Consider the following 516,896-nt stretch of genomic DNA (forward strand, 5'->3'; position numbering starts at 1 on the left):
TGTTGGTGTTTGGAGAGCTAACAGCTTATTTGCTATTATTCAGTAATGAATGCTTCCCTTCAGACCGAAGGTCGAGTACTAATGTATTTGGACAATAGTATTTTTCACTTTCAGGGGAACAGACAGGGAAAACTGTTCCAGTTTGAAATTGGATCAGGATCAAGAGGACACATATTTAAAATGATTTGCAAAAAGTAAACATTATGTGAAAAGGAACTTTTTCACATAGCAAGTAGTTTGGGTCTGCCTAGGAAGTATGTCAGAGGCTGGTTCAATGGAGGCATTTCAGAGGGCATTTGATGATTATTTAAATAGAAATAATGTGCACAGTTATAGGGAAAGGGCAGGAGAATGACACTAGGTCATGGTACACATTTGGAGAGTCAGTGCATATACAGTGGTCTGAATGACTTCTTTCTGCACCTCAATAAATCTGTGTCTCTGTGAGGGAAAGTTGCTGGGGTGATGATTTTTTTCTCTTTGAGTTGTTCACTCTCTATCCTCTCACATTAGAATGCACATTTATCCCCATAACTACAGATAGCCTTCTCCTTCCATCTATCATTACCCCATCCTTCTTCAATCTCCCCGAGTTGGTCAATTGGAGAGAGTTGGTCATTTCATTATCTCACTCTAAATTCTTGCTCTTCTTGCTGATCTCACTCCCATTGAGTCCTCCTCATGCCCAACTCTAGGCTTACACTCACTCTTATTCAGTTCCACTACTTGCTCTTCATCCCTAGTACAGGTACGAAATCTTTTATCTGAAATTCCAAAATCCAAAGAGCTCTGAAATCCGAAATGGTTTTCGTGGAGTGTGGAGTGTCATTTTGGCGTGTGAAAAGGTGACCAAACTCTACACCCACTCGAACCACGTCACTCAGATGTGACCTGGCAGTGTGGCCTAGCACCGACAGGCATCAATTGTGTCTCAGCGTTCATACTATTCACACGTTGTTAGGTAATTTTTTTTATTTCGCTATGAAAATGTCATTTATTCCGAAATCCGAAAAATTCCGAATTCTGAAAAGCAACTGGCCCCGAGGATTTCGGATAAAGGGTTGTGTACCTGTACACCTAATTGCCCCATTGTGTTCCCCACAATAAATATCCAACATATCCTTGTTGGCCTTTCCCCATCACTGTGATTCTCCTCTCTGCATATTAGTTTCCTCCCTCCTTTCCCAGGATTTTTGACAATCACATCCTTGAGGTTCCACATCCACTCCAACCAAACACATCTTTTCTGTCGAACCTCCTTTTCTGTAGATACTTCTTTCCATTTTTGATCCCCTTTGAATCCTGCCGACCTGCACCGGTCAGGTTTGCTGACGTTAGATAGTGTGGCTTCCTTTCTTGACCCTCCTCAATTCTCTCATCTCTCATGGGATGTGTGCACCAGATGCCTGGGCCAGTATTTATTCCCATCCCTGGTTCTCCTCGAGAAGGACACCAAGCAAGACCACATATGACCTGAAACGTTTCGAGAGCTGGTTGACATGGTGAGGCTTCGTTCCTTACACTGCAGATGTTTTGCATAAAGAGACAGCCAGCTTATGGAGCAGGAGAAAGTGAGGACTGCAGATGCTGGAGATCAGAGTCGAAAAGTATAGCGCTGGAAAAGCACAGCTGGTCAGGCAGCATCCAAGAAGCAGGAGAGTTGACATTTTGGGCATAAGTCCTTCATCAGGAATGTGGCGGAAAGAAGGGGGCTGAGAGATAAATAGGATAGGGGTGTGGCTGGGGGCAAGGTAACTGGGAAGGCGATAGGTAGATGCAGGTGGGGGTGATGGTGATAGGTCAGAGTGGAGGGTGCAGCGGATAGGTGGGAAGGAAGATCGACGGGTAGGACAGTTCAAGAGGGCGATGCTGAGTTGGAGGGTTGGATCTGGGTTGAAGTGGTGGGAGCGAAGATGAGGAAACTGGTGAAGTCGATATTGATGATGTGTGGTTGGAGGGTCCCAAGGCGGAAGACGAGGCGTTCATCCTCCAGACATCAGGTGGCTTGGATTTGATGGTGGAGGAGGTCCAGAACTTGCATGTCCTTGGGGGAGTGGGAGGGAGAGTTGAAGTGGTGCAGTCAAGTTGGTCAAGAAGTTTTTACTCGCTGGAGCTTGGAGGAAAATCATTCTCCCGCCAGATAAATGCTTTCTGGATAGAATCGGGTTTGTGCACACTTGTGTTTCCTGTTTTTGGCTGACATGATTGAAGTCGTCAACGTAATTCCAACCAGCTCAGGGGAGTGGGGGCGATGTGGGTTAATGAGTATTCATTACATGCTAATGAAAGCAAAAATGGTTCTCGATCTGCTCAGGAGAGCTGACGCACCAACACAGTGAATACCATCAAGCAAGTGAACCTTTGCCTCCTACCCAATGAAACTCCATTGTTCAGCCACCCTTCACAGAGCTCCAGACAGGCATGGAAGATTCCCCCTTGGTCTAATCATTGCCTCCGCTCTTATTGCAAAGCACTGCTGCGAGTGGGAACTCCCTGGTGAAGGTGTCAGCTTACTTTTGGGCCCATCTATGTTTTCTTTACTGGCAATATCATCTGGAAACACTGTACCAGTCTTCACTTCGACACTGACAATACCTACTCGAACTCACCATCGCCTCTCCTAGCCCTCCACCCTCTCTGGGCCAACATCAAGTTCGAAACGAGCAGAAATTTTCTCGAATAAAACAAAATGAAGATTGAGGCTGTGGTCATCGGCACCCACTACAAACTCTGTTCACTGCTTACTGACTCTGTCCATTTCTTTAGAAACTCCCCAAGGTTAAGCCACTCTGTTTACAAGCTATCTTCATGATTGACCAAGAGATAAGCTTCTGACTATACATCCACACAGACACTCAGACTGACTGTTTCCACCGCTGTAATATTGAATGATTCCGTCCCTGCCTCTGCTTATCTGCTGCTTACACCTTCCTTGTTAACTCTAGACTTGACTGTTCAGGCACACCATTGAAAGGCTTCCGCATCATCCAACCACCATAAACTTAAGGCCGTACAAAAATCTGCAGCCTCTATCCTTACTTGCAACAGGTTCCCAATCATCAATCACTCCTGTACTTGCTAACCTTTATTGGCTACCAGTTATAGAGTCATACAGCATGGAAACAGACTCTTCGGTCCAACTTGTCCACACCAACCAGACATCCCAATCTGACCTAGTCCCATTTGCCAGTATTTGGCCCATATCCCTCTAAACCCTTCCTAGTCATATATGCATCCAGATGCCTTTTAAATGTTGTTATCATATTTTGGTGTCATCTGCAAACTTACTAACCATCCCTCGCATATTCATATCCAAATCCCCTCAAGGTCTCAACCCTCCCTAATTCTGTAACCTCCTGTAGCCTCACAACCCTCTCTATCTCAGCTTCCACCACTTCCTCTGGCAGCTCGTTCCAAACACATACCACCCTCTGTGTGAAAAGGTTACCCCTCAGGTCCTTTTTAAATCTTTCTCCTCTCACCTTAAACCTATGCCCTCCTTTGTTTTGGACTCTCCCACTCTTGAAAAAAGATCTTGGCTATTCGCCCTATCTATGTCACTCGTGAATTTATAACCTCGATAAAGTCATCCCTCAGCCTCCAATACTCCAGGGAAAATAGCCTGAACTTATTCAGCCTCTCCCTATAGCTCAAATCCTCCAGTCCCAGAAACATCCTTGTTAATCTTGTCTATACCCTCTCAAGTTTAACAACATTCCTCCTATAGTAGGTGACCAGAATTGTACACAGTATTCCAAAAGTGTCCTCACCAATGTCCAGTAGAGCTGCAACATGATGTCCCAATTCCTATACTCCATGCATTGATCAATGAAGGCAAGTGGGCCTATTGCCTTCTTCACCACATTGTCTACCTGTGATTCCACTTACAAGGAATTATGCACTTGTACCCCAAGGTCTCTGTGTTAGGCAACACTCCCCAGGGTCCTACTGTGAGTGTACAAGTCCTGCCCTGGTTTGCCACACTAAAAAGCAACAGCTCACATGTACCTAAATTAAATAGCAACTGACACTCCTCGACCTAATGACCTATCTAATCAAGGTGCCCTTGTCCTCTGAGATAATCTTCTTCACTGCCCACTACATCACCAATTTTGGTGTAATCTGAAAACTTACTAACCGTCACTCCCATATTCATATCCAAATCCCCTCATGGTCTCAACCTTCCGTAATTCTGTAATCTCCTATACCCTTACAACCCTCTCTAACTCTTTAACCTCCTGTATTTTTACAACACTCTCTACCTCTGTAACCTACTGTATCCTTACAACCCTCTCGACCTTTGTAACCTCCTGTACCCTTACAACCCTCTCTACCTCTGTAACCTCCTGTACCCTTACAACCCTCTCTAACTCTGGAACCTCCTGTACCCTTACAACCCTCTCTAACTCTGTAACCTCCTGTACCCTTACAACCCTCTCCACCTCTGTAACCTCCTGTACCCTTATAACCCTCTCTATCTCTGTAAACTCCTGTACCCTTACACCCTTCATTATTTCTGTAACCTCCTGTAGCCTTACAACCCTCTCTATCTCCGTAATCTCCTGTACCCTTACAACCCTCTCTATCTCTGTAATCTCCTGTACCCTTACAACCCTCTCCATCTCTGTAACCTCCAGTACCCTTACAACCCTCTCTATCTCTGTAACCTCCAGTACCCTTACAACCCTCTCTACCTCTGTAACCTCCTGTACCCTTACAACCCTCTCCATCTCTGTAACCTCCAGTACCCTTACAACCCTCTCTATCTCCATAACCTCCTGTACCCTTACACCCCTCTCTATCTCTGTAACCTCCTGTAGCCTTACAACCCTCTCTATCTCCGTAATCTCCTGTACCCTTACAACCCTCTCCATCTCTGTAACCTCCAGTACCCTTACAACCCACTCTATCTCTGTAACCTCCTGTACCCTTACAACCCTCTCTAACTCTGTAACCTCCTATACTCTTACAACCCTCTCTATCTCTGTAACCTCCTGTACCCATACAATCCTCTCTATCTCTGTAACATCCTGTACCCTTAGAACCTGCCTACCTCTGTAACCTCCTGAACCCTTACAACCCTCACTACCTCTGTAACCTCCTGTACCCTTACAACCCTCTCTATCTCTGTAACCTCCTGTACCCTTAGAACCCTCTCTATCTCTGTAACATCCTGTACCCTTACAACCCTCACTAACTCTGTAACCTCCTGTACCCTTACAATCCTCTCTATCTCTGTAACATCCTGTACCCTTAGAACTTGCCTATCTCTGTAACCTCCTGTACCCTTACAACCCTCTCTATCTCTGTAACCTCCTGTACCCTTACAATCCTCTCTATCTCTGTAACATCCTGTACCCTTAGAACTTGCCTATCTCTGTAACCTCCTGTACCCTTACACCCCTCTCTATCTCTGTAACCTCCTGTACCCTTACAACCCTCTCTATCTCTGTAACCTCCTGTACCCTTAGAACCCTCTCTATCTCTGTAACATCCTGTACCCTTACAACCCTCTCTAACTCTGTAACCTCCTGTACCCTTACAACCCTCACTACCTCTGTAACCTCCTGTACCCTTACAACCCTCACTACCTCTGTAACCTCCTGTACTCTTACAACCTTCTCTATCTCTGTAACCTCCTGTACCCTTCGAACCCTCTCTAACTCTGTAACATCCTGTACCCTTACAGCCCTCTCTATCTCTGTAACCTGTACCCTTACAACCTTCTCTACCTCTGTATCCTCCTGTACCCTTACAAACCTATCCATCTCTGTAACCTCCTGTACCCTTACAACCCTCTCTACCTCTGTAACCTCCTGTACCCTTACAACCCTCTCTATCTCTGTAACCTCCTGTACCCTTACAACCCTCTCTATCTCTGTAACCTGTACCCTTACAACCTTCTCTACCTCTGTATCCTCCTGTACCCTTACAAACCTATCCATCTCTGTAACCTCCTGTACCCTTACAACCCTCTCTACCTCTGTAACCTCCTGTACCCTTACAACCCTCTCTATCTCTGTAACCTCCTGTACCCTTACAAACCTCTCTACCTCTGTAACCTCCTGTACCCTTACAACCCTCTCTATCTCTGTAACCTCCTGTACCCTTACAACCCTCTCTACATCTGTAACCTCCTGTACCCTTACAACCCTCTCTATCTCTGTAACCTCCTGTACCCTTACAACCCTCTCTATCTCTGTAACCTGTACCCTTACAACCTTCTCTACCTCTGTATCCTCCTGTACCCTTACAAACCTATCCATCTCTGTAACCTCCTGTACCCTTACAACCCTCTCTACCTCTGTAACCTCCTGTACCCTTACAACCCTCTCTATCTCTGTAACCTCCTGTACCCTTACAAACCTCTCTACCTCTGTAACCTCCTGTACCCTTACAACCCTCTCTATCTCTGTAACCTCCTGTACCCTTACAACCCTCTCTACATCTGTAACCTCCTGTACCCTTACAACCCTCTCTATCTCTGTAACCTCCTGTAGCCTTACAACCCTCACTATCTCCGTAATCTCCTGTACCCTTACAACCCTCTCTATCTCTGTAACCTCCTGTACCCTTACAACCCTCTCTATCTCCGTAATCTCCTGTACCCTTACAACCCTCTCTAACTCTGTAACCTCCTATACTCTTACAACCCTCTCTATCTCTGTAACATCCTGTACCCTTACAACCCTCTCTATCTCTGTAACATCCTGTACCCTTAGAACCTGCCTACCTCTGTAACCTCCTGTACCCTTACAACCCTCTCCATCTCTGTAACCTCCTGTAGCCTTAAAACCCTCTCTATCTCTGTAATCTCCTGTACCCTTACAATCCTCTCCATCTCTGTAACCTCCTGTAGCCTTAAAACCCTCTCTATCTCTGTAACCTCCTATACTCTTACAACCCTCTCTATCTCTGTAACATCCTGTACTCTTCCAACCCTCTCTATCTCTGTAACCTCCTATACTCTTACAACCCTCTCTATCTCTGTAACCTCCTGTACCCTTACAACCCTCACTACCTCTGTAACCTCCTGTACCCTTACAATCCTCTCAATCTCTGTGACCTCCTGTACCCTTACAATCCTCTCTATCTCTGTAACCTCCTGTACCCTTACAACCCTCTCTATCTCTGTAACTTCCTGTACCCTTAGAACCCTCTCTAACTCTGTAACATCCTGTACCCTTACAACCCTCTCTATCTCTGTAACCTGTACCCTTACAACCCTCTCTATCTCTGTATCCTCCTGTATTCATACAACCCTCTCTACCTCTGTAGCCTCCTGTACCCTTACAACCCTCTCTAACTCTGTAACCTCCTGTACCCTTACAACCCTCTCTAACTCTGTAACCTCCTGTACCCTTACAACCCTCTCTATCTCTGTAATCTCCTGTACCCTTACAACCCTCTCTACCTCTGTAACCTCCTGTACCCTTACAACCCTCTCTACCTCAGTAACCTCCTGTACCCTTACAACCCTCTCTATCTCTGTAACCTCCTGTACCCTTACAACCCTCTCTATTTCTGTAACCTCCTGTACCCTTACAACCCTCTCTACCTCAGTAACCTCCTGTACCCTTACAATCCTCTGTAACTCTGTAACCTCCTGTACCCTTACAACCCTCTCTATTTCTGTAACCTCCTGTACCCTTACAACCCTCTCTATCTCTGTAACCTCCTGTACCCTTACAACCCTCTCTACCTCAGTAACCTCCTGTACCCTTACAATCCTCTGTAACTCTGTAACCTCCTGTACCCTTACAACCCTCTCTAACTCTGTAACCTCCTGTACCCATACAACCCTCTCTATCTCTGTAACCTCCTGTATCCTTACAACCCTCTCTACCTCTGTAACCTCCTGTACCCTTACAACCCTCTCTATCTCTGTAACCTCCTGTACCCTTACAACCCTCTCTACATCTGTAACCTCCTGTACCCTTACAACCCTCTCTATCTCTGTAACCTCCTGTACCCTTACAACCCTCTCTATCTCTGTAACCTCCTGTACCCTTACAACCCTCTCTATCTCTGTAACCTCCTGTACCCTTACAACCCTCTCTATCTCTGTAACCTCCTGTACCCTTACAACCCTCTCTATCTCTGTAACCTCCTGTACCCTTACACCCTTCTCAATCTCTGTAACCTCCTGTACCCTTACAACCCTCTCTATCTCTGTAACCTCCTGTACCCTTACAACCATCTCTATCTCTGTAATCTCCTGTACCCTTACACCCCTCTCTAACTCTGTAACCTCCTATACTCTTACAACCCTCTCTATCTCTGTAACATCCTGTACCCTTAGAACCTGCCTACCTCTGTAACCTCCTGTACCCTTACAATCCTCTCTACCTCTGTAACCTCCTGTACCCTTACAATCCTCTCTATCTCTGTAACCTCCTGTACCCTTACAACCCTCTCTATCTCTGTAACCTCCTGTACCCTTAGAACCCTCTCTAACTCTGCAACATCCTGTACCCTTGCAACCCTCTCTATCTCTGTAACCTGTACCCTTAAAACCCTCTCTATCTCTGTAAACTCCTGTACTCATACAACCCTCTCTACCTCTGTATCCTCCTGTACCCTTACAACCCTCTCTACCTCTGTAACCTCCTGTACCCTTACAACCCTCTCTACCTCTGTAACCTCCTGTACCCTTACAACCCTCTCTATCTCTGTAACCTCCTGTACCCTTACAACCCTCTCTATCTCTGTAATCTCCTGTCCCCCTACAACCCTCTCTATCTCTGTAACCTCCTGTACCCTTACAACCCTCTCTATCTCTCTACCCTCCTGTACCCTTACAACCCTCTCTATCTCTGTAACCTCCTGTACCCTTACAACCCTCTCTATCTCTCTAACCTCCTGTATCCTTACAACCCTCTCTATCTCTGTAATCTCCTGTCCCCCTACAACCCTCTCTACCTGTGTAACCTCCTGTACCCTTACAACCCTCTCTATCTCTGTAACCTCCTGTACCCTTACAACCCTCTCTATCTCTGTAACATCCTGTACCCTTAGAACCTGCCTACCTCTGTAACCTCCTGTACCCATACAACCCTCACTACCTCTGTAACCTCCTGTACCCTTACAACACTCTCTATCTCTGTAACCTCCTGTAGCCTTAAAACCCTCTCTATCTCTGTAATCTCTAGTACCCTTACAACCCTCTCTATCTCTGTAACCTCCTGTACCCTTACAACCCTCTCTATCTCCGTAACCTCCTGTACCCTTACACCCCTCTCTATCTCTGTAACCTCCTGTACCCTTACAACCCTCTCTATCTCTGTAACCTCCTGTATCCTTACAACCCTCTCTATCTCTGTAATCTCCTGTCCCCCTACAACCCTCTCTACCTGTGTAACCTCCTGTACCCTTACAACCCTCTCTATATCTGTAACTTCCTGTACCCTTACAACCCCCTCTATCTCTGTAACATCCTGTACCCTTAGAACCTGCCTACCTCTGTAACATCCTGTACCCATACAACCCTCACTACCTCTGTAACCTCCTATACCCTTACAACCCTCTCTATCTCTGTAACCTCCTGTACCCTTACAACCCTCTCTATCTCCGTAATCTCCTGTACCCTTACAACCCTCTCTATCTCTCTAACCTCCTGTATCCTTACAACCCTCTCTATCTCTGTAATCTCCTGTCCCCCTACAACCCTCTCTACCTGTGTAACCTCCTGTACCCTTACAACCCTCTCTATCTCTGTAACATCCTGTACCCTTAGAACCTGCCTACCTCTGTAACCTCCTGTACCCATACAACCCTCACTACCTCTGTAACCTCCTGTACCCTTACAACACTCTCTATCTCTGTAACCTCCTGTAGCCTTAAAACCCTCTCTATCTCTGTAATCTCTAGTACCCTTACAACCCTCTCTATCTCTGTAACCTCCTGTACCCTTACAACCCTCTCTAACTCTGTAACATCCTGTACCCTTACACCCCTCTCCATCTCTGTAACCTCCTGTACCCTTACAACCCTCTCTATCTCTGTAACCTCCTGTACCCTTACAACTCTCTCTATCTCTGTAACCTCCTGTACCCTTACAACCCTCTCTATCTCCGTAACCTCCTGTACCCTTACAACCCTCTCTATCTCCGTAACCTCCTGTACCCTTACAACCCTCTCTATCTCCGTAACCTCCTGTACCCTTACACCCCTCTCTATCTCTGTAACCTCCTGTACCCTTACAACCCTCTCTACCTCTGTAACCTCCTGTACCTTACAACCCTCTCTACCTCTGTAACCTCCTGTACCCTTACAACCCTCTCTACCTCTGTAATCTCCTATACCCTTACAACCCTCTCTACCTCTGTAACCTCCTGTACCTTACAACCCGCTGTGATCTCTGTGCTCCTTCAATTCTAGCTTCTTGCATTTTAATCAGGCCTTCACAATTTCATTCCCTTAAATTCTTGTCTAAACCTTCTCCTTTAAGATCCCCTTAAAGGATGGGGAGGTGATAGTCTAGTGATATTATACTAGATCTTTAAACCAGAAACTCAGCTAATATTGTGGGTACCTGGTTTCAAATCCTGCCATGGGAGATGGCAGAAATTAAATTCAACTAAAAATAATCTGGGATTAAGAATCTACTGATGACGATGAAGTCATTGTCGATTGTCAGAAAAACCCATCTGGCTCACTAATGTCCCTCAGGGAAGGAAATCTGCCACCCGCACCTGGTCTGTCCGACAGGTGACTCCAGACCTACAGCAATGTGGTTGACTCTCAACTGTCCTCTGAAATGGCCTATTAAGCCATTCAGTTGTGTCAATCATTACAAAGTCTCAAAAATGATCACTTGGCATTGACCTAGGTACCGGAAAAGACAACAGTAGAAACAGCCCTGTGACCCTGAAAAGTCCTCTTTACTAAAATCTGAGGGTTAGTACCAACATTGGCAGAGCTGTCTCACAGTCTCATCAAGCAACGCCCTGACATAGTCATACTCATGGAATCATACCTGACAGATAATGTCCCAGACACCACCATCACCATCCCTGGATATATCGTAACTGACTGGCAGGACAGACAGAGCAGAGGTGGCAGTACTGTGGTATAGGGTCAGGAGGGAATCCTCAACATTGACTTCACACCCCTATGTGGCTTCAGGTTAAACACGGGCAAAGAAACCTCCTGCTTATAACCACGTACCGTCCTCCCTCAACTGATGAATCAGTACTCCTCCATGTGAAATAACACTTAGAGGAAGCACTGAGGTTGGCAAGGGCACAGAATGTACTCTGGGTGGGGGGGGGGGATTTCTATGTACACCACCAAGAGTGGCTCAGCAATAGTACTACTGATCGAGCTGGTCGGGTCCTAAAGGACATAGCTGCTAGACTGGGTTTGCGGCAGGTGGTGAGGGAACCAACAAGAGGGAAAAACATACTTGACCTCATCCTTGGCTAATCTGCCAGCTGCAGAATCATCTGTCAGTGACAGTATCAGTAAGAGTGACCACCGCATAGTCCTTGTGGAGACAAAGTCCTGCCTTCACATTGAGGAGAACCTCCATCATGTTGTGGCTCTATCACTGTGCTAAATGGGACAGATCTAGCAACTCAAGACTGGGCCTCTATGAGGCGCTGTGGGTCATTGACAGCAGCAGAATCGTACTCCAGCACAATCTGCAACCTCATGGCCTGGCATATCCCCCACTCAACCATTACCATCAAGCCAGGGGATCAACCCTGGTTCAATGGGGCGTGCAGGAGGGCATGCCAGGAGCAGCATCAGGCATACCTAAAAATGAGGTGCCAACCTGGTGAAGCTACCAAACAGGGCTACTTGTGTGCCAAATGGCATAAGAAGCAAGTGATAGACAGAACTAAGCCATCCCACAACCAACGGATCCTGCCACATTCAGTCATGAATGGTGATGGGCTATTAATCAACTCATTTGAGGAGGAGGCTTCACAAATATCCCCATCCTCAATGATGGAGGAGCCTAGCACATCAGTGCAAAAGATAAAACTGAAACTTTCGCAGCAATCTTCAGCCGGAGATGCCAAGTGGATGATCCATCTCGGCCTCCTCCAGTGGTCCCCAGCATCACAGATACCAGTCTTGAGCAAGTTTGATTCACTCCATGTGGTATCAAGAAACAACTAGAGGCACTGGATACTGCAAAGGCAATGGGCCCTAACAACATTCCCGCAATAGTACTGAAGACCTGTGGTCCAGAATTTGTCACTCCCCTAGCCAAGCTGTTCCAATACAGTTACAACAGTAGCATCAACCATCCATGTGGAAAATTGCCCAGGTACGTCCTGTACATAAAAAGGAGGACAAATCCAACCCGGCCAATTACTGTCCCATCAGTCTACTTGCGATCATCAGTAAAGTGATGGAAAGTGTCATCAACAGTGTTAGCAAGCAGCATCTGCTCAGCAATAACGTGCTCAGTGACACCCAGTTTGGGTTCTGCCAGGACCACTCAGGTCCCGATCTCATTATAGCTTTGGTTCAAACATGGACGAAAGAGCTGAATTCCAGAGGTGAAGTGAAAGTGACAGCACTTGACACCAAGGCTGCATATGACCAGGCATGGCATAAAGGAATCCAAATAATACTGGAATCAATGTGAATCAGGAGCCACCTCTCCGGTGGTTGGAGTCATGCCTGACACCCAGGAAGTTGGTCATAGCTGTTGGACGTCAGTCATCTCAGCCCCAGGACATGGAGTCATAGAGTCATAGAGATGTACAGCAAGGAAACAGACCCTTCGGTCCAACCCGTCCATGCCGACCAGATATCCCAACCCAATCTAGTCCCACCTGCCAGCACCCGGCCCATATCCCTCCAAACCCTTCCTATTCATATACCCATCCAAATGCCTCTTAAATGTTGCAATTGTACCAGCCTCCACCACTTCCTCTGGCAGCTCATTCCATACACGTACCACCCTCTGCGTGAAAAGGTTGCCCCTTCGGTCTCTTTTATATCTTTCCCCTCTCACCCTAAACCTATGCCCTCTAGTTCTGGACTCCCCGACCCCAGGGAAAATACTTTGTCTATTTATCCTATCCATGCCCCTCATAATTTTGTAAACCTCTATAAGGTCACCCCTCAGCCTCCGATGCTCCAGGGAAAACAGCCCCAGCCTGATCAGCCTCTCCCTATAGCTCAAATCCTCCAACCCTGGCAACATCCTTGTAAATCTTTTCTGAACCCTTTCAAGTTTCACAACATCTTTCCAATAGGAAGGAGACCAGAACTGCATGCAATATTCCAACAGTGGCCTAACCAATGTCCTGTACAGCCGCAACATGACCTCCCAACTCCTGTACTCAATACTCTGACCAATAAAGGAAAGCATACCAAACGCCTTCTTCATTATCCTATCTACCTGCAACTCCATTTTCAAGGAGCTATGAACCTGCACTCCAAGGTCTCTTTGTTTAGCAATACTCCCTAGGACCTTACCATTAAGTGTATAAGTCCTACTAAGATTTGGTTATTTGACCTCGCATTATCTGAATTAAACTCCATCTGCCGCTTCTCAGCCCATTGGCCCATCTGGTGCAGATCCTGTTGTAATCTGAGGTAACCCTCTTCGCTGTCCACTACACCTCCAATTTTGGTGTCCACTATACCTCCAATTGAAGTACCTCCAATTTTAGGTACTTCTAACTGTACCTCTGCTCGCATCCAAATCATTTATGTAAATGACAAAAAGTAGAGGACCCAGCACCGATCCTTGTGGCACTCCACTGGTCACAGGCCTCCAGTCTGAAAAACAACCCTCCACCACCACCCTCTGTCTTCTACCTTTGAGCCAGTTCTGTATCCAAATGGCTAGTTCTCCCTGTATTCCATGAGATCTAACCTTGCTAATCAGTCTCCCATGGGGAACCTTATCAAACGCTTTACTGAAGTCCATATTGATCACATCTACTGCTCTGCCCTCATCAATCTTCTTCGTTACTTCTTCAAAAAACTCAATCAAGTTTGTGAGACATGATTTCCCACGCACAAAGCCATGTTGACTATCCCTAATCAGTCCTTGCCTTTCCAAATACATGTACATCCTGTCCCTCAGGATTCCCTCCAACAACTTGCCCAGCACTGAGGTCGGGCTCACTGGTCTATAGTCCCCTGGCTTGTCTTTACCATCCTTCTTAAACAGTGGCACCATGTTTGCCAACCTCCAGTCTTCTGGCACCTCACCTGTGACTATCGGTGATACAAATATCTCAGCAAGAGGCCCAACAATCACTTCTCTAGCTTCCCACAGAGTTCTCGGGTACACCTGATCAGGTCCTGGGGATTTATCCACCTTTAACTGTTTCAAGACATCCAGCACTTCCTCCTCTGTAATCTGGACATTTTGCAAGATGTCACCATCTATTTCCCTCCAGTCTATATCTTCCATATCCTTTTCCACAGTAAATACTGATGCAAATTATTAATTTAGTATCTCCTCCACTTTCTGCGACTCCACACAAAGGCCGCCTTGCTGATCTTATAGGGGCCCTATTCTCTCCCTAGTTACCCTTTTGTCCTTAATATATTTGTAAAAACCCTTTGGATTCTCCTTAATTCTATTTGCCAAAGCTATCACATGTCCCCGTTTTGCCCTCCTGATTTCCCTCTTAAGTATACTCCTACTTCCTTTATACTCTTCTAAGGATTCACTCGATCTATCCTGTCTATACCTGACATATGCTTCCTTCTTTTCTTAACCAAACCCTCAATTTCTTCAGTCATCCAGCATTCCCTATACCTACCAGCCTTTCCTTTCACCCTGACAGGAATATACTTTCTCTGGATTCTTGATATCTCATTTCTGAAGGCTTCCCATTTTCCAGCCGACCCTTTACCTGCAAACATCTGCCTCCAATCAGCTTTCGAAAGTTCTTGCCTAATACTGTCAAAATTGGCCTTTCTCCAATTTAGAACTTCAACTTTTAGATCTGGTATATCCTTTTCCATCACTATTTTAAAATGAATAGAATTATGGTTGCTCACCCACTGACATCTCAGTCACCTGCCCTGCCTTATTTCCCAAGAGTAGGTCAAGTTTTGCACCTTCTCTAATAGGTACATCCACATACTGAATCAGAAAATTGTTTTGTACGCACTTAAGAAATTCCTCTCCATCGAAACCTTTAACACTATGGCAGTCCCAGTCTATGTTTGGAAAGTTTAAATCCCCTTCCATAACCACCCTATTATTCTTACAGATAGCTGAGATCTCCTTACAAGTTTGTTTCTCAATTTCCCTCTGACTATTAGGGGGTCTATAATACAATCCCAATAAGGTGATCATCCCTTTCTTATTTCTCAGTTCCACCCAAATAACTTCCGTGGATGTATTTCCGGGAATATCCTCCCTCTGCACAGCTGTAATGCTATCCCTTATCAAAAATGCCACTCTCCCTCCTCTCTTGCCTCCCTTTCTATCCTTCCTGTAGCATTTGTATCCTAAAACATTAAGCTGCCAGTCCTGCCCATCCCTAAGCCATGTTTCTGTAATTGCTATGATATCCCAGTCCCATGTTCCTAACCATGCCCTAAGTTCATCTGCCTTCCCTGTTAGGCCCCTTGCATTGAAATAAATGCAGTTTAATTTATTAGTCCTACCTTGTCCCTGCCTGCCCTGACTGTTTGATTCACTTCTGTTCTCAACTGTACCAGTCTCATTGATCTCTTTCCTCACTATCTCCCTGGGTCCTCCCCCCACCCCCGCACCTTACTAGCTTAAATCCTCCGAAGCAGGTCTAGCAAATTTCCCTGCCAGTATATTAGTCCCTTCTAATTTAGGTGCAATCCGTCCTTCTTGTACAGGTCACCTCTACCCCAAAAGAGATCCCAATGATTCAAAAACGTGAATCCTTCTCCCATACACCAGCTCCTCAGCCATGCATTCATCTGCTCTATCCTCCTATTCCTGTCCTCACTAGCTCGTAGCACCGGGAGTAATCCAGATATTACTACCCTTGAGGACCTCCTTTTTAAATTTCTGCCTAACTCTCTGTAATCTCCCTTCAGAATTTCAACCTTTTCCCTTCCAATGTTGTTGGTTCCAACGTGGACAATGACCTCTTGCTGGCCCCTCTCCCCCGTGAGAACATTCTGCACCCTCTCTGAGACATCCTTGATCCTGGCACCAGGGAAACAACACACCATTCTGCTTTTTCTCTGCTGGCCTCAGAAATGTCTACCTGTATCTCTGACTACAGAATCCCCTAACACAATTGATCTCTTGGAAGCCGACGTATCCCTTGTTGCATTACAGCCAGTCTCAATACCAGAAACTCGGCCGTTCGTACTATGTTCTTCTGAGAATCCATCATTTTCCAAAACGGCATACCTGTTTGAAATGGGTATATCCACAAAAGACTCCTGCCCTAGGTGCCTACCTCTCTTACCCTTCCTGGAGTTAACCCATCTATGTGACTGTATCTGAGACTTTCCCCCCTTTCTATAACTGCCATCCATCACATACTGTTGCCGTTGCAAATTCCTCATCGCTTCTATCTGTCTCTCCAACCGATCCACTCGATTTGATAAGATTTGCATCCAACAGCATTTATGGCAGATATAATCTGCAGTAACCCTTAAACTCTCTTTAAACTCCCACATCTAACAAGAAGTACATATCACTGCAAAGGCCATTTTTGCTCCTTCACAATCTACAGACCCAGAAAATAACACCGTCTTGTTCCTCTACAAAACATTGCACCAGATTAAATTAATAGCTATGGCTTATATTTTAAGTTTAATCAAGAGACTTATCTCCAATCAAGAAAGAACCCACTGTAGTCACTAATACAGCCTTTCTCTTGGACAGACTTAAAACAACAATTAACTTATCTGATTCTGTGTTGTAAACTTCGCCCAAACCGGTTCCTCCAAGATTAGTTGTGAAATTCACTGTTTGTTAAATTTTCCCTGATGCACGCCGATGTCCAGCGACACATGAATTCAAAAACAGCAAAGGCAGTAAATATGCAGGTTTTCTCTCTCTCCTGCACTGTCCTCACCATGTGCTTCCTTTGTCTGCTCTTCTCCCTTTTAAACTGCTGTTGTTTTGACTTTTCTTTTCCAAAGTTCCAAAACAACGCAACAGCATATAAAACAGTAATTGCTGCTCCTGGAATTCGAGGAAATCACCTCCAGCACCTAAAATACCTCAAAAAAAGGAGCAGCTCTTACAGCCAGAAATTTTTCCCATCCTCCATCTTGGATTACCATCTTTGCAGCATAGTGTCCTAGGCCCAAACATCTACAGTAGCTTCAGCAATGACCTTCCTTCCATCATAAGGTCAGAAGTGGGGATGTTTGCTGTTGATTGCACAATGTTCAGCACTATTTGCGACTCCCCAGACACTGAAGCAGTCCATGTTCATATGCAGCAGGATCTCGACAATGTCCGGGCTTGGGCTGACAAATGGCATGTAACCAGCCACACAAATGCCAGGTTGTGACTATCACCAATAAGAGACAATCTAATCATTGCTCCTTGACATATCTACAAGATGCACTGCAGAAATTCACCAAAGATCCTTAGACAGCACCTTCCAAATCCACAACCACTACCATCTAGAAGGACAAAGGCAGCAGATGTATGGGAACCCCACCATTGTCAAGTTCAACTTTAAGCCACTCACCATCCTGATTTGGAAATATATCGCCGTTCAGTCACTGTCACTGGGTCAAAATCCTGGAACTCCCTCCCTGATGGCATTGTGGGTCAACCCACAGCAGATGGACTGCAGTGTTTCAAAAAGACAGCTCACCACCACCTTCTCAAGGGCAACTAGGGAAGGGCAATAAATGCTGGCCCAGCTAGTGACACCCATATCCCACAAATGAATAAAGAAGCTACCTCTTTGGCTAATAAGCCTTTGGTCGAAATATCTTATGACGTGTTCCAGTGTCAACCTTATAATACTTTAAAAGTGCTACATATTGTAAATTGTTATCCTATCCGACTGAAAAGTGCTTAGTTTCCTATGGCTGGATGAGGAAGGGACGATAATAGTTGTTGGAGACTTTTTTGGGCTGCTGGACGTTTTTCATATTGCTAGCTCTCAGTGAAGGAAATACCAGTGCAATCAATTCAAAAACTTCCTGCCAACCAATATGGCAACTCAAAACTTCCATGAGGAAAGCCTGATTGTTTCTTGTGGATGAATTAAACAAGTTTCAAACATGTTTCTTGCTCCCCAGAAGTAAATCATTTGACCTTTGCAATAACCTTAAGTATTTAACTGTACTTTCTAAAGACTTCAGTGAAATAAAATTCTACGGAAACAGGTTACAAAATTAAATTGCTATCAATATGACCTTCAAAGACATTGAAAGACTCTCGATAAAGGTTAAGCTGTAAGAACAGGATGTGTTTTCATCAAGTACAAAAATGAGGAAGCGACATTGAGTCATAATTCATACAGTAACTAACTCTCATTTGGAGCATTTCATGAAATTCTGGACACTTTAGTGACAAGGCCTCAGTGAATGTACAAAGTAGCTTGACCAGAATGATACCAAGGATGAGGGACTGTCGTTGCAGGGAGCGACTGGAGAAGCTAGAATTGTTTGAGGAAAGAACATTAAAGATTTCATGGAAATATTCAAAGTTATGAAGGAGTTTTACAAGAAAATAAAGAAAATTTACTAAAAAGAGGGTATAGATTTAAGTTGACTAGCAGAAGAACAGAAAGGGAAATGACAAGTGATATAAATGCCAGAGGGTAAATATCATTTAAAGAGTTCAGGCAGTCTGAGTTTTATGCCAATTCACACATCAAATTTCCACCAACGCTGATTGTTTTGTTCCCCATATATTAACTTGTTCATAGCCACTAAGACTTCCTGATCAAATGGCTTCTGCTCCTGGGTGGCCTTCATTGTCAGATTTCTGATCTTGTTAAGTTACATCCTCTACCTTGCCTTTTGTGTCATTCTAAACTGTTACTGTTGTATCTTCCACCATCCTAATAATTGGACTCCTTTGTGATCTCTTTCCAAAGACATGTTCACTCACGGATCCACAGTTTGAGCTTAGGCTGTGTTTCCTTGCCTTCCATTTTTGTACTTCGTGCTCCCAAACCATCGGCCTAACTTCTTGCCCCTTCCTTTATATTCAACCAATTGTTACACTTTTCCAGTGGCCCTCTCCACTCAACTTACGATAGTGACATTTCTCCACGGATTCACCCCTTCGGTGAACATTTGACTTCACAACCAATTTTTGGTAGTTTGGGAGCAATAGCCTCATTGTAATCATCTTAACTGACCTCTCCTGATAGAGGAGCAGATTTTGCCATATATCTCACAGTCCACTCACTTACAGGGTTCCTGAGACTCACAGTCAACGCTCAATTACAGGAACTACAGCATGTCCATGTGGTCTGCCTGTAAGTCCATCATAAACAGAACTTGTGGGGAGACTGCAGGTTTCCCAAATAGGAAACATCAAAACTAATTTGATGAGAAGACTAGGACATCCAGGAGCTACTAAATTGCAATCACAAGGGATTCCTGAACTGGGTAAAAACAAGGACTGCAGATTCTGGAAACCAGAGTCTAGATTAGAGTGGTGCTGGAAAAGCACAGCAGGTCAGGCAGCATCCGAGGAGCAGGAAACTCTGAACTGGAACCACTGTCAATACACAATTGAAAGCAGCAGGTCTTCAGATAAATGAAAGTGAAGGTCCAACAAGAAAGAAAATTGCCTGAAGAACAAATATAGGCAGAAAGAATGCAGGGGATCCAGCAAATCACTGATAGCCATAACGTGTGTGGATTCTTTAGAGCAGCAAGCATACAAGGACCTACCCACTGCAAACTATGAACTGACTGCCACTCATCAGAGACACAGACAGTCAGCATTTATTGGAAGGAGCATTTCGAGAATCTCCTCAATCATGATTCAGTTCTTAATTTGACCTCATCCCACAGCGCGTTATCCTTCATCACCTCAGCACAACGTGATCAACTAAACTAACCTGACAGTTTAGAAGTACCAAGGCCCCTAGCGCAGACAAAATCCCTGTCAAAGCACTAAAGTATGGTAGAGAAGTATCCTTGGATCAAACACACAACCCCATCCTCCACATCTATAAGGATGAGAACATGCCAGGAAATCTCCGACATGTTGCAGTCATGACCATCTTTGAGAAAGGAGATAAAACCGATTGTGGTAAGTTTACAGGGGAGTGTCTATGCTGTCTGCCACAGGAGGTGGGGAAGTCGACGTTTCGTGTGTAACCCTTCTTCAGGGCTGGGGGTGGGTGTAGGGGGAGCTTGAGATAAAGGGGGTGGAGAAAGTAGGGTTGTGAAGTGGGGGATAGGTGAAGACAAGTAGAGGGTATGACTTGATTGGTCAATGGGAGGAATTAATCCGGTTGGTGGTTGGGAGGAGTGGAAGGGAGAGGGGAGGGCTGGGAAGTGAGTTGGGGAATGGGAAAGGAGGTTACTTGAAATTGTTGAGTCCTCTGGGCTGTAGGCTGCCCAGGTGGAAGATGATGTGTTGTTCATCGACTTCCTCCACAACTTCCACCCCGCCCTCAAATTCACTTGGTCTATCTCGGACACCTCCCTCCCATTTCTTGACTTCTCCATTTCCATCTCCGGTGACAGTTTCCAGACGGACATTTACTACAAACCCACAGACTCCCATAATTACCTAGAGTGCAAGTATCCTGCAAGAACTCCATCCTGTTCTCCCAATTCCTCCGCCTCCGCTGTAAATGCTCGGACGGGGAGATATTCCACTCATGAGCATCCCAGATGTCCACCTATTTCAAACATGCCTTTCTTCCCTCTGTCATCCAGACAGCCCTCCACCGCACTACCTCCATTCCCCATTCCACTGCTTTAAACCCCCCCCAACGCAATAAAGACAGAGTCCCCCTCCTCCTCACCTACTACCCCACCAGTCTCCACATCCAACGCATCATCCTTAAACACCTCCGTCAACTCCAACCAGACCCCACCACCAAGAACATCTTCCCCTCCCCAGCCCTCTCTTGCCTTCCACAAGCACCGTTCCCTTTGACAATCCTTGGTTTGCGCCACTCTCCCCACCAACCCTCTGACCCCCCAGGTACCTTCCCCTGCAGCTGTAAAAGATGCAAAACTGGCGGGTACATCCCCCCTCTCCCCCCATCCAGGGCTCCAAACAGTTCTTCCAGGTGAGACAGAGGTTCACCTGCCTCTCTTCCAACCGAGGTTACTGCATCAGGTGCTCCTGATGTTGTTTCCTCTACGTCGGGGAGACCCAACATAAACTTAGGGAACGGTTCACTGAGCATCTCAGTCACTGCCCATTTTAATTCTTCCAACCACTCCCTTTCTGACATGACCATCCTTAGTATCCTCCTCCATTGCCACAATAATCCAAACCACAAATTGGAGGAACAACACCTCATCTTCTGCCTGGGCAGGCTACAGTCCAGAGGACTCAACATTGAGTTCTCCAATTTCAAATAACCTCCCTTCCCTTCCCCCAACTCTCTTCCCAGCCCCTCCCCCTCCCTTCCATCCTCCATGTGATCAACTGGATTAATTCCTCCCATTGACCAAACAGGTTGTACCATCTACCTGCCTTCACCTATCCCCACTTCACCATCCTGCCCCAGCCACCCCTTTATCTACAGCTTCCCCTACACCCCCTCCCAGTCCTGAAGAAGGGTTACACCCGAAGTGTTCTCCAACTCCTGATGCTGCCTGGCTTGCTGTGTTCTTCCAGCCTCCTGTCACTCTACTTTGGACTCCAACATCTGCAGTTCTTTGGTCTCTAACAGGAAGGTTCATTAAAGACATCCTCCTCAACCATCTGCTTCCAGTGGCCGAACAGCTGCTACAGGAGTAGAATGCAGTTTCCATCCATTAATAGACATGGTCCTCACAGCCAGACAAATCCAAGGAATATGCAGCAAGCAGCAAGAACCTCTCTTATTGCTGTATGTGACCTCACAAAGGTTTCTGACTCTGTCATCCAGGAGAGACTCTGGAGCACTCTCTTCAAAGTTCCGCAGAAGTTCATCACCATTTCCACCTGCTGCACAATGGCACAAGGCATGATCCTTACTAATAGATCCACCACAGACCCAATACATGTGCAAATTGGGATCCATCATAACACCAGCAGGCTTCCCCATCTGCCTCACGGCAACACTTCACCCCACATTCATCCAACTTCCTGCTGATGTACAGCTTATCCATGAGATGAGTGGGAAACTGTTCAACCTGTGTCACCTCCAGTCCAGAGGCAAGACCACCCCAACTTCTGTCATCAAGCTCTGATATGTAGATGGTGTTTGCCTGTGTGCACACTCTGGACATGAGCTCCAAACTATTTTCATTTCATTCATGGAGGCACATGAAAGAAATGTGCCTTAGATTAATCACTGTAAACATCCAGATAACAAAAGTCTTATCCCAGCTTGTCCCTGCCACTCAACATTGCCCATCGATTATCAAGATCCACAGACAGCCACTGGACAATGTGGATCAACTCCTAGACCTTGAGAGGCTCATTTCAGTGAAGGTAGGTATTGACAATGAAGTTCATCACAAGAACATAAGGACATAAGAAATAGGAGCGGGAATAGGCCATTCGGCCCCTCAAGCCAGCTCTGCCATTCAATAAGGTATTTTTGTGGCCTCAGCTCCACTTACCCGCCTGCCCACCATAATCCTTAATTCCTTTACTGTTCAAAAATCTATCTTTGCCTTAAAAACATTTAACGAGGTAGCCTCAACTGCTTCGCTCCGCAGGGAATTTCACAGATTCACAACATTCTGGGTGAAGAAGTTCCTTCTCAACTCAGTCCGAGACCTGCTCCCCCTTATTTTGAGACTACGCCCCTTGTTCTAGTTTCATCCACCAGTGGAAACAACCTCCCTGCTTCTATCTCATCTATCCCCTTCATCATTTTATATGGTTTGAAAAGATTCCCCCCCCCGCTCACCATTCTTCTATATTCCAGTGAGTATAGTCCCAATGAGTATAATCTTCACCTCAAGTGTGTCGGTGCGGCCTTTAACTGACTGAGGAATAGTGTGATGGATGACAAAGACCTCAAACCCGATACCAAGCTCATGGTCTACAGGGCAGCTCTGTACATATCATAGACTCTGTATAATCGACACTTTAAATCCCTCGAGAAATATCACCAGCAATGCCCCAGTGAAATCCTGCAAGTGCACTGGCAGATTGGTGCTCCAGTATCAATGTCCCCTCTCAGGCCACCATCATCCAGTATTGAGGCACTAGCTGCAGTCAATCAGTTGCATTGTGGGTGGCCACGTCTTGCCCCACCTGACACAAGACTCCCCAAAAACCAACTCTCTACTCTGAGCGCTGTCTCAGCAAGCAGTCACCAGGAGGGCAGAGGAAATGCTTCAAGGACATCCTGTTAAAAAAAGGTGTTATGCCCCACTGACTCGTGAGAATCTCCAGCCTGTGACCACCCAAACTGGAGCAGCAGCACCTGACAATTTCAAGTCTCTCCAACAGGTCCAGACGGAGGCTGAGCTCAAACCACAGAAGAAGCATTCCACCTTCCACCCACTTCTTCCAACACTACATGTCCCACCTGTGACTGTTTAGTCAACTAGGGATTCACAACTCCAAAGTGGAAGAAAGTCATTCTGTATCCTGAGGAACTCCCTAAGAGGAAGGAGACTTAGTAACAATAACTTTGACTAATACCAGTAAAATGGATTAGTAACAATGAATCTATCAAAGGCATCTCAGTTGGTCCAGGAGAACATATACCATGTTGACAGTGCCATATATGCCACAGCCCCCTCCCTTTATTTGTTTACCCATTCTATGTTCCTGAGCTACTTGCTTCAATTATGGGTTCAGTATCATTTGCAAATTTGACCCATTTCCAACAGGTATCTGAGTCCAAGTCATTGATGTAATCGAAAAGCAGACAAGGGAGTCAAAGTGCATTAAGTGTACAGGAAAGGAGAGGTCACAAGCAGATTAGCCACAGCATCTTGTCAATTGGCACAGCAGGTTTGAGAGGCCGAATGGCCTGCTCCTGCTTCTAACTTATAGTAATGTTGAAAATCTAACTTAAAACTAGAAAATGTTTGAAATACTCAGCAGGCCTGGCAGCATCTGTGGACGGAGAAACAGTGTTAATGTTTCAGATTGAGACTTTTCATCAGAGATCATAGTGGGCGGCACGGTGGCCCAGTGGTTAGCACTGCTGCCTCACAGCGCCTGTAGACCCGGGTTCAATTCCCGACTCAGGCGACTGACTGTGTGGAGTTTGCACATTCTCCCCGTGTCTGCATGGGTTTCCTCCGGGTGCTCCGGTTTCCTCCCACAGTCCAAAGATGTGCGGGTTAGGTGAATTGGCCATGCTAAATTGCCCGTAGTGTTAGGTTAAAGGGGTAAAGGTAGGGGTATGGGTGGGTTGCGCTTCGGCGGGTCGGTGTGGACTTGTTGGGCCGAAGGGCCTGTTTCCACACTGTAAGTAATCTAATCTAATCTGTAAGTAATCTAATCTAATCACTGATGTGAATTGGATACTAGACACCGGGCAGAGGAGGAGGAGTGGTATACTCTTACCCTCCTTGCCCATTATCCCTTGACCCACACCCACTGTGTTCTAACCTTTAACTGAAGTTTAAATGTCTGTTCATTAAAAGGCAGAGAAAGAGATGCAAACCAATCTGACAACCCTTCTGACAACGACTTCAAGGTGAAGGAACAAGTTACATTAATAATTGCAAGAGATGTTAACTATTTAATCAAGAACAATTGTCCTGATTGCAATATAATTATAGTAAAGCTGAAATGTGGTGAGGACATTATCAAACCTTGTATAAACCTCTGTATTTACAAAGTCTCTGCACATAGAAACTAGTTTTATCGCTGTATTCTCTTAGATATAAAATATAACATCAAATACAATTATGAAAAGTTTCAGTAGAACACATATTGTAAAGAGAAGGTCACTGAGGCTAAGATGATAAATAATTTCCCCACCTTTTCCTCCACTCAGCTCTGCCTGCCTCTTTGTCGGGTACTTGGAACAGTCAATCTTCCGCAGCTACACCGGCACTATTCGCCATCTTTTCCTCCACTACATCGATTATTGTATTGGCACCACCTCGTGCTGCCACGAGAAGGTTGAACTTTGTAAACACCTTCCACCCCAACCTCAAATTTACCTGGACCATCTCGGACACCTCCCTCCCCTTCCTGGATGATTTCATCTCCATTTCCGGCAACCAACTCAATGCGGACTTCTACTACAAACCCACCGAACCCCACAGCTACCTGGACTGCACCTCCTCCCACCCTGCTTCCTTATTCTCAATTCCTCCACCTCCACCACATCTGCTCCCAAGAGGACCAATTGCACCACAGGACATCCAAGATGGCCTCCTTATTCAAAGACTGCAATTTCCCCTCTCATGTGGTCTACGATGACCTCCAGCACATCTCCTCCACTTCCCACACATCTGCCTTTGAATCCCATACATCCAATCACAACAAAGACAGAACCCCCCCCCCCGCCCCCCACCGATCCTCACCTTCCACCCCAACAACCTCCTCGATGATACATCGCATCATCCTCCGCCATTTCTGCCACCTACAAATAGACTCCACCACCAGGGACATATTTCCCTGCCACCCCCACCTGCGTTCCAGAGAAACCATTCCCTCTGCAACTCATTTGTTAGGTCCACGCCCCCCAACAACCCACCCTCCACTCCCGGCACCTTCCCCTGCCACCGCAAGAAGGGCAAAACCTGCACCCACACCTCCTCCCTTACCTCCGTCCAAGGCCGCAAAGAATCCTTCGACATTCGACAGAGATTTACCTGCACTTCCACACACGTCATCTACTGTATCCAATGCTCCCAATGTGGTCTCCTCTACATCGGGGAGACAGGACGCCAACTTGCAGAATGTTTCAGAGAACATCTCTGGGACACACGCACTAAACAACCCCAGCGCCCCGTGGCCGAACACTCTAACTCCTTCTCCCATTCCACCAAGGACATGCAAGTCCGGGGCCTCCTCCACCGCCAAACCCTAGCCTGATGCCTGGAGGAAGAACGCCTCATCTTCCGCCTTGGGACCCTCCAACCATACGGCATCAATGTGGATTTCACCAGTTTCCTCATTTCCCCTCCCCCCACCTTAACCCAGATGCGAACCTCCAACTCGGCACCACCTTCTTGAACTGTCCTACCTGTCCATCTTCCTTCCCACCTATCTGCTCCACCCTCCACTCCAACCTATCACCTTCACCCCCACCTTCAGTTACCTACCACATTCCCAGCTATCTTCCCCCCAGCACCACCCCCCGCCCATTTACCTCTCAGACCCCTTAGGCCACAAGCCTCATTCCTGATGAAGGGCTTATGCTCAAAACGTCGATTCTTCTGCCCTTCCGATGCTGCCTGACCGGCTGTGCTTTTCCAGCACCACATCTTTTGACTCTGATCTCCAGTATCTGCAGTCCTCACTTTCTCCTAAGATAATAAGTAAGTCAATTTGCTTTGCCTGAAAGCTTTGTATCAATAATTGTAATAGCCTGATCCACAAAATAATTATAGAGAGTATAATAATTTGAAAAATTTCAAAGTATCAATGCAAACAAATATCCCTGTTACTATTTTAGATGGCCTTGAAATGTTTCTCCTTATCCAGATTTAATATTACCTTTTGAAAGGAGAGAAATTGTGATTGATGTCCTGTATTAAAACAGGTATTTATGATTAATGTATTGCATTAAAACCATTGTAGATGATGTATTGGTGTTGCCAAAATCTGTGTTTGATGTGTGATGACAGTGATGATGCTTTACTCATGTCACGTTTTCCTGTGCTTGGTTTGGCGCTATTCCCTTTGCTAGAGTATTGTCACCCAAGTTTGGATCAATACTCTGCTGCAGAGAATCCTGATTTGAAGAAATTTCTGGAATAACTGTTGGAATAGCTTGACTTACGTAGCAACTTCAAGTATCATTTCCCACCTCGCCCTTCCATTAAGTGGATGGCATTCAGGAGGATATTTTTTGAACGGTGGCCTTTTCTGTTCCTGCCAATAGTCTTTCACAGCCGATGTTCATTGGCTCATGATGAGACTTCGGTTCCCATGTGGGTAGGTTTGGATTGGCCAGCATTGTCCCAGCAGCGCCAGGTGGGAGTGTGGCCATTACTGGTACTACAGCCAGTCCCCAAAGTAAAAGAGGTAATGGAGGCGGGACCAAGTCAACTTCGAAGTATTGACAGAGAAGGGGCTGAGGGCGCTAGGTGACCAGCTTTGGGGGTTAAAGGTCAAACCCCATGTTGTGGAGTGTGCCATCAATGGGCATAAGCCATCCCAAAGAGGTCCTTCACACTCTTGTCTGACACCAGCTTGCCCATTGCAGGTAGTGGCAAGGTAGGGATGAAACACTTATGTGACCATCGATGGACCAGAAAAAGGCCTCACTGCCCAAGATGTCTGATGCATCCATTAGCCCCTGTAGAATGGGAGACAGGTCAGGGCAAGCAAGTAGATGGCAGCCAGGCTGCATGCTGCATTTCACAAATACCTCACCAGGGGGCAGTAAAATTCACCCCCATTGAGTCTCTGCTGAAGTATGGTTCCATACCTTGAGGCACCTTTTTTAACAGATCTTCAATCACATACGACTCTTTACAATAACTGACACCCAATTCTAGGGTACAGGCTCAAAGGGCCAAATAGTCTAGTCTTGCACCGACTTTCTATGTTTCTATCATGACTTAATCTCTGCTTCTTTTAGCAGCAGAGATAGCAGGCATGAGTTTACATCATGGATTGCCTCATGTGAACCAACTATAACACACCTTTCATTGTTAGGATGGATTTGTAAAGGGTAGGTCATGTCTGATGTGTCAAATCAAATTTTGTGAAGAGTTGAGCAAAGTAGAGGACAGAGGGAATGCTTATATATGTCGTTTATATGGACTGCATGTTTATAAGGAAGAATAGAAAAGCAGCAAGTTAGTTCAGTTGGGAAGGATTGAGGAACTGTGATATTGTGGGATCTTGGTGTCCCAGTACAAAAATCACAAAACATTACCCTGCAGGTTACAGCTAGTGATCAGCAAAACTAATGGAATGATGTCATTTATTGCAAGGGAAATGGACCATAAAAGTAGTGATGTTTTGCAATCCTTGCATGACATGTTGCTGGGGTTACCAGTTGGTGTTTCAGTTATTTGGTTTTGGGTTCCTTATTTCAGAAAGAATGTGTGAGAGGCAATTCAGAGAAGGTCAGGGTGACACAGTGGCTCAGTGGTTACCTGCAGCCTCACAGCACCAAGGATCCAGGTTCAATTCCAGCCTCAGGTGACTGTCTGTGTGGAGTTTGCACATTCACCCTGTTGCCCTGCATGGGTTTGCTCCGGTTTCCTCCCACAGTCCAAAGATTGGCCATGCTTAATTGCCCATAGTGTTAGGTGTATTATTCAGAGGGAAATGGGTCTGGGTGGGTTACTCTTTGGAGGGTTGGTGTGGACTTGTTGGGCCAAATGGCCTGTTTCCACACTGTTGGGAATCGAATAATAAATCATTCACTGATACCTGGGGTAGGAGTGGAGGCGATTATTTTATATGGGCAGGTTGGGCTTCTTTCCAATAGAGTTTGGAAGAATGAGATTTGATCTTATTGACACATATAAGGAAACTTGACACGGTGGATTTGGAAAGGATGTTTCCTCTTGTGTGAAAAACTATAACTTGGGGGCACAGTTTAAAAGTCAAGGGTCTCCCATTTATTCTTGAGATGAAGAGGATTTCCTTTCTCTTGGAGAGTTGCGAGTTTTTGGAACTCTGTTCTTCAGAAACCAGTGAAAGCAGGGTCACTCAATTGCTCTAAGACCAAGGTAGGTAGATTCTCGACCAAAAGCAGCCAGGAGCCCCCTCCCGCTGCAGGCGCACCCGCCTCAGCCAGTGCACACCTCCAGCCTGCACCAGCGCCCTCTCCCTTCCTCCACTGCTCAAGGTGAGCAGGTTCACTTCACTCTGCCGAGAGAGAGAGTTCAGACAGGTTCCCCAGCTGAGGGACACACACGCACAAAACAAGAAGCCAGGTACCACAGGTAACCACAATGGAGTGTTGACCCTTTATTTCCAAGGGGTTACATTGAATTATGAGGAAGTACTGTCCCTGCCCCTATTATACATCAGCAGAAATCAATTTACTCTGCACAGAAGAAGGTTCAATAAAGGAAACCCTCTGGCCATTGACTCTGGAGAAACATCTCGTGGCATCAGAAAGCACACCGAAAGATGCTGAAAGCAAGTGAGCAAGTAAGCTGTTCTGAGATGGTGACAGTTCACCACACTGTCTGTGAACCAGTCTGCCAAGAAATGCCACAAACTGTTCACCACACATTAACCAAACTGACAAGGGATAGCATTGCATCATAGAATGCTATAGCAATAGGATGAGGCCATTCAGCCCATCATGCTGAGTCCAATGCATTTCATCCTATATATAAATGACTTGGACGTGACTATAGGAGGCATAGTTAATAAGTTTGCAAATGACACCAAAATATGTGGTGTAGTGGACAGTGAAGAAGATTATCTGAAGCACAATGGGACCTCAATCAGATGGGCCATTGGCCAAGGAATGGCAGAGGGAGTTGAATTTAGATAAATGTCAGATATTGCATTTCGGTCAGACAAATAGTATATCTGGATGGGTATATGAATAGGAAGGGTTCAGAGAGATATGGGCAAAATGTTGGGAAATGGGCCGAGGTCAGATTGGGATGTCTGATCAGTATGGTTGCGTTGGACCAAAGGGTCTGTTTCTGTGCTGTATGACTCTATCATATCTTATTCAATTGGATATCAATTATTCCCATTTGCCCTTCTACCTAATCAGACAAACATTTCCACTTAACGATCCAACTTGCTTTAAAATTTCCTACTGAATCAGTTTCCAGCAGGTAGTACTTTTCAAATCCTGATTAGACCAATCTTGCAAGTGCAGAAGCCCAGTATCCTTCTCTTTGAAATGTTGAGGTTGGTGTGTGGTGATGCACACAGGGGTAAATTTAACTCCCCACCACCTTCACCTTAATACCAGACTTGAAAGGTTAATTGTGTTTTTCTCTTTCTCTAGATATGCTGCCAAGCCCGATGAGATTCTCCGGCGCTGTGTGTTTGCAACTGGTTGAGCTTGGTGGTGTGTTTGAGGGGGGGAGGGCAAGAGAAGGGGAGGTGGGGGTTGCTTGCCTTCCCAAACAGAATGAGGGGCTGCTGGGCGCGAAAGTGGTCGGTGAAACGTCCCTGTAAAAGGGTGAGGTGCCTTACTCGGTTCACGGGGGGAGCCCTAGCGGTAGTGCAAGTGGGGTGATGTTCTGGCGAGGGTCAGGAGGATGCTCCCTCCGTTTTGCTGGAGCAGGGGAGGAGCGGGCAAGTGTGTGGGGGGGGGGGGGGGGGGGGTCGATTTGCCCTGGGGTGGGGTGGGGAGAGGGTGCATTTGAAACCAAGGGTCTTCGAGGTCGCGGCTGAATGTGTGCAGCTTTATCTTCTTGCAAATAGTGACAACTGATGTCCCCGGCGTCACAAAGGGACAATGTACCAACCATCAGACACCGCTCAGGGAGGGGGTCCCTGCAGCACAGAGCTCCCCTCGCCCAGGGAGATTTCCAACTCTTTGAGCACATCGAGCCCCATTGTCTCCCAGACTGAGACAGACAGAGGCCACTAGTTTGCCTCCTATCCCTTCCCCCAAGCCACCATTCCCCCCCCCCCCCTCCCAAAACCCCCTTCCCCACTCCCCCACCTCACCCCTAGTGTAGGAATGCAACGCCTACCGCATGGAGCATCAGGGCACACCCACAATCTCATCATTGTCAGTCCCGGTGGGAGAGAGATCGTCCAGCAGCAGCAGCAGCAGCAGCAGCAGCGCCATGCCCAGGACACCTCGCTGTCCCGCCTGCACCAGCAGCATCCGGAGCCGGCAGTCAGGAGCAGCCTTCTGTACCAAGAGCCCAACCAGGCAGCCAGGAGCCCCCTCCCGCTGCAGGCGCACCCGCCTCGGCCAGTGCACGCCTCCACCCTGCACCAGCGCCCTCTCCCTTCCTCCACTGCTCAAGGTGAGCGGGTTCACTTCACTCTGCCACTCTTGGCTGCCTATCTTGCACACGAGAGAACTCCACTTCACAGCCACCCCGTGAGCAGCAGAGGCAATGGCATTGGGAGAGAGTTCAGGCAGGTTCCCCAGCTGAGGGACACACACGCACAAAAAAGAAGCCAGGTACCACAGGTAACCACAATGGAGTGTTGACCCTTTATTTCCAAGGGGCTACATTCAGTTATGAGGAAATGATCTTTCTATTGCACAGAACCCGGTCCTGACCACAGCTGGTACACCCAGTGCCCCCAGTTTAGCCCCAGACTCAGAAGGGACGATTGGCAGGGCTATTAGTGCAGATTCAGCGGAACGATATTGAGGTTTCATTGCTCAGCCACGCTTTCAGGGATGGCTCAGTGGGTGGTGGTCTCGCCCATCAGTCAGGGGCTCGAGGTTCGAAATCCTGGAATTGAACTAAACTCGAGACTGGAGAGTTGGTGGGGCTGCTTCAGCCAAACTGCCATCTGTGCTGTCAGGTAGATGAAAATGGTTCTCTGGCACCGCTCCCGAGCAGAGCTGGGGGAATTTTCCCTAAATCCTGCCAATGTTTATAAACATCGCAAAACAAAGTTAATTTGGTCATTATCACGTTGCTGCTTCTGGGAGTTTGCTGTGTGCTAATTGGCAACCCGGTTCCTGCATTACAACAGTAACTAGACTTACCACGAAGCACTTTTGGGATGTCCATGGGTCATATAAAGGTGCTACCTAAATGTAAACCTTTTAAACGTGACTTGTTCATGAACTTGGAAGTTTGGAGGAACGACTAACCTAATGATTGAGGGATTCAGTCGGAGTGGATACTGAGAAACTATTTCCTCTGTTGAGGGAATGCAGAATAAAGGCATCATTTTATAGAGCTTTGGAAATGAACTCAGGAAGCACTTAGTAAAAGCTGTTGAGGCTAGGAGTCCACAATAAATTTCAAATCAGATTCTTAGATTTGAGGGAGGCCATTCCACCATCACACCCATGCTAGCTTTTGGCAGTCTTGTCCAATTAGCCCCATTGCCCTTAAGTCCCACTCTCTCCAATGGCCTTTTCAATTATTTATTCAACTCCATTTTGAAAATTACTCCTCAGCCTGCATTAAACCCTTCCTCAGCTCTGAATTCACGACACAACAACTATTCTCCATAGTTCTTTCCTTGGTTCTTACACCAATTTTCTTCTATCTGTATCCACTAATTATTGACTGTTCTGCCAATGGGAACAGTTTAATGAACACTACTCACAATCTCTGAACTTCTATGGTGTCCCCCATTAGTGGCTGTGCCTTCACATATTGATGTCCCAAATTATCGCCAACTATTCTTTGCCTCTCGATCACTCTGTCCTTCTTTAAGATAGTCCTTAAAATCTGTGTCTTTGACCAAACACTTTGTTATCTCTCCCAATATGAGGCTTGATGTCTAATGTTGCTTTATAATGCTCTTGTGAAGTGAATTAGGGCATTTTATTATGATAAAGTTTCAATATATATACAAATTGTTTTTTTTTAAATAGGTATTTTTATTGAAAATTTAACATGTTTTTACAAGTTTACAAAAGAAAACTAAAAAAAAGACCCAAGTATAAACATTGGTATACAGTTAAATCTTAAATAAATGATAACCAAAATCTATCAGACAGGAAAACAGAAATACCAAGAGAAAGAAAAAGACAAAACTCAACTAACTACTCATCTAACTTACAACTAACCAGAGCGTATCATTAAAATTCTTACATTATTCAAGAGAAAAAAAAATCCAACGGATAACACATAAATTGAGCAGTGATATACACGCTCGGAATGTGTTAACATCAGATCACAACAAAACCCGTATTTATCCAAAACATCCCGAGCATAGAGCATATAAAATTCACAAAAATAAAAGCTCTTTAGTACATTCAGATCAATATAATTAAAAAAAACTATTTCTAAATAGTTAAAAAAAGTACAAAATGTATTTAAATGGAAATCTTCCCCCTTATTCCCAGGGGGCATCTCTTCCTTTCCAAAAACCCCATCATAACCTCTCCCAACCAGTGCCCCACCCTTGACCCAGGCACCCCACTAGAGGATAAAGAAAATTCGAGTATACTACTGAACTAGAACTAACAGTGAGTACCCTATCCCCCACCCCCACCCCACCCACACCAACACCTGGATATATTTGGTAATGTTAATACCATATATGAACATATATGACTGTAAAATTACAGTCTCAGCAAATAATAATTAAATATACTAATACAAAATAACAGGGGAAAACAACCCCCCTCCCAAGGACAAAGATAAAATAAGATAAGGTAGCCACCCTCCCTCCATCTACATTAACTAGACCCCCCTGGCCTATCTATATATATATATAAAGAAAAGGGGGGGGAAAGAAAATCGCAAAGTAAAGAATGAATAAATAAACCCTTCTTCCCACCCCCCGGAGATAATATTAAACAGTAAGGTAATGAAAGGAAAAAAAAGGGGGCTTAAACCGCGGTGGGGGTAGGGCAAAACAACATCAATTAACTCTTATAATGTGTCTAAGAGAGTCCAGAAGTTCCTTGGCCTTCTCCGGTGATCCGAAGTTAAACACGGACCCTTCATGGCTAAAGCGTAGTATAGCTGGGTAGCGCAAGGAGTATTGCATGTTTAAATCCCTTAAACACTTCATTGCTTCATCAAACGCCTTCCTCTTTATAAGTCATGGCTTGGGGATCTTTCCCAAGATTTCTGGAGGCTTCCAAGAGCATCTGCCTCACCTTATAGCTCTGCAGCTGGAACAGGATTGGGCGGGGGCGCTGGTTCAAGCCGGGCCCGCGTTATGCAACCCGGTAGGCCCTCTCTACCCTTACCTGGCCTGATCCAGCCTCCAGATTCAATAACTGCGGAAGCCACTGTTCAAGGAACCTTGTAAGCTGGTCTTCTTCTTCCCGTTTGGGAAGGCCCAGCAAACAAATATTTTTTCAATGACCTCGATTCTCGAGGTCGTCAATATGATTCTCTAAGGACGAGAGTCCGGACCAGATCCTATGCTGATTCTGCTATGATCTCGGAGGTCGCAGCCTTTAGCTGAGCCCCTCTGACTCGGCGCTCAATTTCTTCGATGTCTCGGCCGTGCTTTTGTAGCGCAGCCGAGAGTGGATTCCATCGACTTCGGGACTCTTCAATGAAAGCATCAATCTTCGCATCGAGTTTGGAGATTATTTCCACAAGGCTCGCCACTGTTGGTAAGTCCCCCGGAGTGGCTGTGGACGCCTCTGCTGCAGCTGGAGAGGGTGGGGGAGGGGCTCCTGCCTGCTGAGAACTGCGGGCTCCTTTCCCCCTTGTCATTTTTACAGGAGACTGAACTGTTTAAATTTAGTACTAAACCACTAATTACATTAAGTAAAAACTATTTTTAATTGATTTGGTGAGTGTGGTGGAGGAGGGTGGCCCACTTTGCCTAGGTCTTGGGAGGAGCACTATAGACTCAGACTTGCTGAGTCGCCGCCATCTTGGATCTCCACAAATTGTTGTTAACCTTCTTTGCTCTGAATAGAACAATTCTGTTTTCTCTTAGTAAACCTAGTCTGCATCTTCTCCAACATCATTCTGCAGTGTGGCTCCTAGAACAGAATACAGTCCTCCAGTTCAGCACCAGCCTGTGACTCGTAGACACATAAGAAACAGGGAGTAGGCCAGTCAGCCCCTTGAGCTTGTTCTGCTACTCAACTTGTTCATTATTCATCTTCGGCCTCAATGACATTACTCAGTGTCTCTTGATATATTTAAATTTAGAAATCTATTAAACTCTGTTGTGAATATACCCAACGACTGAGTTTCCACACCCGTCTGGGTTAGCGTATTCTGTAGATTCAGTGCTCTCTGAGAGAAGAAATACCTCCTCATCCCTGTGCTACATGGTCTACCTTTCATTCTGAGATCATGTATCCTGGTCCAGAATGCAGAGCCTGGGAAATATCCTTCCCGCCTCTCTGCTGTCAAGCCCCGTAAGAATTTTGTATAAGATTATAAGACACAGGAGTAGAAGAAGGTCCTTCCCCCTATCGAGCCTGCTCCACCGTTCAGTGAGACCATGGCTGTTATAACTTGGGAAACTGGTCAAATCCTCAATCTCTTTCAAGCTCAAGGTTGAGTAAGAGGGTAGTAAAAGGCTGGAATTCATATGCTGTTTTAGCATAAGGTTGTGTGTCCATTCACGTTAATTTGCTCACAGTCACCTTCCTATTTCTTGACAATTTACAGGGCCTCTTGTACACCCAATTGACTATTTCTATGATCTCGGACAAATGAGCAGCTTGGATCAGCCGAGTGCTCGAATGGATTTGTCCCGCTATTCAAATCCCGTGCCCTTCACCCTTCAGAATATGACCACACCGATTCCTCAAACATCAGATTTTCATTTTTCTCTTTACGTGCTGCTTCCACCACCTGAGCACAGCATTCGATTCCAGCAGCCTCCTGTAACCGTCTACGAAGGCAATCAGACCTTCTACACCACGCTGCCCATTCAAGTACGGAATGCGGTTTGCAATGCCAGGTCCTCTGCCAGCCAACCCAACCAGCCGCAGACACCCTTGACATCTCAGGGCAGTGCAGGTATGCACTGTCTGTCATTGGAGCAGTTTCAGCAGCACGACTGGAGGCAGAAACAACACTGCCAGCCTCAGGAACTCCAGGTTCTTCAAGGATTCCAACCCGGAGTCACCCACTCGCTCAGCAAGCAGCGGAAGCACCACTTTGTGTCAAGGCAATATGACCCTGATACTGTCCCTGGACCGAAGGCACTTGACTCTGTTGCCGATCTGAATGCTACACCATGCAATGATTGGCAGCTGCAACAGGACAGTAAACCTCACCCTCCTGGGGTTAATGAGGCCCAAAATTCAAACCCAGAAGTCGCGGCAAGCAATGGGAAAGGAGATGGCTTCAGCTCAATTGACCAAAACGAGGAGTGTGAAAAGAAGTTGATGATGCTTACCTTTGATGACGCAGTAATGATGTTTGACTTTGAGCTTTTTGACCACCCACAGTTAAATGGGCAGATCAATGAGCAGGAGCAAACCCCAACTCTTCATCGGCAGGGCAATGGAAGGAATGAGGACAGCCAGAAAACGACAAGAGGGAAAGTCATCAAGGAGACTCTGCCAAAGGAAGGGAAGTCCAGCTCCACTGCATTGACAGATCACTGCGCGGGCATTAAACTGACACTCACCAAGAGGGCACTGTCTGCGGCCCATGTTGAGACTCCCAGTATTCCGTGTAGGTTCGCAAACGATCACTCCTTTTACAACCTGAAGCCCGAACAGGTCAACCTGCAGATGCTTCTGGAACTCGAGGACATTTCGGACGATGAAAGCTGCTGGGAGTCACTGAGTCCCAAAGGTAGAACAGCAGACGGGCACAGCTCTCTCGGTGGAGAAAATCTCCCAAAAAGACAGAGTCTAATCACCAGAAAAAGGAAGCATCAGTTTCTTGACCTTGAATCCTAACATAACCGAAACAAGAGCAGGAACAGGGATTACGGTGACTGCAAGGAGCAACATCCCTTTCAAATTAAAAGGCATGAATTTCAGAGATTGTATATTATGAATACTGAATGTAGTACAATATGTTCTAAACTTTAGTCTTACATGTGTTTAATTCTATTTTAGTTATTTGCCATGTGTTAATTAAGTCAATAGCTCCTCTAATGGATGGAAGACTATTTTACATAGATGGCTAGTACTGACTAACCCTTCGAAAGTTTTGGGGAGAATACCCTCTGCACTAGGGTGCACTAGAATACTCTCCGTAAGAGGGTGCACTAGAATACTCTCTCTACTAGGGTGAACTAGATAACTCTCTGTACTAAGGTGCACTAGAATACTCACTGCTCTAGTCTGCACTAGAATACTCTGTGTAGTCGGGAGCACTAGAATACTCTCTGCACTAAGGTGCACTAGAATATGCTCTGTATGAGGATGCACTTGAATACTTTCTGTACTAGCATGCACTAGACATCTCTCTGTAAAAGGGTACTCCAGAATACTCTCTGTATTAGGGTGCACTAGAATACTCTCTGTACTAGGGTGCTCCAGAATACTGTCTGTACTCGGGTGCACTAGAATACACTCTGTACTAGGGTGCACTAGAATACTCTCTGTACTCGAGTACACTAGAATACACTCAGTATTATGGTGCAGCAGAATACTCTCTGTACTAGGGTGCTCCAGAATACTGTCTGTACTCGGGTGCACTAGAATACACTCTGTGCTAGGGTGCACTAGAATACTCTCTGTACTAGGGTCTGGTAGAATACCATCTGTATGAGGGTGCACTAGAATGCTGTCTGCACAAGGGCACACTAGAACTTACTCTGTAGTAGGGCGCTCTAGAGTATTGTCTGTTCTAGGGTACTTGAGAATACTCTCTGCACAAGGGCGCACTAGAATACTGTCTGTACTAGGGTGCGCTAGAATACTCTCTGTACTAGGGGTGCACCAGAATACTCTCTGTACTAGGGTGCACTAGAATATTCTCTGTACTAGACTGAACTAGATAACTCTCTGTACTAAGGTGCACTAGAACACTCTCTGTACACGGGGGGCATTAGAATACTCTCTGTACTTGGCTGCACTAGACTACACTCAGTATTAGGGTGCACGAGAATATTCTCTGTACTAGGGTGCACTAGAATACTCTCTGCTCTAGGGTGCACTGTAATACTCTGTATCAGCGTGAACCACAATACTCTTTCCACCTGGGAGCATGAGAATACCCTGTCTACCAGGGTGCACTAGAATACTCTCTGTACTCAAGTGCACTCGAATACTTTCTGTACACGGGTGCACTCGAATACTCTCTATACTAGAGGGTATGAGAATAATCTCTGTACTAGAGTGCACCAGAATACTCTCTGTACTAGGGAGCAGTAGAATACTGTCTGTAGAGGGTGTACTGGAATATTCTCTGCACTAGAATACTCTCTGCACAAGGGTGCACTAGAATACTCTCTGCACTAAGGTGCACTAGAATACTCTCTGCACAAGGGTGCACTAGAATACTCTGTGTACTCGGGAGCACTAGAATACTCTCTGCACTAAGGTGCACTAGAATATGCTCTGTATGAGGGTGCACTTGAATACTTTCTGTACTAGCATGCACTAGACATCTCTCTGTACAAGGGTACTCCAGAATACTCTCTGTATTAGGGTGCACTAGAATACTCTCTGTACTACGGTCTGGTAGAATACCATCTGTATGAGGGTGCACTTGAATACTCTCTGCACTAGGGTGCACTCAAATACTCTCTGCTCTAGGGTGCACTAGCATACTCTCTGTACGTGAATGCATTCGAATACTTTCTGTACACGGATGCACTCGAATCCTCTCTATGCTAGAGTGCACTAGAATAATCTCTGTACTGGGGAGCGCCAGAATACTCTCTGTACTAGGGTGTACTAGAATTTCTCTCTGTACTAGGGTGCACTACAATACACGCTATACGAGGAAGCACCAGAATACTCTCTGTACTAGGGTGCACTAGAATGCTCTCTGCTCTAGTCTGCACTAGAATACTCTGTACTCGGGAGCACTAGAATGCTCTCTGTGCTAGCGTGCACTGGAATACTGTCTGCACTAGGGTGCACTAGAATACTCTCTGTATGAGGGTGCACTAGAATACTCTCTGTACTAGCATGCACTAGACATCTCTCTGCTCTAGAGTGCACTAGAATACTCTCTGTACTAGGGTGCACCAGAATACTCTCTGTACGAGGGTGCACTAGAATACTCTATGTACTAGAGTACACTGGAATACCCTCTGCACTAGGGTGCAATACTCTCTGCACGAGGGTGCACTACAATACTCTCTGTACAAGGGTGCAGTAGATACTCTCTGCTCTAATGTGCAATAGAATACTCTGTATTAGGGTGCAGCAGAATACTCTCTCCACCTGGGTGCACTAGAATACATTCTATACCAGGGGGGACTAGAATTCTGTCTGTAATAGGGTGAACTGCAATACCCTCTGCACTAGGGTGCACTACAATACTCTCTGTACTGGAAAGCACCAGTATAATGTCTGTAATAGGGTGCACTAGAATACTGTCTGTTCTAGGATGCACCAGGATACTCTCTGTACACGAGTGCACTCGAATACTTTCTGCACATGGGTGCACTCAAATACTCTCTACACTAGAGTGCACTAGAATACTCTCTGTACTAGGGTGCACCAGAATACTCTCTATACGAGGGTGCACTAGAATACTCTCTGTACTAGGGAGCACTAGAATACTCTCTGCTCTCGTCTGCACTCAAATACTCTGTACTCACGAGCACTAGAATACTCTCTGTACTAACATGCACTGGAATACTCTCTGCACTAGGGTACACTAGAATACTCTTTGTATGAGGGTGCACCAGAATACTCTCTGCACTAGCATGCACTAGACATCTCTCTGCTCCAGGATGCACTAGAATACTCTCTGTACTAGAGTGCACTGGAATACCCTCTGCACTAGGGTGCAATACTCTCTGCACTAGGGTGTGCTAGAATACTCTCTGCATGAGGGCACACTAGACCTTACTCTGTAGTAGGGCGCACAAGAATACTCTCTGTACAATGGTGCACTGCAATACCCTCTGCACAAGGGCACACTACAATACTGTCTGCACTAGGGTGCACTAAAATACTCTCTGTACTAGAATGCACTAGAATATTCTCTGTACTAGGGTGCACTAGAATACTCTCTGTACTAGGGTGTGCTAGAATACTCTCTGTACTAGGGTCTGCTAGAATACTGTCTGTACGAGGGTGCACTAGAATACTCTCTGCACAAGGGTGCACAAAAATACTCTCTGCATGAGGGCACACTAGACCTTATTCTGTAGTAGGGCGCACAAGAATACTCTCTGTACAATGGTGCACTGCAATACCCTCTGCACAAGGGCACACTACAATACTGTCTGCACTAGGGTGCACTAAAATACTCTCTGTACTAGAATGCACTAGAATACTCTCTGTACTAGGGTGTGCTAGAATACTCTCTGTACTAGGGTCTGCTAGAATACTGTCTGTACGAGGGTGCACTAGAATACTCTCTGCACAAGGGTGCACAAAAATACTCTCTGAATGAGGGCGTATTAGAATTTACTCTGTAGTAGGGCGCACTAGAATACTCTCTGTACTAGGGTGCACTAGAATACTCTCTGCACTAGAGTGCGCTAGAATACTGTATGTACTAGAGTGCACTGGAATACTAGGAGAAAGTGAGGACTGCAGATGCTGGAGGTCAGAGCTGAAAAATGTGTTGCTGGAAAAGTGCAGCAGGTCAGGCAGCATCCAAGGAACAGGAGAATCGACGATTCGGGCATAAGCCCTTCTTCAGGAATCCTGTCCTGCATGGAATACTGTCTGCACTAGGGTGCATTGCAAGACTCTCTGCACTGGGGTGCGCGAGAAAACTCTCTGCACTAGGGTGACTAGAATACTGTCTGTACGAGAGCGAATTAGAATACTCTCTGTACTGGGGTGCACCAGAATACTGTCGGTACTAGGGGGCATTAGAATACTCTCTGTACTAGGATGCACTAGAATACTCTCTGTACTAGGGTGCATCAGAATAATCTCTGTATTAGGGTGCCCTAGAATACTCTCTGTCTAGAGTGCAATGGAATACTATCGGTATTAGGGTGCACTAGAATACTCGCAGTACTCAGTTGCACTAGAATACCATCTGTACTAGGGTGCACCAGAATACTGTCTATACTCGGGTGCATTAGAATACTCTCAGTACTCGGGTGCACTAGAATACCGTCTGTACTAGGGGGCACCAAAATACTGTCTATACTCGGGTGCATTAGAATACTCTCAGTACTCGAGTACACTAGAATACTCTCAGTATTAGGGTGCACTAGAATACTCTGTACTAAGGAGAACTAGAACTCTGTACTAGGATGCACGAGAACACTCTCTGTACTAGGGTGCACCAGAATACTCTCAATAATACTCACTATACTAGAGTGCACTGGAATACTTTCTGCACTAGGGTGCACTGAAATACTCTCAATTCTATGGTGTGCTAGAATACTCTCTGTACGATGGTGAACTTGAATACTTTCTGTACTGATGTGCACTAGAACACTCTCTGTACTAGGGTGCGTTAGAATACTCTTTGTACACGGGTGCACTAGAATACTGTCTGCACTAGGGTGCACTAGAATACAGTTTGTATTCAGGTGCACTAGAATACTCTGTACTAAGGAGCACTAGAACTCTGTACTAAGGTGCACGAGAACACTCTCTGTACATGGGTGCACTAGAATACTCTCTATACATGGGTGCACTCAAATACTCTCTGTATTAAGGAGCTCTAGAACACTTTCTGTACTGGAGTGCACTAGAATTCTCTCTCTGTACTAAGGTGCACTAGAATACTTTCTGTACATGGGTGCACTAGAACACTCTCTGTACTAGGGTGCACTAGAACACTCTCTGTACTAGGGTGCATGAGAATATTGTGTACTAAGGTGCACTAGAAAACTCTCAATAATAGGGTGAACTAGAATACTCTCTGCACTAAGGTGCACCAAAATACTGTCCGTACTCGGGTACACTAGAAGACTCTCTGTACCCGGGTGCACCGGAATACTCTCTGTACTAGGGTGCACCAGAATACTCTCTGTACTAGAGTGCACTGGAATACTTTCTGCACTAGGGTGCACTGAAATACTCTGTGCACTAGGGTGTGCTAGAATACTCTGTACGAAGGTGCACTAGAACACTCTGAACTAGGGTGCATTAGAATACTCTCTTGACACGGGTGCACTAGAATACTGTCTGTATAAGGGTGAACTAGAATATTCTCTGCTCTAGGGTGCACGAGCATACTGTCTGCACTAGAGTGCATTAGAATACTCTCTGCACTAGGGTGCACCAGAATAATCTTTGTTCTCGGGTGCACTAGAATACTCTCTGTATTAGGGTGCACTAGAATACTCTCTGTACTAGGGTGCACAAGAATACTCTCTGTACATGTGTGCACTAGAATACTCTCTGTACATGGGTGCACTAGAATACTCTCTGTCCTAAGGAGAATTAGAACACTCTCTGTGCTAGGGTGCACGAGAATACTCTCTGTACATGGCTGCACTAGAATACTCTCTGTACTGAGGAGCACTAGAACACTCTCTGTACATGGGTGCACTAGAATACTCTCTGTACTAGGGTGCACAAGAATACTCTCTGTACATGCGTGCACTAGAATACTCTCTGTACATGGATGCACTAGAATACTCTCTGTACTAAGGAGCACTAGAACACTCTCTGTGCTAGGGTGCACGAGAATACTCTCTATATGGCTGCAACAGAATACTCTCTGTACAAGGGTGCACTAGAATACTCTCTGTACAAGGGTGCACTAGAATACTCTCTGTACTAACGAGCAATAGAACACTCTCTGTGCTAGGGTGCATGAGAATACTCTCTGTACATGGGTGCACTAGAATACTCTCTGTACATGCGTGCACTAGAATACTCTCTGTACATGGGTGCACTAGAACACTCTCTGTACTGAGGAGCACTAGAACACTCTCTGTGCTAGGGTGCACGAGAATACTCTCTCTACATGGCTGCACCAGAATACTCTCTGTACAAGAGTGCACTAGAATACTCTCTGTACTAACGAGCACTAGAACACTCTCTGTACATGGGTGCACGGGAATACTCTCTGTACTAAGGTGCACAAGAATACTCTCTGTACATAGGTGCACTAGAATACTCTCAATAATAGGGTGCACGAGAATACTCTCTATACTCGGGTGCACCAGAATACTCTCTGCACTAGGGTGCACCAGAATAATCTTTGTTCTCGGGTGCACTGTAATACTCTCTGTATTAGGGTGCACGAGAATACTCTCTGTACTAAGGAGCATGAGAATACACTTAAGTATAGGGTACACTAGAATACTCTCTGTACTCGGGTGCACTAGAATACTCTCAGTACGAGGTTGAACTAGAATATTCTCTGTCCTAGGATGCACTCGAATACTCTCTGTACTGGGGTTCACCAGAATACTCTCTGCACTCGGGTGCACTAGAATACTCTCTGTACTCGGGTGCTCTAGAAAACTCTCTGTACTCGGGTGCTCTAGAACACTCTCTGTACTAGGGTGCACTAGAACACTCTCTGTACTATGGTGCATGAGAATATTGTGTACTAAGGTGCACTAGAAAACTCTCAATAATAGGGTGAACTAGAATACTCTCTGCACTAAGGTGCACCAGAATACTGTCCGTACTCGGGTACACTAGAAGACTCTCTGTACCCGGGTGCACCGGAATACTCTCTGTACTAGGATGCACCAGAATACTCTCTGTACTAGAGTGCACTGGAATACTTTCTGCACTAGGGTGCACTGAAATACTCTGTGCACTAGGGTGTGCTAGAATACTCTCAATAATAGGGTGAAGTAGAATACTCTTTGTACTAGGGTGCACTGGAACACTCTCTGTACTAAGGTGCACTAGAATACTCTCTGTACTCGGGTGCACTAGAATACTCTTTGTTCATGGGTGCACCAGAATACTCTCTGTATTATAGTGCACTGGTATACTTTCTGCACTATGGTGCACTGAAATACTCTGTGCACTAGGATGCACTATAATTCTCTCAATAATAGGGTGAACTAGAATACTCTCTGTTCTAGGGTGCACCAGAATAGTCTTTGTACTAGAGTGCACTGGAATACTTTCTGCACTAGGGTGCACTGAAATACTCTGTGCATTAGGGTGTGCTAGAACACTCTGTGTACGAGGGTGAACTTGAATACTCTCTGTACTAAGGTGCACTAGAACACTCTGTACTAGGGTGCATGAGAGTACTCTCTGTATTAGGGTGCACTAGAATACTCTGTACTAACAAGCTCTAGAACACTCTCTGTACATGGGTGCACAAGAATACTCTGTGTACTAAGGTGGACTTGATTTACTCTCTGTTCATGGTTGCACTAGAATACTCTAAATAATAGGGTGAACGAGAATACTCTTTGTACTAGGGTGCACTGGAACACTCTCTGTACTAAGGTGCACTAGAATACTCTCTGTACATGGGTGCACTAGAATACTCTCAATAATAGGGTGAACTAGAATACTCTCTGTACTCGGGTACACCAGAATACTGTCTGTACTCGGGTGCACTAGAATACTCTTTGTTCATGGGTGCACCAGAATACTCTCTGTATTAGAGTGCACTGGTATACTTTCTGCACTAGGGTGCACTGAAATATTCTGTGCACTAGGGTGCACTGGAATTCTCTCAATATTAGGGTGAACTAGAATACTCTCTGTACGAGGGTGCACCAAATACTGTCTGTATTCGGGTGCACTAGAATACTATCTGTTCTAGGGTGCACTAGAATACTCTTTGTACTAGAGTGCACTGGAATACTTTCTGCACCAGGGTGCACTGAAATACTCTGTGCACTAGGGTGTGCTAGAATACTCTCTGTACATTGGTGCACCAGAATACACTCTGTACTAATGAGCACTAGAATACTCTCTGTACATGGGTGCACGAGTATACTCTGTGTACTAAGGTGCACTAGAATACTCTCTGTTCATGGGTTCACTAGAATACTCTCTGTACGAGGGTGAACTAGAATACTCTCTGTCCTAGGGTGCACCAGAATACTGTCTGTACTCAGGTGCACTGGAACACTCTCTGTACTAAGGTGCACTAGAATACTCTCTGTACATGGCTGCCCCAGAATACTCTCAATAATAGGGTGAACTAGCATACTCTCTGCACTATCGTGCACTGGAACATTCTCTGTACTAGGGTGTACCAGAATACTCTCTTTACTCGGGTGCGCTAGAATACTCTCTGTACTCGGGTGCACTAGAATACTCTCTGTACTAGGGTGCACCAGAATACTCTCTGTATTAGAGTGCACTGGAATACTTTCCGCCCTAGAGTGCACTACTATACTCTGTGCACTAGAGTGCACTAGAATACTCTCAATAATAGGGTACACCACAATACTGTCTGTACTCGGGTGCACAAGAACACTCTCTGTACTAGGGTGCACGAGAATACTCTCTGTACTAAAGTTCACTAGAATACTCTCTGTACATGGGTGCACGAGAATACTCTCTGTACAAGGGTGAACTACAATACTCTCTGCACTATCGTGCATTGGAACACTCTCTGTACTAGGGTGCACCAGAATACTCTCTGTACCCGGGTACACCAGAATACTCTCTGTACTCGGGTGCACTAGAATACTCTTTGTTCATGGGTGCACCAGAATACTCTCTGTATTAGAGTGCACTGGTATACTTTCTGCACTAGGGTGCACTGAAATATTCTGCGCACTAGGGTGCACTGGAATTCTCTCAATATTAGGGTGAACTAGAATACTCTCTGTACGAGGGTGCACCAAATACTGTCTGTATTCGGGTGCACTAGAATACTATCTGTTCTAGGGTGCACTAGAATACTCTTTGTACTAGAGTGCACTGGAATACTTTCTGCACCAGGGTGCACTGAAATACTCTGTGCACGAGGGTGTGCTAGAATACTCTCTGTACGAGGGTGAACTTGAATACTCTTTGTACTAAGGTGCACTAGAACACTCTCTGTACTAGCGTGCGTTAAAATACTCTCTGTAAACGGGTGCACTAGAATACTGTCTGTACAAGGGTGAACGAGAATATTCTCTGCTCTATGGGCACTAGCATACTGTCTGCACTAGGGTGCACTATAATACTCTTTGCACTAGGGTGCACCAGAATAATCTTTGTTCCCTGGTGCACTAGAATACTCTCTGCACTCGGGTGCACCAGAATACTCTCTGTAATAGGGTGCACTGGAACACTCTCTGTACTAAGGTGCACTAGAATACTCTCTGTACTAGAGTGCACTAGAATACTCTCAGTAATAGGGTGCACTAGAATACTGTTTGTATTCGGGTGCACTAGAATACTCTCTTTCCCCGGTCCACTGGAATACTCTCTGTACTAAGGAGCATGAGAACACTCTCTGTTCTAGAGTGCATGAGAATACTCTCTGTACATGCATGCACTAGTATACTGTCTGTACATGGGTGCACTAGAATACTCTCTGTACTGAGGAGTACTATAACACCCTCTGTGCTAGAGTGCACTAGAATACTCTCTCTACATGGCTGCATCTGAATACTCTCTGTACTAAGGAGCTCTAGAACACTCGCTGGACATGGGTGCACTAGAATACTCTCAATAATAGGGTGAACTAGAACACTCTCAGTACTAGGGTGCACAAAAATGCTCTCTGTACTAAGGTGCACTAGAATACTCTCTGTACATGGGTGCACTAGAATACACTCTGTACTAATGAGCACTAGAATACTCTCTGTACGTGGGTGCACGAGTATACTCTGTGTACTAAGGTGCATTAGAATACTCTCTGTTCATGGGTTCACTAGAATACTCTCTGTACGAGGGTGAACTAGAATACTCTCTGTCCTAGAGTGCACCAGAATACTGTCTGTACTCGGGTGCACTTGAATACTCTCTGTACTCAGGTGCACTGGAACACTCTCTGTACTAAGGTGCACTAGAATACTCTCTGTACATGGCTGCCCCAGAATACTCTCAATGATAGGGTGAACTAGAATACTCTCTGCACTATCGTGCACTGGAACATTCTCTGTACTAGGGTGTACCAGAATACTCTCTCTACTCGGGTGCGCTAGAATACTCTCTGTACTCGGGTGCACCAGAATTCTCTCTGTATTAGAGTGCACTGGAATACTTTCCGCCCTAGAGTGCACTACTATACTCTGTGCACTAGGGTGCACTAGAATACTCTCAATAATAGGGTGCACCAGAATACTGTCTGTACTCGGGTGCACAAGAACACACTCTGTACTAGGGTGCACGAGAATACTCTCTGTACTAAGGTTCACTAGAATACTCTCTGTACATGGGTGCACGAGAATACTCTCTGTACAAGGGTGAACTAGAATACTCTCTGCACTATCGTGCACTGGAACACTCTCGGTACTAGGGTGCATCAGAATACTTACTGTACTCGGGTGCGCTAGAATACTCTCTAAACTCGGGTGCACTAGAATACTCTCTGTACTAGGGTGCACCAGAATACTCTCTGTATTGGAGTGCACTGGATTACTTTCTGCCGTAGGGTGCACTATTATACTCTGTGCACTAGGGTGCACTAGAATACACTCAATAATAGGGTGTACTAGAATACTCTCTGTACTTGGGTACACCAGAATACTGTCTGTACTCGAGTGCACAAGAACACTCTCTGTACTAGGGTGCACAAGAATAATCTCTGTACTAAGGTTCACGAGAATACTCTCTGTACATGGGTGCACGAGAATACTCTCTGCACTAGGATGCACTAGCATACTGTCTGCACTAGAGTGCACTAGAATACTCTCTGCACTAGGGTGCACAAGAATAATCTTTGTTCTCAGGTGCACTAGAATATGCTCTGTATTAGGGTGCACTAGAATACTCTCTATATTAGAGTGCACTAGAATACTGTCTTGTACTAAGGAGCATGAGAATACACTCTCAGTACTAGGGTGCATGAGAATACACTCTATACATGGGTGCACTAGAATACTCTCTGTACTGAGGAGCACTAGAACACTCTCTGTGCTAGGGTGCACGAGAATACTCTCTCTACATGGCTGTGCCAGAATACTCTCTGTACAAGAGTGCACTAGAATACTCTCTGCACTAAGGCGCACTAAAATACTCTCTGTACATGGGTGCACTAGAATACTGTCTGTACATGGGTGCACTCGAATACTCTCTGTATTAAGGAGCTCTAGAACACTCTCTGTACTAGAGTTCACAAGAACACTGTCTGTACTAGGGTGCATGAGAACGCTCTCTGTAGTAAGGTGCACTAGAATACTCTCTGTACTAACGAGCACGAGAACACTCTCTGTACTAGTGGGCACGAGAATACTCTCTGTACTAGGGTGCACCAGAATGCTCTCTATATTAGAGTGCACTGCAATACTTTCTGCACGAGGGTGCAGTGAAATACTCTGTGCACTAGGGTGCACTAGAATTCTCTCAATAATAGGGTGAACTAGAATACTCTCTGTACTCGGGTGCACTGGAACACTCTCTGTACTAGAGTGCACTAGAATACACTCAATAATAGGGTGCACTAGAATACTCTCTACTAGAGTGCAGCAGAATACTGTCTGTACTCGGGTGCACTAGAATATTCTCTGTACTAAGGAGCATGAGAACACTCTCTGTACGAGGGTGCATGAGAATACTCTGTACATGCGTGCACTAGAATACTGTCTGTACTGAGGAGCACTAGAACACTCTCCGTGCTAGGGTGCACTAGAATACTCTCTCTACATGGCTGCACCTGAATACTCTCTATACATGGGTGCACTAGATTACACTCTGTACTAAGGAGCTCTAGAACACTCTCTGTACGTGGGTGCATTAGAATACACTCTGTACTAAGGAGCTCTAGAACACTCTCTGTACGTGGGTGCATTAGAATACACTCTGTACTAAGGAGCTCTAGAACACTCTCTGTACGTGGGTGCATTAGAATACACTCTGTACTAAGGAGCTCTAGAACACTCTCTGTACGTGGGTGCATTAGAATACACTCTGTACTAAGGAGCTCTAGAACACTCTCTGTACGTGGGTGCATTAGAATACACTCTGTACTAAGGAGCTCTAGAACACTCTCTGTACGTGGGTGCATTAGAATACACTCTGTACTAAGGTGCACTAGAATACTCTCTGTACATGGGTGCACTCGAATACTCTCAATAATAGGGTGAACAAGAATACTCTCTGTACTCGGGTGCACCAGAATACTCTCTGTACTAGGGGTGCACGAGAATACTCTCTGTACTAATGTTCACTAGAATACTCTCTGTACACCGGTGCACTAGAATACTGTCTGTACAAGGATGAACTAGAATACTCTCTGCACTAGGATGCACTAGCATACTGTCTGCACTAGGGTGCACGAGAATACTCTCTGCACTAGAGTGCACCAGAATAATCTTTGTTCTCGGTGCACTTGAATACGCCCTGTATTAGGGTGCACTAGAATACTCTCTTGTACTCAGTAGCATGAGAACCCCCTCCGTGCTAGGGTGCACGAGAATACTCTCTCTACATGGCTGTGCCAGAATATTCTCTGTACTAAGGTGCACGAGAATACTCTCTGTACATGGGTGCACTAGAATACTCTCTGTACATGGGTGCACTCAAATACTCTCTGTATTAAGGAGCTCTAGAACACTTTCTGTACTAGAGTGCACTACAATTCTCTCTCTGTAGTAAGGTGCAAGAGAACACTCTCTGTACTAGGGTGCACTAGAATACTCTCTGTACATGGGTGCACTAGAATACTCTCTGTATTAAGGAGCTCTAGAACACTTTCTGTACTAGAGTGCACTAGAATTCTCTCTCTGTAGTAAGGTGCACTAGAACACTCTCTGTACTAGGGTGCACTAGAATACTCTCTGTACATGGGTGCACTAGAATACTCTCTGTATTAACGAGCACTAGAACACTCTCTGTACTAGGGTGCATGAGAATATTCTGTATACTAAGGTGCACTAGAATACTCTCTATACATGGGTACACTAGAATACTCTCAATAATAGGGTGAACTAGAATACTCTCAGTACTCGGGTGCACCAGAATACTCTCTGTACTCAGGTGCACCAGAATACTCTCTGTACTAGAGTGCACTGGAATACTTTCTGCACTAGGGTGCATGAGAATTCTCTCTGTATTGGGGTGCTCTAGAATACTCCCTACGAGGGTGCACTAGAATACTCTCGGTACTAGCGTGCACTAGAATACATTCTGTATTAGGGTGCACGAGAATTCTGTCTGTGCTAGGGTGCACGAGAATACTCTCTATACTCGGGTACACTATAACAATCTCTGTGCATTGGGGTGTGCTAGAAATCTCTCTGTACGAGGGTGAACTAGAATACTGTCTGCTCTAGGGTGCACTAGCATACTGTCTGTACTAGGGTGCACTAGACAACTCTCTGTATTAGGGTGCACTAGAATACTCTACGTACTAGGGTGCACCAGAATACTCTTTGTACTAGGGGGCATTAGAATACTCTCTATACATGGGTGAATTAGAATACTCTTTAGTCTAGGGTGCACTAGCATACTGTCTGCACGAGGGTGCACTAGAATACTCTCTGCACTAGGGTGCACTGGAATAATCTCTGTACCAAGGAGCTCTAGAACACTCTCTGTACTAGGGTGCATGAGAATACTCTCTGTACTAAGGTGGACTAGAATACTCTCTGTACATGGGTACACTAGAATACTCTCAATAATAGGGTGCACTGGAACACTCTCTGTACATGGGTGCACGAGAATGCTCTCTGTACATGGGTGCACTAGAATACTCTCTGTACATGATGCACTAGAATACTCTCAATAATAGGGTGAACTACAATACTCTCTGTACTAAGGTGCTCTTGAATACTCTCTGTACATGTGTGCACTAGAATACTCTCTGTACACGGGTGCACTAGAATACTCTCTGCTCTAGGGTGCACGAGCATACTGTCGGCACAAGGGTGCACAAGAATACTCTCTGCACTCGGGTGCACCACCACACTCTCTGTGCTAGGGTGCACGAGAATACTCTCTGTACATGGGTGCACTAGAATACTCTCAATAATAGGGTGAACTAGAATACTCTCTGTACTCGGGTGCACCAGAATACTCTCTGTACTAGGGTGCATGAGAATACTCTGTGTACTAAGGTGCACTAGAATACTCTCTGTACATGGGTACACTAGAATACTCTCAATAATAGGGTGAACTAGAATACTCTCTGTACTTGGGTGCACTAGCATACTGTCTGCACTAGGGTGCACAAGAATATTTTCAGCACCAGGGTGCACTGGAATACTTTCTGCACTAGGGTGCACTGAAATACTCTGTGCACTAGGGTGTGCTAGAATACTCTCTGTACGAGGGTGCACTAGAATACTCTCTGTACGAGGGTGCACGAGAACACTCTCTGTACATGGGTGCACTAGAATACTCTCAATAATAGGGTGAACTAGAATACTCTCTGTACTAGGGTGCACCAGAATACTCTCTGTACTCGGGTGCACCAGAATACTCTCTGTACTAGGGTGCACCAGAATACTCTCTGTACTCGGGTGCACCAGAATACTCTCTGTACTAAGGTGCACCAGAATACTCTCTGTGTTAGAGAGCACTGGAATACTTTCTGGACTAGGGTGCACTGAAATACTCTGTGCACTAGTGTGTGCTGGAATACTCTCTGCACGAGGGTGAACTTGAATACTCTCTGTACTAAGTTGCACTAGAACACTCTCTGTACACGGATGCACTAGAATACTGTCTATACAAGGGTGAACTAGAATATTCTCTGTTCTAGGGTGCACTAACATACTGTCAGCACTAGAGTGCACTATAGTACTATCTGCACTAGGGTGCACCAGAATAATCTTTATTCTCGGGTGCACTAGAATACTGTCTGTATTAGGGTGCACTAGAATACTCTCTGTACACGGGTGCACTAGAATACGCTCTATACTAGGGTGCACTGGAACACTCTCTGTACTGGAGTGCATTGGAATACTTTCTGCACTGTGGTGCACCAGAATACTGTCTGTACTAGAGTGCACTGGAATACTTTCTGCACTAGGGTGCACTGAAATACTCTGTGCACTAGGGTGTGCTAGAATACTCTGTACGAAGGTGCACTAGAATACTCTCTGTACGAGGGTGAACTTGAATACTCTCTGTACTAAGGTGCACTAGAATACTCTCAATAATAAGGTGAACTAGAACACTCTCTGTACTAGGGTGCACCAGAATACTGTCTGTACTCGGGTGCACTAGAATACTGTCTGTACAAGGGTGAACTAGAATATTCTCTGCACTAGGAAGCACTAGCATACTCTCTGCACTAGGGTGCTCCAGAATAACCTTTTTTCTCACGTGCACTAGAATACTCACTGTATTAGGGTGCACTAGAATACACACTGTATTAGGGTGCACTAGAATTCTCTCTGTACTAAGGAGCATGAGAACACTCTCTGTACATGGGTGCACTAGAATACTCTCTGTACTAGGGTGCACCAGAATACTCTCTGTACATGGGTGCACTAGAATACTCTCTGTACTAGGGAGCACGAGAATACTCTCTGTTCATGGGTGCACTAGAATACTCGCTGTACGTGGGTGCACTAAAATACTGTCTGTACTAAGGAGCGCTAGAACACTCTCTGTACTAGGGTGCATTAAAATACTCTCTGTACACGGGTGCACTAGAATACTGTCTGTACAAGGGTGAACTAGAATATTCTCTGCTCTAGGGTGCACTAGCATACTGTCAGCACTAGGCTGCACTAGAATACGCTCTGCACTTGGGTGCAGCAGAATAATCTTTGTTCTCGGGTGCACTAGAATACTCTCTGTATTCGGGTGCACTAGAATACTCTCTGTACATGGGTGCACCAGTATACTCTCAATAATAGGGTGAACTAGAACACTCTCTGTACTAGGGTGCACCAGAATACTCTCTATACTAGGGTGCACTGGAATACTCTCTGTACTAAGATGCTCTTGAATACTCTCTGTATGTGGGTGCACTAGTATACTCTCTGTACATGGGTGCACTAGAATACTCTCTGTACATGGGTGCACTAGAATACTCTCAATAATAGTGTGAACTTCAATACTCTCTGTACTAAGGTGCTCTCGAATACTCTCTGTACACGGGTGCACTAGAATATTGTCTGTACACGGCTGCACTAGAATACTCTCTACTCGAGGATGCACAAGCATATTGTCTGCACAAGGGTGCACAAGAACACTCTCTGCACTAAGGAGCACGAGAATACTCTCTGTACATGGGTGCACTAGAATACTCTCTGTACTAAGGAACACTAGAACACTCTCTGTGCTAGGGTGCACAAGAATACTCTCTCTACATGGCTGCACCAGAATACTCTCTGTACATGGGTGCACTAGAATACTCTCTGTACTAAGGAGCTCTAGAACACTCTCTGTACATGGGTGAATGAGAATACACTCTGTACTAAGGTGCACTAGAATACTCTCTGTACATGGGTGCACCAGAATACTCTCAATAATAGGGTGAACTAGAATACTCTCTCTACTAAGATGCTGTCGAATACTCTCTGTACACGGGTGCACTAGAATACTGTCTGTACAAGGGTGAACTCGAACATTCTCTGCACTAGGGTGCACTAGCATACTGTCTGCACTAGGGTGCACCAGAATAATCTTTGTTCTCGCGTGCACAAGAATACTCTCTGTATTAGGGTGCACTAGAATACTCTCTATACATGGGTACACTAGAATACTCTCAATAATAGGGTGAACAAGAATACTCTCTGTACGCGGGTGCACCAGAATACTCTCTGTACTAGAGTGCACCAGAATACTCTCTGTACTAGGGTGCACCAGAATACTCTCTGTACTAGAGTGCACCAGAATACTCTCTGTATTGGGGTGCTCTAGAATACTCCCTACGAGGGTGCACTAGAATACTCTCGGTACTAGCGTGCACTAGAGTACATTCTGTATTAGGGTGCACGAGAATACTCTCTATACCCGGGTACACTTTCACAATCTCTGTGCTAGAATCCTCTCTGTACGAGGGTGAACTAGAATACTGTCTGCTCTAGGGAGCACTAGCATACTGTCTGCACTAGGGTGCACTAGAATAAACTTTGTTCTCGGGTGCACTAGAATACTCTCTGTATTAGGTTGCACTAGAATATTCTCTGTACTAAGGAGTACTAGAACACTCTCTGTACTAGGGTGCACGAGAATACTCTTGTACTAAGGAGCACTAGAACACTCTCTGTACTAGGATGCATGAGAATACTCTCTGTACTAAGGTGGACTCGAATACTCTCTGTACATGGGTGCACTAGAATACTCTCAATAATAGGGTGCACTGGAACACTCTCTGTACTAGGGTCACGAGAATGCTCTCTGTACTAAGGTGCACTAGAATACTCTCTGTACATGGGTGCACTAGAATACTCTCAATAATAGGGTGAACTAGAATACTCTCTGTACATGGGTGCACTAAAATACTCTCTGTACTCGGGTGCACTAGAATACTCTCTGTACCCAGGTGCACTAGAATACTCTCTGTACCAGTGTGCACCAGAACACTCTCTGCACTGGGGTGCACCAGAATACGCTCTGTATTAGAGTGCACTGGAATATTTTTTGCACTAGGGTGCACTGAAATACTCTGTGCACTAGGGTGCTCTAGAACTCTCGCAATAATAGGGTGAACTAGAATACTTTCTGCACTAGGGTGCACCAGAATACTGTCTGTATTCAGGTGCACTAGAATACTCTCTGTACGAGTGCACTGGAATACTCTCTGTACATGGGTGCACTAAAATACTCTCTGTACTCGGATGCACTAGAATACTCTCTGTACCCAGGTGCACTAGAATACTCTCTGTACCAGTGTGCACCAGAACACTCTCTGCACTGGGGTGCACCAGAATACGCTCTGTATTAGAGTGCACTGGAATACTTTTTGCACTAGGGTGCACTGAAATACTCTGTGCACTAGGGTGCTCTAGAACTCTCGCAATAATAGGGTGAACTAGAATACTTTCTGTACTAGAGTGCACTGGAATACTTTCTGCACTAGGGTGCACTGAAATACTCTGTGCACTAGGGTGGGCTAGAATACTCTCTGTACGAGGGTGAACTTGAATACTCTGTGTACTAAGGTGCACTAGAACACTCTCTGTACTAGGGTGCATTAAAATACTCTCTGTACACGGGTGCACTAGAATACTGTCTGTACAAGGGTGAACTAGAATATTCTCTGCTCGAGGGTGCACTAACATACTGTCAGCACTAGAGTGCACTAGAATACTCTCTGCACTAGGGTCCACCAGAATAATCTTTGTTCTCGGGTGCACTAGAATACTCTCTGTACTAGGGTGCACCAGAATACTCTCTGTACATGCGTGCACCAGAATACTCTCTGTACATGGGTGCACTAGAATACTCTCAATAATAGGGTGAACTAGAATACTCTCTGTACTAGGGTGCACCAGAATACTCTCTGTACACGGGTGCACTAGAATACGCACTATACTAGGGTGCACCAGAATACTCTCTGTACACGGGTGCACTAGAATACGCTCTATACTAGGGTGCACTAGAATACTCTCAATAATAGGGTGAACTAGAATACTCTCTGTACTCGGGTACACCAGAATACTCTCTGCACTAGGGTGCACTGGAACCCTCTCTGTACATGGGTGCACTAGAATACACTCAATACTAGGGTGAACTACAATACTCTCTGTACTAAGGTGCTCTCGAATACTCTCTGTACATGGGTGCACTAGAATACTCTCTGTACATGGGTGCACTAGAATATTGTCTGTACAAGGGTGAACTAGAATACTCTCTGCACTAGGATGCACGAGAATACTCTCTGTACATGGGTGCACTTGAATATTCTCTGTACATGGATGATTGAGAATACTCTGTGTACTAAGGTTCACTAGAATACTCTCTGTACATGGGTACACTAGAATACTCTCAATAATAGGGTGAACTAGAATACTCTCTGTACATGGGTGCACTAGAATACACTCTGTACATGGGTGCACTAGAATATTGTCTGTACATGGGTGCACGAGAATACTCTCTCTACATGGGTGATTGAGAATACTCTGTGTACTAAGGTTCACTAGAAAACTCTCTGTACATGGGTACACTAGAATACTCTCAATAATAGGGTGAACTAGAATACACTCTGCTCCAGGGTGCACGAGAATACACTCTGTACATGGGTGCACTAGAATACTCTCAATAATAGGGTGAACTAGAATACTCTCTGCTCCAGGGTGCACTAGCGTACTGTCTGCAGTAGGGTGCACCGGATTAAACTTTGTTCTCGGGTGCACTCGAATTCTCTCAATAATAGGGTGAACGAGAACACTCCCTGTACTAGGGTGCACGAGAATACTCTGTACTAAGGTGCACTAGAATACTCTCTGTACACGGGTACACTAGAATACTCTCTGCACTAGGGTGCACCAGAATAATCTTTGTTCTCGGGTGCACTAGAATACTCTCTGTATTAGGATGCACTAGAATTGTCTCTGTAGTAAGGAGCATGAGAACACTCTCTGTACTAGGGTGCACGAGAATACTCTCTCTACATGGGTGCACTAGTCTACTCTCCGTACTAAGGAGCTCTGGAACACTCTCTGTACATGGGTGCATGAGAATACACTCTGTACTAAGGTGCACAAGAATACTCTCTGTACATGGGTGCATGAGAATACTCTCAATAATAGGCTGAACTAGAATACTCTCTGTACTAGGGTGCACGAGAATACTTCTGTACTCGGGTTCAATAGAATACACTCTGTACTAGAGTGCACCAGAATAGTCTCTGTATTAGAGTGCACTGGAATACTTTCTGCACTAGGGTGCACTAGAATACCCTCAATAACAGGGTGAACTAGAATACTCTCTGTACTCAGGTGCACCAGAATACTGTCTGTACTCGGGTGCACTAGAATACTGTCTGTACTCGGGTGCACTAGAACACTCTCTGTACTAGGGTGCACTAGAATACTCTCTGGACACCGGTGCACTAGAATACTGTCTGTACAAGGATGAACGAGAATACTCTCTGCTCTAGGATGCACTAGCATACTGTCTGCACTAGGGTGCACTAGAATACTCTCTGTACATGGGTGCACGTGAGTACTCTCTGTATTAAGGAGCTCTAGATCACTCTCTGTACTAGGGTGCACGTGAGTACTCTCTGTATTAAGGAGCTCTAGATCACTCTCTGTACTAGGGTGCACTAGAATTCTGTCTGTACTCGGGTGCACTAGAATACTCTCTGTACTAGGGTGCACTGGAATACTCTCTGTACATGGGTGCACTAGAATACTCTCGATAATAGGGTGAACTAGAATACTGTCTGTACTCTTGTCCACTAGAATACTGACTGTACTCGGGTTCAATAGAATACTCTCTGTACTATGGTGCACCAGAATACTCTCAATAACACGGTGAACTAGAATACTGTCTGTACTCAGGTGCACCAGAATACTGTTTGTACTCGGGTGCACTGGAATACTTTCTGCACTAGGGTGCACTGAAATACTCTGTGCACTAGGGTGCACTAGAATACTCTCTGTACATGGGTGCACTAGAATACTCTCAATAATAGGGTGAACTAGAATACTCTCTGTACTAGGGTGCACCAGAATACTCCCTGTACTAGAGTGCACTGGAATACTTTCTGCATTAAGGTGCACTAGAATTCTCTCTGTATTGGGGTGCGCTAGAATACTGTCTGTATTCGGGTGCACTAGAATACACTCTGTACTAGGGTACACTAGAATACATTCTGTACTAGAGTGCACTAGAATTCTGTCTGTACTGGCGTGCACGAAAATACTCTCTGTACTCAGGTACACTGTAACAATCTCTGTGCTAGCGTGCACCAGAATGCTCTCTGTACTAGAGTGCACTGGAATACTTTCTGCACTAGGATGCACTGAAATTCTCTCAATTCTATGGTGTGCAAGAATACTGTCTGTACGAGGGTGAACTAGAATACTCTCTGCTCTAGGCTGCACTAGAATACGCTCCGTACTAGGGTGCACCAGAATACTGTCTGTACTAGGGGGCATTAGAATACACTCTATACTTGGCTGCACTAGAATATTCTCTGCATTCGGGTGCACCAGAATAATCTTTGTTCTCGGGTGCATTAGAATACTCTCTATACATGGGTGTGCTCGAATACTGTCTGTATGAGGGTGAACTAGAATACTCTCTGCTCTAGGGTGCACCAGAATAATCTTTGTTCTCGGGTGCACTAGAATACTCTCTGTATTAGGGTGCACGAGAATACTCTCGGTACGTGGGTGCACTAGAATACACTCTGTACTAAGGTGCACTAGAATACTCTCTGTACATGGGTGAACTAGAATACTCTCAATAATAGGGTGAACTAGAACACTCTCTGTACTAGGGTGCATGAGAATGCTCTCTGTACTAAGGTGCATTGGAATACTGTCAGTACTCGGGTGCACTAGAATACTCTCTGTACTTGGGTGCACTAGAATATCCTCTGTACTCGGGTGCACCAGAATACTCTCTGTATTAGAGTGCACCGGAATACCTTGTGCACTAGGGTGCTCTGAAATACTCAGTGCACTACGGTGCACTAGAATTCTCTCAATAATAGGGTAAACGAGAACACTCCCTGTACTAGGGTGCACGAGAATACTCTGTACTAAGGTGCACTAGAATACTCTCTGTACACGGGTGCACTAGAATAATCTTTGTTCTCGGGTGCACTAGAATACTCTCTGTATTAGGATGCACTAGAATGTTCTCTGTAGTAAGGAGCATGAGAACACTCTCTGTACTAGGGTGCACGAGAATACTCTCAATAATAGGCTGAACTAGAATACTCTCTGTACTAGAGTGCACCAGAATACTCTCTGTATTAGAGTGCACTGGAATACTTTCTGCACTAGGGTGCACTAGAATACTCTCAATAACAGGGTGAACTAGAATACTCTCTGTACTCGGGTGCACTAGAATACTGTCTGTACTCGGGTGTACTAGAACACTCTCTGTACTCGGGTGCACTAGAACACTCTCTGTACTAGGGTGCACTAGAATACTCTCTGGACACCGGTGCACTAGAATACTGTCTGTAATCGGGTGCACTAGAACACTGTCTGCACTAGGGTGAACTATAATACTCTCTGTACTAAGGAGCATGAGAACACTCTCTGTACTAGGGTGCACGAGAATACTCTCTGTACATGGGTGCACTAAAATACTCTCTGTACATGGGTGCACTAGAATACTGTCTGTACATGGGTGCACTTGAGTACTCTCTGTATTAAGGAGCTCTAGAACACTCTCTATACTAGGGTGCACTAGAATTCTGTCTGTACTCGGGTGCACTAGAATACTCTCTGTACTAGGGTGCACAAGAATACTCTCTGTACTCGGGTGCACGAGAATACTCTCGGTACATGGGTGCACTAGAATACTCTCAATACTAGGGTGAACTAGAATACTCTCTGTACTCGGGTGCACCAGAATACTCTCTGTACTCGAGTGCACCAGAATACTCTCTGTACTAGGTTGCACCAGAATATTCTCTGTACTAGAGTGCACTGGAATACTTTCTGCACTAGGGTGCAGTGGAATTCTCTCTGTATTGGGGTGCACTAGAATTCTCTCTATACAAGGGTGCACTGGAATACTCTCTGTACTAGGGTGCACTAGAATACATTCTGGATTAGGGTGCACTAGAATTCTGTCTGTACTAGGGTGCACGAGAATACTCTCTGTTCTCGGGTACACTATAACAGTCTCTGTACTAGGGTGCACTAGAATTCTCTCTGTATTGAGGTGTGCTAGAATACTGTCTCTATGAGGGTGAACTAGAATGCTCTGTGATCTAGGGTGCACTAGCATACTGTCTGCACTAGGGTGCAAGAGAATATTCTCTGTACTAGGGTGCACCAGAATATTCTTTGTTCTCGGGTGCACTAGAATACTCTCTATACATGGGTGTGCTAGTATACTGTCTGTACGAGGGTGAACTAGAATACTCCCTGCACTAGGGTGCACGAGAATAATCTTTGTTCTCAGGTGCACTAGAACACTCTCTGTACTCGGGTGCACCAGAATACTCTCTGTATTAGAGTGCACTGAAATACTTTCTGCACTAGGGTGTACTGAAATACTCTGTGCTCTAGGGCGCACTAGAATTCTCCCAATAATAGGGTGAACTAGAATACTCTCTGTACTAGGGTGCACCAGAATACTCTCTGTACTAGGGTGCACTCGAATACTCTCTGTCCTCGTGTGCACTGGAATACTTTCTGCACTAGGGTGCACTGAAATACTCTGTGTACTCGGGTGTGCTAGAATACTCTCTGTACGAGGGTGAACTTGAATACTCTCTGTACTCGAGTACACTGGAATACTGTCTGCACTAGGGTGCACTGAAATACTCAGTGCACTAGGGTGCACTAGAATTCTCTCAATAATAGCGTGAACTAGAATACTCTCTGTACGAGGGTGCACCAGAATACTGTCTGTACTAGGGTGAACTAGAATATTCTCAGCTCTAGGGTGCACTAGCATACTGTCTGCACTAGAGTGCACTAGAGTACTCTCTGCACTAGGGTGCACCAGAATAATCTTTGTTCTCGGGTGCACTAGAATACTCTCTGTATTAGGGTGCACTAGAATACTGTCTGTACTAAGGAGCATGAGAACACTCTCTGTACTAGGGTGCACGAGAATACTCTTGGTATGTGGGTGCACTAGAACACTCTCTGTACTAAGGAACACTAGAACACTCTGTGCTAGGGTGCACGAGAATACTCTCTCTACATGGCTGCACGAGAATACTCTCTGTACATTGGTGCACGAGAATACTGTCTGTACTAAGGAGCTCTAGAACACTCTCTGTACTAGTGTGCATGAGAATGGTCTCTGTACTAAGGTGCACTAGAATACTGTCTGTACATGGGTGCACCAGAATACTCTCAATAATAGGGTGAACTAGAATACTCTCTGTACTCGGGTGCACCAGAATACTCTCTGTACTAGAGTGCACTGGAATACTTTCTGTACTAGGGTGCAGTGGAATTCTCTCTGTATTGGGGTAGGCTAGAATTCTTTCTGTACGAGGGTGCACTGGAATACTCTCTGTACTAGGGTGCACCAGAATAATCTTTGTTCTCGGGTGCACTAGAATACTCTCAATAATAGCGTGCACCCTAATCCAGAATACATTCTGGATTAGGGTGCACTAGAATTCTGTCTGTACTAGGGTGCACGAGAATACTGTCTGTTCTCGGGTACACTATGACAATCTCTGAACTACGGTGCACTAGAATTCTCTCTGTATTGTGGTGCACTAGAATACTCTTTGCGTGAGTGTGAACTAGAATACTCTCTGCACTAGGGTGCACTAGCATACTGTCTGCACTAGGGTGCACTAGAATACTCTCTGTTCTAGGGTGCACCAGAATACTCTCTGTATTAGGGTGCACTAGAATTCTGTCTGTACTAGAGTGCACGAGAATACTCTCTGTACTCGGGTGCACTAGAATACTCTCTGTACTCGGGTATACTAGAATACTCTCTGTACTAGGGTGCACCAGAATACTTTCTGTACTAGGGTGCACCAGAATACTCTCTGTACTAGAGTGCACTGGAGTACTCTCTGTCCTAGGGTGCAGTGGAATTCTCTCTGTATTGGGGTGCGCTAGAATACTCTCTGTACTAAGGTGCACTAGAATACATTCTGTATTAGGGTGCACTAGAATTCTGTCTGTACTAGGGTGCACGAGAATACTCTCTGTACTCGGGTACACTATAACAATCTCTGTACTAGGGTGCACTAGAATTCTCTCTGAATTGGGGTGTGCTAGAATACTGTCTGTACGAGGGTGAACTAGAATACTCTCTGCTCTAGGGGGCACTAGCATACAGTGTGCACTAGGGTGCACTAGAATACTCTCTGCACGAGTGTGCACGAGAATAATCTTTGTTCTCAGGTGCACTAGAATACTCTCTGTACTAAGGAGCACTAGAACACTCTGTACTAAGGTGCACGAAAATACTCTGTACATGGGTGAACTAGAATACTCTCTGTACTAAGGAGCATGAGAACACTCTCTGTACTAGGGTGCACTAAAATGCTCTCTGTACATGGGTGCACTAAAATGCTCTCTGTACATGGGTGCACTAGAATACTGTCTGTACATGGGTGCACTTGAGTACTCTCTGTATTAAGGAGCTCTAGAACACTCTCTATACTAGGGTGCACTAGAATTCTTTCTGTACTCGGGTGCACTAGAATACTCTCTGTACTAGGGTGCACAAGAATACTCTCTGTACTCGGGTGCACGGGAATACTCTCTGTACTCGGGTGCACCAGAATACTCTCTGTACTAGAGTGCACCAGAATACTCTCTGTACTAGGTTGCACCAGAATATTCTCTGTACTAGAGTGCACTGGAATACTTTCTGCACTAGGGTGCAGTGGAATTCTCTCTGTATTGGGGTGCACTAGAATTCTCTCTGTACAAGGGTGTACTAGAATACTCTCTGTACTCGGGTGCACCAGAATACTCTCTGTACTAGAGTGCACCAGAATACTCTCTGTACTAGGTTGCACCAGAATATTCTCTGTACTAGAGTGCACTGGAATACTTTCTGCACTAGGGTGCAGTGGAATTCTCTCTGTATTGGGGTGCACTAGAATTCTCTCTGTACAAGGGTGTACTAGAATACTCTCTGTACTAGGGTGCACCAGAATACTCTCTGTACTCGGGTGCACCAGAATACTCTCTGTACTAGAGTGCACCAGAATACTCTCTGTACTAGGTTGCACCAGAATATTCTGTGTACTAGAGTGCACTGGAATACTCTCTGTCCTAGGGTGCAGTGGAATTCTCTCTGTATTCGGGTGCACTAGAATTCTCTCTGTACTAAGGTGCACTAGAATACATTCTGTATTAGGGTGCACTAGAATTCTGTCTGTACCATGGTGCACGAGAATACTCTCTGTACTCGGGTACACTATAACAATCTCTGTACTAGGGTGCACTAGAATTCTCTCTGTATTGGGGTGTGCTAGAATACTGTCTGTACGAGGGTGAACTAGAATACTCTCTGCTCTAGGGGGCACTAGCATACTGTGTGGACTAGGGTGCACTAGAATACTCTCTGCACGAGGGTGCACGAGAATAATCTTTGTTCTCAGGTGCACTAGAACACTCTCTGTACTAAGGAGCACTAGAACACTCTGTACTAAGGTGCACGAGAATACTCTGTACATGGGTGAACTAGAATACTCTCTGTACTAAGGAGCATGAGAACACTCTCTGTACTAGGGTGCACTAAAATGCTCTCTGTACATGGGTGCACTAAAATACTCTCTGTACATGGGTGCACTTGAGTACTCTCTGTATTAAGGAGCTCTAGAACACTCTCTGTACTAGGGTGCACTAGAATTCTGTCTGTACTCGGGTGCACTAGAATACTCTCTGTACTAGGGTGCACAAGAATACTCTCTGTACTCGGGTGCACGAGAATACTCTCTGTACTCGGGTGCACCAGAATACTCTCTGTACTAGAGTACACCAGAATACTCTCTGTACTAGGGTGCACCAGAATATTCTCTGTACTAGAGTGCACTGGAATACTTTCTGCACTAGGGTGCAGTGGAATTCTCTCTGTATTGGGGTGCGCTAGAATACTCTCTGTACTAAGGTGCACTAGAATACATTCTGTATTAGGGTGCACTAGAATTCTGTCTGTACTAGGGTGCACGAGAATACTCTCTGTACTCGGGTACACTACAACAATCTCTGTACTAGGGTGCACTAGAATTCTCTCTGAATTGGGGTGTGCTAGAATACTGTCTGTATGAGGGTGAACTAGAATACTCTCTGCTCTAGGGGGTACTAGCATACAGTGTGCACTAGGGTGCACTAGAATACTCTCTGCATGAGGGTGCACGAGAATAATCTTTGTTCTCAGGTGCACTAGAACACTCTCTGTACTAAGGAGCACTAGAACACTCTGTACTAAGGTGCACGCATATTCCTTTGTACATGGGTGAACTAGAATACTCTCTGTACTAAGGAGCATGAGAACACTCTCTGTACTAGGGTGCACGAGAATACTCTCTGTACATGGGTGCACTAAAATGCTCTCTGTACATGGGTGCACTAGAATACTGTCTGTACATGGGTGCACTTGAGTACTCTCTGTATTAAGGAGCATGAGAACACTCTCTATACTAGGGTGCACTAGAATTCTGTCTGTACACGGGTGCACTAGAATACTCTCTGTACTAGGGTGCACAAGAATACTCTCTGTACTCGGGTGCACGAGAATACTCTCTGTACTCGGATGCACCAGAATACTCTCTGTACTAGGGTGCACCAGAATATTCTCTGTACTAGAGTGCACTGGAATACACTCTGTACTAGGGTGCAGTGGAATTCTCTCTGTATTGGGGTGCACTAGAATTCTCTCTGTAAGGGGTGCACTGGAATACTCTCTGTACTAAGGTGCACTAGAATACATTCTGTATTAGGGTGCACTAGAATTCTGTCTGTACCATGGTGCACGAGAATACTCTCTGTACTCGGGTACACTATAACAATCTCTGTACTAGGGTGCACTAGAATTCTCTCTGTATTGGGGTGTGCTAGAATACTGTCTGTACGAGGGTGAACTAGAATACTCTCTGCTCTAGGGGGCACTGGCATACAGTGTGCACTAGGGTGCACTAGAATACTCTCTGCACGAGGGTGCACGAGAATAATCTTTGTTCTCAGGTGCACTAGAACACTCTCTGTACTAAGGAGCACTAGAACACTCTGTACTAAGGTGCACGAAAATACTCTGTACATGGGTGAACTAGAATACTCTCTGTACTAAGGAGCATGAGAACACTCTCTGTACTAGGGTGCACTAAAACGCTCTCTGTACATGGGTGCACTAAAATACTCTCTGTACATGGGTGCACTTGAGTACTCTCTGTACTAAGGAGCTCTAGAACACTCTCTATACTAGGGTGCACTAGAATTCTGTCTGTACTCGGGTGCACAAGAATACTCTCTGTACTCGGGTGCACGAGCATACTCTCTGTACTAGGGTGCACAAGAATACTCTCTGTACTCGGGTGCACGAGAATACTCTCTGTACTAGAGTGCACCAGAATACTCTCTGTACTAGGGTGCACAAGAATACTCTCTGTACTCGGGTGCACGAGAATACTCTCTGTACTCGGGTGCACCAGAATACTCTCTGTACTAGAGTGCACTAGAATACTCTCTGTACTAGGGTGCACCAGAATATTCTCTGTACTAGAGTGCACTGGAATACTTTCTGCACTAGGGTGCAGTGGAATTCTCTCAGTATTGGGGTGCACTAGAATTCTCTCTGTACAAGGGTGCACTGGAATACTCTCTGTACCAGGGTGCACTAGAATACATTCTGGATTAGGGTGCACTAGAATTCTGTCTGTACTAGGGTGCACGAGAATACTCTCTGTTCTCGGGTACACTATAACAATCTCTGTACTAGTGTGCACTAGAATTCTCTCTGTATTGAGGTGTGCTAGAATACTGTCTCCATGAGGGTGAACTAGAATGCTCTGTGATCTAGGGTGCACTAGCATACTGTCTGCACTAGGGTGCACGAGAATATTCTCTGTACTAGGGTGCACCAGAATATTCTTTGTTCTCGAGTGCACTAGAATACTCTCTATACATGGGTGTGCTAGTATACTGTCTGTACGAGGGTGAACTAGAATACTCTCTGCACTAGGGTGCACGAGAATAATCTTTGTTCTCAGGTGCACTAGAACACTCTCCGTACTCAGGAGCACTAGAACACTCTCTGTACTAGGGTGCACGAGAATACTCTCTGTACTAGGGTTCACCAGAATACTGTCTGTACTAGGGTGCACTAGAGTACTCTCTGTACTCGGGTGCACCAGAATACTCTCTGTATTAGAGTGCACTGAAATACTTTCTGCATTAGGGTATACTGAAATACTCTGTGCTCTAGGGCGCACTAGAATTCTCCCAATAATAGGGTGAACTAGAATACTCTCTGTACTCGGGTGCACCAGAATACTGTCTGTACTAGGGTGCACTGAAATACTCTGTGTACTCGGGTGTGCTAGAATACTCTCTGTACGAGGGTGAACTTGAATACTCTCTGTACTCGAGTACACTGGAATACTTTCTGCACTAGGGTGCACTGAAATACTCAATGCACTAGGGTGTACTAGAATACTCTCTGTACGAGGGTGAACTTGAATACTCTCTGTACTCGAGTACACTGGAATACTTTCTGCACTAGGGTGCACTGAAATACTCAATGCACTAGGGTGCACTAAAATTCTCTCAATAATAGCGTGAACAAGAATACTCTCTGTACGAGGGTGCACCAGAATACTGTCTGTACAAGGGTGAACTAGAATATTCTCAGCTCTAGGGTGCACTAGCATACTGTCTGCACTAGACTGCACTGGAATACTCTCTGCACTAGGGTGCACCAGAATAATCTTTGTTCTCGGGTGCACTAGAATACTCTCTGTATTAGGGTGCACTAGAATACTGTCTGTACTAAGGAGCATGAGAACACTCTCTGTACTAGGGTGCACGAGAATACTCTTGGTACGTGGGTGCACTAGAATACTCTCTGTGCATGGATGCACTAGAATACTCTCTGTACTAAGGAACACTAGAACACTCTGTGCTAGGGTGCACGAGAATACTCTCTCTACATGGCTGCACGAGAATACTCTCTGTACATGAGTGCACTAGAATACTGTCTGTACTAAGGAGCTCTAGAACATTCTCTGTACTAGTGTGCATGAGAATGGTCTCTGTACTAAGGTGCACTAGAATACTGTCTGTACATGGGTGCACTAGAATACTCTCAATAATAGGGTGAACTAGAATACTCTCTGTACGAAGGTGCTCTTGAATACTCTCTACACGGGTGCACTAGAATACTCTCTGTACTAGGGTGCACTAGAATACTCTCAATAATAGGGTGAACTAGAACACTCTCTGTACTAGAGTGCATAAGAATGGTCTCTGTACTAAGGTGCACTTGTATACTGTCTGTACATGGGTGCACTAGAATACTCTCAATAATACGGTGAACAAGAATACTCTCTGTACTAAGGTGCTCTCGAATACTCTCTGTACATCGGTGAACTAGAATACTCTCTGTACATGGGTGCACTAGAATACTCTCTGTACTAGAGTGCACTGGAACACTCTGTGTACTGAGGTGCACTAGAATACTCTCTGTACATGTGTGCACTAGAATACTCCCAATAATAGGGTGAACTAGAATACTCACTGTACTAGGGTACACGAGAATACTCTCTGTACTCGGGTACACTATAACAATCTCTATACTCGGGTGCACTAGAGTTCTCTCTGCACTAGGGTGCACCAGAATACTGTCTGTACTCGGGTGCACTAGAATACTCTCTGTGCATGGGTGCATCAGAATACTCTCTGTACTAGGGTGCACTGGAACACTCTGTGTACTAAGGTGCACTAGAATACTCTCTGGACATGGGTGCACTAGAATACTCTCAATAATAGGGTGAACTAGAATACTCACTGTACTAGGGTACACGAGAATACTCTCTGTACTCGGGTACACTATAACAATCTCTATACTCGGGTGCACTAGAATTGTCTCTGTACATGGGTTTGCTAGAATACTGTCTCTACGAGGGTGAACTAGAATACTCTCTGCACGAGAGTGCACTAGAATAATCTTTGTTCACGGGTGCACTAGAACACTCTCTGTACTAAGGAGCACTAGAACACTCTCTGTACTAGGGTTCACCAGAATACTCTCTGTACTCGGGTGCACTAGAATACTCTCTGTATTAGGGTGCACTAGAATACTGTCTGTACTAAGGAGCATGAGAACACTCTCTGTACTGGGGTGCACGAGAATACTCTCTGTACATGGGGGAACTAGAATACACTCTGTACTCGGGTTCACCAGAATACTGTCTATACTAGGGAGCACCAGAATACTCTCTGCACTAGAGTGCACTGGAATACTTTCTGTACTAGGGTGCACAAGAATACTCTCTGTACATGGGTGCACTAGAAAACTCTCTGCACTAGTGTGCAAGAGAATACTCTCTGTACTAAGGTGCACTAGAATACTCTCTGTATTAGGGTGCACTGGAATACTCTCTGTACTAACGAGTGCACCAGAATACTCTCTGTACTTGGGTGCACTACAATACTCTCTGTACTAAGGTGCACGAGAATACTCTCTGTATTTGGGAGCACCAGAATACTCTCTGCACTAGGGTGCACCAGAATACTGTCTGTACTAGGGTGCACTGAAATACTCTGTGCACTAGGGTGCACTAGAATTCTATCTGTATTAGGGTGCTTTAGAATACTCTCTGTACAAGAATGCGCTAGAATACTCTCTGTACTAGAGTGCACTGAAATACTTTCTGCACTAGGGTGCACTGAAATACTCTGTGCAGTGGGTGCACTAGAATTCTCTCTGTATTAGGGTGTGCTAGAATACTCTTTGTACAAGAGTGCACTAGAATACTCTCTGTATTAGGATGCACCAGAATACTCTCTCCACCTGGGTGCACTAGAATACATTCTGTACCAGGGTGCACTAGAATTCTGTCTGTACTAGGGTCAACTGCAATATTCTCTGCACTACGGTGCAGTAGAATACTCTCTGTACGAGGGTGCACGAGAATACTCTCTGTACTCGGGTAAACTATAACACTCTCTGTACTAGGGAGCACCAGAATACTCTCTATACTAGGGTGCACTGGAGTACTTTCTGCACTAGGGTGCACAAGAATACTCTCTGTATAAGGGTGCGCTAGAATTCTGTCTGTACTAGGGTGAACTGCAATACTCTCTGTATTAGGGTGCACGAGAATACTCTCTGTACTCGCGTACACTATAACACACTCTGTACCAGGGTGCACGAGAATACTCTCTGTACTCGGGTACACTATAACACTCTCTACACTCGGGTGCACCAGAATACTCTCTATACTAGGGTGCACCAGAATACTCTCTGTACTAGTGTGCACTGGAATACTTTCTGCACTCGGTTACACTATAACACTCTCTGTAATCGGGTGCACCAGAATACTCTCTGTACTAGGGTGCACTACAATACTCTCTATACTCAGATGAGCTGGAATATTTTCTGTACTTGGGTGCACTAGAATACTCTCAATTTTATGGTGCACTGGAATACTCTCTGTATTAGGGAAACCAGAATACTCTCTCCACCTGGGTGCACTAGAATACATTCTGTACTAGGGTGCACTAGAATACTGTCTGCACTGGGGAGCACTAGAATACTCTCTGTACCAGGGTGCACTAGAATACTCTCTCCTCTAGAGTGCACTAGAATACTCTCTGTACCAGGGTGCACTAGAATATTCTCTGTACTCGGGTGCACTAGAATACTCTCTGTACTGGGATGCACTAGAATACTCTCTGCATTAGGGTGCGCTAGAATACTCTCTGTCCTAGAATGCACTAGTATACTGTCTGCACTAGGGTGTGCTAGAATACTCTCTGTACTAGAGTGCACCAGAATACTCTATCCACCTGGGTACAATAGAATACATTCTGTACTAGGGTGCGCTGACCTACTGTCTGTACTAGTGCGCACTGCAATACTCTCTGCACTAGGGTGCACGAGAACACTCGCAGTACTAGGGAGCGTGAGAATACTCTCCGTACTAGGGTGCACTGGAATTCTCTCTGCACTAGGGTGCACTAGAATACTCTCTGCTCTAGGGTACACTAGAATACTCTCTGTACTAGAATATCCTCTGCACTAGGGTTCACTAGAATACTCTCTGTCCTCGGCTGCACTGGTATACTCTCTGCACTAGGGTGCACTAGAATACTCTCTGCTCTAGGGTACACTAGAATACTCTCTGTACTAGAATATCCTCTGCACTAGGGTGCTGTAGAATACTCTCTGTACTAGGATGCACTAGAATACTCTCTGCACTAGGGTGCGGTAGAATACTCTCTGTACTAGGATGCACTAGAATACTCTCTGCACTAGGGTGCGGTAGAATACTCTCTGTACTAGGATGCACTAGTATACTGTCTGCACTAGGGTGCGCTAGAATATTCTCTGTACTAGAGTGCACCAGAATACTCTAGCCACCTGGGTACAATAGAATACATTCTGTACTAGGGTGCGCTGGACTACTGTCTGTACTAGTGCACACGAGAATACTCGCGGTACTAGGGAGCGTGAGAATACTCTCTGCACTAGGGTGCACTAGAATACTCTCTGTACTAGAGTGCACTAGAATACTCTCTGTACCTGGCTGCACTGGTATACTCTCTGCACTAGGGTGCGCTAGAATACTCTCTGTACCTGGCTGCATTGGTATACTCTCTGCTCTAGGGTGCACTAGAATACTCTCTGCACTAGGGTGCGCTAGAATACTCTCTGTTCTAAGGTGCACAAGAATTCTTTCTGCACGAGTGTGCACTGAGTACTCTCTGTACTAGGCTGCACGAGATTACTCCCTGTACAGGGTAGTACACAGTGTAATACACAGGGTATTACACAGGGTAATACACAGGGGTAGTACACAGGGTAGTACACAGGGTAGTACATAGGGTAATACACAGGGTAATACACAGGGTAGTACATAGGGTAATACACAGGGTAATACACAGGGATAGTACACAGGGTAGTACACAGGGTAGTACATAGGGTAATACACAGGGTAATACACAGGGTAGTACATAGGGTAATACACAGGGTAATACACAGGGTAGTACACGGGATAATACACAGGGGTAGTACACAGGGTAGTACATAGGTTAATACACAGGGTAATACACAGGGGTAGTACACAGAGTAATACACAGGGTAGTACACAGGGTAGTACATAGGCTAATACACTGGGGTAGTACACAGGGTAATACACAGGGTGGTACATAGGGTAATACACAGGGTAGTACATAGGGTAGCACATAGGGTAATACACAGGGGTAATACACAGGGTAGTACACAGGGTAATACACAGGTAAGTACACAGGGTAATACACAGGGTAGGACACAGTAGTACACAGGATAATACACAGGGGTAGTACACAGGGTAGTACACAGTGGTAGTACACAGGGTAATACACAGGGTAGTACACAGGGGTAGTACACAGGGGTAGTACACAGGGTAATACACAGGGTAGTACACAGGGGTAGTACACAGAGGTAGTACACAGGGTAATACACAGGGTAATACACAGGGTAGTAGACAAGGTAATACACATGGGTAATACACAGGGTAGTACACGGTAGTACACAGGGTAATACACGGGGTAGTAGACAAGGTAATACACATGGGTAATACACAGGGTAGTACACGGTAGTACACAGGGTAATACACGGGGTAGTACACAGGGTAGTTCACAGGGGTTGTACACAGGGTAATACACAGGGGTAATACACAGGGGTAATACACAGGGTAGTACACAGGGTAGTACACAGGGTAATACACAGGGGTAGTACACAGGGTAGTACACAGGGTAATACACAGGGGTAATACACAGGGTAGTACACAGGATAATATACAGGGGTAATACACAGGGGTAATACACAGGGGTAGTACACAGGATAATACACAAGGTAATACACAGGGTAGTATATAGGATAGTACACAGGGTAATACACAGGATAATACACAGGGTAGTACACAGGGGTAGTACACAGGGTAGTACACAGGATAATACACAAGGTAATACACAGGGTAGTATATAGGATAGTACACAGGGTAATACACAGGATAATACACAGGGTAGTACACAGGGGTAGTACACAGGGATAATACACAGGGGCAGTTAAATACATTGGGGAAATGCATTGACTAGATTGTATATTACACAAGGAAGCTGTCATGCCTGGAAATCCATTCCTCAGAACAGCTGTCCTCATACACAGGGGGGAGCTCCATGAACTGGCAAGGATGTTGTTCAAAAGAACTTTGGCATGCATTATTTCAATCCCTACTGCTTCCCTTGTGTATTGAACATTGTCACAATGTTTTTAAACGCCCAGCCGAACCTGGGACCGTGACTTCCATCTCCCCCAGAAGAGTACACCTCTGGCAATGTAGCACAGTCTCTGGGCAGCATTGAAAGCTCAATAGTCCAGGAGCTGAAATCAGATTCATACATCGCACTGCACTGCCCCCCAACCCCACACACAAACCTTCTCACTCAGAATGCTACCAAACTAATGCACAGATTCACACATCTCTCCTTCTGTAATAGACAGCTTAGCCTGGGAGCTTCAGAATGGCTCAATGCATTATGAGGTGGTTAAATTTCTGCCATGGGCTATAATTCCATGGAAGCTACCTTTGGGAGGAGCAGAGCCCAGCTTGTTGGAACTACTCTGTACAACCCTCACCACAGCCCATTTGCCCGAGGGTGGGAGCTGGGCATCACCTCATTTGCAGCATTCCTTCTGCATTGTCCGTTGCAATGTCCTGACAATCATACTTTGATTACAAAGTGACCCATAGGAGTTGACGCTGATCATCAGCCACAGGAAAGGGTGGGAAGGGATTGAGTGGGCATGTGGCTCTGAAAGTCTTTTGTGTGGAGGCTCCAGGAGCCTGGTTTCACAAGGTGGAGAAAGTGAGGACTGCAGATGCTGGAGATCAGAGTGGAGAGTGTGGTCCCGGAAAAGCACAGCAGGTCAGGCAGCATCCGAGGAGCGGGAGAGTCGATGTTTCGGGCAAGAGCCCTTCAAGGTGTCTGATCACTCTCCTGTCCTGTGGACAAAGGCTTTTTTTTGCAGTTTAAGCTTAACCCAGATCAGACCCGAGGTTTTTAACATCGCTAGACAACAAGGGGACATAAAGATTCTTTACACTTGACATTACTATTGTATACACGATGGAAAAGGCACGAGTGCATTAACCTCATATCTGGCTGCCATTATAATATGCCCACACTTCTTTTTACATGGAATTCTGGGATATAGTGAGGGAAGCCTTAAGCACCGAGCCAGAATGAGGGTAGAAAGCACAGAGTCAGCTCCTACTGGACAAGAAATGGTGAATGGAAGGGAAGAGGGCAGCAGATTGATACCGATGGTCAACAAAATACCTTTTGGGTTGTAATTGGCTGGAAAAGAGCAGCGCCAATGTGATATAGAGCATCAGTTCTGGTTAGCCATCTTCCCAGAGGTTACATCACATAATCTCCAGCCCCTAGCCACCCCCAGTGGTCACCTCAGCTATTGGTGACTGCACCGTTGCATTTTCCTTGGTAAGTGAATAGACACTTGATTTCCCAGTTGGACAATCAAACATCCTCCACGTCCAATGACTTACTTTTGCTCAAAAGCGTATTATTTTTAACAATACAATGTTTTAATATTAATACTACCATGTCCGTTTTTCCATTGTCCGTTGCAATGCCCTCTCAATTATCTTTCAATTCCAGGGCTATCTGGAAGTGTTGGCAATGGTAACAGGAACAGGGAGGGAAGGATTGTCGGGCTGAAGTGAGGGTGCTTCTCTGATGTGGGACGGTTGGAGGGGGTGATGGTAAGATGCGTCTGAGGGGGTATGAGATTTACCTACAAATAGCGGGTTAATTGTTGAGGCAAACGTGCCTGGTGGTTTGTTGAAAACTGAAATGTCACCACCTTTTCTATTTACTTTGAGATTGCAAACCAATTACCCGTGAAGGACAGGAGCACTTTTTGAACTTTGCCAGAGCATCATATTTTAATTAATGTGGAAACCTGATGGGAGAAAATGCCTCAGGATTCCCGAAAATGCACAGACAGTGTTGAGAGCGCGAAGGAGCATGTACAATTCTTAACTTGCTCCCTATTCTTGACCAAAAAAAAGCGCATGATTGAGAAGAAAACAGTTCAAAATCACTTGTTTGTTGTTATATTTCTTTGAAGAAAATACTATCCTTGCGACCAGTTGAAGAGCTGCTGAAGGGAATCAATTTGAAGAGCCATTGGAATGCGGTGGGAGGATGAACATAGTTATGGCACATGTCCCTCACGTGGAATTGGAACGAGCTCTTGTAGAAGGCCAGCACAGACGTAAGCTGAAAAATGTGTTGCTGGAAAAGCGCAGCAGGTCAGGCAGCATCAAAGGAGCAGGAGAATCGACGTTTCAGGCATAAGCCCTTCTTCAGGGCATAAGCCCTTGGATCCTGCCTGACCTGCTGCGCTTTTCCAGCAACACATTTTTTAGCTCTGATCTCCAGCATCTGCAGTCCTCACTTTCTCCCAGCACAGACGTAAGAGGGCCAAATGGCCTCTGTCTAAACTGTAGCAATTCTGCGATTCTACGTTTTTATAGGCCATAGTTGGAATGAAGATGTTTTAAAATATGCAGATAAATAACTTGTTTTGAAATGCTAACTGGAATGGTTATCTGTAAGTTTGTGCAAATGTCCCTTCTGCTTTAGATGAAAGAAATTTATTGTCTGCATTTATTGTAAATTGCAGCGTACCAGAAAATAAAGTTTCAAAGTTCATACTTCTGGAGTGATCCAGATGAGGAAACGTGTGTGCTTTATGTCAGTAGTTTTTTAAATTTTAACCAACAGATTATCACAGGTAGTGTGCACTATGGGCTGAACACTTCACCTTCTAGGTGAAGCATAGGTAAACCTCCAGGCTGATCTTTGCAAAATGTTCAATGCAATCTCTGCTTTTCACTTATATCTCTTTGATCTAAACCTGTTTTAAGTGGAAACTGCGTTAGCTCTTTTAAAACTATTGCATTTGCCGCTTGGCCAATGTGTGCTGCTTAATTGTAAAGCCCTTCTGTTGCAGCCCCCTTCAGTTCTTCTGGAAAATGAAAGGCAGACTTACATTTTTACAGACTCTTTCGCTTCTGTGCTGGTTAATACAAATGAATGTCCTTTTGTGACATGCAGTCCCACAAAATGATTTGCATGTAAGAGCCATGAAGTTAATGTCAACATATTTTAGTACACTGGAGCAAGTGTTGCTTGATGTCTAAATCAGTCAATCAATGCTCAAAGGCTAGAGAGAAATAGTTGCATGGCAGGCTTTAATGGAGGCAGGATGCTGTTCACCAGCTCTGACAGTCTGTTTCAGCAGTACGTTTTCTGCTGTGTAGTGAACATAGTATCAATGGGTCAGGATCTCCCTAATCTCTAGTCCCTGCATAGCACGTCTCCATATACTGTCTCTGTTATACAGAATCATAAAACACAGAAGGAGACTAATGGGCCAGTTGCACCCATGATAGCACTTTGAAAGGGCTATCAAAATACCCCACTACCTTTTCCCGTACTGTTTACACCCAGCTCTGCCCAACCTCCTCTCTCTCACCCCTTCCTGGACACGCCATGCCCTCATGCCCCTCACCCATGCTTTCACATATTCCCCAACTCCACATCTACCTCTCCTTTGGATTTTCTTCCATCTCTCTCTCTCTCTCTCTCCAATCCCCTCACCTCTCCCATGTCTCCTGTCTACATTCTCTCCCACTGACTTCCCTCTCCTTCTCAAAGAGTTTAGAATCAGAGCATAGAATCTCACAGTGTGGAAGCAGGGCATTCGCCCATCGAGTTCATACTGACCCTCCGAAGAGCATCCTACCCAGACCCAGACCCAGACCCTTACCCTGTCTCTGTGACCCTGTATTTCCCATGGCTAATTGACCCAGCCTGCACATCCCTGTCCTCTATGCACAATTTAGCATGGCCAATCCATCTAATTCTAGGAAATGTCAATGGAGGAGTGAGAAGTAGGGAAGGCAGAGGGGTTCACAGAGGAAACTTCAGAGCTTAGGGAGCTCAAACTAAAGCCATGGCCTTATCTCTGTGGCTCCTGCAAATGTAATGTTTTTAAGTATTTGATCCCCATTTGGCATTATCATTAAGTGTGCTTCTGCCAGTTTTGGGGACATTTATTCAAGACCTCTAATGCATTAACATTGTGATGCAACTACAATAATGGAAAACCTCCAAATTAGTCTTTCTCCATGGGATGTAATGTCATACAGTGGGTACAGCGCTGTTTATTCCGGTAGGTAAAATTGTGAAAGGTGTTCCTGATTCAAATATATTTTGAGTGGAGTCCATATATCCTCCTCCACCCATGACCAAACATAAAAATTTCCTTTGGATAACAGAAGCAGTGGTAATGTCACTGGACAGCAATCAAAGACCCTGGCCTCATGATCAGGGATATCGTTTTGAACCCCACTTTAGCAGGAGGTGAAATTTGTTTTTAGCAAAGAAAACCTCTGGGAAGGAAAAGTCACCCTAACAGCAGTCATGTAACCATTGTTGATTATTCTCTCATTCCAGCTGGGGCCATGTTGTATAAAAGGAGCCATGAATGAAACCATTGGGAGACAATACAAGTTCTGCCTTCATCCACATCACATAGGTCATTGCATTTTGCCTTGTTCCATGTATTGCCCATTGTTTGAGTGGGACATGAAAAAGAATTGTGCGGCCATCATCTGACAATAAAGACACCATGATGGAATAGACACTTACCTGTTTCGACAGATCACTTTGTTACCTGAACAAAAATGACATCGATGAATTTTGTGGATTCCCCCCGAAGATTCCACCCCAGCAGTTGTAGCCCGTCCTGAAGGTAGCATTCTGTTTGGGTACGACAAAGGATTTCACCAAAGTGTAAGAGAGTGAATCAGCTTGAAGAAAATCTATCCTCCCATCCCAAATGGTTTTGTGCTTCTCCCTTTTATCTCATTCCCTTCGTCACTTGTTTTTTTTATTCATTCACAAGGGCATCACTTCCTAGGTCAGCACTTATTGCCCTGCTCAAATTGCTCAGAGGGTAGTTAAGAGTCAACCAGCTTACTGTGGGTTTGGAGTCACATGTAGGCTATGCCAGGCAAGACCGGCAGTTTCCCTCCCTAAAGGACATTCGCGAACAGGATGAGTTTTTCCCGAAAATTGACCAATGGTCATCATTAGACTCTTAATCCCAGAAGTTTACTAAATTCAAATGTGACCATCTGCCAAGGTAGGAATCAAACCTGGGTCTCCAGAACATTCCCTGGATCTCTGGAATAAAAGCCCAATAATAATGCTACTCAGCCATCCCCTCCCCACATGCTGTTTGCATTGCACCATTATGCCCCTCACTCTTCTCCGGTCCCTCCACCCTACACTTTGTTCTGCTATAGCGCCCATTTCATGTACACAAATTCGCTGTAGCGTGATTGATGAATTGGGGACACATTCTAAAGTGCAAGCTTTTAAAATGTGTGGTGGCTGTAACGTGATTACAGTGCCAACACTCTAAATACTGTATCCAAAGCACGATGTTTCTGTAACACAGGTTTACACATGTTATAGAAGAACTATCTGTATCGCAAGTCGCTTGTAAATTTCCTGCTGCTCCCACTCCCTTGCTCTGGTTTTGTTAAGAAGCTGTTCATGTCCTAACATCTAGTGGCTCAGGCGATGGGTGACCCACCTGAAAAGCTAACACTGTTTCCTTCTCTACACCGATGCTGTCTGACCTGCTGAGTATTCTCATGTTATATTCCAAGATGGAATAGGCTGCATTTCAAACATGGGGTGAAAACTATATACCTAGATCGAGGGGTTTGGGAGCACAATGGGGATTAATAGTTGTTAACATTCAAGGGTCTACAGATTGTGATCATTCAGTAAATTTGACACCATGACTGCCTTAAGGTAAAAATTAAATGTGTGACTGTGTCTGACACCTTTTTCCTTTAAATGACCAAAAGGTGACACCAAATATCTAACATTTCAACCAGGCTAAAGAAAAAATGAATAAAAACTCACAGTATAACATGAGCTCACAGAATCCCAACAGCGGAGAAGCAGGGCATTCTGCCCACTGACCCTCTGAACATCCTACCCAGACCCACCCCATCGATGTAACCCAGCATTTTCCATGGATAACCCACCTAGCCTACACATCCCTGGACACTTCAGCGTGGCCTACCCACCCAAGCAGCACATCTTTGACCTGTGAGAGAAAACCCACACAGACACAGGGAGAAGGTGCAAAATCCCCAATCACCAGAGGCTAGAATCCAACCCATGGCCCTAGTGCTGAGAGGCAGCAGTACTAACCACTGAGCCACCATAATCAGCGGCTAAATTGAAATAAATAATGATAAGTTGCTGAATGAAATTGCATTTATTCAATTAGATTTTTAAAAAACTTTTATTTCCCAAGTGTTTAATAAGTTGATTCTAGTGGGAATGCTTGTCCTTAGAGCAGCATAAATTATGGGGCGATTTAAACGCACAGAATTCGGAAAGGTTTTGATATACTAAATGGGTACTGCCACTTTTCAGGTAGCCATAGGACAGAGACCTCAGTTAATTGGCAAAACAATTCAGGAGGGAGATGAGGAATGTTTATTTTATTATACATTGAGTTGTCACGCTCTGCAGTGTGCTGCCAGTAAGGGCAGTAAGAAACAGTCTCAATAATAGGGCATTTGGATAAATATTTAAAAGGAAACCAGTGCAGGGCTATAGGGTCAAAGCAGGGTGAGAAGGATTATTCAGACAGTAGTACATACCCAAGGCCATCTCTCCATGTTGTGTGATTTAACATGTATCGGATGTTCAGAAACTTTTTCCCCGGGTACAACAGAGTGTTACAAGGGGACATAAATTTAAGGTGAAGGGTGGAAGGTATAGGGGAGATGTCAGCGGTGGGTTCTTTACCCAGAGAGTGGTGGGGGCATGGAATGCGCTGCCCGTGGGAGTGGTAGAGTCGGAATCATTGGCGACCTTTAAGCGGCATTTGGATAGGTACATGGATGGGTACTTAATCTAGGTTAGAAGTTCGGCACAACATCGTGGGCCGAAGGGCCTGTTCTGTGCTGTATTGTTCTATGTTCTATGTTCTATAGGAAATAGGAGGAGGAGGCCATTCAGCCCCTCTGGCCTGCTCAACTATTCAACAAGATCATGGCCACTAATGTCCTTTGATGTCTTGAATATTTAAAAAAATCTATTGACCTCTGTCACAAATACACTCAGTGACTGCTTCTAACCCTCTGAGGTAGGGGAATTCCAAAGGGTTCACCAGTCTGTGACTGAACGGCTTCTTCCTGTCTCAGTACGAAATAGCCTTCCACTTACGCTGAGACTGTGTTCGCTACCTATAGGTTGCCCTCACATCAGAGGAAACCTCCTTGCAACCATCTGTGGAGTCCATCCTGGAAGGATTTCAGATGTTCCAATTCAACCTCCTTCCACTCTGCTAAATGCTGGCAAAAAGCAGGACCCTCGCCTTCAGACTCTGATGTAAATCACAGAACCCGTCCCTCCAGGGTGGGAGCAGGCCATTTGGCCCGTGGAGTCCACCTGACCCACTGAACAGCAGCCCACTCATACCCTTACCCCACATTTCCCATGGCTAACCCACCTAGCCTACACACTACACCATGGCCAATTCACCCAACCTGCACATCATTTGGACTGTGAGAGGAAACCAGAGGAAACCCATGCAGAAGGTGCAACCTCACACAGTCACCCAAGGGTGGGATTGAAGTCAGGTGAAGCAGCAGTGATAGCCATGGTGTCGCCCTCGCTTCACAGGAGGAGCCTGGCATCCTGGGAAATCAGTCTGTTGAACATTTCTGTCTACCCTTGGCACAATGCTGTTCTGGGTACCTCCCACCAGAAGGGGGCAGTACTGTGATGTGTACAAAAATCAACAGAAATCCATCAAACTTGCCCCACACTCACTGCAGCAAAATTATGGATAAACATTTCATCCCCTCCACCATGTTAATCTCCTGAACACAGCAAGATGATGGGTGACAATTAAGAAAATTATCTTTCACAACTACCATGGCCGTTATCTCAACCTTTCAGCCCTTGACATCAATTTGCTGCAACCAGTTTTTAGCACCCAAGCCATCACCAGCTTCTAGTGCCCAATTGCTGCCCACATGGACCTGGCTTGCTATATGTTAGCACCTGTAACCTACCTCACAGAGACTCAGTTGTTATGGAGTCACTTTGATTGATTGATTGATTGTCACATGTACCCAAGTGCGGTGAAAAGCTTTGTTGACAAGCAGTGCAGCCAGATCAAAGTAAGCAAGGATGTACAGATCAAAACGACTTAGACAGAGGCATACAGGTTACATTGATGAATGGACTCGCTAGCCTCAATAAGCAGTCTAATAATGGCAGGGAAGAAGCTGTTTCTGAACCAGCTGGTGCACGTGTTAGGGCGCCTGTATCCTCTGCCCGACGGAAGAGGTTGTAGGAGCGTGTTACCGGGGTGCGATGGGTCTTTGATGATGTTGGCAGCCTTTCCACAGCAGTGAGCCGTGTAAATGGAGTCCATGGGTGGGAGGTTGGCTCCATGATGGTCTGGGCTCTGCACACCACCTTCTACAGTTTCTTACTATCCCAGGCCGAGCAGTTGCTATACCAGGCCATAATGCATCTAGACAGTATGGTTTCAATGGTGAATCTGTAGGAGTTGGGGAGGGTCCTTCAGAAGGACCTAAGGAAGCCACCTCAGGAAGAAGAGGCATTGTTGTGTCTTCTTGACTCACTTGCTAATAAATGTCCTTATAGCTAAGACACTAACATGATGCCTCAGACTTACTTGTATTCTGGATTCCATCCTTACTGACACAATTAAACGTACACGTAGCTGACTGCCTAATGAACTAACTGATGTAGAGACAGCAAGATCTTACATCTATGTCATCTACTTGCCTTAAAGAGACTTTGGGGTCTGTGCAATAATGCAACACTGATCCTTGTGAGGGTGCGGAGAAGATTTTACCAAAGTGGTGACACAGGAGAGATTCTAGAGATGACATTAAGATTGGAGCAGTTGCAGTGGTTTTCCTTGGGGAAAGAATATTGAAGGGAGTTTTTGCTCAAAACAAAACAATCTTTATTGTACATAAAATTAAACAATATGGGTACTATGAACTTATGCAGTTCCAAACCAAATTATATATAATTCAGTTTAATTCCCATTTTCACAAGACACAAATTACATTACAGAGTTTCAGCAAGTTCTCCCAAACAGCATTGAGTTAATGGCAGGTGTTCTGTTGGAGTGATGTTGCTGATGCCAAAGGGACTGCACAGCTTTTCTCGGAATTGTGCCACAGAATCTTTTCATTCCACTGCAGATGGCAAACAGGAACTTGGTTTAATGTCTCAACTGAAAAACCACACCGCCACCAGCGCTGCACTCCATTGGTACGGCTGCAGTATCGAATTAGCCTGGTTGCATGCCCAATTCTTGGGGAATAGGGAATTGAAGCCAGGGTGCAGATGGGAGAGTGCTGCCAACTGAGTTATGCACATCACAGAGGACCCTAACTTGCATATTTACAAAGCGACATGATTTGAGGCAGATCAACTTTGGGCTATCATAATGACGTGACTTGGTCTGGCTGTCAGAAGCCAATGAAATCAGCCATGATACACGTGAGGTTTTGTTCAATCATTCAATCAAGGTAAATAATTACTTATTGTTTACTTTGTCATATAAAAGGACTTCTATTCGTTCACAAATGTGGGGATTCATAGCAGGCACAGCATGTGTTGTTGAATTGCACTCAAAGACGTTGGTAAGCTCAAATGCTGCAGTCCACAGATGGTCAATACACCTACACTGTGCTGTTAGGAGGGAAGGTCCTAAATTATTCACCCTTTCTAAAACTTGGGAGTGCACAATTTGCCGAAATAAAACTTATCAAAAGAGGAAAAAAAAGGCTGCTTACAAAAGTCATCATTTCATTAAAGCAATAGAATCATTGCATCAAGCTGATTTTGAATGTATTCAGCATTTCTCTCTTAGAAGACAAAAAATTAATGAACTGCTTAATTTCATATGAACTATGGCCAGGAGGTGACCAGTGTGTTGACTTCAAAGAGATACCATGGTTCTGTGAGAAACAGAACGGTTGAATGCTGGTGGACTCAGTTGGCAGACAGCACTTATGGGACATGCCCACACACCAGGAACAATGTTTCTACCAGACTATCAGGTACTCTAAGGAAGCCGCACTTTAATTTTTTTAATTTTAAAAAAAAAAGGCACGTTAGTCACACTTCCTCTTTGCTCGACTTCTTGCCCTGCGTAGACAGAACGAGCAGCACTTGTACACCAACCAGAAGAACAAAAACACCAAAGCAGCCAGAGTCCCAAATACATCCAGGCAATGGTACTGGATCCAGCTGAAGCCGTGAGCAGCAGTTCGTAAATGTTCAGCTCCTCTGTGCCTCATCACAAACTCCACCCAATAGGCAGAGATCTCCACCGGCTGCATCAGGCGATCCCTGTATAGGGTAGACATCTTGGTGATGACTTCCTTGTATCTGAAAGACAAAAGGTCATGGTATTACTAAAGGCGGGGGGCGGCGGGGAATGCAGTGTAATGGTATATCACTAGGCTAGAAACCTTGCTGTTACGGTTTCAGATCCCACCATTCAGATTTAATTCATTTTCTTTTAAATTGCAAGTGAAGCGCTCTAAAAAAGGTAATTGGTTTACAGAACAATTATCACAATCTCATTAAATGTCTTTTATTGCAAGGGAAACCGGCGTCCTTACCTGATCTGGCCTCCAAGTGACTCCAGGCCCTCAGCAATGTGACTGGCTCTTAACTGTCCTCTGAAGAGGTCTACCAGCCACTCAGTTTGCAGGCAATGAGCTGACAAGTGCCAGTGAAGCCCATCTCTGAAGAAGGGCTTATACCCGAAATGTCGATTCTCCTGTTCCTTGGATGCTGCCTGACCTGCTGCGCTTTTCCAGCAACACATTTCAAGCCCATCTCTCATGGCAAGATGATTGCTGGGAATACTCAACAGTGGGGAACTTCGACAGACATGGAATTAATGAGCAGGAAGTACGTCCAACAGGACTCTGATGGTTCAGAGGGACTCCTAAAGGATCCCTTCATTGAGCCCGACAGGCCACAAATTGACCCTCATGTATCTTACCCTTTTCATGGTATGGGGGCAGCTGATCCCTTCTAAACCCACCCACCCCGGCAGTGGGTGCTGAGCCACCTTGAGGCCTGTATTGATCATTATCTTGCAGCATCTGTCTCCCACCCAGAGATTAGAGACATGGGGAACACGAGGTGGAGTAAGTGATGCATGCTTTGTTCAAATTATGTTGGCTCTCCTGCCCAATTGTTTGCTAACCTCAATCTGATACACATGGGGCATAAGCCCAGCTTGGAGTAATGTTTCAGAGAGAAAGCGTAAATCTATGGTGAACAATTAGCATAAGCAACAATGAATTTCCAAATGAACGATAAAATTTGAATGCAATGTGGAACAGACCTTTTCCTTTCTCTGCTTTTAACTTTTAACCTGCCCTGTCCCCTTAAAACTTGAAAAATACAAAACCTTGGAAAATTGCAAAAATTTCCTAGTCAAGCAGTTCAGAGATGTTATTACACACTCCTGGAGCGAGTGGGATTGGAACCCAGCCCTCCTGACTCAGAGGGAGGGAATCTACCACTGCACCACGGGACTCTCAAATGTTTCATCTCGACCAAAGGGGTGTGAATTTCACTTACCTGGTGTCATTGATGACCGTGTTCAAGGCTTCGATTAGATCCTGAGAGCTGAGACCTTTCAGACTCAGGAGTACACCAACTCCACGATGCTTCATATGTTCTGCATTTTCTATCTGGTCCGCGAACAATGGCAATAATACCATTGGAACAGCACTGCAGAGAGCCTCATAGACTCCATGTGACCCTCCGTGGGTCAGAAATGCCCGCGTTTTGGGATGTGCTTGTCCATAGAATAAAAGGGAAAAAAACGCATCAATTCAGTAACACATGACAAGAATCCATCAGGGAGCATTTGTACGAAGATAGGCTCCCTTCTACGACGAAGGCCACCTTCGTGCATCCACAGCATTTTTATCAAATTCGATCGGCTGAGCGGGTTCAGCTGGCTGCCAGGGGTTATTATATTCAGTTTTGGTGAGTCTGCTCCCCTCCCGCATGCGCCGAATTAAGAAAGGGACCAAAGGCAATGCTCATCCTCACCGCACACGGGATCAGGAGAACTCAAACCGTCTGGTCACCAGGCTTCATATATGCTCCAGGCAAAAGTGAGGGCTGCATATGCTGGAGATCAGAGTCGAGAGCGTGGTGCTGGAAAAGCACAGCAGGTCAGGCAGCATCCGAGGAACAGGAGAGTCGACGTTTCAGGCAAAAGCCCTTAATCAGGAATGAGGCTGTGGGGCGGGGAGGTTGTTAGATAAATGGGAGGGGGTGGGGAGGAAGATAGCTGAAAGTGCGATAGGAGGAGGGGGTAAAGGTGATAGGTCGGAGGGGAGTTTGGAGCGTCTAGGTGGTAAGGAAGATGGACAGGTGGGACAGGTCATGAGGGCGGTGCTGAGCTGGAAGGTTGGAACTGGGATAAGGTGGGGGGAGGGGAAATGAGGAAACTGGTGAAATCCACATAGATGCCCTGGGGTTGGAAGGCCCTGAGGTGGAAGATGAGGTATTCTTCCTCCAGGCGTTGGGTGGTGAGGGAGTGGTGATGGAGGAGGCCCAGGACCTGCATGTCCTTGGTGGAGTGAGAAGGGGAGTTGAAGTGTTTGGCCATAGGATGGTGGGGTTGGTTAGTGTGGGTGTATGCTCCAGCCGCCCTCTTGTGCAGAGTGCCAACAAAGCTTGCCATAATTGGCAGGATGGCATCGTCAGTGCACCATCTGGACAGCAGGGGACTGCCGTAAAAGGTGTTCGGACTGGAGGGTGCAGCAAGGGAGAGCAGGATTCCACCTCTGGTCTCCCATTGTGTCTAGCCCGCATGTCACCCTGATAGGGGGGTGCTATGAGATGTCTGCTGATAATTCATAGAATATGTTGCAAAAAACAAGAACAATGCTGCGGGGGTGGGGGCGTGGTAAGCCATTCTGTGCTGCTCCTCCTCCACCACCACCAGACGGTGGTCACACAAGACCATAAAACTTAGGAGCAGCAATCAGGCCACTCAGCCCATCAAATCTGCTCCACCATTCAATCATGGCTGATAAGTTTCTCGACCCCATTCTCCCACTTTCTCCCTGTAACCTTTGATACTCAAAAACCTATCTATCTCAGTGTTAAATTCACTCAATGGCCTGCCATCCACAGCCCTCTGTTGCAGTGAATTCGTAGATTCACCACTCTCTGGCTGAAGAGCTTTCTCCTTATCTTCGTTCCAAAAAATCTTCCCTTTACTCAGTCTGTGCCCTCGGGTCCTAGTCTCTCCTACCAGTGGAAACAACTTCCCAATATCTACTCTGTTCAGGCCATTCAGCATTTTGTATGTTTCAATTCGATCCCTCCTCATCCTTCTAAACTCCATCGAGTATAGACCCAAAGTCCTCAAACCTTCCTCATAGGTTAAGCTTTTCATTCCTGGGACCATTCTCGTGAACCTCCTCTGAACACAGTCCAGGGCCAGTACATTCTTCCTGAGATATGGGGCCCAAAACAGCACACAATACTCCAATGTGGTCTGACCAGAGCCTTATAAAGCCTCAGAAGTACATCCCTGTTTTGATATTCCTCTCAAAATAAATGCCATCATTGCAACTGCCTTCCTAATGACTGCCTCAACCTGTAAGTTTACCTGTAGAGAATCCTGGACTAGAACTCCCAAGTCTCTTTGCATTTCAGACTTCTGAATTTCCTCCCCATTTAGAAAATAGTCCAGGCCTCTATGCTTCCTCCCAGAGTACATGACCTCACACTTTCCCACATTGTAATCCATCTGCCACTTCTTTGCCCACTCTCCTCCCCAGTCTAAATTCTTCTGCAGCCTCCCGCTACCTGTCCTTGTATCATCTGCAAATTTCCCAGCATGCCCTCAGTTTCTTCATTTAGATCGTTAACGTATAAAGTGAAATGTTGGGGTCCCAACACGGAGTCTTGCGAAACGCCACTTGTCATCGGCTGCCATCCTGAGAAGGACCCTTCTATCCCCACTCTCTGCTTCCTGCCAGACAGCCAATCCTCTATCCATGCTAGTACCTTGCCTCTAACACCATGGGCCCTTATCGCACTCAGCAGCCTCCTGTGTGGCATCTTGTCAAAGGCCTTCTTGAAGTCCAGGTAAATAACATCCATTGGCTCTCCTTGGTCTCACCTGCTTGTTACTTCCTCAAAGAATTCTAACGGATTTGTCAGACAAGACCTCCCCTTGATGAAACCATGTTGATTTTGCCCTATTTTACCATACACTTCCAAGTATTCAGAAATCCTTCACATTGGACTCCAGGATCTTATCCATGACTGAGGTTAGGCTAATCGGTCTGTAATTTTCCCTGTTTTGCCTTACTCCCTTTTTAAACAGGCTGTCATGTTAGCGAATTTCCAGTTCCCTGGGACCCTCCCTGATTCTAGAGATTCCTGAAAGACCTCCAAAATCGCCTCTACAGTCTCTTCAGCTATCTCCCTCAGAACTCTGGGTGTAGTCCATCTGGTCCAGGTGATCTATCCACCTTCAGGCCATTCAGTTTTTCTGGCACCTTCTCCTTGGCGATGGCCACCATACTCAGCTCTGCCCCCTCACTCTCTTGAACTTTTGGGATATTACTCGTGTCTTCCACCGTGAAGACTGATGCGAAGTCATTATTCAGTTCCTCAGCCATTTCCTTGCTTCCCACTACTATCTCTCCAGTGTCATCTTCCAGAAGCCCAATGTCCACTTTTGCCCTTTATACATCTGAGGAAACTCTTACTGTCTTCCTTTGTATTACTGGCTAGCTTACCCTCATATTTAATCTTCTCCCTCCTTATTTCTTTCCTCGTTGCCCTTTGTAAGCTTTGTAAGCTTCCCAATCCTCTGGTTTCCCACTGCCCTCCACCACATTATCTGCTTTCTCTTTTCCTTTTATGTTATCCCTGATTTCCCTAATCAGCCCAGTTGCCTCATCCTCCCTGTACCATGTTGCCTTTTCCTCGTGATGAATCTCTGCTGTGTCTCCTGAATTACTCCCAGAAACTCCTGCCTTTGCTGTTCCACTGTCTTTCCTGCTCAGCTCCTCTCCCCAGTCTATTCTACCCAGCTCCTCCCTCATGCCTCTGTGGTTGCCTTCATTCAGCTATAATAGATTAGATTAGAATAGATTACTTACAGTGTGGAAACAGGCCCTTCGGCCCAAAAGGTCCACACCGACCCTCCGAAGAGCAACCCACCCAGACCTATTTCCCTCTGACTAATGCACCCGTCACTACGGGCAATTTAGCATGGCCAATTCATCTAACGTGCACATCTCTGGACTGTCGGAGGAAACCCACGCATACACGGGGAGAATGTGCAAACTCCACACATACAGTTGCCCGAGGCGGGAATTGAGCTCAGGTCCCTGGCGCTGTGAGGCAGCAGTGCTAACCACTGAGCCACTGTGCAGCCCCTAATACCGTTACCTCTGATTCTATCTTCTCCCTCTCAAATTGCAGGGTAAATTCAATCATATTATAATCACTGCCACCTAAGGGTTCCTTCACCTTAAGCTCCCTTATCAAGTCTGTCTCATTGTACAACACTAAACCCAGTATGGCCTGTTCCCTAGTGGGCTCTACCACAAGCTGCTCCAAAAAGCCATTGCATAGACATTTCACAAATTCCTTTCCTCACAATCCACTACCGACCTGATTTTCCCAGTCCCTCTACATATTGAAGGCCCCCATGATCACTGTAACTTTGCCTTTCCTACACATCTTTTCTATTTTGCACCCCTGCTCCTGATTACTGTGTGGAGCCCTGTACATAACTCCAACCATGGTTCGTTTACCTTTGCGGTCCCTCAATTCTACCCACAAAGATTCTACATCATCTGACCCTATTTAGTTTCTTACTATTGATTTAATTTCATTTCTTACTAATAAGGCAACCCCATTCCCTCGGCCCACCTGCCTATATTTTCGTTAGGATGTATATCCTTGAATATTCAGCTCCCAATCCTGAACCCCTTGCAGCCATGTCTCCGTGATACCCACCGTGTCATACCTGCCAAGTTCAATCTGCTCCACTAGCTCAGTTACCTTATTCTGGATTCTGTCTGCATTCAGAGATAACACCTTCAGTTCTATATTGACCATCCCTCTTCTCATTGTCATTCGTTTATCTAGTGAGCTTGAAATTTGATTATTAACCCTTTCCAAACACACTGTTCTATTTGTGGAGACTTTAGTAACCTTTCCTGAGTTCTCCTTTATTTTGAATTCTTTCATATGTTCCCATGCAGTTGAATCCGCCCCTGCAGATGTTAACCTCCTGCTTTGTTTCCCACTGGGAAATGTTTTACCCTTCCCTTCCCCCTACTTTTGAGTTTAAAGTCCTGTTGACTGCCCTATTTACCCTTTTCGCTAGAGCACTGGCCCCAGCTCAGTTCAGGTGGAGACCGTCCGAGCGGTACAGATCCCTCCTGTTCCATGAAAAAGAACCCCTCTTGCCCACACCAGTCTTTTAGCCACGTGTTTACTTCCCTTATTCTCATGTCCCTGTGCCAATGTGCATGTGGCTTGGGCAGTAATCCGGTGATTATAACCCTTGGGGACCTGTTCTTTCATTTCATTCCTAGTTCCTGCTAATCCCTGAACAGCTCCTCTATCCTAGCCTTGCCTATGTTTGTCCCAACATGGACCACAACAACTGGATCCTCCTCCTTCCTCTTCAATACCCTCTCAAGCCGGTCAGAGGTGCCCCTCACCCTGGCACCGGGTGGGCAACATACCAAGCGGGACTCTCTATCCTGCTTACAAAGGATACCATCTATTCCCCTAAATATAGAATCCCCTACACCTACCACCTGCCTGTTCTTGAACAGCCTCCTGTATCAAGGTGCCGTGGTCACTGGCTCCTTCTCCCCACAGCCCTGTTCCTCATCCACACAGGGAGCAAGTACCTCATACCCGTTGGACAAGTTCAAGAGCTGAGACTCCTCTGTTCCTGAATACAGGAGCCCTCTCCCTGCCTCACTTACAGTGACACCCTGTTGTCCCTGGTCACTGACCAAATCTGTAGTACTTAATCTACCAGGTGGACCTGCCTAGAGGAAGAGGTCATGGCTGTTATTGTAGCGAGCCCAACTATAGGAGGGGCACGCTGCCAATAGCCTCCGATAGATTGATGCAGTGTTTAAAGAGGAAGATGGGTGCAAAAAAAAGGTGCAGAAATAAACATTTTGCAGCCCCTTCTGGCTCACAAACTCTTCCCTTGCACCTTTGAGATGTATCAAACCCAATGCCTGAATATAGAGAATACATCAGCCAGCTGTCAAACCAGTGACTGGCACTTGGACAGTGTATATAGAGAGTACCTGAAGAAATGGGAAGTGTTGCGGAGCACTGGAAAGGATCTTCAACTCTTCATAGAATCCCTACAGTGAGAGTAGAGGCCATTCGGCCTACCAAGTCCGCACTAATGCTCTGGAGAGCATCCCATCCAGACCCACCCCTATCTTATCCACCATCACCAATCCACCTAACCAACGCATCTTGCACTGTGGGAAACTAGAGGATACTCATGCAGACATGGGGAGAATGTGCAAACACCACACAGACAGTCACCCAAGGCTGGAATTGAACCCGGGTCCCTGGTGCTGTGAGGCAGCAGTGCTCACCACTGAGCCAGTTGCTCAGAGTTCCAGACCCCATCTAGCACTTGACGACTGTGTAATGTGGCCAATCAGGTTGTAATCAGATCTGCTCACACGTTGATCATGGATGGCGGGTGGTAAGAATGCGAGTGTCCCCTGTGAATGGCAGTGAAATGTGTCGTAGCTGCCAGCTGCCTTTGTAGGCACAGCCACATCCTTACACTCTGCAACCAATGTCCTCCTCACTGCAGGAGAATCATAAACCTGGTGGTGGGGTTGATGGACAAAAACAAACTGGCCGACCGATGGGAAAAAGGGCAGGGATGTGCAGAGGGCTGGCACTGATAGGGATGGACCAAACGACCTCCGTCTGGGCTGTAACTATGGCCATTCTAGGAGCCAGCGTGGGAATGGTAGCAGCATCTAGAGAATGCCTCTCTCCCTTCCCCAGCCCTCCCTCCCTCCCTCCACCAGTAAAATAAAATGCACTTTAGAACCACAAAGGTTGGAAATCACTGACAATCCTTCCCCCATCTAAACTTTTCTGTGTTGGTTCCACCACCGAAATAGAGTCATAGAGATGTACAGCATGGAAACTGACCCTTCGGTCCAACCCGTCCATGCCGACCAGGTATCCCAACCCAATCTAATCCCACCTGCCAGCACCCAGCCCATATCCCTCAAACCCTTCCTATTCATATACCCAGGAGAAAGTGAGGACTGCAGATGCTGGAGATCAGAGCTGAAAAATGTGTTGCTGGAAAAGCACAGCAGGTCAGGCAGCATCCAAGGAGCAGGAGAATCGACGTTTCGGGCATAAGCCCTGCTCCTTGGATGCTGCCTGACCTGCTGCGCTTTTCCAGCAACACATTTTTCAGCTATTCATATACCCATCCAAATGCCTCTTAAATGTTGCAATTGTACCAGCCTCCATCACATCCTCTGGCAGCTCATTCCATACACGTACCACCCTCTGCGTGAAAAAGTTGCCCCTTAGGCCTCTTTTATATCTTTCCCCTCTCACCCTAAACCTATGCCCTCTAGTTCAGGACTGCCCCACTCCATGAAATTCATCCACAAAACACGCACAGGCCTTACCAATGAAGACAAAACAAGGCCCTTCTCTGGTTTAACATCACTGCTGCTGCATAGCTCAGTTTGTCATCACTAGCTACACCTACAGATATGTGTTTTTGACTGTGAAGTGAACTGGGCTTCCTGATTCCTACCTGAGCGAGAACGTCACCAACAGGAGAGTTATGCCTCACATACTAGTCACTCACTTACCCAGCAGATCATTCTGTGGCAGCCACTTCACCAGTTTAGTATTTGATCCCAGTGTCGAAGGAGTTTCCCCAGCGTGCCTCCACAGAACCTATCAGAAGACAGGCAACATTCCAGGGATGAGTTCTGATCCACTATGGGTGGAATATTCAGGTAATTAGGTTCAGAGTGTAGCATGCTTGCCTTTAAAGACAGAAGATTCTAGGTTCAGATAAAGTTTACTTTGTTTTTATTTCAGATTTCCAGGGTCCAAAGTGCAGAAGGAACTCAAACTGGTCTGGCAGCATCTGTTCCGAATAAAGGAGTCAAACTGTGCTGAAAAATGTTCCCTCTCTCCAGAGACGGCCAGGTCAGACCAGCAGAGTTTCTCAAGCACTTTTTCCTTGATCCTCAGATCAAGTGCTACTCCATGAGTTGAGCAATGAACAAAAGAAAACCAAAGCTGAAACTTGAGGCAAGCAGATGGAGTGGGTGCTACACTGTTGGAGGCATTGTTTCTCAAGCAGTACAGTCATAGAGACGTACAACATGGAAACAGAGCCTTTGGTCAAACTTGTCCATGCCGACCAGATATCCTAACCTAATCTGGTCCCATTTGCCAACACTAGGCCCATATCCATCCAATCCTTCCTACTCATATACCCACCCAGACGCCTTTTAAAGTGGTGTACTGGCCTCCACCACTTCCTCTGGCAGCTCATTCCATACACATACCACCGTCTGCATGAAAGAGTTGCCCCTTAGGTCCATTTAATATCTTTTCCCTCTCACCCTAAATCTATGCCCTCTAGTTCTGGACTCCCCCACCCCAGGGAAAAGACCTTGCCTATTTATCCTATCCATGCCCCTCATGATTTTATACACCTCTATAAGGTCACCCCTCAGCCTCTGATGCTCCACGGAAAACAACCCTAGCCTATTCAACCTCTCCCTATTACTCAAATCCTCCAACTCTGGCAACATCCTTGTAAATCTTTTCTGAACTTTTTCACGTTTCACAACATCTCTCTGATAGGAAGGAGACCAGAACTGCACACAATGTTCCAAAAGTGGCCTAACCAATCTCCTGTTCAGCCATAATATCCTAACACCTAGACTCAATGCTCTGACCAATAAAGGAAAGCATACTAAATGCCTTCTTCACTATCCTATCTACCTGGGACTCCACTTTCAAAGAACTATAAACCTGCACTCCAAGGTCTCTTTGTTCAGCACATCCTAGGACCTTGCTATTAACCATATAAGTCCCTGCTCTGATTTGCCTTCCCAAAATGCAGCACCTCACATTTATCTAAATCAAACTCCAACTGTCACTCCTCAGCCCATTGGCCCATCTGATCAAGATCCCATTGTGCTGAGGTAACCTTCTTCGCTGTCCACTACACCTCCAATTTTGGTGTCATCTGCAAATTTATTGACTATACCTCCTATGTTCATATCCAAATAATTTATATAAATCATGAAAAGTAGTGGACCCAGCACAGATCCTTGGGACACTCCACTGGTCACAGGCCTCCGGTCTGAAGAACAACCCTCCACCACCACCCTCTGTCTTCTACCTTTGAGCCAGTTCTGTATCCAAATGGCTAGTTCGCCCTGTATTCCATGAGATCTAACCTTGCAGACTAGTCTCCCTTGAGGAACTTTGTCGAATGCCTCACTGATGTCCACATAGATCACATCTACCGCTACTTGAAGCCCAAGGCCTACCCAGTTTGGTGTGAAAGATCCCAAGGCACTTCTTCAAAGACCAGCATGGGAGTTATGCCCAGGGTCCTGGCTATTACTTATCCCTCAATCAATATCACAAACAAATAGATTAGATGGCCATTACCACTTTGCTATTTGTCAGAGCTGGCTGCATCCAGCATATATGCTTCCTTCAATTTTAGCAGAGGCCCCATGCCTGAAGTATTTTGTGGGCTGTAAAATTCTTTGAGGTGCCTCATGTTAGATAAATGCAAGTCTCTCTTTTTAAGTCAGATTGTTTGTGGGTTCAAGTCCCATCTCAGACACTGGAGCGTATGATCTTGACGGGAGAGGGAGGGGCCTGTGTGCCTGCGTGCATTACATTCCACCTTGCAAAACAGATGCAGAATTGAGCAGACCGCGGGGTGGGGACAGATCAAGGGAAAGGAGCTCAAAGTCAAACCTGGGTGTGCACACTGAGCTGACTGCAAATCCGATCGATGTTGTATCGCTGAGGTTGGGGTACCACAGTGCACAAGACCATGGACGAGAGGGAAAAGCCTAAAGCACTTTAGGACACACACAATAGTCTTCAACTAAACTTGCAAGGCAGCAGCAAACAGTGAGGCTTTGATAAAAGCTCGACACAGTCAAAGAGGGAGATGATAGATGACTAGACTTATTGGATTGTTTCTTTGAACAGCCACCTTGACACGGTGGGGTGAATGGTTTGGATTGGTCCACTGTTCCACGGCCTCTCCTCTTGGGATTTGTTTTCTCTCCCAAGTTCTGCGATTTCTTTCAGATCTCTCCCAAAAACCTGAGATATGGAACCCAAATTGGACCACAAGGATTGGGGCTAGTCATATACAAAATAGCACAAGTTGGATTTTAATGTGTGAAGACACTGGCTGGGCACTAAGCAGGAGTAAACTGTAATTAGCAGCATTACTGTGCTACTAAAGGTCTCCAGGCATAGCGGTGTCAACATCTCGACTTGACCCAGAAGTTCCGGGTTTGCGTCCTATTCCAGGAATCAATGACCAAGGAGGGCGCGGTCATAACATCGCCAAACATTTACCAATTTGCAAATCCTCAGAACCAATGCCAATGACGGGTAGTAGGAGTGGGGAAGATTGTTGGTGAAGGAAAGGAATTGAGTTGGAGTAATCTAACACGGCACATTGCCACAGCTATTGACCTGTTGGCAGAATGATTGGATGAGATGAACGCTAACATTCGGCTAGATTCCCATTCTGGCTTGGGTAAACTTGGCACCTGCCTTTTTTCTTTCTCAAGAATTTAAAAAAAAAAACACATTCACAGGATGAGGGCATCACTGTCTGTTACCCATCCCTAATTGCCCAGAGTCAACTATATTGCTGTGGGTCTGGAGTCACACGTAGTCCAGACTAGGTAAGGATGGCAGTTTCCTTCCCTAAAGGACATTAGTGAACCCGATGGACATTCATGATCATCAGTAGGCTCTTGATTCTAGATATATTTGTTGAACTCAAATTCCACCATCTGTCACAGCACAGGTCAAACCCAGGTCCCTAGAACATTGCCTGGGTCTCTGCATTAACAGATCCAGCAATAATACCACTCGGCTATTGACTCCCCTTCTTTCCTTTCACACGGAGGTCATAGCTGTGTGTTAGACCTGCCTATGGGCCTGAGAACTCACGAGGCTGAAGGAGAACCTGTTGTGAAGAGTTCATCTTTGCCTCTATCTGGAAATCACCTTCTGAGGAATTTGACTCAAAGCTGCAGCAATCTGATTGGCTGTTCTGACTGGCATGTCCGCCATCATTGATCCCAGGGAGAAGATCACAGCTCCATGTTCTCCAGAACTGTTCATAAACTCTTCTAAATCCTGCAGAGAAATACAAAAAGGAGACACAGTCACGCTGAATAAGCTTTTGATTTGATTGAGCGGTGCTTGAATCTTGCTGAGACAGTGTGTGTTCACTGTTACTGGAGCTTTTCCTGTTGTACTCAGCAGGACAAACTCAAGAAGGCTAAATTTCAAACAAACAATCACAACTATTTATTTTACATGAGGAGAGGGCGCCGTATGGTCAGTTTGCCAACCAACCACAGCTTTGACGACAGTCTGTTGTCAGCTTTATTTAAAAAATAGCAGGGTCTGAAACATCAGCACCATGACAATTAGGCCGGCTGCATTAATTATTGATCGTTGATTCAGGGTGATATCAAAGTGGCTAGTCTTGAAACCATGATTTATAGGATTGGTTACTGACATTAGCCGTGACATGAATCTACAACATGACACAGAAGTTACACCTGAAAATAGTTACATTGCTGCAATTATCAGCAGCTGCACAATTTTCCTGCCAATCTCGTGGACATAATCTGGAACATAAAAATGGATGTAACTTAGGCTGGGACTTGTTTCCCTGTAGTATTGGCAGAGGGGGGACCTTATAGAGGTTTACAAAATCATGAGGGGCTTGGATAGGGTAAATAGACAAGGTCTTTTCCCTGAGGTGAGGGAGTCCAGAACTAGAGGGCATAGGTTTAGGATGAGAGGAGAAAGATATAAAAGAGACCCAAGAGACAACTTTTTCCACGCAGAGGATGGTGTGTGTATGGAATGAGCTGCCAGAGGAAGTGGTGGAGGCTGGTACAATTGCAACATTTAAAAGACATCTGGATGGGTATATGAATAGGAAGGGTTTGGAGGGATATGGGCCAAGTGCTGGCAGGTGGGACTAGTTCAGTTTAGCAACTTGGTCAGCATGGACAAGTTGGGCCAAAGGGCCTGTCGCTATGCTGTATGAATTGGTGACTCTATGGACGATTCTTTTCATTGGAGTGGGATCGGGGTTCCTTTGCTTTCGAGTTGTTGATCTCTGGAGAAACTGGTTGACCAGCCAAAAAGCAAAAGTTCAGGATGACAGAGACTCCCACTGAGTCTTCAAACCTGATGACTGCACATACGACAAGATTGTTAGAATGGTGTTAGAATTCTAAAAAAATAGGCATTATGAAAGAAAATTTCGCAGCATTTCCTGTGAAGGCTTTTGATTGTTTATTACAATATTTGCAGAAAGAAATAAAAAACTAAGGACTATTTACACAGGACCTGAAGAACCAGGGATTCAGCTAAAGGATGGTGGAAGCAGACTCAATCAATGTCAAACCTCAGTTTAGTGAGTTTGCAAATTTGTCGTCAATTCCTCTCAAAAATAGATCTTTCATCTAGTATAAATCATCTTTTAATGACAAGCTTAGTGATTCCACTCACTCACCTTCTGAGGAATTGGCCACAGTGGATTCAATAATAATGTTCAAAAGGGGGCTGGATAAGTACTGGAGGGGGCAGATTTTTCAGGTTATGGAGAAAATAGCACAAATCAGCAGGGCTTACACAATCAATGGTAGGCGCTGGGTAATACTGTAGAACAGAGGGACCTAAGGTTTCAGGAATAACTCTTTGAAGTTTGCTTCACATATAGACAGGGTGATTAAAAAGACGTTTGACATACTTGCCTTCATTGCTCAGTATTTTGAGTACAGGAGTTGGGATGTCATGTTGATGTTGAACAGGACATTGGTGAGGCCCTTCTGGAATACTGTGTCCAATTCAGGTCACCCAGTTATAGGAAGGGTATTATTAAGCTGAAGAGGGTTCAGAAGAGATTTACCAGGATGTTGCCGGGTATGGAATGTGTTCTAAAGAAAGGCTAGGACTTTTACACTGGAGCGTAGGAGGGCAAGAGGTGACCTGATAGAAGTTTATACACTAAGGGATGTAGATAGGGTTAATGGTAGTTGCCTTTTCCCTAGGATGGGGGATTTCAAGACGAGAGACACATTTTTAAGGTGAGAGGTGAGAAATTTAAAAAAGACGGGAAGAACAATTGTTTATTATACACAGAAGGTGGTTTGCATGTGGAATGAATTTCCAAAGGAAGTGGTGGATGTGAGTACAATTGGTGTTTCAAAGACATTTGGATAAGTACATGAATAGGAAAAGTTTGGACGGATGTGGGCCAGGAGCAGGCAGGTGGGACTAGTTTAGTTTGGGATTATGTTCGACATGGACTAGTTGGACCGAAGGGTCTGTTTCCGTGCTGTATGACTCTGACTGTGTTTTAAGCTTGATACCATCCAGTACAAAGCAGCCCATCTGTTAGGCACCGCCATATTTGCTCCTGCCAACACCAATACTCAGTAGTTGCAGTATGTCCCATCTGTAAGATGCACGGTAGCGATTAACCAAGACTCCCTCCAAATCACCTACCAAACCCGTGGACACTACCCTCCTCTCTGACCTATCACCTTTACCCCCACCTCCATCCACCGGTTTGCACTCTCAGCTACCTTCCCCCCAGCCCTACACCCCTCCCGTTTATCTCTCCACCCGAGGCTCCCAGCCTCATTCCTGATGAAGGAACATCGATCTTCCTGCTCCTCGGATGCTGCCTGATCTGCTGTGCTTTTCCAGAACAACTCTAAATTTGATTACCACTAGGAAGGGCAAGTGAAGCAGTGACAGGTATAACACCACCTTCAATGTCCCCCTCCAAACAACACACATCCTGACCTGGACCTGGGTAAAATTGCTGGATCTAACTTGGAGCAGCTCAGGAAGATTAATCATCAATACTTTATCTAGAGTGAATCAAGAATTGGGCAATAAATCCTGGCTTGGTCGGTGTCCATACAATAACCCAATAACCCCAGCGACTCCCCATCAACTTTTGTTTAACAAAAGCTGAACTAATACTGGTTAAACATTAAAACACAACCCAATGTACAGAGGCCTGAACAAAGTACCACTGAGCAGTGAAATCGGAAATATACCAAGGCAGTGGAGATCCTTTGGTAATGTTTTAGGTGGAAAGAATAACTAAAGCACAATAAGTAGTGAATCAAGGCACTGTAAAACACACAAACTCCCCCCCAAAAAAAACATTAAAATAACATCGACACATTAAATATGACCATCTTCACTGACCTTCACTACCTCTTCCTGTAAATGTTTTCCCTCACCCACAGTGTTATAGAGTCATACAGCACAGAAACAGACCCTTTTGGTCCAACTTGTCCACGCCAACCATATATCCTAAAATAATCCAGTCCCATTTGCCAGCATTTGGCCCCTATCCCTCTAAATCCTTCTTATTCATGTGCCCATCCTGATGCCTTTTAAGTGCTGTAATTTTACCCACTTCCTCTGGCAGCTCATTCACACACGCACTACACTCGGTGTGAAAAATTTCCCCCTTCCCCACCCCTTTTAAATCTTTCGCCTCTCACCTTAAGACTGTGCCGTCTATTAATGAGTTAAATAAGTTTTCATGGCAAGCTAACATTTTCATAGCTGCCATTGCTGACACAAGATTCCAGATTTCTTTAATTCGTTCAATTTTAAATTCACCTGCTGCCAGAATAAAACCCTTATCTTCAGATCATGAGTTCAATTGCATAACCACAGTGCTCTTTAATTACTGCAAAAGGCACCTTGTGGTCAGCTACAGGGGGTATACCAAGTCAGTTGCAGATCTGTAAGCCTTTGCTTAGCATGGCATACACTGCAATGGGTAAATTAATTGAATAATGGTATTGTGCCAAGTCGGTTTTTCTGAATTGCCCTTACCTGTGGTAAAGGTTTCTCCTCATTCACATCAGTGGTGCCCCTCACCCACGCCAATGGTGCCCTTACCTGTGGTAAAGGTTTCTCCTCATTCACATCAGTGGTGCCCCTCACCCACGCCAATGGTGCCCTTACCTGTGGTAAAGGTTTTCTCTCCTTGCAGTTGATGCCACCCACTAGCACCATATTTGGCATCAGGGGCTTCGGGTACTCAAGGATGAAGTCATAACGCATTAGCCAGATGGAGGCGTTACTCAGCAGTTGGACCAGGGTCACGTCCCTCTGCAGGAACCTCTGGGCAAGCTCTTCGAAAGGGGCGTAGATGAACCAGCACAGCAGCGACTCGGCGAAATTGGCCAGCACGTTTTTAGTCCTTTGGAGGAAGGTCATTTGGTCGGTGTTCCCGGTGAAAATTCTCGGCACGTAGGAGAGTGGCCTGGGGCACTGCGTGGCCGAGTTGTCCAAACCGCAGGGGAGTCCTCGCAGCAGGTTGACCGAGGGCAGGGACAGATACTCCGCAATGATGGCGCCACACGGGCTGAAAGGGTCAGTCAGCAAAGCATCGAAAGACTCTCTGGCCAGCTCCTCCAGGAGCCTGGTGCTAGATAGGAGATCCTCACAGATACGAAGGAAGAACTGCCTGATTCTGTGCACGTGTTGCAGGGTTTGGCTCAGCTTTTGGTAAAATGTCCCATCATAAAACGCCATCTGTATGAGGCTGTCATACAATTCGTCCACCTCAGCTTTGCTGTAGAAAGTGGGATGGGTCAGGGTGGTGTAGTGAAGTGATGTCTTGATCAATAAGCTGTGTTCAGGTTTCACCACAACTATCTGGTGTCCTCGGCTGTGGAGCTCCTCCACTATGACTTGCAAACTCAGCCAGTGGCTCCCATCGACAGGAATAACCAGCAGCTTGCCACTGTCAGCTGGGCCCCACAGACACTGCAAACAAATCAGGAGACACACCAGCTGAGAGGTGACAGCCATCCTGCTCAGAGCCTCCTGGGAACCACCTCGTAGAATTCAGCGACAGCCTCAAGTTCTGGCCTCTGGTATTTAAGCACCGTTCTAGAGAAAATTCCGTAAAACTCAATCATTTACAGATTTTGTAATCAACGGACGTTTAATGTTTAACACAACAGATGCAACTGCTGAGCCCATCTCACATTATCTCAGTTAATGGGTTTCTTAACCCTTAGCCCCTGGGTGGACTTGTTAGTTCAGTTACAAAGAGCTCGGATCACAGATTGAGTACCTCACGGGCCAGACTCAAGAATGAAAGAGGCAGACAGAGACTGTTGTTATCCTGTCAGGAATGCCAACATCCTATGAGAAAGTAAGTGAGTACTCTCTATATCTGTTCTATATAAACATTTTAATAACTTTAAGAACCTGGCTAGGTCAGCCTTCAGTGACCAGTACTGCTCGCAGTACACAAAGTTAAAAATCACACAACACCAGGTTATAGTCCAATGGGTTTATTTGGAAGCACTAGCTTTCTGAATGCTGCTCCTTCATCAGGTAGCTGTGGGATTTTTAAACTTTGTCCACCCCAGTCCAACACTGACTCCTCCATATCACAGTACACAAGCCTGGTCTAATCAAGGTTCAGGACAGGTTGAGTACAACTTACCCACTTTTCACCTCTATCCCCTTAGTGCATGGCTGGCTCTCACTTTGTTCGGGGTGGCACTGTGGCTGAGTGGTTAGCACTGCTGCCTCACAGCACCAGGGGCCTGGGTTCGATGCCACCCTTGGGCGATCCTCTGTTAGGAGTTGGCACATTCTCCCCATGTCTGCAATGGGTTTCCTCCGGGTGCTCCAGTTTCCTTCCACAGTCCAAAGATGTGCAGATTAGGTGGACTGGCCATGCTGAATTGCCCACAGTGTGCAGGCTAGGTAGATTAGCCATGGGGATTGCAGGATTGCAGGGATGGGGTTGGCTCAGGGTAGAATCCTCTTCGAAGGGACAGTGTATACTCAATAGGCCGAATGGCCTGCGTCCACACGGTAGAGATTCTAAATGACCTTGCCACCTCTGATGAAGCATCTCCCGATGGATGTACTTGTACTCAGCGATCTCTTTGTTCATCTCACCCCCCCCCCCCACCACTCCACCGAGAGTTGTACAATCTCCCTATTTTTCCTCCCAAAATGTCCTCACATATATCACTGTTGAACTAACTTTGCCAATTACGTGACCATTCTGTGGTCCTTTAGTAGTTTGTTCCAGTCCTCCCCATGCCTACCTTTCCAGATTGTGACATCCACAAATTCAGAAGCTGTATTGTTGATTCAAAAGTGTAATCATGGGCGTAAATAGTCACATTTAGGTCACAACTCAGCTGTGATTTGACTGAACTCTAGAACAGGCTCGAGGGGCTGAATGGCCTGATCCTATGTCCCATTTCACAGACGGAATAAAGTGGCAAACAGAACATGGTGCTTTGAGAAAGAGCAATTGAGGACATCACTAATCACTTCATAACTGACGCAGTACTTTGCAAGTGATTAGATTAGATTCCCCCTACAGTGTGGAAACAGGCCCTTCAGCTCAAGTCCACACCGACCCTCCAAAGAGTAACCCACGCAGACTCATTTCCTCATATTTACCCCTGACTAATGCATCTAACAGTATGGGCAACCTGCATATCTTTCAATTGTGGGAGGAAACCCACACAGACACAGGGAGGAGAATGTGCAAAGTCCACACAGACAGTTGCCTGAGGCGGGAATTGAACCCAGGTCCCTGGCACTGCGAGGCAGCAGTGCTAAACACTGAGCCACCGTGCTGCCTCAAGTGTCATCCTGATTACACCTTAGCAATTTTTAACTTGAGATTTATTGCCAGGGTACAGTAGTATAGCTGAAAATGTGTTGCCAGAAAAGTGCAGCAGGTCAGGCAGCATCCAAGGAACAGGAGAATCGACGTTTCGGGCATAAGCCCTTCTTCAGGAATGAGGAAAGTGTGTCCAGCAGGCTAAGATAAAAGGTAGGGAGGAGGGACTTGGGTGAGGGGCATTGGAAATGCGATAGGTGGAGGGAGGTCAAGGTGAGGGTGATAGGCCGGAGTGGGGTGGGGGCGGAGAGGTCAGGAAGAAGATTGCAGGTTAGGAAGGCGGTGCTGAGTTCGAGGGATTTGACTGAGACAAGGTGGGGGGAGGGGAAATGAGGAAACTGGAGAAATCTGAGTTCATCCCTTGTGGTTGGAGGGTTCCCAGGCAGAAGATGAGGCGCTCTTCCTCCAACCGTCGTGTTGCCATGGTCTGGTGATGGAGGAGTCCAAGGACCTGCATGTCCTTGGTGGAGTGGGAGGGGGAGTTAAAGTGTTGGGCTACGGGGTGGTTGGGTTGGTTGGTCCGGGTGTCCCAGAGGTGTTCTCTGAAACGTTCCGCAAGTAGGCGGCCTGTCTCCCCAATATAGAGGAGGCCACATCGGGTGCAGCGGATGCAATAGATGATGTGTGTGGAGGTGCAGGTGAATTTGTGGCGGATATGGAAGTATCCCTTGGGGCCTTGGAGGGAAGTAAGGGGGGAGGTGTGAGCGCAAGTTTTGCATTTCTTGCGGTTGCAGGGGAAGGTGCCGGGAGTGGAGGTTGGGTTGGTGGGGGGTGTGGACCTGACGAGGGAGTCACGGAGGGAGTGGTCTTTTCGGAACGCTGATAGGGGAGGATAGGGAAATATATCCCTGGTGGTGGGGTCCGTTTGGTGGTGGCGGAAATGACGGCGGATGATACGTTGTACATGGAGGTTGGTGGGGTGGTAGGTGAGGACCAGTGGGATTCTGTCCTGGTGGCGATTGGAGGGGCGGGGCACAAGGGCGGAGGAGCGGGAAGTGGAAGAGATGCGGTGGAGGGCATCGTCGACTACGCCTGGCGGGAAATTGCGGTCCTTGAAGAAGGACCGTACAACCCAGATGGCCTCCTTCTTCAAGGACCACAAAGGGTCTGTTTTCATGTTGTGCATCTCTATGACTCAATGACCAGCTTATAATTTTACAGATCTTCCTTACTTAGTAATTCATTCGGGTTGAAGAGAGGCAGATGGAGTTTAATTTAAATAAATGTAAGGTTTTACATTTTGGTCAGGAAAATCAGGGCAGGACTTACAAAGTTGATGGTAACGCCCTGGGGAGTGAGGTTGAACAAAGAGACCTTGGAGTGCAGGTGCATAGCTCCTCGAAAGTGGAGTCACAGGTCAACAGGGTAGTGAATGTAGCATTTGGTATACTTTCCTTTATTGGTCAGAACGTTTAGTACAGGAGTCGGGAGGTCATATTGCAAGATGTTGGTTAGGCCTCTTTTAGAATAGTGCATATAATTCTGGTCTCCCTCCTGTAGGAAGGATGTTGTGAAACTTGAGACGGTGCAGAAAAGATTGACAAGGATATTGCCAGGGTTGGAGGATTTGAGCTACAGGGAGAGGCTGAACAGGCTGGGGCTGTTTTCCCTGGAGCAGTGGAGGTTGAGGGGTGACCTTATAGAGGTTTACAAAATTATGAGGGGTATGGATAGGGTAAATAGACAAAGTCTTTTCCCCGGGGTGGGGGAGTACCAGAACTAGAGGATATAGGTCTAAGGTGAGAGAGGAAAGATTTAAAAGAGACCTAAGGGGCAACTTTTTATTTTTTACGCAGAGGGTGGTACGTGTATGGAATGAGCTGCCAGAGGAAATGGTGGAGGTTGGTACAATTACAACATTTAAAAGGCACTTGGATGGGTATATGAATAGGAAGGGTTTAGAGGGATATAGGCCAAATGCTGACAAATGGGACTGGGTCAGAGTGAAAAGTCTGATCAGAGTGGACGAGTTGGACTGAAGGGTTTGTTTCTGTGTTGTGTGAATCTTTGACTCTCTGAGTTAATTGAAAATCAAATTTAAACAGAGGCAAAATTTGAACCTTTACCCTGGACTACCAGAGCAATGAAATGATTGCTCCATCACCATGTCCCAAGACTGGCCCAGTAATTCAGTGGGGCTAGACAAATAATCTGGAGTCGAGTTGTGTCTGTCAAGTTGTTAATTCTGTTGCTCTCTTGTTGTTCCTGTTTCTATTCTGGGCGATAAGTAAATTGAAATTAAACAATTGGGGGATTTTAAATCACAGAGGATGTCTTGCATGGCTATGTTTTACTTTAAGGCGAAAGTAGGGACTGCACATGCTGGAGATCAGAGTCCAGAGTGTGATGCTGGAAAAGCACAGCAGGTCAGGCTGCACCTGAGGGACAGGAGAATCAATGCTTCAGGCAAAAGCTCTTCATCAGGAATAGGGTCTTACTTTAACCCTATTAGGACTAGATTTTGTTTTTAACCCGTGTTCTGTTCTTTACTGACTAAGATGATCAATAAAAGTTTCAATGTGAATTCCTATCATGTTGGTTCCTACAAACTCTCTCTCTCACACACACACACATTCCAGAATTTGCTGCAAAAAGCTTTATTCCTCTTGTCTATAACTGTTTCAGGAGCAAGACCTATTTTGATTCACAGAGAGTTGGATGGATGTTATCAATGAAAAGTTCTGTACACAGGGAGAAACAGTTCACTCTACAGAAAACAACAATGATTGCAGATGCTGGAAACCAGATTCTTTCCCGATGAAGGGCTTTTGCAGGAAACGTCGATTTTCCTGCTCCTCGGATGCTGCCTGAACTGCTGTGCTTTTCCAGCACCACTAATCCAGAAAACAACAGGAACCAGGTGAATGGGAAAGAAGCAATGACGACCCGAGGGGAGCCGGTTTCACACAGGGGTTGGACTGGATTTGGAATGCATCCCCCCCCCTGAGAATGGGTTGGAGACATAGTCAAGCGCAGATTTCAAAACTTTACTACGTAGTTATCTGAAGACAGCGGCATTTGCAGGGGCTGGCTGAACTGCTCTAACAAACTACCAACTACCAATGGGCTGAATGGTCTCGTTCTGTGTGCTGTGACCATTCTTTCGTTCTCGCTCTACGGGACAAAGTGTCTTATCTCCGAGATGTCGAGTTCCCTGTAATGGGAAAACTTGATCCAAAGTGATTTTTGCACATCACTGGGGGCGGCCCTGTCATCAGATTTGACTGCAGCTTTCCGGAGCAATTCAGCGAAATACTTGAAAACACGCTTTTGGATTCCAGGCGAAAAGGATTTTTAAAAATGCAGACCTGGTTTCAAGCTGGTGTTGCTCAGAGAGAAAGCCCTTTTTGCGTGCTCGCTGGATATATTGTAAGACCAAAAAGGGAAAATGACTGAGCTGTCAGTTCAAACTAAGTTTTTTTTTGGTAAAAGTCGACCACAAGATAAAATTACTGCCAAAGTGACAGCGATGCATTTTATAAAACATCCCAAGAGTGCAAGGAGTAGTTGGCATCGAGCCATGATGGAAATTTTGGTCTAAATCTTCCAATCTGTGTTGGAAAGTCACCCACTTACCTCCCTCCGGTTTCTTGAGCTAGTCCTTCAGGGGGAAAATCCTCCAGGTCTCTCTCAACCCAGGAGCTCGGAGAGAAAGTGGACAGAACTATTTGTGAAGCCACACCCCGCCCCCTTTTGCAGTCCCGGGCCCTTGTTGTATTCCACCAAGTGTTTACGTGGTCCAAAGCGGCGGAAGTGGGGAGGAGGGCGAAATAAGTAGAGGGGAGAGAGAAGCGACAGGCTTCAGCTCCTCCCGCAGTTTTCTGGGGAGAGAGAGAGAGAGAAACAGAGGAGAGCGAGTGAGAGAAAGCATCTCCGCCCAAAAATCGAGCGACAATGGCAGCCGGGCTTCCCAGGTGTATACAGTCCCCAGAGATGTACAGCACCCAAACAGACCCTTCAACCCGTCCATGCCGACCAGATATCCCAACCCAATCTAGTCCCACCTGCCAGCACCCGGCCCGTATCCCTCCAAACCCTTCCTATTCATATACCCATCCAGATGCCTCTTAAATGTTGCAATTGTACCAGCCTCCACCACATCCTCTGGCAGCTCATTCCATACACGTACCACCCTCTGTGTGAAAAAGTTGCCCCATAGGTCTCTTTTATATCTTTCCCCTCCCACCCTCAACCTATGCCCTCTAGTTCTGGACTCCCTGACCCCAGGGAAAAGACTTTCTCTGTTTATTCTATCCATGCTCCTCATGATAAGGTCGCCCCTCAGCCTTTGGTGCTCCAGGGAAAACAGCCCCAGCCTGTTCAGCCTCTCCCTACAGCTCAAATCCTCCAACCCTGGCATCATCTTTGTAAATCTTTTCTGAACTCTTCCAAGTTTCACAGCATCCTTCCGATAGGAAGGAGACCAGAATTGCACGCAATGTTCCAACAGTGGCCTAACCATTGTCCTGTACAGCCGCAACATGACCTCCCAACTCCTGTACTCAGTACTCTGACTGATAAAGGAAAGCATACCAAACACCTTCTTCACTATCCTATCTACCTGCGACTCCACTTTCAAGGAGCTATGAACCTGCACTCCAAGGTCTCTTTGTTCACATTAAGTGTATAAGTCCTGCTAAGGTTTGGTTTCCCAAAATGCAGCCCCTCACATTTATCTAAATTAAACTCAATCTGCCACTTCTCAGCCCATTGGCCCATCTGGTCAAGACCCTGTTGTAATCTGTGGTAACCTTCTTCGCTGTCCACTACACCTCCAATTTTGGTGTCATCTGCAAACTTCCTAACTATACCTCACCAAGGTATCACCAAGGAAACCCAGCGTTTGCATGCAGAGGATATGCCTGGTATCAAGGCAGAAGCAGATGAATTCAATGCATGCTACTATCACATTGTCATAGCTGGTTTCACAGGATTCTCCATTTGAGAGCGGAACTTTTAACTTGAACTATTTCTTCCAGAAGAATATCCTATGGCAGCTCCAAAAGTTCATTTTATGCCAAAATATATCACCCAAATGTAGACAAGCTGGGCGGAATCTGTTTAGATATTCTGAAAGGATAAGTGGTCAGCTTTGCAGATTCGTGGTGTGCTGCTATCAATCCAGGCATTGTGAAGTGCTCCAAATCCAGATGATCCGTTAGCAAATGATGTGGCTGAACAGTGGAAGAGCTCAATGGAGCCCAAGCCATTGAAACAGGACATGAACTAGGCCATGTGCCAGTGGGAACAGCAATTCCAGATCAAGTTGAATGCACATCACAGCCCTTGTTCTGCCAAGATCTCTCTCCTTGCATTCAAAGAACAGTCTTAGAAAACTGCTGAATAAACACAGACAAATAAAATTCTTGGTGTTCAAATGCATGTTAGAGACTTATTTGTCATGTTCAGATTCACCCTTAAAACATGAGCAAAGTCTTTGCTTTTCTATTTCCCCCCCTCCTACCGCAACCCAGTTAATTTGAAAGCATCGATGCACCTCTGCTTCATTTACAATGACTGGTGTTTTTTCCTTAGCGCTGTGGTTGAAAATCTGCTTACTTAGCTGCCCTCTCGTAAGTTTTTTTTTTAACCTTCCTGGGTTTTGCTTTTTGTGATGCTAAAAGCAATTTTGAAAGCAGCTATCTTGTACACAGTAGACCATGCCCTTCGCCAAGAGTAGTAACCTTTTTTTCTTTTTAGGTGCACTAGATTAAGCTGCTTAGCTGGTTGTTAGTTAGTCCAGTCAGTGAAGGAAGAGGAAAAAAAAGCAATGCATCAATATTGTGCTCTCAAATGTAGATCCTGAGAAAGCTTGTTACTTTGTATGGCTTGTCTGGGGGTTGGAGGGGAGCAGAGTGGGGAAGAAAGATTTCTGTAAAACTTTGTTTTTGTAAACTTTTTTGTTCCATTTGAAATAAACGGCCCAAAGCACTTTAAAAACGACAATAGAGTCATTCAGACGGAAACACACCCTTCGGACCAACTCATCTGTGCTGACCAGACGTCCCAAGAGGTTTATAAAATCATGACGGGCATGGATAGGGTGAGTAGTCAGCGTCTTTTTTCTGAGGGTGGGGAAGTCCTGAACAAGAGGGTGTGGGTTTAAGGTGAGAGTGGGAAGATTTAAAGGGAACCTGAGGGCTAACCTTTTCACACGGAGGCTGGTGTGTGTGTGGAATGAGCTGCCCAGTGGAAGTGGTGGAGGTTAGTACAATTGCAGCATTTAAAAGGCATCTGGATGGGTATGTGAATAGGAAGGGTTTGCAGGGATACGGGCCAAATGCTGGCGCATGAGTCTAGGTAACAGAGAAGCTAAGTGTGTAAGGTCAGTGCCTGAGGAGGTGGGGTGGCAGGTAGTTGAGGGGCAAACTCATAGAAAGATGAAAGCACCAGGAGAGTGGGGTAGGGTAGAGCAGGTGGGTGGTTGAAGGGAATGTACTACAAGAGCAGGTCAGAGGCTGGGAATACTCCGGCGAGTAACTCACCTCCTTACTCCCCAGAGCCTGTCCACCACCTCCAAGGCACAAGTCAGGAGTGTGATGGAATACCTGCATGCAAAAATACGCAAGCAACTTGACACCATCCAGGACAAAGCAGCCCGCTTGTTGGCACCGCATTCACAAACATCCACTCCCTCCACCACCAACATTCAGTAGCAGTAGCGTGTGCTATCCTTTTAGGATACACTAAAGAAATTCGCCAAATATTCTCAGATATCCCCTTCAAAACCCATAACGATTCCTATCCAGAAGAGCCAGGGCAGTAGATACATGGGAACACCACCAGCTGCAAGTTCCCCTCCAAACCACTCACCATCCTGACTTGGAAATATACCGCCGTTCCATTACATCACTGGGTCAAAATCCTGAAAGCCCCCTCGAACGGCACTGTGGATCTACCCACTGCATATGGACTTCTACGGTTCAAGAAAGCAGCTCACCATCTCAAGGGCAACTAGGGAGGAGCAGTAAACGCTGGGCCAACCAGCAACACCCTCATCTCCTGAATGAAGTTACAAAAAGCTAGATCCAAGAAGCAGTTTATATGCAACATTTTAAAGGCGACAGCATTGGAAAATTGGAGATATCAAGGGAGAAAACTCCAAAATTTAGACCGTAGAAAGCTGAAGCTATAGTAACAATTGGTGGGGGGGAGGGGTAAATAAAATTCCAAGAGGGCAGAGATTTCAGAGTTAATGAGCTGGAGGAAGTTAGATGGAGATAAGGAAAGGCAAGGTCACTTGGATTTGAAAACTAGGTCAAGAATTTTAAAATCAGTGCACCATCAGAACGAGAAGCAGTGTAGGTCAACAAGCTCAGACTCATTGTCAGCAGGATTTTGAGCCAACCTAAGTTCCTTTCACTCCTGCAAAGAGTGCCCGGACATTTTATAAAATGTATCTCTGATTTTGGTTTGAGATGTTTACAAAACCTAACTTTATGTCAGTACTTGCTCAGTCATTTTTCCTTCCTGGTCTGACAGTACGTTCAGCCCGCGTGCAATGACGGCCCGTCTCTTAGCAACGCCAGCTTAAAACTAGATCTGGATTCTTAAAAATCCTTCTCAGCTGGAATCCAACAGTATGTTTCAACATTGCATTTAATTGTTACTGTTAGTCTGAAGTCACGTCTGCACGTTGGCTAGGTGCAGGTGAAGAGGAGACTTTGGGAGTTGAGGGGGAGATTAGTTTGTGGGTGTCAGGGAAAACACCTGATTCTGTGAGAACTACTCATTTAGAAGATAGCACATCATGCTTATGGATGAAGGCTTCATTTCAACGTGATTCAACATCCCGAGTCAGCAACCTTGCTCATTAGTGTTGGAATGACTGAGTGGTTATAACATAGTTTGAGACCGTTCAGCCCATTGCATACATGTCAGAGACAAAAACAATCTGCAGATGCTGGAATCCAAAGTAGACAGGCAGGAGGCTGGGCGAACACAGCAAGCCAGGCAGCATCAGGAGGTGGAGAGGTCAACGTGTTGGGTGTCACCCTTCTTCAGGACTGGGTGTGGGTGCGGGGGGGAGCTGCAGATAAAAGGGGTGGGGGCAAGGGTGGTGAGGTGGGGATAGGTGAAGACATCTGTAACAGTAATTCTGCTTGTCTCATCTCCCCCCTTTCACCAGCCACTCTGCAAATTGGATTCTCTTCAGATAGATTCACAGAGCTGTACAGCACAGAAAGAGACCCTTTGGTCCAACTTGTCCATGTCGACCAGATATCCTAGTCTAATTTAGTCCCATTTGCCAGCACTTGGCCCATATCCTTTAAAACATGGCGACACATCAGGGAGGGGGAGAGTTACCTGGATGCTGTGTTTCAGCAGACAGTCACACCCCTTAGACTAACTAACTCGAATTCAGTCAGTGGTCAGGGACAGGAGGGTGTAGCTGTGAATGAGGCAGGTAAAGGGATCCAGGAGGTAGAATTAAAGGAGCCTCAGCCCCTGTCCTTGTCCAACAGGTTCAAGAGTTTTGCTCCCTCTGTGGACAGGAATGGGGACTGCAGGGAGGATGTGCTGACTGACCGCAGCATCGTGGTGCAGGGAGCCCTTCAAGTTGGGGGGAGAGAAGAGAAATGTTGTTGTAATTGGGATTAGTAGCGTTAGAGGCAATGACACTGCTCTCTGTGACCAGGATCGAGAGTCCCGAAGGGTGTGTTACCTGCCTGGTGCTCGGGTTCAGGATATCTCATCTGGGCCTCAGAGGAATTTGGAGTAGGAGGGTAAAGATGCAGTGGTCATGGTACACATAGGTACCAACAACATGGGTAAAACTAGGGCAGAGGTTCTGCTAAGGGACTGTGAACAGAGAGGAGCCAAATTAAAAATCAGAACCCAAATTAAAAATCAGAACCCAAAAGGGAATAATCTCTGAATTACTACCTGAGCCACGAGCTAATTGGAACAGGATCAATAAGATTAAGCAGGTAATTACGAGGCTTAAGGATTGGTGTGGGAGAAATTCATGGTTTGAATTCATGGGACATTGGCACTAGAAGTGGGTACAAAGGGACCTGTTCCGATGGGACGGTCTTCATCTGAACCACACTGGGACCAGAGTCCTCATGGTAGACAGGGCTTTAAACTAAATAGGAGCAGGGAGGGTTCAGTTATAGGGGATATCAGAAAACCGAATTAAAGGAGGAGGTAAGGGTGCAGAACTCAGGAGTGGTTAATAAAATCTCCAGCACAAACACAAATAGGACAGATTGTGTGGAAAGGGTTAGCAATCAAACTTCAAGCACACTGAACAAACGAATGACAATGAGAAGAGGGATGGTTAATGCAGGACTGAAGTTGTTATCTCTGAATGCACACAGTATAAGGAATAAGGTAACTGAGCTAGTGGAGCAGATTGAACTTGGCAGGTATGACATGGTGGGCATCACGGAGACATGGCTGCAAGGGGATCAGGATTGGGAGCTGAATATTCAAGGATATACATCCTATCGAAAATATAGGCAGGTGGGCCGAGGGAATGGGGTTGCCTTATTAGTAAGAAATGAAATTAAATCAATAGTAAGAAACTAAATAGGGTCAGATGATGTAGAATCTTTGTGGGTAGAATTGAGGGACCGCAAACGTGAAAAAAATCATAGTTGGAGTTATGTACAGGCCTCCACACAGTAATCGGGAGGATGAGTGCAAGATACACCAGGAGATAAAAAAGATGTGTAGGAAAGGCAAAGTTACAGTGATCATAGGGGATTTCAATATGCAGATGGACTGAGAAAATCAGGTCGGTAGTGGATTGTGAGGAAAAGAATTTGTGAAATGTCTATGCAATGACTTTTTGGAGCAGCTTGTGGTGGAACCCACTAGGGAACAAGCCATACTGGGTTTAGTGTTGTACAATGAGACAGACTTGATAAGGGAGTGTAAGGTGAAGGAACCGTTAGGAGGCAGTGATTATAATGTGATTGAATTTACTCTGCAATTTGTGAGGGAGAAGATAGAATCAGAGGTAACGGTGTTACAGCTGAATAAAGGTAATCACAGAGGCATGAGGGAGGAGCTGGGTATAATAGACTGGGAGAGGAGCTGAGCAAGAAGGACCGTGGAACAGCAATGGCAGGAGTTTCTGGGAGTAATTCAGGAGACACAGCAGAGATGCATCCCAAGGAAAAAGCAGCATGATACAGGGAAGATGAGGCAACTATGGCTGACTGGAGAAGTCAAGGATAGAATAAAAGGAAAAAAGAAAGCATATAATGTGGTGAAGGGGAGTGGGAAACCAGAGGATTGGGAAGCTTACAAAGACTAACAGAGGGCAACAAGGAAAGAAATAAGGAGGGAGAAGATTAAATATGAGGGTAAGCTAGCCAGTAATATAAAGGAAGATTGTAAGAGTTTCTTTAGGTATATAAAGGACAAAAGAGAGACAAAGGTGGACATTGGGCCATTGGAAAATAACGCTGGAGAGATAGTGTTGGGTAACAAGGAAATGGCTGAGGAACTGAATAATTACTTTGTATCAGTCTTCACAGAAGACACAAGTAATATCCCAAAAATTCAAGAGAGTGAGGGGGCAGAGCTGAGTATGGTGGCCATCGCCAAGGAGAAGGTGCCAGAAAAACTGAATGGCCTGAAGGTGGATGAATCTCCTGGAGCAGATGGATGATACCTCAGAGTTCTAAGGGAGATAGCTGAAGAGATAGTGGGGGCAGCAGTAATCTTTCAGGAAGGGGCCCAGAGCACTGGAAAATCACTGACATGACACCCATGTTTAAAAAAGGGGGCAAGGCAAAAGATGGAAAATGACAGACTGATTAGCCTAACCTCAGTCATGGGTAAGATTTTGAGTCCATTGTGAAAGGTGGGATTTCTGAATACTCGGAAGTGTATGGTAAAATATTCAGCATGGTTTCATTAAGGGGAGGTCATGCCTGACAAATCGGCTAGAATTCTTTGAGGAAGTAACAAGCAGGTTAGATCAAGGAGAGCCAATGGTTGGTATCCATCTGGACTTCAAGAAGGCCTTTGATAAGATTCCGCAGAGGAGGCTACTGAGTAAGATAAGGGCCCATGGTGTCAGAGGCAAGGTGCTAGCATGGATAGAGGATTGGCTGTCCGGCAGGAAGCAGAGGGTGGGGATAGAAGGGTCCTTCTCAGGATGGCAGTCGGTGACAAGTGGAGTTCCACAAGGCTCAGTGTTGAGACCGCAACATTTCACTTTATACATTAATGACCTAGATGAAGGAACTGAGGGCATTCTGGCTAAGTTTGCAGATGATACAAAGGCAGGTAAAGGGACAGGTAGCATTGAGGAGGCAGGAAGGCTACAGAAGGATTTGGACGGTTTAAGAGAATGGGCAAAGAGCTGACAGATGGAGTACAGTGTGGGAAAGTGTGAGGTCATGCACTTTGGGAGGAAACATAGAGGCATGGACTACTTTCCAAATGGGGAGAAAATTCTGAAGTCTGAAGTGCAAGGAGACTTGGGAGTTCTAGTCCAGGATTCTCTCGAGGTAAAATTACAGGTTGAGTCAGTCGTTAGGAAGGCAATTGCAATGATGGCATTTATTGTGAGAGGACGTGAATAAAAAGCAAGGATGTACTTCTGAGGCTTTATAAGGCTCTGGTCAGACCACATTTGGAATATTGTGCACAGTTTTGGGCCCCATATTTCAGGAAGGATGTACTGGCCCTGGACCGTGTTCAGAGGAGGGTCACTAGAATGATCCCAGGAATGGAAAGCTTAACATATGAGGAAGGTTTGAGGACTCTGGGTCTATACTCAATGGAGTTTAGAAGGAGGAGAGGGGATCTAATTGAAACATACAGAATGCCCTGGACAGAGAGGATGTTGGGAAGGTGTTTCCATTGGTAGGAGAGACTAGGACCCGAGGGTACAGCCTTAGAGTAAAGGGGGGACTTTTTGGAATGGAGATAAGGAGAAACCTCTTCAGCCAGAGAATGGTGAATCTATGGAATTCACTGCCACAGCAGGCTGTGGAGGCCAGGTCATTGAGTATATTTAAGACTGAGATAGATAGGATCTTGAGTATCATGGGGATCAAGGGTTATGGGGTGAAAGCGGGAGAATGAGGTTGAGAAACGTATCAGCCATGATTGAATGGCGGGGCAGACACAATGGGCTGAATGGCCTAATTTCTGCCCTTGGGTCTTGTGGTCTTTTAAACCCTTCCTGTTCATCTGTTCAAACCGAGCTAACTACCCAATTCCCTTTTCCAACCTGCACTTGAATATGTCTGTACCCCATTCTCAGGGGGGATGCATTCCAAATCCAGTCCAACCGCTGCGTGAAACCGTCTCCCCTCGGGTCGTCTTTGTCATTCACCTTGAGTCAGTTTCAGCTGGTTCTTGCCCTTTCCTCCAGAGCAAACCGTTCCCCCCTCATGCATACAGAACCGTTCGATGTTAAGGTCCATCTGTGTTTCCAAATAGACTCTGCTTTCAAATCGAGTGTTGACAAGGGGTGTGTGTGTATGTGTGCAAGTTCATTCTCTAAACTCTCCTGAAAACTGCAAGAACCAACTGAAATGTACTTTGAACCTTTCCTGATCATCGAAACAGATAAGGGGACAGAACCCTTGGGGTTAAAAACAAAATCCTCTCATAACAGAGTCAAAGGTTAAACATAGCCATGTGTTGGCAGAAAGTGCTCCGGGATTTAAAGTCCCCAGTTCATTTCGTTCCAATGTTCCTGTTGCAAAGGGAACAGAACAAAAACAGGAATCATAAACAAAACTGACTGTGGAAACAAGACAATATAGATAGGAGGGACCATATGTCAGCAGAGGAACATCATCAAAAGTCATGAACTGGAGATGCCAGTGTTGGACTGGGGTGGACAAAGTTAAAAATCACACACACCAGGTTAGAGGCCAACAGGTTTATTTGGAAGCACTAGCTTTCGGAGCGCTGTTCCTTCAACAGGTGGTTGTGTCAGACTGTAATTCCTGAAGATGACGGGGAAGAGGGGGATGGTTTGCGTTGGGGGGAGGGAGTCAGGAATGGGAGGTGGGGTGGAGGGTCAGGGTGAGGGTTAAGTCGAGGGCTCGGAGTGAGAACAGGGGCGAGAGGACTCAGGAGTGAGAATTGGGAGAGAGAGGAGCGGGGGGGGTGAGAGGAGGAGTGGGGGAGAGTTGCGGGGGTGAGAGGTGGTGTGGGGGAGTGGTAGGGAAAGGGGTGAGGGGAGGGGTGGGGCAGATGAGAGGAAGGGTGAGGAGGATGAGGGGAAGGGTGAGGGGGATGAGGGGAAGGGTGAAGGGATGAGGGGAAGGGTGAAGGGATGAGGGGAAGAGTGAGGGGGATTATGGGTGGGGTGTGAGAGGAAGGGTGGGCTGGTGAGCGTGGGGGAAGGGTTGAGAGGAAGGGTGGGCATTGTTTGGAGCTGAGAGTGTGGGGGGGAGAGAGAGGGTTGTGTTGGGGGGGAGAGCGGAGAGTGTAGGGGAGGGAGAGGAGAGTATGAGGAAAGAGGAGAGTGTGGGAGGGGGAGAGAGGAGAGTGTGGGGGGGAGAGAGGGGAGTGTGGGGGTGAGAGAGGTGAGTGTGGGGAAAGAGGAGAGTGTGGAGGAAAGAGGAGAGTGTGGGAGGGGGAGAGAGGAGAGTGTGGGGGGGGGAGAGAGGGGAGTGTGGGGGGGAGAAAGGGGAGTGTGGGGAAAGAGAGTGTGGAGGAAAGAGGAGAGTTTGGGAGGGGGAGAGAGGTGAGTGTGGGGGGGAGAGAGAGGAGAGTGTAGGGGAGAGAGAAAAAGAGGAGAGTGTGGGGGTGAGAGGAGAGTGTGGGGGTGAGAGAGGAAAGTGTGGGGGGAGAGAGAGGAGAGTGTGGGGGAGAGGGAGAGGAGGGTGTCGGGGAGACGAGTGTGTGAGGGGGAGAGAGGAGACTGTGGGTGGGAGAGAGAGGAGACTGTGGGGGGAGAGAGGAGAGTGTGGGGGGGAGAGAGAGGAAAGTGTGGGGGGAGAGAGAGAGGAGAGTGTGGGGAGAGAGAGGAGAGTGTGGGGGGGAGAGAGAGGAAAGTGTGGGGGGGGAGAGAGGGGAGTGTGGGGGGGAGAAAGGGGAGTGTGGGGGTGAGAGAGGTGAGTGTGGGGAAAGAGGAGAGTGTGGAGGAAAGAGAGTGTGGGAGGGGGAGAGAGGAGAGTGTGGGGGGGGGGAAGAGGGGAGTGTGGGGGTGAGAGAGGTGAGTGTGGGGAAAGAGGAGAGTGTGGAGGAAAGAGGAGAGTGTGGGAGGGGGAGAGAGGAGAGTGTGGGGGGGGAGAGAGGGGAGTGTGGGGGGGAGAAAGGGGAGTGTGGGGAAAGAGAGTGTGGAGGAAAGAGGAGAGTTTGGGAGGGGGAGAGAGGTGAGTGTGGGGGGGAGAGAGAGGAGAGTGTAGGGGAGAGAGAAAAAGAGGAGAGTGTGGGGGTGAGAGGAGAGTGTGGGGGTGAGAGAGGAAAGTGTGGGGGGAGAGAGAGGAAAGTGTGGGGGGAGAGAGAGGAGAGTGTGGGGAGAGAGAGGAGAGTGTGGGGGGGAGAGAGAGGAAAGTGTGGGGGGGGAGAGAGGGGAGTGTGGGGGGGAGAAAGGGGAGTGTGGGGGTGAGAGAGGTGAGTGTGGGGAAAGAGGAGAGTGTGGAGGAAAGAGAGTGTGGGAGGGGGAGAGAGGAGAGTGTGGGGGGGAGAGAGGGGAGTGTGGGGGTGAGAGGTGAGTGTGGGGAAAGAGGAGAGTGTGGAGGAAAGAGAGTGTGGGAGGGGGAGAGAGGAGAGTGTGGGGGGGGGGAAGAGGGGAGTGTGGGGGTGAGAGAGGTGAGTGTGGGGAAAGAGGAGAGTGTGGAGGAAAGAGGAGAGTGTGGGAGGGGGAGAGAGGAGAGTGTGGGGGGGGAGAGAGGGGTGTGTGGGGGGGAGAAAGGGGAGTGTGGGGAAAGAGGAGAGTGTGGAGGAAAGAGGAGAGTTTGGGAGGGGGAGAGAGGAGAGTGTGGGGGGGGAGAGAGGGGTGTGTGGGGGGGAGAAAGGGGAGTGTGGGGGTGAGAGAGGTGAGTGTGGGGAAAGAGGAGAGTGTGGAGGAAAGAGAGTGTGGGAGGGGGAGAGAGGAGAGTGTGGGGGGGAGAGAGGGGAGTGTGGGGGTGAGAGGTGAGTGTGGGGAAAGAGGAGAGTGTGGAGGAAAGAGAGTGTGGGAGGGGGAGAGAGGAGAGTGTGGGGGGGGGAAGAGGGGAGTGTGGGGGTGAGAGAGGTGAGTGTGGGGAAAGAGGAGAGTGTGGAGGAAAGAGGAGAGTGTGGGAGGGGGAGAGAGGAGAGTGTGGGGGGGGAGAGAGGGGTGTGTGGGGGGGAGAAAGGGGAGTGTGGGGAAAGAGGAGAGTGTGGAGGAAAGAGGAGAGTTTGGGAGGGGGAGAGAGGAGAGTGTGGGGGGGGAGAGAGGGGTGTGTGGGGGGGAGAAAGGGGAGTGTGAGGGTGAGAGAGGTGAGTGTGGGGAAAGAGGAGAGTGTGGAGGAAAGAGGAGAGTGTGGGAGGGGGAGAGAGGAGAGTGTGGGGGGGGAGAGAGGGGAGTGTGTGGGAAAGAGGAGAGTTTGGGAGGGGGAGAGAGGAGAGTGTGGGGGGGGAGAGAGGTGAGTGTGGGGGGGAGAGAGGGGAGTGTTGGGGGGAGAGAGAGGAGAGTGTAGGGGAGAGAGAAAAAGAGGAGAGTGTGGGGGTGAGAGAGGAGAGTATGGGGGTGAGAGAGGAGAGTGTGGGGGGAGAGAGAGAAGAGTGTGGGGGAGAGGGAGAGGAGGGTGTCGGGAAGACGAGTGTGTGAGGGGGAGAGAGGAGACTGTGGGTGGGAGAGAGAGGAGAGTGTGGGGGGAGAGAGGAGAGTGTGGGGGGGAGAGAGAGGAAAGTGTGGGGGGAGAGAGAGGAGAGTGTGGGGAGAGAGAGGAGAGTGTGGGGGGAGAGAAAGGAGATTGTTGGGAGGAGAGAGAGGAGAGTGTGGGGGGATGGAGACAGTGTGGGGGAGGGAGAGGAGAGTGTGGGGGGGAGAGAGAGCTGAGTGTGGGGGAGAGGGAGGGGAGTGTTGGGGAGAGAGGAGAGTGTAGGGGAGAGAGAGAAAGGAGAGTGTGGGGAAATAGGAGAGTGTGGGGGTGAGAGAGGAGACTGTGGGTGGGAGAGAGAAGCGAGTGTGGGGCGGGAGAGAGGGGAGTGTTGGGGTGGAGAGAGGAGAGTGTAGGGGAGAGAGAGGAGAGTGTGGGGGAGAGGGAGAGGAGGGTGTGGGGGGGAGAGGAGATTGGGTGGGAGAGAGAGGAAAGTGTGGGAGGAGAGAGAGGAGAGTGTGGGGAAGAGAGAGAGGGGAGTGTGGGGGTGAGAGAGAAGTGAGTGTGGGGCGGTAGAGTGGGGAGTGTTGGGGTGAGAGAGGAGAGTGGGGGGGATAGGGAGAGGAGGGTGTGGGGGGAGAGGGAGAGGAGGGTGTGGGGGAGAGAGTGAGGAGAGTGTGGGGGGAGGGAGACAGTGTGGGGGAGGGAGAGGAGAGTGTGGGGCGGAGAGAGAGGTGAGTGTGGGGGGGAGAGAGGGAGGAGAGTGTGGGGGGGAAGAGAGAGGAAAGTGTGGGGGGAGAGAGAGGAGAGTGTGGGGGAGAGGGAGAGGAGGATGTGGAGGGAGAGAGGAGTGTGTGGGGGCGAGAGAGGAGACTGTGGATGGGAGAGAGAATGTGGGGGGGAGAGAGAAGTGAGTGTGGGGCGGGAGAGAGGGGAGTGTTGGGTGGAGAGAGGAGAGGAGAGTGTAGGAGAAAGAGTGAGGAGAGTGTGGGGGGAGGGAGACAGTGTGGGGGAGGGAGAGGAGAGTGTGGGGGGGAGAGAGAGGTGAGTGTGGGGGGGAGAGAGGGGAGTGTTGGGGGGAGAGAGGAGAGTGTAGGGGAGAGAGAGAGAGGAGAGTTTGGGGAAAGAGGAGAGTGTGGGGGTGAGAGAGGGGAGTGTTGGGTGGGGAGAGGAGAGTGTAGGGGAGAGAGAGGAGAGTGTGGGGGGAGAGAGAGAGGAGAGTGTGGGGGGAGAGAGAGAGGAGGGTGTCGGGGGAGAGACGAGTAAGTGAGGGGGAGAGAGGAGACTGTGGGTGGGAGAGAGAGGAGAGTGTGGGGGGGAGAGAGGAGAGTGTGGTGGGGAGAGAGAGGAAAGTGTGGGGGGAGAGAGAGTAGAGTGTGGGGGAGAGAGAGGAGAGCGTGTGGGCGGAGAGAGGAGAGTGTGGGGGGGAGAGAGAGGAGAGTGTGGGGGAGAGTGAGCGGGGAGTGAAGGGGAGAGAGGAGTGTGTCGGGGGGAGAGATAGGATAGTTTGGGTTGGTGAGAGTAGAGAATGTGGGGGCGGCTGGAGTAGAGTGTGATGGAAAGAGAGGAGTGTGTGGGGCGAGAGAGAGGAGAGTGTGTGGGGTAGAGAGAGGAGAGTGTGTGTGGGGAGAGAGGAGAGTGTGTGTGGGGAGCGAGGAGAGTGTGGGGGGAGAGAGGGGACAGTGTGTGGGGGAGAGAGAGGAGAGTGTGAAGGAGGAGGAGAGAGGAGAGTGTTGGGGGGGAGAGAGGAGAGTGTGGGGGTGGGAGAGAGGAGAGTATGCGGGAAGAGAGGGGAGAGTGTGAAGGAGGAGAGAGAGGAGAGTGTTGGGGGGAGAGAGGAGAGTGTGGGGGTGTGAGAGAGGACAGTGTGTGGGGGAGAGAGATGAGAGTGTGGGGGGGGGGCGAGAGAGGAGAGTATAGGGGGGAGAGAGAGGAGAGTATAGGGGGAGAGAGAGGAGAGTGTGGGGGGGAGAGAGAGGAGTGTGTGGGGGGGGAGAGGAGAGTATGGGGGGGAGAGAGAGGAGAGTGTGGGGGGGGTGAGGGGACAGTGTGTGGGGGAGAGAGGAGAGTATTGGGGGGGGAGAGAGAGGAGAGTGTGTGTGGGGAGAGAGGAGAGTGTGTGTGGGGAGCGAGGAGAGTGTGGGGGGAGAGAGGGGACAGTGTGTGGGGGAGAGAGAGGAGAGTGTGAAGGAGGAGGAGAGAGGAGAGTGTTGGGGGGGAGAGAGGAGAGTGTGGGGGTGGGAGAGAGGAGAGTATGCGGGAAGAGAGGGGAGAGTGTGAAGGAGGAGAGAGAGGAGAGTGTTGGGGGGAGAGAGGAGAGTGTGGGGGTGTGAGAGAGGACAGTGTGTGGGGGAGAGAGATGAGAGTGTGGGGGGGGGCGAGAGAGGAGAGTATAGGGGGGAGAGAGAGGAGAGTATAGGGGGGAGAGAGAGGAGAGTGTGGGGGGGAGAGAGAGGAGTGTGTGGGGGGGGAGAGGAGAGTATGGGGGGGGAGAGAGAGGAGAGTGTGGGGGGGGTGAGGGGACAGTGTGTGGGAGAGAGAGGAGAGTATTGGGGGGGGAGAGAGAGGAGAGTGTGGGGGTGAGAGAGGAGAGTGGGGGCGAGAGAGAGTGTGGGGGGAGAGAGAGGAGAGTTGGGGGGAGAAAGAGGAGAGTGTGGAGGGAGAAAGAGGAGAGTGTGGGGGGAAGATAGAGGAGAGTGTGGTGGGGGAGAGAGGAGAGTGTGGGGAGAGGTGAGTGTGGGGGAGAGAGAAGAGTGTGTGTGGGGGGGAGAGAGGAGAGTGTGGGGGGATAGAAAGGAGAGTGTGGGGGATAGAGAGGAGTGGGGGGGGAGAGGAGAGTGTGTGGGGGAGAGTTAAGGGGGAGAGAGAGGGGAGTGTTGGGGGAGGGGAGAGGAGAGTGTGGGTGTGGGAGGAGAGTGTGGGGGGGAGAGCGCGGGGAGTGAAGGGGGAGAGAGGAGTGTGTCGGGGGGAGAGAGAGGAGAGTGTGGGTTGGTGAGAGTGGAGAATGTGGGGGCGGCGGGAGTGGAGTGTGATGGAAAGAGAGGAGAGTGTGGGGCGAGAGAGAGGAGAGTGTGGGGGGGAGAGAGGAGAGTGTGTGTGGGGAGAGAGGAGAGTGTGGGGGGAAGAGAGGAGAGTGTGTGTGGGGAGAGAGGAGAGTGTAGGGGGAGAGAGAGGAGAGTGTGGGGGTGGGAGAGAGAGGAGAGTGTGAAGGGGGAGAGAGAGGAGAGTGTGGGGGGCAGAGAGGAGAGTGTGGTGGGGAGAGAGAGGAGAGTGTGGGGGCGGTGAGGAGAGTGTGGGGGGAGAGTGAGGAGAGTGTTGGGGGGTGAGAGGAGAGTGTGGGGGGGGGAGAGAGGAGAGTGTGGGGGTGAGAGAGGAGAGTGTGTGGGGGGGTGAGAGGAGAGTGTGGGGGTGAGAGAGGAGAGTGTGGTGGGAAGAGAGAGGAGAGTGTGGGGGGGGTGAGGAGAGTGTGGGGGGGAGAGAGGAGAGTGTTGGGGGGGTGAGAGGAGAGTGTGGGGGGGGAGAGAGGAGAGTGTGGGGGTGAGAGAGGAGAGTGTGGTGGGGAGAGAGAGGAGAGTGTGGGGGGGGAGAGAGGAGAGTGTTGGGGGGGGTGAGAGGAGAGTGTGTGGGGGGAGAGAGGAGAGTGTGGGGGTGAGAGGAGAGTGTGTGGGGGGGGTGAGAGGAGAGTGTGGGGGGGAGAGAGGAGAGTGTGGGGGGGTGAGAGGAGAGTGTGGGGGGGAGAGAGGAGAGTGTGGGGGGGTGAGAGGAGAGTGTGGGGGGAGAGAGGAAAGTGTGGGGGGGTGAGAGGAGAGTGTGGGGGGGAGAGAGGAGAGTGTGGGGGGAGAGAGGAGAGTGTGGGGGGAGAGAGGAGAGTGTGGGGTGTGAGAGGTGAGTGTGTGGGGGGATGAGAGGAGAGTGTGGGGGGGAGAGGGGAGAGTGTGGGGGGGAGAGAGGAGAGTGTGGGGTGGAGAGAGGAGAGTGTGGGGGGGGAGAGTGTGGGGGGGAGAGAGGAGAGTGTGGGGGGAGAGAGGAGAGTGTGGGGGGGGAGAGAGGAGTGTGTGGGGTGGAGAGAGGAGTGTGTGGGGTGGAGAGAGGAGAGTGTGGGGGGCAGAGAGGAGAGTGTGGGGGGGAGAGGAGAGTGTGGGGGGGAGAGGAGAGGAGAGTGTAGGGGGGAGAGGAGAGTGTGGGGTGGAGAGGGGAGAGTGTGGGGGGAGAGAGGATAGTGTGGGGTGTGAGAGGTGAGTGTGTGGGGGGGGAGAGAGGATAGTGTTGGGGGGGAGAGAGGAGAGTGTGGGGGAGGAGAGGAGAGTGTGGGGTGGAGAGAGAGGGGAGAGTGTGGGGGATGGAACAGAGGGTGTGTGGGGCGGGGAAGAGTGAGAGAGAGAAAGTGGAGAGTGTGATGGTTGGTATGAAGAATGATTGTGGAAGTTGCTGGGTAACATTGCCTTCTCTAAGTGTAGCACAAATGAGGTTCCTCGATCCCGCTTACTTGGAGATCTCTGTTACGTTCACTTACAGCTCACATTACATTTCAGTATAAATGGAGTCTCCTGACCCAGGCTGTGCCAACAATGCAGACAGCCTGGCCATCTGACATCATCTGGGTATTAGCTCATTTGCATGTTAGTCTTTTAAAGGGACACCACACAAAATGTGACAACACAACATGTCGAGAGCTTTACGCGTTAATAGCACTGCTTGTGCTGGTCCCCTAGCTGCTGAAATATTTCATGCCTTGAGCTGCATTGCCAAAGCGGATCTATTGGCAATCTATTCCATGCAGTCCATTTAATGGTAGTTGGTTGCATCACTGAGTTCCATCAAACCAGGGGCACATACTTCAGAGTTTGGTCTGGTAGGACCTTTGCTTTAGGCAATGTGTCAGTCTTGGTTTTCAAATATACATTTGTCAGTTTTCATGTGGAAAAGCCTCTGGTTTGTTACATTCACCACGTGGAAAATCTGTTCCTTCTCCAGATCTGTTGTGTTGTGCAATTGCTTACGTTAACGGAGGTCTTTGGCAAGAGGATTGATGAGGGCAGAGCAGTAGATGTTATCTACATGGATTTCGCTAAGGCGTTCGACAAGGTTCCCCATGGGAGACTGGTTAGCAAGGTTAGATCTCATGGAATACAGGGAGAACTAGCCATTTGGATACAGAACTGGCTCAAAGGTAGAAGACAGAGGGTGGTGGTGGAGGGTTGTTTTTCAGACTGGAGGCCTGTGACCAGTGGAGTGCCACAAGGATCGGTGCTGGGTCCACAACCTTTCATCATTTATATAAATGATTTGGATGCGAGCATAAGAGGTATAGTTAGTAAGTTTGCACATGACACCAAAATTGGAGGTGCAGTGGACAGCAAAGAGGGTTACCTCAGATTACAACAGGATCTTGATCATATGGCCGATGCGCTGAGAAGTTGCAGATTGAGTTTAATTTAGATAAATGCTGCATTTTGGGAAAGACAATCTTAGCAGGACTTATACACTTAATGATATGGCCCTAGGATAGTGAAGAAGATGTTTGGTATGCTTTCCTTTATTGGTGAGAATATTGAGTACAGGAGTTGGGAGGTCATGTTGCAACTGTACAGGACATTGGTTAGGCCACTGTTGGAATATTGCGTGCAATTCTGGTCTCCTTCCTATCGGAAAGATGTTGTTAAACTTGAAAGGGTTCAGAAAAGATTTACTAGGATGTTGCCAGGGTTGGAGGATTTGAGCTATAGGGAGAGGCTGAACAGGCTGGGGCTGTTTTCCCTGGAGCGTCGGAGGCTGAGGGGTGACCTTATAGAGGTTTATAAAATTATGAGGAGCATGGATAGGATAAATAGACAAGGTCTTTTCCCTGGGGCAGGGGAGTCCAGAATTAGAGGGCATAGGTTTAAAAGAGACCTATGGGGCAACTTTTTTTTTACAGTGTGTGTATGGAATGAGCTGCCAGAGGATGTGGTGGAGGCTGGTACAATTGCAACATTTAAGAGGCTTTTGGATGGGTATATGAATAGGAAGGGTTTGGAGGGATATGGGCCGGGTGCTGGCAGGTGGGACTAGATTGGGTTGGGATAGCTGGTCGGCATGGACGGGTTGGACCGAAGGGTCTGTTTCCGTGCTGTACATCTCTATGACTCTATGTTCCTTGTTGCTGTGACTAAATGCACGTGACATTTGGCTGTTTGTTTGCTGAGCCTCCGGCTGCATCTTTGGAGCCAGATTTCAAGACGAGACGTGCCCAGAGTCCTCTCGCACTGTACAGCTTACATAACAGAGCAGCTCCATGTTGGGTGGGACAGAATTCACTTGCCATGCAGCCTGCTTTTCTGTCCCAGGCTACAAATACTGTTTGCTGTGTGTAAAGCTCGCAGCTACAGTTACAATGGCGCCATATTTTCTCTCATGTACCAGTCGTGAATCCCCCAAGCAGTGGTCTGGGATTGTCTTGATACAATCACCAACTCCACTGCAGCCATTCAGCCTCAGATAAATCTCGCTCATTGCCTTGTTATTAGCATTTACCGACCATTTGATCTATTGATTCCAGTGATTTTTCTCGATTCTAACTGAAGAACACTAAAGTTGACTCCTCAAACGGCTGGGTAAAACCAATGACTGCAGATGCTGGAAACCAGATTCTGGATCAGTGGTGCTGGAAGAGCACAGCAGTTCAGGCAGCATCCGAGGAGCAGTTAAATCGACGTTTCGGGCAAAAGCCCTTCATCAGGAGATCTCCTAACACTTCCCGCATCTTTGCAGGATTTGCCCTGCCTTCTTCAAATTACATTGATTCTGTGCCACCCCTTGGTTACCAACGGTTACCAGTGTCTTCGTAGCTTGTTCAACCAGTCACACAACTGTTCGGTCTAGGAAGCACAGCAGCACCCTTTTTTTTGTTAAAAACAATTATTAAATTCAGCTCATAGATCCACAAGACTATAAGGCCAGAAGATGGAGAAGCGGATGTAGGCCATTCAGCCCGTCAAGTCTGCTCTGCTCCCCCCATAAGCCTCAACCCCCTTATTGATCAAAAATCTGTCCATTTCAGCCTTGAATATAATTAATGCCGCAGTCGTAACAGCCATCTGCGGTAAAGAATTCCTCAGATTCCCTATTCTCTGGGAGAAAATAGTCCTTCTCACCTCCTCAGTCTTAAATGAATCAGCCCTTATCCTGAGATTATGCGGTGCGGTCCAAGACTCTCATAGGGTGAAACAACCTCTCTGTGTATAACCTACCAATTCCCCTCTATGTTTCAATATGGCCCCCCTCTCATTCTCCTAAAACCCCAATGAGGACAGGCCCAACCTGCTGTTCCAGGTTATGGCATGGACAAGTGGTAACGGTCCATCCACGTTTCTTTTGTTTCTGTGCCTCATGTTTATCTTTGTGCACCCCTTCTGGGGTTTCAGTACTGCATGCATGTTCTTCTCTAAGTGTTGGCTCGAAACTAGGGCTTGTTCAGTTAATTCTGCACTGACTCCAAATGCACCCTGCTTATTCCTTCATTGTTAAAGTTTATATGTGCTTTTTCTTTGTCTGGCACAGGGCTGAATCCAGGCAAGCGCTCCAATTTGAAACAGACCTTCGAGGGGACAGGTTCAAATCAGACCTGAAACTTTATTGCTGGAACAGCACAGCAGGTCAGGCAGCATCCAGGGAACAGGAGATTCGACGTTTCGGGCACAGGCCCTTCTTCAGGAATGTGCCCGAAACGTCGAATCTCCTGTTCCCTGGATGCTGCCTGACCTGCTGCGCTGTTCCAGCAATAAAGTTTCAACTTTGATCTCCAGGATCTGCAGAACTCACTTTCTCCTCAAATCAGACCTGGCCAACTTGGAGTTACTCAGTTTGTGAAGTTATCTTTATTTTCTTTTATGTTCTGTACTGAGCAAACATCTAGACTGATGTACTTTGTGAGCTTGGTTTCTGAGATGGTCAGGCTAGTTTCTTCCTTATCCTTAAAATTCCAGCTGCATACCATGTAGTAAAATTCTGCTGCTTTCAAAATATAACAAAAACTGAGGTCCATGCACTCTCTGTTGGGTTTATTAAGAGCTAATATAATACAGTAAACCTTTTATTAACCAGCAGCAATGGGACCAGGGGTGTAGCAATTGAGCAAATATTAAAGAGGTCTACACACTAAGTCATAGAAACATAATGCAGGGGTATACACATGTACACTGCTATATTTCATTTACAACATGACTCATCTTAAATAATAATGCAACTTTGCCCTAAATAAAACGTACCAGCAGAGAGACGTCTCACTCGCACCCTCAACTGACTGCTCAGATATCTCAGTGATTACAGTATGTGAGGAGAAATTGACTTCAAATGCATGCTGCCATTTGATTGGACAAATTAGAGAAAGTGGGGGATGCGGGTACAGTCGGAACGTTTAAAAGATGTTTGGGAAAGCACATGAACAGGAAAGGTTTGGAGGGATATGAGCCAGGAGCAGGCAGGTGGGACTAGATTAGTTTGGGAACCTGATGGACGTGGACAGAAGTCATACAGTACGGAAACAGACCCTTCGGCCCAACCAGTCCATGCTGAACATAATCCCAAACTAAACTAGTCCCACCTGCCTGCTCCTGGCTCATATCACTCCAAACCTTTCCTGTTCATGTACTTATCCAAATGTCTTTTAAACATTGTAATTGTACCCACACTGAGTGGTCTGTTTGAATATTTACATTGAGGTAAATAAATTTAAACCATAATAATTGGACAGAATAATACAGTAAACTTCAGAGTATTTGAGGTACAAGATAACATTTTTGCTGTTTTATCAGGATGTCAGTTCATAAGGTGCTGGTTAAACAAAGTCTATATATTATTATATATATAATGTAGAGTGTAACCTCCAGACACAGTCTATGCCAGAGCAGAGAACCTGTGTGCTGTGGTCACAGAACCACCTCTGAGTACTGTGCTCATTCCCCTGTGATCTCTTAAAGAGACATTACTCTTAATGTGATAACACTGCAGGGAGAACGGAGATTGTGGGTGTGGGGATGGGTGGTTAGGATTGTGTACGTCTGGAGGAGTGAAGAGATTTTGAAGGCATTTAAAGAGAATGGGAGGATACTGACATCCTCTTAGTGATGAGTAGACAGTGGAGCTTTTCAGTGCGTCTCAGTGATGGCAATGCAGGCCTCAATCTATAGCGGGGAGCAGACTACCACCAAAATAGATCATGGATCATTTGTGAGCATTGTCGTTAAATTATTCACATCCACTCTTTTCATCTGAAACTGTACTTTCTTCATCAAACCTCTAAAGGTCTATTACAGTACTGTTGAAATGTGGCATGTCCGTGGGCACGGCTTTTGTCTCTCCCACTCCCCCCTCTCCGTCCTCCAGGAGTGTTTGCAGAGGTGGTGCATGTTAAAAGGGTTGTATTGCTTCACACCCAGCCCCTCAGCTGTCCCAGAGTACACTGGAGCCAACAGCTTGCCATCCATATTCAAATGAATAACTAACAGTCAACTGATTTCATGAACAAGTGTATTGTGCTGAAGAAGAAGCCACCACATCCCATTACAGCTGGTTTGAGCAGGTAGGCAGAAGTCAGCAGCCTATTGTTTTCCAAAGCTTTTGAAAGGATTGGGCATACAAGGTGAATGCCTTTTACACATCTGTGACAATCTCCCCTCAAAGATAATATCTATCTCTCTTTTGTTCCTTCTCTCTCTCTTTCTCTCTCTCTACATTGATGATAGAGATGAAGGTATTGAAAGTAACATTAGCAAATTTGCTGATGACACAAAGCTGAAATGTGAGGAGGATGTTAGGAGAATACAGGGCGACCTGGACAGGCTAGGTGTGTGGACGGATGCATGGCAGATGCAGTTCAATGTGGATAAATGTATGGTTATCCACTTTGGTGGCAAGAACAGGAAAGCAGATTACTACCTAAAATGGAGTCAAGTTAGGTCAAGGGGCAGTACAACGAGATCTAGGTGTTCTAGGTGTACACCAGTCAATGCAGGTACAGCAGGTAGTGAAGAAGGCTAATAGCATGCTGGCCTTCATAACAAGAGGGATTGAGTATAGAAGCAAAGAGGTCCTTCTGCAGCTGTACAGAGCCCTGGTGAGACTGCACCTGGAATATTGTGTGCAGTTTTGGTCTCTAAATTTGAGGAAAGACATTCTGGCTATTGAGGGAGTGCAGTGTAGGTTCACGAGGTCAATTCCCAGAATTGCGGAACTATCTTACGTTGAAAGATTGGAGCGACTGGGCTTGTATACGCTTGAGTTCAGAAGGCTGAGAGGGGATCTGATTGAGATGTAGAAGATTATTAAAGGATTGGACTCTCTGGAGGGAGGAAGCATGTTTCTGCTGATGGGTGAGTCCCGAACCAGAGGACACAATTTAAAAATAAGGGGTAGGCCACTTAGACCAGAGTTGAGGAGAAACTTGTTCACCCAGAGAGTGGTGGATGTATGGAATGCTCTGCCCCAGAAGGCTGTGGAGGCCAAGTCTCTGGATACTTTCAAGAAAGAGTTGGATAGAGCTCTTAAGGATAGTGGAATCAAGGGTTATGGGGATATGGCAGGAACAGGATACTGATGGAGGATGATCAGCTATGATCATAATGAATGGTGGTGCTGGCTCGAAGGGCAGAATGGCCTACTCCTGCACCTATTGTCTATTGTCTATTGTCTCTCTCACACACACTGTCTCTCCAAAACCCATTTCCCAAACCCCCTCACCCAGCTCTCGAACCTGGCCAAATCCTCCCCAGCTAATACCACACCCCACCATCCCAACCTACCTCACTCTGGGGGATCCACTGGCTTCGATAGGATCCAGCCTCTCCTTTTCCTGCAGGGTTCCGAGGACCCCACGTGCTGACCACTTTCTGATGGACTTGTTCTTCTTGGCAAATTTCTCCATGAAACACAGATGGTACAGAATGGTCCAACTACATGGAGCGTTCCCTGGCATCAAGGCCAGTCCCATCCTTTGCAACACCGGGGACGGGTAGAGGTTCAGTACGTTGTGACATTTGGTGTTTGCATACCCACGGTCTACGCACAGCTTGATGCAGCCACACGAAGGTGGCCATCAGGATGAGGGTGGCGTTGGGGTAAAGGATCGCTCAGCCCAGTTCTCAAAGAACCCGGCCTTGCTTTTGCATCAATTTACCTCGGCACCTGAAGTCAGTTTGAACCATTCACTGATGCTCATGAATCTGCACACTGATGCAGAACACTGTGACATCATCCCTGTCCAGGGAAGCATTGACCTGCAGGATTCCACTGCCTGGAATAGTCAGCCCTCTATCAGGCAGGCTCACAGCCTTCCTGATAGACTCAACTAAAGGCTCTATACAGCACACAAACAAGGCAGGCAAGAATGGGCAACCCTGCCAAACCTCTGGATCTGATTGGGAAGCTTTCCAATTCCCACCCATCAACTGAGACTTCCCTAACAATGTTGGTGTAGAGCAATCCAATCCAATTGCAGATTCCCCCCCCGAAGCCCAGTTTTAAGAGTATGTCCCAAAAGCAAGAGTGCGATATCCTGTCAGAGAACGTCTCCTAGTCCAGGCTGATGAGGCAGGCTTCTACCCTTCCTGTCCTGCACACAGGTGATCACATTCCTGAGGAGAGTGAGAATCTCAGAGATTGTCCTGCCCAGTACAGCACAGAATTGGTCAGAGTGAATGACTGATCCCAGAGCAGACCTTCCCTAGCTGGCAATGGCTTTAGACACGATTTTGTAATCTGTGTTCAGCAGTGAGATTGGTCACCAATTTCTCCCTTTCCTCCCATAATGAGGGTGATGATGCCTTTCCTCATGTATTCACAAATGGTACCTGCCAGAAGCATACTGACATACACCTCCAGCAGGTCCTGGCCAATCAACTCCCACAGAGCAGAATACAACTCAACCGGGAGGCCATTGCTTCTGGGAGTTTTATTCTTTTCAAAGGACCCGAGGGCTTTGGTCAGCTCATCCAGAGATAGCGGCTGGCCCAGCCTATTCCTCATGTTGTTGTCTAAGACCTCCGTGATAGAGGACAGGAACGACTGGGAGGCTGCATTGTTGATTGGCTTCAAGTCATTGAAGGATTTGTTGATCCTCAGGATGTCAGACTGAGATGACATTACGGAGCCATCTTCTTCCTTCAGGCTGCTGAGCACGGAGCTCTCCTTGTGCACCTCTGGAAGAAGAAACGTGAGCACGTCTCGTCCTGCTCCACAGTGCGAACCCACGACTGGGAGATTATCGTGGAGGCCTCTGAGGTGAACAGCGAGACTCACTGGCCCTTCACCTCCTGGAGATCCTCTTTGACATCGACCGCCATCATCTCCAGCAGGCATAGGGTCTGCATGCCTTTCTGAAGTTTAGACCATTTTCCCTGACACTCTCTCTCTCACCTTCTGAACAGCTTTGAGGATAAAGAACCTCTTGATGGTTCCCTTGACCATTTCCCACCAGTCTCAAAGAGGGGCTACATGGTTATCTGACCTGTGTAATCCTTTTTAAGGTCCTCAGTGTTGTCTGGGGTCAACAGTCTCATGTTCAGCTTCCACGTTCCCTTGCCAGCCTGCTGGTCATCCTGTAGGTGACAAGTGGCCAGCAGGAGGCAGCGGTCAGATAAGAACACTGGCTTGACATTAGTGGATCTGACCAAGAATGCTCGGGACACAAGCAAGAAATCTCTCCTTGAGCGAATAGATCCATCTGGCTGTGACCATGTGCGGCTTGGTGACTCTTAACCGTTTCCATCAAAAATCTGGACATGGCCTCTGATTTGCTGTCAGCCCCTCTGGCTTGTCCAGCCACATTGATGATGCAGTTCAAGTTTCCAGCCAAAATGGCCGAACTGGACATTGCCAGCAATAGTGGGAGCTGCTAAAGGACAGCCAGTCGCCCACTCTTTACCACTGGGACATCCACATTCATTAGTCTCAGGGATTCGTTTCTGTACATAACGTCTCCTCCGAGGAGGTGCCCACCCATCACCTCCATTACATCAGAGATGGTGAAGTTGCCTCCTACGCAAAATACTCAGGCCAGAGGAATGGCAATCGTTGCACCATAACCAAATTGAAGGCCTCTGGGCTCACTAGGTCAACCATTTCCTGTAGCTGCTGAGATGGGCGATCTTACACTCATGCAGAAAACAAGAGGTCTGTTTTGATATTAGCCAGTTAGACTGAAATGGAAACACTTTGTGTAGTGGATTTAACATTGCACACGTTAATGCTGGCAATTTTAAAACCCATTTTGAGAGATGATCTCAGTGCAAAAGGGACCCGATTTTGCATCTCCTTGAGAGAGGCAGCGCCTCCACTAGAGCAGCTCTCCCCCAGTACTGCACTTCAGTGTCTGCCTCGAGGCTAGGACAGGTACAGAAACCCAACTGACTCTCACGGAGAGCTCTAAGTGCTGCCATTTTAAAACAGTTAGCACCAAAAGGGAAGCAGAGCTCAGGATCGTTTACTATCGGCTTAGAGTAACTTGATGCACCCTGCACTTTACCAAACTTCAATTCCAAGCAACCAAATAACTCAGCACTTGCATCATAAAACTGGATCATTTATACCTATGAGGCATTTGAGGTTTACTCTGGCTATTTGTCACGCAAGGGATTATTTGTTTAATGCAGGACTTTGATAATCTTTGTGCAAGATAATTTTACAGGAGTGTCGGTATTACTTCCTCAGTCATGGAGACGACACAACTGTGTTTTGACAACAGCTCGCACGCAATGTGAAGACAGGTTAAGTTTATGAGCAACTGCCAAGTGTAGATGTGAAAAGAGATCGGCTTTCCCTACTGTGTGAAATGTTCCCATTGAATGTTACAACAGTTTGTGTCGATAGGCATCTTACTCACTACAGGCCTTGACAAACATCCAGTTGTTACCAGGGGAGCCCATGCAACAGAGTTAGAATGAAGGCAGAATGAGGAATGGATTGAGACCTGCTCAATTGGGAATGTCTTAGTAAGTTTTTTCACATCTTACTAAGGAGCTCCAATCTTGGTTGAACACAAATTAGATTAGATTACATTACATTACATTACAGTGTGGAAACAGGCCCTTCGGCCCAACAAGTCCACACCGACCCGCCGAAGCGAAACCCACCCATACCCCTACATTTACCCCTTACCTAACACTACGGGCAATTTAGCATGGCCAATTCACCTGACCCTGCACATCTTTTGGACTGTGGGAGGAAACCGGAGCACCCAGAGGAAACCCACGCAGACACGGGGAGAACGTGCAAACTCCACACAGTCAGTCGCCTGAGGCGGGAATTGAACCCGGGTCTCAGGCGCTGTGAGGCAGCAGTGCTAACCACTGTGCCACCGTGCCGCCCACTATCAAAGTTTTGACATTTCAATCGTCCTTTAGTAAGTTTAAAGAAAATTGCAAATTTCCATGAGCATTCTGCAAGAATAAATCCCTGCTGACAACAAACTTGAATGGTCTCACTCTAATTTTAAGATTGTCTTTCTCTCTCTCTCTCTCTCTCTCTCACTCTCTCTTTCTCTAAAGATTTCTTTTCATGGATTGTGGGCATCACGGACTAGGCCAGTAACTATTGCCCGTCGCCTGGAGGAGGTGGTAGAAAGCTGCCTCTTGAACCTGCTGCAGTCCTTGAAGTGTGCTAACATACACAGTGCTGTTAGGAAAGGAATGCTCAGGTTGTGACCCAGTGACAGTGAAGCAAGTGCAATATATTTCCAGGTCAGGACAGTTAGGTGGCTTGGATGGAGACTTGCAAATGGTGGAACAAAAACAGAAGTTGCTGGAAAATCTCAGCAGGTCGGGCTGTGTCTGTGAAGAAAAGTCAAAGTGAATATTTCGGGTCCGGTGACCCTTCCTCAGAACAGGAAGTCCAGAAACTTCCGTTTTTGTTCTTGATTTTACAGCATTCGCAGTTCTTTTGGGTTTTTTTATTGCACTTGCTGCACCTGTCCTGTAGGGCTCACCAGCCAGCTCAGTGGTTAGCACTGCTGCCTCACAGCACCAGGGTCCCAGGTTCGATTCCAGGTTCAGGCGACTATCTGTGTGGAGTTTGCACATTCTCCTCGTGTCTGCGTAAGTTTCCTCCGGGTGCTCCGGTTTCCTCCCACAGTCCAAAGATGTGCAGGTCAGGTGAATTGGCCATGCTAAATTGTCCATAATGTTACATGCATTAGTCAGAGAGAAATGGGTCGGGGTGGGTTACCCTTTGGAGGGTCGGTGTGGACTGGTTGGGCTGAAGGGCCTGTTTCCACATTGTAGGAATCTAATTTAATCAGGGAGAAAGTGAGGACTGCAGATGCTGGAGATCAGAGCCGAAAATGTGTTGCTGGAAAAGCGCAGCATCCAAGGAGCAGGAGAATCGATGTTTCGGGCATGAGCCCTTCTTCAGGAATCTAATTTAATCAGTCTGGAAGCTGTGTTAAGGTGAATGAGTCACTGTAGTGAGTGGCTTGAGTGTACCTTATTGTTATTGTGGGTCAGCAGTGAAGAGTGTCAATGTTGAAGATGTTAGATGTGGTGCCAATCAAGTGGGCTGCTTTGACCCTGATGGTGTCAAGCTTCCTGACTGTTGTTGCAGCTGGACCCATCCAGGCAAGTGGGGAGTACTCCATCACACTCCTGACTTGTGCCTCGTAGGTGGTGGACAGGCTTTGGGGAGTCAGGGGGTGAGTTACTTGCTGCAGGATTCCCAGCCTCTGAACTGCTCTTGTAGCCACAGTATTTATATTGGAGAGTCCTGATCAGGATGTGGTCAATGGTAACCTCCAGGATGTTGATTGTGAGGGACTCAGTGATGGTAATATCACTGAATATCAAGGGGTGGTGGTTAGTTTCTCTTTCACTAAAGACAATCACTGCCTGGCATTTGTGTGGCATCAATGTAACTAGCCACTTATCAGTCCAAGCTTGAATGTTGTCCAGGTCTTTTTGCATGGCACTGAACATTTTGCAATCATCAGCAAACACCCCTGTTTTGACATTAAGGTGGAGAGGGGGTCATTGATGAAGCAATTGATGATGGTTGGGCCTAGGACTCTACCCCAAGGTGGCATAGTGATACTGTTCCTACCTCAGAGATAGTAGGCCTGGATGGGAGTTCCACCTGCTCCAGAGGTGTGTAATATTGTCTCTCAACAGATTGATTACAAAAGTATCTAGCCTAAGGAACTTATGCACCGATGTCCTGAGGCTGAGACAAGTGGCATCCAGTAACTACAAACATCTTCTTTTGTACTGGGCGTGATTCAAACAGTGGAGACTTTACCCTGCGTCTTATTGACTTTAGCTTTATTAATACAGATCCTTAATACAGCCTTGGTGTCAAGGGCAGTCACTCTCACCTCCCCTCTGGAATTCAGCTGTTTTGTCCATGTTTGCACCCGAGTAATGAGGTCAGGAGCTGAGTGGCCTTGGTGGAACCCAAGCTGGCCATCACTGTGCAGGTTATTACTGAGGAAGGGCTGCCTCGAGAACACAGTTGAGGACACCTTTCACTGTTTTGCCGATGATTGAGAGTGAGTTGACAGGATTATATTTGGCTGTGGTCGATTTGTTTTGCTTTTCTCGGAACGTTCCTGGGCAATTTTCCACATTGCCGAATGTGTTGCAACTGTACTGGGACAGGTTAGTTAGTTCTGGAGCACAGGTCTTCAGTATGACTGCCAGAACGTTGTCAGAGCCCAACAGCCTTTGTGCAGTGTCGAGTGCCTTCGGTCTTTCCTTGATATCACGTGGAGTGAATTGAATTGGTTGAAGACTAGCGTCTGAGGAGGGTGAGACGGAGGCAGAGATGGATCATCCACTCAGCACTTCTGGCTGAAGATTGTTGCGAATGCTTTAGGCCTTTGCCATGAACCCCAGCATCAGTGTGTCGTCAGACTGATCCATGAACTAGAAGCTTGGATGTAACTCCCATCTTGATATTGAAACTTTCAACTTAAAAGAAAGATCGGCAGCGTGGCTCTCGGCTTTAAACAAGATAATCGTTAGTTTATTACACAACTATTGCCGGAAATCAATTTAGTTAAATGTGATAAAGTGGTTAGCTACAATACAAATACGAAGATAATTTCTTTTTTCATTCACAGGATGACGGTATCACCAGCTGGGCCAGCATTTATTGCCCAGAGGGCAGTTAAACCACATTGCTGTGGGTCTGGAGTCACCTATTGTCCAGAGCAGGTAAGGATGGCAGCTTCCTTCCCTAAAGGACATTAGCAAACCAGATGGGTTTTTCCAGACAATTGATAACAGATTCATGGTCATCATCAGACTTTTAATTCAGATTTCCTTTTCTCAATTGAATTCAACTTCTGCCAGGGCAGGACTTGAACCCAGATCCCCAGAACATTACCTGGGTCTCTGGATTAATAATCCAGTGATAATACCACTAGGCCGTCACATCCCAGTTAAGGATAGAGGGATTGTGTTCAAATAACGATCGAAATCAGTGAGTGGCAAAAACTGCCTCTTTATTCAGCCACTGCAGTATCACAAGTTCAATGGAATTCTGAAATACAGTTCAGATAATATGAATATATATATATATTTTAAAATTCCATCACATATATATATGTTGTTGTGGTTCTGTTCGCCGAGCTGGGAATTTGTGTTGCAGACGTTTCGTTCCCTGTCTAGGTGACATCCTCTGTGCTTGGGAGCCTCCTGTGAAGCGCTTCTGTGATCTTTCCTCAGGCATTTGTAGTGGTTTGAATCTGCCTCTTCCAGTTGTCAGTTCCAGCTGTCTGCTGCAGTGGCCGGTACATTGGGTCCAGGTCGATTGAATCTGTGGATGAGTGCCATGCCTCTAGGAATTCCCTGGCTGTTCTCTGTTTGGCTTGTCCTATAATAGTAGTGTTGTCCCAGTCGAACTCATGTTGCTTGTCACCTGAGTGTGTGGCTACTAAGGATAGCTGATCGTGTCGTTTCGTGGCTAGTTGGTGTTCATGGATGCGGATCGTTAGCTGTCTTCCTGTTTGTCCTATGTAGTGTTTTGTGCAGTCCTTGCATGGGATTTTGTACACTACATTGGTTTTGCTCATGCTGGGTATCGGGTCCTTCGTCTTGGTGAGTTGTTGTCTGAGTGTGACTGTTGGTTTGTGTGCTGTTATGAGATCTAGTGGTCACAGTAGTCTGGCTGTCAGTTCAGAAATGTTTTTGATGTATGGTAGTGTGGCTGGTCCACCAATCAGGAATGGACCCGGACCATAGAACAGGCCGTCACCATAGGACAGAACAGGACCACACACCGCAAAAAAACGGCACTAAAAGAAAAAATGGCCAAACTAACACACAACAGAGAGGACACCACAACACACACCTGGGTTAGAAACCTCTCCCACAGACAGCTCACAGACACGGAAAGAACAATATTGGCCAAGGGACTCAACTACAACCACAGGGTCGCCAAGACAGCAGACTTCCTAGCAGCACTAGAATGCACACTCAGGAACAATGGACTGACAGAAGAGACACAACAAACAGTGAGACAAAGTATCGTACCCCTGAAAACAAGGAAAAGACAAACACATAACCTCAACACCAAGGAGAGGGAAGCACTAAAATCACTAAGAAACGATAAGAACATAATCATACTACCAGCAGACAAAGGCAGAATGACGGTCATCCTGGACAAAGCAGAGTACATCCAAAAAGCACAACAACTACTTGCAGATACCAACATCTACCAAAAGAGGGAGTTTGACCCCACCCCACAGCTCACCAATAGGATAAACAACACACTGAGGAACCTACAAAAAAACGGACAGATAACCAGGTTTGACCTACAAAGAATGAAACCTGAAAGCAACAACACCCCCAGATTCTATGGACTACCTAAAGTGCACAAACCAGACATCCCACTCAGACCCATCGTATCGCTACCAGGGACACCATCACACAAATTGGCTAAAGAACTACAACAGAAACTGAAACACCTGATCAGCGGATCCAGAAACACTATACAGTCAACACAGGAATTCCTGGACATCATCAGAAATATACACATAGACAAGGAAGAAACCATGGTCTCATTCGATGTAACGGCACTGTTCACCTCTATCGACAAAACCCTAGCCAGAGAAACAATAGCCAACCTGCTGGACATACAGAACAGACAACAAGACGGGGAACCTATCAACAAACACTGCATACTCAAACTACCAGACCTGTGCCTCACAACACACTTCACATTCAACAACCAAATATATGAATAAATCAACGGCACACCCATGGGCTCACCCATCTCTGGACTCATAGCAGAAGCGGTAATGCAAAGATTAGAACAAACAGTCTTACCGCAAATTCAAACCAAACTCTGGGTCAGATATGTTGACGACACCTTTGTAATCATTAAAATCACAGAAATAGAGAAAACACACCGGATCATCAACTCCACACTCACAGGAATCCGATTCATTAGAGAGGAAGAAAAGGACAACCAACTCCCATTCCTAGACGTGATGGTACAGAGAACACCAAACGGAGAATTCACCACAAGGGTATACAGGAAAGCCACACACACAAGTTCTAAACTATGAAAGCAACCACCCCAACACACACAAAAGAAGTTGCATCAAGACACTATTCAAAAGGGCCACAACCCACTGCAGCACACCAGAACTGCAAAAAGAGGAAGAACACCTATACAATGTATTTGCCAAAAATGGATACCCGCACAATTTCATCAACAGATGCCTAAGGGAAAGACAACGGAACGAGGACATGCCGCAACCCAAAGGACTAGCCACACTGCCATACATCAAGAGCATTTCCGAACTGACAGCCAGACTACTGCGACCACTAGGACTCATAACAGCACACAAACCAACAGCCACTCTCAGACAACAACTCAACAGGACGAAGGACCCAATACCCAGCATGAGCAAAACCAATGTAGTGTACAAAATCCCATGCAAGGACTGCACAAAACACTACATAGGACAAACAGGAAGACAGCTAACGATCCACATCCATGAACACCAACTAGCCACGAAACAACAGACCAGCTATCCTTAGTAGCCACACACTCAGATGACAAGCAACATGAGTTCGACTGGGACAACACTACTATTATAGGACAAGCCAAACAGAGAACAGCCAGGGAATTCCCAGAGGCATGGCACTCATCCACAGATTCAATCAATAAGCACATCGACCTGGACCCAATATACCGACCACTGCAGCGGACAGCTGGAACTGACAACCGGAGGAAACATCACAGAAGCGCTTCACAGGAGGCTCCCAAGCACTGAGGATGTCACCAAGACAGGGGACGAAACGTCTGCAACACAAATTCCCAGCTCGGCGAACAGAACCACAACAACGAGCACCCGAGCTACAAATCTTCTCCCAAACTTTGAATACATATATGTTAAAATTTCATCACATTGTTTTATCCTTAGTACACAAAGGTTTCAGACAGGAGATGGGTTAAACATCTGTTAAATGTTGGCTGTTATTTCTGATGGGATTAAAAGTGTCTGTCCAGTCTGCTTGCATTATTAAGAGGCGTTAGACCTTTTGTCTATCAAGTTAGTAAATGTTAGTAAAAGAACTAGGTCTATATACCCTAAATAATAGAAATTATATCTGCACTTAATAAAAGATTAAAGGATATTAAACTGTTTACTGCAGCTGGGTTGTGAGATTTGTTTTGATTTGCCTGTGTGAGTTTCATTCATTCGTGCAGTTTCAGATAAGTGCTGTTTTGACAATTAGTTACTTAAAGGAATAGCAGCCCAGTTAAAAGTTGCATACTAATTGGGATGATTTGCAGGTACCAGTGTTGGACTGGGGTCGACAAATTTAAAAATCACACAATACCAGGTTATACTGCAACAGGTTTATTTGACAGCACTAGCTTTCAGAGCGCTGCTCCTTCATCAGGTGGTTGTGGAGGTTAAGATCATGCCACAGAATGTATAGCCAAAGGAGTCCAGTGTCAAACTGTTCTGTAATCTATTCAGGTCCGAGAGATGGTTGGTAAGGGCTGATTAATATTATAATATTTTGAGGAGACTTGGTGGGAATGGTATTGTTTATGATATTGACAGCTATTCAGAGGTAGCTTTTAATGTAGAAATAGGCCCGCTGAGGGGTTAAGACAAATGAGTTGAATGGAATATTTTAATTTTAGTCTATGTTATAACAGGAAAATGCTCTACAAAATGTGGTTTTATGAATGAATGAAACTGTGTTATCGTAGCGCCAGGGACCCGGATTCAATTCCTGCCCAGGTGCTCCAGTTTCCTCCCACAATCCAAAGGTGTGCAGGTCAGGTGAATTGGCCATGGTAAATTGCCCATAGGGGTAAATATGTGGTAGGGGAATGGGTCTGGATGGGTCACTCTTTGGAGGGGCAGTGTGGACTTGTTGGGCCGAAGGGCCTGTTTCCATACTGGAGGGAATCTAATCTAAGCAAAGGGTTAGTAAAGGGTTATGAATGAATGAATGAATGAACGGGAACCCAGTATTGATGTATATAATGAACTGGTGAGTGAGTTAGTAAAGATTCCAATAATACATTATCTCCACAGGATAAAGGTTCCACATGTGAAAATGTAAATGAAATCAGCCTCTAATATTGCCTGCAGGTTTGAAGGTTTGCTTTCTGAAGTGAAGGACTCAGAGGTCTATACCATATCCATGCTGCCCAGTTTATACAATTTATCCAGTCCCATTTGGTCCATATATCTAATCCCATTCAATATATGTAATATATTCCATTTGGTCCAAATTTCTAATCACTAAATCTATCCCATTCATGTACCTGTCTAAATGTTTCTTGATTCGGAGATGCCTGTGTTGGACTGGGGTGTACAAAGTTAAAAATCACACAACACCAGGTTATAGTCAAACAGGTTTAATTGGAAGCACACTAGCTTTCGGAGCGACGCTCCTTCATCAGGTGATTGTGGAGGGCTCGATCGTAACACAGAATTTATAGCAAAAATTTGCAGTGTGATGTAACTGAAATTATACATTGAAAAATTGATTGTCTGTTAAGCCTTTCATCTGTTAGAATACAGTGATAGTTTCACTTCTTTCATGTGTAAATCACAAAACCCTTTTTTTTTAAAGTTGCATTTTCGGGTTAACTGTTAACCCGAGAATGCAACTTTTAAAAAAAAGGATTTTGTGATTTACACATGAAAGATGTGAAACTATCACTGTATTCTAACAGATGAAAGGCTTAACAGACAATCAATTCTTCAATGTATAATTTCAGTTACATCACACTGCAAATTTTTGCTATAAATTCTGTGTTACGATCGAGCCCTCCACAATCACCTGATGAAGGAGCGTCGCTCCGAAAGCTAGTGTGCTTCCAATTAAACCTGTTGGACTATAACCTGGTGTTGTGTGATTTTTAACTAAATGTTTCTTAAATGACAAAATTGTACTTGCTTCCATCAATACCAGCAGCCTGTTCCAGACACTATACATAGTGTGTCACAGAAATCACACACAGTATGGTCACTGTGTCCTTCCCTCTTATTCTGTACACCCAATCCTGCGAAGCACCTAATCAATGATAGACATTCCTATGGACAGCCTCAGGTTCCCATGATCTCATGGTGTTTAACAGACATTGTAATTTCCAGGTCTTGGCATCTTTTTATGCATCCTTTTAATTCACATTCCAAAGTTACTGGTTATCCTCCTTCTGGTCAGTCCCAGGCTTGCTTATTTCAGAGGACTGCTTGAATTCTGTCTTTCATTATGTAGTCCATGCGCTATCTCTAGCAAATGCAGTTATTTCTCTTCTGTTTTCCACAGTCCCAATTTCTGTAAAAAATACAAAAGGCAGTTGCTATAAGATTTATAATATTTATTTCTGTTATAAAGTGTAAAGTTATAGAGCTATTTCTACTGTTATCACTTTGTAACTAATAATTTGCAAGCAATCTATTTTTGTTTGGGGCATACCAGGCATTTTTTTTTATAGATAAGGAGAGCATTTCCTGAGACTAATTAACTTTCACATTTAGATTTAACTGTTTTTCCCCTAATGTTTCTGTTAAACTTTGGTTATACGTGTATCTATACTTATGTTGAAATCTATCTCTATGATTATCCGAAGAATCTTTAACTAGAACCTATTTCCTAATATTGTGGATAACTTCAAAGAAACAACCAATAACTACAAAATAACTTTAGCTGCTGTTTTCATAGCTGCTTAGTGAGTTCGGCTGGCTGTTTTAGGGAATGAGATTTTAATCCTTTGTTCTAACTGGTGCTGTTCACTTCGCAGGACAACATCCTTTCCTTAATGAGGCTGGAGTCAATGACCTGCCTATCCTTAGGCATCCTTTTATGAAACTGACTCGGATGGTTGCTTGTAGGGCCCCTTGTTCACCTTGGAGTAGCCCTGTTCAAAGGTACTATCATGTTCCACTCAAATGCTGGGAGCAGGCTGTATAATTCTGCTGCTCTCTTGTCAGCTATTTTGTGTCTTAATGGTGTAGTAGGCTGTTTTATTCTGTTTAACCCTTGTTGGCCATTTTGTGTCTTTCAAACATGGGCCGCCCTTACCATTCCTATATGCTAACATTGATCTTACATAATGCACTCTCTGTGAGACATAATCTGTATGCCTCTCAGTTTTTTTTTCACCCTATGATCTGTATGTCCTTGCTTACACATGACGATAAATCACATCAAATCAAATCAAATCTTGGCTCTGCCTAATTGGATGAAACACTTAGTTTAAGGCCCCTGGAAGCTCCCATTTCATGGCAGGCAGGCGATAGGGGGCAAAATTGCATCCTGGAGTCAAGCCCAGTTCCCTCATTGCCAGGATGAGGAGGTCATCCCAATGAGAAAAGATTAGATTAGATTAGATTCCCTACCGTGTGGAAACAGGCCCTTCAGCCCAACCAGTCCACACCGACCCTCCGAAGAGTAACCCACCCAGACCCATTTTCCTCTGGCTAATGGTTTTGGAAAAGAAATCAGAAATTGCTGGAGAAAGTCAGCAGGTCTGGCAGGCATCAGTGGAGACAAAAAAACTGTTTTCCAGCGAGCCTTCATCAAAACATATGCCCACACAATGTTCCTGCCTCATACTGAGGAATCATCATTCCATAGAATCCCTACAGTGCAGAAGTCGTTCATTAGCCCACACCAACCCAAACCCAGCCCACCCCTGTATCCCCCAACGGTTGACCTACCTGTCCTGCACACTACAGGAAATTTAGCACAGGGCAATCTGCCTAACCTACACATCTTTGGACTATGGGAGGGAGAAAGTGTAAACTGCCCATTGACAGACACCTGAGGCTGGAATTGAACCCAGGTCCCTGGCACTGAGAGGCAGCGGTGCTAACCACAGTGCTACCCTTTCATGCTATTATGTTCTGATTCTTTCTGTTGACAACGTCCCAAAATTTCCCTTTTAGCTGGGATTAATTTCTGTTCTAACACTTATATTTCACAATCCACGTTGGAGTGTTTAATCAAACTAAAACCATGGGTCTTTGCAACTGTGGATTAGATATTACAGTCATTTGCTAAGCATTAACACAGTGTTTGAGATTTAATGGTGGGTTTCTGGGTGAGGTTCAAGCCAAAGACTCTGTTTATTTTTTCAGAAAGGCAACATGTGATTCCTTAACGAAACCTTTCCTCCATCCCTCACTCAGTCCATTTTCCACAGAATCAGCCGTTTCTGTACTCAGCAAAGTCAGCAAATGCCTCAAGCTGGACACCAGTTAGAAAGGGAACCGTAAGTATCTGGTGTTGACCTTTGTGACTGTTTCTGGCCAGGCGTCTTGTCGCCAGCTCAGGAACGGGCGATTCAGCCTGACTGATCAATGTCAGCGTTTGTGTCCCGCACAGTCCTTCTCTGCTCGCTCTTCGCCTTAACATATCCCGTTGCACTCTCCCTCAGGTTTCCTCGTCTCTGCTGATAATTAAACAGGAAGATTTTCCATCCCATCTGCCTATTTCCACCAGTTAAATGGATAGGGTGAATAGCCAAAGTTGTGGGTGATGGTGGGGAGTCCAAAACTAGAGGGCAGAGGTTTAAGATGAGAGGGGAAAGGTTGAAAAAGGAGCTGAAGGGTAACTTTTTCACACAGAGGGCGGTGCATGTATGGAATGCCAGAGGAAGTGATGGAGGCTGGTACAATTCCAACATTTAAAAGGCATCTGGATAGGTACATGAATAGGAAGGGTTCAGAGAGATGTGGGCCAAATACAAGCAAATGGAACTCGCTGAGTTTAGGAAATCTGGTCAGCGTGGACGAGTTGGGCTGAAAGGTCTCTTTTCATGCTGTATGACTCTGACTCTTAAAAATCAGTGCCATTTATAGTTGGTCCTTGCTTTAATATGCTGCACAACCAAAGTGACAAATCACTGACTCTGTGCACACAGCCAGCTTAGGTACAGAAAATACCATTCAGCTTATGACAACCAGTGGGACAGAAGGGAATGGCCTTGCCTTCCTTGCCTTTGGCTGGTTAAATACAACCACAAGGAACATGTTACAGAAAGCTGATGGCACACAGCTATGTGAATAACACCACAACGAACAAAAGGGGCAGTCACTAAAGCGTTAAATTTTCTGTCAGCCAGCCAACTATGTTAGTGTTGGTGCCATGAGGTTAAGATTTAGGGTGTGGGTGAACAAGTAATAGATATTGATTGATTTGTTCTCTTTATGTGTGCTTACAAGGGCTCCAAGAACTATTGTGTTGCAGTGGGAGTGTCCCTAACTCTGGGCCAGGAGGCTTGTGTTCAAATCCGAACTGGTACCGAGGTGTGTACTAACTTGTTGGAGCAGGTTGATTGGAATTTCTACACCGGGGCCTGGCTCACTCCTGCTGGGTGCAGTGGTTAACACACTGGCTTTCACACAATGACACGGAGATACTAAGCTTTAAAGGGGACAGGTTGCTTTCTGACAGGCTTCCCGATGACTTTCCCCTTTCAAGGGGCAGTTAACCCAAATCCGAAGTTGACTGGTTCAATTTAAGTGTAATTTTGCATCAGAATATTCAGTGACTTTGCACAGCTGTTTCGGCTTCATCCCTTTTGACCTTCTCCTTATCCACCATCTGGGTAGGCTGTGGCTGGAAACCTGGAAAATGGAGGGGGGGGTGGGGCAAGTCCTGCAAGTCAGAGGACTTTCCCATGTCCAGATTGGCTGCCTGCGCCATAGAAACATAGACAACAGGAGCAGGAGTAGGCCATTCAGCCCTTTGAGTCTGAACTGTCATTCAGTATGATCATGGCTGATGATCCAACTGTTCCTACCTTCGCCACCTACCCTTTATTCCTTTTTCGCCGTAAGAACTATATCTAATTTATTTATGATTTCCATTCAATGTTTCGGTCTCAATCACTTTATGTGGCAGAGAATTCCACAAACTCGCCACTCTCTGGGTGAAGGCATTTCTCCTCATCACAACCCTAAATGGCCTACCCAGTATCCTTTGACACAGCACTGCACAGGAGCATCCGAAGCACTGAAGATGTCACCAAGACAGGGAATGAAAATCAGGCAGCTCAGCGAACAAACCTGCAACTACGGCAACTGTTAGCCTGGGCTCTGGTATCCCCAATCTTCTGGAACATCCTTCCTACACTTACCCTCTTTAGTCCGAGTCCAAATTTATAGGTTTCTACAAGATGTCCAATGAATATGGTCTGAACCAATTCAGTGTCTTTACATATTTCAGTCCTGCCATCCCAGGAATTGGTCTGGGCACTCTCCTTGAGGGAGCTAATCAATGAAGCTAAGTACCAGGGAAAAAACCATTATCGTACGCAAAAAAATCAACTCCCTTTCCCTCTCAGCAGCATCCTGCTGGGTTCCTCCAGCACATTCTGGTTTTATTGTGGCTGATTGCGGTCCCAGTCAAGTCTGGTTTAGAGGGCACATTGGCATTTTCTGCGGGGTAAAGACTGAGAGCTCAATGGTGAATAGCACCCCACCCTCCCTGCATCTTCCCCCCTGACCCCCTAACACTGCAACAGGTGAAGGGAGGGGTTTGGGGGGGCATGGGGGGTGAATATGGACTATCACAGCTAAAGGTGCAGGGAAGGTCAGCCTCCACAAGACTTTGTTATGGTTTGTCCCAAATAAATTCAACATAAATGCCTATCCCTATTGACAGCTCCACTCCCTATTGTCTTGGTGATACCCATCTCTCCCAGGGGGGCCGCCTGACTTGCTGGCTCCTTAGCTTTCATGTCCACACTGATCCTCTGCAGAGCATCCCATCCTGTCCCACCCCATGGCCAATCCACCTAACCTGTACATCTTTGGACTGTGGAAAACTCGAGGAAATCCAAGCAGACATGGGGAGAATGTGCAGACTCCAGACAGACAGTAACCCGAGGTTGGAATCGAACCTGCGTCCCGGGCGCTGTGAGGCAGCAGTGCTAACCACTCAGTCACCTGTGGTGCCAATCAAGTGGGTTGCTTTGTCCTAGATGGTGTCAAGCTTCATGAGTGTTGTTGGAGCTGCATCTATCCAGGCAAGGGGGGAGTATTCCATCACACTCCTGACTTGTGCCTTGTAGATGGTGGATATGCTTTGGGAATTCAGGAGATGAGTTACTCACTGCAGTATTCCGAGCCTCTGACCTGCTCTTGCAGCCACTGTGTTTATGTGGCGAGTCCAATTGAGTTTCTGGTCAATGGTAAGTTGTCAGCGGGGGTTTCAGAAGACATAATTAAATGTCATGGAGGGATGGTTAGATTCTGTCTTATTGGAGATGGTAATTGCCTGGCACATACACACACTGTTCACATGAGAAGCATCTGAGTAATGTTGTCACTGAACCACAGGACATTTTTGAGGACACTTTGTTTTCAAACTTAAAGGAGGGGTTAAAAAAAGGAAAGAAAGACTTGCATTTCTATAGCACCCTTCACAACCTCCGGGCTTTGCAAAACATTCATCATCCAACGGTGTACTTTTGAATTGTGATCACTGTTGTTATGAGGAACAGATTAATTGAGAGGAAGGAATTCCTTAGAAAATTGATGTTATTGCCAACAAAGGTGGTGTGTCATTCACAAGGGGCCAGAATAGGATGGCTGTAAAGAAATTAAAGGGAGAATTTATTGAGACAAGCATGAAGAGGAGGCATCAAGGATAAACTTCTGTCCATAAAAATGACCCCAAGCCGTCTGTTCCCCGGCCAACATCTGTGTCTCAGGCCCTGCTGCAGTGCTCCAGCGAGGCTCAGTGTTCCGCCTGGGGACCCTGCAGCCTTCTGCACTCAATACTGGGTTCAATAATTTTAGGGCCTGAACACCATCCTGTATGTCCTTTACCCACACGCCCCAGGCCCTGCCATGGCATGGACTGCTTTCAGCACAGCCAAACCATTATCACCTAATCATAGTCCCCGTTAGCAGCTTTTCTTCCTCCCTGGCCTACCGTTATCCACCCCTTTGTCTGCCAAACTGTCCGTCGTTCTCTCCCCCGGGCGCTGTCTCCACCTCACTCTTTTTCACCCCACCCTGTCTTCAGCATATAAACCACCTTTACTTAGCCACCATCAGTTCTGATGAAGAGTCACTGGACTGTTTTCTCTCCATGGACCAGCTGAGTTTCTCCAGTGTTTAGATTAGATTACTTCGGCCCAGCAAATCCACACCGACCCTCCAAAGAGCAACCCACCCAAACCTATTCCCCTACATTTACCCCTTCATCTAACATTAAGGGCAATTTAGCATGGCTACTTCACCTGACCTGCACATTTTTGGACTGTGGGAGGAAACCGGAGCAAACCCACGCAGACACAGGGAGAATGCGCAAACTCCACACAGAGGCGGGAATTCAACCCAGGTCTCTGGCGCTGTGAGGCAGCAGTGCTAACCACTGTGCCACCGTGCCGCCCAAATTCTCTGCTTTCATTTCAGATCTTCAGCTTCTGCAGTTCTCCGCTTGTGCGTTACGTTGCTTACTTGGCTCCCCGATAGTCCTGCTGCACTCCCTACTCCACCCCATGTGTTTAAACTCCACCCCATTCCTAATCCCGGTGAGGGGACAAATTCCAGACCGTGGCTTTTATTGCTCATCTGGCTAGGAATTCAACCTCAGCCTCAGGTTTTTGCACATGCTCAGTCATCGAGTCCTGTACAAACATTGGCTTACTGTGCGTATTGGTCAATCAGTAAAGATATTGCTAGCTCCTGTGTGACTAGCTTAGAGGAGAAACAAAAGAAATCTGGACAGAACCCAATCCTTATGAAAGTCAAACTTACCAAGAATTTGAGAATGAGAATGTGCTGAACCTGCTAGTTCTCGGAGAAAGATTGGTTAAACTAACTGGAATTAAAACCTCGTGTTTCAATTAAGGCACTTAAACATTCTCTGCACGGATACAGAGTTCACCAATTTTAGTACCTCCTCATTCTGTGCAGGTATTTGGTTATATGCTTGTTGTCTTTTGGAAGGAATCTATTTGTCAATCTGCCATTCCCTCCTCCTCAAGACACACTCCTTGTTTCTTTTTGTCTAGTACCAACCCCTTTTGCATTTTGCCACCAACTCTCTTGTTGTTTAATCTCTCTCCTCTGACCCAGCAATCACAAACGTTTTTGCTGCGTTGTGTGTTTCTCCCCACTCTAATCTCTCATTCAGAACCTATTACATTTTTAACTTTTCTCCCTTCTGAGTAAAAGGTCATTGACCTGAAGCTTTGATTGCTGCTCTCCCCACACGTGCCGCCTGGTGGGTTGACCGTTTTTGGCTACTCATGTTGAAACTAAAAGAAAAGGTTCTTACTTATTAGGCCTGGGCTATGGGGGTTACAATTTTCAGGCCCTGCCAATGTCAGGAACGTTGATGACTGTAGTTCAACGATTTCCAGACCTTGCCTGTCAGCTTCAGGTCTGGGAAAAGCTGCCCAAAGCCATGAGGCCTTCAGGTTGCTGATGACCTGGGAGCATACTTCCTATCGTGGCAACGGGCTGCTCAGAGACAGACGCTCCCCTGCCCACCTGTAGTGGGGGTCTAGCCACAGGGCCTCAAGTGTCCTACAGCGATGACTGTCATTACTTCAGAGGTCTCTCGTTGGCTACAAACATGGATGTGCAAAGCTCTATACAAATGCATGCCTCCTTTTATCCCCTGGTTTTGCAGAGACCGCTGTGGTGGCTGGACTGGTTTTATTTCTCGGTGTGCAGTTTTAGCGAGAGGCTGAGAGTGTGCCTTCTGTAATGATGTGCCCTCTATTACTTACTTGGAGAGGATGATGTCATAGAGTCATAGAGATGTACAGCACGGAAACAGACCCTTCGGTCCAACCCGTCCATGCTGACCAGATATCCTAACCCAATCTAGTCCCACCTGCCAGCACCCAGCCCATATCCTTCCATATCCTATTCATACACCCATCCAAATGTCTCTTAAATGTTGCAATTGTACCAGCCCCCACCACATCCTCTGGCAGCTCATTCTATACACGTACCACCCTCTGTGTGAAAACGTTGCCCCTTAGGTCTCTTTTACATCTTGACCCTCTCACCCTAAACCTACGCCCTCTCGTTCTGGACTCCCCCACCTCAGTTTAGGACCTGGAAACATTAGCAACTCCAGACGTGTAAATGTTGCCTTGCAGTATCTAAATCGTGATGCAAGCCCACAATTCCAGTCAAGTGTTGTGTAAAGTTGAATGAATATTAATAGTCATAAAAATGGTTTAATCAGTTACTCAACAAAAAAAATGTTTTTAATTAATCCCCGTCACATTTAAGTTCAAATTGAAACCATGAAAGTCATTTGCAGGTCATTCAAATCCCGACATACCTGTCTGGCACAAAGAGCAAAGAATCAGAGTGCACAGAATACAAGTGATACACATTATCCTCTCTCCCTGCTAACGTACATGCACTGGGAAGCACAGGCAGAGGTTTGTTTTACTTGGATAATTTCACCCCTTCACCAGTTTGCAGAGACACTTCCAGGAATTGTTAGCGAGCACTCTAATCTGGTTTCCTCTTCCTCCGACTGCGTGTTCCACAGAAACATCTCCTGCAGCAGTACCAGCAACACTTAGCCAGCATCTGCACAGAGAGCAGCACAGTGACTAGGAGCACAACGATCACGTCCAGGCTGTGATACTGGATCCAGTTCAGCTCGTGAGCTGCAGGACGTAAATGCCCCGCCCCTTTGTGCCGCATCACAAATTCCACCCAATGGACAGAGAGGTCTAAAGGATGCAAGCTGCGGTCCTTGTGCAGTGAAGACAATGTCATCATGGCTTCCCTGTATCTAAGGCAGGAAAAGAAAGACAAGATTAATTGGAACTGGGCAGGAACACGGTGAGAAAGTGATGAGTGAGCTCCAGGTCGAGGAATAACGAAGGCAAAGTGAAAATTGCAACCAATTGTCCTTCTGAACTTGGTCAAGCTGAAAGGATCTTTCTCGTCATGGGGATTTCTGGAAAGCACAGTTCCTGCAGAGCGGGGGTCACTTGTTTCAGATGAGGATGAGGAAGACTTCCTTCAGAATTCTCTACTCCAGAGCACTCTGGAGGCTGGGTTTGCAGAACATTTTACCAGATGCTGCAAAGCTTTAGTTCCCCTTTTCAATGGAAGAATCAGGACCCAGATACCATGCAACTGCAGAATCCAGCAGAAGTTCATTACAGCTAGTTATTACGTAGCAACATTACATTCACAGGCATACAAGTGCCATGGCTAACATTAAGCTATTATATTGGTCAGTTATAACGCAGATTCGGCTCATTTGGTGGTCAAGAAAGATCTGACTACACTCATCCTGTTTTCCAGCTTTTCACTCATAGCCCTGGAGATAATGAGAGCGTGGTGCTGGAAAAGCACAGCAGGTCAGGTAGCATCCGAGAAGCAGGAAAATCCTACTCCTCGGATACTGCATGACTGGCTGTGCTTTTCCAGCACCACACTCTTCACTCTAATCTCCAGCATCTGGAGTCCTTACTTTCACCCTGGAGATAATGGCAACACATGTGAATATGTAAATTCTGTCTTTGAGTATTGGAATTGGGAAGTCATGTTTAGGTTCTAGAGGACATTGATGATACCTCTTTGGAAATATTGTGACCAGTTCTGGTCGCCCTGTTATAGGATGGATATTATTCAGCTGGAGAGGGTTCAGAAAAGATTTACCAGGATGTTGCTGGGTGTGGAAGGTTTGAGTTAGAAAGAAAGGCTGCTCAGGCTGGGACATTTTTCACTGGAGCATAGGAGGTTGAGTAGCGACCTGATTAAAAATATTTAAAATAATGAGGGTTAGAGATAGGGTTAATGATAGTTGTCTTTTCCCGAGGGTGGGGGAACTAGAGGGCACGCTTTTAAGGTGAGAAGAGAGAGATTTAAAAAAGACATGACAGGCAAATTCTTTTACACAGAGGGTGGCCCGTGTGTGGAATGAACTTCCAGAGGAAGTGTGGATGTGGGTACAATTACAATATTTAAAAGATATTTGGATAAGTACAGGGAAAGGGAAGGTTTGGAGGGATATGGGTCAGGAGCAGGCAGGTGGGATGAGATTAGTTTGGGATTATGGTCAGCGTGGACTGGTTGGGCCAAAGGGTCTGTTCCCGTGCTTAGGACTCTATAAGCATTTCTAAGTTAAACACTCTCTCATCCAGTTCCAGACTCCCACCATCCTTTGGGTGAAAACATCTCTCTTCGCTGCCTGCCTTGTACCTGAAATCTGTGCCCCTGATTATTGACCCCTCTTCTAATAGAAAAAGATCCTTCCTATGCATGCCCCTCATAATCTTACACTCTTCCATCAGGCCCCCTCTCAACCTTCACTGCTAAAAGGAAAACAAACCCAGCCTCTCCAATACTTTCTCAAAGCTCAGACCTTCCAGTCTAGATTGCATCCTGGTAAAACTCCTCTGCACCCTCTCTAGGTCATTCACATCCTTCCTATAATGTGGTGACCAGACTATACATAATAGTCCAGTGGCATAATGGTATTATTGCTAGACTATTAATCCAGGGACTCAGCTAGTGGTTTGGGGATCTGGGTTCAAATCCTGCCACCGCAGTTGGTGGAATTTGAATTCAATAATAATCTGGAAGTAAGAATCTACCGATGACCATGAAACCATTGTCGATTGTCAGAAAAACCCATCTGGTTTGCTAATGTCCTTACCTGGTCTGGTTGACATGGAGTCATGGAGATGTACAGCATGGAAACAGACCCTTCAGTCCAACTTGTCCATGTCGACCAGATATCCCAACCCAATCTAGTCCCACTTGCCAGCAACAGGCCCATTTCCACCAAACCCTTCCTATTCATATACCCATCCAGATGCCTGTTAAATGTTGTAATTGTACCAGCCTCCACCACATCCTCTGGCAGTATATTCCATACACGTACTGTGGTTGACTCTCAACTGCCCTCTGAAGTGGCCTAGCAAGCCACTCAGTTCAAAGGCAACTAAATGCCAGCCAGCAATGCCCACGTGCCATGGTTGAATTAAGAAAAAGTGCCACTCTTTTGGATGAGATGTTAAGCCAAGTCCCTATCTGCCTCTTCAGGGATTCTGGCGTCTAGGGCGTTATTTCATCCTCAAACAGCATCATGTTAAAAAACAGAGGAACCTGTTATTATCACATTGCTGTTCATGGGATCTTGCTGTGCGTACATTGGCTGCTGTGCTTCAGATGTGACGGGGGAGCTTCATAAATACATCATCAACTGTAAAGTGACCTGGGATAATTCGAGGTCAGAATTGGCCCTGTCTATATGTTCACTGTTCACCCAATGCTGGATTGGCAGAAATTTCCTCCATAAATATGGAGAAGATCAAAGCCATTGTCTTTGCCCCCTATCACAGCTTTGAACTCTACTCCAAGGCCCACCTTGTAAACTGCCTGAAGCTGAACCAGACTGATAGCAATCTTGGTATTACATTTGTTCTCAGGATTAGCTTTGATCACTTACCTTTGCTAAGGTGACTAAGATCACCAAGACCACTGTTATGAAGATGTGGGTGCACTGTACCTTTAAGAGAGTTAAACACAACAGAACTACCTGACAGCGCCAAGTGTTCTCAATAAGATACAGCGTAACACTTGGTCAAAAGCTAAATTAACTGGCTGCCTGGAAACGACAAAACAGATTCGAATTAGGCCAGTCAGTTTAAATTGTACCCCGATAAATACCAAACTCCAATCCAGCTTGAATTTAATCTTAAAAGCCAATGACACAATCTGATGCTTTTTTTGGGGGGGGGGGATATCAGAAAAGGGAAAATTGAACAATTGAGAGGAGAGCTGCCAAGACAACAACATCTGCATACTGCCCAGAGAATAGCTCTCTTAAAAGGTACCTTTATTGATCAGTAATCTGTGATGTAGTATCCCCAAGGAGAAGGAAAGAAGACTGAAATACAGAGAAAATGAAAGTTGCCTGGTTTTGAGATAAGACGTTTTGTTTTTTTGTAAGTCTTAACCATGGGCGGGGAGTGGTTTATAGGACTAGTATTAGAGTCATAGAGATGTAAAGCATGGAAACAGACCCTTCGGTCCAACCTGTTCATGCCGACCAGATATCCCAACCCAATCTAGTCCCACCTGCGAGCACCCGGCCCATATCTCTCCAAACCCTTCCTATTCATATACCCATCCAAATGCCTCTTAAATGTTGCAATTGTACCAACCTCCACCACTTCCTCTGGCAGCTCATTCCATACCCGTAGCACTCTCTGTGTGAAAAAGTTGCCCCATAGGTCTCTTTTATATCTTTCCCCTCTCACCCTAAGCCTATGCCCTCTAGTTCTGGACTCCCCGACCCCAGGGAAAAGACTTTGCCTATTTACCTTATCCATACCCCTCATAATTTTGTAAACCTCTCTAACGTCACCCCTCAGCCTCCGACGCTCCAGGGAAAACAGCCCCAGCCTTTTCAGCCTCTCCCTATAGCTCAAATCTTCCAACCCTGGCAACATCCTTGTAAATCTTTTCTGAACCCTTTCAAGTTTCACAACATCTTTCTGATAGGAAGGAGACCAGAATTGCACGCAATATTCCAACAATAACAGAAAACATACCAAATGCCTTCTTCACTATCCTATCTACCTGTGACTCCACGATCAAGGAGCTATGAACCTGCACTCCAAGGTCTCTTTGTTCAGCAACACTCCCTAGGACCTTATCATTAAATGTATAAATCCTGCTAAGATTTGGTTTCCCAAAATGCAGCCCCTTGCACTTATCTGAATTAAACTCCATCTGCCACTTCTCAGCCCACTGGCCCATCTGGTCAAGATCCAGTTGTAATCTGAGGTAACTCTCTTTGCTGTCCACTACACCTCCAATTTTGGTGTCATCTGCAAACTTACTAACCGTACCTCTTATGCTCACATCCAAATCATTTACGTTGAGGGGAAAGTAAAAGGTAGGTGAGAGGAAGCAATTGTAAATAGATTATGATTTGGAGATGCCGGTGTTGGACTGGGGTGTACAAAGTTAAAAATCACACAACACCAGGTTATAGTCCAACAGGTTTAATTGGAAGCACACTAGCTTTCGGAGCGACGCTCCTTCATCAGGTGATCGTGAGCGTCGCTCCGAAAGCTAGTGTGCTTCCAATTAAACCTGTTGGACTATAACCTGGTGTTGTGTAAATAGATTAGATTAGATTACTTACAGTGCGGAAACAGGCCCTTCGGCCCAACAAGTCCACACCGACCCGCCGAAGCGCAACCCACCCAGACCCATTCCCCTACGTTTACCCCTTCACCTAACACTACGGACAATTTAGCATGGCCAATTCCCCTAACCTGCACATTTTTGGATTGTGGGAGGAAACTGGAGCACCCGGAGGAAACCCACGCAGACACGGGGAGAATGTGCAAAGTCCACTCATACAGTTGCCTGAGGCGGGAATTGAACTCAGGTCTCTGGCGCTATGAGGCAGCAGTGCTAACCACTGTTCCACCGTGCTGCCCACGGTTAGTTAATTATCCTCTGTTATACTTTAAGAAATAAAGTTGTTACTTTTTACTTTAAATAGTTCTTGGCCTCTCAAACTTTCACAGATTGCTGGATGGAATAAATCTTTTCTGTATTGCTGATTTACATTAAGCAAGAGAGTTTAACATAACATAATACCACCTACCTCCTCCCCTAATGTCACTGCCTTCAGTCATGCCACATTTCACTGCTCGTTGAAGCCTTCCTGCATGTGTTGGTTAACTCTAGCCTTGCTAGGCATCCCACTCAGCAACATGAACTCAGCTACAACTCCTGCTCCCCGCAGTCTAACAGACAGCAAGTGCCACTCCCCAGTCACCCCTCCCCCCACCCCTCCATGCTCACTAACTGACATTAACTCCCAGTCGAACAGCATCTTGAAACTTCTCAACCTGGTTTTCAAATCCCTCCCTGGCCTTCACCCCCTCTCTGTCTCACTAATCTCCACATCCCTCTAATAGTCTTGTGCGGCCCTGATGTCCACTGCTCTGCCAGTGTCTTTGCAGCTGCCTATGCCTTCAACTCTGAAATTCTCATGCTACCCCTCTCGCCTCGGCTGCCAGTGTTAGCTCACATCTTCCGATATCACGTTGCGTGGTTCAACTGACGCGTATGCACTGAGACTCCTGTGAGGCATTGTGCAAAGTTGTACTAAGTTAAAGAATCTATGTAAACACAAGTTGTTGATATTGGGGGTCAGTTTTAAGGTAAGAAATGGCGTAATTAATTTTACTGACCTGGTATCGTTGATGACCATGTTTAACGCGTTGACTAGATCATCGGAGCTCATTTGTTCTATGTCTAGCTCAATCCCAGCACCACGGTTGACCATTTGAACGACATTATATCCTTGATCCCCAAATAATGGTAACATGACAGACGGCACACCACTGCAGATAGCCTCATAGAGCCCATTCATTCCTCCATGTGTGAGGAAGGCTCGTGCTTTTGGGTGTCCTGGTGCACAGAAGAGGGAGACAGAAATTTAACACTTGCTCAATTGTTTTTTCAATAATTCAATCAAAACGTCTTTGGGCCAACTGGTGGCCAGTGAAAACCATGAGGCCATTTGACCAGCACTTTCTCAATTTAGGAAATCAGACAGAGTGTCTAAAACCAGGCAGCTCATTGGCTCATCTTCCCCAGTCAGCTGCCTGGTGTATTGAAGGGAAATGGTGAACGGCTTGACCCAGTTAGAACTGGATGACTGTCAGTCGTTGTAAAGGAAACACAAGTCGGACACAAACAAGCCCAGAGAGTGCTGGAGAAACTCAATAGATATGGCCGCTTTTGTGCAGAGAGAAACAGCCTACATCCCAGCACTTACTCGACTGAGATCGAGTCTGACTGCAAAGTGAGATACTCTAGGCTAACATCCTAAATCCAAAGGTTGTGGGTTGGATCCCAATCTCGAGAGTTGAGCACAAAATCCTCACTGGGGAGCACCATCTTTCAGATGAGATACTAAACAAAAGCTCTCTCAGGTAAGCACCTGTGTGGGAGATCCCAAAAGCACCAGTTCTGAAAAGCAAGCAAGTTCTGCTCACCATTTAACCCTCAATCGACATCACCGAACAATAAATTGCTGTTTCACTGATTAGTTATAACTAGGAAACTGTACAAAGGATAGAGACCAGAATGTAACTCAGCATGTGACCAGCAGACCACACCACTGCTTGTGGGATCTTGCTGTGCACACATTAGTTACCACATTTCCTACAATGACAATTACAACAGGCGTGGTTAAACACTTTGGCATGTCTTGAGGCTGTTGGTATCATTGGCAAGCTCCAATACCAGCCCACATGTCTCCATATCTAACTCATTGTACATGAAAGGAAAACAAGAGAAACCCCAGCACCAATTCTTGTAACAGTCCAAGACTCAATTAACCATTTGGTAAAATATTAATTTAACCAAGCTTGCTCTGATTCAAGCTGATATTGCGGTTATATACCCGGACTGAAATCTGGCTTGATAGGCCATATTTTGTTTTTTTTTAATTTAACAATGTGTTTCAGTGAATGACCACTGACACACAATACTGCAGATTTGGTTTTAACAAAAAAACGTTCATTACAAAAAAGATGATTAAAAAAGCCCAAACTATTCTCACATAACTGGAAAGATTTTAAAACCCACAATAAAATCCAATCCCGTCCATCCCAACACCATCACTTTACAGTACTCAAAACATCAGAGAGGATTCCTTTCTCTGTTGCATCTATAGGTTTGATTTAACTGTTGCATTCAATTCCTGGTCTTGAGAGTTTGTTAGCCTTTCCCTTTATTCGTCACACAACTGAGCTTAGGCTTTCTCAGCTTCAAATAATCCATTTAGAGTTCCAACCAAACACTTCTGGTCTGGAATTTCCAAACTGAAATCCTTGCACTGAGGTAACCTGTTCCTAACAGTTCTGAATGAACTCCTTTCTCCAAGAGAAATTGTTCTCACATCTAAGTTGAACCAAGACTTCTATGAACTGAAAAAACCTTCCAAACTGTGGACTCTTCCCTAAGTGAAAGAGAATCAATTTCTGATACTTCTAAACTGAAAGCAAGCTAATGCCAATCAATGGTGAACTCTGTCCGATGCAAAACTCTCACTGCAAACAAATTCCTATTATCACTCGTACTGGTTTAAGAAATAGGTTTCAGCAAAACTAAACTATTACACTACATGATATTAAAATGATATAAAATTCCATGATATAAAATTACAAGTCACAGATCTTACATCATGTTGGTTAAGCCCAGGTAATAATCTTACCCAACAGATCATTCTGTGGAAGCCACTCTAGTAATTTTGTATTTGGTGCCAGTGTTTCAGGAGGATCTCCAGTGTATCTCCACAGGACCTTTTAGAAAGGAGACAACAAGGCTGGGTTATCAGGAAGGACAAAAAAGGTGAGATCATAAAAGAAAAAAAAGAGTGTGATTTGGGAAGGGAATAAGTGCCATGGAATCACAATGGCACTGATTAAACCATGGGGTCAGAGTTGGTGGGGGGGGGAACGAGGATGAATCCAGTCAGTCTCACTCTGCCATTCTATTATCGTAGCCCTGCAAGTCTATCTCCTTCATGAACTCATCTGATTTTCTCTTGAAATCATCAATTTTTTTTTCTATCACTGAGTTATCATTTAGTAAAGTCTGGCAGGGATGTCTCAGGCCAAACGTAACTATCAGGAGTGGGTGATAGTTGTATATTAATGAAGGAATAATTGGGAGAGGTGGGTCATTTGTGAGGTGTGAACTGGAATTAGATCTCTCACTAGAAATGGTAATAACAGCACTCTGCCAAACAATGTTTAATCCTCTGGTCTTTAGCAACACTGAGACTTCAAGTCCTTGATTAAATCTTTCATGAACATCAAAGGAGAGCAAGCACGGTTCTCTTGCCTCTCCACCGCTTCTCCTGCCTCTCTACATAATTGACATCTCTGGTCACTGTAACTTGATCTTCCCCATTTCCTCCAAATCCTTAAAAATGTGTGGTGTGCAGAATTGGACACAATATTCAAAGCTGAGGCCTAACCTGCGATGGATAAAGTTTTAACATAATCTCTTTGCTTTTGTACTTCATGCCTTGGATTTTAGTGCACAGGAGATTTACTAGGATGGCCTGAAGGATGAAAGATGTTATGTACGAGGTTAGCTTATAGATGCGCCTTGGAACAAAGGAGACTGAGGGGAGATTTGACAAAGGTCAACTTGACAATAACGGTTTGAAATAAGGTAGACCAAGTAGGTGAACAGACAAAGTCAAAGGCTGACAGATATAAACTGATGCTGGAAATGTGTTGCTGGAAAAGCGCAGCAGGTCAGGCAGCATCCAGGGAACAGGAGAATCGACGTTTCGGGCATAAGCCCTTCTTCAGGAACCTTCTTCAGGGCTTATGCCCGAAACGTCGATTCTCCTGTTCCCTGGATGCTGCCTGACCTGCTACGCTTTTCCAGCAACACATTTCCAGCTCTGATCTCCAGCATCTGCAGACCTCACTTTCTCCTCAAAGATATAAACTGATGGCCAAAGGACACAAAGGAGGGGGGAAGCAAGCATTTGTTTTTGCAGCAAATGGTAATGACTTGGACGTGGACTGACAAGGGTGGTGGAAACAGAGCAAATAATTTCCCTGGATCATTTAAAGTTGATTTATAATTTGACTTGAATACATTTTCATTATCCATTACAAATCAATTTTTAAATAAGCATACAGACCGGCTCAAAGGGGCTCTCTCGTGGTAGTGTCTTTACCTCTGAGGTGGGAGACCTGTGTTCAAGTCCTACCTGCTTCAGAGGTGTTGCCCTAACATCTCTGAATGGGTTGATTCGAAAATATCTCCAAACAGCTTCAATGTTTCCACTCACTCACCTTCTGAGGAATTTAGCCCCAGACATCAGCACATTCAATAATAAGTTTAAAAAGGGAATTGGAAAAGTACTGCAAAATCTTTTTTTTATATATATTAACCGGCACCTTTGGGACCAGGTATTTGTCGGTTGATCAATATTCCGGTCAATCAAGAGGTCCCTCACACATTAAGTAATAGAAATGTAATGCAAGGGGTATACACATCACTGGTATACTTTACTTACAGCATAATGCGTTGAAATAATAGTGCAACTTTATCTTAAATAAAACTTACCAACTCATGCGCACGGTCAAGTGATAACTCGGACATTGCAGAGATTGTGATAATAGAGTGAACTTTCAGTATTTGAGATCTATATTGTGCTGCTTTATTGAGTGTGTCAGTTTTTTTAATATAAAATAAGGTGCCAGTTAAAACCAAGTTTGTTGTACAGGGAGGGAGGCATTTGCAGGTTATGGTGAAGACAGCACTCCAACAACACTCAGGAAGCTTGACCCCAGTCAGGACAAATAAATCTGTTTGGTTGGAACCATATCTACCACCTTCAGAATTCTCTGCCCATGCACAGTGGCAGTAGTATGTGAACCATCTACAAGACGCACTGCAGCAATTTACCAAGCCTCTTTAGACCACGCCTTCCAAACCCGTGACCTTGACCGCTGTGAACGACAAGGCAGCAGGTGCGTTGGGAACATGAACAGCAAGTTCCCCTTCCACCACCCCGACTTGAAACTATCCCCCGTTGGCCTTTCACTGTCACTGGGTCAAAAGCCCGGACCTCACTTTCCTGCGACAGTGTGCAAGTTCCCTGTACCATGTGTACTGGCAGCTCCCACCAACCACTGGGAATGGGTTATCGGGGCTGGCCTTGCCAGCAACTCTCACCTGCCATGAAAGAACAAAGAACAGCCGAGCTGGAGCAGGTACAGATGTCACGAACCATATGCTCTGCTCCTAGGGTGCATCTTTTGATGAAGTGGCAACATTTGCGGGTTTCGAAGTTGCTGTCGAGAGAGCTGCAGTGAGTCACTGTGGTGTACCTCTAGCCCCCATGTGTGGTTGCCACGATACCCTGGTGGTGGAGGGACTGACATTGCAGGCAAAACATGTTGGGTTGAACTCAGTTTTCTCCAACATGCCACTGGATGCTTTAACTCTGCCTGTGCAGATTTCAATGTAACCTGCCACATCAAATACCAGGTCTGTGATAGTGTGGCACTCCTTCAGAACTGCACTGGCTGTGTTAGCTACGAGTCTTGAAGCCCTCAGCTTTAGTCTGAGCGCTGGCTGGGATCTCACAAGCCAGGCCAGTCAAGCTGCAGCTGATCATGTTTTCTTGAAAGGATCTTTGTCCTTCTGTAGGAATGACGTTTTCAAAATGGGCATACTTCAGAATTCCCACGCACTCACCTTCTGAGGAATTCGGCCCAACGCGGCTGCAATCCGATTTGCAATCTCACGGGGCACTTCTGACACCATTGACCCGAAGGAGAAGATCACGATCCCATGGTCTCCAGAACTGTTCACAAACTCTTCAAACTCCTGTCACATAACAAGCGGGGTTTTACTTCAAGACGATGGTTAATAGAAATGCTTTCCTTTTACCTAAACAACATACAAAACGTTAGACTAGTTGCTAACTTTGTGTCTGTTCCTCAGTGGTACCCCTCCCCTACCTCACCCCAACCGAGTGTAACAGACTAACACGTTCCAAGGTCCAGGACTATGTGCTGAGGGATGTGCTGAAGATTGGAGCATATACTGCCAAGGTGAAGTGGGGAAAGACCACCATCTGGGGTCTTTCTGTTGAAGGACAGTGGGGGTCCATTCAGTTATCCAACCCTCCCAAGGCCTCAGCTAAATCCCTACAGATTAATTGCAGGTATGGAGAAACTGACCCCTAATATTTGCTTTCTTCTCTCTAAGTAAAGACTGAAAAAAATCGGAATTTGTAAACTGTGTGTACGTAATGATTTCCTTTTATGAATAAAGTCTACGTTTGCAATTTAAAAAAATGTTTCCTCTCACCCACAGTGTTGTCCCTCCCTGTGGTAAACATTGCCCCTCACCCACGCCAATGGTGCCCTTACCTGTGGTAAAGGTTTCTCCTCATTCACATCAGTGATGCCCCTCACCCACACCAATGGTGCCCTTAATTGTGGTAAAGGTTTCTCCTCATTCATCAGTGGTGCCCCTCACCCACGCCAATGGTGTCATTACCTGTGGTAAAGGTTTCCTCTCCTTGCAGTTGATGCCACCCACTAGCACCATGTTTGGCATCAGGGGTCTCGGGGATTCAAACGTGAAGTCGTAACGCATCAGCCAGATGGAGGCGTTACTCAGGAGTTGGACCAGGGTCACGTCCCTCTGCAGGAACCTCTGGGCCAGCTCTTCGAAAGGGGAGTAGATGAACCAGCACAGCAGGGGGTCCATTAAACCGACCAGCACGTTCTTAGTCCTTTGGAGGAAGGTCATTCGGTCAGTGTTCCCGGTGAAAATTCTCGGCACGTAGGAGAGCGGCCTGGGGCACTGCGTGGCTGAACTGTCCAAACCGCAGGGGAGTCCTCGCAGTAGATTGATCGTGGGCAGGGACAGATACTCCGCAATGATGGTGCCACATGGTATAAAGGGGTCAGTCAGCAAAGCATCAAATTTCCTCTCCACTAACTCCTGCATCAGTTCCTTGTTGTACAGCAGGCTCTCACAGGTCTTCATGAACAACTGGCGAAGACGACTCGTCTTTTCAAAACCAGTGTGGATTCTTTCGATGAAAGACATGTTGGGAAAGACATCAGGCTTGAGGCTATACAATTCATCCTTGCTGTAGGGCACTGGGAATACCCTGGTTGTGTAGTGAGGTGATGGGCCCATTTTCAAATTGATCTCGGGGATCACGACCACCACATTGTGGCCCCTTCTCCCGAGTTCATCCATCAGGGTTTTCAGGTTTAGCCAGTGACTCCCATCCACGGGCACCACCAGGAGCGCTCCACCTTCAGTCAGTCTCCACATGCATGTGGATAGAAACAGCAGGGGTCCCAGCACACACAAGCTGCCAGAGGTTAAAGCCATTTCACAACTTGTAAACGTCTTTCTCCCGCCAGCTCAGGGCTTACTGTAGCATGTTTTGGCTCAACCTATACTCACTGCCAAATGAATCAAAGTACACAGGAACTGTTCCTATCTCTGAGCTGTTTAATCAGGTTTTAACTATTTGCACACCATCGAATTTCCAGGTGTCACATTTCAAAAACCAAAGATGCTCACAAAGGATTCCGAATGCCTTTTTAAAAATAAAAAACCTCAGTTATTTTATACCAGGTGTAAAATGGATTGCAAGATAAGGAGTTAAAGCCACACAGGGTTCGATTCCTTCTGAAGGGCTAATGACTAATGAGGGTTTTCCCTGACTAGCCCTGATTAAATTCAAAGCGAACCTGTCAATGTTTAACAGGGTTGAGAAATATCAGGCACCAAGTGGGAACGCCCTCCAGTAGCTTGTACAACCTGCGACAGGTTTGGCCGCACATTTAAAAGAAAATTATCAAAACATGGAGCCCAACTGGGAGACGTCCCCACAGCTTCAGAAATTGCATCACGTCCGTCATTGTTCTGCATTCAGTCTCATAGCCAGCTCCACACAACCACTGCACTACTCCCACTACTGCACAACTCACTCAAAACAAACTTGACAAAGCAATTACACACCAGCAGCCAACAGAACAGGAACAGATGTCTCGCTGTGAGGTTTTTTTTATTTTTAAATAAAATGACTTTGATTCACATGAAGTGTCGACCTGAAGAGGTTGTGGATTAAACTTTTGACCAAAGACTTTTTTTTCTGTAACTGGTGGAGTAGTCCGCCATCTGCTGTTGAGTGTGGCCTCATAAAATACTCAGAATTGAACTGGCTCTGTTCCACATTGTCCAGAGAAGAGCAGCTGGGTTTTCCCCAAGGCTTCGGTATTCTAAAATCACAGGTTTGTGGGAAAGTGTGTACACTGTGTGTGTGTAAATACACTGAGTGTGTCTATACACCGTGTGTCTGTTTGTGTATACACATTGCATGTGTGTCCTTGTGTATACACTGAGTAATATGCTCTAATTCAAGACTCAATTATCTATCATAACTCCTGCTTTCAGTCCTAAAATCAATTATTTTTAATCCAACTGGATAGTGATCCTCCTATTTTATGAGCCTTATTTTTGTTAATCAACCTTAAATATGATAAATGGTCAAACACTTTCTTAAGATCAATACAGTAAGCATCTACAGCATTGCCTCCATCTCTACGTGTTAAATAATCAAAGTATTCAATTAGAATTAGTTTGCCCATAACAAATTCATGCAGGCTCTCGTTCAAATATAAATCTTTTCAAGACCCAATGAATTTTTTTCCCTGATTATGAATTCCAAAACCTTACTTACAACTAATTCAAAGCATGCAGTTCTATAACTTACTCTGAAAATCTTCTTTCAGTTACTGAAATAAGTGGCCTTGTTCTGATTTAGGCACAGAACGGTTTTCAATTTAGTGGATATCAACTGGCATTTGGACCCACTAACTTTTTAGTCCACATAATCTCTTGAGTAACGCTACAATTTTCCATTGAATTTCTATTTTTGTCCATTGCAGAAAAATTGCAAAGTAATTGTTATACACATAGTCAAATTTCATCCTGCCTCAGAAATCAAAGGAAAAATTGAAGACCCGACAATGATTAATTTTCATCAATTGTGTACCCTATTTAATATGAACCTTACAGGAAGTAAAAATTAACAAATGCAGTTCTGTCTGGGCTGTCAGCTTGTATGAATGTTGGTGATCATTAAATTACTCCTGAACATTCTTTGTTGTGGATGACTCTCCTGGGAAACGCTAAACTATAACTGTCCTCCATTTTACCACCATTCACTGTTAGCAACTAACCAGAGTCCCCACCATGAACAGGCTGCTTCGCAATTATTTCCTGCGCTCTGACATCCGACCAACAGGATCTGACATTCAACACACAACTGGAAATTATTTTTGTGAACTTTAGTCTTTAATAATTGGAAACATTTTCTCAGCCAACGAGGCCTCCTGAAAACTTTGGCACCAACATGAGTTGGAGGTTGTGACAGTCAATTGGTCCTTTCAATGAGGTGTAAATACTGACCATTGGATTGCAGTTCATTTAACAAAGTGAAATATTAGACTCAAAATCTTAGCTCTTCAAGGGAGTAAAGATAATGTTGGGACAGCACAATGGGGCAGAACATTTGCTGTCTTTTCCCATAATAGTTCACTGTAATAGCGGGTTTTGAGAAGATTTGTAGCTCAGGTTGAGGTTTTGGATGTAGGTTTGCTCGCTGAGCTGAAAGGTTCATTTCCAGACTAGGTAACATCTTCAGTGGACCTCAGTGTGTTGGTGGGTTTGTGGGCTACCATGATGCCAAGGGGTCTGAGTAGTTCACTTTAATTTTGGTGGGAATCCTGAAATATGAAGCAAATTTTGGACTGATCTATTAAAGCTCTGGAAAGATCGAAAAATCAGCAGCATTCCAAGATTAATAAATTAAGATGGCGCTGACACTAGGTGACTCCTTGCCAGCTCCCTAAAGCAGGATCTAACTCTAACATTTCTTATAACTGTACTACACTTCTAAACTGAAATTCTAAGTTGGTCTTGTTAATATTGGTCTTGCCTAGTGCATGCCTGTGTGGAGGAAACTGTACGCCGCTATCCAAGTTTTTGTATGTTCTTATTCACTACGATCTGTATGTCCTTATTCACTACGATCTGCCTGTACCACTCACAACAAAGCCTTTCACTGTGCTTAGGTACATATGACAATAAATCAAATAAAGTCAGCCATCATTCACAGGAACACACTTGGGAATCTAAGACTGAGGATGGGAAACATTTCTGGCTGTAACAGGCTGCTTCTTTTTTGAGCTATTTTAGGTGCTGGAGGTGATTTCCTCAAATTCCAGGCGCAGTAATTACTGTTTTATATGCTGGTGCATTGTTTTGGAACTTTGGGAAAAAAAAGTCAAAACAACAGCAGTTTTAAAAGGGAGAGAAACAGACAAAGGAAACACGTGGTGAGGTCAGTGCAGGGGAGAGAGAGGGGGAGAGAAACCCACATTGCTAACTGACAGAGCAGTGAACCTGCACAGTTACTGCCTTTGCTGTGTGAATTCATGTATCACTGGACATCGGAGTGTGTCTGGGAAAATTAACAAACAGTGAAATTCACAACTGATCTTGGAGGAAGCTGTTTGGGAGAGGGCACAGCACAGAAACAGAAGGAAGGGAAATGGATGAGATTCTGAAGGGAGAACATAAAGAGTTAGGCAGGAATTTAAAAAGGACGTTCTCGAGGGTAGTAATATCTGGATTACTCCTGGTGCTGTGAGCTAGTGAGGGTAGGAATAGGGGGAGAGAGCAGATGAATGCATGGCTGAGGAGCTGGTGTATGGGAGAAAGATTCACATTTTTGGATCATTGGTATCTCTTCTGGGGTAGAAATGACCAAGAAGGATGGATTGTACCTGAATTGGAAGTGGACTAATATACTGGCAGGGAAATTTGCTAGAGCTGCTCAGAAGGTTTTAAACTAGTAAGGTGGGGGTGGGACCCAGGGAGATAGTGAGGAAAGATTTCAATCTGAGGCTGGTACAGTTGGGAAAAGGAGTGAGTCAAACAGTCAGGGCAGGCAGGGACAAAAGAGGACTGATAAATTAAACTGCATTTATTTCAATGCAAGGGGCCTAACAGGGAAGGCAGATGAACTAGGGCATGGTTAGGAACATGGGACTGGGATATCATAGCAATTACAGAAACGTGGCTCAGGGATGGGCAAGACTGGCAGCTTAATGTTCCAGGATACAAATGCTACAGATAGAAAGGGAGTCAAGAGAGGAGGGGAGTAGAGTTTTAGATAATGGATAGCATTACAGCTGTGCTGAGGTAGGATATTCCCAGAAATATATCCAGGGAAGTTATTTGGATGGAACTGAGAAATAAGAAAGGGATGATCACCTTATTGGGATTGTATTATAGACCCTCTAATAGTTTAAGGGAAATTGAGAAACAAATTTGTAAGGAGATCTCAGTCTTCTGTGAGATGAATAGGGTGGTTATGGTAGGGGATTTTAATTTTCCAAACACAGACTGGGACTGCCATAGTGTTAAGGGTTTAGATAGAAAGGAATTTGTTAAGTGTGTACAAGACAATTTTCTGATTCAATATGTGGATGTACCTACTAGAGAAGGTGCAAAACTTGACCTACTCTTGGGAAATAAGGCAGGGCAGGTGACTGAGGTGTCAGTGGGGGAGCACTTTGGGGCCAGCGATCATAATTCTATTCATTTTAAAATAGTGATGGAAAAGGATAGACCAGATCTAACAGTTGAAGTTCTAAATCGGAGGAAGACTAATTTTGACGGTATTAGGCAAGAACTTTCAAAAGCTGATTGTGCGCAGATGTTCGCACAAAGAGATACCTTCAGAAATTAGAAAACGAGAGTCCAGAGAGAGTATATTCCTGTTAGGGTGAAAAGAAAGGCTGATAGGTGTAGGGAATGCTGGATGACTAAAGAAATTGAGGGTTTGGTCAAGAAAAAGAAGGAAGTATAAGTCAAGTATTGACAAAATAGATCAAATGAATCCCTGGAAGAGTATAAAGGCAGTAGGAGTATACTTAAGAGGGAAATCAGGAGGGCAAAAAGAGGACATGAGATAGCTTTGGCAAACAGAATTAAGGAGAATCCAAAGGGTTTTTACAAATACATTAAGGACAAAAGGGTAACTAGGGAGAGAATAGGGCCCCTCAAAGATTAGCAAGGTGGCCTTTGTGTGGAGCCGCAGAAGATGGGGCAGATACTTAACGAGTATTTTGCATCAGTATTTACTGTGGAAAAGGATATGGAAGATATAGATTGTAGGGAAATAGATGGTGACATCTTGAAAAATGTCCTTATTACAGAGGAGAAAGTGTTGGATGTCTTGAAACACAAAAGTGGATAAATCCCCAGGATCTGATCAGGTGTACCCAAGAACTCTTGGGAAGCTAGAGAAGTGATTGCTGGGCCCCCTGCTGAGATATTTGTATCATCGATAGTCACAGGTGAGGTGGCAGAAAACTGGAGGTTGAGTATTTTGCATCAGCATTTACTGTGGAAAAGGATATGGAAGATATAGACTGTAGGGAAATAGATGGTGACATCTTCAAAATGTCCAGATTACAGAGGAGCAAGTGCTGGATGTCTTGAAGTGGTTAAAGGTGGATAAATCCCCAGGCCCTGATCAGGTGTACCCTAGAACTCTGTAGGAAGTTAGAGAAGTGATTGTTGGGCCTCTTGCTGAGATATTTGTATCATCGATAGTCACAGGTGAGGTGCCAGAAGACTGGAGGTTGGCTAACGTGGTGCCACTGTTTAAGAAGGGTGGTAAAGACAAGCCAGGGAACTGTAGACCGGTGAGCCTGACCTCGGTGGTGGGCAAGTTGTTGGAGGGAATCCTGAGTGACAGGATGGACATGTATTTGGAAAGGCAAGGACTGATTAGGGATAGTCAACATGGCTTTGTGCGTGGGAAATCATGTCTCACAAACTTGATTGAGATTTATGATGAAGTCACGAAGAGGATTGATGAGGGCAGAGCGATGGACGTGATCTATATGGACTTCAGTAAGATGTTCGACAAGTTCCCCATGGGAGACTAGTTAGCAAGGAATACAGGGAGAACTAGCCATTTGGATACAGAACTGGCTTGAAGATAGAAGACAGAGGGAGGTGGTGGAGGGTTGTTTTTCAGACTGGAGGCCTGTGACCAGTGGAGTGCCACAAGGAGCGGTGCTGGGTCCACAACCTTTCATCATTTATATAAATGATTTGGATGTGAACATAGGAGGTATAGTTAGGAAGTTTGCAGATGACACCAAAATTGGAGGTGTAGTGGACAGTGAAGAAGATTACTCAGATTATAACAGGATCTGGACCAGATGGGCCAATGGGCTGAGAAGTGGCAGATGGAGTTTAATTCAGATAAATGTGAGGTGCTGCATTTTGGGGAAGCAAATCTTAGCAGGACTTATACACTTAATGGTAAGGTCCTAAGGAGTGTTGCTGAACAAAGAGACCTTGGAGTGCAGGTTCATAGCTCCTTGAAAGTGGAGTCGCAGGTAGATAGGATAGTAAAGAAGGTGTTTGGTATGCTTTCCTTTATTGGTCAGAGTATTGAGTACAGGAGTTGGGAGGTCATGTTGCAGCTGTACAGGACATTGGTTCAGCCATTTTTTGAATATTGCGTGCAATTCTGGTCTCCTTCCTATCAGAAAGTTGTTGTGAAACATGGAAGGGTTCAGAAAAGATTTACAAGGATGTTGCCAGGGTTGAAGGATCTGAGCTACAGGGGGAGGCTGAACAGGCTGGGACTATTTTCCCTGGAGCGTCGGAGGCTGAGGGGTGACCTTATAGAGGTTTACAAAATTATGAGGAGCATGGAAAGGATAAATAGACAAAGTCTTTTCCCTGGGGTTGGGGAGTCCAGAACTAGAGGGCATAGGTTTAGGGTGAGAGGGGGAAGATATAAAAGGGACCTAAGGGGCAACCTTTCATGCAGAGGGTGGTACGTGTATGGAATGAGCTGCCAGAGGAAGTGGTGGAGACTGGTACAATTGCAAACTTAAAAGGCATCTGGATGGGTATATAAATAGGAAGAGTTTGGAGGGATATGGGCCGGGTGCTGGTGGTGGGACTAGATTGGGTTCGGATATCTGATTGGCATGGATAGGTTGGACCGAAGGGTCTGTTTCCATGCTGTACATCTCTATGACTTAAGAATTTGGAGTAATCTTCATATATGGATCAAAGGTGACCTGTGACAGTATTGGAGAAGCGATTATTGAATGTCATCTTGTTTATTTAATTGGATATTTAACAAACTCTTGACAATCCAGTCACACAGACAGCCTGGTCTCAATATTCTTTTAGTTGATCAGTTCAGTAGATTAAATGTCTCCTTCATACAGAATGACAGTCTGAATTGAATTGAATGTATTGTCACATGTACAGAGACACAGCGAAAAGCTTTGTCTCGCGAGCAATACCAGCAGATCACCGAGATAAGTAGCATAGATCATAAATAATAGGTAAACAGCGACAAAAACAAAAACATGGGTACAGGCAAATGGTAAGAGTTTGAGTCCATTCAGTATTCTAACAACACTAGGGTAGAAACTGTTACGAAACCGGCTGGTGCATGTGTTCAGGCTTCTGTACGTACACACACACACACACACACACACAGACACACACACACACACACAGACAGTCTGCTGCCTCTCCCAGTGATTACAACAACGATGTTGTAGAAAAACACTGCCGGGGTGGGACTGATCTTTGAAAATGATGGCAGCCTCTCCTTGACAGCGTGCCTGGTCGATGGATTCTATAGATGGGAGGTTGGCCTGACTACCAGGACTGCATGTATCCACTTAGTCATGGAGCTATATTGCACCAAAACAGACCCTTCAATTTAACTCGTCCATGCCGACCAGATATCCCAACCCAATCTAGTCCCACCTGCCAGCACTTGACCCATATCTCTCCAAACCCTTCCTATTCATATACCCATCCAGATGCCTTTTAAATGTTGCAATTGTACCAGCTTCCACCACTTCCTCTGGCAGTTCATTCCATACATGCACCACCGTCTGCGTGATAAAGTTGGCCCCTGGGTCCCCTTTAAATCTTTCCCCTCTCACCCTAAACCTGTGCCCTCTAGTTCTGGACTCCCCTTCCTTGGGGAAAAGACCTTGACTATTTAACCTATCCATGCTCCTCATGATTTTATAAACTTGTACATGTGGGACATAAAAACGCAGAAAGAGAGAGAGAGTGTGAGTGTGTGTTTGTGTGTGTGTGTGTGTGTATACGTATGCACGAGCGTAGGTCACACTTTAATACTTGTAGCTCTATAGCACACACAAATGAAGCAATGTTCAGAACACACACACAGTCTGCTGTCTCTCCCAGAGATTACAACAATCTTATGAGCATTTTTAGTCAACCACATCAGTCTGATCACATTTCTGACAGCAACTATCCTCAAATCAAATTGCTTGCATTTTCAGAAAAGATAATTTGACAAAGTATGAACATTTCATCACATGGTAAATGGAAGGGCATGTTTCTGAAATAAACAAACTAACAGCAGTTTGAATTGCTTTCCATCCTTGCTCTGAATTAAAAAACCCAGTTAAGGCACATTGTCCTTTTACAAAAAAAGCCGTCAAAATGCATTGTCCTGCTTTGACCCTACCTTCCCGAACAGCTGTCTGATACTGATTTCTGCTACTGGGCAAAGTCCTCTCGCTTGCTCCCCAAGTGGCTGCAAAACAGCTAGGTTTGTCAAGGGTTTATATAAAACGTGATCAGAGGCAGAGAACTTGGAAACAGGGTGGTTACAACATGCAATTTAAGTCTCAATGGAATGTCTATAAACCTCACTGGTCACCTCATCAACTCAGGGACCAGAGGGTTAATTAGATTCCCTTTACTACCTTTATGATAACAAGAAGACAGGCATAAATCTACTAGGTATATCGAACAGGTTTGCAGGAAATGACTCAGACAGTCATAGAGTCAGAGACAGCACAGAAAAAGACCCTTCAGTCCAACTTGTCTATGCTGACCAGATATCCTAAATTAATCTAGTCCCATTTGCCAGCACTTGGCCCATAGCCCTCTATTCATATATCCATCCAGGTGCCTTTTAATTTGACCAGCCTCCACCACTTCCTCTGGCAGCTCATTCCACACACGCACCACCCTCTGCATGAAAAGTTGCCCCTTGTCCCTTTTAAATCTTTTCCCTCTCACCCTAAACTTATGAACTCTGGTTTTGGACTCCCCTGTCTTGGGAAAGTATCCTTGGCTACCCCATCCATGCCCCTCATGATTTTGTAAACGTCTATAAGATCACCCCTTAGCTCCAATGCACCAGGAAAATAGCCCCCATTCAACAATAAAAAATTATACTTACATAGCACCAGCTACATCCCATTGGCTTCACAGGATGGAGATCAGACAACATTTGAGCCATAAGAGGAGAAGGTAAAGCAAACCAGGATTTGTAAGGAGCATCTCAAAATTAGTTTACAAGGAGGATCTTAAAAAACAAAAGTGCAGGGAGGGAATTCCAGACTTAGGGAATCTGAATCTCTGGACACATGGCCGCTAATGATAGAATGAAGGAATTAGAAGAGGGTGTGCAAGAGGCCAGCATTTGAGGAGAGTAGAAGTCTGAGGAATGTAGAGCTCATGAAAGAGATTGAGATCAGGAGGTGGTTTTGGAGAGTTAAGGCCATGGAAGGATTTGAAAATTAGAATGAGAATTTTAAAATCAACAACTTTCTTGATTGGGGTCATTTCAGTTATTCATACACATTGCAATAGCTTCAGTTTACACTCCAGGTGTGGGCCCTATTTTTCTAAACCTGTCCATCTCATTTATTTTGCTCAAAAGCTGCATCGGTAAAACTATGCAGAGGGCTCGTCAGTCTGAGATAGTATTGGGACATAGACAGACTTCACACCTATTGTCAGAAAAGCTGAGCTATCTTGAGAATCATGATGTGGAGGTGCCGGTGTTGGACTGGGGTGTACAAAGTTAAAAATCACACAACCCCAGGTTATAGTCCAACCGGTTTAATTGGAAGCACTAGCTTTCGGAGCGCCGCTCCTTCATCAGGTGGTTATGGAGTACTGTATACGATCTTATACTGATGAAGGAGCAGCGCTCTGAAAGCTAGTGCTTCCAAATAAACCTGTTGGACTATAACCTGGTGTTGTGTGATTTTTATCTTGAGAACGTAATTTAAAAGTAGCTCTGGGATTTATAGATCAAAGAACAGAAACCAGCATATCCCAGTATAAAAAGTGAAAGTTTTAATCTAAGGTTGTTTCCTGTATCACATCTTCATGACACTGGACTCCTTTGGCTATAAATTCTGTGAGCATGATCTTAACCTCCACAACCACCTGATGAAGGAGCAGCGCTCCGATAGCTAGTGCTTCCAAATAATGTTGTGTGATTTTTAACTTTGTCCACCCCAGTTCCTCCAAATCACGAATCTCATTCTTGAAAGTGGAGTCACAGGTGGATAGGATAGTGAACAAGGTGTTTGGTATGCTTTCCTTTATTGATTAGAGTATTGAGTACAGGAGTTGGGAGGTCATGTTGCAACTGTACAGGACATTGGTTAGGCCACTGTTGGAATATTGCATGCAATTTTGGTCTCCCTCCCATTGGAAGCATGTTGTGAAACTTGACAGGATTCAGAAAAGATTTACAGGGATGATGCCAGGGTTGGAGCTGAGGGAGAGACTGAATAGACTGGAGCTGTTTTCCATGAAGGATTGGAGGCTAAGGGGTGACCTCATAGAGGTCTGCATGAGAGGTCAAAGAGAAAGAGGTTGCATTCGTATTGCCCCCTTTAAAATCTCCCAAAGAGTCTCGCCACCGATGAAATAATTTTGAAGGCGAATTACTTGTAGTTGAGGAAAGTCAGCAGTTAATTTACAGGCAGCCGGATCTGACAGTAAGAAGCTGGAAAAGCTGAGTTTGCTCTCCTTGAAGAAAATGAGATTGATTGGGGGTTTAGAGTCACTGCTTCCATGACTTGGAGCCGCAGGAACCGAGGCTGATGTTTCTAGTGCCATGCTGTCAGGGTGCCCAGTTTATAAATGTTCAACTAAATCCCTGTCTGCTGTTTCAGGAGGAGGAGTAAAGTCTCATGGCACTACTCCAAAGAAGCCAGCAGGGGAATGTTTCATGGTGCACTGGTCAATATTCATTTCTCAACAAGCATCACAAACAGATTATTTCGCTATTATGACTTTACTGCTCATAGGCAGTTGATGTACAATAATTGGCTGCCACTTTTCCGACACTACATCCATGACTGTGTTTCAGATTTGGCTAAACAGCTCTAACACTGTGCTGAGTCATGGAATGTGCTTTAGAGATTCATTACTTGCTAAACTGTTACAGACAAGATGGAGAGACAAATTTAATTATTTTATTCTTCTCTGTTTGTGTTCATAAAGAGATGTATTTTATAATTTAATTTCTTTTGCACAGGCTGCAAGATACTTTCCCCAAAACCCTCTGTTTGTGAAACTGAACATAAAAAATAATGGCCTACACAAACATCGAAAACAGAAGTACGGTTTATTCAAACTGTGAGGAATATCTGGTGCAAACATCTACACACACCAGGAAGACAGAGAAAAAACACAAAAGAAAAAGCTACAATTACAAATAATTTAATAGTCAGTGATATTGGTGTTAATTCACATGATTTGTGTGTGTGACCAGAGTGCATGGTCAGAAATGGTCCTTATTCGATGGAGCTCAAATTCAAGGAGCTGCAGTTGGTTGAACTTGCAGAATCCCTCGTAAAGATGATGAAGGTGTTGCAAGAAGGTATTGGTGAGTAGGCCTGGCCTACTTATTCAGCAAATGTAAGATTTGTTCCAGAATCCAGGTTTTGAAGAGGTGAAGGCTAGAAACAGGTTTTTATACCTGGATTCTGGCTGTTCAGTTATCAGGATCAGTAAGCTTTGCACAATCAGGAAGGAGAGATCACATCCAGAACGAGACATAGCTCAAGTGAGTACAGTATATAGTTCAGGGAATTTGGAGGCAGCCTAGGAATTTAGTGCAGAAGGGAAGAGGTGCTTTTTTTAAAAAATTGGCTCATAGTTCCTTAGGTTTTTTAAAAAAATAGGATAAGTTGAAGGCCATGATCAAAGGCTCATCAGAAAAGAGTGACATCATGGGAAGTGGATTGTTTGATGATAGTCAAATTAGTAGTAATCTATTGGGGATCACTTTCAGATTGAAAGTAAATAGGGGAATTATTTACAGTCTACAAATTAAAAAACCAGAACAGAATTTTTAAAAATCAAATTGATAACTATGTAATTAAAATAGAGTTGCTGGGTCAGGCAATGAGCTGTAACTACATGATGTGGGAGCTGGTGGTCCACATAGTGGCTCATAGTGTATCAAGTGTTGGTTAGTTGAGGGACTCCAGCTCAGACACTATGACACATCAGGGACGGGGAAGAGTTACCTGGATGCGGTGTTTCAGGAGGCAGTTCCAACCCTTGGATTGAATTTGGTCAGTGGTCGGGGGACAGGAAGGAGTGCCTGTAAGTGAGGCAGATAGAGGGATACAGGAGGTAGTGTTAAAAGGAGCCTCTGCACTTGAGCCTGTCTAAAAACTTTGCAATGCTTGCTCTCTGTAGGAACGTATCCCCTGTGGTGCGCTGTTGTGGGCGTCACAGAGATGTGGCAAGGAGACCAGGGTTGGCAACTGTATAGCCAAGGATACACGTCCTATTGAAAGGACAGGCAGAGGGGTGGCATTATCCCATTAGTAAGAAATTAAATTAAATCGATAGCAGGAAATGATGTTGAGTCAAAGTGCAGAAACTGAGTGGCTAAAGTTAGGACACTTTAGAGGAGTAAAAGCTCTGATGAGATTATGTTCAGGCCTCCTAGCAGTAGTCAGGACATATAAAAGGCATGTCAGAAAGGCACTAGTACAATAAACATGGGGCTCTTCAATATGCAGGTGGACTGGGAAAATGAGGTTGATGGCAGATATCAAGAAAAGGAATGGGTGATTAGTCTGCGAGATAGTTTTTATTTTGAGCAGCTTGTGGAAGAGGTTACTAGGAACAGGCAATTATATATTTAGCGATGTGTAACGGGGCGGAGATGATCAAAGCACTGAAGGTGAAGGAATCCCTAGGGGATAGCAACTATAATATGATAGAATTCTCCCTGCGGTTTGAGGGGGAGAATTTAGAATCTGATGTAATGATATTCCAACTGAGTCAAGGTAAAGATATGAGAGAGGAGCTGGCTAGTGTTGATTGGAAGGGGAGCCTAGTTAAAAAGGATGGCAAAGCAGCAATGGCAGGAGTTTCTGAGGATAATTTAGGAGGCACAGCAGAAATTCACCCTGAGCAAGAGGAAACGTACTAAGGGGAGGATCAGGCAACAATGGCTGACAAGGGAAGTCAGGGATAGCACAAAAGTGAAAGAAAAAGCCAAACAATGTGGTGAAGATTAGTGGGAAGCCTTTAAAAACCAGCAGAGGATGACTAAAAAAACAACAAAAGGGGAGATGATGAAATATGAGAGTAAGCTAGCTGATAATATAAAAGAAGATTGCAAGAGATTCTGTAGATATCTAAAAGCGAAGAGGGGGGCAAAGATGGACATTGGACCACTGGAAAATTAAGCTGGAGAAGTAGTGATGGGGAACAAAGAAACTGAATAGATACTTTACATCAGTTTTCACAGGGGAAGACACCAGCAGCATACCAGAACTTCAAGAGAGTCAGGGGGCCGAGGTGAGTCTAGTGGCCACCACTACAGAGGTGGTGCTGTGGAAGTTGAAAGGTCTGAAGGTGAATAAATCACCCGGACCAGATAGACTACACCCCAGAGTCCTGAAGGAGATAGCTGAGGAGATTGTAGAGATATTGGCAGTGATGTTTCAGGAATCACTGGAGGCAGGAAGGGTCTCTCAGGACTGGAAAATGGGTAATGTAACACCCCTGTTTGAGAAGGGAGGGAGACAGAAGACAGGAAACCATATGTTAATGAAAGATTTTCAGATCCCTTATTAAAAGGATGAGATTGTGTAATACTTGGAAGTGTATTGTAAAATATGGAGAGATCAGCATGGCTTCATCCAAGGTTGGTCATGCCTGACAAATCTGTTAGCATTCTTAGAGGAGGTGACAAGCAAGTTAGACAGAGGAGAACCAGTGGTCATGATCGATTTGGATTTCTAGAAGGCCTTTGGCAAGGTGCTGCATAGGAGGCTGCTAAATAAGAGCCTATAAGGCAAGATACTGGCATGGATAGAAGATTGGCTGACTGGCAGAAGGCAGGGAGCAGGGATAAAGGGGTATTTCTCAGGCTGGCAGCTAGTGAGTTGTGGAATTCTGCAGGGGCCTGTGTTCGGACCACAACTAATCACATTATCGAAACATAACTAGATTACGACGCCATGACTGCACTTTTAGTCAAAACATGGCTCATTTGTATTGAACTGTATTAAGCTATTATCACCACTTCACATATACCAGGTTTCAATTGCTCTCCTTTGGCTGAGGAGACATCTTGCCTACTTGTCCTTTTGTATGTGTGGACTGCAAGGTTTGCAGAGTGCAAGTGTATAACAGTTCAGTATTTCTGAGTTCTACTAATTATTATTAGAGATTTATAGAGATAACAGTAAAAATAACACTATTTTAGAGTCATAGTGTCATACAGATGTACAGCATGGAAACAGACCCTTCAGTCCAACTCAAACGTGCTGACCAGATATCCTAACCTAATTTAATCTAGTCCCATTTGCCAGCATTTGGCCCATATCCCTCTAAACGCTTCCTATTCATATACCCATCCAGATGCCATTTAAATGCTGCAATTATGCCAGTCTCCACCACTTCCTCTGGCAGCTCATTCCATATAGGCACCACACTGAATGAAAAGGTTGCCCCTGAGGTCCCTTTTATATCTTTCCCCTCTCATCCTAAACCTATGCCCTCTAGTTCTGGACTCCCCCACCCCAGGGGAAAAAACCTTGTCTATTTACCCTACTCAAGCCCCTCATGATTTTATAAATCTCTATAAGGTCACCCCTCAGCCTCCGACGCTCCAGGGAAAACAGCCCCAGCCTGTTCAGCCTCCCCCGATAACTCAAATCCTCCAACTCTGGCAACATCCTTGTAAATCTTTTCTGAACCCTTCCATGTTTCACAACAACTTTCCGATAGGAAGAAGACCAGAACTGCACGCAATACTCCAACAGCCTAACCAATGTCCCGTACAGCTGCAACATGACCTCCCAACTCCTGTACTCAATACTCTGACCAATAAAGGAAAGCATACCAAACGCCTTCTTCACTATCTTATCTACCTGCGACTCCACTTTCAAGGAGCTATGAACCTGCATTCCAAGGTCTCTGTTCAGCAACACTCCCTAGGACCTTACCATTAAGTGTATAAGTCCTGCTAAGCTTTGCTTTCCCAAAGTGCATTTATCTCGCATTTATTTAAATTAAACTCCATCTGTCACTTCTCAGCCCATTGGCCCAATCTGATCAAGATCCTGTTGTAATCAGAGGTGACCTTCTTCACTGTCCACTACACCTCCAATTTTGGTGTCATCTGCAAACTTACTAACTATACCTCCTATGTTCACATCCAAATCATTTATATAAATGACGAAAGGTTGTGGACCCAGCACCGATCCTTCTGGCACTCCACTGGTCACAGGCCTCCAGTCTGAAAAACAACCCTCCACCACCACCCTCTGTCTTATACCTTCAAGCCAGTTCTGTATCCAAATGGCTAGCTCTCCCTGTTTTCCTTGCTAACTAGTCTCCCATGGGGAACTTGTCGAACATCTTACTGAAGTGCATATAGATCACGTCCATCGCTCTGCCCTCATCCTCTTCGTGACTTCGTCATAAATCTCAATCAAGTTCGAGAGACATGATTTCCCACGCACAAAGCCATGTTGACTATCCCTAATCAGTCCATACCTTTCCAAATCAGATTCCTTCCAACAATTGCCCACCACCGACATCAGGCTCTCTGGTTTAAAGCTCTCCGATTTTTCCTAAACACCTCTGCTCTCACTCTCAATAAATCTGTATTTTCAGATTACAGATTGAGAGATTATAAACAGGTTATGAGGTTGGGTTCTGAACAAAATTTGTATTTATCATCTTAGTCCTGTTTTAGTTCAAGAACAATTTTATGCTACTTTTACCAGGGTGGTAGGTTATAATTATGGTCAACCCTTTGGAGAAAGAATGATTAGAAAATAAAGAATGTGTGTTGCAATGAAGTTGTTAAGTTGGCAGATCTCTGCTTGTACAACGTAATTTGTGGCTTGCTATGTACTGCTTCTGTAATGTGCAGGATCAGACACTTGATCGTAAAGACTTAAACGTGAAGTTGTGGAAAAGATGGGCCTGGATTTGGAAGGTGGAAACAAGTGCAAAGATTGAGGAGAGAGGAGAGATTGGATGTGAAACAGTCACACAGAGGGGTCAAATGTGGCTCTTTTTGAGGAGAACTTGAAAAATAGGAGAATTGAGGATAGCACCTTTCGGTAATTAAATTGTGAATATGTTGGTAAGGATAATAAATAGGAGCTGGAGGGGTCAAGGAGAAGCTGAGCTTGGGGAGGGGATATAAGAGAGAAACCCGAGGAAGATGAGAGATCAGGGCTTAGCTAAGTGAGGGAAACAGCAAAGACCAAGGCAACTGAAAAGGCCATCTCAATCTTAGTGACAAAGAATTCGATGAGTTCCTCAAACACTGCGAGGGCAGTGGAGATATCAGGAAGCAATGGTATGTATTGGAGAAATGGAAACGAGGATTACCTTTGCTTCCTAGAACATTCCATGAACATTGAACAATTTAGACAACCTGAGAGCAGGATCCGAAAATGCCTGATGTGATCCACATAGACCTGACAGTGAACGGGTAAACTAATTGTTGACCAGAAATGTTCATGTCCATGTTCAGTAGGAGATGGCCAGAGCGAGGCAATAATGGCTTTAGTAAACATGAAGTCACGGAAAATGGAAGGAAGACAATTGTGCCATTTGGGGGGGCATCTGGATGGTGTATGGGTGGGAGGAGGTTTGGAGGGGTGTGAGCAAGTGCTGGCAGATGGGACTAGATTAATTTGGATATTTAGTTGGCATGGACAAGTTGGACCGAAGGGTCTGTCTCTGGGCTATACATCTCTATGACCCAAGAAATATTGCAGAAAATGGAGGCTTGGCAAAAAAACAGACAATTAGGAATTTGAAATAGGCTCTCTGTAATCAAGGAGACAGGAAGTGGGAGGAATGTGCTCGGGGAGGGCCAAAGCTAAATGATCAGAGATTGCCATACAATTGCAGTCGAAAACAGGAGCAGAAGGCCTTTCAGCCCTTCAAACCTACTCTACCATTCGTCTGATCAGAGCTGATCATCCAACTCAATAGCTTGATCCTGTCCCTCCACCATATCCTTTGATACCTTTAGCCCCAAGGACTACATTCAACTGCTTGAAATTATGTCAACAGACCATGTAAAATGTAAAGATCGAGAGTAGGATTCCACTGAATTTAGAGAAGAGGAGAGGGGTTGGGAGGAGAGAGGAAGGGAAGGGGAGAGTGGAGGAGAGAGAAAGAGATTGCCCAGATACAAGTTACAACCTAAAAGAGCCGACTTAATAAAACCTTCATGCTGCTGTGTGGCTGCACTGCTCAAAAGAAACACTGGACAGGTACGTCAGGATGGGGGGGTTAGCTGGACGGGTACGTCAGGATGGGGGGGGTTAGCTGGACAGGTACGTCAGGATGGGGGGGGTTAGCTGGACAGGTACGTCAGGATGGGGGGGTTAGCTGGACGGGTACGTCAGGATGGGGGGGGTTAGCTGGACAGGTACATTATGATGGGGGGGCTAGCTGGACAGGTACGTCATGATGGGGGGGCTAGCTGGACAGGTACGTCAGGATGAGGGGGGGGTTAGCTGGACAGGTACGTCAGGATTGGGGGGCTAGCTGGACAGGTACGTTATGATGGGGGGGCGAGCTGGACAGGTACGTTATGATGGGGGGGCTAGCTGGACAGGTACGTCATGATGGGGGGGGCTAGCTGGACAGGTACGTCATGATGGGGGGGCTAGCTGGACAGGTACATCAGGATGAGGGGGTGAGCTGGACAGGTAAGTCTGGATGGGGGGGTTAGCTGACAGGTACGTCAGGATTGGGGGGGTTATCTGGACAGATACGTAAGGATGGGGGGGTTAGCTGGACAGGGACGTCAGGATGGGGAGGATTAGCTGGACAGGTAAGTCAGGATGGGGGGGGGTTAGCTGGACAGGTACGTCAGGATTGGGGGGGGTTATCTGGACAGGTACGTCAGGATTGGGGGGGTTAGCTGGACAGGTACGTCAGGATGGGGAGGGCTAGCTGGACAGGTACGTCATGATGGCGGGGGCTAGCTGGACAGGTACGTCAGGATGGGGGGGGCTAGCTGGACAGGTACGTCAGGATGGGGGGGGTGAGCTGGACAGGTACGTCAGGATGGGGGGCTAGCTGGACAGGTACGTCAGGATGGGGGGGGTTAGCTGGAAAGGTACGTCAGGATGGGCGGGGATTAGCTGGACAGGTATGTCAGGATGGGGGGGATTAGCTGGAGAGGTATTTCAGGATGGGGGGGCTTAGCTGGACAGGTACATCAGGATGTGGGCGGGGCTAGCTGGACATGTACGTCAGGATGAGGGGTGGTTAGCTGGACAGGTACGTCAGGATTGGGGGGGTTAGCTGGACAGGTACGTCAGGATTGGGGGGGCTAGCTGGACAGTACGTCAGGATGGGGGGGGGGGTTAGCTGGTCAGGTACGTCAGGATGGGGGGGGTTAGCTAGACATATGTCAGGATTTGCGGGGGGGTTAGTTGGACAGGTACGTCAGGATGGGGAGGGTTAGCTGGACAGGTACATCAGGATTGGGGGGGCTAGCTGGACAGGTACGTCTGGATGGGGGGGGCTAGTTGGACAGGTACGTCAGGATGGGGGGGGGGGTTAGCTGGACAGGTACGCCAGGATGAGGGGGGTTAGCTGGACAGGTAGGCCAGGATGAGGGGGGGTTTAGCTGGACAGGTACATCAGGATGGGGGGGGTTAGCTGGACAGGTACATCAGGATTGGGGGGGATGTTAGCTGGACAGGTACGTTAGGATGGGGGGTTAGCTGGACAGGTACGTCAGGATGGGAGGTTAGCTGGACAGGTACGTCAGGATGGGGGGGGGTTTAGATGGAAAGGTACGTCAGTGTGGGGGGAGTTAGCTGGACAGGTACGTCAGTGTGGGGGGGGGTTTAGCTGGACAGGTACGTCAGGATCGGGGGCGTTAGCTGGACAGGTACATCTGGAAAGGGGGGTTAGCTGTACAGGTACGTCAGGTTGGGGGGGTTAGCTGGACAGGTACGTCAGGATGGGGGGGGATTAGCTGGACAGGTACGTCAGGATGGGGGGGATTAGCTGGAGAGGTATTTCAGGATGGGGGGGCTTAGCTGGACAGGTACATCAGGATGTGGGCGGGGCTAGCTGGACAGGTACGTCAGGATGGGGGGGATTCGCTGGAGAGGTACATCAGAATGGGGGGGGTTAGCTGGACATGTACGTCAGGATGAGGGGGGGTTAGCTGGACAGGTACATCAGGATGGGGGGGTAGCTGGACAGGTACGTCAGGATGGGAGGTGGTTAGCTGGACAGGTACGTCAGGATTGGGGGGGGGTTATCTGGACAGGTACGTCAGGATTGGGGGGGTTAGCTGGACAGGTACGTCAGGATGGGGGGGGGGCTAGCTGGACAAGTACGTCATGATGGCGGGGGCTAGCTGGACAGTACGTCAGGATGGGGGGGGTGAGCTGGACAGGTACGTCTGGATGGGGGGGGTTAGCTGGACAGGTACGTCAGGATTGGGGGGCTAGCTGAACAGGTACGTCAGGATGGGGGGGGTTAGCTGGACAGGTACGTCAGGATGGGGGGGGCTAGCTGGACAGTACGTCAGGATGGGGGGGTGAGCTGGACAGGTACGTCTGGATGGGGGGGTTAGCTGGACAGGTACGTCAGGATTGGGGGGCTAGCTGAACAGGTACGTCAGGATGGGGGGGGGTTAGCTGGACAGGTACGTCAGGATGGGGGGGGGGGTTAGCTGGACAGGTACATCAGGATTGGGGGGGGTTAGCTGGACAGGTACGTCAGGATGGGGGGGATTCGCTGGAGAGGTACATCAGAATGGGGGGGGTTAGCTGGACATGTACGTCAGGATGAGGGGGGGTTAGCTGGACAGGTACATCAGGATGGGGGGGGTTAGCTGGACATGTACGTCAGGATGAGGGGGGGTTCGCTGGACAGGTACATCAGGATGGGGGGGATTCGCTGGAGAGGTACATCAGAATGGGGGGGGTTAGCTGGACATGTACGTCAGGATGAGGGGGGGTTAGCTGGACAGGTACATCAGGATGGGGGGGGTAGCTGGACAGGTACGTCAGGATGGGGGGTGGTTAGCTGGACAGGTACGTCAGGATGGGGGGGGGGCTAGCTGGACAGGTACGTCATGATGGCGGGGGCTAGCTGGACAGTACGTCAGGATGGGGGGGGGTGAGCTGGACAGGTACGTCTGGATGGGGGGGTTAGCTGGACAGGTACGTCAGGATTGGGGGGCTAGCTGGACAGGTACGTCAGGATGGGGGGGGTTAGCTGGACAGGTACGTCAGGATAAGGGGTGGTTAACTGGACAGGTACGTCAGGATGAGGGGGGGGTTAGCTGGACAGGTACGTCAGGAATACGGGGGTTAGCTGGACAGGTACGTCAGGAATACGGGAGTTAGCTGGACAGGTACGTCAAGATGTGGGGTGGTTAGCTGGACAGGTAGGTCAGGAATACAGGGGTTAGCTGGACAGGTACATCAGGATGTGGGGTGGTTAGCTAGACAGGTACGTCAGGAATACAGGGGTTAGCTGGACAGGTACGTCAGGAGTACAGAGGTTAGCTGGACAGGTACATCAGGATGGGGGGGGGTTAGCTGGACAGATAAGTCAGCATGTGGGGGGGGTTAGCTGGACAGGTATGTCAGGATACGGGGGTTAGCTGGACAGGTACGTCAGGATGGGGGGGGGGGGGGAATGGGGGGGGTTAGCCGGACAGGTACATCAGGATGGGGCGGGTTAGCTGGACAGGTACATCAGAATACAGGGGGGCATTAGCTGGACAGGTACGTCAGGATACGGGGTTTAGCTGGACAGGTACGTCAGGATGTGGGGGTGAGCTGGACATGTACGTCAGGATGGGGGGGGGGGGGGTGAGCTGGACATGTATGTCAGGATTGGGCGGGTTAGCTGGACAGGTACGTCAGGATGGGGGGGGGGCGGTTATCTGGACAGGTACGTCAGGATGGGGGGGGGGGCGGTTATCTGGACAGGAACGTCAGGATCCGGGTTTAGCTGGACAGGTACGTCAGGAAGGGTGGGGGGCTTAGCTGGACAGGTACGTCTGGATGGGTGGGGGGATTAGCTGACAGGTACATCAGGATGGGGTTGGTTAGCTGGACAGGTACGTCAGGATGGGGGGGGGGGGTTAGCTAGCTGGACTGGTACATCAGGATCCGGGGATTAGCTGGACAGGTACGTTAGGATGTGGGCGGGGTTAGCTGGACAGGTACGTCAGGATGGAGTGGGGTTAGCTGGACAGGCACGTCAGGATAGAGGGGGTTAGCTGGACGGGTACGTCAGGATGTGGGGGGGGGGTTAGCTGGACGGGTACGTCAGGATGGGAGGGGGTTAGCTGGACGGGTACGTCAGGATGGGAGGGGGTTAGCTGGACAGGTACGTCAGGATGGGGGGGTTAGCTGGACAGGTACGTCAGAATGTGGGGGTTAGCTGGACAGGTACGTCAGAATACGGGGGTGGGGATTAGCTGGACAGGTACGTCAGGATACGGTGGTTAGCTAGACATGTACGTCAGGATGAGGGGGGGGTTAGCTGGACAGGTACGTCAGGATGGGGGGGGTTAGCTGGACAGGTACGTCTGGATGGGGGGGTTAGCTGGACAGGTACGTCTGGATGGGGGGGGTTAGCTGGACAGGTACGTCTGGATGGGGGGGGTTAGCTGGACAGGTACGTCTGGATGGGGGAATTAGCTGGACAGGTACGTCTGGATAGGGGGGGTTAGCTGGACAGGTACGCCAGGATGGGGGGGGTTAGCTGGACACGTACGTCTGGATGGGGGGGTTAGCTGGACAGGTACGTCTGGATGGGGGGGGTTAGCTGGACAGGTACGTCTGGATGGGGGGGTTAGCTGGACAGGTACGTCTGGATGGGGGGGCTAGCTGGACAGGTACGTCTGGATGGGGGGGGCTAGCTGGACAGGTACGTCTGGATGGGGGGGTGAGCTGGACAGGTACGTCCTGATGGGGGGGGGGGTTAGGTGGACAGGGACGTCAGGATTTGGGGGCTAGTTGGACAGGTACGTCAGGATGGGGGGGGTTAGCAGGACAGGTAGTCTGGATTGGGGGGGGTTAGCTGGACAGTTACGTCAGGATGGGGGGGGTTAGCTGGACAGGTACGTCTGGATGGGGGAATTAGCTGGACAGGTACGTCTGGATGGGGGGGGGCTAGTGGACAGGTAGTCTGGATTGGGGGGGGTTAGCTGGACAGTTACGTCAGGATGGGGGGGTTAGCTGGACAGGTACGTCTGGATGGGGGAATTAGCTGGACAGGTACGTCTGGATGGGGGGGGGGTTAGCTGGACAGGTACGCCAGGATGAGGGGGGGGTTAGCTGGACAGGTAGGCCAGGATGAGGGGGGGGGTTAGCTGGACAGGTACGTCAGGATAGGGGGGTTAGCTGGACAGGTACGTCATGATGGGGGGTTTAGCTGGACAGGTACGTCAGTGTGGGGGGAGTTAGCTGGACAGGTACGTCAGTGTGGGGGGGGTTTAGCTGGACAGGTACGTCAGGATGGGGGGAGGATTAGCTGGAGAGGTATTTCAGGATGGGGGGGCTTCGCTGGACAGGTACATCAGGATATGGGCGGAGCTACTGGACAGGTACGTCAGGATGGGGGGGATTCGCTGGAGAGGTACATCAGAATGGGGGGGGTTAGCTGGACATGTACGTCAGGATGAGGGGGGGTTAGCTGGACAGGTACGTCAGGATAGAGGGGGTTAGCTGGACGGGTACGTCAGGATGGGGGGGGAGTGGGGTTAGCTGGACGTACGTCAGGATGGGAGGGGGTTAGCTGGACAGGTACGTCAGGATGGGGGGGTTAGCTGGACAGGTACGTCAGAATACGGGGGTGGGGATTAGCTGGACAGGTACGTCAGGATACGGTGGTTAGCTAGACAGGTACGTCAGGATGAGGGGGGTTAGCTGGACAGGTACGTCAGAATACGGGGGTTAGCTGGACAGGTACGTCAAGATGTGGGGGGGTTAGCTGGACAGGTACGTCAGGAATACAGGGGTTAGCTGGACAGGTACGTCAGGATGGGGGGGGTTAGCTGGACAGGTACGTCAGGAATACAGGGGTCAGCTGGACAGGTACGTCAGGATGGGGGGGTGGGGGGAGGGTTAGCTAGCTGGACAGGTACATCAGGATCCGGGGATTAGCTGGACAGGTACGTTAGGATATGGGCGGGGTTAGCTGGACAGGTACGTCAGGATGGAGTGGGGTTAGCTGGACAGGCACGTCAGGATAGAGGGGGTTAGCTGGACGGGTACGTCAGGATGGTGGGAGGGGGGGGGTTAGCTGGACAGGAACGCCAGGAAGGGTGGGGGGGGTGAGATGGACAGGTACGTCTGGCTGGGTGGGGGGATTAGCTGGACAGGTACGTCTGGATGGGGTTGGTTAGCTGGACAGGTACGTCAGGATGAGGGGGGGAGGGTTAGCTAGCTGGACAGGAACATCAGGATCCGGGGATTAGCTGGACAGGTACGTTAGGATGTGGGCGGGGTTAGCTGGACAGGTACGTCAGGATGGAGTGGGGTTAGCTGGACAGGCACGTCAGGATAGAGGGGGTTAGCTGGACGGGTACGTCAGGATGGGGGGGGGGGGGTTATCTGGACGGGTACGTCAGGATGGGGGGGGGGGGTTAGCTGGACGGGTACGTCAGGATGGGAGGGGGTTAGCTGGACAGGTACATCAGGATGGGGGGGTTAGCTGGACAGGTACGTCAGAATACCGGGGGGGATTAGCTGGACAGGTACGTCAGAATAAGGGGGGGGGGGATTAGCTGGACAGGTACGTCAGGATAGGGGGCGCGGTGAGCTGGACATGTACGTCAGGATGGGGGGGGGGGGGGGGGGTGGGGTAGCTAGCTGGACAGGTACATCAGGATCCGGGGATTAGCTGGACAGGTACGTTAGGATATGGGCAGGGTTAGCTGGACAGGTACGTCAGGATGGAGTGGGGCTAGCTGGACAGGCACGTCAGGATAGAGGGGGTTAGCTGGACAGGTACTTCAGGATGGGGGCGGGTTTAGCTGGGCAGGTACGTCAGGATTGGGGGGGGGCGGTTATCTGGACAGGAACGTCAGTATATGGGGGTTAGCTGGACAGGTTCGTCAGGATGGGGTGGTCGCTTAGCTGGACAGGTACGTCAGGAAGGGTGGGGGGGGGGTTAGCTGGACAGGTACGTCAGGATGGGGTTGGTTAGCTGGACAGTTACGTCAGGATGGACGGTGGGGGGAGGGTTAGCTAGCTGGACAGGTACATCAGGATCCGGGGATTAGCTGGACAGGTACGTTAGGATATGGGCAGGGTTAGCTGGACAGGTACGTCAGGATGGAGTGGGGCTAGCTGGACAGGCACGTCAGGATAGAGGGGGTTAGCTGGACAGGTACGTCAGGATGGGGGTGGGTTTAGCTGGGCAGGTACGTCAGGATTGGGGGGTAGCTGGACAGGTACGTCAGGATGGTGGGGGGGGGTTAGCTGGACAGGTACGTCAGAATGTGGGGGGGGTTAGCTGGACAGGTACGTCAGAATACAGGGGGGATTAGCTGGACAGGTACGTCAGGATACGGGGGTTAGCTGGACAGGTACGTCAGGATGTGGGGGGGGGGGGGGGAAACGGTTAGCCGGACAGGTACGTCAGGATGGGTGGGGGGGTTAGCTGGACAGGTACATCAGGATCCGGGGATTAGCTGGACAGGAGCGTTAGGATGTGGGCGGGGTTAGCTGGACAGGTACGTCAGAATGGAGTGGGGTTAGCTGGACAGTCACGTCAGGATAGAGGGGGTTAGCTGGACGGGTACGTCAGGATGGGGGGGGGTTAGCTGGACAGGTATGTCAGAATGTGGGGGGGTTAGCTGGACAGGTACGTCAGAATACGGGGGTGGGGATTAGCTGGACAGGTACGTCAGGATACGGTGGTTAGCTAGACAGGTACGTCAGGATGAGGGAAGGTTAGCTGGACAGGTACGTCAGGATGGGGAGGTTAGCTGGACAGGTACGTCAGAATACTGGGGTTAGCTGGACAGGTACGTCAAGATGTGGGGGGGTTAGCTGGACAGGTACGTCAGGATGGGGGGGGTTAGCTGGACAGGTACGTCAAGATGGGGGGGTTAGCTGGACAGGTACGTCAAGATGTGGGGGGGTTAGCTGGACAGGTACGTCAAGATGTGGGGGGGTTAGCTGGACAGGTACGTCAAGATGTGGGGGGGTTAGCTGGACAGGTACGTCAAGATGTGGGGGGGTTAGCTGGACAGGTACGTCAGGAATACAGGGGTTAGCTGGACAGGTACGTCAGGAGTACAGGGGTTAGCTGGACAGGTACATCACGATGGGGGGGTGGGGGGAGGGTTAGCTAGCTGGACAGGTACATCAGGATCCGGGGATTAGCTGGACAGGTACGTTAGGATATGGGCGGGGTTAGCTGGACAAGTACGTCAGGATGGAGTGGGGTTAGCTGGACAGGCACGTCAGGATAGAGGGGGTTAGCTGGACGGGTACGTCAGGATGGGGGCGGGGTTAGCTAGCTGGACAGGTACATCAGGATCCGGGGATTAGCTGGACAGGTACGTTAGGATGTGGGCGGGGTTAGCTGGACAAGTACGTCAGGATGGAGTGGGGTTAGCTGGACAGGCACGTCAGGATAGAGGGGGTTAGCTGGACGGGTATGTCAGGATGGGGGGGGTTTAGCTGGACAGGTACGTCAGAATGTGGGGGGGGTTAGCTGGACAGGTACGTCAGAATACAGGGGGGGATTAGCTGGACAGGTACGTCAGGATACGGGGGTTAGCTGGACAGGTACGTCATGATGGGGTGGGGTTAGCTGGACAGGTACATCAGGATGTCGGGGGGGGGGGGGTTAGCTGGACGGGTACGTCAGGATGGTGGGGGAGGTTAGCTGGACAGGTACGTCAGGATGGGGGGGGGGGGTTAGCTGGACAGGTACGTCAGGATGGGGGGGGGGGTTAGCTGGACAGGTACGTCAGGAATGGGGGAGCGTTAGCTGGACAGGTACGTCTGGATACGGGGGGGGGGGGGGGGGTTTGCTGGACAGGTACATCAGGAAACGGGGGTGGGGTGGGGGGTTAGCTGGACAGGTACATCAGGATACGGGGGGTAGGGGTTTAGCTGGACAGGTACATCTGTATACTGGGGGGAGGGGGGGGGGTTAGCTGGACAGGTACATCAGGATATAGGGGTTAGCTGGGAAAATGAATTAAGAGCAGATAAACCAGAATCTAAATGTACACAGAACAGGTTCGAGGCGGGTGAATGATTGTCCCCATTATCAATTCCTCAAACTGGTCAAAATTTGATATTGCACAACTCGAGAGCATTCATCCTCAGAGAATAATGTCTAATGTAAGATAACTAAGCCAGACAAATATAACTTGAAAAAGGCATAAAAATGAACCATATTAAGGTCTAAGCAACAGGCTGTAGTCAGTGAAAATGTGTAAATTACTACAAATCTGCTCCAAATGCAACAATTCAGGGCTGCAAGAGAATTATTCTGTTCTCTATACAAGAACACATACTAATCATCCATCTTCAAATTAATACTGGTATGAATGGCCACCATCCAAGAAAGCAGCTACTGCTGTGACCCTGACTGTGTATCCTGCAGTATATTTTAATGCTAGCCAGCTCCTTTAGTGTGCACCGGACTTCTCACTTGATTAAGAAATTAGATTCATTGGAAATTTTATGCCTTACTTCATTATTGAAGACGAACTTCAAAGGCAACATTCTAAAAAAGTTCCACGTTCAAAATGTTATTTTAATCTGCTGCTATATAACTGGAAGCAGTCCCCTCTTGGATCTGTAGTCATGGTGAAGTCAGACTGACAGCATTGTTAAATTCTAATTGAAAAGCAGAATACTACAAATGTTGAAGATCTGAAATAAAAACAAGAAATACTGGGAGCTCTCAACAGGTGATGCTGCATCCACATAGGGAGAGAAACAGAGTTAATGGCTCATTTTCCTCAGAACCCCCTGGGAAAAGTTAGAGTTTTAATAGGTTTTGAGCAAAGGCTAAATGAAAGACAAGGACAAACGGGAAACCCATGATAGGGTGGAATTCAGCAAAGGAGGAAAAACAAGCAAGTTTGTCCTCCAGAAGCAAAGGGAACAGTGACTGAGCAAGAACAGAAACAAAGATGCAATGATATGTCTGTAGCTACGCTGAAAGAAAAAAAAGCAAATAAAGTAAAATTGACCAGTGATTATAGCTGAAATAGTCAAACTCAACATTGAATTCAGAAGACTGGAGAATACGAAGTCAAAAGATCAAGTGTTATTCCTCCTCTAACCAAATAAAAAAGGTCCTGAGCGCTGATTTGGTAAGGTTAGTAGTTTTTCATTTTCAATAGTCTCTTTGGGAATTCAGAACAGTGGGAATTGATGTTAGGGCAGTTGCATGCTCCTCCTGCAGAATGTGGAAGGTAAGAGTCACCACTAATGTCCCCGCTGACTTCATCTGCAGGAAGTGCAACTAACTCCAGACCCTCAGAAACCGTGTTAGGGAATTGGAGCTGGAACTGGATGAACTTCGGATCATTTGGGAGGGGGTAATTGAGAGGAGTTACAGGGAGGTAGTTCACACCTCAGGTACAGGAAAAAAGGTGGGTTACAGTCATGGGATGAAAAGGGAACGAGCAGGCAGTACAGGGATCCCCTCTGGCTGTTCCCCTCAATAACAAATATACTGTTTTGGATACTGTTGGGGTGGTTGGTGGGGTGGAGATGACTTACCAGGGATAAGTCATGAGCTACAGGTCTCTGGCACAGAGTCTGTTCCTGTTGCTCAGAAGGGAAGGGGAGAGAGAGGAGAAAAGCACAAGTCATTGGGGACTCCATAGTTAGGGGGACAGATAGGAGATTCCATAGGAACGCGAGACACTCCCGGTTGGTGTGTTGCCTCCCAGGTGCCAGAGTTAGTGATGTCTCAGATCGTGTTTTCGGGATCCTTAAGTGGGAGGTGGAGCAGCCCCAAGTCGTGGTCCACATAGGCACCAACGACATTGGTAGGAAGAGAGATGGAGATGTAAGGCAGAAATTCAGGGGGCTAGGGTGGAAGCTTAGAACTAGAACAAACAGTTATCATCTCTGGTTTGTTACCTGTGCCACGTGCAAGTGAGGTGAATAACAGGGGAGAGAGAACAGTTGAACACATGGCTACAGGGATGGTGCAGGAGGGTGGGACTCATAACTGGATAATTGGGGCACATTCTGGGGTAGGTTGGACCTCGACAAAAGGATGGTCTACACCTGAACGAGAGGGGTACCAATATCCTGGGGGGGGGGGGGGGAAAGATATTTGCTAATAAGAGTTTAAATGAATTCAGCAGGGGGATAAGAACCTGAATTGTAGATCCAGTGTACAGGAAGTTGAGAGTAGTGAGGTCACGAAGAAGGTTTCAAGATCACAGAAGTGTATTGGCAGGCAGGAAACTGGTTTGAAGTGTGTCTACTTCAATGCCAGGAGCATCCAGAATAAAGTGGGTGAACTTGTAGCATGAGTTGGTTTCTGGGACTTTGATGTTGTGGCCATTTTGGAGACATGGATAGAGCAGGGACAGGAATGGTTGTTGCAGGTTCTGGGGTTTAGGTGTTTCAGTAAGATAAGGGAAGGTGGTATAAGAGGGGGAGGTGTGGCATTGTTAGTCAAGGACAGTATTACGGTGGCAGAAAGGACATTGAGGACTCGTCTACTGAGGTAGCCGGGCTGAGGTTAGAAACAGGAAAGGGAAGGTCACCCTGTTGGGAATTTTTTTTATAGGCCTCTGAAAAGTTCCAGAGATGTAGAGGAAAGGATAGCAAAGATAATTCTGGATCGGAGTGAAAGTAAAAGGTAGTTGTTTTGGGGGACTTGAACTTTCCAAATGGTTGACTGGAAATGCTATAGTTTGAGTACTTTAGATGGGTCAGTTTTTGTCCAATGTGTGCAGGAGGGTTTTCTGACAGTATATAGATAGGCTAATATGAAGCGAGACCACATTGGCTTTGGCACTGGGTAATGAACCTGGCCAGGTATTAAATTTGGAGGTAGGTGAGCACTTTGGCGATAGTGACCACAATTCAGTTATGTTTACTTTAGCAATGCAAAGGGATAGGTATACACAGTAGGACAACAGCTATAGCTGGGGGAAAGGCAATTATGAGGCTATAACACAAGATTCAGGATGCATAGGATGGCGAAGGAAACTGCAGGGAATGGGCACAATTGAAATGTCTAGCGTGTTCAAGTAACAGCTACTGCGTGTTCTTGATAAGTATGTACCTGTCAGGCAGGGAGGAAGTGGTCAAGCGAGGGAACTGTAGTTTACTAAAAGGTTGAATCTCTTGTCAAGAGGAAGATTGAGACTTGTGTAAAGATGAAGCATGGATGCTTGAGAGTTACACGCTAGCCAGGAAGGACCTAAAGACAGGGCTAATAAGTGCCAGGAGGGGACATGAGCAGTTTTGTCAGTTAGGATCAAGGAAGACCCTAAAGCTTTTTATAGGTACGTCCAGAATAAAACAATGGCTAGAGTAAGATTTGGGCCAGTCCAGGACAGTTGTAGGAATTTGTGCATGGTGTCCAAAGAGATAGGAGAGGCGCTAAATGAATACTTTTCATCAGTATTCACACAGGAAAAAGACAATATTGTTGAGGAGAATACTCAGGTGCAGGCTATTGGACTAGACGAGATTGAGGTTCTCAAGGAGGAGGTGTTAGCAATTTTGCAAAGTGTGAAAATAGGTAAGTCTCCTGGGACAGATGGGATTTATGATAGGATCCTCTGGGAAGCTAGGGAAGAGATTACAGAGCCTTTGGCTTTGATCTTTATGTCATCATTGTCCACAGGAATTGTGCCAGAAGATTGGAGGATAGCAAATGTTGGCCCCTTGTTCAAGAAGGGGAAAAGAGACAACCCTGATAATTATAGACCAGTGAGCCTTACTTCGATTGTGGGCAAAGTGTTGGAAAGGATTATAAGAGATAGGATTTATTATCATCTAGAAAGGAATAATTTGATAACTGATAGTCAACATCATTTTGTCAAGGGTAGGTAGTGCCCCACAAACCTTACTGAGTTCTTTGAGAAGGTGACCAAAGTGACCTTGAGAAGGTGGTTGAGGGTAAAGCAGTTGATGTGGCGTATATGGATTTCAGTAAAGCATTTGATAATGATCCCCATGGTAAGCTATTGCAGAAAATACGGAGGCATGGGATTGAGGGTGATTTAGCAGTTTGGATCAGAAATTGGCTAGCTGTAAGATGATAGAGAGGTGGTGATTGATGGAAAATGTTCATCCTGGAATTCAGTTACTAGTGGTGTACCATAAGGATCTGTTTTAGGGCCACTGCTGTTTGTCATTTCTATAAATGACCTGGATGAGTACGTAGAAGGATGGGTTAATAAATTTGCAGATGATACTAAAGTTGGTAGAGTTGTGGATAGTGTGAAAGATTGTTGCAGGTTGCAGAAGGACATAGATAAGCTTCAGAGCTGGGCTGAGAGGTGGCAAATGGAGTTTAATGCAGAAAAGTGAGGGGCAATTCACTTTGGAAGGAGCAACAGGAATGCAGAGTACTGGGCTAATGTTAAGATTCTTGGTAGTGTGAATGAGCAGAGAGATCTCGGTGTCCATGTGCATAGATCCTTGAAAGTTGCCAGTCAGGTTGATAAGGTTGTTAAGGCGGCATATGATGTGTTAGGTTTTATTGGTAGAGGGATTCAGTTTTGGTGCCATGAGATCATGTTGCAGCTGTACAAAACTCTAATGCAGCCTCACATGGAATGTTACATACAGTTCTGGTTGCTGCATTATAGAAAGGATGTGAAAGCATTGGAAAGTGTGCAGAGAAGATTTACCAGGATGTTGCCTGGTATGGAGGGAAGCTCTTATGAGAAAAGGTTGAGGGACTTTAGGCTGTTTTCATTAGAGAGAAGGTTAAGAGGTGACTTAATAGACATACAAGATGATCAGAGGATTAGATAGGGTGGACAATGAGAGTCTTTTTCCTCAGATGGTGATAGCTAGCACGAAGGGACATAGCTTTAAATCGATTGGCGATAGATATAGGACAGACGTCAGAAGTAGGTTCTTTACTCAGAGTAGTAAGGGCATGGAACGTACAGCCTACAACAGTACTAGACTCACCAATTTTAAGGGCATTGAAATGGTCAGTGGATAAACATATGGATGAAAATGGAATAGTGTAGGTTAGATGGGCTTCAGATTGGTTCCACAGGTCTGTGCAACATCGAGGGCCAAAGGGCGTGTACTGCGCTGTAATGTCTTATGTACTCAAGCATTAATTGAGGCTCAGTGGAACAGTGCAACAGGGCAGTATGGAATATTGGTATGAGAACAAGGAAACAATTAAAATGGCAGGGTCCCCCCTCCCATCATGATTCGCAATAAAATAAAGCACTTTACAACACTTGTCTGCATTAGTGTTCATTTGCTACATGACATAAGCCTGACTTTACAAGCCTATTTACACCCTCAAAATCAGTAACCTCCTCGCAATTCACAATATTTGAATTGTTTTGTGCTATTTGAAAATTTTGAAATTGTGTCCTGCATTCACAAATTGGGACCTGATCAGGGGAAGGTAGGGAAATGATTGCTCAGCCTCTTGCTGAGATATTTGTATTAGTGATAGCTATGAGTGAGGGGCCATAAGTGTGGAGGTTGGCTAACGTAGTGCCATTACTTAAGTAAGGAAGAGCTAGAACTACAGACCGGTGAGCCTGACATTGATGGTGAGTAAGTTGTTGAAGATGATTCTGAGGGACAGGATTTACTTGTATTTGGAAAGGCAAGGACTGATAAGGGATAGTCAATATGGCTTTGTGCGTGGGAAGTCATGTCTCACTAACTTGACAGAGATTTTTTGAAGAGATGACAAAGAAGATTAATGAAAGCAGAATAGTGGACATTGTCTACATGGACTTCAGCAAGGTTTTCAACAAGGTTACATGGATAGACTGGTTAGCAAGGTTAGATTACATGGAATACAGGGATAACTCAATAGGATACAAAATTGGCTTAAGGTAGGAGACAGGCAGTGGTGGTGGAGGGTTGCTTTTCAGGCTGGATGCCTGTGACCAGTGTTGTGCTATAAAGATCATTGCTGGGTCCACTGCTTTTCGTCATTTATATGAATGATTTGGATGCGAACATAAGAGGTATGGTTAGTAAGTTTGTAGATGACACCAAAATTGGAGGTGCAGTGGACAACGAAGGTTACTTCAGGGTACAATGACCAGATGGGCTGAGGAGTGGCAGATGGAGTTTAATTTAGATAAATGTGAGGTGCTGCATTTTGGTAAGGCAAATCAGGGCAGGACTTATTCACTTCATAGTAGGCCCTTGGGGAGTGCTGCTGAACAAAGAGACCTTCGAATGCAAGTTCATAGTTCCTTGAAAGTGGAGTCGCACGTAGCTAGGATAATGAAGGTGGCGTTTGGTATGCTTTCCTTTATTGGTCAGAGTATTGAGTATCTGGGTTGGGAGGTCATGTTGCAACTGTACAAGACATTGGTTAGGCCATGTTCAGAATACTGCATTCAATCCTGGTCTCCCTGCTATAGGAAAGATGTTGTGAAATTTGAAAGGATTTAGAAAAGATTTGCAACAATGTTGCCAGAATTGGAGAGTTTGAGCTACAGGAAGAGTCTGAATTGGATTGGGGTTGTTTTCCCTGGAGTGACAGAGGCTGCAGGGCGACTTTATAGACATGTATAAGATCATGAGGGGCATTGATAGGGTGAATAACCAACATCTTTCCCCAAGTGTAGGGGAGTCCAAAACTAGGGGCATAGAGGAAATGAGGGCGAGAGGGGAAAGATTTCAAAGGGAGCTAAGGAGCATCTTTTTCACGCAGAGGGTGGTGCGTGTATGGAATGAGCTGCCAGAGGAAGTGGTGGAGACTGGTACAATTACAACATTTAAAAGACATCTGAATGGTTACATACATAAGAGGAGTTTTGAGGGATACGGGCCAAATGCTGGCAAATGGGACTAGATTAATTTAGGATATCTGGTTGGCTGAGTTGGACTGACACATCTGTTTCCTTGTAGTATATCTCTATGACTCTCAGTCATTTATATACAAGAAAAGCAATGTTTATGTAGCAAGCGTTGGGGAACCCCACTATATATCATCTTTCAGAACCAACGTCTACCATTCACCAGTACTTAATCTCTGATCTTTCAGCAAATTTCATAATCACGCCATTACTTATTCCACAGGCTTACAATTCACTGGCAAGCCTATTGTATGGCACTTTTAATCAAACCCTATTTGGAACTGCATGTGCAACCCAACAATTCCATTACCCTCATTACTGTCTGTTATGCAAGGACTTCAGATATGGAGTCTTGAGGATTATTTGGTTACTTTTGCTGGAACTAAATGTGATATAGGAGAGAGATACCGGTACCAACTGCATTGAAAAGTAAGTGCCTGGAAAATCGGTTTTGGATTGGTTAAAGTACGATTTATCAGAGACTTAAAGATCAAATGGAACATTGACTTCTAGAAAGGTTGTAAGCAGACTAGATGCTTGTCACTTCCTTCTGACTTGGTAAAGAAATAACACTCAAAGATTCTGCAAAATTAAAGAAAACTACTTATTCAAGTGAGAACCCACATCCAACTGACCAGTTACAAAATTAAGGATCACCACAGGAATATAATCACCAAAATCTAAAAAAAAAATTGAGAAAAGTCACGTAATTTCATTCCTTTTTGCCTGGACCCAACACATTGTGCGCCTTTTTTGGCTTTATTTTCCACACTCAGTATTGCAAAGAGAACTGCTGATCTCATCTAAATACAGAAAATACTGGAGCAACTCAGCAGATCTAGCAGCTTCTGTGGAGAGAAAAATAAAGAGTTGAAGCTTTGAGTCCAAAATGACTCTGCTTTGGAACTGAAAGGCGCTGGAAAATTGTGCTTTTATGCTGTTGACAGAGGGGGAGGTGGAGTGAGTGGTGTAGATGTAGAGGGTTGTCAGAGTAAAAGACAAGAGGGAGTGATCATGGTGGGGGGCCCAAAAGAATGGAATGCAGCAAGTTCAGAGGGACACAGGTTAGAGTGGATGATGGGAGCAGAGAAATTAAGGAGGTCGGTGTCACGTCGCCAGTTCTCAATGAAGAGATCAAGGGTAGACAGGACACCAAAGGGAGAGATCCAGGTGGAAGTGCAGTATGGGAAATGAAAAAAAAAGGGTTTGTGGAAGGTGGGGGTCAGGTGGAAGAGAAAAAGGGGAGATGGAGTAAAAGAGAACGAGTGAAAGAAGAGAAAATGAATGAAAAAAAAAGAGAATTCCTGCCCAAAGAGATGGACAAGGAGGCACAGGTGACATCATCACATTGTGCCAAAGTTTCATTGAGGTGGGGACATAAAGGACTACAGTGAAGTCCTTTGCTGACTACAAATTGTTCACCAGTCGAGGGGGGATGGTCAGGGTCGTGAATGCATGGCAAAAAGAGGGATGGAATTAGAATGAGGGAAGAATCCATAGGGGTGGTGATACTGGAGAATTTTTGGAGCTTGTGCTGCTAAACAACTGAAAGGAACAGGCAAGTTTCTTGTTACAGTATCAAATGAGACAAAGAATGAAATGGAACTTGGGACCAGGATAGCTTTGAAACAGCATGAGATGAGAGGCATCAAATGAGACAAAGAATGAAATGGAACTTGGGACCAGGATAGCTTTGAAACAGCATGAGATGAGAGGCAGGCTAAATGCACATATGGTGACACTGAATGGATCTCAGAATGTGGTTGGAGTAGCTGTCTGAGGAGCATTGTATTACTCAGAAAGATCAGTAATCTTGCGTGGATTTGAAACATGAAGGGGATAAACCAACTGAGCACTAAAGCTGTAGGAGATTGTGCAGTGTATTTGGGATGTTTTTCTAGTGCAATGTGTTGAGGAGCCAACCAGGGAAATGTATTTCAGATCTAGTATTAATTAATGAGAAAGGCGAATGTCCAATATCTTTGTAAAAGAACCTTAAAGAATGAATGACCACAACATAGTAGAATTTCACATTAGATTTGAAAGTGAGGCAGTTTAATGTAGTAATGGTGTTAAAAGTTTGAACAAGGGTAATTGTGAAGGTATGAGGTACTAATTTGGTCCAGGGGATTTGAAAATACATTAAAAAGCCATGACTATACATTAAGGAACTATTGCACAACTTATAGTAACCATACATTCCCTCAAGGTACAAAAGCTGAACGAGGGCCAGTCAACTATGCTGATCAAAGGAAGAAAATTCAGGTTTGTAGAAGACTAGAAGAAAAGGCCTATAAAGTTACCAGAAATGGCAGTAATTTTGAGGATTTTGTGAATGTTTGCAGGTGAGGAGGACCAACAATTTGACGATGAAAGGGAGAACAGAATGAATGTGCAATCTAGGGGAAAAAAGACTGTAAAAGTATAGGTTTATAAAAAGAGAAAAGTTGGCTAAAACAAATATGGGTCCATTACAGGCAGAGTCAGAAGAGTTTATACTGGGGAAGAGAGAAATAGCTGTGAAGTTAACATTTTGTGTCTGTTTTCGCTAAGGTCTGAGAGGAGGAGAAATGTTTTTACTTAGAGAGCTATGAACTTTTAGAATTCTCTACCACAGACAGCTGTGGATGCTTAATCTTTGCTTATGATAGATTTCGGATTACCAGTGGCGAACAGGGTTATGTGGATAGAGTGGCTAAAATGTATTAAGTGTTCAACCATGTTCATATTGGATGGCAGGGCAGGTTCAACAGGCTGAACGACCAACTTCTGTTACTATGTTCCGTTAGTTGGAATCAGTGCAGGGTAAGGTGGAGACAGTCACTGAGCAAGAAATGTGGCTGTGACAGCGAGTTTTGCTTAATCCTTCATCAAACACAAGATAGGTCTTCTCTGGGCATTTCCCCTCTGCAGCTTCCTAAATTCGAGCCACCACAATCCTGCACTGCCCACTCCTACAAACAGGAGTGCCTTGGCAGATCCATTGCTTGAATCTGCTCTGCCACCAATGAACTTATTTCCTTGCATCTTGATTACATGTTCTTCCCCCCATTGTTCAGTTTCTTCCCAATTTGAGCTGTTTTTGAAGCTTTATTGCAGTTCTCACCATCTCCAGTTTTCTGGTCCAAGCTGCCACCTCTTCACGTGGATATTCAATCCCTCCTATACGTTCATCCCTCAAAAGGATGGTCTGAAGATTCTTTGCTTCTTCCTTGAAAGGAAGCCTGAACAGACCCATCCAGTGCCACCCTCCTCCACCTAGCTGAGCTCACTCTTTCTTTGAGCAATCTCTCCCTTGAAGGTCTCTCACATGCTCCAAATCAAAAGGGGAGGCTATCTGTAGCTGCCTCCTTGTGGGGTATGTGGAACATTGCTTGTTCTAGTCCTACTCAGGGTCCCACCCACAACTCTTGCTCCAATAACATCAAACGTATCAGTACTACTTCCTAATCTGGTCTAGAATTGGCCTTTTACCCATAACTATTGACACTCTGATTAAAAATCTGTCTCTCTGGGCTTCAAATATACCACTCAATAGCCCTGTACAGTAACAAGTACACAAACTCACTCCTCTCGGAGAAAAAAATCCTCATCTCAATCTTAAATGGTTGAACCCTTCCTCCGAGATTATGCTCTCTGGTCCTGCACACTCACTGGGGGAAACCACCTACCTGCATTGCCCTGCGAAGCCTCCAAAGAACCTTGTATTTCTCAGTAAGGCCACCTTTTATTCTTCTGAACTCCAAAGAGTACAAATCTAACAAACTTAATCACTTCTGATAAAACAGTCCAATCCCACCATATTCAGAGTCAAGCTAGTGAACCTTCTCTGGGCTGCCTCCAATGTGCATATACCTTTCCATAGATGAGGGACTAAAACTATTCAGTTTTCCAGGTATGGTCTGACTAATGACTTGTACAGCTTTATAAAGGCCTCACTATTTTTATATTTCAATTAGTATGAAATAATGTCCAGTCAACCTACCTTTCCCATTACCTGCTGAACTTGGATGCTTTTGTGTGGTTTACACACAAGGGTGCTTCAAATGCCTGTGCTACAACTTTCTGCAGTCTTACCCCATTTAAATAATGTTCAGGTCTTCCATTCTTCCTGCCGAAGTGTATAACCTCTATTTCTTCGACATAATGGTTCCCAGATTTCTGACATTGTGTGTGAAGTTTTTTGCCCTTTCACTTAGCCTGTCAGTATCCCTCTGTAGACTGTGTATAATCCTCAAAAAAGTTACTATCCCACCTATTTCTTGTCATCTGCAAACATTCACTTGTCATCCAAGATATTCACATTGTAAATAATCGATGTCCCAAAAATTGGGATCCCTTTGACATTCCAGTATTTCCAGATTTTTATACTGAAAATACTCCCTTTTTCCCCATTTGACTCTGTCCGATCAGTCACCTGCAGTAGAGAAATAACATCTGCAGTTGAGCCGGTGTACCTCTGGTTGCAGCAGTATCTGGTTGCTCACTTCCACCACACAACTGATGTGACAAGTGCTCCATGTCACCTGGGCTGGCTTTTGTTGAGATCATTGAATGTTTGTACGATGACTAACTGTTCAATACTCAACTCTGTACAAATGGTTTCACCGTCTTGTTGAAATGACATTTGGTTTTATGCAGTTTCACCTCAATTGTTTCACACACCTTTTCCTACTTGTGGTTTAAAGTAGCTTCTTTGAGCTGTTTAGTTTGTATGTAACATGACATCAGTCTTTGTATCACCTTACCTTCCATGCCTTCAATAGGTAAGTTGCTTCCCCACTGAAGGAATTCCATGTATATATCAGAAGAAGAAGAATACAGTGCAGTACAGGCCCTTTGGCCCTCGATGTTGCGCCGATCCAAGCCCACCTAACCTATACTAACCCACTATCCTCCATATACCTATCCAATGCCCGCTTAAATGCCCATAAAGAGGGAGAGTCCACCACTGCTACTGGCAGGGCATTCCATGAACTTACGACTCGCTGAGTGAAGAACCTACCCCTAACTTCAGTCCTATATCTACCCCCCCTTAATTTAAAGCTATGCCCCCTTGTAATACCCGACTCCATACGCGGGAAAAGGTTCACACTGTCAACCCTATCTAACCCCCTAATCATCTTGTACACCTCAATCAAGTCACCCCTAAACCTTCTTTTCTCTAATGAAAACAGCCCCAAGTGTTTCCTCATACGATCTTCCTTCCATACCAGGCAACATCCTGGTAAACCTCCTCTGCACCCTTCCAGTGCCTCCACATCCTTCCTATAGTATGGCGACCAAAACTGCACACAATATTCCAGATGCGGCCGCACCAGAGTCTTATACAACTGCATCATGACCTCAGGACTCCGGAACTCAATTCCTCTACCAGTAAAAGCCAGTACGCCATATGCCTTCCTCACCGCACTATTTACCTGGGTGAAAATGTGGATAAAATCAGTGTGGGAAAATGTGGATAAAATTATCCACTTTGGTAGCAAAAATCAGAAAGGCAGGTTATTATCAGAATGGTGAGGAGAAAGTGAGGTCTGCAGATGCTGGAGATCAGAGATGGAAATGTGTTGCTGGAAAAGCGCAGCAGGTCAGGCAGCATCTAGGGAACAGGAGAATCAACGTTTCGGGCATTAGCCCTTCTTCAGGAATGAGGAAAGTTGGTCCAGCAGGCTAAGATAAAAGATAGGGAGGAGGGACTTGGGGGAGGGGCGTCAGAAATGTGATAGGTGGAAAGAGGTCAAGGTGAGGGTGATAGGTCACTTGGGGGAGGGGCGTCGGAAATGTGATAGGTGGAAAGAGGTCAAGGTGAGGGTGATAGGTCTCCCAATTCCTTCGACAAAACGCCATCCCAGTCTCCCAATTCCTTCGATTCCGCCGCATCTGCTCCCAGGAGGACCAGTTCCAAAAACGCACATCCCAGATGGCCTCCTCCTTCAAGGACCGCAATTTCCCCCCCGACGTGGTTGACGATGCCCTCCACCGCATCTCTTCCACTTCCCGATCCTCCGCCCTTGAACCCCGCCCCTCCAACCACCACCAGGACAGAACCCCACTGGTCCTCACCTACCACCCCACTAACCTCCATGTACAGCGCATCATCCGCCGTCATTTCCGCCACCTCCAAACGGACCCCACCACCAAGGATATATTTCCCTCCCCTCCCCTATCAGCATTCCGTAAAGACCACTCCCTCTGTGACTCCCTAGTCAGATCCACACTCCCTACCAACCCAACCTCCACTCCCGGCACCTTCCCCTGCAACCGCAGGAGGTGCAAGACTTGCGCCCACACCTCCCCCCTCACCTCCCTCCAAGGCCCCAAAGGAAACTTCCATATCCACCACAGATTCACCTGTACCTCCACACATATCATCTATTGCATCCTTTGCACCCGATGTGGCCTCCTCTATATTGGGGAGACAGGCCGCCTACTTGCGGAGCGTTTCAGAGAACACCTCTGGGACACCCGGACCAACCAACCCAACCACCCTGTAGCTCAACATTTCAATTCCCCCTCCCACTCCACCAAGGATATGCAGGTCTTTGGACTCCTCCATCGTCAGACCACAGCGAAACGACGGTTGGAGGAAGAACGCCTCATCTTCCGGCTAGGAACCCTCCAACCACAAGGGATGAACTCGGATTTCACCAGTTTCCTCATTTCCCCTCCCCCCAGCCTGTCTCAGTCAAATCCATCAAATCCAGCACCGCCTTCCTAACCTGCAATCTTCTTCCCGACCTCTCCGCCCCCACCCCAGTCTGACCTATCACCCTCACCTTGACCTCTTTCCACCTATCACATTTCCGATGCCCCTCCCCCAAGTCCATCCTCCCTATCTTTTATCTTAGCCTGCTGGACCAACTTTCCTCATTCCTGAAGAAGGGCTAATGCCCGAAACGTCGATTCTCCTGTTCCCTAGATGCTGCCTGACCTGCTGCGCTTTTCCAGCAACACATTTCCATCTATTATCAGAATGGTGACAGATTGGGAAAAGTGGAAGCACAAAAAGACCTGGGTGTCCTTGTACACCAATTGCTGAAAGCATGCATGGAGATGCAACAGGCAGTGAGGGCAGCAAATGGTACATGGTCCTTCATAGTTTTTTAAAAATTCATTCACAGAATGAGGGCATCACTGGCCAGGCAGCATTTATTACCCATCCCCAAATGCCTAGAGGGCAGTTAAGAGTAAACCATATTGCTCTGGGTCTGGAGTTACACGTAGACCAGAGCAGGTAAGGATGGCAGTTTCCTTCCCTAAAGGACATTAGCGAACCAGAGGGGTTTTTCCACCAATCAATTCATGATCATCAATAGACTCTTAATTCCAGATTATTACTGAATTCAAATGTCACCAACTGCCATGGTGGGATTTGAACCCGGGTTCCCAGAACATTATCTGGGTCTCTCAGTTAACAGTCCAGCAATAATACCATGAGACAATCACTTCCCCTTAATAGTGGGATGTTTGGATTACAAAAGCAGGGATGTCTTGTTTGAACTGCACAGGGACTTGGTGAGACCACACCTGGGAGTGTTGTGTGCAGTTTTGGTCTCCTTATCTGAGAAAAGATGTTCTGGCTATGGAGGGATTGCAATGAAGGCTCAGCAGACTGATTTCCAGGATGGCCGGACTGATAGACAAAAAAAGACTGCATCAGTTCAGACTCTATTCACTGGAGTTAAGAAGAATTTGGGGGTACCTCTTCAAAAGTCAATAAAATTCTCAAACTATACTTGGTGAATATGGGAAGGTTGTTCCCATGACAACAGAGTCTAGAACCAGGGACAACAGTCTTAGGATGGAAATAAGGAGAAATTTCCTCACTCAGACAATATAGTGAGCCTGTGGAATTCTCTGCTACAGAAAGCGGTTGAAGCCAAAACATTGAATGTTTTCAAGGAGTTAGATATAGTTCTTGGGGCTAAAGGGATAAAAGGGCATGGGGAGAAAACAGAAAACTGAGTTGGGTGATCAGCCATGAATGAATGGTTGATTCCTTCTCCAATTTATGTTTCTGTGCTGAGGTTGAAGTGCTTCCTGAAGACCCACAGTGTGTGTTCTTCAACCATATTTTTCTTTGCATTCATAACCTAATTGCATCTATGCATAACAAATCTTCCATGCTCCTCCCCCTCCTGCTGCATCCCCAAAGGCAGCGAGACCCGATTACCGAAAACTACAATACCGCTATACTCAAGGCAGCTGCAAATTATGGAACATGAGGAAAAGAATTTTCTCAGAAGTCAGAATTCAGTTTTCACAGTCAAAACAGAGTAAGGATATCCTAAAGATGACCAGCAGTGTTCCCAAAAAGCACTGTTTTTGGGGCTTGTATCTGTTAGCAAGTTGGGCAACTTTACCAGAGGATCTCTACATCAGAAAGAAGATCCCAAAGGACCCTGATATAAACATTTGAATGAGCACAGAGTCTTAGAATTATACATCACTGAGGAACACCTTGAGTCCAACATTTCAGTGCCAATTATGCCTGTCTGATCTAGTCCCATTTGCCAGCATTAAGCCAATATTACTCTAAACCCTTCCTATTCATATACCCATCCACCTGCCTTTTAAATATTGTAATTGTATTCACCTCCATCACTTCCTCTGGCAGTTCATCCCATACATGCAGCACCCTCTTGATGAAAACGTTACCCCTGTGGTCCTTTTTAAATCTTCCCCCCTCACATTAAACCTATGCCCCCTAGTTTTGGACTCCCTATCCTATGAAAAAGATGTTGGCTATTTTTGCTATCTATACCTCAGGATTTTATAAGTCTCTATAATGTCATCCCTCAGCCTCCAACATCGCAGGGAAAGCCACCCCAGCCTATTCAGCTTCTCCCCATAGCTCAAACTCTCTAACCCCAGCAACATCCTTCCATCATTTGTCCTAGACATTTAAAGAACAACCGGATTTGAATGGCAGATGACACACCTCCTGCTCATAATGCTCAAAACATGCATGGGGACATATAGAATTGTTTGGCATTGTGATGTTTTTCTAACCTGGAATAAGTTCCAACATCGTATGGTTTGAAAGGAGAAAGGAACTTTCTGAATTCATTGCAAACATCACCACATGGTGAAATGTTATCTTTTCTTTCACTGCTAAAGATTCGCTGACTGTAATTAAAAGAAAGACCCATGAGGTGTGGTAGAATTGCAGTTGCAGAAAAGTAATGTGAGGGTACGAGAGATCCTCTTCTGCAGGATAAGCAGACCAGATGATTGTCAATTGAGTGGCTGATCCACTTGGAAATAAATCATTTTAGAAAAATCTACAAACGTCTTCAATAACTTTATTTATTTGCGTAATCACCGAGTTGTCTCATGTCTCAAGGCCCAGAATGCAAATAAAGCCAGCCAGATATGCAAGAGCATGTCAGCAACATGGTGCAAACTGTAGCAACTGGCAAAAATTGGAGCTTAATCATCAAACAGAAAGGTTTTCATTTCACATCAATTCAATCTCTGTGCAACTTTATAGTTAAAGCCACTCTAGAGAACTCTCTAAAAATCTTTTGTTCTGAGATCAATGATCGACTCGTGGCATTTCCAGGCCTGGCATTATTACATAAAATGGAAGGAAACATGTTAATGATGGGAATGCTGCCATAGGATTCCATTGGTGCAATGGCAATACTTTATAAAAAGTATCACAATATTCTAGTCATTAAAATGATAGGATACTAATTTTATTTACTTTTCCTAGAGATATAATGATGCTTTTTGTGCAGGTAAGATGGTCTGATTTTGACTTCTGTTGCCGAGGCCTGATTATCATGGTTAGCAGCGATCACAATAGTGACACAAGCTGGAAAGATTTTCACCAGCTTTTACAGGTCACAATGCAATAATGGGATGGAAATTCCCAAAAGTTCCCCTCAAGTTAATGATACAACTGTCACAAGACAACCTAGCACTTGACATAATCTTTGCCCATGACCATTTTCCATTGCTTCTTAATGATGTAAACAGTGGATCAGCATGAAGATGAGCACAACTTTAAAGAGAATGGCCCCCTCAATCTGGCTCTGGGATACGCAAATGTCCCCATTCGTTCAATCATATCCACTGATTTACAGAATAAATAGGCTTTAAAAAGATTTTCAAATCCAAAGCCACATCGAGAAAGTGTGGCAACAGGAACAGTGAAGATGAGCAGGGATTTAATAAAAATAATAACTGATTCGTCTCCCAGTCTTGCAGGAAGTCTGATGAAATATGATGGAGTTATGCTCCTGCTGCTGCTGTGCAGTCTCTTCGATGTGCTGTGATACCGTGATATTTCTAGAATACTACTTCACATTTAATATGGCACCAGGAGTGGTGTGGCAGGCACGCCTATCGTCTTTCGATATGACAAGCATTGGAGCTATGCAGAACACATCACCATGAGAAGTAGTTGACAACAGGTCATACTAGATATATGGTCTCAACAGACACAACACCATCTCCCAGCACGGTCTGGCTTTCTTTGTTCTCATTTTTAGTGCAGCATATAAGATCAATGTGGACATTCAGGGCACTGACAAACACTGTCACTGAGGCAGCAGTAGCAGTAAGTAGTCTCAGAGCACAAAACTCACATATTATAGGCCACGTAAATAGGATCAAGCTGATCAGCTAGGAAACCATCCCGAAGGTGCATTCGCTGCTTTTCACCACGTGAGTTGATGGGAATCACCCCTGGGTCCACCACAACTACCACTCCCACAATCAGATAATGTTCTTCTAAAACAACATTAGTAACCAAGGCAACCAAGTCCAGTGCTTCCTGTTCAGATCCATCCAATTCCACCACTACAACAAGCAGGTTGGTCCATGTGAAGACAGCACTGTGGAAAAATAAAAACATACATGAGGAAAAAAAAGGTAGCATAATGCTTGAGGAATTTTTTTAAAAAAAAGTCCACAGATAGAAAATGAATTATTTTAGAGCACTTTAAGAATCTATTATGAACACGGACACAAAAATATTGTCTAGGTTAGTCACTTCTGACCAAGTTCTCCTTCACTCGAATTCCATTTATTACCTGCCTCCCACTGCTCAGAAACTTGGCTCCTAATAATTTAACTCAATCACTAACTTAAAATAACCCAAAGTATTGAATATCATCCACCACCCGTATGTCTTTGCTTTATGTTCTTAACAACTCATGTTTTTCTGGACACCTCTACTCCTATAATTATGCTGCTATGGTGGGCTATGTTGGAGATACATACCACTAACATTCTGACTGCATTCAAAGCCTTCAAATCTAACAATTCCTTCCAGTTGACCCCACGTCTCTTTCCTTTCACTTGTGGCCTGTGTTCCAGTTTCAGTTTTATTCTGTTGCAGTTTTGGATTCTGAACAGAAATTAGTTTCTTCCTGGCCCAAATTCTATTATGAACACCACCATCACTGTCACTTTCTGCTGAGACTGCATTCTTGATCAGGCTGCCTTTAATCACTGCCAGGCTAGCTCCTTTGACCTCAGTCATTTGGTGGGATGTCTCATTCTACACTTGACTGTCTGATTCATCCTGTTCCAGGTTCTGGTCGAATTGAATTTGAGTGATTTGTGTTTTGCTTTTTGCAGTTCATGAACTAAATTGCTCTCTCACCCTTCAGAAGTCGAGCATTATCCTTCACAGCACTAGATTATCCAAGCCTCTAAAACCCAGATGCAACCTCACCATCTCAAAACTCTTCAAATTAGCTACCAAAGGGGATTTAGATTTTGTATCACTTCCTTTCAGCTTTCAATTTAAATCCCACTACTCCTTCGTATATGGCTTCAGGGATTGGCTGCTGCAAGGTAACGTACTGGAACAGCAACTCCAGGATTAATATTCCATGGCCGGCTCAGAGTCAAACCACCATTGCTCCTCAGCCTTCTGACTTACAGTTTACAGATTAACCAGCTTGACATGGACAACAAACGTGTGTACTGGTTTGTGCATATTTGATAGTCTATAAGTTGACACAATGTCTCAGATATTATGATTCTGTCACACAATCTTCTGCTTAGGACCCAACATTTCTTGCGGTGCGTGACAATTTTCCATAAAATATGTGGTGTCCATTTTGGTGGCTCTCATGCCCCATGTCCAACCTTTTTGATGTCCCATTTTCCACTAATTATCCTCCACCATTTTTCACCCATTCATGCCATATTTTATTTCCTTCTTGAATACTTCGCCATACTTTTCGAACTCATTCAATATTAGAATAGAGTAGAATATCCTTTATTGTCACTACCACTATCAATTTGACAGTTCAGCTGTAATGAAGAATTTATCTTAAATCACAGGTGAGCAGATTAAGCATGAAAGCTGATATCAATTAATCATGTTAATTATTTTATGCCTTACCATTCAGCAATACTCTTGTGTGATCTAAGCACTGAGGTCTCAATATCAGTTGGGTGATAACGCATTCCTCTCAATTCAAGGGTCTCATCCAAGGATCCAACCACATAAAGGGCATCATGACGTTCTGCAACAGACGAGATAAATACCACTCGTTTAAATAAGTCACTTCTAGTTAGCACAAGGAAAGAGATAAAAGTAGCTTTTCTGTAGACCTAAAATCCTCATCAGCCCTGAATTCCTCACATGTACTTTTTTGAGGACTTGAGTCCTGAAGGATGGTAGAAAAAAACTGGTGTATTTTAAATTCTGTGGAGATTTCATCATGAAAGGTAATGAAATGACACATGGAAAATATTTCCTTAAAACCTACATGGTTCCAGAGAGTTGTTGGACGTGAGACCTGGAGGTCACTTGACTGGTTTGCATGACCATTCTGTCTGAACAGAGTTTTGCAGGCAGTTGAGGATTTGATTTACAGCTGAGGGAAACTTGTTGAAGAACCGGCCTCTTAGCTTGCAAATTCTGTTTCCAAAGCACCTTTATTGTGACTCCAGTGTGAAACCTGATTGTCTTCACAGTCATAGAGATGTAAAGCATGGAGAAAGACCCTTTGGTCCTACTCCTCCATGCTGAGCAGATATCCCAAATAAATCTGGTCCCGTTTGCCAGCATTTGGTCCACATCCCTCCAAGCCCTTCCTATTCACATAACCATCCAGATGCCTTTCAAATGTTCTAATTGTAGCAGCCTCCACTATCTCCTCTGGCAGCTCATTCCATTACACGCACCACCCTCTGGGTGAAAAAGTTGTCCCTCAGCTCTGCACAAAAAAGTAGCCCTTTGAGGCACTTTTACATCTTTCCTCGTTCAGTTAAACTATGCCCTCTAGTTCTGGACTCCCCCACCCCAGGGAATAGACCTTGTCTATTTACCCTATCCATGCCCCTCATGATTTTAGAAAACTCTATAAAGTCACCCCTCAGCCTCCAATGCTTCAGGAAAAACAGCCCCAGCATATTCAGACTCCCCCAATGGCTCAAACCCTCCAACCCTGGCAACATGCTTCCAAATCTTTTCTGAACCCTTTCAAGTTTTACAACATCTTTCCTACAGCAGGCAGACAAGAATTGCACAAGTTTTCCAATAGTGGCCTAACCAATGCCCTTGTCAGCCGCAACATGACCTCCCAACTCCTATACTCAATGCACAGACCAATAAAGGCAAGCATACCAAAGGCCTTTTTCACTATCCCGTCTAACTGCAACTCCACTTTCAAGGAACTACAAACGTGTACTCCAAGGTCTCTTTGCTAAGTAACATTCCCCAAGACCATACCATTTTCAGGAGGCACAGTGGCTCGTACTATTGCCTCACAGCATCAGAGACCCAGGTTAGATTGCAGCCTCGGGTGACTGCCTATGGAATTTGCACATTTTCCCCATGTCTGCGTGGGTTTTGTCTGGGTGCTCCAGTTTCCTCACAATCCAAACATGTGCAGGTTAGGTGAATTGACCATGCTAAATTGTCCATAGCATTAGGGATGTGTGGGTTAGGTGCATTGATAAGAGGTAAATGTAGAGTAATAGGGTAGGGGAATGGGTCTGGGTGGGTTATTCTTCGGAGGATCGGTGTGGACCCTTTGGGCCAAATGGCATGTTTCTACACGATAGTGATTCTATTCTATGAAGATTGAGTGTACAAGTCCTGCCCTGATTTGCCTTTCCAAAATGCAGCACCTCTCATTTATCTAAATTGAATTTTACCTGCCAAACCTCAGTCCATTAGCCCCATCTGATCAAGATCCTGTTGAACTCTGAGGTAACCTTCTTCGCTGTCCATTACACCTTCAATTTTGGTGTCATCTGAAAACTTACTAACCATACCTTCACATCCAAATCATTTATATAAATGATGAAAAGCAGTAGACCCAGCACCGAACCATGTGCCACACCACGAGTCACATGCCTCCAGTCTGGAAAAAAAACCCTTCACCATCATCCTCTGTCTTCTACCTTTGAGCCAGTTCTGTATCCAAATGGCTAGTTCTCTCGGTCTTCCATGAGATCCAACCTTGCTAACCAGTCTACCAAGAGAACCTTGTCGAACACCTTACTGAAGTCCATGTAGATTACATCCACCTTCTGCCCTCATCAATTCCCTTTGTTGAAAAAACTCAAACAAGTTTGTAAGACATGACCTCCCATGCACAAAGCCATGTCGACTATCCCTAATCAGTACTTGCCTTTCTAAATACAGGTAAATCCTGCTCCTTAGGATTCCCTCCAAAAATGTGCCCACCACCAATGTCAGGCTCAACAGTCGATAGTTCCCTGACTTTTCCTTACCACGTTTCTGAAATAGTGGCATCATGTTAGCCAAGCTCCAGTCTTCCTGCACCTCATCTGTGGCTATTAATAATAAGGATTTCCAAGCAAGGGTCCCAGCAATCACTTCCCTGGCTTCCTACAGAGTTCCAGGGTACACTTCATCAGGTCCTGAGGATTTATTCCCCTTTACACATTTTATGATGTCCAGCATCACTATCTCTGCAATATGGACATTTTTTAAGACACCATATTTATTTCCCATGTTCTCTACCTTCTATATTCTTCTCCACAGAAAACACTCATGCAAAATATCTCCTGCAGCTCCACATATAGGTGATTTTGCTGATCTTTAAGGGGCCTTATTTTCTCTCCATAGTAACCCTTTGTCCTTAATGTATTTGTAGAATTCCTTTGGATTCTCCTTAATCCTATTTGCTAAAGCTATCTCATATGCTCTTTTTGCCCTCCTGTTTTCCCTCAAGTATATTTCTACCGCCTTTACATTCTTCTAGGGATTCATTCATCCCTGCTGTCGATACCTGACACGTTTCCTTCTTTTTCTTGACAAAATCCTCAATTTCTCTCGTCATCCAGCATTCCCAACACCTAACAGCATTGCCCTTCACCCTAACAGGAATATACTGTCTCTGGACTCTCGTTATCTCATTTTTGAAGGCTTCCCATTTTCCAGCTGTCCCTTGACCTGCAAACATCTGCTCCCAATCAACTTTTGCAAGTTCTTGCCTCATACTGTCAAAATTGGCCTTCCTTGAATTTAGAACTTCAACTTTTAGTTCAGGTCAGTCCTTTTCCATCATGATTTAAAAACTAATAGGAATTATGGTTGCTGGCCTCAAAGAGCTCTCCCACTGACATCTCAGTTATCTGCCCTGCCTTATTTCCCAAGAACAGATAAAGTTTTGCCCTAGGCTAGTAGGTACACCCACAGTGAATCAGAAGAGTTTCTTGTGCACATTTCACAAACTTCTCTCCAGTCAAGCCCTGGCACTAAGGCAGGCACAGTCTGTATTTGGAAAGTTAAAATCCCCAACTACTACCACCCTATTATTCTTACACGTAATTGACAGCGCCTCACAAATTTGGTTCTCAATTTTCTACTAACAACTGTGGGTCTCTTGTACAATCTAAGGTGATCATCCCTTTCTTATTCCTCAGTTCCACCCAAATAACTTCCCTGGATGTATTCTCAGGAATATTCCCCCTAAGTACAGCCGTAATGTTATCTCTTACCAAAAATGCATTCCCCTCCTTTCTTGCCCACACTTACTATTCTTCCTATAGAATTTATACCCTGGAACATTAAGCTGCTTGTCCTGTCCATCCTGAGCCACGTCTCTGTAATTGCTATCTCATTCCCAAATTCCTAACCATGCCCTGAGTTTAGCTGCCTTATCTGTTAGGCCTCCTGCATTAAAATAAATGTAGTTTAATTTATCAGTACCACCGTGTTCTCTGCTTTGTTCCTACCTGCCCAACTTGCTCCTTTTCCCAACTGTACCAGTCTCAGACTGATCTCTTTCCTTACTATCTCTTTGGATCCCATACCCCACCCGCTTAAAAGTTTAAATCCTTCCGATCAGCTCTAGCCGATCTCCCCCGCCAGTTTATTAGCTCCCTTCCAATTCAGGTGCAATCCATCCAGGATAAAGCAGCAACAGCTCAGTAGCAACAGTGTGTACCTAGCTACAAGATGTACTGCAGAAACTCAAAAGATCCTCAGACAACACCGTGCAAACCCACAACTACCACTATCTAGAAGGACTAGGGAGCAGACACATGGAGACACCGCCACCTGCAAGTTCCCATCCAAGCCACTAACCATTCTGACTTGGAAATATATCACCGTTCCTTCACTGTCACTGGGTCAAAACCCTGGAATTTCCTCCCTAATAACATTGTGGGTTAACCCACAGGTGGTGAACTGTTGTGGTTCAAGAACACAGCTGACCACCACCTTCTCAAAGGCAACTTGGGACAGGCAATAAATGCTGGTCAGCCTGTGACACATCTATCCCATGAGTGAATTAAAAAAACACTATATGCCATATCACCATTCATTTGCAGATCATTAACTGCACAGCTTCCTACATACAAAATATTCTCCCAGGAATCTCTTGTGTCAGGTCGCTTGCCCAGAATCCAAGGTAGTTATCTCAGCTCTTTCCCAGGGAACCTCAGTGTAAACTGATTCCAGCATTAAGGTGCTCCCCCACCCGCTTCAGACTAGAGTTTAATCCAACACCCGCTTTCCTGGGGACTGCAGCATAAACCCAATTCCTATCTCATAAAAGAACTCTTACCAAAAAGACACCACTCACTCCCAGGGGACTCCAGCTTAACCCTCCCCCCATTCAAACCACCAGGGGACTCCATCTCGTCTCAATAAATTGATTTCTCAAGTCTTCGCTGCAGCCAAAGATATCCCTCCTCAGGTAAAGATATCAAAATTTTACACAAAACTCCAACTGTGTCTCCTTACTCTACACAATTGCAGCAAGACTTATTGTCGTTATTTCCCAACAATAAAGGTGAACATATCATTTGCTTTCCTAATTGTTTACTAAACCAGTATGTTACCTTTGTGATTAGTTTACGATACCTAAGATCCCTCAGAATACCATCATTAGTATTACCATATTAAAAAAAAATCAGCTTGTCTATTCTAATGAAAATGGATAATTCTGCACTTTCCCACATTATATTCTACCTGCCAATTTCTTGCCCAATCTCTGAAGCAGCTATATAGTCTTTGTGCTTTCTTCACAGCTTACCTCTTCTAGTTGTCATGTATTATTAATATTTATCCTTTTAAAACTTGTTCAATTTTACCAAAATGCTTAAACGAAATACTTTGCAGAATTATAATGTGAAAACCATGCTTAACCGCACCCCCCCAAATTAATATAATTACATTTCTCAATGTTTCTGCACACCAACTCTTACCTCCAGTTGCATCAGTTAATTCTGTTCTGCGGAGAAATCCCAGATATCCTGTTCGTGCCCACAAAGTTTGAGAGTCTCCAAAACTGAGTCTGGCATTAAAATGGTCAGCATGTAAGGACTCTTCACCATAAACAGTGAAGTACCCAGTAGCATTGTGAGGGCTACTCACCCAGATCTGTTCAGGGAAAGCATCACAAATCAGCAACAAATCACAGTTCCCTACATGTTAAACCTCTCAGACAGTTGGTGAAGGAAGAGACCTTAACTAAGTTTTAGATTTATTCACAAAGTGAGCTTTTTTTAAGAAAAAGGAAAGTGTATAGTTCCTAACTCATTAACACTGGTGGCAGATTACAAAGTCTATCTACATGCATATCATGATACAATGACTGACTGCAATCTCAATTTATACAGTTAAAACTCTAACCTACCAAACAATTTTAATTTGCAGAAGAAAATCAGTTTCATTTATAGCCTTCGACAGAATTAAAAAAAAAACCTTGTGTCTCATGTTTGTTACATACATTCTCTCCATTAGATTTTACTGTCACACGTTATGGCTCAATTAATGAGAGCAAGAAGCTCTTTCCCTACAACACCTGATTAGATTCCCTACAGTGTGGAAACAGGCCATTTGGCCCAACAAGTCCACACCAGCCCTTCGAAGAGTAACCCACCCAGACCCATAACCCAAACCTTATTACCCTACATTTACCACTGACTAATGGACACTATGGACAATTTAGCTTGGCCAATTTACCTGATCTGCACATCTTTGGACAGTGGGAGGAGGAAACCCACGCAGACACGGGGAGAATGTGCAAATGCCACACAGACAGTGACCTGAGGTAGGAATCGAACTCAGGTCCCTGGTGCTGTGAGGCATCAGTGCTAATCATTGAGCCACCGTGCTGCCCAAAAACCTGAATGCACAATCAAGGTCCAAATGTAGAGGATGTGAGCTGTTAACGTGAAATGCTTGCAATCTGCACTAACATTTGCATCAGTTCTTGGACTGTTTCCGAAGTCTGTTCTGGTCAAAACTCAGACATTTTCTGCCAACAGTTTTGGCTTACAAGTATTTTCACTATTCTTAATTTAGATTGCTTTGTTTTAGTAACAAAAAATTAAAGGCTATTTGCCTCACAGCCTATTTTTGTGTGGTGTTGCTGATGCTATAAATTCTTCAAGAGTGATCATAACACTCACTCTTATCTTTCAACCTCAGTTCCAATATTTATTCAATCATGAGAAAAAGTGTGTTGGAAGAAACTAATCTTTAAAATGACTTAATTAGTATTGTTTTTCTCCTTGGTTGCTCACAGCAGTATTTAGGGGATTAACCTTCCATTCCAGGAGACTGCAGGACAACCCAGGAGGGTTTTCAAGCTGAGCGCTGCACACATTTCTTTGAGGTGGTGTTTCTGAAATTGGGATTTTACAGTCATAAAAGACTGAAACAAAAGCAACAATCGATGCCTGCTGGAGTCTTCTTAAAATATCTATGTAGTGCCTATTTATTTTGTGCATGAAGTCCTCATCAGCTCTTGGTTCACTGTGATCTTTATACAAAACAGGGTTGAGTGTACTTGCTTGCCTGGTGTTGAATCCATAGAATCTCTGCAGTGTGGAAACAGGCTATTCAGCCCAACAAGTCCAGACCAACCCGCCAAACAGCATCCCGTCTAGACCCATCTCCCTACCTTTTTCCTAGTAAACCTGCATTTCTCATGGCTAACGTACCCAACTTACACATCCCTGGTCACTATTGGCAATTTAGCATGGCCAATCAATCAATCTAACATATACATCTTTGGACTGTAGGAGGCAACCAGAGGACCTGGCAGAAAACCACGAAGACAGGGGGAAGAATGTGCAAACTCCATACAGACAGTTGCCAGAGGGTGGAATTGAATCCGGGTGCCTGGAACTGAGAGGCAGGAGAGCTAACCGCTGAGCCACCACGCTGCCCCTTGACTTGAGTATTGCATTATTAACAATCCATACCGGTGGGTTCTTGATACGAGCAGAAAAAGAGCTTCCAACCTGTAGCCTCCAAAATAAACTATATTTATTACTTTACCAAACAACTGAGCCATAGTCTCATTCTAGTTTCACCTGCAGAATGCTCATCATCCACTTCAAATCACCAGCTAAAAGAGCAGTGTTGCTTCCCCATATTTAATAACTGCTCAGACTGCAACAGTAGCCATGAAATTCTTTGAATGAGCTTGCTTTGCTGGTGTTATCTTGGCAGAATCATCAAGGAAACCAAGTCCAACAAAGCAATACCAGTGACACAAGAGTATCCCATCTGACAAGCTCCAAAGTCGTGATCACATTCCCAGTTTTTGAACTGATTTACAAGAAAACAGCATAGATCAGTTGAAGGGGGAAAAGTGAGGCACAGTACTGATGTCAGTAGACCAGTAATCCAGGTTAATGCAAATGAAAGCTCCCTGGAAGCAAATCCCATCAGGCAGCAACAGGTATCTATTATTTAAACTGCAAGTGTGAAGTAGATGAACAGCCTCCTGCGGTGAAACTAGAATAAGTTTGTGATCCAGTTGTTGGAGGAATAACAAATACAGTTTACTTTGCAAGAGGCAGGTTAGAGGTTTTGGTTTACATTAGCATCAATCACCAACTAGAATGGACATGATTATTAATGCAATTCTCAATTAAAAATTACATTACAATTACACAAGCCCAATGTGGTGGTGGAGAGAGGTCTTCTATGCTGATGGCAGTCATCCTGAGTGGCAGTGAGAACAAGAACATGCAGCCTGAGGCTGCCAGTGGAGAGAGCAGGCAGTTGTTCCTAAGTTGGAGGCAGACCAGGAAGACTATTGTTCAGAGCGGGAGCAGACAGCCTGGGGAAGCTGGTGGAGACAGAGGGAGCAGGCTGCAAGGCGGTAAAACAGACAACCTGGACAGTGGCAAGGAAAGAGCTGAGCCTGGAATGGGGTGGTCAAGCTCTTGTGAGGAGTGCGAATTCAGCATGGCTAGGTGCTGATGCACTGTGGTGTTGATTTGTTAACTGCATATCTTTGTTTTTTCACTTTTAAGTAAGGAGGGCTATAATGCTTAACTCCTTAAAGTTTTCTTTACTTACTATTTTGTACCAAAATTCTGTACCTAGGATGGTGCCGTAAGTGGCGACTTGTAAACGTTTCACTGTACTCATGAATACATGTGACAATAAACCTCTTTCACTTCAACATTCAATTAAAGTTGGCACCAGGGAGCTCATGGATTTTAAATGTGTTAGTTTCAATGATAATTGGTTAACTATCTGGTTCATTAAAGTCCATGAGGGAAGGAAGTTTGCTATCCTTACCTGGTTGGGATTACGCATGTTGCCTGCAATGTGACTGTCTCTTCACTAACTTCTGAATAAAGATTGCTTAGGCTGCAATAATAGCCTGGAAGCTTCTTGGGTGTGCTCACTTTGTTGGTGTTAACTCAGCAGAAGTATCAGAGAAACTATTTCCAAATTCAAGCAAGTAACTGAGTTCAAGCATAGTTAAGGGTGAGCATCACAAGAAGAATACAAACCTTAAATATACTTGAGCACCAGCTATATAAATGATGCAAAAAACACTTTTATTTATAAACACGGTTGTTTGAATATGCTCGCTTTACATAAAAGGGAGGACTCATTGAGTCCGGGAATCTGTGACCTAATCTAAAATCTTAACACATCATATTGACGGAGGTGCTACCTTTGGGACAAATATCAAATCAAGTTCCCATCTGTCCTAAGGCAGCATTACTTGAAAGGAAAGTGTGTGCTCTCCTGATGTTCTAAGCAACACTTCTACTTCAGAACGACACCCTGAACCAGACAATTTTTTTCTTTAATGTCAAAATTATTTGTGGAAACTTGCGAAGGGACTGTCTGCTCAGCTTGCCTACCTAGTGTAGGCAATGTACTCAGTGCCACTTTGTTATCGCTGACAGGAATAATTGCACACCACAGGTAGAGACCCAGTTTCAGCATTTCAGCCCACTGTGATATTTGCAAAACTATCTGAAGATTGATGCACATGTGCTCATATTCCACCAACAAAACAACTGATGATAACAAGAAAGCAGGAGGCAGCAAATATATCAGTTTCTGATCAACTCTCCACTCATCAAAAAGGAATGCAATCAATGCTAAATATGACTTTTGATTTAGAAAACATACGGATTTGTTAGTGTGCTATAGATTAAATGCACATCAAAAGAAAAGCATAACATGATAAGACTGCTACATTAATAAAGTGTACTAGCAGGATAATTTTCCGAGTCAACACCTACAAACTTGTGAAAGTTAGGGTTGAACTGTAGCATCAACTTGTTCTTTCTCATCTTACCTCTCCCAAATGGGAATCGCCCAGAGGTCCTTTTGTCTCTGGATTAGTTATAATAACTTTAACTCCAGGAAGAATCTGCAATAGAAAAGGAAAATTTCTATATTCCTTGTGATTCAACATATTATTGTACATATTAAAAACAAAACCAAAGATCTCAGAGAAACAGCTAACTTTCACATGGATGATTTTTTTTCAGAAATGGACAGTAAGTTAGAAATGTAACCGGTTACGAGGATTTCTTCAAAACTGCGACACCTCTAACCAAATTCCATTCTGATGAAGGCCATTGACTGCAGAAGTTACCCGTTTCTTGCTCTACTGTCTTTTTTTAAAAAAACATTTTTGCTAAGTTTTTCCAGAACATCCTGTTTTTCAGCAACCACAATACTTAGCTTTAATAAAAAGCTGAGCCACTGTCCATTATTAACAGAACAAGGAACTGCTGAATCTAGTTGTCAAGAGATACATAAGGGTCCCCAAAAATAATGTAACATCTACAAAGCACAGAAAAGGTACAAACATCCAATATTTGATGAAATCCACAACATAGAATGGTTTGATAATCTTCAGGAATAATTTTAAACTCCAGTCTTAGCTACATCACAGAGACTAACTTCTCCCATCATTTGTATCCCAATTTGTTTTCTGGTGAATAAAATTATCAACTGGTCCGGTCTTATTTAAAAATGTTGGGATCGGAGGGCATTTGTCTAATTAGCAAGTCAGCTGATCAAGATAAACACCAAGAAAAAAAAGAGCTGATTGGCTGTCAAACACAAAATCCATTTTATTATATATTCTATCCAAGCCTTTCTTTGATAACTAGAGTGTCTCTTAGTTATTGGTACTGGTCCAGCTAGTGCTTTTCTGAATTTGGTGCCCATTCCTTTTCTTTTCCAGTAGATTGCATAATACTGTAATCAAGATCTGCTGCAGTTTTGAACTTTTCTAGAATCAGGAAATCCTCAACCCCAAGTTTGTTTTAATTCTGCACTCTGCTTTGAAGTAAAATGAAGGTTGGCACCACCAAACAAGTATTTAGTATTTTATCTGATCTGCTCCTTACATCTTAGTAATGTATAACATTATGGACTGCAGCTCTTCATCTTGTTTTCTAAAGGTGAAATTTTAATCCGATGCAAATGAGAAAGGAACGGTTCATCTTTCCTGGGATTGTGAAATCCAAAATACCATAAGCGAAATTACCAGTTTTTTCAGACCTGTTGAGCCAGTTAAGGATTGAGTAGACCAAGAAATGATGTTTACTCTCCAGTGGACAATCAGCAACTTTTTCCAAAAGATTTTGTTGTTGTTCCACATACCTTTCCTGACTCCATCAGTGGAAGACTATGTGGGGAGCCTCTCTCGACCAAACGCACCCTACAACCAAAGAAATCAGATTTTGTTTAAAAAAGGAAAAATACCATACAATTTAAAATAAAAACATATGAACATATGTACATTGTGCAAAATCTCCTGCAGATGCGCTCTGACTCACCTGCCAAAATTCTGGCCGAGACAGTGCTTCATTTCAAGAATGACCCACCTGGGAAATAGTCTTTCTTACTTTATGAATATGGGTGATCTAACATGTGTAAGTGACATAAATGAATGGTAGTCTTGTCTCTTTGGAACACTGCACTACCACTTCCACATATATATCACTCGTGCTCCATAACTGAGCTGATTGGCTACATCGTTTTCATCAAGTAAACAAAACATTTTCAAGAGCTCAAGTTCTTAAGCTGAAAAAAAAATGAATGCCCATATGCTACAAATGGGTTTTTCAATTTTATTTCAGAAATTACAGTAGACAACGCCTTATCAGAAAATCATCCTTTGCAGGGAAAGTGAAAGCAAGTATTCTCATGAAGTAACTGAGACTCTGCCAGAATAAACAGTCAGCTTCCTATCTATAAACTGAGGTGAAACACATTGTCGACCCTACTTTGCACAATTCTATTTAATCCAGCACTGCGTTCAATACTTGATTTCACGCTGTTGATCTACGTATGTAGAACAAAAAGCTCCAATATTATAATTTCCAGGGGGTCGTTAAAATAGCAAGCTGTTTCGCAGCAACATTCTTGGACAAAATACAACAGTGAGGCAGAAACAGCTAATAGGGACAGGTGGTCAAATGGAACCGTTGCTACATTTTTCATGATGATGGTGTCAGACAGCAAATTCTGTTGTCATTTCACAAGAAAATTGCGATTCTAGTTTATCCACCATAATTGTGACGCTTTTATTTAAAACGGACACAACAAGGAAATGGATGGTTTCTTTAGCAGCAATTTCAACATAATATGGAGATGAGACAAAACAGAACTGCAGACTTTCCAACTATAGCACACACATCTCTGAATTAATGGAGGCTTAATGCTGACATTGCTATAATTGTTGAGTTTTGCAGTGGAAAACATTTGCAACTGTAAGGCATAGCTTTCCACAGTTATCTCAGCCTCAGTGATCTCACTATAAGGGACAAGATTACACCTGTTATTACTTGAAAGTGATTAACTAATAGAAAAACAGCAAGACTTCAGAATTAGTGCGTTAGCATTTTCAAAAATAGCCCACAGCATCAAACAGTCAAAATTACAGAGCTGTTAAAAGCCCTATTTATACATTCAGTGTTCTTACAAAACAGTATTTAGAATAGTGTTGGAGACATCATCTGAACAGCTTGTGCATTCTGGATGAGCAATCTCTTAATATGCTATTTACAGTAGGTTTGAATAAAGGCAAAGACTAAATCTGATTTCTTATCAACATTTCTCCACAGGATTATATTAAAATGACCAAAACTATGCTATAAAGTGAAATGAATCATTTGACTGAAAGGAGGAGAGATTTCTTCACTCAAACAAAATTTAGAATTATCACTTAAGAGTTGTGGATGCTTCATCTTTAGTATCAGAATGCAAAGATGAACAGATTGAGAGCGGCGTGAAGCGGAAGATCAACCTTGACAGTGTTCAGTGGCAGAGCAAACTGACTGGACTGTATGCAACAATCTTACATCTCCACCTTACACTTACGAATAAATGGGCTAATAGAATGCTTTTTGCAGTCTAGTGGAAAACAAAAGATATTTAAATTCACTTCAATCTTCATGAAGATTTGCAAAAAAAAGCACATTATTTGCAGCAACTCTGGATGCATAGTTTAAACCAATGAGTTAATACTTGTAAGACCATAAGGTGTAGGACCAGAAGCAGGCCATTCAGCCATCGAGTCTGCTCCACCATACAATGAATCATGGCTCATATTTCTCAACTCCACTTTCCCACCTTTGCCCATGGCCCTCAAGTCACTCACAGACTTAAAACTTGTCAGGCACGATTTCCCCTTCGCGAAATCATAGAACATGGAACATTACAGGCCCTATGGGCCATGATGTTGTGTTGAGTATTTATCTTAATCTAAGATCAACCTAACCTACACATCCCTCAACTTACTGCCATCCATGTGCCTGTCCAACAATCACTTAAGTGTCCCTAATGTCTCTGACTCTACTACCACTGCTGGCAGTGCATTCCTTGCACTCACCACCCAGTGTAAAGAACCTACCTCTGACATCTCCCCTATACCTTCCTCCAATCATCTTAAAATTATGGCTCCTTGTGACAGCCAATTCTGCCCTGGGGAAAAGTCTCTGGCTATCTACTTTATCTATGCCTCTCATTACCTTGTACACCTCTACCAAGTTACCTCTCTTCCTTCTTCTCTCCAGTGCGAAAAGCCCAAGCTCATTCAACCTCTCTTCATAAGACAAGACCTTCAATCCAGGCAGCATCCTTTTTAATCTCATCTGCACACCCTCACTAAAACACCTACATCCTTCATAAAATGAGGTGACCAAAACTGGACACAATATTCCAAGTGTGGTCCAACCAGCGTTTTATAGAGCTGCAGCAAAACCTCATAGCTCTTAACTCAATCCCCGGTTAATGAAAGCCAAAACAACATACACCTTAACAACCCTATCAACTGGTGGCAACTTTGAGGAATCTATATACATGGACCCCAAGATCCCACTGTCCTTCCACACTGCCAATAATCCTGTCATTAACCCTGTATGTCGTATTCAAATTTGATCTTCGAAAATGAATCACTTTACATTTATCCAGGTTGATCTCCATTTGCCACCTCTCAGCCCAGCTCTGCATCCTGTCAATGTCTTGTTGTAGCCTGCAATAGCCCACGACTCTATCTACAACACCACAGACCTTTGTGTCATTGGCAAACTGACTAACCCATCCTTCCAATTCTCCATCCAAGTCATTTATAAAAACTACAAAGAACTGAGGCTCAAGAACAGATCCCGGTGGGACACCACTGGTCACTGACCTCCAGGCAGAATACTTTCCATCCACAACCATTTGCTGTCTTCTATTGGCCAGCCAATTTTGTATACAGACCACCAAATTTCCCTGGATCCCATACCTCTTAACTTTCTGAATGAGTCTACCATGGGGAACCTTCCCAAATGCCTCACTGATATCCATATACACCACAAACACTGCTTGACCTTCGTCGACTTGTCTTGTCACATCCTCAAAGAACTCAATAAGGCTTGTAAGGAATGACCTGCCCCTCACAAAGCCATGCTGACTATCTTTAATCAAATAATGTTTTTCCAAATAGTCATAAATCCTCTCTCTCAGAATCCTTTCCAGTACCTTGCTTACCAGAGACATAAGACTGACTGGTCTGTAATTCCCAGGGACTTTCCTATTCTTTTTCTTAAACAGAGGAACAACATCTGCCTTCCTCCAATCATCCAGTACTACTCTCTTGGAGAATGAGGATGTAGAGCTCATCGCCAGAGGTGCAGTAATCTCATTCCTCGCTTCCCGTAGTAACCTTGGATTTATTTGGTCCAGCCCTGGGGACTTATCTATCTTGATGCTTCCCAGAATGTCCAGCAATCACTTTCTTAATATCAATCTGTTCAAGCCTATTAACCTGGTCCATGGTGAACTATCAAAAAGGTCCCTTTCTCTAGTGAATACGGAAGCAAAAGAGTCATTTCGGGCCTCCCCTACCTCTTCAGACGCCAGGCACAAGTTCCCGCCATTATCCCTGATCATCCCTACCCTCAGTCTGATCATTCTCTTATTCCTCACATGTGTAGACCATCTTTGGGTTTTCTCTAATCTGCTCAGGCTTTTCCATGCCCCCTCCTACCTCTTCTCAGTTCATTTTTTGAGTTATTTTCTAGCTACCCTGTAATCCTCTAAAGCTGTGCCAGATCCTTGCTTCCACAACCTGAAGTAAGCCTCCTTGTTCCTCCTGACGAGAAGCTCCTCTTCTCTGGTCATCCAAGGCTCCTTCATCTTACCTGATGGTAAGCATGCGGACACTGTGCTAATATATATGATCCACATATATACATTATATATATTAACCTAGTTTTCTAATCAAACTGTTCAGAGATGTTATTACACACCTCTGGAGCAGGTAAAATTGAACCCAGGCCTCATGTCTCAGTGGTACAGACATGACCACTGTGCCACAAGACGGCCCTTTCTGCTCAATTATATTCAGTATTTCTTAATGCTCTATTGCATCCTTTAAAATGCTCTCTACATTTTCCAAATGGCAAACATCAAGCTAACTGGCCTTTGGTTACCTTTTTCTTCTTGTGCCCCTCCCTTTCTGAATAAGAATGTTATATTGACAATTTTCTGAGCCTCTGGGACTTTGAGAACCTAAAGATTCTTGAAAGATTATTACTCATGCATCCACTATCTCTACAGCTACTTTCTTTCGTACCCTCGGATGCAACCCATTCAATCCTGATGGCTTACCAGCTTTTAGTTCCATTAGTTCCCCAAATACTACTTCTTTAGAGGTAGTTATTGTGTTTATTTTCCTTCCCCCTTTTGTCCCTCGATTATTTAACAGGTTTGGAATGCTATTAGTGCCTTCTACTGTGAAGACATGCATTTATGCTGAATCCTCAGCAATGTCCTGGTTCCTCACTGTTCCCTCAGACTCATTATCTAAGCAGCCTATGTTTAGTTTTGCCTCCCTCTTCATTTTCATATATTTAAAAAAAAACTCTAACTGCCCATTGTGATAATTTTTGAGCATTTACTTTCAAAGTTTATTTTTTGGTTATCTTTTAAAACTTAAGAAATCCTTCCAATATTGTACTATTTTCTTTCAACTTGATGCCATTCTTAGCTTCCTTAGTTAACCATGATCAGGTAAACCTCTTTCGAGAAATGTTCTTCCTCAATGGGATGTATCGTTGCATGGAGTAATGATCAACTTTTTTTTTGTAAATATATTTATTAGCAAATTTTTTTTAACTTTACAAACATTTGGCCTTAACTTCCAAATATACTGCCGCGTGATCAGAGATAGCTATATTCCCAACTTTACAGCCCATAATTGAATCTAGAAGGGCCGAGGGAGGCAGTAAGAGGTCAATCCTTGTGTGACATTTATGAGAGTTTGAAAAAAAGGTGAAGTCCCTGCCGGTAGGGTGAAGACATCTCCAAATATCCAACAGCCCCAACTCCTCGCATAAGTCAACCACCTGCTTGGCCTGCGAAGAAAAAGTTGGGGGCCCACAAGGCATACTGTCGGATCCAAAAGACAATTAAAATCCCCTCCCTATTATATTGTGCCGTGTTCCAAAAGCACTCAACTTGGAGAAAACACTAATCACAAATTTGAGGGGATGCGCCCGAGGACAGTAAACATTTAAAATGCCATATCCCTCCCCATGTATCAGGGTTTTAAGTATCACAAACTGTCCGTGCTCATCTTTCACCTGCTCTAATGTGAATGGAAACTTTTTCTGGATAAGTACTGCCACTCCCTTACTTTTATTAGTAAAGGATGAAAAGAATACCTGGTCATAACCCCACTGTTGTAATTTCAAGTGTTCCCCATCATCAAGATGGGTTTCCTGCAACAAAGCGATATCAACCCTTTCCCTCTTGAGGCTAGAGAGCACCTTTTTCCTTTTTAACAGGCGAATAACTTCCCTTAAAGTTCCAGGTGCACCATCTAATTAGACACTCAGCCATATCCCCTTTCAGAGAGCCTTGAGCCCTGCTTAAAGTGCCGAGCATAAGTAAATAAAGACTCTGAGTCGAAGAACTATGCATACAAAACTACTCTATCATAACTATAAACAACTATTAATACCAAAAAACTACAAAGGAAACCAACTATAAAACCTTGAATGAAAGACTCTTCCTCCTGCCAATAGGGGGCACTCATCCTACCCATCCCCTCCTTCATAGCTCCTTCAATGTAAAAACACACACTTAGTAATAGAAAGGTATTGTGGGGGTATTTACTTTACTATTATACTTTATTTGCAGCTTAAATCACTTCAATAATAATGCAACATAGCTTTACATAGAACTCTCCAGCATACAGCCTTCTCACTCTCTCACTCAAATGACGACCCGGACATCGTGGAGATCGCAATAACACATTAAACTTTCAGTATTTGAGGTGTACAATTTTTGCCTGTTATTAAAAGTGCCAGTTAAAACAGTTTGCTATTGTGGTAATGGGATCTTATATTTAAAACAGGAAATGGAACTAACCTCGGGAACTACAGACCACTTAGTTCAACCCCAGGGGCAGATACGGTATTGGGATCTTTACCTGAATACCTAATAAGGTCACTATACAATGCAAACATGGTTAAAAAAGCATGAGAAGTAAAAAGGAAGGCTGCATTTTGAGGAACTTTGAATTCTTTCAAGACATGAGACAGTCAGAGCATTTGGAGTCAGAATGGAGGATCACAAAAAGGTGCTGAGAGGGGATATCCTGCTGGAAGTATCCCAAATCAGGATCAGGACTAAGAATCAATCTGAAATAACTCGTTCCTCATGTTCAATCGCTATTCTTTGGAGTAAAGATGTAATGAACCCTGTTCGTCCACACAGAATTATATCCTGGAAGGAGGAGAGATGGGGTGGGGTGGGAAGGGAATGAAGAAAAGGCATACTGAATTGTTACCATGTACAGACTTTAAGATTATAAAAGGGAGACAGTGTCCACCTGCAGAACAAATCCAGAACTAGGGGCCATAGATGGAACATAGTCTATAATAAAAATCGGAAAAGGGAGAAAAGACAAATTTTTACCCCACAGAATGATTGAAACGAGGAACTCACTACAAGGAGTAATTGAGGGGAACAGAATTCAAGAGGAAGATAGCTAACCAGAAGGAACAAAAGGATACATTAAATGCGATACATCAAGAATGGGGAGAGGAGTTTTACTTAACATCATGCACATGAGTCAAACAAAACACGTGTGTACTGCAAATATTTTATACTACTTTGGAAACCACTTGACAGAAAATACTCCATCTTACATTCGCAGGCAAGTAAATTCAACATTTCGATATTTCTCCTTTCCTCAGTCGAGAGTGAAGCAAAGTAACCAAATGTGTGACTCAGTGCTAACAAAAGTCCAAAATTGGCTTAAGCATACCTGTCATGCCGGAGGGCTCTCATATCCACAAAGACAGTGGTTGGGTCTGGACCAGACGTTCCCTAGTAAACAAAGACATTGATGTCAGAAGAATGAACGTGATACAGCCATTACTTTAAGGGATTCAACAAAACTTAATTATACAACACATCTCAAAAATAGGGCTGCAACATGGTGTCCTGCCAAATCGACAGATGCCAGAAATAGCTTTAAACCAAGCAAGATTCAAAATCACACAGTACTATTTATACTTCCATGATTACGCACCCTTACAAATGCAATCACTTGTTCAGCATAACAGGAGCCATCAGAACAATTACAATTGTCTTCAATTTTATTATTATTTTTTGAAAAGCAAAAACAATAAACTCTCAAGTTGGCCTCAAGCTATAATTTGATTTCTGGCTTCTTTGTTTGAAAGGGCAAGAGTGAATGCAGCTGTATAGCAGGTGGAATCTAGCCCCCTGCTATGTGTAAGCTGGAATGTTATTTGTAAATCAGGGTAAAAATAACAACTTCAACAAATGACAAAAACAAACAGTCCTGAAGAATCAATTAAAGAGGAAAGAAAGTGCAAGAGAAACAGACACAGACATAACTGAGAGATTTCTGCTACTTAACAGGAACTTGGAAATAGATAACATTCGTGCTCTTGTCACGCCAGTGCAATAACAATTTAATCCAATGTACTATATCTGTGTTTGTAAGTGAAATTCATTAATTATGTATCGCTGTTACTTTCTGCATGAAATTTCAAATAAATTCTGGATTATGAATTTGTGCAGAAATTTAAACAAAGCAGCGATTCTCAGCTTTGTCAGTCTAAGATAAATAAAGTTTAAGATAAAATTTTGCCAGTTGGTCAAGTAAAGGACATGGGGCAAAATAAAACACAAATTACTCTACCTGCTCAGCCAGCTTGCCCAGCCTGTGTGGCTGAGTGCGCGAGGGAGGAGGAAGCGAGGAATGGAGATGATACAGGTCAGCCCAGAGGGAGGAAGGGACAGCCAGATTTAAAGAGAGAGAAGCATAAGCAAGAGACAAGAGACAAACAGAAATAGCAAAATAGTTACTGGAAACACTGAAAAAAAAGTCACCCTTCTGCTTTAATACAAAGATCTCAAAATATTGATATATATATATATATATATATATATAAAAAATACACACACATATATAAAGCACAGCCATTACGTAACTTGTATTGCAGCTTTATACAGAACATCTCAAGACAGCATCAAGAAAGACATGATGGTTTAAAACATTTTTGTATGTCATCAAAAAGATTATTTGTTGACACTTTCTCACATTGATATAAATTGAGAATGCAAACAACCATCGAGATTAAATAACTTGAGAACCAGGAATGCAAATTTGGGATTTTCCTTCCAACATAGAGATGTACCTCAAAAGTGCAAAATGAAGTGTTACCTATTTAATGAGACTGTTAACTGTATTAAAATCACATTGCCATATACATTGACCAGATTATCCTGTATTTTGAAGATAGCATGTTGGTATCTTATGAATGGTTTTGCATTCAATGGACAATACAGCCTCAAATTAGTCAATCAGGTCAAAGATTGTTGATAACTTCCCCTCCAATGGAGACAGCTTTAATAGAGATTCATCATGTGACTTACCAATTACTTAATTCCAGACATGACTGGCAAATTTACAACGTCAGCTATTTTAATGGCAACAATGAACCGTGCGACAAGTGGACTTTATGCAGTAATAGGAGAAAAATAGGACTGTGTCAAAGGCACAAAGCGTGTCTGGCTCATTAAAAGTAGAGCAAAGAACAGGTTTACAAGAAAGATTCCGAGAATGGGACACTTCAGGTCCGAGGAAAGATTGGAGAAGTTGAGATAGTCCTCTCCAAGTAAAACCAAGAAAATTTGATACAAATTTTCACTAGCATGAGGGTCTTGGCAGACTAGATCAGGAGAAACTGGTCCAGCTTGTAAACAGATCAAGAAAAAGAGGACATAGTGTTTTGAAATTAGGGGCGGTGAGAGGTGAGAAAAATCTCATGAATAATTAGTGTCTGGAACGCATGGCCTGCAAATGTGGAGGAGACAGGTTCAGTTAAGTATTGAAGAGGCCATTGTTTCTATTTAAATAAGCATCCAATGTGCAGGGTTAAGGGGAAAAGACAGGAAATTGGCACAAAATTCAATTGCACAGAAACAATGCAGACATGATATGATGCAGAAGGATGCCATTCAGCCTAACAATTCTGTGGAAGACTATTCCAATGTGTTCTCAGCTCATACTTAATTTAGAGGATGAAATTCTCACCTGTAAGCAGATGGCCACATTGACCCTGCAACCAAAAGTTGTACTGACTGCCCTCGGAGATAGTCCAAGATCTTTAAATAACTTGGAGAAGGACTGTGTTAAGGCTATTCGTGGTCGCTCCTCTGCAACCACCATGCATGTCCGAACACAGGACAGGTTCACACCTTTTGCCTGAACAAAGAAAATGTTTAGAAGCAACCCCAATATACACAATGAAAAACAAGACAAAAAGATATCACACCTGAGATTTAAAAATCAGAAGCCAAAATAGCTTCATTAGGTATTTTTGGCATTCAGTTTCAAAATTTGAAATGGTCCTGACCTTTGACAAGGAGAAATATGATTTGAAGGATAATTAAGAACTTGCCAGCATCTCCAAGTCAATGACTGAGCTCCCTTGGTAAATTCCAGGAACGCTCTTGATTCTTACCTTCAGCGTATCTGTTTGTGCACCAAGTCCTTTGGTACACATCTCCATTACCGAGTAGGAACAAAAAGTTACACGCACTTTGTATTGGCTAACTGCAGACAGCCAGAGGGAAACATTAGTCTCTAATTCAAGTGGAGGAACCAGGATAGACTGATGACCTGAATAAACACTGGGGTGGGTGGAAGGAAAAAATAAACGTGCTTAACATTGTGAAAATGCATATTAGATTAGATTCCCTACAGTGTGGAAACAGGCCCTTCGGCCCAACAAGTCCACACCGAACCTCTGAAAAGTAACCCATCCAGACCCACTTCCATCTGACTAATGCACCTATCACTATGGGCAATTTAGCATGGCCAATTCACCTGACCTGCACATCTTTGGACTGTGGGAGGAAACCAGAGCACCCAGAGAAAACACACAGGGAGAATGTGCAAACTCCACCTGGAATCGAACCCGAGACCCTGGTGTTGTGAGGCAGCGTGCTAACCACAGAGCCACCCTATCTGGTGTGCCTCACAGTAGAATGCTTAAAATCAAACAATTGACCAGAGAGATCATGAGTAAAACTCAAAACCAAACATCTAAAAATACAAACATGGTTGTCTGTAGGTAAACAAAATGTTCTGAAAAAAAAAAATCACAATGTGATTAAACCTGACAACTCATTGACTCAAGTGCTTTTAGTGATAGCTTTTAAACTTCAAAAAATACTGCCTGTCATTTAATCTCACTCACCACCAAATTGATAAGGGAAATAATATATCTAACAGCATGAAAATTCAACACTTGCAAATATGCAGATTAAGATTGTGACATTTCAGCATTCAGCAACAAACTATTTCTGATTACACCTAGCATGTATTTTTAAAAAGGTGTTTAATGAAAAGGATACATGCAAAATTTGGTTAACATTAGGTGGCGTACTTTTAAGCTAACAAAGATGATAAATTTCCATCAGACAAACAAATACAATCTGATTTACAAATTGAGATGCAAAAATAATTTGCACCAAAATAAATTTACAGGACAATAAAAAAAAAACAATTGCTCCTCCTCTGAATAGAACTGCCCTGGAACATGAAGCAGTACTGCTATTTATTCATTCCAGTGAAACCATAGATGATATTCTCTCACTGTATTATGTCTACTTCCAATTCTCTTATCTCAGAGACTGTCATAAAACAGAAGGTCAAAGTTTGCAGGCAGTATTATTTTTAGATGCCACAACAGCAAAATCTCAAATGCCTTTCAGTCCAGTATTTCAAGAGAGCAATGCTCAGCATTTTAAGTTAGTTTCTCTTCACTGATTCTTATCCTTTGCAAAATTGGGTGAGTGACATGTCATTAGATGTCCACACACACTCACTCAAACTATCATCCTCATTTTTTGCGTCATTCTTTCAGGGTATTGCCTTGTGTCTATTTGTTGCTTCCTCTCAGCAGTGCAGAAGAAACCAGAAACACTGATGCAAAAGATGCAACCTTGAACTTGCATAGCAATAGGCTCAACTTGCACATGTTAACTTGTCCACGTGCTATGTTATTGCACCACAAAATCATGTTTCCTTAATAACAGGGAAAAAAAAAGCAATTTTCTACATGCGACAGACAGCACATAAGATTTGCTGTTGACAATATGCTGTTTCTAAACCCAAACATACATCCTTGATTTGGGTCTGAATTGATCATAAATATTGGGAAGTAATGTTCACAGCTCCATACCTTTAGTATCAATCCACAGTATAGCACAAGATTGCATTATGCTTTTAATTCTGAGCTTTGCTTTGCTTATTTACAACTAGGGTTATATATTGGTCCTTGGCAGATCAAACTTGCACCACATTTGCTGTCACTCGAGATAAGTACATGGAATCAAACAAATCCAATCTCTGGCAAAAGGTACACATTGGTGAATTACACAATAACCATAATAAAACTGAGTTCCTGTACTTCAGTATGCATTGCCAAAAAGAAAACAGTTTGGCAGCAGTTGACTGACCTGCAAAGACACCACAGTGCAAAACCAAGACCACAGTAGGGGTCAAGACAAACTGCAATCTGTCGGGAAGGGTACAGCTCACACTGCAATTTGATAGAACGACACATGGCACTTGTTGCCTCGTGGGACATCTGTTGACAATGAGAACAAGACACAAACAGGTATATAATTCTAGATTTTCCTTTGTTCCAATGTAAATTTCAAATTGAAATCCATGGAAGGTCATCACACTTCAGGCAAGGGAAAAGGTTGAAGAGGACAGTCCTTCATGGTAACCTTAGCCAGTCCAGGAATTGAACCCACACTGCTGGTAGTAGTCTGCATTGCAAACCAGCAACCCAGCCAAGGAAGCTCACTGACCCGTGTTTACAATACTAACTGTACCTCAAAAATACTTAATTGACTGTAAAACACAGACATTCTATTGTAAAAGCTATTATATGTAAACTCAAGATTTTCTTTCTTACTCAAGTCTTTATTTTATGTTGGTTGGTTTAGGCACTTAAAACACATGAAATTGCTCATACTAATTGGATATATGGATCAAAACAGAAGAGTATTGCAGCTGGAATTCTACAATAAAAAAAACTTCAGACAAGACTTCAGAGATGCCCTTTCCCAAAGTGTGATGACAGTTCTTCCCATCTCAGATTCTGCTTTGTAGTTAGAGTAGAACATGCATAAAATCTTGCTGTAATGCCCATCATATCAAGCACAGTGAGGGGCATGAAATATCAAATTAGATTGGGCAATTTGCTGATTTTCAGAATTCTCACTGCCACCTTAGTTAGCACATACATCTATCCATACATCAGGAAAGACTCCATACCTTCACTCCTGCAAGAATTCCAGTGGTGGATACACTGAAGTCCAAATAAGCCAACATTTCAGGTGTTGGTGCTTTATATATTTGGGGAGGCTTCTTTCGGGGTAAGTCATCTAATTGAAAGACATAAATGTCAAAAATAATTATTAATCATGATTAGTGCAAATTATTAAAATATCAATAGCAAACTCACCATGGAAAAGGTAAACCGTTTTACTTCTCATATGTGTAGTTTTCTCAAGACAGATCTTTTACTGACATTCAATTTTATACTCAGTCGAGTCAAAATAAATGTGCTTGATCACAAAATGTCCTGAAAAGGGTGTACTTCAAGTTCACATTGGCCCTAATTACTTTCTTGGAGCAGAGGAAGGTTAGCAACTTTCATTAATTCCCAGAGAACTTGACAATGGGCAGGAGTCAAATATCCAGTTATCTTTCAGTGTATACCTGGGAGAACTGGAATAGATGTCATTGATATACAGGTATACTCCGCTATCCAAAAGTAGAGCGCTGCCAGAAACCTTCTGAAAGCCGAAAATGGCGTAAAGCAGAGATGCAAGTTTTATATGGGAAAACCTTTGCTGTTTTGCATAAAAGCAAAAATGCTTTTTGGATTTGCGCAAACAACTACTAATGTAGGTCTTTCGTAAAAACAAAGCGGCGTAAAGCAAACGGCCGAAAAGCAGGGGATACCTGTACGTTTTTTACTAATCTTTCGAGAGGTGAACTGAAGAAATTTCATGAGATGAGGCTAAATCAAAATTGTCAAGTTGACAGTCACTAAGTGAATAAAGAGTAACTGTTTGAATCAACTACCTTTAACAAATTGCAAAATGGAGGAACCCTATTCTAAGAACATAAACACAAGTAGTAAAACAGTAAATAATTCAGAACCTCAAGCCTTCTCCAGCATTTAACAGAATCTTGGCAAATTTGATCAGGGCTTCAACTCTGCCTTCCTTTCACAACTTTTAGCTCCCTTGTAATATCAGAAATGTATTAAAATTGGTCAAAAACTATTGTCTAACTAATCTGCAGTTTTTTTAAAAACTAAAATCCTACCGGTATCTAAAACTGTGGGCCAGCTCTTGATATCGACGGCTGCAGCTGCCTCCTTTGAGCGGAACAGTTTTAATATAGCTTGTGTTGTGAGTATGCAGACAGATTTGCTTACCTAAATAGAAAAAAAAAGGAAAAATGATAACACGTCTCCAAATTCATTTGGGGAGGTCAATTAATGACCAGAATTTGTTTGGCAATAGTGGGTGTACCAGAGAAATACTGGGCAATCCAAAACATCAATTTATTCATTCATTATTTTCCTATGGGTGTTTACACCACAACGCAACAACATTCCTCACCCAAATAAATTGCAGTAGCTTTCCGACACGTTGTAAAATCAAAAATCTGAAACTAAGTAGGAGATGTTGCCAATTGGCTGAGATAAAGGATAGTGACATTTTGAATAGGTATTTTTAAACTGATTTATTACTTCAGTATTCTACCTACAGTAAGTTTTGTTTTCATCTCCAATATGAATATCAAGTCACTTTAATAACAGCAAAATATAGCAGTTGCAAGCTCTTTGATCTTATGTACAAAAGAGTTTTTTTGAAGAAGTAACAAAGGATAAATGAGGGCAGAGTGGTAGATGCGATCTATATGGACTTCAGTAAGGCGTTCGACAAGGTTCCCCATGGGGGACTGGTGAGCAAGGTTAGATCTCATGGAATACAGGGAGAACTAGCCATTTGGGTACAGAACTGGTTCAAAAGGTAGAAGACAGAGGGTGATGGTGGAGGGTTGTTTTTCAGACTGGAGGCCTGTGACCAGTGGAGTGCCACAAGGATCGGTGCTGGGTCCGCTACGCTTCATCAGATACATAAATGTTTTGGATGTGAGCATAAGAGGTATAGTTGTGAAGTTTACAGATGACACCAAAATTGGAGGTGTAGTGGACAGCAAAGAAGGTTATCTCAGATAACAATGGGATCTTGATCAGGTGGGCCAATGGGCTAAGAAGTGGCAGATGGAGATTAATTCAGATAAATGTGAGGTGCTGCATTTTGGGAAAGCAACGCTTAGCAGGACTTATGCACTTAATGGTAAGGTCTTAGAGAGTGTTGCTGAACAGAGACCTTGGAGTGTGGGTTTACTGCTCCTTGAAAGTGGAGTCGCAGGTAGATAGGATAGTAAAGGCGGCGTTTGGTATGCTTTCTTTTATTGGTCAGAGTATTGAATACAGGAGTTGGGAGGTCATGTTGCGGCTGTACAGGACATTGGTTAGGCCACGGTTGGAATATTGCGTGCAAATCTCGGTCTCCTTCCTATTGGAAAGATGTTGTGAAACTTGAAAGGGTTCAGAAAAGATTTAAAAGGATGTTGCCAGGGTTGGAGGATTTGAGCTATAGGGAGAGGCTGAACAGGCTGGGGCTGTTTTCCCTGGAGCGTCGGAGGCTGAGGGGTGACTTTACAGTGATTTACAAAATTATGAGGAGCATGGATAGGTTAAATAGACAAAGTCTTTTCCCTGGGGTGGGGCAGTCCAGAACGAGGGGGCACAGCTTTAGAGTGAGAGGGGAAAGATAATCTAGAGACCTAAGGGGCAACTTTTACACGCAGAAGGTGTATGGGATGAGCTGCCACAGGAAGTGGTGGAGGCTGGTACAATTGCAACATTTAAAAGGCATTTGGATGGGTATATGAATAGGAAGGGTTTGCAGGGTTATGGGCGGGGTGCTGGCAGGTGGGACGAGATTGGGTTGGGATGTCTGGTCGGCATGGACAGGTTTGACCGAAGGGTTCCTTGCTGTACATCTGTATGACTCTAAATGAATAACCAACAGTGGCAAGTGTTACTTGTGTCTGCTAAAGACAAAATGTTCCGAATTTTTACTGAGAAAATAAAAGTATTTCCTATTGACTTTTGAAAGTTTGCAGCTGAAGACACTATGGAAAGTTGGTGAGGAGATCCAGTGGAATTCATCTTAATTTTATACTTACGTAGTTCCATATCGGTCCTGATGGGCTACAGATCTGAGAGCCTGAGATTATTTTTGTCTGGCCAGTTTTATTGATAAAGCCACTCAATGTGAGCTCACTCCCTTGATTCCAACATCCCACTTACAAAGGAAACAACATATTTACAACAGACAGAGCATTTTCCACAACCAGTCTCCTCAAAGCACTTTGCAGGTAGCTTCTTAAGTGTTATCACTATTACAATAGGAAAACAGGAACAAGAGTGCGTCATTCAGCCATTCAAGGTTACTCCACCAGTTATTAAAATCATGGCAAATCTGATCTTGGCTTCAACTCCACCTGACCTTCAGAACTTTGAGCTTCCTCATAATAACAGAAATGTGTCAAAATTGTTCAAAAACGTTACCGAATTAATTTGCAGGATCTTTGAAAACTAATATCCTACTGGTTTCAAAAACTGTGGGCCAGCTCTTGATCTCCATGGTTGTAGCTGCCTGCTTTGAGCACAGCAGTTTTAATATAGTTTGTGTTGAGAGTTTGCAAACAAATTTGCTTGGATCAGGGTTGATCAGATTGTGACCATAACTCCACAACCCTTGACCACCATGTTGATCAAAAAATCCATCTGAGCCTTGAGTAAATTCAATGAGTTCTGGGAAGAGATTTTAATAAACCAATTCTCAAATATAATTTATTTTCATCTTAGTCTGTTAAGTAAAAATGTAATTCTTAAACTGGGTGCTGAAGTTCAGTTTTTCCTGTCAAGTTTACTCAGATCTTCAATGCTTCAATAAAACCACTTCTCGTTCTTCTCAATATCAATAGGTAAAGCCCCAAATGTTCCACATTTCGAAGAAAAGGATTGATCCTGGAAATTAATCAAGGGAACCTTCTCTGAACTGTTGCTATTATCTTTTTTCAAATATGAGACAAAAATAAGACACAGCATTCCAGACTCCATAAAGTCCTTGACAGTTATACTAAAAATTCCTTTCCTAAATTCCGTAAGAACATAAGAATTAGGAGGAATCCAAGCCAGCTTTGCCATTTAACACAATCAAGGACAATCTTATCTTGACCTCATCTCCACATGCTTGCCTGCTCGCCAAAACCCTTGAACCTATTATTAATTCAAAATCTGTCTGTGGCCTCCTTAAACTTGATTCAATACCCCAGCATCTACCATACTCTCAGGTAGTGAATTCTGAGACACTAAGATAAATAATTTGTCCTCATTTCAGGTTTAAAAATGCCACTCCTTTTCCTAAAATTATGACCTCTCGTTCTAGATTGCCCCACAAGAGAAAACATTGGCTCCACCTTTATCTTGGTAATTGCTTTTAGCATCTTGTGTAACTCAATTGAACCTCCCCACATCCTTCGAAACCCTAGTGCACACAGGTCTAAACTGCTCCAGTAGCCTTCCATTTGCCTTCTGAACTGCTTTTTGTATGTACAAACTAATCTTGAGAGATTCATGTTTGAGAACATCCAGATGCTTATGTATCTCTGATTTCTGCACCTCCTTCCATTTAAATAATAGACTACTTTTCTAGTCTTCCTGACAAAGTGGCTAATTTTGCACTTTCTGACACAATACACCATCTGCCAATTTTATTTTGCCAACTTAGTTAACTTATCTATATTGAAATGCAGAATCTTTACTTCCTCTTGACAACACACTTTCTGATCTAGCTTGGTGTCACTGGCAAATTCAGCTACCACGCACTCAGTTCCTCCATCTAAGTCAGGCACAATGATTGTAAATTTGAGAACCCAGTACTGATCCACAATCCAAAAGTTATTTGCCAATCCAAAAAGGACCAGTCTTTTCTTACTCTGCTTCTTGTTAGCAAACCAATCCTTAATTCATGCTAATGTATTACTTTTATACCTTTTTTTTGTGCAGTAATCTCGGATGAAGCATGCTATCAAATGTCTTTTGGAAACCAAAGTGTATCACAGCCACAGGTTCTCCCTTATCTATCCTGCTTGTTCCTTCCTCAAAAACTCTCATACATGACTATACGCTCTCCTGTCCTATTTTTCTAATCAACTTGTTCAGAGATATTATACTCGCTCTACTGCCCTAATCTTTCGTTTCCCAGTTCACTTTAGTGCATTCCGTCTTCATACTGTTCTACTTACCTTAATTTACATTTAATACCAGGAAATCAAAATTCTCCCCTTCAAGTTGAAGGTTTAATTAACCCTATCTCCTTATTACCAAGGTCTTGCTGCTCTTAGAAACTGTCCAGGCTACACTCAGTGTATTTTCCAAGTTGATAAAGTGTGCTGCTGGAAAAGGCACCGGCAGCATCTGAGGAGCAACAGAGTCGACATTTTGGGCATAAGTCTTCATCAGGGCTGGAGAGCGGTGGAGGGGTAAAGGGGATGAGAAATAAATAGGTGAGGGGGTTGGGCCAGGGAAAAGTAGGAGGAATGGCGAGAGGTGGGTGAAGGTAGATGGTAACTATGATAGGGCAGGGGAAGAGTGGAGTGGATACTTGGGAATGAAGATGGACATGTAGGTCAGGTCAAGAGGGTGGTACCGAGTTGGAGGACTGGATCTGGGCTGGGGTGGGGTGGGAAGATTTGGAAACTGGAGAATTCAATGTGGAGGCCACGTGCTTGTATGCTCCCAAAGGAGAAGACGAGGTATTCTTCCTCCAGTTCGCAGGTGGTCTTGTTTAGGCAGTGGAGGCGGCCCAGAATGGACATGTCATCAGGGGAGTGGGAGCTGGAGTTGAAATGGATGGCCACCGGAAGGTGGGTTGATTGGTGCGTACGGACGAGAGATGGTCCCTGAACCAGCCTGAGTTTGTATTTGGTCTCTCCAATGTAGAGACCACAGAGAGCAATGGATGCAGTAAATGAGGTTAGAGGATATGCAAGAAAATCTCTGCCATATTTGGAATGATCTTTTGGGGCCTTGAAAGGAAGTGTGGGGGAAGATGTGGGTGCAGGTTTTGCACCTCTTAGAGCGAGAGGGGAAGGTGTCAGGTGCGGAGGAAGAGGGGTTGGTGGGGAGTGTGGACCAAACAAGGGAGTTCGGGAGGGAATGAGGCTTACTGGAGGTGGCAAAAATGACAGAGGATGATACGCTGGATTTGCAGATTAGTGGGGTGGAATGTGAGGACCAGGAAATGGATGAAATGTATTTGAGGGCATTGTTGATCATAGGGGAGGTGAAATTGTGGTCCTCAGATGTCCTGCAATGGGATCACTCATCCTGGAAGCAGATATAGTGGAGGCAGAGGAATTGGAAGTAAGCGAACATGTTTTTACAAGGGTTGGTTGGGAAGAGGTGTAGTCAAGATGGCGTGGGAGTCAGTGGGTTTGAAATAGATGTTAGTGTTGAATCAGTTACCAGAGATGGAGGTGTCCAGGAAGGAGAGGGAGGTGTCAGAGATGAATTTGAGGTCAGGGTGGAAGGTGTTGGTATAGTGCATGAACTGTTGAAGCTACTCAGGGAAGCATGAGGCAGTGCCAATAAGGACAACAATGTAATGGATGAAAAGATGGGGATGGTGGAAGTGTGGGTATGGAAGAGGAACTGTTCAATGTATCCTACAAAGAGGCAGGCAGAGCTGGGACCCATGCGGGTACAGATAGCTACCTCTATGGTTTGTACGAAGTGGGAAGATTGAAAGGAGAAGTTGTTGAGGGTGAGGACCAGTTCCATCAATCGATTGAGAGCTTATTTTCAAGGCTATCTTTACCAATTGTGTGTTCCTGATCAACATGTGGATTAAATCACTCATGATCATTGAGGTATCTTCCTTACATATCTCATTTCTTTGTCTATACTCATTCCTAGAGTGTATACTAGTCCCAAAACAATGATGTTTTATCTTTCCTGTAACTTACTACCATCAAAACTAATTTGATATACCTTTCTCTTTCAAACTGAGTTTCTGTTAGCTTGCTAATTTTTAAAACTTTATAAGCTATTCCACCACATTTTGTTCGCACAACGTCTTTGTAAAACGTCAAATAATCGTCAATATTTAGGTCCTAGTTATGCCTTTATTAACAGGTTCATACATATTTATTTCTACAAGCTGAATGTGTAACAAATAATCGCACATTTATTTTTTGTCAAACAATTTTGCAATCTCTGGCCTTAACTGCTGTATTATCAAGTTTGTATGCTTGGACCCTTCCTGTCACATTCTGGTTATCATTACCCAAATTACAAAGGTGTTTTATGCTCTAGTGTTCCTCTTCGATTAAATATCTCCTCTCACGTGATCTTTTCCCCTTATTAGAGATGGCTTTAATCTAAATAATGCCCTAGTTACGAAGGATACACAGCAACTCATAAGCACTAAGACAAACTGCCAGAAATGACAAGGACAAGATAATATAGCTTTGGTTGGTGAGATAACTGTCAATCAGGATAAGAGGGTTAACTGCCCTACTCTTGTTCAAGACATTGCCACCAAATCTTTTGCACCCACTCCGAAGGCAAATAGGCCTGCAGTTTAACATCTCTGCTGAAAGACAGCGCCTTTAATTTGTGCAATGCTTTCTCAGTACTGCATTAGAGTGCCAGTCCTTGATTGTTATGTTTGGATACAGATACTTGTGATTAGTACGCAAGAATATAGCCAACCAGGTCTTGGCTAACACATGGCATTTACGCAATTATTTGGTACAATGATGCCTGCTTTTGTCTCATGCTGGCTTGAGAAAGTTTCCCCATTTATAAGAGGGGTAGAAGATAGTGTTTGAGTAAAAGCAAGAAAAATAAAGTTTTATTAAGTACAGATCTGTATGAAATAAATTTGGTTGCTAGAACACAGATACTGGTTTATTTCAGTAATATCATGACAATTTTAATCATGTATAAGAGTCACTTTTAAACAAGTATTTTCATTTGAACAGTCTGCACCAATATTTGGATGAACGGTAACATAAACAAGCTACTACTAAAAGAATAACAAAACAGCAGCAACCTTCACATAATTCAACCAGATTTCCTCCATATGTACATAAATCTGACAAGTGGTAGATGTGTCTCAATCTTTGCCTTCCATTGACAAAGCACATGGCTATCAGGAGATCCAACTGCACGAGAGTACCAGTCTTTAATTTTTACCAGTGCAAAAGCTGACTGATCTATCAGGAAGGAGGGATCACATCCAGAGTGAGACACAGCCTGAGCTGGCAGAGGTGAGTGTGGTGGCCAACTTGGAGGAGAAAGTGCTGGTGAAGTGGAAAGGTCTGAAGATAGATAGATCACTCAGACTATACTCCTGAGTTCTGAAGGAGATAGCTGAGGAGATTGTAGAGGCATTCGTGGAGATCCTTCAGGAATAACTGGAGTCAGGGAGAACCTCAGAGGATTGGAAACATGTCACCCCCTAGCTAAGGAGACAGAGGCAGAAAAAGCACAAAAATATAGCCATTGAGCCTGACCTCTTGTTTTCTGAAAGATCATTCTGATGGTTATGCTCTACAGTTAGGGACATCAATTTTTGAGGTGGACATAGTAATGCAAGGTAATTTCACTGGGCTAGTAATCAAGAGACCCAGGTTAATGCTCTAGGAACATGATTCAAATCCCACCTCTGCAGGATTCAGTTGAATTTGGAATTGAAAGTAAGTGTCAGCAATGATGACCATGAAACTATTGCCGATAGTTGCAAAGACCCATCTTCTTTACTGATGTTGTTTAAGGGAACATACCTGCCACCCTTACCTGGTCTGGCCCACATGTGGCTCAAAACCCAAGGCAATGTGGTTGACTCTTAACATGCCAAGCAACCAACTCAACCAAAACAATTAAGGATGGGAAACAATACTAGCCTTACCAGAAATGCCCACATCCCATCAAAGAATAAAACATTTCAAACAGTTAAGGATATTAAGTTAAAGACATTAATATTTAAACGTAAAAGCTATATTTCTCAAAACAGTGCTCAGAATTGATCACTATCATACCTCTACAATCATTTTGACAGTAGGTAAAGTGGTAGCAAGGTTCTGTGGGTGTGGAGGTCGCACAGTGACAGGCACACATCCTGCATAAAGGCACCCATAGAAAGTCATTATGAGGTCGATACCTGAAGAAAGAAACAGAATGAAACACTGTTGTATTACAGTTCACAAAAACAAATTCCACAGGAATTGCCTCCTGTTCACAAATGATTAGAAAATTAAATACCAAAGTTGATTCAATGGCATCCATCTATGACATCTGCATGAACTTGGGTAAATTCAGAAACTACAATTATTGATAAAAAACAAAATTTTTACAGGTTTAGTAAAAATGCAAGACTTTCAAAATAATTTGTGCATTTTTACTTGAGGTTAAAACAGTTAAACACCAATTACAGATTAAAAAAAAGTAAACCACTGCTCAGAGCATTTGTACAATCGCAAAGATGCTCAAATGAAGTCTGCGAACTGTTGGATGTGCTTCTGGCAAATTAGATTATTTCTGGACAGAAAATTCTCTCATGTGCAGGGTACCTGGTAGATCCTTCAACCAGATCATACATGCACCATAATCAATAATTTAGTTTTACTTGCCCATGTAGCGATGATGTAGAAGACCTGGTGTTTGGATAAAATGAAACACTATATGCTAATGAAAGGACATGGAAATCTTGTTTTCATCTTCTTGAAGCTGACTATTGAACAAGGAGAAAGTGAGGACTGCAGATGCTGGATATCACCGTTACCATCCCACCTTTCCGCCCCACCCTCGACTCCAATCTATCACCATCACCCCCACTTTCATCCACCTTCTGGATTCCTACCTACCTTCCCCCAAGCCCCACATCCCTCCCATTTAACTCTGAGATCCCTTGGGCCACCTCGACATTCCTGATGTAGAGGTTATGCTCAACACATCAACTCTCCTGCTCCTCGGATGCTGCCGGACTGGCTGTGCTTTTTCAGCACCAAACGTTTTGATGCTGACTATTGAATGCTAATGAATAGTGAGACAAGACCAACGTAAGTAAAAATGATTTTACATTGAATGTATGAGCAACAGAAACAACTTTCAGTGATTGTGAAAATATTTAAGCCTTTTTAGGCAGCCCTTTGTGATCAAGATGGATTCAAATGACTGGTCATCTGCTTTCTTTTTCTGATACATAGACACTGCTGCCTAAAAATCTAAATATACTTTAATAAGTACCTTCTCTGAAATTAGTGGCCCAAAATGGAAGTGGGGTGATCTTATTTTCTGTATGAACTTGCTTAACTTACATAATATTTAGAGCCAAAAGCTTTGCCTTTGACTGTGCCCAATTCTGTTTTTGAGAGTGCCTTGTCAAGCTGGTGCTGCTCTGCTAAGTCTTGGCACTAATGTTCATTCCCAGAGCTCATAACAAAGGTGCTAGCAACATATCTTTAAAATCTCCAATGTCTTAAGTTGACATGATGTATTAAAGCACCATTTCTTGAGCCAGTTTTCTTGGATTAATCCTTTACGTGGTGAATTTTATTCTGCAATCCCCAATTTGTGTATTTGAGGGATGGCTCATGATTTAGTCAAAGAGACAGAGATGTACAGCACAGAATCAGACCCTTCGGTCCAACCTGTCCATGCCGACCAGATATCCCAACCCAATCTAGTCCCACCTGCCAGCACCCGGCCCATATTCCTCCAAACCCTTCCTATTCATATACCCATTCAAATGCCTTTTAAATGTTGCATTGTACCAGCCTCCATCACTTCCACTGGCAACTCATTCCATACACTTACCACTCTCTGCATGAAAAAGTTGCCCCTTAGGTCTCTTTTATATCTTTCCATTCCCACCCTAAATCTACGCCCTCTAGATCTGGACTTACCTCACCCCAGGGAAAAGACTGTCTATTTATCCTATCCATGCCCCTCATAATTTTGTGAACCTCTAAAAGGTCACCTCTCAGCCTCCGACACTCAGGAAAACAGCCCCAGTCTGTTCAGCCTCTCCCTATAGCTCAAATCCTCCAACCCTGGCAACATCCTTGTAAATCTTTTCTGAACCCTTTCAAGTTTCACAACATCTTTTCAATAGGAAGGAGACCAGAATTGCACACAATACTCCAACAGTGGCCTAACCAATGTCCTGTATAACTGCAACAGGACCTCCCAACTCCTGTACTCAATACTCTGACCAATAAAGGAAAGCATACCAAACGCCTTCTTCACTATCCCATCTACCTGCGACTCCACTTTCAAAGAGTTATGAACCTGCACTCCAAGGTCTCTTTGTTCAGCAATACTCCCTAGGACCTTACCATTAAGTGTATAAGTCCTGCTAAGATTTGCTTTCCCAAAATGCAGCACCTCACATTTATCTGAATTAAACTCCATCTGCCACTTATCAGCCCATTGGCCCATCTGATCAAGATCCCATTGTAATCTGAGGTAACCTTCTTCGCTGTCCACTACACCTCCAATTTTGGTGTCATCTGCAAACTTAATAACTATACTCTTCTGCTCACATCCAAATAATTTATGTAAATGACAAAAAGTAGAGGACCCAGCACCAATCCTTGTGGCACTCCACTGGTCACAGGCCTCCAATCTGAAAAACAACCTTCCACCACCACCCTCTGTCTTCTACCTTTGAGCCAGTTCTGCATCGAAATGGCTAGTTCTCCCTTTATTCCATGAGATCTAATCAGTCTCCCATGGGGAACCTTATCGAACACCTTATTGAAGTCCATATAGATCACATCTACTGCTATGCCCTCATCAATTCTCTTTGTTACTTCTTCAAAAAAACTCAATCAAGTTTGCGAGACATGATTTCCCACGCACAAAGCCATGCTGACTATCCAGAATCAGTCCTTACCTTTCCAAATACATGTACATCCTGTCCCTCAGGATTCCCTCCAACAACTTGCCCACCACCGACATCAGGGTCACCGGCCTATAGTTCCCTGGCTTGTCCTTACTACCCTTCTTAAAGAGTGACACCACGTTAGCCAACTTCCAGTCTTCTGGCACCTCACCTGTGGCTATCGATGACACAGATATCTCAGCAAGAGGCCCAGCAATCACTTCTCTAGCTTCCCACAGAGTTCTAGGTTACACCTGATCAGGTCCTGGGGATTTATTCACCTTTTATGCATCTCAAGACATTCAGCCCTTCCTGCTCTATAATATGGACATTTTGCAAGGTGTCACCATCTATTTCGCTACTTTCTATATCTTCCATATCCTTTTCCACAGTAAATACTGATGCAAAATACTTGTTTAGTATCTCCTCCATTTTCTGCGGCTCCACACAAAGGCTGCCTTGCTGATCTTTGTGGAGCTTATTTTCTCCCTACTTACCCTTTTGTCCTTAATATTTTTGTCAAAACCCTTGGATTCTCCTTAATTCTATTTGCCAAAGCTATTTCATGTCCCCTTTATGCCTTCCTGATTTCCCTCTTAAGTATACTCTTACTTCCTTTATACTCTTCTAAGGATTCACTCGATCTATCCTGTCGATACCTTACATATGCTTCCTTCTTTTTCTGAACCAAACTCTCAATTTTTTTTAGTCATCCAGCATTCCCTATAACTACCAGCCTTTCCTTTCACCCTAACAGGAATATACTTTCTCTGAAATCTTGTTATCTCATTTCTTGAAGGCTTCCCATTTTCCAGCTGCCCCTTTACCTGCGAACATCTGCCCCCAATCAGCTTTTGAAAGTTCTTGCCTAATACTGTCAAAATTGGCCTTTCTCCAATTTAGAACTTCAACTTTTAGATCTGGTATATCCTTTTCCATCACTATTTTAAAACAAATAGAATTATGGTCGCTGGCCCCAAAGTGCTCCCCCACTGACACCCCAGTCACCTGCCCTGCCTTATTTACCAAGAGTAAGTCAAGTTTTGCACCTTCTATCGTCGGTACTTTCACATTCTGAATCAGAAAATTGTCTTGTACACACTGAAATTCCTCTCCATCTCAACCTTTAACACTATGGCAGTCCCAGTCTATGCTTGGAAAGTTAAAATCCCCTACCACAACCACCCTATTATTCTTACAGATAGCAGAGATCTCCTTACAAGTTTGTTTCTCAATTTCCCTCTAACTATTAGGGGGTCTATAATACAATCCCAATAAGGTAATCACCCCTTTCTTATTTCTCAGTTCCACCCAAATAACTTCCCTGGATGTATTTCCAGGAATATCCTCCCTCAGCACAGCGAGGCAAATTTAACTTAACATCCAAATGTGAAATGCCATGAAACCCTTCCTGCGCCAAATAGTGAGAAATTCCCAAACGCACCACTTGGGTAAATGTATAAAATGTTTTGCTGCTGGAGTTACCTGACTCAACAGCAACGCATCTAAGACGAACAGGCCTATTTAATCATAATGATGATGTCACACAAGTAGCACAATTTCCTGTTTACCTGGTGGGTAAACCAAGGCCACATGGTCCCCTGTGTTGAGGCGTCCTTTTTCTAACAAGGCTGCAGCCACTCTCTCTGCTTTCTTGTGCAATTGTATACATGTTGCTGTGTTCACAACCGTGCCCTGATGGGTTAAAAGATATTAATACTTCATGACAAGTCACAATTTCTGCTCAATGTCTTCTCCTTTGAGGGCTTGAGTGATTAGTGCACTCCATACTCATTAATATACAATACAGAATTCTACACAAGCCTTTTTTGTTTCTTCACCTACATAATTGCTTCACAATATGCAAAATCAAACTAATGACATGCACACTTTAAAGCATTTTCTACAGCATCACTCAATAGAATCGTACTTAAAAGGGCAAAAGTGATTTATGACATAAAGCATAGTGTATTATGTTGCTACTATAATTCTGTGAAGCTAGAATTTACATGTTGAGTGAATATAACCTGTTGTTAATGTTTACTTGTTATCTATCCAGTTAGTTCGTTTCATTGAATAAAAAAAGTTTGCTTTCAAACAGCCTGCTGTATTAAAAGTTGTTTTGCACCCAAAGTTTAGATTTTAGATTAGATTCCCTACAGTATGGAAACAGGCCCTTTGGCCCAACGAGTCCACACTGACCCTCCGAAGAGAAACCCATACACACCCATTCCCCTACCCTATATTTATCCCTGACTAATGCATCTAACACAATACACCTTACCCGCACAACTTTAGACTGTGGGATGCAACTGGAGCCCCCAAAAGAATCCCATGCAGATATAGGGAGAACATACATACTCCACACAGACAATTGCCCGAGGCGGGAATCGAACCTGGATCTCTGGCACTGTGAGGCAGCAGTGCTAACCACTGAGTCACTGTGTCACCGTGTGCAGTGTCTGATTTTGGAGTATTTAGTGTATGGTATTGGAGTGTTGTGTGATATATCTTGGAAAGGCTCCCTGATGTTCTTCACACCAAATCAATGATGTTATATTTGATAACATCGGACTCATTATATTAAAGGAAACTGTTTCAACCTTGGAGCCAACAAAAGCTAACATTAGAAAATAGACAAATTGCGAGGTTAATTAAGATTACTTCTTTCAGCGACTTTAAAGTCAGACATTTGTCTGTCACACTTAAACGAAGATGGAAGAGAGTGGCAATAAGGCAATATCTCCAGGCTACATTTTTTTATAATATTAATAACAGCAAACAGAAAGATATAGAGACACTGATAAAATACACTCAGGGATATAAAATACATATAAAATGAAGGAATCCATTGCATGTGTTTTACTGTTTCCTACTAATTATTCTCCACTGATAACTAAATCCATTTGAATCTGTTAGATTTTCAGCCAATACATCCATATGCCAAAACAACTCAAAATGAAATTGCCACACATCATTAACTCAAATAACAGAACATCTCAGTCATTACATTTTGATTTGAATTCTTCACCTCTGAAGAATTAGCTCACTTTGCTTGTGACATACCTTGGCATTTAAGAGGAGGAAAAGAGGGTGATCTGGTGTGGTTTGAGCACGCCAGTGCAGAACATCAGCCAAGAACAGAAACTGGGAAAGAAAGAAATCTCATGAAGCAGCCAAAAATTATAAAGATATTAAGTGACTTGTTCCAAGATATTAAAATATATTATAGATTGTACTTGATCATATTTAATAACGCATCAACTTACAAGGTGGAAAAAGTAGAAATAAATGCCTACAAATAAACCACATTCAATTTATTGGTGGAAAAATTCAGCAAGTGGCTTTCATTTGGTGATGGTGGGGCAGGGAAGAAGCAGTGCACAGGAGTGTCAAGGAAAGTAACTTCTGCTTGATTAGCACCAATGACATAGAAGTATTCAGAATGCTATTTCAGAGGTAGCTCTAAACAGCTGTTATAGGAATTTTTGCTTCTCAGTACAAGTTAGCCAAAGACATGTCAAACATGTAACAGCGTCAGCTGCACAAACAATTTCTATATACTTACAACTGAACAGAGGAAAGCAACACCATGAGCATTTCGCTTTCTTCTCAATAGGGTAGAACAAATCAAATATCAAAAGACTTGAACTAGTTTTTGGGAATGTGCCTTCATGTTTATTTAAAGAAAGGGAGTCAAAGTATTAAACCTTGCATGTGCAGTAAAGTTTTTTTCTGCAAGCCACCTGTAACATGAAAATCCTTACTCTGGAAATACCTAATGGTCTGCAACTTGTGGATTCACAGAGTCATGCAGCTTAGATGGAGGTCACTTGGATGATTGTGCCTGTGCTACTCAGTGATATTCAATTTGTCACACTCCTCTGCTCTTTCTTCACATTGTTAGGCAAAATATTCCTCTTCAAGTAAACAGAATCAGAGGTACAGCACAGAAACAGGCCCTTTGGTCCAATTCGTCCATGCCGACCAGATATCCCCACCCAATCTCGTATCATTTGCTAGCACTTGGCCCATATCTCTCTAAACCCTTCCTGTTCATATACCCATCGAGATACCTTTTAAATGCTGTAATTGAACCACCCTCCACCACTTCCTCTGGCATCTCATTCCACAAACATACCACCCTTTGCGTAAAAAATCTTTCCCCTCTCACCCTAAACCGGTGCCCTCTCGTTCTGGATTCCCCCATCCTCGGGATAAAAACCTTAGCTCTTTACCCTATCCATGCCCCTCATGATTTTATAAACCTGGAAGTAATCGCTCAGCCTCTCACGATTCACAGAAAACAGCCCCAACCTATTCAGCCTCTCCCTATTGCTCAAACTCATCCTTGTAAATCTTTTCTGAACCTTTAAAGTTTCACAACATATTTGAAAACCACTATTGAATCAGCTTCCAGTATACTTTCAGGCAGTGAGGTCTAGATCATCATAATTACACATACAAAAGTGTCTCAATTCTCCTCGAAAGGAATAACTTCTTTAATACATATCTTCTCAGCTTCTGTGAAACAAAATGGAGATAGCAGGGAAAAAAAAAGTTCATTTTGAAAAGATCCTTTTAGGAGGATCAGTTTGTCATTCTCAAACCTGAAGTTTGTCTGCAACCATGAAAGAGAAGGAAAATGAGGACTGAAAATGTTTTCAGCTTTATAACGATTTCATAATTTCAGACTATATTTTTGCTGACAGCAACTTTACTATGAATCTATTACCTGGCAAAAATGAGCAAATCACTCCTGCAAATCAGTACAAATATACGAAAACAACATTTGTTACGGATTGTTTTTCTTTTTGGTATTACAAAATTATATCAAACTGTTGACCGGCATCTCATTCAAAGTTGTGAATAAAACGATTACAACAAGAATAAAGATCAAAGATTCCAAGCAAATCGAACTGAATCTTGCACACTAAGTGCTGTTCACCCAATATTCTGGCTTGCTAACTGATGTGGACTCCTGGTTCAGCAATGCCTTGACTTGGAAATTCTGATTGTGATTTTCAAATTCCAAAGCCTCCCTCCTCACCCACTTCCAACTCTGCAGTGTTCTTAAGCCCTCCAAGTGTCTCAACTCAAAATGTTCTTCAGAAGATTCATTTGAACTTGGTGCTGAAAAATAACATTTTTCCTTTATGCTCTTAGTTTACTTTGAGAACCTGGAACAAATGTTGTGTAAGATGATGCGTATTACAATTCTCTGTAGAATTAAAAAAATCAAGTCCAAATCACCTTCTGGGTCACACAGCACAAAGCTGACGACATCCTTTAAATGAACACAGTACAATATATTATGTTACTAAATTATCACTAATACATGTCGTAGAAAGCTATACCTTTCGAGCTTGATCATTGTCCTCAAACTGGGTAACATCTCTGCCAGAGGCCTGTGCAATTCGCTTTCCTGCCACAAGGTTACCAACTATCATGGAAGCAGGACCCACCTCTGCATTCAATAATAAAGGAGAAAAACAAAACAGGAAGAAAACGAGGAAGAACAGCATTATATAATTCAGCATTTAGCAATCTGAATTAAAACAAAATGTTCTTTCACTGATTTTTTTTTAACTAAGTGCTTCCCAGATATATTACACAATAATGAATGAAAATTCAAATCACTGACATATGGAAGATGAAAGAGTAGATTTTGTTGTGTCCTGGTACTTATGTTCCTTATTCCATCTCCCCTTTTAAACAGATGAAAAGCAGTGTTAATGTTTGTAAATCTGTCACACTCCATGGCTACCTGCCCAACACAAATCTAACTCAAAGATAACAAGTTTCCACAGGTACTCCACAATGAAATTGGGAGTGAAGTAAATGCCTATTGCAATCCCAAAAGAGGTCTAGATTAGAGTGGTGCTGGACAAGAACAGCAGTTCAGGCAGCATCCGAGGAGCAGTAAAATTGACGTTTTGGGCAAAAGTCCTTCATCAGGAATACAGGCAGACAGCCTGAAGGGTGGAGAGATAAGTGAGAGGAGGGTGGGAGTGGGGAGAAAGTAGCATAGAGTACAATAGGTGGGGGAGGGGATGAAGGTGATAGGTCAGGGAGGAAGGTGGAGTGGATAGGTGGAAAAGATGATAGGCAGGTAGGACAAGTCATGGGGACAGTGCTAAGCTATTGTACTCTATGCTACTTTCTCCCCACCCCCACCCTCCTCTCACTTATCTCTCCACCCTTCAGGCTCTCTGCCTGTATTCCTGATGAAGGGCTTTCGATCTTACTGCACCTCGGATGCTGCCTGAACTGTTGTGCTTTTCCACCACCACTTAAATCTAGACTCTGGTTTCCAGCATCTGCAGTCACTGTTTTTACCAAACCCAAAAGAACAACAGCGCTGAAAATGTGTTGCAGGAATGAAGAAGGGCTTATGCCCGAAACGTCGATTCTCCTGTTCCCTGGATGCTGCCTGACCTGCTGTGCTTTTCCAGCAACACATTTTCAGCTCTGATCTCCAGCATCTGCAGACCTCACTTTCTTCCCAAAAGAACAACATCCAAGGCAAGAAAAATTAACTGCTGCTCACCCAAGGGTTGAGCATCTAATTAAATTAAGTGCTATATAAAGTTGTTCCACATACAAGTAATTTGATCAATGACCTGTGCTGAGCTGCCCAAGCTTAGCACTGTTGGGAACCTAGAAACTTTCTGGCAAGGAAGTGAAAAATTATACAAGGTTTGAAATATGGTTATTCTGCAAAGCCAACTGAGATAAGCCTTCCTGCAGGCATTAACTTGCCTGGTATAGCCTAACACAGTCAGGCTTAGCTCACATTTAAACAGTTGCCAACAGAACAAGGTGCAGTGGGCTATCAGCATTCAAGGCACCCATAATACTAATAATTTTAAATAAGTTTTAAAGCTTTGAATCTGTAAAGAGATTACATGCTTCATTGCTTCATGCTCTAAAATTACAACAAGCAATTTTCTTTTTAACAAATATATGCAAAGAAAAGAGTGAAGAAAGGTTTCTTAAATAAGTGAAGAACAGAAATTCATCATATGCTAAGGATTTTTAACATATTTATATTGCATTTTTAGGGTTAGTATGGTCACCTAGTACATATCACTTAGACAGTGAACAACTTACAACTCCTAGCCTACAGCCAAAGCATTAGAATAAAACAAAAACACAAAAAGGCTATTGAACATATGATTAGGCATTCGAAAATGCCTTTATTCTCACCAAACTCATTCTTAAGAAATGGTGGTAGATGATACGCACCTGGTTGTTTCTGTCTTGGTTTGGGAAGGTTAGTGACACAGGTATGGGGGCACATTAAGACATTACATGGGTGCAGCATGCCCTCCAGAAAGCGCTGTTTGGTCTCAGATAGGTGAATGCCTCCTAAAGGAGTCTTGGGAAGTGTGTTAGCAGGAACCAAGGCTAAGCAATAGACTCCCACCTGATGAATGCTGTCAATAGCCTGGAAGAGAACAGAAGGTGATCATCATGCTCTTAATCTAAGGGGTCTGTCTTTCAAGAACCTGTGATGTAGCCAAAACTCACTCTTCGTTAACTCCAAAGGAATGTTAAACTAGCCCTTCATATTCTAGATTTGTAAAGTGTTCTAATGTCCGAGTGTTGAATTAGGTGAATGAGAATAGGAAAGCAGATAAGATGAGCAACCATGACTACGGCACCATGATACAAAGAAGCATTTGTTTGGGGAGGGGGGAGAGAAGCAGTGAAGAGAAACAAGAATGCAGTAATGGATGTTAGCAGTTGAATTCAGGGGATAGATACTGTTCTCTTTTGCTATGAGAGTCCCAAAATCTATGTTGCTGCCTCGTGCAAGGGTTAAGGTGCACTCAGGGCTGAAGTGGAACCTAGATGTCAACTGGATCCTTGCCCTTCCACTCAACGTTGGTACCAACAACAATGATAGGACTAGAAAACATCTGAAGGAATTTGAACTGTTGGGAGCTAAATTAAAAGGCAGAACCTCCAGCTAATGATTTCAGATTACCACCTTAGCTACAGGCAAACTGGTACATAAATAAAGTCAAGGAATTAAATCTGTGCCTCAAGATTGGTACAGGAGAAATGGGTTTCAGAACTGGTACCAGTACTGGGATAGAAGGGAGCCATTTAAGTGAGACGAGCTTTCTTTGTACTATGCCAGAGCCAGTGTCATGGTGACTACATACAGCTCTAGAGAAGGTTTCAAACTAAATAGGTGGCAGTGGGGAAGAGAAAGCAAAATATATCAGCATTGTGGGGCAGGTATTTAGGCAATGATTCAGATAGTGAGCCAGGAAGAGACACGTGTCCAAACAAAGAGAATCAGCAGCAAATATGGTCAAGAGAAAAAAGACAAAATTAATGGCTCTTGACTGAAATACATATAGTATATAAGAAGATATGAAATAAGAGTAGGAGGAGGCAGTTCAGCCCCTCAAGCCAACTCCTCCATTTGATACGATCATGGTTGATTTCATCTTGACTTCTACTTTACTTTCTTACTCAATTTCCATAACCCTTCAACCCAAGATTAATTAAAAATCTGTCAATCTCCTCCTTAAATTTACTCAGTGTCCTCGCATCCACTGTACTCTGACAGTAGTTAATTCCACACGACCCTTTAACAGTAGTAATTTCTCATGTGTTTAAAATCTGCTACCCCTTATCCCAAACTTCTGACCCCTCATTCTAAAATGCCCCACGATGAAACATGCTTTCTACATCCAATTTGTCAATCTCCTTTAGCAATTTATGTACCTCAATTAAATCTCCTCTCATTCTTTGAAACGCCTGAAGCTATGGGCCGAAGCTGCACACTCTCTTCATAAGACAAACGCTTCAATTTTGGAATCAAACTAGTGAACCTCCTCTGAACTGCCTCCAATAAAGCTACAGCCCTCAAGTGAGGGGACCAACACTGGACATAATACGACCGATGCAGTCTTATCCATGCCATGTAGAGTTATGGTAACGCTTCTCTATTTCTGTGTTCTATTCCTTTAGCAATAAATGGCAAAATTCCATTTGCCTTGCTTATTACCTGCTGTACTTGCACACGAGTTTTGATTCATGCACAAGTTCTCCCAGATCCCTCTGCACCAAAGCACTCTGAAGATTTTCCACCATTTAGATAATAAGTTGCCTTTCAATTCCTCTGACTAAAATGGTGACACTTAGCGACATTAAACCTAATCTGTTAAATTCTGGCCCATTCACCTTACCTGTCCATGTCCATTTGTAAATTTCTTATTCCTCATTGCAACTTACTTTGCCACCTACTTGACTGTCATCAGCACACTTAACTATAAGACTTGGTTTCCACATATCCAAATTGGCAATATAGATTGTAAATAATTGGCATGTGGAACTAAAAAAAAATGAAATTAATGGCACAATCAGCGGTTAAAAGTTCTGATCATATCACCATTATAGAAACATGGTTTTAAGGTGACCAAAACTCAAAACTAAGTATTTAGGGGGATGTGACTTTTCAGAAGGGCATGCAGGAAGCAAAGGGATGGGAAAGCTTTATTTGCACAAGATGAATTAAGATTAGATTACTTGCAGTGTAGAAACAGGCCCTTCGGCCCAACAAGTCCACACTGACCCGCCGAAGCGCAACCCATCCATACCCCGACATTTAACCCTTCACCTAACACGATGGGCAATTTAACAAGGCCAATTCACCTGACCTGCACATCTTTGGACTGTGGGAGGAAACCGGAGTACCCGGAGGAAACCCATGCAGACACGGGGAGAATGTGCATACTCCACACAGACAGTCGCCTGAGGCGGGAATTGAACCCGGGTCTCTGGCGCTGTGAGGCAGCAGTGCTAAGTACTGAAGTGTGATGGTAAAAGAAATGATCTTGGATTGAAAATGTAGAATCCATATGAGTGAATGTAAGGTACAGCAAGTGGAGGAAGACACTGCTGGGAGTCGAGTATTGGTCCCTAACAGTAGGTATATTGCAGGATATAAAATACATCAAAAGGTAATGGTGGCAATTTGAAATAAAGGCACTACATGAATTATGGTTGCACTTTAAAGCTCTTTGTAGGATTAAAAACCTATTGCAAGCAGCCACCTGCTAGAAATAATCTTCAATAAAATCAAAATAGTCCACCTCCAGAGATAATACAGCTTAACTACCTGCAGGACTCTACTCATCCACTGGAAACTGTCTTCCTCAGATGCATCTGGTCGCTGTTCTGCCACCAATACGATGCGTTCGTCATGAAGTACATTCACTGAAAATACTGCTATCCTAAATGAGGGGTATAAAAGGGACAAAACAAAATCCTTTTCTATAGTATTTGCAAATTATGATAATCAAGCCGTTAGACCCTCATCTACTTGAAATAAACAAAATAGAGACAGAGGATATTAGCATATGAACATACAATTTTTAATGATTCAAGAATAACTTCAAAGTAATTGAAAAATGCAAATATTCATCTACAGGCTGTTTATTAATTTTAAATCATAAGAATGACGTTAATAGAAACATACTATGTGCGTACTTTTATGTTTGAATAGATGAAATTGCTCCTTTAATTTTTGGTTTTGTTATCATGCCATATTAAAAAAAAGTATCACATCAGCACTGACAATTACTTCATCTTCTCACAAAACTGTGTAAAAATGCAGGCAGCATGTTTCCCAGTCTCAAATGGCATACTGGTAAAGTGCTTTTAAGTTTCAACACAGGTTATTGGCCATCTTTTCCTGAAAACAAGTTCTGACTACAGTTATGCAAGCACATCACTTTTAATTTACACATTTTTTAAATTTGATGATGCACTTCAACTTAATCAATTTTTGTTTTGTAAATATATTAGAAAGTTGTTTTTGACTTGACAAAAATAAAGTTATTGAAAATATAACAAATATCAGTACAATAAAGAAAAATGCAAATTACAATACAATTACTGTCTACTAACTACTAATCTACCCTATAACACAAAACAAAACCTAACACTGCAAAACAACACCAATAAATAATTAAGTGACTAATAAAGCAAAAGAAAAGAAAACAAAAGAATATACAAAAACAAAAAATAGCAATGCTCGGCGCAAAGCTCCCGAACAAAAGAACGGGAACGTTTTATATATACCTGTATTAACTCAGGAGTCCCCCCACCACTCTAAGGCCCAGCAAACCTAATCGTCCTGGTTAAACGAACGCCCTGGTTAAGATAGCAGACAAATCTGTATCCAAATAACTCAAATAGGGCTGCCATGCCTTATTAAAAAAGTCTGTTGTGTGGTGCAGCATGTTTGTAAAAAGAAATTCCAAGGGAATGTGCTCCATAATTAATTTCCGCCATCCCAGCAGGTTCTCAGACACCCAATTCATCAGAATATTCTTCCGTGCACAGTAACTAAGAATATTAAATAGTTTCTTAACATGCCTGTCTAAAAAGATGATAAATTCAGTAAACCTCGGAGAGATATCAGGTCTACTTTAACTTCGGTCCTCAACACCCTCCCTATCTCTCCCGCCACAGTGCTCCAATAAACATGCAGTCTGTGGCATGTCCAGAAGCAACGGATAAGGATAACTACACTTATTTTACATTTGGGGCACATTGGAGATGGCCTTTTTTAAACTTTGCCAGTCAGTCTGGTGCCAGATAAGCCCCGTGCAGAACTTTTAACTGCATAGCACATGTCCTATTACAGATTGAGATCTTTTACACGTTCTCCCGTATGTCCTCCACATTTCAGAAGAGATCTCCACTCATAGCTCTTGCACCCAGACCTCATAACCGGTTAATATCCTCCAGGCCCTGCCATCCAGCAGGTGATAGAGGGCACTAACCAAGAGGGCGCTTGTGGAACGTAGCAACAAACTCTCTGTATCAGGCTTATAGGGCTGAGTAAGAAGCAAAGTCTTCTTCTGGATGAAATCCCTAATCTGAAAGAAAACAGAGAAGATCTCTGTTGGGCAGCCTGTATTTGCTGCTCAATTGCTTGAAAGACATGATAACCTCCCCCTCAAACAAGTCTCCCAAACTGAAAACTCTTCTCGCTGCCCATGGTTTGGGCCCTGAGTCCATCATCCCTGGTCAGAACTCCTGCATACTGACTATGGGTGTAAATGGTGAAGTCTTGGATAAGCAACGCTCACTAACACATCGCCCTCCATGCCTTGACCGTACTAATAACAATGGTGCATAACCGGCCTCATCTTATGCATGAACAACAGCTTAATAAGAGGACACTTTGCCTGGAAGGCCTTGATATCCACCATGTTGATCCCAGATTGTTACCTGCCCAAATCATACACAAAGGACAGCAGGGAACTCAACTGATACATCCTGATGTCTGGGAAATCAACTCCTCCCCCTCCTTGAGGCAACTGCAATTTAGTAAGTTTGATGAGGGGCCGCTAATGATGCCAGACAAAGGAACTAAAAACCCACAAGTTTCTGCAGCATTGACCTGGAAAACATGGTAGGGAGCATACGGATCAGATAAAGCAAATGAGGAAGGACATTCTTCTTAATGAGGGCTATTTGGCCCAACCATGAAATTGGAAGAGCCTCCCACCTTTGGAGATCCCACCTAATATTGTCGAGCAAGTGAGCGAAGTTTGTTCAAAATAACATATCAAACATGGGGGGGGGGTAATAAAAATGCCGAGGTATGGGAACCCCACCTGTGACCACTTAAAAGGGAACCTATGGCTACCTTCAACCTCTGGCACTTCCTTGAGGTTCTCCAAAGGCATAGCCTCCAATTTTGCAGAGTTGATCTTATATCCTGAAACAGCCCCAAATGAATTAATATATTGTGTCAGATGGGGTACGGAGGTCTTCAGATTTGATAAAAACAGAAGGACATCATCCGCATACATTGTAATCTTGTGTGCTCTCGATCCCACTTCCAGAATGGTTATGTGCATGTTCTGACGAATAGCCTTTGCCAGCGACTGTATCACCAACATAAACAACAACGGTGAGAGGGGTCAGCGTTGACGACTACCCCTACTAATCCTAAAGTTCACAGATTTCACCCCGTTGGTGATGACCACGGCCAGAGGGTGGCAACATAAAACCTCCATCCACTTAGCAAGACCCCACCCAACCCAAACCACTAAGATAAAAAGATATGGCCATTCCACCCAGTCAAATGCTTTCACTACATCTAAGGAAATCACCTACCCTTGGATCGATCAATGCTGACATACTTGGACCATATTCAGCAGCCTTCTAATATTATTATAAGGCCCATGGCCCCTTAAAAACTTGTTTGGTCCTCTTTGACAATATGGGGCAACACCTTCTCCAATCTCAGCACCAAGATATTAAATTCAGATTTCAAGGTTCTGTCTAAGAGAGAGAGGGGTCTGCATGAGGCACAATCCTTAGGAACCTTCCCCTTCTTAAGAATTAAGGAAATATTAGCTTCTCTCAAAGATGGTGGTAAGCATTCATGCATATTAGGAGTGATTATACATCTCCAACATCGGCACTTACAGAAACCCTAAAAAATCCTCAAAAACTCACCCGGGAGACCATCAGGGCCAGGCACTTTCCCACTCAAGTTGCCCAGCTGCATCCTGTATTTCCTGAACTGTCAAGGGGGCATGAAGGAGAAAGGCCTTTTCCAAGGTTACCCATGGGAGGTCCAGCTTCTTAAAAAAGGCTCCCATTTTAGCCCACCTGTTCTCACAACTTTCAAACTGATACAATTCAGAGTAAAAACTCCGAAAAACCTCATTAATTCTTTTGGCATCATATACAAGGACCCTGGTGTTTCTCTGATTGCAGTAATGAATTGGGGAGCACGCTTTTTCCTAGTCAGATACACTAAATACTTCCCTGGCCTATCCCAATACTCAAACAGCCTTTGTCTAGCAAAAGCAAGTTCTTTCTTTGCATTTTGTGTCAGTATTGAATTTGAGGCAGCCTGGAGGGTCATGATCTGCTGCAGCTTAGTCACCGAAGGCAGCGCAAAATGTGTTGCCTCGGCGGCTTTCAACCGCATCTCAAGTAGATGGTACTGTTCCTCCTTCTGTCGTTTCTGACTAGCCAAATAGGGAATAGCTAATCCCCTAGCAAAGGCCTAAAAAGTCTCCCATAGCATAGATGGACTATGAGCCGGGCCTGGAGTTGACAGTCAAGAACTCCTGAAACTCCTTCAAGAAGTATTCCACAAATCTGGAATCGTCAGTGACACAAACCTCACCCCTCTCTCTTGTCCTTCACCTCCAAATATACTGCTGCGTGATCAGAGATGCTACATTAACAATTTTACAACCCATAATTGAATCCAGAAGGGCCAAGGGAGCCAGAAAGATGACAATCCTCATGCCACATTTATATGAGTTTGAAAAAAAGGTGAAGTCCCTGCCGGAAGGGTGAAAACATCTCCAAATGTCCACCAGCCCCAACTCCACCCGTCAGTCAGTCACCTGCTTGGCCCACGAAGCAATAGTTGGGGGCCCATTCAGCATCCTGTCCACTGTCGGATCCAAAAGGCAATTAAAATCTCCCCGCTATAATAATGTGCCGTATTCCAAAGGCACTCAACTTAGAGAAAGCACAAATCAAAAATTTGAGGGGATCCGTTAGAGGACAGTAAACATTTAAAATACCATATTCCTCCCCATGTATCAGGGCCTTAAGCATCACAAGCTGCCCTTGCTCATTTTTCACCTGCTCTAATAATGTGAACGTAAGATTTTTTTGGGTAAGTACTGCCACTCCCCTACTTTTAGTAGTAAAGGCTGAAAAGAATCCCCCTGTTGTAGTTTCCGGTGTTCCCCATCAAGATGAGTTTCCTCCAACAGAGCAATATCAATTCTTTCCTTCTTAAGGCTAGGAGGCACTTTTTTCCTTTTAACAGACGAATGACTTCCCTTAATGTTCCAGGTGCACCAATAAGACACTTAACCATATCCCCTTCAGAGACCCTTGAACCCCTGGGAGGGAGAACCCTGTTTACAATGCACCGAGCACACATGTATAATGACTCAAAGTCACAGAATTGTGTATACAAAAACTACTCTATCATAACTACAAACAACTATTGCTACCAAAAAGCTACAAAGAAAACCAATTCTAAAACAGTTAATGGGAGACTCTCCTCCCTGCCCATAGGGAGCACTCACCCTACCCATCCCCTCCTTCACAGCTCCTTCAAGCTCGGACTGTGCCCAGCCTTAGGCAAAAATAAAACTAAAACAAGATCATCCTTAAGGCAACAAAAAAAAAGTGAGGATAAGCACTCTGCCCATTCCTGGCTCCATGTCACCCCTACTTGTGACGAAAAGGGAAAAAGGAAAAAAAAAGCAGACAACAAATGCTCACCCACAAGATTTCCCATGATAAAATCCAATTATAAAAATATAATAGGAACAACATATTCCAAGATTTGTAAAAATTATTAGGGAAAGAAAAAGAAATGGAGGAAAAAGGGAAAACAGAGAAAGAAGGAAAAGAGGACAAACAATAACTGCATTCTTCAGACCAGTTGGTCGACGTTAAAGTGTCTACAAAGTTCTTAGTTTATACTTTTGACTCAGCAGATAAAGCTGAGTCCTCATGGTTGAACCTCGGAGTTCTGGATGCCCAGATTCCTCAGCCTCTTTTTAATTTCAATGAGAGGCTTCCTCTTTCAAATTCCAGCTGCCGAAAAATCCTGGAAAAACATGATTTTTGACCCCTTGTGCAGCAGTGCCTGTGGTTCTTTTCCCAGTAATTTGGAGGCTTCTCTCACTTTTTGCCTGTCCTTGTATGTGTGGAAGTGCACTAGAACCGGGTGGGGTTCAATAGGCCCTTTCAATCTGCAGCCAGCTGGATTCAATTTGAAGGCCCATGAACTGTGGCAGCCAGTTATCAAAGCAGCTGACTGACTGCCCACCTTCTTTACCCTCCGGGAGCCCAACAATCCAAAAATTCGTCCTCTGACCTTGATTTTCGAGGTAGTCGACCTGGTCTCTTAAGGCCAGCACCTTCTGCTCCAGAACCTGCATCCGACTGGATGATGACTCAATCGCCGTTTCAGAGGCCTTGGTTTGACCCTCCACCTCCTCCATCTGCTCCCCGAGGCCCTGGAGTTTCAGTATGGATGCGATGGGTTGGACCTGGGCATGGATCTCCTCAATAGCAGCCCCAACCTTTGAGGCAAGTCTTGTCATAGCTGCTGCCAATTCCTGCGAGTATGACATCCCTCAGGGCTTCAGGCGAGGCTGTTGCTGCGGCCTCTGGCGTGCCCAAAGCTGCAGGGGAGCGTCCTCCCTGCTGCTGTTTGCTCGCTCCTTTTCGTTTTGGCATCCTTCCCACTCCCAAATATTAACAAATGTGCGTTTTGTAAGGTTTTAAACTAATAATTCCACCAAATAAATTGGCCAGGGATGGCAAAAAACACCAACATGCCTTGGCTGTTAGGCAGAGCCATCCATGGCAGTTCTACAGAATCGCCGCCACCTTGCAGAGTCCCTTAATCAATTTTTAAGACTGAAGTCAGGGACCATGGTACAATAATGCAATGCACGCGCAAACTAAAATACCAAATGCTTCAGCTGTGAAACAGAAGCAAAGAAACAAGTTACCGATGAAAGGGGTAATTCAAGAATAAGATTGTATATTAAAGGTTGCTGTATTTCCTCATTAAAGAGGGACAACTTGATACAACTTTGTAGAACTCATGTCCGTAGTTTATGATCCTCAGACATCTATTTCATAATACTAATTGAATCATTACTTGGGTTCTGTAACTTCGAAATGTGACACATTAAATGAAAATTCTTAGGATTGGCTAAATGGAAAACTGCTTGGATGCCTTTGCTGAATTTGCAAAAAGGGCAATATTCTTAAATCTACTTGAACTAAGGATTAATAAGATCCATGCTTGGTAATTTGCTTACCTTCCCCTGTACACAAACTTCATGGGTTCCACTGCTAATGCTGTTGCCACAACATCATCTGCATTGTGTCTACGCCCACTCACCACCATCAGGCCATCCATCTTGCCTACCACAAAAACTTGGTTTCCCTGAAGTAAACAATAAAAGATCAAAACAATACTAAGCCCAATCAGGTTAGTGCCAGTCAGAATAATTGTCATTAGAAAGTCAGTACATAACGGTATAACTATCTCAATTACAACAAAGCTTTCCAAAGCAAACATCTATCCTGCCCAAAAATGCTTTCAAGTCTTTGCCTTAAGAGTGTGAGAAATAAAAGCACTTGCAGATGAGATGCAAATTAATAACACAATTCCAAATATAGTCAGCTGACTAAGACCTTGATAACACAGACCTGCTATAATCACACAACATTCAAGTACTTGCATCGAAGGAACATGCTACACATATGGCACAGTTCCACACTGCAGGTGACTACTTTTCTTAAGTTATTCATTTACAAGTTATAGTACTTGCTGATAAGGTCAGCATTTATTGCCCATCGCAAAATACCCTCAAAAAGATGTTGGTATACCATCTTCTTGAAGGCATGGGGTTGAAGGAACGGTGATATATTTCTAAGGCAGGACACTGTATAACATGATGACGCACTTGTCCTGGATTGTAATAAGCTTCTCAACCTTCTCTGAAACACTTCCAATGCAAATTTATCCTTTAAGTAAGTAGACGCAAACTGATCTCTGTACTCCAGACAGTTCAGGAAAATTTCACCCAACTCAGTTCTGAGATGAGCAAGTTATCTTATGAAGAAAGGCTGAATAAGTTGAGTCTTTCCCCAGTGGAATTTAGAAGAACGAGAGGTGGCATTTTGAAACATGAGAGGACTTGGGTGAATTCTGAGTTAATGCTTCCCCTTGTAGAAGAGACTAGAACTAGGGGACACACTTTAAAAATAAGGGGTCTTGCTTTTAAGATGGCATGTGACAAAACATTGAGATTTGTCTGTGCAATTCTATTCCCAAAATACAGTGGAGGCAGAGTCCCCATTGAATTAATTCAAAATTGTGTTTGATAAAATGGTGGTGGTTGTGTGCGCAAACTCGGAAGTGGAGTTCACACTACAAGAACAATCATGATCATATTAAATGGAGGAATAAGTTGGAAAGACTGAAATGCCTTCTCCTGTCTTGAGTCCTGTGTTTGTATGAAATGACTGAAAACTGGACTCTAACAGGAGGGACTTCAGGAAGATGCAGAAGTGCATCATCCACTCATATCTTCTGATTTAAAATGTTTTAGCCTCATCTTTTTGCATTTATATGCTGGATTTGACCACCACTGAGAAAGGGGATTTCACATAGCCTGCTTTTTGTGTCAGTTGCTCAACTATCTACCAATATTCACGGCTGGATGCAACTGGATTAGAGAGCTTTGATTTTGTTTACTGTATATGGATTAATCTTCGTTCTGTATTGTATTTAACTTACACAGTTTAATATGAATGCTTCAACTTCACAAGGTGGGCAACTGATTTTTATGCATGTCTGGTGCTGTTTCTGACATGCTGTTTGAAACACTTCACTGAAGACCAGCTGGTCATCTGGCTGAACTGAAATAGTATAGTGTGGGTACGCAAGGCCAAGGGTTTACACAATGTGATGGAACAGAATTCCACTGCTGACACCCCACAGCAGGCCCTTATGAATCTATCCCATGGTGTCACATAAAATGATATTGGACACAGCGTGAAAGCAGGATTTCAATTCATAGGGACTGTGTCATGGTCACACCCATAAATACTGCCATGGACAGATGTATTTGCATCAGGTCAATTAGTGAGCGAGAAGAGTAGGCTTTTTTTTCCTAGCACTGTTTTTTTCACTACCTTTGCAAGCACAGTTTGGCAGCTATGTCTCTCAGGAGTCAGCTAGCTCGGTCAGTGGTGTTGCAACTAAGTCCATGCAATTAAAAACAGTGAAGTCCTGAATCCAACTGTATTGTGCTGTTGTCAGTTCTCTTTCTAGTACTGTAACAAGATGGAAAAGTACTAACTCTTCAGCCCAGTAGATGATAATCAGAAAGTGGTTTATTTGCGTACATTTGTGTTGATGCCGTGATGTTTTGAGATCTGAAGTCAAAGTTCAGAACTCTCAGGGTCACTTGTTTACACCTGAATTCCACTGTGCTGAGTCTATTGAGTTTGCCCTGCTGAGTCTGGGACGTGGGCTGAAAGATGGTATTGAGAGTGTAACTATTGATCAGTCTGTTGCTTCATTAATCGGTGGAAAATCTTTGGCACATATCCCCAAGTATAAACAGGATAAACTGAGCTGAGTGACTTTCTAGTTAAAGAATCTGTTGTTCAGTTCAATGCTGGGTGCTCCACCTTGTTTTATTCATCGACATTCTTTTTTAAAAAAAGTGGATTGATCTAATTTTGCTCAGTCCTTTCAGAGGATAGCTAAGAGTCAACCATACTGTTGTGGACTTTGAGCCAGAGAAAGATCACATCAGCTAAAGGCAGTAGGTCTCCTTCCTTGAAAGTTATGAGCGAACCTCTGGAGTGTTAATGACAACCCAACAACTTGCAATTCCTGGTCAGTTTTTTTTATTCCAGATTTGGAAAAGCAACTAGATTCTGCTCCTGAAGGTCATAGTGAAATAAACATTGCGTGAAACCTATTAAGAAAACTCTATTGTAGCCAATTACGATAAATCAAATATAATTTCTTACAGATCCTAGAAAGCCCAGTAAATTAGTCCTGGTGAAGACATGTTCACTGATGGGGACTCCTGCAGCATTCACTGGAACTGCCTGGAAAACATGAAACAGGAAGAGTTATTCCAAACTATTCAGAAGGCAGCAAATAATTTGCAGACATTTGGCCCCCAACTTACAAAAACACATGTTACAAATTTGAAGTTTGTTAGACTGTTGTGTTTGGGACACTTGAATTTGGGGAGAGATGGAGGATTGAAAGGGATCATGTAACCTGCATCTAATTTTACCCACTAAGAAGCTTGAGCGACTTCGCTGTTAAAGTTCAAATTGGGGGCCCATGTTGTTTAACTAGTAAGATGGTACAAGATATTTGTATCTGTTAATGATGATCTGAATACCTATGCTGACAGTGAATAGATTAACAGTGTTCAAGTCTCAGAGATATGTTTGGACTGTTGGGTTTTATAAACCATTGTACTACAAACTGCCTATTTAGTTCCAAGATTGGAATAAATTGAGGGTCCAGAGGAAAGCTAATTAGCCTAACTAAATACAAAGCTCGTGTGATTCACATTGCATGGAGATGTTTTTTGACAAAAACAGAGATAAAGAGAGATATATTGTTGAGGGTGTAGAGTTCACGCTCAGACTGAACAAAATTGGTTCATTTGTCTGAATGAGGTTACTGGGAGGGATTGCTAATCCTCCCATTACCACGAAAGTCAATTTTGGGATGGTTATTTGGCTGGAAAAGGTAAAAGAACCTGGCAACAGCTTTAGACAAATTCCTCGTGAATGAAATATCCACTTAAGGAATAACAGGGGAGGGAAAATCTTGGTCTTTTGAACATTAAGTGTGGCTCTCATGTCATTTTCATTGGCAATTCTGTTTAAATTAACTTAGTTTTTACTTTGCTAAGTGAAAGATTTGAAATCTTGTGTGATCCTTTCAGGCACTTACTGGAAGTTCACATTTATTTTTGAAAGTTATGATTTCTTTAGGGAGCATAACATTAGATAAATGTAAGAATGACCCAAATTGAAATACTAATGAAAGAATTTAAAGTAACAGAAATAATGCACTAAACATGGTTAAGGAGCCAATGTTTTACATAAAAGCTCAACTGTGACACAAATGTGTCCTCACATGCTTTTGATTAGAAAACAAGCTTTTCACACTTGCAATCAAGTAATATTCTCCTCAAGCACTTCTGGCTCACTGTTTGGCTCTGGCTGCACACAATTATTTTCTTGGAAAAATACTAGGTAAGGAGAGATAGAAAATTTTGAAAACAATAAACTTGGGATAGTTGTCACTGACATCAACTAAATCTTTGGAAAATTCGTACAACCTAATTGACCTGGGAAGGGCTACCATGAATTCCAAGATGATCATCTCGGCTGCCTTAGCTAGTGTTCATGTTGGAGTGCAGAATAAAACCAACAAAAGACTGGTTGGAGAATGAATTCAACACATTGAAGGCTGAAACTATGTTCATATCTGGAAAAGTATCTACTCACTTACTGGATGCAATGGAAAATATTATTTGTGAACACTTTTCAAGTTTTTTGGTAAACAACTTAAGTTTGACATCTGGACACCAGCATTCCTCTTCAATCATATCTTTTCCCTGACAGTACAATAGTAGATTTTAAATGGCATAACTTGGAAACAGGAACTCTCATCATCAACTCTGTTTTCTGTCTAGCTGGAGATAAAAACAACCCTCTATATGTAACAAATACCGACGCGGCCATCCTGCACTCTGCTTCCTTTCTAATGACTGTTTTTTCCAATTTTTGCAAGTTCCAAATTCTGTTATTTTTGGATGAATGGAACAATTGGAGGGGAATTTACAAAGAACAACCTTGATCTTCAGTACTTCAAGCTCTTTAGGGAAAACTGGACAAATCTTAAAATCAAATACTGGCTTTAACAGGGATGCTACATTTCTATATGAAAAACATTTTTTCTTTGGATCAGCAGCACTGGCTCGAGCCATATAGAAATATCATGATTCCTAGAAATCAAACTCTGCCCTTTACCTACTTCTACAGGCAAATGCATCAAGACACAGGCTATGTATTGAGAACTTGCCACCATTCTCCCAGTTTAATGGAATACAACATGTGCCAGGATACATGTACACCAACTGGCCCACCAAAAGACATGACTCACTATCATTAATTTCTATCATACAGACAAAGAAGACACCACTTTAACTGGGACAACACACACACCCTAGGACAGGCGAAACAAAGTCACGCATGAGAATGCTTAGAGGCATGGCATTCTAACCAGAACTCCAACAATAAACACAAGGATTCAGATCCTAATCTACCTTCCCTTGAAAAAAAAAGAACTGGAAATGACATCACCCACCTTCAGAAATCAAGACTTACAGAGAGGCAGAACATATTGCCAGCACTTCACCGGAGACTCTTTCTGATGATGTTACCTAATATGGTGATGAAATGTCTGAAAACAAACCTTCAAGCTTGAGCCAGCTTACATACTTAATTGCATGCTAATGTTAAGACAAATAAAACATAGAACATAGCACAGTACAGGCCCTTCTGCCCGCATTGTTGTGCTGGCCTTCTATCCTACCCTCAGATCAAACAAACGTATGTACTCTGCATTGGACTAACTTCAATGTGTCTATCCAAGAGTTGCTTAAATTTCCCTAATGTATTTGACTCTACCACTGCTGGCAGAGCATTCTACGTACCCATCACGCTATGTAAAGAACCTACCTCTGACATCTCCCCTGAACCGTCTTCCAATTATCTAAAAATTATACCCCCTCATGATAGACATTTCCACCAAGGGAAAATGTCTCTGGCTGTCCACTCTATGTATGTCTCTCAACATCCTGTATACCTCTCTCACGACACCTATCATCCTTCTTCGACATGACAAAAGCCCGAGCTCCCTCAACCTTTCTTTATAAGTCATACCCTCCAATCCAGGCAGCATCCTTGTAAAACTCCTCTGCACCCTCTCTAAAGCTTCTAAATCTTTCCTCAAATGGGGCAAACAGGACTGAACACATTATTTCACATGTAGTCTAACCAGGGCTCAAGAGAGTTGCAGCATAACCTCGTGGCTTTTAAACTCAATCCCCTGCTAATGAAAGGCAACACACCATACACCTTCTTAATAATCCTATCAACCTGGGTGGGAACTTTGAGGGATCTATGGACATGGACCCCAAGATCCCACTGTTGCTCCACATTGCCAAGAATCCTGCCTTTAACCATGTATTTTGCATTCAATTTCAACCTTCCAAAAATAATCACTTCACACTTTTCCACGTTGAACTCGATCTGCCACACGTCAGCCCAATTTTGCATCCTGTCAATGTCTCGTTGCAACCTATGACAGCCCTCCACACTATCCACAACTCCACCAACCTTCGTGTCATCAGCAAACATACTAACCCACTTTCGCATCCAAATCATTTATAAAAATCACTTAAAAAATCATTTATAAAAAGAGCAGAGGTCCAAGAACCAATCCCTGTGGAACACCACTGGTTACCAAGCTCCAGGCTGAATACTTTCCATTTACCAGCACCCTCTGTATCCAGACAGACAGGTTTCCCTATATCCCATGCCTCCTTACTTTCTGAATGAGACTACCATGGCAAACCCGATCAACCCCTTCCGAAAATACATGTACACCACATCCATAGCTCTACCTTCGTCAACGCGTTTTGTCACATCTTCAAATAATTCACTAAGGCTTGTGAGGCATGACCTGCCCCTCACAAAGCCATGCTGACTATCTCTAATCAAACTATAGTAATCCAAGTAATCATAAATCCTGTCTCTCAGAATCCTCTCCACGACTTTGCCCACCACAGACGTATGACTGACTGGTCCGCAATTCCCTGGATTATCCCTATTCCCTTTCTTGAACAAGGGACTAACATTTGCCACCTTCCAATCATCTGCCAGCACTCGAGCAGACAGTGAGGATGCAAAGATCATCGCCAAAGGCACAGCAATCTCTTCCCTTGTTTCCTGTACTAACAGAGTATATCCTGTCTGGCCCAGAAGATTTATCCATCTTTATGTATTTCAATATTTTCATCACATCCTCCTGCCGAGCATCACCCTCAATCTAGCATATCAGTCTGTTTCATGGTGATTTCAGAAACATCAAGGTCCCTCCCAGGAGTGAATACTGAAGCAAAGTATTCATGAAGGACCTCTCCTACCTCCTCTGAATACAAGTGCAAGTTCCCTCCACTTTCCCTGATCAGTCCTATCCTCACTCTTGCCATCCTCTTGTTCGTCACGCAACTGTAGAACGCCTTAGGGTTTTCCCTAATCCTACTCATGAAAGCTTCCTGCTACCTTGCAACCCTCTACAGCCTTGATAATCCTTGCCGCCTCAATCTTAAGTAAGCTTCCTTTTTCCAATCGACTAGATGTTCCACATCCCTGGTCACCCAAGGTTCTTTCAACCTACCATCCCTTCCCTGTCTCAGTGCTGGACAGGTTTGTCCCACTATCAGCAAGTGCTTCCCAATCAACCTCCACATTTCTGTTGCGAATTTCCCTGAGAAGATATGTTTCCAATCTAGGCACCCCAATTCCTGCCTAATAGCATTGTAATTCCCCCTCCCCGAATTAAACACTTTCCCATACCTTTTGCTCCTATCCCTCTCCATGAGTACAGCAAAGGTCATGGAGTTGTGATCACAATCACCAAAATGTTCTCCCACCTGGAGATCTGACGCCTGGCATTATCCATTGCCAAGCACCAAATCCAATATGGCCTCCCCTCTACTAGGGCTTTCTACATATTGCTTCAGGAACCCAGCCTGGAGACACCTGACAAAAACTGTTCCATTCAAACTATTGGAATTCAGTAGATTCCAAACAACATGGGTGAATTTAAATACCCATGACAACAATCATGTTATTTCTACACATGCCCAAAATCTGCCTCCCAATCTGTTCCTTCATGGCTCTGTTGCTATTGGGGAGGGGGGCTGGAGAAAACTCCCAATAAAATTACAACTCCGTTCTGGTTTCCGACTTCCACACATACGGACTCGATAGACAAACCCTCCTTGATGAATTCCCTTTCTGTAGCTGAGATACTATCCCTGATTAGCAATACCACACCTCCACCTATTTTGCCTCCCCCACCACACACCCCCACAATACACAAATTCATTTTGAAACAACTAAACCCTGGAACATCCAATAAGCATTCCTGCCCCTGTCATATGTAAGTCTCCATAATGGCCACAACATTATAGTTCCAAATAGTGATCCATGCTCTGTGTTCATCACCCTTATTCCTGTTAGTTCTTACATTAAAATAGACACACTTCAATCCATCACACTGACTGCTCCTTTGTCCTATTAAGAGCCTGTCCATCCTCAGACCCTCTCAATGCGGTATCTGGCTGTTCACTATCTACTCCATCATCTAATCTGTAGCACAGGCTCCCATCCCCCTGCGCATCTAGGTTAAACCCTCCCGAAGAGCTCTAGCAAACCTCCTGCCCAGAATATTGGTGTCCCTCCAGTTCAATTGCAACCTGTCCTTTGTACAGGTCCCACCTTCCCCAGAAGGCATCCCAATGATCCACATGTCTGAAGACATATGAGACAAGGCAGAATATATACATATTAAGGACATATTTGCTTAACACTAAGCAGATAAAGGAAGATTCATGATAAACAAATCATCAATACTGCAGCATTCGTGTATAATTATGACATTAAATTGACCTTCGAAGTTGGCTCTTTAAGAGGGCTACTGGGTGAAACCAAATTAGTTACTTTCACTTCATCTGTTAGTTTCAAAATGGCTGCAATCTCATTGTAAAACAGCAAAGATATTGCTCTAAATTGCTAGAACATGGAAATTTTCATACCAAGCTGGATGATCACAATTTTTTTTTAAACCGGATGCATTGATTTTTTTTTTGTAGAAACCCATTAACCTGCCCCAATCATTTGGTAAATTAAGACATTGATACAGCTATTACATAAGAGGGAAAATAGCATTGTCAGTGTAATCAAACAACTTAGTGCTTCACTTTTGCCATCCGGTATCAAACAAAAGACAAAACAAATGTCATGGTCAGAATCCAAACAGTAGAAATTACACTGTAGGCATGAAACAAAAATTGGCCATTGCCCAAGTCTTAGAAACTGAAAAAAAACTTCAAGTGATGTTAAACCTGCAAATTAGCTCAGGAATATTCAGATCATGATAAAATGCACATAAAGCAAGACATATGTTGCAACAGGAAAGAGAAAAAAAAATCACTCCAAGACAGATCAATGTGGGCAAAAGTTTTCTCACACCATAAAACACCAGAGGATTGAGCTATTGTGATGTTAAGTCAGTAGAATGTAGGTGAAAGGAAGGGGGAAGATAATCTAAATGCAAGTTTAAGATTTTAAATAGACAGCAACTCAGTCCCCAGAGGTAGGAACTTCTCAATTTGGATGGGAACAATTAACACGAGAAAAAATTAAAATATACTTCCAAAAAGTAATGTATTCTCACAGTAATTTCAATTACCTCAAAAACCGTCTTTGTCATTCCTGGCAGTCCATAGTATGATGCCCCAGATGCACGCGAGCTCACACAGATCTCTCCAATCTCATCAGTTTTGCAGAGATATGGGGTACCTTCAAACTTTACAATACATACTAATGCTGCAAGACAGACAGATTAAGAAACATTGAAGGCAAGGGGAGAGAAAGTGTACCAGTTATCTAAAACATCCACAATCTCTTGCATTTATCTAGCACCTTTAACGTAACATGTTTCACAAACAATTTAAACAAAACTTGATATCAAACTACGAAAAGGAAGTATAAGGATAATGGTTAGAAGTTTATTTGTTGAAGTAAAAGCATTAAAGAATAACAGACAGGGAACAGCTTATACAGTGGTGAAGTTCAAATGTGCCTGTTTTTTTCCTGAAGTATAGTGAAATTATAAAACTTGTACATTTGACAAAGCTTTGTTTGTTTATCTTTCATAAGGAATTTCACAATCCCCAGGCAAGTTGGCTTAACTTTCATTATATTTTTGTGGGTAATAGTAGTAAATTTCTGACTTAGAAATTGATTTGTACAGTTCGGCGACTGAGAACTGTAGTTGAAACTTTATTGCTGGAACAGCACAGCAGGTCAGGCAGCATCCAGGGAACAGGAGATTCGACGATTCGGGCACAGGCCCTTCTTCAGGAATGAGCAGAGAGTGTTCAGCAGGAGAAGATAAAAGGTAGGGAGGAGGGACTTGGAGGAGGGGCGTTGGAAATGTGATAGGTGGAAAGAGGTCAAGGTGAGGGTGATAGGTCGGAGTAGGATGGAGGCGGAGAGGTCAAGAAGAAGACTGCAGGTCAGGAAGGCGGTGCCGGGCTGGAGGGATCCGGCTGAGACAAGGTGGGGGGAGGGGGGATGAAGAAACTGGTGAAGTCCAAGTTCATCCCCTGCTGTTGGAGGGTTCCCAGTCGGAAGATAAGACGCTCCTCCTCCGACCGTCGGGTTCTTGTGGTTTGGCGGTGGATGAGTCCAATGACCTGCATATCCTCGGTGGAGTGGGAGGGGGAGTTGAAATGCTGTGCTACAGGTTGGTTGGGTTGGTTCGTCCGGGTGGCCCAGAGGTGCTCTCTGAATCGCTCCGCAAGTAGGCGGCCTGTCTCCCCAATATAGAGGAGGCCACACCGGCTGCAGCAGATGATGTGGGTGGAGGTGCAGGTGAATCTGTGGCGGATATGGAAGTTTCCTTTGGGGCCTTGGAGAGAAGTGAGGGGGGAGGTGTGGGCGCAAGTGTTGCACCTCCTGCGGTTGCAAGGGAAGGTGCCGGGAGTGGAAGTTGGGTCGGTGGGGGGTGTGGATCTGACAAGGGAGTCGCGGAGGGAGTGGTCTCTACGGAAAGCTGATAGGGGAGGGGAGGGAAATATATCCTTGGTGCTGGGGTCTGTTTGGAGGTGGCGGAAGTGACGGCGGATGATGCGCTGTACATGGAGATTGGTGGGGTGGTAGGTGAGGACCAGTGGGGTTCTGTCCTGGTGGCGGTTGGAGGGGCGGGGCTCAAGGGTGGAGGAGCGGAAAGTGGAGGAGATGCGGTGGAGGGCACCGTCGACCACGTCGGGGGGGAAATTGCGGTCCTTGAAGGAGGCCATCTGTGTTGTACGTATTTTGAACTGGTCCTCCTGGGAGCAGATGCGGCGGAGACGAAGGAATTGAGAGAATGGGATGGCGTTTTTACAGGGGGCAGGATGGGAGGAGGTGTAGTCCAGGTAGCTGTGGGAGTCGGTTGGTTTGTAGTAGATGTCAGTGTTGATTCGGTCGCCTGAGATAGAAACAGAAAGGTCTAGGAAGGGGAGGGAGGAGTCTGAGACTGTCCAGGTGAATTTGAGGTCGGGGTGGAAGGTGTTAGTGTAGTGGATGAACTGTTCAACCTCCTCGTGGGAGCATGAGGTAGCGCCGATACAGTCATCAATGTAGCGAAGGAAAAGATGGGGGGTGGGGCCAGTGTAGTTGCGGAAGATGGATTGTTCCACATACCCTACGACTGAGAACTGTACACAGCCAAAAACCTCTATCAGGAGAGGTTACACGCGGCAAAGAGTTTTTGCATTTTCGGCAGTCAATAATGATGCCTGATGGACCGGAATATGAATGTGCTTGGGGATCAGTCAGGAGGGAGGATGGAGAGAGCAAGGGGAGGAGAGTGAATGAATCATGAAGTAGTGAGGGGTTGTGTTAAAAAGGTGGTGATTTGTTGATTCAGGGATGGTAGCAGGCTTTAATATTGCACCGGAGCAAGACTAATCAGTTTTGTAAATACCTTTTTGGACTTCCAAATCTGAATTATTCAATTCAATGACATGAATTTGTCAATAGCTGATGAAAATAAATAGCACCAGTAACTGCAGGAATCACTAGCAAGATCAACGATTACAATTAGAAGAAATATACCTCCAGGCATGACAGCGCCAACATCTTGGACTGTTAGAACTGACAGCTTTTCTTCTGTGTCCATACGTATAACTCCATAGCTCAAGCCATTCATGGACAGCACCATCTTCCGTGAAAAAGATCCTCCAAAGTCACCAGGCCTGAAATAAAAGAGAACTCATTACAGTTACCAGGTTCTCCCCGAGTCACATGGCGTTTCGAATACACGAACCTCTAATCATCCGAACACATCAAATTCAAATGAAACAATTAAATAATTATCTAGCAATCAGTGAGCAATTTAGTCAGTGAGTATTCAGTTTTACTAGGAATGCAGAAATGGTCATGACAACACTGATTCTTCCCTCTGTCGCTCCCTTAACTTTTTCACAGCTAAACCGAAAAAGCTGGAACGACATTTGATCAAATTTAAAGAATGGCAAGATGGCTCCTCTACAACCAATCTCTTAGGAGGTCAAAACAATACCTCCAAATCTTTCTGCAGCATCTATGAATAAAAAAGAAAAAAAAACCCAAAAAACATGGCGTATGTGTTTAATTTAGTTGTAGAAATGAGAGCAAATACACACTTATATAAATTACTAAATATATATTTGCAATACATTTCAGAAACTTCATTGTGGTCAAAGACAGAAGCCTCCAGCAAATCCCAAGATTTTCATTTTGGAAAGAGCACTTGTACCTGCGAATAGCCACTGTCAGAGCTTCTGATGAGCTGGCACATGGACATATCACCTCAGGCCGTAAACCACGTGATTGAAAAACGTTCACAAATGCATCACAAGATGATATTGACCCTGCAAACAAAAGTGTTTAGGAAGTAAATACCTTGAGGTTCACCAACAGGAAGCAAATGAAAGCTTACTCAAGAACATTCCAATTTTTTTGTCACTGTGACCTGACTTTTAGATTTTAAAATTGATGCAACACCTCTATGGCACCTTTTGCTGCCTTGGAATTTACGATCCCAAATTTCAGCTTATGTCGTTTCTTGGGATCCCAACTGCCACTCTGGAAAATCCTGGCTTAACATTTGAACGGGAATATCAAAAGACTTGGATATTTTAATAAGATTACCTGTTCAATTCAAAATATCACATTGTATGAAACATAACCGAGTAATACAATAGTGAATATGTGTGCCTATCTTGCATTCGAGCAGATTACTGGCCCATAATTGAAGTTGCCTCATTTCGGTCCAGCAAGTAGCTGATGGAGTCAAGTGTCACCAGGAGTGGACATGACAGCCTCAGCCATTTCATTGCATTTATTTATTGATCTGTATAAAAAAAAGCTTTGAGTATGGTTTAGGAGCAAATCAATGCTTTCGCACATTGTGAAATGAATAATGCCATAGATTAAAAATTGAGGGAAACAACATGGACACAATTTTTTTGTCTCCACCATTTGCACTTAGAATAATTGGTTGTGCATAAATATATTGAAACAAAATATCAACTTGAATTAAATTCCATTTCTAAACTATCATGATTCATAGCCACTAGATGTCAACATTGCACACAGTCAACACTGCAAGTCCAGTTTGCTCAAATTCTTCTGCCTCACTCTACCTTCACACAATTCAGCTGTGACTGCTGAAGATAATTATCCCTGCCCTGGCAAACTGCCGACTGGTAGCTTGTCCGAGTTAGTATGGTTGACATAACCAATTACTAAGTCGGAGCGCAAAGAAACATTTTAACACTCCAAGAAAGCATCCTGTCCAGGGTGGGTTCAAACAAGGTAATTAAAAATATCTACATTAATAAAATTTATGTTGGGTGGGAACGTAGTGTTAGGTAAGGGGTAAATGTAGGGGTATGGGTGGGTTTCGCTTCGGCAGGTCGGTGTGGACTTGTTGGGGCGAAGGGCCTGTTTCCACACTGTAATGTAATCTAATCTAATCTGTAATCTAAAAATTCACAATTTTCTTGTTCCGTTCATTTCTCTGCATAGTCCTTTCCTAACAGTTCTTGATAATTTAATTAATGGATGTTTTTCTTTCCCCCGAAAACAAGAATGATTCCACACTGAAAATGCTGTTGTTTTTTTTAGGGGAGGAGATGGTAGAACAATCTAACATATCCAAATAAAACTATCCAACATTCCTTCAACTCAGCATGCTCTTTTGGATAAGTTAGCTTGTAGGCTTCATGCCATTTAAGACATTTGGTATTCAGAGATCCCAAAAGATTTGTGAGAAGATTTGTAGCTCGGGTGCTCGTTGTTGTGGTTCTGTTCGCCGAGCTGGAAGTTTTTGTTGCAAACGTTTCGTCCCCTGTCTAGGTGACATCCTCAGTGCTTGGGAGCCTCCTGTGAAGCACTTCTGTGGTGTTTCCTCCGGCATTTATAGTGGACTGTCCCTGCCGCTTCCGGTTGTCAGTTTCAGCTGTCCGCTGTCGTGGCTGGTATATTGGGTCCAGGTCGATGTGTTTGTTGATGGAGTTTGTGGATGAGTGCCATGCTTCTAGGAATTCCCTGGCTGTTCTCTGTTTGGCTTGCCCTATAATGGTAGTGTTGTCCCAGTCGAATTCATGTTGCTTGTCGTCTGCGTGTGTGGCTACTAGGGATAGCTGGTCGTGTCGTTTCGTGGCTAGTTGATGTTCGTGGATGCGGATCGTTAGCGGTCTTCTTGTTTGTCCTATATAGTGTTTTGTGCAGTCCTTGCATGGGATTTTGTACACTACATTAGTTTTGCTCATGCTGGGTTTCGGGTCCTTCGTTCTGGTGAGTTGTTGTCTGAGTGTGGCTGTTGGTTTGTGTGCTGTTATAAGTCCTAGTGGTCGCTGTAGTCTGGCTGTCAGTTCAGAGATGTTCTTGATGTATGGTAGTGTGGCTAGTCCTTTGGATTGCGGCATGTCCTCGTTCCGTTGTCTTTCCCTTAGGCATCTGTTGATGAAAGGACTAGCCACACTCAGACAACAACTCACTAGAACGAAGGACCCGATACCCAGCATGAGCAAAACTAATGTAGTGTACAAAATCCCATGCAAGGACTGCACAAAATCCCATGCAAGGACCGCAGACGACAAGCAACATGAATTCGACTGGGACAACACTACCATTATAGGGCAAGCCAAACAAAGAACAGCCAGGGAATTCCTAGAAGCATGGCACTCATCCACAAACTCCATCAACAAACACATCGACCTGGACCCAATATACCGGCCACGACAGCGGACAGCTGAAACTGACAACCGGAAGCGGCAGGGACAGGCCACTATAAATGCCGGAGGAAACACCACAGAAGCGCTTCACAAGAGCCTCCCAAGCACTGAGGATGTCACCTAGACAGGGGACGAAAAGTTTGCAACAAAAACTTCCAGCTCGGCGAACAGAACCACAGCATCCCAAAAGATTCTCAAAGAATTCAAGAAGTCTGCACTGTCATCAGATCTCTAAGATGGTAAAACTGTGTGCTATAACATAATAAACAAACAAACAACAAAATTTTCAAAAAGTGTTTTTTCCTTTGCTATCATGCTGCATTTCAGAAAGTGGAAATAACATTTCCCTCTGAGCGCATTGATATTTGCGTAAGACCTGCAGGAATGCACTCTTGTTTCAGAAATTTTGTTGCAGTGTATTCTGACACTTGTTGCGGGTCCCCAGCTTTTGCAAACAACGTTTGCCAATATCTGTAGGAATGCACCTCAAACTGCTATTTAAAGCTTACATTAATTGAAAGTCATTTGTGAGGAATATTAGTTCGTATTTTTGTGAATGGTTAAGTCAACATCCTCCATCCCATTGTAAAATTCATTAGCAAGTGGTTTATTAATGAGTGTAATGCAACTGGAAGAAATTTACTTTGTGATGTTACTCAGATAAAAATCTTTGGGTGGCACAACGGCTAACACTGCTGCCTCTCAGCACTTAGGGAACTGGATTCGATTCCAGCCTCGGGCGACTGTCTGTGTGAACACTGCAAATTCTCATACCAGCATGGGTTTCCCCCAAGTGCTCTGGTTTCCTCCCACAGACCAAAGATGTGCAGGTTAGATGGATTGGCCATGCTAAATTGCTCATTGTGTCCTGGGATGCGCAGGCTGGGTGAATTAGCCATAGGAAATGCAGGGTTACAGAGATACAGTAGGGGGATTGAGTTTGAGTAGGTGGTCAATGTGGACTTGATGGGTTGAATGGCCTACTTCTCCAGCTGAGTCCCTTTGTGATATCTGTTATAATAGGATTCATGTCCACATATAGGCTTTTGACACCTAACTTTGTCTCCACTATGTGTGACATCCCTTTGCTGTCTGTCAAACATCCAGGCTTACACTTCTTGCCAGTTTGACATTAGAAAATTGCACACTGCCACAAACACTGTACTCTTACTTTTAATTTCATTACTCTCCTTTTGATTTGTTCTCAGGTTGAACCAGATTATTTGTAACCTCAGTTCTATATAGCCTTGAGCTGAGCATTGGACCACACATCATCTTAGAATCTTTTTGTTATTTATATAAATGATTTGGATGTAAGCATTGGAGGTATAATTAGTAAGTTTGCAGATGACACCAAAACTGAAGGTGTAGTGTACAGCGAAGGAGGTTACCTCAGAGTACAATGAGATCTTGATTAGATAGGAGAAAGTGAGGTCTGCAGATGCTGGAGATCAGAGATGGAAATGTGTTGCTGGAAAAGCGCAGCAGGTCAGGCAGCATCTAGGGAACAGGAGAATCGACGTTTCGGGCATTAGCCCTTCTTCAGGAATGAGGAAAGTTGGTCCAGCAGGCTAAAATAAAAGATAGGGAGGAGGGACTTGGGGGAGGGGCGTCGGAAATGTGATAGGTGGAAAGAGGTCAAGGTGAGGGTGATAGGTCAGACTGGGGTGGGGGGCGGAGAGGTCGGGAAGATGATTGCAGGTTAGGAAGGCGGTGCTGAATTTGATGGATTTGACTGAGATAGGCCAATGAGTCGAGAAGTGGCAGATGAAGTTTAATTTAGATAAATGTGAGGTTCTGCATTTTGATAAGGCAAATCAGGGCAGGACTTATACACTTAACAGTTAGGCCCTGCTGAACAAAGAGACCTTGGAGTATAGGCTCATTATTCCTTGAAAACAGACTCACAGATCAATAGGATAATGAAGGTGGAGTTTGGTATCCTTTCCTTCATTGGTCAAAGCATCAAGGATGCTTGTGAAAAGATGGATGTTGTGAAACTTGAAAGGTTCAGAGAAGATTTACAAGGATGTTGCCAGGGTTAGAGTTTGAGCTATAGGGAGAGGCCGAATAGGTTAGGGCTGTTTTCCCTGGAGCATCACAGGCTGAGGGGTGATCTTATAAAAGGTTTATAAAATCATGAGGGATATGGATAGGGCAAATAAACAAGGTGTTTTCCCTGGGTTGGTGGGGATGGGGTGGGAGTCCAGACTAGAGGGCATAGGTTCAGGGTGAGAGGGGAAAGATTTAAAAGGGACCTAAGGAGCAACTTTTTCTTGCAGAGGGTGGTGCACGTTTACAATGAGCTGCCAGAAGAAGTGGTGGACGCTAGTACAATTACACATTTAAAAGGCATCTGGATGGGTAGATGAATAGGAAGGGTTTGGAGGGATATGGGCCAAGTGCTGGCAAATTGAACTAGATTAGTTTAGGATATCTGGTCAGCACAGACAAGTTGGTCCAAAGGGTCTATTTCTGTGCTGTACATCTTTATGACTCGAATAATCGGTGAGACTAAAGTATGAGCAGCAAATACAGTGGACTGCTTCACTTGGAAGGTATCTGGAACCTTGGATAGTGAGCTGATGAATGGACAAGTGTTACATCTTCTCCAATTGCTTGGAAAGATTTTGTGGAGGTGTGGAGAAACGCTGGGAATGCAGGAGAAATGGCCCAGAATGTTCAGTGTTATGGACTAGGCAGATCACTCAAAACATTCTTGAGCAGGTAATCCAGCCCACAACTTTGCAATTTGTTTCAGTAAGTGTTCAGTGAGAATTACCTGGGGTAAGCTAGCTAGGTTGACTACTAGCTTTTCAAACAGAGCAATTTTTTCACAAAATTACACAATGAAACACAAAGAACAGAAGAAAGAACCCCTACAGAACTCAGTCTATCCAAACTGGACTTAACTATGCTGTTCCAAACATACACAACAGCTCCAATAAGCAAACCCCCTTAAGATACAGTAAACAAGAAGGAACAGATGTTTACAGGTTCAACTTAGAAGGGCAGCAAAAGCATGTTTCACAAATTTCACTATTGAATTCCCAACTATTTCTTGACTGAACTGCTCAGCTTGATAGCTGAACACTCCCCTTTCATTTAACAGGTCACTTTTAAAACATGACCACTTTGACCTGAAGTCTCACCTGTTTACATATAAACAAAAAAACCTCTCAATACCCTTTAATCTCTGTACCAAACCAGTCTCATTGGCACTGGGCGATGTTTACAACTCCTCTGAAAAAGGCCAAGAACACGGATCCTTGAAAAAAAGGAACAGCTTTTAGAACAAAGGAACCAGCTTTGTGTTACCAGGAAGGAACAGTCTCTGCGAAACAATGACGAGGGGAATTAGTTGTCCAATAGTAACATTCAACTGGAGGTGGTGGAAAGGGTGGCTTATGATTCTTGAATTTGGATGTTGGTGGGGCAGAAAGTGAGGGCCAAAGGGTCACTCTCGGTGCTGTGGAAGGGAAAAGAGGCGAGGGCAAAAGTACAGGAAATGAGTGGGATACAGCTAAGGACTGTCAACCACAGTGGCAGGAATCCTCAGATGAAGAAAAGATGGAAATATCTAAGCGCCCCCTACCTTGTCGAAGTTGGCATCATCAGAGTAGATGAAGCGGAGACAAAGAAACTTTGAGAATGGAATAGTGTCTTTACAGGAAGCAAAGTGTGAGGATGTATAGTCCAGTTAACTGTGGGAATCAGTTGCATGTAGTGGATATCTGTCACCAGCCTAACCTCAGAAATATAAAACAAACTTCAAGGCAGGAGAGTCAGAGATCAAGCAGATGAAGGTGACAATAGGGTGGAAACTGGAAGCATAACTGATCAAGCTTTGAAATTTCAGGAGAGAGAAAAGGAAGCATCACCAATGATGTCACCAATATACTGGACAGCGAGTTGTGGGGAAGGGACCAACCTCGGTGTTGGGTCGTGCATCTCATGCCCATCTGACTTTTTCAAGTTTAAAATCTTCCATGATTATCACTGTACCTTTCTGACAAGCTGCCACTATTTCCTCCTTTTCGGCCCACACTGTGTGGTTACTTGGTTTGGTTGGGTGGGTGGGGTTAGGGAGAGGCGCAACTCTCCACTCAAGTGACTTCTTGCCTTTATCATTTCTAGCCTGCATTCGCAGCTTAGTTTCCTCAACTTAGGTTCTCTCTCCCTCTATTAGGCTAATACCATCATAAACTCATGGAGCGATGTGTATAATTTCCAAATATCCTACACCCTTTATGATTCAGATCCCAATCCATATCATCATCCTGCAATATCACTGTCATGTCTCCCAGATCACACTTGTTCATTGCTATTTGCACTTAGTTCATCTGTTTTATTTGGAATGCAACATACATTCAGATACAGGTTTTAGTTTTATCTTTTACTCTTAAAAGCTTCTAGTGTTATCTGTTGGTTGACTCTTAAGATTCATACTCTCGATCCCTTTCCTGTCAAGATCTATTTATCATTTCCCATATTAATAGCTTGCTTTTGGCCTTGAATTCACACTTGGAGTTTGTGCATCTTCCCAAATTGGATGCCTTTCCCCCACTATTCAGCATAAAACCATTTCTGCTTCCCAGACGATGCACTTGGAAAGAAGATGGCTGCATACCATACCAAACTACTGGAATAAGAGGGATTAGAAGGTTTGCTGAAGAATACAGTTTTCTAGGGATAAAGTCATCACAGATCAAGTTGAGGTGTGGTTGAGATACTGAAAGGTGAAAGGTCAAAAGCTCGGCAGTTCAGAATTTGAAGGTGCAATGACCAGTGACTTAGAGAAAAGTTGCTCGTCAAAGATGAATGCAGAAACAAGTAAACTTGGAAGAGGGGCAGGCTGGTCCCTAGATCTAGTCCCTATTGTCATTAGATCTTGAAGAAGAATTTGAATTTAAAGACAATAAGATGGCATACTCACATGGATTTGCACCATCTGCTACAATCAGCATCCGCAGTGAGCTGAGACTTACATCCCTCTGATCACGTTGAGCTAAGAGAGACCAATGCATATCACGCGATTTTACCACAGCAATGTGAGCTACAAAAAGAAAAAAGAGGGTTTGTTATTACACTTGAGACGGTCAAGACATTTTAAAATTAAATATGCAGCATTTAAACTGTCAAATGTGTTTATGCTACCCTAAAGAAAATACTGCAGCGGTCCAAGAAGGCAGCTCACTACCTTCTCAAGGACAACTCGAGATTGGTCAGTATTTATTGCCCATCTGCAACACTAGTGTCCCATGAAAACTAAAAAAACCTTCTAACAGCTTAAATTTGAAGGCACTAAATTCATATTAAATGCAATGGGCTAAGGAATAGATGACAACAGTGGTTCTCAAACAGTGACATGATGGGAGGCAATACCTGGGGTACATCATTTAAACAGGGTCAGCCAAATCTTTTGCAACATTGGCAAGAATTCAATTTTTAAATAAAGTTGCAGATGAAAAGCCACTGGTACTCATCACAGCAGAAATAGCAAGCCTACATTCAGACACTGGAACATTGAAGATGCTACATGTCCTACACAATGAGAATCCTTCCAAGGAATCAAATCACTGTCCTGCAATATCAGTTCAAAATTTCCAGCGATCTGTTACCTTTGATATTTCTGTTCAATTGCTGCATCTCTGCACAGGGACTTGCATTTTTGCATAAATCGGAGGCAAATTAGTTGAGCGTGTGCAACAACTCAGAGAAGCATTGCTTCACCTTTACCTAGGCAGATTGGTTTGTTTCTTTATATTGTCAGGTAAGGAAATAAATAAAGACATTGCATTCTGAACTTGAAAATTTGTTATGGCAGTTTGATGCATGGAGGGTATTAACTGGTGGAGCAGGCTCAACTGGCCTGCTCCTTGTTCACAATATTGAAGATACATGGTGGACTTGCAACCGCTTGTTTAGAAGGTGGACTTCTCAACTGTCTTCTGCTTTTTGCTCAAGAAGAGCCATTCTATTCTTGTATCCTGTTATGATTGTGACAGGAACTATACACTGATCTACTTTTCTACCAGGTTGCACCATGACTTAAATATGTTGATTGAATCACCAAAATGGCCAGTTGCTTTTTTATAGCACTACTCTCCAGAATACAAGAAAATGTACCAAGGATAGGAGCAAATTACTGCATATGTTGGAATCTGTAGACTGAAAAAAACAAATGCTGGAGATCGCAGCATCCATGGAGAGTGAGCAAGTTAACGTTTTGAGTCTAAATGACTCTTCATCATAGATGAAGTGTAGCAAGGACAGCATTTATGCTCTAGTTTTGGAGGGGGTGTGGTTGGAGGGGCGGGAGTAATTGTAGGATAAGCTTCTTCAATGAACTCAAAATAATGCATTTTTTACAATTGCAACCCTATTCCTCAAACAACTGGCAAACATTGAACACCTAAACTCTAATCTGGAATTGGCACTGAATCCAAACACAGACATACCCATGCATCACCAAAATATTATATTCGCAGGAGAGACAATATAAAAGTAAAATGCAACAAGATGATCCTGTGGATCAAGAGTCTGAAGACCAAGGACATAAACGAGTGCAGGAGGTTGAGGGGCGACCTTGTAGAGGTTTATAAAATCGTGAGATGCCAAAGATAAGATGAATAGCATGGGTCTTTTCCCATGGGTGGGGAAGTTCAAAATGAGGGGAATATTTTAAAGGTGAGAGGAGAAGGTTTTAAAATGGACATGGGGGCAACTTTTTTTTAATACAGAAAGTGGTTAGTGTGTGGAGTGAACAGCCAGAGCAAAAGATGGATGCAGGTACAATTACAACATTCAAAAGACATTTGGTTAAGTTCATGAATAGGAAAGGTTTTGAGGGATATGGGTCAAACGTAGGCAAGTGGAACTAGTTTAAGTTTGGGAGCATGGTTGGCATGGACTAGTTGGATCAAAGTGTATATTTCCATGCTGCGTGACTCAATAAGTGACTTGTCACAGTCCACCAGATATCCTGTTGACAAATCAATGTGAGTTGCTGTTTATGAATTCACATTGTATTTATCACACCACTGTGGGAAGAGAAAGAGTTTGCAGCCAATAACCAAATACATACTCATTGATTTAAAAGTTTCATCTTCCGACAATGGTGGTTCCCCAAATTGTCCACAATTTGTCAGCTGAGACATTACCCATACTTTACAAACAACAAACACCAATTCCTTATTTCTGCATGCTATTGTTCTTAATACACAAAGAATCCTTGACTCTTTTTAAAACAGTCTTAACTTGTTCTGCCATCTTTCAAGATTTGTGCCAAAGCAATTATGATGCAAAAACGAAACAGACCTATTTTTGTGAGATATGATGCAAGGTGGGATAAGAAACTGCACTATGATGGCAAATTCAAACCAATCTAAATTTGTATGAGATTGTAATTAGCTAACAGCACAGTGCAAAATGGACTGAATACTTTTGCCTGTTAAATCCCTTTTGATTAAGTTATGACCATACCTTTGTAGGCATTAACTTTCTGTATCCAGGAAAGAGGATTCACCTTCATCAGAGCATAAGGAATGTTGATTACATGCATCCTGTTCATGACACTCTGTCAACAAGAGACCAAATATTATTGAATTGCACTTTGATGTCTCAAAATGAACACTGATAATGACAAACAACTCATAACCATCATTCACAAGATTTAAGCAGGGGGTTGATTTGTGCCCAGTGATATGCCTGCCATTGAGAATTCAGAGCCAAGTCAATCTCATGCAGTTAATTCAACAATGCAATAACTGAGCAAAGCTGGTCTCCACTTGGTCAGGATGCAGCTAACCAGCTGGTGTGGTGCACATGGAATATTCATGACAAGGTACAACACTGGGACTGGATTCTTCTCAGTGGTTGGGCAGTGATGATATTGGTTGGACATGGAAAGGGATGCAAGAAGCAGTTTGCCTATTGAGGAAATGAATAATCTGAAAATATCATAATTCTGAACTGTTTAGAGTTATTTTCTGATTCAAGGAGAGAACTGCCAGGCTTTCAAGACAAGGCAACAAACAGATTAACTGGGAAAGGATGAGCACAGGAGGAAACCTCAACCATGCAACCAGTGGAGAAATACATAGAGAAACATAGAAGCTAAGAGTAGGCCATTTGATGTCCTGAGTTTGCTCCACCATTCAAAGGATCATAGTTGATCATCAAGTTCCGTCATACGCCCCTCCCAGACACTGTTCAAATCGCTCGATCCCTTTAGCCACAGGAGCTACATCTACCTACACCACCACATTTTGGCCTCAACCACTTTCTGTAGTCATGAATTCCACAGGTTCAGTATTTTCTCTGGGTGAAGAAATTTGCCTTCATTCTACTCCTAAAAGGTTTACTCTTAATCCTTAAACTGTGACACCTGGCTCTGGAACATCCTTCCTGGATTAAGTCCTTTTAGAATTATATAGGTTTCAATGAGATCCACCCTGATGATTCTTCTAAACTCCAGTGAAAACAATCCTAATGAACTCAATTTCTCCTCATACGTCAGGCTTGCCATCGTTAACTTTCAATCTAGTTAACTTTTGCTGCACTCGGTCAAGAGCAAGAACATTATTCCTCAGATAGGGAGACCAAAATAGAATATAATATTCCAGGTGTGGTCTCACCACTGCCCTGTATAGTAGTAAGAATTATGTGAAATACGTATACATCAAAATACTGAAATATAAACCTGAAATGCTGGAAATATTCAGGCAACACCTGTAGAAAGAGAAGCAGTTCACATTTCAGGTCCACGACCAGTTTTTAATTTCAGATTTGCAATATCTGCAATATTCTGCTTTTGTATACATGCTACTAAAGATGGGTTTCAGACAAAGGGCTCCTGACAATGAATAATAAAAGCTCTGTGCTGATGACTAAGTCATACAGTTCTGGCGAAAACTGACAGTGAATGCCAATCTCTGAACATTAGTTTAAAAAGTTGCAAGTTTGAGTGCTAGTCAGTCAGTGCAGGCACAATGGGACAAATGGTCTCCTCCTACGGTGCAACAATTCTGTGACGAGGTGCAATAGGTTATCAGCTGAATATGTCAGCAACTGTACCTTCCGCCAAGATACAGAGATTTAGGCAGACATGACAAGTGATAACACAAATCCAACCAGAAGAACTACATCACACTAACTCAGTGGAAGAAAGCTGCAGACAGCATGAATGTATTAATAGATTGGGTATGAGGGCAGAAAAGTGAGAAAAAGAAGTCAACCTGGAAAGGTGAGAGGTAATGTGCTTGGGGGGGGAAACGAGACAAAGGAATACATGATCACTGTGAAGCGACAGATAAGTGGAAGGGAAGAGAGAAAGCTCGGCTGAAAGGTCTGAAATTATGCAAGTCAATATTAAGGTCAGAAGGCTGTAAAGTGCCTAGTACAAAAATAAGCCACTGTTTCACAATGATGAAGTTCCCTGGAACAATATACAACATTAAATCAAAATTGTAGAATTGCAGTAGTCCAGAATCCTACTTGCAGGTGAAACAGAGATGTCCAGAAAACTAATTACTGAACTCAAAATGTGAACTTCCCAATATAGAAGGATTCTATTATGAGTGAATACTCCTAGTAGTGATATGGGAAGTTGTTTTCTCCTGCAGATGCATTGTAAGGTGCCAGGGGATGAGGTGATGGATTATAGACGATTCAGGACCAGACTAAAGATTGAACAAATTTTTCAAAATGTTAAATAGACGAAAACATCGTAGGCGATTACATTGTTGGTGAAGTTGGAGTGTTCAAGAAGGGCAAATCCTGGTTCTCAGAAAGGAAAGTAACAAGGGTGCAAGTGCAGAAGATTGCAGTGCCATAGTTATGGGCTGTCTAGTACAGTGAATCTAGCTGAAGAACTAGCAAGATGGTTCAGACAGTTGGGCACTTAGAGAGATCTGGGGTCGGAATTCAGAACAGTTAGACCAAAGCAGAAGCAACACAGACACGAATAGGGACGTGAATGACTGTGGGATGCATAAAATTTCATTGTCAGAGGAATAGAAGGTTTTGGGGGTTTGTGGAGTACAGGCAAAGGGAATAGATAGGCCATGAAGGAATGCAAAGATATATATGAGGATTCTAAGTTGACCAATATCAGTCAGTGATAACAGACTTACATGCAAACAAGGCTGAAGCAGAATTAACTGAAGGATGCAAGAAAAACAAAGTAGCAATCTCAGATGGAAAAAGCAAGTTCTGACGCATTTGGGTTGAGCAGATGTGGATACAGATTATGTTATGAAGTTGAAAAGTGACAGCTTTCATGCCATGAGGGTCAGAAAGTCAGTTTGGGGCAAAGCAGGCACTGAGATTGCTCACATTCAACTTCAGCCCAAGATTGGCTGAGAAGGAAGATGGAAACAAAGGCAAGAAAGTGGTGTTTGTTGGAGAGACCAAGGACAATGGCTTTCAGCTTGCCAGTATTCAGCTGCAGCAAGTTAGCTCCATTTCACCAATGTTGAATTCCACAATTTCGAGTTTTGGCAAGTAAACATTCATCAGCACAAAGTGAATAAAAGCAGAGTTCCATCAAAACACCAAGTTTGTCAGGAAAAGGAACACTAAGATCCATATTTAAAAGGTATGAAAAAAGTGCATTCTGCTCCTTACAATGTGGCCTATTGATCGCCACAGTCTCAGAAATTCTTCAGGATAAAGGTAAACATGCAGGGGATAGGTCGAAGTACTAATTCAAATTATACACCATAAAAGCAATGTATAAAGCACTATAATTTGTAGACTTAAGACAAAGAGAGAGTGAAGAATTACAGCATGTTAACACCTTCTGGTACACAGAGAGCAAAACAACAACTGTGACAAAGAGACAAAAAGTCTCAGAAATGCAACTGACAGCAAAGATCATGTGGTTTCATAATTCTTAAAGCCATGATAGAAATAGGACATCTTGCTCTAGTTTCTCACAAATTAAGAAAACCTGAAAATAGGTCATGTTCTGGCAATGCTCAAAATACACAGAAATGGACATGCAAATTCACTCCAGCAAGTCGCAAAATGCTTCAGGAAAAGCTCAGGGCTCAGCAATCAAAACAATGCTGCCCTGTACGAGGCACAGAAATATTTAAAAGGAGTGTTCCTCCCTGATGTTAGCAGCTGATCACTCACGAATTAATCAATAAACAGCCAGCACTGCTGAGAAATTAGCCAATTATTTGGTGACCAAGGCTGTTGAGGTTCAGTGGTTGGTGAAGGGTGAGAGTCATTGGTGTATGCGTGTTCTGAAAGTGGGGATAAAGCCTGGGTCAGCTCATGTGGAGCTGAAGGGTGGGGAAGTGAGAAACAGTTGGGCAGGAATGGAAGAAACAACAGTGTGTCAGGCAAGGGCAGAGGAGGGGAGGGAGAAGGCTGCAGCAGTCAGCTGGTGAATGGCTGCAATGAGAGACTGCCAACGATGGAAAACATGAAAAAGGAGAACATAGCAAAGAGGAGTGGGAAAACAGAGGTCTGAGAAGCTTTTAAAGAACAACAGAGGATTACGAAGAAGGAAATACGCAGAGAGAAAAAAAAAAGAGGTACGAAGGTGAACTGGCCAAAAATATAAAGGAGGATAGTAAAAGCTTTTTTAGGTATGTGAAAGGGAAAAAAAATGGTTAAGACTAAAATTTGGCCCATGAAGACAGAAACAAGGGAATATATTACAGGGAACAAAGAAATGGCAGAAGAGTTGAATTGGTACTTTAGATCTGTGATCACTGGGGAAGACACAAGCAATCTCCCTGAGGTAACAGTGGCTGAAGGACCTGAACTGAAGAGAATTTATATTTGCCAGGAATTGGTGTTGGAGAGACTGTTAGGTCTGAAGGCTGATAAGTCCCCGGGGCCTGATGGTCTACATTCCAGGGTACTGAAGGTGGCGGCTCTAGAAATCGAGGATACGTTAGTGATTATTTTCCAGAGTTCGATAGATTCATGATTGGTTCCTGCAGATTGGAGGGTGGCTAATGTTTACCACTTTTTAAGAAAGGAGCGAGAGAGAAAGCAGGAAATTATAGACCAGTTAGTCTGACCTCAGTGGTGGGAAAAATGTTGGAGTCAATTATAAAGGATGAAATTACGACACATCTGGATAGTAGTAACATGATAGGTCAGAGTCAGCATGGATTTATGAAGGGGAAATCATGCTTGACTAATCTTCTGGAATTCTTTGAGGATGTAACTCTGAAGATGGACGAGGGAGATCCAGTGGATGTATTTTCCCTGGACTTTCAGAAAGCCTTCGAGAAAGTCCCACAGAGGAAGTTAGTGAGCAAAATTAGGGCGCATGGTATTGGGGGAAAGTACTGACTTGGATTGAAAATTGGTTGGCTGACAGGAAACAGAGTAGTGATAAACGGCTCCCTTTTGAAATGGCAGGCAGTGACCAGTGGGGTACCGCAGGGATCAGTGCTGGGACCACAGCTTCTAACAATATTTATTAATGATATAGAAGATGGTATTAATTGTAACATTAGCAAATTTGCTGATGATACAAAGCTGGGTGGCAGGGTGAAATGGGAGGAGGATGTTAGGTGAATACAGGATGGCCTGGACAGGTTAGTTGAGTGGACAGATGCATGACAGATGCCGTTTAATGTGGATAAACGTATGGTTATCCACTTTCGTGGCAAGAACAGGAAGGCAGATTACTACCCAAATGGAGTCAAGTTAGGTAAAGGGGCAGTACAAAGAGGTCTGGGTGTTCTTGTACACCAGTCAATGAAGGCAAGCATGCAGGTACAGCAGGTAGTGAAGAAAGCTAATAGCATGCTGGCCTTCATAAGAAGAGGGATTGAGTATAGAAGCAAAGAGGTTCCTTCTGCAGCTGTACAGGGCCATGGTGAGACCGCACCTGGAATAGTGTGTGCAGTTCTGGTCTCCAAATTTGAGGAAAGACATTCTGGCTATTGAGGGAGTGCAGCGTAGGTTCATGAGGTCAATTCCCAGAATGGCGGGACTACCTTGCGTTGAAAGACTGGAGCGACTGGGCTTGTATACGCTTGAGTTTAGAAGGCTGAGAGGGGATCTGATTGAGACATATAAGATTATTAAAGGATTGGACAGTCTGGAGGCAGGAAACATGTTTCCGCTGATGGGCGAGTCCCAAACCAGAGGACACAGCTTAAAAATAAGGGGTAGGCCATTTAGAACAGAGATGAGGAGAAACCTCTTCACCCAGAGTGTGGTGGGTGTGTGGAATGCTCTGCCCCAGAAGGCAGTGGAGGCCAAGTCTCTGGATTCATTTAAGAAAGAGTTGGATAGAACTCTCAAGGATAGTGGAATCAAGGGTTATGGGGATAAGGCAGGAACAGAATACTGATTGAGGATGATCAGTCATGATCATAATGAAAGGTGGCGCAGGCTCAAAGGGCAGAATGGCCTACTCCTGCACCTATTGTCTATAAAGCACAGCAACTTCGGATACCCATAATGTACTGAGTTAATGAATTCATTGCAAATTAATCTGCTTGTTGGGAAGTACCTGCCAGTCATTTTGAAAAAAAATGTCATTACTTAACTTTGCCTGGTGTCTTGCTGTAAATTTAAATCCTGTGATGTTGAGGAGTTAAAGCTTTCATTTGTTGTGGGCTTAAATTTAACACAAGGGCTGATGATTGAAGATGTTGACAAATTCTTATAATTCTGCTTCAGTGCAAGATATACCAACATTCATATACAAGGTATTGGGACTATGTGACTGTACATCTAATGAGTAAGAATGAAAGAATCTAAATGTCACCCTCAGGAAGAGCCCTCAAAAGAAAGAAAAGTTAAGTTATGACTTTTTGGATTTAAGAAACATAGCAGGGAGTAGACACTCAGGAAATTCTGACAAACAACAATATAAAATGACAAGATAATCTGTTTTTCTGCTGATGACTGAGCCATAAATACTGGCCAGGGTATCAGGGACAACCGTAGATGCAGATGCTGGCGATCAAACAAAGATAGCTAGTGCTGGAGAAACTCAAACTGATCTGGGAATGTGTGGAGAGAGAAACAGAATTAACATTTCCAGTGCAGCATGACAAACTGTCCCATGCGTCTTTGAAAAAGTTCTTGGAGATCTCAAAATATTGCATGAGATTCTGATCTCCTTCTTATCGGAAGGACATTGTGAAACGTGAAAGGGTCCAGAAAAGATTTACAAGCATGGTGCCAGGTTTGGAGGATTGAGCTATAGAGAGAGGCTGAATAGGCTGGGGCTGTTTTCCCTGGAGCATCGGAGGCTGAGGGGTGACATCACAGATTTATAAAATCATAAGGGGCATGGATAAGATAAATAGGAAAAGTCTTTTCCCTGGGGTGGGGGAGTCCAGAACTAGAGGGCTTAGGGTGAGAGGGGAAAGATTTAAAAGGGACCTAACCGGCAACTTTTTCACGCAGAGGGTGATGCATGTATGGAATGAGCTACCACAGGAAGTGGTGGACGGTGGTACAATTGCAACATCTAAAAGGCATCTGGATGGGTATATGAAAAGAAGGGTTGAGGGGGATATGGGCAAAGTGCTGGCAAATGGGACCAGATTAGGTTGGGATATCTGGTCAGCATGGATGAGTTGGACCAAGGGGTCTGTTTCTGTGCTGTACATCTCTATGACTCGATGATAACTGGCAGATGAGGCCTCAGTTAACATCTCATTTGAAAGTCCACACCTCTGACAATGCAATATACCCTGAGTGTAGTGTGTCAGCACCGAATGTTATGCTCAAGCCTGAAATGAAATTTGAACTCTGATGCTTGTGATTCAGAGGAGAGTCGGTTACGAACGGAGCTATGACTCACATACATGATACCTAAGTATGAGGGCTACGACTTAAGAGGCCCAAAGAACAGTTGTGAAGAGATGCTTTATAAGACTTGAAATATTAACTTTGTTGCTCTCACTACAGATGCTGCCAGAACTGCAGAGTTTCTCTGACACTCAGTTCTTATTTCAGATCTCCAGCATCTGCATTACTTTATTTTTATTCTTTAAAGGTTCGATCATTTATAGCGGGTGCATTACGTTTAACCTATGATCTATATGCATTATATATGTATTAGGAACCCATATTCCAGAATGGAATGGTTAGAGCAGCTTCAAATGCTACTACTACTGCCAAATATAAACTCCCAACAAAAATCTAAATCACAAAGTGGCTAAGGGTTTTGAGTATCACTGTAGTGAGTGAAATTCTGCATTAGCAACTCATTTCAAAATTATCACTGAGGTTACAGGCAGTCCCTATTCACAAATTGGTCAGACATCACGTTCAAAGTTTCTTCAAACACTTGCTGCATCATTTAAAAATGATTAAGTTTCCTTGAACATCAAGTTGAAAACCGCTCAGTGAACATCTTTATATGCCCATCTTTATAAGCATAAATTATCACTTCATAATTGACAATAATAAGAAACACAAATGATTTGCTGTTTGACCAATTTAAATATAGATACCTTCAAAAGTGGGGACAATGACAAATCTCTTTATACAACCTATTTGACATCTAATGTTCGCACAAGAATGCATGTGATAAAACTAAGTGATCTAATTTGTAGTAAACCTGGGTAGACTGTACAGAAAACAATACAGATAACACACACCATAGGTATCACAGCTTATTTTATTAATGTGTGGGTTAACCATCTGGAGAAACAGGCAGGCTGTGTCCCTCAAAGCTGAACTGGAAACAATACTTACAGTTAAAATGCCATGCCACAGCCCAGCATCTCTTTTAAAGTCCAAAACATTTGTTAGTGTTTCCCCTGCAATACAAAAATTGAACAGGCACAGCTCAGTTTTAACTTGTTTTACTCAGTAACTCTGACAAATTGATTGAATTGCTCTATAACACTGCAGACAGATGTCTTACAAAAGTCTTCTACCAGTGCTACAACATTACTGTTATGTCTCACATACACAAAATCGATAATATTAACAGCTCTCAATTGTGGGAAGAAACTTCTGATTCATTAAAACTCTATTTCAATGCAGTGTTGATCAATTTTACTGAGATATGACGTATGAAGCATTAAGTTCTGTAACACTTCACGAAAGAAGTGAATACATCATTATTAACTATTTCAAATAGCTACAAAATCAATATAAACAATCAAGCATCAGCTGTTGTATTGCAATGAAAATATTTCTTCAAGCTCCCAGTTAGTTTAATGCCATAGTCGTGGCAATGTTGGTCAAGCTGGGAAGTTGATTTGCAGATGTTTCATCCCCTGCCGAGATGACATCTTCAGTGCTTTGGAGCCTTCTGTAAAGCACTGCTGTACTGTCTCTTCTGGAATTTATTTGGTTCGTTTATGCTGATTCTGGTTGTTCATTGTAGTGGCTGGTATATTGGGTCCAGCTCAACGTGCTTCTGATAAGAGTTCATGGATGAGTGCCATGCTTCTAGAAATTCTCTGGCTCTCTTATGTTTAGCTTGTCTATGATCGCTGTCTTGTCCCAGTCGAATGTGTGGACCCTGTCATGTGTATGTCTGGCTACCAGGGACAGCTGGTCATGGTGTTCAGTGGCTAGTTGGTACTCGTGGATGCGGATTGTTAGTTGTCTGTCTGTTTGCCATATATAATGTTTTGTGCAGTCTTTGCAAGGAATCCTGTAAATTACATTAGTCTCGCACATGATGGGTATTGGGTCTTTTGTCCTGGTGAGTTGTTGTCCGAGAGTAACTTTCGGTTTCTGGACTGTCAGGAATCCCAGTGGGCGGAGAAGTCTGGCTGTCAGTTCCAGGATGTTTATGCAAGGTAGTGTGGCTTGTGAGTCAGGTTGTGGCGTGTCCTCGTCATGTTGTTTGTCTATTAGGCATTTGCAGATGAAGTCGCAGGGAGATTTGTTCTTGGTGAATACTCTGCACTGTTGTTGCTCTTCTTCCCTTTGTAGGTTGGGAGTGCTGCTACGTGTTGTAGCCCTTTTGAACAGGGTCCTAATGCAGCTTTTCTTGTGTGTCTGTTGGGTGGTTGCTGTTCTAATTCTAATGTTTAATGTCTAAAATCGCTAACTGATGTCACACATAATATCAAGACAGATCCTCTATTTGACTTCTGGACTTGAAGTGACCTCACTCCAACTAAGGACTCAGAATGGAGCTATAATTCACATTAACACTCCATAGCTTTTTGGTGGGATGGGAAGTTGAAATAAAATTTGAGCCATTTCTACCCTGATCATCTTGAGCCATTTCTACCCTGATCATCATCTAATGACCTTTTGGACATGGTGTAACTGCATAATTAAATACAGGCTTGACAAACAGAAGGGCAAGACCTTAAAAGTCAATTAATTTGCAAGTATTCATCGACTAAGCTTGCACATGAAAAACAGGAATGCTATTGAAACACTAGACTGCTCTTACTCTTTGGATAAAAAGCAGGCAATTCAACACCTTCAGAAGAGAAAGGGAAAAGTTACATAAAAATTGCATCCTCCGCATTGCCTTAGTTAGAGGTCAAAGTTCCATGTTGGCATATCCACCCATCCACATAGTTGGAAATCTTATCCATGACATTGCCCACCGACCAGCCCTCTCCAACCCTTGCTTCACCTTGAAACTTAAAACGCTCCTAGATTCTATCACATATCATCTAGAAATAAAAACTTGATCTCTGTAAATCAATTGGACACAAGCTCACCTTCAGTGTATCCACAGCTTTGGCTAAGGGCATGGCAATGTGCTAACATTGCATTCTGAGATATGGTTATACCCATTGAACTTCCTTCTTTACTGGTCTTGTACTGAAGGAGAAACAAAAATGCTGAATAGGAATACTGAAAAATTATCATGATGCATATTCTAAAGCACAGCAACATTATCAAGTTCTTCTGCACTTAGAAACGTCTCCATGCTTTTTGTGATATTGCTCCTAAGGGTTTCTATGCCACTGTGCTCCAAATCCTAAGTTATACTTGGAGGAACAAGAGTACAACATTTGCCCCTCAAACCTGAGAGATTATGACTGATTTCAGACCTAACTTCACATGCCTTTTGTTCTATCCTTAAAATCTCAAATTTACAAAAAATCTTTATTGATCTCAAATGGACAATTTACAATCGATCCATCGATCATCATTTGTGGAAGAGTTCCAATCTTTTATTCCCTTGTGGAACGGGATGTTCTCTAATTTTATTGCAGAAAGATTTTGCTCCAGCCTTCAGATTACAACCCGTACTCTTTGATTTATCACACGAACCATAACTTCCTTTACTTGATCTACACTATCTGTTCCCCTTGAAACCATAAAACTTCAACCAAATTACCCCTTTAAATGTTGTGGTTCTGTTCGCCGAGCTGGAAGTTTTGTTGCAAACGTTTCGTCCCCTGGCTCAGCGACATCATCAGTGCTTGGGAGCTTCCTGCGAAGCGCTTCTTTGATGTTTCCTCCAGTGTTTATAGTGGTCTGTCCCGACCGCTTCCGGTTGTCAGTTTCAGCTGTCCGCTGTAGTGGTTGGTATATTGGGTCCAGGTCGATGTGTTTGTTGATGGAGTTTGTGGATGAATGCCATGCCTCTAGGAATTCCCTGGCTGTTCTCGGTCTGGCTTGCCCTCTGATAGTAGTGTTGTCCCAGTCGAATTCATGTTGCTTGTTGTCTGCGTGTGTGGCTACTAAGGATAGCTGGTCGTGTCGTTTCGTGGCTAGTTGATGTTGACGTATGCGGATTGTTAGCTGTCTTCCTGTTTGTCCTATATAGTGTTTGTCCTATAAACTAATGTAGTGTACAAAATACCATGCAAGGACTACACAAACACTATATAGGACAAACAGGAAGACAGCTAACAATCCGCATACATGAACATCAACTAGCCACGAAACGACACGACCAGCTATCCTTAGTAGCCACACACGCAGACAACAAGCAACATGAATTCGACTGGGACAACACTACTATCATAGGGCAAGCCAGACAGAGAACAGCCAGGGAATTCCTAGAGGCATGGCATTCATCCACAAACTCCATCAACAAACACATCGACCTGGACCCAATATACCAACCACTACAGCGGACAGCTGAAACTGACAACCGGAAGCGGCAGGGACAGACCACTATAAACACCGGAGGAAACATCAAAGAAGCGCTTCGCAGGAGGCTCCCAAGCACTGATGATGTCGCCTAGCCAGGGGACGAAACGTTTGCAACAAAAACTTCCAGCTCGGCGAACAGAACCACAACAACGAGCACCCGAGCTACAAATCTTCGCACAAACTTTGACCCCTTTAAATTTCAAAATCCCACAAAGTACAACTCCAATTTGTGCAATCTTTTGTTGTACTTCAATCTTCAAGTTCAGGAACGTTTCTCGTAACCATATGCGACAGTTCCTCCAAGGTCAATACATATCTTAGATGCAGTGCCCTGAACTGTTGCAGGTGTGATCTACTGGTAATTGTAATAACAAATATGATTTCTACACTTCATGTATTTTCAATCTCTAGATATAAAAATCAGCAGCCCGTTGGCTTTGCAGATATTTTTCTGCTCACATTCATGATGTTTACCTGGGCTCCATATCCCTTTGGACTGCTTTCAGATTTTCAGCAATTAAAGTACCCAGTTTTATTTTTCTTATCCAAAATGGATGACCTAAGCTCAAATAAATTGAAATCCACTGGCCATGTTTTGACCTATTCACGTAGTCGATAAATATTTCTGATGATTGCATCTATTCTGATTACAATGGCTCATCTCTTGTGTGTCAGACGTAAATTTGGATATGTGGCTTTCTACCCCATCATATAATTAATAAACAATAAATAATTGAACATGCACCACAGTTCCTGGAAGGTTACCATTAGTCACATCCTGCTAATGAAAGTACCTATCCATTATCCCTATTTTGACTCCTACCACTCAACTGATTTTTAACTACGTCAAGAAGTTACCTCTTAAGTCAGGAAATTCAACTTATGCTCAGTGTCTTAAATGATCAAATACTTCTTTACATAAAAGTTCATATAAATCACATGAGAGCCTTTAATGTTTCAAAGTATTCTACTACATTGTATTGAAGCACAATGAAACAAAATGTAACTCCCAAAGAGATTACTTTGACAATCACTTTGTCAAGCCATCTCTTTCATAAACTTGAATCAGATCCTTCAGACATGACTTAGTCTTCACAGATCCATTTTGCCCCTCTGATCAGTTGAACATTTTCAATGTACTCAGTCATCCTATCCATAAATATGGACTCTAGCTATTTCCTGGCTACAGATGTTAAGGCTAACTAGATTACAAGTTATTATTCAGAAGGCATTAATTTCCCTCTCTTGTAGCAAATTCATAGACATGTTCTTATGAATACATACACCGTGTACTACAAATACCAGACATAGCTCAAGCAAACAAATCTTCTCGCCTCTGAAACACTGGGGATCAGATGCACAAGTAAAGATGTGCATGGGACCCTGTAGAGGTCCTGATGCGATAACCTAACTTTGTCTGGGACATTTGACCTTCCGATGGGTAATTTCCCTCCTCCCCATGACTCTCACAAACACTTCTGACTAGGAGTTAACAATTAGATACTTTGGACCAGTTCCAATATACTCATCTGAACTGTTGGACAGATTACAATCTGGTTTTGAAACCTAGGTAATGCCAGAATTGACCACCTCCAGCTTCAAAATCTCCAACTGGTGTCAATTAGCTTCAGAGAAAGGTACTCCCAGATCAGACAACAAATACTCCCCCAACCAGCCAACTACCCATTCATTCCTTATACAGGACTGTGAAAGCTTCCAATTGGCAGCTAGAAAGTGACATGTCAAGGAGTCCCCTGAATATGTTCTGCTTCAGAGTTCCTAATGGATGTCGTGCTCCGCATTTCTGAAAAATTCAAATTTGGAAGGTCCTGAAAGATGTAGAGAAGTGTCAAGTTGGGGAAACTTTCAACCAGAATAATATTTGGCAATGGACTGTTAGTGCCCAGGAGATAAAAGCCCTCAAGAAGGGCTTATGCCCGAAACGTCGATTCTCCTGTTCCCTGGATGCTGCCTGACCTGCTGCGCTGTTCCAGCAACACATTTTCAGCCCAGGAGATAAAAGCCATTCAAAGTTTGGGAGAAGATTTGTAGCTCGGGTGCTCGTTGTTGTTGTTCTGTTCGCTGAGCTAGGAATTTGACTTCAAACGTTTCGTCCCCTGTCTAGGTGACATCCTCAGTGCTTGGGAGCCTCCTGTGAAGCGTTTCTGTGATGTTTCCTCCGGTATTTATAGTGGCCTGTCTCTGCCGCTTCCGGTTGTCAGTTCCAGCTGTCCGCTGTAGTGGCCGGTATATTGGGTCCAGGTCGATGTGTTTGTTGATGGAGTTTGTGGATGAGTGCCATGCTTCTAGGAATTCCCTGGCTGTTCTCTGTTTGGCTTGCCCTATAATGGTCGTGTTGTCCCAGTCGAATTCATGTTGCTTGTCATCTGTGGCTACGAAGGATAGCTGGTCGTGTCGTTTCGTGGCTAGTTGGTGTTCTCATCCACAAACTCTATCAACAAACACATCGACCTGGACCCAATATACCGGCCACTACAGTGGACAGCTGGAACTGACAACCGGAAGCGGCAGAGACAGGCCACTATAAATGCCGGAGGAAACATCACAGAAGTGCTTCACAGGCGGCTCCCAAGCACTGAGAATGTCACCTAGACAGGGGATGAAACGTTTGCAAGACAAATTCCCAGCTCGGCGAACAGAACCACAACAGATAAAAGCCTTTTAAATGATTTCACCTAGTCACTGTGCATAGTTTAAATGTGTCTTTTTATAATCTGATGAAAGGTGTGTGAATTACATATATACTTTTTCTTTTAAAAAGAAATTAGTCAGTATTTCAAACTAATGGTTACTGGTAAATTTAAAGGAATGTAAAAATTAATTGAGGCAATCTTTCAGGAACCATGACGATAAGTACCTGTCAGATAGAGCAAGAAACTGCAGTAAATTAGAGTTTTAACAGACATTCATCGATCTTGTGGTTTACAGAAGGAGAAAACAAACATTAAACTATTAGCTACAACAGAATCTATGACGAGCAAGATTTTTAAAAACTGAGTTGAAAAACTTTTGGGTTCAGTTCAAAGGAGACCTGACTAAGGACAGAAGCAAGTATAGCCTTTCTTAGAAAAGATTATTGCTCAGAACAATTAAGTGATACATTCATGAAAGAGTTTAGAAACTTTCAGACCAGGAGTGCATGGTTTGAACTACTGCACCTTATTAAAAGACTAAAAAAGTCTAAGCTCTCAGTTGTGCACATATTTAAGGAAAACTACTTGACCGCTCACAGGTCAGCAACTGAGAAGCAGTCAAGTCAAACCTAAAGTTTAGACAGAGAAGGGACATGTCTCTTGATTTTCATTTACAGGAAAGTGATGGGGTTGGGGAGTGGATGAGGATTTGTTTTGCCATGTGCTTTGAAACTGTCAGACTGTATTATATTGAGATAACTTAGTTGTTTTATTTAATTAATTTTGGTTTTTGTGAAATAACCATCTGTTTATTGTTAAAACCAGATTTGCAGCCTTGGGCCTGAAATTTCAGTGAATGACTACCACCTTGACGAGAATGAGGCAAAAAGATCTACTGAACGACCAAGATCCTACCAATATCACCATACCAACCACAAGACAAGTGCAACCTGACCCATTATGGCAATATGAAGAAAACTGACAAAAATATAATTTAGGTCAACATCATGGAAATTATTATGTGTTTACCATTGAAAAAACATTTGAATGAAGGGTCAATCGCTTGTTTAACAATCACTTTGGCTATAAAGCCATCATCTTTCATTTGGAGGATCTCGTAGTTTGTTTAATGGCTCCCATGTTTTTACCTCCACTTCCTCAATTTTTTTTTCAGCTGTTGGTTGCCTTGTGTACTAATAGTTCTTGGCATCAAACCTACTATTTATCAAAACCAGTTTCTTAACTCACACGTGTTGGCATATTTAAATGCTTTTCTGGGGTCAATTTCCTGAAAGTTTTTTTTGAAATACATCTCTAAAGCTTCCTGGATATGTCTATTTTGACTCGACATTCAATTGTTCGACATGGCATATCTTTCCAATGTTAACTCCATTTTGATCCCTGTTTTCACAGAATCCTCAAGGCCGAGATGATCCAGTTAGGATTAGATTAGATTATTTACAGTGTGGAAACAGGCCCTTTGGCCCAACAAGTCCACAACAACCCACCAACGTGTACCACCCAGACCCATTCCCCTACACCTAACACTACGGGCAATTTAGCATGGCCAATTCACCTAACCTGCACATTTTTGGACTGTGGGAGGAAACCCACGCAGACACGGGGAGAATGTGCAAACTCCACACAGTCAGTCGCCTGAGGCGGGAATTGAACCCGGGTCTCTGGCGCTGTGAGGCAGCAGTGCTAACCACTGTGCCACCATACTGCCCACTTGGCCTTACTAAATTATCAATTATTTAGACCAAGCTAAATAGTCTCAAACTGCCATGATGATTGTTTGCCTTCACTGGACGCATGTGGCTGATGTTCACTGTATAATAATCCTGTTGCAGCAGACAATCATAGAATCCTGATGGTGTTGAAGCAGGCCCTTCAGCCCATCTAGTCCAAACCAACCCTCCAAAGAGTATCCCAATCAGTCCCACCCCGCCCCGCCCCCACCGCGTACCTTATCTCTGTAATCCTGCATTTCCCATGTTAATCCACCTAGCCTGCACATCCCTCGACACTGAGCTATTTAGCATTGCCAATCCACCTAACCTGCACATCTTTGGACTGTCAAAGGAAACTCATGCAGACACTGGGAGAATGTGTAAACTCCACTTGCTAACCATTGAGCCACCATGCTGCCCTATCAGTTCTTGCTAAATCTGTCTTCTTTCATCCTGGCTGCAGTTCATCCATCCTTCCGAAGAGTGATATGCATCCCTTACTGTTTTGCTCATGTTTGATGAAGCATTACTAAAGTTCTCTATTGTACAAACCCCTTAAGTACAGGCATTTCTCCTCTAATGCGATAGTTGCATTCTTATGCGACCCCACACTATACGAAAATCACACAATACAAACAGCACAAAATGTTGGCTATGTAATCGCATTATAGCCAAAGCACATTTTATAAGTACACGTTTTAGAAACAGCCTTCCTATTCAGCCAATTGTGTTACAGCCAATTCATGTTCATGAAAGACGTGTTATAGCAGAACTGACTGTAACAACTTAATCGTTTTCTTCTGTTCGTCCTCATCCATAAGATATCTTTCGAGTTGGAATTGGCTTTTCAACTACCCTTTTGCTATCTTATAGTACTTGAAGAAACTTTATTCATGACTTTTAAATAAATGCACCGCTTAAGATAATGGAACATCTAGTCTGTGAGAAAGAAATATTTTCAAAGGTAAATGAACGTTCATCAAATTAAAATCCGGACCTACCTCAATATAAGCAATATTGTTGCTGGCATCCCTGATCATGGGGTGCCAATCTTTCGGCGGCTTTGATAAGTGTTTAACATCCGTTACAAACCAACCCAATCGAGGCCAACCTACAAACAGAATAATGGTTCAATGTGTCTACTTAGCCAAGTTTTGTTGCAGAGTTGGAGATTAAAGATATCCATAATCTAATTGGCAGAAAGTATTTGAATGTAATTTTTACAAAAATGTTAATTCAGATTTTATTGCATTAGTAATGATTAAATGCATTATTGAATTTTGATGGCAATATGAAGAAATTTGGTCATAACATTCTGCTGTCAAAAGGAACTCACTCAAGTGAAAATTTACCATCAAAAAACCATACCATTTCTGTGATTTAAGTTTCTATTTGCTTTATGATTAGCATTATACTGATTATCGAATTCCAGACTCTGTTGGTACTGATCACTACCATTGAAAATGGGAAATATTTCAATTTCAACTTGTGGTGAGACAAGATGGTTCCCATAAAAGACTGACATACCATGAGCTAACACACCACAGCAGACTTCTATTCACAGGTTTTTGTGATTCATGACAGTAAATATTAAATCAGCTTTTTATTGAGATCATCTTCATTCAGCTAACAAAAACCAACAGTTTCCCCTTCCCATTCCATCAGAATATCTAAGATTTATAAACATGCTTTCAGGGTTTCTGCCTCAAGTGGATCCTATGGAAATCCATTACTGCGGTTGATCACTCGTGTATTGAACTTCCTGGTTAGGACTTCTTTTAAAAAAATGTTGCCGTTATTACACTCATTACCCACCGGTTACAAATAATGTGCAATATTACCTTTAAATTGCACTACATCCCCAGTTTGAGACTTTGGTAATCCTTTGTGACAGGCATCACAGGTGAGTGCGACTGTCACACCACAGCTGCCAAGTAGAAAGCCAATCTGTTGACTGCCAGCATCCTACAAGAACAAAGGAAACATTATATGGAATATTTGAAAATCTTATCTCTACAGATACAATGGCCTGAATCTGGAGTTACAGAACCAATATCAACTTAGGATCAAACATTTCAGATGACAGCTGACATTACCTTTCTAGTTAGTGGGACTTCAATGGGCACAGGGACTAATTCTGCTAAAAGGCAACCATAAAATGCCACAATAAATGCCACAGGGTCATTATTTGGATACACCAAAGCCACCTGCAACAGAACAGAGAAAAATTATTTGAAAGCCGAGCATGAAAAACATGTAAAATGCTCTTACAATGTCTACATTAAACGCAATGATCTTACAAATGCAGATGTCGGAATAAAATTGAGGTGGAGGTAAATACAGACAGAGGTCATCGTTAAATCATATTTCAGTTTCAGATGTTAATCAAAATTTGTGTTTTTAATGAACTCCTGCAAAATACTAAGAAAACTAATGGAGATCAAGATCAATAAGTCCTCCAGACCTAACAGCTGCATCCTAAGACATTAAAGAAAGTAGCTACTGAGATATTAGATGCACTGGAAGCAATCTTCCAAAAATCCTTGGATTCTGAAAAAGTCCTCAAGGATTGAAAAACTACCAAAGTAACACCTTGATTTAAAAAGGCAAGGAGACAAAAAAAAACACAACTAGAGACCAGTTACATTATTGTGAGAATATGTTTTAGTCTATGATAAAGGATGGTCATTTAAAAATGCATAATATGATCAAGGATAGTCAGACGGCTTTACAGAAAGCAAAACCATGCCTAACAAAATTATTAGAATTCTTTATCGATCCTACTTGTTACCTCCTTAAAGAGGATACAGTGGATGCAATATATCTGCATTTTTAGAAGGTATGTGATAAGGTACTACACATTAGGCTAATTAATAAGGTAACAGGCTATGGTGCTGGAGGTGGTAAATTACTTTGGACAGAGGACTGGCTAACTGAAAAAGACAAAGACTTGGATTAAGGGGGCATTTTCAGACTGGCAACTTTGAATTGCTGGGGTTACATTATATACAATAAAAGGCCAGCATTTCATTTGTCATCATTTAAATAATCTTCAGCTGCTGTATTCTTCCCGTCAAAATGCATTATTTCACATTTTCCCACATAACAGTTCATTTGCCAAGTTTTTGCCCAGTTGCTTCACCTATATCTCTCTACAGACTTGTTGCATCATCCTCACCACTGCCTTCCCGCCTATTTTTGTCATGTGCAAACTTGCCAACATCACATTCACTTTCCTTATCCAAGTCATGAATGCATATTGTAAATAGTTGTGGCCCCTGTACTGATCCTGTCAGACTCCACTAGTTACAGCCCAAAAATGCCCACTTTATCTTCTATTTGCAAGCCAATCCTCTATCCAAGCAAACACAATGTACCCTGCAAACTTCCAATATTAAATACAGAAACAATTGATTTGTAGTTTATCATCAGCTTCTCCACAAAAATCTCACCTCAGCCTATCTGCTTCACCTAAGACTATGACTCATCTGAAATATGGTTCTGGGATCAAATATTGCTTCATGACCAGAGTGAAGCAATCAGGAATAAAAACTATTGCAATTTTTGAGTAATCCAATTCGAGCACCTCATCACTACCCTGGCTAAAATAACAGTATTCAGCAAATACTACATTTGAATGGAGACTTTCGTGCTGAAGCACATAATGGGACGTATATTCTTTTAAGTAAAAGAAAGGCTTGCACTTATTTCACACCTTACATGTTTGGTGGACATCCCAAAGCACTTTATAACTAATGGAAGTCTTGGTTATATTAGCACTGTTATAGGAAATATGGCAACCAATAGGGATACTGCAATCTCTCAGAACCAGAACTGTGATGACCATAAAATCTTGCTTCATTTTCGATGATTTGCATCGAGAGATACATGTTGACCAGGACACCAGAGAAAATCTCTGTTCTACTCAGAAATGGTGCCATAGTTCATATCCTCCTGAAAGAGCAGACTGGGCTTTGATCTCGTGCCTTTGTTCAATAGATGGCATCTGTGAGAGTGCAGCCCTAGAAACTCAGTCTAGGTTTGTGTGCTCAGATTTCTGCTGTGGGATTTGAACCCACATGTTTCTAGCTTAAAGACTAGAGCGCAACCATGGTTAGCACAAGTAACTAGAGAGTCATCATTACAGCCTTCTAATTTTGAATGTAACTTTCTGCATGGCAAAGTGAAATAGTGCTCCAGAGAAAATGTGCAATTATGTGTAAGCATTAATAAAGCAAACTTTGGCTAGCTGAAGTTCAAAAATTAGCACTCAGTAATGGCTTCTTTCATGTTGTAATTTTTATAATACAACAAAAAAACCTGCAAGTTCTGAGCAAGAATACTTACTCTATCACCAGGTCTCAGAAGTGGATCATTCTTATTGCTCAGTTTATTGAGAAGTGTGTAAGCTAGCTTGAGGCTCCGAGTCCACAGCTTCCCTAAGAGATAAAATCAAAGAATCAAACATCAAATATTTTCAGCCCAGAAAGCAATGCCACACTAATGTGAAAGGCAATTTCATCACTTTAATCCTATCATGAAGTGATAAGATTTTGCATAATTACTTCATCCTGGATAAGACCACATTCATTCAATATTTGAATTAAGAAATATACTAACAACAAGATACATATTAGCAGCAACAACAAATGTCTATTAACATCACTTTATTCAGTGGGCAGGTGCTTACCATAAGTGAGTGTGTAAACTGGCTTTCCTGCAGTGTCCAACGAGGTCAAACAAGAAGTCTTAGGTTGCGTCGTTCCCCACCTTTGTATAGCTGCCAGCAGCGATGGGGGCCAATTCGTCACTACACCTAGTGGATCCCCTTGTAATGGCATCGTCTGAAGACCTTCTGGTTTTGGCTGATTGGGATCAACTTGTTGAACTTAAAAATTGAATGACAAAGGTAAGTAGAATGAGAAGATGATCAAAAAATATGTGGCTGTACTTATTCTTTAAAGGAAGATCTCTGTCCCATACCACCTTTGAGCATATGGAGTTTGGACTAAACTGACAACTTTTAAAAAAATAATTTATTCCCTCATTGAATGTGGGCATCACTGGCTCAGCCAGTATTGACAAAGTCGAGGTGAACTGCCTTCTTAAACCACTGCAGTTCATGTGAAGTAGGTACACCTAGAGTGCAGTTAGGGAGAGAGTTGAGGAGTATGACCTGGTGACTCAGACACTATTAAGAATGATTATTTGTCTTGAAGACAGAAGACAAAAAGGACAAAACAAATTCCCCATCTAGCATCACACATTGAAACATTAAGGACATATACATTAGCTATAAAAACTGGACACTGCAAATAATGACAAAAGATTTCCTCCTCTTCAACTTTCAAGATGTGTAGCCACACTTTGAATTTTTTGGTTTCAAAAGAAAAGAATTGATTCCTTAAGCCACCTTTCATCATATCAATGGACGAGCAATTCCTACTGGGGTTAATTGAAGACTTGGGTTGTGTCAAATTCAGCATGACAATGGTTTGAGATTGTGAGAGCCATATGACAAGATAATGAATGATTACTAGGGGTGACACAGAACTCAGAAGGTGGCTATAACGCCAGAGAAGGTTACATTCATGAAGAGAATTTTAGAAAGCAATTTAGACACTTCAAGTGAGGTTTTAGGAAACTGGGAGCTAACGTAGGCCATGGAAAGACATGGGAAGGACATGGGAGATAGTACAGTGAAAGTTGCTTTTTAAGATTCATTCAGGTGATATGGGCTCAAGCCAAGTTGTCCTTACATGGAAATAAACTAAAGGGAATAAGAGTTTTAGTCAAGTTTAAAGTAGAGATTAGATGATGGGAGGCATGGCATTAAAGTGAAAATGCACAGACTATCAATTTTGTAGGTAAGCTGAGGTAGAAACAGAAGTGGGTAGTTTTTTTGATGAAAAGATATGGGGGGTCTAAAACTTACCTTTGATTTAAATGGGATGTAAACATTGCAAACAATCTGATTCAAACACCTGCAACTGTCAGGAACAGGAATGAATTTTGTGCTAAAGGCTTAAGACTTGCCAAGTGCTGCTCCTCCAGTACGTGGGTTAGATCAGCAGTCTAATAAAATAGCAAGAGTGAGGTAGTCCAAGAGCGTACGAAGCAAGTTATCATCAATGTTTGGGGATTCTTGGGGAATTCCTCAGGGAACAAGTTTAGGAAGAGAAACAATTGCTCAAAATGTTGTCATGCCACCAACTGAAGATCTAATTAGAGAAGGTAGATGCCCCAGCAAAATAATTTTAAAAATTATGGGGCAATTGGGCCTAATGTCTCAACTTTGCTTCAATTTTCATCTGTTTTTGTTTATCAATCAGGTTTTCCAATCATGCACCAAGCGGTGAACTGCTGCTGAAAATGTCAAGAAAAAAAAAGTCAAGATGAAATAATTAACTAAGATGAGCACTGCTGTCAAAGACTTCACTCTTGCATTCATCAGTGCAATTTGCAGGGGATAACATTTATAGTATAGGGGAAACAAACACAGACTAGTTGTTGGAGATGTAGCAATGACAAATACTGATTATATTGAGAGTTAATTGCCAGGCTTGGTTACATTTTAAACCAGACATGTGGACTCAGATTAGCTGGGGTACTTCTGAGAAGTGAGCCAGCAAAGGGCTCATACTCATTTTCTGGGGGTTCTCTACTACTGTCTACTACAAACCCACCTTTACTAGTCAGTATACACATTAGCATTCCTACAGTTCAACGTGCTATAGGAAAGACCCTTACGGCAACCTCATTAAAACGGCCAGTCATTTGTTCATTGTGCAAACTGAGAGGGGGAAGCATCCTGAGAGATAATGGCTACCCTAATCAGATAATTTCCTGCTGTACCTCACACTCATGGAGGCCTCAATTCAATCATTCTTGTCCCTCAAAGTGTCGAGTTTACCTCTGATTAACCTTGAGGAGTAAGGCATCTCCAACACTGGAGCAACAACTGAAGCTAGCTGCTTCATCAAGTTGTTGCAATGCAGGAGCAACACATGCAGTGTTTGTCATGAACAGGATGCAGCTGTCAAGCCAAAAGCACATTCTGTATACCAAACAAATGAGTAATGGGGTGTATGAATTTCAATGCTGGAGTGCTATCAAGTAAGCAAGTCCCAAAAGTTCTAAAGAACAGCACATTACTTTGGTCATTTGCAATAAGGTACTGACCATACCCAAACAAGCTGCTCACAATAGTATCCAACTTTAAAACGTGATCGAGCAATTGAATAACTTTTGCCAAATAATCCCAAGTGTGAGAAGAATTACACGAACAACCAATTTAGGACGATCACTTGAGCTTGCAGTGTGGCATATTTGTATGTACTAGAAAATAAATATTAAAATCCAGGCCCTGTTCTTTACAGAAAGAAAGATTTATACATATCGCGCCTGTTTTAACCAAAAATGGGAGACAGCCATTCGCTAGCTCATTTTTCAGGACAATGCCCAGCCAGAGTCGACCCTGTATAGCTTAAACTCTGACAAAGGCTTGGGAACTATCAATCACATTGGTAGGTACATTCTCCAAGGCACCATCTCTACCATAGTCAACATGCCAACCATTCAGCACTCTCCTCAGTAAAATATTGGCATTCCCCTTACTTTGTGTTCTTTTGAATTGTCCTGATGCTTGCAAGACAATAAGGTTCAACAAATATGTCACATTTCAGCAGTAAAACCATGTCATATCAAATGATCTTTTCAAATAAAATCTATATATGAAGTGAGAATGAGGAGCAAGAGAAGGAGAATTGAACAGAATGATCATCCCTTTACACTGCATTAATCTCTTAAATGTTATAACTTAATCACAAACAAACAAAAAATGTAACGGTCAAAGTAACTGACTGATATGATTAAAACAATGAAAATTTATTGCCTTCTGGGATGTATGCATGACAGGTTAGGCCAACATCTGTTACATTCTTAATTCATCTCGAAATGAGCAGCTTGCTGAACCAATTCAGACAGCAGTAAAGATCAGAATGGGACAGTACACTTTCTTCCTGAATAAGATGGATTTTTACAATAATTGATGATAATTGTCTGTCCACCTTTACTGAGACTAGTTCAATATTCCAATTTATTAACTGAATTTAAATTCCACGAGGTTGTCCCAGACCTCTGACCCAAAGCATTCACCAGATCCTGATTTACCAGCCCAGTGGCATTCCCTCTGCTCCATCGTCTCCCCTATGAAGCTGCACGAGTTCCCAGAAATCCTTGCACCTTCATTAAGATTCACTAACCTTCCAGCTGTTCTTCAAAATCATCAACAAAGAATTCTTTCAGTGGTGGTCGCTTGGGTCGCTTAAGTGTGTTCAGAAGTTGCTGAATTTTTGAAGAAACTCTGCTATTCACAGGTACACCTGTGAAAATGAATATAAGACACATTCTTTCAAAATGTTACTCGCAAGTCTGCTGTGTTAGTCATTTCTTTTCTTTGAAGAGCACTATTTTCAACTGTCAAGGATCACAAAGGCAGAGCATGAAAATATGGTTCAAGAGAAAATTTGAAAAGTTTGTAAAAATCACTGAAATAAAGCATTTTTGAAAAGTTTTGCAGCATTTAAGGTGTAATTGATTTTATTAGACTTCAACGTAGCATCAGATTTGACCTCAGATTGTTTGTAGCGTCAGACACTGTTAGGGCTCATATTTATCAACCTGGCTCATTGGTAGTATATTTGTCTTCGAGCCAAAGATTCAAAGCTTCAAGTCTTAGTTCAGAGACTTCAGCACTAAATAGAGGTAAACACTACAATGCAGTACTGATGGTGTGTGTTACTGCCACAAGTTCCATTACTCTGACAAGATTTGAAGCCAGTGCATTACCTTTCCCCTTGGTTGGAAATTAACGATCCCAAAGCATGACTTCAAAGAGAAGCGAGTTCTTCTTTCTAACGTCCTGGTCAATATTTTTTGCTTGATCAACAGTTACAATATATTACTCAACTTTTCTGATATTGTTCATGGCACTTGCTGTGTGCAAATTGCCCATCATATTACTTGTGACATTGAAGGTCTTTTGAAATGTTGTCCATGGCTGAGAAGCACCTTGAAAAGTCCTGATAAATTTGAAAATTTATAAGATTTAATTGTGCTCAGTTTTAATTAAATCTCTCTTTCTAATGGCCAGGGATCTATGTGAAATAGGTCTGAATGTTCTTAATGCAAACTGCAGCCGTGGATCCCCACAATGCATTAAATTCCAAAGCAAAGCCCTGCAGATGGTGCGTATCAAATATTGTAAAAAAGAAAATACTCAATAGATTGGGAAACATTTTTGAGACTGCAACAAGAGTTAACATTTCAGATCAATGGACTGAGATTATAACATGGCGATGAAAAGTACTTGACCGAACACTACTTAGTTTATTTCTCGACAAACTTGTCTGATTTTCTGAGTGTTTCACAGCCTTATGCATTTTCTTATATGTAATGCTGACAGACTGACAATCTGATTCAAAGAAAACACAAAAGTTATATAATATAGCAATGAAAACCTATATAATACTTTAGTTGCTGCTCATCTGCATTTGTGTTGCAGTAGTGAAAAATGCTTAATTTTACATCTGTTCCTTTCATCGCCAATTTGGGAATTGTTTGCTCAGCCACACAATGAGAACAAATTCAACTCTGGGCAATTTAAGATAGCTTAAAGGAGACAAAAAAAAAATCACTATGCACCCAACTCCTGCCAAAAAAACTTCCATTTAAAATGGAACGGAGTCTGCTTAATTAGATTTCAATTCCAGTCATGATTTTGTTCTCAAGCCTGAGTTCCAAATCTCTCTTTCCTAATATGACTGGAAAATAATGTTGAAATCCAACACAAACTTACCATCAGCAGTTTCCATCTTACTACTGTTGAAACCACGAGGAACTCCACGAACTGAGGAAACCTGTGGCCGTTCAAAGTGGGTAGCACGCTCTGAGGCACCAGTGGTTACATCTGGTGGTGCTGAGTGGTTATCTGAATATAAAGTAAAAAGCATTAAAATATTGACTATTTATCAGACAGCAACTGAAAAATAAATCATGTGGTTTATTCCATTTCTAACATACATCTTACTTTTCACTTAATTACCCCCTTGCCTCATTACAGGTCCAGAGGAGCTGGCTGTGCTGTTTCATGGATTTTCATACTTATATGCACATCATGACAATGAGTGGTTGTATGGTACAGACAGAAAGCGATTATAAAATGACTTAATCCTTTCCACATCCAATGCCCACACAAACTAATTGACAGGGAGGAGAGGCAATGATCAAAACTAGGGTCCAAAATCATTGCCAGTCATCAAAAATCCACTAAGGAATTCAAATTGGAGAGAACGCGAAACTACTACCACATACAAACTGATAAGCACATTTGCCATTGTATCATAAAAATCACAGAATCCCTCCAGGCGATTCAACTCAGCAAGTCCACATCAAACCCGCCGAACAGCATCCCACCAAGACTCACCCTTACCCTGTAACCTTGCACTGACCATGGCCAACCCACCCAGCGTTCATATCTTTGGATACAATGGGCAATTTAACATGGCTAATCCAACTAACCTGCACATCTTTGGTCTGTGGAAGGAAACTGGAGCACTTGATGAAAGCCCACACAGACACAGGGACAATGTGCAAACTCCACACTCAAGGGTAGAGTCGAACCCAAGTCCCATACACTGAGGCAGCAGTGCTAAACACTTAATATATTTAACCCAGCTTCTCCTTAAGGGAGAAAGGAATAAAGAAGGATTTTTTGATGGGGTTACAAAGTAAAGTAGGAGGCAGCTTGTGTACCATAAACATCAATGTTGACCTGCTGTGTCAATTTGCCTTGGGTGCGCACTGTAATACTCTGAGTAAAGTTTGGTGGGTTTTGTAACAGATATTCTAAAACTCAACACTCAGCATGCAATCGTTTCAAATCTTAAAACTACTTTTGAACTGAATTTTTTCCAGTTGGTGCTACAAACTCAAGAGGAATATTAAGAACATGCAAAAGGTATGGAAATATGAAAAGCATGGAAAAATTAAACGAGGTCAAGATCAGAAGCTTAGCAATACTGTTCATCGAAGAGAATTTGTTCCCACTCACTGGTAACCCAAAACATTCAAAGTAAGTGGGCTCAATGAGCTTACACAAAACAAGCCTAAATGGCAGCAACATGACAGGACTTGCAAGAAAATGATGTACCACTCGTGAGTCGCTGACAATCTCCCACCATATAAAATGTTTAATTGTAGAATGATACAGCACAGAAGAGCTTATTTTGCACAATCATGAAAATTTAAAATACTTGTCCAATAGTCACATTTGACTGATTTTTTTCAAAGTCCTGTGGGCTTTTCTCTTATGTGTACATCTCCTTTGAAAATTAATACTGAATTTAGTTCAAATCACATTACAGACAGTACATTCCAGATGATCGCATAATAGCTCCAGATGTCACTGCTCATTCTTTTGGCAACTCTCAGGTCTGTCCTGTAGTCACTGACCCTTTTGTGGGAAATGCTTAGACATTATTTAACAAGGAAAACCACATTATTCTGAACACCATCAGATCTCCTGACAACTTTGTCTGCTCAAAGGCAAATAAGCCATTTCTCCAGTGTCATGACATAACAGTAGTTTTCTAACATTGGCACCATTTCATTAAGTCCCCTCTCTGACCTCTGGTAATCCTTACTCTAAGTGTCCTAAGTAAAATTGCTTATAATGCTCCAACTGGACCTACCAGTGTTTCATGAAGGTTTAATATAATCTTCATGCTTTTGCATTCCAAGCCTCTCTACAAAGCCAGCAATTCTGCATGCTTTTCAACTTGTCCTGCTGCATTCAAGAGCCTGCACATACATCTACAAGGTCTCTGTCCCTATACTCTGTAATTACAACATTTTTGTTACATTTCGGTCTCCCCTCACCTACATACACATTAAACCACATTATATCCATGACTTCTAAGAACTCAACTGAGTGAGTCAAACACAATATGCCTTTAGGAATCTGGGCTGGTTGTCCTTTATCAGCTGTTATTAGAGCGCAAGAGTTTGTTTTAGGCCAACACAACATTCCACAAATTTGGCTGACTGACTCGTAGTTGTTAGATTTATCCCTGTCCTATTTTTCAACAGGGTTGTAAAATTTTGAAATCCTCCAGTCCTCTGTCACAGTAAGAAAGATTTCACCAGGGTCTTCAATTTATACCTTTAAACACACATCCTATTCAGTTTGACTGACTGGAATACTTTGAACACTGACAAACTTTTGAACATTTCCTTGTTAGCCACTTTCAACAAATCTCATTTCCCTATTACAACCTCGTTGACTTGAACATTAAGGTCATTCCCTTTATTGAAAATGGGAGAAGTGAAATCCCCAATTATCACAACCATACAATTATTCGAGCCAAGGATAAGGTGAATTGACCCATCACGCCTTACCAGCTTCTGACAAAAGGATCATTACCTGTTGCCAATCTCCTGCTTTTCCCCCCTACTCTTTCATGCTATTTTGATGTAAATCATCATCCAATGCCTTCTTGAATGTCTCAATACAACTGGGCTCCAACACATTTTCACATGCTAAGATTTTCCACACAATACCCTGAATTATTTTACACATCACTTTAATCCAGATCTTCTCATTTCTGTTGCTTTAACGAGTGGAAATACCTAATCTCAATCAAACCTCCTCTCAGCCTTCTTCTCTCCAAACAGCAATAGCCCCAAAGTTCAAACTATCCACAAAATTGCAAATTTTCCATTCCTGGAACCATTTTGTAAATCATTTCTGCACAAGTTCCAATGCAATCATCTTTCAATGCTCCAATATACACAACGTTCCAGCTGATGACTAACAAGTGTCTTATACATAGTGTCTTCCCTGGCGTGGGGGACTGTAGAACTAGAGAGCATAGGTTTAGGGTGAGAGGGGAAAGATATAAAAAAAAAAGAGACCTAAGGAGCAACATTTTCACACAGAGGGTGGCGTATGTATGGAATGAGCTACTGGAGGAAGTGGTGGAGGAGAGTACAATCTCAACATTTAAAAGGCATTTGGATGGGTATATGAATAAGAAGGGTTTGGAGGGATATGGGCGGGTGCTGGCAGGTGGGACGAGATTGGGTTGGAATATCTGGTCGGCATGGATGAGTTGGACCGAAGGGTCTGTTTCCATGCTGTCCATCTCTATGATTCTATGACAGTTTCAACATTACCATCTTACTCTTCTGCTCTTCATAAAGCCAATGACACTTATGCTTTATTAACTGTTCTTTCTACTTGCCCTGTCACTTTCAATGATGTATGTACATGTACACAGAGGTCCCTCTGCTCCCCCTTCAGAACTGTCTCTCTATTCTACATTGGGAGGAAGAACATTAAAAGACAAAACGTGTACCCCAAAACTGAACCTCATCTGCCTACTCCATCAACCTATCAACTTGGAGTTCCACACAGACGTCCTCAGTTTTCAATTTTTTCAAGGTTTGTGTCATCTGCAAACTTTGCAATCATACTTTTGTCACCGCACCTGTCTGCACTTTGCCCTTAAATTTACTCTCCTTTGCACAATTTAGTGTGGTATTGTTTCCATCCAGCAGCGTAAAAGCTCCTGTATTGTTTCACAATTCTAAATATATAATAAATCTCAACGTGAAAATAAAGAAATCCACCCACACACCACAGATAGAAATCAAAGCTGAAGCACCAAGCATGGAATTTTTAACAAACAATTCAAAACCACAGCACTGATTCCAGAAAATCTGAACAATGAGAAAAACAATACAACAGGAAGATGTATTCATCTGGAAAGGAAAAAGGAAACACAAGGATTGTGCCTTGACATCCTTTGTAATTTTCTCTAAGGCCAGTCTCATATGCAGAACATAAGAGGTATTTGGATAACCTCCCTGCGATGATCAGGCATCCATATTATTTCTACAACATCATTATTAAAAGGCACTACATTATCATCACTTGTTGATTGTAACATAAGGGCTTTTCTTGGAAGTGAAGAAATTTTGTTCAATAGGCAAAGCTAAGAAATCCCACCCTAATAAATCAGATCAAAAGTCTGTAATCCTGCCACATCCAGGCATGAATAGTAGTGAACAATTGAGCAAGTAACAGGAAGAGGAAGTGCCTCGAAAATCCCCGTTCTCAACAGTGAATGAGCGGAGTACATCAATGCAAAAGACAAGGTTCAAGCATTCACAAATATCTGCAGCCAGAAATGCCAATTGGATGATCCATTTTGAGCTCCTCCCAAGAACTCCAGGATATCATTCTTCCATCAAAATCAAGAAGCAAGTGAGACAATAATTACAAAGGGTATGGATCCTGAGAATAACAGCAATAGTCCTGAAGAATTGACAGCTGGAATGAACTGCACCTTTAGCCAAGCCATTCTCGTGGACTTGCAACTCTGACATCAAGGTGAATATGTAAAATTGCCCAACTACATTCTGTCCACAATAAAAAAGGCCAACTCCAAGATGGTCAATTACTGTCCCATCAGTATAATTTTAATCTAAGCATTTATCGATGGTATGGACACTGCTATCAAACTGCACATGCTCAGCGACGCTCAGTTTAGATTCCATCATGGCCACTCTCCTTCTAACCTTCTAGCTTTGGTCCAAACGCAGACATAATAGGTAAGCTCAAGGTATGGTGAGAATGACTGCCATTGTAATCAAGATAGTATTTGACAGAGCCCTTGGAAATCTGGAGTCACTGGAAAACTAGGAAAAATACTCTCCACTGCTGGAGTCATATCAGATACAAAGGAACACTGATACAGTTGGTAGAAGTCAATCCTCTCAGTTCCATGACATTGCTGCACAAGTTCTTCAGGATGTTGCCCTCAACCCAACCATCTTCCAATGTTGTATCAATGACATCCCCACTTTAAGCCACAAGTCAGGATGAACGCTGATGATTGCACAATCTTTAGCACCATGAGCAACTCCTTGGGTACTGAAGTAACCAGAGTCCACATTCAAGAAGGCCGAGGCAGTACTAAGATTTGGGCTGAAATGTGGCAGCTGACATTTTTACCACACAAGTGCCAGGCAGTTAATATTTCTTTAAGAAAGAATCCAACCATGGACTTTCAATGACATTACCATTGGTGAAGTCCCCCACTAGAAAATCCTCTGCGCTTGCCATTATGCAGAAACTGCAGAAGACCAGCTCATATACTGTGGCAACAAGAGCAGGGAAAAAAGACTGAGAATCTATGGTAAGGAAATCACCTTCTAACTGGCCAGAACTTACTTACTTACCTACAAGGAACAAATCAAAAGTGTGATGAAATACTCTTTACATGCTTGGAGAACAGCTTACAACACAAGGATTTTAATGAGATCCAGGATGACGCGCTGGTATTGCAGACCACCATCTATCACATTCAAAATTCACTTGGTGTGTCCTGGCAGCTCCACATACCATTTAAAAGATGACTAGCAGTTACCCACTACGTCTCCTTCAATAGCAACTTTCAAACTAAAAACATCTTCCAGCTGAAAGAACAAAGTCAACAGGTACAAAGCAACACTGCCACCACTTGCAAGTTCCCTGCCGTATCTTACACCATCCTAGCCTGAATTGGAGATGCCAGTGTTGGACTGGGTTGGACAAAATTAAAAATCACAACACCAGGTTATAATTCAACAACTTTATTTTGAAGCACTAGCTTTCAGAGCGCCGCTCCTTCATCAGGTGGTTGTGGAGGTTAAGATCATGCTCACAGAATCTATAGCAAAAGGAGTCCAGTGTCATGGAGATGTGATACAGGAAACAAACTTAAAACTTTCATCTTTTATAATGGGATATGCTGGTTTCTGTTCTTTGATATGTAAATCCCAGAATTACCTTTAAGTACATTCTCAAGACAGCTCAGGTTTTTAAACTTGTGTGATGGCTGTGCTCCAATGCTATGTCAGTCTGACAAATCCTCTGTATAGTTTTAAAGAGTTTTACATAGATTCTTGTAGTTTGAGCAAAACAAAATGTAATTCCGCAAAAAACAAATTCACCCCATAAGTTTATGTGCGCATATGCAGGAACAACAGATTGAGTGCACGTGAGTGTGTGCATGTGGATGTGAGTGCACATGACAGAGTGTGTGCGCATAAGCTTGGTTAAGTGCATGCCCGAGTGTGATGGGGTATGTTGAAGAGGGTACGTGCGTTGGCGAGGGTGTGGGGATGTATGTGTGTGCATATGAGAGACAGGATATGTGAGGGTGCGGAAATGCAGTGGGGTCACCTGTAGCGGAACATGAACCCAAGGTCCCACTTGAGGCCATCCTCCATGGGTACCGAACCTGGTCATCAGCCTCTGCTCGGGCCACTTTCAATTGTTGGCTGTCCTGAAGTCCACCTTGAAGTACAGCCACCTGAAGGTCCAAGGCCGAATGTCTCGGACTGCTGAAGTGTTCTCCGACTGAGGGGGAGCATTCCTGTCTGTTGATTGTTCTGCGGTGTCCATTCATCCGTTGTCAAAGCGTCTGCTTGGTCTCACCAATGTACCATGCCTCAGGGCATCCTTGCCTGCAGCGTAGGAGCTAGACCACACTGGTCGAGTCACATGAGTACTCGCCACATACATGGTGGGAGGTGTATAATAGTGCTACCCGTGTTGATACTCTGAGATGTCCTGCAGCGGCTGCTGTGGCAGAGTTGAATAGTGTTGTTGTTCTAAGGGCTCGGCAGCCAATCATGATCTGTTTAAGGTTTGGTGGTTGTTTAAAGGCAAGAAGTGGAGGTGCAGGGGAGGACTTGGCAAGGTGCTCATCCTCAATGTGTTGAAGGCTGCGAAGAACATTGCGTGGTTGTTCAGCTCCCAGGAAGTACTGGACAATAAAGCGTTCCTGTCTGTTGCAGCCAGTGTCTGTCTCCTGGGGAGGTCACGACAATTTTGCGCTGTGGCACGTTGGAACCGGCAGTCAATGAGTTGAGCATCAAACCCTGTTCTTATGAGGGCACCCTTGAGTACTTTCAAGTGTCCGTCAGGTTTCTCCTCATCTCAACAGTAGCAAACTGCCCAGCGTTCAAGACAACACCACCGTACAACCCTGCCACAGCAGCAGCTGCCAGACGTGTCAGAGTACAGACACTGGCAACACTATTACACGTGGGGACACCTCCCACCATGTATGCGGCAAGTACTCATGTGACTCAGCCAAAGTGGTCTATCTCATATGCTGCAGGCAAGGATGCCCTGAGGCATGAGACATTGGTTAGATCGAGCTGATGCTACGACAACAGATGAAGGGACACAACACAAAAATCGGCAGGCAGGAGTGTTCCCTCCCAGTCAGAGGGCACTTCAGCGGTCTGGGACGTTTGGCCTCGGGCCTTCGGGTGACCATCCTCCAAGGCGGACTTCAGGACAAGCAACAGTGCAGAGTGGCCAAACAGAGGTCGATAGCCCAGTTCGGTACTTATTGGGATGGCCTCAATCTGGACCTTGGGTTCATGTCACACTACAGGTGACCCCACAGCATGATATACACACACGCTCCTCCATACTCACCCACACAGACACACTGTCTCATATGCACGTACATTCACACCCCGCACTCAACACATGCACCCTCTCACACACTCTTTGATGTGCACTTCTAACCTAAAAAATCTAAATCTAATGCCAGTGCTGCTCTTAGTGTGGGTGGGGAGAAGGAGACAGAGAGAGAGAAAGAGAGAGAGTGAACAGCCCAGTGTCAGAACAAGGAAGACTTCCATGGCATGAGTAGTGATACTGTTTACAGTGTGCTTACTAAGTGGAAGGTGTTGATTTAAAAAAAAAGTGGGCGGCACGGTGGCACAGTGGTTAGCACTGCTGCCTCACAGCGCCAGAGACCCGGGCTCAATTCCGGCCTCAGGTGACTGACTGTGTGGAGTTTGCACATTCTCCCCGTGTCTGCGTGGGTTTCCTCTGGGTGCTCCGGTTTCCTCCCACAGTCCAAAGATGTGCAGGTCAGGTGAATTGGCCATGCTAAATTGCCCGTAGTGTTAGGTAAGGAGTAAATGTAGGGGTACGGGTGGGTTATGCTTCGGCAGGTCGGTGTGGACTTGTTGGGCCGAAGGGCCTGTTTCCACACTGTAATGTAATGTAATGTAATCTAATCTAAAAAAACACACACACGTGTCACTCCCATATGCACACACACAAAAAGGTTATGGGGTGAATTTGTTTTTGCAGAATTACATTTTGCTCAAACACTGCATGAAAATTCTGTAAAACTATAGAGAGGATTCGTCAGTCTGACATAAAAGTGGGGCATAGACACACATCACACCTATTGTTTAAACACCTGAGCTATCTTGAGAATGTAATTTAAAAGCAACTCTGGGATTTACAGATCAAAGAACAGACACCAGCATAACCCATTATAAAAGGTGAAAGTTTTAATCTCAGATTGTTTCCTATATCACATCTCCATGACACTGGACTCCTTTGGCAATAAATTCTGTGAGCATGATCTTAACCTCCACAACCACCTGATGAAAGAGCAGCGCTCCAAAAGCTACTGCTTCCAAATAAACCTGCTGGATTATATCCTGGTGTTGTGTGATTTTTAACTTCACCCTAATCTGGAATTATGTCATCTTTCATTTACTGTCAGTGCATCAAAATCCTGGAATTCCCTTCCAAACAGCATTGTTGGAGTACCTGCACCAAAGGGACAATGGTTCAAGATGACTATTTTTCCAAGGGGATTAGGGATAGAGGTCAAAGGCTAACTTCGCGAACATCAAAACTGCAGGAAAACAAAACTCCAGCCAAACCAAGGCAGTCAATACAACGTCAGTTAATATACTTAAGTAATTAAGCAGTGTATTATTTTGGTTATACTACTGAAGAACAGAAATGTTTATTGCCAGTTTTACACACATCATACTGAAACATTTATATCTTAGTTTGAAAAGTATCTACTAAGCTAAAAATAGCTTCCTCTGCTTAAGGGTTGAAAAGGCATTCCTAAACATACAGGCAACTTATTTATCATAGAATGAAAATGCAGAATTCCTTTCAATAGTCAAAGCTGTTCCAAATAAGGCAATTATTTTCATAGCTTGGTTACTCTCATCATGAATAGAGGCTTCTCTCCCACTAACAGCCAATGCTTAATTAGTAAAACACGTTATTCAAAAAATCACCCCATCCTTAATGAGACTGCTAAAATTCATCAGTGTCGTGTGGTGCAAATATACAATACTTTGAGTGGTAGATGTGTTTGTGTCCACATTGACAAAGATAACACAAGTTCTGGTCTCAGCTGTGCCAGCAGAGACCAACTGCTTCCCCATAAGCAGCGAAGATGATTCAAAAGACAGTCACTGATTGCTGAGTTGCTCACATATGCAATACAACTGCCTATTCAGAGGAGTTCTCACCACACGTTTTCCACTGAGTCTTGAAAATCTACAAGTGAAAGCCAAAAGGAGCAAATCCAACATGTAAGATAAACTGCAGTGGATTTCAAACTAATTTTTGACATGATGAATTACCCATAATAGGATGCCATTTGTAAATGTTTTCAAATTCCAGATTTAAAACTGCCCATTTCTAATTGGAGATGTTATCGGTTCAACTTTCACTCAATACGGAGACCAAAAAAAAAGTTGATGTTACAAATTCAAACGCAAGCCAAAAAAAAGGCAGATTTAGGGATAAAACTGGTACCTTTTGATACCTCTCACGTCTTTCCGAAGATATACACATTCCAAGTTTCTCTGCATTTCATTAACAGCTTAAAAGAAACTGTATCTTGCCTGTGTCCAGAAAAGGACATACATGCAGTGAGAACTAGATAGCACATATTGCACAATGAGTACATTGGGACTGGATCCGCTGCTTTTTGTCATTTATAAAAATGATTTGAACATGAATATAGGAGGTGCGGTTCATAAGTTTGCAGATTACACCAAAATTGGAGGTGCAAAGGGATCTTAATCAGATGGGCTGGTGGACCAAGGAGTGGCAGACAGATTTTAATTGAGACAAATGTGAGGTATTACAGTTTGGCAGGGCAAATGTAGGCACTGACCTATTGTACTCTATGCCACTCTCTCCCCACCCCCACCCTCCTCTAGCTTATCTCTCCACGCTTCAGGCTCTCTGCCTTTATTCCTGATGAAGGGGTTTTGCCCGAAACGTCGATTTTGCCTGTCTTCGGATGCTGCCTGAATTGCTGTGCTCTTCCAGCACCACTGATCCAGAATCTGGTTTCCAGCATCTGCAGTCATTGTTTTTACCAATGTAGAGGGCAGCAGAGAGCAGCAGGAGCAGGGCAGAAGTGAAGTCGGAGCGCAGACGCTATTGGGAAGGTGGGTGAGTGTTATTTAAGTAGGTGTGTTCTAGGCCCCAGGTCCTACACAGTAGGGCCTCCCTCCCACCCTCCTCTAACCTAAATTAAAAGTCCACAGACTTGCAACAAACCACGGGGGTTGAAGGAAGTTTCTGTTGAGAAAAGAGTGAGTCTTTGGCTCAGGAGTCTTGGACAAAGAAGTTCAGAGAAGTGATTATGCCACAGTTGAAGAGGGTGAAGACATGACTGCCAAGCTGAGTCAGTGTACTGCGTGCATGATGTGGGAGGTCAGGGATTCTGGTGTAGCTGGCTCATATAACTGTGTAAAGTGTGCACACGTTCAGTTTCTGACAAAGCATATTGCAGCACTGAAGAAAGAACTAAATGACCTCAGGCTCATCCGAGAAAACGAGATCTTTCTGGACAGGACCTTCAGCGAGGTTATTACACAGAGCATACCAGAAGAGAGTAGAAGGGAGAAGACGATGAGGAAGGCAGAGATGAGACAAGTGCAAGAGACCAGGGGGGAGGCGGGGGAGTACCTGTCAGGAACAGGTTGAATCTCTTGGAAAACGTAGAGACAGACGTCACTGCCAGTCCGAGGGGCGGTCAGGTCTGCCCATCGGAAATTGGCGTGAAGGCAGAGCCGAGTCGTCAGACATCACACAGGGCTGTGGTAATAGGGGACTCAATAGCGAGAGGGATTGAAAGGAGTTTCTGCGGCAACAGGCGGGATTTGAGGATGGTGCGTTGCCTTCCTGGTGCCAGGATTAAGGACATCGCAGACAGAGTGCAGGAAATCGTCAAGGGCGAAGGTGAAGAGCCAGACATAGTAGTGCATGTCGGCACAAATGACGTCGGGAAGAAGAGGAGGGACATTCGACAGCGGGACTTCGGAGAACTCGGAAGGCGGCTGAAAAGCAGGACATCCAGGGTGGTTATCCAGTTGCTTCCAGTTCCTCGGGCTGGAGGGGACAGGGAGATAATGGACTTGAATGTGTGGCTGGGGAACTGGTGCAGGAAGCAAGGATTTAATTTCTTGGATCACTGGGGTACGTTTAGCAGTAAGGATAAATTATACAAGAGGGACAGGTTGCACCTTAATAGGTGAGAGACCAGCATTCTGGCAGGTAGGTTTCCCACTGCAACACAGCTGCGTTTAAACTAAATGCCTGGGGTGGGGGACGGAGAGGAAGAGGGGACAAACTGGAAGTTTAAGGAGGAAGTTAAAGGGAAAGTTAGAACAAGAGGAGTCAAGAAAAAAACCACAATCAATGGAGCAGAAAACTCAAAAAAGGATCATGCTGTAGGTTAAGTGAAATAGGGGTTGATAGGGAGGGTGAGGGGAGTAACAAATTAAAAATATTATATATGAATGCACAAAGCATTAGAAATGAGGTGGATGAGCTTGAGGCTCATTTGGAAATGGGCAGTTATGATGTTGTGGGGATAACTGAGACGTGGCTTCAAGTGGACAGGGCCTGGGAAATGAATATTCAAGGCGATACGTGCTATCATAAGGACAGACTGACTGGCAGAGGGGGTGGGGTGGCCCTGTTAGTAAGGAATGATACTAAGTCCCTTGCGCGGGGGGACCTAGAATCGGGATGTAGAGTCAGTGTGGATAGAGCTGAGAAATTCTAAGGGTAGAAAGACCCTTATGGGAGTTATCTACAGGCTCCCAACAGTAGCCTGGATGTAGTGTGTAAGTTGAACAAGGAGCTGAAATTGGCCTGTTGCAAAGTTATTACCACAGTTGTTATGGGGGATTTCAACATGCAGGTAGACTGGGAGAATCAAGATGGTACAGGACCCCAAGAAAGGGAGTTTGTGGAGTGCCTCAGAGATGGATTCTTAGAACAGCTTGTGCTGGGGCCTACCAGGGAGAAAGCAATTCTGGATCTGATGTTGTGCAACAAACCAGATTTGATCAGGGACCTCGAAGTGAAGGAGCCATGAGGAGGTAGTGACCACAATACAATAAGCTTTAATCTGCAGTTTGAAAGGGAGAGGGTAGAATCAGAAGTGACAATATTTCAGTTGAATAAGGGGAACTATGGAGCTATGAGGGAGGAGCTGGCCAAAGTTCAATGGTGCAATACCCTAGCAGGGATAGCAGTGGAACAATGGCAGGTATTTCTGGGTATAATGCAGAAGATGCAGGATCAGTTCATTCCAAAAAGGAAGATAGATCCTAAGGGGAGGCAGGGGTGGCTGTGGCTGATGAGGGAAGTTAAGGACCATATAAAGACAAAAGGGAAAAAGTATAATGTAGCAAAGATGAGTGGGAAATCAGAGGACTGGGAAGCTTTTAGAACAACAGAGGATAACTGAAAAAGGAAATAGGCAATGAAAAATTAAGATACGAAGGTAAACTGGCCAAAAATATAAAAGGAGGATAGTAAAGGCTTTTTTAGGTATGCGAAAAGAAAAAAAATGGTTAAGACTAAAATTGGGCCCTTGAAGACAGAAATGGGTGGATTTATTACGGGGAACAAAGAAATGGCGGAAGAGTTGAATTGGTACTTTCGATCTGTCTTCACTGGGGAAGACACGAGCAATCTCCCAGATGTAATAGTGGCTGAAGGACTTGAACTGAAGGGAATTTATATTAGGCAGGAAATGGTGTTGGAGAGACTGTTAGGTCTGATAAGTCCCTGGGACCTGATGGTCTGCATCCCAGGGTACTGACGGAGGTGGCTCTTGATGCATTGGTGATCATTTTCCAATGTTCTATAGATTCAGGATCAGTTCCTGCAGATTGGAGAGTGGCTAATGTTTACCACTTTTTAAGAAAGGAGGGAGAGAAAACAGAGAATTATAGACCAGTTAGTTTGACCTCAGTGGTGGGAAAAATGTTGGAGTCAATGATAAAGGGTGAAATTACGACACATCTGGATAGCAGTAACAGGATAGGTCAGAGTCAGCATGAATTTATGAAGGGGAAATCATGCTTGACTAATCTTCTGGAATTTTTTGAGAATGTAACTCTGAAGATAGACAAGGGAGATCCAGTGGATGTAGTATACCTGGACTTTCAGAAAGCCTTTGACAAAGTCCCAGATAGGAGGTTAGTGAGCAAAATTAGGGCACATGGTATTACGGGCAAAATACTGACATGGATTAAAAACGGTTTGGCTGACAGGAAACAAAGAGTAGTGATAAACAGCTCCCTTTCGGAATGGCAGGCGGTGACCAATGGTATGCCGCAGGGATCAGTGCTGGGACCACAGCTTTTTACAGTATACATTAGTGATATAGATTAAGGTATTAACATTAGCAAATTTGCTGATGATATAAAGCTGGGTGGCAGGGTGAAATGTGAGGAGGATGTTAGGAGAATACAGGGTGACCTGTACAGGCTAGGTGTGTGGACGGATGCATGGCAGATGCAGTTTAAGGTGGATAAATGTGTGGTTATTCACTTTGGTGGCAAGAACAGGAAGGCAGATTACTACCTAAATGGAGTCAAGTTAGGTCAAGGGGCAGTACAAAGAGACCTAGGTGTTCTCGGTGTACACCAGTCAATGAAAGCAAGCATGCAGATACAGCAGGCAGGGAAGCAAGCTAATAGCATGCTGGCCTTCAAAACAAGAGGAATTGAGTATAGAAGCAAAGAGGTTCTTCTGCAGCTGTACAGGGCCCTGGTGAGACTGCACCTGCAGTATTGTGTGCAGTTCTGGTCTCTTCGAGGAAAGACATTCTGGCTATTGAGGGAGTGCAGCGGAGATTCACGAGGCCAATTCCCAGAATGGCGGGACTATCTTACGTTGAAAGATTGGAGCCACTGGGCTTGTATACGCTTGAGTTCAGAAGGCTGAGAGGGGATCTGATTGAGATGTATAAGATTATTAAAGGATTGGACTCTCTGGAGGGAGGAAGCATGTTTCTGCTGATGGGTGAGTCCCGAACCAGAGGACACAGTTTAAAAATAAGGGGTAGGCCACTTAGACCAGAGTTGAGGAGAAACTTGTTCACCCAGAGAGTGGTGGATGTATGGAATGCTCTGCTCCAGAAGGCTGTGGAGGCCAAGTCTCTGGATACTTTCAAGAAAGAGTTGGATAGAGCTCTTAAGGATAGTGGAATCAAGGGTTATGGGGATATGGCAGGAACAGGATACTGATGGAGGATGATCAGCCATGATCATAATGAATGGAGGTACTAGCTTGAAGGGCAGAATGGCCTATTCCTGCACCTATTGTCTATTGTCAAATAAAGGAAGGACTTATACACGTAACGGTAAGGGCCCAGGGAATGTTGCCTAACAGAGACCTTGGAGAGCAGGTTCATAGTCCCTTGAAAATGGAGTCACAGGGAGACAGGGTGGTGAAAGTGGCATTGAGTATGCTTGCCTTTATTGGTCAGTGCATAGAGTATACGAGTTACAATGTCATACTGCGGTTATACAGCATATTGGTTAGGCCACTTGAGGAATAAGGCTGAAATTCTGGTCTCCCTGCGACAGCAAAGATGTTGTGAAATGTGAAAGGGTTCAGAAAAGATGACAAGCATGTTGCCAGGGTTGGATGGTTTGAGCCAAAGGGAAAGGCTGAATAGACTGGACTATTTCCCTTATTGGCTGTTGAGGGGTAACCTTGTAGAAGCTTATTAAATCATAAGGGGCATGGATAGGATGAATAGCCAAGATCTTTTCCCCTCGAGTAAGAGAGCGCAAAGCTAGAGGGTATAGATTTAAGGAGAAATACAGGCCTTGCTTTTGTGGCCCTTCCTCAGAAGAAATCTGCTCATTCCAGTTAATACCCTCGTAAACCTTCTCTCAACTGTCTTTGACACATGAACATTCTTCCATAACCACAGTGACTGGTACTGCACACAGTACTCCAGATGCAGTCTCACTAATACCCTACAGTCAATCGACTTTACATTCCATTCCCTTGCGACAAACCAAATCATTTTATTAGCTTTTCTGATTACTTGTTGTACCTGCATGCTCATCTTCTATGATTCATGCATTAGGACATTTGCATCTCAGAGTTCTGCAATCACTCACCATGAACATATTCTTCTTCTGTCCGATTTCTGCCAAAATGGACAACTAATCACTTCTCTTCCATTAGCACGAACTCTGACCACCTGCTCAATCTATAGATACACCCCTTGGTGAGCTCATATCCTCTTCACAACTCACTTTCATATGTACGTTTGTGTCAACAGCAAATTTAGCGAAGGTACCATCAATGCCTTCATCCAAATTGGGAAGTAATTTGCACGGATTATCCTTCACTATTCATAAATTTTATTGACAGCAATATAAAAGATTGGAACAACCTTGAGGAATTATATTAAAACAAGAAATTTGACATGACCTAAGTATAAAATTTGTTTTCCACAGTGAGAAGGGTTCTTCAGTAATTATTACAACTTAAAATGCAGATGCAAATCCAATTTTCAGGGATTTTAATAGAAACTATAGTCAAAAGAGGGCAGGATGTTCTTCAGAGATTTGGTGCAGACTCAATGGGCTGGATGGCCTCTTTCTACACTGTACAGATTCTATTTGAGAATTATGACAGCATCTTCTGGATTTCCATGCTCAGCTGTACGGCAACTGTACCATTCAAGATCGGAGATAGTTACAGAGTGTGGTGAATTCGGCCCAGACAATCACAAAGGCCAACCTCCCATCTATAGAATCCATCTATCAAGGAAAGGCCACCAACATTCTCAAAGATCCATCCCACCCTGGCAATGTTTTGCTACATCATCTACCATCAGGGAGAAGGTACAGAAGCCTGAATACAAGCATCAGCTGGTTTCATAACAGTTTCTACCCTACTATTGTTCGAACATTGAATGGACTCACGAACTCTTACCATTCGCCTGTACCTGTGTTTTTTTTTTGCTGCTGTTTACCTATTACGTACTATGCTACTTAACTCTGTGATCTGCCTGTATTTCTCGCAAGTCAAAGTTTTTCACTGTGTTTCGGTGCACATGATGATAAATTCAATTCAATTCAGCTGTGTGTATGTGGATGCCAAGAATTGAGTCAGTTTCAGAAAAATAATCATGGTAATTGCTAACAGTCATTACCACCACAAAATCTGGATCACTAAATTTAATGCTAATGAAAGGGTCTTGAACTCCAAAACCATAGACTTATTTGAAAAAGAAAGCTTTAACAAACAGTGTGAATCTTGAAAAAAACTGGAAAACAAATTCAGTCTTTACACTCTGGCACACAGTTTCGACAATAGTACCAGTTATGAAAACACTGCAAGGCCCTCACAATAAGTTAAACTGCATTTATTTCCATGCAAGAGGCCTCACAAGTAAGGGCAGATGAACACAGGGCTTGGTTGGAAACATGGGACTGGGATATCATAACTATTATCGAGATGTGGCTTAGGGATGGACAGACCAGACAGCTTAATGTTTCAGGGTATAGATGCCAGGGAGGTTGGGGGGGGGGGGGGGGGAGAGAGAGAACGCAAGAAGAATACTCCTGGGAATACATCCAGTGAAGTAATTTGTTTGAAAGTGAGAAATAAGAAAGGGGTGATCACCTAATTGGGATTGTACTACAAACCCCTTAACAGTCGGGGAGAAGTTGAGAACAAATTTGTAAGGAGATCTCAGTTAATTAAGAGTAATAGGAGATTTTAAAATTCCAAATTCAGACTGGGACTGCCATAGTATCAAGGGCTTGGAGAAGAACTTCTTAAAAGTGTATTAAAAATTTTCCGATTCAGTACGTGGATGCATCTCCTACAGAAGGTGCAAAACCTGACCTACTCTTAGGAAATAAGGCAGGGGAGGTGACGGAGGTGTCAGTGGGGGAGCACTTTGGGGCCAGTGACCATAATTCTATGAGCATCGAAACAGTGATGTAAAAGAATAGACCGAGTCTAAAAGTGGAAGTTCTAATTTGGAGGGAGGCGAATTTTGACAGTATTAGGCAAGAACTTTCAAATGTTTATTGGGGACAGACGTTTGCAGGTAATGAGATGGCTGGAAAATGGGAAGCCTTCCGAAATGCGATAACTGAGTACAGAGACAGTATTTTTTTCTCTTAGGGTGAAGAATAAGGCTATTAAGTGTACAGAATGTTAGATGACTGGAGAATCTGAGGTTTAGGTCAAGAATAAGAAGGAAGCATATGTCAAGAGTATTCAGCAGAGATAGAGTGATTCCCTATAAGAGTATAGAGGCAGTAAGAGTATACTTAACAGGGAAGTCAAGAGGGCAAAAAGGGGACATGAGATAGCTTTGGCAAAGGATTCTCCAAATACTTTAAGGACAAAAGAGGAACAAGGGAGAGAAGAGGGCCCCTTAAAAGATCAGCAAGGTCATCTGTGTGTGAAACAGCAGGAGATGGGGGAAGATACTAAACAAATATTTTGCAATGTTTACTGTGGAGAAAGATATGGAAGATAGAGAATGTGGGGAAATAAATAGCGACATCTTGAAAAACATCCATATTACAGAGGTGGTGGTGCTAGACATCTTAAAATGCATAAAGGTGGAGAAATCCCCAGAACCTGATCAGATCTACCCTGGAGCTCTGTGGGAAGCTTAAGAAATTATTGCTGGGCCTCTTGCTTTGATATTTGTATCATAGATAGCCACAGGTGAGGTCTTGAAGACTGGAGGTTGGCTCATGTGGTGCCACTATTTAAGAAAGGTGGTAAGGAAAAAACAGGGAATTATAGACCGGTGAGCCTGACATCAGTGGTGGATAAGTTGTAGCAAAGAATCCTGAGAGACAGGATTTCCATCTATTTGGAAAGGCAAGGACTGATTAGGGATCGTCAACATGGCTTTGTGCGTGGGAAATTGAACCTGATTGAATTGTTTGAAGAGAACGGAAGTCAGAGTAGTGGACATACTCGATGTGGAATTCAGTAAGGCATTCTATAAGGTTCCTTACGGTAGACTGGTTAGCAAGGTTAGATCACATGGAATGCAGGGAGAGCTAGCCATCTGGATGCAGAACTGGCTGTAAGGTAGAATACAGAGGGTGGTGGTGGAGGGTTGCTTTCTGGACAGGAGACCTTTGACCAGTGGTATGCCACAAGGATTGGTGCTGGGTCCACTGTTTTTTGTCATTTATATACATGATTTGGATGTGAATATACGATGTATAATTAGAAAGTTTGCAGCCAACACCAAAATTAGAGGTGTAGTGGACAGCGAAGGTGGTTTACTCAAGAGTACATCGAGATCTTGATCAGATGGGCCAATGGGCTGAGGAGTATTAGATCAAGTTTAATTTAAATAAATGTGAGGTGCATTTTGCAAAGGCAAATCAGGGCAGGACTAATACACTTAATGGTAAGGTCCTGGAGTGTGCTGCTGAACAAAAAAGACCTTGGAGTGCAGGTTCATACTTCCTTGAAAGTGGAGTTGCAGGGAAACAGGATAGCGGACATGATGTTAGGTATCCTTGCCTTTATTGTCAGTGCACTGAAAATAAGAGCTGGGAGTTCATGTTGCAGCTGTACAGTACATCGGTTAGGCCACTTTTGGAATACTGCGTTCAATTCTGGTCTCCCTGCTCAGGAAAGATGTTGTGAAACTTGAAAGGGCTCAGAAAAGATTTACAAGGATGTTGCCAAGGTTGGAGGGTTTGAGCTGTAGGACTGAATAGGCTGAATTCTTGGATTCTTCAATTCTTTTGATAGCATAAATGAGAAATTCCATCACTGCTCAAAGGTATTGCTTCATTTCAATCAATACGTACAAACACCAATTTACTGAGTAATACTGGTTATCCTCAAATATTGCGGCATTGACATTCCTGTAAATCATAGCGTTTTGTGTTACTGGAAAGACATATTCATTTTGTTTGATGATACAGGATTTTAATTGTGCTCGGGCTCCAGTCATGACCAGTAGCTGCTATTCTACCCCAACTAGTTCAGGCAACTTCCCCTGTCAAAGGAAAAGTACGGCATAACAACCTCCATAGAGTCATACAATATGGGAACTGATCCTTCGGTCCAAGGCTGAATAGCGAAGGGCTGTTTTCCCTGGAATATCAGAGAATGGGAGGTGACCTTATACAGGCACATGTTCCCTCCCAAAATTCCAAATCTTAGTTTGGTAAACCTTCTAATTACTTTGCATACCTGTACACTACATTTTTTGCAATTCATGCATGAAGATATGGACTTCTCAATCGCTGCTCTGCAATCTCTCACCATTCAGATAATATGCATTATCCTTCCTGCTAAAATTGACAATTTGACATATTCCCACATTATATTCCAGTTGCTACACCTTTTCATTTAACCGATCTGCATTTTTCTCACATATCAGTTCTAAAGGGGAGTCATATTAGACCCAAAATTTCATTTCTCTCACCACAGATGCTGAAGACCTACTGAATTCCTTCAGCTCTTTGATTTCAGATGTCCAACATCCACAGTTCATTGCTTTTTTTTGTCTTCTTTATGTCCTCCTCACAACTCACTTTCCTACCTATCTTTGTCCCATCAGTAGACTTGGCAATCATACCTTCTGTTCCTTCATCCACATCATTGATATAAATTATAAACATATGTTTATGCCTACTGTCTTCTATCTGTTAACAGGTTGCTTCTGCCAGCCAGTTACTTCCAGCACTAATGAAAGAAGGGGTGCAAGTCTCAGTCATTATTGCTTAATCTCACATTCACTGTTGATCCCACACTCCTGAGGTGCTTTTTGACTTGGGTTTCAACGATTTATTTCTTGGCAAATTAAAATAGCATCATTCTTGGCTTCTTAAACAGAACATCTTCCATCATATTTAGCACTTCCACTGTAGTTAAAGGGATAGGTGGAGAATAGATCAAGTAGCTCAAACTGGGCACCCATTGGGTCATGAGAGCCATAGGTAGGAAAATCGGATCTTCCAACAAGTTTTTAACCTTAGGATCCTGCATGTGCCTTGTTCATTCATCACAATCAAGCTAGTCAACTGGGAGCATATCGAGATGTGCCAGGCATGCCTGAAAATGAGATGTCAACCTGGTGACGCTGCATAACAAGGCAAAGTAGGAGCTGATGACAATTCGGTCCCCCCAAGACTGCACTGCCTTTGAATAAGATCGCAGCTGATCCCTTCATGATTCAAGCTTCACATTCTTGTCTGTCCCAAGAACCCCCCCGCCCCCACCTAACAAACATCTATTCAAAAATATTCCATGACCTTGCTCCCACTGCCATTCGATGCAGAGAATTTAAAGGTTTCAACTCTCAAAACATTTTTCATCTCTGTCCTGAAAGATTGACCCTAATTTTACAACAGATACATTAACACAAAGAACTACTGATGCTGGAAATCTGAAACAAGAATGTTGAAAGTGAGAGAAACACAGCAGGTCTGGCAGCATGTGTCGAGAGAAAAACAGAGAGAGGATTTCAAGTTCAGTGACCTTTCATCAAAACTGACAAAGTCTAATGAAGGGTCACTTGTCTCGAAGCATGAACTATTTCTCTCTCTAGAGATGCTGCCAGACTTGCTACATTTCTTCAGCACAATGTTTTTGTTTAAATAGTGTTCCTTCTTTCTGGACTGACGCACAGAGTGATACATCTTTTCCACATCACCTTGCCAAGGCCATTCAGGATATTATATATCAATTAATTTGTTCAGCATTTTCAGCCCATCTTAATAGCCCTTTGAATTAAATTGATTGCTAGTTGTCATGATCACCATTATGGGGAATAACTTTCATATCCAGATATTTTATTAATTGAATTGGAACTCCATCAGCCTTCGTGGTTAGAGCGAGCTTTGGCTTTGGACTTGGGCAGAGTATTGTGCCTTAAGTATGGTGTGGAAATTAGGTTTCAACTTTCCACTCAAATGTATTTGCAGAAAGTGAATTAAGGTCACATTCAGAGCAGTTATAATCTAATTGACTGGTGGAACAGGTTCAAAAGGCTGAATGTCTCATTTTTGCACCAATTTCTTATGGTCTTGTAATCAGTAAATCATCGTCAAGTTTTTCGGTGGATGCAAAATTCAGAGCCTGACATCAGGAACTAAAAGTCCTCCTTGTACGTTATTCATAAAGCTGTGCTTATCAACTCCAAACCTGAAATCATGTCAAGCTTTCCCTCATCATCCGAAAATCTCAGGAACAAATCCAAAATTGCAAACAAATCCGGGATTAGAACCAGATATAAAAATTCACATGGTTAGAAGAAAAAGTTTGACAAGTTAGTGCACTAGAGAATGGAGTTCTACAAATGAACACAAAAAGGTAGAAAACAGAGCCAATAATTCCTCTGTGGCACAGACACTGTCATAGGTCTAATCATTGCCTTAGCCAAAATTTTTAATGCACGATAAAATTGTGAACAGGATTGAAGTAAATGAAAATTAGATTCCAAATGATCATGTCTTCCAAGCATTCATAACAGAGGACACAAAAACTTGCTCTCTTGAAACAGTGAAAGCCCAAGTTGAATTGATTACTTCAGTATAGAAAAAGTAGTCATTGCAATAGCCTAAAAAAGGTAATTAAAGGAATGACTCCTACTTGAACAGATGGAAATTGTTGCACTTAGCAACATGGCAGAAACTTGAAGCTCTGATCATGTCAATGAAAGAGACATTAATAAGGTTTTTATATGAGAATAGAAGCCACATTGGAGGAACAAACAAGCGTGCAGACGGACATGGAGGAAAAGGAAACTGGGAGACAGGGGAGCAGATGAGTCTGTGTGTGGTGGAAACAGGAAGGGCAGAAAAGCATTTTCTGTATGTAATATGGGGCGATTGGAGCAAACCACCAGAGGAGTTGAAGTTCCATTCTCTGTGTTTCTGTTGCCCTTAAAATTTTCGCCAAATCCACATCAGCATGACCATTTAAAAGCAGAATGGTGAAATATATAGCATCTGAAAATAAACTATAATCAGTATTGACCACAAAAAGCAAGTTCTTACTGGAGGCATTTAAGCTATCAGAAAGTGTAGATGAGGATAATGCAATAGGATGCAATATATTTACATTTCTAAAACAGTTTTCAACAACGTACCGCGTAGCAGATTCATGACTGAGGTCAGAAGTCATGGAATGAAAAAACATGCTGGCTACAAAATAGTAAGCAGTGGTTTTATGTTGTCATTCTGATGAGCAAACATTGACAAGTGGTTTTACACAAAGATCGGAGTTGTTCACCACTTAAGTACATGATTTGGACTCTAGAATCCAAGTACAATTCAAAATTTGCAAATTACACCAAATTGGGGCTGCAGTCAATATAAACAGTCATGGCGAAATGAATTGAATGGGCATATAATTGGCAAAAAATGATAAACATCAAGTAGGAAGAATAAGGAAGCTGTAAAATCCTTGAAAAATAAGTGCCAGGAAGAGATATACCAGGAAACAGTTAGACAATCACTGAAGGCAGTAACAAAAAGATGAGTAAGGTCATAAAAAGGAAACAAAATAATAGTCTTTATCTCTAGAGGGGTGGAGTTGAAAACAAGGAAGATCAATTAAGCAGTGTTAACCTTGCACGATAAAGCAACATGTAGCTTAAGGCAACACAGTGAACCAATTGGAGGGGCAGGCAAAGCAGTGTGTGTCATTCCGCGATGAAGATGGGGGACCTTTACTGGAGTAGCTTTGACCAAAGATGTAGCCATTTAGTTGTGACCTGCCTACAGTCCACAGAGATTGAAAATGAAGTGCTGTTCAGATCTAATTCTATTTTTCACACATCACTCCCCCTTTACACAGTCTCTTCTAATTCCTATGCTGCACATGGTTTCAGTGTGAACTCCTTATCTTTTCCCTCTCCTCTCAATGTAATTCTACTATTCCTATTTTTCATTCAAATAGCCAGGAACTGTTGTTTGGCCAGGCAGTACTGCAAAAGCATGAAATGCAATAGCAAAAGACAGTTGATGATTGACACCACTCAACCTCACATTGGCAGAGCCGGTGGCTGTGAGAGGCGGGATCTGCATGTGGTGACTCATTAAGCAGTGATGAACAGACAGCAAGGGGAAAAGGCAGCAAAGGTACGAACTCAGAGGGGTAAAGCTGCACAACAATTCAGAAGATTTTGAAAAGGCAGCATCAAGAAAAAAGCTGAAGGATAGCATATAGAAACATTTGTGCATTAGTAGGCCTATCAGAAGGTTTGCGTCACCATCAAGGAACATGGAGAAATCCAGTTAAGCCTCACTGTAGGTTTTATGAAGAACTTTTGAGTCTAGAATGGAAATGATCGTCAACTTCACAAGAACACTTACAGAGCTGGGACTGATGACAACTCTGCTTCCACTGCAGCAAGAAACCTCTCAATGCCTGGGTGCTGCAGGACCTTTAGAAGGACATCATGCAGGAGCACTTGCCCAGGCAAAGGCACACAGAGTGCAGTCATGAAGGGAATGTTCAAGGATGACAAACTGATTTTTTGTGGAACATTGCACGGTTTGTTTCCTAAAGCTGGCTTGGATCATCAGTTTTGTGGTGGCCCAAAAGAATGCTATGATGGGCATCAACAGAAAGAAATTACTGTATGAGACTGTAGCTGTAGAGAATGTGGGGTTGTATTCACCAATACTTCTATTGTATGAGCTCACCACAGATTGGGACTGGAAAAGACATGCTGCTTTTATTGACATTATTACTGCTGCTAAAATACAAGGCATTCACAATGCAAAGTGACAGATATATTCTCCAAATGACCGTAACAAGGCCGATTGAGAGAGATCTGGCTGAAGAGTCTGTGTGCTCATTGAGTACATATATGCACAAATCCAACTGAAATACTGAATAAAGCTGTTGCATTCTAATATTCTATTCTTATTCTTGTGTGGTGATGCATAAAACATTAGAGATATTCCAGCTCAACTGAAGCAAATAAAATAGTAGAGAATATATTAAAACCCTGAACATTGACAACACAAAACAAACTGGCGATTTGGAGAGATAAGTGCATAAGAAGAAGCAAGGGGAGCACAAGATAAATACTCTCAATTTTCTGTCCCTCTGACAAGAAAATGGAGGACGAGTAGCCTCAAGTAAAGTTGTCACAGTTTCAGAGGACCAGAGGACTGCTTGCTTATTAGAGAGATGACTGGTGATGAGTTTAACCTGAAGGTCATCACACCTCAAGTGAGGGGAAGGTGGGGAAGTTGGGACCTTAATGTTGACCCTCACCCTGTATGGGAATTGATCCTTACTGTTGGCGTCACTCTGTACTGCAAACCAGCCATTAGCCAACCTGACCTCAACTCCAAATCTGCCTTACATGATTATTTCAAACAAAGTTAAATATTACACCAGTAATCGTTTGCAAAAAAGGTGCAAGAATCTCTTTACAATCAAGTTGGTCAGAACAAATCTTTGGGTCTGAAAATATTGATCAATCTAGTCTGTAAACAGAACTTTGCTTTCCACCAAACAACTCACTTAATAACACTCAAAGCGACGTGCAATACTGTCCTTGAATGACAGTGCAACCTTCAAGTTTCCAATATTGCATGATATATTGATACAGCACAGAAACAAACACACAAATTGCAAACATAAAAGAGAAACATAAAACACAAGCATGCAACAAGCACCAGTGCCATTAATATGAGATGAAGCATTGAACTGCATGACAAAAAAAAAAACCATCTTTAAGATGGTACTTCAGCATGAGCACCTGTTTGCCCCTCACATCAATACAAATGATTCTCTACCACAAATTGCAGAGTTGTGTCTTTTCCCCCAACCACCTCTCAAACACCACCACCAGAAAGAGATTGGCTGGTCATCTGTTATTATTATTTGAGAAATCTTGCTATGCGCAAATGGCAAATTCATATATTCTAAGCAACAATTCATTTGCCACAAGGTGCCACAGGACATTATGAAGTCAAATGGTTTGTGAGCAAATGCTTTCTGTTTCTTTTACAATACACTACCCCTTTATTGAACCAGTTACTCAGAGTACCAGGCAATTTTAATTTGAGGCATGTAACAGCAGATCAATAATCCTGACGTGTCTGCAGTCAAATCTTTCCAATCCAACTCTGCACTATTCAGTTGCCACTTACATTATAATGGCAGTGGCAACAGTTATTGTATGTTGACGTCTGCATCTTGTAATGCTGTAGAGAAAGTAAAATAAAATAAACATTTACTGACCTAAATGGGTATGCGCCATGAGGTCAGCTAGTGAAGCAGTAGGTTTCCCTCCTACATGTGATGAAGTGGACGATGCAGAGGATGAGGTGGAGGAGCTCTGGATAACCTTGTTAAGCCAGTGCTCTACGTTCAAATGGCCCTGGTTTGGAGTGGACGTGATCCGGCCCTGGCGACGGAGTGAGCCCTCATCTTCCGAGGCTGAAGATGTGTCTGCATTCAATATAACACTAATGTTAGGACAGTGTAGTGTCTACTTTCGTAAACTCAGTTACACAGCCTCACAGGGAGGCATTCATACATGCAGCAGAGTGGATTCGCAGGACACAATGTGCATCCCTCAGTAACTTCGCTGGCTAACGTGTAACTGGAAAATAATTTTAACTCTTCGATCCCTATTATGAATTCATCATATTACACATGCAACAGAAAACAGTCAATATTGAGACAAAAATTAATCTGAACACACATTTTAAGGCTGTGAGGATTGCATAGTATCTCAAGGAGTTCAACCTACCACTACTTCTGTAACTTATGTTCACCACTGTGTGTGTTTTTGGAAGCAATTAAAATTATTGATCGTTTCACATAAACCCTAAACCACATTTAGAAACTGGACAGACATCTGCAAGAGCATCTCTTGGTCTTTTCAGGAATGGAGGAAAGCAGAAAATATTCAACAGTAGGCCAGTTAGCTAAATGCCTGTCAAAGGTTTTAGAGTCAATTATCAAAGACATGATCGTGTAACAGTGAAAATAATCTCAAGGAAAATCAGGAAGAGGTAGCACTGTTTCAGATACAAATTATGTTTAACCAATTTATTGGGGTTCTTTGAAGGAGGAACATACACCGAAGATAAAGGGGAGCATACAGAGCATAAAGAGGATTTCCAGGAAGCATTTGATAACTCAGATTATAGCAGCCAATAAAAGCTATGGGCAGAATGGGGAACCGATTAGCATGGATAGAAGCTTGCTTGATGGCAGAAAACTGTGTACAAGTAGGTGTTGGTCTGATTGGTAGGATGTGGCAGGTTGCAGGGGCCTGTGTTGGGGCTTCAATGTTTGACAATTTACATCAATGACTTCAATAATGTGAACCAAAGTATGACAGCCAAATTTGCAGACAAGATAATTAGGATAGGGTGTTGTGAAGAACACATTAGGAGGTCATAGACAGATATAGATAAGTTGACCAAGCGGGGGAAAGAAACTGTCAGATGGAATATAATGGAGTGAAATGAGATATTGTTTACTTGGCAGAAAGAATGAAAAGAAGCAGAGTACTACTTAAATGAACAATTATTTGGAGTGAATTCAGAGGTGCAAAGGGATTTAGGTCTTCTGTTGCACAACTGAAAAAATCTTTCAATGAAGGTACAGTACATGAATCTAGAAGGTGATGACTGCTATCCTTGGTTATGGGAAGAATTGAACATGAAGATAAGGATGTTATGCTTTCATGGTGAGACCACATCCTGAAAGTGGTGCAAAAACACAAATTGCTGGAAAAACTCAACAGGTCTGGTAGCATCTGTGGAGACAAAGCAGAGTTAACATTTCAGGTCTGGTGATCCTTCTTCAGAACGGTCTGTAGCTAGAAAAAGATTAGTACAAATGAAGATTTTTTTTAGTGGGTGATGGTGGATAGAAGAGAGCTGGTCAGCCTGGGAAAATCAATAGCTACTCATGGGGCTTATTAGTAGCTGACATTGGATTGTTTGTGGTAGCAGCCTAAGTGACAAGGCGGCCTTGGTGTGTGGGTGTTGGGAGAAGGATATCAAAGAAAGTGCTCAGACTCTAAAACGAGTGAACTCAACACAGTCTGGAAGGCTGCACGGTCCACAAGCTGAAAATAAGAATTGTGCTTCCAGCTTTGCTGGAGCACTCCAGCAAGCTCGAGACAAAAGTGTTGATGAGCGAATACAGCAGTGTCTTCAAAAGGCAGGCAACAGAAAGCTCAGGGTCATTTTTGCAGACAGAACATAGCTGTTCTGTGAAGTGGTTGCTCAGTGTATGTTTCATTGCCTCAAGGTCGAGCAGATCACATATGAGCAGCGAATTCAAGTTGACTACGTTGAGAGTGCATGCAAATCGTTGTTTCACCGAGAATACTGTGAACACTTAAAAAAACACACAGCACCTGGTTATAGTCCAACAGGTTTATTTGGAAGCAATAGCTTTCGGAGTGCTGCTCCTTCATCAGGGGGTTGCAGAGTATAAGATCGTGGGACACAAAATCTATAGGTAAAGTTTACAGTGCAATGTAACAAATTATATATTATGTGGGCGGCACGGTGGCCCAGTGGTTAGCACTGCTGCCTCACAGCGCCTGTAGACCCGGGTTCAATTCCCGACTCAGGCGACTGACTGTGTGGAGTTTGCACATTCTCCCCGTGTCTGCGTGGGTTTCCTCCGGGTGCTCCGGTTTCCTCCCACAGTCCAAAGATGTGCGGGCCAGGTGAATTGGCCATGCTAAATTGCCCGTAGTGTTAGGTTAAAGGGGTAAAGGTAGGGGTATGGGTGGGTTGCGCTTCGGCGGGTCGGTGTGGACTTGTTGGGCCGAAGGGCCTGTTTCCACACTGTAAATAATCTAATCTAATCTAATCTAATCAAAGACCCGGGTTGTTTTCTTAAGTCCCTCATCTTTTAGAATGACCATGTTGGTTTCAGTTCTTTCATATGTAAATTGCAAAACTTTTTAAAAGTTACATTCTCAAATGAACTTTAACAATTGGTGTCATGTTGGCCCAGATAAAATATTGAAGGTGTGAGGTGCCCTGAGAGAGACGGTCTGTGCCACAATGGTCAGACTGTTTCTGATCAAAAAACTGGATTTACAGAATCCATTTACATGGATTCATGCAGTTTTTGAGCAAAATAAAATCTAATTCTACAAATACAAATTCCAACTTATAGACGTGTGTGTGCACGTGTGTGCGCACATGGTGGGGGTGGTTAGGAGTGTCTGTGAGAGGTTGCGTGTGTGCATGAGAATGAGAGAGCTTGCATATGGGAGAGGGTCTGCGTGAGTGCGGCTGTGCACGTGGACCTATGTGCGCAAGCCTGCATCTGTGTATGTGCGTGTGTGTAGTGTGTACAGAGCCACCTGTAGTGTGACACGAACCCAAGGTCCCAACAACACACAAAGCCAACACACCAGGACATCCCATCACATCAAGCAATGCGACCCTGTGTTAGAACCCCTCTGGCTATGTCGAAGGCACCTTGAAACCCATTGTACAGGGGAACCAGAGCTTCTACAGTCACAACACTACAGATTTCTTACAGACAGTTACAGACTAGTCGACCCAGGAACATTCCTCATCAAAATGGATGTTTCAGCACTCTACACCAGCCTCCTCCACAATAATGGTATTGCGGCAACAGCCTCAGTACTCAACACTAACAATTGCCAATCTCCGAGAACTGTCTTACAACTCGTCCGCTTTATTCTCGACCACACATTTTCACCTTTGATAACCAGTTCTTCATCCAGACACATGGAACAGCCATGGGGACCAAATTTGCACCCGTGTGTCAACATTTTCATGCACAGGTTCAAACAAGACTTCTTCTCTATGCAAGGACATCCAACCTACAGTATATACCAGGTACACTGACGACATTTTCTTCCTCTGGATCCAAGGCGAAGAGTCACTGAAAAAAACTACACAGTGCTAGCAATAAGTTTCACCCCACCATCAAACTCACCACGGACTATTCTCAACTATCTGTTTCATTCTTGGACACATGCATCTCAGTCAAGATGGACACCTCAGCACCTCACTCTAACACAAACGTGGTCTGACGTGCCACAGGGAGAAACCTGTAATGACCTCCTCAGGAGACAGACATGAGCTGCAACCGACAAGATACCCTTCGTTGTCCAGTACTTCTCATGAGCTGAAAAACTATGCCATGTTCTTCGCAGTCTGCAACACATTATTAGCGAGGATGAGCACCTCGCCAAGACCTTTCCCCCTTCCCCACTTCTCACCTTTAAACAACCAAACCTCAAACACATCATTGTTTGTTGCAAACTGCCCAGCTTTCAGGACAGCACCATACAACCTTGTCATGGAAGATGCTGCAAGACGTGTCAGAGTGTCGGCACGAATACCATCATTACACATGGGGACACCTCACAGTGTACGCGACAGGTACTCATGTGACTCAGCCAACGTTGTCTTCCAAATATGCTGCAAACAAGGATGCCCTGAGGTATGGTACATCAGCGACACAGAGCAGAGGCTACGGCAACGAATGAATGGACACCGCACAACAATCAACATACAAGGGTGTTCCCTCCCAGGCGGCGAACACTTCAGTGGTCCAGGACATTTGACCTCAGAACTTCGGGTAACCGTCCTCCAAGGTGGACTTCGGGACAGATCAACAACAAAAAGTAGCCGAGCAGAGGCTGATAACCAAGTTCAGTACCCATGAGGATGGCCCCAACCAGGCCTTGGGTCTATGTCACACTGCAGGTGACCCCACCCCAACACACGCGCACACATACACGAAGGCACTCTCTTATACACAAGCTCTTTCATTCGCTCACACATACACTCCCACACTCAGATGCACCATCTCACAGACTTATATCCCTTTACACACACACAAACTCCATACTCACAGGGGCGCATGCACCCCCGCACACACACTCAGTTTGTGGTGTGAATTTGCACTTGCAGAATTACAGTTTACTTTGCTCAAAAACTTCATGAATCCATGTAAGATTCTGTAAATCTGTTTTTTAGATTAGAATCAGTCTGAACGTTGTGACACAGATGGTCTCACACAGGGCACCTCAAACCTTCAATGTATTATCTGGGCCAACATGACACTAATTGTTAAAGTTCGCTTGAGAATGCAACTTCTAAAGTTTTGCGATTTCCATATGAAAGAACTGAAACCAACATGGTCATTCTAAAAGATGAGAGACTTAAGAAACAACCCAGGTCTTTTTCAATATTTAATTTCAGTTACATCACACTTTTTGGATAGTTTGGACAGGCTGGGTTTGTTTCCAATGTAATTTAGAGGTGGGCAGACCTGAATCAAATGTGAATGAACCTGAGTGGTCTTTACAAGCCAGACATGGAAAAGATGTTTCCTCTTGTGCATCAGTTGAGAATAGAGACAAGCAGAATTTTATTCCAAGAGTTGTGCCTTGGGAACACACTTCCTCAAAAGACAACAGAGGTGGGGTCATGGAATATTTTGAAAGCAAGGCAGATCATTGTTTTTATTGGATAAGGGAACCAAAGCTTATTGAAGATTTGGAATTCAAAACATAAATACATCAGTCGTAACTTCTTGAATAGTGCAGCAGCTTGAGAGCTGAATGGTTTACTTGTGCCCCCAGCCCATATGCTTGCAGATTTGATGATTTCTCTTATTCGCTGTTGTATTCCATGTTTGCTGCCCATAGTTTCCTTACAGATATTTGTTCAGCTCTTTACTGTATATGCCTGTGCAATTCTTAAAACCAAAACATGGAAATTTAATTTTTTTCCTATAAAATTGATCCCAAATTCTACCAGTAGCAGGCTCTCATCAAATAATTCTGTGCACTCAGACATTAAACAACTGTTGACTTAACATGACACACATTTTCAATAATTAAAAATAGAAGTACTGCCAGGCACAAGCACTACATATTTTCCCCTGCTATGCTAGACTCAAGTCCTTGACCTTTCTGCAAAATCAATTTTTTGTTTGCAATTTCTGAAATGGTGCAACAACATGACTATCTGGTGGCAATGGTGTGAAAAGAAACAGCATCACTTCATACATTTTGTGTAATGTATTATTTATCAACATATTTCTACAAAAAGGATCAGATGTTCTAGAATATACACTAATTGGTACGACCCACCTATCTCACCAACAACATATCTGTAAAATAGCCTGAAACATACAGATGTATGGTACACATGAGGTTTTAAACTTCATATTCATGTTCATGTACCAAATGCTCTAGTTCTGGAGTGATAATACTTGTTAAGTCATTTAATGTTGTCCTGCATGGTTGTTTCACGACAGGTTATTAACTGTTTCCAATATAATTTAGAGGTTATTAGCTGAAAATTAGATGATGAGGTTGCACAGCAGGAAGGAACAGGCTTATTTCTCAGAGTTCTTGGTACCCAGACCCTTGGCTAGTCCCAAACATTGTTAGTTACTTAAACAGCAATCCAAATCCAATACTGACTGCCATTAAGAATTACATAATGGCTTGGCTTAGCTCTGGACTGCACATCTGACTGTCTCCATTTTTTTCTTATTCATGTTACTCTTGTCCATCTGGATGGACAAAGCTGTGACTTAGGAAAGGTACTATCTAAGGAGCCTTGATGAGTTTCTGCAGTGCATCTTGTCGCCTGCAACTGAACATCAGTGGAGATTTGGGGTAGGGGGGGAGGAGTGGATACTTGTGGATGTGGTGCAAATAAAGTAGGCTACTTTGTCTGGGTGATGTTGCATTTTTTGTGTTGCTGGAGCTACACACATCTGGAGAGGTGTGGAGAATCCATCACATTTTTGACTTGTGCCTTGTAGATGGTGGACAGGTTCTGGGGATTCAGGTGGTGAGTTACTCACTGCAAGGTTCCTCACATCAGACCTGCTCTTATAGATACTGTATTTAAATGGCCAGACCAGCTCAGTTCTGGCCAGCGGCAACCCCAGGGTGTTGATCGGTAACATATTTTATATTTTGATAACATAGATGACATACATCTATCAAAGATTTCAGTGGCTGCCTGACTGAACAAATGATTGAAAATATTCCTGCACATATTCATCAAAACTACAACAACTATGCAGAGTTCAACACCTCAAGTTAGATCAATTACGTAAAATTCCACATTTTACAAAGCAAATTGAAATCTACCAAGAACCAAACTGCTATAGAAACACAGTAACTCTGGCAGCATTTTTGGAGAAAAAGTGGAGAACACATTTTAAGTCCAGCATTTCTTCTTCAGAATACTTTTGCCAGACTGGCTGTGTTCCTCCAGCAATTTCTGCTTTTGTTTCAGACCTTGTAGCATCTGCAGTTTTTTGATTTATTGTCCTAAGAACGAGACATTTTCAACGTACGCAAACCATTAGGATTAGTCTGAGACTTCAACAAGAAATATTGTATGATCACAATTTTTCTTACCATCACATCATGTAATTGAAACTCGCACCCAGTAAATACACTTCAACACTGCACCTCAACACTTCACTGTCAGAGAATTATTCATATTTTATAACTCAACACACAAGACAACCATGACACCTTTCGTCAAAAAAGGGCAACACAAAATCTTTCTCTTCGCATGCACAAACCATGTTCACTCAATTAATTCAACAAAAATGTTATTTGTGGATTTGGGTAAAAGAAAATGACAATGAAAGCTTTAGGATTGTCAAGAAAATCCAGATGGCCCACTAAAGTCATGCAGGCCTACCATCCTCACCTGGACTAACTAACATATGACAGGCAAAATCAACGTTCCTGATGAAGGGCTTTTGCCCGAAATGTCGATTTTGCCTGTCCTCTGATGCTGCCTGAACTGCTGTGCTCTTCCAGCACCACTGATCCAGAATCTGGTTTCCAGCATCTGCAGTCATTGTTTTTACCTAACTAACACATGACACCAATCCTACATAACATGACTAATGCTCTTTGAAATACAAGGACCAATAATTGCATAGATTGATTCTTTACTTAAAAAAATCCTTCAGGAAAATATGTTCATTTTCTAAACTGGCTGGTGTGGAAAGAGACTTCAATTGTGATAAATAGGTTTCTTCTGATCGTGGACTAAAACACAAAACAAGGGTTCTTGCATCTGCAATGCTTGGACGAGAAGGCTTAATTTCAACAATATAGGTTCTAATTCATTTTAGATCCAAGCAAGACAAAAAGGAATATCTTAATAGCAAAAACTTTAAGCTGCAGAGGCATAGAGGGATGTAGGCGTATGCATGTGCATAAGTCACATTCACAGAATAGAGAACAAACATTTTTTTTTTAAAAAAGTGATCAATGCGGTCACTTATCGAAAGGGAGATGGAAGATGAGAACCAAATTATGAGAGTTTGACTGTAAAATCTTCACTAGGCCGCATACTCTCAGTGTTAACCATCATAGCTCAGTAAATATGTATTGTCCGAGGGAGGGTAAAGTTTTCAGATTCAGCAGAATAATGCTGAAGGTTGGTTATGGCAGTAGGTTGCATTAACCTGCATTGCATTTCCCTAAATTTAGAAGATTGACAGCTGATCTAATCAAGGTGTTTAAAATAATCAAAGGATTCAATAGGATAGGCAGAGACAAAAAGTTTCTTGTGGCTAGAAAATCCAGGACAAGTGCAATTACTTTGAATGCATAATAAGAATGAAATTAGGAAGCATTTTTTCCATACAAAGTTAAGTGCAAATTGAGAACTCACACCCATTAAAAGCGGTTGTGTTTAAGAGAGAGAATGATCAATTTTCACGAGGTGAGGATATTAACGGATAAGAAACCAAAGATGGTTAAAAGGAGTCGAGATTCAGAGTGGGCATCATCTAAGTATGTGGTTTCTCCATCAAAGTAACATGGACACACAGAATACAAACACACCCAGTGAATTTCCTAAGCACTGCAGTCAATGTGGACACATGGCACAAGTAAAAGGGAAAACTGAGGGACAAGCACTTTTTCAATCAGATATAGCATTAAGTAGCCAGTCTACAAATGTTACTGGTACTGGAAAAGCACAGATCAGACAGCATCCAAGCAGCAGGAGAATCAATGTTTTGGGTTTAAGCCCTTCATGAGGATATGTTCATAAGCCATTCCTGATGAAGGGCTTATGCCTGAAATGTCGATTCTCCTGCTCCACAGATGCGACCTGACCTGCTGTGGTTTTCCAGCAACATACTCTTGACTCTGATCTGCAGCATCTGCAGTCCTCACTTTCTACCAAAAATTACTGGTACTCTAGATTGGGGAAGCAAAAGTTAAAACATGAGAAAAACACAGGTATCAAATTTTATGCACTCAATGGAAATACTTACTTAATTTAGTCAAGTTATTTTAAAATATTTATCTTCCTCTGCAGATATTTAGAGATTACATGTTACTTGCATAACGCAGTGAAAGGTTTCCACTAATGAAATTCACTATATCCTACGTAAAATGCTGAAGAATTTAATAAAATCTGAGCACCAAGTCTTCAAATGAAAAATTTTTAAATCAACCACCTTGGACAAATTGTGACATACCTCCAGGGCAGGTGGGACTGGACGTACCTTAAATTCAAACTGAATAGCTTTAGTCCAGCCTTATTTTAGTCGATGATGCTAATACTGTTCTCAAACTCCCACTCCCTTAAAAAGTTAATACCTTGCACAATCATTACTTTCAGGAGGATTGCCAACAGCCATCACTGCTCACCACTAGATAAAAGTATATGGCTTTCTGAAGAGAGGAGAACAGAAACAATTCTTTCAAAAGAATATCATAACTTTAACTCTGTCTCAAGCAGAATTCTTTCTTGTCCCTCAACAAAAATCAGACAGATGGTCTGTACAAATTAAAATTTAACAACGAGAACTAACTGTACGATGAGTGGTCTCTGGCAGAAACAAGTTTAATTTTAGGAGATGCGTACCTGGAGGAGTGTATGCATCGAGTGATGAATGCACAAGCACAGAGCGTCTCTTCGAAGGCATCGGCATCTTTCGCTCTTTGTATTTGGCCAGAGCTGCTTGGACTGCTTCTGTGTGCAAATCTGTAGAGACAGGAAGATCAGCAGATAATATGAACAAACATATAAAGGAGAATCAATACTTCTTAAATCAAACAGCTTGAAGGCAGTCTTTTTAGGTACTGGGAGCCACTGCACTTTCGTTTATTCACGGTGTTTTGAATTTTGACCCCTCACTATGGAGTTCCCATGGAGTTGGCAGTCATGTCAAAGAATGTTCGCTGGTGGAGAGAAGAGGTGTAAAGAGGAGGAGAGGGAGGAAGGAGGAAGAGAGCGAGACAGGAAGGGAGGAAGGAAAGAGGAGACACAGCTACAGGAAAAAAGGGAAAATCAAAAGCAAACTCTTCCAAAGGGGTCTCAAATCACAAAGACGAATGTAAGCCCCATTCATGAATCAAACTGCAAGATATTTTACTAGAAAACTATTGAGGAAACAGGAATGGAATTTTATAATCATTGTACCATAAAACCTGAATAGTACTTAATCATAAAGATTGTAACTAAGAGTAGATGGTATTCTGAAACCTAAGTAGCTGACCTCTCAACAGCCAAGCAAAGAAGTAGCATGTCAAATCTGAATGATGTACTTATGTTTATGCCTTTTCAAAGGAGTGAGATCACTACAGCATTGGCAAACAACTGAGGTGACCAAGTGAAGTTATCGGAAATGCAGTTGTGCTCTTTTAATTTTCTATATTCAGTCAGCATCTTTGGAAATACCACTCAAATTTACAAAGTAATCAATATTTGATTATTAACCATATGCTGGGGTAAACCCAGTCTTAAAAAAAAATCACTTGCACACTGACTGGCTCAGGGGGAAGGGTAAAGGGAAACAGGACCTTCGTGATAGGATACTTGATAGATAAGGAGACAGATAGGAGATTCTGTGGCTGCAAACAGAAATCCAGGATGGTGTGTTGCCTCTGCTGTGCCAGGGTCCAGGATGTCTCAGAACAGCTGAAGAATGTTCTCACGGGGGAGGGTGAGTAGCCAGAAGTCACTGTGCACATTGGCACTAAAGACATGGGTAGAAATAGGGATGAGGTTCTGCAGACTGATTAGAGAGCTCGGAAAAAAAGTTAAAACCAGGATCTTGGTGATAATCTTTGGATTACTTCCAGGGCCACATGCTAGTGAAGGTAAGAACAGGAGAGCATGGCAGATGAATGCATGGCTAAAGAATTTGTGCAGTGGGCAGGGATTCTGATTTTTAGATCATTGGGATGTTTTCTGGGGCAGAGGTGACCTGTTCAAGAGGAACTGGTTGCATCTGAACTGGAGAGGGACCAATATCTTGGCCGCCATGTTTGCTCGTGCTGCAAGAAAGGGTTTCAACTAGAATGGTAGGGAGATGAGATCCTCAACAGCAGGGACACAAGCGTGAGGCTCAGTGGAGATACAATAATCAGAAATACTAAGTTGAAGAGAAAAGTCATGCTGGAACATGACAGGGAGCAAAGAAAGCCTGTTGGATTAAATTGCATTTATTTCAATGCTAGAAGGCTGACAGGTAAGACTGATGAACTCAGGGTGTGGACAGGTACGTGGGACTGGGATTGTTGCCATGACAGAAATATAGCTAAAGGAGCTTCATGTGCTGGGTATAGGCACATTAGGCAGGACAGAGGTGGTGGAAGTAGGGAAGAGAGGAGTTGCATTTTGATGAAGGTGAGTATCACAGCAGTAGTCAGACATGAAATAACTGAAGGATCATCCAGAGAGGCTTTGTGATGAAGCTGAGAAACACGAAGGGGATGGTGACATAATTGGGGTTGTACTATAGACCCCCAAATAGTCAATCAAAGTTAGAGGAACAAATATGCAGGGAGACTGGGGAGACTTGCAGGAGTAATAAGGTTGTCTTAAAAGGGAATTTTAATTTTCCTAACATAGACTGGGACTGCCAGAGCGTTAAGGGCTTAGATGGAGTGGAATATGTTAAGTGTACCCAGGAAAGTTTCCTCAGGCAGCATATAGAGAGCCCTACTTGGGAAGGGGCAAAACTCAACCTACTCTTGGGAAATAGGGCAGGACAAATGACGGAGGTGACAGTGGGGCAGCACATTGGGATCAGTGACCATCGTTCCATTAAATTTTAAAACAATTAAGAGGGACAAAACTGGTCCACAGGTTCAAGTTCTAAATTAGGCAAATTTAGTCAGGAGCTTGCAGGAGTTCATTGGAGTAGTTTGTTTGAGGGCAAAGGGACATCGGACAAGCCTTTAAAAGTGAGATAGCTAGAGTTCCTGCTCATAGGAACATATAGACCTTGAACTGCAAGGTTGGCAGGAATAGAAAGCCCTTGATGTCAAGAAATATTGAAGCTTTAACCAGAAGAAAAAGGTAATGTGGCTCAGGTACAGGCAGCTGGGATCAAGGGAATCCTTGGAGGTACGCAGGTAATACATGAGTTTACTGAAGGAGGAAATCAGGGTGAAAAGGAGGCACAAGATAACTTTGGAAGAAAGTGAGGACTGCAGATGCTGGAGATCAGAGCTGAAACTGTGTTGCTGGAAAAGCGCAGCAGGTCAGACAGCATCCAAGGAGCAGGAGAATCGACGTTTCGGGCATGAGCCCTTCAGGAATCCTGAAGAAGGGCTCATGCCCGAAACGTCGATTCTCCTGCTCCTTGGATGCTGCCTGAGCTGCTGCGCTTTTTCAGCAACACAGTTTCAACAAGATAGCTTTGGTTGAGAAGATTAGGGTGGATCCAAAAAGGTTCTTTAAGTATACTAAAGGAAAAATATTGAGAGAAAATAGGGTCCCTCAGGAGCAAAGTGGACATTTTGTGGAGGACCACAGGAGATGGGTGAGGTCCTCGATGAATATTTCTCCAGTTTACCATGGAGAAAGACATGACGACTTAGGAACTTGGGAAGTTAGCGATAATATCTTGACAGCCCATATCACAGTAGAGGACGTGTTAGATGTTTAAGAATGTATGACGGTGGATACATCTCCTGGTCCTAACCAGATAGATTCCAAGCACACTTCAAGAGGCTAGAGAAGTAGTTGTGGGGGGCCTGGCTGAAATGTTTGCATCATCGTTAGCTATGCGTGAGGTCACAGAAGACTGAAGAGGGTAGTGATCATTGTGCCATTATTCAAGATGGGTTGCAAAGAAAAGCCTGGGAATTACAGTCAAGAAAGATGAACATTTGTGGTGGATAAGTTACTTGAGAAGATTGAGAGACAGAGTTTGATTAAGAGTAGGCGGCATGGCTTTGTGAGTGGGTGATCATGCCTCACAAACGGATTATAATTCTTTGATGAAGTTGACAAGAGCAGGGCAGTAGACGTAAACTGTATGGATTTCAGTAAAGCCATTCATAAGGTTCCATATTGTAGGCTGCTCTGGAAGGTTAGATTGCATGGAATCTCGGGTGAACTGGCAAACTGGATACAAAATTGGCTTGATGTGAGGGAGCAGAGAGTAATAGTGGAAGCATGCTTGCTGGATTGGAGACCTGTGACTAGTGGAGTGCCTCAGGGGTCAGTGCTAGGTCCACTGCTGTTTATTTTCTATATCAATTATTTTGATGAGAGTATACAAGGCACGATTAGTACGTTTGCTGATGACACTGAAACTGGCATTGTCGTGGACAGCGAGGTAGGTAATCTGAATTTGCAGCAAGACTTTGATCAGCTGGGGAAATAGGCTGAAAATCGGCAAATGGAGTCTAATATAGAGAACAGTGAAATCTTGCATTTTGGAAAGTCAATTCTAAGTCGGGGTTTCATGGGGAATAGTAGGGCTTTAAGGTGTGTCGTGGAAGGTTAAGGAGTCACGTTCACAGTTTCCTTAACCTCGAATCACAGGTAGACAGGATAGTGAAGAAGTCTTTTGACACATTGGCCTTCATCAGTCAGGGCATTCAGTACAGAAGTTGGGAAGTTATGTGCAGTTGTCCAAGACGTTGGAGAGGCTGAGCCTATTCCTGATGAAGGACTTATGCCAGAAATGTCAATTCTCCTGCTCCTCGGATGCTGCCTGACCTGCTTTTCCAGCACCACACTCTCGACTCTGATCTCCAGCATCTGCAGTCTTCACTTTCTCCCAGTTGGGGTACTGTGTTCAGTTTTGGTCACCTTCCAATAGGAAGGATGTTATTAAACTGGATAGAGTGCAGAAGAAACTTACAAGGATGTTGCCTGGGCTCAACAGTCTGAGTTATAGGGAAAAGTCGGACAAGCTAGGACTGTTCTTTAGAGCAGAGGAGACCGAGGGGAGCTCTTATAGAGGCATACAAGATCATGAAAGACATGGATTGGGCGAATGCACTCAGTCTTTTTCCCCAGAGTCATGGAATCGAAGATTAGAGGGCATCAGTTTAAGGTTAGACGGGAAAGAATAAAAGGGAACTTGAGGGGCAACTCTTTTTTTAAACACAGACAGTGGTATGCATATGGAATGAGCTGACAGCAGAAGTGGTTGAGGCAGGTACAATAACAATATTTCCAAGGCATTTGGATAAACACATCGATAGAAAGGAAGGATTAGAAGGTTATGGGCTGAGTGCAGGGAAATGGGGTTAGCGTGAATGGACATTTTGGTCGACATGGACACATCTGGGCCAAAGGGCCTGTCTCCGCGCTGTAGGACTCTATGACTATAAATATTCACAGCAACTTTGTGCTGAGGGGGTGTGTCTTCAGTTCCAATGCTAATTCCAATAAAAAACAACCAACACCAGATAGGGAGATCATTCCTCAACACTCATTTACATAGAGACACAGCAGATAATTGCAGGATATGGCCATTTGGCCCTTTGAGGCTGCTCTCCATGATTCATCACAATCAGGCTGATCATCCAACTCAACAGCCTAATCCTGCTTTCTCTCCATAACAATAGACAATAGACAATAGGTGCAGGAGTAGGCCATTCAGCCCTTCGAGCCTGCACCGCCATTCAATATAATCATGGCTGATCATTCCTAATCAGTATCCTGTTCCTGCCTTATCTCCAGAACCCCTGATTCCACTATCTTTGAGAGCTCTATCCAACTCCTTCTTAAATGAATCCAGAGAGTGGGCCTCCACTGCCTCCTGTGGCAGAGCATTCCACACAGCCACCACTCTCTGGGTGAAGAAGTTTCTCCTGAGCTCTGTCCTAATTGGTCTACCCCGTATTTTTAAGCTGTGTCCTCTGGTTCGGCACTCACCCATCAGTGGAAATATGTTTCCTACTGCCAGAGTGTCCAATCCTTTCATAATCTTATACGTCTCAATCAGATCCCCTCTCAATCTTCGAAACTCAAGGGTATACAAGCCCAGTCGCTTCAGTCTTTCAGTGTACGGTAATCCTGCCATTCCAGGAATTGACCTCATGAACCTACGCTGCACTCCCTCAATAGCCAGAATGTCTTTTCTCAAATTTGGAGACCAGAACTGCACTTACGATGAACGTGATCAATGTTTTGGCATCAACTACTTCCTGTAGTAATGAATTCCAGCCTCACCACTCTTTGGGTGAAGAAATGGTGCACCCCAACTGTCCTCACACTGTGATCATTTGTTCTGGAGGCACTCACCATCAGGAACATTCTCCCTGCATCTAACTGGTCTCGTCCTGTTCGAATTTGCGCAGTCTCTTTGAGGTCTCACCTCACTGATCTGAACTCCAGCAAAAACAATCCTAATCTCGTCAATGTCTCCTCATACATCAGTCACACCATCCCTGAAATCAGCCTGGTAAACCTTTGCTGCATTTCCACGAGAGCAAGAAAAGGAGACTAAAACTGAGCACAATATTCTAGGTGTGGCCTCACCAAGGCCCAGTATAACTCCAACAACACATCACTGCTCCTGTACTTGAAACCACTTGCAACGAAGGCCAACAAACCATTTGGCTTCTTCACTGCTTGCTGCACCTGCATGCTTACCTTCAGCAACTGGTACCCAAGGATACCCAGGTCCCACTGCAGACTCCCTTCTCCCAATTTATAGCCATTCAGGCAGTAATTCTGCCTTCTTGTTTTTGCTCACACTTATCCAAATTATCCTGCATTTGCCCAACCTGTCCAATCATGCTGAAGGACCCCTGCATCCCCGTCAAAGTTCACTCTCCCTCAAATTGGTGTCATCTGCTACCTTTGACATGTTCCATTTTGTTCCCTCGTTCAAATCATTAATATATATCGTGATTGGCTAGGGTCGGAGCACTGATTCCTGTGGCACCCCACTAATTACTGTTGGTCAATTTGAAAAGGACCCATTAACTATTACTGTTTCCTCCGAACCATCTCAATACACTTCTCTGAATCCCATGCACTTTAATCTTACACAATCTATCTCTTATGCAGGGCTTTGTCAGACATTTTCTCCAAGTCCAAATATACCACATTGACTGGCTCCCTCGTCAACTCTACGAGTTAGATCTTTATACAATTCCAACAGATTTGGCGAGCACGATTTCCCCTTCAAAAATCCATGCTGTCTGTGTCCGATTCTGCCACTGCTTTCCAAATGCTCTGCTTTCAAGTCTTGGATAATGGATTAAAGGCTAACTGGTCTACAATTCACTGGTTTCCCTCTATCTCCCTTTTTGAATATTAGCTACCCTCCAATCTGCAGGGAATCTTCCAGAGTCTATAATCCTGGAAGATGACCACCAATGCATCCACTATTTCTAGAGCCACCTCCTTAAGTACTCTGGGATGTACATCGCCAGGCCCTACAGATTTGTCCATCTTCAATCCCCTCAATTTTTCCATCATCATTTATCTACTCATATTGATCTCCCTCAGTTCTTCCCTCTCACAAAATCTTGTATTCACCATAATTCCTAGTATCCGATTTGTCCTGTTTTGTGAAGACAAGAACCAAAGTGTGTATTCATTTGGTCAGCCAGTTCTTTCTCCCCTATTATATATTCCCCATTTGTCTGTGGGTACCTACATTTGTCTTCACTAATCTCTTTCTCTTCTCATACCTTGAGAAACTTTAAGTGTCAGCCTTTATGTTCCGTGCAAGCTTACTTTTGAACTCTATTTTCCTCTTCTTAATCAATCCCTTTGTCCTCCTTTGATGAATTCTCAACTGCTGCCAATTCTCAGACCTGCTATTTTTCTTGGCCAATCTGCATGCTTCTTTCTTGCACTGGATACGAGCTCTAATTTCCTTGGTAAGCCATGGATTGGCCCTCTTACCCATTTTGCTTTTGTACCAAACAGGCGCAAACAGTTGTTGCAGGTACCCCGTGCGTTCCTTGAATGTACACCATTGTCTATCCACTGTGATCCCTTGAAGAAACTCACCCAATCTATCAAGACCAACTGACACCTCATATCTTCACATTAAGATTCAGTACCCTAGTCTCAGATTCGACTACCTTACCCTCCAGCTCGATAAAAAATTCCATGTTATGGTCATTCATCCTCAAGGGGTCTCACATCTAGATTGGCAATGATTCAGTACACGGTGAGAATATCAGTCGAGCGTAATCACAAAAGACTGATTTGCTTTGAATTGGATTGGTAAATGTGAATCTGTCAGCTACTGGACTGGGTACAGGACACCTTACCCTGCTTGCAAATCCTTGCAACACAACAGAGAAGACAAAGTTGTAGTGTGAGCTCTAAATATGTTACCTTTGTTCACCACACAAGATATGTGAAATTGGATCTGTTCATAATAACAGTAAAACCACAACATGTGACGAGGACAACCATCTGACATGATCGGAGCTACAAATAATTTATCAAGAATTGCACATCTCTTCTTTTGATAATATGGTCCAAACATTTCAACTATGTAAATAGTTCCTTGAAGTGGAATATCACACAGGCACAAGGAACAGTCTTTCATTACAGATACAATGCCCGATAATGTCAGAAGTATAAACCATACATGGCCCTTATACCTAAAATTAACACTTGCCATTTGTTGATTAGAACCCTAAAGAGGAATAGAACACTAGCTGGACTACTGGCCATGTAATCCAATGTATCTACAGAAACTGACAAATACCTCATCAAATTTTGACCATATGTTTGAGAGGTATGGACATACAAATTTTCCATTAATAACCAATTGGAGCGGTCAATGGAAGAATAATAATCAGGAATAGATAGGAATTTGAGGCTCTGAATCTCTCAGCCATGGATCAGTTGCGACAAACCAGGAAATTCTGAAAGTCTGTACATGATTTGTACTGATCTAGTTAGTCCAGCTGAAACAGAAGTTGAATCAAAATAGTGTCTTATTATATTAATTTACAGCAAGAAAACACAAAGAACAAGCAAAATAATGACTACTAATTTTCCAAGGCAAAGAAGCCCACTTGACTGGCAACATACCCACCCTACTACTGACGCACAGCACAGGTAGTTCTCTTATAATGTCACAGTAGCATTCCAGTCAAGTCTTGCTTTATAGAAATAATAGGGCCTATGGGAAAGGCAGAATTAGAGGCAGCCAGCAAAAAATAATCACTCATGATTGCTCAAAGATAACCAAAAGCCTGATACAAAATATAGCATAGCCTGAATGAAGGTTTAACTCATACTTATTCATGAAACAAAGGTAAATTTAACACATGATATTGAAAAAGTATTGTTAATGCAGGGAGAGGGTCGTCATCATCACCATTACCACCTTCAGGTGCAGGTGTGGTTGTGGATGGCTGTGGTTAATTGCCTTCTGACTGTTTCTTGGGGGTTGGTTTAGATTGTGAGACATGCAGGTACAAGAACAAATTAGAAAGACAATGGTACGTATAAGAGTAAAGCAGTCCTTGCAATCAACACTCTCAGCACCAAGGACCCAGATTCAATTCCCGCCTTGGGCAACTGTCTGTGCAGATTCTCCCAGTGTCTGCTTGGATTTCCTCCAGGTGCTCCGGTTTCCTCCCACAGTCCAAAGATGTGCAGGTTAGGTGAATTGGCCATGCTAAATTGCTCATAGTGTTAGGTGGATTAGTCAGGGGTCAATGTAGGGGAATGGGTCTGGGTGGGTTGCTCTTCGGAGGGTCAGTGTGGACCTGTTGGGCCAAAGGGCCTGTTTCCACACTGTAGGGAATCTAATCAATCTAATCTAATGTAACATTCATTAGTTTAATTTTTGAGGTGAAACTACTCAATGTACAATACTATACCTCTCGTTCTTGCAGCAGCTGACATCACTGCGTGCGCAGAACCAACATGCGAAACAACTGTCACTGGAATCGCACGATTGCAGACAGAGATAAGTGATATCGAAAATACCATTCCCCAATTCTTCAGCGACGCTAGCACCAAATTGCGCTGCCGAAACATGCTTTATACAAGAATTACCTGAAGCTTCAGTGTCTACCCACTAGAAAATACCCTGCAGACATTTGGCAAGGTTCCTTGGACAGTAGTTGGCACAGATTTGGGAAGCATTATCTGGAAGGACAAGAGCATCAGAGACACAGAAGCAGCACCTGCAAGCTCCCTTCCAGTCACTCATCATCTTGACTTTGGAATATTTCACAAAGCCTTTATTGTCACTGAACAAAACTGTGGAACTGCCTCCCTAAGATCATTGTGGACTTTACCTACACCATACCGACTGCAGTAGTTCAAAAAGGTACCTCACCAGCACCATTGTGGGAATAATAACAGCCCAGTCATCAAAGCTTTCATCCTATGAATTTAAAACAAAAGCTGGCACTGCTATTATCAGTTACCTTTCATAAATTTCTATGCATTTATTAGATGCAATTTTCTTCAGTGTCTCAGGGCAAGAGCCTGAAAACAACCTGTTAATTTGGTTCACATGTCTTAATATGGGTTCCTCAAAACAAATAATACCTTAAATATTAACTCTGCTTTCTCTGCACAGATGCTGCCCGACCTGAATTTTTTTCCAGCAATTTGTCTATTTTTCTGATTTCCAGCATCTGCAGTTCTTTGCTTCCCACCCGCACCAAAACTAATTTCTTCCTCTCAAACATCATTACATCCTTCTGCAGCTTTCTTCCCACTGACTTGTAAGAGTACAAGAACTTATCCACAACCCTGACTGCTTGCAAACTAGTTAATACACCACTGCTCTGCTTGAGCCTGCTTTTTGCACCTCTGTCTCTCTATTGTAAACTTCAAGTCAGCAAACTCCTCAGTAATTATGTCCCCAAGTGGATTGCTGGTTATTTAGCTACAATCATAAAAGTTATAATAAGTGCTGTTTTGAATTCACTTTTCAAAATGAATTCCTGACCTATTAAAAATAAAACAAGTCAACCTTCACAGACTGAAAAATTAATTTTTCTCTGGGCTGCACGGTGACGCAGTGGTCAGCACTGCTACCTCACAGCGCTAGGGACCTGGGTTCAATTCCAATTCCAGCCTTGGGTGACTGTCTTTGTGGAGTTTGCACATTCTCCTACTTTCTGCGTGGGTTTCCTCCGGGTGCTCTGGTTTCCTCCCACAGTCCAAAGATGCGCATGTTAGGTGAATTGGCCATGCTAAATTGCCCATAGGTTAGGTGCATTAGTCATGGGTAAATGTAGAGAAATTAGTCCGGGAGGATTGCAGTTCAGAGGGCCGGTGTGGACTTGTTGGGCCGAAGAACCTGTTTCCACACTGTAGATAATCTAATCTAATCTACTTTAGAACACCAGTTCCCAAATAACATTGATATATTATAAACCTTCACCACACTAGAACATGTCACCTTGCAAACGAACATCTGGAGTTCACATTATCGAATAAATCTGTGCTGTACTCCCAAGGTTAATAAATACCAAAGTGGATGACCTCAGTTGCATAGAAAATTAAGATAAATAAGAAAAAGTGCACTTATAAAAAGGCATCAGGTATTAAATAAAATTAGAAACCAAACCAAACTAAACATGCTAAGTTCTGAAGACCGAAAAGACAGATATAAGGGAGAGAGTAAAAGGAAACTGCCTGCTAACAGTCTTCTATAGGCGCACAGATGATAAAATGGTGTGAAGAGATGTAGTAAAACTAATGAGAAGCCATAAGAGGATTTATACATGAAAGCAGAGGGTAAAGCTCTGTATTATAGGAGTAATTTCCATCTGCCTTTAACAAGGAAGATGCTGCCATTGCCCTGGTAAAAGGGGAGTAATTCACATACTTGAATAGTATAAAGGTCAAAAAGAGGATGTAGTAACAGATTGTAAAAGAGGTTAATGAAGGCAATGCTGTTAATGTGGTGAACATGGACTTGTAAAAAGATGTTTGATACAGTGTGCATCAGAGATTTATGAGCCAGGTTATAGCTCATGGGGAAAAAAGAAACATCAACATGGATTAGGAACTGAATGAGGCACAGAAAACAGATAATAGTCAATGGAATTTTTTTGGGGTAGGGTGTTTAGAGTGGATTTCTTCAGAGGTCAGTGTTGGGGTTCTTGTGTTTTCTGTAATAAAATTACACACACCTTAATTCCAAAGTTTGCAGATGATTCAAAACCTGGAACAACTTAATTGTGAGGCAGACAAAGTGTGATAAAAATGAACACAGGCAAGTTGGTGGAATGAGTGGGCAGGTGGCAGATGGGTTTTAATGTGGAGAAATGTGAAATTATGCATTTTGATACAAAATACATGGGAGTAACAATATAAAATAAAAGTTTTGATTTTCAAGGGGGTGCAGTGGCAAGGAGGCCGGAAGTGTATATGCACGTGTCATGAACTGGAAGGTAATGAAGCATACAATATCCTGGATTTGTACTCCTGGAGACTGGAGTACAAATGCAAGGACATGATGCTGAATGTACACTGGTCACTAATTCTACTTCAGCTAGAGTATCGCGTTCAATTTTAGGCACCATATGTTTGGAAATCTGTGAATGATTTAAAGGAATCGCAGAAAAATTTCACAAGAATGGTTCCATGGATGAGGAATTTCAGTGAAGACGACAGATGGTTTTTCTTGGAGAAAAGGCAACTCAGCAAAAACTTAGTCAAAATCACGAAGGGTCTGGACAGATTGGTTGGGAAGAAACTTTTACCACTTGTGGAAGCAGCAAGAATTAGAGGACATAGATTTAATAATCAGTACAAGCCAAAGTGATAAGAGTCTAAACTTATTCATACAGCAACAACTGTAGTGTGGTGCAGAGCAATTCAATTGAGATTTTCAAAAGGGAGCGAGACCGCTATCTGAAAGGAAATATAGTGCAGAGTTACAGAGACAAGGTGGTAGAATGGCATAAACTAAGTCACTCATTCAACAATTTGTGCAAAAACAGTGGGACAAACAGCCTCCTTCTGACTTGAAATATCTGTGCATCTACGAAATTCGTTCAGGCTATAAAGTTTGCGCGCTGAGCTGGAATGTTTGTTTTTAGACATTTTGTCACCATACTTGGTATCAGCATCAGTTTCCTCAGAAGCACCGCTATTATGTCCCGCTTTCTAACTACAGGTCTTTTTCTCTTAAGATAGGGGATATCATATCCGGTTCTTTTTATCAGAGGTTGGTAGATGGCTCTCAATCGGTGTGTTTATTGATGGAATTCCAGTTTGAATGCCAGGCCTCTAGGAATTCCCAAATCGAGCTGCTGTTTGGCATGAGGATGGATGTGTTGTCCCACTCGAAGTGGTGTTCTTTGTCTGTAAGGATACTAGTGGTAGCGGGTCAGCTCTTTTGGTGGCTAGTTGGTATTCATGTATCCTGGAGGCTAGTTTTCTGCCTGTCTGATGTAGTGTTTGTTACATCAGACAGGGAGAAAGAAGGAAAGAAGGGAGAGGAGAAGAGGGAGAAAGAAGGGAGGGAGAGGAGAAGAGCGGGGGGGAGGGAGCGAGAGAGCAGGCAGGGGGGTAGAGAGAGAGAGAGCGCGAGAGCAGCGGGGGGAAGAGAGTGAAGCTGGGGGGGGGGGGAGAAAGAGAGTGAAGCTGGGAGGGGGGGGGGGAAGAGTGAAGGCGGGGGGGGGAGGAGAGAGTGAAGGCGGGGGGGGAAGAGAGTGAAGGCGGGGGGGGGGGAGAGAGTGAAGCTGGGGGGGGGAAAGAGAGTGAAGCTGGGGGGGGGGGGAGAAAGAGAGTGAAGCTGGGAGGGGGGGGGGGAAGAGTGAAGGCGGGGGGGGGAGGAGAGAGTGAAGGCGGGGGGGGAAGAGAGTGAAGGCGGGGGGGGAAGAGAGTGAAGGCGGGGGGGGGGGGAGAGAGTGAAGCTGGGGGGGGGAAAGAGAGTGAAGCTGGGGGGGGGGGGGGAGAGTGAAGCTGGGGGGGGGGGGGGGAGAGTGAAGCTGGGGGGGGGGGGGAAGAGTGAAGGCGGGGGGGGGAGGAGAGAGTGAAGGTGGGGGGGGGGGAAGAGAGTGAAGGCGGGGGTGGGGGAGAGAGTGAAGCTGGGGGGGAGAAAGAGAGTGAAGCTGGGGGGGGGGGGAGGAGTGAAGGCGGGGGGGGGGAAGAGAGTGAAGGCGGGGGGGGGAGAAGAGAGTGAAGCTGGGGGGGAGAAAGAGAGTGAAGCTGGGGGGGGGGGGAGGAGTGAAGGCGGGGGGGGGGAAGAGAGTGAAGGCGGGGGGGGGAGAAGAGAGTGAAGGCGGGGGGGGGAGAAGAGAGTGAAGCTGGGGGGGAGAAAGAGAGTGAAGCTGGGGGGGGGGGGAGGAGTGAAGGCGGGGGGGGGGGAAGAGAGTGAAGGCGGGGGGGGGAGAAGAGAGTGAAGCTGGGGGGGAGAAAGAGAGTGAAGCTGGGGGGGGGGGGAGGAGTGAAGGCGGGGGGGGGGAAGAGAGTGAAGGCGGGGGGGGGGAGAAGAGAGTGAAGGCGGGGGGGGGAGAAGAGAGTGAAGGCGGGGGGGAAGAGAGTGAAGGCGGGGGGGGGAAAGAGAGTGAAGGCGGGGGGGGGGGGAAGAGAGTGAAGGCGGGGGGGGGGGAAGAGAGTGAAGGCGGGGGGGGGGGAAGAGAGTGAAGGCGGGGGGGAAGAGAGTGAAGGCGGGGGGGAAGAGAGTGAAGGCGGGGGGGAAGAGAGTGAAGGCGGGGGGGAAGAGAGTGAAGGCGGGGGGGAAGAGAGTGAAGGCGGGGGGGAAGAGAGTGAAGGCGGGGGGGAAGAGAGTGAAGGCGGGGGGGAAGAGAGTGAAGGCGGGGGGGAAGAGAGTGAAGGCGGGGGGGAAGAGAGTGAAGGCGGGGGGGAAGAGAGTGAAGGCGGGGGGGAAGAGAGTGAAGGCGGGGGGGAAGAGAGTGAAGGCGGGGGGGAAGAGAGTGAAGGCGGGGGGGAAGAGAGTGAAGGCGGGGGGGAAGAGAGTGAAGGCGGGGGGGAAGAGAGTGAAGGCGGGGGGGAAGAGAGTGAAGGCGGGGGGGAAGAGAGTGAAGGCGGGGGGGAAGAGAGTGAAGGCGGGGGGGAAGAGAGTGAAGGCGGGGGGGAAGAGAGTGAAGGCGGGGGGGAAGAGAGTGAAGGCGGGGGGGAAGAGAGTGAAGGCGGGGGGGAAGAGAGTGAAGGCGGGGGGGAAGAGAGTGAAGGCGGGGGGGAAGAGAGTGAAGGCGGGGGGGAAGAGAGTGAAGGCGGGGGGGAAGAGAGTGAAGGCGGGGGGGAAGAGAGTGAAGGCGGGGGGGAAGAGAGTGAAGGCGGGGGGGAAGAGAGTGAAGGCGGGGGGGAAGAGAGTGAAGGCGGGGGGGAAGAGAGTGAAGGCGGGGGGGAAGAGAGTGAAGGCGGGGGGGAAGAGAGTGAAGGCGGGGGGGAAGAGAGTGAAGGCGGGGGGGAAGAGAGTGAAGGCGGGGGGGAAGAGAGTGAAGGCGGGGGGGAAGAGAGTGAAGGCGGGGGGGAAGAGAGTGAAGGCGGGGGGGAAGAGAGTGAAGGCGGGGGGGAAGAGAGTGAAGGCGGGGGGGAAGAGAGTGAAGGCGGGGGGGAAGAGAGTGAAGGCGGGGGGGAAGAGAGTGAAGGCGGGGGGGAAGAGAGTGAAGGCGGGGGGGAAGAGAGTGAAGGCGGGGGGGAAGAGAGTGAAGGCGGGGGGGAAGAGAGTGAAGGCGGGGGGGAAGAGAGTGAAGGCGGGGGGGAAGAGAGTGAAGGCGGGGGGGAAGAGAGTGAAGGCGGGGGGGAAGAGAGTGAAGGCGGGGGGGAAGAGAGTGAAGGCGGGGGGGAAGAGAGTGAAGGCGGGGGGGAAGAGAGTGAAGGCGGGGGGGAAGAGAGTGAAGGCGGGGGGGAAGAGAGTGAAGGCGGGGGGGAAGAGAGTGAAGGCGGGGGGGAAGAGAGTGAAGGCGGGGGGGAAGAGAGTGAAGGCGGGGGGGAAGAGAGTGAAGGCGGGGGGGAAGAGAGTGAAGGCGGGGGGGAAGAGAGTGAAGGCGGGGGGGAAGAGAGTGAAGGCGGGGGGGAAGAGAGTGAAGGCGGGGGGGAAGAGAGTGAAGGCGGGGGGGAAGAGAGTGAAGGCGGGGGGGAAGAGAGTGAAGGCGGGGGGGAAGAGAGTGAAGGCGGGGGGGAAGAGAGTGAAGGCGGGGGGGAAGAGAGTGAAGGCGGGGGGGAAGAGAGTGAAGGCGGGGGGGAAGAGAGTGAAGGCGGGGGGGAAGAGAGTGAAGGCGGGGGGGAAGAGAGTGAAGGCGGGGGGGAAGAGAGTGAAGGCGGGGGGGAAGAGAGTGAAGGCGGGGGGGAAGAGAGTGAAGGCGGGGGGGAAGAGAGTGAAGGCGGGGGGGAAGAGAGTGAAGGCGGGGGGGAAGAGAGTGAAGGCGGGGGGGAAGAGAGTGAAGGCGGGGGGGAAGAGAGTGAAGGCGGGGGGGAAGAGAGTGAAGGCGGGGGGGAAGAGAGTGAAGGCGGGGGGGAAGAGAGTGAAGGCGGGGGGGAAGAGAGTGAAGGCGGGGGGGAAGAGAGTGAAGGCGGGGGGGAAGAGAGTGAAGGCGGGGGGGAAGAGAGTGAAGGCGGGGGGGAAGAGAGTGAAGGCGGGGGGGAAGAGAGTGAAGGCGGGGGGGAAGAGAGTGAAGGCGGGGGGGAAGAGAGTGAAGGCGGGGGGGAAGAGAGTGAAGGCGGGGGGGAAGAGAGTGAAGGCGGGGGGGAAGAGAGTGAAGGCGGGGGGGAAGAGAGTGAAGGCGGGGGGGAAGAGAGTGAAGGCGGGGGGGAAGAGAGTGAAGGCGGGGGGGAAGAGAGTGAAGGCGGGGGGGAAGAGAGTGAAGGCGGGGGGGAAGAGAGTGAAGGCGGGGGGGAAGAGAGTGAAGGCGGGGGGGAAGAGAGTGAAGGCGGGGGGGAAGAGAGTGAAGGCGGGGGGGAAGAGAGTGAAGGCGGGGGGGAAGAGAGTGAAGGCGGGGGGGAAGAGAGTGAAGGCGGGGGGGAAGAGAGTGAAGGCGGGGGGGAAGAGAGTGAAGGCGGGGGGGAAGAGAGTGAAGGCGGGGGGGAAGAGAGTGAAGGCGGGGGGGAAGAGAGTGAAGGCGGGGGGGAAGAGAGTGAAGGCGGGGGGGAAGAGAGTGAAGGCGGGGGGGAAGAGAGTGAAGGCGGGGGGGAAGAGAGTGAAGGCGGGGGGGAAGAGAGTGAAGGCGGGGGGGAAGAGAGTGAAGGCGGGGGGGAAGAGAGTGAAGGCGGGGGGGAAGAGAGTGAAGGCGGGGGGGAAGAGAGTGAAGGCGGGGGGGAAGAGAGTGAAGGCGGGGGGGAAGAGAGTGAAGGCGGGGGGGAAGAGAGTGAAGGCGGGGGGGAAGAGAGTGAAGGCGGGGGGGAAGAGAGTGAAGGCGGGGGGGAAGAGAGTGAAGGCGGGGGGGAAGAGAGTGAAGGCGGGGGGGAAGAGAGTGAAGGCGGGGGGGAAGAGAGTGAAGGCGGGGGGGAAGAGAGTGAAGGCGGGGGGGAAGAGAGTGAAGGCGGGGGGGAAGAGAGTGAAGGCGGGGGGGAAGAGAGTGAAGGCGGGGGGGAAGAGAGTGAAGGCGGGGGGGAAGAGAGTGAAGGCGGGGGGGAAGAGAGTGAAGGCGGGGGGGAAGAGAGTGAAGGCGGGGGGGAAGAGAGTGAAGGCGGGGGGGAAGAGAGTGAAGGCGGGGGGGAAGAGAGTGAAGGCGGGGGGGAAGAGAGTGAAGGCGGGGGGGAAGAGAGTGAAGGCGGGGGGGAAGAGAGTGAAGGCGGGGGGGAAGAGAGTGAAGGCGGGGGGGAAGAGAGTGAAGGCGGGGGGGAAGAGAGTGAAGGCGGGGGGGAAGAGAGTGAAGGCGGGGGGGAAGAGAGTGAAGGCGGGGGGGAAGAGAGTGAAGGCGGGGGGGAAGAGAGTGAAGGCGGGGGGGAAGAGAGTGAAGGCGGGGGGGAAGAGAGTGAAGGCGGGGGGGAAGAGAGTGAAGGCGGGGGGGAAGAGAGTGAAGGCGGGGGGGAAGAGAGTGAAGGCGGGGGGGAAGAGAGTGAAGGCGGGGGGGAAGAGAGTGAAGGCGGGGGGGAAGAGAGTGAAGGCGGGGGGGAAGAGAGTGAAGGCGGGGGGGAAGAGAGTGAAGGCGGGGGGGAAGAGAGTGAAGGCGGGGGGGAAGAGAGTGAAGGCGGGGGGGAAGAGAGTGAAGGCGGGGGGGAAGAGAGTGAAGGCGGGGGGGAAGAGAGTGAAGGCGGGGGGGAAGAGAGTGAAGGCGGGGGGGAAGAGAGTGAAGGCGGGGGGGAAGAGAGTGAAGGCGGGGGGGAAGAGAGTGAAGGCGGGGGGGAAGAGAGTGAAGGCGGGGGGGGAAGAGAGTGAAGGCGGGGGGGGGGGGGAGAGAGTGAAGCTGGGGGGGGGAAAGAGAGTGAAGCTGGGGGGGGGGGGGGGGGGAGAGTGAAGCTGGGGGGGGGGGAAGAGAGTGAAGGCGGGGCGGGGGGAGACAGCGCGCGCAAAGGCAGCGGGAGGGGGGGGGGGGGGGGGGGGGGGAGAGGAGAGCACGCCCAAAGGCGGCGGGGGAGCGCGCCCCCAAAGGCGGGCAAGAGAACGAGAAGGCGGGCAAGAGAACGAGAAGGCGGGTAAGAGAACGAGACACAGACACGTCATTTGGAGATGGTGCCTGGCCTCCCATCAATGTCCAGGACTGTTCTCAGCAGCATTTTAGTAAGCCAACTTCACTTTTAATCATTGTAAACAAAAGTTGCAACTGGTGTTGGAAACACCTCTTTGCTGTACAGTAACATTTTTAACGGGATCTTGGGATCTTCTTCGGATAATCCGTAATTCCGATAATTGACATTCGGGTAATTAAGGTTCCTCTATATATAAACGCAAGATTTTTCTGCCTTTGGAGTTTTGTGAGCAGATGGAAAAGTTGAAAGTTAAACCTCAAGAGGGAAAAGATACATTCTCTCCACTACCTTCTTCATTTGCCCAAATCCTTACAAAAACTAAGATATAGGACACCATGTTTAGTGGACTATTTTATTCTTCCCCAAGTCAAAACTAAATCACAACGGTGCAAAGGTGGCATGAAATGCGAAAATTCACTTGGTTGATTAATTTGCAACTGAGTGAATCAGACTACCACGATGCTTTTGGCCCCAAGGAATGATTCGTTAGAATTCTATAAGACTGCTAAAGAAACTTGAAGGCATGTTGTAGGGTTGAAAATAGCAGCAATGTAATTCTGGATCAATAAAATTTTTTGAAATGCAATACAGAGGAACCTGGATTATCCGAAAAAGATCGCAAGGTCCTGATGCTTGGCTAAACTGTGTTAACTGAACATTCGATTATCCAACCAAAATACTCCCCAACCATGTTGTTTGGATAATCAAGATTCCTCTGTATTTAAAGGCAATAAAAAACATTTTTATAACAAAGACAATCTTTCCTCACCTCTGCTGAGCAGAAGCATGACTTACCAGATCGATAGCGTTCATCCCTGGAATTAGAGGCTCGTGATTTGGGCTGCCTGGTTGCAGCCACAAAAGCGACAGAGGAGGAAAAAGGTGAAGGCTGGATCGGTCCTGGGAGCCTGGACTCAATTTGAAAAGAAGGATCCACACCTTTAGAGAGAATTTTTAAAAAGTACGATTTAACTTTGGTTCACCGAACATGCAATTCCTCAGTATACATGCTGAAGGAGAACTTCGATTTGAGGGGTAGTTAGGAAACAGAAGTAAGAATTCTGCAGTAATCTAAACCACCCTCTTCATCTTTTTCCCCACTAAGTGTAGAAATGACTTTGTTTCAATTAAGTAGCGTTATTTTAGAGTGTTAATAACAGATTTTGTTTGGTTTTGATATAAAGTCAGGACAGATCATTTGTTGTAAACTTAAACAGGAATCTGGAGCTTTCAGTGCACTAGTCAGGTTCAATAACCCATCACTAAAACTTCACAATGACAAATAAACATGGTGAATTACATTAAATAATGCCTCTCTAAGGCTGCATAAGCAAATGTGTTATATCCAGTATCGTCTCGTTTCAGACACTGAATTCCTCATTTATACAACACGAACTTACATAAAAAATTTGACTATTTATCGGTGTTTCACAACTGCCCTTACTGGCAGAACGAACGCAGCATTTCTTTTCACTGCACTTCCGATGTTAGATATGATATTTTGGCTTTTAAAAAAAATGTAGATTCATAGATTCATATGGAAACAGGCCATTCGGCCCATCAAGTCTACACCAACCCTCCAAACATGATCCCACCCTCCTAAATCAAAATTTAATATTTGCATTTGAAATGGGAAGATGGCAGCACAGTAGTAATGTCCCTGGAATTAGAATTCAGGGGCTGAGGTTAATGACCCTAGACGCACAGAAATGTGCAATTCAGATCTGCAACAAATGCCAGCCTTGCCAGCAACACCCATATCCCATGAAGCAATCATAAAAACTTCACAAATCGGAAAAAAACAATTAAAGCAATCGATTGAGATACAGATTAAGAATGCTGTGGTTCTGTTCGCCGAGCTGGAAGTTTTTGTTGCAAACGTTTCGTCCCCTGTCTAGGTGACATCCTCAGTGCTTGAGGCTCCCAAGCACTGAGGATGTCACCTAGACAGGGGATGAAACGTTTGCAACAAAAACTTCCAGCTCGGCGAACAGAACCACAGCAACGAGCACCCGAGCCACAAATCTTCTCACAAACTTTGAACAGATTAAGAATTTCCCAAAGTCAAATTAAAGCTTTAAATGATATTAATTGTGGCCTAAATTTGGAAAATAACCATCAACCCAATTACAACATTTAGTAGACATTTGGATGGATATATGAATAGGAAAGGTTTCGAGGGATATGTGCCAAATGCTGGCACGTGGATCTGGTTGGTGCAGAGGAGTTAGTCTAAAAGGGTCTATTTCCACATTGCATAACTTGATACTCTTTTGAAAGGATGAATCAAAGACTACAGACTAATTAGTAGCTTTGAATTTTCAAATCAGTTCTCAAACAAGTCTTCAGATATTTCTTTTCCCAACAACTTGTATTAGACTACTTCCAGACTACACCAGACAGATGTGAATTTGTACATAACATGAAGAAACAGTAGAATTAAGATCCTAACATACCTCTTGGATTAATACTTAACAATACATACGAAGCTTGAAGCATGATGAACTGGCTGGAGTTATTCAAAAATCAAGTACAGTTGCAATTGAAATGAAAGACTTAACAGCAATCTAGGTTTGATCAATATATTGTTTCAGTTGCATGACATTGTGACCTTTTGCTATAAATTCTGTATCTTATGATCCTGCTCCACAACTACCTGAAGAAGCAGCGCTGCAAAAGCTAGTGCTTCCAAATAAACCTGTTGGACTATAACCTGGTGTTGAGACTTTTTAATCTTTGTCCACCCCAGTCCAAGACCGTGTTTGACAAGAAGAGGAATTCTTCCACTTAAACCAAACTGAAATTTTCATGTAACTTAAATCTGCAATCCTCCAGTAAAGTTACACTGAATTGAACTAAATTTAAGGTCAGAGGTCACATTATCTTGACTGAGGTAATAGGATTCTGTCACTCCATTTTAGCTCATACTTACTGATCATATTCTTTGGAAAGATGCCGTAAATTGTTCAGGCCCAGATAAAAATCAAAAATGTCCTTCAAGGGATAAACATGAACAGTTCGACAACTCTGAAGATTTAGCAGGAAGCATATTCCTCACACAAGATGCATTTTAACAGGTACATGAATTGGAAAGGTTTGTCAGAATATGGTCCAAATGTAGGCAAATGGGACAAGGTCAGTTTAGAAAACCTGGTTGGCACAGAGAAGTTGGGTTGAAGGGCCTATTTTCATGCTATATGACTCCACTGTGGTGTTATAAGAGATTTACTTTTGTTAAATGACTGAAAACTTAAAAAAAATAGCTTTAATCTCAGACTGTGGAAATCAAGACTGACAAGCCTAACTACCAACTCTGAAACAAAGCATAAATGGCCATTCATTCTGACTTTGCAGTCCCACAGCAAAATGGCAGAATTCAATTTAAAACTATGGCTAATTTGTGTTTCAAGAATATACTTCTGCCACAAATTATCAAGCTATCTCTATACATTTAATATATAAAAGTAAAGTACAGCTGCAAACTACAATGTGGCAGAACTGGAGTCCCAAACATTCATAGAAGCCTCTGGAATTTTGCAGGTTAATTCAAAGGACTCAAATGGAGCATCAGCTCAAACTTGAGCATTTTTCTCTATTGTCTCCTCAATCTATTGCAACATTCTCCATATTAAGTGCTCACGCTCTAGTAAGGTCATACAACTATACAGCATGGAAACAGATCTTTCGGTCCAACTTGTCCATGCCAATGTGGTATCCTAAATAAACCTAGTCCCATTTGTGAGCACTTGGTCCATATCCCTCTAAACCCTTCCTATTCATATACCCATTCAGATGCCTTTTAAATGTTGTTATTGTACCTACATCCAACACTACTTCTGGCAGCTCATTCCATACACGTATCACCCTCTGTGTGATAAAGTTGCCCATTAGGTCCCTTTCATAGCTTTCCCCTCTCATTCCAAACATATGCCCTTGAGTTCTGTACTCCCCACCCTGGGGAAAAGACTTGCCTATTCACGCCACTCAGTATTTTAGAAACCTTTATAAAGATCACTCTGCTGCCTCTGATGCTCCAGGGAAAATAGCCCCAGCCTATTCAGCCTCTCCAAATAAATCACACCCTCCAACCCAAGCAACATCCTTGTATATCTTTTCTGAACCCTTTGAAGTTTCACAACATCCTTCCTGTAGTAGGAATACCAGAATTGAACACAGTAATGTAAAAGTAGCCTAACCAATGTCCTATACAGCTGCAACATAACTTCCCAACTCCTACACTCAATACTCTGACCAATAAAGGAAAGCATACCAAACGCCTTAGTCACTAACCTACCTCCCTGCGACTCCGCTTTCAAGCAACTATGAACCTGCATGCCTAGGTCTCTTGGTTCAGCAACACACCCCAGGACCTTACCATAAAGGTGTATAAGTCCTGCCCAGATTTGCCTTTCCAAAATGCAGCACCTCACATTTATTTAAATTAAACTTCACTTGTCAAACCTCAGCCTACTGGGCCATCTAATCAAGATCCCATTGTACTTGAAGTAACCTTCTTGGCTATCCACTGCACCTCCAAATTCTGTGCCATCCACAAACTCACCGACTATACCTCATATGCTCACATCAAAATCATTTATACAAATGACAAAAAGCAGTGGAAGTAGCACCGATCCTTGTGGCACAGCACTGGTCACAGGCGTCCAGTCTGAAAAGCAATCCTCCACCACCATCCTCTGCCTTCTACCTTCAAAAGGATGCAAATGACTAGTTACCCCTGTGATCTAATCTTGCGAACCAGTCTACCACGAGAAACCCTGTCAAGTATCTTACCAAAGTCCATATAGACAATGTTTACTGCTATGCTTTGATCAATTTTTTTTGTCACTTGTTCAAAATACTTCAACTTAATAAGATACACTATGCCACATACAAAGCAATGCTGGCCATCGCTAGTCAGTCCTTGCCTTTCCAAATACATGTAAACCCTGTCCCTCAGGATTCCCTCCAACTTTTTGCCCACCACTGGATGTTAGGCACACTGGTCTATAATTCTCTGGCTTTTCTTAACTACCTTTCTGAAATAGTGGCACTACGTTACCCAACCTCTAGTCTTCCGGCACCTCACCTGCGACTATTGAGGATACAAAGATCTCAGCACAGGGCCCTGCAATCACTTCCCGAGCTGTAATAATAGTTATTTTATTTCAGTGTCCCCCATGTTGCATTTTTTCATTGTTCATTGTGGAGCAATTCTAATCCAGGTCTTTATTCTCTTCTTGTTCCAGATATGTTCACTAAAATACCTCCATTCCCTTTTCATCGCAGCTGCAAATGCTTTCCTTGAACATATTTTCCAAAGTCAGAAGTAACATGACACCACGTTTTAGTCCAACAGGTTTATTTGAAATTGCAAGCTTGAATGCTGCTCCTTCTTCACCGAAAGGAGCAGCGCATCAAAACCTTGTCATTTCAAATAAATCTGTTGGACTATAAACTGGTGTTGAGACACTTCTGACTTTGTCCACCCCAGTCCAACACTGGCACCACCACATCATTGCTGACAAATACACTGTACATACTGTTTTCTTCCAGTTGCACATGCCATCTGCTTTCAATGCAGAGCTGCTCTTATGAAATCCATCACATAAATTAACTTCCGGTACTTTGCAATAAATTTTGTTCTAGTTGTTCTCAAGGACTACTTTTAAACTGTTTATAGCAACATAATGAGTCAAGCAATGTCATTTTGCAGCACTACAACCATGGGAAGCAGTTTCCCAAACACACTTCCTGCATAAGTATTACCAGGAGACAAGGTTTGTCCCCTCTTGAAAAGCTCAGATACCTTTATTCACATTTGTTTTTATAAGTGTTATGTTTTGCAAAAAACTAGTTATCAGATTCAGATGTATTAAATATATCTGTCAAAAATTAGTGCTTCAACTCAAGCATGGGCTTACTCAGGGAGGTAACTCAAGTGATTGTTCAGGATAATCACACGTAACAGAATCTCCACCAGCAAGTGAGAGATGGCAACTACAGCAGTTAAATGGACATTGCTGTGTCAAGCTCTCTTTGAGGCAAGGAGGCATGATGGGAAAGATGATCATACGTCAGGTCATGGAATAAGACAATTAGATTTAGGAGCAGAATGCAGCAATTAGGCCCAAGTGTCCTTCATCATTCGATCATGGCTATGCTTTCCAGCCACATTAGCCTGCAATCTCTCCATAACCCTTGATCCCCATACTAATCAAAAACCTAATTCCAAATAAATTCCATAAACACTGCCAAATTTAATTTGAATTTTCCTTCATATTTGGAATGACCAAATGCCAGTTGAATGAAGAATTCCTCCTTCGTCATCTTTGGGCCTTCAGAATACTTAAATCTCCCCTAAATTTCTAGTGTAGTTGGCTAAATCCACAACACAGGTATCAAAACACAGGGACTAAAGTTGAAAGACACCTGGCTGAGCTGGAGCAGATGGTGGAAGAGTTTAAACTGGCATTGACTTTGACAAGAGGCTGAAGCTGGATCATTGCAGACTCGGGTGTTAGCCGTCAGAATAATTCCTTTAGGCCAAACTTAGAGCTACCACATGCCTCTTCAGAGTCATTTCCTTGACACGACATTGGAAGGAAGTGAAAGTGGACATTATACTTAGAGTCATGGAGACATACAGCACTGAAACACACCCTTCACTCCAACTTGTCCATGCCGACCAGATATCCCAACCTAATCTCGTCCCACCTGCCAGCACCCAGCCCATATCCTTCCAAACCCTTCCTATTCATACACCCATCCAGATCAGATGGCTTTTCAATGTTGCAATTGTATTAACCTCCACCACTTTCTCTGGCAGCCCATTCCACACACACACACACACACACACACACCACCCTGTGCTTGAAAATGTTGCCCCTTTGGTCTCTTTTATATCTTTCCCCTCTCATCCTAAACCTATGCCCTCTAGTTCTGCACTCCCCCACCCCAGGGACAAGACCTTGACTATTTTCTCTATCCATGCCCCTCATGGTTTTATAAACCTCTATAAGGTCACCCCTCAGCCTCTGGCACTCCAGGGAAAACATCCCAAGCCTATTCAACCTCTCCCTATAGCTCAAATCCTCCAACCCTGGCAACGTCCCTGTCATCTTTTCTGGACCCTTTCAAGTTTCACAACATCCTTCCAATAGTTGTTGTTTAATAGGAAATGAGATAGATTCAGGGGAAAACCAGAAACACCCAATCATCCAGAAACTAAAGAATGGATTGAAAACATACAGCTAGACATGGCATCCAGGGGCAGCAGAAGTAGGTAGCTGGCAGTCATGATGGAACATCAGTGTGAGAAAGTCTATCAGTAAGTAGAAGAGGAGGTACAGATGTTCAAACATGTCTTCAGCAGATCTGAGGTTCTGACAACAGCTTCTAGGGGGCAAGAGTATCTTGACAGTTAGAGCAGAGGAACACAAGAAATCCAAATGAAAGGACATTTTGTGCATCCATGAAGTTGTTTCATCGTGTCTGTCTCCAGGATATCTCCATCAAATTGAGCAGGCAGTTGAAGGGCCACCTGTTAAAAGCAGTGAGTGATGGACATGTCCAGATGGAGCTGAAGAGGCTGAAGAGTGGCAGACTTCAATTGTCTTTCTTCGAAATGCAGGCTCACAAAAATCCAGAACTTGGAAAAAAAATGGTCTCCAAAAACCAGAAAAAAAAGGATACCAGCAGGGAGCTGACTGCCAACATGGATGGAAATGGAAACCTCAGGCTGAAAAGTCAGGTCCAACAGATTTCTGCACAGCAAGCGCAGATCCAATTCTTGCTGTCTTATCTCATGATAAACCCTGTATTTGATCCCACCAAAAGGATGTTCCAAAGAAGTGTTGGAATTGTGACAGGGCTGGGCACTTCTAACAAGACAATAAACACAGGCACCAATGCTGCTCGACTCAGATACTCCATCTGTGTGCAAAGGCATTACTTCCCACTAGATGTTACGTTACTTAAATATCCTGAAAGCCAGGCAAACACCAAAGTTCCTTCAGAAAGAGGCTGTCTTATGTATAACGATAAGGACTGTCCTACAGCAAATGCATTAAATTTGTCAAGGTAGAAGTGACATTGCTAATCAACACAGGAACTGCAGTGTCAACCACTATTCACCAGTTTTTCTGTGAGCTGATTCAGATCTCTTTAATCATTGGGATTTCTGCTTTCTCAAAGGTTGGACAACTCTAATCATGGTTACATAATGCTCTCCCAATCTGTCCTCAGTCGAAGCTTTCAAAGCCTGGGCCTTCTGGTAGTTCATCACCCACTTGTGGATACTTGAGTTGAGAATACTTGGATGTTGTGGCTGAGTGTATTAAGATATAACCAGGCATCCTTGTGGACAGTATGGGGACTAATATAAATCAGTACATTACAAGATTGGGAGATGGAGCAGAGTCATTGGCCTTGTTCCAGGTGCATCATTGGAAGGCAAAGAATAGGAAGGGCAAGATTTGCGAACTGTGGATGACAGGAGAAATTGTACGACTAGCCAAGAGGAAAAGGTCTGGGCAGCTAAGAACAGAACAGGCCCTGGAGGAATATCAGAAGATTAGGATAAGTCTTAAACGAGGAATCAAGCGGACTAATAGGGGTCATGAACTAGCAGCGAGCAGAATTAAGGAGAATCCCAAAACATTTTATTCTTATAAAAGAAGAGAGTTGGTAACTAGAGAAAGGATTGGTTCACTAAGGGACAATGAAGGAAGGCTGAGTGTCGAACCTGAGAGAGAGTGGGTGAGATTCTGAATGATTACTTTGCATCATTGTTCACTGGGGAGAGAAACATGATGAATCTTGAGATTAGAGATAGAAGTTTGATTAGTCTGGATCACGTTGGGTCTGGATAAGTAGGGAAGATGTGTTGGGTAGTCGAGAGGTTAAGGTGGACAAATCCCCAGGACCAGATGGGATCTATCCCAGGTTGCTGAGGGATGCGAGAAATGAAATAGCTGGGACCCTGACACATCTTTGCGGCATCCTTAAATACAGGTGAGGTGCCAGAGGATTGGAAGGTTGCCCATGTTGCCCCCCTGTACAAGAAGAGTAGTAGGGAAATTCCAGGTAACTACAGACCAGTGAGAGGACTTCGGTGGTGGGAAAGTTGCTGGAGAGGGTACTGAGGGATAGGATCTATTTATGTTCAGAAAAATAATGGGCTTATCAGTGATAGGCAACATGGTTTTGTGCGGGGGAAGATCGTGTCTTACCAACTTAATAGAGTTCTTCGAGGAAGTGACCAAGTTGATAGATGAAGGAAGGGCTTTGATGTCATATATGTGGACTTTAGTAAGGCATTTGATAAGGTTCCCCATGGTAGACTAATGGAGAATGTGAAGTCACATGGTGTGCAGGGTGTTCTAGCTAGGTGGATAAAGACCTGGTTGAGCAACAGGAGACAGAATAGTAGTTGAAGGGAGTTTCTCTAAATGGAGAAAGGTGACCAGTGGTGTTCCAAAGGGGTCAGTGTTGGGGCCACTGTTGTTTGTAATATACATAAATGATCTGGAAGAGAGCACTGTTGCTATGATCAGCAAGTTTGCAGATGACAAAAAGGTAGGTGGAGTAGCAGAAAGCATAAAGGACTGTCAAAGAATACAGGGGGATATAGATAGACTGGAGAATTGGGCGGAAAAGTGGCTGATGGATTTCAATCCAGACAAATGTGAGGTGATGCATTTAGGCAAGACTAATTCTAGAGCGAATGATACAATGAATGGAAGAGCCTTGGAGAAAGTTGATGGGCAGAGAGATCTGGGAATGCAGGTCCATTGTACCCTGAAGGTTGCTGAACAGGTTGATAGAGTGGTCAAGAAGGCATATAGTATGCTTGCCTTAATTGGGCAGGGATTTGAGTATAAGAGCTGGCAAGTCATGTTAAAATTGTCCAAGACATTGGTTTGACCACATTTAGAATATTGCGTTCAGTTCTGGTCGCCACATTACCAAAAGTATTGGACGCTTTGGAGAGGGTGCAGAGAAGGTTTACGAGGATGTTGCCTGGTATGGAAGGTGCTAGCTAAGAAGAGAGGTTGAGTAGGTTAGGATTGTTTTCATTAGAAAAAAAAGGAGATTGCGGGGGTCCCGATTGAGGTTTACAAGATCTTGAAGGGTACAGAGAGTGTGGATAGAGACAAGCTTTTTCCCAGGGTGAAGGATTCCATAACGAGAGGTCATACTTTCAAGGTGAGAGGTGGAAACTTTAACAGGGATACATGTGGCAAGTACTTCACACAGAGGGTGGTGAGCGTCTGGAACGCGTTGCCAACAGAGGTGGTAGAGGCAGGCACGGCAGATTCATTTAAGATGTGTCTGGACAGATGCATGAATAGGTGGGGAGCAGAGGGATACAGATGCTTAGGAATTGACCAACAGGTTTAGACAGTACATTTGGATCGGCTTAGTCTTGAACGGCGGAAGGGCCTGTTCCTGGGCTGTAAATTTTATTTATTCTTTGTTCTTATCATCCTGTACCTGACCTTACAACTATTTCAGTAAGAGAGAAACAGGTTTTTCTCTACAATATGGCCACACCATCATTGTTCTCAAGTCTCATGCCAGCCTTCTCCAACATGCTGACATCAGACCTTGATACAACGTCGTATCACACAGCACAGCTCCTATTTAATGCAATGCTAGGAGTTTGTGTCATCACTTTGGGGGAAAAGGATAATGGCACCTCGGCAGATTACCCATTTCAGCACCACGATGTTCGCCTCCAATCAAGAACACTGGTACATGTCCTTAAAACTGCCACTGTCATGGACAGTGGATCAACTGGAGGAGACATTTCCAACCTGATTCCAAATCCCAAGTAAAAACATGCAAAATTTGCAGAATTCAAGAAAACTGGGAAATCAATACAAATAAATTAATAATTAAAACTGAAAATTATGAAAAAATTAAAAACATGATTGCAGCTGGATCAAGATTGAGAAATAAATGTTCTGGATTCATCAGGAAGTACACATGTATAAACATTGAAGAGTAAGGTTAAACTGTGATGGGGTAGTATTATAGGACAAGAACATTAGGATTAAACTGAATGTTTACAGAATGATCCTTCTGGATTCAGTTGCAGTAGAGCAAAGGTTTAACTTTATTACTGGAACACTATGTTTAGATCAAACAATGTAATGTAAAATCAGGATGAAATGAGTAGGTAAATTCAGGTACGCATTAATAACTATTATTAAGTAGACAAGATTTTAACTATCCAAGAAAAATACAAACCTTCAAGGCAATGGAGGTGAGAAAACTGACAGATACTTTCCGATCTTCATCAATGTGTTGCTTCAAAATGTCAGGCTTGTTAACTGGTAGCATTCTAGTCTCTAATTGAGAATGCTGTCAGTTCAAGGTGCACTTCAGAAGATGCCCATAATATAAGGTGGCACTTCAATGGAGTACAATGAGGTGGTGTGCTGCATTTTCAGACTTTCAGTTTATCAGGTGAGAAATCAACTCAAACATCAGATTATGTTTGTTCAAGTCGACATAAAGATACCACACCGCTTGAAGAGGAGTGAGATATTCTAATAACTTTGCCATTTTTTGTTTTTTGAATACAGCCATTCTTTTATGGTTGTGTTCTGCCACATGTAACAATATTTGCACTTGAGTGCTTTTGAGTGCTTCAAGAACTTAATGCGATGTTCCATCATTTCTTCCTCAAACATTACAATAAAGGGGAAAATATTTAACGTGGTTCCGAATGCGAAAGGAAAACAAGCCGGTTGCCTAAAAGCCTATTTTAAAGTAAGGAGGCACTGTTCAAAACGTAGATTCTAATTAACGAACAGCAAAGTACTAAAGTCTTAGCACCATAGCAAACCATTGAACTCCCTCGCTGCACAGTTATTACTGCACTAAATTGATTTATAGGTCTCAAAAACATGGCAGTGAATTATCTACCTGCTGCTGCAGTCCCTCTGACAAGGTGACAATAATTAACACGTATATGGCATCACTACAGTAAAATGTGAAGCTAATGTTTGTCAAATTCTAAAAATTACTAAAATTTCATACCACCCAACAAACTGTTCAATCAGCTGACCTCTGTATTAAGATGACGACAAAAAGAATTGACCATCAACAATTCTTGTTCAAATAAAAAGCAATCCTTCCAGAATAATGGCCAAATTTAAGCGCTTAATCTGAATTGTCATCAACTTCCCTGGAGTTCTGCCCAGTGTTTCTCCTCAGCAGCAATAGGAAAAAAGGATGCGGATTCCACCAAAATTTATTTCCAGCTGTACATATACACTTGGGTGAAAAAAACCAATGAAATATCATTAGCAATTTGAAGTTTCTCACTGCAGCCATGCACCAGATGAGCAAGGACTACCAAAACATTTAAGATCTGTAAAGGTCAATTTTTAAGTCAGCCTGGATCATATCCACTTGCACCATGTTAAGCAGCTTGATATTACTTGCTGGTCACAAGTTCAGCTAACCCTTACTACTCCACATGTTACGAGGGTTATTTTTCACTCTTGGACACCTGTAATGCATGTCCAGAATTAAACAAAACTTGGCTCAACCCATTCTTCGAGGAGTGATCATCTGTTGGATCAACAAAATTCAGTGGATGTAGTCATGTCCTTGAACTAGCAAAAATTCTGATCTCTGACAAAAAGATGACGACTTAATGTGAAGGATTATGCAAACAAGAGAAAGTGAGGAAAATGCACTGAAGACCTTGTTGGAAAGAGTGGCAGGTCAAGGATATATGTGGCCCATACATGTCTGCTCTAAATGTTTTATCTCCATTGGTTCCATCGATGATTTGAATATACAGCTAGAGGGATTTACAAGCGCTGTAATAGCAAGCATAGTAATCAAATGAAAACCAAATGAAGCAGAAAGAGGAGAATGATAAAGAGTGGTAGAAGCACAAAGTTGCAGATGTAGTTCATTGTCAGTGCAAGAATAATGGCTTGCACTTATATCGCATTTGCACAACTATGGAATACCCTGTGCACTTGTCAGCCAATTAACTACTTTTGAAGTGTAGTCACAGCTGCAATTTCAGAAATCTAGCACAGCAAGATCTTGAGACAAAGAAGTAATGATCAAATTATCTGATGTAGTGTTGTCACTTGTTGGGCAACAAGGAGAATTTTGCCACTCTTCTTCCAAATATTGGTCTAGCATTTCTTAACAATCACTCTAGAAGGCAGTGTTTGTAATGCCTCAACTGAACCATGAGGTCTCCAACATTCAGCACTCACTTGGTAGCAGAGGACAGTCACATTAAGATTTGTGTTTGTTTTGGAATCTGAAGTGGGAGTGTCAGTGAAAAGTTGAACATTTGGCTTCAATAAAGTAAACCAGCTATTTGAATAGGAGGGGTTGGGTGATACACGAGCAGAGAAATCCAAGGGTTCAGATTCTCAAGATAGACAAGATGACCAACAATAGCAGTACATTGACTAAGGGCTGCTGCTCACATGGTAAAGCAACACCAACACAATATGGATAGTCTAACAAGTCTGCTACTACGTTATAATTCCCATGTAATTCTGCTAATACGGATTAGAATCCTTTATCCTTGAAAAACACAACATGGCAAGACTTCTCCAACATGTAAATAGTCTCTCAAATTGTTTTCCTGCACACCTGCCCCCCTACCCCCAAGAAAGTGCATAAGGTATGAGCAGGTATGGAAAGAGTTAAGTTTTGTGAAACAAAAGGATTCAGCTAAGCATGACTCAGATCAGATAAGAACTTGCAATAAACAATGAGGTACTAGAGGCAAGGTTACTGAGTTAACAAGGTGAAAAGGCTTTCATTATATAAAGCCCTTTAAGAAAAAGCAGCAGTCAGTTAAGGAGGGGAAAAGTATTCATTTTGTGAAGCCAGTTAACAAGGTTAAGAACATTTATTATGTAACTGTAGACTGCTTAATCTTTACTACTGACACTTGCTGATTGTAACAGTCACCTCATTAATATGTAGGTGGCCTTATCTGGATGCTCTTCCCTGTAAATGACTATATATTTCATTAAGAAACTGCTTATCCAGAGAAGACAGAACTCATGTCTCTCTACATATGGACGATCGTTCTTTCTCCCTCCAGGACCCGGAAGATCAGGGAGGTAAAGCCATACTGCATTTGAGTGTTTTGCTTTGACTGAGGCGGGAACGGGATGACACCCCAACCTCTTGCTTCTATTTATCATATCAGACAATTTAAAAAAAGGCAAGAGCTATCTATGATCACACTGACTAACTAAGTACTTGCAAACAGATTAGACTATTCATCGTTACTATGCATATGATCAATCTTTGCTGACACAGATTCAAACTCAGAACAACAAGAAACCCTCATCCAAAGAGCCATAAAGCTGAAGTGATGAATATTGGCTATGATAATAGCAAAACATAAGTTAGAAACTATCTACTCTCTTCTCCAAAATGAAACTTATCCACAGCTTTCTGGATGGGAAGCAGGTACAGTCTAGAGCCCTTTAATATTGTTCAACGTATCATCTCAGCAAAACAATCAACTCATTCAGAATCCTGCACAGCTAAACCTGCACTGACTAGAATTTGGAGATCAGTATTCTTACAACACAATTATGCAACATAATATGCTGACCTGGAGAGAACTGTGGTTAGGTGAGCTACCATCAATTCTTGGGAACCAAGCTTTCAGGATAGATTGGGATCTACACAACCATATGGAAATAATGCACAACTATTAGAAATTTGGCTTATTTGGGTCAGACTCTCCTTTCTTCCTTACATGTGGACTAACAGTCAAAACATGCCAATACTTTTCATTTACCATCTAAATGTCATGCTATCATCAGAAAGGTTTCCACATCACTACTGTTCAAAGACTTAATATTCTAATTTTATAACATTAGTGGCAGTGAGTATAATTCTGCAAAGATATCACAGTTGCATCACACTCCTTGCAGTAAAATGCATTCAGTTACAGGTGCAAACAACCAAATCCTATTCTGCGTTTTCCAGATTGTAGATTTCCCAATTTAAATTCTTCAATCAAACACATCTTCTTTGATCCAATGATGAACAATATATCTGGTCTCTGCAAAGTAAACTTGACTTCATTTGAACAAATTGGAATCAAAATTACAGCAAACAGAACTCTGCATGGACACAAATACCACACACAGAACAATTCTTTGGTTTGGCATTTAACAACTGAATGGTCAAAATCCAAATAAACCTTTTGCCACCTTATTGTGTGTTATGACTTCAATTGTTTCAGTATCAAACACTCAAAAGAATGACTCCACAGAGTTAAGGTGCAACTTATTACTGGTACCACGTTGCATTGTTCTGACTATTCATAGGGAAATAACATTCATTATGTACTATTTAACACAGGAAGATTTAAACTCTTGCTCTAACTGTTGCAAGCAATACAATGTAAGATCTGTACACAGAGCTTCATCATTCCAGATAAAAATTGAAATATTTCAATGTAAACCAGATTTATGTCAAATGTAGATAGAGATAATATGGTCCAATAGATGGAGCAAAACAGCCATGCTATTCTAACAAATGCTATTTCAGTCCTAAAAAGTAGACTTAACAATGACATCAATGATGGCACCATCTGGAATGCTGCCAAGGAACAAAAGCAATTACTTACTACACCAGGAAAGAAGGCAACTTTATTCCAGTTAAAACATGCATTGTGAAAACAAAACAAAAGAACAAAATTGCAGATGCTGAAAATCTGAAACGATAACAGCAATTGTTGGAGAAGTTGTATTTTCGAAGGGTCAATGGACCCAAAATAGTGTCTGCTTTCTTTCCAGAGATGCTGTCATACCTTCAGCTTCTCCAGCCATTCCTGTTTCTGTTGTAAAATATTTAGTGACCCAGAAGCAAGAATATTACCTTTTCTGTAGTCGGTTCTGCAACAACGTGCTTTTTTCAAGGCAAATTAGCTTTACCGCAATTGAAGAAATGGTAGACGTGAACTTTCCTTATCTGTAGTGTCTATAACACAATCTAGCCCCATTAGTTTAAGTGGCACAACTTTTGTGCAATTTTCTTATAATGCAAGATCATACAAAAATGGAACAATCGCTTTATATTCGAACTGACTGTACTTTGTAATGTGGGCTGAAATGGGAAAAGGACTACTGTAAAATCCAAGGATTGTGGACAAGAATATTGAACTTTTCAAAGACAAAATTATCTTATATTCATTATAAGTGCTGTTTGCAGAAGCAATAGGAGAAGTCTGGTGGCAGATAAGCGGGAGTGAAAAGGTGTGTGTAAATGGAGAGTTGACCGGCAACAAGTCATTGAACGCCCATTATTAATGGGTGTCAAAAACTAACTAATTGGCTGCCAGGTAACTGAACAACTTGTGGATACAAATGTTTGGTCAAAAACCACAACTTCAGAAAATGGAGTTGCCCTTTCTCTGCATTACGAAAACATGTGAAGCCTGAAGGAAGCTAGTTCATTTTCCCCTCATCATTTGCTATAAGCTGTGGCTCTTAACCATTAAATCAGAGACTTGACAACTGTGCTTCAGTTGCTTCTTGCTTCCTCCGTGCAAGTGGAAGTACCTGGAGAAAGAAGATTGACAAAGAGCAGGTCTGGACAAGACAAAAGGATCATCTGAGTTAACTCTGATCAGGGACCACTGAACTGTCCTTCTAGTTGCTTGGCCCATATAGCAAAAGTTCTATGGGGTGAGAGTTTGAACTCAGTTATATGTCAACTGCTCATTATCTGTACCTAGAATATATTTAATTGTGATAAACACCAATTCTTCTTAAATACAGAAACCTCGTCTGCTCGTGGTCAATGAAAGTGATTTGGAGGAAAACGTAGCTTGTTGAATTAATAAGTTTACAGACAATACAAAGATTGGTGCAGTTGTGCAAGATAAGGATGATTGTCACAGGATACAGATCAGTTGGAGGCATAGGTAGAAAAATGGCAGATGCAGTTGAATCCGGACAAGGATGGGAGAACAATCGCAGATGTAAGGGCTGCTCCTTTTTTGAGGTATTTTAAGTGTTGGTGGTGATGTCCTTCAATTCCAGGAGCAGTAATTAGTGTTTTATAAGCTTAGTCATGGTTTTGGAACTTTTTTGGGGGAAAAAAAAGATCAAAACAACAGCACTTTGAAAAGGAGGAAGAGTCACAAAGGCAGAGTCCACATGGTCAGAGAAAGAAACCTACATTGCTGTCTGACACAGCAGCAAATCTGCACAGCTAATGCCTTTGCTGTTTGAGTTCAAGTATCGCTGGACATTTGAGTCTGTCAAAGAAAACAAACAGCAAATTTCACAGCTGAGCTTGGAACCTGTGTGGGAGAGCTCACAGCGCAGGAACAGATAAAGGCATAGATTTTAAATGCAACCTTGCTGTAAGTCTACAGAAATAGAGTGGGTTCCTTCTTGATTATATGTTTTATTGAGATCTCTCTCTGTTAGATTTTAAAAATATAAAACATAGGTATAAAGTTAGCCTGAGTCACTTTTTTCAGAGCAGTAAGACAGTGCTCTTCTCTGGGTCTGCAGATTGTTAAGGAGCAAAAATGGCATTTAGTGGAGTTGTCATCCCGTTTCCCTATCCCTGTATCAATCGAAACAACCGCTCAGAGGCACAGTATGGCTTAACCTCCATCTTTATTCCAGGCCATGGAGGGAGAGAGAATGGTCACCTATGTGCAGAGAGACAAGAGCTTCTCTGGAAAAGCAGTTTCTTATTGAATTATATAGTCATTTTATAGAGAGAAGCATCCAGATAAGGCAACATACATTTTGATTGGGTGACAGTTACAATCAGCGAGTGTCAATAGCAAAGATTAAAGTAATCTGGTGTTACACAACGAATGATCCTAACCTTAACTGGCTTCACATACGAATAATTTTCTTCTTAAACTGTCCTTACATGCTGAATGCTTCCAATACTGTTAATGAATGCTTTTCCACCTTGTTAACCCATTACCCTTGCCTCCAGCGGCCCATTGTAAACTTTAAGTTCTTATTTGATCTGAATTATGCTCAGCTAAACCTCAGAACTTAACTCTTTCCCTGCTTATATTCTATACACATTCTCAGAGTGATCTGCTCTTCCTGTCTGATGTGAGAGATTAGGAAGAGTTTCCATATTACTGACTTGGAGGTGGCGGTGTGGACTGGGTGTACAAAGTTAAAAATCACAAAATACCAGGTTATAGTCCAACAGATTTATTTGGAAACACTAGCTTTCGGAGCGCTGCTCCTTCACAGACGATCCACTTGACAATGAGCTGTGCTCCGAAAGCTAGTGCTTCCAAATAAACCTATTGGACTATAACCTGGTGTTGTGTGATTTTAACCATGTGACTGATTATTCTATCTGCAAAAGTTTGGTTCAGATCGCATGGATCAGCTGGAGCGATAGCTAGAGGCCAGGAGGAATTTACAGGAGCTAGAGGGAGTGGTGGTTGGCAATTATGGGAAGGGAGAAAAACTGCAGAGGAGTCAGGTAGATAGGTTAACTCTAGCAGGAGAGGGAGGCAAGGAGTACAGGATTCTCCTGTGGCTGTCCTCATCTCAAACAAGTGTGCTGTTTTGGAAAAAGTCGGGGTGATGGACTGTCAGGGGAATGTAGCACAAACAGCCAAGTTTCTGGTAGAGTTTGGCTCTAATGTAATGAGGGATACATCAGGTTCCAAGCGATCGATTGTGAAAAGGAACTCTCTCATCAGAAGCACAGACAGACCTTTCTGCAGACAGCAAGAAATCAGAATGGTATGTTGCCCGGTGCCAGGATCAAATGATATCTCAGAGAGAGTGCAGAATATTCTCAAAGGGAGAAGGATCAGCAGGAAGTCATTGCGCACATTGGAACCATCAAAGGGAAAAGGATGAGATTCTTAAGGGAGAATATAGGAAGTTAGGCAGAAATATGAAAAGAAGGTCCTCAAGGGTAGTGACGTGTTCTCGTCCCAGTGCTACAAGGTGGTGAGGGGAGGAATAGGAAGATGGAGCAGATGAATGCATGACTGAAGAGCTGGTGCAGGGGAGAATAGTTCACATGTTTGGAATCGCTTCTGGGGTGCAAGTGGCCTGTATAGGAGGAATGGATTGCACCTGACTTGGATGGGGACTGATGTACCAGGGGAAGATGTCCTGCCATGGAGGGGGTTGCTATACTGGGTGGGGGCTATCCCACTGCTGCTCCAGTGGGGTGTGTGCAAGTGTGTTGCGGGGGATGTGTGTTGTGATGTTGGACCCAGATAGTGAGGAAAGAGATCACTCGGACACTGATACAGTTGGGAAAAGGAGTAAGTCAAGCCAGTCATGGCAGGCAGGAACAAAGCAGAGAACAAGGTAAATTAAAGCATATTTATTTCAATGCAAGAGGCCACACACAGAAGGCAGATTAGCTCAGGGCATGGGACTGGGATATCATAGCAATTACAGAGATGTGACCTCAGGATGGATAGGATTAGCAGTTTAATGCTCCAGGAAACAAATGTTACAGGGTATAGGAGAGAGAGAGAGAGCGCGCATGTGTGTGTGTGTGCTTGTGCGTGTGCATGTGAGAGAGGGGAGGGAAGCAAGAGAAGAGGGTGTTTGGAGTTTTTGTTACGGGAAAGCATTGTACCCATACTTAGGGAGAATATTCCTAGCAGTACGTCCAGGGAGGTTATTTGGCTGCAATGGAGAACTAAGAAAGGAATGATCACCTTACTTGGATTGTATGATAGAACCCCAAACAATCAGCAGGGAAAGGGAGAAACAAATCTGAAAGAATAACAGGGTAGTTACGGTAAGGGACTTCAAACTTTCCAGACACAGACTCAGACTGGATCAGTGCTAATGGTTTAGACAGAGGAATTTGTTAGTTGTGTACAAGAAAATTTTCTGATTCAGTATGTGGATGTACCTACGAGATAAGGTGCAAGCTTTGACCTACTCTTAGGAATAAGGCAGGACAAATGACTGAAGTGTAAGTGGGGAGCACTTTAGAGCCAGCAATCATAATTTTATGAGTTTTAACATAGTGATGAAAAAGGATCTGCAAGTTAAAAGTTCTAAATTGGAGAAAGGCCAATTTTGACAGTATTATGCAAGAGCTTTCAAAGGTTGTTTGGGGACAGTAGTTCACAAGGAAAAAGGCAAGGCTGGAACATGAGCAGCCTTCAAAAATGAGAATCCAAAGGGATTTTATAAATACATAAAGGACAACATGGTAACTAGGAAGAGAATAGGGTCCCTCAAGGATCAGCAAGGCAGCCTATGTGTGGAATTGCAGGAGATGGGGGCAAAACTAAACCAGTATTTTGCATCTATTTTTACTGTAGACAAGGACATGAAAGATAGAGGATGTGGTGAAATAGATGGTGACATCTTGATGAATGTCCATATTACGGTTTAAGTTTGTTCGCTGAGCTAGAAGATTTGTTCTCCGAAATTTCGTCACCCTGCTAAGTAACTCTGAAGTGCTGGTATTCTGTCCTGCTTGTTATTTGTGTGTCTTGGTCTGTTCTGGTGGGTGATATCACTACCGATTCTTTTTCTGAGAGGTTGGTAAATGGGTCCAAATTGATGTGTTTATTAATGGAGTTCCAGTTTGAATGCCAGGCCTCTGAGAATTCCTGTGCAGTCTCTTCAAAGTTTGAGCGAAGATTTGTAGCTTGAGTGCTCATTGTTGTGGTTCTATTCGCCGAGCTGGGAATTTGTGTTGCAGACATTTCGTCCCCTGTCCAGGTGACATCCTCAGTGCTTGGGAGCCTCCTGTGAAGCGCTTCTGTGATGTTTCCTCCGGCATTTATAGTGATTTGTATCTGCCGCTTCCAGTTGTCCGCTGCAGTGACTGGTATATTGGGCCCAAGTCGATGTGTTTGTTGAGACAATCTGTGGATGAGTGCCATGCCTCTAGGAATTCCCTGGCTGTTCTCGGTTTAGCCTAGCCCATAATGGTTGTATTGCCCCAGTCGAACTGGAGTGAGACAGAGGGGAGTGAGGGACAGACAGACAGACAGGAGAGTGTAAACAGACAAATAGACAGAGACAGACAAAGAAAGAGAGACATACACGTATTGTATATTAATGACGAGGCCACAGCCTAGTGTTAATATTACTAGCTTGTTTATCCAAAACCCCAGATGTAGGGGGACCCAGGTTCAAATCCCATCACAGCAGATGGTGGAATTTGAAGTCACTCAAAATCTGGAATAAATAATCTAATGATGACCATGAATCTATTGCCAATTGTCAGAAAAAAAAACTATCCAGTTCACTAATTACTTTTAGGGAGGAAAACTGCCATCCTTATCTGGTGTAGACTGCATGGGACTCCAGACCCCCAGTAATGTGGTTGATAATTAGGCATTTAGTGATGGGCAGCAAATGCAGGCTAAGCCAGGGACGCCCTCATTCCCTGAATAAAAGGAGGGAAGGATGGAGAGGAGAGCGTGAGGGACAGGGATCGGTAGTGGCATAATCACATTGGACATTACAGAAATAACAACATGAATACTAGTGTGGCGCATTTTAAATTAATGGAACAGATACCAGAATGCTAAGCAAATATGACTATTCACTTAGATGGTGACAAAACCCAGTTGGAAGTGACAAGATTAAATGGAAATCTTTACTTCTGTTGTGCAGATTCTTGTTTGTTAGTGTTACATGTCGTAAGAGACTGCGTCTGTACTTTGGCATCGCCAGTCTGGGAAAGGTCAAGAAGTAGCAAATCAAGCCGGTTTCATTTCAGAAAACTTTACATTCTTATGAAGGTGCCCCATTGTTAAGTCAGAAGCACACAGACTCAATAATAGCTAAAATGTCTGAAAATAACATTACAAAGCAGTCTGTTCAACGACTAGCATTCCTCTATGATCTCATACAGATATGCAAACTGCACTTAAAACCATCAGCATTACAGAGAACCCTCGAGGAATCTGTACAATGTCATCTTCAAAGACATCATTACTTTGAAGATCTGTCTTGCAGTAATAATTTCGATATTTCATACCATTGCAGCCCCATCCATCAGTCTCTCTCAACTGTTTGCCAAGGGTAATTTTACTTGGAAATTTAAACCGAACCATCAGGAATGGAACTACTGCGATCCAATTCGCATGCAATTTGTTATACATTGATGGTCAGAAATGAAGCAATAAATGTTTTTACAGAAAACAAAATCGCTTCAAAACAACTATGCAATTGTTGAAAGTTTCATCATTTTAGGCTTGATGATAACCAAGTGCAATGAGGTGAGCTTGTAAAGATTTAAATCAATCATTTAGCAACCTCACAAACTTAAAAATGTGGCATACATTTAGAAACTTCTGGACAGAACTTCAAATTTGAATTGCATGCTTTTCTCCTCACTTCACTACCACTGAACCATCAAAAGCACTGCCAACACCCAAGAAAGTGGTTATAGGTTTAATACAGCAATGCTTTAATACCCTTGTTTTGATAGCAAGCTCACAATGCAAATACAAGCATACAAAGTGCAAATACTTGCTTTTGAAATCCCAATCAATAGAGTTTTAATATGCAATAATCCCCAAAGAAAAGTAGCATAAATACAACATGTTGCCTCATAATTGGTAAATACATCCAACACAAATTTTAGGAAAAGATACAACATAATCAGCAAGTATTTGCTTATTATTTGACAAGGGAGACAAATGCGGGCCACACAAATCCTAATAAAGCGCGCACAAACAATGGCAATTACTCATTGGAAAAAAAACCTATTTTGAACACACGGGTACACACACACACAAACAATTACCCAGTAAAGACCCTATAATCCTAAGTTTTGGGCTTTCACCTTCAGAGTCCTTTTGCTTACTTTAGTTGAGTGAATATAAGTGACGGTCAAGAAAATGAACATAGTATGATCAGTGTAGCAGTAAGCCTGCATATCCAAAATGTTACCTTTACCATGAATCTCAGCTTTGCTCGTTGAAAATTGAGTAAAAAAAAACTTAACGTTGCAAAAAGAACTTTTGTATACCAACATTCTCTCAAATTGGTTATGCATTTTTAATAAAATGTTATGAAGCTGTGGATGTACTTCACCTTTAAGAGAGTTAAAAGCTAGCAGAACTACCTGACAGCACCAAGCATTCTGAACAAGATATAATGTAATCTTTTGGTCCAGCAGCTAGTGTAACTGGTTGCATGGAGACAAAAACAAATTTGAATTCGGCCAATAGGTTTAAATTATGCCCCAAAATACCAACCTCTAATCCAGTTTGAATTTAGTATATTGACAATATTAAAAGACAATATTGACACAACTCAATACTTTGGGGGTATGAGACTGGGAAAAATTGAACAGTTTGGTGAAAAGTGCCAAAAGAGCAAAAGATGTAGGCTGCTCGTCAGAACTGTCTGAGGGGTACCTGTCTCGAGAAGGAGTTTGCACAGAGAAAAACATCACAGACCTAGAGAGCAAACCAACAGAGAAACATAGAAAGAAGCTTTGACTGCTGGCTGGTTTTGAAATTTGAATTTGAAAAATCTTAAATTGGGGAGTTCTATCCGACTAGTATTATAGAAGGGAAAGTAAAAGATAGGTTAGAGGAAGGAATTGTAAATAGCTCTGAGTTAATTATTCCCTGTTAGTTATTCTCTGTTATACTTCAAGAAATAAAGTTGTTAATTTTTACACTCGATAGTTCTTGGCCTCTCGAATTTTCACAGATTACTGCATGGCGTAAATCCTTTGTGCTGCTGGTTTAAATTAAGCAGGAGGGTTTACCCCATGTTTAAAAGCAGATTTAATTAAGCTCCTTCACTTTGGAAGGAGCAACATGAATAGAGAGTACTGGGTTAACGCGAAGATTCTTGGTAGTGTAGATGAGCAGAGAGATTTCAGTGTCAATGTACATAGATCCTTGAAAGTTGCCACACAGGTTGATAGGGTTGTTAGGAAGGCACACCGGGTATTGGCTGTCATTGGTAGAGGGACTGAGTTTCGGAGCCACGCAGCTGTACAAAACTCTGGTGCGGCTGCACGTGGAGTATTGCGAACAGTTCTGGTCCCTGCATTATAGGAAGGATATGGAATCCTTGGAAAGGAATCAGAGGACATTTACTAGAACGTTGCCTAGTATGGAGGGAAGGTCTTATGAGGGACTTGAGGCTGTTTTCGTTAAAGAGAAGAAGGGTGAGAGGTGACAATTCAAACATGAGATAATCAGAGGAGTAGACAGGGTGGACAGTGAGCACCTTTTTCCTCAGATGGTGATGGCTAGCATGAGGGGACATAGATTTAAATTGAGGGGTGATAGATATAGGATAGATTTCAGAGGTAGTTTCTGTACTCAAAGTTAGTAGGGATGTGGAATAAACTGCCTGCAACAGTAGCAGACTCACCAAATTTAAGGACATTTAAATGGTCATTGGATAAACATATGGATGGAATTAGAATAGTGTAGGATATATATGCTTCACATTGGTTCCACAGGTCAGCACAACATCGAGGGCCGATGTGTTGTAATGTTCCATGTAAGACAAATTTACCATCTCTACTGCCAGATTACTGGAGTATGAATATTCCAGGTATTTATAAACACGACAATCAGAAAGAAACTGGATTCCATTCACATAAAGATAAACTTAAATAAGGTTACCATAACTTAGTGGGCGGCACGGTAGCACAGTGGTTAGCACTGCTGCTTCACAGCGCCAGAGACCGGGTTCAATTCCTGCCTCAGGCAACTGTCTGTGTGGAGTTTGCACATTCTCCCAGTGTCTGCGTGGGTTTCCTCCGGGTGCTCCGGTTTCCTCCCACAATCCAAAAAAAAATGTGCAGGTTAGGTGAAATTGGCCATGCTAAATTGCCCGTAGTGTTAGGTGAAGGGGTAAATGTAAGGGAATGGGTCTGGGTGGGTTACGCTTCGGCGGGTCAGTGTGGACTTGTTGGGCCGAAGGGCCTGTTTCCACACTAAGTAATCTAATCTAAACAAAACACTTAAATGCCAAGTATATTGACAGCGCTCATCAGCCCAAGCTTCAAAGCTGCCCAGGTCTTGCTGAATTGTGGATAGGTGTTGAATATTGCACAGTGAACACTTCCACGTCTAACCAAATGAAGGAGGGAAGGTCAATGATGAAGCAATTGAAAGTGGTTGGACAAGGACACTACCCCAAGAAACTCCTGCAGAGATGCTCTGAAGCAGAGGTCATTGACCTTTAATAGCTCCAACCGTGCTGTCTCTGACAGCCATGACTAACTATTGCAGCGTTTTCTCCCCGATTCGCACTGACACCAGTTTTGCTTTGGTTCCTTGATGCCATATTGACAAACTTTGCCTTGATGTCAAAGATAGTCCAATCATCTCACATTTTGTGACACAGTTGACTGTATTTCCAGCAAAAGCCATGAAATAATGCCATATTTTGGAATTGTTTTCCTACTTAAAGGTTGTGGTGGGAAAAGTTGAAAATAAAAGTGAGTGATTTGCTTGAGGTAATATCTCTGAATGTTTCACAAAGCAGTACAGCTCTGTTAATACTGACTAGCAAACAAGAACTAGCAGTTGCCACTAATGATGCGTGACATAAAAGATGAAAGTTGCTGAAAGCATGCAGGTTTATGGGTGGTTGTTATGGGGGACTTTAACTTTCCTGATATTGATTGGGAAAGCTATAGCTCAAGTTCGTTAGATGGGTCAGTGTTTGTCCAATGTATGCAGGAGGGTTTCCTGACACAATATGTAGATAGGCCAACAAGAGGTGAGGCCATACTGGATTTGGTTCTGGGTAATGAACCAGGCCAGGTGTTAGAATTAGAGGTAGGTGACCACAATTCGGTGACTTTTACTCTAGTGATGGAGAGGGATAAGTGTGCACTACAGGGCAAGAGTTATAGCTGGGGGCAGGGAAATTATGATGCGGTGAGGCATGACTTAGGATGTGTGGCTTGGAAAAGTAAGCTTCAAGGCAAGGGCGTAATTGATATGTGGAGCTTGTTCAAGGAGCAACTAGAGAGTGTCCTTGATAAGTATGTACCCGTCAGGCAGGGAGGAAAGGGTCGTGTGAGGGAGCCGTGGTTTAATAAGGAATTGGAATCCCTTGTTAAATGGAAGAGGGCGGCCTATGTAAAGATGAGGCGTGAAGGTTCAATTGGGGCGATTGAGAGTTATAAGGTAGCCAGGAAGGACCTGAAGATAGAGCTAAGAGCAGCAAGGAGGGGACATGAAAGGTCCTTAGTTGGTAGGATTCGGGAAAACCCTAAGGCTTTCTATAGGTATGTCAGGAATAAAAGAATGACTAGGGTAGGAATAGGTCCAGTCAAGGATAGTAGTGGGAAGTTGCATATGGAGGCTGAAGAGATTGGAGAGAGACTGAATGAATACTTTTCGTCAGTATTCAATCAGGAACAGGACATTGTTGTCAATGTGAGTACTGAGTCACAATTAAGTAGAATGGATGGCTTTGACGTATGTGGAGAAGGTGTTGGAAATTCTGGAAAGGGTGAAAATAGATAAGTCCCCTGGGCCTGATGGCATTTATCCTAGGATTCTCTGGGAAGCAAGGGAGGAGATTGCAGAGCCATTGGCCTTGATTTTTATGTCCTCGTTGTCTACAGGAGTAGTGCCAGAAGATTGGAGGCTAGCAAATGTGGTTCCCTTGTTCAAGAAGGGGAGTAGGGATAACCCTAGTAACTATAGGCCGGTGAGTCTCACTTCTGTTTTGGGCAAAGTCTTAGAGAGAATTGTAAGGGATAGGATTTATGAACATCTGGATAGGAATAATGTGATCAAGGATAGTCAGCATGGTTTTGTGAAGGGCAGGTCGTGCCTCACAAACCTTATTGAATTCTTTGAGAAGGTGACTAAGGAGGTGGACGAGGGGAAAGCGGTAGATGTGGTGTATATGGATTTTATTAAGGCGTTTGATAAGGTTCCCCATGGTAGACTACTGCAAAAAATACGGAGGTATGGCATTGAGGGTGAGTTGGAGGTTTGGATTAGGAGTTGGCTGGCTGGAAGAAGACAGAGGGTAGTAGTTGATGGCAAAGGTTCATCTTGGAGTGCCGTCACTAGCGGTGTTCCGCAAGGATCTGTTTTGGGACCATTGCTGTTTGTCATTTTTATAAATGACCTGGAGGAGGGGTTAGAAGGTTGGGTGAGCAAGTTTGCGGATGATACTAAAGTCGGAGGAGTTGTAGACAGTGAGGAAGGATGTGGCAGGTTACAGCGGGATATAGATAAGCTGCAGAACTGGGCAGAAAGGTGGCAAATGGAGTTCAATGTAGCTAAGTGTGAGGTGATTCACTTTGGTAAGAGTAATAAAAAGATGGGATACTGGGCTAATGGTCGGATACTTGGTAGTGTGGATGAGCAGAGGGATCTTGGTGTCCATGTACACAGATCTTTGAAAGTTGCCACCCAGGTAAATAGTGCGGTGAAGAAGGCATATGACGTACTGGCTTTTATTGGTAGAGGAATTGAGTTCCGGAGTACTGAGGTTATGTTGCAGTTGTAGGAGACTCTGGTGCGGCTGCATCTGGAGTATTGTGTGCAGTTTTGGTCGCCATATTATAGGAAGGATATGGAGGCACTGGAACGGGTGCAGAGGAGGTTTACCAGGATGTTGCCTGGTATGGTAGGAAGATCGTATGAGGAAAGGCTGAGGCACTTGGGGTTGTTTTCATTGGAGAAAAGAAGGTTTAGGGGTGACTTGATAGAGGTGCACAAGATGATTAGGGGTTTAGATAGGGTCAACAGTGAGAATCTTTTTCCACGTATGGAGTCAGCTATTACAAAGGGGGCATAGCTTTAAATTAAGGGAGGGTAGGTATAGGACAGATGTTAGGGGTCGGTTCTTTACTCAGCGAGTCGTGAGTTCATGGAATGCCCTGCCAGTAGCAGTGGTGGACTCTCCCTCATTATGGGCATTTAAGCGGGCATTGGACAGGCATATGGAGGATAGTGGGCTAGTGTAGGTTAGGTGGGCTTGGATCGGCGCAACATCGAGGGCCGAAGGGCCTGTACTGCGCTGTATTCTTCTATGTTCTATGTTCCTCTGGTTTGTTGTAGCCACATTTAATTACAACGTAATTGAATTTAAGAATCAATAGTTGTAAAAATGAAATTTGAAACCAGCCTTCATTGTAGGTTGTGCTGCAACTGTAATTGTGTACATCCATGTGGCCTAATATAGTTACCACTAGCCACTTATTGTTAATTATGAATCTTGACATAGCTAATTACATTTCTGATTCATATGCAAAATGGATTGTGACAGTCATTTTGCACGCAATCTTAATACTCTTTGGCACACCGTACAAATTTGCACAAATTGATTAATTTGTTTATTCTTTTGATAAAATGTTCAAGCAAAACCAAGAGCAAATTTTATTTGTGAACTTGACCCCCTTGGTGGTTAATTACTAAAAAGGTGCATATCCAATGCATTGGGAATCACAGGCCCTGATACAATTAGAATTGTATTCAAGATCCATAGGATTAAAACACTCCATGTCATAATTGTTTAAATTGTTCAATTGTCGAAAGAAACCTGACATTTCATTACTGTCATGGTTCCCTGCTGTAGTGTACTAGAAATCAAGTCCCAATATTCCCAGAATCAAAATGTCCAAATTTGGTGAAATTATCAAATTGTCCAATTTTACCTAAAGGCCAAATTCAGATGCACTTTAGGTTTCCATCATTCGAAAGAAAATGACTATGTATTTAGCAAATGACACAAGAAAATTGGGTCTACAAACTTGGCACTTAAACTCCGCTTCTTCAAAAAAAAACACTTTAAAAAATTACGTGTGGGGAATGCATAAAATATGTCAGCAATGCACAATTCAGACACCGGACTGGGCCAAAATGGTGAATGAGTTGTTTTCCTTCAGGTCCATTTCGACTCTTCCATGAGGATACAAGGGCGAGGATACAAGGGCATGGACACAAATTCTGTATCTTCCATTAACTGGTAGGAGATTCACGCTTCCGATGTCTTGCTTCCTTCCTATCAAGGAAGTTTGAGGCACAGGGCACGAGACAGAAAGCGCAGGGTGCAGGTGGCTTGAAAACAGGAGAGAGAGTGTGAGACGGGGGGCGCGCGCGAGAGAGAGGGGGGGGGGGCGCGCGAGAGAGAGGGGGGGGCGCGCGAGCGAGAGAGAGGGGGGGGGGGCGCGCGCGCGCGAGAGAGGGGGGGGGGGCGCGCGCGCGAGGGGGGGGGCGCGCGAGAGGGGGGGGGGCGCGCGAGAGGGGGGGGCGCGCGAGAGGGGGGGGGGCGCGCGAGAGGGGGGGGGGCGCGCGAGAGGGGGGGGGGGCGCGCGAGAGGGGGGGGGCGCGCGAGGGGGGGGGGCGCGCGAGGGGGGGGGGGGCGCGCGAGGGGGGGGGGGGCGCGCGAGGGGGGGGGGGCGCGCGAGGGGGGGGGGGTGCGAGGGGGGGGGGGGGCGCGAGGGGGGGGGGGGCGCGCGAGAGGGGGGGGGGCGCGCGAGAGAGGGGGGGCGCGCGAGAGGGGGGGGGGCGCGCGCGAGAGGGGGGGGGCGCGCGCGAGAGGGGGGGGGCGCGAGAGGGGGGGGGCGCGCGCGAGAGGGGGAGAGAGTGAGAGTGTGGGAGAGAGTGAGAGTGTGGGAGAGAGTGAGAGAGAGAAAAAAAAGAGTTGGAAAGAAGCAGGGGTTTTAGGTGGGTCCTCCTGCCTGTTTCCATGGTATTACCCAAATATAAAGCGCTGGTCACTCACTCAGGAACCAATAAACAAGTTGCCACTGTGCTGAGCACAGCTGATCTTGCATTTTGTGGTATGGTGATAAGCGACTCTACCCCTCGACTGGGAGGCCTGGTTTAGAGTTCCACTTGTTCCAGAGTTGTCTGAAAAGGCTGATTCGAAAAATAGGTTCAATCAAAAATGAACTTTAAAACCTCAGCTGTTCAAGTTGTTCTGGAGCAGTGATAACATTGTTACCTCTTTGACACGATACCTGACTTTAAGTCTCATCTGCTCCAGAGATTTGTGATAATTCTGAACAGACTTGTTCAAGAGCAAAATAAGTCTGTTGCAGGACAAAGTGACTCGGAACAGTACATTCATGGAGCTCAGGTTGCCTGCATTCAAACCCAATGCTTGAACCAGGCAACCTTTTAGACACAAGTCAAGATGTGTTCCTCTGATGCTTTCGGAAAGACAGTATCATCATCTTTCAAAGTCCCTTACTTTAAAGCAGTATCATGTCCTATTTTTAGTCCACAATCCTAAAAGGAAAAATGGTATTAACATTTTTGGTACCAATTGCATAGAGGTAAAAACAATGACTGCAGATGCTGGAAACCAGAATCTCGATTACAGTGGTGCTGGAAAAGCACAGCAGTTCAGGCAGTATCCGAGCAGTAAAATAGACGTTTCGGGCAAAAGCCTTTCATCAGGATTCCTAATAAAGGGCTTTTGCCCGAATTGTCGATTTTATTGCTCCTCAGATGCTGCCTGAACTGCTGTCCTTTTCCAGCACCACTCTAATCGAGACTCCAGTACCAATTGCATATGTCAATTACTCATTACAGTCAGCCGACACTTGGCAAGAGCATGGAAACAGATCAGAATTAACCAAGATCAGAATTTGCATTGAATTGGATAGAGCACAAAAGGAACAGAAGAAATGCACAAACAAAGGGAGAGACAGCTCTGGCTCCTGTTCACTTGACTACAGTAACATGGCCATCATCCATCCAAATCACTTATTCACAAAGCAAACACAGATTAAGAAGCCACTAAGGTCTATCAGCAACATTCCAGAGGTCGACAGATCCACACTTGCAAAATGAATGGTTGAAGTTACAAAGATCGGTAATCACACTTCCTATATTAGGCAGAAACTTGGAGCTTGTCAATGGTCATGGACAGGAAAGCACAACTGCAAGTCAGATAAGAATCACCAGTGACAGAGGAGCTTTGGGCCCCAACCTTGTCTAATAGGTTCATGACCTATTAGGTTTAGTACCGGTATTGAGAAGGAGTAAAATTGCAATGGAAATGAGCAAACTGGTCATGGCACAATAGTGAAGTGTGGGAGCAATGCCAGATTAACAATATTCCCTCATCCCGGGTCAAGAACGTGGAGTGGAGCAGGAAGACCAATTTCTATTGAATTCCATTTGCCAGACTTCCCAAAATTCCTTAAGTTATCTTCACAACATTACTTTCCTACCCGCTTTAAAGCTGTCCGCAAATTTTGCTAACTTATTTTTGCTTCAGTCATTTAAGTCTTTGATGTAGATTTTTTTAAAAATTGAAGTTCCAGAGATGCTCGCTTGTCTCTATTCATCACATCGTTCTGCCAATCAGATTAATAACATCACTTCCACATACAGGAAGTCCGTCGTTGGCAAACAGGTTCCACTTGAATTGGCTCGCAAGTTGATTTACACGCAAGTTGGAGCACAATGCAGGACAATATAAAATAGCTGTTCCAAAGTACAGAAAACATTTGTATGCCAGATTTGACAATTACACACCTGTGGGAGATTGCATTTGTAAAACCAAACATAAATTGGACATTAGTAAATCGGAGACCACTTGTACTGTTTTCTGCCAGCTGGCTACCCTCCTATTGTTCTGAATAAGAGATACCTAGTAAAACCAAAATCAGCCTTGTCATTCATTTCACTGTGTTACAAATTCAAACTTTTCAATAATCCTCAATTGCCCAAGTGTTCCCAACCAGATTTTAGAAGTAACAGATATTGGACACAAGTTTATAACTTCAAACAAAAGGTAAGAATCCATCATTAATACTACTATGAGAGAGAGGCTTCGAAAGTCACCCTGTAATTGTCAAAACCCATGAGAATTATTTTTCTCCCTCTTTTTCAAATTCAATATTCTGTCGTTAGCTGGTTAATGCCAGTCCTTTCTTGACTGACCAATTCAGCATCCAAACAGCTGCCTGCCCTGAACAAAGCACTACTCAACATCAAATTATCCATCTTGTTCCTTCGATTTGTAACTAAATTGGATTATCTTCCAGGACTGGCTCCAACAGCAAACACATGGATCCATTTTCTTCTCGTAAAATATGCTGCTGATTGAAGTTCACCAAACCCTCACCTCAACTCTCAGTTCCACAAATAAGAGAAAAATGAAGACAATAGTGAGGATCTGCACATAATCCATGCTAAAATGTTACCCCTATATCACTAGCTTACATTGTGCATGATATGTGCAAGGTTTTCTTATTTTCAGGAGAGGATGTCAAGTGAAGGGAGATTTAGAAATCCAAAGGGATACTGGATCAATGTATAGATGTAGCGAAAGCAAAGCATACACAAAGAATCAAAGTTCAACAAAATTTAGACAGCCTCAAAGAATATCATGGGAATTCCAAAAGTGAAAGCATAAACTGAAGAATCTTTATTTGAAATCATGGTGCACCCACAGTAGTCTAGGTCAACGTGCAGTGAAAAAGCAGCAAACTTTCAAGTTTAATTGCCATTTCGGTGACATCGCCACAAAGTGTTCAGGGCCCCTTGGGACGGGAAAATAGCAAAAGGGGAACCCTTGTAAACAAGGATATCATGAAGACATGAGTGTCAAAGAACCTGATCTCAGAGAATCATGAAGTAGAACCAATAAGGTTGGACACTATCAATAGTTAAGTCAGAAAATGATGGGAGAAATTTATAGCAACCCCCATCCCCACAACATTTAAAACTGACTGTGCATTCAACAAGTGATTGGACTTTGTACCACAGGCAATGTGATAATTGAGGGATGTGAATCTTCAAATAGACTGGTACTAACATTTTAACAAACAACGCCCTAAAATTGAGTTTGTAGATTACCTTTCTGAAAGTGACTTGCAGTAGTATGCTGTCAAAATGACAAGTGATAACACGATCTTAGGTATCATATTGTGCAATGAAGCAGTATTCATTCATAATGTTATGGTAAATGATCCTCTGGGAAATAATTAACAGTTACGAATTCCATGTCAAGTTCTGAAAATGTCACACTACAACAGATCAATCCTGAAGAAAGTTATGGACTATGAGATGACGTGAAGGAAAATGGAGTAAAATGAACAAAATGGTATGACCACAAATTGGACGAGGCAAACATTTAAAAGGAACGATTCAAATATTTTGAGTAGGTTCTGTTGGACAACAAAAACTCAGCGAGAAAGACCTGAATGCACTACCCTTAGGAAGTTAAGGATAGTATTAGATTAGAAGAGGTTGATTTTATTGTAAAGAACAGCAAACATGGGGATTGACAGTGCTTTGGAAACCAGCATAGAGTTACTAAAAAGTTGATATAAAAGGGAAATAATAGAGAATGAGAAAAAAAAACTGTCCATAAATATAAAAATATGGAAGAACTTTTAAGAATCAGAATAGGCTAAGACATTGGTCCCCTGAAACACGACGGTTGGAGGAAGAGCGCCTCATCTTCCGCCTAGGAACCCTCCAACCACAAGGGATGAACTCAGATTTCTCCAGTTTCCTCATTTCCCCTCCCCCCCCATCTTGTCTCAGTCCTAACCCTCGAATTCAGCACCACCTTCCTAACCTGCAATCTTCTTCCTGACCTCTCGGCCTCCACCCCACTCCGGCCTATCACCCTCACCTTGACCTCCTTCCACCTATCGCATTTTCAACACCCCTCCCCCCTACCTTTTATCTTAGCCTGCTGGGCACACTTTCCTCATTCCTGAGTAAGGGCTTATGCCCGAAACATCGATTCTCCTGTTCCTTGGATGCTGCCTGACCTGCTGCGCTTTTCCAGCAACATATTTTCAGCTCTCATCTCCAGCATCTGCAGTCCTCACTTTCTCCCCTGAAACTAGTCAGGAGAAATTGTTGTGGTTGTTGAGCAAGTGGCACAGGCATTGAACAATTATTGTGTGTCTGACTGACTTGACAAAAGACTAGTTTCATTTCAAAAGTCGATGGGGGCTAAAGATAGCGAAGAAATTGTCAGAGAAATATATTTAATAACTTAAAGGGCTACAATCAGCAAAAATACAGGACCTGTTGGCTCCTGGCACATACTCTAAGATCCTAAAACAGATCGCTACAGAGCTCATGGATGCATAAGCAATGATTGCTCAAAATTATTGGATTCATGAACAGACTCATCGGGTTAGCAGCTTTAAAATGTTCGATTCTTCAAGAAAGGTGGCAAGAAGAAAACTAAATTATAGGATAGTTATTTTTAGGCTAGCAACTGTAGGAAAAATGCTGAACTTTATTATTAGCTAAGTCTAAACAAAGCACTTAGAAAATCAGAATATGATTAGAACATGTAAACAGGTTTGTATCGAACGGAAATCTTGTTTGTCTAATTTATTGGGAGTTTTTTTGAACATATATTCACAAAAGTAGATAAAAGGGGAATCAGGAAATACAGTGCATCAAGATTGCCACAAGATACATTCAAACATGTTGCCTAAAACATTATACAGGCAAGATAAGGCCTTATGGAGTTGAGTGTCATATATTAAGAGGTTTGGCTAATGGACAGGAAACAAAAAAACATGGATATACATTAAGTATTTTCAAGTTTGCATGCAGTATACAGTGAGTTTCACAAAGGCTTTAGCCTTTCAACATTTGCATTACCTTCTGTCTCTTTATCTAAGTCAATGCAGTAGACAGGCACAGCAATAATTTGAAAATATAGCACTTGAATATGAATTAATGTTGAATGAATGTAGCATCATTCATTCAATGATGAATGCACTGGAAGCTGCAGATGCTCGTACACAAGGCTCTTTGCAGACATAAATAGCATGCACATGCACTGCACCTGATGTTTCAACTTAAAATAGATGACAACCATTCACTGGTTCCTATCTCAGGACATACTTACTAATTACAGTCAATGTGACTGGATTAAAATTGAACTAAAGTTTGACCATTAATTGTCAAACAACATAAATGGGTGCGTTCTTTGAAGCAACAGCAGGGCAGGGACGGCGGCTTTTGACACACTGGCAGTCATTAGTCAAGGCAATGAGTATAAGAGGTAGCAGTTAGAGTCATAGAGATGTACAGCATGGAAACAGACCCTTCGGTCCAACCCGTCCATGCCGACCAGATATCCCAACCCAATCTAGTCTCACCTGCCAGAACCCAGCCCATATCCCTCCAAACCCCTCCTATTCATATACCCATCCAAATGCTTTTTACATATTGCAATTGTACCAGCCTCCACCACTTTCACGCAGAGGGTGGCACGTGTATGGAATGTGCTGCCAGAGGAAGAGTTGCTCCTTAGGTCTCTTTTATATCTTTCCCCTCTCACCCTAAACCTATGCCCTCTAGTTCTGGACTCCCCGACCCCAGGGAAAAGACTTTGCCTACTTATCCTATCCATGCCCCTCAATTTTGGAAACCTCTATAAAGGTCACCCCTCAGCCTCCGACGCTCCAGGGAAGACAGCCCCAGCCTGTTCAACCTCTCAGTATAGCTCAAATCCTCCAACCCTGGCAACATCGTTGTAAATCTTTTCTGAACCCTTGCACGATTCACAACATCTTTCCAACAGGAAGGTGACCAGAATTGCACGCAATATTCCAACAGTGACCTAACCAATGTCCTGTACAGCCGCAACATGACCTCCCAACTCCTGTACTCAATATTCTGATCAATAAAGAAAAGCATACCAAACACCTTCTTCAAACGCCTATCCAATCTACCTGTGACTCCACTTTCAAGGAGCTATGAACCTGCACTCCAAGGTCTCTTTGTTCAGCAACACTCCATACGACCTTACGATTAAGTGTATAAGTCCTGCTAAGATTTGCTTTCCCAAAATGCAGCACCTCGTATTTATCTGAATTAAACTCCATCGGCCCCTTCTCAGCCCATTGGCCCATATGGTGCAGATCCTGTTGTAATCGGAGGTAACCCTCTTCCGTGTCCACTACACCTCCAATTTTGGTGTCATCTGCAAACTTACTAACTGTACCTCTGATTGCATCCAAATCATTTATGTAAATGACAAAAAGTAGAGGACCCAGCACCGATCCTTGTGGCACTCCACTGGTCACAGGCCTCCAGTCTGAAAAACAACCCTCCACCACCACCCTCTGTCTTCTACCTTTGAGCCAGTTCTGTATCCAAATGGCTAGTTCTCCCAGTATTCCATGAGATCTAACTTTGCTGATCAGTGTCCCATGGGGGACCTTGTCGAACGCCTTACTGAAGTCCATATGGGTCACATCTACCGCTCTGCCCTCATCAATCTTCTTTGTTACTTCTTCAAAAAAACTCAATCAAGTTTGTGAGACATGATTTCCCACGCACAAAGGCATATTGACTATCCCGAATCAGTCCTTGCCTTTCCAAATACATGTACATCCTGTCCCTCAGGATTCCCTCCAACAACTTGCCCACCACCGAGGTCAGGCTCACCGGTCTACAGTTCCCTGGCTTGTCTTTACTGCCCTTCTTGAACAGCGGCACCTCACCTGTGACTATCGATGATACAAATATCTCAGCAACAGGCCCAGCAATCACTTCTCCAACTTCCTACAGAGATCTAGGGTACACCTGATCAGGTCCTGGGGATTTATCCACCTTTAACCGTTTCAAGACATCCAGCACTTCCTCCTCTCTAATCTGGACATTTTGCAAGATGTCACCATCTATTTCTCTACAGTCCATATCCTTTTCCACAGTAAATATGTTGCAATTGTATAGTTGAAGCCACACTTGGAGTATTATGTTCAGTTTTGGTTATCTTGCTATATATAGGAAGGAAGTTATTAAACCGGAGAGAGTACTGAAGAAATTTACAAGGATGCTGCCTGGACTCAACAGTCCGAGTTATAGGGACATGTCAAGACAAGCTAGGACTTTTTTTCTTTAGAATGTAGGATAATTGGCGGGGGGGGGGGGGGGGGGGGCGGGGAGAAGAGAGAGAGAGATATTATAGTAGTGTGCAACATCATGAGGGGCATGGATAGGGTAAATAACATATGGAATGAGCTGCCAGCAGAAGTGGTTAAGATAGATACATTAACAACATTTAAAAGGCATTTGGACAAATAAATGGAAAGGAAAAGATGAGAAGGAGATGGGCAAGAGCAGGGAAATGGGAAAAGGATATTTTGGTCAGCACAGACCCATTTGGGCCGAAGGGCCTGTTTCCATGCTGCAGGACTCCATAACTTTAAGGCAAAAACCTTCGACAACTGAGCTGATGCATGAATCTAGCTAAGCTGATGATACAAACCCAAGGAGAAAGCTCAACTGTGGGGAAGGCACAGAGGCTGCAATAAGGTATTGACTAGTTAAATGTCTGCAACAAGATGACAGATGGATCATAAAATAAGGAGGTGTGAATGCATTCGCTTTGTTCATAAAATTAGCAAAGGTGTAAAACATGCACATTGCTACTGTTCAAAAAGACTTAGACATGCTTATGCAAGGAACACTGAGCATTCAGGTACACTATGTACTTAGGAAGGACAATGATATGTAGGCTTTTACTGCAAGGGAGGTGAAGCAATGAAACAAAGTAGACTGTGCAACAGTAACGTTCAGTTAGATCATATCTCAAGTTGTGTGCGCAGTTTGGGTTTCCACGTTTAAGAAATTATGCACTGAAATTGAAGGCAGTACAATCAGAAATTGACTGAATTAGGTTGAGAAATTGTCTGAAAAGGGAAGGGTGAGCAAACTATATTTATAATCTGGAGTTTAGAAAAATGAAAGATGATCTCACTGAAACATTCAAGATTCTAAAGGGGATTGATAAAAGTAGATGCTAAGAGATGGTTCCCATTGGTCAAGGAATTTGAAACAATGGGGGAGGGCACAGTCTCCAGTTACTGGACCAAAGTTGGTTTTAAAACTGAGGTAAAGAAATATTCGCACTCAAAGATTTGTGCATAGTTAAACGTCTGTCCAGATGGTTCTGAATTTTCCATGATTGAATACATTTAAGACTGGAACAGAGAAGCAAGGAATTTGGAGATGGGCGTCAGATAGACTTTGTCCAAAGGTCAGCCATAATTCATTAATTAATAGAGCAAGCTTAACAGGCCATTTGGTCTACTCCTGCTTCCATTTCTTGTGGTTCTGAGGATTTCTAATCAGTTGAAGCCACCTTATTCTTGATCAGGGATAAGTGAATGGGTGCTACTTAAAGATGAAAGAAATGAAGACAAGCAGAGCAAATAAATTTTCTTGGGAGAAAATTGTATTCACGTCAAAACAATAATTCATCTACTGCCAGGGCATAATCAAAAACAATGGAGGTTAAATGCAGGATTCCAATTTTTCAAACTCGAGGAGTGGACAGTTGTAATGGTTGTCAATTAGTAAGAAAGTGGACTATGACAAATAAGTTTTCCCCTCCTTGCAGTTGAATGGTGGTGGATATGAGCCACTAAAACCTCAAACATTCAACAATTTGCATCTCATCCCATGTTAGCAAACATGTCACTATTACCAGAGATAGCTCCCCAGTTTAATATGCCTTACTACAATGAAAACTCAAGTGTTTTTACATAAAACCATTCAGCAAAGCATTCAACTACCCCACTAAGCTTCACTTCAGAAATTAAAAATGGTGACACTATCTTGAAGCCAATACAAGTTACAGTTAAAACATATTGAACCAGACATTACAAAATGTGTCACCAGTATCACAAAATCTCCAAAGCATTCCAAATTGAATCTATCCAGTTATCCAAGGTATGGTTGAATGACAAGTGAAAGAAAAATGTGATGCAAATAATTCCATATCTTTGCAAGTTTATGACTTTAATAGAGTTGACAAGTATGTTGGAAGGTCATACAATAATTTTCCACATCATATAGGTCACCTAATCTAAGGCCACTCGCTTTCCTACTGCCTTTCATAGATATAATTTTAGAACTACCCAATTTCCTGGTAAAATGATTTAGAATTTGTACTTTGAAAAGAATTGTATATTGCAATTATCCTTAACTTTTAAAAAAAACTTGTGATCAGGTCAATGTTTTGCTCCACAAGAAACATTTTATCAACTTTTTCGTAGTCTTCAAACTGTACCCTTCCACTTTTCTTCATTGGGACGTGAGTCAAACTTCCCAGCTTCATACTGAATATCGTCCACTTCATCACTTGGAAGATCAAAACCACCCTCAGGGCAAACCAAGAGATATACACTTTGGCAAAGCACTGCAAAAAAACCCTCCACAGTCTTGAATCTTCCCATGTTGCTTTCCAACCAGTCTAACTTGCATTGAAATGTGGACTTGCTCAATAATGCTAACCCCTCTGTTTATCCTAGTGTATGTAGCAAGGCCTTTCGTACAAGCTAACTCTACATAAATTCCTCCAAGTTTGAAGCAGAATTATTGCTATCATTCCTAATAGCTCGTGCTTTGGCTTGCGATCAATGCTTTTCTTCCATCTTTGCCAAGTACAGTGGATTTTTTTCTTATTGGAAAGTTTGTTTGTTTATGGTCAGCCATGAACCCATGACACTTGCCAATGATGTCAAAGAAAGTTGCATTCAAAGATCCAAGAATATGAAGATTTTCCCCATAGATTTCTTCTTTCCTGATGCCAATTTATATTTTGCACCAAGGGTTACAGAGACATCACAAAACAGAGTTAGATACCAATCCCAATTGAAACTTTCAGACTGGAGGCCTGTGACAAGTGATACGCCGCAAGGTTTAGTGCTGGGTCCACCGCTTTTCATTATTTATATAAAAAATGTTTTGATGTAAACGTTGGAAGTATAGTTAGTAAGTTTGCAGATAACACTGAAATTGGAGGTGTAGTGAACAGTGAAGAAGGTTACCTCAGAGTACAATGGGATCTTGAAAAGAAGGGCAAATGGAACACTGAGTGGCAGATGGAGCTTAAATTAGATAAATGTGAAGTGCTGCATTTTAGAAAGGCAAATCAGAACAGGACTTGTATACTTTATGGTAATGTCCCGGGGAGTGTTGCTAAAAGTAGACCTTGGAATGTAGGTTCACAGTTCCTTCAAAGTGGAGTTGCAGGTAGATAGGATACAGAAGGCGGCGTTTGGTATGCTTTCCTTCATTAGTCAGAGCATCAAATATAGGATTGGGGAGGTAATGCTGCGATTGTATAGGACATTGGCTGGACCACTTTTAGAATATTGAGTGCAATTCTAGTCTCCATCCGATAGGAGGAACATTGTGAAACTTGGAAGGGTTCAGAAAAGTCTTGGAAGGATCTTGGATGGTTGGAGCTATAGGGAGAGATTGAATAGGCTGGGGCTGTTTTCTCTGGAGTATTGGAGGCTGAGGGGTGACCTTATAGAGGTTTATAAAATCATGAAGGTCGTGAATAGGGTAAATAGACGTTATTTTCCCTGGGGTAGGGGATTCCCAAATTAGACGGCATAAGTTTAGCATGAGGGGGGAAAGATTTAAAAGGGACCCAAAGGGCAACTCTTTCAGGCAGAGGGTGGTGCATGTATGCAATGTGCTGCCAGAGGAAGTGGTGGAGGCTGGTACAATTACAACATTTAAAAGGCATCTGGATGGATCTATGAGTAGGAAAGATTTGAAGGGATATTGGCCAAGTGCTGCCAAATGGCACTAGATTAGATTAGGATATCTAGGCCTCATAGACAAGTTGGACCAAAGGGCTTGTTTCTGTGCCGTCCATCTCAGGAAGCACTAAAAGTGCTTTACCCCAACTTTTCATTTAAGTTTCTGGCAAAAAAGAAATTATGATATGATTAGGTAGTCAAAATATCAACATAATTTTTATACTTTTTAGAAGTTTGAGAACATTTGAAGCTCAGGTTGAGGTTCGCTCACTGAGCTGGAAGATGCATTTTCAAATGTTTTGTCACGATTAGGTAACATCTTTAGTGAGCCTCTGGACAAAGCACTGCTGGTGTTTCCTGCTTTCTATTTATAGGTTTGGATTTCCTTGGGTTTGTTGATCCAGTTCCGGTTGGAATGCCATGCTTCCAGGAATTCTCGGGCATGTCTCTATTTGGCTTGTCCAAGGATGAATGTGTCAAAGTGGCGTCCTTCCTTATCCGTATGTAAGGATACTAGTGAGAGAGGGTAATGTCATTTTGTGGCTAGTTTTTGTTCATGTATTCTGGTGGCTAGTTTTCTGCCTGTTTGTCCAATGTAGTGCTTGTCACAGTTCATGCATAGTATTTTGTCAACATTAGTTTTGCTTGTTGTCTGTATTGAGTCTTTCAAGTTCATTAGTTTGTTTTAGTGTGTTGGTGGGTTTGTGGGCTACCATGATACCAAGGGGTTTGAGTTACCTTTCATAATGTCAACCACTCAAGCATCTTCAAGAATCAAAACTGCTGCTTTTACATAATTGATTCCTCAGTAAAATTAAAGCAACGAACAGCATCTTAGTATTTTATGCAATCTTGACAATAAGTCTGGATGCTTTTCTTTACAAGGTATAAATTCAATACTTGAATTCGACCTTGTACAGCCTTGGCTCTCTTTGTTCATCCATTACTGGTAAACTATGGTCCATGTACCTCATTTAAAAACATGCCAAAGTATCTTTACTCTGCTTATTCTTGCTTCCAAAATTTTGTACAGTTTTTAATCTCTGCACACTGTCCTCGCTGATCGCCCTTAGTAATGCTCATCACACTTCAATTTTGGGATTTCAGTCAGGCTTTCATTTGCTTCCCTCATGTTTTACATCCTTTAAGTCATGATAGCCCAAACGCAGAGCTCTGTGCAATTTTAATGTGAAATAACCAAACTATGTACCTCCACAACATTCCTTTCAATTATCCTAATTTCTCAAAAGATTCCAAGATTAATTAAGCATAACTGCAAAATGAGTACTGACTAATTGATTCATGTTGCTCCAAGTAATTTAGTCATTCTATCCCCATTGTAATTTAATTCTGAAGCATAGCCTTCATTTACCAACAGCTGATGCAAGATTAACTGACCTATAAATTATGTCAGTTGTGACAATGGCAACTTTATGTTAGTGTATTTAACGCAAAAAAGCATACAGCACTCAAAAAAGGAGACACAGGAAGTATTCAAGAGTGTGATGAGAAAACTATGATGGTCTAAGACAGCATACCATAATTGAGTATTATAAGCTTTCGCTTTGTTAAGATGCAGGTATACGCTCTCTGGGATTTCAAGTATTTGGGATGGATGCTTTCCATACACAAGAATTAGCCGATCAATTATTCACTTAGCCAAAGGTGGCCTCAGTGTCTTCACCTCAGTCACGTCATCTCTGGAACTGGTTATGATTGCCTCAAGGTTAAGGGAGGAACTTGAAGTAATCTTTTCTCCTGAATGGGCCCTGTGGTTTTTCTTGACTCTCCCCAGAGTATATGGCTGGAGCAAGGAATGTTAGGATGGAAGTGGTAAGCAAGTATTTAGTATTGATTGTGCAGCTGTGTGTAGCATTTGCTTGATTGACGAAGGTGGAGGAGAAGAACAAGAAGAACAAGAAGAACAAGAAGAACAAGAAGAACAAGAAGAACAAGAAGAACAAGAAGAACAAGAAGAACAACAAGAACAACAAGAACAACAAGAACAACAAGAACAACAAGAACAACAAGAACAACAAGAACAACAAGAACAACAAGAACAACAAGAACAACAAGAACAACAAGAAGAACAAGAAGAACAAGAAGAACAAGAAGAACAAGAAGAACAAGAAGAACAAGAAGAACAAGAAGAACAAGAACAAGAAGAACAAGAACAACAAGAACAAGAACAACAACAACAACAACAAGAACAACAACAACAAGAACAACAACAACAAGAACAACAACAAGAACAACAACAACAAGAACAACAACAACAAGAACAACAACAAGAACACTTATGTTTGGTCTGATAGCCAACACAACAAATTTGTCATCCAATGAAGGCTCAATGAGATGACAAGTGGGAAAAGCAGGACTGTTGTTCATGTGTGAAATCTTTTGAGTTGCACCAAAAGAACAGCTTCTCAGTCATTTTGGAATCACAAGGATGAGGTTATTCTCCCGTATCAAATTTTGATATTGTTTCCTATGTACTGAAGATCAATTTAAATATGGAGGGGAACAAATAAAAATCAAAATGAGAATGTTCTACTGAAGAAGCAAACACTCAGTTCAACATTACACATTGTGAAGCATTATAAACTGAATTCTCTTTTAAACCAGCTGCAAAATTCATCCATCTTTATGCAATATTCTAACTATAATTAGGTCTTATTGACATTCAAAGTACCCACGTAATAAATGCATATACCAACAATTTACAGAGCTAAAGCAAAACGTTTACATAATAACATTAATGACTGCTTTTTAAAATCTTTCCCACACTACTGTTATACTGTTGGCTTACACAAACATGTAACTCAAATCTTAAATCTGTTCTTGTAAAATATCAAGTGCACAAAAGTCAATTTTCCACGGCATGGTTAGCTCACAACGGGCATAAGGAAGAAACCAGGCAAAGATTAACGTTCATGGCTAAGGTGGGCCCTGGGGTAGACAGAATTTAGTACAGTGAGCTGAAGAGATTATCTTTGTCACAAAGACAGACTGTCATGTTACTTGGATTTATCAGAAATTCTGTTTATCCTGGTGGCCTTACCTAGAGTCTGTGGTATGTATGGAGCCAGCAGTTTGGCCTTTTTCTTTTCATAGCCTTTCTGAGTGATATCACCTGAATGGGGAAAAAAAAAACAATTGTCTTAACAACTCAATGTTTGTTTAACAGTGATAGTATATATAGTACTAAAAACATTGACAGAAACATGATCCTGGGCTCTATTTCTGATTAAATTGATGGATATGTTAGCAAAATCTCAGCAGGTCAGTTAACATCTGTGGAGAGAAATCAGCGTTAAATGTTTTGGAGCCAGTGACCCTTCAGAACTGTTCTTTCCTCCTTTTGTGTTCTGTTTGTGAGTGGTCACTGAACCTGAAATGTTCACGCTCATTTCTCTCCACAGATGCTGCCAGACCTCCTGAGATTTTGCAGCAATTTCTGGGTTTTTTTTTTTTACAGATTTCTAGCATTTGCAGTTGTTTCAGTTTCTTGGATCTGTTCATAATTTGTTTAGCTGACTTTGCATGCCAATATCAACTCTTAAACTGGGTGCAAGTAATGTCACAAAGCACTTGAAACAAGATCAAGATTTAAGCTAACTGGGAGGTGCAAAAAGCTCAGCCTATTTTTCAGCTTCAGTGACCTGGATTTAAATCTAAGCCATACTATTGGAACGCAAATAGTCTTCTAGCCGAGTCAGAAAGTAAAGTCCGGAAGCTATCCAATGGGTGACATTTAAAAAAAAGTGCACATATTATCTGGCATCAGTTGATAACTGACAGACGAATGACAGGCATTGGATATGCAAGCAGCGATGCAGTATTGGGACACCAGTTCTGACGAGGGAGTTCGGACACATTTTTGGGGCAGAGTGGATTTACCTGAAATCTCTCAGCACAGGATTTAATACAAAATGTTAGCCCTCAATTTTGAATGCCCAATACAGAACATTGTTCCTTTCAGACTAAAAAATATCTTGACAGACAATACACCTTGACAAACATTTTGACAGGGGTATTTGCATTCCACGTTTTAACAATTTTCAGTTAGTTAATCTCCCCCATCATAATTTGGAGATGCCGGTGTTGGACTGGGGTGTATGAAGTTAAAAATCACAACACCAGGTTATAGTCCAACAGGTTGAACTGGAAGCACACCTAGCTTTCAGAGTGTCGCTCCTTCATCAGGTGATAGTGGAGGACCCTATCCTAACACAGAATTTATTAAAATCTACAGTGTGATATAATTGAAATTATACATTGAAAAATTGATTGTCTGTTAAGCCTTTCATCTGTTAGAATACAGTGATAGTTTCGCTTCTTTCATGTGTAAATCACAAAACCTTTTTTTAAAAAGTTGCCTTCTCAATGGTGTTAGCTAGACAATATGTTGAAGGTGTTAGCCCCCTGTGTTCTCTGTCTATACCATGATGTTTAGATTGATTCTAATCTAAAAAGTGAGATAACGGAGTTTTACATGAATTCATGCAGTTTTTGAGCAAAAAGAATTATGAAAAATTGGTCATGCTAAATTGCTCACAGTGGTTAGGGATGTGTAGGTTAGGTGCGATAGACAGGGGTAATGAAGAGTAATAGGGTGGGAGGAATGGGTGGGTGATGTGGACTTGTTGGGCCGAATGGCCTGTTTCCGCACTGAGGGATTTCTAAGTCATTTCTAATGTCTTCAGCACACCTGAGGTTCAAGGTACATAAAAATCTCAAGTTTCCCATTACGCCATTTACATAATCTGAATCTCTAAATTTAATCGCAGAAGATCACGAGCATTCCTTTGTTTAGTGAAGACCTTTGGCAGAGCAGTAATAAAGAAAATCTGCAATTTCTTCAAAGGATCTGAAGAATCTACAATTTTTAAACTATTTATGCAAAGAATTTTTAAGGCTATAAAAAGGAACCAATTGTAACTCTCCTGGATATTAGGAACGCAAGTCCATGTGACCTGACAACCATTGACTTGGAAAGGAAGTCAAGGAAGAATCCAAGTGGCTGGTAAATGAAAAACAGTGCAGTAGACACTAAGCAGACCTACAGGCTGAGCAGCTGTGGGGTGAGATCATCACACACTGATGTAGACATACAGAATGCAGGCAGAGGCAAAAAGGAACGCAGAGAATTCATATGGTTGACAAGTTGTAAATCACCCTCAGTTTTTCTGTGTGGCAAGAAAGGAGACAGGAACTCAAAAGGTACAGTGCAAGATGGCTAAAAAAAGTAAATACCTGAAAGGGCCTGTGAACAACTCAAGGCACACCAAAGAGCAGGGTTTATTTCCCACAAGAGACCAAACTGTTGCTGATAGATGTTTGCAATTTAAACTCCCGAAGGTTGCACAAACAAAATTCTCATGAATCAAGGGCAAGAGGGCTCATACAATCATGTCTCGCTAATGGTTCTTATATCCACGAAATTCACAAGTGAAATCTATTATCACAGGACTTCTGACACACCCTATGAATACAGAAGAGCATACGATGGAACTGTGTGGCTACTTAGTCTGCAGAAGTGTTTTGAGGTATTTGTATCAGATATATCTTTATTGCATTCAATATTTAAAACATTTAAGATTGATTTGGTTATGGGTACTATTAAAGGGTTAAAATGTTGAGTTTTGATTTCAGTTTCACAATCAATTAGAGGTTTTATTTAAAAAATGATTTATTTTACATCCCTGTGTGCTTCAATATGATGTTCTAAGTTTCAACCCTGCCAGCAGCTTTTTGAAGCAAAAAAACCCAGAGGTTGCCGTGGAGAATATTTCAAGATGTAGCTGTGAGATTAACAAAAATAGCTGGATTTACTGTCAAAATATAATTCACAACAAATCTGATTCTTTGGCTGCAGACATTTGTTCAATCAAAAAAAAAGTTCTGTACATTTGGAAACAAAGGAAGTTCTAAAGAATCTGGTAGGGCCAAGCAACTCTATAAATAAAAGGACTTGTCAAATGATTGAACAGATACCAAGAGGATCTACAGACACTGAGGGTTGCAATATAAGACCATCAGCAACATCTATACTATAAGCAAGCAATCATTTTGGGCAGCACGGTCTTCTACGCTTGAAGTACAAGCTGTGCAACCAAATTGGAGGAAAAAAAACTGCCTTTTAAGTCTGAATAGGTTTAAACCTACTATATAAAAACCATAGTAGCTGGGTTCAATCTACTCAGTGAGTTTTAACTTAGAAGGTTTTTTAAAACTTGTTCTGTGTAGTGCTATACACTTGTTTTGTTGGTGTTTCAATTTAATCCAAGAGTCCTGTTACTCATTTTTTCACATGGATTCTTCGAAACATTATATCCTTTAACTGATAACGGGCTATTAAGCAAGATTCTCATGTCCAGCACATTCAACATTCTCAAAATGAGGGTCATGAGTGAAATTTGTTTTTTTTTTGCCAACAATCATTTGTTTGTTAATTCACATTTAATTTGCATTTGTTCTAACTTACGTTTAAGGAGAAGTGATAATAAGTGGAAGCTCAACAGTAATTTCGCCAAATGAAAGTCATTTGGTTCTTTAGAGTCATGGCTCCCCATGGAAACTATCACAATATCCAAAAGCTTAGAATAGTAATTTAAGAAAATTAAGGGAACAATTAGCATTACACTGAAGAATTGTACGTATTGCAATATCAGAACTAAGTTTAATAGTATAAAGCTTTTTTTGGAAGGCATCAAATGTTCAATTGAGGCATAACAAACTGTTCTGAGTTGCTAAATTGCTCACCAACAGTACAGGGTACAAAGCACTCCTATGAAACGCAAAGAGGAACAATGCAAGATCCTACTTGCCATTATGAAGTTAAAGCCTATATCTATAAATGTGACAAGGTACTTAATTCTATGTTGAGCTTTGTAGTACATGTTGATCTTAGATTAAAATGAAAACAAAAAGATGACAATTTTGGCATTTTTCAAAGATGAAATATTGCGTAGTTTAGTTCAACAAACAGAACAAACATTACAGGATTGGAACTAAATATATGAGATTGAACAGCTTCAAGCTGTTCATTAGTTGTTTCTCTGTGTGTCATCAGTCCATCCATCTTAATAGATTTCTAGACACTGATCTCACCAGTTATGCAACAAATCAGCATAAACCTCCAGGGATGGAAATAGAACCAAGACAACATGTCTCCCCAACTGCCCTCACAACCAATCATCTTACTGGTGTCATGTGGAAATATTTTTCTTTTCATATATTTCTCTATTCACTTTAGATAAAGTTGGAGTAGATCACTCACCAAACTGGAATACTTTAGTTTGAGGTGGGCAGTAAAGCGGCAAAATAAATCCAATCCAGACAAGAGCAAGGCTAGAAGTATGGGGAGGGCAAGCAAAGCAAGGAAACACAGAGGACAGAAGGGAAGTAGAAGGAAATCTTGGAGTACATGGCCACATGTCCTCTGAGATGGCAGGGCAAGGAGATAAAGGTGTTAAACACATCATTTGGGGTGGTTTCCTTCAATGGGCAAGGTCTTGATTACAAAAGCAAAGATGTAAGTACTGCAAATATCTACAACTGGAGTACGCCACAGTACAGTTTTCTGGTCATGTTACAGAAAAACATAATTGCTCTGAAGAAAGAACAGAGGAGATTTACAAGAATGTTGTCACTTAAGATCAGATTTGTATTTAACTAGTGTAGCAGTCCCATTGCATAGAGTGGTCTTCAACTGTTGATACCTGAAATCTCTTCCTGAAATGTGTGTCTCCTTCTTTCAGATACTCCCTAAAATTAACTTCTTGGTCTCAATGATTAATTACCTGCCTGAATTTGTCCAATATAGTACTGAGTCAAACTTGTGTTTGCTAACATTCAAGAAACACATTTTTGCCATGTTTTACTAGGTTAATGGCAGTGCCAAAATCTAAATTCCTTTTGTTATCATCTGCTGTAATAAAGTCTTTAAGAGTGCAACATTTTGTCATGCAGTTTTCTAACACATTTCTGTTCAGGCAATAAAATGAGAAGTGAATCATTCAAATTCACATGAAACAACAATTTGGCTCCTTGAGCCTACTCTGTCCTTAATTACATCATGTATTTGATTTTGGCCTGAACATGACTTCCTTGTTTAGTTCCTCATAGTCAGACTTATTTACGAAAAAAATCATCCATCTATAAAAACGTGCAATGACTCGGCCTCACTGTTCTCTGGGGTAAACACTGCACCAGACTCAAATCTCAAAATAAATCCTACGCACCTCCATCTTAAATAGGAGATCACAATTTTAAAATGTGTTCTCTAGTTCAAGCATCTGCTATTGCAACAATGATCTTGCAAAACATCGTGGTATAACAACTGATACAATCAGAAGTACAGAGCTCAAATCTTTGGCATCAACTGACAAGTGAAAATAAGTAACTTTTGAAAAACAATGATTTTCATTTGATTTTTTTTAATAAAATCTGACGTGCTTCAGAGCCAAAAGCTTGCCAATTATTTATTCAACCATACCATTAGGTACTCTGTTTTAAAAAAAAACAGGGGTGCAACAAAACCATATTTGTTGGCTTCAAAGCTCAATCTGCAATGGAGCAGTGAAGCAGGACATCAAATAGACAGCCAGCAGGAAGCCAAAAATCAGGTGATTCAATTCTGTACAGCAGAGGGGGAGGGTAGGGGAAGAACACATGCAAAACAACACAAAACTAGCAGCCACAGGAAACAAAAGTAGACAAGAGTTAGGAGTGCTAAAAGTAGCAAAAAACATTTCCAGCAGTTCATTGTCACTGAAGAGGAATCAATATAATTTAACCACAACTGAAATTCATCAAAAGGATATAAAGTAGGTGAAACAATCACCAATTCCACCGAAAAAGTTTGTTAAAAATCTGAACACCGCAGATTTGCAGTCAGTTCAATACTTCAAACTAAAAAAAAACACCAACTATTTTAGTACAAATGTGGTTGCTACCCTAAGTTATTACTAGAAACGTTACAATTAAGTCAAAAATTTGCAAATAAAATCTTATTAAATAAAAATTGGACTAAGTGTGGGCACACCAAGTGTAACCTCGTGCAGTTTTAAGACGCAATTAGTTTGAGTAGCCTGAGACAAACTACTCATTTTCAAACAAATGCACATTTACTATTGCACACAGAGAGGCAATTTCCCATACCTTATATCACTGGAAATGCAGCGTACATCCCACAAATCTCAAAATCCATATACTGCAATGATTTTTTTAAAGCTTATTGTAAAACTGATGTTAATTCCCATCTTGCCATGTAGATTAGATTGGTGTTGAATGATTCAATCACGTGAAGACGAAATTTGAATGCACTCTAGGCTTTTTAGATTAAAATAACATAATAATAGCATCAAGGGCAAGTTCTATACCATATTAAGATGCAACATTGAGACTATTATTGGGTCACTGGTCCTCAGAGTTGAAAGCAAACGTTTCGATGTGCAGCTCCGGCCAATCAACCCTTTCCCATCTGAGTCAGACAGTACAGTGTGCAGCCTCTTTGTTTCCAGTTTTAAAAGCTCAGAGGCTGAACGTGCCAGGCAATGATTTTCTGTACACAAAGGACAAACGCCGCCTGAAATCAGACCATCGCCCATGGCTCTTGCAATAATCAGGCCCACCTACAAAATTCATTTCAGCCCCCAGGCACATCTGGTATACTTCGCAACCAGCTGTCATCACTCAGCTCTGGCAGCTTTCTCCAAGATATTAAGGTGTGACAAAACACTCTAATGCAGAACCCCAGTTAAGCTGAAGACACCGCAGCATGAATCACGGAAAACAGCTGAGCCACAAGGTTCAGCAGGTCAGAAGTAACTGAGGGCTGATAATTTATGCAAGTGCCGGGTCACTATTTCAATACATTGTGACAAGATCCACCTCATGCAGCAGTTTCATTTGTTGCAAAATTGCATTTTCAACAGCATGGAACAACTCATGTCTCTGGCAAAATATTTAATTCACTTCAGATGCTTTAACTTTGCAATTCATGATTTCAGGAGAACAACTAAACTGATTTCATGGCGTAACCTCAAACCAACCTGCCCGCACACATTTACAATCCCAGCCAAAATCACTTCATCAGATGTTAAGCCAATGAATCTGCTGCTAGCTCAAAGACGAAACAATTTAGCACTGATTACAGATTAATTCATGTATTTTGCATCTCTGCAACAAATTCATAGTTCACTCGACTTTAATCATAATTCTGATTTTAGATTATTAAAGAGATTCATTAAGACAAAACACAAAAATGAAAAGCTACTTGCCCAAACACATGCATCTGGGGCAGAAAAAAAATCAGTGCAGAGCCAAACCGACAAGTGACTCACTGCTTTGTCAAAGAAACAGGTTTTAAAGGAGGGCCTTAAAGGCAGACAGATGGGAGGACAAAGGTTAAGGGATAGATTTCCAGAGCTTTGTGCCGAGATGAGTCAAGCCCTGAGATGGCCAAAGACGATAGACATAGGAAGTGAGGGTGTTTGAGATTTCCAAGTTGGAGACATACATAATTTTTGGAAAGTTGTGCAGTTGAAAAGGGTTACAGAGATTGGAAGCTGGAAGACCACTGAAGGACCTGAATAAGTGGATCAAAATGCTGAATATCCAGGATTTCTGAGCCAGAAGCCAAACAAATATGAAGATCAGAGTATAGACAGCACAGCTCCGTCTAAGTTTAAACTTAGCCAGGACGCAGGAAGTATTTGAAATAACTGATTCTGAGGGCAACAAAATCCCGTGAGCATGGCTTGAGCAAAAAATAAACTGAAGCAGAAGGGAAATAATGATGTGACATAAACGGAGAGATATGGGTTTAGACGGTTATAGTCCAACAGGTTAAATTGGAAGCAAACCCGCTTTCGGAGCGCCGCTCGCTCGGAAAGCTAGTGTGCTTCCAATTAAACCTGTTGCACTATAACCTGGTATTGTGTGATTTTAAATTTTGTACACCCGAGTCCAACATTGGCATCTCCAAATCATGGGTTTAGAAGATCAGCCCAGGGAAAATAAGCTACACTTGAGATAGTGATAGAGGAGGGAGACAAACCAGTAGTGAGAAAATGGAGTTGGGGTGGGGACTGAATTCAAGGTTTTGGTCTTCCAAAAACTTTGACAGGTTACTGAAAAGTTATCAGGGTTGCCTTCTCAAAACAGGAGTGCACCAAGCAACATTTTTAATTTTCATCCATAGGATGTGGGTGTCAGCGGCTAGGCCAGCATGCAGTGCCCAGCCCTAACTGCTCAGAGATTCCTGAAGAAGGGCTTATGCCCAAAACGTCGATTCTCCTGTTCCCTGGATGCTGCCTGACCTGCTGCGCTTTTCCAGCAACACATTTCCAGCTCTAACTGCTCAGAGGGCAGTTAAGTGTCAAATACATTGCTGTGGGTCAGAAGTCTTATACAAGCAAGACCACGTTCACATTAACTAGTATCTACCCTTGGTCATCTAAAGGCAAAGTATGCATGGTAGGCAAGTAGAAGATAAGGAATCTCTCAAAGATTAGAAGCTCATCAACTGAATATCCAATCAATAAAAGAAAATCAGATGCATTTAACCACCAAGTAACCACAATATGACCCAAAGTTAACCTAAAAACCAGTATGATGCCTTTTCTCACCAACAAATTAAAAGATTCTGACTCTACCTTATTAAATTGACTCTTTGCCAGGAAACAAAGTAACTGTTACTAACATGCTTGGAACTGAGAAAAAAAATTGTTTGTAACAAGAACCATTTATCATGCACCTGCACACATTTAAATTGCATTTATTTTAATGCAAGAGGCCTAACAGGGAAGGCAAATGAAGTTTGGGTATGGTTAGGAACATGGGACTGGGATATCATAGCAATTACAGAAACGTGGCTCAGGGGTGGACAAGACTGGCAGCTTAATGTTCCAGGATACAAATGCTACAGGAAGGAGAGGAAGGGAGGCAAAAGAGGAGGGCGGGTGGCATTTTTGATCAGGGATATCATTACAGCTGCATTAGCGAGGATATTCCCGGAAATACATCCAGGGTAAACAGCCCCAGCCTGTTCAACCTCTCAGTATAGCTCAAATCCTCCAACCCTGGCAACATCCTTGTAAATCTTTTCTGTACCCTTCCATGTTTCACAACATCTTTCCAATAGGAAGATCAATAAAGGAAAGCATACCAAACGCCTTCTTCAAACGCCTATCCAATCTACCTGCGACTCCACTTTCAAGGAGCTATGAACCTGCACTCCAAGGTCTCTTTGTTCAGCAACACTCCCTAGGACCTTACCATTAAGTGTATAAGTCCTGCTAAGATTTGCATTTCCAAAATGCAACACCTCACATTTATCAAAATTAAACTCCATCTGCCACTTCTCAGCCCATTGGACCATCTGATCAGGATCCTGGTGTAATCTAAGGTGACCTTCTTCACTGTCCACTATACCTTCAATTTTGGTGTCATCAGCAAACTTCTAACTACACCTCCAATGTTCACATCCAAATCATTTATATAAATGGTGAAAGGCAGTGGACCCATCACCAATCCTTGTGGCACTCCACTGGTCACAGGCCTCCAGTCTGAAATACAACCCTCCACCACCATCTGTGTCTTCTACGTTTGAGCCAGTTCCATATGCAAATGGCAATTTCTCCCTGTATTCCACGAGATCTAACCTTGCTCACCAGTCTCCCATGGGGAACCTTGCCGAACGCCTTATTGAAGTCAAATGTAGATCACATCTACCGCTCTGCCCTCAATCCTCTGTTACTACTTCAAAAAAACTCCTCCAGAACTTAAGTTAATAATGGATTTTCCTCATGAAAGTTATCACAGTTTGTGCTCATGTACATTTTTGAGAGAAACCTTACCAAATGCCTGACCAGATGTGTCACACATGATCCATACATCACAAATACTGATGTTTACTTTGGGAAATAATCTCTCAGCATCTGATATTACATTCAGGTAACTTGTGCACAATTGATATTAAACTCAAATTCATTATTTCCCGGTTACCTCCTCCATTCTGTTTGAATAATGCAATAACATTTCCTATTTTCTAATCTTTTGTCACAAGTCCCAAATCTAGAGCAATGTGTAAATACATCTGAAATTCCCTCACCGGTTTCTTTTCGTACTTAATGAATCAGGTTCTAGACAATCGGTTTTAAAATGGAGGACTTTTAAAGCTTACTTCTGTACTGCTTACGTTAAAATCTACTTCACCCCTCCATTCGACATATTTTCAAGTTCTTTGATTTTTAAAACAAATATTATATTGCTGGTCTCTCAAATACAAATGGCGCAAGATGCATGCTGCCAACAATTGTCAGTGGTGTCACTGATCACTGTTTTCATTAGTTATTTAATTAGCTTAACAGCTCCGCTCAGATAGCATGCAATTTTACAGTTTGTGCTGAAGAACTTCAAGTGACAGCAAAACCAATAGTGAATAAACAATAAAACTATGACAAAAATTCATTTGGTATCTATCAGCAATTAAAAATACGATTGTACTGTGGATATTCGCAGAACAGAAAATGCATTATACTTGAGAGAACTCAAATTACTTTGAAAAATTGCAATGTGGCGAAATGAAATCCTCTCTGATGGTTAAACTACATTCTATGGAGAATCTTAATATCGCGTCTTCTTATAAAACACTCAGATTTGATTTTCTCACCTGGTTCTTATCTTCCATGCAGCTCAAATATGCAAAACTCCCCTCTATCAAGTAAATTCTGCACTTTATCATACCACTCAAGATCAGAAGTACAGGCAGACAGTGGTCACTGCAGAGAATCTGAATCCAGCTTGTTAATTCAAGTATTCAAGACCTTTCTTCAAAAGGAACTTCTGAATGCAGACTTTAAGCATTCTTCTCACTCACAAACAACTTTAGTCCACAACATTCCACATAGCAGTTAGCCACAATTCTGAAGTACCAGGTGCTGCCTAGCAACTCTTCTACAGAAATCTTGTAAAAAATGGTCTCATAAGGATATCCTTTCATGGTCAGTGAAGCCATCAGCATCATAAACTTGAACCAGAAGTCACAAAATACAGTGCAGTATTGACCGAAAGAAACCCTTGTTTTGATGTAAATTTCCCTGTACATTCTGAGACTCATCACATGCTTCTCACATCAGAGAAAGGCTTCAAAACGTCTACTGGTAACAATCTTGCTTAGTAGGCCAAGTATACCCTCAAATGTCTGAGCCCACACAGTGCATCTGAATGATACTGCTTCTTTTCAACACACTTGGGGTGCCTGTATGTTTGGTTGAGGAAAGGAGTGCTTCTCAGATAATGATGCACGTATCTGAACCTACAATGTTAACACTACTTTTCTTCCAGTATCTATTTCTCTCACCCCACCAACTTAGAAGACAAAAAACATGTGACTTTGTGCCAAAAACTAGATTATGACCATGAATTTACTTCAGAATCACCAAAAAATTTATTTCAGGTCAATGGGCCTTTTATCACCACCAGAATTAGAAAACAACAAATCCTTAAAACAGCAAAATATTCCATACCCCATACGGAGGCCTGCAAACAGCTGGAGAACTAAGCAGCAGGCAAAAGCTTCACTATCTTCATCTAAGTCAAAGAATGCAAGAACTTTATAACAACTTGCATCAAAATAACATCTTCAAATATCTACATTACATCTTTAAATTTTGAAACTAAGTGCTGAAAGGAAAAAAAATCACTCAAAATAAATTCAAGCTGAAGATAGCAATAACGTGGAGTTTTTAAAAAAGGTGCATCATACAAAGAGTGGGAAGTCAAGAGGTTTAAAAAGAAAATTCCGAATTAGGACCAGATGGCTAACAGCACAGCCACCAATGATGGGATAACCAAGGTGGCAAGTGGATGAGTCTGGAGTTGGAGGAACATGAATTTCTCAGCAAATTATCAAGATGAGAGGAGGTTACAGCCATGGAGACCGTAGAGTTAGGATGTAGTAGTGCATATGATGTAGCAAGAATATTAGAAGTTTTGGGACATTGGTTAGGCCATTTTTGGAATATTGCTTGCAATTCTGGTTTCCTTCCTATCAGAAAGATGTTGTGAAACTTGAAAGGATTCAGAAAAGATTGGCAAGGATGTTGCCAGGGTTGGAGGATTTGAACTATGGGGAGAGGCTGAAAGGCTGGGGCAGTTTTCCCTGGAGCATCAGAGGCTGAGGGGTGACCTTATCGAGGTTTACAAAATTATGAGGGGCATGGATAGGGTAAATAGGCAAAATCTGTTCCCTGGGGTGGGGGAGCCCAGAACGAGAGGGCATAAATTTAGGGTGAGGGGAGGAAAGATATAAAAGGGACCTAAGGGGAAATTTTTACACAGAGGGTGGTACTTGTATGGAATGAGCTGCCAATGGAAGTTGTGGAGACTGGTACAATTGCAACATTTAAGAGGCATTTGGATGGGTACATCGATAGGAAGGGTTTGGAGGATTGTGTGTCAGGTGCTGACATGCAGAACTTGTACGGTTTGGGCTATCTGGTCGGCATGGACGGGTTGGACCGAAGGGTCTGTTTCCATGCTGTACATCTCTATGACTCTGTGACAGAGTCTATGAAGGGGAAAATACAGTATGAAGCAAGCTTGCAGGGAACATAAAGACTGACACTATGTTTCTCTTGGTACATGCAGATAAAGAGATTAGTGAAGACAAATGTAGGTCCATTCCAGAGAGAAAACAGAGCAATGTATAATAGGGGACAAAGAAATGGCTGACCAACTGAATACATACTTCGGTTCTGTCTCCACAAAAGAGGACAAATCAGAAACCAGGAATGTTGGAGAATGCAAGATTACTGAGAGGGAAGAACTGAGGGAGATCAATGAGTAGAGAAATGGGACTGGGAAAATTGAGGCGATTGAAGGATAAATCTCTAGGATCTGACAATCTACATCGCAGAGTACTTCCAGAGGTGACTCTAGAAATAGCGCATGCATTGGTGGTCATCTTCCAGAATTCTATAGACTCTAGAATAGTCCCAGCAGATGGGAGGGTAGCTAATGTTAATCCAATGTTAATCCAATGTTCAAAAACGGAGGTACAGAGAAACCAGGGAATTGTTAGACCTGTCAGTCTAACATTGGTAGTGGGAATATTCTTGAATTCAAGACTTGAAAGCGGAGCATTGAGAAAGCAGTGGCAGAATCAGACAGTCAGCGGGGATTTATGAAGAGGAAATCATCCTCGACAAATCTGTTTGAATTGTATAAAGATGTAACTAGAAGAGTTAACAAGGGGGAGCCAGTCGATGTGGTCTATTTGGACAAAGTCCCACATAAGAGATTACTGTGCAAGATTAGAGTGCATGGGATTCAGGGAAGCATATTGAGATAGGTCAGAGGAAACAGAATAATAATTAATGGGTTCTTTTTCAAATTGGTAGGCAGTAATTAGTGCAGTGCCATAGGAATCAGTGCTATTACCCTAGCTATTCACAATATATATTAATGATATGGATGAGGGAACAATATGTAACATATCAAAGTTTGCAGAGGGCACCAATTTGGGAGGGAGGGTGAACTGTGACAAGGATGCAGAGGTCCTTCAGCATGATCTGGACAGATCAGTGAGTGGATAAATCAATGGCTGATTTAGTATAATTTGAATCGATGTGAGGTTGTTCAAAAACAAGGCAGCAGATTATTAACTGAATGGCTGCAAATTGGAAGAGGAGTGTGCGCAGCAGGACCGAGGTGACCATGTGCACCAGTTGCTTCTGGGAAGCATGCAGGTGCAGCAGGCAGTAAAGGAAGCAAATAGAATATTGGCCTTCAATGCCAGAGGTTTTGACTTCAGGAGCAGGGATATGTTGCTGCAGTTATACAGGGCTTTGTGAGGCTACACCTAGAATACTGTGTGCAGTTTTGGTCTCCTTTTCTGCAGAAGGTTACTGTTGAGGGAGTGCAGCAAGGTTTGTCAGGCTGATTCTGGTGAAGGCAGGATGAAACATGATTAGAGATCGACTCAGTTTAAGACTGCTTTTGCAGTCAGATGAGTGAGGGGGAATCTCAGAGACTTATAAAATTCTAACTGAACTAAACAGAGTGGATGCATGGAGGTATTCCTGATGGTGTTCGTACCCAGAACCAGGTTTCAGGGTAGACCATTTACAACAGAAATGAAGAGACATGAGTGGTGAACCTGTGGAATTCAATACCGCAGTAAGCAGTTGATACCAAAACACAATGTATTCAAGAGGTGGCAAAATAGAGCACTAAGGGTGAATGGGATCAAAGATTATGGGGAGAAGGCAGGATTAGTCATTTTAATAGGACTTTCAGCCACGATTGTGATGAATGGCACACCAGGCTCAAAAAGGGCTGAATGGCCTCCTACTGCTCCTATCTTTCTATGTGCCCTCACCAGAATAGTGGACTTGTGACATGTACTTGGGTAAAGAAAAGACAACTAGATCAAGGAACTGGGAGGTTGACAAGTAATTAGCTCTTCAACAGAAGAGAATAATTTTAGCAGGATGGAAGTGGAAGAGCAAGAGAAAAATGAAAAATTGTTCAAAGTTGACTGCTGCCTTTGAAAAGGAGACAGACATGCCAGTCCTGCAGAGTTCTAAAAGGTCTGAATACCACAGATTGTACACTATTTCCTCTTGGGCCCAAACACTTAGATGCTTTTGTTGAACGCAGTATAGCTCACATTTTCAAGCAATGATGCTTATACAGGAAATCAAAGGCTTATGCAACATATCCATGTTGCCAACTTCAAAGCACAACTTATAAGGGCTCAATGCGAACAAGTATTTTGTTCTGTACAAGTACTGACTTTAATACCAGCAAAATTTATTACACCGGCCACAGCTAGTGATCTTGAGTGATAAGCATTCATTACACAAATAATGGCACCACTAAGACTGATACATTATCAACACACAAATGAACGGTGCAATCCACTGAAAAAAATTTGGCAAACTACTCTGTGGAAAACAAGTATCTCAAAGCATATACAAAAACTCAAATGGGCCACATAAACAATATATTAAACAGCCAGTGTAAACCCAAAAAAAACTGATTAAAGCTGGACTTCATTGCAGTTTTAAGTTACGATAATTAAGGTGCATGATGATTTTTTGGACATTTGCACTCAAACAAAAAAGGCCAACCAGAGAGTAGGATTGTTTCAAAGCAAATTCTGACCACAGGCAGTGTCATCGAGGATGGCAAACAGTTGATCCACAGACCATGGAAGGATGAAATGCAACCTGTAAATGTGCCCTTAGTCCTCGAACACCCGCATGTTCCACAATTAATAATCACACCCACTAATGCACAGCATTCACATACAAGAAATATTAGGGTGTCGGTTTGCTCGCTGAGCTGTAGGTTTAATATCCAGACGTTTCATTACCTGGCTCGGTAACATCATCAGTGGTGACCTCCAAGTGAAGCGAAGCTGTTGTCTCCTGCTTTCTATTTATATCTTTCTCCTGGATGGGGTTCGCGGTGATGTCATTTCCTGTTCGTTTTCTGAGGGGTTGATAGATGGCATCTCGATCTATGTGTTTGTTTATGGCGTTGTGGTTGGAGTGCCAGCCCTCGAGGAATTCTCTGGCATGTCTTTGCTTAACCTGTCCCAGAGGCCTGTTGCAGAATTCCTACCACTGGCTCACACTTTCCACATGACTTGTCAAGCACGATTTCCATCTCAGAAATTTATGCTGACTCTGATCCTGTGACTGCTTTCAAAGTGCTCTGCTGTTAACTGTTCTATGCTGGACTCCAGCATTTTCTCCACTGCTGAGATCAAGCTAACTAATTTAAAAGTGTTCTTTTGTCTGTATCTTTCTTTAACAAAAAAACTGGGGAGTTACATTAGCTACCATCCAATCCAAAGGAACTGTTCGAGTCGATAGAATCTTCAAAGATGACCACTACTACATCCGCTATTCAAAGGGCCACTTCTGCAAGTTTTGAGAGATGTACATTTATCAAGTCTAAGGGGATTTGTCAGCCTGTAGTCCCATCAGTTTCTACACCACCATTTCCATACTCAGTGATTTCCTTCAGTTCCTTCCTATCTTGAGACCCTGTGTTCCCAAACATTTTTGGGACGACATAATTTATGTCCTGGTTTGTGAAGACAGAATGAAAGTATGTACTTAATTAGTCTATCTTTTCTTGAATCCCTATTATACATTCACCATTTCTGACAGCAAGGGACCTACATTTGTCTTCACTAAAGCTTTACACTTCATGGACCAATGTAATCTTTGACAAATCAGTATGCATGTTTTTGTCATGTCTGTCGCTTTCGTGCGCCAATCTTTAAGCCCCTTCACTAGCTGACTAGTGAACTTCCAACAATGTCTTCACCAAAACCTCCAAAAATAGTTCATTTTAATCGAATAGAAGAAGTCTGCAAAGAGCTCAAGACAACCATCAGCTGCAATGCCTGAAACACCAAGACTGGCTTAACAAGAATGCCATCATCCAAGACTTCACTGACAGGGACAAAAAAGCTCTCAGTCTGGCAAAACAACATCACCAGCAAGGCAAAAGACAAGAATTCAAACCACAAAGGCAGTCTTACAACGAACAACTGGGGAAATCATGAACTAATTGTGGATAAGGTATGTAAATACAACACCTTGCTGACAAACACTGAACCCAGGGTTTCTTCAGTACCACCAAACCAATATACAGACCCAAATCCTTGGTATTGCCGCAGATGGACGGCACCCTTTTGAGAAGCAGAGAAAGCATCAGCCTCCAATGGAAAGAACAGTTCAACAAACTCAAATACCATGATAAAATTGTTGATGAGCATGTATTGAGGAAATCCCAAGCTCCCCATCAAAACATCATCTTGGACTCCCACCTAGTATGGCATAAGTTGAAGCCTCCATTAGATACTTTTGTAATGAAAAAGTTGAGAGTACATGGGATTTCAGCAGAAATTTTCAATCTTAGTCAGAGATCTACAACATGGAAACAGATCTTCGGTCCAACCCCTCCATGCCGACCAGATATCCCAACCCAATCTCGTCCCACCTGCCAACACCCGGCCCATATTCCTCCAAACCCTTCCTATTCATTTACCCATCCAAATGCCTCTTTCATGTTGCAATTGTACCAGCCTCCACCACATCCTCTGGCAGCTTATTCCATACACGTACCACCCTCTGCGTGAAAAAGTTGCCCTAGGTCTCTTTTATATCTTTCCCCTCTCACCCTAAAACTATGCCCCTCTAGTTCTGGACTCTCCGACCCCAGGGAAAAGGCTTGACTATTTATCCTATCCATGCCCCTCAATTTTGTAAACCTTTATAAGGTCTCCCCTCAGCCTCCCATGCACCAGGGAAAACAGCCCCAACTTTTTGATTAGATTAGATTAGATTAGATTAGATTAGATTACATTACAGTGTGGAAACAGGCCCTTCGGCCCAACAAGTCCACACCGACCCGCTGAAGCGCAACCCACCCATACCCCTACATTTACCCCTTACCTAGCACTACGGGCAATTTAGCATGGCCAATTCACCTGACCTGCACATCTTTGGACTGTGGGAGGAAACCGGAGCACTCGAGGAAACCTACTCAGACACGGGGAGAACGTGCAAACTCCACACAGTCAGTCGCCTGAGACGGGAATTGAACCCGGGTCTCCGGCGCTGTAAGGCAGCAGTGCTAACCACTGTGCCACCGTGCCGCCCAGCTTGTTGAGCCCCGCCCTGTAGCTCAAATCGTCCAACCCTGGCAACATCCTTGTAAATCTTTTCTGAACCCTTTTAAGTTTCACAACATCTTTCCGATAGGAAGGAGACGAGGACTAGAGCTTACCAGTCATACCTACCAACTGTTGCTGACAATCTAGGGTCAAGACGTCCCTGCCAATTGCAGGGAGGCTGCAATCGCCACTGTATTCAAGAAAGGAAACTGCAAGAATGACTGAGGAATCTCCTTACTCTCTATCGCTGAAAAGAACATTACCCAAATTGCTGCTTGCCACCTTCTCACAGTCTCAGAGGAAATCCTTCCTGAAAGCCAGTGGCTTCCAAACAAACTATGGGACAATGGACATGGTTTTCCATGTTAGGCAACTCAAAGACAAATGCCAACACCACCACCAACCACTCTAAATGGCCTTCATCATTCTGACAAAGTTTTGACTCAGTCCATCAGGAGGTGCTATTGTTCCTGAAAGGATAGTTTAGAGTTTGGAATTTACCAATATGCTTCAAAATTTCAGTCTGTATCAAAAACTTTCAGGACAAATTATTCCACTAAGAATGCTCAAAACTAGCAAACACCCTATGGTTGTATAGTTGTTTTATTCAGATGAGGCAGTCCTTTGCATTGTGAACTCACATCTTCCATTATTCGACTGGATAGATGTATTCATCTCCTGCCCAGTTTCATGTCCCAATGCACTGACACGAAAATTAGCCAATTTAGCATCTATCATAATGACTTCCAAGGTGGCTCGGTGGTTAGCACTGCTCCCTCTCAGCACCAGGGTCCTGGGTTCAATTCCTGCCTGTCTGCGTGGAGTTTGCACATTCTTGTGTCTGCATGGGTTTCTGCCGGGTGCTCCAGTTTCCTCCCACAATCCAAAAGATGTGCAGGTCAGGTGAATTGACCATGCTAAATTGCACATAATGTTAGGTGCTTTAGTCAGAGGTAAATAGTGTAGAGGAATGGATTTGGGTGGATTTCTCTTCGGAGGGGCGGTGTGGACATGTTGGGCTGAAGGGCCTGTTTCCACACTGTAGAGAATCTAATCTAATCTTAACTATTAAGAACAAAATAATCAAAACATTATGTGAAATAACCAGCAATTGATTTGGCACAATAAAATAAAATTCTAGAATATTAAGTATTTCATAAGTTTTGTTCAGTCAAACAAAAATCAAACTTTTCCAAAGGCTTGATTGTAGTGCTACCTTATTCAAAGTTAATTTGAATTGAAGCTGAATTCACAGTCACAATAAAAGCAAATCAATAAGTTTCAGTCTGCAGCAGCACTGCTTTGATGCTGAGCAAACTGAGTAAAAGCCAAACACGAAATCCTACCTCAAATTGGCTTTTCAGTTTATCATAAGTTAGGTATATTGTCTAGGGCAAAGACTACAGCTGTCCAGAACATACAAGCAAACACACACTTCTCTCTATGTACTTCAACTCTTAGAAGGAGAAAAGAACAAGTGAATATCTGCTGCTGGGACAGACAGTAGATAAACACAGAAAATTAAATTAACTTAATGAACAGAAATCATCTTGTTCAAAACATGTGAAAGGTACTCACCATTTTGTCACTGGTTAATTTACTCATTGAAAATTTAGCAAAGTGAACTTCTCTTCAAATCTGATTCGAAATGACTTGTCGACATGCCGATTCCCTCATGCAAATGTCACACCAGTTCAAAGTAAGCAAGTCATCAAAAGTTACCGCTTTTAAAATGTAATACTTGGACTATATTAACAATGTTTTATGGTCACAGCATCAATGACTATTACTCCAAATTATTTGACTGGAGGTTCGGTAAGCTCTTGCATGTCAAGACATATATGACGCTATTCCAATTGCAACAAGACAAAACTTCCTTATGTAATCAAAGGACACTTCATAGAGGGGCTAAATCATCTGCAAAAATGACTTCACACTTACTTCTTGAGTAATCTGTTCAGTACTTGTAGAGTGAACCAAGGAATTGCTGCTAAATCCCAGTAAATATACACAAGCATGTGGGCTCTCCATCCAAGAACTGTATTACCAGAATCACAGATTTTATTGTAACCCTTAAGTAACCATGAGTAATTTTTATATTTTTGGTTTACTTTCATCTTTCAGAAAGCCCAGATTTTCAACAGGCAATAGCTGGTGGAAAATATGAAGGTTGATTGCGTGCCCCATCACTTGAAGGATACCTGTCCTGTATTCATTGTCATGAAGCATCAAACAGGCCTGGATGAACACGATATGCATGACTTTCTCCCTTGACAATGAAAATTTCAGGTGATTTTTTCAAAGATGAAGGCACTAATTTGTAACAATGAATGTAAAACACAATTTTAACATCTGTTGCCAAAATGACACCTGTCTTTTCCTTTATTTGTCCATTTATATGTCAGTAAGGAATTTTGCAGATTAACAGGTGCAAATAAATTTCAAGATTCAAGACCATCTTAAACCCACTGCCATTTTTAAACAAGAATGTTCTTCAAAAACTGAAGTCTCTCTCTCTGGTGCATTTTTTTTTAAACTCAGATGAGAGATTTAATTTTTTTTATGATCTGTAGTTTAACAAAATTGTTGCCAAATCAAAGCTTTTCAGACATGAGACCTGTGACCAGTGGTGCACTGCAAGGATCGGTGCTGGTTCCACTGCTTTTTGTCATTTATATAATAATTGATTTGGATGTGAAGTTAAGGAGGTATGGTTAGCAAGTTAGCAGATGACACCAAAATTAGTAGTGTTTTGAGCAGCGTAGGTTACGTCAGAGGACAACAGGATCTTCATCAGATGGGCTGAGGAGTGGCAGATGGAGTTTAATTTAGATTAATGGGAGGTGCTGCATTTTGGAAAGGCAAATTAGGGCAGGTATCACACACTTAATGGTAAAAGGACTGCTGCTGAACAAAAGAGACCTTGGGGTGCAAGTGCACAGTTCGTGATAAGTGGAAAGTGGAGTAGCAGGTCTATGAGAGAGTGAAGGCAACATTTGGCATGCCTTTATTGATCAATGCATTGAGTACAGGAGTTGGAAGGTCATGCTGCAGCTGTGCAGGACATCGGTGAGGCCACTGTTGGAATACTGTATGCAATTCTGGTCTCCTTCCTATTGGAATGATGTTGTGAAAGAGTTCAGAAAATAATTACAAGGATGCTGCCAGGGTTGAAGGGTTTAAGCTATAGGGAAAAGCTGAATAGGCTGGGGCTATTTTTCCTGGAGCATCAGAAGTTGAGGGGTGACCTTCTAGAGGTTTATCAAATCATGAGGGGCTTGGATAAGGTGAATAACAAAGGTATTTTCCAGTGGATGGTAGAGTCCAAAACTAGAGGGCATAGGTTTAAGGTGAGAGGAGAAAGATTTAAAAAGGGACCGAAGTGGCAACTTTTTCATGCAGAAGTGTGCGCGTATATGGAGCAAGAGGAAGTGGTGGAGGCTGGTACGATTATAACATTTAAAAGGCATCTTTAAAAGGATGGGTTTCTGGATGGATTTCTGGATAGGAAGGGTTGAGGGATATGGGCTAAGTGCTGGTAAAAGGAACCATATTAATTCAGGATAGCTGGCCAGCATGGATGAGTTGAACTGAAAATCTTTTTTTCTGTGCTATAAAATTCTATGACTAACTTCAGAATGGCATAGTTTTGGTTCTAAAACATGGCTGGTACACGACACAGTTAGTAGGAATTACAAGATTACCACTGATCTGATTCTCAACCCAGTGGCAGCTCTCAAACTTGTGTGGAGGAGCCATACTTCCAAGACAGACTTACAGCATGTTTCAATTAGTTACACTTGCATGATATTTCTAGTCACAGGTCAGTCACGACAGAATGACATATAGACAGAGTGTTTACAAACATTGAGGAGCAAGGCTTGACGCTCAACGAAGAGAAATGCGAACATATGCATAACTCAAATTCTCAGTTCACTGATAAATGAAGAGTGATAAACAAGTTGAAACAGAGGATATTGCAAGATGCCTTTACCTATAAATGCACCGAGGTCACACACAGCTATACCTAATTATCTGCAATATTGTTAAAAACTACCACACAAATTTTCAAATGGATCATACTGCGAGAAAACATTTGGGAAACAAGTGGTCAGAAGATGATGATACATTTGTATTACTGAAGTAGTATCAGAGAAAAAAATCTAGTTAATGGAATCAGTGAAAACTGGAAGTGTCAAGGCCATGAAGAATCCCAGATACAACAGAGTCAGTGAGAATCATCCAGGAAATTAAAGATTCAATCAGAAATTCCACTCTAAAAGAATCCACTAAAGGTAGAGAATGCAGACAATTCAGCTGCAGTTAAGCTATTAGTTACTCTGGAAAGGTTGGAGGGATTATACATCCACTCAAATTCCTGGATACCTATTAAACTGACTTCGCTAACTCACCAACGCAACACAATTCCTCTCCTCTCACACTGGACAAGCACCTTTTAACCATGCTACTGCTCTGAATGGCCCTTTCCCAGCGCTGCCAGACACAGGAAGCTCCTGAGCTGCCCCAAGTTCTTCAACACTTACTTGACACCCTTGTCATCTGAAACCTTAAACCCGAAAGCAATTTTGACTCTAATCCCACACTTGCCGACATCCATGGCATTTCACAATACCAGTCAGGCAAACTGCTGCTGGACAGTTAAATCAGAGAATTCAGTATTCAGTGCTATGAAAAAGGGGGTCTCATTTGTTTTCTTTTGACCGACTTGAATTACATGGCAACTATTTGGTCTGAGTGAGATAACACATTTCTAAAATGAAACAGGAACAAGAGTCAGAAATGAGGAGCTCACTCCCAAGACAAATTGGGAGCTAAATGGTAATCTGACTGATTGCCTTGTACAATTTCTGGGCTCTGAGAACATGTGAATCAGTGTTAATTTTACAAGTAGTATCCTCCCTCATCTGTAGGACACCACTTCGACTGGGACAACACATCCATCCTAGGACGAGCCAAACAGGGACACGCACGAGAATTCCTAGAAGCATGGCATTCCAACCGGAACTGGATCAACCAACACATTGAGTTAGACCCCATTTACCACCCCTGAGAAAAAGAACAGGAAATGACATCACCATAGGAAGTAATGTTACCACGGGAAATGACATCATCAACCCAATGAAACCCAAACATGTAAATAGAAAGCAGGACTCATCTGCAGTGCTTGGTCCAGAGGCTCACTGAAGATGTTATGTAGTATGGTGACAAAACACCTGAAAATGAACCTTCCAGCTCAGCAAACGTACATCCAATACTATCAATGGTACAAGACTGGTGCAGAGAATTTCAGATAGTTAATTAAAGCAATAGCTAAAGTTTGCAAGATCAGAAAACAAAGAGTAAAGAGGCACATAGGAACATTGTTTGCTGTCCTTGTATGTTGATCTTGCCTACAAATTAAAAAAAGACAACTATTTTGCAAGTCTGAGTAGCTCTGTGTAAGGTGTTTAATAAATAGTGTACAAACATAAAAATCAGAAGTAGTATTCCAAGTGAATAAATGCCATGTTAATATTTCTGCACAGAAGAATGTGAAGCTTTTTTTAAGTCTAGGGCTCGTTTATAGATGTCATGCTCTGATTCGTATTATTTATTTCCAGTTCCCTGCACATAATCCAAATCATAGAACATAAGTGCATCCCAAGTTCCATGTAGATAATGCAGTTAAAAATCACTTGAGCCCAAACATATCCAACCGCAAAAAACAGGAAAATAGCTCTTCAAACAGCACAAAACATTATACGGTAAGTGAACATACTTTCATCATCAAATCACTGCAGTTCAAATTCTGCAGGTTTGTGACAAGGTTCACAAATTATTTGGCTCAAATTACCCTAAGCAGTTTTTAATCACAGCTACTTCTACTGACAAAATAAAGTTCAAGCACTCTGTCCATTTCCTACAACCCCGAACAGAAGCGAAAGAAGCAAAGGAAACAACATACCCAGGAATATGCTTCTCTGACAACGAAGCACAGGAAAGAATGAAAAAGGTCCCAGGGTCAAGTGGAAAACAGTGAACACGCTAAAATGATTCTTAAATTGACCTTAATGAGGTCATACCCAAAACCATGTCAAAAATAACTATCATGCAATTTAAATTGATGCAAATTCAGTTAAACAATCCATCTAACCGAATAAATACAAGATACTATCCAACATATTCAAATCATGAAAGTAACGAACAATACAAGTATTTTGCATCTGCTGAAATTCAATACCTGTTTTAAGTTTGGTCAGGTCAGGAATCAGGAAGTATTATGAATTAGAGATATTTTCAAAGTTAGCCAACAAATCCTGAAGATGACAGGTTTGTTTTAATGATCCTGTCTCTGTCCATAATCAGAGGTTTTCATTGCACACTTTTTCATTCTGATCTATTTAGAAATAGTTTGCAGGGGAACACATGACAGCCTATCTATTTGTAAAGTCTCAATTCAGAAATGAACTACACAAAATTATTTGTCATTAAAACAAAACCATGGCTTAATCACACAACCAAACCAGAGGATGAAGGTTGCAACTAAATATATTTTCATAAGCATACAAGGAAGCAAAAGAAGAGAATGTTCAATTTACAAATCAAGAGACAGGAGTATAAATTCACATCGATTATGTCTGATCCAGAAGGTCAAAGTCTCATGAAGGCTCTTGCAACTGGCTGATCTAGCAAGTAGCTGTGACTGGCAGAGGTCAGTCAGAGATGTTATTCGACACCTTAGAGACCTGCGAGGTCTCCAGGGTCTGAAGTTGGGGTACCACCACTATGCCACAAGAGCCCCCAGTTCCTCAGAGTAATGTCCTCTGTCCAATCAACTTCAGCTAATTCATCAATGACCTTCCTTCGACCACAGAGTCAGAAATGGGAACCTTCACCCACCATTGTGTAACAATCAGCAGATTCACATCAACTCAGATACTGAAGAAATTCATTGGAGATGTTGTGGACAACGAAGGCGGCTACCTCAAATTACAACAGGATCTGTATCAGATGAACCAATGGGGCGAGAGGTGGCAGATGGAGTTTAATTCAGATAAATGCAAGGCACTGCATTTTGCAAAAAGAAATCACAGCACGACTTATACACTTAATGGTGAGGTCCTGGGGAGTGTTGCTGAACAAAGAAACCTTGGAGTAAAGGTTCATTATTCCTTGCAAGTGCAGTCGCAGGTAGGTAGGATAGTGGAGGAGGAGTTTGGTATCCTTGCCTTTATTGGTCAGTGCATCGAATATAGGAGTTAGGAAGTCATGTTGCGGCTTTCCAAAGTGGTTAGGCCACTGTTGGAATATTGTGTGCAATTCTGGTCTCCTTTCTATCAGAAAGATGTTGTGAAACTTGAAAGGGTTCAGAAAAGATTTATAAAGGATGTTGCCAGGGTTGGAGGATTTGAGCTATTGGGAGAGGCTCAATAAACTGGGGCTGTTTTCCCTGGGGCATCAGAGGCTGAGGGGTGTTCTCATAGGAGATTTATAAAATCATAAGGGGCATGGACAGGATAAATATACAAGGTATTTTCCCTGGAGTGGGGTGGCGGAAGAGTCCAGAACTAGGGTGCTTAGGTTTAGGGTGAGAGGGAAAAGATTTAAAAGGGACCTAAGGGGCAACATTTTCACACAGAGGGTGGTGTGTGTATGTCATGGAGCTGCCTGGGAAGTGGTGGAGGTTGGTACAAATACAACATTTAAAAAGACATCTGGATGGGTATATGAAAAGGAAAGGTTTAGAGGGACATGAGCAAGTGCTTGCAAATGGGACTAGATTAGGTTAGGTTAGGATATGTGGTCGGCATGGATAAAGGGTCCTGTTTCTGTGTTGTACCTCTCTATGACTATGTCCGAATGCAGCAACACCTGGAGAATATCAAGGCTTGGGCTGAAAAGTGGCAAGTACTCATCTCCTGATTTCCCAAAGCTTGCCCCTCCATCTACAAGTTACAAGTCAGGAACTTGATGTAACACACCCTACTTGCTGTTTAATAACATGAGATAAATGATGCTATGAGCACCACTTCCAATCTAGTAGAGGAAACAGTATCTGTTCCTTTGTGCGGCTTTTGACTAATGCTAACACAATGGAAAGTCTGACATTTCAATAAGTTCATGCATGAGATCTGAAGTGATCCAGCCTGTGGGAACTACGCACAAATTCTGGTCAGTAGGCATCATGCGATTGGCAATGCTTTCGGGTAATTGTTTTCATCATAAATTCAGTCCCGCTCACTTTAGCGCACAAACTGTCAATTGACAAGTCAGTCAAGTAATAACACAATCATGCAGATAAAGGACAGTAAAATTTCCATGACTCTACATTGAGTTTTTATAACAGTTGCTTGACATTGATTAAAAGACAAACAATACTTTTCCTGGATGCCACTAATCGTCACTTTTCACTTCCTGCCTTACATTTTTATCTGCAACACCAGAATTGTGCTCACTATGAGCTTGAAATGCTGGGAAACAGATAGGAAACGTGAGAAGCACACTCTCCAGGGCAAGGCCTCAAACTCTGTGTTAATCTATTAGATATAGCTTCCACTATTTATTTGTAGCTCACTGCTTCTACCACAGCTTCTGCCAATAGAATACACAATGACCACAAAAGATCGATGGTGAGACCATTTTGATCACATCCACGAATCATAGTAGCAAATACGTATGCACAGCACAGATAGATGCACAAACCAAAATTTATCTTTCAATGTAGTGCAAAATTTTCTTGGGTTATGGAATTCTGTGAAGAATGTTATCAGACATTACAAAAGAACCTAGAAATTACAGCAACAAGGCATTTAGCACACTTGCCTTCACTGTTCAGTCCTTTGAGCACATGAGGCTTCTTCTGGGGTATTCTGTGCATTTCTGGTTGCCATTTTTTGGAAGGATATTATTAAACTGGAGTTCAGAAAAGATTTACCAGCATGTTGTGGGGAATGGAGGGTTTGAGATATAAAAATAAGCTGCAGAGACTGGGACATTTTTTTGATGTCGTGAAAAGGATTGGCTACAGGTGTGGCTAGTCCTGGAGCCCAAATCTTAAGTAACAGTGAGAATCGTGTCTGATTTCATTTCCTCTGCTGTACCCAGTGTACTCAACCAATAACTGATATCATGTGGAATGAAGCCAACTGGTTGATATAAGGCACATGTGACTGTGCAGGCCTCAACAGTAGGGACACTTGGAACTTCAGGCTTACAGATGGTTGCAAATTCTTCAACCTTCACTTCTGTATTCACATCCTGACCTTACTAAGACTATTTGTAGAATCGCCTTAACCCATTACTTTTTAATTTCCCATAAACATTCACAACTGAACATGGTAGGACTGTAGAACTTCTCTCTGAGCTATTCAATGCATAACCATTTTCCCTTGTTTATACTTTCCTGTTTATCATTTACACAGTGCTGTCGCTTCATCAGTTTGCATATAATATTTAGATATCACTGAAGTTGCAACTTTTAATATGGTCCGCAAAAATGCAATTAGCCATGTTCACCTCTCATCACATTCAAATGACTTCTAGAGACAGGGGCTACAGTTCAAAACTGACATGAAACATTTGTAATTTGCTTACAGCAGTACTGAGTTGCATAGTACACAAGAGGAAATGTTATGATGTATCCCACAAAATTCCCTCAAAAGAAATGAACCACCAAATCTGGAGGGCTAAAAAGGAACACAAGATAGCTTTGGCATGTAGGATTAAGGCAAATCTAAAGAGATTCTACAAGTATATTAAGGGCAAAAGATGAATTATGGAGAAAATAGAGCCCTTAAAAGGTGCCAACAAGGCTGTCTGTGTGAAACCATGGGAGATGGTTGAGATAATAAATGAATGATGGTTGAGATAATAAATGCCGTGTGGGCGGCACGGTGGCACAGTGGTTAGCACTGCTGCCTCGCAGCGCCTGAGATCCGGGTTCAATTCCCGCCTCAGGCGACTGACTGTGTGGAGTTTGCACGTTCTCCCCGTGTCTGCGTGGGTTTCCTCCGGGTGCTCCGGTTTCCTCCCACAGTCCAAAGATGTGCAGGTCAGGTGAATTGGCCATGCTAAATTGCCCGTAGTGTTACGTAAGGGGTAAATGTAGGGGTATGGGTGGGTGGCGCTTCGGCGGGGCGGTGTGGACTTGTTGGGCCGAAGGGCCTGTTTCCACACTGTAAGTAATCTAATCTAATACTTTGTGCCTGTATTTACTGTGGAGAAAGACAGAAGCTAGTGAAATAAACAGTGATGTCTTGAAAAGAGTCCACAATGTAGAAGAGGTGCTTGGTCAGGTTGTGGGGATCTATCTATCTTTATGCAATTTCCAATGCACGAGGAAGAAATTGAGGCCCCTGGCAGAGATATTTCTATCATTGACAGCCACAGGTGAAGTACTGGAAGACTAGAGGTTGGCTAACTGGGGATTGTAAGCATGGCTTTCTGCATTGGAAATCATGTCCCACAAATTTGATGATTCATGTCATTTGAAGAGGTAACCAAGGAGACAGGGGAGGGCAGAGCAGTGGACATTGTCTACATGGACTTTAGCGAGGTTTCGAATGGTAGATGAATGAGTCAAGTTAGATCAGATGGGATTCAAGCTAAGTTTGCCAATCGGATACATAATTGGCTTAACAGCAGGAGCCAGAGAATCAAAGAGAGTACTGGAGTACGACATCTAGTTCTGGCTGCCCTGTTATAGGAATGATATTATTTAGCCCGAGACAGTTCAGAAGAGATTTACCAGGATGCTACTGGGAATGGAAAGTTTGAGTGAGGAGGAGAGGCTGGATAGGCTGGGAATTGTTTCACTGGAGCTTTAAAAAAAAGGTTAATAAAATAACGAGGGTATAGATACGGTGAATAGTAGGCATCTTTTCCCTAGGGTGGAGGTGGTCAAGACGAGGAGGCATATTTGACCTTCGAGAGGATGTGGTGGATGCAAATACAGTTACAACAGTTAAAAGGCATTTAAAATGAGAAACATTTTAAGGGATGTCACTGAAGGTCTTTTTCTCCAGGGTAGAGGAATCCAAAACTAGAGAGCAGAAGTTTAAGGCGAGGCAGGAAAAGATTTAAAAGGGACAAATGAGGGGCAATTCTTTCCTCACAGAAGGCGGTGCATATATGGAACAAGTTGAGAGAAAGTGGTAGAGGAGAGTACAACGACAACACTGAAAAGATATTTGGACAGGTACATGGATAGGAAAGGTTCAGTGGGATATGGGTCAAATGGGACTAGTTCAGTTTGCAAAACTTGGTGAGCAGGGATGAGTTGAGCCAAAGGGAATGTTTCTGTGCTGTATGACTAATTATTAACTAACTTGTGATGGAAGTAAAGGTCCCATAGTCTCAGAGGGTCACTGCCTCATTTGAGGGAGATGACTGGTGGTGACGGTAACCTGAGGTTGACCACAGCTCAACTAAGGGGAGGTGAAGAGGGAGGAATTTCAACCCACATTGTTGGCATGACTGTAAATCGCAAACCAGCAAACTGAGCAAAGCAATACAATTAGTAAAAAGGTATTATTAAACGGAACTTTTATTTTCATAAAATTACTGAATAGGTTGTCCCCATCTCCACATCTCTATTAATTCATCTGGACAGGTCTGCTTTCTTTTCGGAGAAACGTGTCACTTTCAGACGAATGCTTGAGGTAACATTCTGGCATTGTTGTCACATGGTACATCTCTTGGCACTGACAGTATTCTACAAATGAAGGCATTAAGGAATCTCTCCTTCAAAGACTTCCAGTCTACTGCAAGGAAATTCTCAGGTGAACTTCATAAACTGTGATGATATTATAGTGTATCATATCAAAAGTATAAGGGACGATCAAAATCTACTGTTCTGCCAGTATTCACATTCTTATATACACTTGCGTGTTTTAGATGATAATTCATGCAAGATGTGCTGTTGATCAACACATACTTGACTGGCTACACTATTTACGAAGTTACTAAAGAAAACATCAGAACATTCATTTAAAAAGTCAACAAATTTAGCTTAGCTCACCAGTTTAGGAAATGTCTCAAAAGGTTGCAGTTTGAAATGAAAAGTGGCACAGACATTGTCCAAAAGTACTTAACATCACACTTCTGATCAAAATAATTCAAGATACACACTTGTGCGATTCTCTGGGTGCACTCAGTTGAAATGTCGCTTTTCACACAAGAGAAATCTAACGCTATCTGGGCATTGAATTGCCCAGTTTTAATCCCACGTGTGGCATTATACAAGCAGACTGCTCTTGATTTTCTGTTCGGCCAATCCATGCCAATATTATGACAGATGACGACAAAGCCCTTTGGCTGCTGCCCAGCTGGCAAGGCTCTATCAGGCATATTCGAAGCAGACCGTTCACCTACATAATCTCAAAATTACGGGAATTTCTGAGAGGTGGTTAACATTCCCATTTTAAAAAAAAATTTACAAAATAGCAACTGTAACCAAAGTTATCAGTGAAGCTCAACAATCTACAAAATCAGTATCACACTAGATTACTACTGTTCAACGTCCAGTACCGTATCATATTTTGGGTTACTAACCCACCAGCTATTACAAATTCATATCCATCAGAAGCAATTTACAAAACTCACTCCCAACTTTCAGACTCCCTTATGAAACTACCACCCAACTCCATAAATTGGCATTAATAAGATGGATTGCTGAAAACTAGTTGCATTAGCTCAACAGATCTGACTCTGCAATGTGGGTGGTCTGACGACTAACTAGTTATCTAGCAAGTGTTAATTTCTGAAACATTACCAAACACCCTGCCTTGGACTTTGCTAAATCTGTTCTGCAAGTGCAATTCCAGTTTATTCTGCAAGCTAATAGTCAACGTTGCCTTGTGTAAATGAATAAAGGTGCACCAACTTTGATGGGTTTCAAGGAGATGACATCTAAAGCGTACCAAAGCAACAGGAATGTGTGTCATTCCAGAACAAGATTAGAGTGGTGCTGGAAAAGCACAGATCAGGCAGCATCCGAGGAGTAGGAAAATCAATATTTCGGGCAAAAGCCCATAATTCATAACAGAGCGAGTTTCATGTGTCTACCAGTAGATAAACATTTTCTTCACCTCATGAAAATGGTAAGGCATTGCAGACTTGCAATATTAAAATAAATTGAAATTTCCACGAAACCAACACAAACAAGCTTTCATTCTTTTCTGCAATAACCCTCGATAAATAAAAGGTACTTGTACAAAGGTCCCTGGAAAAATCCATTGGGGGCATATTTATTGTGCATTGAAGTAATAATTTTCAAGAACAAACCTATGATTGCCCTGACTAACAGACCCCATTTCAGAATTTACTTAACTGGGAAATCTTGTCTCTGATTTTCAAGGAAGCAAATGATCAGATTATGTGCATAAATATTACAAAAGAAATGGAGTTCTAACATGTACACATAAGCTTGCAATTGCATACACAAGAGCCAAAAGTATTTTTCAACTCACTGCTTTTTGCTTCTCTTCGTTCAATACACAGGTAAGTTGCATGTTCTTGAATGCTGTAAACTGGCTTGCTTTACTTTTATTTCAGCAAATAAATGATTTCAGGTGAAATGAAGGCTCTTTATATTTAGACTTGTAAATGCTGTGATACAGGCAAAATAAGTGATTTTCTATTGCCTATACTTCATTAGCAGGAACAAGAGAGCTAATGCCCGACCTGTAAATTTACCTTTTGCACAAATATCCAAGAGACTCTAACCATTGCTAGTTCCAGAAAATGTTTTGCTTCCACTAAGTTTGAACAGCTGTTTGAACAAATGCAACAACTAATTTTCAGTACCAGTTGTGAGCCAATAAGTGTAAACTTAAGCAATACTTCGGCCAATAGCAACTTTGTGGATTTTAACATTTGGAAACTACATATTTTAGTTTAATAATAGTGCAATTACATTATCATGGGATGAGAGTATCACTGGCAAGGTGAGCATTGTCCATCCCAAAGCTTCTTTCATTAAGTTATTTGCTCACCATTTTGGGAGGTAGTTAAGAGTGAACTGCATCACTGTGGATCTGGAGCCACATATCAGCTAGACAAGCTAAATATAGCAGATTTCCTTCCCAAAAAGAACATTATTGAACCAGATGGATTTTTAAAACTGTAGTTATGGCCATCACAGACAGTTTTATAAACCACTAATTCAATTCAAACTCCACCAGCTGCCATGGTAGGATCTGAACCTGTGCCGTAAGAGCTTGGGCCTTCAGATTAGTAGCCAAGAGATATTCAAGATAAAAGTTGCCATGGTCCCAAAGGACCATGGGGCTGTTCACAGCTGGTGGTGGTTGTACCTAATGGTCACCATATCTCAGGCAAGGGGCAAAGTCTTCATGGTAACCTCAGTCAGTCAGTATGAGAATTGAATTTCCACTGTTGGCTTAATTCGACATCACAAACCAGCAATCCAACTAACTTAGCTGAGCTAAGCGATCTCCATGTGTTACGACACTCTCACCCTGGACTCAAATCCAGAGTTCAAATACCACTGTGACAACTTGCAAATTTGAAACATATTGGATAAGGCAACATTTCTGCTCAGTTAACATCTAACCCAGACTGTGCCCTCCCCAATCTTAGTGGGGTTGCACAAGATCAGGGTGAAGCATTAGTTGAAGTCTTGCACACTGCTGAAGGAAAGGCATGTCTTCTCGGCCTCACGTTAATTATAGTTAATTACTGGACCTAAACTTTAAAGTCTAAAACCATTTCTGTAGCTCCTGTTCTGTAATAAGTAAATTACTGTTAATTAAGACAAATGCCTCGAGATTTTTTTGTGGTCCATCCTCTACCTCAGTCTATTGAATGGCCTCTAACAATAGGATAGATCAGATCGGTGATCTCACTCTAGCTGAAACACAAGGCAGCAGTGATTAGTATAAAGGCTTCAGCATACCACATGGCACCTGAGCTGGGCATCAATGGACCAGAGGTGGAGAAGGTAGAGAATCTCAAATACCCAGAATCAACGATAACCGACCACCTGGCCTGGACTTCCCACATAGATGTGACAGTCAAGAAGGCACAATGCCACCTGTTCTTCCTCAGGCGACTCAGAAAATTCAGCATGTTCATAAGGACCCTCACCAACTTGTATAGATGCAACACAGAAAATATACTATCCAGGTGCATAACGGCCTGGTACAGTTAAGTGTTCAGCCCAGGACCATGAGAAACCCTTATTCCCACCTTTGTCATTTCTAGAGTATATTCTCTCTAAATCTCTCTGATGTACCTTGTCCTCCTTCAAGGCACTCTTTCAAACTTACCTCTCTGACCAAGCTCATGTGATTGTTTCATTCAAAAAAACTTCAGTGAAATGCCACAAAGCATTCTAATGCAATCAAAAGATGTCATGTAAATACACGCTGTTCTTGTATTGGGTTTTATTATTCCTCATTATTTCAGAGTGAAGACCTGATCTATATACATCACAAGATAGGATTTGCCGATCATATTTCACAACTTTCGCACAACTATAGTTCAACCACACTGTTTTCAATTAGATGCCTTTCACCAGGGTTTGAGAACAAAGTCAACATAATTAGGTTATTCAGCCCTTCAAACCCATTCCAACATTCAATTATCTACTTGCAAATCTACACCTCAAATTTAATTTCTGTTCCACATCACTTGATTACCTCACTGACAAAGAATGAATTGAAATCTAAAAGGCTCCAATTATCTCAGTACTAATACAGGCTCAAAACTCAGCTGTTTCATGCACAAATCTCTGCACCACCTTGAAGGTTCTTCTTAAATCGTACAGCATAACCAAGCTTCTGGTGTTATCCTGCTCTCATTTGTAACAGGCAGAACACAAACCATATTCAACAAACCAAAACTTGTAAAACTCAAAATAAAGTAACTACTTACTGGCACCAGCAGGGCATAAAGTGTTCAGGCCCTGGGTCTGTACGCCCCCACTCTCACTCTCCTGACTGTCCATTTTTTTTGGTTTATTTCTTCATTTCTCTTTTCTAGCAACATGAAGCTTTTCTAAAGCTATTGTTGCAAAGTTGTGTAGAGTATTGTTAATTGCAAAGCAGGAAATTGGAATTTGTTTGTAAAAATTATTGGGGTGGGCAAAGTGTGTATGGTCCCTTTAACAAGCTTGGAGATTTAAACAAAAAAAAAGTCTGCAAGCAGCTACAGTTGCGCAGACAGTTCTGAAATTCAAGCCTTTGTAGCAATTGGCTGCGTAGTTAGCAGGCTTGTTTTGATGTTCAGGCAACCAGCTTGAATATTAGCCAATTAATTTATACCTGACCCTCAATAACAAACCCAATTACTGAGTTTTGAGAAGATTTGTACCTCAGGTAGAGGTTCTGGATGTAGGTTTGCTCGCTGAGCTGGAAAGTTCATTTTCAGATGTTTCGTAAGCATACTAGGTAACATCTTCAGTGAGCCTCAGAATGAAGCACTGGTGGTGCAGCCCGATTTCTATTTATAGGTTTGGATTTCCTTGGGTTGGTGATGTCATTTCCTAGTCTTTTTCTCAGGGAGTGGTAAATGGGATCCAAGTCAGTGTGTTTGTTGACAGAGTTCCAGTTGGAATGCCATGGTTCTAGGAACTCTTGTTCGTGTCTCCGTTTGACTTGTCCTAGCATGGGTGCGTTGTCTCAGTCAAAGTGGTGTCCTTCCTCATCCATATGTAAAGATACTAGGGAGAGTGGATCATGTTGCTTTGTGGCTAGTTGGTGTTCATGTATGCTGGTAGCTACTTTTCATCCGGAGGGACAACACATCCATCTTAGGACAAGCCAAATAGAGACATGCACAAGAATAAAGGAAAGCATACCAAGCACCTTCTTCACTATCCTATCTACCTGCGACTCCACTTTCAAGGAGGTATGAACCTGCATTCCAAGGTCTCTTTGTTCAGCAACACTCCCTAGGACCTTACCATTAAGTGTATAAGTCCTAAGATTGGCTTTCCCAAAATGCAGCACCTCGCATTTATCTAAATTAAATGCCATCTGCCGCCACTCAGCCCATTGGCCCATCTGATCAAGATCCCATTGTAATCAGAGGTAACCTTCTTCGCTGTTTAGTACACTTCCAATGTTGGTGTCAACTACAAACTTACTAACTATACATCTAACGCTCACATTCAAAATCATTTATATAAATGTCAAAAAAGTAGTCGACCCAGCACCGATCCTTCTATGCATGCGTAGAAGGTCAACATTCTTGCGTTTGATTTTAAACATTGTTCCTTGAATTGCTCCAACAGCAGGATTTCATTAAACATGTTTCTCAATGCTATGTTACCTATGCTTTTGGCCAGATATTTTCCCTTGTTATTAGGTTGCCTCCAAATTATAATTAACTACACAAGGAACTCATAACAGTTTAGCACATAAAACGTTCAAGAGGCAAAGTGCAATGCAGTAAACGGTCAATCATCTGTTAATCATCTCTAATAGCCACACAGCTTTCACAAGACCAATTACATTGGACAATAGGGGACACCAAAATCTTGTGGTACTTCATCTTGAACCTGCTCTCTCTCAAACACCTGAACGATCGCTCAAAATTCCAGCTTATTAGCACTTTGACTTAGCTTCTCGAGGGCTATATCGCTTCTTCTCACCTCTTACAACCATTTACAAAAAAAAACTCTGCCACATTGTTCAGCCTCAGCCCTTTCTCTTTCATATTTCCCCAGTACTGAAGGTTCCAGAACAGGTACACAATCCTTTATCCAAAATCCTGAAATACAAAAAGCTCCGAAATCTGAAGCATTTTTCATGAAGTTTTGTTCTCCATTACAAGTTTGCACACCCAACCAATTAACCCAACTCCATACCCACTCGCCCCATGTCACTCAGATGGGCCATAGGGGCATGGTCCAGCACTGGCAGGTGTCAATTCTGTCTCAGGGCTCATAGTACTCACAGGTGTGCCTGTTGTTCAGTAAGATTTTTTAAAATTTCACAGTTAAACTGTCCCTTATTCCAAAATCTGAAAAATTCTGAATTCCAAACACCATCTGGCCCAGATGCTTTCGGATAAAAGACTGCGTATCTGTATTAGAACATAGAACAATCCAGTGCAGAACAGGCCCTTCGGCCCTTGGTGTTGCATCGACATTTGAACTATTCTCAGCTCGTCCCCCTACACTATCCCAGAATCATCCATGTGCTTATGTAAGGATTGTTTAAATCTCCCTAATGTGGCTGAGTTGACCACATTAGCAGGTAGGGTCTTCCACGCCCTCACCACTCTCTGGAAAGAACCTGCCTCTGACATCTGTCTTAAATCTATCTCCCCTCAAATTTGTAGTTATGCCCTCTCGTACAAGTGGACGTCATCATCGTAGGAAAAAGACTTTAACTGTCCACCTATCAAATCCCCTCTTCGCCTTCTTCTTGCCAATGAGAACAGACCCAAGTCTCTCAGCCTTTCCTTAGAAGACCTTCCCTCCAGACCAGGCAACATCCTGGTAAGTCTCCTCTGCACTTGTTCCAATGCGTCCACATCCTTCCTGAAAGATGGGGACCAGAATTGTACACAATATTCCAAGGGTGGCCACACCGGCGTTTTGTATATTTGCAGCATGATATTGCGGTTCCAGAACTCAATCCTTCTACGAATGAAAACTAACACAACGTATGTCTTCTTAACAGCACTATCCACCTGGTGGCAGCTTTCAAGGATCTATGTACATGGACTCCAAGATCCCTCTGCACATCCATACTACCAAGAATATTGACAGACTTACTTACAACACCAGTCTCTGGAATGCTCTCCTTCAACCTCACCTTTGTTGAGACTGTACTAATTTCTCTGTCCATGCTTTTGGTGACCCCTTGGAAAACTTTTTCGGCTGATCTTCCATTTTGTCCCTCTATCAAACCTGGCCAATTTCCTGAGTTCGAAATGCCACATTAATTCAAGTCATTCGTGGTTGCTCATCTAATTTTCATATGAAACCATCAAGGATGCTCCTCTTGACAGGCCATCACAAGAGAACAAATGACAGAGATAGACATGCAAATAATATGGAAAAGGTACATGCAAACATATTAACATAGCCTTTTAGGACAAAGCCCATGAAAGATATATCTGAAGCATCAACTGCTTTTCTCTCCACAGATACTGCCACATCTATTTAATACTCCCTGTATTTTGTTTTAGTTTCAGAAATCTAAATGCTTTCGTCAGCATTTTGCCATCTCACCTTCACCTGCCACAATGATTGATCTTCATAGTTAATTTCACTGCATTCAATAAAATGCCTGTAAATTTTGCTGCATGTGTCAATTGCACATTGGTTACTTGATTGATTTAAAACACATTTAAGGAATCCCTAATCTGCTCCAACTCAAGTCATAAGATGTACATCATGCATTCGTTGGTTTGCAACTGCACCTTTTATCCTTCCATTCTATTAAACTTCTGAATCAACTTGAGCCATTTTTGAACATTGAAAGCACTATATAAATCCAACATTTTATTTCAGAGAATAGCAGTTGCTCGTATGCCCACCATGATTTCCCATCATCCATTTTCTCCAAGGTCGGTGATGGCTACCTTCGTCAGTCAAGTTGTCCTCTGTTTTGGAACCCATTCACTTCAACTCCCAACTTCAACAAACATGATCCTGATTATTTTTCAGCTTCCCCAAAACGGTTTGCAAATATATTGCCGACCTGTCACTTTTTCAGAACAGATGTCCATGTTACACACTTGTCATTCAACATGTGTATTTAACACATATAGCATATTGTGCTGACATGGATGAGCCTACTATATTAACAATTCTGTATTGATAATGATATTACGTTATTGTCCCTTAGAAATCCCACTCAACAAAGTACATTGTCATGTGCAATATCAATTAACGATTCAGATTTTGCCTTCTCAGCATGGTGCTACATAAATAATACAGCTCGATAAAATATACAGTAGTCTGTAAATATCATATACTTTGGAGCACACTTCGCTTTTGCATCCAATCTATTCAACCGAAATTTCAAAGTACTTCACCGTAATAAACTTCAAAAACCAATCATTCATCAGAAGCACAAACTCTTCAATGTCATCACAGGATGTTCAATTTTATAAACAAGCAATTTAAGAATTAATTAAATTAATCTGAAATGATTATCATAACAGGGAGGTGATGGCACAGCGGTACTATTGCTGGTCTAATAATCCAAAGATCCAGATCATTTTTGAAGTACATGGACTTGAATCCCATTACAGCAGAAGATAGTCTCTGAAATCAGATTTTTTTAAAAAATTGGAATTTTTAAATCTGATGGTCACTAATGTCTTTCTGGAAAGGAAATTGTCTTCCTTACTTGAGCTGGCCCACATGTAGGTCCAAGCCCACAGCAATGTAGTTGACTTTTTGCTCAGAAGTGACCGAGAAAATCACACCGGTAGAAAGTTTCCCAAAAGAAAAAGTAATCAAATAGGACAGACCAGGCATTGGCCAAGGCACTAGAAATTACTATGACAAACATAGCCCTATCAATCCTGCGAAGTCCTCTTGACTAACACCTGAGGCTTAATGCTAAAATTGGGAGAGCGATCTCACAGCCTACTTAAATAGCTACAGACATATTCACAGAATCAAAAGGACACATCTGCTAGACTGAAAAAACAGCAAGTGATGAGGGAACCTAGGCAGGAAAGATTTGATGCATTCTCATCTGCCTGTCACAGATACATTGGTCCATGAGAGTATTGCCAAGTGCAACCACTGCACAAACCTTGCGGACACCAAAAAGAAAAATCACCTTCACAATGAAAGAACCTATCACCTTGGGACCAACTTTGAACAGATCTGGCTCGAGACCAGGCATCCATGAGGCACTATGGACCATCAACTGAATCATACAGCAACAAACACACCAACTCATAGTCCAACACATCCCCCACTCTATGGCTGCCATCAATCCAGGGGATCAACCCTCGTTGAATGAAGCAGAAAGGAGGATATGCCTGGAGCAGCAGCAGGCATACCTCAAAATGAGGTGTCAACTGCTTCAAACTCTCAGCAGGATTATTTGGGGAGCAAAAAGAAATAACCACAAGTGATGGAGAGAGCTAAGCAATTCCACAACCAACAGATTACATGCAACTTTTCAAGTGTTGCCACATCTATTTGAGAGTGGTGATGGATAATTAGACAACTCACTGAAGGAGAATACTCTCAAAATATCCCCAACAGGGAAGTCTAGTATATCAGTACATGAAATAAGGCTGAAATAAATGCAATCAGTCAAAAAGAGCGAGCGAATAATTCATCTTGGCCTTCTCCACATGTGCCCAGTAAATTTGATTTGTTCCATGTGATGATCAAGAAACACTTGGACTTACTGCATACTATAAATGCTATGGGCTCTGACAACATCCAATGTTAGTGAAGACTTGTCCTCCAGAACTTTGCACACCCCAAGCCAAGTTGTTTCAATAGAGGAACAACAACATGGAAAATTGCACAAAACACAGGATAAACCCAACCCGTCAATTACTGGTCCACCTGCCTACTCACAAATCATTAAAGTGATGAAGGATACTCAACAGCGCTGCCAAACAGCATTTAGTTAGCAATAATCTGCTCAGTGACTGCCATGAGTTAAAGCCGGGCCACTCAGCTCCTGACCCCATTACAGCCTTGGTTCAAACAAGGACTATTGAGCTCAATTCCATAAGTGAGGAGAAAATATCTGCTCTTGACTTCAAAGCTGTATTCGCATCAAGGAGCCCTAGTAAAACTGGAATCAATGGTTATTGGGGGCAATTATCTCTGGCACAGAGGAAGACTGTTGTGATTACAGGTGGTCAGGGATCTCAGCTTCAAAGCATCTGTGAAGGAGTTCTTCCTGGTTGTGGAAATCATCTTCTGTTGCTTCATCAATGACCCTCCCTCCACCACAAGTTCAGAAATGGGGATATTCATTGATCATTGCACAATGTTCAGCAACATTCGTGACTCTTCAAATATTGAAGCAGTCCATGTTCAAATGCAACAAAATCTGGACAATATTTAGATTTGGTCTCACAAGTGGCAAGTTACATTCATGCCACAGTAATCCCAGACAATAACTGTCTCCAATATGGGAAAATCTAACCACAACCTTGATATTCATCACTGAATCCCCCACAAATGAACATCTTGGATGTTACCATTGGCCCAAAACTGAACTGGATTAACCATATAAATAAGGTAGCTACTGGACCAGGTCAAAGGCTTGGAATCCTGCACCCACTAAGCTCCTGACTCCCAAAACATGTCCACTATCTCCAAAACACCTGTCTGGTTTGTGAAATACTCCCCACTTATCTGGATAAGTGATGCTCAAGAAGTTGACACTTACCAAAATAAAGCAACCTGTTTGATTGGCACAAGTGCACAAATATGCACTCTGAATACCATTGACACTCAGTAGTAGCAATGCATATCATCTACAATATGGACTGCAGAAATTCCAAGAACCTTAGATATTGTCTTTCAAACACACGACCACTTCCATTAGGAAGATTAAGGCAGCAAGGGCGTGTGAACGTCACCAGCTTGGAGCTTCCCATCAAGACATTTACTCTCCAGACACTCAAATATATCACTGAATGTTGCTGGGTCAAAATCTTGAAATTCCCTCCTTAGTAGCATTATTAATCTCTCTATAGCATATGGGGTGCAGTGGTTCACAAGGCAGCTCACCACGACCTTAATGGCAATAAATGCTGGCCCAGCCAGTGACATCCACATCCTGCAACTGATTTTTGTTTTTAAAAAATCCCCATAATAAATGAAGATAAACTTGGATTTCCCATTTTCCTTAATGTTCCATTGATTTCCCAAAGTTGGCTCCCCATTAAAAGCGAATTTAAAACCAAATTATTATACACATTAAACAAGGATTGAGCTTTTAAGCAAGCATCATGAAAATTTTTTCAACATTTAATCGATACAGATTGGTGCAATATTATCATGCACGTGCTATCACAGTCCTTTTATTTGCAAATGAGAGTGCAATGTTTCCTCAGTCTTATTCATGTGTCAACAAAGATGAATGGTACGGACAGTTCAAATGAACCAGCTGGCACGAATCAAGCGCTGGAGCAACAATCCTATTTCTCAACCACTAGCTGTTTTGCTGCTCTCAAGACTTAATTTTCTCTAATTTGTATCATTCTGTAAATAGCACCACCAGCTATAAAATCAGGTTCGTCCTTTTTACATTTTCTTCTCTTATGGCCAAATCTCCCTTTGTTTCATTCATTACTATTACTTAATGAACCTGAAAACCTTGCTTTTATTTATTTCATTGTTAATGTTTTTGAACACCATAAAACAAACACAGCATTTTAAATGCACATCAAAATGGATCAAACATCAACGATAGATGACAGTAACCGATGCTGAAAGTTTCAATGATCACTGCAACTTTTGTGGTCAATCAGCTTTCAGGAAATTTTTGGTATTCACACACCTCAAAGCACCACCTAAAATCTGGATTTTTAATTAGTATGCTGTAGTGAGTAAGCTGCAGATTTCTTCACATTTGTCCTATTTCTTTAGAAGAGCAGATTTTGAACAACAGTACCATTATCAAAGCCACTCATTTAAGTGTCAATTCTGCAGCAATTGTAACATTTCCACTTTTCAGTCACGAGACTGCAGCTTGAAGTCCAACTTTCAAATTTCAGCATGTAACAGCTGACACAGCAGAACAGTACTCAGGACACTGCACTGTCTGAGGCCTGTTTACCAAAAAGGAGTTGTTAACATCCGAAACCTTGCATGCCCTCCAAGATGGGCAAAACTGATCATCTGGTACTTTGAGCAGGGGAATGTTCAAACTGTCTTGGTTGACCTTTAAGCTCTCAACCAACAGGGTGTCATTTATTTCAAAGTTGTTTGGGGACCTATGTATAAACGTAGTGTGTGTTGCCAACACTAACATCGCTGGAAAAAATGCTCTATAGAGGTGATGTAAACGTCAAATTGCCAAGATTGCTTTCTGACCATTCCCCTCACCAGAACCTTATTCTAAGCCACCCTATTGACCCCACCTGCTACCCTAACACACTAATTAAACCCTCACTGTCCAGCTCACACTTTGCTCAAGGAGTAGAATTATTTAATTAAACCATTGACATGTCAATTGCAACAGGCCTTAAGGTTTTTGATTGCAGTAAGCCAACACTCAAATCTGACATCAAAGCTTGTGTTCCTGCACATGGGCAACCTCATTACATCTCAGCATGATACTGACTATTGATGCAATCATGTTCAAATGACCAGTTAAATAATTTAAACTCAAAACTTCATAAGTACTCGATGGCATGTGAAATGCTTTGGAGTGTAGAAGAAAGACACTAACAATGAGTGCTTGGTGGCATGGAACTTCAACATTACCAAAGGAGACTATAAATTGAAGCTTTGCTCATCAGAACTATGACACAAGAAACAGACTTGAAAAGAGAGATGCCATCTTAAGACAGAATAAAAAAAAGGTGTTGACTCATTGGGTCATAATTGGCATAGGAGCTGCAGTGAGAACAGTTAACTTCCACAGACCAGATTGGTTGATTCTGATGGTGTGCCTCCATAGCGATGGAGCAGAGCTTGATTGTCTCCATGACCCTTCATTTTGAAAAAGGTACGATTTATGTACAAAATCTTTTTTCCAAAATAAAACAAAGTCCTGAGTATTTATGCATGTGGCTTCCACTAAGTGCAAATGCATTGCACGACAGGTCAAGCTGATTGTTAACTTAAATTGGTTTCCAGTGCAACTCTGAGCATAGGCTGGATTATTCAATAAGCAACTTCTAACAGTAGAATCATGTTTAGTGAAGGATGCAGGTTTCTGAGACATGCAAACAAGCTAGTTGAGCATGACAGCCGGTGCAAGCTGCAAACGGTCAATAAAACATATTGTTTGGTTAAAGTACACAAGCCAACATACTTGGCAATTCACAGGCAGTGAAATTCATATCACATTACTGATCTGTACACTAAGTAAACATCTCTGACTTGATAACAATATTCTGTTAGTGTGAAAAGCATTGCGGATTTACTGCATTGTAGTATGTCTGAGACAGCTAGTCTCACTGGTGGTGATGTTTTTGAGAAACCTTCCCTTTCCTATGTACTGAGACAGACTGGGTACTGCTCAGGGCCAAAAGTAGTGGATATAAGCCCCTGCATGAGTTTTTGCAATATACGAGTGATGATGTGATCACAGTATCCATTATCAAGCAGGATAGTTTTGATATGCCTTATTTCAGTGTCAAGGTTAAACAGTGAGCAGACAGCTGAGGGACTATTTAAAAAGTTGGTGATAAAATTGATCTTGCCATGCATGGGACTGCAGGAATCCTAATGAGCATATTTACCACTAACTGGTGGGCTTGCAGTCAGTGCTTTTTAAAAAAATCACTTGTGGGATGTGGGCATCGTTGGTTGAGATAGTATTTATTGCTTGCCCATTAGTTGCTCAAGAAAAGTAGTGGCAAGATGACTTCAGTGGTTCAAGAAGGCAATGTTCAACAGTCAACCTAAAAATCCCATTAGGAAAGCTCGTCCAGGATTTTGAAGCAACAACATGGAAGGAAGGCAATATACTTTCAAGTCAGGATGGTTGCCTTGAAGGGGATGATGTTCATAGTGATGTTCCAATCCATATGCTGCCCTTGTCCTTCTAGCTGGTGGTGGTCATGATTTCCAAGGTGCCATTTTTAAGAACTTGGGTAAATTTTCTGCAGTACATCTTGTAATTGGTACACATTATATCAATGGTGAAGGGAGTGGATGCTTGTGGGCATGGTGCCAACTAAGTAGATTATTTTGTCCTGCATGGAGTCCAGCTTCTGGAGTGCTGTTGAAAAATGACTCATCCAGTCAAGTGGGGAGTATTCCATCACACTCCTGTTTTCTGTCATATAGATAGTGGACAGACTTTGGGCAGTCAGGTGATTGTAACACTTCTGAAAGTTAAGGGGCAGTGGTTAGATTGTCTCTTATTGGAGATGGTCATCGCCTGTTTTGTGCGGTGCCAATGTTACTTGCCACTCGTGAGCCCAAGCCTGGATGTTGTCCAGGACATGTTGTATTTCAACATGTATTGCTTCAATACCTGAAGACGTGTGAATGGTGCTCAACACTGTGCAATCAGTGACCATCCCAATTTCTGACCTTATGATGAAGGTCAGTGATGAAGCAGCTGAAAGTGCTTGGGCACAGGACACAATCCTGAGCAATTCTTGCAGAGATGCCTTGGAGCTGAGATTACTGAACTTCAACAACGACAACCATCTTCCTTTGCACCAGGCATGATGCCAACTTATGGACAGCTTTTTGCCCAATACCCACAGCCTCCAATCTTGCTAGGGCTCCTCGATGTCACACTGGGTCAAATGAGGTCTTGACATCAAGGGCAGTCATTCAGTTCACTTCTGTAATTCAATTCTTTTGTCCAAGGCTGGAATGATGTGAAGAACACAGTATCCTGGTAAAACAAACTGGGCATCAGTCATCAGGTTATTGCTGAGCAGGTGCTGATGATACGTTGATGACCCCCTTCCATCACTTGACTGATGAGCAAGAGTAGGCTCATGAGTCAGTAATTGGTTGAGTTGGATAAGCTCTGTTTTTTGTGTATAAGACATCTCTAGCCAATTTCCAATGTTGCTGTTGCTTTATAGGGACAGTTTGGCAAGGGATGCAGCAAGGTCAAGAGCACAAGTCTTCAGTACTAATGCCTGAATTGTTCGCCAAAAAGGAGTATTCAAGCCTTTCACCCAGATATTCTTTATTTGCGTGACAGACAAAAAAGACAGGGAGGTGACTTTTTTTAAACAAACCCTCCTTAATTTAACTCTAAAGTACCAATACTCAAAGAAAACATATGCTCGATGCAACATTTACTTGTTACTTCATCTAACTTCACTTGAGCTTTAACTCGCTTCATTTAACTTCACTAAGTTTCACGCTAAATATTGCTTGAAACAAAGACAACTCCAATTCTAGTGAAGCAGCTAACTTTGCTCTTGGTGCAGATATTGCCTCATGATTCTTGGTCTCTCTCAAGATAACTTCAGGACACAAAGTTGTCAAATATTGGTCTCAAGGGCTCACTACTGCAAAATCCTTGTGCCAGTAATTTTTATTCCAAAGCGTGCTCATTTTCCAGAAACATCGCTGGCATTCAGCCAAAGAATTAACCACACCTGATCACAATGTTCGATTCCAGCAAATGGAGTTCTCCCAATCAACAACTCAAAAATGTTTACACCAAGTTGTAAAAAATTGTATACCATGCTCTAAGGTTATAGTGTAGACCACTATGACACCATCCTTATTTGGTCAAGACAGGAAACTGCAAGTCACAGCATACAGGACAAGTCCAACATGCCCCGGCTGTTGTTTTAACCTAGTTCAGAGTTTAAACTAGTTTGAACCAAGTTTCCAGCCTGCCTGATTGTAGCTCTTTCCCCAGTCTCATATTTCCCCTACTGACCACCTGACCACAGTATCCAGTGCTTTTAGCTTTTTTCTCCCCTATTACATGGAATGAATCAAATAGCTAAAGACCTATATCCGATGTACAGGGACTGTGGGATGAGAGAGGTGGATTATCTATTTGGCACCTCTGACTGAACATCTCATCTTTTGCAATAATGTGCTGGGCCTTTCCATCATGGACGACAGGGATATTTATGAAACCTCCTGTTCCAGTGAGTTGTTTAATTGTCCATAGCCATTCATGACTGAATGCGGCAAGACTGCAAAATATTCAAACAATCCATTAGTTGTGGAATAGCTTCGCTCTCTGTCACTTGCTGGTTATGCTTTTTGCTGTGGAAGTCGTCCTGTTCTGTAGCTTCACAGGTTGGCACCTCATTTTTAGGTACTCCGAGTGCTGCTTCAGGCATGCCCTTCTGCACTCTTCACTGAGCCAGGCTTGATGGCAATGGTTGAGTAGGGGATATGCTAGGCCACGAGGTTTCAGATTGTGCCAGAGTACAAGTCCACTGTACTCATAGATGTCCAGTCCCTAGTTGCTAGATCTCTTCCAAGTCTGTCCCATCATCCAAAGCGATAGTCCCAAACACGATTGAGGGTATTCTCAACATGAAGGCAGGACGTGGTCTCCACAAGGACTGTGCAGTGGTCATTCTTACCCATACTGTCACTGACAGGTGCATTCTCAGCCAGCAGATTGGCAAGGTTGAGGTCCTTTTTTTCCTCAACTATTGTTGGTTTCTTCACCACCTGCCGCATAAATCAGCCCTGAAGAACTCAACCAGCTTGATCAGCATGCTTCTGCCGAGCCACTCCTAGTGATAGATACTGAAGTTTCCCACCCAGATTACACTCTCCTTGCTGCTCTAAGCTGCAGTTACGAAGCACAAGTGTTTGATGGGTGAAGAGCCTGACAAATCGGGGAGAAATTCATTTGTTTCATTTTGCTTTTCTACCCTCTTTCCATGTAGGAATTAGTTATTGGTCTTCTTGATGAAGAGGAGCAAACTGTTTGATTGATAAGCAAATTCAACGATAGCACTGTGATGCAGGAAGCCATTAAGGTGGGGAGGGAGGGAGCAACAAGCAATTTTGTGGTTAATGAAAACAGGAGAATGCTGGAGAGAGAGTGTGTCAAACAGCAAGAGTCCAGATGACAGTGTTATCTGTTTGGTGCCAGGGTTTGCTCAGACCTGGATAACAGCTGCCTCGTGGATGTTGGAACATGGTTCCACATAGAGAGGAATTAGACACTACATGAAAATCAGAACATCAAAAGGTTACATTTCTACAGATGCGAGTGCATGTCTCAAAGACTGTCGTGGGAGAAGAGGGTTCTGGTTTGCAGATCACTGGTACCAGCACTGGTCAAAGTGGAATGGAGACCCTTAAGTAAACGCTGTTGCAAACCTCAAGAAAGAAAGTAGATGGTTAAGCTAACTAGTGGGGGCAAGGGATCAAATTTGGAAAGATGTGCTATGTTCAAAGGTCGAGATAGGCCAAAGAGGAAAATAATAATGTGGGAAATGATGGTTAAAGAATAGCAGGAATGGATAGACAACCAATACCCAAGAATGAATCAACTATCAAAACTAGAGGAGAGAAAGATAATGCAAAGACAAAACTGAAGACTCCATATATTAATGTACATGGCATTGATAACCAAGAAAACAAATTGATAGCAAAATAAATATGATCTGATTCACATGGCTTGGATCAACAGGGAGTTGGAAATGACATTCAAGAAGAATAGGGAGCTAGGTAAAGATGGAGGGGGGATAGCACTATTAATCAAGGATGGCACATGTACAATAGTTAGAAAACAACAACAGTTCAGGAAATGTGGATAAAGCATCAGTTTTGGAGGAGACAAGGAATAGTGGACGAGAGAAAATATTTGTGACAGTGACCTACAAGGTCCTAAACACCAAAAAGAAAGCGTACAAGAGGAAAAATTGGGTGTTTTCTCTAAAGGGCAGCTACGATCACTGGTAACTTTAATCTGCTTAATGCTTTCAAAATATTTATCAGGGCAGCACATCTGGAACTGAACAGAAAACAGGTGGTGTTAGATTTGGTTATGTATAATCTGGCAGGATTTATGACAGAGTAAAGGCATCTCTAGGCAGCAGCAACTGCACACTTTCACTTGACATTCAGTTTAAAAGGGAGAATGGGGTGTCCAAAATCAATTTTTAAACCTAAATAAGAGCAATCACGTGGGTGTGAAAACCAAGTCAGCTGATGTTAACCAGCATTCAAGTCAAGGGGATAGATCAATCCAGACGGAGTGACAGAATTTGAGGGGATATTTCAGAAGATATTCCTATCAAGAAAAAGCACAAACTGTATCAAATACATTACTCATCAACATTCTTGGTTACCAATCAAAAATATTCCATCAAATTTGTTAAATGTGACCTTCTCTTAAATCCTAACACGTTTATTAAATGTGATTTGGCTGGAACATGATTTGTGATTACGGATTTTTTTTCTAATAAAGCAAATTGCTGTTCCCTGTTACTCTATTCCAGCCCTGACACTGGCTGAACAGCAAAAGCCAGCCTGGGGATCTTTTGTCTTCAAAATGCCAATTCAGTGTGTTCAGTTAAAACAGGAATGCAATCAACTCTGCAAGCCTTGAAACTGGGAATTGTTGTCTACACTTAGAAGGAACTTTATTTCAAACAGAGGGAGAATCTTGGGGAGGACTGCTTGCACGTCGGCGTCACATGGCTGGTTGGCTCATGCGATTTTTGGTTAAGAGTTTCAAGAAAGGTACAATGCTGTCGTCAGTGATTTTAATGTTAAAGTGCTAAGTTTAGTTATTTCATTCAAGTACATGACTTAAAGATTTACTAAGACTGTGCTTTTGTTGGTGTTAAGCTAACTACTATTTTTATTTCAATTGTTACTGATATTTTTGGTGGTTTGCCTCTAATACTGTTTTCCCCCACATACCCATAATTTATATTGCACGATTTTCTATAACACGATGTCACACGGCAACGCAGGTAGCGCATTATAAGAGAAGTATTTTCTCCCTCAACTACTACTAAAAACTTCCTGCCAGCGAGATTGACTGACTACCACATCGATCTCTTCTTGTCATTTTACTAATGGAACATTAGCAGTCTGCCTGCATGGCATCTCACCCGTGAGAAGTAAAGATTTCAAAATTACTGCCGGGGATCTGGTATTGCCTCACTTATTTCCCTCAACAGTTGAGCATACATCTTATCCAAGTATGCAAATTTATACACTTTTAAGTCTGTTAAACCTGGTAGCACCGTCACTCTTTGCCAATTTCTTCTACTGAAGATTCAGAGATGCCGGTGTTGGACTGGGGTGTACAAAGTTAAAAATCACACACCAGGTTATAGTCCAACAGGTTTCATTGGAAGCACACTAACTTTCGGAGCGACGCTCACAATCACCTGATGGAGCGTCGGTACGAAAGCTAGTGTGCTTCCAATTAAACCTGTTGGACCATAACCTGGTATTGTGTGATTTTTAATCTTCTACTGAAGTCCTCCTCCAAGGTTCACACCTGCACACTCCTTTCCCTTTGTGAAGGTCAACTCAGAGCACTGAAGACTGTGCCCATGTCTTACAGGTTTTCTCACTGTCTCTCTCGCTCTCATTCTCACACACACACACTTTGTACAGTTCCCTGTATGGCCTACTCTTTCATTAGTCAGTCATTTGCTTACTTTTCTTTTTACAGGAAAGTATTTGCACTGTATACTTGCTATTTCCTCCTTGCATGTTTTGACAGAATTTGTTAGGTAGCTGCTCCCAATCCACTTGGGCCAAATCATATCTTAAACTTGTTAAAATTAGCCTCTCTCCTAGAATAGAACTTTTATTCTCAACCCATCCTTATCCTTGTCCAGAATTACCTTGAATCTAACCAAGTCTATGGTCTCCATCTCTAAAATGCCCCCTGACTAAGACATCCTCCACTTGCCTAGGATCACTTCTCAGTTCTGGGCTCTGAACTGTCCCTTTACTTCTTGGGTTTTCTATGCACTGGCTCAAAAAAGTTCTCCAGGCCTTTACTTAGTAGTTGGGCTTCAACCCATATGCTTATGACTTAATGACAAGAGTGCTGCCAACTGAAGCATTGTTGACACATCTGGATGCAGAAATCAATCAAACTCACGCCCATGGATCCACTATCCCTTCGCTTCCTGAACATCACCATAATTCTTGTTGGAAATTTATTTAATTTGAGATATACATATATATGCCAGTCCTTTTGAAATGTTAATTTCTTCAGTTATTCTTTCAGTATTGTCAACAAGTATGAACATGGTGAGATTAAACCAGCCTTCTTCTACTGACAGAACCTTTACACCTCAGACTGCATGAATATAGCAAATCCATACCTTTGATCTCATTGCTGCACTTCAATGCTCTTCATTCTAACAATTCTGCAGATTATTATTCTCATCTTCGTGGCAGTTCTATACTCAAGGACCATGAACATGACTGCTGCTGCTTTTAACAACTCCTAACATAGATCAGCATGTTAAACCATGACAGATTGCGCCTTGCACGATTTTTAAAAACCTGCAACTGCTCTGTAACATGAGCCATCCAACTACATGCAGGTTGACCCTTTTCTGCTGCTTTCCGTTTTGCACCCCAGAAGGGAAATATTAATTGCTGTGCAAGGGTTTTTCATAGTTTAGCTATTAGCTACTCTGTCAACTGCCAACTATCAAAATTGATTTCTTCACTTAAATGGACACTGCATTTCAAAGTTGACCAACTCTATCCCATGCATTTATAAACACTACAAAGATACTACATGGAATAACAAGGTCCCTAACTGATTACAAAGCAACTGAAAGAAACAGTCCATTACCTCAGCAGACAAGAAACATGTACAATCTCTGTGCATGCAACTTTTTGCCAGAGGCAGTTTGCATAAATCCACACTCTATACTTGTCATGTGGAGAGCACAATGCAGTAAGAACATGACTGTGGAAGGAAGTCAATGGGACTGGAAGAAAAAGCTCACTTGCAAAACAGTGATCACATTTCAATTCAGTTAGTTAACTTTAGCAATACTGCCTTGCACAAATGTGTGAGTAAATGTCATGAATCTACCTACAAGCATGCAACACTCTGCTCTGCAACTATCAAGCTCAGATACCAAAAGTGAAATTACTGCATTGCAGATCACTTGCATGTTGAACCCTTAACAGGTCTAACCACAGAAATGCCTGATCTTTTTCTGCTCTTCTTGTTAATCTTAAGATACAAAGTTTCTTTGCATAAATGACACTTGTCAAGAAGTTTCCCTCTTCAAAACAACTGACTTTAACAGGATAACTGAAGCGAAAAGATACAATGCAGTATCCTGTTACCATAAGAAACATGCTGACATGCAGCCTCAACTGTCAACTCTAATTGAGAGATGGGGAAAGTGTTTCTAAACTATATTCCTGTACAAAACAAGGTATTAACACTGGACAGTTTTTCAAAAACACTTACTCTGATCATACCGGTTTAGGGTTTCCATGACAAAGCACATCATCACTTAGCACTTACTGAAGGAAACTTGCATATTTTGTGGATTGATAACTGTACTTGCAACACAAAACCCAGCTATCAAGTAATCAAAGAGAAGTTGCATTTTTGTCCCTCAGAGCCAAAAGAGAACTGCAACAAAATTGTGCTAAGCAGCCTCTGCAACAAAGACTTGGGCTGTTTGGGAATTGAAATAACCTGCAACTGAATCTGTGACAAAAAATGGCACATACAAAGGCCTACAAATAGCAAGGACATAGAATACAAAAAAAAATGTAGTGCAGGTCTTCACAAGTGGGGATGAGGGCCCTGAAAACGTTAGTGAGCTCAGAGTTTGGGACAGCAAGCAACATTTTAGCTCCACCATACCCTCACCATCATAGGTTTCTTGCCTTCCCCAATCTCACCAACATTTCTCACCAAGGGATTGTGACATTTGCGAGCCTCAAATTTGAGTCACAGTAGGAAAGGTTACTCACCATTAGATTATTTGGCAAACATAAAACACTCACCTGTAATTCAAAGTCAATGATTAAAAAAAATTGCCTTTTTTGCATTAAGTTATAAAATGTTAGGATGTACAAGTTTATGTCAAACTCCAGGACTACTAGGCAGCACAGTGGTTAGCACTGCTGCCTCACAGCGCCAGAGACCCAGGTTCAATTCCCACCTCAGGCAACTGTCTGTGTGGAGTTTACAACTTCTGCCTGTGTCTGCGTGGGTTTCCTCTGGGTGCTCCGGTTTTCTCCCACAGTCCATATATGTGCAGGTTAGGTGAATTGGCCATGCTAAATTGCCTGTAGTGTTAGGTGAAGGGGTAAACGTAGGGGAATGGATCTGGGTAGGTTGCTCTTCGGAGGGTCAGTGTGGACTTGTTGGGCCGAAGGGCCTGTTTCCACATTAAGTAATCTGAGTGAGAGTGTGGGGAACAGGAACCTGACTGATAACACCAGAATTTCCCTTCTCTGGACGCTTTTCCTTGTTTGCAGGGGGAACAGGATGACTACTTTATACTGTAAAAGACCTCTGACTTAATAAATTTAATAATCACAGCTTACAGCAACTTCCGGAAGTAGACTAAATTGGATTCCTTCAGGTTTCATGCGGGTTTTACTGCAGAGAACAGAGATTGTGCCCGATCTTGTGGAGATATATATATTAAATGCTGACATCCTCAAGCTATTGAGCTACCTGGGAACCAAACAAAATGCTGATAGGTAGAAGGCCTTTGCCATCAGTATCTGGTTACGAACACACAAATGAGACTAATTAGCTATTTCTGCATGCTTGGCTTTTTCTAAATAATTCTTTGCATATTTCAGTCCACAATCAAAAATAAAAACATGGTTTTCACAGCTTCGGTAGAACAAGCTCCACTGGTTTGGAAAATCGCAAACATAGGTAGCCAAATTTGCAGCTGACACTCAAATAGTTAAGAAATTGATTTGCAAAGAAATCCATATTATGAGAGGTGGTGGTGCTAGACATCCTGTTATGAAGGTGTGAATGTACTGTACCTTTAAGAGAGTTAAAAGCGAGCAGAACTACCTGACATAGCACTAAGTGTTCTGAACAAGATATAATGTAACCTTTTCGTCCAGTAGTTTGGGTAGCTGGTTGCCTGGAAACGACAACAGATTCAAATTAGGCTAATCAGTTTAAATTATACCCTGAAAAATACCAAACTCCAATCCAGTTTGAATTCAGTATATTGACAATCTTAAAATCCAATGACACAATCCAATCTGTGGGTGGTATAAGACCAAGGAAAACTGAACAGTTGGGAGAAGAACTGCCAAAACAACAGCATCGGCAGACTGCCCGGAGAATAGCTCACTTAAAGGTAACTTTGTCCATCAGTAACCTGTGAAACAAAAATCCCTAAGATGACGACAACAAAGGAAGATATAAAAAGAAGCTCTGACATTTGGAAGGTTTTGAAAATTTCAATTTTGGTAAATCTTAATCAGGGGTTTTAATCGGACTCATAGAAGAGAAAGTAAAAGATAGGTTAGAGGAGGGATTTGTAAATAGTTGTTAGTTAATTATTGTCTGTTAGACTTTGAGAGATAAACTTGTTAATTTTTACTTTAAACAGTTCTCGGCTCTTGAATGTTCAGAGATTACTGCATGGGATAAATCTTTTGTGATGCTAGTTTAAATTAAGCAGGAGGGTTTACCAGTGAGGGAACAATTCTAAAACACAAAAAAGGTAGATAAATCCCTGAGACCTGATCAGATGTAACCTGGAACTCTGTGGGAAGCTAGGCAAGAGATTGCTGGGCCCCTTGCTAAGATATTTGTTTCGAAGGACACAGGCATAGATCCTCCAGTAATGTAAGGGGGTTACTGAATATGATTCAAGCATGTCAGCAGCAGTCAGTTGAGTGAATAGTGATCTCCTTGGATGCAGGAAAGGCATCTGATGGGCTCGAGTGGCCATATCTTTTTATTATTCCTGAAGAAGGACTGATGCCCGAAACGTCGATTCTCCTGCTCCTTGGATGCTGCCTGACCTGCTGCGCTTTTCCAGCAATGCATTTTTCAGCTCTGATCTCCAGCATCTGCAGTCCTCACTTTCTCCTACATATCTTTTTTATGCCCTTGAACAATTTGGTTTGGGGAGGTTTTTAAATTGGTGGGTGAGGGTCCTCCTTGTGATCCTCTGGCAGCAGTTCTCACCAATGGTGTGCGATGTAGTCATTTTAATACCTGTAGGGGTAGTCACCAAGGCTGTCACCTCTCATCACTGCTTTTTACATTGGTGATAGCCTCGGCCAGCGGCTCAACCTGCTGGGATCCTAATGTGGTGCCCTGGAAGTAGGATCACAATTAGCAAGATGTTCTTATCTTTGTGTCAAATCCAGTGGTCTCAGTACCCCATTTGATACACTATCAATTCATTTGTCGAGGGTGAATCATGGTTCCCTTTAAATGGTCATGGGGGTAGACATCTTTGTCACTCCTATCTTTGATCAGTTGCTTAAGACCAATTTTGTTCATTGTCTTGACAAGATTATGCAAGATCTTCAAGAGAAAAGAAGGCACTTCCAATATCCTGGCTCGGCCGAGAAGCTCTTATTAAAATCAATGTTCTTCCCCATTTGCTAAACCTTGTACAAAGGCTCCCCTTAAGTTTTCCTGGCAAACATTCCCGAGACTTAATGGTTGGTTTAGTTCCTTTATCAGGCACTGCAGGCAGCCTCTTAAGTTGACCAAATTGCAGTTGCCCCATGGATTGGGGGGAGTGGACCTCCCGGATATTAAAAAGGTATCAACTAAGTTCCCTTTCATCTTTTGTTAGCGACTGGGCTTGACAGAATCAGGTGCCAAATGGCTAGATATTGAGGCCTCCAGGCAAAACGTCCCCTTATTAGCCTGTTGTCCTTACATAATATGAAGATAGTTATGGAATGTTGTCGTAATCGGATAGTGTTAATACTGTCAAAGCGTGGAGGACAATATGGCACAGTGAGGGTAACACATCCAAAACGTCTTCCCTTACCCTAACAGTTGGTATGCAGAGTTTTCAGCTGGGGATAACGGACACTGGGTTTAAACTTTGGGCAGCTAGGGGAATCTCCTGTGGGGGTGATTTATTTGAAGATGAAATAATGATGTTCTTTGACCAAAAAACCCACAAGTATAGTTTAGCTAACAGACGTTTTTCAGGGATTTTATTCAAAGGACCACGCTTTTGACTGACTCCTACAGATCTGTCATGGAGAAGAAGGCACTTCATGCTAAAAGTACCCTCTCTGTTAGCACTATCATGTTGCGGGGGGGGGGGGGGGGGGGGGTTCAGATGAGGTCGAGCAGCTTTGTAGGGTGTGGGAGAGAGAGAGAGCTAGGAGTTGAGATCTCTACAGGGACATGGGAGGACTTTGTGAAAATGAGAGGGAGATTTTGATCTGTGATAGGACCCATGCCTTGAAGCTAAAGATTCTGCATAAGGCCCAGTTGGCCCCAGACCGTCTCACAAAATTTAAGGTAAGACTATATTAATTATGTCCTAAGTGTAAAATAAGTAACAACACTCTCACTCATGGTCTGTGGTCTTGCCACAGGGCTCCATCCATGTTGGAGTGCTGTGGCAAAAGTAGTAGAGGGGATCTTGGGGATTGAAGTTAAGAGGGAGCCTCCCGCTCTTTTCATGGGCCTACCCAATTTATCTTTAGATGATCAGAAAAAAGGTTTGTGCGAGGTAAAATATTTTGATGTGTTGGGTCTCTGAAAACACCCCAGGTCTTTCAGATTGACATAGGCTTATCATGGAACATATTCCTTTGGACTTGCTTATGAATATGGTACACTGAAAAACTGCAAATTTTTCTAAGTCATAGCAGCCCTTTTTGGACTATCTGGATGTAGATTTATCTGCCATCTTCACTTGGTCTTTTTTGCAACCATGACAATCTGACTTTGTGAGCTTTGATGCCCTCAAAAGGAAGAATTTCAAATAAATTAATGTGTAATACTCAGTGCTCTGAGGTGAGGCACTAATATTTTGTTGTGCAGAGCTGTTTTTTAAAATTTTTTATTTATTTATTATTTGCCTTTACAGACTTGTTCATGTTGCAAGAGTATAGTTGTGCTTTGTGGTGATGTTGCTTGTTGTCTCTGTTATATTTTGAGTAGTGTTTCTCGTTGGTTTCGTGTTGCTATAATTTTGGAATTAGATTTTAAAAAATCTTTCTTTCAATAAAAGTATTAAAAAATAGCCACAAGCAACGTGTCCGAAGACACGAGGTTGACTAGTCAAGAAAGGTGGTAAGGAAAGACCAGTGAGCCTGACATAGGTGGTGGGCAAGTTGTTGGACAGAATCCTTTGGAACAGGATTTACACGTATTTGGAAAGGCAAGGACTGATGAGGGATCGTCAGCGTGGCTGTGTGTGTTGGAAATAGTTTCTCACGAATGAGTTTTTGAAGTAGTAACAAAGAGGACTGATGACGGCAGAGTGGCTGACTTGATCCATTTGGACTTCAGTAAGGCATTTGACAAGGTTCCTCATGGTAGACAGTTAGAAAGGTTAGATCACATGGAATACAGGGCGAACTAGCTTTTTGGATACAGAACTGGCTCAAAGGTAGAAGACAGGAGGGTGGTGGTGGAGGGTTGCTTTTGCGACTCGAGGTCTGTGACTTGTGGTATGCCACAACAATCGATGCTGGGTTTGCTGCATTTTGGCATGTATATAAATTATTTGGATGTCAACATAGGAGGTATGGTTAGTAGGTTTATAGATGATACTAAAATTGGAAATGTAGTGGACAGCAAAAAAGGTTACATTCGAGTACAACATGATCTTGATCAAATGGGCCAATGGGGTGAGGAATGGCAGATGGAGTTGGACTTAGATAAATGCACCAGCTTACATTTTTCAAAAGGCAAATCAGAGCAGGTCTTATACACTTAATGGTGAGGTGCTAGCAAGTATTGCTGAACAAAGAAACTTTGGAGCGCAGGTTCATAGCTCCTTGAAAGCAGAACTGCAGGTAAAGAGGGCAGTGAAGGCAGCGTTTGGTATGCTTGCCTTTACCGGTTGGTGCATTGAGTACAAAAGTTGGGATGTCATGTTGTGGCTGTGCAGGACATTGGATAGGCCACTTCTGGAATGCTGCATGCAATTCTGGTCACCCTCCTACAAGAAAATTGGTTTGAAATTTCAAAGGGTTCAGAAAAACTATCCAAGTCTGTTGCGAGGAGAGGAAGATTTGAGCTATAAGGTGAGGTTGAATAGGTGGGATTATTTTCCCTGGAGAGCTGGAGGCTGATGGGTGAACTTACAGGTGGTGTATAAGGTCACGAGGGACATGGATAAGGTAAATAAACAAGGCCGAGTCAAAAAGAGTGGCACTGGAAAAGCACAGCAGGTCAGGCAGCATCCAAGGAGCAGGACAAGCGACGTTTCAGGCATGAGCTCTTCATCAGGAATAAACATGGCCTTGTCCAAAATCAGAGGGCATAGGTTTCACGTGAGGGGTAAGGATTTAGAAGGGACCCAAGGGTGATTTTTTCATGAAGGTGGTGCATGTACGGGATGAGCTGCTAATGGAGATGGAGGCGGCTGATAGAACTACAACATTTAAAAGGCATCCGGATAGGTTTATCAATAATAAAGGGTTAAGAGTGTTATGGGCCAAATGTTGACAAATGGGACTGGATTAATTTCGGATATCTGGTCAGCATGGACAGTTCTATTTGCATGCTGTATACAGGTTTTCTGCTGTAACATGCATTTTGTCAGCGTGAATTGGTTATAACTTGAGATGGGAAAATGAGGTCTGCAGATGCTGGAGATCAGAGATGGAAATGTGTTGCTGGAGAAGCGCAGCAGGTCAGGCAGCATCTAGGGAATAGGAGAATCGACGTTTCGGGCATTAGCCCTTCTTCAGGAATCATATAACTTGAGATGGACAAATTGTAGATACTGCATGGATAACGTGAACTTTCTACCAAAAGGGTAGAGCTGAGAATGTGCATAGGGATGCTGGAGATTAGAGTTGAGATTGTGCTGCTGGAAAAGCAGGTCAGGCAGCATCCAAGAAGCAGGAAAATCGACATTTTGGGCGTAAGCCTTTCATCAAGTATAAGCAGGCAGGGACAGAGACAAGTTTTAAGTTTTGTGAAGAGGTTCAGCTGAGCATGGCTTAGATTAGGTACGAACTTACAATTAATAATGGGGTGCTGCAGGCAAGGCTAACGGGTTAACAAGGTGGACAAGAATTCATTGTGTAGAGCCATTCAACAAGATGAGGTAGCATTCAGTGTGTGAGGTCAGTTCAACAAATTGAAAAGTATTCATTACATGACAGAAGATGGCTTAATCTTTACTGTTGATGCTCGCTGATTGTAACGGTCACTCAAGAAATATGCATGTTGCCTTATCTGGCTGCTCCTCCCTGTAAAAAGGACTATATAATTCATTGAGAAACTGCTATTCCAGAGAAGACCATGAACTCTCATCTCTGTGCACATGGGTGATCATTCTCTCCCTTAGGGTCTGGAACAAAGATGGAAGTAGTACCACATCTGAGTTTTGCTTCAACTGAGGAGGGAAACAGGACGACAATATTGACGTAAATTGGCAGGATCCAAATGAATAGTTACATTGGGACGGTGTCAGCAGGTGCCTGGAATATTGGTGTCTTGAGACGGACGGGCCCACAAGGCAAGATTCTAAACCTTGGTCCCTCTCAATATTCCTGTGTGTCAGAGATGGTCCCCTCGCTCAATCGCTCTCTATTCGAAGGATTCCTCAAATGGTAATTAGTTCAGTCAAGAGACACAGTTTTGAAGCATGCTGGCAGGCAGAGGTTAGAGTCCTCTGTGCAGCATTTGAGGGAGGGGGTAGTGATTGAGGTTCGGGTCAGCTGCACAATACTTGTGCTCAAGTCCCCTGGAGTGGGTTTGGTGAGGTTTGAATCCTTGGCGTGGCACTGAGTTCAAGGTTTTCTGTGCTTGAGTGGGATTCGAGCCCCTGTGAGGAGTTAAGTGAGGAAGGGGTTAAAGTCCCAGAGTGGCAAAATTTGAGGTTCTGCGACTCTTTGTTCTGAGGGAAGACAGTGGCTTGGATTGCGACGTATAATTTCTAAGTATAATTTCAGTGAGAGGAATAAAAAAAATGAGAAAACACTGAAGTTAAGGCTGTATTAATACTTGGGTTAAAAAAGCAAAGTTTCGATGCACATTGTACCATGTTGTGAGCATTTCATACTAATCATTTTGGTTTGTTAAAATACTGGTTCAGAAATTCCTTTTAAGTATCTGTTTTGCCTTGTTTGAATCAGAATGTCAATTCAACATGTTGAGTTGTGTAATGGAGCAGATTTTGTTTTTACATTGAAAATGTCCTTTTTAAAATTATCAAACTTAAAACAAATTGATTGAGTGCCCTGAGCCCCTGATGTTTGAAATTCCACAATGCCTGATTAAAACGGAACAGTTGGGTCACTGGCCATGTTTTAGCCAGATAAGAGTATTGTATTATAATATCTTTGCCGCTGCTGTGTTTTTAATGCAGTAGCCACAAAAAGAAGTGCATTTTTAGTTTGATATTTTGTTCAGATTTTCAAGAAAATTAGAACTAGAGGCTGAGCTGCTCAAATTCTGTTAATTATTAAACCTCATTGGCCCCCTTCATATTGCAAATTCAAAGAATGTTGATCTCTACCGAAGTTGCCACTGAAATTCCAACTGTTCATTGAAGAAGTTTCACTTAGAGAACATATTTGCATTCTGCATTTCCCATGAACACTTGAGATTTAGAGTCAGAGATGTACAGCAAGGAAACAGACCCTTCAGTCCAACCTGTCCATGCTGACCAGATATCCCAACCCCATGTAGTCCCACCTGCCAGTACCCGGCCCATATCCCTCCTATTCATACACCCATCCAAATGCCTCTTAAATGTTGCAATTGTACCAGCCTCCACAACTTCCTCTGGCAGCTCATTCCATCCATTCACCACCCTCTCTCCGAAAAAGTTGCCCCGTAGGTCTCTTTTATATCTTTCCCCTCTCACACTAAACCTATGCCCTCTAGTTATGGACTCACCGACCCCAGGGAAAATACTTTGTCTATTTATCCTATCCATGCCCCTCAATTTTGTCAACCTCTAAGGTCAGCTCTCAGCCTCCGACGCTCCAGGGAAAACAGCCCCAGCCTGTTCAGCCTCTCCCGAAAGCTCAAACCCTCCAACCCTGGCAACATCCTTGACAATCTTTTCTGAACCCTTTCAAGTTTCACAACATCTTTCCAATAGGAAGGAGACCAGAATTGCACGCAATATTCCAACAGTGGCCTAACCAATGTCCTGCAAACCTGCAACATTACCTCCCAACTCCTGTACTCAATACTCTGACCAATAAAAGCAAGCATACCAAACGCCCTCTTCACTATCCTATCTACCTGCGAGTCCACTTTCAAAGAGTTATGAACCTGCACTCCAAGGTCTCTTTGTTCAGCAATACTCCCTAGGACCTTATCATTAGGTGTAGAAGTCCTGCTAAGATTGGCTTTCCCAAAATGCAGCACCTCACAGTTATCTGAATTAAACTCCATCTGCCACTTCTCGGCCCACTGGCCCATCTGATCAAGATCCTGTTGTAATCTGAGGTAACCTTCTTAATTGTCCACTATACCTCCAATTTTGGTGTCATCTGCAAACTTACTAACTATACCTCCTATGTTGAAATCATTTATATAAAATGATTAAAATAGTGGACCCAGCAGCAATCCTTGTGGCACTCCACTGGTCACAGGCCTGTCGTCTGAAAAACCCTCCACCACCATACCCTCAGAACCTCTGAGCCAGGTCTGTATCCAAATGGCTAGTTCTCCCTGCATTCCATGAGATCTAACCTTGCTAATCAGTCTCCCTTGGGGAATCTTGTTGAACGCCTTACTGAAGTCCATATAGATCACATCTACCGCTCTGACCTCAATCCTCTTTGTTACTTCTTCAAAAAGCTCAACCAAGTTTGAGACATTATTTCCCATGCACAAAGCCATGCTCACTATCCCTAATGAGTCCTTGCCTTCCCAAATACATGCACATCCTGTCCCTCAGGATTCCCTCCAACAACTTGCCCACCACTGAGGTCAGGCTCACCAGTCTAGATAGTTCTCTGGCTTGTCCTTACTACCCTTCTTAAAGAGTGGCACCACGGTAGCCAACCTCCAGTCTTCCAGCACCTCACCTTTGATTATCGATGATACAAATATCTCAGTAAGAGGCCCAATCACTTTTCTAGCTTCCCACAGAGTTCTTGGGTACACCTGATCAGGTCCTGGGAATTTATCCACCTTTACCCTTTTCAAGACATCCAGCACATCCTCCTCTGTAATCTGGACATTTTGCAAGATGTCACCATCTATTTTGCTATTTTCTATATCTTACATATCCTTTTCCACGGTAAATACTAATGCAAAATACTAGTTTAGTATCTCCCCCATTTTCTGTGGCTCCACACAAAGGCCGCCTTGCCTTCTCTCCCTAGTTACCCTTTTGTCCTTAATGAATTTGTAAAAACTCTTTGGATTCTCCTTAATTCTATGTGCCAAAGCTATCTCATGTCCCCTTTTTGCCCTCCTGATTTCCCTCTTAAGTATACTCCTACTACCTTTATACTCTAAGGATTCACTCAATCAATTCACTCTGTCTATACCTTATATATGCTTCCTTCTTTATCTTAACCAAACCCTCAATTTCTCAGTCATCCAGCATTCCCTATACCTACTAGCCTTTCCTTTCACCCTTACAGGAATATACTTCCTCTGGATACTTGTTATCCTCATTTCTGAAGACTTCTCATTTTCCAGCTGTCCTGTGAACATCTGTCTCCAATCAGCTTTTGAAAATTGGCCTTTCTCCAATTTAGAATTTCAACTTTTAGATCTGGTCTATCCTCTTCCATCACTATTTTAAAACGAATAGAATTATGGTCGCTGGCCCCAAAGTGCTCCCCCACTGACACCCCAGTCACCTGCCCTGCCTTATTTCCCAAGAGTAGGTCAAGTTTTGTACCTTCTCTAGTAGGTACATCCACATACTAAATTAGAAAATTTTCTTGCACACACAAATTCCTCTCCATCTAAACCCTTAACACTATGGCAGTCCCAGTCGATGTTTGGAAAGTTAAAATCCCCTACCGTAACCATCCTATTATTCTTACTGATAGCTGAGATCTCCATACGAGTTTGTTTCTCAATTTCCCTCCAACTATTAGGGGATCTATAATACAGTCCCAATAAGGTGATCATCCCTTATTTCTCAGTTCCACCTAAATAATTTCCTTGGATCTATTTCCGGGAATATCCTCCCTCAGCACAGCTGTAATGCTATCCCTTATCAAAAATCCCACTCCCCCCCCCGCCTCTCTTTCTTTCTTTCCTTTAACATTTGTATCCTGGAATATTAAGCTGCCAGTACTGCCCATGCCTGAGCCATGTCTCTGTATTTGCTGTGTCATGCCAGTCCCATGTTCCTAACCATGCCCTGAGTTCATCTGCCTTCCCTGTTAGGCCTCTTGCATTGAAATAAATGCAGTTTAATTTATTAGTCCTCCCTTGTCCCTGCCTGCCCTCTTTGACTCGATTCTGTTCTCAACTGTACCAGTCTCAGATTGATCTCTTTCCTCACTATCTCCTTGGGTCCCACTCCCACATCTTACTAGTTTAAATCCTCCGGAGCAGCTCCAGCAAATCTCCCTGCCAGTATATTAGTTCCCCTTCCAATTTAGGTGCAATCCTTCCTTCTTGTACAGGTCACTTTTATCCAAAAAAAGATTCCAATGACCCAAAAATGTAAATCCTTCTCGCATACACCAGCTCCTCAGCCATGCATTCATCTGCTCGATTGTATTATTCTTGCCCTCAGTGGTTTGTAGCACCGGGAGTGATCCAGAAATTATTACTCTATTTCCTCCTTTTAAAATTCCTGCCTAACTCTCTAATCACCCATCAGAATCTCAACTTTTCCCTTCCTATGTGGGCAATGACCTCCTGCTGGCCCCTCTTCCCCCTTGAGGATATTCTGCACCCTCTCTGCAACATCCTTGATCCTGACACCCGGAAAGCAACACACCATTCTGATTTTTCGCTGCTGGCCACAGAAATGTCTGTCTGTACCTTGGACTGGAGAGTCCCCTCACACTTGGAACCCAATGTACCCTTTGTTGCATTAGAGCCAATCTCAATACAAGAAACTTGGCTGTTTGTGCTATGTTTCCCTGAGAATCCATCACCCCTACATTTTCCAAAACAGCATACTTGTTTGAAATGGGTATTGCCACAGAATGCTCCTGCACTAGGTGCCTACCTCGCTTACCTTTCCTGGAGTAAACCCATCTATGTGAATGTATCTGAGACTTCCTCCCCCCCCCCCCACCCCACTACCCTTTCCTATAACTGCCATCCATCACATACTGTTGCTGTTGCAAATTCCTCATTGCTTCTAACTGTCTCTCTAACTGATCCATTCGATCTGATAAGATTCACAACCAATAGCATTTATTACAGATATAATCCACAGTAACCTTTAAACTCTCTTTAAACTCCCACATCTGACAAGAAGCGCACGTCACTTTAAAGGCCATTTTTGCTCCTTCACAATCTCCAGACCCAGAAAATAACACCGCCTTATTCCTCTACAAAACACTGCCCCAGGTTATATTAATAGTTATGGCTTATATTTTAAGTTTAATCAAGAGACATATCTCAATAAAACATATAATCAAGAAAGAATCCACTCTACTCACTACAGCAAATTTTCTGTAGGCCACACTTAAAAACAATACACTTATTGGCTTATGTGCCATGAAGTTCATCCAAACAGGTTCCAAGATCAGTTGTGAATTTCACTGTTTGGAGTGCAACTGGGAAAATTAACAATGTCCAGCGATACATGAATTCAAACAGTAAAGGCAGTAACTGTGCAGGTTCACTGCTGTGTCAGTTTCTCCCTCCCTCCCTCCCTCCCTCCCCTGCACTAACCTCACTATGTGCTTCCTTTATTCATTCTTCTCCCTGTTAAAACTGTTGTTTTGACTTTGTCTTCCCAACTTTCAAAACAATGCAACAGCATATAAAACAGTAATTGCTGCTGCATGAATTCGAGGAAATCACCTCCAACACCTAAAATACCTCCATAAAGGAGCAGCTGTACTGCCAGAAACTTTTCCTGTCCTCCATCTTGGATTATTTAAATCTGAAAATGCCTTTTCAATGGCTAAAGCACAGGAAACATTGTGGTTTTCTTGCTGTTCCAAACTGACAGCTTTCACAATAGCCAGGTTTGATTTCAGGACCTTTGATTATTTTTTATAATGGACTAAATTGTTTAGGCAGTACAATTTAGAAGTTTATGGATTAAATAAAACTTGATAATGTCATAAATAGTCAACAGATTTAAAGAATTCAAACAATGTAGTGTAGTTAAATGTGTGACTGTCTTTATACTGATAACCAGCTTGGCAAGGAGGGAATGAGAAAGGAAACGCAAAGATATTTTCAGCAGCTCTCTCTAGACTTTCTCCATTCACAGGTAAAGCACTCCTTCGGACCACCACCCAACCCCTCCAGAACCTGATCCAATCAGCTCCCCACTCGTGAGCATGAAAAGTGAAGAAGTTAACAACAGTGAAGAGGAAGTCGGTACACCTTTTGTCAGTGGTCTTCCTATGGACATTAAACCATGTGAGATTTACCTTAACTTTTGGGGATATGAAGGTTCACTGACCAAGCTAACAACACAACAGCCAGTTGGCTTTGCCACATTTAACAGCAGAGCGGGAACAGAAGCAAAGAATGCTGCGTTTACCTTGCCTGCTGCTGCAGCACTGCACTCGGATGCACTGGTACCCTCCAATTGAAGCATCTCTGGAAGAATGGAAGTCTCGCCAGTTTTGTTAAGTATTTAACTGCCCTTATCCAAGGATTCAGATTTCTGTGGAGTGGTGCGCAAGGACAGACTGGATTTTGTTTTCAGGCTGAACTTTATTGAAGGAGATTTTGGAGAACTGGCTCATTTTCACCCGACTTTGAGCGGATGTAATGGTAACTCAGGACTGTGGATTTGAAAACTTTGCGGGTGAAATTTTTTCCACATGGGAGGATTCTTTAAACTCTAATTACTGTAACGGACAAGTATTTTTTGTTATAATCGTTGTATGCTGCATGTCAATAACTTGCTTAAATCCTGGCTGTCAGAATCTTATGAAAGCTGGTAGCGCCATTGGTTTTCATTAAATGATAAAGGGAGGGAATGAGAATGTGTATATGGTACAAGCAGGCAGGGAAAAAGTTAAGTTCTGAGTTTTGTGAAACGAGGTTCAGCTGAGCATGACTCAAATCAGATAAGAACTTACAATTAACAATGGAGTGCTGCAGGCAAGAGTAATGGGTTAACAAGGTGGAAAAATATTCATTATGGCGAGCATTCAACAAGAATGTGACAACATAGCAATTCTCTATTAGCAATCTTCTCCAGTGAGATTTCCTATAGCTGCTTTCCATAGTGTGATCTTTTACAGTGAGAGGTTGCAGAGTAATACAACTGTTAGGTAATAGCAGAACAACCTGCTCATAACGTTCTCTTATGGTCAGCTGGAAAAAGTTCTATTTCATTCAAGAAACAATACTGAAGATGTCATCTGAAAATACAGATAGATGGTCGACAGGAGAGGTAACTAAGCAGAGGTGGACAGTGTAGGAGACTGAAGCAGATGTCATATCTACACACCACTCTGTGCAACATCCAAAGCAAGACAAACTTCATCTTAACAGGACCAGATGACGACCGTGCAGGGATGGAAAGATAAACTTCTATACTTTCTGGAAATCACAACAAGGCAAAGTATTTGAGTTTCACTCCTTGCCTATTTGCAAAAGTAACAGTTTAAATCCCAATTTATCAGGACAGAAAAAAATTCAAATATAGCTTGCATCCAATAAAGTCAGTTGTTGCCCAAATCCCCCCTAACTATTTATGAAGGCAATAACTTGCTAAAACAAGCTCTGTGTACATCAGATATAGCAACTGGGTGACTCAATGGTTAGATTGTCATGTGTCTCATGAAATAAATGCTTTTGTGAAAATGTACAGCTAAAAACTTGTGTTTGGCCCTGGAGACTTCAAATTTACCTTGACCTCTACTCCCAACCTTTTTCAATATGAAAGCTAAATGAATTATGAAAATGAAAAGGCCACAACTATAACAAAGCACATTGTGTATTCAGGTTTGACTGATAAAAGCGGTCACGGAAGGCTAGGCAACAGGAAGCCGACACAAAAATAAAGGCTCACATTTCACAGCAGGAGACCCACCACAAGAACAGCCAAAATGGAGAAAGCAGATAAACTATTGGACACGTGAAGCATATAAGCAACTGACAAACGAGAACATTTGGCTCTCTTCCACTTCCATGAATAGGAATGTTATTGCACCCATTAGCATTCAAACTCCTTTTATTCCACATTTAGGGTTAAGGAGTCAGGTAGTGGAGCTAGGAATGGCAAGTGCCAGGCTGATTGAATTGTGTATTATACTCAACAGCAACCTTCACTTGTCTGGAACCAGGAGTTTTACTCATTCACTTGTAGGACATGGCTGTAGTTAGCTGGCCAGTATTTATTGTCTGCCCCTTGAGAAGGTGGTGGTAAGCTGCCTTCTTCAACGGTTGCCATTCACATACTTTACCCTTAGGGAGGTAATTCCAGGATTTTGGCCCAGTGACAGTGAAGAAACACCAATATATTTCCAAGTAAGGATGGTGAGTGGCTCAGAGGGGAACTTGCATCAAATTTGTTTGTATGGCATGTCCATTGAGTTTCTGGTTAATGGTCATCCCAAGCATGTTGACGGTGGGGGAATTCAGTGATAGTAAAACCACTCAAAGTCAATCTAGCAGTGGCTAGATTGTCTATTATTGGAGATGGTCATTGCCTGCCATTTGCAGGATGGTGCAAAAATTACTTGCCACTTGCAGATAAGCATTGTCATCCCAGTACTAGATATACAAAAGTTACTGCTTTATTTTTGGTATTTTTTTAAAAACACAGAACACAGTTCCGGCTTTGGCATAACTCATTTTTGAAAGGTCAAGAGCAGTGACAAGCTTAGGAAGAAAAGAATGAAGAGTTAGAAGGGGCAGCGGGAGAAGAGATTGGACATACGGACAGACAACATGAAATGCTTAACAAGTGGATGCAAATAGCAAAAGACAGACAAGAAGCTAACACAAGGCACAAAGTGCAGGGGTGATACCAGAGGATGATTCGCATTTGTACAGAGTAAATAAGAGATCAAGTGAACATTCAGCCCCTTAAGCCTGCTCGGCCATTCCATGATATGATAATTGGTCAATTTGTTTTAAATTTCACATTCTTATTAATTCACAATAACCCTCTGATTCCCCACCTGACAATTATCTTGGTTTTAAAAATGTTCAAAAACCTTGCCTTAACTGGCTTCTGAGGCGCAGAATTTATTCTAACAGAATACACTTCTTTTAATCTTGACAATGCAAGGCCAATCCCTCATTTCAAAAAAAAATGTCCCCTTGTTCTCAACTGATCACCAGAGGAAACATTCTTTCCACATCCATTTTTACATGAATCACCAGAATCTTGTACACTGCAATGGCTACAGGTTCTGATCAGTGCAAATGCTACGAGCCTTGAAAACATTTAGCAATACTATTGAAGGCTTGTGCTCCAGAACTGGGTGTACACTCCGTAAACTGTTCTAATCTAACTCTGTACATCTCAATCAGATTGCAATGGCTCATCATTCTTTGCTCTCAGAAAAAGGTCTCTCTACATAGCTAAATTACTCCAGCCCAAACACTTGATGCATCTCCTTTGCACTTTCTGTAACAGAACATCTTAGTGTTGAACAGAACTGCACACAGCTGAGACCTAGCTACCATTATGTACAGCTCTGTCGTAACTTCTCTGCTCTTGCATTCAATACCTTGACTAAAAACAAAGATAAACCAAACATCTTACCCCATCTACCTGTCCGGCTGTGTTCAAGGATGTATGGATATGTCCACCAGGATTCCTCAGATTGTCTGACTGACCTCAAGTGCATGAGCTCTTAGCTTCTTAACCATTCTGCCCTGCGAGACCCTGTCAAAATCTTTAATGAAATCCACGTGGACAACATAAACTGCACTACCCTCATCCACACATCTCGTCACCTCCTCTAAAAATTCCATCATACTTGTTAGACATCATCACTCCTTTTTAAGCCATGCTGACTATCCTCAATTAACCCTTGTCTCTACAAGTAGGGATTAAATCCATTCCTCAATTATTTCCAATACTTTTCTCAGCACTGATATTAGACTCACGAGCCTGTAAATTCCTGGTTTATCCCTCGCACCTTTCCACAACAAAATGCACCAACTCCAGTCCTCCCACACCTATCCTGTGTTCAAACAGAATTTGAAAATTCATGCCAGAGTCCCTTTAATCTCCTTTGCTTCCCCCAGCAGCCTGGGATATTCATCTGGGCCTGGGTACTTAGCCACTTTCAAGAGTGCCAAAATGGATAACACTTCCTTTTCCATATTCATTCATGTATATTAGAGTCTCCCTTCCCAATTTTGACACCCACACAGTTCTTCTCTACAATAAACAAACATACAAAACATTTTTTTTTAAAACCTCATTACATCTTCCACATTCTCCCACACGTTAACACTTTGGTATGCCTAACTCTTTCCGCGTTATTCTCATCCCTAACATACTCATGAGTTAAGATTTTGGACAGAAGATACAAGAGGAAATTTAATGAACGAAGAGGGAAAAGAGAAACTATGAGCATAGACCTTTGGCCATCTTTAAAAAGATGTTAACTGTCTTACACAAAGTAGTAAATATTACCAAGGTAGGCAAAAATACTACAATTTGGAACCAAAAGCAAAATATCTTGTGAAGGTGGACTGAACATTAAGCAGCGACATAATATTTTGATTCTCCCTTCATTTGAGAATGGCTACATTGGGTCAGTAAAATTATGAGAAAAAGCTATTTTAGAGTTAACAATAATTGAAATAGAGGAAGCAACTATTAAGTTGCAATGTAAAAGTGTAGGCTCTGGCTACAACTTTCTACATCTTAGATTCGAAGGTGATTACAAAATGAGCAAGATCCCACAGAAGTGGAGGATTGGAAATATAACAGATATTTTCAAATAAAAGAGAACTGGGAGAAGCCCATGTGCTGAACATATGGTGGGGGAAACTTTTACAAGCAATAATCATGTACAAAATCACTTGGCAGTTACAGAAGCTCAAGCTACAAAATCAAACTCACCTCAAGTCTGGTAAAGACGAATCATGTTTAACTTGATTGAGTGTTTGGAAGAACTTATGGAAAAAAATTCAGTTCATATTGTGCCACATGAAATGTACCATCACATGACAGACTCATTAGTAAAATTAAGCCTGAGAGGATTACAGGGACATTGGCAGTGTGTATAACAAGACAGCCGAGTGGACAGAAATGAAGCAGTCTTTTCGGACTGGAGGTCTATTATCAATACTGATCTTTCGAAATGAAGTCATTTTACGGGAAAATGTAGACAGTAATTTAAAAATCGGCAATGAAATGAAACACACAATCGAAGAAATAGTGGAATGGATCATAGGCCTCAGGACGACAGTCTGGTGAAAGTTGCAAGTGAAATTTAATAGATTCAAGTATGGAGTAGTTTTTTTCTGGGAGGAAGAATGAAAATGATATAATGAGTTAAATTATTCAACTTTAAATGGAGTATTCGAAGACTGACAGCTGAGCATATATGCACACCAATCTTGGAGGATGTCAGAATAACTTGAAAAGGCTTTTTAAAAAGCAAATTATATCATGGAGTTGATAAACTGGGACACAGGGTGCAAAGGCAAGGATCTTGGGCTGAATTTCTGTTGAATACTTGTCGAGCCTCAACTGGGGTGCTGTGTTCAATCCTGAGTAATGAATTTTAGTAATGATAATAAAACATTAGAACAGTACAGAGATTAGTTGACTGTGTGGAGAAACTAAAATTCTTTTTTTTTTTTTTAGAACAAATAAGGTGAAGACAAGATTTGATGAGAACGCAAAACCATGAAGAGTTATGGTACATTCAGCAGTATCTATTTCCAATGTCAGAGACAAAGATTTAAGGCAAATCGACAAAAGAACTCAAGGCAACCTGAAGGTAAGCTTTGCACAGCAGCTTTGTGTTCCAAAAGGAACTGCAAATATGGAGGCAGATGATCCCAATTCAAAAAAAAACTTTGAGGAGAACTGTGCAAGGACACGAAAGAAATTACTGTGCTCTCTGGGAAAAGGGGAGTGGAATAAAACTAATGTGGCGGTTAGCTCTTAACAAAATAATACATTTTAATTAGATAATGGGCTTCTTCCAGACTGCCTCATTCCAAGATTGTACTATCCTATCTTCAAACAATTGCTGTTGCTGCAATCTAAACCTCTTCAGTCTTCCTCAATTCAGACATAATTTTATCCTTGGCCTTAATCATTTTGCCAAAATAAGTTATTCTAAATCTAAATTATGCCCTCGATGCTCTGTCACTCCTCAGATAAAGATCATATCTATTGCTGACATGAAGACTGATTAAATAATAATGTCAGAATTTTAACCTAGTCTCGAAACAATTTTGTTTGAATTTGAGAAATCAAAGAGTCAGGCTAAGACTTAATACATGAAACAATGGGAGGTGTGGGAGGGAAGAACCCTCAAGAATTCCCAGATTCACCAGATGGTTTGGAAAAAAAAGTCAGCTGAGCCATCAGCAAGAGTACAGACAAAGGAACTGATCAGCACCTTATGAAAAAGCACTTTTAATGAAAATCAAAATCCAATTTGAAAAGTGAATAAAGGAGCACAGGACCAAAAGCTAACAGAGAAAATGCCTTCCACAGATGAAAAAAATCTTAGGAGATAATGTGATGGGATTTAATAATTTATAGTGCTTATCCCCGCTATTTCTTTCTCTGGACATATTTGACAAATACATAATTACATGTGCCCAGTTGAGGGTCACATGAAATTGTCTCAAGCTTAATCTAAAATAGTTGAATTTGTCAATATTATCTATCTGCATGTTGTGTGTTGGCATTTCCCTCAGTGGCTCTGAGGTAGGAAACAGAAGTCAGAGTTCCAGCCCCTAGTTGTGTCACAATGCCATTTGCTGAAAAGTGGCTACGTGGTCCAGCAAATAAAAATTCAGACTTGGTACCGAAACCTGCAAATAATCACCATTTTGATCATTTGAGAGAGAGGTACCAGAGGATTTCCTTGGCAAAGAGTCAGAAGTCAATGCCATCAATGAAAGACAAGAGAATCACAGTGAAGAGAAAACAAGTGGGAAAAAAAATGGATAAATGATGAATAGATAGTTTAAGTGATTTTTAAACTGATGCATCACATCTATTTAATTCCAACATTTCTTGGATAATAGCATTTCATGATTCATTGCTTTCTTGATCATTTTCTCTTATCTTTTTCAATAAAAACCTAAGGTTGGAAAGTTGCAACCTGATATGTCTATGAAATTTACCATAACAATCTTGCAAAACTCTTTCGAATCAGCACTCTCCGTGCTGTAACTCTGCACTGTGCCATTGTTGCAGCCCTAATTATGTTAACCACAAGTCTATGTTATATCACCACATTACAATACTCAAACCTACATACTGCTTGTTTTTATTTCATTTCTGTATTTCAGCTGAAGAATGGTACAAAACAGAAAATACAGAAAACAAATAACTTTCTTCACTTCAACATAAAACAAAGCAATTCACAGTCAATAAGGTATAGAGGTCTCACCCGACATGCTTCAGCACTCAATTTCATCAAGCAAGAGAATCACTTTGGCCCAGCACCAACAAATTGTTTATGAAAATAGCAGAAGCGATTAAGAAGTATAGGGAATCACATCTGTTAGCCAATAAAGAAATTCGCTGTAGTAAATAGCTACAGGACACTTGGGCGTGTAGGAACCAAGCAGAATGTTCAAACAGATAATGAGATAGAAGGATCTTTGGATCGTGGCTAATTTTGGGAATATTGTCAAATTTAACAAATGACTCCAAAACAAAGTAGAGAATTAAGACTGCCTCTAAATGAACATGAGGTACAAGGAAATTGAAAAATGTAACATGGAATGCAATTAAGTGTTTATCAAATCTGTTTGAAGTGCACAACAGCAATGTCAAGAATTTTAAATTAATCTAGAATGCTTCAGCACATGAGACCATGCGGTCCATCAAGACCACACAGGCTGTGGAGCAATCCAGTCAGTGTCATTCATCTGCTTGATTTCCACAGCCCTGCAAGTTTCCTTCCCTCAACTGACTATTCAATCAATATCCTTTTCATATTATTCATCATTTCTACTTCCACCGCCCCATGTTTACTCTTCACTGAAGACTCGAGAATTTTTAAAAATTGCAAATGGACTGAAAAGGACACAGAGCCCAATGAAATGTTGAGCTTCATTTCTAAAAAGGGAAGAGAATTAAAAAAAAGTCATATCTTGCCAAAATTATACAAGGCACATTAAACTACACCTGGACCAGAACAGTTTATCATCTTATCCAAGAGAAGATATAGTGGCATTGGAGACAGTCCAAAGAAGGTTCACATGGTTGATTAGTTGCCATCTATTGTGCTTCGAGGGGATATTAAATAGATTGAGTATGCATTAATAGGAGTCAAGAAAAATGAGGAGTGACCGTATCAAAACACAGAAGATTCCTCAGGGGCTTGATAGGGTAGCTATGGAGAGCTTGTTTCCCCTGGCGGGACAGTCACAGCGCAAAATCTCAGACAAAACTAGAACAAGGATAAGGAGGAATTTTTTTTTCCTCAGGGGAGTGCATCTGTGTATTTATTTACCACAAAGGCTGTCAAGGGTTGGTCATTAAGTATAACCATGGCTAAAACAAAAATTTTTAATCTGTAAGGAAATCAAGGGTTGTGATGATACCACAGAAAAGTAGAATTCAAGATCAGATCAGTGATTATCTCAATGAACGGAGGCACAGACTTGATCAAACTAAATGACTTTCTTATTCTCATATAGCTGAGAGTGAGAGTTGTACAGCACGGAAACAGCCCCTTCGGTCCAGCTCGGCCATGCCGACCAGATATCCCAACCCAATCTAGTCCCACCTGCCAGTACCCAGCCCATATCCCTCCAGACCCTTCCTATTCATATACCCATCCAAATGCCTCTTAAATGTTGCAATTGTACCAGCCTCCACCACTTCCTCTGGTAGCTTATTCTATACACGAACCACCCTCTGCGTGAAAAAATGCCCCTTAGGTCTCTTTTATATCTTTCCCCTCTTACCCTAAGCCTATGCCCTCTAGTTCTGGACTCCCCGACCCCAGGGAAAAGACTTGTATATCCTATCCATGCCCCCCATGAATATCCTGTCCATACCTCACATGACTTTATAAACCTCTATAAAAGGTCACTCCTCAGCCACCAATGCACCAGGGAAAACAGCCCTCACCTATTCACCCTCTCCCTAGAGCTCAAACCCTCTAACACTGGCAACATCCTTGTAAATCTTTTCTGAACGCTTTCAAGTTTCACAACATCCTCGTGATAGGAAGGAGACCAGAATTGCAGGCAATATTCCAAAAGTGGCCTAACCGATGTCCTGTACAGCTGCAACATGACCTCCCAACTCCTGTATTCAATACTCTAACCAATAAAGGAAAGCATACCAAACGCCTTCTTCACTGTCCTATCGACCTGCGACTCCACTTTCAAGGAGCTATGAACCTGCACTCCAAGGTCTCTTCGTTCAGCAACACTCTCTCGGACCTTATCATTAGGTGTAGAAGTCCTGCTAAGATTTGCTTTCCCAAAATGTAGCACCTGACATTTATCTAAATCAAACTCCATCTGCCACTCCTCATTCCACTGGCCCATCTGATCAAGATCCCGTTGTAATCTGAGGTAACCTTCTTGGCTGTACACTATACCTCCAATTTTGGTGTCACCTACAAACAGACCAGCTATACGTTTTATGCTCACATCCAAATAATCTATATAAACGACAAAAAGTAGTGGAAACAGCACCAATCCTTGCGGCATTCCACTGGTCACAGGCCTCCAGTCTGAAAAACAACCCTCCACCACCACCCGTTGTCTTCTACCTTTGAGCTAGTTCTGTAACCAAATAGAGAGTTCTCCCTGTATTCTAACCTTGTCAGACGCCTTACTGAAGTCCATATAGATCACACCTACCACTCTGGCCTCATTCAATTTTCTGTTTCTTCTTCCAAAAACTCAATCAAGTTTGAGAGACATGATTTCCCATGCACAAAGCCAACTTAACTATCCCAAATCAGTCCTTGCCTTTCCAAATACATGTACATCCGGTCCCTCAGGATTCCCTCCGACAACTTGCCCACCACTGACCTCAGGGTCACTGGTCTATAGTTCCCTGGCTTGCCCTTCACACCCTTAAATAGTGGCACCACATTAGCCAACCTCCAGTTTACCGACACCTCACTTGTGACTATCGATGACAAATATCTCAGCAAGAGGCCCAGCAATCACTTCTCTGGCTTCCCACAGAGTTCTCGAGTACACCTGATCAGGTCCTGGGGATTTTCCAGCTTTATGCGTTTCAAGACATCCAGCACTTACTCGTCTGTAATATGGACATTTTTCAAGATGCCACCATCTATTTCCCTACATTCTATATCTTCCATGTCCTTTTCCACAGTAAACATTAATGCAAAAAATAATTTAGTATCACCCACAACTCCTGCAGTCTACCCAAAGGTCACCTTGCTGATCTTTGAGGAGCCCTATTCTCTCCCTAGTTACCATTTTGTTCTTAACATATTTGTAAAGCACTTTGGATTCTCCTTAACTCTATCTACGAAAGCTCTCTTGTCCCCTTTTTAACTCTGCCGATTTCTCTCAAGTATACTCCTACTGCCTTTATACTGTAAGGATTCAGTTGATCTATCCTGTCTTTCCCTTGCATATGCTTCCTTCTTTTTCTTAAACAAACCCTCAACTTCTTTAGTCATCCAGCATTCCCCACACCTACCATCCTTCCCTTTCACCCTAAAAGGAATATACTTTCTCTGGACTCTTGTTATCTCATTTCTGAAAGTTTCCCATTTTCCAGCCGTCCCTTTACCTGTGAACATCTGCTGCCTTTTGAAAGTTCTTGCCTAATACCATCAAAATTGGCCTTTCTCCAATTTAGAACTTCAACCATAACATTGGGTCTATCCTTTTCCATCACTATTTTAAAACTAATAGAATTATGGTCGCTAGCACCAAAGTCCCAGTTTCAGATTGATCTCTTTCCTAATTATCTCCCTGCCTAAATTCCTGCCTTATTCTCCCTTCAGAATTTCATCATTTTCTCTTCCTATGTCATTGGTTCCAAACCCCCTTGAGAACATTCTAAACCCTTTGAGACGTGTTTGATGCTGGCACCAGGGAGGCAACACCATTCTGATTTTTTGCTGCTGGCCACAGAAACATCTGTCTGTGCCTCGGACTAGACAGTCCCCTAACACAATTGATCTCTTGGAACCCGATGTACCCCTCACCCCTTGATAACAGAAACTTGGCTGTTTGTGCTACACTCCCCTAAAAATCCATCATCCCTACATTTTCCAAAACAGCATACTTGTTTGAAATGGGGATAGCCACAGAAGACTCTTGCACTACCTGCCGACCTCTCTTACCTTTCCTGAAGGTAACCCATCTATGTGACTGGATCTGCAACTTGTGTTTTGTGAACAGACAAAGGGTAGAAATAGAACCTGCCCGAGGGAAAAAAAGTGAGGTATCATGTATGGAGAAATGTAATTAACAGTCAAATAGGACTCTCCTACAAAACATGAGTCATTATTCAATTCAAAGCCTCATCCTTGTTCTTCTCCACAGATGCTGGCAGAACTGCTGAAATGTTCCAATAGTTTCTGTTTTTATTTCAGACTTCTAACATATATAGTATTTTGATTTTAGTTTGGACGTTAGGGTATATTGGTTGTAAGTTTGGGAAGACAGAATGATTCAAATACCCCTACACCTCTACCCAAAGAACAAAATTGCACCAATACTTTTTCCGCAAGTTTTGCAAGGCTTGACAATGCCATTCTGTGGGTAACCTGCGACTGCCTTTTTGTACTGGGCATGTTTTGCATATCTCAAACAAGATAAGAAATACCAAACGTACACTACAGTTGCACATGTTAAATAAACAGCCATTACACCTAGATAATGCGATTTTTAAACTAGTTTTTTGGCAAAAATGAGCTACATGAAGACCTGATTGCAATCAAAAGCTAGTTGTTAAATCTATATATAACCACATTGTTCTGACCTTTGAGATCAGACGAGGATGGATGATTGTAAATGACCATACAAAGAGAAACATGAAAGATTCAAATATCTTACTGTTAACCTCAATCGCACTCATAATAAGGGATATATTTAGTTCAATGATTTACTGTCAGCTTCCTTCGGAGAAAGATATTGCAGTTACATTGCAGCACTGCAGCAAGACTTTCACAGGCTGCAGTTGTCAATACAAAGACATCTTTTCATCGCTGAATTTTCTCAATGAGGAAGTATCCAACAATAATTTTAAAAATGAACAAAATTAAATTTCCTTTCTTCAAATAATTAAATTCAAGTTGTTGAAAATACAGAGCAATGTGTTTCACAATATAATAAGACAAGGGAGTCCTCAGTTTAATAACACTGACAGCAGTACTATCTACTCCCTTTGCATTGTATCCTATATTGTATGCTCATATCTCTGAAAGAGGCTTGAACACAACTTTTAAATCCAAAGCAGAGTATGCTAGCCATAGAAAACATCATTCAAAAACTACTAATGTTTTTCCCCCCAAAATGTTATAGCATAACCTGCTTCTAAAATAACCAGCCCTTCAATCTTTTGTTCAGAAAAGAAGTCCTGTATATCAGACTTACATGTATGCATATAATGGATTGCATTGTTGAAACTTCAATGGCTGATCAATGACAAGCAGGAACAAGTTTGAGCTCATGCATACCTCGAGAAGAATCAAGTTTCCTTTTACACATGTTTCTTATAATCCACAGAGGGATCAATTCCAGCACTAAACTGATCAATTTCTTCTGTGAATTTAATGTACAACAATTTCAGGGAGCAATGCTTGCTTTGAAGCACAAGTTTATTTTTCCCACAAAGTTAACTGTGAAAAAGAGCCTCCATGGTGTTTCCATGAAATAATTAAACTTATACTGAAGTCATGTAAATAAGGGAATGGCCTAATTAATAGCAACAACTCCATGACTAAGTTTCCCCTCCTTCACTCAGATGCAGCAACAAAACAGTTACATTATGCAAAGTCTCGGCTGAGAAAACCTAATTCACAGATCAAAATCAACATGAGTACCCAGGTGTCTCTGACTTGACAGTGCGCCAGATACCCCGTTAAAACTTGTGATGTGACAATTTATTCTCTCCATTCTGCATTTTGTACCAGTGTGAACTTGATAAATCCTGAACAAGTCCATTTAGTCCAAAATACCAATAAAAGTCATTTTCTGTTTATTGTGAAAGAGCACACCACAAGTCCCTGACACTGAACATACTTACAAAACTTAACATGAGATCACACTTCACATTATATTTCACTAAAACAAAAACTCAACCCGTGAAATCAAAATCTCAACATATGGCTCTACGATAAGAAATATTTGAGTTTTGTATAAACTTTTCAAGCCACCATCTTGGTACCTGATCCCACCTAGACTGAAGTGAATGAAAACAAAAAACTGCATTCTCACTGCTCAATGATTAGCATGCGACAATGGGAACTTGTTGAAATGTTTATGCTCGAAACATCAATTCTCCAGCTCCTTTTCCAGCACAACACTCTCTACTCTGATCTCCAGTGTCTGCGGTCCCCACTTTCTCCCACTATGGGAACCAAGGTTAAGCAACTCTAAGTTGTAGCTTTGAAGAAACAGATCTGTCACTTCTGTGAATAACTTGAAAAATATTTTTTTGTTAAATTAGAGCGAAACAAAAGACTTAGCAGCACCTAAGAAATCTGGCCTGAAAGTAGTTCTCAAGATGCTAGTGTAGCATTCTTGGTCACAGAATAATTCTTAGTTAATTAATGACATAATTGAGGACAATTGACAATAACTGCCATGAGGTAAGGTTTACATTTTTCACCAGTGGTTGGTGCATAAATTAATCAAGAGAAATTATACTCTAGTTACTGGTATACCCAGCTCCCTGTCTGGTATTTGAAATATAATTTATATAATAAGATTGCTATATCTTGCCAATTCTGGCATACTCATGTACACAAAGCCAATGAACATAAAATTGGCCTTGATTGGCACTTGAGCTCAATAATTTCACCTTTAAACCAATGTTCAGTTCCAATTAATTTCAATAACAAAGTAATTCATGACTGGATTTCTTACTTTTTTTCCTCAATTGTTATCTGGTCCCTCGACCCCTTTACTTCTTCACATGCTTAGGGTAGTTTTTTCTGCAAAGCTTTCCAGAGAGATCTCATCGAGTCAAAACCAACCACTCAAGTCTTCATAATAAAAAAATCATGCAGTTTTCAACATGATTCAATGGCAACGGAGCCTGAAAATTTCTTGAAAACAAAAATCTGAATACAGAATTCTTCTCAATCACCACACTGACTTCCCACCAGAAAGTCACAGCAATTCACAGAACAATGTGGGTGTAAGGGAACCTCTGTCATTATCGATGACTTTTTCATGGCATCCTGAGGGATAACAGAATTCTCAGATACAGAAACAAAGCTTGAGAACTAATAGCTTCAGCTGCCATACATACCTTCACAGGTACAAACAAAAAAATAAACTGAAGTAACAAATCAGTATTTGTTTGGACTACTGACAGACAACAGTCATCAAGAACACATCATAATCAGTCGCCCCTACTCTCATATCATAAAAAAGGTATGTGAAGGTGCAGATGTTGGATTGGTTTGGACAAGGTCAAAAATCGCACTGCACCAGGTTATATTCCAACAGGTTTATTTGAAAACACTAGCTTTCGGAGTGCTGCTCCTTAATCAGGTGCTTGTGACCCAGTGTCATGTGATTTTTTTGCCCTTATCAATAAGATATTTTTGGGAATTAACTACGCAGCAAATCTTTCAGCAAACAACCCCTCTGTAGCATAACTGCATCATATTTTTCAGTTAATACTCAGCCAGGCATAAAACCAATCACAGCAATCCACTTCCAAAAAAAAACTACATATTTTCAAAGTTGCATTATGTATCAGTTCGCTTCATCACTGGTCACAGTAATTGGTACAAACAGTTGAAATTAAGACTCAAGTTCTTTCTTACGATAACTACATTTTCACCTTACACCTCTCCCACCCCCCAGTTTTCAATATTATACTTCTATGGTTTTCTCTCAATTAATTTTATCTCTCTTACACCTCTATCTGAAGTGTCATCTTATTTTCCACCACTAACTGGACATAGTTCTTTTGTTCTTATTTTACGGTTGAGCACAAGTAATGTAAAACAAACACCCTCAAGCAGATACAGCAACTAATTAGGAAGGTAAATGAAATTTTGGCCTTCAGTATAAGGCATGGGAATATAAAACTCTGTCTTGCGACAACAGGGCATCATGAGATCACATGTTGAGTAATGTGTACAATTCTACTGACTTAACGGGGTCTATGCTTGCAATGGAAGCAGTTCAGAACAATTTCATTCAGCAGTTTATGGGATGAAGGGGTTGTCATATGAGGAAAGCATAAGCTATATTAATTCAAGTTCATAAGACAAATTATCTTATTGAAGCAAATGATTTTGAAGGAGCTAAAAGAACAGAAATACAGGAACACAGAAGATATGAGCAGGAAGTGGCTATTTGGCCCTACAAGCCTTCTCCACCATTCATCACACTCATGGCTGATCGTCCAACTCAATAGCCTAACCCTGCTCTCTCCCCAGAACCTTTGATCCAATTCACTCCAAGTACTATATCTAGCTGTCTCTTGAATACATTCAACGTTTTGGCATCAATTACTTCCTGTGGTTCCACAGGCTCAGGACTCTTTTGGTGAAGAAATGTCTCACCTCCATCCTAAATCATCTACCCCGAAACCTCAGACTGTGACCCCTGGTTTTGGATGCACTAACCATCAGGAACACCCTCCCTGCATCTACCCAATCTAGTCTTGTTAGAATTTTCTGTCTCTATGAGATCCCTGCCTCACCCCCAACTTGTCTGAACTCCAGCAAAACAATCCTAACCTAGTCACTATCTCCTCATAAGTCAGTCACACCATCCATGGAATCAGTTTGGTAAACCTTCGCTGCCCTCCCTTGAGAGCAAGAACATCCTTCTTCAGAAAAGCTGGCCAAAACTGCTCACAATATTCTCGGTGTAGCCTCATCATTGCTCTATATGACTGCAACAACACATTCCTCAGCTCCTCTACTTGAACCCACTCACAACGAAAGCCAACATACCATTTTGCTTTCTTTACCACATGCTGCACCTGCCTGTTTACCTTTAGCAACTGGTGCACAAAGACACCCAAGTCCTGCTGCACACTCCCCTCTCCCAATTTACAGTCATTTTAAGGTAGTAATCTGCATTCTTGTTTTTGCTTCAAAGTAATTCCACTTGTTAAAGAATCAAGAATTGAAGGAGCATATTTTCAAAATAATGGGGCCCCCCATTTACTACAAAAAGATGAGGAGGAATTTCTTCTTTTATTGCATGTGAAGTTTTCAGTATTCTCGTCTGCAGAGAGCAGTTAGAGCTGGATTCGTAAATACATTCAAGACTGAACTGGACATTTTTGAACAAAGGAATCAAAGGGGAAGGGGTGCTTATAGAAAAGGGGAGTGCAGGTCACAATCAAATCAGGTCCGAGTGCACAGAATGTTGTAACAGGCTGAATGGCCAACCTCCGCCCTACTTCTTCGGAATACAATCTCAAGTTGGCACAGATACCTTGTCTATTTTGGAAAAAAGTTTCATCAAAACAAATAAAAAAGGTCTCAAAAAGTGTTACATTTAGCTCAAAACTCAAACCATTCTTCTCGCCAAAGATGCTGCCAGACCCGCTGAGATTTTCTGTCAAAACAAAATCTAATTCAATCAGCAAGCACATAAATCCTTCATGCCTTCATTATTAACTAGCTTTCTTAAATTTACACAAGATGCTCATATTGTGCTCTTTACACCTCAAAGAGCTGAAACTGGAAAATTCCACAAAAGACATTGCATGACACATTTGTTATCGACCCAAAATTCCAGTTACCATCCACAGCAGATAATACTTCATTAAAGCTGTAGATATTACTAGTCTGAGGGTTCAGTGCACATTACAGAAACAACTGCAATAGAATTCAAAACCAGGTCAGTAATTGATTTGTTTGGAGGGGTTCAAATTACATTTGTGACCCAACATGGAAGAATCCAGGCTTCTGAAATAGATGCTTGCAACTACATTTGTATCTCTATTATCATGCTGTACACAAATTTCAATCTACTCAATTCAATTGACAGAACACCCTTCCAGAGCATCACCTGTTAAAGAGCATATTAGCAGATCAGCAGATACCAGAGTGAGGTGGTTGTATGGGCAGAGTTTGCAATGTATGCAATTCTCAAACACTGATGTTTTACAGGGACTTGACTGAATGTCACATGCTAATAGAACAAAAAAAAAAGTTTAAAAAAATGACAAATGCTTTTTAAAAAACAACATTCTGAAAATCCAACAATCAGTTCAATTTTAAGACTGTAGCATTATTTTATCTCAAAGGTCGTCAGCAAAAGTAGCCTAAACAAGGTAGAACCAAACCTTATTTTCGGCTGATACAAAAGCCAACTAATGCAGATGTTAAAATTCTAAGAGAACCAAAACATGGAAAAATAAATCTGTTCAGTTGCCTGTTTATTCTCTGTGCAATTTATGATCGGTGGACCAAAATCTAAAAGGGGGAAAACCTGAACCTGCTACCACCTACAATATAATTGCTGCCAAATTGACTGAAAATATTTTGACTTCACTTATTTGCCCTATTCGGTCAGCAAGCAGCCTTCGGTCATTTGAAAACCCCACGGTAGATAAGTAACGTTGGGGAACTCCAAAGGGTACTGCAGCTGATTTTTTTTTTCGCACGTAAACCTGCTTCATCGTGTACATCTGCAGAGTGCAACTTGTCAGCTTGGGATGCCGCTCGTGTTCTAACACCAAACCCACCCACTCCCCCCGCCCCAATCCCGTTCCCATCACGGCCCACTTGTCGCAGATCTAAACGTTTTGCAATCGCAAGGGCAGATGAAGGAAAAGGGAGACTGCGCCCCTTTTCTCTCTCTCTCTCTCTCCCACTTGCCCCGAGCAGACGCACTCACTCGCTGCTCGCTCCGGAATGTGATGCCCCGCTCACGGGAGTCCGCCCGGTTATATATATATATACACACACCCAACCACCGGGAGAAGGCATGGAGGAGGAACAAACTCTTACCTTCGGAAAGCTCGAGTTCGAGCTCGGCCAATTTCACCTTCACATCGCGAGGAAGACTGGGTGTTTCCATGCCGGCCATGGATAGCAACTCCTCCACACCCAATCGCCAACGATGGCTCGAAATTCCAACCACTACCCTTCCTCCACCTTTCGCTCTCCCGAGTTTCTCCTCACGCCGCCTTGCTCAGCATTGCCATAGCGCCCGTGCAGGGCACCGAAAGCTTTCGCCTGTCTCTCTCTCTCTCTCTCACGTACCAGCCTTCCAGGCCAGCCAACTCCGCCCGACCTACACCCACGGCGCAGGCGCGGGCCGACCAACTGCCGATCACACGCTCGCGCCTCCCACCAGCGCCGCCTGACTCGCGCACTCCCTCCCGCCTCCCCGCGCCCGCACGGGGCCCGCTGACCCGTCAATCAGACGCTCGCGCCGGAAACTTTGCCGCCTGCACGGCCGATCAACCGTCCATGGCGACTGCGCGGCGCGAGCGAAACCCGCTCGAGATGAATTCCCGCCCTGCTCTTCTTTCCTTGGGTGTCGTCTGACGCCCTCATCCTATCGTGACTCGGGGGCCGAGCAGAGCGTCTTCTCATTGGTCCATCCGGGTGAACCCACCCTTCCATCCGCGAGTTGGAGAAGGGTGGGGGGGGCGAACCGCCGGCTCGTCCCTCTCTGATTGGTTGGGTTTGTGCCACGTGACTGTGTTTCCGTCGAATGGAGGGTCGGCGAGGACTTTAAGTTCGTTCCACCGACTTGTACCTCCTCTCTGTGGAGGGCAGGTTCTCTCATTGTCGTAGATATTGCATCCTATTCAGTTGAGCCAATGCCGCATGAGCGGGTCCTGGACTTGAACTTCCGAGCTACTGGCTCAAAGGCAGGAGCGCTGCCTACTGCGCCACCAGACCTTCTCTGGTAAGGGATATGGACAACACAAGTGTACATAGACGAGGAGGTGAGGGAAACAAAACTATTGCAACAGCCAAGGTGCTGGAATGGGGAAAGTGAACGCGATATGTTTAAAGTGACTTGGAGATACTAATGACGACAGACAGTGGAAGTCAGAGTCAATAAACTCTGGTGGTACTGTGGCGGTCTGACCTCTACATCTCTGAGGCCAGATGCCATCTCATTGACACATCCTTCAATCGTTCCTTCAACCATGACCCCACCTCTCATCACCAAACCAGCATCTCCCACCCAGGAGATCTCCCATCCACAGCCTCCAGCCTGATAGTGCTCCAACCCCGCATGTTCATTTCTATCTCCTACTCAAAGTCCATTAATCTGACTGCCCCAGTCGACCCATAGTCTGTTTCTGGATCAGTGGTGCTGGAAGAGCACAGCAATTCAGGCAGCATCCGACGAGCAGCAAAATCGACGTTTCGGGCAAAAGCCCTTCTGGGCCTGCTCCTGCCTCACTGAACTCATTTTCTCTTATTTCAACTTCATCCTCTCCCCTGTGGTCCAGGAGCTCCCCAGCTCCAGTTCGGGACACAATCCACACCCTGCACCTTCTCCAAGACTTTCATTTCCCGGCCACCAACGCCTCATCTTCACCATGGACAGTCTGTCTCTCTACACCTGTATCCCCCATGATGAGGGCAGAAACGCCCTCCATATCTTCCGCAGGCCAAACTAGTCTCCACCCATGAAACTCTCATTCGCTTGGTGGAATTGGTCCTCACCCTCAAGAGTTTTTCCTTTGACTCCTGCCACCTCATCCAAACCAAAGGGGTAGCCACTGGCACCCAAAAGGATCTGAGCTGTATCTGCTTCTTTGTAGGATACATGGAAGTTCCCCTTCCACAGCTACACTGACACCAACCTTCACCATATCCTTTCTGATGATTGTATAGGCGCTGTCTTGTGCTCCCACAAGGAGCTCCAACAGTTCATCAATCTCATCCACACCTCCTGCTCAAATTCACCTGGACCATCTCTGACACCTCCCTCCCATTCCTGGACCTCTCCATCTCTATATCCAATAACTGACTTAGCAACAATATCCATTTCAAACCCATCAACTTCCATAGCTACCTCAGCTCCACCTCTCACCCATTCTCCTGCAAAACTACTATCCCATTCTCCCAATTCCTCCACCACATCTGCTCTCAGGATGAGGGATTCCACTCCAGGATATCTCAGATGTCCTCTTACTTTAAGGACCATAATTTCCCCTCACCCGTGATTAATACTGCCCTCAGCGCATCTCCTCCATTTCCTGTATCTCTGCCCTCAAACCTCTCACCCAACCATAGTAAAGGTAGAGTCCCCCAGTCCTCACATGCAACCTCACCAATCTCCAAATCCATCATCCTCTGCCATTTTCAACATCTGCACTCAGACCCCACCATCAAAAAGATATTTCTTTCCTCACCCCTATCTGCTTGCCATAGGGCTTGTTCACTGTGCGACTTGAAGGGCTCAATGGCATATTCTCTTCCATGTTATATAGACCTATGATCACATGCTAGTCTACTGCCAATTCAATTTACTCCATGAAGTAACAATAAAAACCTGGAGGCAGTGATACTGCAGAGGCTATGGGCCCTGACAACATTCTGACGATACTTTTAAGCTCCAGATCTTGCCATGGTCCTTCCCAAGCTGTTCCAGTACAGCTACAATACTGGCATCGAACGGATAATGTGGAAAATTGGCAAGTGTGTCCTGTGCTCAAAAAACAGGACAAATCCAATCCAGTGAATTACCGCTCCTTAAGTTTACTCCGGCTCAACCGTGAAATGACAGAAGGTGACATCAACAGCAAACAGCATTTGCTTAGCAATAACCTGCTCAATCACGTTCAGTTTGAGTTCCACTCAGGCCCACTCAGCCCAGTCCTCATGACAGCATTGGTTCTGACAACGACAAAAGAACTGAATTTCAGAGGTGAGGTGAGATTGGCTGCCCTTTGACCAAGCATGGCAAAAATAAGCCCTAGCAAAACTAAAGCCACTGGGAATTGGAGAAAACTTCCCACTGTTTGGAGTCATACCTGGCACAAAGGAAGATGGTTGTAGTTTTCGGAAGTCAGTAATTTCAGCTCCAGGACGTGTCTGCAGGAGTTCCTCAAAATAGTGTCCTTGGCCCGACCATCTTCGGCTGCTTCATCAATGATTTCCTCTCCATCATAATGTCAGAAATGGAGATTTCACTGATGATTGCACAATGTTCAGCACCATTCACGACTCCACACATGTTGAAGGATTCCATGCCCAAGTGCAGCAAGACCTGGACAATATTTAGGTTTGGGCTGACAAGTGGCATTCTCAGCATACAAGTGCCAAGCAACGACTATCTCTACTGAGGGAGAATCCCATGACATTCACTGGCAATACCATCACTGAATTCCCCATTCTCAACATTTTGGGAAATTGCCTTTGACCACAAACTGAACTGGACTAGCCATTTAAGTACTGTGGCTACAAGAGCAGGTCAGAGGGTCGAAGTCTTATAGTGGAGAATTCACCTCCTGACTCTCAAAAACCTTGCCCATAATTAATAAGGCTGAAGTCAGGAGTGTTGTGGAATACTTCCCACTTGTCTGGATGAATGCAGCTCCAACAACATCTTCCAAGACAATGCAGCCCACATGGACTGCAGTGGTTCAAGAAGGCAGCATGCCATCATCTTCTGAAGATTACTGGATTTAGGCAATAATTGTTGGCCAAACCAGCGACACCAACGTCCGATGAATGAATAAAAATAAAATGTCCGCTCCACCAGCGGACCTATTTGAAAAGTCATCCTCTGTATTCTCCAGTGTGATGCCAACATCAAACACACTTTCCTATCCTTTTTCAGCATTTACCTCTTCTGTGTAAACTTGTGGGGAGGTGGCAGCCTTGAGGTAAAGTTGTTGAATTTGCAATCCAGAATCCAAGTCAAATGTTTTGGTGACTTTGTAACCACTGCTGACTGTCATGAAAACCCATCTGGTTCAATAATGGACTTTAGGGAAGGGAATGAGCTGTCTTTACTGGTCTGAATTCCATGTGACTCCAGGGTTATAGAATATCTTTGATTCTTAACTACTCTCTGGAAAATTAGGGATTTATGATAAATCCTGGCCTTGCTAGACACACCCATATCCCATGATTAAATGTTTTTAAAAATCTGGTCATCTCTTTTGTGACATTATTCATCTAGTGCATATAATGCCTGTTCTTTCCTACATTACCCTCTTACCTGCACATTTTATGCTATTTGACATGCAAGCAGTCATATTTTGTAGCTTGTGAGGTTGCCACCTTTTTTAGTTATGCCTTGTGCTGCTTCTGGCATTCCCTCAATCACTCTTCATTGAAACAGGGATGATCTGTTGGTTGCCGCTGATGGCACAGTGCTTCATGCACACTCAATCTTGTGTTGATTAATCTTACAGCCATAAAGATGTACAGCACAGAAACAGACCCTTTGGTCCAACTCATCCGCGCCATCCAGATATCCTGAACTTGGCCCATTTGCCAACATTTGCCCATCATCCCTCTAAATTCTTCCTGTTCATGTTACCTGTTGAGCTACCTTTTAAATTGGAATTGTATCAGCCTCCACCATCTCCTCTGGTAGCTCATTCCATACACACACCTCTGCATGAAAAGATTCCCCGTTAGGTCCTTTTTAAAACTTTTCCCTCTCACCTTAAACCTATACCATCTATTTTTGGACTCCCTTACCTTGCGGAATAGACCTTGGCTATTCACCCTATCCATTGTCCTCATGATTGTATAAATCTCTGTCAGGTCACCCCTCAGCCTCTGATGCTCCAGCCTAGTCAGCCCTTCCTTGTTGCTCAAACCCTGCAACCCTGGCAACATCCTCGTAAACCTATTCTGAACCCTTTCAAGTTTCACAACATGTTTCCCATAGCAGGGAGACTAGAATTGAATGCAGTATTCCAAAAGTGTCCAACCAAATCTTAGGGCGGCACGATGCCTCAGTGGTTAGCACTGCTACCTCAATGCCCGGAACCCGGGTTCGATTCCAGCCTTGGGTGACTGTCTGCGTGGAGTTTGCACATTCTCCCTGTGGATGCGTGGGTTTCTTCTGGGTACTCTGGTTTCCTCCCACAATCCAAAGATGTACAGGTTAGTGAATTGGCCATGCTAAATTGCCCATAGAGTTCAGGGAAGTGCCGGTTAGGTGTATTAGTCAGGGGTAAATGTAGAGTAATAGAGTAGGGGAAGGGATCTGGGTGGGTTACTCTTTGGAGGTTCAGTGTGGACTTGTTGGGCCAAAATAGTCTGTTTCCACACTGTATGGATTCTGTGATTCAAACAATGTCCTGTACAGCCATAACATGACCTCCCAAATCCAATACTCAATGCACTGACCAATAAAGCGAAACATACCAAACACTTTCTTCACCACCCTGTCGACCTGTGACTCCACTTTCAATGAATTATGAACTGTTTGAAGTCTGTCCCATCTAGTATGGTAATAGCCTCATACAACGAAGTGGGATATGAAGACACATCACTCAGGATTGTGTCGAGTCGATAAAATGTGGAGCTGGAAAAACACAGCAGCTCAGACAGCATCGAAGGAGCAGGAAAGTTGATATTTCAGGTCAGGATCCTTCATCAGGACTGGGGAGGGGGATGAGAGCTCAGAAATAAATGAGGGCAGGAGAAGGGATGGTGATAGGTGGATGTAGGATGGTGATAGGTGGAGGCAGGTAGGGGGTTATTATGATTCCTCAATGGGAAGCGTGGAATGGATAGGTGAGAAGGAAGATGGACAGGTTATATCAGGTCAAGGACTCGGGGAGGAGAGGGTGGGTGGGGGTGGGGAGATTTTGAAGCACGGATTGTGCAGTGGTCATTCTTACCTATACTATCATGGACAGATGCATTTGTGGCAGGTAGATTTTTGAGGATGAGACCACGTTTTTAATTTCCTTGTTGGTTCCTCCATCATCTGCTACGGACTCAAACTAACAGCTTTGCCCTTATATGACTCAACCAGACAGTCAGTAATGGTGCTGCCGAGATGCTCTTGGTGATAGACATTGTAGTCCCCACCTTGAGAACATCCTGCTTCCTTGCAACCCTCAGTGTTTCTAATAGGTGGTGTATAAATTTCATCAGCCAAGAAGGGTGTGGGAGCATGTGATAATCTGCAGTAATTTTCTGGCATTTTTTTCATGCTTCATCTGATACAAAATGAGGACTGCAGATGCTGGAGATTAGAGTCGAGTGTGGTGCTGGAAAAGCACAGCAGTTCAGGCAGCATCTGAGTAGCAGGAGATTCAACGTTTCAAGCAAAAGCCGTTCATTAGGCTTTTGCCTGAAATGTCAATTCTTCTGCTTCTCGGTTGCTGCCTAACCTGTGTTTTTCTAGCGCTACACTCTCAACCTGGGTCATTGGGTGCAGGGTCAATGTTGATGGCTTGAAGGGCAACTGCCTCCTAAATGTATAACATAGTGCCACCACCTCTGCTGGTTATGGTACCATATCCAGGGATGGTAGTAGTGTTATCTGGTACATTGTCTGAAACGTATGGTTCCATGAGTATGACTATGCTTGATGAGTGTCAGTTCGCTTCACCTTTGACACTGGGGGAGGAGGATTTTGCAGGGTCATTTCTGGTGCCTCAGTGAATGCCAATTGGCCATTTCGTTTCATTCTTTTTGTTTTCATCTGACAGTTGATACAACTGAATGGTTTTCTTGGCCATTTCAAAGGGCAGTTAAGAGTCAATGACAGTGCAGTCGTTCTGGATCACATATAGACCAAACCAGGTAAGAACAGCAATTTTCTTTCCTAAAGGACATTAGTGAACCAGATGGGCTTTTGCAGGTTCATCATCAAACTTTTAATTTACTAGACTCAAATTCCACCATCACCGTGAATGTTACCCGGGCCTCTGGATTACTGTGTCAATACCATGAGGCTATTGCTCCCCTTTCTGACCTAGATCCGAGATTGGCCATCAAGAACCCAAGTGACAAGGTATCCAGCACATTCAATAGGTCTATGATCAGACTGAGGGAAATGCATAGAGATTAGAAGCAAAAACGCAAGTTGCTGGAAAAGTTCAGCAGGTCTGGCAGCATCTGTGAAGAGAAATCAGATTTAATGTTTCAGGTCCGGTGACCCTTCCTCAGAACTGGTGGTAGCCAGTTGGTTTATTTTTTTTCTTTTTTTCTATTTTTGCTTCTTTTTTTCTTTTTTTTTGTTTAACCCCCACACTACTGCCTAACTGCGGTAGTGCTTATTTTTTCCCCAGCACCCATGGTGTGTGTGTGCAGGTGTGAGATGCAGTGAGAGACACAAGGTGCACGAATCTTTATTCAATTTCCACCACCAGGAAGATAGGAAAACACCCGGGTGGCCAGTGACAAACACTGCCCTTCACATCAAAGGGCAATGCTGTGTGATCAAAGCCAGTTGGTTTATATGCAGAATATAGGGTGGGGGAGGGGATAAGGATTAAACGATAGGTGGGGAGAGAGCTCAAAGAGAGAGAAGAACAATTGGACAGACAAAGGAGTGGATAACGATCTGGCTAGGAGGGTGAATAGCTGTTAATAAAGACTGTTAGCGGCTATCAATAGGGAGTGTTTAATGGCAGACTGTGTGATAACAAGACCTGGTGTGTGGGTTTGGGGGCTAGGTCATGGCAGAGTTCAGGCCTGAAATTATTGAACTCAATATTGAGTCCGAAAGGCTGCAGGGTGCTCAAGCAGAAAATTAGGTGTTGGTCTTCCAGCTTGTGCTTTGCTGGACCACTGCAACAAGCCTGACACAGAGATGTTGGCCAAGGAACTGGTTGGTCTGTTAAAATGGCAGGCAACTGGAAGCTCAGAGTCATTTTTACAGGCAGAATGTAGGTGTTCAGTGAAACAGTCACCCAGTCTACACTTCATTTCCCCAATGTAGAAGAGACCACATTGTGAGCAGCAAATGCAGTAGACTCGATTGTGCAAAGTGCACGTAGAGTGCTAATTCATGTTAAAGGTATGTTTGGGCCCTTGGATACTGAGGAGGGAGGAGGTGAGTGGGCTGGTGTTACATCTTCAGTGATTGCAGTGGGGCTGTGGGGGAATGTTGGGATTGAAGCAAGAGTGGTCCAGGATGTCTGGAGGGAACAGTTCCTGTGGAAGGGAGGGAGGAGATTGGAAACAAAATGGACTCTTCGAATATCTGGCAGGCCACTCAATAAAGAGTTCCAGGCATTCCTTGAAAACCTCCTTTTCATCAGTAAACAATTGGTAAGGGAAACATATAGACTCATAGAGATGTACAGCATGGAAACAGACCCTTTGGTCCAATTCGTCCATGCCAACCAGATATCCTAATCTAATCTCGTCCCATTTGCCAGCATTTGACCAATATCCCTCTCAACCCTTCCTATTCATATACCCATCCAGATGCATTTCAATTGCTGTAATTGTACCAGCCTCCACCCCCTCCTCTGGCAGCTCATTCCATACATGCACCACCCTCTACGTGAAAAAGTTGCCCCTGACGTGCCTTTTAAATTTTTCCCCCCATACCCTAAATCTATGCCGTCTAGTTTTGGACTCCCCCCCCCCCCCCCCACCCAGGGAAAAGGCCTTGTCTATTTACCCCATCCATGCCCTTCATGATTTTACAAATCTTGATAAAATCATCCCTCAGCCTCCACTGCTCCAGGGAAAACAGCCCCAGCCTATTTAGCCTCTTTCTGTAGCTCAAATCCTCCCACCCTGGCAACATCCTTGTAAATCTTTCCTGAACCATTTCAAGTTTCACAACATCCTTCCGATAGGAGGGAGACCAAATTGCACATAATATTCCAAAAGTGGCCTAACCAATGTCCTGTATGGGTGCAACATGACCTCCCAACTCCGATATTCAATGCTCAGAAAGGAAAGCATACCAAATGCCTTCTTCACGATACTATCTACCTGCAACTCCACTTTCAAGGAACAATGAACCTGTACTCCAAGGTCTCTTTGTTCAGCAACACTCGCCAGGACTTTACCATTAAGTGGAAAGTCCTGCCCTGATTAGCCTTTCCAAAATGCAGCACCTTATATTTATCTAAATTAAACTCTGTGTACCACTCCTCAGCCCATTGGCCATCTGATCAAGTTGTGCTCTGAGGTAACCTTCGCTGTCCACTACACCTTCAATTTTGGTATCATCTGCAAGCTTACTAACTATACCTCCTATGTTCACATCCAAGTCACTTATATAGAACATAGAACAATACAGCACAGAACAGGCCCTTCGGCCCACGATGTTGTGCCGAACCTTTGTCCTAGCTTAAGCACCCATCCATGTACCTATCCAATTGCCACTTAAAGTTCGTCAATGATTCTAACAATAAATATAATTAACAAAAAGTAGTGGACCCAACACCAATCCTTGTGGTACTCCATTGGTCACAGGCCTCCAGTCTGAAAAACAACCCTCCGCCACCACCCTCTGTCTTCTACCTTTGAGCCAGTTCTATATCCAAATGGTTAGTTCTCCCTGTATTCCATGAGATCTAACCTCACGAACCAGTCTACCATGAGGAACCTTGTCGAATGCCTACCGAAGTCCATATAAATCACGTCCACCACTCTGCCCTCCTCAATCCTTTTCGTTACCTCTTCAAAAAACTCAATTAAGTTCGTATGCTCCATTGCAACATTCTTTTTGAACGAGTGAAGTTTTTGAAGTGTTAACCTCTGTTGATAAGAATTGTCTGCTGCAACTTGTGTTCTCAGATGGCCTTGCAACCAAATGCTAATCTACCCTGACCCTGCATTTCTTAAGGTCAGGCTTGTTTATTACTAGCAGAAAATTTTCCTTTCCCTCATTTTTCAATGGTGATCATAGAAAGAAGAGCAGCCACCTGGTGCTTGAGTGTGATTGCCAGGGGGAGGAATTAGAGCCTCAGATAAATGTTACATTTCATAAGCAAGATTTGCGATTTTCCACAACATGAATAGTTGATCACCAACGCAAAAATGTTAATTTGAAGGTTTATGAAATAGAAATTTCAGTTCACCAATATATTACAGCTGCCATTTATGGTTACTTGCACAGTCTTCCTTTCAATTCTGAATTCATTTATGAATTGTAATTTGTTGTCAGAAGTAAACTGTATACTGGCTTGAAAAGCTTGATATGTTGATAATGAATCATGCTGATTGTGCCATTAAACATAAACAATAAAATTAAATGACAAAATCAGTGTCTGGACCATGATTTATTTAATCAATTTTTATAGTGGTAAGATTTCCCAATTTTCTCCCCTCTTCTGGGTGTGGTAAATTAACTTGCAGTAACTTGTCTTCAGCCCTGGGGGTTATATTTGACAACCAGTGCAACTCTCTTCAGGTGGAACAACTGACAGATCTGGAAGGTATCCTGTTGCAAATGTCAAGGAGTCTTTGTCTGCTGAGCTCTGTTTCCTTAAGGAGAACTTTGAGACGTCAGGCAGTTGTAGAAGCTTCTTTTCTGTGCCCTGCTGTGATGTTTGACTATAGTCTAATGATAGACAAGGATTAATGGAGATGTGTAATCAAATTAGCTGATAATCAACAAGGAGGCCAAGTAAAGCTCCTTATTGCTTAAACCAAGTCCTTTGCTGCTGTGTTCAGTCAGAACTGGCATTTTAAAAGCTGCACTTTAACTGTGAAACAGCCAAATACACACCAGTTATTTTGGACAAGATTTTCACCAATGCTGCAACGTGTATCTAAATTAGATGTCTCTGAGAAAGTCTCAGGTAAATATACACCTGATCATCGACAAGAAGAAATTTACCTCATTGAAAATTGCTTCAACTGTCTGCCTGAAAATATTCTCCTGGCTGTCTCACTGGACACTCTGTGCAGTTAAATCTGGTGCTTCCCAGAAATACTTGTAAGCTATTTCAAAACGGCCTACTTAATTGAAAAGGAACTTATTTTTCTGTTCAGCAAGCTCTGTCTCCTCACATATGAACTGAACAATAGTGAATTGGCTGAAACCTTCACAACTGATTTCTCAGATTATTTACCTGCTGGTGACCCATTTTTGAAACCTCACAAACGAAATGTAAGTAAATAGAGTTAGGTCATTATTCACATTACATTATGTTTCCTCAATTTCAACTCTGCGATATAAGTTTTGGCTTTACATTGGATATAGACAGGATGAGTGCCGTCGATCTTTCCTGTAAGCAAATGCCATCTTCGTATGATTAGGAATTTATCTTTCCTGCCCAGTACATATTTATTTGTGCCTGATCCAATAGTTGTGCTCTTCGAATACATGTCCACCAGTACCCTTGAGTCTTTCTGCAATGGTGGACACCAAAGACACTGGAGTAACATTGTCGATATTGAAGATAATTAATCTTAGTTAATTTCATAGTTTCCTTTGAATAAATTGGGTCTTAATTATTTTTAAAAGGAACACATCTCATTCTTTCAGTTTGTGTAACTTGTTCCCATCACATCTAAGACACTAAATATTGCCAGATGGCATGCTATTTTAAGATTTTGGTGATTTTTGTTTTCACACTTTCTCCTTTGAGGTTTACAAACTGAATTGCCACACTCCATTCTTCTTTTTCATGGCACATCATTTTCCCCTCGAGCTTGTTCTATTTCTGAAATGTAATTCACCAAAACAATTCGCACTGCTTTTTCTAATATTCAATCTCTCTGTCTTGAAAAGATCTGATAAGGTCTCACCAACAATCCTGACTATACCTTCAACTTTTCATTAGTGCATTTTCCTACCAACTTGTCAAGATAATGAATGAATCAATACTTTCCTCTGGCCTGTGTTTCTTTGTACTGAATATGGCCCCTTCAAAAATTAAATTTTGATGCACACTGAAGTGATTGTTGAAATACCAAAATATCAATTCATACAATGTTTCTGGCCCATCATTGCTCTGTCTTGTTAATACATTGTTAATAAGGGTTCCCACAGCATGTGTAGCAATGTACTTACAGGTCCTTACTTGTCTTTTCTTATCTAATGCTGAAGTAGTTTTGCACCTGGTGAACACCTACTTACCATTCTGTCATTTCTGGGCCTGATGTTGTCCCTTTGCCTGGATTGTTTCCAAAAGTGAATGGTTGACTTCCATGTTTTTCTGAATTCGGAGTTGTTCCTGTGCTTGCTATTGTGGCTGTCCCACTGCCTTGCTGTGTCTGCTTGATGGCCTTCTTGTGGTGATTGGAAGCAGGACCAGATGGATCTCATTGGCTATGATGAGGAGTTGTTAACCTGGGATGTTCAGATGGCCCTGGCTGACAGGTATAAGCAGGAGATTAGCACTACCGCAGTTAGGCGGTAGTGTGGGGAAAAAAAGGAAGAAAGAAAAAAAAATAAACAGGAGATTGTCCAACAACACCCTGGAGTTGTTCAGGGAGAGGTGAGCGCCGCAGGGAGTGGAGTGCATCATTTCTCCCTCCAACTCTATTTTGATTTAGTCCCTCCCCTCCCCTTCACTGTTTTGATCACACAGCACTGCCCTTTGATGTGAAGGGCAGTGTTTGTCACTGGCCACCCGGGTGTTTTCCTGTCTTCCTGGTGGTGGAATTTGAATAAATATTCGTGCACTTTGTGTCTTTCACTGTCTCTCACACCTGCACACACACACCATGGGTAAAAAAAAACAGGAGATTAGCACTATTGCAGTTAGGCGGTAGTGTGGGGAATAAAAGGAAGAAAGAAAAAAAAATAAACAGTAGATTGTCCACCAACACCCTGGAGTTGTTCAGGGAGAGGTGGGCGCCGCAGGGAGTGGAGTGCATTATTTCTCCCTCCAACTCTATTTTGATTTAGTCCCTACCCTCCCCTTCACTGTTTTGATCACACAGCACTGCCCTTTGATGTGAAGGGCAGTGTTTGTCACTGGCCACCCGGGCATTTTCATGTCTTCTTGGTTGTGGAATTTGAATAAAGATTCGTGCACTTTGTGTCTTTCACTGTGTCTCACACCTGCACACACACACACCATGGGTGCTGGGGAAAAAAAATAAGCACTACCACACTTAGGTGGTAGTGTGGGGGAAAAGAAAAGAAAAAAAAAAGAACTGGAGTGCCAGACACCCTGTTCGAAAAAAAACAATGCACCTGCACTTTGTGTCTTTCACTGTGTCTCACACCTGCACACACACACACACCATGGGTGCTGGGGAAAAAATAAGCACTACCGCACTTAGGTGGTAGTGTGGGAGTTAAATAAAAAAGAGAAAAAAAAACAGGAAATTCAGTAGGTCTCCTCTGTCTAGGGACTGGCTTTGATCTGGCTGGTCAGAGTCCATGTAGTATTCACATAAATATGAGGGGTAATGGGATACTGCCCGCTGAGCAATTATTTCACTTCTGCTATTCCCTTGATGTCCTGACATCATAATAGTTCTCTGAAAAAACTTCTTCTGTTCTTCTTGATCCAAGGTTCATTTAAGTTGCTGACTTTAATACTTCTGTTTGCCTTTTCTGCTTCTCTGTGTTTTGCTGTGTTCATGGTCCAACCCTGTTTTGTCTCCCAAAGTAACGCTGTTAGAGTCCATGGAACTATCTGCAAAAATTCTTTATTTTCAGAGTTGTATAACAAGCACTGTAATTGTCTTATATTTGTATTTGTGATTGTATAACTCAGGCTGTGGATCTATGCACAGATTATCTTCACAAAAGGTTAGAGCTTCTGTTCCTTTCTGGTACACTGAATCATGTGATTCTTTTGATGTTAACCTCATTGGACTGCAGATGTATTTACATTCACACAGGGTAGAATGAGGGTAATTAGCCAGGATTGCATTGGAATAGTGCTGTCTTGAAATAACAAAGGCACAAATTAGGTTTGCAGCTGTAGATGAGCTAAGCCAGGAACAAAGTTGGGTGATATTACCAAAGTAGAAATCAGTAGCCAATGATAGCAGCATTATAAAGTCAGGAACTCATTTCAGATTCAAATGTGACACTAAGTTTGTGAACACACTGGCTTCATTTCAAACTGCTGCCACAATAATTCTTCAGTTGGAAAGTGATGTTGCACTGAGTTATCCTGTTGAAAGAAAAACTTGCTACTGGCTTCATGAGTACTGAAATCTTCCTCAAAATCCTTGCAGTGCTATTTACAAAATGATACAGATTGGCTCATTGCACCTTGTGCTATGACTCGAGAAAAACCTGTCTAAATAGTTTTTATTTCCCTGCCTTCTCAACACAGTCCTGTGAAAAACAAATCCCTTGAAAATATTTTTCAACTTCCATTCCTGCCAGTCAAAAGAATTTTCCCTTTTGACTTTTATCCATAATTTTGAACACCCTATTAAATCTCCCCTTAATATAGCAATAGTCTAACTGAGTTCCAAGCAGTATTTTATATTCTTTGACTTGGTTTTGAAATTTATATCTTACAACACCAGTTATAATTCAACAGGTTTGTTTGAGGCTTTTGGAGTGCTACTCCTCATAAAGTAGCTAGTGTAGCTGGACATTGGACACAGAATTCAAAGTAAAAGATCAAAGTGTCATATAACTGATGCAATGTATTAAACAAACCTCAATTATTGTTGTTTCGTCACTTAGAAAGGGGATGCAGGTTTTGATTGATTAATATGTGTGATTTTTAACTTTGTCCACCCCCGTCCAACAATGGCACCTCCATTTCTGTTCAGAAAGGCAAGGATGTCATGTTTTGTTTTAAACAATCTTCTTAACTTGCCCTAACACCTTGAAAGTCTTCTGTGTACACACATCCATGACACCTGTTCCCATATCCACTTTATATTTGAACCATTTAGTATTTAAAAAACAGAAAATGTTGTGAACAGTCAACGGGGCTTGCAGCATTTGTGGAGAGAGAGAGACACAGATTTGATAATTGAGGGTAGTGACCTGATAAAATGTTCTTTCTGTTTTTCTCTCTCTGTCAGACCTACTGTGTCTTTCCAGCATTCTCTGCTTTTATTTGGACTGCCAGTATACACAATATTTTGCTTTCTTGGCTTTAGACTTTATAGTGCTCACTGATGAGTGACAAATGGGTGGCACAGTGGGAAGCACTGCTGCCTCACAGTGCCAGAGACCAGGGTTCAATTCCTGCCTCAGGCAACTGTCTGTGTGGAGTTTGCACATTCTCCCCGTGTCTGCGTGGGTTTCCTCTGGGTGCTCTGGTTTCCTCCCACAGTCCAAAAATGAGCAGGTTAGGTGAATCGGCCAGGCTAAATTGCCCATAGTGTTAGGTGAAGAGGGGAATGGGTCTGGGTGGGTTGTTCTTTGGAGGGTCGGTGTGGACTTGTTGGGCCGAAGGGCCTGTTTCCACACTGGAAGTAATCTAATGTATTCTGTTGGAATGAGCTCCACTTGAACTGTGCCAGGACCATTGTTTTGGCCAGTTGTATAACTAGAGATGTGGACAGGGTTTTAAATTAATGTTTTGGGGGATGACGGGATTTGCAAACGGTGGGGAATGAGGTTTCATATGAAGGGAGGTTTCAGAATCCAAAGAGAAACTAGCTTAAAGAACTGGTGCAATCTTGCATTGTGAAGAAGGAGGTGGCATGAGACATGAAAAGAGAAAGAAGTCACCAAAACTTGTGCAAACGTTTAAACAGAAGTACATTATCGGTTTTGAGAAGATTTGTAGCTCAGGTTGAGGTTCTGGATGTAGGTTTCCTCGCTGAGCTGAAGACGTTTCATCACCATACTAGGCAACATCATCAGTGAGCCTCCGGATGAAGCACTGGTGGTATCCTGCTTTTTATTTATGCGTTTAGGTTTCCTTGGGTTGGTGATGTCATTTCCTGCGTTGATGTCATTTCCTGTTCTTTTTCTCAGGGGATGGTAAATGGGATTCAAGTCAATGTGTTTGTTGATAGAGTTCTGGTTGGAATGCCATGCTTCTGGGAATTCTCACGCATGTCTCCGTTTGGCTTGTCCTAAGATGGATGTGTTGTCCCAGTCGAAGTGGTGTCCTTCCTCATCTGTGAGTAAAGATACTCGTGAGAGTGGGTCATGTCATTTTGCTGGCTAGTTGATGTTCATGTATCTTGGTGGCTAGTTTTCTGCCACCAAATGTATTGTTTGTTATAGTTCTTGCAAGGTATTTTGTAAATTACATTAGTTTTGCTTGTTGGCTGTACAGGGTCCTTCAAGTTCATTAGTTGCCATTTTAGTGGGTTTGTGGGCTACCATGATGCCAACAGGTCTGAGTAGTCTGGCAGTCATTTCCAAGATGTCTTTGATGTAGGGGAGAGTGGCTACAGTTTCTGGATGCATTTTGTCTGCTTGTTTAGGTTTGTTGCTGAGAAACTGGCAGACTATGTTCATTGGGTACCCGTTTTTTTTTATGCACTGGAGAAGCGAATTTCCTCTGTTCTTCATACTTCCTCAGTGCTGCAATATGTGGTGGCTCGTTGAAATAATGTCCTAAGGCAGCTTCGTTTGTGGATGTTAGGATGATTGCTTCTGGAGCTCAGTATTGGTCTGTATGTGTTGGTTTTCTGGAGATGTTGGTTTGAAGTTCCCCATTGCCTGTTCGCTCTACTGTGACATCTAGGAATGGCAGTTTGATGTTGTTTTCCTCCACTTTAGTGAATTTTATTGATGGTCTTGAAGTTTCCTCTCATTTGTTTTGTTTAGTGATGACAAAGTGTCATCAACATAGCGGACCCAAAGTTTGGGTTGGATGGTTGGCAGAGCTGTTTGTTCAAGTCTCTGCGTTACTGCCTCTGCTAAGAGCCCTGATATTGGAGAATCCACGGGTGGTCCGTTGGTTTGTCTGTAGGTTTTGTTGTTGAAGGTGCAGTGGGTGGTAAGGCATAGGTCCACTAGCTTGACGTTACTGTCCTTGATGAAGTTGGTGGTGTTTGGTGTATGTGTCATTAGTTCTTCCAATAGTGTAGTCAGTGTTTCTTTGACTAGGTTGATGTTGATGGATGTGAACAGGGCTGTTATGTCAAAGAAGACCATTATTTCATCCTCTTCTATCTTGGTGTCTTTGATGGTCTTCAGGAATTCTTGGATGGAGTGGTGTGAGTCTTCTATGAAGTCTTTTAGTCTTTGGTGTAGCTCCTTGGTCAGTCTGTAAGTTGGTGTTCCAGACAGCGAGACTATGGGTCTGAGGGGCCTCCTGGTTTGTGAATTTTGGGTAATCCTGTTGGATCCATCTGGTTTCATTTTTTGGAAGTCAGTCTGTTTTATTTCTCCAGATTTCTGAAGTTTTTTGAGTAGGGATGTGATTTGGCTTTCTCTAGTTGTAGGGCCGGGTCTATCGCCATTTGTTGGTACATGTTGGTATCTGCATGTGTTGATGTTGGTACATACAAATGAGGAAGGACACTACTTCGACTGGGACAACACATCCATCCTAGGACAAGCCAAACAGAGACACCCACTCTACCCAAGAATTCCTGAAGATCATCAATGACACCAAGATAGAAGAGGATGAAATAATGGTCTCCTTTGACATGTCTTTTTGTGGCTAGTTGGTGCTAGTTTTAAATCAAAGAGACTGCATTGAGAAAGTGAATGCACTGCTTGCAAATGACCAACACTTACTAACAAGTGGCGATAGACCCAACACCACAGTGAGAGAACCGAATCACATCCCTACTCAAAAGACTTAAGGAATCTGGAGAAATAAATAAGACTGACTTCCAAAAAATGAAACCAGAAGCATGGCATTCCAACTGGAACTCTATCAACAAACAAATTGACTTGAATCCCATTTACCATCCCCTGAGAAAAGACCAGGAAATGACATCACCACAGGAAATGGCGTCACCAACCCAAAGAAACCTAAATACATAAATAAAAAGCAGGCCATACCACCAGTGCTTCATTCGGAGGCTCACTGATGACGTTACCTAGTATGATGACGAAACGTCTGAAACCGAACCTTCCAGCTCATCGAGCAAATATACATCCAGAAGTACATTAAATTAGCAAGAAAGACTCATCTGTGGCTCATTCAGGAAGTTAAAAAGTGTATTAGATGAAACGAAAAGGCTGACCAAATTTGCCAAAGGAAATCCTGTCTGATAAATTCATTGGAGTTTTTTACGGACATAACCAATTTGGTAAATAGAAGGGAAAGTAGGTACAGGATACCTGCATTTTGAAAAGGTATTCACTGAAGTGGTGCACAAAAGGTTCATCGGCAAGATATAAATTCATGGAGTTGAGGGTAACATACTAGTAGTGACAGATGATTGTTTAAAGGACAGGGAGCAGAGAGTGGACATAAATGGGCACCCTCAATTTAGTAGGTAATGAATTGTGGAGTTCTCCAGGAATCTGTTTTTGCTATTTGCAATCTATGCTCTTACAGTCTGTGCTGTTTGCAATCTGCATACAAGTCTTCAATGAAGAGATAAAAAGAAGAGACTAATAATATTGTGAAGGACAGCCGGGGATTGTGCTTGTTTTAGAGACCGGCTGCCTAAAAACTGTCAAAAAGGAAAAGAGTAAAATATGACAATACACTGGCCAGAAATTAAAATAGCAGGTTGCAAGAAATTTTATAAGTATAGAAAATGTGAGAGAATAGCTGAAGTAAATACTAATCCCTTTGCAACAGAGACTGGAGAAATAATCGTGGGACTGAGGAAATGGCAGAAGAATTAAATGAATGTTTTATGTCTGACTTTGCAGCAGAAGGTATAAGTTTAATTTGATAAATATAGAAGAATCAAGGGGGCCGAAAAACCAGACAACAGTACAGCACAGTACAGGCCCTTTGGCCCTCAATGTTGTGCCGATCTTTTATCCTACTCTAAGATCAAATTAACCTACATACCCTTCATTTTACTATCATCCATGTGCCTATCCAAAAAGAGCGAGGAAATTAAGTACAGAAGAAGTAGCCAAGAAAATATACTGGAGAACTTAATCCCTGTGATTTTAACATTCCATAAGATGTCACTGCAGATGGAGTGAATATATGAGATAGGCATTTCCAAAGTTTCTTAGACTCAGGACTGGCCCAATTGTTTGGCAAAGTTACCTTGTTTTTCAAAAACAAAGCAAGAGAGAAAAACAGACCAGTCAACCAAACATTGATTGTTGGAAAATGCTGGTATCTATCATTAAACAGTAACATGGTATAATTTGTACAAGTTTTTTTTAAACTCACCCATAGTATGTGGGCATCAGTGGCTGGACCAGCATTTATTGCTCAGAGGACAGGTTAAGAATCAACCACATTGCTGTTGGTCTTGAGTCACTTGTAGGCTAAACCTGGTAAGGATGGCAAATTTCTTTCCCTGAAGAACATCAGATGGGGTTTTCCCTGACAATCAACAATGGTTTCATGGTTGTCATTCAACTCTTACTTCCAGGTCATTGTTGAATTCAAATTCCACCATCTGTCATGGTGTGATTTGAACCCAGGTCCCCAAAACATTACCTGGATCCCCAGATTATTAGGTTATTGACAATGCCACTCGGCCGAAACCTAACCAAAGGAAATTTGATAAATTAATTGGGGTTTTTTGAGGACATAGCTAGTAGGGTAAATAAAGTACATATCGGATACCTGGATTTCAAAAAGGCATTCACTGATATGGTGCACAAAAGGATGTTAGGTAAGATGCAGCCTCATGGAGTTGAGGTTAACATATCAGCGGGAATAAAAGATTGCTTAAAGGACAGGAAGCAGAGAGTGAACATAAATGGGCATCCTCACTTTAGTTTATAATGAATCATGGAGTTCCCCAAAAATCTGTTTTTTGCTATTTACAACCTATGTTCCTGCAATGAGTGCTATTTACAATCTCTCGATGAAGAGACAGAGTAATGTGTTAAAGTTTGCTGATGAGTGGAAGCTAAGATGTGGAGAGGATATAAAGTAGCTGCAGTTTAAGAGAGTGGCCAAAAAGATGACAGATTATAATGTAGACAAGTGCTCACCAATGTCATCAGAATTGAAAAGCAGATTTTTTTTTTGAAAAGGTGAACAATTTGTAAATGTTGATGTTCAAAGAAAGTGAGGTATGCTTGTGGAAAGTAGGCAGAAGGTTAGCGTCCAGGTATAGCAGGCAATTGGCAATGGTATGTTAGTCTTTATTGGGATTGGAGTCGAGGAATAAAGGAATTTCACAGAGTTTTAGTGAGATCATATCTGAAGTATTGTGTGCAGTTCTAGTCTCCACGTTTAAGAAAAGATATACTAGCTTGAAGGTGAATATTCACTAAATTTTCAACAAATATTTACTAAATTATTCCTGGAATGAGGAGATTGTTCTAAGATAAGAGGCTGATCAGATTGGGTGCATATTTTCTGGAGTTTAGAAAAATGAGTGGTGATCTCATTGCAACAAGTGAGATTCTGAAGAGATTCTTGACAGACTGGATTCGGAGAGCTTGTACCTCTTCACCGGGGTACCTCAAATTTAGGGATATAGTCTGATGGTATGAGACTGAAAATTTTGGACTGAAATGGAGAGAGATTTCTTCCCTCTGGATAACCATTCTTGAGGAGCCTTTGAGCACCAAAAACCACTTTATGAGCATCACACTCGGGCAGATTTCTTACAGTCCCCACCTATTTCTACCTGAGAGATGGCGACAACCTGTTTACTATCCTCCCAAAATCTTGGTGTTTGTGGGGTGACCACCTCTTAAAATATGTGATCCAGTGAACTCTGAGCCTGCTGTATCCTCTGCAGTAATTCCAACAGCATCTGAAACTCAGACTCAATTTACATATATCGTAGCATCCTTTTACCTGAATTATTATTTGTCCCAAATTTTTATTTAAACTAATTGTTGAATATAGATGTTGTCTACTTATTTATTTTATCCTCTTAGATTTAAATAATTATGTTGAATATTTATATATTTATTTTACTGTTATCCCTTGGCTTAAATTGCAACATACCACCTCCCCCTTGTGCACCTAATTCCATCCTCATCAAATTCCCATTTTAAATTTTAACATTAGGTAGACTTCAAAAGCCAGCAGATGATAACTAAAATAAAATGAAGAGGGACAAGATGAAGTACGTGAATAAGCTAGCTTGTAATATAAAAGAAGATTGCAAGAGGTTTTTTAGATATCTAAAAGTAAGAGAGACGTAAGAATGGACATTAGTCCACTGGAAATTGAGGATGGAGAAGTAGTAATTGGGAACAACGAAATAGCGGAGGAACTGAACAGGTACTTTGCATCAGTTTTCACAGTGGATGACACAAGCAACGTGCCATTCAAGAGAGTCAGGGGCAAAGGTGAGGGTAGTGGTCATCACTAAAGAGAAAATGCTGGGAAAAGGTTGAATGTAGATAAATCACTCAGACCAGATGGGCTACACCCTAGGATTCTGAAGGAGATAGCTGCGAGATTGTAGAGGCGTTAGTAATGATGTTTCAGGAATTGCTGGAGGCAGAGAACATCCCAGAGGACTGGAAAATGGTGAAAGTAACACTCCTTTGTAAGAAGGAAAGGAGACAAAAGCTTGGAAACTATCGGCCAGTTAGCCTGACCTTGGTTGTTGGTAAGATTTTAGAGTCCATTATTAAGGGTGAGATTGCTAAGTATTTGGAAGTACATATTAAAATAGAGCTGAGTCAGCATACCTTCGTCACGAGAGCCAGTGGATGTGATCTGTTTGGATTTCCAGAATGCCTTTGACAAGGTGTCACATGAGCCGATAGTGTTAGGGACCTAAGGGACTGGCATAGACAGAGGATTGACTGACCAGCAGAAAGCAGAGAGTAGAGATAAAGTGGGTTTTTTTCTGGATGGCAGCTGGTGACAATTGGAGTTCCACAGGTGTCCGTGTTGGGAGCACAACAATTTCCGTTACACATTAATGATCTGAACAGAGGAACAGAGGGCATTATTGTTAAGTTTGCAGTTGGCACAAAGATAGGTGGGGGGACAGGTAAGGGGGGAGGCTGCAGAAGGACTTGAACATGGTAGGTGATTGGGCAAAGTGACAGATGGAATACAATGTGGGAAGGTATGACATTATGCACTTTGGTAGGAAGAATAGAGGCTCAGACTATTTTATAAACAAGCCAAGGCCTGAGAAATCTGAAGCACAATGGGACTTGAGAGTCCTAGTTCAGGATTCCCTTCAGGTTGACATGCAAATTCAGTTGGCAGTTAGGAAGGCAACTGCAATATTGGCATTCATTTCAAGAGTGCTAAAATACCAGAGCAGATATTAACTACTGAGGTTTCATAAGGTCTGGTCAGACCCTATTTGTAGTATTGTGAGCAGTTTTGAGCCACGTATTTGGGAAGGACGTCCTGGCATTGGAAGGGGTTGACAAGAATGATCCTGGGGATGGCGAGCTAGTCTTATAAGGAGCAGTTGAGGACTCTGGATCTGTACTTGATAGAGTTTAGAAGAATGAGGGGGGACCTCATTGAAACTCACAGAATACTTAGACACTTGGATAGAGGAGATGTGGAGAAGATGTTTCAATTAATAGGAGAGACTAGAACCCAAGGGTGCAGCCTCAGAGTTAAGGTACACCCCTTTAGAACAAAGATGAGGAGGAATTTATTCAGCCAGAGGGTGGTTAATCTGTGAAACGCATTGCCACAGAAGGCTGTGGAGGACAAGTAATTGAGTGTATTTAAGACAGAGGTAGAAAGGCTCTAGATTACTCAGGAGATCAAAGGTTTTATGAGGCATATGGGGTTGAGAAACGTATCAGCCATACTTGAATGGCAGCACAGACTTAGTGGGCTGAATGGCCTAATTCTGCTCTGATATCTTATGGATTAGTGGTGCTGGAAGAGCACAGCAGTTCAGGTAGCATCCGAGGAGCAGTAAAATCGACGTTTCGGGCAAAAGCCCTTCATGGTCTAAAATTCTCACTGTTCTGCAATTTATTTCATCAAGGTGTTCAGTCTCTCTCTTTTCTGAGGAATTTTTAAACCATTCTCCTGAAAAATATAGTTCAGTATTTTTTTAATCAGTTGCCTGTTCCTTTCACAATGTGATTCTTATGATTGCATAATCACTGGGTAGCCAAGACCCACTCTCACGCCCCAGTAAAACATGTGGCTGGGATTGATTAAATGTTTTTTTTCTCCCCTATATTATGTTCAATATTTATCCCTCAACAAACATTATTACAACAAATTGTCTAGTCATTCCATTGTTACTGTTTATTGGACTTAGTTGTTGTGCATGAATTGGCTGCCATGTTTCTTTCCTACATTCCAACAATTGTTCCATGTTAAAAAATATTCAATTCACTACAAAGCTCTTTTGAACATGTGATTGTGAAAGGTGCAATTGAATTGTTTTTTTCTCTATGTACAGGTTAACTGCTAAACTGCCATGAGATTCATCCAATAAAATATTAGTCTGTTTCTGAAATTTTGTAATATTTTGCATGCTAAAGTTCAGAGTCCCTTGAAATATATTTGTGGGTCAGTAATTCAGAAAGTGCTTCTGTGGTATCCATAAGGTGGCAGCATTACACGCAGCAAATGCATTAGACTCATATCATTACAAATAACTGATAAAGTGAATTCAGATGGTCACAGCGGACAGTATTTCCAGGATTGTGGTTGATCTGACAGCACCCTCTAGTGAATTATTATTAGAAATACTTAGAATCTGTGACAATTACCAGAAGTATCACAGAAGGGTGAGTATAAGGATATAAAATCTGCCATTCAGGATTGTATTTAGGAAGGATGTCCTGGCATTGTTGACGCACAGAATGCTGAGCCTGTGGAATTCACTGACACAGAAAGTAATTCACGTCAAAACATTGAGAGAGTCTCCAGGAAGGTGTTAGCTGTAGTTCTTAGGACTAAAGGGATGAAAGGGTTTGGGGAGAAACAGAAAAAGGGTACTGAGTTGGATGATCAGTCATAGAGATGGACGGAAACAGACCCTTCGGTCCAACTTGTCAAAGCTAAGATAACCCAACCCAATCTGGTTCCACCTGCCAGCCACTGGCCCATATCCCTCCAAACCCTTCCTATTCATATACCCCAGATGCCTTTTAAATGTTGTAATTGTACCAGCCTCCACCACCTCCTCTGGCAGCTCATTCCATACACGTACCACCCTCTGTATGAAAAAGTTACCCTTTAGGTCTCTTTTATATCTTTCCCCTCTCACCCTAAACCTATGCCCTCTAGTTATGGACTCTCCCACCCCAGGGAAAATAAATTGCCTATTTATCCTATCTATGCCCCTCATGATTTTATAAACCTCACTCCTCAGCAATAGGAATACAGCCCTGGCCTATTCAACCTCTCCCGAAAGCTCAAATCCTCCAACCCTGGCAACATCCTTGTAAATCTTTTCTGAACCCTTTCAAGTTTCACAACTACTTTCTGATAGGAAGGAGACCAGAATTGCATGCAATATTCCAACAGTGGTCTAATCAATGTCCTGTACAGCTGCAACATGACCTCCCAACTCCTGTACTCAGTACTCTGCCATGATCATATTGAACTGCAAAATGGCTTGAAGGGCTGAATGGCCTACTCCTGCTCCTAATTTCTATGTTTAACTAAGGTGGACAAACAACCACTGAATCTGGAAGCAGAAACAACATAGAAATTGTTGGAAAAACTCAGTAGGTCTGGCAGCATCTCAGGAGAGAAAACAGAGTCAACAATTTGGGTCCACTGACCCTTCATTAGAACCTGGAAGCAGACCTGCTCAGTCTCACATTTACAACATTGAACTAACAGAAACATTGGAGGGATTTTACCTGGAAGACAACATAGGATTGGGTTTAGGCAGCTTAATTGTGGGAAGAAAGAGCATGTTCGGGAGCTGACTGCAACCCACCAATTCCAGGACATTATATTGGGATAGCCGACTCCCCTCAGGAGCAGTTGTCAATTTCAGCATGTCAGTTACTCCATTACAGCAATATTGACACAGAATTTCTACTTTAACTTTGGATCTACAGATTTCCCAAGCTTCCTGGAATAAGCCAACGAAAACAAGGTGAGAATGCAGCAACAGATTAGGGTGTCAAACCATAATGGGGGAAACTGGTAACATTGCTCAGTATTAACTTTGCTAAATGGGTTTGTTCAGCTTGTCAACTAAAGAAACTTTGTAGGAGGATGGTTGACCCTGCCTGAACTGAAAAGAAATTGAGAAGAATAAGTAGGGGTGGTGAATCACAGTCACAATCAAGGATCATGTCATTTGTGTTGTTGATCTAGGCCTTTTTGATGCTTTATGAGGTAGGGGTGAAATTTGATTGAAGAGTTTCAAATACGGGGTGCAAGATAAGATGGATATTAGATGTGAAAGGCAGTGACACTGCATTCAGTGACTTAAGAGGGAAGAAAGATTGAATATTGGCATGAAGCGGGGGCAGTATCTGAAGAGAGATTTGAAGGGTAGGTAATTTTTAGAAGTGCAGAGAAATTGGTTTTGCTGAATATTGGGATTGACATAAATTTGATACAAATCTGCAAGACAAAATAGATTCCTGATGTCAGATTGGGTAGATTTTTCTCGTGTTCGGTTGCAATTACTGTTAAAAGATCGCTTTCAAAGAAATATGAACAAATGTTATTGTGAATCACAGCTTGGTCTGTTTTATGGTGAGAGAAGCACTGTACCATTTAATAAAAAATGCCATAATGTAGCTGATCTCCTGTGAGAAAAATTAAATACATTTTTGTAGGTACTCAAGAGATGCTAAAGAAAAGCATTTACAGTACTATAATTTTAAATTTGCTTATCTCTGCTCCTCCTGATTTGTTTGGAGATATATAAACTGTCGTTCACAGTAGAAAAAGATGCCTTAAAGCTGACTTTTCTTTTGCCTTCCTCACAATATCCATTCTTGTTGATAAATATTAAAATCCAGCTGATTCAAATGAGCTCATCCAAAAAACTCTTCTCTCGACTCTTCTGGTTAAAAATACTGATTAAATGCAAAAAGGTCACAATCTCTTGTACTCATTCCATTTACCTTTGTTACCTTTACTTGCTGTGGCTCAGCTGATCACACTCTCACCTTAGAGTTACAAGGCTCATGGTTCAAGTCATACTTGAGAGGTTGAGCAAAAAATTCAAGTTTGGCTTTACTGAAGGAGTACTTCCACTGTTGGAGGTCAAATCTCTCAGGCCAGTACTGAAACTGAGATCCATTTTTCAGAGGAAGGGTCACCGGATTTCTCTTCACAGATTCTACCAGGCATGCTGAGCTTTTCCAGCAACTTCTGTTTTTGTTTCCACTTTTCTGCTTGCATCGACGTAAATGATCCTTTGGTACCACAGTACTTGGAAGAAAACCAGGAATGTTACTCATGATATCTTGGCCAATAAACTTTGATCAGTCAACATCATGATATCAGGTTATTGTATCGTTATCACTGCTGGTTGCAGAAGTTTGCTCTGTACAACACGATGCCACATTTCCAACATTACAATGGGACAAATACTTTAAAAAGTACTTAATTGATTATGAAGTGTTTACGGCAGCCTGTGGTTGTGAAAAGCACATTATAAATGTGATCTCAAAATCTTCTACTTCTCATTCACTCTTGATTTTCTTTGTTCAGTTTCACTGCCCTGCTTCAACTCTCAGATAACCACAAAACACATGAGGAGGAAAAGCAGGCGGACAAAAGTGCACAAGCGGAAAAGTTAGGAACTTGACCGAGAGTTTGGCAATTTATTTGAGTAATTCCCTTTGCATGTTTCTGTGAATTGTTTGTTCAGAGATTATATTCTTTTGAGAAAAATATAGAACTTATCATTGTCTAGTGATTAAATCTAATGATATTTCAAAGTTGTGGAGTTGACACAAGCTTCATTTTAGCCAATCACAATTTTTTTCCTGGCCTTCTCAGCCATATAGGTCACACCTTGGAAATCACACTTTCAGGTGCTTTTTAAATGTACGTTGCAGTACCAATTCATTGGACACAAGACTTCACTATCGTTTCTTTCTTCTTCCGTGGGATATGGATTTCACTGGTAAGGCCAGCATTTGTAGCTCATTCATAATTACCCTTGAACTGAATGGCATGCTGGGCTATTTCCAAGTGAAATAACTCTACAGAGGCCGACATCCCATCTCCAAGTCACCCTTTATTTCCACGTGGAAAGTACTTGAAACTGATTCAGCTCCCTTTATCTTCAGAGTAAACTGAACCTCTGACATTTCTGTTTATATCTGTCAGCCAGGGCTCCCTGTTTGGGGCTGTTAATCTGGTCCAGTCAGGAAACCCATATTCTATGATGTCAACATGGTTGACCTCATTACAATCACTATACCTTCCCTTCTTATAAACGCTATGCTGCTTCAGGAGCAGCTTTTCTCTCGTTGCCACTGTAATAACTCCACAGAGGCTGATGCCCCGCCACAAACTCACCATTTATTGACACATGTAAAGTCCTTGACATTGATCCAGCTTCCTCAGAGCCAGCTCTCAGAGTGAACAGAATCTCTGACACTCCTGTTTATATCTGTCAGCTAGGGCTCCCTGGTGGGTCTGTTAAGCTGGTCCAATCAGGGAACTCATGTTGTGGACCTCATTAAAATCACTACACGAAGGGGAGAGTTAAAAATCAACCACATTACTGTGGATCATGACCACAACCCAGAACAAGTAAGGTCATTTGTGGCCAGGTGGGATAGCCAGACAATTGATGACAGTTGCCATGGTCACCATTGGTGAAACTAGATTTCATTTCCACCTTTATGAACTGAATGGAATTTCCGCAGCTGTCATTGTGAAATTTAAACCCAGAGCACTTCTGGACTACACCACTACCTTCCTAGTTTTATGGATATATCCAAACATCCCATGGAAATAGAACTTATAGTGTCGGTAATTAAACTAAATAGGATCAGTTTTTATTCAATATAATAACTTGTATTTTCTTTCAACCAATCTACCTTCTTCCCCATTCGTATCCAAACAGCATCTCAAAAAAGTGCATGTTCCAAGCATTAGAAAAGAAACTTTCATTTTAAATTGTGCCGTGCTACCTTTTATATGAGGTTAAATTATTATGAAAGCAGGTGAATTGAGATTCAACTGCAGGATTTGGTATCAGTTCTCCATTTCTGAAAAGTTGCATTTGCTTTCGGAAGTTGGTATCCTAGGAAGGGATGTTGTCTGTCTCTGTTCATAGAATAATTATCTTTTGAATTCAGTGATTAACATAAATATCTTTTGAGTTTGCCATGTTCCCGCAATGCTTAATTTGGAAAACCCTTGAGATCTTCCAGAATTGGCTAACTTTGTTATAAAGTTTAAAGTATTCCATTTTAATTTTTATTTACTCCACAAAGGAATATATCTTGCACGTGGTGATATTATTTCTTATTCTTTCACAGGATATGTGTATCACTGGCTCAGCCAGAATTTAAAGCCCATGTCTATGCAATGGAAGTAGATCCTCAGTGCTGTTAATGATAGAGTTACAGGATTTAGACCCAGTGATAGTGAAGAAGCAGAGATATAATTCCAACTCAGAATGGTGTGAAGCTGAAGATATTGGTGTTGCGGTGCTGACCTTGCTCTTCTAGTTGGTAAAGGTTGTGGGTGCAGAAGTTTCTGGTGAAGGAGCCCGAGTGAGTTGCCACTGCATCTTATTTCTAGTGCATATTCTATCTGCTGTGCTTCAGTAGTGGAGAGAGTGAATGTTGAAGATGCTGGAATGGTGCCAGTCAGGCAAGCTGCTTTGTCCTGGATATGTTGTGGCTCATCCTGAGTGTCGTTGAAGCCGCAATAATACAAGCAAATGAAGAATATTCCATCATATTCACGACTTGTGTCTTTTAGCTGCTGGACATGCTTTGTGGTGGTAGCACGTGAATTTGTCATCACACAATTTTTAGACAGCTCTTGTCGCCAGCTTTACATGGCTAGTACAGTTCAGTGTCACACCCACAGTGTTGACAATGGGGGAATTCAGCAATAGTAATGCTATTGCTTATCGAGGGGAGATATTTGGATTCTCTGATGTTAGAGATGGTAAATGCCTAGCACTTTGATGGCACAAATGGAATTGAATAATTAGAGACTTTTTTTAAAATTTAAATTGCTATTCTTTCAACAGTACACAGTTGGGTAATGCTTAACTCTTCCTTATTATAAAAAGAAGTGGAAAAAAAAAAATTCTTGCAGCTCTCACACTGACCATCTCTCTGCATTATTGAAACGTTCCTGTCAGTTGCTTTCTGTGAAGAAATAGAGATCTTACTCCTGAGAGGATGCAAATCTACAAATAATTGTGATTCTTTCTTTTCCAATGTGAATTCATTCTTCTATTGGATCTTAACTGCATTCTGACCTGACCTTATTTCTCTTTTGCAGTTAAACAAAAATTAGCTCTGATTTTGTTCTATTTTCATCATACTCCCAGTAGTTGATTTAATTAGGTTTCTGAAATGAATTATTTGACTTCTTCATTGCAGTACACTCATTAAGACTGGTTCATCTCAAACTGTCTTCTTAACATGCCACTTCTTTAGTTGATGGTTGCATTGTAATCCTCTATCAAACAGCAGGATATTAGTCTACAGTTTGTGCCTGGAACACACAAGGCTCTTTTGATCCAAAGTACAGCCAATGTAGCCATAAACATAAATATTAAAATTTACTCATACACGAATCAAATTCCTCTTACAGTGATGCTACTTAAAGACTAAGCTAACTTTTCCCACCAGGAGGTCTGTTGTTTGAAAGCGCCATTTGTCTGGAATTTTTTTGAGCAGACCCAAGCATTATTTTGGTACAATACTTTGAAGTAGAAACAAGATAACATTTGAAGAAGTAAAACCATTTCTGTTTTCTATTATCTAATCACTGTTTCAGAATTCACTATTACCATTGCATTAGTAAATACTTTTATCTGCATTGCTGTCTGGTTTGCATGCTTCTGGTAGAGCTTTGTGATGTCATTCTATGATCTAAAAATGTTGAAATCCATAAATGACGGGTCCTAGGTATTCCAAACCAAAGAGATGACAGTCTATTCCTTCATGTGGCCAGTATTAGGAAACATTTGAAATCTTATTTTATCCAGTAAGAATATTCTACTTGATAGAGAATTATTGTGGACTATACCTCAAACATTTGTTTCAGAACAAAAATAACTGACTACAGATTTTATATTTTTGTCCCCCATGCTTTATACAAAACACAGCTACTTTTGAGGCTCCAATTTCTGATCATTCTTTTCAATAAAGAATTGTCATGAGATGATCGACTTCAAATACAATATCTCCATGTTTCTTTCCAAAGGTAAAAACATCCCCAATAGTCACAAGGAAATTGAGAAACAAACTTATAAGCTATCTGTAAGAATAATAGGGTAGTTATGGTAGGGGATTTTAACTTTCCAAACATCGACTGAGACTGCCATAGTGTTAAAGGTTTAGATGGAGAGGAATTTCTTTAGTGTGTACAAGACAATTTTCTGATTCAGTATGTGGATGTACTGACTAGAGAAGGTGCAAAGCTTGATCTACTCTTGGGAAATAAGGCAGGGAAAGTGATTGAGGTGTCAGTGGGGGAGCACTTTGGAGCCAGTGACCATAATTTTATTCATTTTAAAATAGCGATGGAAAAGGATAGACCAGATCTAAAAGTTGAAGTTCTAAATTGGAGAAAGGGCAATTTTGACGGTATTAGGCAAGAACTTTCAAAATCTGATTGGAGGAAGATGTTCGCAGGTAAAGGGACGGCTGGAAAATGGGAAGCCTTCAGAAATGAGATAATAAGAATCCAGAGAAAGTATATTCCTGTCAGGGTGAAAGGGAAGGCGGGTAGGTATGGGGAATGCTGGATGACTAAAGAAATTGAGGGTTTGGTTAAGAAAAAGAAGGAAGCATATGTCAGGTGTAGACAGGATAGATCGAGTGAATCCTTAGAAGAGTATAAAGAAAGTAGGAGTATACTTAAGAGGGAAATCAGGAGGGCAAAACGGGGACATGAGATAGCTTTGGCAAATAGAATTAAGGAGAATCCCAAGTGTTTTTACAAATATATTAAGGACAAAAGGGTAACTAGGGAGAGAATAGGGCCCCTCAAAGATCAGCAAGGCGGCCTTTGTGTGGAGCCACAGAAAGTGGGGGAGATCGTAAATGAATATTTTGCATCAGTATCTACTGTGGAAAAGGATATGGAAGATATAGACGGTAGGGAAATAGATGGTGACATCTTGCAAAATGTCCAGATTGCAGAAGAAGAGGTGCTGGATGTCTTGAAATGGTTGAAGGTGGATTAATCCCCAAGACCTGATCAGGTATACCCTTGAACTCTGTGGGAAGCTAGAGAAGTGATTGCTGGGCCTCTTGCTGAGATATTTGTATCATCGATAGTCACAGGTGAGATGCCAGAAGACTGGAGGTTGGCAAACATGGTGCCACTGTTTAAGAAGGGTGGTAAAGACAAGTCAGGGAACAATAGACCGATGAGCCTGACCTTGGTGATGGGCAAGTTTTTGGAGGGAATCCTGAGGGACAGGATGCTCATGTATTTGGAAAGGCAAGGACTGATTCGGGATAGTCAACATGTGCGTGGGAAGTCATGTCTCACAAATTTGATTGAGTTTTTTGAAGAAGTAACAAAGAAAATTGATGAGGGCAAAGCAGTAGGTGTGATCTACATGGACTTCAGTAAGGCGTTCAACAAGGTTCCCTATGGGAGACTGATTAGCAAGGTTAGATCTCATGGAATACAAGGAGACCTAGCCATTTGGATACAGAACTGGCTCAAAGGCAGAAGACAGAGGGTGGTGTTGGAGGGTTGTTTTTCAGACTGGAGGCCTGTGACCAGTGGAGTGCCACAAGGATCGATGCTGAGGCCCTCTACTTTTTGTCATTTACATAAATGATTTGGATGCGAGCATAAGAGGTACAGTTAGTAAGTTTGCAGATGACACCAAAATTGGAGGTGTAATGGACAGCGAAGAGGGTTACCTCAGATTACAACAGGATCTGGACCAGATGGGCCAATGGGCTGAGAAGTGGCAGATGGAGTTTAATTCAGATAAATGCGAGGTGCTGCATTTTGGGAAAGCAAATCTTAGCAGGACTTATACGCTTAATGGTAAGGTCCTAGGGAGTGTTGCTGAACAAAGAGACCTTGGAGTGCAGGTTCATAGCTCCTTGAAAATGGAGTCGCAGGTAGATAGGATAGTGAAGAAGGCGTTTGGTATGCTTTCCTTTATTGTTCAGAGTATTGAGTACAGGAGTTGGGAGGTCATGTTGTGGCTGTACAGGACATTGGTTAGGCCACTGTTGGAATATTGCGTGCAATTTTGGTCTCCTTCCTATCAGAAAGATGTTGTGAAACTTGAAAGGGTTCAGAAAAGATTTGCAAGGATGTTGCCAGGGTTGGAGGATTTGAGCTATAGGGAGAGGCTGAACAGAGTGGGACTGTTTTCCCTGGAGTGTTGGAGGCTGAGGGGAGACCTTATAGAGGTTTACAAAATTATGAGGGGCATGGATAGGATAAATAGACAAAGTCTTTTCCCTGGAGTCGGGGAGTCCAGAACTAGAGGGCATAGGTTTAGGGTGAGAGGGGAAAGATATAAAAGAGACCTAAGGGGCAACTTTTTCACGCAGAGGGTGGTACGTGTATGGAATGGGCTGCCAGAGGATGTGGTGGAGGCTGGTACAT

General features: G+C 43.3%; 3 protein-coding genes and 1 long non-coding RNA gene across 8 annotated transcripts; all 4 read right to left on the reverse strand.

Annotated features, from left to right (window-relative positions):
* Positions 1-80,696: 80,696 nt before the first annotated feature.
* LOC122551392 (UDP-glucuronosyltransferase 1A1-like) lies at positions 80,697-106,199 on the reverse strand. 2 transcript variants are annotated; one of them, XM_043693213.2, is made up of 6 exons: positions 104,415-106,199; positions 98,135-99,067; positions 94,118-94,249; positions 90,688-90,775; positions 83,372-83,591; positions 80,697-82,159 (listed from the first exon to the last, which is right to left on the reverse strand). In XM_043693213.2, the coding sequence occupies exons 2-6, from the start codon at positions 98,984-98,986 to the stop codon at positions 81,883-81,885; spliced, it is 1,569 nt and encodes a 522-aa protein (XP_043549148.2). In that variant the 5' UTR covers positions 98,987-99,067; positions 104,415-106,199; the 3' UTR covers positions 80,697-81,882. The 2 variants fall into 2 exon arrangements, with proteins under 2 accessions (XP_043549148.2, XP_087844965.1); XM_087988839.1 differs by lacking the exon at positions 104,415-106,199 and adding an exon at positions 99,633-100,059.
* A 32,696-nt stretch (positions 106,200-138,895) lies between these two features.
* LOC148149577 (uncharacterized) lies at positions 138,896-146,256 on the reverse strand. 2 transcript variants are annotated; one of them, XR_015757616.1, is made up of 3 exons: positions 145,261-146,256; positions 144,415-144,599; positions 138,896-139,335 (listed from the first exon to the last, which is right to left on the reverse strand). It is a non-coding gene; the product is annotated as an uncharacterized LOC148149577 (long non-coding RNA). The 2 variants fall into 2 exon arrangements; XR_015757617.1 differs by having other exon boundaries at positions 145,256-146,256.
* A 966-nt stretch (positions 146,257-147,222) lies between these two features.
* LOC122551393 (UDP-glucuronosyltransferase 1A1-like) lies at positions 147,223-160,338 on the reverse strand. The gene is made up of 5 exons (XM_043693214.2): positions 159,090-160,338; positions 158,280-158,411; positions 155,263-155,350; positions 153,230-153,449; positions 147,223-147,786 (listed from the first exon to the last, which is right to left on the reverse strand). Exons 1-5 carry the CDS (start codon positions 159,939-159,941, stop codon positions 147,498-147,500), a joined length of 1,581 nt encoding a protein of 526 aa, XP_043549149.2. The 5' UTR covers positions 159,942-160,338; the 3' UTR covers positions 147,223-147,497.
* Positions 160,339-202,291: 41,953 nt separating this feature from the next.
* Positions 202,292-484,823, reverse strand: LOC122551395 (disco-interacting protein 2 homolog A-like). Of its 3 annotated transcripts, XM_043693215.2 has the most exons (39): positions 484,366-484,815; positions 402,591-402,662; positions 359,843-359,986; positions 341,105-341,224; positions 331,449-331,658; positions 305,859-305,990; positions 304,264-304,383; positions 300,690-300,887; positions 300,347-300,438; positions 298,096-298,206; positions 297,841-297,964; positions 297,001-297,110; positions 290,223-290,325; positions 288,277-288,341; positions 280,063-280,156; positions 277,514-277,633; positions 270,093-270,207; positions 269,411-269,550; positions 266,997-267,133; positions 260,450-260,530; positions 257,716-257,843; positions 250,989-251,103; positions 248,096-248,297; positions 246,205-246,314; positions 243,914-243,994; positions 242,419-242,542; positions 238,002-238,123; positions 230,133-230,244; positions 229,071-229,180; positions 228,242-228,372; positions 226,240-226,408; positions 225,810-225,980; positions 224,412-224,441; positions 223,506-223,567; positions 216,344-216,401; positions 215,022-215,096; positions 210,661-210,835; positions 205,370-205,493; positions 202,292-203,846 (listed from the first exon to the last, which is right to left on the reverse strand). In XM_043693215.2, exons 1-39 carry the CDS (start codon positions 484,442-484,444, stop codon positions 203,594-203,596), a joined length of 4,719 nt encoding a protein of 1,572 aa, XP_043549150.1. In that variant the 5' UTR covers positions 484,445-484,815; the 3' UTR covers positions 202,292-203,593. The 3 variants fall into 3 exon arrangements, 2 of the variants coding, with proteins under 2 accessions (XP_043549150.1, XP_043549151.1); XM_043693216.2 differs by lacking the exon at positions 224,412-224,441 and having other exon boundaries at positions 484,366-484,813; XR_015757618.1 differs by lacking the exons at positions 202,292-203,846; positions 205,370-205,493; positions 210,661-210,835 and having other exon boundaries at positions 215,029-215,096; positions 216,228-216,401; positions 484,366-484,823.
* Between the last annotated feature and the right edge of the window lie 32,073 nt (positions 484,824-516,896).

The sequence above is a fragment of the Chiloscyllium plagiosum genome, unplaced genomic scaffold (genome assembly GCF_037043375.1).
Source record: "Chiloscyllium plagiosum isolate Xiang-an unplaced genomic scaffold, Cpla_swu_hap1 HiC_scaffold_7, whole genome shotgun sequence".
Taxonomy (NCBI): Eukaryota; Metazoa; Chordata; class Chondrichthyes; order Orectolobiformes; family Hemiscylliidae; genus Chiloscyllium; species Chiloscyllium plagiosum.

What these genes read in the sequence shown, in the direction of transcription:
- LOC122551393 (XM_043693214.2), bottom strand. Translation starts at nt 159,941, where the DNA reads ATGGCTTTAACCTCTGGCAGCTTGTGTGTGCTGGGACCCCTGCTGTTT. An exon ending in TGGGCCGAATTCCTCAGAAG is followed by an intron (nt 155,351 to 158,279) that starts GTGAGTGCGTGG and finishes CCTTTCTAAAAG; the next exon opens with GTCCTGTGGAGATACACTGG. An exon ending in ATGGTCATCAACGATACCAG is followed by an intron (nt 147,787 to 153,229) that starts GTCAGTAAAATT and finishes TTCCTGCCTTAG; the next exon opens with ATACAGGGAAGCCATGATGA.
- LOC122551392 (XM_043693213.2), bottom strand. Translation starts at nt 98,986, where the DNA reads ATGGCTGTCACCTCTCAGCTGGTGTGTCTCCTGATTTGTTTGCAGTGT. An exon ending in GCCACAGAATGATCTGCTGG is followed by an intron (nt 83,592 to 90,687) that starts GTAAGTGAGTGA and finishes TCTATGGACAAG; the next exon opens with CACATCCCAAAACGCGGGCA. An exon ending in ACGGTCATCAATGACACCAG is followed by an intron (nt 82,160 to 83,371) that starts GTAAGTGAAATT and finishes TTTGTCTTTCAG; the next exon opens with ATACAAGGAAGTCATCACCA.
- LOC122551395 (XM_043693215.2), bottom strand. Translation starts at nt 484,444, where the DNA reads ATGGCCGGCATGGAAACACCCAGTCTTCCTCGCGATGTGAAGGTGAAA. An exon ending in TAAGATGGAAACTGCTGATG is followed by an intron (nt 304,384 to 305,858) that starts GTAAGTTTGTGT and finishes TCATTTTCACAG; the next exon opens with GTGTACCTGTGAATAGCAGA. An exon ending in GGCCTTGGTTTACCCACCAG is followed by an intron (nt 238,124 to 242,418) that starts GTAAACAGGAAA and finishes TTCTTTCTTCAG; the next exon opens with GTATCGACCTCATAATGACT.